The sequence below is a fragment of the Apodemus sylvaticus genome, chromosome 19 (genome assembly GCF_947179515.1).
Source record: "Apodemus sylvaticus chromosome 19, mApoSyl1.1, whole genome shotgun sequence".
NCBI lineage: Eukaryota > Metazoa > Chordata > Mammalia > Rodentia > Muridae > Apodemus > Apodemus sylvaticus.
In genome coordinates, this window is record NC_067490.1 from 24,584,864 (window position 1) to 24,994,854 (window position 409,991).

The 409,991-nt window shown below is 44.9% G+C and overlaps 8 protein-coding genes, 1 long non-coding RNA gene, 1 other non-coding gene and 2 pseudogenes across 17 annotated transcripts in view; 8 read left to right on the forward strand and 4 right to left on the reverse strand.

The window, feature by feature from the left end:
- Window positions 1–37,445: 37,445 nt before the first annotated feature.
- On the reverse strand, window positions 37,446–37,612 carry LOC127670029 (DNA-directed RNA polymerases I, II, and III subunit RPABC4-like). The gene is given in 3 exon segments (XM_052164322.1): window positions 37,446–37,527; window positions 37,529–37,552; window positions 37,554–37,612. Coding segments are annotated over 3 exon segments (165 nt in total).
- Window positions 37,613–43,372: 5,760 nt separating this feature from the next.
- Tet1 (tet methylcytosine dioxygenase 1) lies at window positions 43,373–114,845 on the forward strand. The gene is made up of 12 exons (XM_052164632.1): window positions 43,373–45,226; window positions 57,657–57,710; window positions 80,536–82,732; window positions 87,626–87,716; window positions 88,281–88,374; window positions 98,571–98,782; window positions 101,601–101,751; window positions 102,203–102,298; window positions 105,083–105,172; window positions 106,669–106,806; window positions 107,952–108,198; window positions 110,598–114,845. Exons 1-12 carry the CDS (start codon window positions 43,373–43,375, stop codon window positions 111,476–111,478), a joined length of 6,105 nt encoding a protein of 2,034 aa, XP_052020592.1. The 3' UTR covers window positions 111,479–114,845.
- On the reverse strand, window positions 62,782–62,946 carry LOC127670299 (uncharacterized; annotated as a pseudogene).
- Window positions 114,846–130,389: 15,544 nt separating the features above from the next.
- Window positions 130,390–174,976, forward strand: Ccar1 (cell division cycle and apoptosis regulator 1). 4 transcript variants are annotated; one of them, XM_052164633.1, is made up of 25 exons: window positions 130,390–130,500; window positions 131,675–131,804; window positions 135,884–136,047; window positions 137,628–137,672; window positions 138,686–138,718; window positions 141,293–141,486; window positions 144,758–144,872; window positions 144,986–145,178; window positions 150,011–150,140; window positions 150,757–150,918; window positions 155,114–155,339; window positions 155,808–155,921; window positions 156,411–156,577; window positions 157,309–157,519; window positions 158,324–158,407; window positions 160,892–161,077; window positions 164,229–164,420; window positions 166,116–166,343; window positions 167,061–167,172; window positions 167,783–167,865; window positions 168,464–168,610; window positions 171,797–171,917; window positions 172,172–172,357; window positions 173,452–173,657; window positions 174,071–174,976. In XM_052164633.1, exons 2-25 carry the CDS (start codon window positions 131,732–131,734, stop codon window positions 174,128–174,130), a joined length of 3,432 nt encoding a protein of 1,143 aa, XP_052020593.1. In that variant the 5' UTR covers window positions 130,390–130,500; window positions 131,675–131,731; the 3' UTR covers window positions 174,131–174,976. The 4 variants fall into 4 exon arrangements, with proteins under 4 accessions (XP_052020593.1, XP_052020597.1, XP_052020596.1 ...); XM_052164636.1 differs by having other exon boundaries at window positions 130,395–130,494; XM_052164635.1 differs by having other exon boundaries at window positions 130,406–130,505.
- On the forward strand, window positions 156,214–156,278 carry LOC127670294 (small nucleolar RNA SNORD98). Its single transcript, XR_007974513.1, has one exon. It is a non-coding gene; the product is annotated as a small nucleolar RNA SNORD98 (small nucleolar RNA).
- A 10,686-nt stretch (window positions 174,977–185,662) lies between the features above and the next one.
- On the reverse strand, window positions 185,663–194,532 carry LOC127670143 (40S ribosomal protein S7-like; annotated as a pseudogene).
- Stox1 (storkhead box 1) lies at window positions 194,531–254,311 on the forward strand. 2 transcript variants are annotated; one of them, XM_052164638.1, is made up of 4 exons: window positions 194,531–194,831; window positions 242,902–243,054; window positions 244,710–247,050; window positions 252,673–254,311. In XM_052164638.1, the coding sequence occupies exons 1-4, from the start codon at window positions 194,531–194,533 to the stop codon at window positions 252,818–252,820; spliced, it is 2,943 nt and encodes a 980-aa protein (XP_052020598.1). In that variant the 3' UTR covers window positions 252,821–254,311. The 2 variants fall into 2 exon arrangements, with proteins under 2 accessions (XP_052020598.1, XP_052020599.1); XM_052164639.1 differs by lacking the exon at window positions 244,710–247,050.
- Window positions 254,312–260,841: 6,530 nt separating this feature from the next.
- Window positions 260,842–293,021, forward strand: Ddx50 (DExD-box helicase 50). 4 transcript variants are annotated; one of them, XM_052164645.1, is made up of 16 exons: window positions 260,930–261,023; window positions 264,297–264,406; window positions 264,735–265,022; window positions 268,072–268,147; window positions 268,497–268,675; window positions 270,627–270,744; window positions 270,858–271,043; window positions 271,487–271,632; window positions 276,193–276,342; window positions 283,424–283,585; window positions 285,044–285,163; window positions 285,907–285,980; window positions 286,203–286,362; window positions 288,608–288,742; window positions 290,450–290,494; window positions 292,519–293,021. In XM_052164645.1, the coding sequence occupies exons 3-16, from the start codon at window positions 264,843–264,845 to the stop codon at window positions 292,795–292,797; spliced, it is 2,010 nt and encodes a 669-aa protein (XP_052020605.1). In that variant the 5' UTR covers window positions 260,930–261,023; window positions 264,297–264,406; window positions 264,735–264,842; the 3' UTR covers window positions 292,798–293,021. The 4 variants fall into 4 exon arrangements, with proteins under 4 accessions (XP_052020602.1, XP_052020605.1, XP_052020601.1 ...); XM_052164641.1 differs by lacking the exon at window positions 264,297–264,406 and adding an exon at window positions 261,615–261,812 and having other exon boundaries at window positions 260,942–261,023; XM_052164642.1 differs by lacking the exon at window positions 264,297–264,406 and having other exon boundaries at window positions 260,842–261,023.
- A 9,108-nt stretch (window positions 293,022–302,129) lies between these two features.
- Ddx21 (DExD-box helicase 21) lies at window positions 302,130–322,381 on the forward strand. Its single transcript, XM_052164640.1, has 15 exons — window positions 302,130–302,315; window positions 305,260–305,697; window positions 307,925–308,000; window positions 308,888–309,066; window positions 309,941–310,058; window positions 311,112–311,297; window positions 312,384–312,529; window positions 313,189–313,338; window positions 313,989–314,150; window positions 314,901–315,020; window positions 315,585–315,658; window positions 316,811–316,970; window positions 317,702–317,836; window positions 319,679–319,723; window positions 320,081–322,381. The coding sequence occupies exons 1-15, from the start codon at window positions 302,229–302,231 to the stop codon at window positions 320,336–320,338; spliced, it is 2,334 nt and encodes a 777-aa protein (XP_052020600.1). The 5' UTR covers window positions 302,130–302,228; the 3' UTR covers window positions 320,339–322,381.
- A 1,218-nt stretch (window positions 322,382–323,599) lies between these two features.
- Window positions 323,600–346,143, forward strand: Kifbp (kinesin family binding protein). Its single transcript, XM_052164646.1, has 7 exons — window positions 323,600–324,074; window positions 329,914–330,012; window positions 334,249–334,328; window positions 335,107–335,290; window positions 337,875–337,959; window positions 341,137–341,252; window positions 344,706–346,143. The coding sequence occupies exons 1-7, from the start codon at window positions 323,661–323,663 to the stop codon at window positions 345,579–345,581; spliced, it is 1,854 nt and encodes a 617-aa protein (XP_052020606.1). The 5' UTR covers window positions 323,600–323,660; the 3' UTR covers window positions 345,582–346,143.
- LOC127670249 (uncharacterized) lies at window positions 324,068–354,984 on the reverse strand. Its single transcript, XR_007974493.1, has 3 exons — window positions 354,598–354,984; window positions 352,501–352,588; window positions 324,068–324,395 (listed from the first exon to the last, which is right to left on the reverse strand). It is a non-coding gene; the product is annotated as an uncharacterized LOC127670249 (long non-coding RNA).
- Window positions 354,985–398,305: 43,321 nt separating this feature from the next.
- The window catches only part of Srgn (serglycin), a 15,342-nt gene continuing 3,656 nt past the window's right edge, over window positions 398,306–409,991 (forward strand). The window contains exons 1-2 of the mRNA XM_052163845.1: window positions 398,306–398,458; window positions 409,658–409,805. Of these exons, the coding sequence (XP_052019805.1) occupies window positions 398,383–398,458; window positions 409,658–409,805 (224 nt within the window). The 5' untranslated portion in view covers window positions 398,306–398,382. The remainder of the gene's footprint in view (window positions 398,459–409,657; window positions 409,806–409,991) is intronic.

The window sequence follows — 409,991 nt, forward strand, 5'->3', positions numbered from 1 at the left end:
AAGCTAGGTAAGCTAGCTGGCTCAATGGGCGAAGGCACTTGCCACTAGGCTGGACGACCTGAGTTATCTCCAGACCCGGCTTAGTTGAAGAAGACAATCAATTCCCACATGCACCTTAATGCATGTGTGTGCGCACGCATACACACGCACACACTATAATAAATGTTAAGAGCTGGAGAGATGGCTCAGCGGCCAAGAGCACTCTTGTTCTTGCAGAATACCTGGGTTTGGTGCCCATGCATGCATGTGTGCCTGTGTGTCTGTAGTGCCCCTGGCATTAACACAAGCAGCTCACCCTTCTCTTTCTGATCCACTCCCATCTTCTACCCGCCATATCCCACTCTGTCTCACACACAACAAATTCTTCTTTAACCTGCTGTCTTCGCAAACTCTTTTTGATTTCTTCTTCTTTTCTTTTCTTCATCTCTCCCTGCCTGTCTCGGAACCCGCTATGGTGGTTTAAGCAGGGTGACACAGCTATTCCCACACCCTTTAAAGACCTGCGCTTCTCTCTTAGGAGAAGTTTAGCCTCTTTAACCAAATAGACTTGTAGGTCTAGAAGGCATGCACGTTGAGTGGGAAGAGGGTAGGAGGCACTCACGTAGCCAACCAGATCAACTTGGTGATCAGTGGAATGACAGATGGAGCAGCCACATCACCCTCGCATCCAGGACCTAGGACTAAACACTAAATATGGCCCAGCCTGGTCTTGAGCCTGAGATACTTCTGCCTCAACCCTGCATGTGCTAAGAGGATTTCACCACCACTCCGGGGGCGATCTCTGTGTCTCTCTTCCCCCTTCTCTCTGTCTCTGTCTGCCTGTCTGTCTGTCTGTCTCTATGAGAGAGAGGCAGGGTAGGGGAGAAAAGAGACTGGGGATCCATTGACCTCAGAACTCAGAGCTTATCAAAAGCTAGGCAGACACTTTAACCCATTGGTAACTGACATCTGGGTTACCAACATCTAAACTCCCCATCTTCTCTCCTAAGTATAGCTTTCATTCAGCTCTCTCCCTTCCACAGACAGGAATATTGTGTCCTGTCCATAAACTTAAAACAAAACAAAACAAACCACAGAGCAGTTAGTCTCCCGGCTTTCTCTTGTCCTCTACTGTCTGTTCTTGACATAGCAGCTAAGGCAATGTTTTAAAATCACACATATATTCATGTTGGAGTTGAAGGACTACACGTGTGGAGGTCTCGAAACTGCTTCTGGAGTCAGGTGTTTTTCTCCTTGCACCATGCGGGCTCTTGTGGCTCGAACTCAGGCCTTTAGGTCTAGTAAACAGTACCCTTACCCCACTGTGCCAAATTGCTAATCCTAAAGATGTAAAATAGCTTGGCATGGTGGCTCACGCTTGTTGATGACGACCTTGGAAAGCCTGGGGCAAAAGAAATGCCAAGAGTGTGAAGCCAGCTTGCCCTACATGGTTCTGTCAAAGCTACCCTGGGCTACAGAGTGAAACCTGTTAGAAGAACAAGATTAAGGGCCTGAGGATGTAACTATATTACATAGACTGCAACAAGTTCTTTTCTTTTCTTTTTTTTTCTTTTCGAGACAGGGTTTCTCTGTATAGCCCTGGCTGTGCAACATGTTCTAGCAGGATCTTCAGCACCAAAGGAACTGGGTGTGGTGGTGTGCACTCCTGTCATCTTGGGCTATATGAGGAGACTCATCTCAAGCAAAAATGGTTTAAAGAGAGCAAGCATATATCCTACAGTGGTCTAATGACTGTCCGCTGTATCACAGCCACCAGGACACAGACACACCAACCTCTTTGCTAGACAGATGTGTGCGTTCATGCCCAGCGGATGATACATACACAGAAAGATTAGTCTTCACCTTTTATACTTTTATAATATCTGGAAAATAGTGTTCCTAGGCTAAAAGAGAGAGTTTAATCCTGTCTCTCAAAGAATTTGCTTTTGGGGGTGGGGAGGGTGTTTCAAGACAAGATTTCTCTATTTATTCCTGGCAGTCCTGGAACTCACTCTGTAGGCCAGGCTGGCCTCGAACTCAGAAATCTGCCTGCCTCTGCCTCCAAAGTGCTGGGATTAAAGGTGAGCACCACCATTGCCCAGCAAGAATTTGCTTTTGGGAACTGAGATAGCTCAGCGGATAAGAGCACTCACTGTTCTTCCAAAGGTCCTGAGTTCAAATCCCAACAACTACATGGTGGCTCACAACCATCTGTAATGAGATCTGACACCCTCTTCTGGTGTGTCTGAAGACAGCTACAGTGTACTTACATATAATAATAATAAATAAATCTCTTTAAAAAAAAAAAAGAGTCCCAGGCCAGCCAGGGCTCCAGAATGAGACAAAACAAACCTAATACGAATACAGAGAAAAAACATGTTTCAGGGAAGGCAACAGTTAGTCCATGGCACAGTGAGCCCTGGGCAAGCACAGAACTCAAGCACTCACAAGTAAGGAGCCATAACTCTTTCAATAAAGAAAAGATAGTCCAGTCTGGTTTGCTTAAGTTTCTGGTTCCTTTACCTGTGACTTCCCAGGACTGTATAGCAGTTCACTGGCCAATTTCCTTTTCTTCTGATATAGATTCTCATAGAGCCCAGGCTAGCCAAAAACTTACGGCAAGGTGCCCCACAGTAATGTAAACTTTTTAAAAAAGATGTATTTATTTATGTGTATTAGTGTTCTATCTGCATATACACCTGCATGCCAGAAGAGGGCACCAGAACTCATCATGGATGGTCATGAGCCACCAGATGAAAGCTGGGAATTGAACTCAAAACCTCTGGAAGCACATCTGGTGCTCTTAACCGCTGACCCATCTATCCAGAGAGAACTTTATTTTTTTAAACTTTAAACTTCTGATTCTCTTGTCTCTACCTCCCAAATGCTATGGTCACAGGCATTTGCTGCCACATCCTGTTCTGTGTAGCACTGGGAGTGGAATCCAGGCATTCATTAATGCTGGGCTAACAGTGTAGCAACTGAGCTGTATCTCCAGCAACAATAACCAATTCTCTTAAAGACAAAGGTAAAGGTCAAGGTTATGTCACAAACAGTCCAAGTCTTGCCTATGAAGTTAAAATTTAACATTGTGGATAATGAAAAGCTGATGACAACTCTATTTGGAAAAGCTAACCACAGAGTAATAGTTAGAATGGTAAGGAGGCAGACACGGACAGAGCTTGCACTAGAGAAATTGCTTAGGAAGACTTTTTTTTTCCTCCAGAGACATGGTTTCTCTGTGTAACCCTGGCTGTCCTGGAATACACTCTGTGAACCTGGCTGGCCTCGAACTCAGAAATCCACCTGCCTCTGCCTCCCAAGTGCTGGGATTAAAGGTGCATGCCAACAGTTTAGGAAGACTTTCAATGATCCCAGCAAAGGGCTGGTAGTGCCAGGTGTAGGGGCCCTTGCTTTTAACCCCAGCATCCTGGAATCTGTTAGAAGGATTGATGTGAGGTGGACTCTGGTCAACCTAGGGAGTTCCAGGCCAGCTAGAGCTATCTAGTGAGACCATGTCTTCAAAAAAAAAAAGTATATGTTGTGGGATGGGATGGTTGGGGACAGCAAATCAAATTATTCAGAAAGGAAATGTGCATGGTGTGCCCTCTGCAGAGGCTTAGGCAGGAGGAGCAGGAGTTACTTGTTTGTTTGTTTGCTTGTTTGATACAGGGTCTCAGTGGGTAGCCTAGGTTAGACTGAAACTCACTCTTTAGACCAGGCTGGTCTTCAACTTGGAGAGATCCATCTGCCTCTGGATCTCAAGTGCCGGATGTGCTACCACGCCTGGCCGGATTGGGAGCTTCAAAGTTATCTTGTAGGACACAGCAGGACTAAAAAGAGAAAAGAAAAGAAAATGAAAGAAAGAACATACAAGGATTAGAGTTACAAGCCTGTAATTCAGCATTGGGAGAACAGAGGGAAGAGGGTGGAGAGTTTGGTAAGTTTTGGGTTGGAGGCTAACTTGAAGAACATGTAAGATCCTGCTTACAGGCAACAAGGAACAAATTTTGTTTGTGTGGCCAGTTTTTGTTGTTGTTGTTGTTTCTTGAGACACGCTTTCTCTATATAGTTCCAACTGTCCTGGAAATAGCTTTGTAGGTTTGGCTGGCCTCGAACTCAGAGATCCACCTGCCTCTGCCTCCCAAGTGCTGGGGTTAAAGATAACCTGCACCACTACTGACTAGCCCAAAAAATAATAATCATTTTAAGGGGCTGAAAGCAGAGCTTCAGTTAAGAGCAATTACTTCTTGCAGAGAATTGGGATTCAGTTCTCAGGACACACATGATGGTTCACAAGCATCTGAAACATCTGTACCAGTGAACGTCACTCTTCTGACTCCTTTGAGCATCAAACATATGTGTAGCACACAGACACCAGAAGAGGGCATCAGATCCCATTACAGAAGGTTGTGAGCGCACCTTGTGGTTGCTGGGTTTTGAACTCAGGACTTCTGGAAGAGCAGTCAGTGCTCTTAACCACTGAGCCATCTCTCCAGCCCCCTGAATTCTATTTTTGAGACAGGGTCTTGCGGTGTACTCCTGGCAGGTCTGGAGCACTCTGTACCAGCCAGACTAACCTCAAACTCACAGAGATCTACCTGTTTCTGTCTACCAGGTGCTGGAATGTGTCCTCAAATCCTGTTTTATGCAATGCAGGAAATGCAGTCCAGGCCAGGTAAACATTCTGCTATCTGAGCTATTAATAACCAATAACCAATTAATAACCAATTAAAACAATAGACCGACATGCCTGGCTGAAACATTTTTTAAGGGAAGTTGCACATGAAAGTGTATATCTTTTTTAAAGATTTTATTTATTTGATATATGAGTACACTTTAGCTGTATAGATAGATGGTTCTGAGCCTTTATGTGGTTGCTGAGGATGGAATTTAAGACCTCTGGTGGTTCAGGTCAACCCCGCTCACTCAGTTCATGCATGACTGTTCTGGCCCAAAGATTTTATTTATCATTATTATATTTAAGTACACTGTAGCTTTCTTTAGACACACCAGAAGAAGGCATCAAATCTCATTACGGGTGGTTGTGAGCCACCATGTGGTTGCTGGGATTTGAACTCAGGACCTTTGGGAGAGCAGTCAGTGCTCTTAACCACTGAGCCATCTCTACAGCCCGGCAGAGACATTTTTCTTTGTTTTTTGAATCAGAGTTTCTCTGTGTAGCCCTGGCTGCCCTGGAACTCATTCTGTAGACCAGGTTAGCCTAGAACTCACAGAGATCTGCCTCCCCTTGCCTCCCCAGTCCTGGATTAGAGGTGTGCATCACCACTGCCCAGCGAAAAATTTTTATATAAAGTAAAAATAAATATCTGGGTGAATATTTATCAAAATAAACAGAGGAAAGAAGACAAGTCTGGAGACACACAACAAATACTGAATAAGCTATGCCTGGGTAGCAAAGGAATCCTTCAACATTAATAGACCATAACAATATTTCAGGGGCTGGAGAGATGGCTCAGCAGTTAAGACCACTGACTGCTCTTCCAAAGGTCCTGAGTTCAAATCCCAGCAACCACGTGCTGGCTCACAACCATCCATAATGAGATCTGACTCCCTCTTCTGGGGTGTCTGAAGACAGCTACAGTGTACTTACATATATAATAAGTAAGTACATCTTTAAAAAATATTTCAGGGCTGGAGAGATGGCTCAGCGGGTAAGTGCACCGACTGCTCCTCCAAAGGTCATGAGTTCAAATCCCAGCACCCATATGATGGCTCACAACCATCAGTAAAGAGATCTGACACCTTCTTCTGGTGTCTGAAGACAGCTACAGTGTACTTACATATGACAAATAAATCTACAAAAAAATTTCAATAAAAAAATATTTCAATAAATATAGACCACAAACATGACAATGACTAGTTTAAAAGGCCTTCTTTATGTTGTTTTTTGTTTGTTTGTTTGTTTTGTTTTGTTTTTTGATTTTTTTTGGTTTTGGTTTTTTTTGTACTGAGACAGGGTTTCTCTGTATAGCCCTGGCTGTCCTGGAACTCACTCTGTAGACCAGGCTGGCCTCGAACTCAGAAATCCACCTGCCTCTGCCTCCCAAGTGCTGGGATTAAAGGCGTGCGCCACCACTGCCCAACAGGTTTTGTCTTTCTTTTCTCTCCAGCACCTAAATCTACATTTTTATAAGAATAACAGCAGCAGCAAAAAGAATTGAACACAGGCTCTAATGCAAAGTACTGTGCTGCACTTCAGCCCTAAAAAGATTTTATTACCTCTCTCTCTCTCTCTGTGTGTGTGTGTGTGTGTGTGTGTGTGTATGTATGTGTGTGTGTGTATTAGGTATTAGTGTCTGCCTCTTCCACTGTACCCCAAGTCAGAAGACAACTTAAAGCAATTGCACTCCTTCTACCATGTGCACCTGGCTGATGGACCGGAGGTCATCAGACTCAGGCTCAGTGGCATTGCTTTACCCACTGAGCCATCTCACATTGCCCAAAGAAGTCACTGAAAGCTACTCCCAGCTTCATTTATATCCTAAAATACATGAAATGGCAAAGATATGAAGTGTCTTGTGTCTTAAAGCGGGTGCAATTTGATGAATACATATGTGTCTTTGTCTGTGTGAGCTGATGCCACCTGTATGTGAATGTCCTCAGAGGACAGAAGGAGGCATGGGAGCCTTGGCACCTGGAGGTGCAGGTAGTTTTGAGCCGCTTCACTTGGAATCCAATATATATATGTGTGTGTACACATATATATGTATATATGTATGTGTGTATATATATGTATGTGTGTATATATATGTGTGTGTGTATATATATGTATATATATGTATGTGTGTATATATATAATATACACACACAGATATGTATATGTGCACATTGTGGCTGTTTTCAGACACATCAGAAGAGGGTGTCTGATCCCATTACAGATGGTTGTGAGTCACCATGTGTTTGCTGGGAATTGAACTGAGGACCTCTGGAAGAGCAGTCAGTGCTCTTAACCTCTTAACCGCTGAGCCATTTCCAGCCCCGGGGTCTGGTCCTTTGCTTCTGCTGGTTGTATTTGTTCTAAGACAGCGTCTCTCTGTGTATCCCTGCTGGCCTATAACTGCTAAAGCAGACCTGGCGTGTCACTGCCTCTGCTTCCTGAATGCTGACATTGAAGGCTGTGAGCTACCACATTTGACCAGAGCTTGGGTTTTTGAGACAGGGTCTTATTAGGCAAGGCTGGCCTTGAACCTACTATGTAGCTGAGGAGAATCTAGATTCCTGATGTTCTGGCCTCCACCTCTGGCTGGGATTGTATGTGTGGGGCTTCATGCCACGTAGTGGGAGGTCCTTTAAATATACATCGTCATGAACCTTACTCATCAAGTCATCTTTTATACAGCCTCGACATCGAAATCAGGAAGATGGAGCCAGCATTGTGGTTCAGTGGTAGAGAGTTGCTCAATCTATCCTCAGTACCAGAAGGATGGAAAATTGCAAGATAAACTTTCTACAAAGTTGTTTGTGCAAGTCACTGCAAATATCTAAGTATAACCTGTTAGTCATTTATAATAGATAGGGAGTGTACCTGGTGTCTAGAGAGGCACAAAAGAAAGAAATCCAGTCTTGGGCTGGAAGGATGGCTTAGTGGTTAAGAGTGCTGACTGCTGTTCCGAAGGTCCTGAGTTCAAATCCCAGCAACCACATGGTGGCTCATGATCATCCTAATGAGATCTGATGTCCTCTTATGGAGTATCTGAAAACAGCTACAGTGTACTTACATATAATAAATAAACAAATCCTAGAAGAAAAGAAATCCAGTCTTGTGGGTTAGGTGCAGAAACTATAAAAGTTACAGATTTAATATGAGATGAGAGAGAGAGAGAGAGAGAGAGAGAGAGAGAGAGAGAGAGGTGATGGCGCACTTGGGAAGCAGAGGCAGGTGGATCTCTGTGAGTTCAAAGCCAACATGGGCCACATATTCAGTTTCTGTTTCAAAGCAAACAAATACATGAAATGAAAAGAAAAAAATTAATATCTAGGTGTGGCAGCATAGGCCTGTGGAGGTAAGAGAATAAAAAAATTCAAGATCACCTTCAGCTATACAACAATATATAGCGTAGCTTCTCCATAAGACTCTCTCTCTCTCTATATATATATATATGCATATCAACATAGATATATATATAAAGAGAGAGAAAATGAGAGAGAGAGAGAGAGAGAGCCTGGGAAGATGGCTTGCTGAGGAGCTAAGTGCAAATCCTTAGAGCCCATGCACGTGCTGCTTGACACAGCAGAGAACAAGGCTCTGCAATCTCGATGCTCTGACTTCAAGATGAGATGTGGAGACAGGAGACTCACCTGATGCTTGAGGATCAGATCGTGGCATAAGCAATGGCAAACAATAAATGGACCCTGTATCAAACAAGAGGGAGCAGCGCGAAGAGCTACCCCCCGAGGCTGTCTTCTGATGTCTGCGTGGGCACTGCAGTACATGCCCCTGCCTAGGCATAGACGTCACACATATAACATAGGACATAGAAGAGCTTGATAGTTAGGTGTGAGGGTGCACGTCTATATACCTATACTGGGAAAGATGAGGTAAAGAGATCACTTGAGCCCAGGAGGTGGGTTTTAGAAATTAATAGGGGACCGGGCAGTGGTGGCGCACGCCTGTAATCCCAGCACTCTGGGAGGCAGAAGCAGGCAGATTTCTGAGTTCAAGGCCAGCCTGGTCTACAGAGTGAGTTCCAGGACAGCCAGGGCTACACAGAGAAACCCTGTCTCAAAAAAAAAAAAAAAAAAAAAAAAGAAAGAAAAAAGAAAAAAAGAAAAGAAAAAGAAAAAGAAATTAATAGGGGAAACATAGTGAGTTTCTGTCCTCCCCACAAACAAAGGACATGGGGTAAAACAAAGTTTAGCCCAGACAGGGTAGTGTATACTTTTAATCCTAGCACTTGGGAGGCAAAGGCAGGCAGATTTCTGTGTGTGAGAGGCCAGCCTGGTCTACAAAGAAAGCTCCAGGTCAGCCAACTCTACACAGTCAAATCCTGCCTCCAAAAGGCAATAAAGAAAAAAGAAAAATAAAAAAGTTTAGGTTAGAACCTTTACCTCATATGCTCTTAGATTTTTTGGGGGGATTTTTGGATTTTGCTTTTTTGGAGACAGGGTTTCTCTGTATAGCCCTGGCTGTCCTGGAACTCACTTTGTAGACCAGGCTGGCCTCGAACTCAGAAATCCGCCTGCCTCTGCCTCCCAGAGTGCTGGGATTACAGGCATGCGCCACCACCGCCCGACTAGATTTCCAGAGTCATGTTGTAAGGAATAGTTCAGGAGACAGACTGCATCATCTCCCAAGGCATTTACAGAATTTACAAAAACTTGTGGAACAATCCAGAAATTATTAAGAAACTGAATTAATTTTCTCTTTATTCACTCATTTGCTCCATCAGTGTTTCTTCACCTTTATTGAAGAACGTATGTGTTTATTCATTTTAGTGTATGTTTGTAGACCTGAGTTTATGTGCACCACGTGTGTGCAGTTCCCAAACGTGCCAGAAGGGGGCGATAGAGTCCCCATGGAACTGGAGTTATAGACAGGTATAGGCTGCCTAATATGGAGAGGTTCCTGGAATTCAGCTCTGATTCTCTGAAAGAGCAGCAATTGCTCTCCAACATCTCTCCAGCTCCAACCCACCCCACAGTTTGTTTACACAACTAATCCTAGACTATTTTTCCCTTCAAGGGTTTATTTCTGGAGGATTACAAACATGGAGCTGCAAAGGATGTCTACAGATAAATGAAATGCTCCTGCCCCTGTGTACAAACATCAGAAGTGACTAAAGAACCTCGAAGTAGCAGGGAGGGAATACCTGACCTGTTAGTATTTGTAGTAATTGGTACCTCCCTGTTTTGTTTTGTTCTCTTTCTCTCTGGTGTTTACTATAAGTAGGTTGGACTATGCTGGGGGCCCTAGCGGAGGAGCAAGGAAGTGGAGACAGAAGTGTAGTGCTGCCCTGTGTCCATTTCCCCCTTGGGGGAGCCAGGCCCCTGGGACAACAAGCAAGGCTGGAGGAAAGCTTAACCTGGCATGGATGGGTGGGTGCAGTGCAAGATCTCAAGGGGTCATAGGCAAAACACTCATGTAGGAACACCTTCTAAGACCTAACCTGGTTTGGTTTACTGAGGGGAAGGGGTATTTATGCTCTTAGGGACTTGGCCAGGGTCTTTGGGGCAAGGTTTATGAGGCTGTGCACCATTGGTCAGGGCAGGGGTGTTGGAAGATGCTTTATCTGCATACATAGGGGCTGTAGGGGGCCGGGGTGATGACCGTGTAAGGTCAAACAAGGAGTGAAGCCTGGTAATAAATTCTTCCTAAGATCTATAGAAGGTGGAGGAGTTGACTTTATGGCCCTAGGCTGGGAGGGGAGAGAGGGAACCAACTCCCGCCTCATATTTTAGGTATGGAGCATTGAAGCTTCCTTAACCCTTCCTGCGTAATCCTGGGCCATCATGGTCCTACAGTTCCTCCATTTTGTTTTATAAAAGAGAAGCATTGTCATAGTCGATCTCTATGTTAGGAATGATTTGGTATTGAACCAAAACCTGATTTGGCAGTGATTTTTGCAATATTGCTTTGGAGTGGAAACTTGTGGGATTTTTGGAAAGTTAGTGAGACGGTGTTTTGCTCAGACCAACACTCTAAGGAATGTGTTAGTTAAAGTGGACGCAGGTGCGAAAGGCTCAAGGCGACTCTAAGACACAGGAGAGAGGATGTTCTGCTGAAAGGACACGTGATGTAGGATTCTTTGTTAACGGCACACATGTATTGGTTCGCCTTACTTTGCGCAGCACCTGTCCGGAAGCCACAGAGAGAAATGCACCAAACATACTTTTGGTGGTGTGATACAGTTTGTTGTCGCTTCCAAGGGTCCGGGATGATTGGATGCATGTGCTGAGGCTAGACCTGCACTGAGGTAAGACCCATGCTGAGACCAGGCACATAGAGGACTCGACACGTGACATGTGGAGGGTATAATTCGGACTTCATGGAGTAACCGAGACAGAACTTGGCTTGCCGGTACAGCCAGCCGTGCAACACTTGTGGGTCTCCTGTCTTCCCTTCCCTGAGAAAGGCACAGCCGAGAACTTCTTCTGGTGGTCCTGGTGGTCCCTCAAGCCAGGGCCTGAGGCCTGGTTGTCCTGTTAGGTAGTGCCACCATTGCTAACTCGTGTTTGCTATCCCGACTCTACCGAACTGGACTGCGGGTGTATCTGTGAGGTGTTTGTTAGCTGCTGCCGCCTGCTAACCTGTGACTGGAACTGCTGGTTTTCAGACAACAGAAACGGGAGTTGCTCTGAAGAACCTTTTTAAACAGGTCTACTTTTCTCCGTATCCTTTTTTTTCCTTGACCTCTGGTGGGTGGTGGGTTATAAGGAAGGTTAAAGCGTTTAGGGAACCATCACTAAAAATAAGGTTTAAAAAAATTTAAAGTTACACTGCTTATCTGTCCAATTTAGAAATTGGATAAGGCAGGGTTGCGGGAGGAGGAGGGCCCGGATGGCCTTTCGGGGACAATGGGGAGACAAGCCATCTGAGTGCTGGAGTACAAAGCTGTGAGGGTCCCTGGGGTGTAGCGAGCTTGGAGATGTCTGGGCATTTTGTTTTGTTTTGTTTGTTTTGGGATTTTTTTTTTTTGAGACAGGGTTTCTCTGTGTAGTCCTGGCTGTCCTGGAACTCACTCTGTAGACCAGGCTGGCCTTGAACTCAGAAATCTGCCTGCCTCTGCCTCCCAGAGTGCTGGGATTACAGGTGTGCACCACCACTGCCTGGGTGGTGACTGTGATGTTACGGGAACGTGTTGGATGGAACCTTGAAGTGGGCCCTAAGAGACCAAAAAATGGAAGATTAAAAAGAGGAATGTTGTGTAGTGAGCTAAGGGCTCACTGGGTTCAGGAAGGGAGACCCGAATGGAAACTGTCCAATAGCTTCCCACCAGGAACGCACAGAAAAAGCACTGAGAGGAGTTAGTGTGAGCGCTTAGGGGAAGGGGCTGGCTGTGTCTGTATTGTTTGTACTGCAGCCAGGAGTTGGTGGCTTGAGCTTCCTTTTGAGTTCGATAGTCCTTTAAAGAATGCTAACGTGGCAAAGACTGACTTGGAGGTCAGGATGAGCTGGCAGAGATGTGTAGGTTGGCTATGGGGTATTTGGCATAGTCATTAGGGTAGAGCTTACCCACAACCCCATTTGCCATTGTTTACCATCACTGGTCCCAGGGATTACTGCTGAAAAGCTGAAAATATGTGTTAAGGTTGGCGAGCGTGGTGCTGCCAAGATTAGTAGGTTCGATGTGACATCTCCGATGTCTACAGTCTCCATCTATGGAGGCCTCCCGGAGGAGGCAGAGGGCTGGGGATGGTGGAAATGGACTCCGGGTGTAGAAGAATCTTAGTCCGGGTCTGGCATCCTTCAAGTGGACAGTCCTGGGTTCCTGTGAGTTTCTGGTGTCCGTGATAGGACTCCCTAGGGAAGAGTCTCCAATGAAGCATATTGGGAAGGTTAGGGAGAGGCTGGCGGTAACAAAGCTAAAATGGAGACTAACAAAGGCGGCCATTAGAATAGAGGAAAAGGAAGCCTGTGGAGGGCACATGGTCTGGGTGGCTGCCGCCACGTCACAAACGGAGATCTTGTTCCATGGATGGTGGGTGGTGGGGCCTTTCCCACCCCTTCTTCTTGGTTGGTGGGGTTTTGGTTAGTCGAATGGAAAGACACAAGCAAAGCCCCTTCTGGTTGTAAAGAGGAGGTCTGGACCCTTCCAAATCCCATTCAAGGTATCATGCCATCCTACCAGAATGGAGGCGCTGCCTCTGGTGAGTACTAATGGACGGAGATGAGGGGTGTTAGGGACTCTTGTAAATATTAAATATATTCAGAGTACTCAAAACTATGACTAATTATATGTTAAGGGGTTAAGCTTTAGTTGCTTTTTTAGGGTTCAGTGTGTTCTTTCTATTGTCCCTTGTCCCTGGAGGTTGTGAGGAATCCCCGTGGGGTGGGAAATTTTTCATTGAGAACAAAAGGTTTTGAATTGGGGGCTGGTAAAGGCAGGGCCATCATCAGTTTTTACCGGTTGAGGAATGCCCATGATGGCAAAGGTGGAGAGCGTATGGTGAATTAACGTTCCGAGTTTTCTACCATTTGGGCTGTACCAGTCTGAAATGAAAATAATGTGCCAACAGTAATAAAGATGTGTTTTCGGCATTTTTGGAAAATTGGGGAATGTGGGAGATACTGACAAAGGAGTCACGTGGTTTGTAAAGCTGGAGTAATAATAAGGGGTGCACAAAAGGAGTGTGTTAGTATTGCTATGAGGTTGGGCAAGAGGGAGTTGCTGGGAAACTCATTTGGAGCCCTTTTGTATTTGTATGTGTGAGTGTGTGTGTGTGTGTGAGTAGAATCAGGCTACTGTATCAGCTCCCCTCTCTCCTCTGTCAGTAAATACGAGGGGGCCCTGGTGATGGGCTTCATTTGCAAAGAGCAGCAAGGGTAGATGAGAAGAAACTCATCTTTCATTAAGGTTAATTATTATTAATTTGTCCTGGGCATCTTATAGGCTAATATCAAAGTGGGAGTGATTTCTGGATAGCCACTAACTATCAGAGAAAAAGAGGTGACAATGATATAAAGTTCTTTTTCTAACGTTTGTAGAGCTCTATTCTGGAAGTAACTTTCATTTACCTAAAGTAACTTTCATTTCGAAGGTCTACTCCTCCATCTGCTAACCCAGGCCTAGTCCTGGAAGCTTCTAGCTTCTGTACAGTCTACTCTAGGCCTAGAATGTTTTCAGCCTCTTAGACTTTCTGTTACAAAAAAAAAAGCTCACCCTTTCTAGTTCTTTCTGAGCCCTGGCTGGCTGTTTCAATTCCGTTGTTCTGACCCAAACTCTGCTGCAAGCTGACTGATTCAATCTGGCTTCTCTCAGCTTCTCCCTGAATTGCTCTGCTTGGCCTTACTCTGACAATCTGGTCTAACCTTCTGACTCCTTCTCATTCTGTACCTCCCTCTGTCCTCACCTGTGTCTAGCTTCTCTCTCCAACTTGTTTGTAAAACTATTCCAGTTAAAATGAACTCAATGAATTCTACTCCACAGCCTCTCAACTCACTGCCTTCATTGAATCTAACTGCCCAGAACTTAGAGATCCGCATGCCTCTGTCCCCTGAGTGCTGAGGTTAAAGACATCTACTACCATGGCCGGACTTAAGCTTTTCTTTATGTGAATTTTGCCCTATATGAGGCTGGCCTTGAACTCAGAGATCTGCTTGCTTGCCTCTCCTGGGATTAAAGGTTATCCGTAATCCATCTGGCTCACACACACCTAGAAGGTCTTTGGATGTGATCTCTTGCCATGGCAGCCATGTTAACTGGATTAGAATTTCTCTGCACTCTATGCCTGCCCTTTCTAATTGCAATAGCAAGTGCATCAACCTCAGTTACAATTCTAGGTGCACAGCCTGCTGGGGTGCAGAGCCATTCTAGCCTTCTCTGGGGCTGATATAGAGCTCCTAGGAGCATAGGGAAAGACTTAAAAATAAGAAGTTATACCATCATTGCTGGATCACACCTATCCAGTGTCATGTCTTTTAAGGCTGCATTAAAGAAGCCTAAAGTCTGGAGAAATGGCTCTGTGGTTAAGAGCACTGACTGCTCTTCTGGAGTTCCTGAGTTCAAATCCCAGCAACCGCATGGTGACTCAACTATCTGTGATGAGATCAGATGCCTTCTTCTGGTGTGTCTGAAGACAACTACAGTGTACTTACATATAATAAATAAATAAATCTTTAGGGGGGAAAAAGGTGCCTAAAGCCTCAGCTGCCTCAGAAGAGAGAGCATGTGGGGAAGAGGGGTTCTTATCTTTTTAGGAGATCAAAGAGAGGCTGTAGGGTAGTGGTGGGGAGGAGGAGCCAGGGTCAAAGCCAATTAAGGATACCCCAAAAAAATGGGGCTGGAGAGATGGCCCAGTGGTTGAGAGCACTGACTGACTGCTCTTCAGTCCTGAGTTCAATTCCCAGCCACCACAGGATGGCTCACAACCATCTGTAACAGGATCCGATGCCCTCTTCTGGTGTCTCTTAAGACTCATAACATAAAAGAATAAATAAATCTTTTTTTCCTTTAAGGATACCCAAAAAAACTCTAGAAGAAGGAAAGTGTGGGTTTAGGAGGTTATATTGAGGTAAAGGAGATTTCTGTCCCTGGGAATGTAATAGGTGGAATAAGCTGTATCTTGTAAGAGGCTATTTTAAATCCTGGGGAAGAAGATAGAGGAGGGATTAATTGATCTTTAAGTAGGAAGGGGAGGTTGGTGGGAGTTGGGCATGGAAGGAGCCAAGGGCTGGTTTTGTGCTTCCTCCAAGGAATCTTACGATAGAAGAAGATATAAATTGGATCGGGCCAGTCAAGAGCGTGCTGCCTGGGCTGAGGAGGAGGTGGCTTTGAGTTCCTGTGTAAGGGCTGTGAGACTTGGAACCAGCTGGTCTATAGGACTGTTGTCCTCAGGTTGGCCTACTCAGGGAGCAGAACACTCTCAGTGGGTCCCATTTTCTGAAGTCCTGCCATTGGTGGATTGTAGCTGTGATCAGCAGGAAACCGGGATTGGGGGCAAGGGTGGGGTGTCTTCCCTTTGGTGTCTCCGGGCTGGGTTAGTTAGCTACTTGAGGCCTTGAGTTAGGATTGTAAGGGTCTCCTGTGGCCTTCCCTGTTGCTATTTAAAGGACTTCCTCCAAAAAACAGGGAGGCGCGCATTTTGGCGAGTTTTATTGCCTGGGATTTGAAGAGGGCTCATATGTATTTCCCTAATCTTCAGGTTCTTTTGAGTTTACGAGGTATTTCCTATGATAGAAAACAGAAGGAAGTGCCAGGTCCAGATAAGACCTTCCTGTGGGCTTGCAGATGCCAGGGGATTCCTCAAAGTCCCAAACGCAAACCTGGTCACAGTTTTAAGAGTTCTGGTGACTATCCTGGTAGTGTTCACTGACTGTGGTATACCTTTAAGAAAAAAAAGTTGTTGTTTTTTTTTTTTTTTCAAATTATTTATTTTATGTATGAGTACACCATAGCTGTCTTCAGACACACCAAAAGAGGGCATCAAATCTCATTATGGATGGTTGTGAGCCACCATATGGTTGCTGGGAATTGAAGTCATGACCTCTGGAACAGCAGTCAGTGCTCTTAACTGCTGAGACATCTCTCCAGACCAACAGTTTGTTTGTTTGTTTGTTTGTTTGTTTGTTTATTTATTTATTTATTTATATTCTGGAGGGGGAAAAAAAGATTTTTCCCCCAGACACCCGTGTGAGCTGTTGGGGTTCAGACAGAGGTTTAAGGGCCTTCCACCACCACCAAGGAATAGCCCTGGCCAGATGTCTAAACCCAAGTCAAGGGTGCAAATCTAAAACAAAGAAGGAAAAGAAAGTGCCAGTCCTCAGCTTGGCTTGGGGAGGCTTAGGGCCTTTGGACTAAGGCTGGATGGCCAGGGCATTCACCTGTCTCCTGCTCCCCTGCTCACAGAGGAGGTCCTGTTAAACACACCTTGGGTTCTAGAAGCCCCTCTGTCCATTCCTTGCCCCATTGCCCCACCCTGGATAGCCAGGCCGGTTGTGCATGGAGCTGTGCTGAAGGGACAAAGCTTAAGCAGGCGCGTGGGTTCAGTTCTGGATCCCTGTCAGCAAAAAATGAGTGGGCACAACACAAACCTGGAAACAGCTTCTGAGAACTGGTTCAGTTTATTGGAGGGGAAAGGGGGGTATTTATGCCGGGGGGGGGGGGGGAGTGGCCAGATTTTCTGGAACAAGTTTTGTGTAACTGTGCACCCTTGGTCAGGGAGGAGGTGTTGGGAGATCTGTGTGGTTTGGGGTATGGAATGGAGAATGGTAGACGACTTCATAAGTCAAACAAGCAGCCTGATAACTGCGTTGACGTTGACAGTGGGGGAGCTGCTTTATGGCACTAGGTTGTGAGGACTGACAGACAATTTCTGCCTTACGTCATCATAGTTGAGGAGGTATCTGGACTTGAAGCTTCTTTGACCCTTCTTCTGTAACCCTGGGCCATTTCAGTCCTACAGTGTGGGGAGTTGTGGGATTGAGAGGACCAAGGACAGTTAAATGTTCTAGAGGAATGCCAAGAAGGTAGCGAACCCACGTTCTGAAGATGGGACAGAAAATTCAGGCTCTCCTTGCAGAAAGGACTCATGGGAGCTCAGCCGAGGTGAGTCCCTGGCCTCAAAGTGTAGAAAGGTGCGATACTTGCTAGGAGCCCAAGGGTTCTGATGCCCAGGACTCAGCTGTAACACTAGCAGGGAAAGAACGGACTTTTGTTCATGGTAGCTTCTGCTACCGAGGATGTCACTAACAGGGCTCCTGCCAGTTGGAAGCCGGGATAGCAGCAAACTCAAACCTGAACATCAGAGCTACGTAAATCTTTAGCTTCTAATGCCTGGAGCCATAAATCTGCAGTTTTTCAGGATTTAGAGCTTGAAGACCGAGTCAGTTCTGTTCACAAGGCTTTGCCAATTCAAGGCCAAAGACAATCAAAACTAGTAGAGCTATTCCTGGAGAACTAAAGGCACCGAGTCCTGTCTCTCATCGGCCTACTAGACTAGTGATCTGAGGTCATCAGTATGCACCAAGACTTCTCTGAACGCCACTTTCATGTTGGCCGATATTTCTGTAGTTTCTTGAGGTCTGTCTCTCTCACTAGCGAATAGGGGAGCAGAGACCACGTTCTTGCTGACCCTGATAGTCTGTGGGCTTACTGCCCGTACACTAGACCTGCTGGTCTCTGGAGTGTAACTGACAGGTCACATACCCAGCATGTGCAAGGCCCTGGGTTTGACCTTCAGCAAAACAAATAAATGAATAAATAAATGAATGAAATGAGAGGCTGAGAGTTGGCTCCCTGGGCCCTGCTGTGGAAAGTTGCAGTGCTCCATGTCTAGACAGCTTTCTTGATCTCCAGACAAGAGGGAGGACCCCCTTTCCTTAAGGGGACTTCCCGTTCTCTGCCTGATCTGGGGATCCCGACCCCCACATCCTTGCTGGATGCCACATAGCCTTGGTGAGATCACACCTGTCACTTCCAATAAGAACCTGTCCAGCCAGTGCCTGGGATTCCTGAAATGCCTCTCCATGCAAATGAGGTATTCTTCCTACCCTAAACTCCAGCCAAGGGCACATACCTATCCAGCAGATCCCTACGCCTGTCCCCCAAACCATAAAGCCCTTGATTCATCCTGAATAAAGTTGACCTTCCTCTCAGAAGCTGATCCAGAAGTCTGTGTCATCTCCATCGTCCTCACTGAATCTCGTCCTTCTACTCGGTTCCATTTGTCCTGGCAGCCGGTGGCCATCAGCAGTTAAGAGCACTGGCTGCTCTTTTAGAGGAACTGGGTTTGGTTCCCAACCACCTCAAGCACCCACATGGTAACTCACGACTAGACGCAACTCCAGTTCTAAAGAATCTGACACTCTCAGACAGACAAAGATGCAGGCCAAACACCAATACACATAAAATAAAAAAGAATTAGCCGGGCGGTGGTGGCTCACGCCTGTAATCCCAGTACGTGGGAGGCAGAGACAGGTGGTTTTCTGAGTTGGAGGCCAGCCTGGTGTACAGAGTGAGTTCCAGGACAGAGAAACCCTGTCTCAAAAAACAAAAACAAAAAAACAAAAAACAAAAAAAACAAACCAGTAATTAAAAAACACCACCAACAACAAAAAAGAGCATCTGCTGTTTTTGCAGAGTTCAGGTCCAAGCACCCACATACAGCAACTCAGAGCCACCTGGAATTCCAGCTCCAGAGGATCCCATGACAAGACCCTCTTCTGGACTCCTTACACAGCAGGTAATCATGCATGACTATATTTTCACAGTGATATACATAAATAAAGATTTTTTTTTTGTTTGCCCTTTTAACTGTAAACAGCCTAACTCGGAATTACCTCAGCATATAAATTGTCTGATGCCCTGAACGAAGGTGGTTATTGCATGATACTCTGGTCCGCCTCGTTTTGTTTTTTAGGCTCCACTCTCAGAGCTTCCTGCAGCCAGCTGGAGTGGTTCAAGTGTTGACACATGTCTGGAACCTGAAGCCACTTCCTGAGGAGTGAGGATCCCACAGAAGGAGGTAAGTGAGCCCAACGGTCAGAACCGGGGAGGATTAGCCTTCAGTCCAGCTCCTGCATTGTTTAAAGACTGGAGCAGCATGAGGCAGTGGTGGCAAGTGCCTTTGATCCCAGCACAGGTCTTGGGACCTGCTCCTTAAACCAGGTGGCCTCAAACTCAGATCCTGCCTCTGTCTCGCCAGGCCTGGGATTAAAGGTGTGTGCCACCACGTCCTGGACAGTTGGATGTTGCTGTTGTTGTTTTGTTTTTGTTTTATTTCTCCTCCCCCAGACAGGATTTTTCTTTGTAGCCCTGGCTGTCCTGGAACTAGCTCTGTACTCCAGGCTGGCTTCAAACTCCCAGAGATCTGCAGAACTCTCCTTCCCTAGTGCTGAGACCAAAGGTGCGTGCCACCTCAGCCCAGCAAAACAGGTTTTTTTATTGTTGTTTTTTGGTTTTTCGTAATGCCAATGAAGACAGCCAACAATGAATTAGGCCTCAGACCCAGGAAATGTTAAGAACTTTCTAAAGTTAAACAGAAAAGTGGAGACCTACAAACATTGAGCAAAATTTGTTGCTTTAGAAACCTATGCTGTTCAAAGATGAATTCCATCAGATGGTTTCAATTGACCTGGCCACTTAAATAAAGAAAAGAAAAATGGAGATATTAACCGAGAGAGAGAGAGAGAGAGAGAGAGAGAGAGAGAGAGAGAGAGAGAGAGAGAGAATTTTGCCTGATACATCTTAATAGGGCTGATTAAATGGATTCCTTACATGCAAATCTTAAGGAGTTAATGATGGGAAGGACATGTCTTTTGTTTGTTTGTTTGTTTTTGTTTTTTGAGACAGGGTTTCTCTGTGAAGTTCTGGGTGTCCTGGAACTCACTCTGTAGACCAGGCTGGCCTCCCAACTCAGAAATCCCCCTGCCTCTGCCTCCTAAGGCATGCACCACCACTGCCCGTCTGCAGGAAGGACACGTCTTAAAGAGCCCTTAGAAACTACTGAGCTCTTAAATAAAACACACACTGATTATTTGTTGGGCAGTGATACTATTTGGCACATTGCATCAGCATGTTACTCAAGATTTATAGATAATCATTATCCAAAATAATCACTTAAATTTGTTTGTTTGTTTGTTTAGGTTTTTAAGACAGGGTTTCTCTGTAGCCCTAGCTGTCCTGAAACTGACTCTGAAGACCAGGTTGGCCGCGAACAACCCATTTTTAAGATTTTTAGATGCTAAGTATTTCAGTGCTACAGAACTCTATGGGTTTTCAGATTTCTGTTGCAGAGTACTGTGAAAAGACAGGAAATCACCATGACACAGACAAAAAAAAAAGTATGGGATTTTTCTCATCTGAACTGAATTTGTGATTATAAAAATTGTACAGCCTGGGGCTGGAGAATTGGCTCAGCAGTTAAGAGCACTGACTGTCCTTCCAGAGTTCCTGAGTTCAAATCCCAGCAACTACGTGGTGGCTCATAACCATCTGTGATGAGATTTGACGTCCTCTTCTGGCATGCAGTTGTATGTGCAGGCAGAACATTATACACAAAATAAATAAATCTCAAAAATCAAGCCAGGCAGTAGTGGCTCATGACCTTAATCCCAGCACCCAGGAGGAAGAGGCAGGCCAATGTGAGTTCAAGGCCAGCCTGGGCTGCACAGAGAGATCCTGTCTCAAAAACACTTAAAAAATCATATTACAAGCCGGGCGGTGGTGGTGCACACCTGTAATCCCAGCACTTGGGAGGCAGAGGCAGGCGGATTTCTGAGTTCGAGGCCAGCCTGGTTTACAGAGTGAGTTCCAGGACAGCCAGGGCTATACAGAGAAACCCTGTCTCAAACAAACCAAAATGAAAGAAAGAAAGAAAGAGAGAGAGAGAGAGAGAGAGAGAGAGAGAGAGAGAAACATTTCTAGGGACTTGGACAGGTGAGTCAGCAGCTGAGAGCACTGCCTCTTCTTCAAGGTTCAAGAAGACCAGGGTTCAATTCCCAGTGCCCACATGGCCTGTCGAACCTGTCCAGACCTCCAGCTCCAGGGCCCCTGACACCTTTTTCAGAAATGCAGGCAGCCAAGGAACAATGAGCACAAAGTGAAAATAAATTAGACTCTTTTTTAAAAATTTAGAGAAAAAAAGACTTTAGCTCTTGAACACATTTTTAAAATTAAGAGCAAATGAGGAAACTGCAGGAATATCCCCCAGTGCACCTCTTAGTGCACTGTTTGTTTTGTTTTTTAAAAAAGGTTTCTCTGTGTAACCCTTGATGTTCCATCTTTGTGTTCTGAGTGTTGGGATTTTTTTTTTTTTTAAAGATTTATTTATTGCTATATGTACGTACATGTAGTTGTCATCAGACACACCAGAAGAGGGCGTCAGATCTCATTACAGATGGCTGTGAGCCACCATGTGGTTGCTGGGATTTGAACTCAGAACCTCTGGAAGAGCAGTCAGTGCTCTTAACCACTGAGCCATCTCTCCAGCCCTGAGTGCTGGGATTAAAGGCCTGCTCCACCACTGCCCTGCAGTGCTCCCCCTCTTTTTATTTTTTATTTATTTATTATTATTATTATTATTTTGTTTTGTTTTTGTTCTTTGGATTTGGTTTTTTCGAGACAGGGTTTCTCTGTGTAGCCCTGGCTGTCCTGGAACTCACTCTGCAGACCAGGCTGGCCTCAAACTCAGAAATCCTCCTGCCACTGCCTCCTAGAGTGCTGGGATTAAAGGTGTGTAATACCACCACCACCACCACCACCACCACCACCACCACCACCACCGGGCTAGAAATGTTTTTCTAAGGAACATTTTAAACTGTTTTTAGTAAACTGGCCCTCATGGTTTAAACAATTTGAAACTTGGAAGCCTGATTGCCTGAGGGGAATTGGCCGGGACCTGTGTCTGTGTGTCTGTCCTTGGCAGATGAATCCACTTGAGGTTGTGGATCTGTCCCAGGCTCCCCTTGAAGCTCCCCACTTCAAGGACAATAGCCAGCCCAGGGTGTGGTGTCTGTGGAGGTCGGCAGAGAGATAACAACCCCCTACCTGAAGGGTAAAAAGATATTTCCTAAATTATCCTTGGAAGTGGAGGCAGCCAGACAAATTAAGCACTATGCATCAAAAAAGAATTCCTCCACCCCCCCCCCCCCCAGCATCTTGAGGCTAGTCTGTTGGACCTGTTCTCCAGCAGAGGGAGCTTGGCTGTCCAGTATCTTTTGTCATTACTAATGACTCTGTTTAAACCTGGGCTTTGGGATTGTAATAGACTTCTTCATCCAATCTGCATAAGGGGCTGCATTTATCTTTTTCCTTGGCATTTGAATCACTTTGTATTTGCATAGGGCCCAGAAAATTTGTATTCCTGTAGGGCAAGTGACAACACCCACCTTTAATCTCAGGATGCAGAGGCAGGGGGATCTCTGAGTTCTTTGTCATCAAAGAGCGTGTGTTCCTGGACAGCCGGAACAGAGAGAGATTTTGGAGAACAAGATTAATAGTCTTGTATCCCCCATTCCTCCAGACCAAGAGTTGTCCCTGGAATGTGATTTTTATGCCCGTCCCTGGTGTGGTAAACAGGAGTGGATTTACTTATTCAGGATGATATTTTTGTGCACAGTTGTCCTTGTGACTTTACATAGCCTAAACTCATATGACACTACCTAACACTTAGAATAATCCTCAGAGCTGGGTGGTGGTGGTGCACGCCTGTAATCCCAGCACTCTGGGAGGCAGGCAGAGGCAGGCGGATTTCTGAGTTCAAGGCCAGCCTGGTCTACAGAGTGAGTTTCAGGACAGCCACGGCTACACAGAGAAATGCTGTCTCGGAAAAAAAAAAAGAATAATCCTCAGAATATAAATTGTCTAATGCCCTGAGTAAAGATGGTTGTTGCAGGAGACTCTACACCTCAACTTTAGTCTGCATTATCCGAGGCTCCAAGCCAATTACAACACTAACCCTAGACCAAGCTGGCTTTGAACTCAGGAGATCCAAGGGTCTCTGCCTCCCAGCGGTTGGGATTAAAGGCAAGTGCACCACCCCTGGCCACAAGGACTTTTAAAAATAAAGTTTGTATATTTAAATGGGTGTGATTGGGAGTGTTAGCCCGCAGCCTTTGTTCTAGAGGAGGTCTGTGGTGGCTAGGGCTGGCTGCGCCCTCTGGAGCCAAGGGTGACCTTGAATTCCCTGTCCTCTAAGTAAGTCTCCCAATGCCTACAGGGTTACTTACTTAATTTGATAGAGTCTCCTGCAGACCAGGCTGATCTTTAATTTGCTAAGGGTCTGATGATAGCCTGCCTTAAACTCTTGATCGTCCCATTTGCTTCCTGATGTTGGGATTGCAAACCTGAATCAACATCTTGTTTGGTCTTTTATGGTGCTGGGGATGGACCCTAGGTAAATGTGTGTCCTACACAAGCACTTCACCAGTTGACCACACACACGCCTAGGGTTGTACGTAAAGATGGCTCAGAGTGTAGGGAGGTGAAAGGCAGGGGAAACTGGTGTTCATCCTGCGAGGTGGGGGGTGGTTGCGCTCAAAAATGGCTTTTACCACACACACACAGCATAGAAGTTATAAAATTGTGTGTGTGTGTGTGTATTTGGTTGATTTGTTTTTCTGACTGTTCTAGAACTTGATCCATACAGCCTCTGCCTCCAGAGTGTTGGAATTAAAGGTATGCACCATTAATTACCACCTGGCTTAAAATGGAATATATTTAATTATGTTTGCTTAATGCTAATGTCTAAGATGAAAGAAAGCATCACTATGGTATTATCTAATGAAAGTGTTTTTTTTTTTTTTTGGTTTTCTTAGGTTTTTTTTTTTTTTTTTGCATTTTATTTAGTTTGTGCGTGTGTTCCCAGGTTTGTGTGAGTGCCTGCACCTGTGCATGTGTAGGCCAGAGGTCAGAGGTCAGAGGACACTCGCAGGCACTCTGTTCCTGCCTTCCTTCCATTCCTTGTGGAATCTTGAGAGATCTAGTCAGGTCATCAGGCTTGGCTGCAGGCCTCTTAACTCATTGAGCCCTCTCACTGACCCCATGTTTTATTATAGTAAATGTAATATTCATACATGTATATATGTATTTGTATTAAATTCACTTCCACCAAGTCATCCTTTCTCATTCCTCTATTTTACCCACCAACGCGCACCCACCATTTTCCATTTCTAACTTCCTAAGTTCCTCTTTCTTTATGTTTTGTATTTTGTTGTTACTGTCCAGTTTTATTTTGACTCGGGGTCTCACTGTGGCTAGTCTGGTGCTAGCACTCTATGTAGTTCAGGCTGGCCTCAAACTTGGGATCCTTATGCCCTGCCTCAGTTTCCTGACTACTCAATTTCCAGAGTTACTCACTGGCTTTGGTTTCGTCAGTTCCTTCTCTCCTCTGCACGGAACAAGAAGGGTTTCATCCACTTCTTCCTTTAGTCACTGCTATGAAGGGCACACAACACCACACCCAGCCTCGGAGACGGCTTAGTGAAGGTGGACCAGAGATGCTGGCCCTAGAGGAGATGGCCAGTTGATAAAGATGTAAATGGCCTTAGGAAAACAGGAAGCTGGAGTGCAGGCACAGACTGGTCCTTGCCTTGTTTAGGAGTTGGATACTGGAAGTAGAGGAATTCTTAATCTTACTGGGCTGCCTAGCAGGTTCAAAGACACCTTGGGTTACCTAAGACCTTGTCTGAACTAAACAACAAGGAAAAGGGTCGGGAGAAGTGGCTTGGTGCAGGGCTCAGTGGTTAGGAGCACTGGTCAGTCTTGTAGAGGATCTGGTTTTAGATTCCAGCACCCACGTGGTGGCTCAAAGCCCACAGCTCTAGCCGGGCAGTGGTGGTGGTGCACACCTGTAATCCCAGCACTCTGGGAGGCAGAGGCAGGCAGATTTCTGAGTTCGAGGCCAGCCTGGTCTACAGAGTGAGTTCCAGGACAGCTAGGGCTACACAGAGAAACCCTGTCTCGAAAAAACCAAATTTAAAAAACAAAAAACAAAAAACAAACAAACAAAAAACCCACAGCTCTAGTTCCACATGATATGATGGGCGCCAGGCACACACATGTTACACATACATGCATGCATAACACTCATATATATATATATATAATGAAACAGATTAATCTTTTTTATTTTTGGGTTTGTTTTTTGTTTTTTGTTTTTGTTTGTTTGTTTTTCGAGATAGGGTTACTCTGTGTAGCCCTGGCTGTCCTGGAACTCACTTTGTATACCAGGCTGGCCACGAACTCAGAAATCTGCCTACCTCTGCCTCCCAGAGTGCTGGGATTACAGGTGTGTGCCACCACTGCCCCAGATTAATCTTTTTCATATAATACATTTATTTCTAATTTTCTTCATTAGTGTTGCTTGTCTGTTTGTCTGTGTAAAGGCATCAGATCCTCTGGAACTGGAGCTAGAGACAGTTGTGAGCTGCCATGTGGGTGCTGGGACTCTGAACCCCACCGGGTGCTCTGGAAGAGCAGCCAGTGCCCTTAACAGCTGAGCTATCTCTCCAAAGTTAATACAATGGACTGGAAAGATGGTGGTGGCTCACAAGTATCTGGAGCTCCAGATAAAGGGAACTGGACTAAAAGCCTCTCTTTTGGCCTCTGTGGGCAACAGACACATGCATGCAGACAATACAGCCACACATGTAAATAAATACATACAAATTAAAAAGAAAAAAAACCAAGAAAAATTGTCAGAGAGACAAAGTTGAAGTTTATGCTATCTACCTCTATCTATCTATCTATCTATCTATCTATCTATCTATCTATCTATCATGTATGTATGTATGTATCATGTATGTATGTATGTAATGGATTGATCTATCTATCTATCTATCTATCTATCTATCTATCTATCTATCTAAGACAGCTCTTGCTGTTCTGGTAGTTAGTCTCTGTAGACCAGGCTGACCTTCAACTCAGATATCCACCTGCCTCTGCCTCCAGAGTGCTGCAATCAAAGGCATGTCCCTGGCTACAGTTAAGGTTTACTATATTGTTTATGTGTGTGGGTGAGAGCTCCCACTTCTCTATCATCACGTGTGAAGGTCAGTGGACAACTTTCAGGTGTCGGTTGGTTCTCTCCTTCTACTATGCAGGTTCTGGGGATGGAGCACAGGTAGTGGCCAAACCCCTTTACTTGCTGAGATACCTTATCAGACCCCAAAGTTGAAGTTTAAATGGACAGACAGCAGGGACAAACCAAGGGGCCACATAGGCTTGGAAGTCAAAAAAAAAAAATCTTTAAATATGTGTGGCGCTACCTCAGTTCTAGAGTGTCCGTCTAGGGTGCACAGGGTCCTAGGTTCAATCCCCAGCACATATGTGCAAACTGTACAGGTAAACAGCAAAACTGAGAAGTATAAATAGAGAAGAAGTGAATGACAAAGGAGGTTAGAGAGACCAGAGGGGGGAAGTTCTTTCTTAGTCATTCCTGGATTAAAACTGTTTATGTAGGATGGTTACTGTGGTGCCTGCCTAAAATCTGGCCCAGTACTCTCAGGAGGCTGAGGCAGGAGGATCGCTTAGTCAGAGGCCATCTTGGTTGTACACAGAGAGTTCCAAACCAGCCAGGACTCCACAGTGAGACCTTGTCTCGAGAAAACGAGGTGGGATGTGGTGTGCATGCCTCGAATCCCAGCACTCGGAGATGGAGGCCGGCGGAGCTCTGGCTTCCAGGCCTGTCTACAGAGTGAGTTCCAGACAGTCAGGGCTACACAGAGAAACCCTGTTTGGAAAACAATGACTGGGGCTGGAGAGATGGCTTAGCAGTTAAGAGCACTGACTGTTCACCCGAAGGTCCTGAGTTCAAATCCCAGCAACCACAAGGTGGCTCACAACCATCCGTAATGAGGTCTGACTCCCTCTTCTGGAGTGTCTGACGGGAGCTACAGTGTACTTACACATAATAAATAAATAAATCTTAAAAAAAAAAAAGGAAAGAAAACAATGACTACAACCAAACAGTTCGAATAAAGTGCCCTCGAAGTTGTGGTTTGAACATACGGGTTAATAAGCGGTCAGGAGACCTGGGAAAGAACTCGATTGGAAAGAGAGCTTTCCCAGTGTGAGGGAGAAACACACAGGTAAGGTGAGATGGGGAGAAAACAAGGAAAAAAACCTGAGATTTGATTGCCTTTTCTTAAAGATAGTCCTAGATCAATCACCACATAAATGCTGAGAACGCCTCCTGTGCAAGGAACACTGCGCTAACCACTGAGCAAGCACCTCAGCTCCTTTCTTCTGCCGTTCACACTGAAATCACCTTCTTTCAAATCACCTTCTCCTTCCTGTTCTCCTGTGTGCTGTGCATTCTGTGTTGTTTTTTTTCTTTTCTTTTCTTTCCTTTTTTTTTTGTTTTTTTGTTTTTGTTTTTTACAAGACAGGGTTTCTCTTTGTAGCCCTGGATGTCCTGGAGCTCACTCTGTAGACCAGGCTGGCCTCGAACTCAGAAACCCGCCTGCTTCTACCTCCTAGAGTGCTTGGATTACTGGTGTGCTCCACCACCGCCCGGCTCATTCTGTGTTGTTGATATTGCTGTTAATTTGAAACCTCTGTGCCTGTCTCCCGGATTCACCTCAGACCCCCTCTCTAGTCAGGAATGGTCTTGAACACCTGCTCCTTCTTCTTCCCATCTCCTTAAATACTGCAGTTAGGTGGGCATGCACTCCTAAGACCGGTTCTTTTCCTTATTTATTTTAAAAATCCCAGCCCTTGGGAGGCAGAGGCAGGTTGATCTCTGAGTTGGAAACCAGTTTGGTCTACAGAGCAAACTCCAGGACATCCAGGACTACAGGTTGAGACCCTGTCTCAACAAAACAACACAACAAAACAAAACAAAACAAAACAAAACAAAACAAAAGTCTTCACATTGCGGATGTGGGGGATAAAGTGGGGCTCAGAGTAAAAGTTGGTTCTTTCTCTCCATCTTGGGTGGGTTCTGAGAACTGAATTCAAGTCATTGGGCTTTATTGCAATCAACTTGACCCAAGGAATCATCTTACTAGCCCTTATTCATTGAGTTTTGAGACAAGGGCTTGCTTTCTACAGAGGACTGAGTTCAAATCACCAATTATTCAAAGGTATAAATCTGCTGAGCCTTCTCACTATCCTGTCAGCTCCTCAAATCCCACCCAAGTTTGTTTGTTAAACAGATGGAGGGGGGGCTGGAGAGATGGCTCCGTGGTTAAGAGCACTGACTGCTCTTCCAAAGGTCCTGAGTTCAAATCCCAGCAACAAGATGGTGGCTCACAACCATCTGTAATGGGATCTGATGCCCTCTTCTGGTGTGTCTGAAGACAACTACAATGTACTTACATATAATAATAATAAAAAATCTTTGTGCCGGAGAGAGAGGGTCTGGAGAGAGCAGAGGTCCTGAGTTCAAATCCCAGCAACCACATGATGGCTCACAACCATCTGTACAGCTACAGTGTACTCCTATATTCATATAAATAAAAAAAAAAAACTTTAAAAAAACCAAAAAAAACCCCCAAGGAACAGATAATGGCTCTGTAACCCAGGCTAGGTTATATTTGGCTACAAACTTGCTACGTAGCCTAGGATAGAACTCAGGATTTAAGGCATGGCCCAGGCACACACTACGTATGTATGGAGTCACAGACCCAGTCACATTGTCTTGGAATCGGTTTAGAACCTGAATAAGAAAATGTCTTTAGGATCCTGAAACGGCAGGAGTTTCCTGAGTAAAGTGAGTATCTTTAGTTATTCGGAGCAATCCTGTTAATCACTGGGGAGTTTATGTTAAAGAGCTTCGGGGTGGAGCCTCAGTAGCCTCTGGGGAGGGGTAGACAGCCAGGGCCAGACAGATTTACCGAATTTGAACCATCACACCTTCTTACCAACTTCCTGGAAGGTGGGGGGATGGTTAGGACCCCTCAAAAACATTAGAGCGGGAAATCCTTTCTGAGTTTCGGAGGCCATTGGTTGAAGGAAGGATGTAGGCGTGGAGTGGAGATCATGGAAGACTGGGGGATCTGCACACATTGCGTTTGTCCTGCCTGAGTGTCTCCACCCTTCCGACTGTAAGTAAGGCATGTGCACCTCCTTAGTAAATTACTAAACTTGGGGTGGGTGGTGGGTGGGAACCCCCATTTTTGCCTTTCAGAAGCAAGTGTAACAAACTAGCTTATGGTGATGGTACTTTGTATTTCAAGCCTGTGTGTATGAACCTGGGGGTGACACACACACTTTTAATCCCGGGACTCAGAAGCAGGCTGCTCTCTTTGAGTTTCAGGACAGCCAAGATTTCACACAGAAACTTTGTCTCAGAACACCCCTCCCCCCCCAAAAAAGAGGGAGTGGGTTTTGTAGCTACAAGGTGGTTCAAGTTCCACTAATCTTTTCACCTCTAAATGTATACGTATCGTGGCACACAACACTCTCCGCTTAATACAAAATTAATGTAAGATAAAGGTCTAAGTGTCATTGCACTGGCCTCAAATTCTGCCTTAGCATAAAGAGATGTGGAAGCTCTTGCCTGTAATCTCGGGAATGGGAGGTTCTCTCTAGAAGGTTTCTGCAGGTTCAAAACTATCTGTAGTAGATTGTAAGTTTCAGGAAATCCTAGGATACAAAACAAAATCAGAGCTGGAGAGATGGCTCACCAGTTAAGAGCACTACCTGGTCTTCCAGAGGCCCTGAATTCAATTCCGATAGCCACTTGTAATGGGATCCTATGCCTTCTGGCGTGTCTGAAGACGGCAGCCCTGTACTTATAAAGCAAGTAAACAAAAACCAACCAAACAAACAAAATCAACCAACCAGGGCTATTGAGATGGAACAGACAGGATAAAGACACTGTGTCCATGCCTGATGATCAAACATCCCCAAAACCCAGGAGGTGGAGTTGGAGAGCCGGCACCCGCAAGATGTCTTCTGACCTCTACACAGGCACATTTCAATACTACAAACCTATAAACCAGTGTAGAACATTTTTTCCCCCAAACAAGATGATTTATGAGTGGGGAAGTGGCTTATTGGCAGGTTACTCGCTTCAGGTGCCAGCCACACTCCAAACGAGAAACCACAAAGACAGGGTCAAACAGTAAAGATGAAGATACTTGAATTTATAAGTATCAAATTGTAGCAAGCGGGTAGCAGAGCTCTGGGTATCAAGGCCAGCCTGGTCTATATAGGGAATTCAGGACAGCTACCACTGGACAGGGAGGCCCTTCTTCTCAAAAGATGAAATAAAAATAAAACAAAAGCCCAAAAGACAACATACACACACACACAAAACAAAAACTCGAGAACTAGGCTAGGGATACAGCTTGGAAGTAACTGACAAATAAGGTCGATAACAATTTTTGAGCGTAAGCATGGCATATGTGTCTAGGAAGTCTGGTTGGGATCTGAGTTTGCTTCCTGCTACACTTACGGTGATGACTCGGCATGCTATTAAAAGCCTTGTAAGAACATAATAGAATATGGCCGACCTGTTGGGTGCATGCCTTCAATTCTCACACTTTTATCCCACACAAAGCCGTGGCTCTCCAGGCCAGTCTATACCTTGAGTTAGAGGTCAAATTAGACTGCATAATGAGACCTCCATCTCAAAACATAAATGAAGGACAGGGGAGACATAGAAAACATCACTTAGATCCGTGATTTCAGCTTCTCTGCAGTCTTAAGACAGAAGCATCCTAGAGAGGCAGCCATCCTACAAAACCCAAGACTCTAAAAATAAGCCAGGCAATGAGAGCCCAGGCCTTTGATCTCAGCAAAGGCAGAGGCAGGCACATCTCTGAGTTCCAGGCCCACGGAGTAAGTTCCAGAAAAGCCAGAATTCACAGAGAAAAACCAAAAATCAAAATAAAATTTCTAGGGGGCCGGAGAGACTAAGATGACTACTAGATGCTGGATGGTGGGGGTGCACGCCTTTAATCCCAGCACTTGGGAGGCAGAGACAGGCGGATTTCCGAGTTCAAGGCCAGCCTGGTCTACAGCGTGAGTTCCAGGACAGCCAGGGCTACACAGAGAAACCCTGTCTCGAAAAAACAAAAAGACAAAAAGACAAAAAAACAAAACAAAAAACCTGTGAGGATGAGCTGGGACGACCTCTGTAAGTGTGCAGAATACTATACCATTTTATATAAGACCTGAGTGTCTTCAAGGCCTCATGGGACAGTCCCTGGTGAATAAGGATAAGACTCCTCCTAGTTTACTGCCCAGTTGGTCAGTGGTGAATTGCTTGGTGGGTTGGGGAAAACGCCAAACACCTGGATACAGAACTATCGGTGCTGAGATGGTGGGCGTAGAGAAATAAAAATAAGGTGGTTGTTTCCTTCACTTGACCAGGAAACCTCAGACAAACCCCAGCTCCTGATAACCTGCTTTAAATGGAGCAGTAACTTCCTTGCATTTTTTTTTAATCATTATTTTAATCTTTGGAGACTTGGCCTCCAGTACCAGTCCTGCTTCGTACTCCTCCTTTCCCCCCCACCCCCCAGACAGGGTTTCTCTGTGTCGCCCTGGCTGTCCTGGAACTCACACTGTAGACCAGGCTGGCCTTGAACTCGGAAATCCGCCTGCCTCCGCCTCCCAAGTGCTGGGATTAAAGGTGTGCGCCACCACTGCCCGGCCTGCTTTGTCCTTTTAAAGAGCTGGTATTAAGCCCTGGCTTCCCATGAATTTTTGTAGTCTCCTGTTCTCTTAAATTTATGTTTATGCCACTTATGAAAAATTGTGGGAGTCCTCAAGACCCTGATGTGGATCCCAAGGGTCAAATTCAGATCTTTAGGCTTGACAGAAGGCACTTATAATACTACAGATTTCAAAGGCCCAACGTTATATATTTTTTTATTCTTTTTTTGAAAATCAAATTTATTTATAAATGTTGCCTCCCAAAGGCCCAACTCGAAAAGAAATTTTAAAAAAATGTTTTCTTAGCCGGGTGGTGGTGGCACACGCCTTTAATCCCAGTACTTGGGAGGCAGAGGCAGGCGGATTTCTGAGTTCATGGCCAGCCTGGTCTACAGAGTGATTTCCAGGACAGCCAGGGCTACACAGAGAAACCCTGTCTCAAAAATCTGGAGAAAGAAAATGTTTCCTTTAAGACGGGGTCTAGAGGGCTGGAGAGATGGCTCAGCGGTTAAGAGCACTGACTGCTCTTCTGAAGGTCCTGAGTTCAAATCCCAGCAACCACATAGTGGCTCACAACCATCCGTAAAGAGATCTGATGCCCTCTTCTGGTGCATCTGAAGACAACTACAGTGAACTTAAATATAATAATAAATCTTAAAAAAAAAAAAAAGACAGGGACTGGGGCTGGAGAGATGGCTCAGTGGTTAAGTGCATTGACTATTGTTCCAAAAGTCCTGAGTTCAATTCTGAGCAACCACATGGTGGCTCACAACCATCTCTAAAGGGAGGGATGTGATGCCCCTTTCTGGTATGTCTGAAAACAGCTACAATGCATTCGTCATTTATATAAAATAAATAAATAAAACTTAAAAAAATATCCAGGTGGCACACACCTTTAATCTCAGCACTAAGGAGGCAGAGGCAGGCAGATTTCTGAGTTCGAGGCCAGCCCTGGTCTACAGAGTGAGTTCCGGACAGCCAGGGCTACACAGAGAAACCCTGTCTCGAAAAATCAACATGAAGGAACATACAAAAAGGCAGGGTCTCATTCTAATAAGGCTGGCTTGGAAATGAGAGATTTGCCTGGTTTTGCCAGAGTTTTGCCTTATCTGTCTAAAATTTTTAAGCCAATATTTCTAGTACTTTATAGGTAGGGAAAGGAGAATCAGTTCAAGGTTAAACATCTAAAAGAGAAAGGGAACGAAAGAGGGAAAGAAAAGAAAGAATGAAAGAGCGATTCGGGTTTGCTTTTTTTTCGATTGTGAAGATTAAATTGAGGCCTTAATCTTCACCACTGAGCAGAACTCAGCTAGAACTGAATTTCTGACCTCAGATCAGGTTACTTTATAATCCCAGCACTGGGAAGGATGTGGACAGAAGATTCCAACGTTTGAGGGCAGCCTGGGCTACAAAGAGTCTGTTTTAAAAGCAAAGCAAAGCAAACCAACCCATTATAGCTGGTTCTTAGTCAAGAATAAACGATTTATTTAGGGTGTAAGGTTGATAGTTTGGGACTATTTCTCCGAACTATCTAGGGACTTTCATAAAGTGCTCATAATACTGCAACTCAGGTGTGGAGTGAAGAAGTAGAAGCCGTAAGCCTGTTGTCTCCCTTCAACTTGACTGGAAGCAGTAATTTGGTGCAGTTAAAAGTTTAGGGCAGACTTCTGGAAGAAGAGATAGCTATCTTACCTTGGGATATGCCTAGTTAGCAGCAAGCCCAAACCTCATGGCCGGAATTTCCCTTTTACTGCATTTCCATTTACCAAGTAGTACTTATGACCTCTAATGAGTCCTAGCACAATGACTAATAAGAATAAAGATGTAGAAGATAAGTCAAGGCTTATCTGGTTTCTCTCTAGTCTTGAAGTTGGTTTGACAACGCTGGGACTCAGGTAAGGCTCCAGAATGTTATCTCACCTGGATGACCGTCTCGCTTCTGGAAACCTTCATTTTTAGAGATACTCTAGAGACTCCGATCACGAAAGAGATGGTAACCTGTAGATTTCAACACCCTGCTTTGACCTAAGAGAAAGGGGAGGGAGTGCCGACGGAATTTTGGGAAAGGGGAGGAAGGAGTGGACAGGAGAAGGGTCGAGAGGAGTCCGGCTCCGATTTGGGGAAATCCAGCTCGCGTTTTGCCTCTCGCTCAGCGGTACAGGGTCCAGCAAAGGCTGAGCCCCAGCTACTCTCCTAGAGGTCTGTACTGGGGAGACACCGCTGCTCTGGGGGGTGGGGGGGGTGGGCTGACCTGGCTGGAAGTACCCGCGCACATCGCTCGTGGAACACTGTGCGCACTGTAACTGGTGTGTACAACCCCGGGGTCTGTACTCGCCCCTGGACGCCCTCGCCCTCCCTAACCATGCACCTCTACCTGCCACTCCAACGGGAACGTTTGCGGAGTAGCTCCCCTCCCCGGGACCTTGGGCCCTGACCGTGCCGGATGGTAAGTGCCCATCCTAGGCCCTCCCGCACTCCATGCTGGAGCCGCAGGCTCCAAAGTTGCGTGGACGAAGACCAGCTGGAAAGTTTGTCCAAGGGTTGGTGCAGGCTTGGAACAGGGGCGATCCGCGCTGCCCTGGGATCCAGAGGCAGCTTAGGGTAAGCTGGGGCGGCGGCAAGGAGCAGGGGTGCTGGGAGAGGGCGCTACTCTGTGGCGGGACGGTATTGGGGGGCGGATCTCGACCGGGCTGGGACTCTGCATCCAGCTTTGCTGGGTGGTGACTCGTGCGAGCCAACTCCGCGCCACGACCCCCTACCCCGGTCCGCTCCGGGTATTTTGTGGCGGGTGACTAACAATGCTCCCGGCGGGGGACCTTACAGCACTTCCCAGAAAGCTTAACCCTGGCTCGGACCGGTTTGCTAGGGGACCTCCTGACGCGGGATCAATTGGAGATCCTGTAGGGAAAAAGCATGTGTGGCCTCCGGGAGGTCCCTGCACAGCACAGGAGTTCTCAGAGCCAGCCACTTTGAGAAAGTCCGGGTATCTCAGCCTGAAGGGAGTGGAGGGGAGAGCTTTCGCCAGCTGGGAGTGGGGAGTGCGAGCTGTCGCGTGCCGAAGCGTCTCCCGCGTTTGAGATCTACCCCCGTCGTTGGCGGAGGAACCCTGGGGAGAGGAGTTGGCTGGAGCGTCACTTAGGGAGTGCAGGCGACCAAGAGGTCTGGGAAAGGTTGGCCCGGAATTGGGAGGTTTAAGAAGAAGCAAGAAAGTTGATGTGTTGCCAGCGAGTTCTGCGAAAGTTTTTGGCGTACCACTGACTGGATCTGGGATCCTGGAAAGGGGACTGAGGGCGTGTGTTTGCGCGCTGCGGCAGAGTGAGTGCCTTAGACCGACCGTGCTGCACGTGAGCTCCCGGTCCCAGCCGGGGCTGAAGTGACCACCGCCTCCTCCGCGGGGTAAGGAAGCAAGTCTCTGTCCCCCCCACCCTCCGGGATGTGCTCGCCTATTGATAATCCCAGCACTGGGGAGGCAAAAGCAGATCTGGGAGAGTTTCATGACAGCCAGGGCTGTATAGAGAGACCAGTCTCGCTCTGCTAAAGAAGATTGAAAAAAGCAACTTCCCTTTCTCGTATTCTCTCCTTCACCACCAGTGTTCGCCCATTAATCCACAGCATGGAAAGAACTGTCCGGCTCCACATACCTTTGGGAGCTGAACGGGGTCCGCTTCTGACCCAGTCAAATTAACGTGACTCTGAGAAAGACTTCATGCTGGAACAAGGATAAGGATTCCCAGCCTCTCCCAACCCCCACAACTCTTTCCATGTGAAGCGACCGTCCCGAGTGAGCCTTAGTCCCCAGGGCTCGACCCGAGGCTTTAAATAAGCCTTGTTTTACCTCCTTAATGACCAGTTAGTGGGGAAATGTTTACAACGACTCTCCCGACCTTAGGGCAAGCACACGGTGTTGGTTTGGTGGGGAGCTGCGCGGTCACCCCGACGGATTGGTGGAGGGGGCGCCCTAAAGCAGGCCATCCATCCCCTCGGGTATTGGTTTCTTTAGGCAAAAACAATTTGGAAGGTCTGCCTAACTGCATACAACTGAATATAGTTAAGTAGGTATTTATGGCTCCTGTGGACCTTAATGCTCGCAGACCAGCCGCTAATAATTAAAAAGAATCTCAGATGATACATTTTATGGTTTCCTGGGTTGATGTCTGTTTTAAAGAATTTATGTGGGGTAAGGTGTCATTCTATTCCAGGCTGACCTGACCTTTACCTACAGGCAGAAGCTGGCCTCGAACTTACGACCCCTCCATCTTTAGCCTCCTGAATATTGGGATTACAGATCTTCACCCTCCACCTGGTCTTCTGGTGACTTTCCCTCTATCGCCTCCCTCCCGCCATGCTAGGCCTGGGTTCCAGGCTGTGATTGCAGATCTTGGTTGATTATATTGGGCAAGGCCTCTGTCTTTATTTCCCCAAATAAGCGTTTTGAATTGGGGTCTTTTTGAAAATAAACTTTTGGACGAATAGGAAACAGTCTTTTGTAGGCTGGACTAAACAACTTTAGAACTCTACATTTTAATGAGTTAACTATTGCTCTCGGATTCCTGCTTCCGCAGAAGGGGTGGGTCGGAGGTTTGGAGACACCCTCCTCACCCTTTGTCTTTTCCTTATCTAGCGTCTTCCCCTCCCCCACCTTCTGGACACATCCTTCCTGTCTCCTTCATTTCTTTCTCCTCCAGGTCCTTAATTAAAAATACAAAACAAAATCTGGTGGTGAGGTGAGTCGCTTCTCCTTCCCCCTACCCCTCCCTCGGTTCTCTTTCCTTGTCTTTAACTCCTGACCTTATTCTTGTGAATTCTTGACTTTGCTCGGTCATTTGGATTTCTACCTTTTCACCTTTAAAATGTCTAAGATACTGTTCCTTGGCCCTTTTACTGTTTTTCCCTAACAGTCGTGCTTTTGGGAACCTCCATTTTTCCCTGTCCTCTTCCATTTTGGTTCTATTCGCGTCCCTCACCCCACCCCCCCGTGGGGTGTCAGGGGCGTTTTACATATGGAAGGAGGCAGCTCTCGACTGCATTTCCCTGAGCGGCCTCTCCGAGCGCCCCAGGCTTTCACACTTCCTAAGAGAGCGAACTGTCTAGGAACGGCTCGCAGTGGCTGGCCGCCCCGCCCCCCGCCCTTTCTACGTAGAACTTCGTCGTGGGGAAATCCAGCCCCGTGGCAACTTTTTCCAGAAAATGCTTTTAAGTCTTGTTCTGTTGGAGTTTTGTTTTGTTTTGTTTGTCTGGTTAATTTTTTTTTGGTCAAGGGGAAAAGCTTTTGAGTTCTTTGGCCCTGATATCGGTTTGCAAGTAGCTTTAGGCATGCAAATGACACTTTTGAGTACTGGCAGCCGCGGGAAGGATTGCAGCGTTATTTCAAATTGACGTGTGGGCTCAATGGTTACTTACTAGGGTGCCGCAGCCTTTGCCGGCTCAGCTGGGGGACTTCCAGAGGTAAAGAGGAGAGGTGTAGAGGGAGAGGAAATTCCTGGATGGTGCCGTCAATACTGTAATTTACAGCCTAATGGTAGTGTTAGGAAGCTAGCCTTTCAATTTTTTTTTTTTTTTTTTTTTTTTTTTTTGGTGAACCAAAATTTCCTTTATACAAAGTATTAAATACAATTGCATTTCTAAAATGAAATCATATATACAGTTGTAGTCATTAAGTAAGCTAAGTTAAATGCCATACATTAAAGAGAAATCAGTAAGGCAAATGTATGCATGAAGACACTCCTGAACTCCATTTCATCGAGCATCACAAACCACCAATCTTTTAGTTCTTTTCTTGTACTTTGTTCTGTATCCATATTCTCTGCATCTGATTGGATTTTATCTCATTTTCGGTGTGACACTCCACAAATATATATCATTGGCTGCTGCTTTGGTGGTTTAACATTTTTCTGGGTGTCCATTTTTAGTGCTTCTGTAGTTCGAAGAAGCGTCCTTCTCTCTCTCTCTCTCTCTTTTTATTTTATTTATTTATTTTTTTAAAGATTTATTTATTATTATATGCAAGTACACTGTAGCTGTCTTCAGACACTCCAGAAGAGGGCATCAGATTTCATTACCGATGGTTGTGAGCCACCATGTGGTTGCTGGGATCTGAACTCAGGACCATTCGGAAGAGCAGTCGGTGCTCTTAACCGCTGAGCCATCTCTCCAGCCCCCCTCTCTCTTTTTTTTTAGATAAAATGAACGAATACTTTTATTTTTTATTTGAATACTTTGTTTCTTCTTTTTCTTCTTCTTCTTCTTCTTCTTCTTCTTCTTCTTCTTCTTCTTCTTCTTCTTCTTCTTCTTCTTCTTCTTCTTCTTCTTCGGTTGTTTATTTAGTTTTGTGAGACAGGGTTTCTCTGTGTAGCCCTGGCTGTCCTGGAACTCACTCTGTAGACCAGGCTGGCCACGGTCTTAGAAATCCACCTGCTTTTGCCTCCTAAGTGCACGCGCCACTACTGCGCGGCTTTGTTTTTCAATTAATTACGTTACTTACTGTCACACACCGTTTATGAGTGCACTGAGTGTGTACTACGCATGCATTGTGCTTGTACTGTGCACTGCTGGAGGTCTGAGGACAGCCAAGAGGAGTCGTAGGTGTGTTCTACAAATCAAATGAAGGTTCTCATCCTTGGCTTCCTGAATCTTTACTCTGCGGAGCTATCCTTGCTACCCTGATGATTTTCATAATTGCAAAACAAAATTTTAAGACCTTAGGGGGGGCAAATTGATAATATTCACATCATATTGAGGCAACCTATCTCTTCACTCATTAGGCTAGATAAATTTAAGCTATGGTGGCACATACCCCAAATCCCAGCACTTGAATGGGGCTTTGAGGGGAAAAGGCCTTTTTTGAGACAGGGTTTCTCTGTGTAGCCCTGGCTCCTGTCCTGTGCGCCACCAATCACTGCCTGGCAAGTTCTCTGCCTTCTTTGCCGCTTAGCAAGACCCTGTGGGAGAGCTGGGTTCATGTGAAGGTTTCAGTGGCAGAGAAACTGCTACCTCCCCTCCACAATAGGCTTCAGGTCTCAGATTTATTTTCCTTTTTGTTTTTGAAGACCAGGTTTTCCTGTATAGCTCTGGCTACTCTGGAACTTGCTGTGTAGACCAGGCTGGCCTTGAACTCATGAGATCCAACTGTCTCTGCTCCTCCCACTCCCTACCTCCCTCTAGTACTGGGATTAAGTATGTTAAAGTGTGCCAACTCTGACTAGTTTTATTTTGACTTTCCTCCCTAGACAATAAGGACTCATAGGATCCTGTCAGTTAAGCTTGGCTCCCCATCCTGGGCCTGCTATATTTATTAAGATGGGCACCAGGGACGCAGGCGGATTTCTGAGTTCGAGACCAGCCTGGTCTACAAAGTGAGTTACAGGACAGACGGGGCTACACAGAGAAACCTTGTCTCGAAACAAAAACAAAAACAAAAACAAAAAAAGATGGGCACCAGGGGCTGGAGAGATGCCTCAACGGTTAAGAGCACTGACTGCTCTTCCAGAGTTCCTGAGTTCAAATCCCAGCAACCACATGGTATGTCACAGCCATCTGTAATGAGATTTGATGCCCTCTTCTGGTGTGTCAGAAGACAGCTACACTGTACTTACATATAATAAATACATAATTTTTTTTTAAAAAAAAAAGGAAGAAAAGAAATACTGGGATTTTAAATTTCATTTATTTATTTATGTATCTATTTAGTGATGTTGAGGATTGAACCTACGGCTTCAGACAGGAGAGGCAGGCTCTCTGCCACTGAGCTCTGTCCCCAGCCCTTTTTCCTGTCGTTGTGAGACTGGGGTTCAGATGGTTTGGAACTCACTGTGGGTCATGGGTTCTCTATTTTCCTGCCTCAGTATCCCAAGTACTTGGGATTACAGGCCTGTGCTGTCAAATCTGAATGAAACTCAGTTTCCCAAAACCTAGCTCAGTCTTGGTTTCCCTCCCTGAACCCCCATGTGACTGAAGACAGCTCTGAATGTGAGCCTCCAGTTTTCACCTTACAAGTAACAGGAGTAGTGGCATATACCACTCACCATGGCACCTTATAACGGCTTGGTTTGGTTTGGTTTGGTTTGCAGACAAGCTCATGGACTGTCCTAGAAGTGTCTTTGAACTCTGATTCTTGACTGACTGTAGACGGGCTTTCATGCCTGTGAGTCTGTCCCGTCTAATGCTGTACTGGCTGACTATGAGTCTTCCTCAGTGTTACCTCGGGTTACCTGTCCAGAATACGGAGGTCTACCACACCTGGCTTATTCTTTTTTGTTTTTCTTAAAGATTGATTTATTATATATAAGTCCACTGTAGTTGTCTTTAGACACACCAGAAGAGGGCATCAGATCCTACTACAGATGGCTGTGAGCCACCACGAGGTTGCTGGGATTTGAACTCAGGACCTCTGGAAGAGCAGTCAGTGCTCTTAACCGCTGAGCCATCTCTCCAGCCCCACATTTGGCTTCTAGTGTTTTTGTTTGTTTGAGATAGTCCTGGCTGGTTTGGAGTTTGTTTGCTTGTAGGCCAAGCTTGATTGGAATTCACCAATCTTACTGTCTGTGCCTCTGGAGTGCAGGGATTAAGGGTGTGGGATGCCCTCTCCACCTGGGCTTTGAATTTATTTACTTTTATAAATTTAGTTTATAAAATTATGTTTATATTGAGTCAGGGTTTTTCTGTGTAACTCTTGCTGTCCTGGAATGGCCTCAGAGCCTCTGTTCTAATTAAAGCTGACTTGCTGGGATTAAATTTGCTACTAGTCAGGAAAAGACAGCGCACGCCTTTAATCCCAGCACTCTGGGAGGCCGAGGCAGGTGGATTTCTGAGTTTGAGGTCAGCCTGGTCTACAGAGTTCCAGGACAGCCTGGGCAAACTTTTCTTGAAAAACAAACAAACAAACAAACAAACAAAAAAAGCCACCACACCTGGCTCAATGTTTATAAAATTAAAAATTAATTTTAGGGCGCCTTTGATAATTTATCTATTATTTAATACGAGCTACATTGTATGTTTTTTTGATAATGTTCAACGGGCCAAGCTTCTGATTGTGTCTGAAGCTTGCTTGCGTGACTGTTTTAGTCATGTTTTTTCCCCTATACTTGGAATTTTAGGGGTCACTGACCTCTTTGAAGACCTCGGTTTTAAAAAGGGTCCGAGGAAGCTGTTCAGTTGTGAAAAGTCCTGATCTTAAAATCCCCCCCTTCACCTTCTCATCTCTTTGGCGCTTCTGTTCCCTTCGCCATGTCTGTGTTTTCGATGCTGAATCACAAGCAGTGATCAAATCACACTTTGAGTTTCTAAAGCACTTCAATTAAGAAAACAGAATGGACAAATCAATTTGTAAACTACTTTTAAAAAGCAGATCCCAGAACACCTTCTGGCTTATCCAGATTACTGGCCCACATGCACGAATTTTAATTTTCTTTCCAGTGTCTAGATTGTATGCTTCTACTATATGTTTTAAGTTATACCTTCGTGATAGATTTAAAAATATCAAAAAACAAAACATACCTTGGTGCTGCTACATTTAGCGATTGAAACGGTTTTCTTTTTTTTTTGTTGTTGTTTTGTTTTGTTTTTGCTTTTGTTTTTGTTTTTTTCGAGGCAGGGTTTCTCTGTGTAGCCCTGGCTGTCCTGGAACTCACTCTGTAGACCAGGCTGACCTTGAACTCAGAAATCCGCCTGCCTTTGCCTCCCAAGTGCTGGGATTACAGGCGTGCACCACCACCGCCTGGCTGGTTGTCTTTTTTCTTTAAGATTTATTTCATTTATATGAATAACTGTCTTCAGACACACCAGAAGGTATCAGATCCCATTACAGATTGTTGTGAGCCACCATGTGGTTACTGGGAATTGAACTCAGGTCCTCTAGAATGGCAGTCCGTACTCTTAACCACTGAGCCATCTCACCAGCCCTGGATGTCATTTCTTTTTTCTTTTTTTTTTTTTTTTTTTTTTTTTGGATTTGGTTTTTCCGAGACAGGGTTTCTCTGTGTAGCCCTGGCTGTCCTGGAACTCACTCTGTAGAACAGGCTGGCCTCCAACACAGAGATCTGCCTGCCTCTGCCTCCCAGAGTGCTGAGATTACAGGCGTGCGGCACCACCGCCCGGATCCTGGATGTCATTTCTTAATGGAAACAGTTATTAAAATAATTCTTGGCTTTCTGAAGATAGTTCTGGAACTGTATCTGAGGTTGTGCGTACAAGCGTATGGTGTCCTCAGCAGTGTGGAAGCGTATAAATCTCTGGAGCTGGAGTGACAGCGCCCCCTACCTGCGTGCTGGGGAAGTGCAAGATGCTTGCAACATTGAAAAATTCACTAGACTCTCTAGTTTCTTTCTTTCTTTCTTTCTTTCTTTCTTTCTTTCTTTCTTTCTTTCTTTCTTTCTTTCTTTCTTTCTTTCTTTCTTTCTTTCTTTCTTTCTTTCTTTCTTCCTTCCTTCCTTCCTTCCTTCCTTCCTTCCTTCCTTCCTTCCTTCCTTCCTTCCTTCCATTCTCTCTCTCTCTCTCTCTCTCTCTCTCTCTCTCTCTCTTGTTTTTTCCGAGACAGGGTTTCTCTGTGTAGCCCTGTCTGTCCTGGAAATCACTCTGTAGACCAGGCTGGCCTCCAACTCACAAATCCGCCTGCCTCTGCCTCCCAAGTGCTGGGATTAAAGGCGTGTGCCACCACCACCCTGCTAGTTTCTTTTTTAAATTTAAAATTTTTCACTGAGACATGGTTTCTCTGTGTAGCCCTGTCTGTCCTGGAACTCACTCTGTAGACCAGGCTGGCCTTGAATTCAGAGATCCATCCATCCATCTGCCTCTGCCTACCTCTGCTGGAAATTAAAGGACTGTGCCATTATATTGATAAAATTTGTCTTTGTGTGTATGGGTGTTGCTTGTATGTTTGTACACTACACGTGCATGCCTGGTGCCTAAAGAGGCAAGAAGGGGGCAGCAGATGGCCTGGGACTGAGAAACAGTTGTGAGCCACCATGCGTATGCTGGGAATTGAGCCCAGGACTACTGGAAGAGCAGGCAATGAACGTCCTCAATTTCAACCACTGATCTAGGATCCTTTTTATTTGAGACAAGATCTTGTGTAGCCTAGACCGACCTCAGATTCACTATGTAGCTGTGGATGGCATCAAACTCCTGATCATCCATCCTACCTAAATATCTGTGCAATGGTGTAGTAGTAACTCATGCAACCAACTCAGTCTCCCAAATGCTGGGAATAAAAATTTAAGCCACGGGGCTGGAGAGATGGCTCAGTGGGTAAGAGTACCGACTGTTGACTGTTGTTCTTCAAATCCCAGCACCCACAGGGTGGCTCACAACCATCCGTAAAGAGATCTAGCGCCCTCTTCAGGTGTCTGAAGACAGCTACAGCGTACTTACATGTAATAAATAAATAAATATTTTTAAAAATGTTTTGAGCCACTCTGCCAAGCTAAATACTAGCTGCATTTTTTCCTTCGGTAGTAAATATTCTCAGCCTTCTAGTTATTAGTTTATTTGCAAATATCATTATAGTAGAGTCCAAAGGAATAATAATAATATTTGCTGTTGTTATTTTAGACCCGAACTTCAAGTGGCCAAGCTTGGCAACACCTCCAGATTCTCCTCAAAAGGAAGACTTTGCAAAGGACCAATGACACTGTGTCCTATACCCTTTCGTCTTTTCCTCCTCTGCAGCCATGTCTCGGTCACGCCCTGCAAAGCCTTCCAAAGCAGCCAAAACAAAGCTACAGAAAAAGAAAAGCAGCCAGGTGAAGAAGACGACATCAAAGCAGGCTGTCAAACACGAGTCAGCAGGGAAGGCGGAGAACCCCGGAAAACTGAAGCAATTAAGTAAAAGAAGAGATGGTAAGAAGGAATCGGAAGACAAAACCCCCACACCGACGCCGAGTCTTCTGACAAGAGCCGGGGCCGCCCGAATGAATCAGGATCGAAACCAAGTTCTTTTTCAGAACCCAGAGTCCTTAACTTGCAACGGGTTTACAATGGCTCTCCGAAGAACCTCTCTTAGCTGGCGACTGTCCCAGCGCCCGGTAGTCACACCCAAACCTAAGAAAGTGCTACCTTCAAAGAAGCAGTGTATACATCATATCCAGGACGACCTGGCGGTAAAGCACTCTGAAAATGATTCGGTCCCCAGCCGAGACGCCGCCACGTCCCCAGATACAGAGGACATAACTGGTGAACGGAACACGTGTTTAGGTGAAGGCGAGAGCCAAGCGATAACCCAGTCTTGCCCTCAAAGAATAGAAGATTCCCAAAGCTGTACTTCCGCATATGAGAACCTCGATGCGGCAATTTCTTGGTCACTGGAAGGGACACACTGTGAAGAACTACTCTCTCATCAGGCGTTTGATACTGTGAGCCCTTCCCCCCAGGAGTGTGCTCCATTGCCCCAAAGATCAACTTCCGAAGTTACCTCTCAGAAAGACGCTAGCCATCAGTTGGTAGACTTGAGCTCACCAGTCGACTCTCCCAAGCTCTCCGATCCTTCTCCGAACCCTCCAGGAAGTGACCATAGCGGCTTTCCCGACTCCACTTTTAGGATCGTTCCTGAATTGGACCTTAAGACCTGCATGTCTCTTGATGAGTCTGTCTATCCCACAGCTCTAATAAGATTCATCTTGGCAGGCACACAGCCGGAGGTCCTTGATACTAAGCCCCAAGAAGAAACCCTTAAAACTACCCCAGAACAAGGGGCAAGCCACCCCAATCAAGTTCAGGATGCCTCCTCTGTCCTAGGACAGGCCTTTAGTACTCTCCCTCCTCAGTGGGGATTTCCTGGTGCTAACTTACTCCATGGTGAGGCCCTGGACAAGGGCTCAGACTCACCAGAGGATCTTGGTGCTATTTCTATGCTAAACCAACAAGAAACTGTGGGCATGGATACCGCTCCTTCCCCGGACCTGTCTATATTCCTTCCTAAGCTTCCAAACACAGTTGCTACCTACCCTAGTCCTCCTTCAGGGCCTGAGCCCCACAGCTCAGCCTCCTGTGGGCTTGAAGTCCAAGGTGCTACCCCGATTTTAACTTTGGACTCAGGATACATTCCCCAAGCCCCACCAAGCTCTGAGTCAAGCTCAGTACCTCTGGTCATAGCTGCCAGCGATATACAAGCTGAGAAGCCGTTTGGTGCCAATCTTTTCCCAGTACTCCCTCAAGGGTTTACAATCGCCCCGGAGGACGAACTCCAGCATGCTCCATTAGATCTTACTCAATGCTCTCAGGGTGCTCCCGGCAAGTTGGAAGGAGGGATTTCTCCGGTCAGCATAACCAGCTCAGCCGATGTCAAAGTCACAACGATGTCCAAGCCGGTTACACCCGGTACCTCTTCTCCGCTCCCGTGTAAATCTACGCCGCCAACAGTGGAGAAGAAGAAGCGCAAGGCCTGTGGGGTCTGTGAGCCTTGCCAGCAGAAGTCCAACTGCGGGGAATGCACCTACTGCAAGAACAGAAAGAACAGCCACCAGATCTGTAAGAAGAGGAAATGTGAGGTGCTCAAAAAGAAGCCAGAGGCCGCCTCCCAGGTACAGGTGAGAGCAGCTCAGGGCTGGGAGGATCTCCTGTGTTTGGCGTATTAGCGCCCAACCCCCCCCCCCCCCCCAAGAACGTGTGGCTGGCGTCTCGTGGTAGATTGGTGATGGGGATTGAATCTAGGGTTCCCCCAAGCTAAGAACACCCCAAGGGTGTTCTCTCCCCTTGCTGCTGCCTCCTCAGCCTTACCCAAACTTAAGTTTTTCGTCTTGAGATCTGTAGCTTGGCTTGTGTGTAGCTAACCAAAGGTTAACTATAATCTCTAGTCGTTGTGCATTGGGTAGCCCACGACTGCCTGAGATTCCTCCTGTTCTGGGAACAATGAAGTTCTGAGCACTCCCCGCATGCACGTGGTACATAGGAATTCACGTAGACACACATACATAGGAATAAATTAGTTTTTAACATTGAAATAAGGGCCAGCGAGATGGCTGAGTGGGGAAACGGTGCACGCTATTGTCCCCAAGTCTGATGACCTGAGTGAGATTAAGGCCTGGGACCTGGATAGCGCAAGGAAAGAACTAACTCTTATTCAACTTATCCACTGACTTCACAACCGCATGTCGGCACGGGCTCAGGAGTGATTAAGGATTACTATGAATTTGAGGCCAACCTGGACCACGTAGCTAGTTCCAGGGTAACCTGGGCTACAGGCTGAGCCAGTCCCCTTACTTCCAAGAAGACTGTGAACTTTTAACGGCATTAGACTTTTAACTTCTCTACACTTCAATACTGGTCTAAAAATGCTGCTGCCTTCTTAGCTGAGACTTTGAAAAGGGGTTAGACAATTAACCAGTCCTGTATTGCTGGGCGTTTAAAGGGTTTCTCCCCAGATGGAGAAACACAAGCACTTGTCTAACCCTGGCACTCAGATGCTGAGGCAGGAGGATTGCCTTGTGGTTGAGGCAAACCTAGATTATAGCATAACCATTTCTGAAAAATACCAAAAGTAGGGAAGGATCTGAGAAGATAAAATTTTTAAATTAAAAAAATTTTTTTTGGAGACAAATACATTATTTAGATCAGGTGGGCTACAATTAGCACAGATCTATCTTTATCTCCTGAGTACTGGGATAACAGTGTAGACTACTTCAACCAGGCAACCATCACACACACACACACACACACACCACACACAGAGCAGTTATAAATAGTTTACAAATAACATCTCTAATACAATAAGAGTATTGCTAGCAGGGCAATCTCCCTTGTATGCCGCAGCCTTGATATTCCAACATACTGGAAGGTTACCACAGCGTGGACCACAGATGTGTTGTCCTTCTCAAGCCCCTTCCCCTTTGGTTCAGCAGCTTAGACTATATCTACATGATTATCCAAAATAACAAAGCCAGTGATTTTGGCTGTCTCCTCCGTGCCTGCTTCTCTACCTGTTTGATCACCCCTGGATCTGAAGCCTTTATTTGTTGCAGTGAGAATTCCAGCATTCAATTTGTTATCAATTTGTGGTTTTGTTTGCCATATATGCATATATATATATATATATATATATATATATATATACACACACACATATATATATATATATACACACACATATATATAGCAAACAAAATCACAATTTCGTTTTACTTTTTTTTTTTACAGTGTTTGCATTTCTTTTTTAAAGTTTGTGTGTGTGTGTGTTTACAAGATTTAGTCACAAAAAAACCACTAGCATATGGTCTATTTCACTGAAAATGAATAGGCTGGGTGGGCATGATAGCATGAGTTTTAGTCCTAGCATGGGGCTATGAGAGGACAGAGGCAGATTTCTGAAATTCAAGGTTCACCTGGTCTATTTATATTCTTTTTGTTTTGTTTTGCTTTGTTTTTGTTTTTGTTTTGAGACAGGGTTTCTCTGTGTAGCCCTGGCTGTCCTGGAACTCACTCTGTAGACCAGGCTGGCCTCGAACTCAGAAATCCGCCTGCCTCTGCCTCCCAAGTGCTGGGATTAAAGGCGTGCACCACCACCGCCTGGCTCCAGTCAGCTTTCTTGTCCTTCCCAGGAGGAACAGTGTATCGGCGGCACTGTCCACAAAGAGCATCCTTACCAAGGATCTTGAATTTCACATATACATACAGATTCTATGCTTTGGGCTTTTGCCCGCATGTATATCTGGTAAGGGTGTCAGATACCCTGGAACTGGAGTTACAGACAGTTGTGAGGTGCCCCAAGGGGTGCTGGGAATTGAACCTGAGTCCTCTGAAAGAGCAACACTGTTCTTAATCTGAGCCTGCTCTTGGGTCCCAACCTTGGTCTTCTGATTCTCCTTCCTTAGCTTCTGAATTTCCTGGTGTACGGTTATGCTTGGTTGAACTCCTGGGCTTCTATATAGTTGATGGGTCCTAGTCTCTTGTTAGCATTATTTAACATTATATTATCTTGTTAGCATTATATTAACATTGTTAGCAACATTTAACATGGTTGTCTGCATGGTAAGTTTGTATTTTTTTCAATGATTCATAAACCCCAGACCCCTCTTTGATGCCCAGATTATCTCTAAACTAGTCCATTAGTGCTTCTGGCCATTGTGTTTTCTGGTGTGATATTCTATTGACATTGTATGCTGTCTTTTTACTGCTCAGATCTTTAATAAAGGGAAGTTCGTTGCATTGATTTGTTTTAGTGAAGAAAGGTAGCAGGAACCTGTCATGGGGCCAAGGAGGCAGCTCTGTTACTGAAGGTGCTTGCCCCTTGGTCCAAGAGAGTGTTATCTCTGGGATGTGTGTGGTCCAGGGAGAGATATCTGGCCTCCACATTTGCACCGAGATGTGCAAGCCAGCCTACCAGTAAATACATGTAATAAATCTCGAGGAGTTACTATTTGGTGTTTTGAGACAAGGGCTAATGTGGTCCAGGCTGGGCTTACTCTGTAGCTCAGACTGGCCTTGAATTCCTGATCCTCCTGCCTCCAGTTCTCAAGTGCTGGGGTAGGTCCTGCCCCTTTTGCATTGTTTCCCCAAACGATATATGGGGTGGGGAGGCAACCAGGGGTCGGTCAGACCTAAGTGGTGTTCCTCCAGGGTCTCTGCTTCAGACCCTGGAGGAGCACCTCTGACTTTCCTTTTTTTTTTTTTAAAGATTTATTTATTTATTTTATGTATATGAGTACACTGTAGCTGTACTGATGGTTGTGAGCCATCATGTGGTTGCTGAGAATGTGAATTCAGGACCTCTGCTCGATTCAGTCAGCCCTGCTCATATTATATCTAAGTACACTGTAACACCATGCATAAAACCATCCTAAGTACTTCAGATGCACCAGAGGAAGGTGTCAGATATCTTTTACGGATGGTTGTGAGCCATCATGGGGTTGCTGGGATTTGAACTCAGGACCTTCAGAAGAGCAGTCGGTGCTCTTAACCGCTGAGTCATCTCTCCAGTCCATCTGACTTCCTTGTATAGTGGGTTGTGATTGGACCGTGCAAGCCAAATAAATCCTTTCCTCCCCTAAACTGGTTTGCTTTTTTTTTTTTTTTTTTTTAAATCATAGCAAGAAAAAGCTAACAGGATAATTTGAAAAATGTTAAAATGTTTTGCTTGGTCAGGCTTTGCAGTAGCATTCTGGTTTATATTGTGAACAGTCATGCTGGTTCTGGGCCATCTCTGTCTGTGTATTTGTTTATTTTGCTTGTTTGTTTTTAATTTTATTTTGTCGTTGTTGGTGGTGGTGGTTTGTTTTGATATAGCGTCTCACTGTGTAATCTTGTCTGGTATGGAACTCAGAGAGCCATCGCCTCTGCCTTTTTTTATGCTCGAATTAGTCATGTGCCACTAAGCCTCCTTGTGTATTTCTCAGACAAACCTTCACTGTAGCTTCTTCAGTCTTCTAGAAGTTGCTAACAGCTCAGACTTGTCTCAAAATGACAAGTGCTCCTGCCTCAGTCTGTTGAGTATGGAAACTATAGGCACAAGCCAATATGCCTACCCAGAAATGTCCTGCTGGTGGCCCAGGCCAGGAGCTTTGCAGTATGGTATGTCCACAAATCAGACATTTACAGAAGTGATGGGAGGTGGGAGCATCACTTGGCCCTGCTCCTTGGTGTTTTACACAGCCCAGTGTATGTGGTGGAAAAGTTTAGCTCGCCCCACAGTCTTGGCTGTGCAGTAATCAAGGCAGAAAGGGACCCATTCTCCCCAGTGGGATTCCCAGTATTCATGCAGAACTGAGCTTGTGTCCTGATCCCAGCTCAGGAGAGATCTGGGCACCTACGCCTTGCTGCTCCCTAGCCACTCTAGCCAAATGGGTGAGTGAGCTCCTGGTTCACTGAAAGACCCTGTTTCAAAAAACAAGGTCTCCGAAGGGACAGGTTTGGTTAACTTGACCTTTGGCCACCTCGTGTGCACACATGCATACACACGTGAACACGCACAACCACACGGAGTAACTCCGCTCTTGGGAAGCAGCTCACCCGTTCTTTGTGTCTGCCCAGTAGAATTTCCCCTCCCTGAGCATGCGCAAATGAGCATTTGTTCCCACGCGTCACGGTGACAGTCGGTGACAGTCGTGTCTATGTCATATCTCATATGGAATCTCGCATAGTTTGTGGTCAAGTTTTGTGTTAAAGAGCAAAAGTGGAGTCAAGAACTGGAGGAAATGGGGGCGGGGCGGGGGCGGGGCAGGATAGTGGATGGCTCTAGCTGATCCCCGCCATGGAATGTTGATCCCCGCCATGGAATGTTGGATGGAGTGACATAGGTTGCATCCAGCAAAAATTCCTGCCGATGTGTGTGCATTCCTTCTTAGAAAGCTAGTCTACAGCTAGGCAGTGGTGGTGCACGCCTGTAATCCCAGTACTTGGGAGGCAGAGGCAGGCGGATTTCTGAGTACGAGGCCAGCCTAGCCTGGTCGACAGAGTGAGTTCCAGGACAGCCAGGGCTATACAGAGAAACCCTGTCTTGAAAAACCAAAAAAAAAAAAAGTCTGCCAGCCGCACTCAATTCTGGAGCAGTAAAGTATTTGTCCGCCATGTTTCCAATGTTTCCAGCTGAAAGTAACAATTACTAATTTACTGAAGAGATCTTTGAAGGGTTCACCATCTTATCAACAAGTTGTGTATGTGTGTGTGTGTGTTTGTGTGTGTGTAAGAGACCTCATAGCATGTTCTGAGCATCACAACCCTTTTGTGGAAGTCTGAAGATGAAAAAAAAGACTATAGCAGGTTCTTACCGTCTTATCAACAAGTCTTGTGTGTGTGAGAGGTCATAGTACGTTCTGAGCATCATAGCCCCTTTATTAGAGGTCAGAGGGTGAAAGAAGGACAGACAGACAGACAGACCATAGCAGATTCTTAGCATCAGTGTTTATATGTGGAGGTCTTCTGGTGAGTCTGTTGTATACCGTTTACCTGCTGAGGCAGCTCCGCCCTTTGCAGATTTGTATTTCCACAGTACGGCACCTTGCTGAGCTGTTGAGGGTTCTTGAGTTTTGAGGTTCGCAGCATTGCCTGGGCCTGTGAGCTTCCTGAACAGGTGTCTCCGGGGGTTCCCAGTGCCTGGCTTTCACTATAATTTTGTTTCACATTTCGGTAATGTGACAATTATGGTGTCGTTCCTTATCCTGGGCTGTGGTGATCTTTTGCCCTTCTTTTGAAATGTTTTCATGCCAGCACGTGACCTGATTGTAATCTTAGTACCCAGGAGGATTGGTGGTAGAACCATTTAAGCTCATGACTTCAAAACCACCCTGGGTGACTCAGAGAACATACGTCTCATTAGATACAGTTTCACCTTGTCCTATTACTACTACTACTACTACTACTACTATTATTGTCTTTTTTGAAGATGGGGTTTTTCTGTGTAGATAGACCTGGTTGTTCTGAAACTTGGTCTGTTGTTGGCTGGCGTTAAATGCCACCTGCTTATGCCTCCCACATCTTAGGGCTAAAGGCCTATGCTACTACTGCATGGCTGCTTTTTAAATTTAAATAAACTTTATTTTATTTATGCCCCCCCCATGGTTGTTTTTTGTTGAATCTTTTTCATCCAGAATTATCACGTGAAGTTAAAATGTCACGTGAATGCTTCACTTGGGTGACAAGTTTGTGTGGCTAGGAGTGTTTTCTCCCTATCTGTTTTGTGCCTGGTATGTGGTGGGTACCATAAACTCTGTTTATAGTGAACGTTGGTATCAGTGTGTGTGTGTGTGTTTGTATTTTTATTTTTTGCACTATTTTGGGAATAATAATTTCCAAAATATTTGGAAAAGGATCTCACTCTGTATGCCTGGCTGGCCTGGATAGACCAGACTAGCATGTCTGAAGTTCTGGTTCACAGGCAGGTCTTGGAACGGGTGATGAGTATTTATTGGGTCTCCTGTGTTGCATCGGACTTGGTGAGGCCAGATGATTTGCCTAAGGCTGGAGTTGATGGGGAATCAGGATGTGGGCTGGCCCTTTTATCCGCCATCCCTCTCGACTATGGCAACTGGTAAACAGAATAAGTGGGGGAAGAGCAGAGGCCAGCAGCTGCCTGTTTAAGGGATGGTCATTGAAGATGTGTGGGAATCATAAATTCCCTTTTAGGTATAAATCATACTTCCCTTATTTCATTGAATTTGTATGTATGCTTGCTTAGAGAACAGATGCCGACAGGGATGTCTTCCTCCTAGTCTTTAGACTGGCTGCCCCGCAAGCCCTCCTGGTCCTCCCGTGACTGCCTCCCCAGTGCTAAGATTAGAGCCACTTGCCGGAGGTGGCTTTTTCCTTTAAAAGAGGTGGCATTCAGTGCCTCAAGGTAACTAGGTGAACATTCTCCTCCTGAGAGACCTACATCTCCAGGCCTCCAGCAATCTCCCTACCAGATTTTTATATCCAAGACTTTCAGAGGACACAGATTTTTATTTTCTCTTCTCTGAAGACAAGGGTTTCTCTGTGTAGCCCTGGCTGTCCTGGAACTCGCTCTGTAGACCAGGCTGGCCTCAAACTTGGAGGTCTGCCTGCCTCTGCCTCCCAAGTTCGGGGATTAAAGGCTTGCGCCACTGCCGCTCAGCATGGACACGGAATATGGAGTTGTAATCACTCATTGTGTTGCTCGCCTGTATTTAGTTTTATCAATTATGGAGGGCCATAATTCTCCAGTGACATAATTACACCAGCTACAAGTCAGGGACACTCGGTTTGATAATGGCACCAGTGGGGTGTGTGCCCTTCCAAGGATTTAATTGATCTTGGGTAAGACAACATTATCCAACCGGGTGGTGGTGGTGGCCCGGCGGCGGTGCATGCCTTTAATCCCAGCCCTTGGGAGACAGAGGCAGGCAGATTTCTGAGGCCAGCCTGGTCTACAGAGTGAGTCCCAGGACAGCCAGGGCTACACAGAGAACACCCATGTCTAAAGTTAACACTACTCACAAGACATAGGAAATAGTGCTCACCAACAAACATGTAAAAATATAGCATGTATGTGTGTGTATATATAACCCCAAAAGTGGGTCATGACCCACAGACTTAAGAGGTAGGAGTCTAAATGTGCGATTGCTAGCAGGGAAAGAAAGTCAAAATGTGCCAGGCAGTGATGGTGCACGCCTTTAATCCCAGCACTTGGAAGGCAGAGGCAGGCGGATTTCTGAGTTCCAGGACAGCCAGGGCTACACAGAGAAACCCTGTCTCAAAAAAAAAACAAATCCAAAAAACCAAAAAAACAAAACAAAACAAAACAAAAACAAAAACAAATTCAAGATGACGAGGCTAGCATATTGTTTGAGTTCAGAGCCAGCCTCATGGAGGGCGAGCAGACCCACGTTAGCGGCCTTTTAAACTGGAGCCAGGAATCCTTGCTGCCCTTGCAGTGGACCTGGGTTCTGAGCAACCACAAGGCAGGCCACAGCCACCCCGAGTTCAGTTCCAGAGAATCTAAACCTCTATTACTAACTGCCACAAGGTGCCAGCCATACATCTGGTGCATAGATTCACATGCAAGCAAATCACATACATGAAACACTGTTCAAAAAATTTTTTTTTAAAACCAAGATTTTTTTTCTGACAGAAACAGGCAAGTTTACAAATTTACATCAAGCCTGCAATGTTAAAAAATTGAGAAGCCAAGCCTCAGACCTTGAGATCTTCCTGGTGTCCTGGCTGTTCTCCCCCACCCCAGGGCCCTTGAACCGACTCCCACTATTATCTTGTAAGGTGGCCTGTGACAAAATAGCCCAGGTTTATTTTCTTGTTTTTTGCCTTGACACCTACAAGCTGCCCCTGAGGGTTTATCATTATGAAATCCTAAAGTTTTGAATCACACGTTTTTGTGGAGTAAAAAAGTCAAACGACACCCCATGCCCCACCCCCCCACACCCACTTCTGAAGATAGGGTTTTTCTGTATATCTCTAGCTGCAACTGCTCTGGAATTAATTCTCTCTGTAGACCTGGCTGGCCTGCAACTCCAGAGATCCGACTGCCTCCGCCTCTGCCTCCTGAGTGCTGGAATTAAAAGCATGCTCCACTACCACACAGCAGTCAAAGGACTTTTTTATTGAGAGTTTAGCTATGTAGCCCAGGTTGGCCATCAAAACCCTCAGGGTAATGAGTGCTTTTAACTTTATTTTAATATGTGTTCCTTGCTGTTGTTATTTTCTGTGTGTCTGTGTCTGTGTGAGTGTGTTTGGATGCGTGGAAGCCAGAAAGGGAGGGGGAGGGGCCAGTTTCCCTGGAGCTGAGTAACAGGCAGGTGCTTGTTGGCAGTCTGCAGTAGATGCAGGGAACCCAACTCATGTCCCAGAGCCATATCTTTAAAGAATATTAGCTGGATAATAAATTTTTGGAACCCTACCATATCCATATAGCATAGCATTTCTAGACCTTCTGTAGAAGGTGTTCCATGATATAGGCTCGATTATATATATTATGTACAGTATATATTGTATATTATATTATATATATATATATATATATATATATATATATATATATATATATATATATATATATTAAGGGTTCTTTAGAGACAAGGTCTCATTTAACCTAGGATAGCCCCTGGATTCACTATGTGGCAAAGGATGGACTCTAATGTGCAACTCTCTAACCCCCTGAAGTTGAAAATGAACAAAGCCTGAGCCAATTCCTGGCTTATCTCTCTCCTCCCTCTCCAACAGCCCCTCCCCAACAGCCCCTCCCCCCGCCCCAACAGCTGTCATTCTTTTCTGGGGGGATGGGCGTGTTGAGACAAAGTCTCACACTATGGCTGTGCCTGTCCTAGAACTTGCTAACATAGACCAGGTTGTAGCCGGTTGGTGGTGACATACTCCTGTAATCCCAGCACTCTGGGAGGCAGAGGCAGGCAGGCGGATTTCTGAGTTCGAGGCCAGCCTGGTCTACAGAGTGAGTTCCAGGACAGCCAAGGCTATACAGAGAAACCCTGTCTCAAAAAAACAAAACCAACCAACCAAACAACTCCCCAAACTAAACCCTCTTGAGCTCCACATGCTATGCGGAGTGTACCCGCACAAACACTGGCAGGCAAAATAATGATGATGATGATGATGATTGGTAATAATAATATAGAAGAAAAAGGAATTGGGATGTCCTTCAAAGTTGACACCCTCAGCTAAAGGATGGGCGACAGTGGTCCACTCATGCCTCATTCTCCATGCTGAACAGACCTGACCTGAGTGGCCAAGCCATGCGTTTTCAGCTACTTCCCGGTTGCTTTGGTTCACAGCAGAGCCACCGCCTCCTCCCAACCTCCCAGTGTCTCATACGGAGCTCTCCTTGCCCTGGAACTCATTGTGTAGACCAGGCTGGCCTCGAACTCAGGATCTGCCTGCCTCTGCCTCCTGAGTGCTGGGATTGAGGTGTGCACCACTGCAGTTCTCAGTGTGCTTGCAATATTTGCACGGTTGTTAAGGTCAGGCCAGATTCCCTTGTTTTTGGTATCAATGTTTAACAGAAAGATGGAACTCCATACAGCTATTAGGGTAGGTAGGGTATGTGCACCTCTTTGCCTCCTCCTCGTCCTCCTCCTCCTCTTCTGAGATAGACTTGCTTTGCAGCTATGACTAGCCTGGTATTTGCTATGTGTCCAAGGCTGGCCTTGAACTTACACCGTGCCCCTGTCCTAGTCTCCCTTGGGTGCTGCAATCGCAACCATGAACATGTTTTTGATTACTGCTGTGTGATCATTTGAAGGCAGGGTCTCACTCTAGCTGATTCTCCTGCCTCAGCCTCCAGAGGTAGTAGTAGTTAGTCAACTCTCTTGTCACCATGTCTAGCTTCAGGAGTCCCACCTCGTCCCATCCTGCCCATCCCCCACCCCCATCTGTGAATTAGTTAAAAATTTTGTACATGGCGGGGCAGTCTGGAGGATGATGTAAAGAGTAAAATCTGGGAACAGGGGAGTATGTAGTTCATCAGTAGAGCACTTGCTTAACGTGCAAGGAGAGTCCTAGCCTAGGTTCAAGCAGCAGTACTAATAAATAAAAAAAATCAATGGGAAAACAAATGCTGTCCGGGGAAATGGGTTTTCATGGCAGCCTACAAAGCTCAGACAGGACGGTGATGGAACAGAGGCCTTCCTGCCAGCAACTCTATGACTCCTGGTTGTGGGAATCTGTTCTGAGTCCAACTGCAAGTGGAAAACCCATTTCTGGCCTCACAAGCCAGGCTAACCATCCTGCCAATGCTGCAAAAGTACTGCAGAAACTTTGGCCCCAGGAGGCGCAGGAGCTTGGGCTTGTTTCCCAAGATCAGTGCAGCTGTCAAGGTGGCTGTGATGGGGCTGTGATTAGTCCCTGTACAGCTTTTTGGCAAGTGACCTTGGGCCAGCCCGGCTTGCCACAGCTACTCTGGTCCTCTGCCACCAGAGCCTCTGCCACTGTTACAGCCAGCGCGAGGGAGCTAACCGGAGGGAGACTGCTCTTGGTCCTGCCTTTCCTGGAGTCTGGCAGGTGTCGTGTGGTGCCAGCCCCCCACGTCTTACCACTCACTGAGCATGGGTGCAATCCAGGTGTGTGTGTGTGTGTGTGTGTGTGTGATGGAGCTAGTGAGCGCGCGGATGTTAATCCCATCCCGGGCTCAGGTTCAGCTCCAGGGGAAGAGAGCGCTTGGTTGACCGGTGTGCAAGAGAAGCCTCAACCTGGGAACCCAGTTGGAAGCTTAGAAGAGGCATGGTTGCAGTTGATGATCTTGGGAGGAGAGGAGACAGAAATACCCCCACCCCCAAAGGTTCAGGTCGGAATCTGTCTTCTGGTAAGGCACGGGTTTCTTTGGGCACTGAAGGTCATCAGCTTACTTACATACAAACAGTTTTCCATCTCTGTAGTCACCGAGAGAGTGGCGAGTGCTATTTTGGAAACTCCACCCCCTCTCCGGTCCACATCCTGTCCCTTTTCGTTTCTAAGTGACTGATTGTCATTTTTCAGTCCTACTCTGTCGTTGGACATTTATTGACAGAAATCAAATCGCCGTTTCTAGGCCAAGCCGCCCGCCGGCTGCACCGAGGTGTGGTTCCCAGGAATGAGACACTCAGCCCAACAGCTGAGCCTGCGCTGTCCTCACTTAACCTCCCTGCCTTCAATATCGCCAATATTTAGCCTTGCCTTATAAAGTCAAAATGCACAATACCTTCCAGGGTTGCTGTGAGCCCCGATGCCCCTTTTGGCTCAGGGCTATCTCCTGCCCGGTGATAGGGTAGCGCGCCCCTCCCCGCGCCGACCTGCCCTGGTGCCACCCAGAGGTTCCTGCTAAGGGGAGACTCCGCCGCCATCGATCCGATGGTGGCGACCTGGGGGATTTGAGAACATTGTCTTTTGCAGAAAGCCTCCTGTGATTTCGGTGGCGGCGACCAGATCCTCTGCAGAGAACTCCATGTCGCAGCTTGTGGCTGCCTGTGTCCTGTGGTGAGAGCCCAGCCTCACAGGAGATCCTTTGTCTGGGATAGTGCTAGGCTGCGAAGATCACTTTGGAGTCTCTAAGCTCTGCCTTGTCATTGGCTGCACTCTTTGTGGGGCTGTTTTTGCAAAAGGCATGCCCGGCACGTCTACAGTGCTGGCAGGCCAGGGCTGCCTTTAAACACCATGATAATGATACCAAAAGCAGTTTGCAGAGCTGCTCTCTGTGGAGGCTTCCTCTGCAGAAGCAGGCAAGATGGCTACCTCGTGGGCTTCGCCGTGAAGAATGCAGAGGCTAATTAAGACAGACTTTTAGGGGGAAAGGGGGCATTTCCCTCCATCTTTATTTATGCAAGGTTGTTCGTTGTTTTTCTTTCCAGTGACTTTTAAAGTGTACATTTTGCATAAGCTCTTCAGGGTCTGACTAACATGTTGATGGTATTAAATGATATGAGTAGTTTTTACAGAGAAGTAGCAAAATTTTTGGCGGGGAGGGGGGGAAGGGTGGGAGCTAATAAATATATATAATATATATATATATTTTTTTTTTTTTAAAATGGAGGCTCACATTTCAATTTTACTTTTTTTTTTTTTTAATTTTAGGTTACAAAAGAAAACAAGAGGCCCCAGAGGGAAAAGAAGTCCAAAGTTTTAAAGGTAATCAGCTCTTGATTAAACGCTATATGTATTTTTCCATTTTAAACAGTGTTTTTCTGTCATCTGAGGGTGAATTTACAGTACAGTGGATTTGGATTCGCCCAGGTTGTCAGTGGTTACACGAGTTTCCACTCAGCCAGAGTTGCCCTCCCCCTTCCCCTCCCCCCCCCCCTCCCCCATGGTCCACATTAGCATCCTTCATTTGCAGCTTCTTATAAATGCTGTACAGAAGGGGAAAAGTTTATATGCAAAGTGCTGAATAATCCCTTCACCCCTCCAGCTCCCTTTGTGCCACCTGCATCTGTGGGCTGCACCCTGTGGACACCATGGGCAGCCAGCCCCATGGTAGTAAAGTTGACAGCTATGATTCATTGTGATTAAAAAAAAATTTTTTTTTAAACACCTAGACAATGCTATTGTAAAATCTGATATATTATTTTCCCAAGGGTGGGGGAGGAGGGAGTGACCTTAGAGGTTTTAGTTCAACTTCAAGTGCATTGAGACCTTAGAGTTAAACTCTCATTGCTTAATGTGAACTGCTCAGTGTGCTGTAGTTAATTTTGGCTGCCGTGGATTTAGGGGATCAGCATGTTTTTACTTCGTATAGATTGTGTGCGGAGGGTTCAGCAGTAATCTCATTTGCTTAGCTCCGGATCTGTTTGCGGTTTTGTTATGGTATGGAAGAGTTCATTTAAAAGCCTATGGCCTGGCCAGAAGTTCGAGGCTAGCCTTAGCCTTGCAGATTGCTCACAGGTTTAAGATGTTGAGCTTTTACACTGCTGTACATGTTACCTTACTGTACATGTTAGCAATGGTCTGCGTCGTAGAGGAGATATTAAGCAGCAGAGCCACCTGTCTACAGAACTGTTCTGTGTGTTTAATGTAAAAGGACTGAAATGTAATAGTAGTTTTGTGTTTGCAAATAAAGTTTTAGCCCCACCCGCACCCCTGCCCCCACCCCAGCATGCTGAACGGGGTGGGGGGCGGTTCCGATCTCATTGGCTGCACAACCCTCCCCCCCAGTCGTGTGACTTTTAAAGGCTGGCACTAAGAAACACATTACCTTGCTTGCTGGCTCCACGACCACCTTGAGGTTTCTGTTTCCTGTGTGCACACAGCAAGGGCAAGAATATTTATTCATCAAAGAAGTGCTTACTAGAAATTGACCACAGAGTCAGCAGGGCGGTAGGCTCTGTGGGATGAGTGTGACTGCTTGCCACGTGTTTTAACGAAGCCTGAGCAAATGAGGTAGTGGTTGTTTGTAATGGTACATGAACCAATTTATGTTATTTTTTTTCCTTTTTTTTTTTTTTTAAGATTTATTTACACGAGTACACCATTGCTCTCCTCAGACACACCAGAAGAGGGCATCAGATCCCATTACAGATGGTTGTGAGCCATCATGTGGTTGCTGGGATTTGAGCTTAGGACCTCTGGAAGAGCAGTCAGTGCTCTTAACCGCTGAGCCATCTCTCCAGCCCCTATGTCTTTCTTCATGTGTTCTATCCATTGGTAACCTTTTATACCTCCCAACTGTAGACCATCACTGATGTAATTCCTGCATTGCCTGTAATCCTACCACTTTGGAGGTAGAAGCTGAAGGATTAGGCATTCCAGGCTAGCCTCAGCTACATAGTGAGTTGGAGGCTAGCCTGGGTTACTTGATACCCAGTCTTAAAACCATAAAGAAGCTATTTTATTTAGTCTTGCTGTTGTTGTAAATGGCTCATAAATGGGTAGGTATGTGTATACACACACATTCATATGCGCACTGTAAGTTTATGTGTAGAACTAATCATAGACCATGTTGGGCCAGGCTGTATGTGTGTGTGTGTGTGTATGGTGATTCTATGTTTTGTTAGTCTATGTGTCTCCTGTCACCTGTTGCCTGTCAGAAATAAATGCAACATATGTTTCTTTCTTTTTTCTTTTCTTTTTTTCTTTTTTCTTTTTTGGTTTTATGAGACAGGGTTTCTCTGTATAACCCTGGCTGTCCTGGAACTCACTCTGTAGACCAGGCTGGCCTCGAACTCAGAAATCTGCCTCCCAAGTGCTGGAATTAAAGGTGTGTGCCACCACTGCCCGGCACAAGATATGTTTCTTTGTGGACTCATGCAGTAGGCTGTGACCCTGTGGTGGCCTAATGTCTTCTGTCCCAGCAAGCAGCAGCAAGCTTTCTGTAGTTGGTGTCTGTTGAAGAATAAGGAATTGACAAGAAATGAAAACATTTATTTATTTATGTATTTATTTGTGTATTTATTTATTTATTTATTTATTTTCTACAAGAAACTTTTTTTTTTGGTGGAGGGATGAGTTTCAAATCAAGGTTTCTTTGTGTAGCCCTGGCCTTGAACTAGGCTGGCCTCAAACTTAGATCCACCTGCTTCTCTCTCCCAAGCGCTGAGACTAAAGGCATGCTCCACTGGCTGGAAATGGTATTTTGAATTTCTTACATATTTCTCTGTGTGTGCAAATGAGTGCAGGTATACATGTCCTCCAGAAGATGGCAGTAGAGCTACTCTGCAGTCACAGGTCTTAGGAGTCCCCTGACATGTGTCAAGGGGAGAGTAGCAGTTGCCCTATCTCAGAGAGATCCACCTGCCCGTCTCCTGAGCGCTGGGTTGAAAGGTGTGTGCCGCAATGGCCTGTTCGTTATTGTTGTTTCTTTGGTTTTTGTTTTGCTTTTGTATTTTCTGTGCTTTAAGACAAGGTTCTCGCCATGTAGAACCTTGCAGCACAGGGAGGCCTGGGAAGATGCTCTCACCGTAAGCTCCAGATATTCTTCTCTCAAACTTCTAAATGCAAAATTTCCAACATGAGCCAACATTTCTAGCCAAACTAATGTATTTAATGTTGGGATTTTTAAAGTTGCTTTTTTTTTTTAATTTTAGATATTTTTAAAGTATGGACAATTTTTACTTTTTAAAAAAGATTTATTTATTTATTTATTTATTTATTATATGTAAGTACACTGTAGCTGTCTTCAGACACACCAGAAGAGGGCATCAGATCCCATTACAGATAGTTGTGAGCCACCATGTGGTTGCTGGGAATTGAACTCAGGACCTCTGGAAGAGCAGTCAGTGCTCTTAACCACTGGGCCATCTCTCCAGCCCCTGGTGTTCAATTTTTTATTCTATTCATTTTTTTTAAGTATCCTGTCATGTGTATATCACACAAAGATGAAAATTAAAAAAAAAAAATCATAAAAAGAAAGAGAGCTTTGTTTCTCTGTATCATCCTAGCAGTACTAATTCAGATTTGAGCTGTAGGCATGTAAAATTCAACTAGAGGAAACATAACCCAGGAGTTAGTTCTTTTGGCAAGTTAGGCAGGATTAGGGATAAGGTATGTAGCTCTCAGCTGGACATTGGGAGCTGGAATGCAAAGGTTTTACCTGACTAGACCCCTATGCAGGGCTCAGTGAAGGGACTCTACAGGTGGATTTTGTCCTATCTTATTTCCCTTGAAAAGGTGGCAATATGTAGCTAGACAGATGGGTCAGTGGTTAAGAGTGACAGCTGATCTTCCAGAGGTCCTGAATTCCCAGCAACCACGTGTTGACTCACGACCATCTATGAGATCTGGTGCCTTCTACTGGTATGTAGGAATACATGTAAGCAAACACTGTAACAAAATAAATAAATCTTTTAAAAAAACAAAAAAGAATAGAAAAGGTACCATTATGCCAAAGACCTAATTCATGGGTATGTATATCACCCTGACCCCTTAGACCTTCAAATAGCCCAGGTCCCCTGTATGATGAAGGGGTAAATGACTGATTTCCAGATTTTTTTTCCATCCTTATGCATCTAAAAGATAGGTAGATGATGGAGGAAACTGAGTTACATCCTGCTCTGAACCATGGTAACTCCTGTGTCCAGTTGTAGGACCAGTTGAGTCCAAATTGAATTACCTCATTTTTTTTCCTACTTCTTTTTTTTCCCCTGACAGGGTCTTACTATGTAGGCCAGGCTAGCCTGGAACTCATAAAGATCTTCCTCCCTTTGCCTGATGAGTGTCGGGATTAAAGGCGTGAGCAGCCGTTCCTGGGTTCATTCATTCCTTAATTAAGAACAAAAACAAACAAACAAAACCCTGGTTGATCTAATCAGCTTTTATTACTTATCTAAATTGATCTTTTAAAAAGGTTATTAGCATGTTAATTGTACACAATACTGAATGATTCTCCATTCTGTATGTGTGCGTGTTTATGGTGTACAAGCCTGTGCAGAGGTCAGAAGTCCCAGTCACGTGGCTTTCTCAGTTCTTCTCTAGTTTACTTTCCAGACAAGGTCTCTCACTGAACCTCAACCAAGACCCAGGGATTTCTTCATCTTCCACCCCTGGGGGGAGAGAGAGAGAGAGAGAGAGAGAGAGAGAGAGAGAGAGAGAGACACACACACACACACACACACACACACACACGTTTCAAGTGCGTCCTAGAGACCTGAACCCAGGTCTCCTCATTCTTGCCCGGTAAGCAGTTTGCCAGTGGGCCGTCTGCTTCCACAGGATCTCGTCATGATCTTTAATGTGTGTTGTGTTTTGATCACCTGCATCCTCCATCACTCTGTGTCCCTCTCCCTCTGAGCCGTTCCTGAGTAGTCAGACAATGTAGCCTTGGCTGGCCAGAACCTCGCTGTGTAGACCAGGTGTCTCTTCTTCATGAGTACTCAAGTTAAAGGTGTGTGTCACCATGCTTGTGCACATGCCTGTGAACATCAGAAGAGAAGTCAGATTCCCTGGAACCAGTTGTTTGCTAGCCACCATGTGGGTGCAGGGAACGGGACCTGGCCTCTGCAACTGTCAACTAGTGCCCTTGAGCCATAGGTCTAGCCCCACCTCCACTGTCTTGTATTAGCTCCTAGGGTGTCAGGTGTCTGGAATCACCACTTGAGGTTTTAGCCAACTTGTGATAAACAGACACACTTTGAGCCACACTGCACATGGGGTGCAGAGTTCAACCCCCCAAATGCACTTCCAAGGCCCCCCCTCCAAATGCACACAGGAGAACGGACTAGGAAGGAATATGTTAGGATAGGGAGGGCAGAAGAGGCTAATATGGAGGATGTGATCAGAGCATATTACATATGGCAGAAATAACAGAAGAATAAATAAGTAACTTGGTATTCTGGTTTTTTTGTTTTGTTTGAGAAATTGGTGGTCTTTTAATTAGCAATAATCGCGCCTCGGATAAACCTCATTGGCTACGATACTGCCACTGTGCAAAGCTGGTCTTTTAAAAGGACCCGAAACCAGGATAATAGAAATAGTAACATCAGTGGGGCGGGGTGAACTCCAGGCTATACTAGTTTCATAGCTCTCCTGTAAGTCTAAAAGCATCTCAATGCAAGTGGGTACTCTGGGGAGAGACACGTGACAGTCAACACTTGAACCCCATTTCTTTGCTGCCAAAGGGACATTTGCTAGTACTTGGTTATAAGATATTATTAAAGTAGGCTTAGTATTTGAAACAATGGGGTGAATAAATAGAGAAATGTCAGGGAATGGCAAACCAGGAAACTGTCTGCAGAGGCAGCTCTGCGGAAGTGATCTTAAATCAAGCCTCCTCTTGGTGTTTCCTTCTTTGATGCTGATAAAGGGGGAAACATGAGTGGGGGCAGGGGAGCAGGACATAAGGGCTTGTGCCACACTAGCAGAAGGCATGGTATGTGCATGTGAATGTGTGGTCTCGGGTGGAGCAAATTTCAGAATATTGGGAACCATTCCCTCGCCTCATTTGAATACCCCATAAAGGTTTCTTTCTGAGCAATAATAGTAACCAATAGTGGGTATGTGATTTTCATGTACATACAAAATGATGGGCTGCAACAGTGTCACACACACACACACACACACACACACACACACATACACACACACACAGAGTCCAATGTGTTTCCTGCTCTCTAAGAGATTAAAGGTTTACAAGAAAAGACAAGCCAGAAAGCTAGAAAACAGGCGAATAAATTATAGAGTGTGCTCTCTGCTTGGAAGGAAAGGAAGAAGTAAGACTTGGTGCTTTTTAGGTTTTTGTTTCATAGTGTTCAGAAACAGTATGCAGGGTTTTTCAGTTGTAACTTTGAGACTAATTCCTTCCCTTGTCAATTGTTACTATGTATTCTAGGGCTTTGTTACATAGACTTGATACCTTGTTTATTTTTGAAGCCCAATAGTCTATTCACATGCAAGATAATTACAGACTAGCTAAGGATCCCCCCCCATACACACACACACACACACACACACACACATTTATTGCAACATTGTTTAAACATTTTTAAATGATTCATTTTCATTTCTGTGCATTTGTGTTTTGCCTGCTTGTGTGTCAGTGTGAAGGTGTTGGATCTCCTAAAACTGGACTTACAGATGAACCTGGGGTCCTCCGAAAGAGCAGGTAGAGAGAGCTAACCAACTCCAGCCTATTTACATTTTTAAAAAAAATATTGTCTGAGGAGTGGAGATGAGGGTTATTGCTGGTGGTGGCAGCCGCAGCTGAGGGCGTGCACTCCTTTAATCCCAGCGCTTGGGAGGCAGAGTCAGGCAGTTCTCTTGAGTTTGAGGCTAGCCTCGTCTATAGAGTGAGTTCTAGAACAGCCAGGGCTATGTGTTGAGACCCTGTCTCAAAATCACCAAAAAAAAAAAAAAAAAAAAAAAAAGGAAGGAAGAAAAGAAAGATTGGTAAAGGACTGTAGTGGTTTTGTGTGTGTGTGTGTGTGTGTGTTTAACTGACCAGACTTCCCAGGTTATTAAAGTTACCACTTGACAAGATGATTTTGCTTTCTGTTGATGGAATTGTATAGAGTTCCCAGTTTTGGGCAAGAGATCTCAGGCTTCTGCATGTAAGAGACTAGTGGGAGAGATGTTTGCAGGGTGATGAGAGAGACTCTCCACAAGTGTGGCTGGGCATGGGAATGCAGCCCATTACTATGGAAGCTGAAGAGGAAACTAGCCTGGTCTACAGAGTTGAGACCTTATCTACAAAAAACAAACAAAAACCAAAACAACAACAATAACACCCCCCCCACCCCCGCCACCCGAGTTGCCTGGTGATTTAGCTCAGTCTCTAGAGTGCTTGTTTAAGTGTGAACAAAACTCTGGTTCCATTCCCAATACCTCACAGATCATATGTGGGGGCACACAACTGTAATCCTGACAACTCTGTTCCTCCACTCAGAAGGTGGAGGCAGAAACAGCAGTTTCAAGGTTATCTATCCTATTACATAGCGTCCAGGTTACCCTGTTACAAAAATCAACACATGCACATGCAGACACACACATGCAAACCCACACACGAGGTGCACGACTGGGAGAGAAGGTTCTCAGCTTGGCCCAGAGAGTTAATGCCATGTGCCGCCGTGCATTCACAGGCACACATGGGGTTTTTGGTTTGCACACCCAGAACTGGAAGGTAATGTTTTGCCTAGAGATGATCAGACCTATTTCAGGGCTTTGTTTATCTCTGCAATGTGAAAATTTCTAATAAGACAAGATGCAGGTCCAACTGAATGCGTTGGTGGCTTGTGCGTGTAATTCAGCCTTGGAAAGGCTGTGAGTGAGTGAGTGAGTGAGTGCCTTGAGGTTGGGGCCAGTCTGGCAACCCACTGAGAGCCAGGCTAGCAACGCTATAAACCAGCCTTGGGCCCGTGCTGTGATTTCTAGGAATTATTGCAGAGAATTGGAGTACATACATGGTTGAATGGGCTGCAGGAAACCTTTTCTCAGGCTCTTCCAAAACAAAAAAGTGTGTGTGTGTGTGTGTGTGTCTGCTTGTGTGTGTGTGTCTGCCTGTGTGTGTGCCTCTGTGTGTGTGTGAAGCCTGTGTGTATGTGAAGCCAGTGTGTGTGGTGTGCTTGTGTGTGATGCCTGTGTGTGTGATGTGCCTGTGTGTGTGGTGTGTCTGTGTGTGTGTGATGTGTATGTGCCCGTGTGTGTGTGTGTGTGTGTGTCTGTGTGTGTGTGATGTGTATGTGCCCGTGTGTGTGTGTGTGTGTGTGTGTGTGTGTGTATGTGTGTGTGTGTGTGAAGCCTGTGTGTGTGGTGTGCCTGTGTGTGTGTGGTGTGTCTGTGTGTGTGCCCATGTGTTTGTGTGTGTGTGTGATGTGTGTGTGTGTATGTATGTATGTGTGTGTGAAGCCTGTGTGTGTGGTGTGCTTGTGTGTGTGGTCTGTCTATATGTGTGGTGTGCCTGTGTGTGCCCATGTGTTTGTGTGTGTGTGTGATGTGTGTGTGTGTGTGTGTGTGTATGTATGTATGTGTGTGTGAAGCCTGTGTGTGTGGTGTGCCTGTGTGTGTGGTCTGTCTATATGTGTGGTGTGCCTGTGTGTGTGTGTGTGTGTGCCTGTGTGTGTGTAAGTATATCTGTGTAGCCCAGAAGTCTCTCTTTAGCATCTTGCTCCCCCCTCCACTTTTCGAGGCATTGAACCTGGAGCTCCCAGATTGGCTGGGCTGGCTAGCCAGTGAGCTCTAAGAGTCAGCCTGTCTCCAAGCCACATGTCTCCTGTGCCAGTGTTCCAGGCATGCGTGCACAATAAACACTTTAGGGTCTTACCCTCTCCCGGTCCCGGAATTTGCTCGGATGGAGCCAGATTCCTGATACTGAGGTCCATTTTCCCCACATTTATTATAATATATATATATTCAATTGCAGGGCACACAAATCATATTTGTTAAACATTTGCACTGTTTATTGGCTTTATCTTCCAATTATAAAGATGTTTACAGTAGAGTGTCTTTGGCCAAATTTTACATTTGTATTTGTTTGTGGGGATAGATGGCTGCTGTTTGTGTCACCTTGAAGTTGTGGAGGTCAGACTAGCTTGTGGGAAGTCAGTTTCTGAACCATTTCTGCCCTCTTTCTTCCTGCCTTCCCCCCCCCCCCCCCCCCAGCTTCATCCATTGTATATCCTTCTGCCTGGGCCACTCTAAGGCTAAAATTAAAAGTGTGCAACAATACTCACAGCTCAGAATAGCTTTCAGTTATTATTGTTGTTGTTGCTGTTGTTGTTGCTTTCAAGACTGGGCTTCTCTGTATAGCCCTGGCTGTCCGACTCATCCTCTGCCACCCGAGTTCTGGAGATTCAGTAATGAAACTATTTTTGTTGTTTGCTGTATTCAAAGGCAATCCTGTCTGGGTTAGTCTGTTTTGTTTTGTTTTGTTTTCCTTTAAAGATGTATTTATTTCATTTATATGAGTATACTATAGCTGTCTTCAGACTTCACGCCAGAAGAGGGCATCGGATCCCGTTACAGGTGGTTGTGAGCCACCATGTGGTTGCTGGGATTTGAACTTTTGACCTTCAGAAGAGCAGTCAGTACTCTTCTGCTGAGCCATCTCTCCGGCCCCCGAGAGTCTGCTCTTAGCAGTCGAGGATGCTCCACTATTTCTGTCCTTGAAACTGGCACCTTCTGTGTAAATAATACAGTTCTCATATCCTAGACCGAATTCTCATTTGCTAGATCTGTGCAGCTTTGATCATTTCATTATTGTTTTGTGTTTTTAATGATGAGGTTTTCTTGGAAACCTTATATTTATTTATATTGTATGTTTTAATGGAAGCCAGGGGATTACCTGTCAGTCACTTCTCATTATGGACTATGTAGGGCCCAGGGCCCAGGGCTACCCGCTGCCTGTTCCTGGCATTGGAGCCCCCATCCAATGGGCATCGATCTCATTACAGATGGTTGTGAGCCACCATGTGGTTGCTGGGATTTGAACTCAGGACCTCTGGAAGAGCAGTCAGTGCTCTTAACCTCTGAGCCATCTCTCCAGCCCCCATCATTTATTTTCGAGATGGGGGTCAGAGCCCAAGCTGGCCTCTATCTGGTAATACCATTCTCACCACACTGTCTGAACCTGAAATTCCAGGCACGAGTCACCCACTCACAACCAGTGGCTTGAGTTAGGCTTGACTGTAAGTCAAGCTGCAGCCGTACCACAGGGCATCGTAGACGGTGGAGTGTGACATGGACTTCATTTTTCTATTATCTGCCTGCCCCACTCCCCGTGTTCCATCATCTCACCTAAGCTACAGAGGGAGGAAGGAAGGAAGGAAGGAAGGAAGGAAGGAAGGAAGGAAGGAAGGAAGGAAGGAAGGAAGTCTCAGTCTGAGTTCTCCAGACCAGGGCAGCTCTGAGGGGACCACTTGCCTCTGGTCAAGATAATAAAATAAGCACAGAGTGACCCTCAGGCAGACACAGGAAACAAAGTCCACAAAAATACCTTGCAACCCCTCAGACAAGGTTTGCTAAGGCCAAGGCTTAGTGCATGGGCTGGGGATTTAGCTCAGTGACAGCATGGCAAGAGCCAGGCCTTGGATTCTGTCCACTGCTGCAGGAAATCCAGCTCCGTCAGATAATACCACTGAATGTGGTCAATTTTATATTTTATATATATATATATGCATATGTATATGATGTGACATATATTGAGAAAGGTTCTCACTGTAGCTCCGACAGTCCTGAAATTCACTCTGTAGACAAGTCTGACCTCAAACTCTCAGAGACCCACCTGCCTCAGCATCCAGCATTATGGGATTAAAGGTCCTATATGCGCCAACACCACCCACTTATGGAAAAGTTTCAAAACTAGTGTATATATATTACGCATATGTTGTATTTGTGCATTCATTTTAATGTCATTGCTATTTATTTGAATTTTATTTTTATTGCCAAATTATAGTTGGATATATTTATGGGTTTTTTTTTTGGTTGCTGTTGTTGCTATGAAAACTTGAATCTCAGTAATTTAGAAACTTACAACATATTTTTATAAAATGATATTCTCACCAGGCAATAGTGGCGCATATCTTTAATCCCAACACCTGGGAGGCAGAAGGAGGCAGATCTCCAACATTTGAGATCAGTCTTGTGTATAGAGTGAGTTTCAGGACAGTCCAGTCAGGGCTACACAGAAAAACCCTGTCTCAACAACAACAACAAAAACAAAAACAAAAAAACACCAAAATGTTATTCACTTCGATGAGCAAGAGTAATGATCTTTTTCGAGTGTGTATTTCATATAATGAAAGATTCAGATTGTAAGTGTAATGTCCAACAGGGCTTTGCACTTCAAAGCACAAATGTCAGCCTGCCTCTACCTTGGGAGTGCTGGGATTGGCGCCCAACACCATGCCCTGAACACCTGCTGATTTCTATCTGTAGAAGTGCTTCAGCTTCAGTCTGTACTTTTTTGTTTTTTGTTTGTTTGTTTGTTTTGTTTTGTTTTTTTCGAGACAGGGTTTCTCTGTATAGCCATGGCTGTCCTGGAACTCACGCTGTAGACCAGGCTGGCCTCGAACTCAGAAATCCACCTGCCTCTGCCTCCCAAGTGCTGGGATTACGGGCGTGCACCACCACCGCCTGGCTGGCAATAGTCTTTCTTAAAAGAAAAAGAAATCACAGGAAACCAGCGAGCTGTCTCAGTCCCTGTCTCCGTCAGCTGCCTTGTTCACAACCATTCCAGCTCCTGGGCTTCCAACACCTTCTCCTGGGCCCTGATGGGATCACAGGTGTTCTCCATCATTCCTCTCATCTTGACCAGGGCTTTAAATTTCATTTTATGCCATTTATCTCTTGGATTTTGAGATAGTTTCTCGACATAAAGACCCAGCTGGTCTCAAACTCTAGTCTCAAACTCTGGCTTCCTGCACTCCGCCTTCAGAGTGCTGAGGTTAGAGGGCTGTGCAGACATACCCGGCTGTTGTCTAAGCCCTTTTTTTAAAAAAAGTGTGTGTGAGTGTTTTGTAAGCGTGTGTGTCACGTGTGGGGAGGTAGTGGATGGCATTGCCGAGGGCCAGAGTTATAGATGGTTGTGAACCACCGCGAGGCTCCTCTGTGAGAACAAGCACTTTCCAACCACTGAGCCAACTTCTCTCTCTGCCTCTTGATGTCATATTTGAAAAACAGTTCCCTAGTCCAAAGTCATTCTTTAGACTTCCTCACTGGAGTGGGACACCGATGGTTTCTGCAGTTTTTTCTTGTTTTGTTCGTGGATTGGTTCCCTAGGAGTGTCCCATTGTTAAATACACTGTTGTTTATCTAGCCTTATTTTTGATTGACACCTGCATTGTTTCTTTCCCGACTATGAAGGAATCTGCTGTGAGCATTTTTATCCAAGGTCTTACGTGAAGAGGCACACATACGCTTCCACTTGTCCTGGAGAGATGGGGTGGACTTGCTGACTCAGCGGTGTTACGGCGCTCCGCCAGCAGTAATGAGTTTCAGTTGCTAGTCAGCCTTTTGAACGGTGGGACCCGGCACATTTTTTGCCTTTAGTCATTCTAAGCCCAGCTACATCATTTTGGTCCTTAACCCATTGAGTACTTTGGATTTCTTGTTTTTCAGTCAGGGTTTGATGTAACCCTTCTGGCTTCTGACTGACCATATATATAAAACAGGCAGACCTCAAAATCCTGACTGGTGTTAGCTCTTTTTATCTTGAGACAGGCTCTAATCGCTGCCCTGGAAATCTCTGTAGACCTACTTCTTGAGGCTATCTCCAAACTGCTCCAGCCATAGGTGGCTGCCGCTGTGCTTGGGTTTGGTTAATTTCGTTGTTGTTTTTCTCCTTTAAAAAGAAGATTTCAGCAGGGCAGTGGTGCTGCATGCCTTTAATCCCAGCATTCAGGAGACGGAGGCAGGCAGATTTCTGAGTTCAAGGACAGCCAGGCTACACAGAGAAACCCTGTCTTGGGGGGAAAAATGGAAGAGAGAGAGAGAGAGAGAGAGAGAGAGAGAGAGAGAGAGAGAGAGAGAGAGGATTTCATGGACAAAGTCCAGGGTATCCCTGATTACACCATCCTCCTGCCTCAGCTTCATGAGTGCTAGCATTACAGTTAGGAACTGTCATACCTGCCTCACAGTGTGATTCTAGAATGCCACCTTAAAACGTGATTGTCTGTAGTGTATTTTGCTGTTTTAAAATTTGTTTTGAGGTCTGTTTATGTAGCTCCTAGTGGCTTTGAACTTAGGTCTTTTGTTTGTGTCGGTTTTGTCTTAACTTTACAGAATACCTTAGCTCTATGAATGAATGAATGAATGAGTGATTTCTTTGGATTTTTCTCCTTTGGAATCTTTTTCAATAAAGGGGATTTCTTTTTTACCTTTCCTTATTTATTAATTCTTCTGCTTATTTGTTTTTTCTTATTGAAATAGACGGTCACTGTGAATCTAGGATAGCCTTGCATGGTTTGCTTCTTTCTGCTATAGAATCTAAAGACTATGGTAGAACCACTCACCAGGCTTGGCTAAGAACAACAGTTGGGTTATTAGATTTTGTTTTGAGGAAAATTGTGTCCTCTCTATATAATCCAGGCTGGCTCGAAACTCACTGCAGCATTCCTCAAACTCAACACAAACTCAGCATCTGGCCTCTTTCCCAGTGCTGGGTTTATGGTTGGGAGTGCCAGGACCAGGCTTTATTAGGATGTACATTTTTTTTTAAGATTTATTTATTTTATATATATGAGTACGCTGTAGCTGTACTGATGGTTGTGAGCCACCATGTGGTTGCTGGGACTTGAACTCAGGACCTTCAAAAGAGCGGTCAGAGCTCTTAACCAGCTGAGCCATCTCTCCAGCCCTAGCATGTACATCTTTTTGTAAAGAAACCAGAAAAGGGGGGTAGACTTGATCTTGGCTCATCTTTCACATTTCCTTGTAGTTTCCTTGCCAGGGGTGATCTACATGCAAAGTTCTAGCTCTTGAGGTATGTGAGAGATCAGAGAATAATTAATTTTCCTGTTCTATATCTGTATTTGGAGTTACGTATGGTCTGTGTAGGGATTGGACTGCTGGCCTCAAACTCACAAAAATTCAACTGCTGTTGATTAAAGTTTTTGAATACCAACCATGCCTCTCTGTGCTGTTGATTTTTGATAGGATTAGGAAATAAACCCAGGGTCTTCATGCTGTCTCACAGTTCTGTGTGGGTTAGGGATAGCTGTGTCTCCTACAGAGAGAGAGGGGGGGGAGGGAGAGAGAGAGAGAGAGAGAGAGAGAGAGAGAGAGAGAGAGCCTTCCTAGCACTCAACAGTCTGAGTAGATGTGGTCCCCCTCTCTGCTGGCCCCTTGATAGCTTACTCAGCCTCTCACTTGGAGCGCAATGCTTCTGCATAAGATATTCTGCGCGCTGGAGAGATGGCTCAGTGGTTTAGAGCACTGATTGCTCTTCTGATGGTCCTGAGTTTAATTTCCAGCAACCACATGGTGGCTCACAACCATCATCTGACTCCCTCTTTTAGAGTCTCTGAAAACAGCTATAGTGTACTTACATATAATAAATCTTTTATTTTTAAAGATATTCTTCTGCACGTTGGCTATTAGTAAGGAACCGGATGCAGCCTGTTATAGTTCAGTTTCCAGGGGATGAGATTCGAGGCTTCCCACTACTTCGATGCTTCAAGGTCAAGGTGACTTTGTAGAATGTGTAATGAGACTACCTCCCTCTGCCATTTTGAGAACAGGTCTATTTTAGCATAGGCTGGCCTTGACCTGTCCCACCTCTAAAGTGCTGGGATTAGAAATTTGTACCAACACGAGCATGCACGCATGTGTGTGTGTATGCCACAGAACATCAAATCTCCTGGAACTGGAGTTACAGGCAGTTGTGAGCTGCCAAGATGTGGATGCTGCGACCCGAATCCAGATCTTCCACAGAGCAGCAGGCTCGCTTCACCAGCTCTTGTGTTGTTTTATAATTCCAAGTGCATACAGTATGATCTGCTGTTTGCTGTCATTTCAGATGCCTTTCCAAGGCTCTCTCTCTGAATTTCAGCCCGCCTTGCCCCTCGCCACAACAACTACATATCACCCAGTTCCTGCAAGGACTCCACAAGCCTGGCTTATTGGGCCAGATCCTGCTTTCCTTGTAATGGTGCCGTGGGTTTATTGTTTGTTTTACATTTTATTCACCTGTTCGGTTTACGTGTGACTGTGTTTGTGTGTGTGAGAGCTCATGCATGCACACATGCTGGCTAAGCTGTGTGCATGGAGATCAGAGGCCACTGTTTAGTCGTTTGACTGAGGTCTTCATACTCGGTGGCGATCATCTTTACTCACAGAGCCTTCTCCCCAGCCCCTAGTAGGATTGTTTTAGTATAAGTCTTTAGCTCTGTATTTTATTACATGTATGTGTAAGCATGTGCTGTACTTACACAATCTTCCTTATTCAGGGTTTAGAGTGTCAACCTCATCTCCTAGCTCCATAATTGTTTTTGCTATTTGATAGTAGGGTTTGTTCTATTGTTTTTCTTAAGACAGGGTTTCTCACTGCAATCCACCTCTGCCTATGGAGTGCTGAGTTTAAGGCCGAGCAACTCCCCTTAGGAGACTGGAGTTTTGTTTTGAATCTCTCTTCAGGGCTTTGAATCCTGGGCCTGAGAGTTTTCAAAAACAATGCCCAGCAATCGCTCCCCTGGGATGTATTGCCATGACTGATGTCTTGAGAAGGCCTTGGGCTGTTAAGTCACCTAGCTGTGTACACGCCACTGGCAAAGGTCCCTGCCCCTCGCTTCTACTGTCTATCTGCTGACTGTATCCCAGGCTGATGTGCCTGGACCTGAATTAGTTTTGCAGATAAAATACCGAGGGGTTTGGAGGAAGGGCCTCATTGCATGTGCATGTGCAGAGGCTTCGCTGTGCCAGCAACTTGCAGTCCTGAAGGCTTGATTCATTTCTACTGCCCCGGTGTCCGTGATTGGCAGCACACCAAAAGACTTCTAGATTTGGCCCGAAAAGCCCATTTAGCGGTGTTCCAAGAAGAGCAGTGTGCTGGGGGTCATTAAAAAGTCTCCTAAACTATGTGCTAATCTCTACGGGTTTCCTGATTATATAACACCGAAGTTTAGTGAGATGCTTGCCGTGAGAATTTACGGAATTCACAGTCCTGCTGTCGCAGAGCCAGCCCATGCTGCCGAGGATGTCCCAACCTGCCTGGTGATCCTCCGGTCTGCACCTCCCCAGTGCTGAGAGGGCGGGCGCAGTCAGCCAGCACCGTGGTTTATGGCGCTTGAATCCAGGGTTTCGTGCACATTAGACAGGCAATTCCTCCACCGAGTGGGCTACGTTCCTAACCGCCTCTCCTCTCGTCTCCTCTCCTCTCCTCTCCTCTCCTCCCCTCCCCTCCCCTCTCCTCTCCTCCCCTCCCCTCCACACCGCCAACTGCACTTCAGTTGTGGCCCAAACTGTCCTCAAACTTGATTGATTCAGAGCATAACACTAAGGAATATATTTTGTTCGTGTTCCTGTAATTAAACTGACATTGTTTTTAAAGATGTTTTAGGGTAATTGTGTGTAGTAATTGTACACACCATGGCACGAGTTCACTGTCATCCTGGTCCGTGTGTTAACACACATCTCAATCCCCACTCCATCCTTTAAAAAAAGTGTCTATTTACCGATGAGGTTATTATATGTGGGTGGGCATTTTGTGTCCGTGTATGTCTGTATCATATTGTGAGTCCACGTGTGGATGCTGGGAATCGAACCCGGGTTCTCTGAAGAGCAGTTCTCCTGCTGAGAAGGCTCTCTGGCCTCTATTTATGGGTCTTATTACTACGGTGTGTGTGTTGCTATTTCATCCAAAGCACGCCAGGTGCGCAGCTTGCGAGTGTGTTCCCAGCATCTCGTGTGGTCCAGAAGTTTGTGGATTGCCTGTGAGCACAGTGTCTGGGTAAACGTTAGACCTCTGTGATCCGTCGTCATCCTTTCTCCCTGGTTCTGTATCCTTTGCATTCACCTGTGGGGCGGCAGGTTGGGAGGATGCTCCTTTCTGTGATATCCGGATCAGCACGTCCTGCCCTGGTAAAGCTCATCGGGGCACGCCCAAGGATGTAGGAGTTGCATTGCGGAAAGAGACCGGGCAGAGGGAGGAGACAAGAAAAGAGTACGTGAGGATGGTGGATGGTGTCCCTGATGGTACCATCCCAGCAAGGTGACAAAGACAATAAGGACCAATATGCCCTACGCCATATTATTTAATAAAAAAAAAAAGCCCTTTCAGTTTGTTTTTGAGATTTGTTTACTTGGATTTTGTTTTGACCTTTTTAGCCCTGGCTGTCCTGGACTCATTTTGTAGACCAGGCTGCCCTTAGACTCACAGGGATCCACCTGTCTTGGCCTCCCAATGCTAGAATTAAAGGCATGCCTGGCTTGTTCGCTTGTTTGTTGTTGTTGTTGTTGTTATTTTGAAGACAGGGTCTCACTATAACCCTGGCTGTCCTAGAACTCATGGTATAGATTCACCTGACTGCCTCCTGAGTGCTGGGATTAAAGGCCTACACCACTATGTCTGATTTGATACTAAGTTTAAATTTGTCAAGGACAACATAAACAAAACTACGTGCTATATGACCCAGGAGATAATGGGGGGGGGTCAGAGGATAATTTGTGGAATCAGTTCTCTTTTGTCACAGGAATGGAACTTGGGTCACCAGACTTGGAGGATCCAGTCACCCTCAGGATTTATATCGCGTGGGTTGACCTAGAGCTTCCTGTGCAGGGGAGGGTGAGCGTGAACTGCTTTTCTGCCTCTGACTGCAGGCGACTGCCCTGTCTGTGTTTTATACTATGTACTGAAAGTTTAGCGTGGGGTGGGGGAGGGGAGATGTGCTCTCAAGGATTAAGGTTACACTGTGAGCATCACTGGGCTTCGTGTTTCCTGGGATGACTGACTCTCTGGTCATGGAATGCACGTCTAGCGTCCGCAAAGTCCTGTTTGACTCCCAGTGTTGACATGGTCACAAGCCCAGCGTTTGAAGGTGGGTCCTGGAAGTTCATGTTGGACAAGCGGCTGGGGAACCCATTTAACATTCCAAAGTGTACCTGGCCTCCAGGTTCTCCCAGCATCCCTCAACCCTACCTGTTACAGGGTGTGGCTGGCATCCCCCTCCCTCTACCCTGGATTTTCCCGCCTAGGTCTTGGTCTTCCCCATTTGGGAACCGTGAACCCATCTGAGAGTTGTCCCCGGTAATCCTGCCTTTGGCTTGCTTGCCTTGACTTATTTTGTCCTCAAGAAAACTTATCAGCTCACTTAACAGTTCACCAGGGCCCTCATTTGTGTGTGGAGTTAGTTGATTCAATTCTCAGATAAAATCTGGTAGTTTTTTTTTTTAATTGGAATAATTTGAATACACTGATTTAGAATATGATTTAAATTAATTACAGGTGTTTCTGCGAGCCTTTGTCACTCTCTGACATTTTCTTTGGTTTTGGAGGCATGGTCAGGTTGAATATTCCCTGCTGGTCTGGAATTGCTTATGGAGACCAGGCTGGCCTTGGGCTTCTAGCAACCCTCTTCTCTTTGTCTCTGAAGTGAGGGAATCCCAATCTTGTGGCCTAAGGGTTTGTTGTGTTTTGCTTTCAATTTTTTGTGTCATGATCTTATTATATATCTTGGGCAAGCCTTAAACCCCTGCCTCAGTCTGTGTTGTCCTGGCTCGACAGGGATTCAGCTCAGTCCTCAACTCCGAAAAGCCTTGAACATGGAGCCTGTGAGAAGGAGCAAGGGAAAACTTGATGCTTCAGAAAACACTGGTTTTTGTTGTTGTTGTTGTTTGTTTGTTTGTTTTTCCTGTTGGGGATTCATCAACACTCTGATCCAGGGCCTGTGCATGAATCTCGATTTTTGTGGAGCTTCGTTCTGAGAAAGCAGGAATGAGAAGGGCCCCAATGTCTCCTTTAAGGGAACATTGGTGGAACTGGCTGGAGACCGTACTGTAGAGGAAGTACCAGGGCATTCACCGAAAGACCAAACCTCTTTCAGGTTTCCTATACCATCAGGTTCCTGCACCGATTACCCGGTGTCTTTCAGGGTGGATCTTCAAGGGACCAGAATGCCATGGGGGAGCGTTTAGGGCAAGGCTTGATAGTTGACAAAATCCTGAGGACCGCTTAAGCCACATTTAAGAGGAAATTAGGTTTGGAGTGTGTTTCTTAGCCGTGGAACCCCCAGGGTTCCCTCGCAGCTCTGGGAAGTAACATAAATAGCCCGGTCAGCTGACTAAACTCTAGTGTGAGCACCCGGGCCACAGAATACAATCTTGGGGCGGGAGGGTGAGGTGGGGCAGCCTGGAACGTATCCTGAGCCTTCAGCATCTAAATATAAACTGTGATCTATGGAGCCGGTGCGGTTGAGTTCGGTAGCCCTGGCTCTCTCTCTCTAGCTCAGGCTGGGCTTTGAATCATGTTCCCATGGTTGGCTGTGTGCCCCCGGGTAGGTGTGACCGGGAGTTGCCTTATTGAGCACGGCTATGTTTTTCCAGTTATTGATTGTTGTGTTCAGTATGCCCAGCGATTGCAGGGAGGAGGCGGCTACATTCCCAGGACATATGGCCTACAGTGAAATATTTTGGACACCAGAGATTATACAGTTCGATAGATACATAAGCACTCATGTTGGAGTATTGTGTCTAAGTTCCAGCCATCCATGATAGACTCAACGGAACTCGGCAAATACTGATAGAGTCAGTCTGAATAAAACTCCTGCAAAGTGTGGATACCCTATTGATTCCACTTGTTGATCAGCTGCACCAGGCTTCTTCCTGAGCCATCGAAACAGGGATGATGTTCAGGCATCTCTCTCGTCCATTTAGTTTTCCTTCCTTATTTGAATTACACTTAGTTATCTATTTGTGACTTGGCAAAGCCGGGCTCTCTCAGCAAGAGGCTGTACCTGGCAAGCCGTCTTGCACTAGGTTCCTTTGAATGCATAGGTCCTGTGATGGACAGGCTTATGTGGTGCTGATTTTATTTTTGGCTGAAAATCTCCACTGGTGTCAGCAGAGAGATGAATTCCTCATTCTTGGAAATGTGATCAAGGTCTTGAGGAATGCCTGGGAACTATGTATGGAGCCCAGGCTAGCCCGCACTCTTAGGGATGGATGGTCCTCCTGCCTCCTTCCAGAACACTAGGGTTCCTGAAGTGTGCCACCACACTTGGTTTAAAGGAATTTTTACGAAGAGGGAAGTCGGTTGATACAGATGTGAGTGCGCAGGAGTGATTTGTTTTTGGGGTGGAGACCCATTTGTTTTGGGTCTAAGCATCCTTTAACAAAGCTGTGATGCATTAGCCTCAGAGGGCACTCATGGTTTCAGAGGGTTACTTCGTCTTTAGACTTTCAGAGGCAATCCTCAAATACTGTATGTTAGAAGGATTTTAATCCCTCTTTCAAAGCCCTCTCGTTTCTCCCTCCAGATGAACGCCACCAGGCTTTAAAAAAAATGCTTTTGCGTTGGGTAGGTAAGAAGTAATCATTAGAATCAAAAAGAAGATGAGCTCTTCAAGGTGATTCCTTGCAGGTCCAGATGTATTGGAGCCACCAGATTTGATGGTCACTCGACTTGCTGGGCCAGCCATCGGGAAATCAAAGAACTGGGGTTTGCATGGGGAGCGCTTGTTTAGGCAGCTGGTTTTCTGCGTTGTTGTTGTTGTTGCTGCTGCTGCTGCTGCTGTTTTGTTTTTTTCTTTGTTTGTTATTTGTATCTGTGGGCGTGTGTGCGTCAGGGCCAGAGGCACTGAGGTGTAGGATTCCTCCTGGAGTTGGATTTACAGGCAATTGTAAACTGGGAACTGACCACTGCAAGATCAGCACGGTGCTGAACTCCAGCTCCTCCTGTGAGTTTTAAATCCCTCACTGGGCTGCGCACACAGGCTGAGCAGATAGATGCAAAGCTCGCTCACGGGACACAACACACCACACTTCTTGACGGTGTTGCCTTTTCGACTCCCAAGGAATTTGTGGGAAACAATGCTGCTTAAAACTTTGCTTTAGGAAGGATTTATTACGATCTCTGCTGTGGAAGGAGCCAGGGGCACAACTGAACGCTGTCTTCTCAATCCCCGACAGAGAACCTCCTTGTCTGACTGACATGTTAGTTCTTTTTAAAACGATTTGTTAATTTATATCTATTGTGGGTACGAGTATCCTGCTTGCATGCATTTTAAATGCTCTGCCTGCGCGCCGGGTACCGAAAGAGGACAACAGAGGGATTGGAATCCTTGGAGTTACAGGTGTTTATAGACCAAATGTCTCAAAAAAAATCTAGAAGAGGAGGAGGGGGCGGAGGAGGAAGAAGAGGAAGAGGAAGAAATAACGGTTGCCTGGGGGTATAGATCAGTAGCAGAGCCCTTGCCATGCACGACCCCAGTGCCTGGGTGCTAAAGTTTATTGATTGGTGATTGGCTACGTGCCTAGATACTCCCCAAGCCTTATATGATCCAGGCCTGGTAGTGCATACCTGTAATCTCAGCAGTTGGGAGGCTGAGGCATGAATTTAGCCTGGGCTGCCTGGAAATTTTATTTTATTTTATTTTATTTTATTTTATTTTATTTTTCCGAGACAGGGTCTCTCTGTGAAGCCCTGGCTGTCCTGGAACTCACTTTGTAGACCAGGCTGGCCTCGAGCTCAGAAATCCATCTGCCTCTCTGCCTCCCAAGTGCTGGGTTTAAAGGCGTGCGCCACCACGGCCCGGCATGCCTGGAAATTTTAAAGCCTCACCCAGTTATAGCAGGAGACCTTGTTTCATCATCCCCACCAACACCACCACCACCACCACTACCACCACCTCTCAGAAATAAACAGAAGGCCAGGCGATGGAGGTGCACGCCTGTAATCTCAGCACTCTGGAAGGCAGAGGCAGGTGGATTTCTGACTTTGAGGCCAGCCAGGGCTACATAGAGAAACCCTGTCTCAAACAAACAAACAAACAAACAAACAAAAACCAAATCCAAAAACCAAACCAAAACAAAAAAGAAATAAACAGAAGGCGAGGTGCTTTTTTACATAAGACAATGCCATTTTTCTCAACAGAATTTTGACAAAACCTGGGCATACTATGAACAAGAGTTGAGCAAGTGGGGCTGGTTCAGTGGATCCTAGCTTCAGTTCTGAGCATGAGTGTGAGCTAGCTCACAGTACTCTACCATTTGTAGGGGTTCTGACGCCCTCTTCTGGGCTCTACAGGGACACGCATGCAGGTACATACACCCACAAATACAAAATATGCAAATCATTTTTCAAAAGCCTTAATTCAGTATATGCATAAATGTGATATACTAATTGCTAGTCATAATGCATAGTAATTTGAATGTAATTGTACCAGGAGACCAAAAGGTTCATAGCCATATAGTTGCCGTGTTCAGTGCTGAATGTATGTATCTCCCTGTCAAGTAGTGTAGATGAGTAGCAGACTGACTGTTCAGTGAAATGAATGAACTACAGTTGTACTTAATGAAGTGAACAGAACATCAAAGTGAGTGAAAGGAAGTCACAGAAAACACGATGCTAATCTCAAAGAACAATGATTGGCAGGCTGAGCCGTGCAGAGTTTGTGGCTGGGATGTGGTCACAGGGACAGTTCAACGTGTACTTAGGATTTGTACCACACCCCCATCCTTGGTGATTCTGCCAGCCCCACACATCCTTTGTAGTATTGCCTACTGAACAAGAGGATTATTTAGTTCATTGGCTGGGTCTCTTTATGTAGCTCCGGCTGACCTGCATGACACACACTGTGTAGACCGAGTTGGCCTCAAATGCAGAGGTTTGAGATTTCTGGGATTGCTTCCTGGGATTGCTGGTTGAACTACTATGCATAATTTAAATGGGGGGTAGGGGAGACTGGGGATGACGTCCAGAACTTCACACACACCATTGGATTATGGGATTCCAGATAGGCGACCTCACCCGCAATCCCAGAACTGAAACTGAGTCTGGAGCAGTGCAGCAAACTCTGAGCCTAGTGACCCTACCAACAAAATCTCACTGTAGACACACAGCAGGTAGTAGAAGTAATTTCTGTGCTTCCTTTATTTACAGACAGACTTTAACAACAAACCAGTCAATGGCCCCAAATCAGAGTCAATGGACTACAGTAGACGTGGTCATGGGGAAGAAGAGCAAGGGCTGGATTCGATCACACGTCCCCTTGAAGATGTGAGGGAGAATGCAGGAGGCATGACTGGACTCGAAGTGGAGGCATGGACGCCAAACAAGAAATCACACTTAGCAGAGGGTCAAGTCAAGGGAAGCCACGATGCAAATTTAACCGGGGTTGAAAACTCCCAACCCTCTGGGGATGACAAGCAACAAGCCAACCCTTCCCTGACATTTGCACAGGCCGTAAGAAACGGCATGAAAAATGTCCATCGTTTGCCCACTGACACAGACCTCCCGCTCAACCAGTGGAACCAGGAGGAATTCAGCAAGGCATTGGGAAATGATAATTCCTCTGAGTTGCTGACTGAGCCCTCAAACTGCAAGGATGCCATGAGTGTCACCACCCCCGGGGGAGAGTGTGATCATCTCCAGGGGCCGAGGAATGCCGTGCTCTTCCAGAAGCCTGGCTGGAGCTGCAGATCTGGTGCAGAACCCACCATCTTTAACACACACGGTGCTGGGGGCCAACCCCGACCCCCTAGGACGGCACCCAACAAAGAACCCAAAGACGACTCTCCAGTTCAGCCAAGCCTTCTGTCCCTGATGAAAGACAGGAGGTTAACGCTGGAGCAAGTGGTGGCCATAGAAGCCCTGACTCAGCTCTCAGAAGCGCCCTCAGAAAACTCCTCCCCGTCCAAGCCCAAGAAGGGTGAAGAAACACATCAGAGAACCGCTAGTCTACTTGACAGTTGCAAGGCTATCCTTCATTCGGTGAGAAAAGACCTCCAAGACCCGAATATTCAAGGAAAGAGTCTTCACCATGACCCTGTTGTCTTTAATGGCCAGAACAGAACATTCAAGTCTCCTGATAGTTTCGCTGCTAACCAAGCACTTATAAAGTCACGAGGCTATTCGAGCTCACCTGCAGCTGACAAGAAAAGCATTGCTGGTGGTAAAGCTCCCTCTGATGGTTTTAAGAATTCAAATCCATTGCCAGTAGAAAGTCAAAATCTCGAAAACTGCAGTCAGGTACTAAGCTGCGATCAGAAATTGAATTCCCACGATCCGTCGTTCCAGGATGCACCCTATAGTCAGATTGAAGAAGATGTCGCAGCACAATTAACCCAACTGGCATCCACAATTAACCACATCAACCCAGAGGTCAGGAATGCTCAAAGTACACCAGGAGGCCTTGTCGTAGCAAAGAACACGCAGCAAAAACATAGTCTGGAGAAACGCGTGGTACAACAGAAACCGCCGTCAGGTGTACAAAATAAACCTAGCGTACCATCCAAAAAGCCAAAGAAGACCCAGAAGAAGGCAAGACCGACCCCACACACAAGCAAGCGGAAAAAGAAGGCTCCAGCCCACAGCTCTCAAGAAAATGATCAGAAGAAGCAAGAGCAGCTAGCTCTAGAGTATAGGAAGATGCATGACATTTGGATGTCATCTAAGTTTCAAAGGTTTGGCCAGTCTGGTCCGCGTAATTTTACTGCTCTGTTGAGAAATATTCCTATCTTTAACCAAATAGTAAAGCCCATGACTCAGAGTAAGACACTCTCACAAGACAATAAGTTATTTCCTCCTATCAGTCAGATAAAATTCACAAGGAGCCCCGAATTGGCAAAGGAAAAAGTGAAGGTTGAACCATCAGATTCTCTGCCAATATGCCAATTCAAGACGGAATCCAGTGGGCAGGCATTTGCAGAGCTGGCAGATAATTCTCAGGGACAGCCCTCGGTGAGTGTCAATCAGAAAGGTCAGCCTCTGCCCGAGCCCCCTCCGTCTACCCAGGGTGCTAATGTAATGGCTGGTGCTGCCCAAACACAGTTTCATCTAGGCGCTCAAGAGAACCTGGTGCATCAAAACCCACCACCGCCGTTGCCTGGTACCTCTCCTGACACACACCTGCCAGACCCAACATCAATCCTCAGGAAGGGGGAAGTGTTAAGCTCCAATGGAATTACAGTTGTTACTGCAAAGCAAGAAGCTCAGACATCGAACAATGGGCCATTGGGTCCCACCACGGACGGTGCCCAGGCAGAATTTAACGGGAGTGTCATGGACTTCCTTAGCAAGCCTGCAAAAGACCTGATAGCTGGGTTGAAGGAGCAGGAAGTTGCAACCTGCGGGTGTGGTAAGTACTCACCTGTGTGGGTGTCTTCCTGATTCATCTTTGGGGGGGGGTTGGGGGAGGTGAGGGGGGTCATCATTGGCTCTTTCTAGTCTACATGAGATGTACTAAGTAATTCTGTTCTTGTTTGACTTTGAAATCTTGTTTATTCTACTCAGACTGGGAAAAAGAGGTAAACTCTTTCAGGTGGGAAAAGCCCTTTGCAGCGGTTCATTTTCAGGACTAAGAATGAGTTGCCTTTGCTTAGTCATGTGTGGTTCTGCTCTACCTATATCAAATACAGTTCAACCTAGAAGGTTCCTAGAGAGGACGTAAAGCCACGCGCAGGCGCGGCGATGGTGAGCGAATCCACAGCTTCTGCGTCTTGCGATAGAAAAGGTGTGCCCACATAAGGAGACTCTATAGCCTGGCTGTTGAGATGGTAGATCTGGGACATATTAATCTTACTCAAGATTTCTCGGGGGCTTATGGAGATGTCTTAGCAGGCAAAGCGTTTGCACAGCCTTGGCCCCTGAGTTCTATGGCGTATAATCTGGGATAAACATTCCCAGGTCTCCACACATACACTCATATGACAGAAATAGTAAAATTTCTCCTTAATTAAAATAATTTGTTAATATTGTTCTGGAAGGGCTGCTTTTTCTGTGACTTTGAGAGGTTGTGATGGCCCCTGTAATTGCAACTTTTGGGAAGCTGGATGAGGGAGAAGGGTTTTTTTTTGAGTGTAGCCTCTGTTTTCTAGTTAGAACCTGCACCCCTACAAAACAAACAAACAAACAAACATGGAGAGGGCTAGAGAAATACCTGAGCAGTTTAAGGCTTGGGCATGACACAAGTTCATTTCCCCTGGTGGCTTGGGAGATCCTCTTCCTGCTGGTCACTGCAGTCACACAGACCTACACAGACCCCTCCACCCTCCAGACAGGGTTTCTCTGTACAGCCCTGGCTGTCCTGTACTCTCCTGTAGACCAGGCTATCCTCAAACTCAGAGACCCACCTGCCTCTGCCTCGATGCTAAGATTAGGGCATGTGCAGCCGCTGCCACCACCACACAGTAACATAATATTTCTGTAAAGGTGTAGGAGCTGGAAAAAAAAATGTTACAGAGCTTAAGAACAAAATTAACACAGCAAAGGAAGACAGTACAGATTCTGTCCTTGAAGTTTGTCCTCCTCCTCAACCCCCTTGCCATAAAGTGGACTTTGTAATAAATATATACACTGGCTGAATGTCTTCAGTGCAGGTTTAGGTATTAAAATAGACTGATGTCGGATGGCCCAAACTCAAGATCTGCTTGAACCACAGGGATGGGTGTTTTTCCTACCGGATGCAGGCTGGAGAGTAGATTGCTGGATGAGAACTGCAGGCTGGAGGTGTATTTAACTTCAGAGGATGGAGGCGGTGGTAGGCACTCACCTTTGGCTACTTAGAAAGTTCAAAATCAGAATAAACACACACACACACACACACACACACACACTCTTCTTGATTGAGAGATCATGCACACAGTTGTGGAGCTTACTTAACTAGACCCCGTGCCTCTACCTGCCTTTCTTTCTTTCTTTCTTTCTTTCTTTCTTTCTTTCTTTCTTTCTTTCTTTCTTTCTTTCTTTCTTTCTTTCTTTCTTTCTTTCTTTCTTTCTTTCTTTCTTTCTTTCTCTCTTTCTTTCAAGATTTATGTATTTATTATTTATACAGTGTTTGCCTCCATTTATGCCCGAATGCCAGCAGAGGGCGTCAGATCTCATTACAGATGGTCGTGAGTCACCATGTGGCTGCTGGGAATTGAACTCAGGACCTCTGGAAGAGCAGTCAGTGCTCTTAACCACTGAGCCATCTCTCCAACCCTTCTGTTGTAATTGTCATCTCCAAAGCTTACTGCAAATATCTGCTAACCTAGGCCTGGTCTCCAGCCCCTGCCATTTCTTTTAAAGCTTAACATTACAAGAAATTTCTTTTCTGTATATCTCTGTGAAAAGGGAAAAATAGATTTCCAATTTTTTTTTAAGCCTGTATACTTCTGGGCTCATGTAGGTTTTGGAGTGTGGGGTTATCAGGTTCTGCATACAAAGTCACACAAAGACAGACCGGGCAGTCCATTACTGAACACTGGATGCTATGCTTTTGGTTATTGATAGGCTGGGTCTTGACCTCTTGGATCAAACTTCATTTTCACGGGACTGCCTAAGACCATCAGAAATATCAGATATTTACATTACATTCATAGCAGAAGCAAAATTATAGTTTATAAAGTAGCAATGAAAATAATCCCATGGCTGGGGGCCACTGTGACATGTGGGCTGCAGCATTAGGAAGGTTGGGAGCCAGAGTTCTAGGTGATGTCTTTTCTGAGTTCTTAAGGAGACAAACAAAAATCTCCCGATAACTGAGTAACATCATTGTAGCTGAGGGTCTTGCTTCAGGTGCACGCTTTTAATCCCAGCACTTGGGAGGCAGAGGCAGGTGGATTTCTGGGTTCAAGGCCAGCCTGGTCTACAAAATGAGTTCCAGGACAGCCAGGGCTACACAGAGAAACCTTGTCTTGAACGCCCCCCTCACCCCCAAAATAAGGATAGTACATAAGAGTGAAGTAGAATAAGCCATTTCTGGGTCAGTGCTTGTCAAAATCAGCAGTATTGATACACTGACCTAATTAATAGGGACTGTCCTGCTAAGTGTATTTCACAGTATCCCTGGCCCCTTTCCATTAGACGGAAGCCAGAGAGCACGCTCATACCCATACTTGATAGGCCCCAAAATAACGGAAACTATTGCCAAATGTACCTATGGTCAGAATCACCCCACTCTCAATCACTAGCAGAAATAAAGTCTCTTGCGCACACATGTCTTACTTAAAAATAGGTTGGAGAGATGCCTGTGGTTTAGAGCACTCGATGATCTTCCAGGGGACCCAGGTACAGTTCCAAGCACCCACACGGAAGCTCATAGTCTTCTATAACTCTCATTCTGGTGGACTTGACATATTTACAGGCCTATGCATTCCAGAGCTCATATCCACATGCAAACATGCACACCTACAGATAAATAAAATAAGGACTGGGGCCGCCCTAGCTTCATCTCATACTGTTTCTTTTTTTTTTTAAAGATTTTTTTTGTTTTTTTGTTTTTTTTAAATATGAGTACACTGTAGCTGCCTTCAGACACACCAGAAGGCGGCACTGAATCCCATTACGGATGGTTGCGAGCCACCATGTGGTTGCTGGGATTTGAACTCAGGACCTCTGGAAGAGCAGCTAGTGCTCTTAACCTCTGAGCCATCTCTGCAGCCCCCAGTTTTTTTTTAATTGCAACTATTCTCCCGCTTCCTCTAATATGGCCCCACCCCAGCCCCACCCCAGCCCCATTACTAGCAAGTCTACCACCCACAGCCTTGTTTGTGCTAGGGAAACACTCCACGTTTGAGCTACATTACATCTTTAAACCAGAAAATGGGCTTCTAAAAAACACCCTGGCCAGGAAAGTATGTAAAATACAGAGAGGCCAAACTAAACATATAGGAAGCCAAATTTATTCCCAAATTTGACAAAAATTCACAACAAACTGGACGTGGAGGTGTGTGCCTGGTGGACATTTAAAGATAGCCTTGGACTGAGATATTATAAGATTTCTTATCAGTGCATTTGGAGGCTAGCCTTGGCTACGAAGCATGTCTGATTTCCTATTGTCTCATTCCCATAGTGTCACCAGCCCTTCTTTAGGACGCAGCATTATTGTTAGTTTAAATTATCTCCATTTGCGGGGGTGGCACACACCTGTAATCCCAGCACTCTGGGAGGCAGAGGCAGGCGGATTTCTGAGTTCGAGGCCAGCCTGGTCTACAGAGTGAGTTCCAGGATAGCCAGGACCACAAAGAGAAACCCTCGTCTCAAAGAAAAAAAAAAAAACCCCAAATCCAAAAAACAAAAAAGACAAAAAATTATCTTCATTTACAGAATTTAGGTCTTTACACCCTTGCCAAGTGGGCTTTTTGCTGTGCATTTTAATAGGACATTAGTTAGTATATAAGGCAGGCTGGTCTTGGCCCCTAAAACAGCCTTCCAGTTCTCTTCCCAGGTGTTAGGGTGACAGCTGTGCACCCCTAAGCCCAATGCGTGACTTCCTTGTTTCTGTCTGTTTGAGGCTGGCCTCAGACTCACTGTATAGTCCAGACTTGACACTCCTGTGCCTCCCAAATGTGTGGACACGCAACCTTAAGTTTCTGTTCTTGCTTAAAAAAATTGTAGCGGTATCTAAAGTTTCCCGTTGTTGTTCTAAGAAGTGTTATATTTACTATAAAAGTACTTGTAACTGATTCCCTCTGTGTGGGTGTTAAATTTGTCTGTCTTTTGCGATCACCAGTAATTCTAACGAGTACCTTCCTTGTACACTTTGACGATGAATACCTAATTGGGCACTCCCAGGTCAGTGAATTGTTACCAGGCTCACGTTTAATCGGATACTGGAGCTAAGCTTCTCAGATTTAGTGCTCTGTGTTATAGCAGTTATTACAGAGACCTATGAAACCGGAAGAGGGAGCCAGGTGTTGTGCCAGCACTTTGGCGTTGAGGCAGGAGTGTCAGGAATTCAGAACCATCCCTGGACACCTTGTGAGTGCGTTGAGGTTCTACTAAGACCTCATCTTACTAAGTTTAGTCATATTAATTAAAAAAAAAAAAAAGCTAGAATATGGGAGAATAAATATGACACCAACCCCCACCTTCCCGCTTTAAATTTTTTCTCTTCTCTCCTCTGACTGCTCGAAGGAATAAGGGCCAGAAGTCCTAAGAATGCCCCCCGTTGTCTCATCCGCTAAAAGTTGAAACTAATCCAATCGAAGAGAAAAAAGCCCCTGTGCTCTTTGTAAAACTGGGTCTAATAATCTGATTCCTTCCACAGATGGAGGTACACAAAAAGAGAAAGGCCCATATTATACACACCTTGGGGCAGGACCAAGTGTGGCCGCTGTCAGGGAGCTCATGGAGACTAGGTGAGGAGCTGTGCTGCCCTGCTAAACCATTCTTCCCCGTGGGCCTGGGTCAAGGCAGAGGAAAGGTCTCGGAGTGGTCCTGAGGCGAACGAAGCCGGTCAGGAGTGTGAGCTGGATGCTCCTCAGGGCTCCATACGCCCGGTCCTCCTGAGGCCTTCCTCTCAGGAGCGGGGGCCTGGAGACACGCCCACCAAGCCCGTCTGACCAATCAGGAACATGTATTTTCCTGCGACTGTACAGTGGTAGAAATAGCTGAGATGATTCCCACCCTTGCTTTAACCCTAACTTGCCCATCCCCCGAGACTCGTGTTGAGGCCAGGCGATTTTTATTTAGAGTGCCCCTTACGTAAATAGAATTGGGTAATGAAATCAATCTGCCACATAACCGCTGGCTTTTAGCCAACGTAAATGACAACCGTTTCGTCTTCTTTTTCTTTTTCTTTCTTTCTTTTTTTCTTTATCTTTTAAACGGATTGATGTGTATACTTAATGCATTTAGATGTGAAAGCATGGAGATGGGTTGTTGTCACTAATTAGTCCCACGCCTACTGTGTTCTCTACCAGGTATGGCCAGAAGGGAAAGGCAATCCGGATCGAGAAGGTAGTGTTCACGGGGAAGGAGGGGAAGAGCTCTCAAGGCTGCCCGGTCGCCAAGTGGGTGAGTGCCGCCTGGAGACTCAGCTTTTCTTGGTACTTTAGAAAATGGATTTTCCCCGTGCATTACGTGAAAAGGTTTTGCTTTGTCAAAAAATGGAGACCAAGAAAACTTGGTGTGTCGACAGGGAGATGAGAGAAGCCACGTGTCTTTACTGGGTTTTTGGTTGCCTGGGTAGGATATTTAAACACAATGTGGTTTAAACCCAATCACTCTAAGCTGATTAAAAGTAACACTACAGCCCTCCCCAAGGAGCACGCATTTCCTCGAGAGCATTTGATTATATAGTCACTGAGTGTTCTATGTTTTTCAGTGTATTTGCTGTCTAACTAATAGGTATATTTCAATAGGTTTTATCCTCCTTTCCATAAGACGCTACATATTTTGGAAGCAAGAGCCTTTCTTAATAGATAAAAAGTATCCGGGCAGTGGTGGTGCACACCTGTAATTCCAGCACTTTGGGAGGCAGAGGCAGGTGGATTTCTGACTTCGAGGCCAGCCTGGTCTACAGAGTGAGTTCCAGGACAGCCAGGGCTATACAGAGAAACCCTGTCTCAAAAAAACCAAAATTAAAAAAAAAAAAAAAGACAAAAAGCAAATACAAAGGTCTTCGGTTAAGGGGAAAGGAACAATAGCAACAAAAAGTAAGACAACAGCCACCAATTCTGACCATCTTTATCCTTCATCCATCCCGGAGATCACATGGTCCAAGGAGAGAACCAGGTCTCCGTCTTAATGTGTCTATACGCTTAACACAGTGATTAGAAATAACACTAGAAGAGTCCACCGTCTGACTGGGAAGGTGATGGTAGGATGATGCAAAGATGTCAGGTCTGGAAGAATTTTTACGGCTAAAGTGAGCGGCTGAGGTTTGATCTGCTGCTGTGTGTTGTGATGCTATATACCGGTCCTGGCTGCCTCTGGGATGAGAGGACCCCCACGTTATGCCAAGTAATGCTCTGCAGACTTTTCCCCTAATTAAAAAAAAATATTGGTTGGCTAAAGATGCTGACAGCCTGTAGCTGGACAGAAGAGAGGTGGGTGGGGTTTCAGTTCCTGGGCCTGGGGTCTAAGGAAGAGAGGAGAGGAGAAGACATCATGGGGTCTAAGGAATCAGGAAAACACAGCAGGGGGGAGGGGAGCGCTAACTAGAGTTAAGAGCAGCCCAGATGGAGCCTGGGAAGTTATAACTCAGGGTTGTTAGAACTCAGGGAAGTAGACACTAATACCTTAGAGGGTGGATATCTGCCCAGTTCTAGTGCTTCAAAGGCTTATTTATCATAAATATTTGTGTCTTTTATTTTCTTTCATGTCTTTTATCTGGGGACTGAATGAAGGAACAAAGGTGGGGTGGGAAACCCCTTATGAGATTAATAATTCTTACACCAAATTCTGTATCTAACTGCAGTGTTTGAAACATCTTTGATAAGGATATGCTGTCTGGTTTCTTTGTTTGTTTGTTTGTTTGTTTGTTTGTTTTTGGTTTTTGGTATTTTCCGAGACAGGGTTTCTCTGTATAGCCCTGGCTGTCCTGGAACTCACTTTGTAGATCAGGCTGGTCTGGAACTCAGAAATCCGCCTGCCTCTGCCTCCCAAGTGCTAGGATTAAAGGTATGCGCCACCACTGCCAGGCTTGCTGTCTGGTTTCTAAGTAGGGTTTCTTTTAGGAATTAATTAGACATCACTTTCAAAATGTAGAAGCTGAGAACAGGAATATATTTTACCTAGTTTGTATGTGGTGGCAATCTGTGAGTGGGGGAGCCCTGCCTGCCTCTGTCTATCTAGCTTTGATTTCCCCCTTCCTTAGACAGCAGTGTGGCAAGTCACTTGTAAGCACACTTGCTGAATGCAGCTCTAATTTTCCCTGTGCGTTGTCATTAGCAGGATAGAGGAGGCCATGATCACCTTAAACTTGGATGGGTGCTATAATCCAAACTCAGATCTTTATACATGCTCCACAAGAACTCTTTTCTCCTACCCCGATCAGACATCTCTCCAGGCACGAGCGAGTTGTATTAGTGTCATGGCAGTTTGGCTGCAGAGTTTAACTGAATCAACCTCATTAAATCACCTTGCGTAGGTTCATACACATATCCCTATATATGCCTGCCTCTCCTCAAATCTGTCTTGGGGCTGTACCATTGTGCATGAAGGTACCTCCTTGGGTGTTACCATAGCAACAAGACATGGAGCCTATGATATCTTCCTAACAACAATAGCCATCCATCTTAGCAACTGTTGTATTGCTGTGAAGAGTCACTGTGTGGGCCACTCTCTTAAATGAAAGCATTTGGTTGGAGCTGACTTACAGTTTCAAAGGGTTAGTCCACTATCGTTTTTGGTGCAGAGGGTAGCATGGTAGCTGAGGCCGGAGCAGTAGCTAAGAGTCCTACGTCCTGTAGGCAGAGGGTGAGAGAGAGAGAGACTGACTGACCGACTGACCGACTGATTGACTCTGGGCTTCCTCTTAGCTTGCCTCCAACAAGACCACATTTCCTAAGCCTTTCAAATAATGCCACTTTCTGGTGACCAAGCATTGGAATCTGTGACCCTGTTGGCAGCCATTGTCATTTCAACTACCATACCATTTTAGGAATCAGGCAGAGGGCAAACTTTAGGAATGCCCGACGGCAGGAGCTCCTAGTAATTAAGAAGGAGGCATATCGCCTACCCGCACTTAATTTACCAAGATATCCTTACTTAATAACTGTGTTTAGTATGCTGATATGTTTTAAACACCATTAATGGGTGAGTCCTGACGCTGTTTGTGCACCATTAATGGGTTCCAGTGCACGTATGTGGGTGTGTACATACACAGAGGAGCCTGTGGAGGCCTTTCCTTGGGTACTCCGAACACCTCTTTGAGACAGGGCTCTCATTGGCCTAGAGCTTGCCAATGAGCTCCAGATAAATTCCTTTTCTCCCTGGGATTATGTGTGTGATGTCTCTCTTGATGTTTTTACACGGGGTCTTGAGCATTTATTTCCACATAAGATATCCTAGTGTATCTAGTGGCAGAAATTATGTTACTTTTTCATGGCTGGCCAGTGGTGGCAGGAACCTTTAATCCCAGCACTCAGGAGACAGAGGCAGGGAATCTCTAAATTCAAGGTACAGCCTGGCTACACAGAAAAAGTCTGTCTCAAAAAACCAAAAACCTAAACAAGCAAAGCAAGTCGAGCAAGTCAGTAAGCAGCGAGCCTTTGTGGCCTCTGCTCCCTTCCTGCCTCTGGCTGTATTTCCTGCCCTGGGCTCCCCTTAGGGTGGACTCTAACCTGCAAGGCAAATAAATTCATTTCTCCCACAGTTTTTAGTCATGGTCTTTATCACAGTAAAGAAATGCATAATACCATATAATAAATAATTGTTACTGTCATGGGATTAGACACACAGTCAATGGAACAGAAGTAATAATTGACAGATAAAGCTTCAATGATTTAGACACAAATGGGTGCCAATATGACCATGGATACTTAGGAGTAAATGTTTCTGAAATGGCCAGATAAAGAAAAAATAAATCCAGGTATGGTGTCTGGGCTGACACTTACTTTTTTTGTTTGTTTGTTTGTTTGGTTGGTTGGTTTAGTTTGGTTTTGTTTTGTTTTTTGGATTTCGTTTTTTTCGAGACAGGGTTTCTCTGTGTAGCCCTGGCTATCCTGGAACTCACTCTGTAGACCAGGCTGGCCTCGAACTCAGAAATCCGCCTGCCTCTGCCTCCCAGAGTGCTGGTATTACAGGCGTGCATCCCCCACCGTCCGGCTAGGCTAACATTTGTAATCCCGTCACTGAAGCACGTCTTGGTACAGTTGCTTCTCAAAGGAAGACAAGCAAAAGTAGAAATTCATTTTTATTATTTATTTATTTAGCTACAGAGGCCACTACTAATACGGAAATGAGAGTAGACAGGGATGGGAGAAAATATTCACAAATCCTGCATCTCACAAAGGACTTCTAGATAAAAAGACAATGTGCATAAAACTGACATTACACTTGTTTGGATTTCAGCCACCTTTGTCACATATAGTGTGCCTAGGGTATAGCATGGCCGTTTCTCAGTGCCTTTCATGGCTGTGCTCCTTAAAGGCAGCACACCCTGGAGGTGAGACCCGAGCAGGGAAATAATATTAAAGTTTTGGCGAGAGAGATCGTGGGGAATGTTGACTTGGTCCCAGTAGAATCAGGGAATGGGTCAGGGGCTGTGGCATAGTCTGGATGACTATAAATGAAGCTGAGGACTGGGAAATAGCTCCGAGGCTCAGGAGTGTTCGTCAGAGGATCCCGTCCAATTCCCAGCAGCACACAGCCATTCCCGATTGCCTGTAACTCCAGCTCCAGGATATAGACAGCGCTGTTTTGTGGGCAGTGGGTGCACTTGTGTTCATATGGAGCAGGCAGACACGCAGGCAAAAACACTCATAGGCATAAGAATAGAGAATAGTTCTTTTTCTCTTGGTGTGTTTATGATTGATCCACTTAGGCCTGATCTCATTATCTATAAGCACAGGGTATCTTCAAATGACCCTCTTGCCTGAGCCTTCCACACACTATAATTGTACACAAGGCCACTGTGAACAAATGTATATATTAGAAGAAGGCGTTTTTGATTTAATTTTTTTCTTTTTGGTGAACATTTTATTTGTGTGTGTGTGGGTGTGTGTGTATGTGTATGTGTATGCACACGCACACATTTGCATGCATAGGCATATCAGTATATGTGTGTCCGTGCATTTATGAATGCTGAAGAAGGAAACTTAACTCTTGCAGCTGAATTTTACCCATCTTTCCAAGTCTAAACTTACTGATTCGTTTGTTGTTTCCAAAAGCTTTATTTTCACTTGTTCCAAGGTTTGGGAGGAGCTCCAGGGTTGTTACATAGCTGGCTAGTGGCCTGAGAATTTCAGGTGGAGGTCCTGAGGCTGGTCAGTGCAGGGCAGAGGAGGAGCCCCTTAGAAGGTGGGAGATGTTCTAGTTGTGCGGAGGTGACGGCTGGAGCGAGTGCTTCTGCTACGGGTGTGGCCCTGCTAGCCTAAGACAGGTGGTTGCCCATCTCTTTCATGAACTTCACCTCCTCATCTAGGAAGTAATTATTCAAGAAGTCACAAGGGTCTGGTTCAGGGTCTTCTCCAGGCCTAGACAACCTGACTTCCACAGCCTCCTGAGTTTTATCCAACTCGTCACATCCTGGGAAGAGTGCGAGACCACCAGGATGGTCCTCCTGCCTAAGCCAGTTTGCAGAAGTGCCCTACCCAGAGCCACGTCATCCCGATCAAACAGAAGCCCAGAGAGAGAAGTAGGAGAGCAAGGCCCTCAGTAAAGTTTACCGGGTGGATCATGGGAGCTGCTGCTTTGATGCAGTAGTGTTGTTGGATCTGGGAAGTCCTGGCTGATCCCCAGCTGGAAGCTAAGCACAGAAAGACAGTGCTGGCTGGTCCTCGGAGCTGGCCGCTGGGAAGATGGTCTGGGAGGCTGTGACTGCAGAGACTGATTGTAAGGCAGCCGACAGTTACTGAAGAGGTGATCCCTGGGTCTGTTCCTTCCAAAGACACAGATCCATCTGACCTCCTACGTACTACTCTTTAGACAGACTTTTTTTTTTTCATGAGTGCCTTCACTTAAATATTTTGAAGGCTTAGAAGCTATAACTTCATCCACCATTAATGGAAATGATTCCTATACTTTGGAAGAATCCAGATAATCTTATCCACCCTAACATATTTTGTTAAAGGAAACACCAACAGATCTACACAAAATGTGAGTGTAACCATCCACTAAGAATCAGGTTGTCAAAGGGATAGGGAACCACTGTTCATCAATAAAGGGATGTAGCAACAAAATATGGTTTATTCCTACCATGAACTATTGTTACTAATCAATGACAATGAATCCACTGATGTTAGGGTGCTCTCTGGCCTGCAACTCATATGACCAGACTGGCCCCAAACGTAAAGATACAGTTGCCTCTACCTTAGATAGAGGTCTTAGCCCAGAGAGAATTTTAAAATCACCTCCAAGTTGTGGTTTGAATATTGAATCCAAGACCTTCCTACATGCCAGACAAATGCTATTATGCTATTGAGACCCATGTACATATGCACTTGAAACTATTATCTTATAGCTGGCTGCTGGTGGTGCACTGTTTAATCCCAGCACTTGGGAGGCAGGGGGTAGGTAGACAGCCTGGTCTAGAGAGTGAGTTCCAAGACAGTAAGGGCTACTCAGAGAAACCTTGTCTCGGGAGAAAGAAGTATATTCTGGAACTGGAAATCAGGGCATTGTATACACAGTAGACAAGTGTGCTTCACTGAGATCTATCTCCATTCCTCAGATTACAGGCTGGAAAGCTGAGGAACAGAAGTGCTCATTGGACTCTTTCTCAATAAAAGGATAAAATGGGGCGGGGAGCTGGAGAGATGGCTCAGCGGTTAAGAACACAGACTGCTTTTCCAGAGGTTCTGAGTTCAATGCCCAGCAACCACATGGTGGCTCACAACCATCTGTATTGGGATCTGATGCCCTCTTCTGGTGTGTCTGAAGAGAGCAACTGTACTCACACACATAATTCTTTTTTGAAAAGATTTATTTATCTTATGTATATGAGTACACTAGCTATACAGATGGTTGTGAGCCATCATGTGGTTGCTGGGATTTGAACTCAGGACCTCTGGAAGAGTAGTCAGTGCTCTTACCTGCTGAGTCATCTCACTAGCCCCATAAAATAAATCTTTAAGAAGAATAAATGGTAATTCTATGATATGCAAAGTGCATCGCTAGACTGTTACCTATGGAGACAAGAACACCGGGCCTGGGGGTGCAGTCCTCATCCTAGTGTTGAGGAGGCTGAGGCAGAGGATCTCAAGTACTGGAGGAGCCTGTACTATGCAGCCAGACTCGTTCTCCACAATCCTAATAGAATGCAAGATAGTTTGCAGAATGTTAGTTTTATAACGCATAGGGCATGCTATGAAACCTAAGTCTTGGTTTTGGCTTGGTGTGTGTGGGAAGGGTGACTGTGTGAATATGTCCCTCCTGTGAATGGCAGGGGAGGACCACGGATGCCTTCTTAGTTATCACATTATTTCTCCTCCACCTGTCTCTGTTCCGCAATGCCCTGGTTAAAGGGATACATGGCCATGGCCAATTTTTTGCTGCTGGTAAGGATTTGAACTCATGTCCTGTGTATACAAAGTACCGGTGGTTGCTCAGTAAGTCCCGGGACTTCCTTCGGCTCAAAACAGATAGATAGATAGATAGATAGATAGATAGATAGATAGATAGATACATACATACATACATACATACATAGATACATACATACATAGATACATAGATAGATAGATACATACATACATACATACATAGATACATAGATAGATACATACATGCATACATACATACATACATACATAGATAGATACATAGATAGGATGGAGAGAGAGGGTGCTTATGAAGTACGAATAAACAAGATTTTGGGGTGACATTTTTTCTTCTCAGGAAGTCCCACTGCTCTTTGGCTTCTACTATTTATAAGCTGATACATCCTATGAGGTAAAAAATCCCTAGATTTAATTTGAATTTCCTTTTCTCAGTTTTACGATTGTCTCACGTAGCGCTGGCATTGCCGGTGACGTATGGCCTTGCTCCCATTGGCTTGCTCCCGCTGTGCCGCCGTGGCCTCTAATCTCTGGCATTGCCTGTGACGTAAGCTGGCATGGTTTGTTCACACACATCTTCCCTCTGACTAATAGTATCAACTTCAGGGTTTGAAGTGTACCTCCACTAGACTTAGTGGGTTTTACTCTGTGCCGTTCCGAGCTATACTCAGAAGCCTCAGTTACTGCAGTAGGGCAGAAGAACCTGACAGCAGAGATCGTCCCTGTAATTCTAGAGAAGGGTTAAAGCAACTTGTCAGGATGGGCCTAGAATAACCCATTTCAGCAAAAGGCCCAAGCTCACAAGTTATGCATGTCTTTATATGTGTGTTTCTACGTGTCTTGGGATATGGTCTCGTGTAGCAATGCCTGTGGGTCTGTGAGCGGTCACGTGCTTCCCCTCCATTCCCAGATAGAATCCCTGCTAGGACTAGGGGACGGGGAGTGCAGGGAGGGCTTGCTCTATAACTGTGTGTGCCTGACCTGTGTGTGTGTGTTCATATGTAGTGGGGTGAAGGGTTTTGTTTGTTGCTGTTGTTCCTTTCTGGCACTCGGATCAATTTTTTTTAGTTTTTTGAGACAGGGTTTCTCTGTGTAGTCCCGGCTCTCCTGGAACTCACTGTGTAGACCAGGCTGGTGTGAACTCAGAAATCCGCCTGCCTCTGCCTCCCAAGTGCTGGGATTAAAGGCATGCGCCACCACCGTCTGGCAGGATCAAACTTAATGTCCCGTGCATGCTAATCAAGCACTTAGCTATTGTGATGGGCCTCCAGATATTCTAGACGCTTCTCAGTGTGTCTCCTTGGCTGGCTGGAGACCAGTTATCCTGGGATTAAATGTGTATGCCAGAAAGCCTGACTTAAGTGTCGGTTCTGGGGAATCTAACGCAGGGGCCCATTTGTGCTGAACCTCCTGCTGGTCCTTCCTCAGGATTTATACATACCATAAATGTTTATATAAGTACATTCTTACATTCGTATATGTGTGAATGTTACACGTTTATGACTAGCGTGTCAGGTGGCTGGGTGCTGGGGCGTATATGTCATGGCACATGCACGCTCTCTAGAAGAGAGGCACAGATAGCCGGTGCTCTGCACCATGTGAGTTTCCATGCATCAAACTCCTGCACATTTTTCCCCTTGTGTTTTTCTGAGATAGAGTGTCATTGTGTAGTGCTGGCTGGCCTGAAACCCTTATGAAAACCAGGCTGGCTTCGACACCTCTGCCCTCCAAATGCAGTAATTAATGTCATGTCCCCCACATCTGGCTGGCCGTCTTGGCGGCAGGTTCAGAGGGAAATGAACCTCGCCCTTATCCCACCTAGCCGACATAGACTGCTAAATGGTGCCATTGATCTGAAGAATTACTGTCGATTGTTCGAGACAGGGTCTCCTATATCCTAGGCTGGCTTCAGACTAGCCAGGGAGAGTGGTAAACTTCTGTTCCTCTTGACCCTACCTCGGGGGCTGGCATTGCACTCACGCGTGCATTTGCTTGTGCTGGGTTTGTGACTGAGACAAGTGCCCGGTCAGCACTCCATCAGCTGAGCTCTATCCCGAGTAAGGAGTCTGGACTTTTCACAGTTTGGATCATGTTCTCCTTGGATGATTCCACTTCTATTAACTTGGAAGAAACGTTTTTAAAAATCAGACAGTTGCCGGGCAGTGGTGGCGCACGCCTGTAATCCCAGCACTCTGGGAGGCAGAGGCAGGCGGATTTCTGAGTTCGAGGTCAGCCTGGTCTACAGAGTGAGTTCCAGGACAGCCAGGGCTATACAGAGAAACCCTGTCTCCAAAAAAAAAAACAAAACAAAACAACAACAAAAAACACCCCACAATTAAAAAAAAAAAACATCAGACAGTTGAGAGGGTTTTGTCTGGGACTCCGTGAAATCCAGCGCGCCCCACTCCCACTGCCGTGGTCGCTGCATTTCTTTGGCCTTCAGTATTCTGACAATGTACACAGCTCCTAAATGATGTGCTTAATTCTTTCATTCACTGTTTACTTCTTCAAATAAGACGGATGTCCTTAATTTAAAGCAGTTAAAGGCTGTAGTCTTTACACTCAGATTAATCCTGGAGTATGATCAGTTCACCAAGCCAGACATTCGAGGCCCTCATGGGTGCCGCAGAGATGCAGAGACTGTCTCAGCAACAAGCAGAAATTGCCTTAGCCTCTCCTGTGCACAGCATTCATGAGTGCACGTTGTTTCCAGGCCTTGGTATTTAAGAGCATTTTCTCCTGTTGTTACAGAGGTCCAAGCTTGAAGTCCTAGCACCCACATGGTGTTCCAAAACTGCATGTAACTCACACTACAAGTTCATATGTGTTACATACATATACAGAGTTAAAACGCCAACACATGAAATTCAATGGGAAAGAATTTTTTTTAGTTTATTTGTTTTTTTTTTTTTTAACAGTAATTCTGAAGCCTGGGCTATATATAAGACTCTCCCCACCGCACCTCAGTCGCCCACCCCACCAAAAAAAAAAGGAAAAGAATAAAAGAAAAACGAAAGGTGTTTAGATGATTCCATTCTATTCTTTCAGGTGATTAGAAGAAGTTGTCCCAAGGAGAAGGTTATCTGTTTGGTTCGTGAGCGCGAAGGCCATCACTGTCCAACCGCTGTGATAGTTATCCTTATCCTCCTGTGGGAAGGTGTCTCTCGCCCGATGGCTGACCGCCTGTACAAGGATCTCACTGATAACCTGAGTTCCTACAGTGGACATCCCACCGACCGAAGATGTACCCTCAACAAGAAGTAATCAGATCTACCTGTTCTTTCTTAGTCTTCCTTCCTTGGCTCTTTCTTGGCTTTCCTTCCTTGGTTGTGAGCGGTAAATTGATGCGTAACTGCCAACTGAGACTGTGAGTAGAGGACTCTTAAGTAGCATGGAAGGAAAACCTACCTACGGTGTCCAGGTGCTGCACACCGTTAGAGGCCGCAGGACCTCCCTGAGCTGGAGCTAGGACTGCACAGCGAGACCCTGTGGTGCCCTCTCCCCCACCACCACACCCAAGTGCAGTTAAGGGTATTCTGGGACTGGAGAGATGGGTTCCAGTGGACCCAATTGAAATTCCCACCACCCACATGGCAGCTCACGTCTGCCCATAACTCCAGTTCCTGGACCCTCTTACACAGACATAATGCATGGAAAACACCAATAAATATTTTTTTAAATGATAAAAAATTTCTGCTTAGGGTCCTATGATTGAATTTAAGGCTGTGTTCGTCATCTTAATCAGCTGATAGATAGATAGATAGATAGATAGATAGATAGATAGATAGATAGATAGATAGATAGATAGATGGATAGATGGATAGATGGATAGATAGATAGATAGAACTTTTTTTTGCTTTGTATCTAATCCAAAGGGTCTTTATCAGAACATTATTTGTCAGAATTTGAGGCCTTCCTGGTAAATTCAATACAGAAGTAACATCAGTTCGTTCGTGAACTAGGTGGTGTTCTTTTTCTTTTCTTTCATTTCTCTTTTTGAGTCTTGCCCTGGCTGATCTGTACCTGGATCTTAGTGATTCTTCTGCATAGAAGAATCTGTCCTGACCCTTTCTGGCTGTGTGCCCTTGTGAACATTCAAGGCCAGCCTTGTAAAGGACTGCTTTCCCTTTTTCTTGTTTTGAGATGGGTTCTCAGTACACAGTGCAGAGTTCAGTCTGGCAATCCTTCCTTCTGTTGGCCTTTCCTGCACAGTCCTGGGTTTAGTTCACTGCAGTAAAATTACCATTCCCCCCAAAAAAAGGAAAAAAAAAAGGAAATTCACCGTTAGATTAGTAGATGACTAATTTGTTCTTTAATGCTTTTAAGGATTACATCTGCTAATCACTTTCTTATGGTTCATAATGATGAACATGTCAAATCGCCTCCCCAAAAGTTTTTCAAACTACACGAGAATATAATATTTTAACTTACCAACAGTCGTCCATTTATTTATTTATTTACTTACTTATTTATTTATTTTTGATTTGTTTTTTTTTTTCCGAGACAGGATTTCTCTGTGTTGCCCTGGCTGTCCTGGAACTCACTCTGTAGAGCCAGGCTGGCCTCGAACTCAGAAATCCGCCTGCCTCTGCCTCCCAGAGTGCTGGGATTACAGGCATGCACAACCACTGCCTGAATATATATCGTGTCTCTCGTCTTCCAAGTCTCGCTCCCTTCAGTGACTAATTGACTCTTTGGCCCTGACTCCACCCCACATTTTCCTCTCCCAGCTCCTGCCCCCTGTCAATGTCTTAGGGGCCTTTTGCACTTGTTCTTTTCATTTGTTTTTAGTTTTTCCTGTGCAGCCCTGGCTGGCCTGGAACTCACTCTGGCCTGGAACTCAATCCGCCTGCCTGTACCTCCTGAGTGCTGGGATTAAAGGCATGCCCCACTGCTACTGCTACCACAGCCACCCTCTAGCAGAGCATTCCTGAGTATTGGTTTGGGTTTGAAGAGTGGCACATTGTGTGGCTAGCATCACATTTACCATCTTCCGGAGTCAGGTTCTCAATGCTAGGGTTACAGGACTTAGGGTTTCATGACTCTCTGGACCACTCACTTGGAATTCAGAACTGACTGGTACACTGCCTTCTTCCTAACTGTATTCTTTCCATATATAGCCTTACTTCTTTTTCTTGCCGTTCAAATCTTAAAATGAGGAAGACTTTTGATCTATAAATCTTGTAGCACATTTTCCTTAACTGTAAGCCCTGATCCGAGGGAGCCTCATGGGCACTGTACTTAGTTACCTTGCCTGGGGAACTTGCAGGCTCAGTCCTCAGCCCCGCCAACAATAGAGACGAAGATCAATAAATTCTGATGTTAAGGACTTTCTTACTGGGATGGGACCAGAGCTGTAACATCCTCCTCCTCCCTGTCATTTGCAGTTTTATTTATTTATTTATCTATCTATCTATCTATTTATTTATTTATTTTGGGGGCAGGATGTAGATAGCTGATCTATGACTCTGAACTTGTTAATTTATAATCTACTTTAGTGCTTTCTAAATGTCCCAAGTGGCCTTTCTTTTCATTATTCCTGTTATAATCCTCATCCTCATAACATCTTTTCTTTTCTTTTTTTCTTTTCTTTTCTTCTTCTTTTTTTGAGACAGGGTTTCTCTGTGTAGCCCTGGCTGTCCTGGAACTCATTCTGTAGACCAGGCTGGCCTCAAACTCAGAATTCCACCTGCCTCTGCCTCCCGAGTGCTGGGACTAAAGGCATGTGCCACCACTCGTCTTTTCATTAAAATTGACCGAAATTGTACATTTAGTGTAGTCTGGTCTCCTTGCTGAGGTCACGTGAGACAAAAAGGAGTCAAAGCTCAAGAGGAAGTCAAGGTTTTTACTTTAAAAGGAAGATTTCAGTTTCCTGCCTTTATTTCTCCTCCTCGTGTCTCTAAAGTCAAACATAGAAAAGGAATGGACTCAGAGTGAAGAGGGTGGCTGGTGAGTTTGAGCCGAGAAGTCACTAGGGTATATCCTAATGAAGAAAATTAGAAGCAACGGGTAAATATGACAACCTGTTCGTAAACCTTTCCTGTGACCTTGTCTAATGTCCTGCTGTCCATCTTCCAGACGTACCTGCACCTGTCAGGGCATCAACCCAAAAACATGCGGAGCGTCCTTCTCCTTTGGCTGTTCCTGGAGCATGTATTTCAACGGCTGTAAATTTGGGAGAAGCGAAAACCCCAGAAAATTCAAACTTGCTCCAACCTATCCCATACCTGTGAGTTCTGTTTGAATTTTCAGTGTGTTACCTACAGTATAGAACCATGTGTAGTGCCTAAAATGTTTTTTGAAAAACAGTCATACATTCTAGAATTTGCATGTCACTACTAAGAGTCTAAGTCATGTAAAGACGTTAACTATTACAGTTGTCCATGAGTCTTACTGTGCCCCAACACCAGAGAGAAGCATTATTAAAAGAACTTAAGGTTTTATGGGCAGCCAGAGTCAAACAAACTCATTTGCCAATATTTTAAAAAGTAAGAAAGTGCCAGGTGGCAGTGGTGTTACACGTCTTTATTCCCAAGACCCACGAGGCAGAGGCAGGAGGATCTCTGAGTTCAAGGCCAGCCTGGTCTACAGAGCAAGGAATAAACAAAGAAAACCTGTCTCAAAAAAAAAAAAACCAAAAACAAAACAACAACAAAACTAAGAAAGTTTCCTTCCCACAGAACTACTATAAGAGAATTACTGGAATGAGTTCTGAAGGAAGTGACGTGAAACCCGGCTGGGTCATTCCAGATCGCAAGACCCTCATAAGCAAAGAGGTAAGTCAGGTTTTTTTACTCTGGTTTTTTAAATTCCCTTTCTTATTAGTGTGTGTGTGTGTGTGTGTGTGTGTGAAAGAGAGAGAGAGAGAGAGAATTTCCCATCACAAACCCCAATCCCATTCATCTCTTCCTCCCCTCATAGCCTCTTTGTGGAAGCCCTGTCACCGAGTGTCTCACAGTATACCCTTTTGTCCACATTTCTTTCCTTTTTTTTTTTTTTTTTGTGTGTGTGTGTGGTTTTTTTGTTTGTTTGTTTGTTTGTGTGTGTATCTCTGATTTTTTGAGACAGGTTTTCTCTGTGTAGCCCTGGCTGTCCTGGAACTCACTCTGTAGACCAGGCTGGTCTTGAACTCAGAAATCCGCCTGCCTCTGCCTCCCAGGTGCTGGGATTAAAAGCGTGCCCCACTGCCACCCGACTTTGTCCACATTTCTTTGCTGGTAAACATTCATTGTATGAGGTCTCTGGCTTCTCCTACTCTACCAATACTTGAAGGTCACTGGGACTCTCTCGGGTGTCCTGCAGCTTTGGATCTGTAGGACTGGCCTTTTCATGGCAGGTCACTGATGGTGTAAATGTTGGGGTGGGCCAACTTAAAGCCCTGGCTCTGGACCACTGGGGCATCTGAAGTAGAGCTGCTCAGCCCACTGGCTCTCATGCCCCAGGGGGTCTGCTCACTTGCCCTCCCCGCCCCGCCCCCCACCCCCCCACCCCCAGGGCCCACTCTCTGGCTCTCTGAACACTAAGGCCAGGCTTCCCACTTGCCGCCAGGTGTGAGGTGGGAAAGGAGGGTATCCTCCCTGCTCTGTGCCACCTCGTGGAAAACCAGTACCAAGGGCCAGCTCTCCCAAGCTCATCCCTGTGGGGCTGGCTCGCCCACAGCTCTTGCAATGTGTAAGGCTGCTTCCTGGAGGACTGCAGGAGGTTAGGGGCAAGGTCAGATCTTACTCACACTCTGAATGAAGGCCGGCCGGCTCTTCCATGATGCCAGGTCACAGCCCTTGGGCATCAACGTGTCTCCTTTAGGCAGATCAGACCAGGGATGTCCTCCTGGCCTTTGGTGGTAACAGATTCCTGATACTGTAGGGCCATGGACCCAGATGTGGCCCCAGTGGCACAGGCCACCATGGTCCCAGGTGGCACCACCAGCTCCTCACATCAGAAAAAGCAAATACTCCAAGAGTAGATTTCTGCTATTCTTCTAGCAGTGTGAGTTCTTAGATCCTCAGGGCTTCTGCGTCCCAGCATGGTTTTGAAAGCATAGATCAATCATCTTTTAATGAATAGAAAGAAAATTATATGTAGATTTTAAGTATTCAAGGAAACCATATAATTCAGGGCACCTGATTCAAACCATTTTCAATGCAAGGAAAGTTGGAGACAGCATAAATCGCTGGTGGTAACTGATGTTTACATCTTTTTTTTTTTTTTTTTTAAGATTTTGGTTTTTTTTCGAGACAGGGTTTCTCTGTATAGCCCTGGCTGTCCTGGAACTCACTCTGTAGACCAGGCTGGCCTCAAACTCAGAAATCCGCCTGCCTCGGCCTCCCAGAGTGCTGGGATTACAGGCGTGCACCACCACCGCCCAGATGATGTTTACATCTTATATGTAATTTATATTGGACTATAAAGTGAGAAAAAAATCCTTATAATTCTTGGAGCTAAAGAACAAGTCTAATGAAGCACATTTGACCTTTAGATAAGTCTAAGACTTTGCTAAAGGATGCACAGTCTCTGTAACCTGAACCATGGACGCTGCTCGGAACTTCTGTAATATGAACTTGGCAGGCTGGCCCAGAAGGACTGGGTTCAAGGCCCGCCAATGATCCATGTGAAGATTGCAGTCACTCAAAGCCATGAAGAGCCTGGGGAATGAACTGGGAAATGGGCGGTTCGGTGTCTTCTGCACTCAGGTGCTGTGGATTTCTATGTCCATACAAGACTGATGAAAAGAGTAAACGGAGCCCCGAGGTTCGTTAGCAGTGGTCCCTACTATAAATGCTAAAAATTGAGGAAGACGTAGAAACACTAAGAAGATGACTAATACAAAAACCTAGTGTTGGGCTGGAGGATGGCTCAGCGGTTAAGAGCGCTGACTGCTCTTCCAAAAGCCGTGAGTTCAAATCCCAGCAACCACCCATAATGAGATCTGATGCCTTCTTTAGGGCATCTGAAGACAGCAACAGTAATTTATTATATACTCAGATATAATAAATTAAAAAACCTTTAAAAAATTAAAAGAACCAGTCTTGGATCCAGTCCTTCTGGGCTAGCACGCTAAGTATTAGGCTCACAGTAACTTGTTTTTGAAACTGGATAAGATGTTACATGCATTTCTTTGTAGCTCCTGCCTTCAGGAACCTTGTCTGTGTTCATTTCCAGTGTCCAATTCCATTAAGTAACTAGGTGTGCCTTTTATTCTATATTCTTCAACTATAGATTTCTTGTTTTTTGTTTTTGTCTTGTTTTGTTTTGTTTTTTCAAGACAGGGTTTCTCTGTGTAGCCTGGGCTGTCCTGCAACTCACTCTGTAGACCAGGCTAGCCTCGAACTCAGAAATCCGCCTGCCTTTGCCTCTCCACTGTCCTGTGCACCACCACTGTCCGGCCAACTATAGATTTCTAATGTTACAGTTGTTCTTCCCACTGTATTATGGTTAAGTATGAACTGTATGTCCACCACAGATGGAATTATTTGTAGTTGAGTTTTATACACATCTGTAACTTAAACATAACTAACAAAGTGTTTTAAAATTACATTGCGTGGATTTTCTTTTTTCTACAGGAAAGACAGCTTGAGGTGAATTTACAAGAACTGGCTACAGTGTTAGCTCCGCTTTATAAGCAGATGGCTCCAGTTGCTTATCAAAATCAGGTATGTTCTTTAGAACCTTTCACAATGACCTTAAGACTATTTCCAAATTTCTACCTCAAAAAAGTTACTCTTCATAGAATTTTTTCTCAGTTCCTCCTAAATATGTGCCTTCTCTTTAAAAAATAGTTGTGACATTGTGTGTATACTTGCCTGTGTGTAGACACATGTGCAGACCAGACTCTGGGGACGAGGATGTTTTTTTAAGCATTCTGTGTCTATGAGGCACAGGCTCTCTTGCTGAACGTGATTCGCACGTTCACTGAAACCCCTCAAGCCCAGTGACCCTCCTTCTTCTCTCCATCCTCTCTGGGAAAAGCATACATAGAAAGCTAGGCTTTCTGTGTGGGTGATGAGGTGCAAGCCCCGGTCTGCAGGCTTGGGTGTCAGGCATCCTCAGAGTCGGAGCCATCTCTCCCGGCAGGAATGGTTCTCAAATGCACAGAAGTCAAGTGGGGTTTTCCTGTTGGGTTTTGAGAGACAGAGCCTCCCGTGCTCATGTCTAGCCTAGACTTCACTTTATAGTCTCAGGGGTTGAATTAGGCCTTAGGCAGAAGTGGGGCAAGCAGTTGAGAGGTTATCCTGCCAAAGAGAAACAAAACTCTAGGGGTAGCAGACCTAGGTAGGAGTCTAGCCTGGAGTACAGAGACCTTGTTTATTAAAGATGGCTCAGTGGTTACGAGTACCTGCTGGCCTGAGGATGACGACGGCTCAAGACTTTTTTAATCCCAGAGCTTGTAAACTGCAGCAACAGGCATATTTCTGAGTTAAAGGCTAGTCTGGTGTACTACAGAGTGTTCCCAGACAGCCTGGGGCAATGTAGAGAAACTATCTCTACTCTACCCCAAGACCCAAAAAAGCGCTTCTTGCCAGCGTATTCTGCTTCTTAATTAGTTTTTTTTTTTCATTTTATGTACATTTGTGTTCTGCCTGCACATCTGTGTGAAGATGTCAGATCTTGAAATCACAGACATTTATGAGCTGCCACGGGTGTGCTGGGATTTGAACTTGATTCCTGTGGAAGAGCAGTCAGTGTTCTTAACTGCTGAGCCATCTCTGCAGCCCGCACCTCTGTATCTGATTGGGGCGTTTGTTGTGTTTGTTTGGTGGTGTTTAAAGGATAAGTGCCTGTCTCCACTCAGCCATCTTGCCTACAAGCCCTCGATACACTTTTATTACCACACCTGGGTCTTTCCACATATATGCACGTAGTATATCGAGACACAAAACCACACTCACACACAGAATATAGTAGGGAAGAAATATTGGCTAAATAGATAGTTGAGTTATTTAGGAAGTCGGCTGATAATTTGAAGACACAGGTTTGGTATCCCCATTCACAAGATCGCCCAAACTGTTCAGTTTGGTCACCCTCCTCTGGCATCTGAACATGAACACATATGGTGCGTGCACAGACCCACGTACAGACAAACCCACACTGAACAAATCTTTTTAAACAAAATAAACCATATTTTATAGTTTTGACATTTATTTCTAAGGTGGAATATGAAGACATTGCTGGAGACTGTCGACTTGGTAATGAAGAGGGGCGTCCTTTCTCCGGCGTCACCTGTTGCATGGACTTCTGTGCCCATTCTCACAAGGACATTCACAACATGAACAACGGAAGCACTGTGGTATGCACTGAGTACTTTAGTCCTTTGTGTCATAGGTGTGCTCCTAAAATGTCGTAGTATTGAAAAAGATTTTTCATTGTAAGGTAGGTATGTGTCCTGTTAGGGTTTAGCTTGCTGTAAGCAGACACCATGACCACGGCAACTCTTATAAAGGACAGCATCTAGTAGGAGCTGTTAGTCCATTATCATCTTGGCAAGAACATGGCAGCATCCAGGCAGACACACTGCTGCAGAAGGAACATATTGATCTGAAGGCAGCCAGGAGAGTCTCTCTTTTGCCTTGGGGATAGGACCTCAAAGCCCACCCCTCCCCACCCCCGCAATGTTGTTCCTCCAACAAGGCCATTATGCCTCCTAACAGTATCACTCCCCATGGGCCAAGAATTCAAAAACACATTAGTCTATGGGCACCAAACTATGTTACAGGAGTATGTTACAGGAACTTTCCTGTAACATTACATCAGGATAGAGAGGGACTGTGATTGGACAAGGGAAAAGGGGCGGAGCTAGGAGCTGCAGAGGAAATAATGGGATAAGACTTTTATCATTGTAAATTGGCATCTTGTAATTGTGATTATAATACACATAAATCTGATTGGCTAACTAAATAAGCTTTAAGAGTCATGTTTCTACCGGATAATTTGGGTTTTGAGAGCTGGCGGCTCGCGGGGTGTGTGGGATTTGTGTGGAAGCCAGAGGACTCGACTCTGTCTGGACAGTGGTGGTGTTACTGCCAGTGCCAATACCAGACTGGGACCAAGGCCTGCCAGGCAGGACAGAGGCCGCTTGAGAGAGTCCTAGGAGGTTCGGAGGCGCCGGCAGGGAGGGGGGTTGCGGTGTGATCTTTTTAAAATATTTGCCACAACAAAACTATTCAAACCACTAGAGTATGTATAGAAAAGAAATATTTGTTGTTGGACAAGGCTTTAATCCCAGCAGTTAGGATGCTGATTCTAGGATCTCTGAGAGCTCTATCTCTCTGTGGATTTAAAATCTAATAGACCCTTTCAAATATATGAGTCTAAGGGGCCAGTTTGGTTTTTTGTTTGTTTGTTTGTTTTCTGTTTTTTTCCCAAACCAACACACCTGCTGTAGGTATTGCCGGGCATTGCTAGAACGTGCCTTATCTCCCTCCTGTCCCTCAGGTTTGTACATTGATTCGAGAAGATGGCCGTGACACAAATGTCCCCCAGGATGAGCAGCTCCATGTCCTGCCACTCTACCGGCTTGCAGACACTGATGAATTTGGCTCCGTGGAAGGGATGGAAGCCAAAATCCAATCTGGGGCCATCCAAGTCAATGGGCCAACCAGGAAGAGGCGACTGCGTTTCACCGAGCCCGTTCCTCGATGCGGGAAGAGGGCCAAACTGAAAGAGAAGACCAACAAATCAGGTGCTGCTGACCTCGGGAAGAAGAGGGTCCCTGGCAGCCCGAAGGGAGCCCCAGGTGCGTGCGGTGCGTCGGTCCGCAGAGCTCTCAGCCCCGGGGGATGTGAACCAGCACTTGTTGTTTTCTCTTGTCTTGGCTGCCAGCCCATCCCACCACTCCCTCAGGGAGACCAGTTCACTCCCATTTTCTGACCTTCGCCTGGTCCTCGTTACCAACAGACCATTGCTTTACCTTCCAATTACTTCAAACTTAGATCTGTTCCATCCAAGGTCTAGGTCAAGTTTGACTCCTGCTGTTTTGATGAGTTGCTTTGCATGTAAACCTGTGTGTGCCACTAGAGGGTGTCAGGTCCCTTTCTATAGATGGTTGTGAGCCACCTTGTGGTTGCTAGGAATTGAATTCTGGGACCCCTCTGGCAGAGCAGCAAGTGCTTCTTCTTTTTTTTCTTTCTTTTTCCTTTTTTTGGTTTTTCGAGACAGGGTTTCTCTGTATAGCCCTGGCTGTCCTGGAACTCACTCTGTAGACCAGGCTGGCCTCAAACTCAGAAATCCGCCTGCCTCTGCCTCCCAAGTATTGGGATTACGGGCGTGCACCACCCGCCCGGCTGCCAGTGTTCTTAATAACTGAGCCATCTCTCCATCCCCAGCTCATGGTTTTTTTGTGAGACTGTTTTTGGTAAATCACATTGTAGTAATAACACTATCTGGTTTTTGTGTGCTGGGAGGGTGTTCTTTGCATATTTTGTTTTGGTTTTGAGACATGGCTGCTCTTTGTATCCCTGGCTGTCCTCAAACTTGATCTGTAGACCAAGTTGGCCTTAAACTCAAGAACGTCTGCCTCCTGGGATTAAAGGCCTGCACCTCCACTGTCTGACTATCTGGCTTTTTAACTAAATCTTTTTTATTAAAGTGTAATTATCTTTAGATCTTAAAGCTCATAATGCACAATGATTTGTTTTTCCTGTTTCCTATGGATTTCTTGGTAAACTGTTGTCTGCCTAGTTCGTTGAGTAAGGTTTCAGCATTTCCCTCCTCTTGGCCTACTTCACAAGACTGGAAATGCTTCTCACCATCTCATCGAGTTGATAATTCTTGACCTGAGTGTGGTGGTGAAAGTAAATGCTTTAATATCTTCAGCGGATTCCAGATGCTAATTGGTCCAGATGTGATCACTTTTTGAAATTTTTTTAAAAGATTTATTTATATGATTGCACTGTAGCTGTTTCCAGGCACACCAGAGGGCATCAGATCACTTTACAGATGGCTGTGAACTACCAATTGAACTCAGGACCTCTGGAAGAGCAGTCAGTGCTCCTACCTGCTGAGCCATCTCTCCAGCACCATTGATATATGTTCTTAATCCCTGCCCTGAGTTAGGAGGACTCTGTAAACTGCAGGCTAACCTATACTTGAAAGATCCTGTTTCAGATCCATTTTTCCTGAATCAGTGTCTGCACCACATGCATGCCTGCTTCGTGAGGAGGTCAGAAGAGGGCGTCGGAGTCCCTGGAACTAGAGTTACAGACAGTTGTGGTGCCTTCCTTGTGAGCACTGGGAGTCCAGACCTAGTTCTGCAATAGCAACAAGTGTTGCTGACTGCTGGAGCCAGCTGTCCAGTACCCATGATATGGTTTTGAAAAGTGAAAAGGGCACATACATGCCTCTGATCCCAGTCTTGGGGGGCACAGGCAAGGGCAGGCACATCTCTGCATTCTGTGGTCTTCTTCATTGTTTCTCAACCTTCCTGATGCTGTGACCCTTAAACACAGTTCCTCGTGTCATTGGTGACACCCCAATCATAACATTATTTTCATTGCTACTTCATAACTATAATTTTTCTATTCTCGTGAATTGTCATGTAAGTATCTGATATTTCTTATGGTCTCGGGCAATCCCTCTGAAAGGTTTGTGGGATACCTTACTCCCACAAGGGTCTCCACGCACGTATTGAGAACTGCTGGGCTGGAGAGATGGCTCAGTGGTTAAGAGCACTGACTGCTCTTCCAGAGGTCCTGAGTTCAATTCCCAGCAACCACATGGTGGCTCACAACCATGTGTAGTGGGATTTGATGCACTCTTCTGGTGTGTCTGAAGACAGCTATAGTGTACTCACATACATAAATAAGTCGGGGGTTGCAGGGAGAGACCGGACTTCTGTGCCAGGATAACCAGGGTTATGGTGAAAGCCACTGTCTTAAACAAATCAAGGCAAAGCTTATTACAGGCCTAATAATATTAACCAAGTGATAGAATGCTTGCCTACCCAGGAGGGTGAAAAACATTTTAAAATACTTTTTTAACAATTGACAGGTGCCAAATAGCTTCTGTGGTTGTTTTCACATTTGTTGGGTGTAACTTTGTGTTTATGAACTACTAGTGAGATAGTTTTATTTTATTTTTAAGGTTCACACAACACTAAGAGCTATTCATCAGCCTCATCTACTCCTCACCTAGTGAAAGATGAATCTCCAGACTTCTGTCCCCTGCAGACTTCCTCCACAGAAACATCTACCTGTATGTACAATAAAACCGCCTCAGGTGGGTTTCCAGAAACAAGTGGCATTCTCCACTGCACAATGCCTTCTGGAGCACACAGCGGTGCTAACACGGCGGCTGGGGAATGTACTGGAACGGCGCAGCCTGCAGAGGGGGCTGCTCTTCCTCACCAATCTCTTCCCACAGCAGATTCTCCCGCTCATGCTGAGCCTCTCACTGGTCTATCTGAGCAGCTAACTTCTAACCAGTCAAACCAGCAGCTCCCTTTCCTCAGCAATCCTCAGAAACTGGCTTCCTGTCAGGTGGAAGATGAGCGGCACTCGGAAGCCGATGAGCCTCGGTGCCCGGAGGACGCTACCTTCCCCCAGCTCGATGAGTTCTGGTCGGACAGTGAGGAGATCTACGCCGATCCCACCTTTGGTGGGGTGGCGATAGCACCCATTCACGGCTCGGTGCTCATCGAGTGTGCCCGCAGGGAGCTCCACGCCACCACCTCGTTAAGATCCCCCTCGCGCGAGCGCCCCTTTCGTTTGTCCCTTGTATTCTACCAGCACAAAAACCTGAACAAGCCTAACCACGGTTTTGATTTCAACAGAATTAAGTGTAAATGTAAAAAAGTAACAAAGAAAAAGCCCGCAGACCGGGAGGGTCCTGATTTATCCCCCGAAGCCAATTTATCATACCAAATTCCTTCTCGAGTTGCATCAACCTTAACCCACGACAACATTGTCACCGTGTCGCCGTACTCTCTCACTCGCGTCGCGGGACCCTACAACCGTTGGGTCTAAAGGCTTCTCTCCTGTAATGCCTTTGTTAATGTGGTGTCCTTTTTTTGGTGCTGTTCAAAAGAAAGTCATTCTGTTGTTTACTGTAGGTTCATTTCGCCCATTTCAACTCCGAGGTAAGAATTTTTTAAAAAAGGATGGGTACTTAACTGTGATTATACTTTGAGAATTGGAAGAAGGCGAACATTTCAGCAAAAATAAAATTTTTGTAGTTTTAAATACTTAAAAGAAACATCTTGGTTAGGCGTTGGGCGTGCTAGAACCACAGAGTCTGGTGCTTTTACATTAAGTTCGTTTACTATTAAGAGGGTTTATAACAGGTTCCTGCAATAAGATGTAAAAACCAAGATGTATTAACTCTACACAGTTCCTGGTGCTTTAACCACATCAACACATGTTGTCACGGGCTGACGGATCGTTTTTTTTGGCGCCATTGTTCACGCATCTTCCAATCATCGCCATCATTTCTTTGAAGTAAACTAATGAAATGCTTTTTCTCTTAAAACATTTCTCCTATACAAAGTAATCCTTTGTTCTAGTGATGGTTGGAGGCTGTTTGCTAACTGTAAATGTATATATTTTAAAAAGCACTTTCTACTTTTAAGAGTAACTTGAAATAGTATAGTAGCAGAAACCTCTTGTGTATTTCGTGTGCATATTTGAATACCAGAGAAGTCATTTGTTCTTGCTGTATAGAGTCCTATCCCGTGAACTTCAGCCTGTGCTCAAATAACACATGACTTCTGGTTCTTTACTTAGAGAATAGAGGATCTCTAAAAATTGAAAATACAAAATGCCACCAATATCAATTTCTCCTTTTTAACTAGAAAAAAATATTGTTTCTGAAGTCGCCTCGTGACTTAAGTATACGGCCCATGACAGGTGTCTTCAAAAGGTGAGGGTGCAGATTGGGATCCGTCAGAGGTTCCCAGTGTTCCAAGATGAGAAAATATATAATTAAGTGACATGTCCTTCCCAAATGAGAAAGAAATATTCTGTAGAGATAATTGAGGGGACATGCTTGGGTTCGCATTGTCACCTTTACCCTGGAGTCCCATGGTAATATTGAGAGCCAAACGTTAATCTTATCCTATCTATCGGGTTTAGGAAAATGGGAATCCAAACTTGCTTTGTTATCCTGTTTTCAAGGTCACAAGTAAAATCAACATCCTGGTTATTTCAGTGTTCCAGTGTTCTGCCCTTTGTTTAATTGACTTATTTATATACCGAGAATGATTTCCCCAAACACAGAGCCTACAGCCAGGAGCTCTTTCAGTGAGACCCAGCTGCACAGGTGCTATTACCATTCCTGGGGTTGGATTCTTTGGGTCTGGAGTAGGATTCCTTCGCTTCAGGAACCCTAACGGTGCTCCTCAGAGATGCCCTAAGACCCCCAAAGCTACCGCAGTCTTGGTGCAGAAGGAAACCATTGCGGTAAGCTCTCTAGGGAATAACTTATTAAAAATGAGGCATGGTGCAAAGTCCCAGTTTCTGACTGAGGCAAGTCCAGGAAGGGGAGGGGATTGTAAATAAGGACATGTCCACTGACACTCCGCCGTGTGCAAGGCGACGGATGCTCCTGGGATATATACAACTGTTGGCCTGATTTGATGTTTTGTGTGCCTTAGGTTTCCATTCATAAACATTTTTAAGTCTAGGGTTTCTTATGTAGGTATGTAAATGTGATCATTTATTGCTTTAACTGTTTCAGTTAGGTATTTGTTAGTGTAGACCACCAGAAATACTCCTTCGTGAATTAACCTTTGAGGTTTCAGACCTTAGCTAGATAGAAATCATTTTCTCTCCATTGTGGGATAGAATCTTCTCCTCCTTCCTTCATTTGTCCATTCATCTGTCCATCCCTCCGAGGTCATTTAATTGAGTGCTTCTTGATTCAATTTGGTTTGGTTTTTTGTTTTGTTTTAATTACCCCTTATAAGACAAACTTATAAAGAACGCTTGGAATTACTTTCTAAGGACATAACAAATTATCTATAAATGAACAGCTGCAGTAATATATATTCAAGCCGACGTGTTTTTAATGATAAGGCCACATTCTTGGTGCTTAATCAGTTATATTCGCCAGTGTTGATTAATGAGACTGTTGGGGTTTATGAATCTAGATGCAGTTTAACGAAATAAGTACAAAAAAACTAATCAGTTTTGACTGAAGTGCTGTCATTCCATTGCTGAAGTGACATTTGAGATGGAGTGCCCCAGTCAGCAGCCTCTGTGGGGACTTGGTCCGATGACTTTCCTGGTCTCTGGCATGCTTGGTCGGTGTTCTGCGTCACTGTCCGCTGGCTAGACACTGCTTTAAATATGGATACACTGGGCAGTGGTGGCGCACGCCTGTAATCCCAGTACTCTGGGAGGCAGAGGTAGGCGGGTTTCTGAGTTCGAGGCCAGCCTGGTCTACAGAGTGAGTTCCAGGACAACCAGGGCTACACAGAGAAACCCTGTCTCGAAAAAAACAAATCCAAAAAAACAAAAAGAAAAAAGAAAAAGAAAAAAAGGAAGAAAAAGAAAGAAAGAAACAATACATTGACTTGAGATGAGAGTCGCTCACCCACCTCCCCCATCTGGCAGTTTTTCTACACCTCTACTGTTTCATTTTAATCCATTCCGTTCCTTTGACCTTATTTGTGGAGCTCTTTAAGACTGTTTATGGTGTGAGCATTGGATACATTGTTATATGACTCCCATGGTAGCCCTGATGATGCTATGTATGATTTATTCCTGCTTATTATAGAATTACACATCACCTGCCCTCTCAAAAATCCATTTTTTAGTGGGTTTTGTTTTATGAGACTGGATCTCTATGTAGTCCTGGCTATCCAGGAGCTCAACGTGGCAGACCAGGGTAGCCTAGAATTCCTGCTCCTGCGTCTGTGCTGGGATTAGAGTTGTGCTCCTTCACTCTCCTGGCTGTTTCGTCCTTGTGCTCGTCGGCCTCATGTATGTCCTGTTTCCAGTTCTCTGCAAATACCAGCTAAGACCGGGTACCGAAAAGACCATGTTAGAAATGTCATTGAAATTTATTGTTGGCACTTGAGGCTAGTAGAGGCAAATTTTCAGCACAAGTCCACATCTTAAGTGATTTCTCAAACATGATCATTGGATTTGTGAGACCCAGGACTTCATGAGGTGAGAGAGAGCTAAGCCTTTCTCTTGCTCTCACCCCTTTAACCACTGGCTGGTTCCTCTTTTGTAAATGGTGTACTGGCTTGATTGACACGAGGTAACCTACTTCTTCTGATTGTCATTTCACAATAGCACGTACAAAACCAACCCCAAATTAGTCATATTATATGACTCATATACACAAGGCTCATTTTATATATATATATATATATATATATATATATATATATATATATATACATACATATATATATGTATGTATATATATATATATAAATATAAGCCTTGTGTGGGGGCCGAGGCTATCACGTCATCACTCGACATCTTCTGTCGACCTTGGGTGCATTTACCCTTGTGCCAAACATGTGGGCCTGTGTGACACAAAGCCACTCCGGGCTTCACCCCTCGATGCATGGGACTCGTGAGTCTAGATTTAATACAACTGAGTATCATCTATATTAGAAATTTATAACAAGAATTACTATGACAAAGGGTAATGTGGTGGCTGTTGCTGCACCAGAAGTCTCCTTAGAAGGTAGAGCTCAATCCCTGAGATCTCAGGACGGACAGCACCAGACCTAATTGCTTGAGGGCCATTCTGCTCTTAGAACTGTATAAATAAATAAACTTTACTTTTCTCACCCAGAGGTGATTGTATTATAAGAACTATCTTGATTTTTGTGCAAGTCAAAAATAAAACAGCTTGCTGTCCTCTGGTGAGGTTCAAGACAAGACAGGTAATATTGAGGTTGGGTCAAGAGTCCTTTATTGTCTGTCCTAGGCTTTGCCAGGAGAACCTGTGACATTAACCTAGGAACTCCTGTCTGTGCACACGGCTATCCTTGTCTCTGTCATACCCTCTAGAACTTAGTATTAGGAGTACACGGGGGTTCTTGAGGACTGACTGTGGAAAACCTCAAGGGAAGCATAGCATGTCTTCACTGTACATACGATGTAGCCGTGGTTGCTCAGTCCCCACTGCCCCTCCCTCCACCAGTGCAGGCAGTTCTCTGGGATGCGGCCATCACCATCAGTGGGAGTGCTGCCTGCTTCTGCGTGGGGCTGCCTGCGGCATATTCAGCCACTCACGGCAGTCACTGCTTAGTGGTTTGAGACGACTAAGGTTTTTTTTCTAATGAAATGGGGTGTTTCATATTGCATTTCTCATAGCATTGGACAACAGTGGCAATTGTGAAGACCATTTTCACAGTCACTGTGTCCTCCCACAAAACCTGATTCTGTATATTTTCTTCAAATCAGTTAAAATTCCTAAGCATGTTTTTTGTTTTGTTTTGGTTGGTTGGTTGGTTTTGTCTCTATGTAATAGAAATTGGGCTTCTATTAAATTGTGAGTCTCATAGTGGCCGGGTGGTGGCGCACGCCTGTAATCCCAGCACTCTGGGAGGCAGAGGCAGGTGAATTTCTGAGTTCGAGGCCAGCCTGGTCTATAGAGTGAGTTCCAGGACAGCCAGGGCTACGCAGAGAAACCCTGTCTTGAAAAACATATATATATATATCAATATCATAATCCTGAGATTATGACCCCAGTGTTCAAAATTGCAAAGTTAATGATTTCTTTATTCTTTTTCTACATTTGGATTTCCTCATGATTAAAGATCTGTGGCTCTTTTGTGTGTTCATCCTGGCTCCACCACCCAGATCATCCCATGTGCAAATATATCTGGTTCATTCAAGTTTTCCATTCCTCTGCCTTCCTTTTGCGACTTCTCAGTATCCTGTTCGTAAACTCTCTATTTTGCCTCAGCCTCTTGGCTTGTCTTTTTCAACCACATGTCATAAAGTCCAACTACCTGAGGGACCGATGCTAGATGATAGAATGAAAAGGAACACCAGCAGGGCAGGACACAGTGCTGCCGTACAGGTCACGACACAGCGCTTGCCAACCTTGCTGGACAACCCTGGGGTTCAATCCCTAGTACTGCAGGAAGGACCAAGAGTATTTATGCAGAACTTTTCAATGAGGGGAAATACAACCTAAGTCACATCTTCCCATTCTTTTGGGGCTTTTCCATCTCCAGCTGTGAAAATTCAAACCTGCCAGGCAGTTTTAGTCACTGGGTCTTATATGCAGATGGGCTTTTTTTTTTTTTTATCTTTTTCCTTATCTTTGCTTTCAACAACCTCTTCTGTTGATAGGAACCTGTTTCGTAAGCTAAATTTACCCTAGAAATTACTCAGTTGTACTAGTATCTTAACAATGGCCCTGATATACTGGAACTAGGATCTTGTCTCAAACCCCAGCTCAAACAATACAGCGTCACATCCTTATACACAATCTAGTTTCAGATGTAAGTCCTTAGAGACGAGCCCCCAGAAGTTCTGGTGAGGAAGTCAAGGGAGATTAGGTAATCTTTTTATAATAAATAGGACATGAACAAAAACAAAAAAAGCTTAGCATCTCTCCCTAGGTGTGGTGTGCGCAGCTGTAATTCCAGCTCGTGGGGAGGCGAGGAGGAAGACTAGGATGGGATCCTGTCTTCGCAGCGCTTTGTGTGACTTCTCACCAGTGCTGAACTCTGAAAACAGTTCCCTTTGACGGACAAGCCGCCAGCAAGAATAGCCAGTAGCTTAATCCATGTCGCACAGCAAGTCAAGTAGTATGAGTGAAATTGGATGTGTGGGTGTTTTTCTTTTGTGTTTGTGTGTAACATGTGTGTTTACTGTGTAGCGCTGATAGGAGAAAAACAGGAAACATAAGTCTGTTTCCCAGCTAGTTTCATTTCTGTTGTTTAGCCAGCCGTCCAGCTGTTGTGCATATTAAAGATCTCAAATCCTTATGTATGCATCAAAGCTTAGGTTTCTGGGTGTGTGTGTGTGTGTGTGTGTGTGTGTGTGTGTGTGTGTGTGTGTGAGAGAGAGAGAGAGAGAGAGAGTATGTGAGAGAGTATGTGAGAGAGAGGGGGGTTCACATATAGTTCTAGCTGGCCTGGAAGATGCTGTTCTGAACGCCAGGTTGCTATGGTCCTAGGTCAGGGATTGCAGGTTTGAACCACTCTCTCTAGATTCTGTGATAAAAAGCGTAGAAATTATCCCTTTACCATTATAGGAAGACACTTTCCACCAAGTAATTTTTTAAATAGGAATTTTAAAGCCCCCCCATAATCAAAGTTTAATATATTTAAATATGCTGAAATGAAGGTTTGTTGAAGGAGATGGTGCTAGCTGAACAATTTTAGTTCCTAGCCCTTCATTATAAATATGCAAAGTTATTGATTACAGGTTTTCTTGTCTCTGGATTGTATCTTCTGTCTTGTTGGGTGTTTTGGCTTTTGTTCTGTTTTGGTGTGAGTGTTCTCTCTGCTTTGCTTGTAGCCATATAAATCTTTGGAGCAAGTATACCTAGAGTTGAGAATGCTGAGATGTATTTGTAAAGTTTCTAGCAATCTGTGTATAGGTTATTTTAACAACCTCTCCATATAGAGGTATATTTTGACTATAGTGATACATTCTTTGGCACAAATGTAAGGGGACCAGGCCAAAGAACCTTGAATATTCAGTATGGCCTCCTCTTATGTTGGTGAGTCTTCTTTCCAACATCTGTTTGTGCTGTGATAAAATGGCTGACTGACTGTATTTGACTTTACAAACACAGCTCATAGGAAAGATTAAATATTTTTATTGCAATGTATGGTCATATTTTTTTTAGCTTTATGGAGTTAACGTTGTGATAGGTGCTTTAAGAGAAATATTTTTCCAGAAATGGTTTTATAGCTAAACTATGGGCAGCTTTTGCATTGTGACGTGTGGGTCGATGGCTATATTTGGGTTACTAGGAAATCATGAAGTGTTCCTATGGAGATGCCTGAACGAATCCATGGCGGAGAGCAACATGAATTCGGAGTTGACTCATTTTCCTCTCATAGAGTGATCTAGCATGCAAATTAACATGTGTGGCATTAACTTGGTTTATAGCATTGGTGGGAGTAAGACATTAATTCACATTCCTCACCATGTACAGTGGTGCTGAATCGGAGCTCTCAGTCTCCTATGTAAAAGACCTTCCCACCAGCCCCTGGAAGATGTTCACTGTTAATTTTGACTGTTGTATCCTACCTACTATTGTGTCTCAGCTGTCAAAATTCCAAAAAACACAGTTTCATTCTTCACCAATGAGGGGAACAGTTAAGCAAAGCACTTCATCACATTAAAGGGAAAGGGAATCCTATAACCGTGATAGTTTCAATACATAATCAATTTTGAGTCCTCTGCACAGAATGGAACACTTCGTAGCAGTACTTGAATACTTGTGAGTTGGAATTGCATGTTACTTGAAAGATCTAATTAAGCTAAATTTTGGTGCACAGCCGTTGTACATGATTTCATGTTTATGTAGCAAAATACATTGAAATGTACTAGTATTGAAGCATAAATGTAAAAATAGTTGTGGAAATTGTCTTATTTTCCTTATGTCTCATTTGTTTAAAGCATAAATTTTCTTTTTAAAAAATTCTAACTAAGGATAAATGAATACTGTAATTGAAGATATATTTTAAATCTTGTCATGTTTTTTTTTAAAGCTATTGCAAATTGTATCATTCCTGATTATATAGAAATTTGTGGGTGGTATAAAATAAATTTTATACTTCTATTTTGCACCTGGTAGTCTATTTTTTCTTTCCTCTTCAAAATCTTATTTTAAAACATAATATCTAGTATCCCCATCTTAATCACAAAAGACTTAGGGTTTTTGCTAACAGGTCATGTTTGAGTACAAATTCAGCAGTAGCTATTGATACAGAACACATATTTACCATACCCAGAGTCCCAGATCACTTCGTAGCACCAAAAGCAGGGTTTGCTTTGCTTTGTTTTTTATTTTATGTGTCTAGGTGTGTTGCCTTCAGATATGTGTGGTGATGAAGTACAAGTCTGGTGCCTGTAAAACTCAGGAGCGGACATCCAATCCGCTGAGACTGGAGTCACAGATGAGTCACACCATAAGGGAACTGGGAAGCCAGGTCCCGTGGAAGAGCAGCCAATGCCATTTCTCCATCCCCTAGAACAGCTCGGAGTCACCTCCTCCTTGTGCACCTGTCATTTCCCATGTGGCTGCTCTTTAATGGCTACAATGAACTTAATTTGTATAACTTTGGCTAGTTTTAGGTCAAAAATGGAATACAATGAGTAGTTTGTTTCACTTAGCTTGTTAACTGTTCTGAGGATTCACGCATAAATAGTCCAGCTTTGTGCTTCCTTTTGTTACAGTCCAACTTGGCCTCAAACTGCGTGTCAGCCACTTGTGCTTGAGTTTGCTAAGGTCTGGGATTACAGGGCTGTGTATGCATATGCCAGGGATCTTGCAGATAATGATCAGATGTTACCCGATCCTACCCAGTCTCTGGGTGGTGCTTCACATACCTGAGCAGAAACATTTTGTAGAATAATGTAGTGCTTTCTACATATGAGTGTGCTAATCAGAAAATAGGCATAGCAAAGTTCAATTGCGTGCCAGCATGCGGCGAAGGGGCAGCCAGCATTCTGAAGCTAGGGCATACATCATAGCGCAGGTTTAGGGTTTTTTTGTTTGTTTGTTTGTTTTGTTTTTTGTTTTTGTTTTTGTGGTACATGTGTTTTAGCTTCAGCTTCCCTCACCCATCCTAGGCCATTTCCAAATGCATACATATCTACCCTTGATTTTGTGATAGGCTCAATCTACTGTGCTCAAAACCTGTAACTGCAACTTATTTTCTCCTTTCTGCTGTGTTTTTTTCTTTCTGATTGGAGTCCATTGCTGTGCATAGTTCAGGCTGCTGCCTCTGAACTTCAAGTCCTGTAGGGTTATTCTTCGAGGGCAAGACTTACTGGCCACACCACCAGGGGCCCACTCCCCACTCCAGGCTCTTAGTTTCCCCTATAAAAAATCAAATCTAAGGCCTTGAGCTTGCCCAGCTCTTGCACTTAGCACCGAGCTACATCCTCACCTCATTCCCCTACTTGCCTATGTGTGTCAAAATGAAAGTGATAAGCCAAAGGCAGACAACACAACGGGGCTTCTTTGTTAAATGTGCTGTCCACCATGCCTGCCAGCAGAATTTCTTGTTTTCAGCAGAGCGATGGCAATGCAGCTACTTTGCGGAGATTCTCAGGATATCCTACAAACAAAAACTAGGACATCTGTGGTCAAATGGTCCTTTTCCTCTTTCCTTGGTGGTGTGTTGGTCTGTATGTCTGGTTTTTGTGTCTTGTAACCCAGGCTGGACTTGAGCTTGAGGAATCTCTCCTCTGGCTTCTAATTTCTGGAATTTGCAAGACTGGCTGTGTCCAGACCTGCATCTAAATTGTCTCAGGAGAATGAAGCCGAGTGTTGCTCTCTCTATAGCCCATGGTTGCTTGAGTACAGGTTATTGACTCTGTATTATTAGATGTCAAAGCAAAATTGCTTGGCAAAGGACCAGAATGCCTTTCCTCTTACTGATCCTGGTTTGTCTAAAGATCTAGTGGCATGCTACCAGAGCCCCAGATCCTCGAGCAGTCACTACTTTCTGAGGCTGGCCTCCAGCGCTCTGGTCCTTGTAGACGTCTTCTTTCCAGTGCCCTTTCTATCTTGAGATTGGAAAACCTTTTGTCTTCATAGTTTATAGATCTAGCTCCAACTGTACCTGTCTCCTCTTGCTTTCTATTACAGTGAAGAAAGTGTCTTTCTACCAAAGGCTTAATTCCTCCATGTGCACGGTAGCTTATGTGCCCTGGGGCCTTCTTTCTGGAGGACTGACACTTTTTCTTGCTGTGATGTAAGTTCAACCTGTTCCTCAATATCAATCTCTAAATACTCTACAATTTTTTTCAAAGATTTATTTATTTATTTCATGTATGTGAGTACACTGTCACTGTCTTCAGACACACCAGAAGAGGGCATCGGATCCTCATTACAGATGATTGTGAGCTACCATTCCGTTGCTGGGAATTGAACTCAGGACCTCTGGAAGAGCAGTCAGTGCTCTTAACCACTGAGCCATCTTGTGAGCCATCTCGCCAGGCCCAGTACTCTAGTGTCTGACATACAACAAGGAAAACCTTCAACCTTGTATCCTATTCTAGCACCAATTCTCTTCTTGTCGCAGCTGTTTTGTTTTATTTTGCTTTTTGTTTTTCAAGACAGGGTGTCTCTGTGTAGCCCTGGCTGTCCTGGAAATCACTCTGTAGACCAGACTGGCCTCGAACCCACAGAGATCTGCCTGCAGAGTGCTGGGATTAAAGGTGTGGATCACAGCTATTTTGTAAGAATTCTCGTTCTTGGTCTCCTTTATAAACATAAACACCACGCTGGGTCCACATCAAACATCTGGGATTTATGAGCTCTGAAAGTATTATTGATTGAATATCTGCCCTCTGACCATAAAATCCATATATAGACATCCTAAGCACTAAATTAATGATCTTTAAAGGCTGAACCTTCAAAGGAATAGAATTAAAAAAATAAAATCATTGACCTTGTAACAGAAGCTCTGAGGATTACTCAGTTGGTGGAGTAGCAAGCATGGATACTTCTGTTCAACACTGCACAAACTGGGCTCCGAAGAGTTCTCTCTAGAACAGTGGTCCTCGAATTTCCTAGTGCTGAGACTATTTAACACAGTTCCCTATGTTGTGGTGATCCCCTACCACAAAATTATTTTAGCTGCTATGTCATAACTAATTTTACTACTGGTGTAAATTGTTACATATCTGTGTTGTCCAATTGTCTTAGGACATCCTAGGACATCTGTGCCAGGGTATCTGATGCCTTCTTCTGGCTTGCAGATGTACATGTCGCAGGGCATTCACATATTTGATGATCTTTTTAAAGTGTTTTGTCTTCATATGTATATGTACAGTGTGTGTGACTGGTGCTTGCAGGAAGTCAGAAGCTGGTATCAGATTCCCTGGAACGGGAGGTTATAGTCATGAGGCACCATGTGGGTTCTGGGACTTGAACCCGTTTCCCACAGAGCTACAAGGGCTCTTATTGACTGACCCACCTCTTTAGCCCTAATCTTAGGCTTTCAACCTCCAAGAACTTGAGAAACAGCACTAATCACTTTAAGCTCCTTTAAGACCCAAACTGTAAAGAAGCAAAGAACCTGTGGAAACATTCAAACTTGGAGGGAAAAAAAAAACCCAACTATGAAGGAAACCACTCACCTATTACCAGCCTGCCAGAGGCTGAAGTGGAAGATTCACTGGGGAGTAAGACCTGACTACCGTCCTCAGGGTTATCAAGGGGGAAGGGAAGGGCTCACTAGCGATAGAGTTCAGTTGGTAGAGTGCTTGCATATCTCTCTCCAGTGAGCTTGGTGATATCCCACCTGTAATCCTAGTCACTGGAAGATGGAGGCAGGAGAATCAAAAGCTTAAGGTCATTTCAGCTATCTGGACTTCAAGGCTAGCCATAGCTCCTCAGGTCCTGTCTACACAACAAGAACTGAACTGAGCTGGTGGAGTGGCTAGAGAAGCTTGTAGCCAGCCCTGGCCGTGGTCCAAAGTCAACCCCTAGAACACACATGGTATTGGGAGAGCGCCAATTCCCAGGAGCTGTCCTCTTACCTCCACATGTCAAGACTACATGCACATGCTTGGTTCGTTAGAGCTGCCACTCACACACACACACACACACACACACACACACACACACCACACACATGATTGCATTGTGTACAATGCATTGGGAGACAGAGGCAGGCTGAACTCTAACTTTGAGGCCAGCCTGGTCTACACATCACATTCCAAGCCAGCTAGAACTATGAAGAGGGTTGTCTCTGAAACACTCACACACACACACACACACTGCACAAAAAATATCAAGAGGGGTTGGAGGCATGTCTCAATGTACTAGCTGCTCTTCTGGAGGATCAGGGTTCAAATCCCAGCATTCACTTGACAGCACCTATCTGTCTGTAACTCCAGTTCCGGGCAATCTGACACCTTCACACAGACATCCTTCACATTGACATGTCTGCAGGCAAACACCAATGCACATAAGATAAAGATAAGTAATTTTCAAAAATAGAAAATACACCAAGGGTCATAGTGGTGTGCTTGCTTCAATCCCAGCACTCTGCGGGCAGACAAGTTAGGAGTTCTAGGCCAGCCTGGTCTGTATAGTAATTCCCAAGCCCTCCAAGTAATTAAGACCTCCTCTCAAAGAAACAAAAATGACAAGATTCTTACACATCAGTAAAAGTTTCCTGCCTGGTGGTTGTGGCGCACACCTTTAATCCCAGCACTTGGGAGGCAGAGGCAGGTGGATTTCTGAGTCTGAGGCCAACCTGGTCTACAGAGAGTTCCAGGACAGCCAGGGCTACACAGAGAAACCCAGTTTCAAAAAAACAAAAAAGAAATCAAACAAACAAAAAATAAAGTTTCCGGACACACCCATGGTGTTGAGTATTCAGTATGTTGAGGAGAAGGAGAAGCATTTGTTAGTATTAAACTCAAGGAAGATAAAAGAGTTTACCAATTTCAAATGTCTCAATGGTCCTGAGTTATGCTCTACAATGAGCTAAAATAACAAAATTCGTGCTGTGGTTTTTAGGTGTCAGAGGCCTGTCTTAGCATATTTGAGTCTCTGTGCTCAATCCCATGCACCATATACCAAACAAATGAAAAAATGCCAAATCTATGTATAATCATCGTTGATACTATTAGTTTATATTTTTATTAGAATCAAATATTGCCAAAATGTTGGATGTGGGAACTTGAAACTATTTCTCCAAGGAAATAATTGAAAATAAGCCTATTTTTTTCTTAGCATCGTCTGCCATTACATTGAGGAAATGTAAGTTGAAATCATCATAATATTTTGCTTTATACCCATTAGAGAGAGAGAGAGAGAGAGAGAGGAGACAGACAGAGTGGCAGAGTGGGGCAAGCAAACTGAGATCTGGTGACACATGTCTATCATAAAGCCATCACTTAGGAGGCAGAGGCCCGAGAAGCATGTGTGAGTTCAAACCAATCTGGTCTGCACAGTGATTTCCAAGTGAGCCAGGACTCGGAGAGATGTTTTCAAGAAAAAGAGAAAGGAAATGAATAACTAAATAAAGGCATGGGGAAAGGGGGGGGGGCTCAGTGAGGTAAGCAGGAGGGCCCTCTACAGATCCAGCACCATGAGCTTTTGTACCCCAGTGCAGTAAGCTCGAGTGGCCCTAACCCTAGGCCTGGGGATGTGGGGACAGCCAGACTGCTGGGGATCATAGGGTGTTATGACCAGCCTGGACTGACTCAAACTGCAAGCTCTGGCATCAGTGAGAGACCACGTGTCACAGAATCAGTAGAGCACACAGGGAGAGGGCTCTGCTCAGCAGAACATGCTGCTCTGTCAAAGGATTCATTTCCCAGCACCTGCATAGAGGTGGCTCCCAACCGCCTGATAACTCCAGCTCCAGGGGACCTGACCATCTCTACTGGACAGCAAGGAGATCCTACACTCACGATTTACACTTACACAGACACATGACCTGTGCATAAATACAAACACATGTAAGAAAGACAAATAAATCGACGCTAGAAAAATGGCTCAGAGGTTGAGAACTCTGTTCTTCCAGAGAACCTGGCTTTTAATGCAAGCACCGATGTGGCACCAAAGCTTACAATAGTCTATCAATACAATTTCAGGGCATCTAGCACTGTCTTCTGGTCTCCGTGGCTACCAGGCACACATGAGCTATAGATATAAATTCAATAAAATCTTCCAGATACTTTTTTTTTTTATTTCCTCGGGATGGTGGCCATGTGCACACTACTTTTTAAAAAAGATTTATTTATTTAATTTATGTATATGAGCACACCATTACAACATTCAGACACACCAGAAGAGGGCATCAGATCTCATTACAGATGGTTGTGAGGCACCCCATGTGGTAGCTGGGAATTGAACTCAGAACCTCTGGAAGAGCAGTCGGTGCTCTTAATCTCTGAGCCCTCTCTCCAGCCCTCACAGTGCACACTTTTAATCTCAGCACTCAGGAGGCAGAGGCAGGTAGATCTCTGAGTTCAACGTCTACTTGATCTACAGAGCCAGTTCCAGCACAGCCAGGGCTACATAGAGAACCAACAAAAAATTGCACTAATAGAAGAGATACTCACTGCTGACCCCTGACTTTCACTTACTGGCGACCTTGTAAGCACACATGCAAACATACCCATAGAAATAAACAAGGCAATAAATAAAACTTTCCAAAACAGTGGTGGCTCGGGTGGGGTTGGGGAGAGGCTGGCAAGGAGGCAGCACATTTCTTCTGGGAATATAAAATAGTACAGCCACTGTAAAAATAGCTGAACATTTTGTCAAAAGATAAATATAGAATTATCATATGACCCAGAACTGCAACCTCCAGCCGCCCCCAAAGGGCTTGAAAACAGTTCAAAGAAAATTGTGAGTTTTCTAGAGAGGAGAGAAAAAAAGAAGAACTAACTGAAGCAGGGCGAGATGATGCAATCCTGCCTAAACCGTGATTTACCTTCCTTGTAGACAAGGCTGACCTCCGACTTGCAGTATTCTTCCTGCTTGGTAGTTTAGACTATTCCACCGTGGTTGGCTGGAAAACTCTTTTCCTTTCATCAGTTTATGTTCTTTGCTGTAGTTCTGTGATGATAACAATAATAATAAAAAGACAGAGTAACTCAAAGGTTTGGCTATAGAGTGGATTTTTTGTTTGTTTTTAGGATTTTTTTTTTTTTAAGATAGGATTTCTCTGTGTAGCCCTGGCTGTCCTGGAACTCACTCTGTAGACCAGGCTGGCCTCGAACTCAGAAATCTGCCTGCCTCTGCCTCCCAGAAGTACTGGGATTACAGGTGTGTGCCACCACCGCCCCTAGAGTGGATTTTTATAGCATCATAACAAAGGAATGATGAATTTAGAGTCAGGTGGGTTTGATGAAATCCCATGTCAACCAAAACTGCCCCTTGTCAAAAACAAAACAAAACAAACAAAAACCCACTGAGCCTGTTCCCACAGATCACAGATCTGCTAACCCAATTACTCAGGAAGGTGAAGTAGAGGGAAGACAAACTCAAGGCCTGTCTCTTATAAAGTGAATCAAGTCCAGCTGTGGCGTCTCTGTGAGAGCCTGCCTCTGATGTACAGAGAACAGTGTTCTGAAAACGATTGGGGAGCAGGTGTTTCTGTAGAATGCTCAAGGCTGTGGGTCAATCTCAGGGAACATCTTCTTTTTCTCTTTGTCTCTCTCTCTGAAATATCATGACAAACCAAAAATTAGTTTCCAGTCTCTAACGACAGTATGGCGATAACTAATGAAGTTCATTTGTGTGTACGGCTGGGTCTGGTGGCTCACGGCTGTAATCCCAGAACTCGGAGTCAGAGGCGGGAATGTCACAAGCCTGAGGCTTGCTTTGTCTATAAATCAAGTATCAGTCTTTGCCAGGACTATTAGTGAGATTTTGTCACCAAAAATAAATCAAAGACAATCATGACCAAAAATATTTTTTTGTCTAGTGCGTTTGCATGCAGTCTATTACGTGGCAAGAGTGTATGGTCATCTCCTGTAGAAGACAATTTATATTCTGCTAAGAGGGAAAAGAGAGTGGGGTGGGGGGCTGGGAGAGATTTTTTTGTCTAATTGCCTTTTGCTGAAAGCAATTCTTAAATGAGAAAACTTGAGGCTACCATTCTTGTTTCCTTCAGGATTGGTCATAAAAGTTTAAAAGTGAAAGTTAAAAGGTCAGCTGAGGAAATAAAGGAAAGTGTGGTCTGTTTGTTTATGTTGCAAACATAAAAAAGAAATTCTGGAGACAGCACATCTTTTTGTAGCTCTGGCTGTCCTGGAACTCACTGTGTATATGGGGCTAGCCTCAGACTCACAGAGATCAGCCTGCTTCTCTTTCCTCTTGTGCTGGAGCTGAAGGCAGTAAAGAAGTGTGCCTCCATGCCTGACTTTTTATTCATTATAAAAAATGTTTTATTTTTCATTTTTATTCAGAAGTTATGTGTGAGTAGAGTTGTTTCTACTGCATGTATGTCTGTGGACAACCCATACATATGGACATCCACAGAGGCCAGAAGAGAGTAACTATACCTAGTAGAACAGAATTACTGAAGTTTTTAGCCACCCCATAGGTGCTTTGATTAGAAGTCACATCCTCTGGAAGATCTCATAGTACTTTTAACTTCTGAGTCTTTACATCAGCCCCAAGATTTCATTTTTAGTGTGTGTGTGTGTGAGAGAGAGAGAGAGAGAGAGAGAGAGAGAGAGACAGAGACAGAGACAGAGAGAGACAGACAGAGACAGAGACACACACACACACAGAGAGAGAGAGAGAGAGAGAGAGAGAGAGAGAGAGAGAGAGAGAGAGAGAGAGAGAGAGAGCATGTCATGTGTGCAGTACTCCAGGAGGCCAGGAGAGGGCCTGAGAGTTCTGAGTAGTCATATGGGGCTGATGTAGATGCTGGGATGAACTCTAGGGTTATGGAGTTCATATCGAGTACTGATGATTTCCGAGCCATCCCTATCCCTCTAGCTCTGTTTTGTTTGTTTTATAAACACTCTTTCGCCATGTAGCCCTGCCTCCCATATGTCTTACCCTGTAGACCAAGTCCATCTGAAGTCACAGAGACATGTCTCTCCAAAGAACAGGTATTAAAAAAAAATATGCTGTTGTGCCAAGGGCTTCCTTTCAGAACTTTTTTCTCTTTCAAAATATTTATTTATTATTTTCTGCTTATGAGTTCAATGTAGCTGTCTCCAGACACACATGTGGTTGCTGGGATTTGAACTCAGGACCTCTGGACAAGCAGTCAGTGCTCTTAATCGCTGAGCCATCTCTCCAGGCCCTAGAACTTTTTGTTTTGTTTTGTTTTGTTTTTGGATTTGTTTTTTTTTTTTTCCAAGACAGGGTTTCTCTGTGTAGCCTCTGCCTCCCAGAGTGCTGGGACTACAGGTGTGTGTCACCACCGCAGGGCTAGAACCTTTTTTTTTTTTTTGATAAGGTATTTCATATTTTACTTTCTCCTTTTTATTGTTGGGGCTCCTGGCACAAGCTGTTTTGAATTTTTACAAATTACTATAGTGTGATGACAGTTATCTTGTAATAGCTTGAAGGTCAGGACAGAATTAGTAGGGACAAAAAAGTTACATTTTACCAAATTGCTGTAACCTTTTACTTAACATTGGGGACAGGCCCCTTGATGCTTTAAAAACATTAAAGAACCTGTATCTACTGCTGGCAGGCTCATAAAATTTAAGGAAAAAGATACATGGAACCACACAAAAAGCTACATATTTTATCAACATATAAAAACATATGTTGGTTTTGGTGAGATATGGTGTTACAGAGTCCAGGCTGGCCTTGAACTCCTGATCCTTCCTACCCCTACCTCTGAAGTGTTAGATTACAGGCCACCACATGCTTGGCTCAGCTTATGTGGAATTTCTTTTTCTTAGGCGGGGGCGGGGTTTTGAGACAGCATTTCTCTGTATAGCCCTGGCTGTCCTGGAACTCACTGTGTAGACCAGGCTGGCCTCGAACTCAGAAATCTGCCTATCTCTGCCTCCCAGAGTGCTGGGATTACAGGTGTGCGCCACCATGCCCGGCTGTTATGTGGAAATTCTAACATAAACTATTTCATTTTGAGAATGATTAGCTGTCACCAGCAGGTATAGGGCAAAATTAGAGAATGACGTCATCATTCTCTCTCTCTCTCTATCTCTCTCTCTCTCTCTCTCATTCTTTGAGAATGTGTAGCCCTGGGTGTCCTAAGTCTCCCTCTGCCTCCTGTGCTGGGATTAGAGGTGTTCACTCCCCTAACTCTTCCCCCCTAACCTTTAACACCTCCTCTTGCCCCCCAAACCCCCAGCAGTCTCATTTCAGTAGGTGATAGTCAAGTTCTTCAAATACTGGGGGTGAAGATGGCATGTTGTCAGTATTCTAAAATCCACTCAGTTTTAGACTTTTAAACATTCCTGCCAGGGAAGAGGGCTTATGAGACCGATGGGGAAGCAGGAAAGGGGAAAGCATTCGGAATGTAAACAAAGAATATAGAAAAATTGTAAATAAAGAATATATCGAATTAAAAAAAACAAACAAAACCATTCCTGCCTTAAGGCCCCGGAGATGGCACTGCGGATAAAAGCATGAATTGTTGTCAGGACCTGGGATTCATTGTCAGCACCACGAGTTGGTTCACAACCTGCAGTGACTCTCCTCTCAGGGGATCTGTCATCTTCTGATTTCCAGGGGCACCAAGCCCACATCCGTGTGCATAAATACATGCAGGCAAAACCCTCTAACAATGAAGAGAACGTAAAAAAATTTTTTTTCTTTAAAAAAAAAAAAAATCACGCCTGGCTTTGTCCTTTGTGCCTGTCAAGTCTCGGGCAGTATGAAGGCTGAGGCAGGAGGATTTCTTCGAGTTCAGATGTTCGAACCCTGTCAGGGCCCCAGATGTTATATACACACACGCTCAGTATGGAGGCGTGTGAGTATATATTTCAAATATCCTGTATATATTTTAAATTCCTGTTAACTCTATCTCCATTTCCAAAACAATGAAGTTCTTACACGGTCATTCTTCCAAGCAAACAGCCCAAGAAGAGAATAAGGACAGCCACAAGATGGCGGCGGCGCCGGCCGGGTCACGTGACTGCCGCTCGTTCTCTGGCTTCCCGGGAAGAGTCGCGCTGGCCTCGGAGCCGGCGCCGGGCGGCCGGCTCATTGTTAAGCGAAGCCAAGGTAACCTGGCTGCGGCGCGCGCTCCAGCCCTGGCTGCCTAGTGAACGCGCACGCGGGGAGCGCGCACGCCGAACGTCCGGGCCACGGGAGGAGGTGCGGCGTGGAGGAGGAGGGGGAGCCGTCTGCGCATGCGCCTGAGCTTGACGGCTTTTGAAATGGCTTCTCTGTTAACCCGGGCCGGACTCAGGTGAAGGTCTGGTCAGTGTTTTGCTCTGGTGCGGTGGGAGGCCCAGGCGGGCTGCTTCCGCTCATCCGCGGCGGGTCGACGGAGGTGTAGGGAGCGCGTGCTGCGGCGGTCGCGGGCGGGTGGGTGATGGCGGCCGCGGCCGGGGCCGGCGAGCGAGGGACGCGGTCCCTTTTGTGCGGGTCGGAGCAGGCCCCACGCGCCGCGCCCTTCCCCCAGCGCGGCCGCTCCAGGCCCCTCAGGTGCGGCCTGCGCCCCTCGGCCTGGGCCGCCCGGAGGCCGTGCGTTCTCGGGCCCGCGCTGCCGCGGCGCTGAGGCCCAGCCCGGAGTGTTTTCAGGGCTTAGGGGCTTTCTCGGACCGGCCCGAGAGCCTCCGGGACTGCGACGACCCGCGGGCCCCCGAGGGAGCAGTGGCCGTGGCCTGGGGCGCTGGGTTCCATCTTCCGCGGCCGGCGCGTTATGGAGGCTGGGGCGGGAGGAGGAAGATGAGTGTCCTGCTGGGGAGGCCAGGCCCATCTTTTCCTTTTCTCTCTGATTTTCGGGGAGGGGGGTCTTCACCGCGGTTCTTTTTGAGATGCGGGTTCTCCCAACTGCCTCCCCACCCCCGGAGTGGAGACTAGGGTGACAAAGGCCATAGCGACTTCCTAGTCCTTAATGTTCGTTATTTAGATGGTGTTGGTCAATGCCTGTGCCTTTATGGGGGAGGGGGTCTCGACGCAGTTTCCGTTATTGATTTATCTCCACTGCAGGACTTCAGTCCATCGCCCCAAGAAACACCCAGGCTAGACTTTCTGTGCCCATAAAGTTGCTGATCTCGTTTGTTCCCGGAGAGGCTCGGTATACATAGCCCTGGCTGGTCTGTAAGGTCATTATCAACCATGCTGGCCTGGAGTGCATAGAGATCCGCCCGACTCTGCCTCCCGAGTGCTGGTTTAAAGGCTAAGCCTGGCCAGACCTTTTTAGGAAATGCCATTGTAGTCACCGAAGGAAGTTCCTTTAATTTCTTTACCCCGAAGGATAGCTTTTAAACCGAGTATGCATAGTGATCTGTTGATGTGTTGATTGTGCGTTTCATTTCAGATTGTTCAGTTGGCATACTTTGTACTTATGGGTCTTGTTTGGAACAGGTCTTTGATATATCAGTTTCTCTAAACTAGCCTTTTGTTGTGTCCTTTCTTTATAGATATCTGCTATAGAAGAGAAACAAGTGAAGGTTCCCCCCACCCCACCCACTTGCATCATGGCTCAGTTTGGAGGACAGAAGAATCCACCATGGGCTACTCAGTTTACAGCCACTGCGGTCTCACAACCAGGTCAGGCAACTGAACCGTTGGACTGGAACTGTGTGTGTGTGTGGGGGGGGTGGGGGGGGGTGTAATTGTGACTTAACCTAATGCACAGCACAGGAAAATGATTGGAAAGGATGTATCCTTTATTTTTTAAGAGACTTTTGAAAATTAACACAAATGAAAACCTGTGTGTCCAGCAGTTTGAACACTTTATTATAGTCTTTTTCCCCCCTTTTTTGTTATCTGTGTCTAAATTTTTCTGTTTACTAAGGGGTATTGCCATTGAAGTCTTCCACTGCACTTCATCCTTTTCCTTTGGTCTTTGATATACAGTCTTTAATAGCAGCAGTCCTTTGGCATGAGCCACCACACCCCTGCTTACAGTTTTCAAATGCCTTAAGTTTCTCATTTTTCTTTTAGGATTTTGGTTTTCAGACAGGTTTCTCTGTGTAGCTAGTAGTCTTGGTTGTCCTGGAACTGTCCAGGCTGATCTTGAACTCACATCTGCTTGCCTCTGCCTCTGCCTCCCAAGTGCTGGGGCTAAAGGTGTGTGCCATGTGCCACCGTACCCATAATTAAAATTGTTTAATTATGTTTTATGGAACATTAATTTATTGGAGAGAATCCTCCTTCCTAGCTTCCTTCCTTCTTTGTGGTGCTGGGGATTTAATTGTACTGAGCTTCAAATAGAATATATTTTGTTTAGCATGTTTTCAGTTTTAAAAAGATACATTTTAGGCCAGGTATGTTGGTACACATCACAAAAACAACAAAAATGAAAATAACTAAAAAAAAAACAAAACAAAACCTTAAAACAACAAAAACAAAGCCAAAATATTTTAAAGTAAATATATCTAATTTTTATTTCTTTTCTTTTTCCTGGTCATAGTCATACATGCCTTTAATTTTAACAATTGGGAAGCACAGGCTGGTGGTTGTCTTAGTTTAAGACCAGCCTGGTCTACACTGGGAGTTCCATGATAGCCAAGGCTACACAGAGAGACCTTATCTAGATGTGCCTCCCCCCAAATAATTTGTATTTTTTTAAAATTACATTTGTATGCTCCTCTGGTGTGTGTGTGTGTGTGTGTGTGTGAGTGTGAGAGAGAGAGAGAGAGAGAGAGAGAGAGAGAGAGAGAGAGACCGCACCCCCACGTGCCCGAGCATGGAGGGAGGATTAAAGGCAAGTGACAGAAGTTGTTTTCTTCCTTCGTGTGGAGTAGGTCTTGTGAATTGAATTAAGGTTGCCAGCCTTGATGGCAAGTACATTTACCCAGTGATCCTCACCAAGCCTTACTTAGCATTGGGGTGTGTGTGTGTCTGTGTGTGTGTCTGCAGGTAGGTGTGTGGAGCTTAGCTGACAACTTTGGGGAGGGAGTTGGTTCTTTCCTTCCACAACGGTTCTGGGAATTGAACCTGGGGATTGAGCCCAGGTTGTCAGACTTGTATGGCAAGTGCTTTTTCCCCATTGAGTAATATTGCTGGTACATTTATGGTTTCATTTGTTTGTGTTTAATGTAGAAATACTGACTCTGTAAGAATTTAATGCCGGGGCCTTCTAAGACATATTTTGGCAGTAAAGTGCTTACACAGAACCCACAAAGCCTTGGATTTGATTTCTAGCTCCTCAAACCAGGTGTGGTGCTGTATCCCTGAATCAAGCACTCCTGTGGTAGAGGCAGGAGGATCAAAAGTTCATGTCATACTTGAGTTAGTTTCAGGCCATCCTTGACTGAAAGTGTGCGTGTGCCCCCCCCCCCCTCTTTGAGAGTCTGTGTGTCTGTTTGGTCTTGGTGGTTTATTCCTTTAACCCCAGAACATTTAGAGGCATTTAGGAGGTAAATTTCTTTTCTTTTTTTCTTTTTGGTTTTTTGAGACAGGGTTACTCTGTGCAGCCCTGGCTGTCCTGGAACTCACTTTGTAGACTAGGCCAGCCTCTAATTCAGAAATCCACCTGCCTCTGCCCCCCCCCCCCCCCCCCCCCCCCCCCCCCCGAGTGCTGGGATATTAAAGGCGTCCGCCACCACTGTCCAACTTGAGTTTGTTTGTTTTTTGAGACAGGGTTTCACTTTGTAGCTCTGGCTGGCCTGGAACTGTTCGTTTTCTCTCTCTCTCTCTCTCTCTCTCTCTCTGAGATATAGGTATATCTATATCTATATTTATAAAGTCAGTGTTAGTGAATGCAGCCCACATGTGTGTACACCTTTGTAGGCCAGAAGAGGAGGGGGTCAGCTCGCTTAGAGCTGGAGTAGTTTCAGACAGTTGTGACCCACCAAGTGTAAGTGTTGTGAACCCAACACTAGCCTTTCTGTAAGAACAGCAGCAAATGTATGACTGTTACCTGCATCTATGTGTATGTGGGACTATATGCCTGGTGTCTTTGGAGGTCAGAAAAGGTACCCTGAAAACAGTTTCCAGTGGAAAATTGTCAAAGTCTGTTCCTCTCAGCACCTGTTCTTACTTCTAATCTGCTTGTAGATAAAACAGTCACTTTTTTCTTTTACAATGTTGAAGATTGTAAAACTATCAGGGTTTTTTTGGTTTGGTTGGTTTTTTTTTTTTTTTTTTTTTTTTTTTTTTTTTTTTTTGATTTGTTTTTTTTTTTTCAAGACAGGGTTTCTCTGTGTAGCCCTGGCTGTCTTGGAACTCACTGTATAGACCAGACTGGCCTCAAACTCAGAAATCCACCTGCCTCTGCCTCCCAAGTGCTGGGATTACAGGCGTGCACCACCATCTCCCATCTTGTAAAAAAAGCTATCAGAATGTAAAACATTAAGTTGTACTTACTTACCAAGCAATTGCTTTGTCATTGAGCTAGTTTTCTGCCCAAAATGATAATTTTTTTTTTTTTTAAAGATCTTCTCTATCTTTTGTTTTACTTTTTGAGTAAGTCTGTATTGGCCTGGTCCGGCCTGGGTCTTGTTAGCTTTGGGTGCCCTTAAGCTCTTGGTCCTCCAGCCTACACCTCCTTAATGCAGGGATTACAGCCGCATATTGTCATGTGTTAGGGTTTCATTGCTGTGAAGAGATACCATGACGAAGGTAACTCTTATAAAGGCAAACATTCAGTGGGGGCTGGCCTACAGGTTCAGAGGTTCATTTAATCCATATCATCATGGCTGACATGGTGCTGGAGGAGCCAAGAGAGAGTTCTTTCCAAAGCAGCCAAAGGAGACTTGCTTGGTGGATCCTGAGTATAAGACCTCAAAGCCCACCTCCATGGTGTCACACTTCCTCCAACAAAGTTACACTTCCTCCCAGTGCCACTTCCCGTGGGCCAAGCATATTCAAACTACCACACCATGCCAGGTTGAAAATTATTTTCTTTTTAAATTTTTTTTAGTTTCAACGCTTTATTATAGAAAAATTAAAGAAGAAAATTATAGAAAATTAGGAAGAGAAATGAGATAGAGAAGTAAAGATAGAAATAAAATTTGAGAGCTGTCTAGGACCACATGGAAAGTGAGGAAAGGGGGGAATCAGAGTAAAAGGGTGAGGTGTGGGACTGTGTAAGGCGGTCTGTGACCTGGCTGAGCAACACTTACTCTGAAGACCCAGTAGAACATTCTAAAATGTACGGAACCAGTGAGCCATGCTCTCAGACTCCTGACTCCTCAACCCCATAACCCTGTGGCCGTCATTCTGGTTGACGCCACCCCTACAGTCACCTGGCTAAAGCCAGGTTTTCCCCGTCCCATGGTTATCTGGCAACAGCCAGTTAACCCAGCCCACTATAAAAGGAGGCTTCTTGCCCCTCCTTGCTATCTCTTGCTTCTCTCTCTTGCTCTTGTCCCTCTGTTTCAAGCTACAGATGAACTCTTATTTTTTTATTTTTTGAGACTAGGTCTCTCTATGTAGCCCTAGCTGACCTGGAAGTTGATATATAGACCAAGGTAGATTCAGACTCAGAATCTGGCTGCCTTCAAGTCCTGGGATTACAGGGGTGCGCCACCACATCCAACTCTGAAAAATACTTTTGATTATATTGTGGGTCTAGATAAAGTTGGTTATTGAAGTGCGGTCTAGTGGAGCCAGTTTTTCTGACATTTGCTAGAAAGTCAGTGGACATGACTTGGTCTCTCTCCTCTCTCATCTCACTGCAGCTGCACTAGGTGTTCAGCAGCCATCACTTCTGGGAGCATCTCCTACCATTTATACCCAGCAGACTGCATTGGCAGCGGCAGGCCTTACCACACAAACGCCAGCAAACTATCAGTTAACACAAACTGCAGCGCTGCAGCAACAAGCTGCAGCTGTATTACAGCAGGTGAGTTTTAAGTGCTGTATGAGGTGATGAAATAAGTCTGTACCGAGGGTTGCTATCTTTTTTGTTTTCTTGTTTGTTCATTTCTTTCATTTTGGAGACAAGTTGTCTGTATTGTTTATGTTGGTTTGAACATATGATTCTCCTACTTAGCATCCCAAGTGTTTAGTAGTATGGTTGTCTGCTACCTCTGTATTTTAAACAGTGAAAAATTATAGATTTAAAAAAAAGCTGGCCGGGCAGTGGTGGTGCATGCCTTTAATCCCAGCACTTGGGATGCAGAGGTGGGCAGATTTCTGAGTTCGAGGCCAGCCTGGTCTACAGATTTTTGGAACGGCCAGGGCTACACAGAGAAACCCTGTCTCGAAAAACCAAAAAATAAATTAAAAAAAAAAAAAAGGCTGGTTGTTGTAGGCCGTGCCTTTAATCTCAACACTCTGCAGGCAGAGGTAAGCGGATCTCCATAAGTCATGTCAGCCTGGTCTACACCTCCAGTTCCAAGACAGCTAGGATGGCTATGCTTGATGGCGCATACCTAGAATCTCAGCACTTGGGGAAGGAGAGGAAGAGGATAGTGAATGTGAGGTCTGACTGGAATACATCGCAGGAATCTCTCTGAAGACAAAATGAATTAAAACAAAATTTCTATGCTTTTTACAAAATATAGCTTTATTGTCAAAGATCTTAAATTCGTTTGTTTGGTTTTTTTTTTTATTTTTTTTATCTTATTTTATTATTATGTATTAGATGCCTGCTTATTTTCTTTTTTTTTCCTTTTGTTATTTTTTTTTATTATTCGATATAATTTATTTACATTTCAAATGATTTCCCTTTTCTAGCCCCCCCACTCCCCGAAAGTCCCTTAAGCCCCCTTCTCTTCTGCTGTCCTCCCACCCACTCCTTCCCACTTCCCCGTTCTGGTTTTGCCGAATACTGTTTCACTGAGTCTTTCCAGAACCAGGGGCCACTCCTCCTTTCTTCTTGTACCTCATTTGATGTGTGGATTATGTTTTGGGTATTCCAGTTTTCTAGGTGGTTTTTTTTTTTTTTGTTTTTTTTGTTTTTTTTTTTTTTTGAGACATGGTCTCACTGTATAGCCCTGACTGTTCTGGAATTCACTCTGTAGACCAGGCTGGCTTCAAACTCACAGAACTATACCTGCCTCTGCCTTTCCCTCTATAGCACTGAGATCAAAAGTGAATGCCACCACTACCTGGCGGAATCTTTTTTTTTTTTTAATTTTTAAAATTCTTTTTTTTTTTTTTCCAATACAGGGTTTCTCTGTGTAGCCCTGGCTGTCCTGGAACTCACTCTGTAGTCCAGGCTGGCCTTGAACTCAGAAATCAGCCTGCCTGCCTCCCAAGTGCTGGGATTAAGGGCGTGCGCCACCACTGCCTGGCATACCTGGCAGAATCTTAAATTGGACATATATACCTCAACCATTTTATGAAAATCCTGAGTGCAGTGACTCGTTAATTTTAGATGAAATGTAGCTAGTTTAGAAAATTTCAGTGTAGTTTTTATCTGTATGTGCATTACTTTGACAATAAGCTTAACCTTGTCTTTCCTTTATCTTTTTTCAGCAATATTCACAACCTCAGCAGGCCTTGTATAGTGTGCAACAGCAGGTTTGTATAATTTTTTTTTTTTGGATTTGGTTTTTTCGAGACAGGGTCTCTGTGTAGCCCTGGCTGTCCTGGAACTCACTCTGTAGACCAGGCTGGCCTCGAACTCAGAAATCCATCTGCCTCTGCCTCCCAAGTGCTGGGATTACAGGTGTGCACCACCACTGCATGGCAGGTTTAATTTTTATTAAAAAGTGATTTAAAAACAACCATTCCCCACTTCCCCCAAATTACGGTGACATACTGTTTAAATTCCTTCTTTCTATCCTCGTTAAAATGTAATTTTTGCTCCTTTGGGTGGGAGGGACAACAGCTAACTCCATACCAAACATAATATACTGTTTCCCTCACACCCAGACAAATTGGCTTTTTAAGTTTTAACTTAATACAATTGTTTTTGAGACAGTCACTGTGAAGCCATGGCCTGGAACTCCTCTGCACACCAGGGAGATGCTGGGATTGCAGATGGACACCATTGCTGTGGGCTCCAACTTCTTTGTTCTTATTACATGTAGCTTAATACTTAGTTATTGAACGAGTCACTTAGAAGTGTCAGGTCCGTGTTTTGAAATAGCTGTGGATGTGCCTTACTAGTTATGTGCTGCTTTTCACTGTTTTAATAGTAGGCTAATGTGCAATCCCATGTCTGGGGACATGGCTCAGTGTTTATGAACACTCGCTCTTCCTCGCAGGATCTGGGTTCCATTCTCAGCACCCATATGGTGGCTCACAACTCTAATTTTACTTCCAGAGTTGGATTCCCAATACTCATGTCTGCTAGGTCACAAACTCCTGAAACTCTAATTGCCAGGGATCTGATGCCCTCTTGGCCTCTGCCACCACAAGGCATGTGCTTGGTGCATTTATACATCGCAACAAAACACTCATACATACAACATAAAATAATAGAGATACATTTTTAAAGATAAAATTCAAAACAAGAATACCTCTAAAAGTCATCTCTGATACACATACTAATTAATTAACCTTGTGTTTTTTTTTTTTTTTACTTCCAGTTACAACAACCCCAGCAGACCATTTTAACACAGGTTGGTTTGATGTGAATTTGTTTCTTTTGAGCATCTGAGTTTTTTCTGTTGTAGTTTTTCAGTAATGGTTTAAAGATACTTGTTGGATTTGTGTAATACCATGCATTATTTATTATTGGATAAAGATGGAAAGTGTGCTAACATATTTTGTGTTATGGATAGTGTATTATGTATTACAGGCTTCCTAATTATTATTTATTTGCTTACTTAAGGTTTTTTGAGACAGGGTTTTTCTGTGTCATCCTGGCTATCCTGGAATTTGCTCTGTAAACCAGGCTAGTCTTGAATTCACAGATCTGCCTTCCTATGCCTCCTCAGTGCTGGGAGCAAAGGCTTGCACAACCGCTTCCAGGTTGCTTCCATTTATTTTAAAGGAAGGAAGGAAGGAATATATATATATATATAATATATGTATAATGTACTTGGAATATGTATATATATTATATACAGATCTAGATAAAATCTAACAATAGGAGATAGCTTTTTCATAAGGAAACTGGGTATCTGAAAGTGATCAGATAAAATAGAAGCTTTTTACCTTTTAATTCTTTGTGCAGGGTTTTTTGTTTTTTTTGTTTTTTTTTGTAAGATTTACTTATTTATATGAGTTGTGTACATTGAGGCTCTCTTCAGACATACCAGAAGAGGGCATCAGATCCATAACAGACGGTTGTGAGCCACCATGTGGTTGCTGGGACTTGAATTCAGGACCTCTGGGAGAGTAGCCAGTACTCTTAATCGCTGAGCCCCCTCTCCCGCCCCTTTGTACAGTTTTAAGTTATGAATCTGTTACTCTTTTTTTTTGTTTGATTTCTTGAGATAGGTCTCTTATATCCCAGGCTGGCCACAAAGTGGCTGTGTCGCCAAAGATGACCTTGTATTTCTTGTCCTCCTGCTTCCAGTTCCCTGGTGCTAGGATTATAGTCATGTTCCACTATGGTTTATAAAGTGCTGGAAATCCATGTCAGTTAACTTTGAAGCCACATAGAAAGGCATTCCATGTCTTATTCTGGCCTCCATCACATTCACATACGCATATACCATATTCATATGTATACATATGTATACATATGTATGTGAGATACAGACACAACATACCATTTTTTTCCCTATCACTCATGTTTGGCAAGCACTTTGGCGATTAAGTTATCCCCTAGACCCTGTTACCTTTTTTGTTTTCTTTAAAGAATAGCGGGCTAGAGAGATGGCTGAGCATGCAATTAAGAGGAACTTGTTGCTGTTCTAGGCGACTGACCCATGTCTGTTTCATTGGGCACATGTGCACATACAGGTACACACTCATACACATTAATAAGATCTCATAATGTACTTGGATGCCTTCAATCCCAGCATTAGGGAGGCAAGACAGGTTGATCTCTGTAAGTTTAAGGCCAACATAATCTGCACAGTAAGTTTTAGGAGACTCTGTCTAAAACAAACAGAAAAAAAGCACACCCTCACCAAGAATACTTCAGTTGGGAAATTGTCTTCCTTAAATAAAGAATTATAATTGGCCAAGCTTGGGGATACACACCTATAGTCCCAGCAGCAGGCAAAGGATCCACCCAGGTTAGATAGCAATTGGGGTTACATAGGAAGTTCCTATTTTTTTTTTGTTCTTATTTTATAAAGCAAACCAAACCTGAATTGACTCAGTGCTCACTTCGTGTGTATGAGGCCCCAGATTTGATTATCAAGATTGACACACATTTGAACATACACCACAGAACAAGAACATAAATTGACAGATAATTTATTTTCTTTTTAAAAGTTAAAGTTATTTACTTCTCCAGTATGTGGTGGAGTATGTTTGGATGCGGGTCAGGATCAAAGGATAACTCACAGGGGTCAGCTTTCTCCTATGTCATTTCTAGGGCCTGAATTCAGGTTGTCAGGCTGAGCCACATCTCTGACTCATATTTGCACTTCCTAACAGAACTCTCCAAGTGGGAAAGCTATAGCAATTACTTTACTTAGGACTGGTATCTCCTAGACTATGACTGAGAGCATTAGCACCTTAGGAAATTAATGTTTGAGATAATAACTTTGGTCAAATTTAAGAAATGCTCCGTTGTCTTACAGTATTTGCACGATTTAAGGCCTTTACCAGAAACATTTTTTTAGTTGGTTGGTCTTTTGAGTTATGATATCACATTAGTTTCCCTTGTTCAAGCCTGGTCAATTGAGCCTCATGCCTCAGCTTCCTATGTGCTGGGATTATGGGCATGAGCCTCCATACTCAGGGTCTGAGCTGTGTGTGTGTAAATTTGTGTGCAAACACATAAGCGTGTTTGAGAGAGCAGGCAACAACCTCAGGTATTCCTTGGTTACCATCTACTGTTTTACTTTGTTTTGAGATAGGATGTTGGCACAGGCTAGACTGTCTGGTCATCAAGCAGGAGTAGCTTCCTGCTTCTACCTCCCCAGCACTGAGATTATAAACAACCCACAAGTTGCGTAGTTGTTTGTTTCTCCTGTTTGGGGATTTTCTGTTTGTTTTGGGCCATTTATTAGTACAATACCTGAGTTTACAGTCATTTGCAAGTCTTAATGTAATGTTGCTTTGTTTGATAGCCAGCTGTTGCATTGCCCACAAGCCTTAGCCTGTCTACTCCTCAGCCTGCAGCACAGATTACTGTGTCATATCCAACACCAAGGTCCAGTCAACAGCAAACTCAACCTCAGAAGCAGCGTGTTTTCACAGGAGTGGTTACAAAGCTACATGATACATTTGGATTTGTGGATGAAGATGTATTCTTTCAGCTTGGGTAAAAACTTCATTAGATGTTGATTGATAATATACATGTAATAGTAACATTTTCTTAATTATGGCAAAGATAATAGGTTATAATTTCATTTTAGATCAGTATGTTTGTATATTTGTATTTATGCCCTTTGTAGATAAAATTGCATTTGTGTGTGTGTGTGTGTGTGTGTTTGGGAGTGTGGGGTTTGTACTTTGGGAGCTTAAAAGTGGGAGCTGGTTCTCTCCTGTCTTGTGGGTTTTGGGGATCAGGCTCAGCTCCAAACTTGGTAATAAATGCTAATTTCTTTTTAATTCATTATAAATGTTTTGTCAGTTAGGTGGCAGCTATAGTAACATTCAAGTCCAGGCTTAGAATAAAATTGAGATTGAAGTAGATTAAAGGTTTTGTATATCTTAATCCCAGCATTTGAATGTCAGAGGCAGATGGACCTTTGATTTCTAGGCTGGCTTGATCTGCATAGTTCCAGAGCAGTTGGGCGTTATAAAAATACATTCGCCTCAGAACAAAATAAGATGGAGGTTAAATTAGCCTTTTAAAAATCCAATTTGATTTTTATGTATTTTATACTAATAATTTTTTTCTAAATTTTGTGTGTGTGTTCAGTTGTGTATAAGCATGTGCATGCCTTGGAGAAAAGGTATACTCAGCGCAAGTGCAGGCCAGAGGCCGGCTTTGTTCTTTATTCTTTTTTTCCGTCATATATTTATTTTATGAGAAGATCTTCCACTTAATGTGGAATTCACCATCTCTGATAGACAGGCTGTCCTTCAAGTCCCTGGAATCTGTCACTGCCCTTCCAATCCTGTGGTTACAGGTTTGTGCCACCATTCCCAGGTTTTATGTAAGTTCTTGGGATCCAGACTCGATTCCTCGTGCTTGTATAGCAAGCACTTTCTTTACTTGCTATTCCTTATTTATTTATTTATATATATATTTTTTGGATTTGGGTTTTTCAAGAGAGGGTTTCTCTGTGTAGCCCTGGCTGTCCTGGAACTCACTCTGTAGACCAGGTTGGCCTCAAACTCAGAAATCTGCCTGCCTCTGCCTCCCAGAGTGCTGGGATTACAGGCATGCGCCACCACCGCCTGGCTTACTTGCTATTCTTTACAATGACTCCTCCTACCTGCTTCTAAAAATTAAGGTGGTAGTGGTTGTATGAGAGATAGGATCTCATTGTATAGCCCTAGCTGGCTTGGAGTTTACTGTATAAACTAGGCTCACGGTAAATGTACAGAAATCCATCTGCCTTTGCCTCCTGAGTGCTAAGATTAAAAGTGCTTGCTAACATGCCTGGCCAAAGGTTTTTTTTGTTTGTTTGGTTTTTGGTTTTTGGGTTTTGTTTTTTTTTTTTTTTTTTTTTGCTACAGGGTTTTACTATGTAGCTTTGGCTGACTTAAAAGTTGCTATGTAGACCAGGCTGGCCTTGAACTCATAGATACTCATCTGCCTTTGCCTTCTGGATGCTAGGATTAAAGGTGTGGACACCTTGTCCAACAAACAATTTTTCAGTTGAAACAAAATTGAGTGTTCTTAGTGTTTTTCTTTTTTTTCTTTTTTTTTTTTAAAGATTTATTTATTATATGTAAATACACTGTAGCTGTCTTCAGACACACCAGAAGAGGCATCAGATCTCATTACGGATGGTTGTGAGCCACCATGTGGTTCCTGGGACTTGAACTCAGGACCTCTGGAAGAGCAGACAGTGCTCTTAACCGCTGAGCCATCTCTCCAGCCCTCTTAGTGTTTTTCTTAAAATGTCTCTATTATCTTCCTAGTTTTTGTGGTAGTGGTTGCAGGAAATAGGTATTTTGTTTTTTAGATTATTTATTCATGCCTACATGAGTAGTGCACGAACAGAGGACAAAGGGAGACATTGGCGTGTCATGCTCAGTCACTTTTTATTTTGGAGACAGGGTTTCACTTTGTAGCCTTGGTGTTCTGAAACTCTGTTGACCAGACATCAAACTGGACTTCATAGACGAGGTCAGAGGGAGTTCATATCCATAGATATGCTGGCCTCTGTTTCCTGAGTGCTCAGATTAAAGACCTGTGCCACCACTCCACTCAGCCCTGCCTTTGAAACGGGCTTCGTCACTGACCCTTGAGCTAGGCTAGTGGCCACCAAACCCAGTGATCCCTTTCTTTCCTCTTTCCAACACTGCCTATAGCTTCTTGAGTGGATTCTGGTGATGTGATTCGGGTTCATATGCCTGCACTTAACCCTCTCACCTTAGGTGATTTTATTAAACTAAAGAAGTAAGGACTATGTTAGGGAAAACTACTTAGTGTTCAAGATTTTCCTGTTGTTGGGCCACCTTTTTTTCCATTATCTCTCTAAAATCTTACCCTATGCTATTACAGTAAGACAGTTTTGTATATAGAGAAATTACAAGGCAAGCCGGGCGGTGGTGGCGCACAGAGAAGCCCTGTCTCGAAAACAAACCAAATCCAAAAAAACCAAAAAAAAGAAAAAAAGAGAAAATACAAGGCAAATTGTTCCTGTACTTGATTCCTTCTTGTTTACATAAAGCAAAAGGGGAAATGTATTCAGCTTAAAAATGAATCTAGAAGAGTCTTGGAGAGATGGCTTTTCAGTTAAGGGCTCTTCAAGTTCCTGCAAAGAACTGTTGTTCCGTTTCCAACATCCATGTCAGGTGGGTCACAGCTACCTGTAACTCTAGCTCCAGGGGGATTTGGTACCTCTAACTTCTAGGGTACCAATTCATGTGAGACCCATAACAGATAATTAAAAATAACCCTTTAGGGGCTGCAGAGATGGTACAGCAGTTTAAAGCTCTCATTATTCTTACAGAAGACCAATGTCTAGCCTCCATCACCTGTACTCATCTCTGCCAAAGGTCATCTAGTGCCAAGGGTCAGACCCTGCTCTGATCTCCATGTGCCCTGGCATGGATGTGGTCTGTATGCAGGCAAAATATTTATACACAAACAAGTAACTAAAAACTCTTTAAAAGATAAATAAGCAAGCATGAATATACCATTCAAGCTCCATTTTAGTTGTATCAACATACTTTAAAAATCACTGTAGCCTTTGAAAGGCAGAGGTGGTCAGATATCTGTGAGGCCAGCTTGATACACATAGTGAGTTCTAGGCATGCCAAGGCTCCATAAAAGAGACCCTGTTTCCAAAAGAAAAGAAGCAAAACAAAGAATCGTGTATAGATTTTTTTGTGTGAGAAGATCTCTTTAATTATGTATAAATCAATTTGGAAGAATCTTTCTTATGCATCTGTTTACTTTTTTTTTTCAGTGCTGTTAAAGGGAAAACCCCCCAAGTTGGTGATAGAGTATTGGTTGAAGCAACTTTTAATCCTAATATGCCTTTTAAATGGAATGCACAAAGAATTCAAACACTACCAAATCAGGTACTTAATTATTGAGTTTGGTACTATAGACACTTGCTACTTGGCTTTTCTGTTTTACAGTGTAATGTCTTTTTAAAGAATTTATTTGTTTGTTTGTCTTGGTTTGTTTTTAGAATCAGTCCCAAACCCAACCTTTACTGAAGACTCCTACTGCTGTTATTCAGCCGATTGTGCCACCGACAACATTTGGTGTTCAGGCACAGCCCCAACCCCAGTCATTATTGCAGGCCCAGATCTCAGCTGCTTCTATTACACCACTATTGCAGACGCAACCACAGCCCCTATTACAGCAGCCACAGCAGAAAGGTATTAAATGATTTTATTTTTCCTTCTTGTTTCTACTGAATGTGTAGATGTTTCAACGGCTAATGTAGAACATGCTTCTAATTACAAAGGTATCATGGACTTCAGGAAAACATGAAAGGAACTAGCTGTGATAAAACACTATCTAAAACCAACTTAAGGAGGCAAGGATTACTTGGCTTACAGTTCATAGTCCATCATTGAGGGCTGTCAGGGCAGGGTCTGAAGCAGGAGTTGGACCAGCGACTGGAGGAATGCTGCTTACTAACTTCTCTCCATGCTTGCTCACTGTTTTCTTTTCTATTTCCTTTTTTTTCTTTTCCTTTCTTTCTTTCTTTCTTTCTTTCTTTCTTTTTTTTTTTTTTTTTTTTTTTTTTGTTTTTCGAGACAGGGTTTGTATAATTTTTGGGTTTTTTTTGGATTTGTTTTTTTTTTTTTTTTTTTTTCTCGAGACAGGGTTTCTCTGTGTAGCCCTGGAACTCACTCTGTAGCCCAAGCTGGCCTCCAACTCAGAAATCCACCTGCCTCTGCCTCCCAAGTGCTGGGATTAAAGGTGTGGACCACCACTGCCTTGCTGCTCACTGTTTTCTTACACCACTCAGCACCACCTACCCAAGGTGGCATCACCCACAGTAGGCTGCTCCCTTCCACATCAGTCAAGAAAATGCCTCAGCCTTGCTGTCAGGACAGTCTGCTGGTCACAGTTTCTTAGCTGCAGTCTGCTGGTCACAGTTTCTTACCCTCTTCCAAGATGATTAGAGTTTGTTTCAAGTTGACAGTAAAGCTAACCAGTACAACCTGGAACGTTTTTTTATTTTTCTTTTCTAATGTTTGCACTATATACACATAACATGGACATCACTGGCTCAACGGACATAAGTGTCACACATCATGCTCATGTTCTTCCATCTACCTTCTCTGGGGTCTCCCCCAACCACTAGATGATTTTTTTCTTTCAGTCCCCTTTTCTGATGTCCTGCTGCATATATTGCATTGCCTGATCTTTACTAGAGTTCCCTTTTTCTCAGTCTTTTTTAGACTTTTGTTATATACAATATAAACACACACACACACAATTTTAAATTGAGCTTCTGCATATGAGAAAAACCATACAGTATTTATTGCTTTGTATCATAGCATTATGATTTTTGATTGAATTCGTTTTATTGCATATACCATTTCATTTTTTCCTTATGGTTGCATAAAATTTCAGATATTAAATATATATACACATACATATACATGCTATATTTTTACATGTTTGTTGGTGAGCACTATTTCCTATGTCTTGTGAGTAGTGTAACTTTAGACATGGGTGTGTACATAGAGTGGCATAAGTCATACATAAGTTCACTATTAGCTGGGCGATGGTGGCGTATGCCTGTAATCCCAGGCAGGTGGATTTCTGAGTTTGAGGCCAGCCTGGTCTACAGAGTGAGTTCCAGGACAGCCAGGGCTATACAGAGAAACCCTGTCTAGGAAAAAAAAAAAAAACAAATCCAAAAAAAAAAAAGAGTTCATTATTTTTATTTTTATTTTATATCTGCTCACCATCTGCATACCTAGTGCCCTCCTTGGAGCCCATAGGAAGGTATTGGATCTCCTAGAACTGGAGTTACAGATATGAGTGCTAGGTATTGAAATTAAGTCCTGGAAGCCCATGGCACTATGAACTACTATTCCATCTCCCCAGCTCCCTGGTTATTATTTATTTTAGTCAATTAAGTTTTAAAAAATGCATGAGTGCTTTGTATGTATGTATACCTGCATACCAGAAGAAGGCATCAGATCCCTTTATAGATGGCAATTGAACTCAGGACCCTTGGAAGAACAGCCAGTGCTCCCAACCATGAGCCATCTTGCCAGCTCCTCTGTACTGTTTGTAGACATGTGTGCCAGTAGTGCACATGTGGAGGTCAGAGGGTAACTTTGCAGAAGAGGTTTTATTTTTCTTGTACTTTTTTTAAGGTTCTACTAGGTATAGAACTGAGGCTTGTAGCCAGGCAGTGGTGGCACACGCCTGTAATCCCAGCACTCAGGAGGCAGAGGCAGGCGGATTTCTGAGTTTGAGGCCAGCGTGGTCTACAGAGTGGGTTCTAGGACAGCCAGGGCTACACAGAGAAATCCTGTCTCAAAAAAAACCCAAATCCCGCAGGGCTGTGGTGGCGTACGCCTTTAATCCCAGCACTCGGGAGGCAGAGGCAGGCGGATTTCTGAGTTTGAGGCCAGCCTGGTCTACAGAGTGCCAGGGCTACACAGAGAAACCCTGTCTCAAAAAAACTAAAAAAAAAAAAAAAAGAACTGAGGCTTGTGTGGCTAGTGGCCTGAGTCATCTCACTGACTCCAGGACGCCCTGTGGTTTTTATTGTCTTTTGTTATTTGAGATAGGGTTTCATATGGCCCAGGCTGGCCTTGAATTCACTCTGTAGCCAAGCATAATTTTGAATTCTAGATCCTTCTACCTTTTCAAATGGCTGGGATTATAGGCATGGGCTGCTTTCCTTTTGGTTTTTCGAGACAGGGTTTCTCTGTGTAGCCCTGGCTGTCCTGGAACTCACTCTGTAGACCAGGCTGGCCTCCAACTCAAATACGCCTGCCTCTGCCTCACAAGTGCTGGGATTGCAGGTGTGCGCCATCACGCCTGGCCTGATTTTCTAAATTTATATTTATTTGTTTTGGATTTCTTCTTTACCTCTTATGTAATCTTTTGGAATGTCCTTTTTTTTTTTTTTTTTGGATTTGTTTTGATTCCTTGTGTTATGTTTACTTTGTTCCTTTGTCTTAGACATTGAGGAGTAAGTCTAAATGCTTTGGCGAGAATAGTTATGGCCAGTGCTTTGTAATTTATGCTGAGTTGTTGTAGATGCTTTCATTTCTCCCAGTGTCACTGATGCTGAATTTGATTATTTTCAGTAGCCATGGATTTCTCTGGTTCAACTAAATTCATTTTCTTCTGTAAATGATATTACTCCAATGGTATTTTAATATTTTCTGACTGTCTTATTCGATAGTACTCATTGAGTTAGTGTGTATGCATCAGGTGTTGGCAAATTGTAGGCCTTGAATTTGACTCCATAGTTTTTTTCTCTCTCTCTCTCTCTCTCTCTCTCTCTCTCTCTCTCTCTCTCTCTCTCTCTCTCTCTCTCACACACACACACACACACACACACACATATATACACACACACCCTACCTCTTTGATTATCATCTGTAACTTAGTCATTTGCAAAACATGCTTGCCAGCTTTCTTTAGGTGATTGTATTCTATTAAAAAAAATGTATATTTTCCATGTGAATGAATACCTATTGTTATTTTTTAGGGTATACATTTTTGTTACTAATTCCAAAATAAGGAGGTTCTGTGTTAGTCTTCTCCAGTGTTGGCAGCAAGCTTCCTTTTCCTTCTTCCTGTCCTTTCTCCTTATCATGGTGGCCTCTTGGGTTTTAAGGTGTTGGTCATTTTATACTCAATTGATTTTTGCAACTGCTGCTGCTGAGTTTAGTGGGGTAGGGGATAGTGTAGAGAAGGGTATTCCTGGGTCCCAGGTCGTACGGATAATAGACAAGCACTGGACCACTGAACTCTATGGCCAGCCCTTTGTCCTTAACAAGCTACCCCGTAAGAGTGATGAATTAAAACTTGGCTGTGTCTTCCTCTATGTTCCTGGAGTACCACTGGTGTTAAAGAGGGTGGGACCTGGGTGGTGATGCACATATTTAATCCCAGCACTTAAGAAGCAGAGGCTGGCAGATCTCCATGACATTGAGGCTACATAGTGATTTTACATTAGCCAGGGATGCATAGCAAGAGCTTATCTAAAAAGAAACCAAACCAAAACAGGGCTAGAGAGGTGATTCAGCAGTTAACAGCAGTTGTTCCTGCAGAGGACCTGGCTCGGTTCCTAGCATTTATACGCTGGTTCCATAGGGGTCCAGTGTGCCTTCTTCTGGGCTCTGTGGGCACCTGACACACACACACACAGACACACACACACACACTCACACACACACAGAGTAATGACACAGACCAGCATGCCATTTAAAAAATTCTGTGCCTTTGGTCTTCCTCCCCTTTCTACTCGTTGATTGCAGTTATTATTGATGGTTTTAGACTTTGCAGCCAAAGGCAATTTTGTATTTAAGAGAATTTCATTAGAATTCTACTGTTTGTTTGTTTTTGGTTTTTTGTTGTTGTTTTTCTTTTTGAGATAGAATCTCACCTTGGAGCCCTGGCTGTCCGCTAACTTCTTATATAGATAAGGCTAGATTTGAATTTATACCGATCTACCTACTTCTGTCTTTCTGGAATTACAGGCATGAGCCATCAAAGTGGCAAAGAGGAACTTCAATACACATTGTACTTTTTTTTATAGTTTTTTTTTTAATTTTTAATATTTTGGTTTTTCAAGACAGGGTTTCTCTGTATAGTCCTGGCTGTCCTGGAACTCACTCTGTGGACCAGACTGGCCTTGAACTCAGAAATCCGCCTGCCTCTGCCTCCCATGTGTTGTAATTACAGGCATGCGCCACCACTGCCCGGCCCACGTTGTACTTTTTAGACACCGTTTTATCTCTATTTTGCTTCCATTGTACCTAAGAGGTTCACTTTTATTGTCCCTTGGAAAAATAGATATACTATTTTAAAATGGAAATTTTAGTTTTTATTACCAGGAAGAAATTGCCAAATAATACTTCTCTTTAAACAAATAATTGTGCTGGAAAAGACAGCTTTGGTGACTCCTGCTTGCTTGTTCATGTTTGTCTTATCTAGCTGTGCAATGCTTTGTGGGCTTAGTTTAACATTTTCTGGTTTTTATCTTTCATGTTTTTCAAAGCTGGTTTACTGCAGCCTCCTGTTCGAATAGTGTCACAGCCACAACCTGCACGGAGATTAGATCCACCATCTCGATTTTCAGGAAGAAACGACAGAGGGGATCAAGTCCCTAATAGAAAAGATGACCGGAGGTATGTTTGAAGGTAACATGGTGGGCTGGACAAATAGCTTAGAGGTAAGAGCTCATCCGTGCAGCCAGGTTTGCTTGCCAGCACATATGCCAGTACAGTAGCAGGTGACCATCTGGAACTGTGGTCCTGGGTCGTCCCAGGCTCTTCTGCCTTTCTCAGGCATTCATGAGATGCACAGACACACATACAGGCAGAGCACGCAGACACATAAAATAAATCAGAAGTTGTCCTGATCCAGCCTGGTATGTGTACACACACACACACACACACACACACACACACACACACACACTCTCTCACTTACTTACTGTGCTGGCCTTGTATCTGCACTAGATTCACCTGCCTCAGTCTCCCAGGGACTGTGACTAAAGGTGTGTACCACTATGCTTGGCAAGAACCATATTAGCACGGTTACTCAGTTAGTTTGTGTCTGTATCCATGCCGTGGTGTGTGTATGTGAAGGCTGAGGCAAACGTGTGTGGGGGGAGGGGATCTGTTCTCTCCTACAATGTGGGTTCTGGCCATGAAACTCAGACTCTCATCCTTGGGAGCAGCAGCTATTCCTGCTGAGCCATCCTGATGGCCCCAGAGTAACTTTACAAATCCTTGCTTTAAGTCGTGAAAGGGACAGAGAAAGACGCAGATCCAGAGAAAGATCACCTCAGAGGAAACGTTCTCGGGAGAGGTCACCCCGGAGAGAACGAGAGCGATCCCCTCGGAGGGTCCGTCGTGTGGCTCCACGGTACACAGTACAGTTTTCAAAGTTTTCTTTAGATTGGTAAGTTTTTCCTTCTATGGTTTGTGTGTTTTAAATTTCATTATTAGTGCTAGAGTTTTGTATAGTTTGGTATAGAATATAAGTGCAATGCTTTTTACCTTGTAAAGTTACTTAGTAACACTTTGAGGACAGAAATAGAGTTTGAATTTGGAATTTTGTTCCTTATATAAAGAGAATTAATTTTGAGTACACATTTAGGATAGCAGCTACTTAAAAAAAGCATCTATTATTGATTTAGGATCTATCCCTGTACAAGAGTGCTTGCCTAATACGGAAGTTGTAGGTTCAATCCCAGTACCCAAACCAACCAGTAAGCAAATAAGCAAGCTTCTAGAGAACCTTCCTTTGTAAAGAAAGATAATGTTCTTTAAAGTTAGTCATTTAGAATCTGGATTTACTGATAACTTTAACTTTGCTAATTGTTTATTGAAGCATTAATATTTTTGTTTCAAGATTAGCTCTGGCAAGATAGTGTGATATATTGACCTCTTCATACTTATGTGATTTACATGTTTGTGTTTTTAGTGGATTAACTCTTAGAATCTGGAGTTGGGAGATTAGTAAATTTCCTAGCTTCATAAAAAATCTCATACAGACTTACAGAATTACTATGAAGTTGAGTTAAATATCTACAGCACTTAACCTACTGTATAACAGTTAACAGATCCTTTGCAATTCATGTTGGTGGTGAGCAGTATGGCACACTGATCATAGACTAACAGGTAGAAAAAAGAAATGGGACAGATGTGGTGGCACACGCCTTTAATAAGAGAATTTGGGAGGCAGAGGTGGGCATCTGGGTCAGGGACCAGCTAGCTCTGCATATCATGTTCTAGAACAACCAACACTATATAGAGAGAAACCCTGTGTTAGAAATAAATGAAGAAAGCCCAGATTTACAGTAGAATTGGAAAAACAATGTTTAAAACTGTGTAGTGTTTGTCTAAATAGCTATGTCTGTTTCTGTGACCCAAGCCTATTTCTACATTTCAGAAAAACATGAATATTCATGATACTAGCCCATTAAATGTTGTATTTTCTGTATATTAAGTTCTCCATTAAGAAACTAGTATTTTTGGCTGGAGAGATGGCTCAGTGGTTAAGAGCACTGACTGCTCTTCCAGAGGTCCTCAGTTCAATACCCAACAACCACATGGTAGCTCACAACCATCTGTAATGGAATCTGATGCCCTCTTCTGGTGTGTCTGATGATAGCTACTGGGTAATTATTTAGATAAAAAATAAATAAATCTTAAAAAAAAATTTGCTACTTAATAAAAAACTTTATCTTAATGGGGCGGTCGTGGCGCACACCTGTAATCCCAGCACTTTGGGAGGCAGAGGCAGGCGGATTTCTGAGTTCGAGGCCAGCCTGGTCTACAGAGTGAGTTCCAGGACAGCCAGGGCTATACAGAGAAACCTGTCTCGCAAAAAACCAAAAAAAAAAAAAAAAAAAAAAAAAAACCAAGAAAAAACTTTATCTTGTGATGTTATGTTAAATAATTTTGGTCATTCAGCAAGTATTCTTAGTTTATATTAGTGGGTTTTTTGTTTTTTAATATTAACAGAATAATTGGATAGCTGTATTAAATTTGAAAAAAAAATCCTGTAACAGGTTTTATTTATTAACATTAGGTTAAAAAATATATTTCAAAAATTGAGACATACAAATAAAATTATTTCTGTATAGCTGCCTGTGTGTAAATACATTATAAACAAACAGTAGTACACTAGACACAGGCCACATTTTCTAAGCCATATAAATGTATATATTAGTGTATTTTATCTTTGTTTACTCTTACAATTTAGTATATAGTTTGATTATTTCAGAGAAACCTGACGAGAACCAAAGCGCTTTCCCAGACTTCAAAATATTGCTTCAGGGAGAAACCTTCTTTATTCTATTTATCTGTTGTTAAATTTCAGTGTTTTTCTCTGAAAAGGTGCCTAGTTCTTTGCAAGTTGGACTTACCAAAATTTATTTTATTATCTTTATAGAAATTTCCAGAACATCAAATGAACCAGTTACAAATAAGTTTTAAAGTTCTTCATCTGTAATTGTAGAACTCAAAAGTTCCACCACTAATAAGATTATGAGCTAGTGTGAAGGAAATTAATTGTACTTAGCCACTGTTTACTTACAGATGTTACTGCTTTGGGGCAAGATATATCTTGTTAATTTTAGTGTTTAAAAATTTTTGGACATAACTTACTTTCTTAAAAAGAGGGCTGGAGGGCTGGAGATATGGCTCAGCAGTTAAGAGCCGCTGACTGCTCTTCTGAAGGTCCTGAGTTCAAATCCCAGCAACCACATGGATAGCTCACAACCATCCATTATGAGATCTGACTCTCTCTTATGGAGTATCTGAAGACAGATACAGTATACTTACATATAATAAATAAATAAATCTTTTAAAAGGGGGGGGAGCTGGAGAGATAGCTCAGTGGTTAAGATCACTAGCTGCTCTTCCAGAGAGACTGGATTCAGTTCCCAGCAACCATGTTGAGTTTCTCATATCCTTAGGTTTTTGTTTGTTTGTTTGTTTGTCTGTTTTAATTTATGTTTGTGAGTACACCGTTGCTGTCTTCAGACACAGCAGAAGGCATCAGATCCCTTTACATATGGTTGCACATAAGTAGACAAGACTTACAAATATGTGCAAAAAATTAAATCTTAAAACCAAAAAAACCTTTGTGATATAGTTTCAACGTTTCTGTTATTTTCACAGTGGAGTCTTACCAGCAGTGGTATTAGATCAGCTGCAGTAAATGGTTGACTTGTACATACTTACTGTGCATGGTTTAGTAGGGAAGTGATGGTCTCTCTCTTTTTGGTTTTTCAAGACAGGGTTTTCTCTGTGTGGCCTTGGCTATTCTGGAACTTGCTCTGTAGACCAGGCTGGCCTTGAACTCAGATCTGCCTGTCTCAGCATCCTGGGTGCTGGGAGGTAAAGTGTATGCCACCACCACTGTGGTTTAATTATTCTATTACCATGAAGAGACGTCACAGCCAAGGCAACTTCTAAAGAACATATTTAATTTGGGGCTTTAAATTCCAGAAGATAGTAGACATATGATCCTCATGGCAGCCGGCAGGCGGGCATGGCACACGGCTCTATAGAAATTGCTTATCCGCAAGCTCAAGGCACAGATAATTAATTGGAAATATCTTGTGCCTTTGGAACCTCAAAGCCTGCCCCAGTGAACACACCTCCTCCAAGACCGCACCTTCTAAACACTCCTACCATCTGCAGTGTAAGCATTCAGATCTGTGTGTGAGTAGGAGCTATTCTCATTCAGACCACTGCATACTCCAGAGGATCTGATGCCCTCTTTGCCCTCCTCCTCAGGTGCTATGAGTTCATCCCAGAGCAGGACACATATAAGCATAATATACAAGTTATTGTTAGATATAAACAGCAAGAAACTTGTCCCTATTTGCAAAGTAATCTAGTATAGACATATATCTTGATACTGAAGTATTGAAGTTAAAGATAATCTAGAGCTAATTTGTATTTTGCTTTCACATGAATTTGCCTTTAACTCAAAGACTTCTGCCTGCCTCTATCTCTGGAGTCCTTGGATTCACATGCCATCACACCTGACTAATAGGAATTTTTTTTAATTTAAGTATGTTTAATCTAGGCTCTTACCATATAATACAATTGTATTTTTCTTTGTAGCATAAACGTGAGAAAGGCATTCAAATACTTAGTGCCTATCATCACTTCTTTGTATACACTTTTTGTTTGTTTTGTTTGTTTGTTTGTTGAGACAGGGTTTCTCCCTGTATCCCTGGCTGTCCTGGAACTCCCTCTATAGACCAGGCTGGTCTCAAACTCAGAAATCCACCTACCTCTGCCTCCCAAGTGCTGGGATTAAAAGCGTGCACCACCACCTACTGGCACACTTGAATATACATACTTCCAGCTACAGAATAAAAACTTTTGTTCAGGTGTTCTCTGGAATTGAGTTTGTATTTAATTTCAAAGGGTCTTCTCTAAGGAGTTAGAAACTGTACACAAAAAATAGAAAAGTAAAAATGACATTTAGATATAATTTATTCAGCAGTGCAAGCTTGAATCTGTTCATTTTTACTCTGTCATCTTGTATGTAGTTTGGAAGTGTGTGAGTACATGCATACATAACCTTTTGTCTGAAGGCTGTTTATTCACTGTCTGTGTCTGCTTTTCAGTCCCAGTTGTGACATGATGGAACTAAGGCGCCGTTATCAGAACTTATATATTCCTAGTGACTTTTTTGATGCTCAGTTTACATGGGTGGATGCTTTCCCTTTGTCAAGACCATTTCAACTGGGAAATTACTGCAATTTTTATGTGATGCACCGAGAAGTAGAGTCCTTAGAAAAAAATATGGCTGTTCTTGATCCACCTGATGCTGACCACCTGTACAGTGCAAAGGTTTGTATTCCATTGTGAACCACGTTTTAAATATCATGGCATTTAGAGCTATCCTTTGGAAATGGTTGTTAATAAAAGACTCAAGTTGCCTGATTTTTCTCTTAGCTATTTAACAATTTTATTTATCCCCTGTCTTAATTCTTAAGCTATAAAACAATGGCTATTTTTTGTCATTTAAACTTCAAAAATATTAACAAGTTAATGTGAGTCATGATTTCCTATAGACCTGGATAAAACTTAGTGCTGATCAGTGTGCTAAGTACTACTCCTCAGGGTAGCTTTCTGTACATGTATAGTGAATTTGATTCTGTTTTAAAAGATTGATCTGAAAATTGCTTCTTGCAATTGAATACTGTTTTTTTCTGTAGCATTTTACATTCCATTTTTAGGGAAAATATGTAATTATTTTTACATTATTTTTACATTACTTTAGACTTTTGACAGGATTGAATTATTTGACTATAATAGGTAATGCTGATGGCTAGCCCTAGTATGGAAGATTTGTATCATAAGTCATGTGCTCTTGCTGAAGACCCACAAGACCTTCGTGATGGTTTTCAGCATCCTGCTAGACTTGTTAAGGTAAGATGAAATGTTTATTTTTATTATAGTTTTATATTTATTTTTCATAGTTCTTAATGTGTTTACAAAATATTGAAAACAAGGAATATTAAGTCTATTTTTATTTAATTAGATATAACTTTTTCCTATTATAGAATGTGGCTGTATATTATTCATATGTTTTTCGTTCAACTATGAAGATGATCATGTATACTTACAGCCTAGTAAAATCTCTTGGATGCTTTGAAGTTTGTATTTACACATAGCTTGTTTCTTTAAAAGAACTCTTATCTGATGAAGTGTTTTAGAGGATGAGTTATGATGTGTAAATCCTATTCCATTGCTGAAATGCAGTGTGGAACATGATGAACTGAACTCTTCCTTGACTGACAGATACCAGAGGTAGTAAAAGTGGTATTGGGAAGGTTTGTACCTTTCCGATTTTCTAAGTATCTATTATAATTTGATGGGCTGTGGTATGTATGTCAATGATTTTTTGTTTTGAATTAGTTTCTAGTGGGAATGAAAGGCAAGGATGAAGCCATGGCCATTGGAGGCCACTGGTCTCCTTCCCTGGATGGGCCAAACCCAGAGACAGACCCCTCCGTGTTGATAAAGACTGCCATTCGTTGTTGTAAGGCTCTGACAGGCATTGATCTAAGTGTGTGCACACAATGGTAAGTACCAATTCATTTCTTGATTAGGAATGGTCTTCTAATAGTTTATGTAGCTGTTCTTGTCAATCAGCCTTTCCCCTTTTCCTTATTTTATCAACACTGGTCATGCAGGTAATCTCAAAGGAAAATCCCCATTTGTAGCAAAAGTTTGTTTGGTGCCAAAATGTTTGGGGGAAGGGGCTTTAAGAACTAATCAAAATATACTGAAAATTAAATGTTTCATTATGCTGTACTTTGGAAATTGGATGTATGTTGAAAATACTTTTCATTTCATGTATAGCTGGAGAAGATCGTCCAGAGAGAACTTCATTTCATTATAATTCTTTTGTTATAAAGTGATGTAGTTGCTGATTATTTTTGTTCAGCCATATTTTCTCTTGAGGCTTATTTGTCCTGTGTATGTTAGTGTTTTCTTACAATTTAATTGAGAATATTCTTTTTTTAGCACATGAAATCTGAACAGCTTTCCAGCTTCTTCAGGTATCCTATAAAATATGGGTAGCTCTTTAATCAAATCAAAAAATTCTTTGTGCAAATGTATTCTTTTAACCAATAAACTATTATCCAAATGTACCAAAAGAGGAACTATGGCTTCTATAATTTTTTTTTTCTTTAGACCAACCTCAAGTTCTTGCAGCAAAATTTCTTTACTTGATGTGCTACAAGTGAACTAGGGTCTTTAAAATGTATTGTAGAATTTTTTTTCCAACATGCTTCTTCCCTTGCAACAGGTACCGTTTTGCAGAGATTCGCTACCATCGCCCTGAGGAGACCCACAAGGGGCGTACAGTTCCAGCTCATGTGGAGACAGTGGTTTTATTTTTCCCGGATGTTTGGCATTGCCTTCCCACCCGCTCAGAGTGGGAAACCCTCTCCCGAGGATACAAGCAGCAGCTGGTCGAGAAGCTTCAGGGTGAACGCAAGAAGGCTGATGGAGAACAGGCACTGAACGCTAATCCCTTTTTCTATTTCCGCTTCTCACAGGCACAGGAACACAGGCACAAATGCACACCACACGCTACATAACAGACACACATGGAGGAACATAACTGGTAACAGCGACTGGTAATCCAGCTTTCAGCAGTATAGTTGTATTTTCTTTTCTCATAAAAATCTGCCTATTTATGCTGACTTAAATTTAAGAGTGCTGAGACCTCAGAAGTTGTGCTTACAGTGCACAGAAGTTTGTTTTACCATAGGTCTATTTGCTGGAACCTGGCACCAGTTGTTGAGCAAGATTCAGTATTAAGCCATTTTAAACATTTTGCCATTTTCTCAAATTTTAAAAATTTTCTCTTTTACGGTCATCAGTTCTAGTCATGGATATTTGAAATTGGACAACCACAAGTCTGAGAGCTTTGAAATTTCAGACTGTGGCAACGTCTTGGGTGTACATTTCAAAGGTCTGCCTAAATCAGTCTTTGGGTGGTTTGAAAATTGGGGCAAGATCACACACTGTGTGGTTAATGGAGACCGGCAGTGTCTGTGTATCCCGATATCCTTTGTGTTGTAATTTATCACCCTTTTGTGTTTCACAGATCTGGCTTTGATTGGCTGATGTCTTTGTGATCAGTTAAAAGTGGTAGAATGTATGTATGTGGACTTGCCTAAATAATAACTTTAGGAGAAGACAATCTGAAACATTGTGACCTTGCACAGATCAGCAACAGAATTTAAAAAAAAATATATTACTTATATATATTTAGGTTTCAGAATAGTAATGTTGTTCTCAACTTTGTATGTTAGGATGAAGAAGAGAAGGATGATGGGGAAGTTAAAGAAATCGCCACTCCTACCCATTGGTCTAAACTTGATCCAAAGGCCATGAAGGTAACTGACAATGTAGATAGATATGTGTACACACACAGTAACTATAAGTAAAAATTTTAAATTTCTGAACAGAAATTAGTAAACTTGTTGAGGCTGAGAATAATTATTTCAAATGGGAAATGTTCAACCTAGGTGTGATAGCTTATATCCATCAGATTGGCATGTATTTCAGGAAAGTGATTTCTAGGTTAGCCTAGCATGTAGAGTGAGACCTTGTCTGTAAAAGGTCTGCAGGGTAGGGCATGGTGGCACACACCTTTAATCCCAGCACTTGAGAGACAGAAACAGGCAGATCTCTGAGTTTCAGGTCTACAGAGCTAGCTTTCAGACATTGGTGGGTGGGGGAAGCTACACAGAAAACAACCAAAAAGCAAAAATCAAAGGAATGAATAAATATAAAATAAAAAGGGTTTTAGGCACTCAGAGTCCAGTTTTCTGGTTGTCTTTAACTCTGATGTCTTGTGTTTGTACATATATAAAGACGTGTATATATGTCTAATGGTGCCTCCATTAGAACTATGTTGATAGTGCTGTTTTCTGGTTTGGGAGGTAACTAGGACTACAGAGTGTCTATGGCCGAGTAACCTAAATTTAAGTAGAATAGAAGAAACAGAGCAAAAGGTAGACATTCGTGGTGCAAATTTTTAATCTCAGCACTAGGATACAGAGTCAGGCAGATCTCTGAGTTTTAGGCCAGCCTGGTGAACAGAGCTAATTCCAGGACACCCAGCACTACAAAGAAGAAACCCTGTCTTCAAACAAACAAACCAAAGGTAAATTTCATTTATTTTATATATTTTGGGTTTTTTTAGGACAGGGTTTTTCTTTGTAGCCCTGGCTGACCTAGAACTCGCTCTGTAGACCAGGCTGGCCTCAAACTCAGAGAGCTTCATCTGCCTCTGCCTGTCAAGAGCTGGGATTAAAGGTATGGGCCACTATACCCAATGGTAAATCTGATTTTTATAATAAATTTCAACATAAAATGTAGGTAACCATACTACTAAACTGGGAAAGAAAGACTATAAATCTGTGATTCACGTAGCTTGGGGAGTGTGTCTGCAGTAGATCTGGACTAGTACTTATTTGTGTGAGAGCTGTGGTTTTGAGATAGGGTCTCCTCATGTAACTCTGGTGGAGCTTTGTAAACCAGGTTAGCCTTAAAGTCAAATCCAATGGCCTTTGAAATCAGATCTACCTGCCTCTGCCTTCCCAGTGCTGGGATTAGAGGCATATGCTACCATACCCAGCCCAATGTAATTATTTTTAAACATCACATTCTAGTTAGTATAGATTCTGTGTTTTGTTAAAATATTTATTCTTTATTATATATTAAGTTATTTTACCTTTTTGGTGGACAGTCCTAGCACCTGGCAAAATATGTATATAAAAAATTAGATATTTCTTCCCTTTAAGAAAAATTCTCACGATATTGCGGGGTTGGCCTCAACTGGGATTCTTGCTATCTTACCTGACTTAAGATGTTTTTAAGCATTTTAAAACTTGTTTAGGGACCTCAAGAGATGGCTAGGTACTTAAGAGTGGATGCTGCCTTTTTAGAGTTCCCAGCAATCACATGGGACGCTCACAACTACTTGTAATTTTAGTTCCAGGTGGACCTGATACCTCTGGGCTTAATGGGCAAATGCACTCGTGTGTACAGACATATACACATATTCAGAAATAAAAATAAGATAAAACATGTTTTACAGCCAGGCTTGCTGATTTGGTCTGTAATCAAAATACTTGGGAGGTGAAAACCGGAAGATCTGGAGTTCAAGATCTGGCCCTGCTATTTAAGCAAGTTTGGCCAGCCTAGGCCACAGGCTGTCTTAGTAAAATGCCAGGGTCAGGGAGAGGGCTCAGTGGGAAGGCTGCTGCTGTCCACACCTCACATGTAGAGGCTGATTCCAGAAACATAAATAAGACACCAGATGTAATAGCATCCAGGAACACAGCAGAAACAACAGACCTGCCAAGGATGTACGGCAGGAACTAGCCTGGAAGGCTGCCGACGCCATGGCAGGTGAGCATTTGTGTGCACACAAGAATAGGCTTGCAGGGTTTCCTAAAAATATTTTATCATTTTGTATTCTCAAAAGCACTGTGCACAGTGTTTCTGCTGCTGAATTTGGCTTTTTGAAATAGTCTTACTGCATATAGTCCTAGATTGCCTGAAACTCCCTATGTAGACCACACTAATCTTGAATTTGCAATTTCTTTTTTAAAGATTTATTGTTTATTTTATTTATGAGTACACTGTCTTTAGACACATCAGGAGAGGGCATCATATCCCATTACAGATGGTTGTGAGCTACCATGTGGTTGCTGGGAATTGAACTCAGGACCTCTGGAAGAGCAGTCAGTGCTCTTAACCACTGAGCCATCTCTCCAGCCTTGAATTTGCAACTTTTAAGAAATAGACAAAAAAAATTTTTTTTTAATATCCTACTTTTTTCTTCTGTGTTTTATGCTCCATATATTTAGGTAAATGATCTCCGAAAAGAATTAGAAAGTCGAGCTCTTAGTTCCAAAGGACTAAAATCGCAGTTAATAGCCCGCCTGACAAAGCAGCTTAAAATAGAAGAACAAAAAGAAGAGCAGAAGGAATTAGAGAAGTCTGAAAAGGAAGAGGAAGATGAGGATGATAAGAAGTCTGAGGATGATAAAGAGGTATGTAGCCATTTGCATACTGGAATGTTAGTAATACTGTTGTAGAGTGAGCTCTTGGACCATGTAACTCAAAAACTATGTATATATAGCTTTTAGTTAAATTTTTAAAAAAGATTTATTTTTGTATTTAGTATATATATAAGTACACTGTTGCTGTCTTCAGACACACCAGAAGAGGGCATCAGATCCCATTACAGTTGGTTGTGAGCCACCATGTGGTTGCTGGGAATTGAAGTCAGGACCTCTGGAAGAACAGTCAGTGCTCCTGACCACTAAGCCATCTCTTTAGCCCCTTGAGTTATAATTTAAATACAGTAAAATACAAACTTTTTTAAAGACTATGTCTTGTTTTATAAGCTCAGGCTAATCAGAACTGAGTACTCAGTACTTATGAGGTACAAGATCTTAAACTGAGACCAACCTGGGCTACCGTGAGACCTTTCCTTATTAAAATGTGTGTGGGGGTGGGGGGGTTGGTGGATGTTTAGCTCAGTGATTAAGAGTATTTTCTGTGTTAGCACAGGACCTGGGCTCAGTTCCCAGCATCAATATGATGGGTCCAGTTCCACGGGATTCTGCTGCATAGTCTGTGGCTTCAGTCTATGGAACCCTGGTTAATGGTGGCAAGGGAATGAAGGCCAGCTATGTATCCAAAAGAACTTATGATCACACGGGTTCTTAACTAGTATCACCGAAACCTAGAACCCTGTGGTTATCAATTACAGCCAGAAAGAGAATTTGGCTGATCTGGTAGGAGAGCTGTAGGTTTTCAGTCTCAGGCTGTTAGCATGCAGGAGGAGGAAACTTGCTAGTCTTTGTACTTACTGGTCCGTCATCCATAAATACTCATCCACGAACTCCCAAGGAAAGAAAGTTTTGCTACTACTCTTGAGCATGCATGGCTCAATATTAGTAACAGTTTGTCTGATTCACCATAGGCCAGTTGGTCTCAGAGTCCTTGACAGTCCTTGCTCATGGCAAAAGTATATATTCCCCTTGGGCTTCCTGTACTCATTAGAGGATCTACTGTCCTCTCTTCCTCAGAGAGCACTGCACATGTAGTTAACTGTTGTACATACAGGCCAAATACTGGTGCACATAAAATTAAATTTAAAAAACAAAAACAAAGGACATATAGTTATAAAGTAGCCTGCCTTAAAAAAAAAAAGTTTGTGTAGTTAATGAAATACAAAAGAAATGTAGATGCTGTCTTAGAGTAAAGTTTACTGGTCATGATAGCCAAAAAGTTTGTTTTCTTTTTGGTTGACACTCCCATCCAGACAGCTGTAAAATTATACAGAGTCAGTGGCTTTGGAGGCTGGGCTCCCCCACCCCATTGCCACCCCCACAACCAAGGTTGATTCTAGTTTTTATTCAAATGAGTAGGGTTTTTTCTTTTTGCATTATGTATGTTTGGTATCTCAGAGGTCAGAAAAGGACAAAGGAGAAGTTGCAGATGACTGTGAGCCACCGTGTGGGGTGTTGGAAAAACAAATGTGGGTCATGAAATTTCACAATTTGGTTCTTTCTTTTTTACCTTGGGATAAGGGGTAAGATGTGGTCAAGAAACACTAACTTGGGTGTTCAGGCTTCGGTGGCAAGTGCTTTTCCCCATGGGGTTTTCACTGGCTTTTGAAGTCTTTAAAAATTGTTAGATTTTTATACTGCAGAGGCGATACCTACTGTAATTAGTGTTTACTCCATTCTATGTTTGAGAATGCCCTCCAAATTAGTGACTTTTCTTTTTATAAAACTCATTTGTATTTATTCTGTGTGGGATTGAAAATGCCATTGAATTTACCGGGAAGTCACAGGATAATTGCTGAAGTCAATTTTCTTCTATCCTGGAGATCTGGGGATCAATCTCAGGTCCTTTACTCACTTGAGATGTCTCTCTGTCCTGTTCCACCTTTAAGACTTTTTGATAGACGGTATTATTATTTAATGCTTTTTGATAGACGGTGTTATTTAATACTTTTTGGTAGATGGTATTATTGGTGTGACTCTGGCTGGCCTGGAAGCCTCTATGTATAAACAAGGCTGTCCTTATGATCCTCCTGTCTCTGACCCTTCGTGTGCTGGGATCACAAGCATGTGTTAGCATGGTTGCTTAGTGGTTTGTTTGTAGACAGGATCTGTCTGTAGCTCTTGCTGTCCTTAGAACTCACTCTGATTGTAGACCAGGGTGGCCTGGAAGTTAAGAGATATGCCTGCTTCTGCCTCCTTGGTGCTGTCTGGCTGCTTTTTTATTTTAATAACTCAGTTAAAAGTGAGTAAAGCTAGAGGATTTGTTAGTTTCTTCTTCCTTAGTAACACCAAGTGAGGGAGTTTGGTTATAAAGGGAAGAGGATTCTGCTTTAGCAGACTAAACTGGATCTACTAATCCTGGAACTTCTGACATTTCTTGGGATGAAGCTTTCCCTCAGTGACATCAGGAAGCTTCCTTTGTTGCTTGGCAGTTCATGGGTTTGTGGTATCTTGTTTTCTTCCCTGGGTTATAAGTATTTTTTGATGATGATAATGTTACAGAACTGGCAAGGGCCTGAGACTTCAGTTTATGTCACTGCTTTATAGCAGGATGGGGTGTGTCCCTATCCTAGCTCAGGGACAGTCATCCATCCCCAGGATGACTTGACATCCTTCAGTGAAGTTGGTTTTTTAGAAGCCAGATGTTCTCATTGACAACAGCAGTCCAATCTCTAGGACCCATGGTGGAAAGAGAGAAACAATTACCTGCCCTCTGATTCCCATGTGTGTGTTCCTGTCCCCTTAAATAAACAGATGTATTAAAGGAAATGTTAGATGTTAGAGTTAAGAGCTATCCAAAGTACTGTCTCTGTTTTAACCATTATGGCTAATATAATCTGTAAGAAGTCAGACTTTGAGTTTTGATTTTAGAACAAGATCTCAGCCTGTAGCAGAAGCTAGCCTGATACTTACTTGATACGTGGCTGGGCTGGCTGGAACTCGGGATCAGCCTTCTTTCTGTCTGTGCCAAGTCTTGGGATTATAGTCATGAACCACCACACCCAGCTTTTAGCTCGTGTGTGTGTGTGTGTGTGTGTGTGTGTGTGTGAGACTTAGAGTATATTTTGATATACATGCATTTTTTACATGGAAGTTTTACCATAATTACATTTCAAATGTCTAGGAAGAAGAAAGAAAACGGCAAGAAGAAGTAGAACGACAGCGGCAAGAAAGGAGATACATTTTGCCCGATGAACCTGCCATAATTGTACATCCGAACTGGGCTGCAAAGAGCGGCAAGTTTGATTGTAGCATCATGTCTTTGAGTGTCCTTTTGGATTACAGATTGGAAGATAATAAAGAACATTCATTTGAGGTAATGTTAAAGTTCAAATGAGGATCCAAATGATAGCACAGTTGAGACTGTTTAATGTATCTCTTAAGTGTTTCTTTGACTGCTCCCATTATTCTTGTTGGTTTGTAATTATTTACTGTTATTTACTAGGAGAAGTCAGGTTTGTTCTCTAAGGTGTCTTAGAGATGCACTACACTAACCTTGCTCGTTCTTTTTGTAGTGTGGTTTTGTCATCTGTAGTTTTCTGTAAACTAACACATTAGATCTCAATTATTCTTTGTTTTTCATTGTTTTGTTTTCCTTCAAGGCTTTCTCTAGTAGCTTATGCTAACTTTGAAGTTGCTTTGTAGTAAGACTCTTGAATTCCTGGTCCTTTGCTTCTCTCCTCTGTGTGTATTATTTTTCAACCTAAAGTTGTGTTCTGCCTTGTCTGTCTGTCTGTATCTCTCACCTCAGTCTTGTAACCAGGTCTCTAGTACACAGCTGTTTGGTCATAAGCACACAGAAGTCCACTGTCCTCTGATTCCCAGCTTGCACCACCATGCCCGGCTCCTTTCTTTTTTTAGTGAGGGGGATTAAACTTGACCTTATGTGTACTGTGCAAGAGCTACATCCCCTGACTTCTTTTTACTTTTTTTTTAAGGATTTATTTATTATATACACTGTAACCGTCTTCAGACACAGCAGAAGAGAGCATCAGATCTCATTACAAATGGTTGTGAGCCAACATGTGGTTGCTGGGATTTGAACTCAGGACCTCTGGAAGAGCAGTTGGTGCTCTTAACCGCTGAGCCATCTCTCCAGCTCCTCTTTTTTACTTCTTAATAATCTTACTGAGTTTCTAGGCTGCCCTTAAACTCAATTTGTAGTCCAGTTAAGCCTTCGACTCATAATTATTCTGCTTCAGTATCCTTAGGGGCTGCAGTTACATAACTGCATCACTAAGCGTATCTTTTTTATATTCTGTTTTTTGTTTATTCTCTTTATATGCTTCTGTGTTTTGTGAGACGGTGTTTCATGTAACCCAGTCTGGTCTCATCCTTATACGGCTTAGGCTGGACTGGAATTCCTGTTCTCCCCTTTCCACTCACTGTTGATACAGGGATTGCAGGTTTGCTGCACTGTATCCAGCTGTCGGTTTTCAAGGCAGAGTCTCATGTACCCAAGGATGATGGTGAACTGTTGATTTTCCCGCCTTATCTCTCAAATGTTGGGATTACAGGAATATACCAGCATGATTAGCAATATATATTTATGTCTTTAAAGCATCTTTTGCACAGTGCATAATTATAGAAGTTTGTAATCCCAGCAGACAGACCATGAGTTCAAAGCTAGCCTGACTACCATAAACAGATCTTGTCTTCAAAGTCTTTAAAATAAAAATTTGTGTGCTAGATGTTGTGGTACATGCCTTTAATCCCAGCACTTAGGAGGCAGAAGTAGGTGGATCAGAGTTGAGTTCGAAGCTATCCTAACTTCCACAGCTTGTTGAAGGACAGCCAGGGCTACAGAGAATCCTGTCTTTAAAAAAAAAAAAGATTAAATTTATGGCATGTACCACCACAACTAGTTCTTGGGGACTTTCTTAGTCTTTTTTATAGCTGTAGGTCACCTCTTCATTAGGAATGAGTGGGGTAAGGCGGTGCTTCTTAAATGACTCATGCTGGACTTAGTATCTGTTCCAACTTGTGTGTATTAATGTTGGTGTCTTCACAGGTTTCACTGTTTGCAGAACTTTTCAATGAAATGCTTCAAAGAGATTTTGGCGTTAGAATATACAAATCATTACTCTCTCTTCCTGAGAAAGATAAGGAAAAGAAAAGCAAAAAAGAAGAAAGAAAAGATAAAAAAGAAGATAGAGAAGATGATATTGATGAACCAAAACCAAAACGGAGAAAATCAGGCGACGATAAAGACAAAAAAGATGACAGAGATGAGAGGAAGGTCTGTAATTTCCAGGATAGTCAACAAAGCTTAGAAAGTTTTGCTTACCACCTTTAGATGGTAACAAAGGCTAAGCACCAAAGTGTTGACTGTTGTGTTGGATATCTGACACAGACCATATGAGACTGACTCAAACCCAGAGCAGGGTACAGGCCCACGTCCCTGGAGTCCCACACAGCAGCGGTGCACAGCTGAGCGCCATAGCTAAATTTCTGATGTCTCCTCCTTCCCGCTCCTGGTCTCTCCTTTTTTCCATGCTTTTAGTTCTACCCACCCTCCCTCCTTCCCTTCCTTCCTTCCATGTATGTTTTGCCTGTATGTGTATCTGTGCTTCATGTGTGTGGTTGCTGATCTCTGAGACTGAGGTCAAATTATGGATGGCTCTGGAGCTGTCTGGAGCTGTGGTGTGGTGCTGGAGCATTCCTTGGAAAGAGCAGTCAGTGCACTTACTGCTCAGCCATCTCACCGCCCTCTTCTTGTTTCTAGTCTTTCCTCTTTCTTCTCACTTCCTTTCTTTCTGTAAGCTGGCCGTGACCTCATTCTCCTGCCTTCACCTCCAAGGGCTAAGATTACTGCCATGCCACATTAGAGTAGGTTATTATTGTTATGAGAAATCTAATTGGAATTGTTAGAAATACATCCGTTTACTGGGCTTGACGTTCACTTGTTTTGCTTTTCATGAGATATTGCTTAATTTTAAGTCATCTTAAATTACAGAAAGAAGAAAAAAGAAAAGATGATTCTAAAGATGATGATGAAACTGAAGAAGATAACAATCAGGATGAGTATGACCCGATGGAGGCAGAGGAGGCTGAGGATGAAGATGACGGTATGCGCGCATCAGATGCCCTCCGTGCTATAGTGTGAACCACAAATTTTCTCTCTTTCGAATTTTGGACAGTTTTTCCTGTTTTTGTAAGGCGATCTTACTGTGTTACTGATGCTGGCCTATAGCCCAAGTTGGCTTTGGCCAACACTATTCTGCCTCAGTCTCCCATGTGACAGCTGTGATTACCAGCTCATCCTACTGCACCCAGCTGTTCTATTCTAACTAATTGACCACTTCCTAGTGCTTGCCCCTTCTGTTTCTTTAGTGTTGTGGCTTTGTAGTTCCTTTTGGGGCATTTACTGTGGTCATGTGGAAGTCAGCTGTGAACCACGTGCTTGCCTGGTGTCCCTGCGAGTCAGAAGAAGGCATTGGATCTCTTGCAACTGGAGATATAAATGGTTGTGAACCACCACGTGGATGCTGGGAATTGAACCTGGGTCCTCAGCAACAGCAACAAGTGTTTTCAAAAAGTGTTGGCCCATTTCTTTAGCCCCAGGAAATGATAGCTTTAACAAACAAATACTCGTTTTCAATTAGTATCTGAAATGGTGATTAATCTTACTATAATCACGGGGTGGGTAGCCAGGTCTGTGTCTCCTTTGTTTTACAGACCGGGAGGAAGAGGAAGTGAACAAACGAGATGATAAAAGGGATGTCAGCCGCTATTGCAAGGATCGGCCCTCAAAGGATAAGGTGGGTTTTCTTTGTTTTCCTTAACCTTAAGGTTAACCTTTGTTAATCTTAGGGTTGAGGTAGTCATTGAATTCCATATTCTTTAAAAAATATTGATTTCCTCACCTTACACTTACTGCTTTTGGGGTATTTGTGTCTGTCACACTTTTATTAATTTTATTTTGTTTTTCATATTCATGTACAAAATCAACTCATTTTAATCAAAATGAAATAAAGATCTTTTTAAGATTAGTGCTTTTGCTGGTGGTGGTGGGGGGTGGGGGGTGGTGCACACCTTTAATGCCAGCACTTGGGAGGCAGAGGCAGGTGGATTTCTGAGTTCGGGTCCAGCCTGGTCTACAGAGTGAGTTCCAGGACAGCCAGGGTTATACAGAGAAACCCTGTCTCAAAAAACCAAACAAAACAAAACAAAAAGCTTAGTGCTTTCATATAACCTCAATTTCTCTCTCTCTCTCTCTCCCTCTCTCTCCCTCCCTCTCTCTCTCCCTCCCTCCCTCCCTCCCTCCCTCCCTCCCTCTCCCTCTCTTTCTCTCTCCGCCCCCCCCCCCCTTTTTTTTGTGGTAGTAAAACTATATACCATATCTTATGTGTGTTTTAGGAAAAGGAGAAGCCTCAAATGGTCACAGTTAACAGGGATCTGCTCATGGCCTTCGTTTATTTTGATCAAAGTCATTGTGGTTACCTTCTTGAAAAGGATTTGGAAGAAATACTGTATACTCTTGGACTGCATCTTTCTCGGGCTCAGGTAATCAGTCGCTCTTATGAATTTAAAATAAGAGGAATTTTTATCATTGTTTTCCTTTATGGTACTCAGGATAGAAGCTAGGGCCTTAGTCATGGCTAGACAGTTGCTTATTCAGTGAGTTACACTCCTAGCTCAAAACTTTTTATCAAGTTACCCTTCCAAAAGGTAAGACAAAATAAACTCAACTATCCAGTGTCAGAAATTGCTACCCATCTTTTCTGTGGGTTTCGGGCTGGCTTCCCTTGTGACAGTCTCGCCTTAGCCTCCTAAGTTCTGTGTATACAGGTGTACGCCACCCCGTCGGCCTTGACCCTTCCCTTTCGCTAAACCTTCTCGACTGTTCACTTTTTTCTTTTTCTTTTTTTTTAAAGATTTATGTATTTATTATATGTAAGTACACTGTAACTGTCTTCAGACACTCCAGAAGAGGGCATCAGATCTCATTACAGAGGGTTGTGAGCCACCATGTGGTTGCTGGGATTTGAACTCTGGACCTTTGGAAGAACAGTCAGTGCTCTTAACCACTGAGCCATCTCTCCAGCCCAACTGTTCACTTTTTAACAGAAATTATCCTTTTTGTTTTTCAAGATAGGGTTTCTCTCTGTAGCCCTGGTTATTCTAGAACTAGTTCTGTAGTCTTGGCTATTAAAGAAACTATCGCCGTGCGGGTTGTGGCGCACAGCTGTAATCCCAGCACTCTGGGAGGCAGAGGCAGAGGCAGGCAGATTTCTGAGTTCAAGGCCAGCCTGGTCTACAGAGTGAGTTCCAGGACAGCCAGGGCTACACAGAGAAACCCTGTCTCGACAAAACCAAAGCCAAAAAGCCAAAAAAAAAAAAGAAAGAAAGAAACTATCTTTGGGGCCAGCGTGCTTCTGTGCTTCACTGGATAGTGTACTTGTTGCTAAACCTGATAATATCCGTTTGATCCCGGGGCCCAATGATAGGAGAAACCCAGCTTACAAAAGTCTCTCATCTGCTCTGTTGCTCAGACACACACACTTTAAAGTTCTCTTAAAGTTGAAGAGCAGGAAAAGTGGCTCACTGGTCAAGACTGCACTGCTCTCGCAGAGAACCAACAGTTTCCAGCACCCACACCAGGTGGCTGACCACTGCCTGGGACCTTCGTTCTGGGACATCCAGTACCCAGCTTCTGTCCTGTTCAGTTTCCCGCAGTACATGTGTGTGTGAACACACACACAAAAATTGGTTGGTGGGTTTTGGCTTTTTTGTTTTGTTTTGAGGCAGTCTCCCTGGATGGCCTGGATCTCTGTGTATATCAGGCTTTCCTTGAACTCAAAGAGATTGAACTGCCTTTCTCCCTAATGCAAGGATTAAAGGCCTGCACCACCACCTCCCAGACATCCCCATTTTATAAAAATAGCTTTTACTTAGGAGCTCTTTCTCCCTCCCTTGCTCCCTCTTCTCTTCCCATGATACAGCAGGCTCTTCTCTTCATAGAAAGTTTGTTGACCTTTCCTCTAAGTCATTCATATTTACATGACTGTTCCAGAAGGTGAAACTCTTCTGTGTATATAGATGGGGCTCTTTTTTTACTTATTAGTTTGATCATAAAAATGGAATATAGTGGAGTTCAGTGACTCACTTCTAAAACCTTGTATATATCTGAGGTAAAAGGATCATTATAAGTTTAAGGCCAATCCCAACTATTAAAATATAAAAAGAGAAAATAGACTCACATCATTCTTTTCATATTTGCTTCACATTCCATTATATGGATGTTTAATAACTTAAGTAGCCTTTTTATTGAATGGGGGGGGTTGTTTGTTTGTTTGTTGGAAGTGGTTGAGACAGGGCTTTTCTGTGTAGCCCTGGCTGTCATGGTATTTACTATTTAGACCAGGCTAGCCTCAAACTCAAAGAAATGTACCTGCCTCAGCCTCCCAAGTGCTAGAATTACAGGCATGTGCCACCATGCCTGCTTTCTGGTTGTTTTTGTTATTTGGAATTAAGCATCATTTACTTTAAAAGTTTGTTTCTATGGCACCTGTAATCTTAGCATTTGAGAGGCTGAGGCAGGAGTATTCTGCGTTTGAGGTCATCCTGAGGTGCTGTATATGCAAAGCAAGACCTTATCTTAAAATACTGGGAGGCCGAGGCAGGTGGATCTGAGTTTCCTAGACAGCCAAGGCTATACAAAGAAACCCAAAACAAAAACAAAACTTTGGGAGTGTGAAATGACTCATTAGGTTAAGATTCCTGTCCTCAAGGTTGTTGATGTGAGTTGGATCCTGGGAACCACAGAGCAGAAGCAGAGAGAGAACTGATTCCTACAGGATTCCCTCAGACTTCTTCTACATGAGTTTCACTGCACATGTGTACCTACACACACATAGAAAATACACATTTCTTTTTAAATAATTTAAATGTTGAATTTATAAAGGAAATACTTAGCCGGGCGGTGGTGGCACATGCCTGTAATCCCAGCACTCTGGGAGGCAGAGGCAGGCGGATTTCTGAGTTTGAGGCCAGCCTGGTCTACAGAGTGAGATATAGGACAGCCAGGGCTACACAGGAAAGCCCTATCTCAAAAAAACAAAACAAAACAAAACCTAAATAAATAAACAAATAAATAAATAAAGGGGATACTTAAAATTCTAAGTACTGTCAACTGATACTGAGAAAATGATCACAGTGGATGCTTAATATTTTTGAAATTTAGAACACAGTTCAAGGAGGATCAAGAAATTTACTTCAGGGCTCAAGAGATAACTCATTGCTTAAGACTACTTACTATTCTTAGGGTTCTTTTCCCAGCACCCAGCTCAGGCCATGCACAGCTCTTTTAACTCCAGGTCCAGGTAGTGACCTAGCAGGGTACCCGTAGCACATGTGAGTGCAAATGCATGGATACAAAACATACCAAAGTAATCGAAAAGATTTGTAAAAGAAAGAAATTTGCTACAGCCAGTGTGCATGGTGGCACACACCTTCAACCCTAGCACTCTGGGGGCAGAGGCAGGCACATCTAAAAGAAGTGAAGTGAGGAGATGCAACACCTGCTTCAGGCTGGAGCTCTAACTCAGTCACAGCTGTTACCCAGGCTGGATAAGACTATAAGTTCTGCAATGAAGAAGAATGTTTGCCTCTTAGTCATTTGTTTACTTGCATGTATGATAGGTAAAATGGTTGTGTTTTCATCTTACTCTTTATTTGCTTGCATAATAGGTAAAGAAACTTCTCAATAAAGTGGTACTCCGAGAATCGTGCTTTTATCGGAAATTAACAGACACCTCGAAGGATGAGGAGAGCCGAGAAGAGTCAGAGGCCCTGCAGGAAGACATGCTAGGTTTGAGTGTGGGACCATTTGGGCTTTTGTGGTTTCATTTGTTTTACTTTTGCCTTTAATTTGTTTTCAGGTCAGGTTTGTCCACAGAGCCTGTGATGGACTTGAACTTAGGAGAACTTAGGATTCTCCTGCCTTAGCCTCCTGAGTACTGAAATTAAAGGCATATACTATACACTGGCCACATCTTGCTTTTTTGTTTGTGTTTTGTAACTGTATTATTTATAAGTGGCTAAAAATTTTTTTTTATATTCTAGGAAACAGATTATTACTTCCAACACCCACAGTAAAACAGGAATCAAAAGATGGAGAGGAAAATGTAGGGCTTATTGTGTACAATGGTGCAATGGTGGATGTCGGGAGTCTCTTACAAAAACTGGAAAAGAGTGAAAAAGTAAGAGCTGAGGTGGAACAGAAGCTCCAGTTACTAGAGGAGAGAACAGGTGAGGCTGCTGGTGGTGTGCGCGGACTCCAAAGGACTGGGGCAGAATGTGTGTGCACAAATAGGGCACCGCCTTGGGGTGGGGGTGGGGGGGCTGGGGTTAGAGTCCCAGGCTGCTGTTGTGCTAGCCTCCCTGGACGCCCCTGACTTCATGTTTCATTCTGTTGCTAGTTATAAACCTGCTTAGCTTTACATATAAACCTTCACTTATGTGTTCTGAGACAGGTTTTCACTGTGTGCTACAGTTGTAGACTTAAAATGAAGACTGAGCCTTTTTGATCTTTTCTAACCTCTTTTAGTACAACATAGATTTTACCATTTTCTGCTTTCTCTAAATAGTCACAAAAATGGAACCCTGATCTGGCATTCAGGAAACAAAGGAAGGTGGCTTTCTGTGATTTTGAGAAGCTTAGTCTACATAGCGAATCCCAGACCAGCCAGACAGCAAGCATACAGTGAGACCTTGTCAGTCACAGAACAAAACTAAAGGAAGCCCGAAGTTGGAAGTAGCACTGTCTGAATCTCTGAACAGTTTGCTTCTTTTTTCTTTCTCTTTTAAAACAAGGCCTCACTTCGTAGCCTAGCTGGTCATGGAACTCACTATGTAGCCCAGGTTGGTCTCGAAATCACAGCAGCCCTTCCTTCTCAGCCTCAGAAGGACTTGATATTACAGGTGTGTGCCAGCATACCTGGCACTTTATAACTAGTTCAAATAATTTAACTTTTATAAATATTCAACAGATTCTTGGGGATTGTGGGAGGTTGCTTGTTACAGTATTGGAGACTGAATTGGGGCCTCATGCAATTTAGGTGACTTGCTGTTGTTGGGCTATATTCCAAAGTCTTTGTATTTTGGCTTTGAGGCATGGCAGAAGTAAGGTTGTCCACACTGAGCCTGGACTCATCCAGGCAGGTGGCACACATATGACCTTCTTGCTTTAACCTACTGAATAGCCAAATTACAGCCATTGTGTCCACTGCTTTTGCTTTTTATAGTTGAATTTTTATTTTTTATTATGGGGGTGGGGGGCACATACACCATGGCATACCTGTAGAGGTCAGAGGACAAATTATGAGAGTGGTTTTCTCAAACAGATGAAGATGGAAAAACTATATTAAACTTGGAGAATTCTAACAAAAGCCTCTCTGGTGAACTTCGAGAGGTCAAAAAAGACCTCGGTCAATTACAAGAAAACCTGAAGGTTTCAGAAAACATGAATTTGCAATTTGAAAACCAGTTGAATAAAACACTGAGAAACTTATCGACAGTTATGGATGATATCCACACTGTCTTGAAAAAGGTGAGAGTATTTATTTGTTCTGTGTTTTCATGGTTTATTTAAACTTTAAAGCCTATTTCTTGTATTTTTAATATAATTTAGTGTTATGGTCTTTATTGATTTTCTAGAAACAAATAGTTATAATTTTCCTAGCATTTAAGTCTTTCAGAAACTATTCAAAAGTAATTCCCAAAGTGAAAAGTATATACAATATGCAAATGAATTATGTATATATATTTATTAGACCAAATATTTGGCTAGATTTATTGCCTAGTGGCCAAGCCCTAGGTTAATTGTCCCAAACCACGAAAGTTCAAGAAAAATTGGACAGCAACATATTAAAATTAATTTATTGATATTTACCATTCAGTCACTGAGTATTATTTCAGAGTAATGAGAAACTAATTAAAGTGTACTTTGTTTCTATTTTATAGGATAACATAAAGAATGAAGACAGAGATCAGAAATCTAAGGAGAATGGTTCGAGTGTATGATACAATGCCTTTGGTGATGAGGAGTGGTGTTAAATAATGTACTATATAAAAATCATGATACAGGAATGTTTGAAGGCAATGCATGTTTGATTTTAGTAGTATAAACATATATGTTAGTTCAAGTGATGTATAAAGTTTTATGAATGTGAGTCTGCTTTTGAAAATTGCCTGTAATTTCTAGCATTCAAATTATTAAATACTGAGTGAAGAATTTTGCATTGCAAAATCTTTTAGGATGAACTTTGTTATAGTTTTAACCCCAATAAAGTTCATCAGTTTAATTGACAATAACATGTAATTACTAAATGTCTTTTATTGAAATATCTAGAAAACTTGCTTTTATTTATAGAACTGTTGTTAGTTTTATAGTTCTTTTTTTAGTCTCAGAATATATCATAAAATAGCATGCTCCTTAATATTTGCAACTTTTTTTTTGAACTAATATTTTCAGTGTTTAAATGTACTTGTTAAGAAGTCTGACTGGGCTTGGTGGCACATTCCATTAATCCCAAGATTTTGAGTTGGAGCCCAGGCTGAACTACATAACGAGATCTAGTCTCAGAAACAATGCAATTAATCCAAAAGGTCCTGTAGGTGAAACCCTACAATTAAGAAAGTGATAGGGAGCTAGCATTGTGCTTAGAGTTTAGAGTAATAGTCTTGATGGTACTGTTACTGCACTCAGTAAATTGTTTTACTTGCCCTGAATACTTCTATTTTAATTTTGAGAAGTTTAAAAAAAAAAGCAGTGAACATCAAATGTACAGTTTAGTAACAAGTTAGTAGATTGTCAGTATGATTGATGCCTTAAGTTAAGTCATTAATTAAAAATATTTTTTTAATTAACCTGTGTAGTTCCTTCAGAATCTTGGTGGATGTTTTAAGACTTAAAAAGATAGGAAATATGATTTACTGTAAATCAGTGGTTTTCAGTTGGGTAAATTGACTCTTCAGAGCACGTTGATAATGAAAAGTTTTAAGGTATTCTCTTGAATGGATGCTGCACACATCTAGTTGGTAGAGGCTGAGCAAGTTACTTAGTGTCCTGTGCTTTTGTAGACAGCCCCAACAAGGACTTATTCAGGCCCATAGCCAGTAGTGCACATCAGGAGAAATACTACAAAGGAGGAAGAGGGTAGGTAGATTTTGTATATCAAGTTATACTGATAAATGCAAACTTTGCCAGGTGTGGTAACACTCGTCTTTGATCCCAACTCTTGGGAGCCAGAGGCAGTCAGCTCTCTTGTGAGTTCAAGGCCAACCTGGTCTACATAGCAGTTACCAGAAGAGCCTGAGCTATGTTTAGACCGAGTCTTTTTAAAAAAAAAAAAAAAAAAAAAAAAAAAAAAAAAAACTGGCAGTGGTGCTGCACGCCTTTAATCCCAGCACTTGGGAGGAAGAGGCAGACGGATTTCTGAGTTTGAGGCCAGCCTGGTTTACAGAGTTCCAGGACATCGAGGGCTACACAGAGAAACCCTGTCTTGAAAACCCAAAAAAAAAAAAACCCCAAAACAACTAAATTTGTTCAAGGTAATTACAGTTTTCTACTTAAAAACTAGAAGAATGCTTTACTGTCATAAAAAGATGTTTGTATTTTGTTTAGATTTTGCTAGAATAATGGTCAGATATTCACTGTAGATGACTATGATTATTTAAAGTGCCATGTTCACATTTATCTAAACTAAACAGATAATATCGTGGCTCCCAGAAGGGATGCCTTAAAGGACCTCAAACTTTTTAAACCACTTTTTATTTTAAAATGATGTTTCTTCTTGTTTTCTCAGGGGCGGGGGGTGTTATTTGTTTAATTTATATTTTACATGTATAGATGATTTGTCTGCATGTATATCTCTATAACACATAGCATATTCATGGTGCCTACAAAGGCCAGAAGTGAGTATTGGATTCCCTGGAACTAAAGTTACAGGTGGTTAGTTAGGAGCTGCTATGTGGGTGCTGGGAATTGAACCCTTCTCTGGAGATCCTGCACCACTTCTCTGAGTGTCCCATCCCACCAGTCCAACGTCCCCCAACCCACCTATCCTCCCCAACCCCCGCCACCTAAAAAATCTCTTTCTCTCCCCTCCAACTTCCCAGTTTCTCTATGTATCCTTGGCTGTCATGGAATACTGTGTAGACCAGCCTGACCCTGAATTTACAGAAATCTGCTTGCCTCTGCCTCTATTTTTATGTTAAGGACTATAATTATACAGTAAAGTATGTATTTTATATTGTGCTGTTAGGTTTTGTTTTGAGACAGTCTTCTATAGGCCAAGTGTAGTAGTTTATGCCCGTAATCTCATTTCCCGGGAGGTGGAAGCCAGAAATTAGAAATTCAGGGCAGCTCTGGGCAAATAAGACCCTGTTTCAAAAACAAAAGGACATTAATCTCCTTAAAAAAAATTTCAGGATGGACTTTGAAGAGACTCTAGAAGGCTTAGATGCTTGTTGCCACAGCTGACACCCTGACTGGGAGGCCTGGGAAAGGACTTGGTAGTTAAAAGTGCTGGCTAGTCTTAGAAATGACCGGGTTTAATTTCCAGCACCCATGGTACCTAAGAGCCATCTGTAACTCCAGTGGACTCTCTGGCCTCCTTAGGCACTATCTACACATAGTGCAAAATACACTCATGTAAGTAAAATACCCACACAAAAGTAGAAATCTCAAAAGAAGAGGTGGATACTTGAGAGGTGGCTCAGCAGCTAAGAGCGCATGCTGTTCTGGCAGAGAACCTGGGTGCCCTTCCCTGCGCCCACATCGTGGCTTACAACCACCCATGACTCAGGTCCAGGGGCTCTGGTGCCCTCTTCTATTGTGGTAAAACACTATGACCAAAGCAGCTCAGAAGGGTTCATTTGGACCTGACAGTTCTAGAGGGTAAGAGTCCATCAACATCATGGCTGGGAAATATGGCCATGGGCAGGCATGGCGGCAGGAGCCACTGAGAGCTCACAGCCTGAATTGCAAGCAGGAGACAGGGCCCTCAGGGAGGGTTCCAGTCCTTTGAAACTGCAAAGCCACACCGGCTGGTGTCCAAGTATTCAAATGCCTGAAATTTATGGGGACATCTCATTCAAACTACTGTGTTATTTCCCTTATTTTATAGAAAACCCACAGTTGGGTGAGGAGAGGTATGGGGGCAGGCTTCTCAATATAACCAGACATAAATATAGTACCTCACATCTGTAATGCCTCTGTTCTGAAGGCTGAGGTAGAGAGTGTCACCAAGTTCAAGAGCAGCCTGGGTTAGAGACTGGAAGTGATAGTTTTGAGAAGGCTGGCCCTTCATTAGCATGTATGTGTGGCAGCAGGGCAAGTGCTTTAGCACTGGAGTTTGAATGCAGTCTAAGAACAAACATCTATTTTGTTGTTTTGATGGTCTCTGTCTTACATAATGGAGGGGTGGTGTTGGAGATTAAACTCTTAGATGTGCTTGCACAAGCCCGTGTTTTCAGGCTGAGGCAAGGAGGACTGAGAGTTCCCGGCAGCCTGGACTATAGCTAGAGGCCTTCCCTTCCCCCCCCCCTCCCCAACCCTTGAGGGGAAAAAGTCATAAGAAGGGCATTTAGACATGTAGATACACCTCTATTTTTATTCCTCTGGAAAATTTGGTGATATTCAGCATGCTTTTTGATAAGAACCTGGTTTGATAGGAATCAGTACCTGTTCTGGATCTACTTGGCATTAGAAATGACAGAGAAATGGTGGTAGTAGTGGCTGTCTTTAATTCCAGCATTGGGGGGGTGGAGGGGAGTAGAGGCAGGTGGACCTCTGAGTTCGTGGCCAGCCTGGTCTACATAGGGAGTTCCAGGACAGCCAAGGCTACACAAAGAAAAACAAAAACAGACAACAAAAATGACAGTGCCAGGCATAGTGACATGTGCCTTGTAATCCCAGCATATAGGAAACTGACCAGAAGACTAGGAATTCAAGGCCAATCTGGGTTACCCAAAATCCTGTCTCAAAAAAAAAAAAAAGAGAGAGAAGACTTGGCAAGGTGGGTCAGAGGTAAGGGCTATTCACTGAGCCTGACCACGTCCAGCCCAGCATGGTGAAGAGAACCTGTTGGCATGAACACCAGCACACACACCAAATACATTGTTTCAGAACAGCTAACATTGATTTATGAGTGTGTATTCATAGGCTAGGATTGTTGTCCAGTATGTATAAACTCAATACGCTGAGAGGCACTCTGGATGCCTCTGGCCGAGGGCACAGGAGTGAAGGCCTAGGCTAAATCCCGAGCATCCAAAGCAAGAGCCTTCCTCATCCATCATCCCCTGCGTAGCCAAGACCTGCAGTCTCTGTCGTAGACGAGAGTGTGTGGCACTGGGAGTGAAACTGACAACTGGCAGAACAGGAAGGAGCCCATGACTTCAGATAAAGAAACCACTTGATAACTCTTTATGTAAAGGCTTTGGATCAGACCTACTGAGTGCTTGAAGTCTGCCCCATTGTGCTCAGCTCCACCCTTCTGTGTTATTGATAATAGAATATTTCAAACTCTAGCACCTAAATCAGTAGAGACGATTTTCTCTTTCCTTTTCTTTTCTTTTCTTTCTTTCTTTCTTTCTTTCTTTCTTTCCTTCTTTCTTTGTTTCTTTCTTTCTTTCTTTCTTTCTTTCTTTCTTTCTTTCTTTCCTTTCTTTCTTTTTTTTTTTTTTTTTTTGGTTTTTTGAGACAGGGTTTCTCTGTGTAGCCCTGGCTGTCCTGGAACTCACTCTGTAGACCAGGCTGACCTCAAACTCAGAAATCCACCTGCCTCTGCCTCCCAGAGTGCTAGGATTACAGGTGTGTGCCGCCACCGCCCAGCAGTAGAGGCTATTTTTAAAGTTTTTATATATTCATGTCCCGCGCTACCGTCTCACCAGCAAGAACGACGCGGCACACTTAGGATCCTTCTGTAGAAAGCTTTAATGCATCTTGAGAGGGAGAGCATAAGCTTACAGGGCGGAGACCCCAAGGGAGCGCGAACCCAAGTCTTATATAGGCAGGTCCTCCCGCCTTGGACGTGGCGTACCCTGGTTGGCTGCGGCTCATCACCCCACATGACGCCACGAGGTAGGCAGAGACTCAGTGGTGGGAAATTCCGCTCGGGCATGCGCACTCGGCCTGTTTATGGCTCAGCAAGAACAAGATGTAGGCGCCATCTTGTAATGGAGGTCATAGGAGCGTTCGGGCGGCTCCCGACATATTCATGTGTGTGTACGGGTGTTTTGCCTGCTTGACCATCTGTGTACCACATGTGTACCTGGTCCCCACAGGGCCCAGAAGAGCTGTTGGATCCTCTGGAACTGTAGCTAGACATTTGTAAGCTGCCTTGTAGGCGCAGGGAACCGAACCTGGATTTTCTAAGAGGATACACATACATTTTAAGAAACAGGTTAAGAGCACTGTCTGTCCTAGAGGACCCAGGTTCAGTTCCCAGCACCCACATGGTAGCTCAAGACCGCAGTCAAATCACTAATGTACATAAACTAAAAGTAATTTTTTTTAAGAAAAGTATCTTAGCTGGGCATGGTGGCATACACCTTCCATCCCAGCAGCTGGGAGGCAGAGGCAGGCTGCTGACTGCTTGACAATTTAAGTTCAGTGACCAGCCAAAGCCGCATGTCAAGACCCTGCCTCCCAAGTAAGCTATTTACTTTTCAAGGCCCCCCCCCTTATTTTTTAAATTTATTATATTTATATGAGTACACTGTAGCTGTCAGACACCAGAAGAGGACATCGGATCCCAGTTCGGATGGTTGTGAGCCACCATGTGGTTCCTGGGATTTGAACTCAGGACCTCTGGAAGAGCAGCCAGTGCTCTTAACCACTGAACCATTTCTCCAGCCCCTTAAGCCCTCCTTACTCTCTTTAAAATACATGTTCTCTCTGGGAGGGGGGATCCAGGAAAGGGAAACTCACTTGAAATGTAAATAAAGAATATATATATCAAATAAAAAAGAAAAGAAAAGAAGCTTTTTATTAGCCGTGCGGTGGTGGTGCCCACCTGTAATCCCAGCACTTGGGAGGCAGAGGCAGGCAGATTTCTGAGTTCGAGGCCAGCCTGGTCTACAGAGTGAGATCCAGGACAGCCAGGGCTACACAGAGAAACCCTGTCTCGAAAAAACCAAAAAAAAAAAAAAAAAAAAAGCCATTTAATAAAATGTTATTCTGACTACAATAAAAAAAAAAGTTCTCTTTTTTTCATTAATTGTTATACATACATACGTTCTTAAATAAACGCAACCCGCTCAATCTGTATAATATTACTTATATGTATGTTTTTAGGACTGGCCATTTGAATATGAATATATATATATACACACACACACAAATTCTAACATGACCTTACTTGTCATGGGATACTATTTCAAGGGTAATACATTATTGGTTTCTCTGCAATCTGGAAACATGAATGATCATGAACCTTTAACCCCACCACTCAGGAGACAAAGGCAGGTGAATCTCTGAGTTGGAGGCCAGCCTGGTCTACAGAGTGACTTTTCCAGGACAGCCAGGGCTACATAGAGAAACCCTGTCTTGAAACCAAGCTCCCACAACCTTCCGAAAAACAGAACATCACGAGCCATGTAAACATTCACGGACCATGTAAACGTTCTTTGTATCATGTTTATTTTTATTCTATTCATGCTGAGCAATGTTTATAAGGACAGATTCCCTTTGTGTTCCAATATAACTTAAAGTAGTCTGTTCAGTTTACCGTCCTTTGGTGTTTCTTTCGATTTCCACTAATTCTGAAAAAAAAAAAAAGAATGCTTTCAAGGAATTATAATTCACCACACTGTTCAGGTCTTTCTTACCTGAAGCATGAAGTGAGATAGGGCTGAATTTAGCCTTTTCTCTGCTCTTTCCTCTTTATTTTTCCAGATTGTTTTAAAAATGATCTTCAGATACATTTCTTTGTGGACACCAGATAAATGGCACTCACATCACCTCATGTCTGTATACTGTACGTGTAGTCCTTTGTTGAGCCTGGCTTTCCCTCCCGTCATCAGATCTTGTGTCTGTAAACACTAGCTGTTGTTGGCCTTTCTGTCTCATCAGGAAAAGAGAATCAGCGTCTAGCATGTAAGATTAATATTTAATGGACATTCCTTTTGTTTCTTGGATGGATAGAACAACTGTAAGCCAGGCTGCATACACACATACAATAAAACAACAAACCACCCCTTGTTTCTGGTTATAACATAAATATTTAATTAAAGGAAAACCTACTTTGAACCATCCTTTCTTACAGGAGACAAAAACTCATAGCCCAAGCCTCTCCTGGGCCATTTACCTCAGCCATCTGTTATTTATCCTGAGGCTTTCTACTAGTTTCAGTTCAATATTCATTCGCTTGCCTGACATCAACTGTTTGTAGATGAGTGTTTCATCATGGAGTTGTAGTTTCTGAGCAAGAACCAGCCGACCAGTCACTTAGCTTGAATTTGTGATACCATGAACTTCCTCCCTGAGAACACTAGCCTCTCCCTCAGCAATGGACGGACTTCTGTCCTAAGGCTTGCTTAGCTTTAGTGTCAGTTGCCTGGGACCCCGAGTGTCATCAGATAATTACTCTCAGTGCAATTTCAGCAGTGTACCATTTCAGTCTGCTTATTAACAAGTAGTTGTAGACAGGGTCTCTGTAGCCAAAGTTGACCTCAAGCTTGACCTCTGGCCTTTAATTCTTGAATGCTGAGATTATAGTGTGTAACGCTGAAGGGCTGGAGAAATGGCCCAGCTGTGAAGAGCAGTGGGCTTTGGTTCCAGAGAATCAGGTTTCATTCCCAGCACCCACATGGACACACACAACCTTCTTCAACTCCAGCTCCCGGGAATCAGATGCCGTTGTTTGCCCAACTGAACACCAAGCATGCTTGTAGTGCAAAGGCATGCAAACACCTACACATGGAGGATTTGAAAAGGGATCGAGGGCGCTAGGACTGGTTCCCTGGTTAAGCTTTGAGCACTTGTTTCTCTTGCAAAGGACCAGGGTTGAACTTGGTAGCACCCACATTGATGGCCTGCATATGGTGTACATACATACATACATGCAGGCAAAATGCTCATATCCAGAAAATCTTTGAAAAAAGTGTGCTAGAGACCAAACGGGTCCCTGGGCATCTAAAATAGCACTAAAGTGCTGCATCACTGACACTTTTTTTTTTCTTGTTTGTTCCAGACAAGGTGTCTATGTAGCCATAATAGGCCTCGTACTTCCGATGTTGGCTATTCTCAGACTCACAGAGATGCTGCCTCTGCCTCTCAGTGGCCACGCCCGGCCCTTTGTTTTTTAAGATTTATTATATGTAAGTACACTGTAGCTTGTTTTTGCTCTTTTGAGACAGGGTTGAGGGTGACCTAAAAAACCTGATCATCCTGCCTCCATCTCTCAAATACCAGAATTAAAGATCTACCACCATGACTTTAATACACCAGTTCTTGTTCCCGGGATAGGCTCTATCTGCTTGGATAGGATTAAACTTTATAAAGGTAGCCATCGGGGCTGGAGGGGCTCAGTGGTTAAGAGCGCCAGCTGCTCTCCCGAAGGTCCTGAGTTCAAATCCCAGCAAACACATGGTGGCTCCAACCATCCGTAACAAGATCTGACTCCCTCTTCTGGGGTCTCTGAAGACAGTGACAGTGTACTAACATATAATAAATAAATAGTCTACAGAGTAAGTTCCAGGACAGCCAGGGCTACACAGAGAAACCCTGCCTGGAAAAACCAAAATAATAAATAAATCTTTTTAAAAAAAAAAAGGTAGCCATCATTTTCTTGGATGCCCTTACCTGAGCTGATTAAGTCAGAGGTGCATTTCTACAATTAGACAGACAGACAGACACAGCAGTTGCTGTTAATGTTCCCATAAGACAGTGGTGCATAAACTGTCACTGTCCCGATAAGGGATAGGAAACTAACAAAGATTCGGTGTATGGGGTTCAGTGGATGTAGACTTAGGTGAGTAACTTGGCATGCTAAGTTAGCTCCTCCTTCTAACCCTCCTTCTCCCACTTCTGTATTTTCTTTGTAGGTAGGTACTGAACCAAGACCGTGCATGTGCTAGGCAGCTGTGGTTTAGCAATGCTTGTGTTGAGGCTAGAAGCACTGTGGAAAGCATAGTTGGGTGGGTCAACACCAGCGGTCCTTTTGTTGTGAACTGTTCCTAGCTAAAAATGCTTCCCATAGCCGGGCAGTGGTGGCGCATGCCTTTAATCCCAGCACTTAGGAGGCAGAGGCAGGCGGATTTCTGAGTTCGAGGCCAGCCTGGTCTACCGAGTGAGTTCCAGGACAGCCAGGGCTATACAGAGAAACCCTGTCTCAAAAAAAAAAAAAAAGTCTCATATGCAAAGGGACTTGTTCGGGACAAACTTTTTATGTGAATGACTCTCAGCAAATATACATTATTCCCAAACGATGCAATACAGGTTCAGGAAAAGATTCTCATACTTTTTGCTAAATAGCCCTCAAAAGCCAAACCCAAATTAGTTTCTCTTCTACACAGTGGCAAGCCAGCTATGCTGGGGATATAGAGGTACCGCTCACAGTAAAGGCAGAGTTTAGCACACTCAAAGTCTTAAATTCAGCCCTCACTACCACAAAGAGAAAAACAGCAGAGGGCTAGGGCGGTGGCTCAGTGGTTAAGAGCATTTGCTGTTCTTCCAGAGGTCCTGAGTTCAGTTCCCAGTGCCTATGTCAGCTTGGTTCATGACAGTTTGTGACCTCAGCTCCAGGCTATTTACTGCCTCTGACCTCTGAGAGCAACTTCACTCACATACCCACATGCAGACACACACATCTTTACAGAGTTAAAAATCAAAATAAATCTTAAGGCGTACAGGTGTTGATGGTTTGTGGCACTAAGTCCCAGCATTTGCGAGGCAGAGGTAGGTAGATCTCAAGTCCAGCACAGAGTACAAAGTGAGTTCCAGAATAGACAAGGTTGCACAGAGAAACCCATAGTGAGACCCTGTCTCAAAAAAGAAAAAACAACAACAACAACAACAACAACAAAAAACCCAAAACAACAACCCGGGTGGTGGTAGCACATGCCTGTAATCCCAGCATTTGGAGGCAGAGGCAGGCGGATTTCTGAGCTTGAGGCCAGCCTGGTCTACAGAGTGAGTTCCAGGACAATCAAGGACACACGGAAACCCTGTCTTTAAAAAACAAAAAACCAAAAAGACAACAAAAAACAAAAACAAAAATCCCCTCAGAGCTAGGTGCGCTGTGCTAATGGGGTGCCACCATGCAGTCTGCCACATTAGCTAGCCACCACCCCTCTTCTTTCTTGTTCACATGTATACTAATTTCCTGACGTGGTATCTTAATCTGTTGATAAGAATCCTCTGATTCTTGGCTCAGCAGTTAAGAGCACTAAGCTGCTCTTCCAGAGGTCCTGAGTTCAACTCCCAGCAACCACATGGTGGCTCACAACCATCTGTAATGGGATCCGATGCCCTCTTCTGCTGTGTCTGAAGACAATGACCGTGTATTCACATAAAATAAGTCCTTAAAAAAATGCTAACAGTGGGCTGGAAGTGGCTCACTGAAGTCCGCGATCAAAAGACCTCACTGTGAGAGCCCAGCTTTGCAGGTGGCAAAAGGCTTCCTGCGTCAAGAGCATGAAGAGTGGAAATGGGGTGAACACTGTACTGTCGTTGAGATTTACCCATGCATGTATGTGTGTGTATATGTATGCTTGCCTACATCACACATCTATACAAGTGGCCAGAAGAGGGCGCCAGAGCCCCTGGAACTAGAATTACAAGCATTTATGAACCACCTGAGAATGGTCCTTCCAACGTGGGCATTCCACCATAGTAGCTTGTGGTGTAGCTCATCAGGTAGAGCACCAGGCTAGCACACGCAGTAACTCTCATCCACACCCTGTCTTAGCTCCCATCCCTACCAACCTCTCTACCCCTCCTCGTGTTTATGCCTTGTTCCTTTGTGGCCCACGGGGCTGTCTGTGAACATGGGTGTGGGACTATCAACTGAAGCCTGCAGTTAAGAGCAGTGGCTACACTCTTCCAAAGGACCCGAGCTTGGATCCCAGAGCCCAACCAGTCAGTTCAGCACCTGCCACTCCAATGTCCTTTTCTGTTTTTCTTTTGTTGTTGTTGTTGTTTTGTTGTTGTTGTTTTTCAAGACAGGGTTTCTCTGTGTAGCCCTGGCTGTCCTGGAACTCACTCTGTAGACCAGACTGGCCTCGAACTCAGAAATCTGCCTGTCTCTGCCTCCCAAGTGCTGGGATTAAAGGTGTGTGCCACAACTGCCCGGCTCTTTCTCTCTTAAGATTTGTTTATTTAAGTTCTTTATTCCTGTCTTCAGACACACCAGAAGAGGGCATCTAACACAGGTCACCTTTGTGGCCTCAAATTGGTGTAAGAGGAGATAGATGAGATGGTTCTCTTAGTCAGCTAAGGAAACACCTTTCTTTTCTTTTCTTTTTTTCTTTCTTTTTTTCTTTCTTTTTTCTTTCTTTCTTTCTTTCTTTCTTTCTTTTTTTTTTTTTTTTACTATGAATGACACTTTATTCAGTCATTTTCTTTACAACCAAAACTCTGGGAATTCAAAATTAACATCCTTGCCTGTGAGCTTCTTGTACACACCAGCAAAAGTTTCGACCTTGTGTTCCACATTGTTCTGCTGTGCTTTGTCTAAATGAACTTTTAGTTTCACACGGATTCTCCTGCCCACAATTTCACTTGGGAAGACCAAGTTCTCAAGGATGGCGTCACGCACAGCTGTCAGGGTGTGGCTTCTGGGGCACCTTTGCTTATTTTGCGTCAGGCTTTTCCGGGTTGGCTTGGGCAGAATCCTCCTCTCAGCAATGAAGACTGCATGCTTCCCACTGAATGATTGCTCCAATTCACGAACTAGCCGGACTTGGATTTTCTGGGAAAGATTTAAGCTGAGGAACTGGTTACAAAAATGATAGCTTTCCAAGCACCACCAACTTCAGTTTCCTTGGCTGCGGTGATGTTGAGCTCCTGCAGCTGCGCCTTGAGATTGAGTTCACCTGCAGCTGGAGCAGCACCTGAGAGATACCAGACTCCAACTCGCCCAGCTTCTCGCCATCGGGCTTCAAACATGGCTTCGTCCTTACCGAGTGCAGGCTTAGAAAGAGGCACAGCTCTCTCACAGCTCATATCCGGGTAGGAAACACCTTTCACAGTGAAAATGACACTAACGTGTCTCCCTGCCACAGGCACGGGACTGAATGGGCAGTCAGAGCAGAAGCTAACCCACTAGCTGGGGGACTCTTGGTAGCTACCAGGTCTCTCTCTGCAGTGTCCAGTGTATTGACCAGCAGCGCTTACTTACCTAATGCTTTGCACGTTTGACTTTCTCTGTAAAGAAGTTCGAACATTAGCCGGGCGGTGGTGGCGCACGCCTGTAATCCCAGCACTCTGGGAGGCAGAGGCAGGTGGATTTCTGAGTTCGAGGCCAACCTGGTCTACAGAGTGAGTTCCAGGACAGCCAGGGCTACACAGAGAAACCCTGTCTCAAAAAACCAAAAAAAAAAAAAAAAAAAAAAAAGAAGAAGAAGAAGAAAGAAAGAAAGAAAGAAAGTTCCGACATTGATAGGACTTTAGGCCAGGGTCCTGCAAACCTTTATTGTAGAGAGACCTTATATATCTGAGACCTTAGGGAAGGCAGAGATAAGTTAGTGTGCCTCCTTGTCAATAAAATTGTATTTATAAACCAAAACTCTGAGCCTAATACAATAACTTACGTCAAGAGGCCCGTTTGTTTCTTGTCTTTCAAAAAATGTTAAAAAAAAAAAAAAAGACAGGATACTGAAGGGCTCAGTGGTTTAGAGTGATTGCTGCTCCCCCAGAGAAACTGTGTTCGAGTCTCAGCTTTCGTGTTGGATAGTTCACAGCCGCCTTTGACTCCAGTTCCAGTGAGTCCGGCTCCCGTCTTCTGGACTCCATGAACACCGGGCATACACGTATACGTGCACATACATATGTGCAGACAAACAAACATTCATGTGCATACAATAATAATGAAAAATTAAGTAAAACACACAAGTCATTCTTAGCTTTCGGGCCAGCCAGCGTCTCAGTGGAGATCTGTAGTCTCTCCTTGAGGTTAACCACTAAGAGGCTGTGGAGCTCTGGGCTCCGGGTTCCAGTTGCTGAGATGAGGTCTCATTAAGCCAGGCGTGTACACGCGCCAACGTGTGCGCAGGCAAACATTCACTCGCACGCGTCACACTTCCGTTCTTCCCGCCTCTGCGGTCTCCATCCTGGAGCCGCTGGTGCTCCCCCCGTGCAGCCAGATGTACCCCTTCTATAAAGCGTTGAATGAAATAGCCCAGGTTAGTCCCAGACCAGGCTTTTGGAACTGATTTGATCCAGTCATCCTGCCCCATCCTCCGGTCCTTTATTCTTTTATTCAAGGAACCATTTTATTGGGGACGGTGCTGTGGAGGACGAGGTGAGGAAGAAGAGGGTCACAGGCTCCTCCTATTCTGAAGGTTAAAGAAGCTGGAGTTGGAGGTACGCACTGGTGACCCCAGCACTCCGGAGGGTGAAGCCGCTGCCGCAGTGTATTTAAGACCAACCTGGGCTTCATAGCGAGACAAGAATTTAGTAAGTGGGAAGGGAGCTGAGGAACACAGGCGTGCTTGCCAAGCCAGTAGCTTAAGGGTCCAGGCAGGAGCCTCTTAAGTATCTTCTGTCCTGTCCCTCAGTGAATCAGGAAAGAGAAGACACTGCCTCCAGGGCAGGAGGCTTCACTGGAAACCACTGGAAGCGTTCTCTCTCTCTCTCTCTCTCTCTCTCTCTCTCTCTCTCTCTCTCTCTCTCTCTCTCTCTCTCTCTCTCTCCTCTCTCTCTCCTTCCCTTTCCCCTCCTCCCCAACATGTGTAAGTGTGTGAGAAGGGTTAAGGGTCAATCTGCCTTTTTAATTTTTTTTAGTGTGATTTTTCTGTCTCTCACAAAAGAGTTTTGATTACTTCTGAGCTTCTGGGTCCCTGGACAGGCTGATATCCCAGCTTTTCTTCAGGCCCCGAAACTTGCCCTCTGACCCTAATTTTAGTGCTGTTGGGGGGGGGGCAGAGTCTCCAGTTAGAGAGGTATGAAGGCCAACTGTGTCCCCCAGGCTTGTTCTGTGGAGAGCCAGAGTCCATCCCAGTCTGTCCCTGCAGCAGACTGATGGCCCCAAAGCACCTCCCACTGACAGTCTGCCCCAGTCCCTTGAGCCTCTGCATGCACGGGCACGTGCGCGAGCAAACACACCCACCCCCCCACACACACACACACACGCACATGCACACACACACACACACACACACACACATAATTAAGATAAAACCTTTAAGCCTTTAAGCTCACGCCTGTAATTCTGGGAAGCAGAGGCAGGCAGATTTCTGAGTTCAAGGCCAGCCTGGTCTACAGAGTGAGTTCCAGGACAGCCAGGGCTATACAGAGAAACCCTGTCTCGAAAAAAACAAAATCCAAAAAAAAACCAAAAATAAATAAATAAATAAATAAATAAATAAAAATTAAAAAAATAAAACCTTTTAAAAAAAAGTTATCAGAGCTGGGCAGTGGTTGTGCATGCCTGTAATCCCAGCACTCTGGGAGGCAGAGGCAGGCGGATTTCTGAGTTCGAGGCCAGCCTGGTCTACAGAGTGAGTTCCAGGATAGCCAGGGCTATACAGAGAAACCCTGTCTCGAAAAAACCAAATCCAAAAAAAAAAAAAAAAAAGTTATCAGTAAAAATGTGGTGCCCACTCTGCTGTGCACGCTGTAAACAGGATCTATTGACACCCAGGTGACCAAGTTGAGTGGAGGGGCTGTCCCTCGAGGTTTGCCTTGGCCACTGACTATTGAGTAGCTAAGCAATGGAGTCCCCAACCCAAAGCATTCTTGCGGGTGGTGACAAGCACTCCATGAGGAAGCAAGCCAAACAGTATACTCCTATACAGAGTAATGACAAGATTCGATTCATGTTGAACGATTGAGATGCCGGGCAGGGGGCCACAGGCGGGGAGGAATCGGGAGCTGCTGATTACAGGTAGCTGGGTTTTATAGCCTTCAGGACACGAGTGTTATAAAGGGCTTAACAATGTGCTTGAGAGCAAATGAGACCTTCCTGGATGTGTCAGGGACTTTTACAAGCTGGTGGGGGAGTGGAAAGGGACCTGGAGAGATGGCACAGGGGTTAAGGACTTGCCGTTCCTGCAGAGGACCTAGGTTCAGTTTCCAGCATCTGTCCCGACCTGCAGGACAGTCAACAGGGTCCCCGGACCACCTAGGAAAAGGCAAGAGACAAGAGATGCGAGAGACAGACAGCAAGACAGTATTCTGATCAAGTTGTCAAATTTTATTTTTTACACAAGGCAATTTAAAGGGAAGGGTAAAGGTGTAGGGAGGGGTCAAGGGGGAACAATCTCAGGGGGCTGGCTTCACTTCTAAGAAACAGTTTCTCATAATTTCTGGGAGAAGCTAGTTATTGCTGCTGGAATCTTGGCATGATAAAGGGGGTCATGAGGAGGTGAAGTGGAAAGGAGTTGCTATAGTAACCTATCTACAGATGAGCTTCGACAGGAGGGGGTTTTGAGATCTAAGTCAGAATGGCTCCTGGCATGGAGATCTAAGTGAGAATGAATCCTGGTGTCGAGATCTCCTGGCATCGAGATGTAGGTGCGGATGGCTCCTGGCAAGCCTCCACGTGAGGCAGTTCACAATGGTTGTAACTCCAGTGTCCTCTCTGGGGCTTCCCAGGCACTGGCGTGTACGTGGTGCACATACATGCATGGATGCAGGCACACTATACATAACTATACATAAAAATAACTGGGCTGGAGAGATGGCTCAGCGGTTAAGAGCCCTAACTGCTCTTCCAAAGGTCCTGAGTTCAAATCCCAGCAACCACATGGTGGCTCACAACCATCCTTAATGAGGTCTGACTCTCTCTTCTGGTGTGTCTCAAGACAGCTACAGTGTACTTATATATAATAATAAATAAATATTTAAAAAATAAAATAAAATAAAAATAACCCAAACTGGGGAGGTATTCTAGGCAGAAGAACCTGTGTAAGTAAGTGTATGGGAGTATTTGTCCTCAGAACTGGGGCGGGCATACCGAGTGGTCAGAGCCTCGTATCCTTGATGCCCTTTAGGAGGAGGAGGATGATGTGGTCACTGTGTGGAGAACACTGAGTGTCCTCCTTCAAACGAGGCAGATGTGAGCCTCCAAAACCAAGTCCATTCGCAATTAGTACCGCACAGCACATACAAATGCTTCGCTTTGATTGAGTTTTCTGAGTCAGACACAATGCAGCCCCGATCTTTACCTGACCTCCGTTAGAAACCAAATCTTGTTTAGGGCAGGGACAGGGGTCACTCTCTGTTGTTCAAGACTATTTGGGTAGGGGTTGGGGGTTTACCCAGTGCCTAGGCAGTGGAGAGAAAGAACCTGGTGCTTTTTCCTGGGTACCCGCTGATGCCAGGGCCTGTTCCCCCATCTCTGCTAAACTCGAGCTCTAAGGCAGCAATGGTTTACAGTAATCTCAGTGACCCTTGTTGAATCTCCTCAGCCTCGAGGGGGGGCAGGGAGGGCCGGCGGGAGGGGGGGAAGCGGGGAGGGGGGGGAAGCGGGGGGGGGGGGGCTCAGTCTACAAGACACAGGCAAGCAGCCTCTATGTACAGCACGCATGCACATCCATCACTTCTCAAAGCCATTAGACCCCTGTTCTCTCCTCTCTAGGATGGGCTAGTTTCACCGTCTTCACTAGTCCTGAAGCCCCAAAGCTCTCGACACCTGTTCTTAAAACAACCGACAGATGTTATTTTGTTTGTTTTAGTTTGAGAAAAGAGACCGGGTCTCACAGGGCTGCGCCTTTGATCCCAGCACCCGGGAGGCAGAGGCAGGGGGAATCTCTAAATTTGAGGCCAGCCTCCTTTACAGAGTTCCAGGGCAGTTAGGGCTACTCACAGAAACCCTGTCTCAAACAAACAAAGTCACGGGGTGTCCTGTAGTCTAGGCGGGCAGGCAAATGAGATGCAAAGAGGCTCCCCTCTCTAGAATACTGCTGTGTGGGGAAGGCCCTAGGAACTTCCAGCCGTGAGTCTTAGTTTCCCCAGAGGAAGGTATGTATTTCATCATCTTTGACGAAGGTCTTTGTCAGTTAACCTGATGAATAATTTTGTTTTCTGTTTGATTTGCTTTGCTTTAGTTGCTTTTTTTCAGACAAGTTCTCATGTTTCCCAGGCTGTCTTCAAATTTACTATGTAACCAAGGATGGACCTTGGCTTCTGACCCCCTCCCTGACCTTTCTGCTTCTACCTCCTACTTGTTAGGATTCCGGGCATGCCCGCCTATACCAGTTTATACGATACTGGAGATTGCCTTCAGGGTTTGTGACCAGGAGGCAGGCCCTCTACAGCGGGTAGCTGGATCCCCACTTATCTCTTTTAGACTTGTTTTTATTATTTTAATTATGTGTGTGCATGCTTGTTAGTGTGTAGGTGCCGTGAATACAGGCGTTGGGGACACCCAATCACCGTCTATCATCTCTGTCCTCAGAGACAATCTGCCTAAACTGGTTGAGACTTTATCTGTGAGCTAGGTGGTTGAAAAACACTCCTCCTATCTGGGGGTTAATTTTACAGATAAAATTACATCCCCGGTTAAAAAAAAAAAAAAAAACCAAACACGGTTCTAAGCACAAAGTAAACTGAAATAGAATCGGTCACCATCCTGATTACAGGGGAGATTCCTTCCATAGGCGATGCTGGAGTGTGGGGAATTCAAGCCCAGGGGATTCTTGGGCTGGACATAGAGATCTTTACTCTCAGTACAGAGTGGGGACAGAGAGAGGAAGCCAGATCTCTGTGAACGCCAAGCTAGCCTGGTCTATGTAGTGGTTGGCAGGCCAGCCAAGGCTACATGGTGAAGACCCCCCACGCACACACTTTAAAGGAAATTTCTAGTTTTCCAAGAATCAGTTGGCCAAGAGTGGGACTTGGGTCCAGCAGGCAAATGCCTTTGAGAGAGTCAGAGGAGAAATTGTTCTCTGTGTGAGAGACAGCTCAGGCTGAGAACTAGCATTTCTTTTCTCTGCAGGATGTATACATCAACCTGACCTCAGAATTCAGACGGGGGAATGCTTATGTCAGCTTCATGTGTTTGTTGGAACCGAAGATTAAGCCTTACCAAAGCCTGACTCTAGTAGTTCTTTGATTCCATTTCCTACCCCCCATATGACTGAGGAATTCCTCCCGCTCCTCCTCTTCCTCCTCTTCCTCTTTTAAGAATAAAATGCCTTTATTTTCACTCCCTCCATAGCTTGTGAGAAAAGGAAGTGACCTTGACAACAGGCTCTGTGTGTCTTTGTCCCATTGAGAAGCCAGGATTTCCGGGCGGTGGTTGGCGGCGCACGCCTTTAATCCCAGCACTTGGGAGGCAGAGGCAGGCAGATTTCTGAGTTCGAGGCCAGCCTGGTCTACAGAGTGAGTTCCAGTATAGTCAGGGCTATACAGAGAAACCCTGTCTGGGGGTGGGGATGGGGGTGGGGGTAGGGGTGGGGGTGGGGGTGGGAGAGAGACAGAGAGAGAGAGAGAGAGAGAGAGAGAGAGAGAGAGAGAGAGAGAGAGAGAAGCCAGAATTTGAATTTGTCAGGGGCAGCACCCAACAAGGTTGCCTGACCCTTGGTCTGGCACTATAACTTCTGTTTGCCTGAGTTAAGGTGGGGAATAGTAGTTTTTGTCCTTTTGGGGAAAAAAACAAAGTTTAAAAATGCAGGATTATTTTTAATAATCCTGGGCTGGGCTGGAGAGATGGCTTAGTCAGTAAAAGCAAGAGAATCTTCGGAAACCCATGTAAATTGACGTAGGATAGAACATAGTATAGAGTGTGTATATAATCTGTAAAGTCTATAATCCCAGTGGTCCCACGGGGAGACAGGAGGTGGCGACAGGAAACTCCCTGAAAGCTCTTAGGTTGGTACCACAGCATACACAAACCCCTGCATGCAAGCATGTGTATTGGCAGGCAGGAAGGCACACACACATGCTATAGATACAATGATTTCCAAGATGGTTGGGGCCAGAGTTCCGATTTCTTTTTCAGATGCTGGCAATGAGCCACGTTGGGGATGGATCCCACAGTTCACTTGACTCAGCCGTTCATTCATTTTACGAACAGCCTCAAGTCCAGTGTGGTATTTTTTTACATGTGAAACCATTTTAGTTTTTTTTTTTTTAATTCAGGTCTTAGAACATCTGGGATTAGGGCATTAGAGATATCAATATGCAATAGTTAACAGAGAGTTTTGAAACTGGGCTATTGTTATTAATAATATCTGTGATGTTTTTAACACTAGGGCCAGAGGTATGGATTATTTCATTATGGGAGTTTTAAAGGTGGTGCAATTAAAAATAAAAATGGTCGCACAAGGGGGCTGGAGAGATGGCTCAGCAGTTAAGAGCACTGACTACTCTTCCAAAGGTCATGAGTTCAAATCCCAGCAACCACATGGTGGCTCACAACCATCTGTAACAAGATCTGATGCCCTCTTTTGGAGTGTCTGAACACAGCTATAGTGTACTTATATATAATAAATAAATAAATCTTTTTAAAAAAATGGTCGCACAAGCAAGAGGATCATGAGTTTGAGGCCAGCCTGGGGGACATAGGGAACCTGTCTCTCTCTCTGTGCCCGCCCCCAATTATTATACCATATTATGGATAAGGGAGTAGGAAGTCGGAAATGATCCTTGGGTCTTGCCAAAGCACCTTCCTCTTTATAGTACTGAATTCATAGTTAAGTCTAATGTCTGATCTGTCCTTTCCTATTTCAATAGATCTTTATCTTCAGGGGCCCAGGGCCTTAATTCCAGCCCAGCCTGTTTGCCCTTATCTCTCTGAGACGCTGGCCTCAGACTGCATGCAGGGGCAGATCCCGGTCTTTCATTTAGGGCTCTTGGGGCATGATGGAGTGCAGAGTCAGAATCCAGATCCTAATGGGGGGGGTCCCCAAGATTTTGCTACCGCCTCTCGCTCGCTAATCCTGCTTTCCTCCAAATTCTCAAAAGAACGGGACCCTAGAACTTCAGAAAACCAAGGTTGAGAGTCTTCAAAGAGCCCTCTGCTGCCAGATGAGGAGTCTGGCCAGGTCCAAGACCAGAGGCGCCAGAGAAGTGGCCTGATAGGTCAGGAGCGGAGCAGAGGCTCAAACCTGGGTCACCTCCCACGCGCGACCTGGGTCCTCCGGGCCCTGCGGATGGGCTCAGCCGCCGCCGACTTTTCTGGTTGCTGGGGTAACCGGGCGTGGCAGCGACGCCCTGGGAAGCCCCGCCCCCGTCGGCCCCGCCCCTCCCGCAGTAGATTCCCGGAGCCGCGGAGGTGGGCGCAGTGCGCGCGAGTCCCGCGGGCCGGCGGCATGGCGCGGCCGATGCAGCTGGCGCCCGCTTCCCTGGCGTTGGTGCTGAGCCCCCGGGAGGCCGGGCAGGCGGCGGGGGAGCCGGGCGGCCGCGCGCTCTTCCGTGCCTTCCGCCGCGCCAACGCGTGCTGCTTCTGGAACGCCCGGCTGGCGCGCGCCGCCTCGCGGCTGGCCTTTCTCGGCTGGCTGCGGCGCGGGGTGCTGCTGGTGCGCGCGCCCCAGCCCTGTGTGCGGGTGCTGCGGGACGCGTGGCGTCGCCGAGCCCTGAGGCCGCCCCGAGGCTTCCGCATCACCGCGGTGGGTGAGTGCGGAGCGGGGCACAGCCACGGGTCCCGGAGCGCGCGGGCTCGTGGTGTTAGGGGAGGGGCGCTTTCGGAAAAGTGAGGCTCCTTCCGAGAAGGGGTCCGATTGCTCCTTCCTTCCTTCCTTCCTTCCTTCCTTCCTTCCTTCCTTCCTTCCTTCCTTCCTTCCTTCCTTCCTTCCTTCCTTCCTTCCTTCTTAGCTTCTTTTTCTTTTTCCTTCCGTCTTTCCTTTCCTTTCTTCTTTCCTTCCCTTTTCTTTTTCCTTCCGTCTTATCTTTTCTTTCTTCTGTCCTTCCCCTTTCCTAAACTTTCCTTTCCTTTTTCCCTTTCCCCCTTTCCCTTCCTTTTTCCTTTCCTTTGCTTTCCTTTCCTTTTTCCTTCCCTTTTTCCTTCCCTTTTCCTTTCAATTTTCCCCCTCTTTCCTTTTTCCTTTCCTTTTTCCTTTCCTTTTTCCTTTCCTTTTTCCTTTCCTTTCCTTTCCTTTCCTTTCCTTTCCTTTTCTATCCTTTCCTTTCCTTTCCCCTTTCCTTTTCCTTTTCCTTTCCTTTCCTGTACCTGGTGTTCGCGTCCTGTTCGGCTTGGATGGAGGCGTGGTCTTAGGTCGCTCAACTTTCAGAAGTTTGGGTGATCCTCCTTAACTGGTGGGGAAAAGAAATAGATGGCGCTGTGGACATATCCCGCATCACTCATCAAACAGAGAAAGTTCCACCTCCCCAGTTTTTTCAGACCATTTGTTTCTCCGATGAGAAACTGAACCTCCGCACCGGTGGGTGGTGACTCACTGACACAGGCCACTAAAGCTCTGGCAACTGTGTGAGTTTCCAGTAACAGCCGGTTCTGCCCTCGTTCTGTCTGTGGGGTTTGTGGGGCCATTTGATGGTTTGGTGGTGACAAGTAGCCAGTTGTTTCAAGGCCTGAATTTGTGATTCCTACCAAGGAACCTCTCCACCTTAGTCACTGGATCACTTCGTTGTCGTCTTCACACACACACACACACACACACCCGCCCTCCTTACATCCCCATAGAAGCAGCAAATAAACATTCGTTTTACTCCCTGGGGTAACTGGACAACTGGAGACATCTGATGTTGTGTGTGGTTTTGACCCGGAATGGTGACCTCCTCTGGCCTGAACTTGGGGAGGCTTCTAACCTTCATGCCATGCGCCACCGCCCCCCCAACCCATCCCCACATTTCTTTGCTTAAGAAGAGAGAAGGTTGCAACACTGCACAGACAGGGCCTCGTTTCCCTCTCCATGCAGGAATGTCAAAAGAATGGTTTTCTGGTTCTGAAACAGGGAGTCAGGTAGCGAAGGTCGCAATCTTCTGCAGACACGCTTGGGAAAAAAAAAGCTTTCAGTGGTGTCCTGGCTTCTCTGGTTTGAATTAGTGCTTACATTATTCTGTCTCCTGCCTCCTTCCAAAGGGTGAGTGTGCTGTGTACTGCAGAGAGGGAATTGGATGCAGTGTGTGTGTGTGTGTGTGTGTGTGTGTGTGTATGTGTGTATGTGTCAGGGGTGTGTGTCTAGACCCCGGGGCTGAAATAAGAGAGGCTTTAGGTAACATCTGGGGCACCTACAGTACCATGGTTGGGCCAGGGGAGCCGTGGTGTAGGCATAGAAAGGTGATCTGGCTATTCATCCCTTCCTGCTGGACCTGTGCCACGCCCACTGACACAAAAAGACCAACGCCCGGCTATAATAAATCTTTATAATACAAACAAACAAACAAAAACCCACTAAACAAAATCCTGGGTCCAGAGCCATCCTGCCTAAGCACGGAAGGAAGATGCCACACAGAAGACTGTGCTGCCAGGCAGTGGTGTCACATGCCTGTAATCCCAGCACTCTGGGAGGCAGAGGCAGAGGCAGGCGGATTTCTGAGTTCGAGGCCAGCCTGGTCTACAGAGTGAGTTCTACAGAGGGCTACACAGAGAAACCCTGTCTCGAAAAAAAAAAATCGAAAAAACCTAAATAAATAAATAATAAAGACTTACTATTTTGTGTGTGTGTGTGAGCCTGCATGTATATATATACACATCTTGTGCATGGCCACAGAAGCCAGAGAGGTGCCAGATGCCTCAGAACTGGAATTACAGCTGGTAGTGAGCCACCATGGGGGTATGAGGACTAAAACCTAAATCCTCTGAAAGGGCAAGTGGTGCCCTTAACCATTGATATATATATATTTGAGGTAGGGTCTAATGCCACCCAAATTGGCCTCAGGTTGGCTGTGTAGCCAAGGCTTCCTTGACCAGGTCTTCTTTTATCGACCTCTTATGTCTTGTTTATGGGGGGGTTGAACCCAGGGCCTCATGAATGCCAGTCACCCTGCCAACTCAGCCAGCCACAGTGTCAGCCTGGGGAAGAGCTGTCTGAGCTGGGGACGGATGCCCGTGGGGTGGTTAGGGATGCTTTTGTTTTGATTAGGCTCGCTAATTACCATCTAGCTCGAGGTTGTCAGAGTCACAGGAGCAACAGAGTCCCACAGTCAGCCCCTGGGCTGCCTTAGAGTCTCAGAAGGTGATGACAACGGGAGAATGTGCTTTTCATCAAAGGAGATGAAGTTTCAGTCTGTTCTCCTAACTCTGGTAGCAACGGGGTTTCCAGAAGCCAAAAAAACCCAGGCTCCTGGGGACTCAGAGGAAGATCTGCTGGAGACAGGCACAGGTCTTTGCTCTCGCTTCTTAGAGTAAAAATACTAAAAAGGAACACAGCAGCCAGTTTGGTCTCTGCTGTTGGTTTCAATCTTTTGGAAGGCTCGTACATTCTTGCATAAAAGGCGTGTGGACACAAGAAGTGTGGAAAGTCAGCCGGGCAATGGTGGCGCACGCCTGTAATCCCAGCACTCTGGGAGGCAGAGGTAGGCGGATTTCTGAGTTCGAGGCCAGCCTGGTCTACAGAGTGAGTTCCAGGACAACCTGGGCTGTACAGAGAAACCTTGTCTCGGAAAACAAACAAACAAACAAACAAATTAAAAAAAAAAAGCGTCTAGCCATGGCTAGAGAGACTGATGTCTGACCGTCGTGGTAGTGTGCCCTCTTTCCGGATGCATGCCATTTCCAGCGTGGTTACTTTGCTGGCCTAGTCAATGCCTGGGTTTCTTGCTTCATCCTCACCCTGCTCATGGGTCACGACCTTTCCCTTCACTGGGAAGTCTTCAGAGTCACACTGGCCTCTGGGCCTTTCTCCTCCTGGGGCATTAATGACCAACCTGCTGCTCTCAGCCCCTCCTCCCCAGCCCTGCCTTAGGCCATGTTTTTCTAAGTTCATTTACAGGGGGTGTTTGTTTGCCAGTGTGTGTCTTCTGCTTTGGGCTTTATTTCAGGGGCGCCCGCAGGCATCCCAGTGGGCACTTTCTTTTCATCAGGAAGCTGGATACAGCGTCTCTAATGGTACCCAGCCAAATCCCACGTTAGCCGAGAATCTGAGACCCAGTGTTCTCCACCGCTGCGACTAGAGCAGCCAGCCTCCTCAGAGAGGGAGAAGGACGCTGCTTGCCAAAGGGCATTTGCAATATTCAGATCATTGGATGACAGCCTTGAAAAGAAAGATTATTATTTTATGTGTACGGGTGCTTTGCCCGTGTCTCTGTGCACCTCCACCGGCGCGCCTGCTGTCTGCAGGGGCCAGAAGAAGGCTTTAGATCTTGTGGAACTTTGGTTACGGATCATCGTGAGACTAGCCAGTGCTCTCCACTGCTGAGCCATTGTCGCTCAAGCCCTGATAATTACTCTTTTTTGAAAAATGTTTTCATTGGAGGGAGAAAATATGTGAAAGGGGAACTTTTTGTGTGTAGCTTGAGGCGAGGTCTCCTATGCGACCCTGTCCTGTCCCAGTACTGTTGAGCTGTAGCTGACATGACCGTCACTGACCCTCTTGCCTCTGCCTCCCGAGAGCTGGGACTACAGATGTTTGTGTATATGTGGTGTAGGATCCTTTGTGGTCAAAGTCACCTATTTGTGACTCATAGCATTCGCTTAGCCATTGTGCTGGCTGGTTCTGTGTGTCAACTTGACACAGGCTGGAGTTATCACAGAGAAAGGAGCTTCAATTGGGGAAGTGCCTCCATGAGAGCCAGCTGTGGGGCATTTTCTCCATTAGTGATCAAGGGGGGCAGGACCCCTTGTGGGTGGTGCCATCCCTGGGCTGAAGCAGGCTGAGCAAGCCAGGGGAAGCAAGCCAGTAAGGAACATCTCTCCATGGCCTTTGCATCAGCTCCTGCTTCCTGACCTGCTTGAGTTCCAGTCCTGACTTCCTTTAGTGATGAACTGCAACGTGGAAGTGTAAGCTGAATAAACCCTTTCTTCCCCTATTTGCTTCTTGGCCATGATGTTTGTGCAGGAATAGAAACCCTGACTAAGACGGCCATCAAGCATCAGAGGAGGCCTGGGCACAGTGGCACACTCCTTCAGTGCCATCACGGGGGGGGGGGGGAGGGGGGGGGAGGCAGAAGCAGATCGATCTCTGAGAGTTGGAGATCAACTCCGTTTCTAAAGCAAGTCCCATGACATCCAGGTTGCCTCGAGCGAGAAGGTAGACAGATACACGTGCCTGGTATAACAGAAGTTATGTTTTCGTGTGCTGGGGGTCAGTACATGACGCTCACAGTCTAAGTTCCTGACTAAGGTCCTAAACCTATCTTCTCATGGCCACTGACCTTGTGCTGTGTCTTGGCTGAAGGTCAGGTCCAGTGTCTAACAGACAGAAGTCTCTGATTCAAGGCTCAGGATCCTGGGGGAGACTCTCCAGCCGCAGGGTGGATCAAGATGGTGTCTCTCCAGATGTGCAGGGTAGAGCATTGCTCTTGGCCTCTGCTTGTATACTGTGCAGTGGGCATCATAAGGTTCTAGGACTGTGTCTGGTTGTCTTGAGCGAGTGATGTCATGGGTTCTGGTTCTCAGGTGCAGCCTTGGGTGTCGTGTGGTTCTTGACTAAGCTGTTTTTACATGTTTAAAGGTGGTTTGTTTTTTCTGGATTTGGTTTTTTTCGAGATAGGGCTTCTCTGTATAGCTCTGGCTGTCCTGGAACTCACTCTGTAGACTAGGCTGGCCTCGAACTCAGAACTCAGAAATCTGCCTGCCTCTGCCTCCCAGAGTGCTGGGATTACAGGTGTGTGCCACCACCGCCCGGCTTAAAAGGCATTTTTACTTCACTCATTACATTCTATCCCATAGTCCTTGAGGCATGCGCAGTGCCAGTGAGGACTACGGATAAGAGTTATTAACAGGGGCTGGAGAGACGGCTCAGTGGTTAAGAGTACCGACTGCTCTTCCAGAGGTCCTGAGTGCAATTCCTAGCAACCACTTGGTGGCTCACAGCCATCTGTAGTGGGATCTGGCGCCCTCTTCTGGTGAGTCTGAAGACAGCAACAGTGTACTCATATACATAAAGTGAATGAATAATTCTTTAAAGAAAAAAGAATTAATAACAGTTTCACAGTGACTTGCAAATCTGGGCCATAACAGGAAAAGAAGAAAACAAATAACTGTTGTGGTGCAGGAGTCGCCTGACAAACCACACATACACTGCTCTCAGTCAGATGGGGAGAGTTTACTGAGCACACACTCCCAAGGCTGATGGATCAGGGCCACGGTTGGTTCAGACTGGGGAGCTGAACCATGACTTTGACTTAAGATCTTACAGGGTTTTAAAGCCTGAGATCTACAAACATCTGTGCCAAGAAAATCCACCAATCGGGATTTAGGGATAGGGGACTCCTTTAGGAACATGTCTTGGTTGTACCGTTTCCGTTGGTTGGGGGATTGATTCAGCTGTGTCAGGGGACTTGCCTTGCCTAACATTCATGTCTTTTTACCCACGTTCATGTCTTTTCTGCCAGACAGGATGATGATTCCCAGGGAAGTCTTGGGAACTTAAACACCTACTTAGAAGGGAAGCCTTATTCTGAATAGCTGTGTCTCTCATGCTGGGGTCCATCCCCAGGGAAGCCTTATGAAGGCAAATGCCATAAAAGCGTGTTCACGGGGCAGGAAGCGCTGCCGGCTGCTTGGTTCGGGCCCAAGCTTACTGTGGCTAACTATACAAAGCACGTCTGCTCCTGTTGTGATTGGTCTCCAGGGGCACAGAACATAACACTATGCAATCAACTCGGACATGAGAAAGTTTCCTAGTGACAGCAGAAACGACGTGTGAGAAAGTTTCTTATAATACTAGTAACAGCACAAAATGGCAGACTAGTCAGGGATCAGTTACCTAGGCCTTGATACAATCAGTCTCCCAATCGTGAATAGACAAATACATGCAGGAAAATACATCTCAGGCACTAAAATATAGAATTATTCAGCAAAGTGGTCAAAACAATGTAGATCACAGATCATTTGATCACTATGGCATATATATATATTTTTCCCCCAAATTTTTATTTTCATCAGGTTTGGTATGCATCAAATTGAAAAATACATTCAGGATTAAAAGGTGATGCAGTCATTAAAATAAAATAACATAAATAATGTTAGAATAAAGGGGCATGGCAGGGTGGAGCTGTAGGCCTCAGACATAAGCGAATCACAGTGGAGCATCATTCTAACATCATTAAGTGTTTTTCCTTATTAATGAAAAGAGAAACCAAGAGTCCAGTAACCTTCACTGTTAGCTTCCAATGTTGTTTCTCACCTTTTGCATATGCTAATATTACGAAGAACCAAATGATGGATATAATTAACATACCTGAGTCAAAATGTGTCTCTGTTCAAAGGTTAGGGTAGAGATCATGGATATGTCCTGAGAAATGAGCTGCCACTCTGGCCACATTGTATGTAGCCACACAACCAGGGTCTGCAGGATAGAAAGTAGACACCAAGGTATCCGTGGTGACGTCATCAATATCATCTGTGGCTTGAAATCCTTCATGGAGCACGCAGTAAAGACTCCATTGCCAGGGTCCGTGGGTTTGGTTCGCAAAGATGGAAAGGGTCAGTTCTGCTAATTGGGGCTCATTGGACAGGGTGGGTGCCCCGAGGGTGGTGTGTTCCTCTGGGTTGTAGACATCCTCTGTATTAGTCCAACTAGTTCATAGGAAAGAATCAAAGAGTATAACAAATCCACTTCCAGGTTTCTTAGGCAATGGATGTGTACAAGAAGCTGGTACTGCACTGTGTGTATAGACTAAGAATAAATTTATTTTGCAGAATCTGTGCTCACACCAAGAGGTTTGCCTTGGGTCCAGTAGAGTCTCATAGACGGCTGTTTCCATTGCAAGACCTTAGAGAAGAGCTGAGGCAGACCTGTCTCCACGCTTCGAAAAGCGAGTCTTGTTCGGATACATTCTTCTCTGTCTTCTCCTCTGAATAAGTGGTGGCAGATAATTTTGGGAGATCTGGCTGACTACGGCTAGTCTCTGCAAACTTTCAGCGGTTTGTTGGTGTCTGCCAGTGATTGTTGTAATAACTTCAGTCCCAGATCGAAGGCCTGTAATCAGTTGGTGGGTCTAACAGCCAGTTTGTTGTCTGGGAAGATTTCTGATGTCTGCTTTATCTGCATTGATGTCCGGAAGAACAGAAGAGACTATGTCAGCTCCAGGTAAGGAGCAAACCACGAGCACCAGTTGTAAAGGATTTCTTGCAGCAAATCTGTGTCCTGAGGTATAAGAAAAGACGGATATTCTCCTAAATTCAGGCCCAGGCAGAGTTCTTAAGGTGGAAGCCATGGTTTGAGGTTGATCTTAAGTGTAATAATTATAAGGCTTGCAGGTGTGCTAAGGTCAGGTGCTGTCATGAGTGCTCTGGTAACCATTGATGGGGTGGGAAGGAGGTTGGCAAATGATGCTTTGTAATGGGCTGTGAAGGATTTGTCGTTCCTCATCCTACCCTCTTCTGTCAGTGATGCCTGGTGACAGGCCACCTTCTTTGATTGCACGGGATTCCACAGGCAGACATATACCCCATCCAATTGGAGGCCCTCGTGCAGAGTTCCTGCATGCAATGAATGAGTATAGGATTATGGGTCACAAAGTCTCCAATGTCCCATTCCGTGAACTGTTGTAGTAGAAGAATCATGCAGTAGAAATAACGGGATGTCCTGGGTGTGTTTCCAAGGTTCCAGTCTGGAGAAATCCATACACACAGCTTTGCGCCAGTGTATGTTTCTGTGCTCTGCCTTGTTTGTGTGGTACCTTGGCACAAAGGAGTCTTGGGATCTAGGGAAGCCTCTGGTTGCAAATTGTATCATGTCCACTCTGGGGCTGCTGTAAGCTACCAATAAGTTTGGTAGGTGGTGTAAGTCCAGGCTGGAATATCGACAGACAGGAAACCAGTTCTTGGTGTCTCTATCCAGAGGAATTGGGAAGTCTATCCTTTCGCTGTCGTGGGGTGTATGCATGGCATCATAGCTTCAAAATAATCGCCCTCATTTGGAAAGCAGATGTTGTTGTAGTAGTTGTTGTTGTTTTAAAGATGGGTTCCAGGGGCTGGAGAAATGGATCAGAGGTTAAGAGCACTGACTGATCTTCCAGAGGTCTAGAGTTCAATTCCCAGCAAATATAATGGTGGCTCACAACCATCTATAGTGAGATCTGGTGCCCTCTTCTGGCCTGCAGCCATACATGCAGGGTAGAAAACTATATACATAATATGTAATTAAATAAGATAATTAGTAGAGTCCATTGTTCCTACGGTTTCATCATTTTCCTCAAAGATGTGTCAGGAAATGTAGTTGTCAACTCGTGAATCTTCTGAAGGTGGCGTATGACAAAGGTTAGTAGGTCAGTTAGGATGGATCCGTTGTCATTTAGACTTTGTTTGATGGTGGTGTATTAAGCCTTGCACAGTGGTGAATTGCATCGTGGTGAAATTGGAGCCACTGGTGGACAGCGAGGCAATCTGAATGCATCCACTCTTACAAGTCCGGTGATTGTGTTGAGCAGACTGTTAGGGCGGTCAAGGCCTTGTACAATAAACATTGCAATGGTCATGTTGTCATAAAACGTGGCTGCTTGTGTTCTGATGTAGTCTGCGTTCTGTGGGATGCCACGCAGACACAGAGTGTCCAGATGTCTGCATGGCTTCTCCTCAGGTGGTGGGGCTTCCGTGTCCTAAACTGTGAAAGGTCGTGGCAGCCGGTCAGTCAAGATCAATGGAAATCTGTAACGTGTCCCCAGGTACAGGTGACTCACTTTCCGCTTTCCACATCAGTGGTTATTTCGTATGTCCACGTTACCATAGTAGGGTAGCTTGAGAAATTTGACTACACACAAAATGGTCACGTTTGGCCTGTTCAGTTTGTGGGGATAGCCTAAAAAGTGACTTTAGGCATTTGATTCCATATGGTGATGGTGTTTCACTCTTGTATGAGAGAAAGTGCTTGCGTGGTGTTCTTCGGTCAGTGTCTGGGTCAAATCGTGCCTCCACATGGGTTGGTTGTGGTTGTGGCAGATGTCTCCACAGTTAAGTAACCTGGCTCCTCATTCTGGTTCCGATCCGGATAATCGTTTACATTGTCATATGTGATCCCAGGAGTTTTACTAAACTGGCAGCCAAACCTAATCTGACATGGCAGATGGTTCGTCTGCCACATGTATGGGCGAAGAATGCTGAGAGGAACTTTGTGTCTACTGCTGCTCTTTCATATTCAAATATGGAGTCTTCCAGGGCTGGCATCTCACATCTTCCTTGTCAGGCAGAAGGATAATTTAGGATATTTCTCTCCAGTGGAAGTTGTTGCATCCCACTGATGCTGCTGGGATATTTCTCCAAATCTACGTTCAATGACATTTCAGTGGGGTTCTTTCCTAAAATTGGTGTTTTCAGCTCCTTCTGGATCATTGGTGACCATAGCTCTCAAAATTGGTGCAAAATAGGCATCAGCCTTTCTCCACCCGTCCCAATAGCTGTACCGAACAGTATTCCCAATCTCTTCGCAGAGAGCTTATCGAACATCGAACATGTTCCTGGCATACGTGAGGCTTAGGATGAAGTGTTCACAGTCCCAGTATCTGGTAGGAATTTATTTAAGGTGTAGTAGGGTAAGCCACCAGTATCATACTTGACTCCTGGTTTATTTTGTTGTGGTAGCGGTTGGTGCGATGATTGTTTCATTCATGGGTACTGTTGCTGTGGATACAGTTGTTGATGAAGGTGATGAGGCCCTGTTGCTGTGGATACGGCAATTGATGAAGGTGATGTTGTCTCCGACTGTGACATGCTCAGTGGTGTTGGGATAGTGAATAGAACAATGGTGACTGACTCGCTGGGTCATGTTAAACTTACAGAATTCAACAGGAGGAATCCAAGGAACACTGCCCTGGGTACCTTGGCCCAGAAGATTGACATCATGGTGTTTTTCCACCTTGTGCTCTTTTTTATTAGTTTGTTAAAATCTCTATGAGGCATGGGGTATAATTTGTTTTGCCTTGAAATGTGCTACTTTCCTCTTTATCTAGTTAGCACTGGCACTGAGTAAATGAATCCTAGGACTATAATTACTACCTTATGAAGGTGCAAATCCATTATATGGGGCCAGGTCCTAGAAACATTATGCGTCTTGTAGATCATCTGATTTTCCAATGTTTAGATGTCCCTTCTCGTCTGTGGTTCAGATTGTATTCTGGGTGCCACGGCTTCTGTCTCCTTTAAGTGTTGAACATTTCTGTCCCTGTAAACACATTTAGAGGGACTTATGAATGGTCCAGAACTATCTTGTGGTTAATCTAGCTCTAAGTCTGACTTAATAGCTTCTTCTAAGGGAGAAGCTCCATTCCTCCATTCAGTCGTGGTCTGGTATCTAACTCATAGCACGTGATTTCAGTAGCCTTTTCCAAGAGGCTATCTTGAGTTGTAACAGCTTAATTTTAAGCAGTACATTCCGTCTCTCTGTATTGCCAGTGTCTTAGGGTTTCCATTGCTGTGCAGAGACACAATGACCATGGCAACTCTTTTTATTTTATTTTATTTTTATTTTTTTAGTTTTTCAAGACAGGGTTTCTCCGTGTAGCCCTGGCTGTCCTGGAACTCACTCTGTAGACCAGGCTGACCTCGAAATTAGAAATCTGCCTGCTTCTGCCTCAGGCTGGCCTCGAAATTAGAAATCTGCCCGCTTCTGCCTCCCAAATGCTGGGATTAAAGGTGTGTGCCACCACCGCAACTCTTATAAAGGCAAATATTTAATTGAGACTGGCTTACAGGTTCAGAGGTTTAGTCCTGTATCATCATGGCAGGAAGCATGGCAGCATGTAGGCAGACAGGGTGCTAGAGAAGGAGCTGAGAGTTCTCCATCTTTTTAATATATATATTTTTTTGGATTTGGTTTTTTTGAGACAGGGTTTCTCTGTGTAGCCCTGGCTATCCTGGAACTCACTCTGTAGGCCAGGCTGGCCTCGAACTCAGAAATCTGCCTGCCTCTGCCTCCCAGAGCACTGGGATTAAGGCGCCACCACCACCATCAAGAGTTCTCCATCTTGATTCAAAGCCTCACATCCTCAAGCTGCCAGGAGGAAGCTCTCTTCCTGAATGGGTGGAGCCTCAGCATAGGAGGAGCCCTTCAAAACCATCTCCACAGTGACGCACTTCCTTCAACAAGGCCACGCCTCCTAAGACTACCACTCCCTGGGGGCCAAGCGTATTCTAACCACCACACCAGCTGCAGTCGGGTTATAGCTTGGGACCACTTCTGGACTTTAGGTCCTGTAAACTATGTTTCTTCATCATATCTTAGTGTTACAGGTAAGCTTTCAAATGCAGCAACCGTGTGATCTATCATCCTTACTGATTTATTCAGAATTTTTTCATAATTAGCCAATTTTAGTATTCTATTCTTAATTACACATGATGCCAATTGGTCTGCCATTTCCTTATTTTTGGATGTCTTTGCCTGTCTTGCCTGTGTGGGTGTCTACACGGGCCCTACATAAATTTTGATATCTTTGCTAAGTTTGACCATTCCATCTGTGCTTCCCCCGACCAAATATCTTTGACATTGGTTTTCCATTTTGATGACTATGTAGCTACACTGTTGCACAGGTGCCTTGAATTGGAGAAGACAGAGACTTCCCTTTTCTCTTCCTTAGCGGTTGTGCTGGTTTGGTGGTTCCTTCCTTGGTGACAGCCGTGCTCTATAGGCTGCAGTTTTCCGTTTAGTTTTGGTTCCATCGGTGGTTGATGAGTCAACAGTGAATCAAGCATTAGCCACCCGTACCATCCCGCTGGTCCCCACAGTCCCACAGGCACCTCTCTTAGGGGTGGGGTGGGAGATTTAGGGATGGGAATTACAGGCAACTGAGTTAGTTCCTCAGTCTGGGAAGGCACAGACTTCTTTGCTACTGCATCCTGGCCACAGAGGAATTCAAATGGGTACCATTTCCACTGTAATACCTTTCTGTCTATGGCTAAGCCTGGTGAAGGACTCTGCCTTTGAGCAGATCCAGTCCATCACTGGAGTTGGCACTCTTATGACAACAAGTGGTTGGAAATGATTGCATATAGGGGTTCTGCTTGTCTCATAAAATGTCCAGATTTGCTTCTCAAAGAGAGAATATTTATTCTCCGCCTATGGGACATGCTTGCTGTAGAACAACGCAAGTGTTTATAGACTCCCCTTTGCCTTGTGAAGAGTGCCCAGCTGCCGCATTCACCAAGAAACATGGTATCTGTAACTAAGCTATCATATTGGTTAGGGTTGGATGCTCAGAGGTGACCTTACAGGTCGTCTCCAAAGCTTCTCTTTGTTCCTATCATTATTGGAAATCAGCTGCCGTCCTAATAACCTTACAGAGAGGCTTCATGATGATCTGTAAATAGGGTGACTCTTCCAGTATGCAAAAACACTAGTTAGATGTCGCATCTGACCTTTGTCCCTGGGTTGGTGGATATTTAAGATCTTGTGCAACGTGCCATCTGGGATCCTTCATATGTCCATCATTTCTGATGGAGATATCTGAATGATTGTCTTAGAGTCTACTACCAGTCTCCAGATTGATAGTCCGTATGCTGTGGTATGCTAAAGACAATGATACGTCTATGGTGCCGAAGAATTTTGGGTTATAATTCCTAATCTTTTTTTTTAAAAGAATTATTTATTATATGTAAGTACACTGTAGCTGTCTTCAGACACTCCAGCAGAGGACGTCAGATCTTGTTATGGATGGTTGTGAGCCACCATGTGGTTGCTGGGATTGAACTCAGGACCTTCAGAAGAGCAGTCAGTGCTCTTAACCACTGAGCCATCTCTCCAGCCCCAATTCCTAATCTTTTTTGAAAGATTTATTTTATTTACATGAGTACCCTACGCTGTAGCTGTCCTCAGACACACCAGAAGACAGCATCGGATCCCATTATATATGGCAAATTTCAAGGCCAGCCTGCTCTATAGAGTTCTAGGACAGCCAAGGCTATATAGAGAAACCCTGTCTTGAGAAACCAAAATAAAATTAAAGACAATACAGAGACCTCATTGGAATTCAAATATTTTTATTTTTGTTCTCATAAACTATATATATAATACATACACACACACACACACACACACACACACACACACACACAGCATTCTGCCTGCATGTGTGCCTGAAGGCCAGAAGAGGGCGTCAGATCTCATTTTTTTTAATAAATTTTTTTTAATTCGATATAATTTATTTACATTTCAAATGATTTCCCCTTTTCTAGCCCCCCCACTCCCCCAAAGTCCCGTAGCGTCAGATCTCATTAAGGATGGTTGTGAGCCACCATGTGGTTGCTAGGAATTGAACTCAGGACCTCTGGAAGAGCAGCCAGTGCTCTTAATCTCTGACCCATTTCTCTCGGCCCCATAAATTATGTTTTTTATGTGAAGTATTTGGACTTTTTTTTTTTTAAAGAAATGTAGTGAAGTATAATTTACACGCACTTTTGGGTTTACAGTTCTGAGTTTTTTCTTTTCATTTTTTGTTTTGTTTTGTTTTGTTTTCGAGACAGGGTTTCTCTGTGTAGCCCTGGCTGTCCTGGAACTCACTCTGTAGGCCAGGCTGGCCTCGAACTCAGAAATCTGCCTGCCTCTGCCTCCCAAGTGCTGGGATTAAAGGCGTGCGCCACCACCGCCCGGCTTCTTTTCAAATTTTAAAGTTACATTTATTCTGTATTCATGAGAGGAGGAATGTGCCAGGCGCACGTGTGGAGGTCAGAGGGCATCTTGGGGGAGCTGGTTCTGTCTACCAGTTGGTTCCTGGAGAGGGACCTCAGACTTGACGGCTGGCATCTTATCTACCCGCTGAGCCATCTCATCGGCCCAGTTCTGAGCTGTTTTAGTGTTAGGACTTTTAAAAAGTGTGTTTTTGTCTTCCTGTTTGCATGTGTGCCTGGCACCTAAAGAGGACAGAAGCGGTCCGACTAGAATTACTAGGAGTTGTGCGCTATGCATTGTGGGAGCTGAGAACCTAACCTGGGTCCTCCGCAAGACCAAGTGCTGTAACCACTGAGACATCTTCACCGGGCGCTTTGAATAAACGAGACATGTGACCACAGCTATAATTAAAGTGCAGAACCTGTCAAACCAGGTTTTCTCGTGATTTTTCACAGTCTTTACCACCCCAGCCCCACCCTTAAAGCTCTGCCTTTTCTGTATCGTCTCTAGAGAGTCCACCCCGCAGCCTGCAGCCTTCGTGTGTGGCTTCCCTGGCTTAGGAGGACGATTCTGAGCCTTGTCGCTGTGTGTACTGGTATTTGTGTGGTGGCTAATTGCCAGTGTCGCTTCTGGGCATGTCTGTGAGGATATTCCCAGAGAGGTTTAACGGAGGAGGAAAGGTCCACTTTGAATGTGGTGGGTATCCTTCCCCGGGCTGGGGTTCCAGACTGGATAATGAGGAGCTGGCCGTGGGCGATGCACACCCCGTAATCCTAGCATAACAGAAGTAGAGGTAGGAGGCTCAAGAGTTCAAGACCAGCCAGGCGGTGGTGGCGCACACCTGTAATCCCAGCACTCTGGGAGGCAGAGGCAGGAGGATTTCTGAGTTCGAGGCCAGCCTGGTCTACAGAGTGAGTTCCAGGACAGCCAGGGCTACACAGAGAAACCCTGTCTCGAAAAAACCAAAATCCAAAAAAACCAAAAAACAAAAAAGAGTTCAAGACTATCCTTGGCTACACAGAGTGTTGTTTAAGGGCAGCCTGGGCTATCTATAAAGAGGAAAAAAAGCACAGACAAGAAGCCAGGCATGCGGCATAATTCATAGAGTGCTAGCGTGTTCGCCAAGCCCTAGGCTCCGATCCTGCTCTGTATAAACCACGGGTGGTGGCTGGCACACGCCTGTAATCCCTGAAGTGGTTGAGACTAGAGGATCAAGCTTTCAAGGACATCCTCAGATACATACTCGTTCGAGAGCTGGTCTCGAATGGCCAGGTCTCCTTGAGATCCCGCCCTCCCCCAGGAAAGGATAGCTGGAACTTGAGAACATAAGGCAGAAGTGACAAGCCGGATTCAACTGAGATGTAAAACTTGGGCTGGGGATTCTGCGTAGGAGGAAACAGGACCAGGCCCATTGTAAGCAGAAGCCCTGCGCACTAAGCTGCACATCAGTCTTTGTCCTGTGTTTTTAAAAAGTTTACCCTTGGTTTTGTCTACTGAGTCTCATCAGGCATTGCGCCACACACCTTCAAGCCCAGTACTTGGAGGCAGAGACAGGCTGATCTCTATGTGAGTTCAGTTGAGGCCAGCCTGGTTTAAGGAATGAGTTCCAGGACAGCCAGGGCTACATAGGGAGCCGCTGTCTCTAGATGGTGGGAAGTGGGGGGTATGGGGGAGGGGTGTCTTGCTGCATAGCTCAGTCTGGCCTCAGACTTGAGATTCTTCTGCCTCCTGTTCTGGGACTCTAGACACGTTTTGCCTCCTGGTACTTTAGATTTACTATTTAGATCTCTAAGGCGTTTTATGTTCACTTTGTAGAGTCCAGTTCATGAGGTTCTTTTTCTTCTCTGACGATGTTCATTTGTTCAAGAATCGTTTCCCTGAGGCTGGAGAGATGGCTTGGCAGGAAAATGTACTGTTCTAGAGGACTAGGGTCCTAGAACCAAATGGCCACTCACAGCCGTATGTCCCCTGCGGGCACAAGGCGTACACTTGGCACATAGACATACACCCAAGCAAAACATTTATACACATAAAAATAAATGAAAAATATTTCTCAGGGCTGGAGAGATGGCTCAGTGGTTAAGAGCACTGACTACTCTTTTGAAGGTCCTGCGTTCAAATCCCAGAGACCACATGGTGGTTCACAACCATCTGTAATGAGATCTGACCTCCCTTTCTGGTGTGTCTGAAGGCAGTGACAGTGTACTTACATACATAAAATAAAATCTTTAAAAAAGGAAAATATTTCTTGGTCTTGGCTGTTAAGCTCAGTGGTAGATCATTTGTTTAACATTGGTGAAAGGTCCTGGATTCAATCCCCAGCACACACGTGCACACATGTGCACACATGTTCACACACACACACACACATGCACACAGTTCCCACTGAACAGCGTCCTTAGCTTTGCTTTGTACTAGTTGGCCACAGCTCAAGCTCTGGTCCCAGACTTTTCTGTTCCTTTATCCTTTTCTCCAGTGCTATCCTATCTTCATCATTGTGTACAGACCCAAGAGCTCTACCTGCATGTACACCTGCGTGCCAGCAGAGGGCGCCAGATCACATGACAGATGGTTGGGAGCCGTGCGCTGGGAATTGAACTCAGGCCCCTCTGCAAGAGTAAGCCAGTGCTCATGACTGCAGCCATTTCTGAAAATATTGTTTTGTATTGGGGTTGTGTTAAATCTGTAGGTAGTTCATGGGAAGCTCACCTTTTAGCAATACTAAATCTTCTAATCTCGGAAAAAATAAATAAAAAATAACTTTTCGACATCTTTTTTTTTAATGTTTTTTTTTTTTGGATTTTTGGTTTTCTCGAGACAGGGTTTCTCTGTATAGCTCTGGCTGTCCTGGAACTCACTCTGTAGACCAGGCTGGCCTCGAACTCAGAAATCCGCCTGCCTCTGCCTCCCATAGTGCTGGGATTACAGGTGTGTGCCACCACCGCCCAGCTAACTTTTCAACATCCTTAAACTGTATGAAATTCCTTGATGGGTTTTGTTGAGAGTGTTTCCTTGTACTCAGCTATTCACCAGTTATTAATGAGTATGTGTATTTGGCTGAGTGTGTGTACACTGTGCAGGCCAGGAGGGCACTGGAGCTCCAGAGTTGGCCTTACTGATGATGGGTGTGAGGCACTCTGCTCATGCTGGGAATTGAACCTGGGTCTTCCGGAAGAGCAGTGATGCTCTTAACTGCTGAGCCCTTTCTCCAACCTCTGTTTACTTTTTGAGACAACCGTTTTGCCATTTAGCCCTGGGTGGCTTCTTGGAGAACCAAGTCCTACAGGTTGTCCTCTAACCACCACAGTCACTTTCTGCTATAGGCTCCCCCCCCCCACCTATAGGAATAGTTAATTTAAAAGCATTAAAAATTCAACTTATGGGGGGCTGGAGAGATGGCTCAGCAGTTAAGAGCACTGTCAGTTCCCAGCACCCACATGGCGGCTCATACCTTCCTGCTCCGAGAGAATCTCTGGGTAACAGACATGCACTGGTGCACAGACATACATGCGGGCAAAGCACTCCCACACATGTAAAAAATAACTCTGTTGAAACAATCGAAAGGACTGTTGGTGGTCACCCCTCAGCAAGATCTAACATGTACATAGGCTGTATTTTGCAGTGCTGTATGCTGTTTTTAATTCCCCTTCAATAGAGTCATTAGTGATCTAACACCGCTTTCTTAGCCTGGAGCCTGCCTGCCGCCCAGCTAGCTACAATGTGGTCCAGAACACGCCGGGTTCACATCGATACTGCACCACCCAGGGAAAGAGAATGTAAGCGCGATCGTTAACAGCTAAGCCAGGCCAGCACGTATTCTTCAAGCAAGTAAGCCTCTTGGTTTATTTAGCTCTTTTGAATCTTTATTCCACAGTAAATCCATACCAACCTGAACAGCTATCCTTCCTGGCTTCCAGACAGAGGTCCTGGGTCGCCCTGCACCAGCTGGAGCTGCACAGTAGCTCAAGGCAAGTCCCAAGGGCTGCTGAATGACAAATACAGAGACAGGTACTTACATCTCAGGCTGTAGGAAGCCATCGGCTCTCAAACCAACCAAAATCAGCTGCGCAGTGGTGGTGCATTCCTTTAATCCCAGCGCACAGGAGGCAGAGGCTGTCAGATCTGTGAGTTCAAGGACAGCCTGGTCTACAAAGTGAGTTCCAGGATAGCTAGGCCTACACAGGGAAACCCTGTCTTGGAAAAACAAAAACAAAAACAACAACAACATCAAAAAACCCACCCAAAACCTAGAGACAAATGCAAACAAAGGTAAAGATGTTCATACTTCAGACAAAAGGGCCACTCATCAAACAGCTCAAGACCCAAGGCAAAGGTGGTGAGATGTATCTTATGGCTGGCTGAAGCCATGTGTAGGGAGGAGGGGACACGCCAGGGTATGTGGGCTGGCAGCTGCTGGATGTGCCCACACCTCCTCTGGGACGGACACTGTCCCTCCAACAGCTCTCTCCTAAGGCCGTGGTCCCTTGGTGGCAGCTGAGAGCCCCTACATCACTTGGGATCCCGGAGCTCTTTCCCGGCCAGCCTTGCCAGGGTTAGAGCCAGAGCAGGGACATTTGCCTGCCCTCTATTGTATAGAAAAACCTGGGAAGAGAAATTGGTGGGAGACGGGATTGTCCAAATCTGTGTTTGAGGAAAATGAGGTGGATGGCGTCAAAACTGCCATTTTTTTTTGAAGATGATGGATTTTCAGAGCCCCCAAAGCCTGTAATGCTATGTTAAGATATGGGCATAGTATTTCAACAGGTTAGAGGAGGAAGCTATGAAACTTCTCAAGACTGGATTCTAGAATGTATATAGTGTAAATTCCTGCCACATTCGTCATCATATTTTGTAATTTTTTTGAGATTGTAGTTTTTAGTAATTTAGTTTTGTTTTGATTTTAAACAAAGATTTTTTTAAATTTATCTGAGTACACTGTAGCTGTCTTCAGACACACCACAAGAGGGCATCAGATCCCACTTCAGATGGTTGTGAGCCACCATGTGGTTGCTGGGAATTGAACTCAGGACCTGTGGAAGAGCAGTCGGTGCTCTTCACCACTGAGCCATCTCTCCAGCCCTATTTAGTTTTGTTTTAGGTGCATTGTTGTTTTGCCCGAGTGATTGTCTGTGTGAGGGTGTCTGATTCCCTGAAATGAGTTACAAACAGTTGTGAACTGTCCTGTGAGCACTGGGCATCGAACCCCGGTCTTCTGGAAGGTCAGCCAGTGCTTATTCACATGAAGCCACCTCTCCAGCCCCGATGTGATCTTTTCTAGCCCCATCCGTTCACCTGCAAAGTTCAAGATTCCCTTTGTCTTTACTGCCGAGCAGCCCTCTGCAGTATGGATTTGTGGCACATTTCTGTGACCCATCCTTCAGCCAGGACATTTCGGTTGCTTCTGTTCCCTGGCTCTTGTGAATAGAGCCTCACCCACCATGGCTGTGCTCACTCGTGGAGTGTGTTGAGTCCTGTGGGCATATGCCAGGGAGCAGAGTAGCTGGCTCCTATCAAGGATTTATTTTTAGCACTTTGAGGATTCTCCACACTGACTTCCATAGTGGCTGCACCAGTTTGGAATCCATCAATGGTGAATGAGCGTTATTTTTCCCCACATCCCCTCTAGCATTATCTTTGGTTTTTCTATTGATGTTTGACTTTGTGACTGGGGTAAGATGGAACCCCAAAGTTGCTTTGATTTCTATTTCCCTAATTGCTAGGGACGGATGAAATGGTTTTTAAGATATTTCTTAGTTTGTTGTTTATTTCTATAGAGAACTCTCTAGTTGGGTCCCAGGCCCATTTTTTGAATGGGTCATAATTGTTTTTATTTTTGAGTTCTGTATATATTCTGGGTACTAACCCTCTGTCAGAGTACAGCTGGCAAAGATTCTCCCATGTTCTGAGAGCATCTTCTTCACCCAGTTGGTTGGTTGGTTGACTGTGCAGAAGCTGTTCAGTTTCATGGCGTCCCACTTGTCTGTCGTTGGCCTTGGTTATTGGGTAGGTGGAGTCCTACACAGGGCGCCCTCTCCCTCTCCTGTGGTTGCACTGTGCCTGGCACCACCGTGCTTCCTCTAGTAGCTTTGGTGTTTCCTGTTTAGGCCTTTGATCTGTTTGGACTTAGTTTATGGGCAAGATGTGAGTCTGGTCATAGATGTCTCTTTCCATCCTTCAGCACGAGGACATCCAGATTCCCCAGCACCATTTGTCAGAGGTGCTTTCTTTTCCCTAGAATATACTTTTGGCTTCTTTGTCAAATATTGGTGGCTAAAGTCGTTTGTGCTTGTGTTTAGGTCTTCGGTTTTGTTCTGTTGGTCCAAAGGTCTTTTTTTTTTTTTTTTTTTTTGCCAAAACCATATTGCGTTTATGGCCTATCGTTTATCTATCTTGGATCAGGAATTGGAATTGTGAACCGTTTGTCTTTGCTTAGGATGGTTTTGGCTGTCCAAGGTCTTTTGTAGATCCATCTAAAGTTTAAGGATAGGTTTTTTTTTTCCCTGTAAAGAATGAGATGGGGATTTTAATTGGGATTGTATTCAATCTGTAAATATCTTATGGTCATTTTCATATCACTTCTACCAATCCACAATCAGGGATGTCTTTTCTATTTTCTAGTGTGTTAATCTCTGTATTTTGAGGCTTAATGTTTTCACTGAAGAGGTCCTTCACCTCCTCTGTCGGATTCACTTTTAGATATGTTCTTTTCTTTGGGTTTATACTGAAGGAGTGCGTCCATGAGCTGGAGGCTTCCTGTTGGTGTCCGGAAGAGAAAAGCTATTGGTTTGCACGAGTTGATTCTATATCTGCCACATTTCTGATTTTTTTCTGGTGGAACTTTTCGGATCACGTCTCTGTGATATCATGCAGATAAGGGTGGGCTGGCTCCCCCCCCCCCTTTTTGTATCCTGTTAATTTCCTTCTCTTGCCTTGTTGGTCCAGTTAGTACTTCCAGCACAATATTGAAAAGGAGTGAGGCAGGGGAAGGGGGCGCTGGAGAGATGGCTCAGCGGTTAAGAGCACGGACTGCTCTTCCAAAGGTCCTGAGTTCAAATCCCAGCAACCACATGGTGGCTCACAACCATCTGTAATAAGATCTGATGCCCTCTTCTGGTGTGTCTGAAGATAGCTACAATGTACTTACACATAATAAATCTTTAAAAAAAGAAAAAAAAGAAAAGTGGGGAACCGGGCTGTGGTGGCACACACCTGTAATCCCAGCACTCTGGGAGGCAGAGGCAGGCAGATTTCTGAGTTCGAGGCCAGCCTGGTCTACAGAGTGAGTTCCAGGACAGCCAGGGCTACACAGAGAAACCCTGTTTCAGAAAAAAAAAAAATCCACAAAACCAAAAGAAAAAAAGAAAAAAGAAAAGGAATGGGGATCATGGACATTCTCCATGTAGGCTGACGCTATTGGCTGTGGCTTTTGTTTATTTTTTATTATGTTGGGGTCTGTTCCCTATAGCCCTGCATTCTCTAACATTTTTTATCATGAAGGCATGCTGGATTTTGTCTAAGGCTTTTTCTGCATCTATCAAGATGATCACCTGATTTTTATTGTTAAGTCCTTTTCTGTGGTTATTACATGTTTTGACTTGGATCCGATGAGTCATCCCTGCGTTTCAGGGATAAAGCCAAATTGATTGTGGCGTGTGATCTCCATGTGTGTACTCTCTTTGCAAGTACTTTAGGGAGTGATTTTGAGGCTCTTCACTGGGGATATAAGTCTGTGGTTTTCTTTAGTTGTGCTTTTACCTATTTTGGATATTGGAGTGATACCGGCTTCATAGAGTTCAGAGGTGCTCCTCCTCTGGGGAGTGCTCCCTCTCCCCTGGGGAGTGCTTCCCTGTTTGACTAGTCTAAGGACTGGCTGTAGACCTTTTTTGTAAGTCTGGTGGAATTCAGCTGTGAATCCATTAGGTCCTGGACTTCTTTTTAAGTTGGAAGGCCTTTTTAATACTATTTCAATCTCCTTTATTATGGGTCTGTAAAGCTTTGTTGACTTCTTGGTGTGATTTTGGTAATTTGGCTGGACCTAGAAAATCCATTTCTTCATTTTCCAGCTTTATGGAATACAGAAATATTCCTGCACAGTATTCTGAATTTCTTTGGTGCATGAAAGAAATGCTCATGTGTGCTCATCTGTGTTTTCTGTGTTCTGGAATTTATCTAGAGAAATCTGATTAGCAAACATTTCTACAGGGCTGGTAGCTTTGGGAGAGATATACTGGCTTGATCTTTCATATTGTTGGGTGTTCCTGCAAAGAGATCTATCTGGGCATGCAGACTTGTTAGCTTTGAGTTTGTTAATGGATGGAGCAAGGTGGGTCTAGGGGTTGAAGTGGCTTAGGTCGAACGCAGTCAGGTTGACAGGGAGCTGGGCTGGGATACAGGATGTGCTTCCTTTTGGAAGCAGGGAGGGTGGGCATAGAAAGGTCTGTATGAGTGGGAAGTTTGGAGATGATGTTGTAGGTGTCCTCCACTAATGGTGGATAGGTAGGGGGGCTTCTGAGCCAAGCCTTCAGGTCACCTGCGGAACCATCTCATGCTCCAGCTGGCTGACGAGTTGTTTAAATGGTTGGGTGCGTTTGAGTGGATTTCCACCAGATTTTCTTTACTAGCTTTTTCATGCTGACTCCCTAAAAGTGGAACCAAGTCAGTTATTGTACACATACCCCAGGGTGATGTGAGGAACTGGTTCCACAAACGCATTCTCAGCTTCTGCGCAGTGCAATGGCCGCTGCTTCTTGCCTTCCCAACTGGGGTGGGCAGGCGGTTAGATGAGAAGGCTCTGGGTTCCTTCTCTACCTGTTTTGGAATGTAAATACATCTCTCCAGAGGTCGGATAAGCACTGGCGCCCGCAGCTCATGTTTGACTTAGAGACTGGTCTGAGCCTTCTCAGAGAGTCAAATGGAGGTCTCCCTCTACATGACTGAGTTTTCCAAGGCTCTAAGAACTCAGGTTTCAGAGTGGTCAAACCTTGCAGAAACACAAAACTCTTTTTTGTCTGTAGTACACAATCACACAGTCGTATCCCTTGGGGTTCTCCATGGTTGACTGCTGTTTAGATTCCCACAGTATGCTACTCTATGGGCTTTTTTTTCTTTTATGAACCAAAGGTCTCACCATGTAGCCCTGAATTCCCTATTATATAGACCAGACCAGCTTTGAACTTGCAGAGATCTGTCTGTCTCCCCCACGTGGGCTGTTTTGTTTCAATCCAATCAGCAGATCAGTCCACTGTGGGTTCGTCTTAGTTGGCACCCACCCAGCTAGTGCCTGCGAAACTCCAGAGGCAGGATGCTGTTACTTTTAATTCTACTGCCATGATATCAGCTTCACTCTCCAAGACTTCCAATTCTGGTCATTTGAGCAAATCTCATTTACTATATAGATGTACCTGAAAAGCCTGTAGTGGGGCTGGAGAGGTGGCTCAGTGGTTAAGAGCGCTGACTACTCTTCCAGAGGTCTTGAGTTCAATTCCCAGCAACCACATGGTGGCTCACAACCATCTGTAATGTGGTCTGATGCCCTCTTCTGGTGTGTCTGAAGACAGCTACAGTGTATTCATATAAAATAAATACTAAAAGAAAAGCCTGTAGTAGAACTGTTCTGGATAGTTCTATGTCAGCTTGACAGACGCTAACGTCATCTGAGAGGAGGAGGGGTCCATTGGACCCAGTAATCGTACTTTGGAAAGTAAGGCGTTTTCTTAATTAGTGATTGATGGGGGAGGGCCCAGCTCATTTGGTGGTGGTGCCATCCCCGGGCTGGGGGTCCTGGGTAATATAAAATAGGCTGAGGAAGATAGGGGAGTCACCCTCCATGGCCTGTGCTTCAGCTCCTGCCTCCAGGATCCAGCCCTGTTCCTGCCCCAGCTCCTCCCTTCAGAGACAGATTCCAATGCGGAAGTATAAGACAAACCCTTTCCTCCACAACGTCCTTTTTTTGTTTGTTTGTTTTGTTTTTCGAGACAGGGTTTCTCTGCGTAGCCCTGGCTGTCCTGGAACTCACTCTGTAGACCAGGCTGACTTCAAACTCAGAAATTCCGCCTGCCTCTGCCTCCCAAGTGCTGGGATTAAAGGCATGGACGACCACTGCCCTGCCCAACTGATCAGTGTTTTGTCGCAACAATAGAAACCCTGACTAAGACAGGAACCAAACTAGTTATTACACAAATAGTGTGTTGGTGTGCAGAGGCGAGGAGAACCCTGTGTGGTCCAGGGTAGCCTGGGCTACACAATGAGCTCCAAAACCTCTAAGGCTATTTAGGGCCTGCCTCAGAACAAAAGCCTGTCACTTCCCCAAGTCACTGGGTTGACCTAGTTCAGGACATTCTCTTTATAGTGGGATGGTATGTTAATAACTTGAACAGATTCTGCTGCGGCTTCGAGAGGAAGAATATGCAGCATATTTTCCCATGTAATAATAGGCTTGCGAGTTGAAGCCAACCTCAACCCAATCAATGCCTTCTAGCTCAGCCGTCTTGAATGGCAGAAATGAGGAACGATTTTTTTTTTAACCTTTTTCGAGACAGGGTTTCTCTGTGTAGCCCTGGCTGTCCTGGAACTCACCCTGTAGACCAGGCTGGCCTCAAACTCAGAAATCCGCCTGTCTCTGCCTCCCAAGTGCTGGGATTAAAGGCGTGTGCTACCACCGCCCGACTTTTTTTAACCTTTCTAAAAGGATTATTATTTACTATGGGAAACTGCCCACAGATGACACCCCAAGCTGCTTAATCCTTTGGAGTTTTCATAAATGCTTCCGTGTTTCTGATTACTATTGAGGTAGCCGCGAGGTCTTTCAGGTCCCTTTGGCCAGAGCAAGTGCTCTAACCAGGGCGGTTCAATGGACGCCCTGCGTCTAACCAGGACGCGGGGCGGGGCGGGGGCGGGGAAATCGGTAGCAGGGTTGGGTTGGGGGCGGGGCAAGAATGTCAACGTCAGAGAGGCGGTGCAGCCGCAGGGATTCAGGGTAGCGCAGGGATTCAGGGTAGCGTCCCTTATTCCCTTATTCCCGCTGCCTCAACTTGACTTTGCTTCAAAAAGAATTTTAGGATTAGTGACTGTGAAGCAAAGTCGGATTTATTAAGCGTAGATAGAAGTGAGATTCAAGTAAATGCAGGATTCCGAGGCCTCTGATGTTGCCTTACTCAAATGATGTTAATTTACAATCGGATTTAAAAATTAAGCAAAGTTTTTGTTTGTTTGTTTTTGTTTTTGTTTTTTTCGAGACAGGGTTTCTCTGTGTAGCCCTGGCTGTCCTGGAACTCACTCTGTAGACCAGGCTGGCCTCGAACTCAGAAATCCACCTGCCTCTGCCTCCCAAGTGTTGAGATCAAAGGCGTGCGCCACCGCCAACCGCTGCAAAGGTTTTTAAAAAAATAAAAATAAAAAAATACATAGTTGTCGTGTCAGGGGTGTGGCTTGGTTAGGAGAACCCTTGCTTAGCATGAACGAAGCCCTGAGTTCATAAACAAGGTGAGGTGGTGGACATCTGTAATCCCAGCACTGGGGAGGTAGAGGCAGGAGGACGGGGCGTTCAGGGTCATCCTTGACTACATACTGAATTCAAGGGCAGCCTGGGTTAACTACGTGAGACCCCAGCTCAAGCCAAAACACAAACCTGAGAAACCAATTTGCTGCTGCTCTAATTGAAAGTCTTCCCAAAGTATGACTCAAGGCAATTCCCCTGCCTCAGCCTCCCAAGGATTGACATTCTTGCCCCGCCCCCGCCCCGCCCCGCTTTTGAAAGCAACGCTGCCAGGTGGTTTAGGAACCGAGAGAGAGGCTGGGACTGCTGGTACCAGTTCGACTCAAGGGGTCACAATGGGTTCCGGCTCCCAGCGAGCATGAGCCCTGCTCGCACCCCGAGTTCATCTGCAGAAACCGGAACTCTTTGGGAAATCTTCATGTGGTCTTCAACTATGTTGAAGCTATCTGACTCTCTGCCAGCAAGGAAAAGATCCAAGCTGAAAGGGCTTCTTTAAAGCCTTTCCCGAGACAGCCGAGGGACCCCCCTCCCCGCCCTGAGAGAAGCCCAGTTCCCCTGATCTCAGCCCCGGCTCTTTGCACCGCCTCCAGACAGTGTGTGACGCCATTAGAGCCATGCTCTCCCGACCCCGAAGGGCTTGGGCTCGTGAGCTGTGGGCTCTCGGGAGATTTTCACACCGTTTTAATTTTTTATTTGCATTCATTTTGTGATGCGCTTCTCCCATGCCTGAAGGATTCTGCATCCCCATTTCTTCTGGGTTGTCCTCTTGTCCTGTGGACCCTCTTCTGGCTTTTCTGTGGAGACCGTCATCTCAGTGTGGTGGGGAGTATGAGAGTATGAGATACGCACCGGCTGTTTCACGCATTACAATACAGTTCTGAAATAAGAGAATCTGCTTCCAAAGCTTTTGATTTTTTGTTGCTGTTGTTTTTTGTTTTAGTGGTTTTTGTTTTTGTTTATTTTTGTTTTAGTGGCTTTTGTTTTTTGTTTCTTGAGACAGGCTCACTATAGGTTTGACTGTTCTGGAACTCACTATGTAGACCAGGCTGGCCTTGAAATCAGACATCTCACTTGCCTCTGACTACCAAGTGCTGGTATTAAAGGCTTTCAAAGCCTTAAGCTCAGCATTACTCTTGTTTTTTATTTTTAAATTTTATGTGCATCGACGTTTGGCCTGCGTGTGTGCTGTGTGAGGGTCTCCAGTCTCCTGGACTTGGAGTTATAGACTCCAGTAAACCACCATGATATTGGTGCTGGGAATTGAACCCAGGTCCTCTGGAAGAACAGCCGGTGTTTTTGTTTTGTTTTGTTTTGTTTTGATTTTTTGGTTTTTCAAGACAGGATTTCTCTGTGTAGCCCTGGATGTCCTGGAACTTACTCTGTAGACCAGGCTGGCCTTAAACTTAAGAAATCCACTTGTCTCGGTCTCCCCAGTGCTAGGATTAAAGGCGTGTGCCACCACTGCCCCACCGTAGTCAGTGAGCCACCACTCCAGCCTGTACTTTGTATTTTTAATTTAAAGTTTTTTTTCTATGTTTGCATATTTTGCCTATATGTGTGTGTGTGTACACAACATTTGCATTCCTGGTATCTATGGAGGCCAGAAAAGTGTGTTGGATCCCCTGGATTTGAGCACAGTTGTAACCTGCCCAATGAGTGTGCCAGGAACTGAACTCAGGCTGTCTCAAAGAACAGCCAATTGCCCTTAACAGCAGAACCATCTCTCCCGTCCCATCCCACTCTGTGCTTTTAAACTGTACAGCGGAATGTATCTTTTTGGGGCCACTAACAAGGACCAATGACACAGATGCCTTTGGACACATCTGCCAACCCTACCACCGTTGCGTCCAAATGAGCCACGTGGCTCTGTAAAGTGGCAGCTCTCAGATACTCCGTGGCTTTTTGGACATGCATAGCCCTACTAGTGTAGGCTGTTTCCTTAGAGCTAATAAGAGGAACACAAGGATGTGAGCCTCTTCATTTGCATGATTTTGTGGGTCAAATGATGCTCATAGGTAACATTTTCTCAGCAAGAAAAAGCTGATTCACCAAGGGCAGAATTCTGAGTTTCAAACTACTCTTTGCCCACCCACAATCGTCAATCCCCATCCACGATCCAGTGATAGGGACACTGATGATAATAAATACCTTTTGGGGTGCACCTACTGAGGGAGAAGAAGTGCATGGAGTTATAACCAACCGGCACCTGACTGTTGAGTGGCTTCTGCCAAAAACAGAAAAGGATCAAATTACCAAACCGCACGAGTTAGAGTCCAAACCCAGAAAGCCAAGAGCCCTGACATCTTCCCCTGAGGAGACCGGAGTCCCAAAGAAGAGAAGCCACACGTTTGCCTGTTCTGCCTTCTTTACCCGGCAGCTTCCGCTAAAATTCCCACCAGGCTCCGTCCTCAGGGTCCTTATGGGAGGCCAGCCCTTTCAGTGGGCAGCTGGGTGCCACCCGGACAGGTTCCCAGTGTTCACGGCTCCCACAGCGGGCAGCTCCTCAGTGGAGCGCCTTTCTCCAGACTCAGAGTCTAAGTCCTGCTCACTGAACAGGAATCGTTGCCTATTTTAGCTTTGTAGAGCTAAAACCCACACAGGCACCCATATGCCAGACCAGCAGTTGAGGGAAACCTTGTAAACCTAACACACACACACACACACACACAGAGCACACCTCCCCTTGCCCCCTCCAGAGATTTCTCCTTGGAACATAGGGGACAGCCAAGGCTCAGGCAAAGCCTTGATAATGGGGCCTCTAGGGGTTCCATTCACCTGTCAGTCATAGAATAATTGAGTCACCCCTAGCTTGGATACTTGAGCTGAGCTCATTAGCAAATCTAAAGACGGCTTTTCAGGAAAGTCAGTGTCCCAGAAGGATACCGGGACCTGAAAGTGGCACCCTCCCAGGCCCTCCCCCCTGTTTTCATGCCCTCTTGTATAGTGCGTTTCCTGGGCCAGAAATAAACTCTAAGCTGTCATGATCATAAAAAAGAGAAAGAGAAAGAGATTAGAGAATATGGTGTGGAATATCCGTATGGGAGAAGGGCGTGCCCCAGCGGGCCCATGCCAAGGCATCCCTTCCCCCTGAGGGACCGGCATAGTATAGAATAGAGTTTATTCAGGGCATGGAATGGGAGTTAAGGGGGTAGTAGAGGCAGAGAAAGGCAGAGAGAGGGAGAGAGTAGAGAAGCAGAGGCTGGCCATGGTCATGTGGAGAGAGGGGGGAGGGGAGGAGAGCCCAAGAGGGGACAAGAGAGAAGGTAGGAAAGAGAGATGTAAGAGCAGTAAGAGAGATGGGGGGGGGCAGGCTTTTCTTATATATACACAGATGGTGATGTGGTTGCAGGTAAAGGTGAGCCCAACGGATTCTGGGAATATGGTGGCTGTTGCCTTGGCAACAGGTGTATAGGTTGCACTGTCACCTGTGATGTCACTGGTTTCAGAGGTCCTGGTACCAACATAAGCCAAATTATGTTCTGGAATTTGGAGTCCTAGATTCTAGGCCCCATCTACATGGATACGAACCCAGCAGTTTTCTTTCTGCCAGAAGTCCCAGCCTTAAGAAGTATCTATAATATGCCAGACCGGCAAGAGCACCTCATAAAGTCTTATAGCCTCTGAAATTGTCCTCTTGCCTTTCCTGGATCAGAAGCTGTCTTCTGGCCTTTACACAAATGCTAACAAGACACCAAAACCCATGCAGTTGTGCATCGCTACAATGTAGACACAGGGACAGTGAGAAAAATGCAAAGCAGTTGTAAAGAACCGCTCTTCAGAGAGAGGGGGGAGGTGTCATGGTGCACCCCTTTAATTGCAGTGTCCCCAAGTCAGGAGTATCAAGAGTGTGAATTCTAGGCCAGCATGGTTGAGACATTTGGGGGGGGGGGGAGAAAGAGAGAGAGAGAGAGAGAGAGAGAGAGAGAGAGAGAGAGAGAGAGAGAGAGAGAGAGAGAGAGAAAGTGAACTTCACTTTGCCAGTGTGAAGTTTTGCACAACCCCCCCTAGCAGTTAAGTTCAGCATTTAGAGGGATCAGTCACAGCTGGAAGGGGGGACTAAGGAATTCCCTGCTAAGGAATGCAGACTTAGTCCCGTGCCCAGTTTGTAGGGTGGTTCTTTTAAAACCAACCCCACACCATCCTGGCGCCTGCGGGGGGCTTCTCAACACCACCCTCAGCGTCATTTGTCCTGTGACTTCTTGTCCCCTTTCAGCACCTCCACACTCCTGGTTCCCCTTTGAGAGGGACTAGAAGGTTTCTCTTCACACGGGGTCAGTTTGAAAGGGTTAACTCAGTTACTTTGGAAAGGTCATAGAACACTGGCCCCTCCCAGAAGGGCAAGTGTTCCCCCTCCCAGAAGAGAGAGGCTAAATTACATTCCTCAAACCACAGGATGGCTAGGAAAGGCCCAGAGTTGGCCACCTACCTCATCCTAACAACCAATTAGTTTAAAGATAGCACTGTTCTGCCAATCACATTGTGCCCAATGGCGGCTGCCCTGAGGACTGTATAAAAGGCCGTGCAGTACTTGACATCTTGGCTCTGCTGCCATCTTGTCCCTCCTCGAGCTGTGGCTGCTAGCTAACCTTGGTTCCCCTCTGGACTGTGAGAGAGGACTGTTGTGAACATAAAAAGAGAAAGAGGTGTGAGAATATGTCTACAGCGGTGTGGGGGGAAGGGAGGGGCCTCAGCGGTCCGTGCTGAGGCATCCCTTACCCCTGAGGGACCAGACACGTGCAGGTATGGTATAGAATAGAGTTTATTCAGGGCATGGGGAGGAGGGGTTCAGGGGGGAGTGGAGACAGAGAAGGAGAGAGTAGAGAAGTGGAGGCCGGCCATGACCAGGAGCTGGCCTTGAAGGGCTTCTGGGCCTCTGGGCCTCCCACTGGAAGGGAAGAAGCACGTTGTGAGGGGCAGAGGCCTGGCCTACAGCTTCTTTCCCAGACCTCCCACAGGGTCGAACCAGTTCTCTGAGTTCTGCCCAGGTCTCCCTAGGCCAGCGCCAGGGGCTTTGTCTCCTTTCCCATAAACCACTTGGCAAAACAAGGCCTCCTCCTCCCCTCCCATCAGAGGGCTTGTTCCACATCTATTCGTTTGTATCTGAATGCACGCAAGGCATTCAGGTTCAGAGGCAGGTTTCTTACGGTTTATGTCCTGAGATAAAATAGTATGTAATAATCATGCTCAAGTGGCACCCGTGCCCTAGGGCTGACTCCCGGGGCAACTGGTTAAAACCCTGATAGAAAACTCTCCAGTTTGGGGAGTCAGGCCTGTGTCAGGGGATGGAGAAAAAAAAGGGATTTCTCTGACCTCATGTAGGAGAAAGAGGCCACTGCTTTCAGTTCTAACAGGAGGGAGGGGGAAAAGAAAAAAAAAAAAAAAAAAAACCTTTGCCTTTTTGGAGACAGGATGGAAAAGCCCTGCCCCGTTTCTCTAACCTTTTGGAATATAAACGTCTCTTTCCAGGAGCCACATCTGCTTTTGGTGACCCTAAAAGTCCTGAGATTCACTTTCCCTTGACATGTGCGCATACATGTTTTTGAGTTCGGAAATCTCACCAGAAATTCTCACTCGATGTTGTAAAACAAGCTGAACAGTCTATGCCTTCTGGAACATTCTGGAAAGTGCCAACTCTTCAAAGATCTGACTCTAAAGATCAAATGTGCCATAGGGGTACACGCACAGTAGGGCCAAAGCAAGGGTCGTGACATACTGCTTCTGCTTGACTCAGAGAGAGAGAGAGAGAGAGAGAGAGAGAGAGAGAGAGAGAGCTCTGTTGTGCCTGATTGGGGGTGGGGGTGGGGGTGGGGAGATGGCAGACTAAGGCCTGAGGAGGAGCTGGAGGATCCAGACACAGGTGTAAAGAGAGGATCGGTCTGTCTGTGTGTGGAGCCCTGGGGGAGGGGCTGGCTCTTTACAGTACAGAGTGTGAGTGCCACAGCTGGAGAAAGAGGGGACTAAGAGAATTAAAGAGGTCAGAAGTAAGGGGACTCTTAAAGATGTCCAGCTCCTCCTCTGGGCCAGAACTCAGCAAGAAAGGCAGGAAGAAAGAATTTATTCTGGTTGGCGATGATTAGGGAACCAGGTATGAATGAGGCCAAGAAAGAGGTCGTGTAAACTGTTGATGGGACCTTAGCGGTTCTGCCAGGACACAGGCACACACATCCGCAGGAGGAACCTGTGGATGGCCCCTGGGCAGAGGTGTAGTCATTTAGGGGGCTTAGTAAGTCAGATCTTAGGACTTCATTGTCATGGTCATCAGAGTCGCTGACAATGTTCTCTTCCAACACTGCTGATCCAACTGGATGCTTCTGAAGCGACGATCTCGAGGGAACAGGCTGATGTGTGTTGAGGTGGCTGAATGAGTGGGTGGGTGTGACTCTCCTCCCAGAGAGACAGGTTCCAGACAGGCGGCTGTACTCGGTGTATCTGCTCACATGGAAGTGGAACACTTATCCTGTGTCACATGTGAAAAACTCCTCACTTTTTATGTCTTAAAGACACACATGTGGACACAAAAGTCTCCTCACCAAGATGGCACCCTGGAGTCACGCCAGAAGCCCTTAGCAAAATCCTCATAGGAGCAGCTCTGTCAGAGGTTCAGCATGCTAAGTGCAACCTCGAACTCTTCCCACTCTCCCTGGGCCCGATGCGATCCCCACAGAGGGGAGCCACCACCCAGCACAGCGACGAACTTTCCACGGCCGTGGGACCCACGGAAGAGCGCTGACCAGTCAGCTCGTCTACTTGCTGTGTATGCTGAGGTGATGCCCTACAGTCGTGCAGACCCTTCATCACGGATGGATTATTGAGAACAACCTTGCTGCCTCCTGGCACGGCATGCAAAACATCACGGATCAGGCTTCCCACTAACTTACCCATTCAGTCTCCTAAAGGGCTAGGGGTGTGGTGGGGGGAGTGTGTGTTTGGGGGGGGGCATCGTTCCTAGCAACTTGCCAAACTTAAAGTAGCTAATTTCGAGAAAGAGGAAGATGGATAGATAGCGCCTTTAAAGATTATAGGTCTAGCAAAGAGTCACTCTCTGACAAGGAGACAGGGAGACTTGGCGGCAACCGCCATTGAAGAAGAAAGGAATGTCAGGACAAGGTTCTGGTGGACTCAGAGATACGCAGTCCTATTGACCAGAACCTCCAGGCTCTTCTAGACACGACATCCCTGGAAGTAGGTTGCCCTCAAACTCTACCCAATATGCTGAAGGCACAACACTGACTCATTTATATAGTTTACTACAAATTTTGAATAACAGACTTTTTTATTTTATGTGTATGGCTGTTTTGCCTGCATGTATGTCTGTGTACCACGTGTGCATAGTGCTAGCTGAGGGCAAACAACGAGCACTTGGAACTGACTGACAGGTAGTTGGGAGCTGACGTGTGCTAGGAGTCAAACCCGGGTCCTCTGCAAGAGCAGCGCCACTGAGCTCCAGCCTCAGTCTGAAGGTTTTAATGATCTAGAAATACTTCTCAGTGAGATTACATTCATGGGAGAGAGTGGCTTGATTTATTTATTTATTTAGATTCCTTTTCGAGGTAGGGTTTCTCTGTGTAGCTCGGGCTGTCCTGAAACTAGCTCTGTAAACCAGGCTGGCTCTAAACTTACAAAGATCTGCCTGCCTCTGCCTACCAAATGCTGCACTACCAGGCCCAACATAGCTTCTGCCTTTTAAAGCTATCAGAAGCCAGAAGAGTCTGTAATCAGCTTGAAAGCAACTGGAGCTGGGTGGGGCAGTCTGGACGCAGTGACGGTCCATACAAAACCCAAAGGTTCTTTTCAGATTGAGTCACCATGGTGCAGAGATCACAAATAAGGTGGCCAGCAGGTGGCGCTGCCCCACAGAAGGGAGAGGGGACATGACACCTGCAAGCGGGGACAGGACTCCCTGGGTTCTTTCTTGTCCTGGGTAACCACTTGGAGCCAGCAAGGTGCTCTCTGCGAGGCTTTTGGTAGGCCTTGCGTGTGGTGTGTATAGTCTGGTGGAGGAGGCAGCATTGTGTGTACCTCATGAGGCAAAGTGCGGCCTCCCCCAGGTCCCCTCACCACAGAACCCAGGCCTCACTGCAGCAGATGGTCCTGGCCATGGCCCACTTCCAGGCAAACCCATCCACAGAGACTTGGGGAGTCGGTGAGAATCCAGACTCCTTCAGCACCAAGGCAACCAACTCCCTGTGACAAATGTCACGGGAGTTACCTCACTCCTAACACACAGGTGGCGTTAGATCTATTTGCTTGTTTCCCGGGTTAATACGTTGCCTCTCGGGGCTGTAATTCTAGATGCGCATTTCCCATGATTTCCATGTTCAGTAAGGACAATTCCTTCCAGAAGAGCGTCTCCCGTACATTTTAAGATAGACTACTATTCATCAGTACTTAACAATTTGCAATGCTAGTTGAAGGTGTAGCTTTTCTGCCTCTCATAGCATCTGTAGCTCAGCTTGGACATAAATAGCATAAGACCTCTTCCATAGACAACCAGCTGTGTGGCATTCTTGTGTGACGGCAGTGAAGGGGTTAATGAAGTATCTTGTGCGTCAAGCCCAGAGGTTGGATGGAGTCAAACCCTTGGGGCACACAAAGAGCTTAGGGCAGAGGCTAAGAAGAGGTGACTCATGTCACTGGTCCTTGAGTGGGGAGATTCAGATTAAAGAGTGTTCTGGTAGATTTTAGAAAGCCTTAAAAAAAAAAAAAAAAGGACTTGTACAAAGAAAGGGTAGATTTGCCTCCTGTAACAAGAGGCTTAAAGGTAGATAGGCTGGCCCAAGCACAACTCAGCCTGGTGGGCCCAAACCTGGGAGTTATTTTCTGCTCTCTGCTTTGCCTTCTTGAGGACCTGGGTGGTTATTTTGCTTCCGATTTATTTTCTCCTGGTCATGAGATAGCTGCATCTACCTACGATCCAAGCAGGAAGGTGTGGTCGCACACACCTGTAATCACAGCACTCAAGAGGCAGAGGCAGGAAGATCAGGGGCTCAGGGCCATCCTGGGCTACACGAGACCCTGTCTGAAAACAAAACAAAAATCCAAGCAGGAAGAAAGAATGAAGGATGTAAGACTTTTTTAAATCTCCTTGGCGAAAGTCATGTCCCCTGACTGCCAGTCTTACGAGAAGCTAAAGATGGAGTATCAGTGTTTTCTCCCTCTACACGGCAGAACAACAGAATGTCTCAAATGGACCAGTCAAGTAAATTACCGGACTTCAGAAATATCTCTCAAAAATAAGAGTGTGCCCAGCCCCGAGGTCAGTCCTTTTAGGTGAGAGGACCACCTGTCAGGATTGGTGTCTAGTCAAAAGGCTGTGGGAACTGGGAAAAAGTCAGGACTGATCAAGAAACCTCATTTATGTACCGAAGGAATGTGCTATAGAAAAAAAAATCTCAGGGTGCTGGGGATGCGGGGATTCTAGTCAGACTTATTCCCTACTGTCAAGTGCTGGCCCCAGGGCGCGCGTGCAAGCACATTTTGCCCCTTTGTTGAACAGTTGAGGTAACTAATCGATAAAGAGGGTACCCTGTAGATGAAGTGAAGAATGCGAGCCCATGGCTGCTAAACACATTCCAGGACTGCCGCTGCTTTCTTTGCTGCCTTTGGGACCTGAGACCCGAGTTGCATCTGGTTCTTTCTCTTTTTCTTTTTGTCATTCATTCATGATAGTCTCACTCAGGCATCTCCAAATATCCTAAGAGGAGGATTCGAGTGGAGTGCTGTAGTCTTCACATTGGTTTATAAGTGCCTCCACCCACTGCTCCTCATCCCAACCAGAGCCCCTCTGAGGGCAAGTACTGTGTCCCATTTGCTGTAGTTCCCAGACAACTGGCATATAATAGATACTCAATAAATATCTGCTGGGTAAGGAGCGGTCTGAGCACCTGGCGCGGCGCTGCAGTGGTTCCTTCCTGCTTCACGAATACAAACACGAAGAATGTGTTCCCAGCTCCTGGTTTCCAAATGGTGGGACAGCATTCAGGAGGCACTAACAACCACGTGCAGAGGCTGCCTTGGAGGAGCGAGTCGAGGAAAACGGGGTCCAGGCTTTGGCAAAGAGTCACAGGATCATAAACAGAATGCAGTGCAATGGAGGGGGCTTGTAGCTTGTCCGTTTACTCTACCAAAAGGAAGGCACGCCAAGCCTGCCCACACTGGGGTATGACTGATTACGGCCTGGAGCTGCTGAGCGAGGCCAGCCAGGCCATTCTTTACAGATGCCCTTTAACCATGCCATTACAATGCCAAGAAGCATCTTTGCAAACCTTTGGCCGTGGGATGCTATTTTCCTTTTCTTATTATTGGGAGAGAGGGGCACTTGCCATGGTGTGTGTGTGTGTGTGTGTGTGTGTGTGTGGTGGTCAGAGGACAACTCGTTGGAGTCTGTCCTGGGGCTTGAAATCAACTCATCAAATACATTTGAACAGCAAATGCCTTTATCCAGTGAGCCATCTTTCTGAACTGGGATCTTTTTTCTTTGATTTGTTTTTTTGTTTGTTTTTTGTTTTTTTTGTTTTGTTTTGTTCTTGTATTTTGTTGTTTTTTAGCCTGGTAGGCTTGGTGGTACACACCTTTAATCCCAGCAGGAGGAACTCTGAGCCAGCCTGGTCTACATAGTGAGTTCCAGATCATCCAAGGCTACATAGAGACCTTGTCTCAAAAAACAAAACAAAACAAAAAACAAAACAAAAAACAAAAACAAAAAAACCCAAACCTTTTAAAATTTTTTTATTTATTCTGTATGCATTGGTGTAAGGGTGTCAGGTCCCCTGGAACTGGAGTTACAGACAGTTGTGAACTGCCATGTGGGTGCTGAGAATTGAACCCCAGTGCTCTTAACCACTGAGCTACCTCTCCAGCCCCTTATCGTTTGTATTTATTTTATGCATATGCGTCTTTTGCCTGCTCTGTACCACATGCATGCAGAAGAGGGCAGCAGATCCCTTGAAACTTTAGTTGCAAATGTTTGTGGATGCTAGGAATCCAAACTGGTCCTTTGTACTTCATCCTTGCCAGGAATTAAAAAACCCAGGTCTTCTGGGAGAATAACCCAAGCTCATAACTGCTGATCTGTCTCTCTCTAGCTTCAAGGACCTTTTTCTTAAAGCTGCATGTAGTGAGTGTTCTAGAAAACAGAGTTTGAGAAGTACTTATCGTCCTGAGCCCCACACATACAAGGAGAAGGGGGCAGACCATAGAAATGCTGTGGAGACTCAGAGCCACACAGCAGAAGCACATTAGAACCCTGAGACCCTGGTTGGAATGTTTGGCACCCTATCCCCCAGTGGGGCTCATTTTAAATGTGCAAGAGAAAGCTGGGAAGGTAGAAAAGACGGCATTTAATAAAACGTTACATGGAAATTTTATTCAGTTAACAGTTCGGCACTAGATGGTCTTTTTATGTACAATGGTAGTTTTTTTTCTTTTTTTTTTGTTTTTGTTTTTGTTTTTTTTGTTTTCGGTTTTTTCGAGACAGGGTTTCTCTGTATAGGCCTGGCTGTCCTGGAACTCACTCTGTAGACCAGGCTGGCCTTGAACTCAAGAGATCTACCTGCCTCTGCCTCCCAAGTGCACCACCACCGGCCTGGCTCAATGGTAGTTTTTGAGACAGTATTCTGTTTTTAAAGATACATTTATTGTGTGTGTGCATATTTGTGTATACCCACAAGTGTGAATGAGCCACACATCATGAATGAGAAGGGTCAGAGGACAAGTTGATTCTTCCTTTCCACCTTGTGGCTCTGAGGGATCAAACTCAGGTTTTCAGGCTTGGTGGCAGGCCCCTTTTCCTGCTGAGCCATCTTGCTGGCCCCAGTAATATCTTATTTATTTATTTATTTATTTATTTATTTATTTATTTTGGTTTTTTGAGACAGGGTTTCTCTGTGTAGCCCTTGCTGTCCTGGAACTCACTCTGTAGATCAGGCTGGCCTCGAACTCAGAAATCTGCCTGCCTCTGCCTCCCAAGTGCTGGGATCAAAGGCCTTCACCACCACTGGTTGTTATGATACATAACAATGGGAGCTGTTCCCTGTGTGGCCTCTGGGATCTCTTTGGGGGAAAAGTGCCACCTCAAGTCTGTCCCAGGTTTGCCTAGAAAGCTAGCAAGAAAGGTTGCACACACTTTTTTGGTGGCGAGCAGGGGAGAGGGTTGCAGGGGTTGTGTGTGTATGGAATGTGGGAACTAGGTCAGAGTTTTATTATTGTAATTGTTTTTAGATGAATATGCTTTTGCCTGTATGTATGTCTGTGTACCACTTGTATGCCTGGGGCCCTCAAAAGCCAAAAGAGGGCATCAGATCTTCTGGAAGTTGAGTGACAGACAGCTGTGAGCTGCCATGTGGGTGCTGGGAATTGAACCTGGGTCCTCTGGAAGAGCAGCAAGCCCTGCTGAGCCCTCTCTACAGGCCACATGTATAGCTTCTGTCTCTGTCTCTCCTTAGCTATTGGTTGTCTATACCAGTGCTGGGGAGAGTGGCCCACGAAACCTACATCCAACAACTCCCTGGAACCTGTCAATGTGTTGCCTTACATGGCAGAGGGACTTTAAAAATATCACGGACTCTCCACTTGAGAGGGTCCTAGGCATTGCGGAGACCAGTATAGTCTATAAAAAAAATTCTCAGAAACAAGAGAAATGTGTCTGACAGATTTCAGTAGCAGAAGCAAACTGAAAGCAAATCAGAGAGTGGAAGTATGAGGGGGATTCACTCTGAGGAAGGTGAGGGGCTACCCCACGAGACCTGCAGGGGCCTTTGAACTTCAGAGAAAGACTCCTCTTGAACCACTCTTGGTGATCTAAGGGACCTTACTTATCAGCTTTATAATTAAGAGAATTCTGCCTCAAACCTAAACATACCCAGCAACTGTCTAGGTAGGAGAGCAGACTGAAAGCTGTGCATGGCAGCATAGAACTAGAACCCTAGGACTTGAGGTGGAAACAGGAAGATCAGAGTTCTAGGCCAGCCTTGGTTATGTAGCAAGTTTGAGTATGACCTATGTAAGGCCTTTTCTCAAGTTAAAAAAAAAAGAATCTAGCTAATCAACACTTTGATTATGGCTTTGAGACCCAGAGCAAGACGAATTAAAACACTCAGACTTTTGGACTCTAGAATGTGTGATGATACGCACCCACTACCACCACCCCGGACCTCTGGACAGGCTTCTTCCTCTATGTGGCCTTGGTTGTCCTGGGATTCGCTCGGTAGACCAGGCTGACCTCGGACCAAGAGATCCACCTGCTTCTGCTTCCCAAGTGCTGGGATTAAAGCTGTGTGCCACCACTGCCTGGTGTTAAATTTATTAAAACCCCTAGGTTTGTGGGTTCTCTGGCGTGCACTCAAGGTCCTTAGGATACAACCCAGGACCTTGTGAGTGTTCTACAAATGCTCTGCCTCTATGCTGCAGCCTGAGGGTTTTCTGTTTTGTTTTGTTTTTATGTACAGACCTGACTATGTGGTAAAGTCTGACCTTGACCTCTGCTTCCTTGAGTGCTTTGGCTCTTAGACCAGGCTTGTTTGTAATGGTTAAGGACCAGCCTTGACAGCACGGCAGTGACGTTGGCTGCCTTCCAAGAGCCAGCATGATTGAGCTACTAGCTCTTTCCCTGTCAGCAGAGACCTGTCTGTGTCTCTGTTGGATGCGAGGATGGCATGGGAAAAATGGGGGAGAAGAGGCCTGCCAAAAAAATAAAGGGTGGTGGTCACGGGATGAAGCTAGAGGTCGAGAGACAGTCCTGGGTAAGGCTGTCTGTCTTTCCTCTGTAAATGTGGAGTATCCATCTAAGGTGTCTAAGGTGACTATTGTCTGTCACTCAACTGGTGTTTGATATTAGGACATACAGCCCTTGAAGAGGAGGAGGTTGGAGATCCGTGCTCTGCGTGGGCTTGGAGCAGAGCCCAGGCTGCTGTGTCCTGCTGTCACTTGTCCTCCAGTCAGCTGCCAGGTTGGGCTTGGACCAGTAAGGCAGCTGGTGCCCAGGTGCTGGGTGCCACAAGGTCACCCTGGGCATGGTTAGGGGCAACATCAGCTGTTGCAACAGCTTTGATAGTTCTGGAATTCTGGTTTCTTTAGAAACCCATTTTAGTCCTGGGTGTGAGGACACAGGACTGCCTTGCAGGGGTTGACTGCGATTTGCCTCATGCTTTAGCAGAGGCGCGGACAATCTTGCCAGCTGTTTCTGTGGAGTTGTGTGATATTTGGAATTCTGGGAACTTTGCAGAGGAGAGCATATACATGGTCAATGCCAGACGGGTTATTTCAGGGTGTGTTGGTTATGGTTAGTAGTCATGCTCAAAGAAGAAACAAGAAGAAATTAGATTCAAGGATCTCTGTCGCTCCCCTCTATCCTCCTTTCTCTCCTATCTCGTGATGGCCGGGAGTAGGGAAGGGGGCCTAAAACTGGGAGAGGGACAAAGAACCACCACAAAGTAACATCCAGCTAGAGTCAGATGCTGCAGAAATCTGCCACCAGCCTGTGCAGGACTGCCATATTGGAGTCACCCCGGTCGTATCTGTCTATGGCCAGGGGACACTTGCTTAAGGGGAGGCTTTGCTGTGGAGGAAGAAGAGAAGGCTGATGGGTCCGGGATGCCTAGGAGCTGTCAGTTGTGATACTCTGGGCCTGGGTGGGATGCTGTTCAGTTGGTAGAATGGTTGCTTAGCGTGCATCATTCTTGGGTGTGGTGGTGCTTGCCTGTGATCATAGCATTTGGGAGGCAGAGACAGAAGGATCAGAAATTCAGGGTCATCCTTGGCCACATATCAAGACTGAAACCAGCCTGGGGTGCATGAAACCTCATTCTCCCCCTCCCTTCAGGGCTGGCCTTAAACTCCAGAGTACTGTGATCAAAAGCGTGCGCCACCACTAACTACCCCACTATCCTTTCTTGAGTGCACTGCATTACTATTTATTCTGCAATTCCAAGGCACCACGTCAGAGCTGGCTATGAGGGAAATCAATCCTGCAGGAGCAGATTTGATACTTGGTTGAGTTTGATGGTGAACCAATCCATACAGGACCTCCAGCAGCGTGGACCCAGAAAGAGGTGCTGGGGAAGGCCTAGTGAACCGAACCCGTCACACTCTGAAAACCCGTTGTTCAGGATAGAAGTTAAATGGATTCTCCAGTCAAACTTGGGCTTCAGAGACAAGCCCGTGTGAATCTCAGAAGCTAATTCTTTCTGTGATCTACTGAAGACTTAAAATATCTTCTGCTGCCACTGGGACAAGGGGGTTGTAGCAAAAGAAGAACATGGGTGTATGTTGTCAAGGCTCCAGACCTTTCGTAGTCAAGCATGCGCTGTCACGGCTGCAACGCACGATAAATTGTTGTCCTGTGTCATCGTGAGCTTGACCCTCCCTCATTCAATGCTGTCCAGATTTCTTTCCAGTTAAAGTACTTGCCTAATGGTTCACACTCTAGCCCCAGGCTCTCTCGTTTTGTGACTGGATTTCTGGCCTGCCAAACTTTCCTGGAGAACTTGCTATGTACCAGAGGATGACCTTGAACCCCTGATGCCGACATTGTAGGTATGACTCACCGTAGCCTGTTGTCTGTGGTGCTGGATTCTGAACTGAGGGCTTCCTGCATGCCAGGCAAGGTGCACCCCCTAGCCTTCAGTTCTTCTTTCTGAAACCACTAGGGCAGAGCACCCCCATATTCAGGATCTACTGTGCCTAGGCATTTCCCCTCTGCAGCAGTCGCCCAGCTGCCTTAGATCAATAGCCGGCTCTGAGTCCTGGTGTTATTTGGCCTGTAGATGTAAAGTGTTTATATTGTCTCTCTTCTGTCTCGCTCAGCTGAAAGGGAGACAGAGAGCAGCGGGCTTGGTTCTGTGGTTCTGAAACATCTCTTGATCTTATTTCCATTCTGATCGATTTCTTCCTCCCCTGAACTTCTTTGAAGTTGTAACACATCGGATCATTTAAAGCCACTGGACTTTGTACATAACCAGTTATCTCCGACCAGCGAGGAGTGTGTGGTTGCAGAAAGGCTGCTTTGGCTTTTTCTTTCTTTCCTTTTAAAACCAGGTCAGGATTAATTTTAAGGGGGGGGGGGAAGGTTGCCAGATAAAAGAGCAGCTTGAAATCAGGGGCTCTTCTTGGGTTACCGTGGGCTAGCATCCTTTCTTATTAAAGCCCAAATGCTTCTGCAGGCTCTTTTGTCTACGCTTGGAAGATGCCTTTCCCACCGTGGGATTCAGTACCAGGCCCCAGAGAAGTGGTCTCAGATTTCCTGAATTCCCATTTAATTAGCTGAGGTCCAGTGATTCAGCTAAGCCCTCTGAAGGGTCAATAATAACGCATGGGTTCTCTGCCAATCCACAAGCACTCCTGTGTGGGGTCCACATGCTCTGGAGGGAAGTTTTGTGTTGTAAACAGGAAACATTAGAATTAGTGTTCCATCTTAATGACAGGACAAGTTCTTACAAGTATGACACAGGAAAGTTTGTGTGCATGTATGAATGCTCTCAAAATTCTCCAGAACCCTTTCTTCTGCTTCTATTATTTGCTATCACAAGTCTCTTATGAACCTTGAAAATCAAGTTGAAATATCCCAGATTAAAACATAACAGGTTAGACATTGGTGGCCCATTTGTGTAATCCCAGGACTCAAGAGGCAGGAGGAATCATTTGGGTTTTCTTTTAAGGTCTTTGGTTCATTTTGAGCTACTTAAGACTTTTTTTAAAATTTATTTTTATTTTATTTTTTTAGATTTACTTATTTCATGTGTGTGGGTTTTTGCTTGCATGTAACGTACACCATGTTTATGCCAGAAGACTGTGTCAGAACCTCTGGGGACTGGAGTAACGGGCGCTTGTGAGCCCCCCAGGTGGCTGCTGGGAATTGAACCTGGGTCCTCTGGAAGAACAGCCAGTACTCTAAACTGCTAGGCCATCTTTCTAGGCCCTTGAGTTAATTTTTTAAAAATTATCTCATTTTAAATTATGCATATATGTGAGTCTTTTGTGTGTAGATTATGTGCACTTGACTACAGATGCCCTAGGATAAAAGGGGATGCTGGGTCACCTAGGGCTGGAGTTATGGGAAGATGGGAGCTGCCGTGGCTGCCAGGAATTGAATCCGGGTCCTCTGAAAGAGCAGCAAGTATTCTTAACCGAAGACCCAGCTCTTCAGCACCCAGGGTTTGTTTTTTTAACTAGCTTATGTATTAGATTTCTTTATGGAATTTTCACCCGTAGTTTTGGTTGATCAGTTCCATCTCTCTTCTCATCCCTACGTACCCTCCTCCCACCTCAGATACCCCCACCCCACCCCACGCCCCATACGTCTACTTTTCTGTCTTCACCAGGGATTGTTTTTTGTTTTGTTAAGATATAGCACCAAGACTGGCCTAGGAGTTGTTTTGGAGCCTAGCCTAGACTCAAATTGTGACCCTTCTGCTTCAGTCTCCCAAGTAGATCACAAGGAACCCACGCATTACCATACCTGGCTCAGTGTTGATTTTGCTTAGGGTTGCTTTGGCTACTTGCTAGTTTCGTGCTTTCTTATGAAGTAAGGATTTTTTTTTTTAAGATTTATTTATTTATTATATGTAAGAACACTGTAGCTCTCTTCAGACACACCAGAAGAGGGCGTCAGATCTTGTTATGGATGGTTGCAAGCCACCATGTGGTTGTTGGGATTTGAACTCAGGGCCTTCAGAAGAGCAGTCTGTGCTCTTAACCGCCTGAGCCAACCTACCAGCCCCCCCCCCTTTTTTTTAAATTTTAGTTTTATCCACATGAAGTGCTTTGCCTGTACCTCATACATGACTCCTGCCCACAGAGGCTAGGAGGGGGAGCCTCGTCTCTGGAGCTGGAGTTATACATGTCTGTGAGCCTCCACGTGGGTGCCGGGAGTTGGACTTCTGGAAGTACTCTCAAACACAGAGTCATCTCTCCAACCTCTGAACTTTAGGACTACGAGGACTGCATTGATTCTCCTGTGGGTATTTTTTCTTGATGGCTTGCACCTGATGTCGATGGGTGTGGGGCTTTATGTCTTCACACAAGCTCAGTTTTTTCCTCCACGATGAGCTCTTATCCTGTTTTAGATTGTTTTTTTGAGATTTATTTCTTTTCGGTGCATGAGTGTTTTGTCTGCGTGTATATGTATGTGCAGCATGTGCATGCCCGTGGAAGTCAGAAGGCATAGGAGCCCCTGGAACGGACGAGTTGGCACAGGTGCTTGGGCCAGGAACCAAACCTGGTCTTTTGCCAGAGTAACGGTTGCCGCTGCCCCAGCCCCTTGTGTTGGGTTGTTAAGCCCTTGTCACCCACTCCAAGAGCAAGTCACACTTTCTCGGCCTCTGCCCTCGCCCAGTCTGGGGCTTTCTAGGGCATTAGGACTGCTTGCTTTAGTCTAAAGCAGTGGTTCTCGACCTTCCTAACACTGACTCTTTAATAACAACAACAACAAAACCCAAAACAGGAATCCTCAATCTTCCTAACGCTGTGACTCTTCAATACAGTTCCTCATGCTGTGGTGACCCCCAACTGTAAAATTATTTTCGTTGCTAATTCATAACTGTGATTTTGCTACTGTTATGAATTGTAATGTAAATATCTGATATTCGACCTCTGTGAAACGGTCGTTTGACCCCCCCAAACCCCACCCCCGACCCCCAAGAGGCCTAGAGAACCCACAGGTGGAGAACTACTGGTCTAAAGCCAAGCTGTTTCTAGTCAACATTTTTGGTTGCCTGTTTTTTGAGACAGGGTTTCTCTGTGTAGGCCTGGCTGTTCTGGAATTTGCTCTGTAGACGACCAGGCTGGCCTCGAACTTTCCTGTGCTTCCTGAGTGCTGGGACTAAAGGCGTGTGCCACCACTGCCTGTGTGTAGTCAGCGTTTGAAGGTTGCGGGCCCCAAGGATCTGCCTTACTGGAGGCTTCCTTGTCGAGTGAATAGGCGGCTCCTGCCGCCTGCTGGTTGACGTCCATCTATGTGCACGTGGAACGCATTGACTTTGCCTTACAATGGTCTCTCTTCATTTCCCCTCCAAGTGAACTTTCAAGTTTCCTTTAAAATGTGTTCTTTTCCTTTCGTTATGACTTAAAAATTAAAAGCAAATAAATAAATAAACCAGTGGCATCTAAGGAGGGATTTGGAAAGGCATGGGTGGCAGTGGTGAGTGAGGTTCGCCATCCATCCTAGCACTTGGGGGGTGAGGCAGGTGGATCTCTGTGAACTCTAGGCTAGCCTGGTCTACATAGTGAGTTCCAGGCTAGCCCATGAAACATAGCCGAGGCCCTGTCTTTTAAAAAAAAAAAAAAAGGTTAAAAATCCTTTCTTGTCTGTCTCTTGACTGATAGATTGTAGAAAATATATCAGACATGGAACATGGCATCTATTTTGTTCTGTTTTGATGGTATTTGTTTTTCGGCCTAATCACTTTTCTTAATTTTTTTCCATTTATTTATTCATTTTACATCCAGATCAAAGCCCCCTTCTCATCCCAGGCCCCCCACTCCCCTCATATCCCAGCCACTTCTCTCTCCCCGGTTCATCTCTGAGAAGCAGGAGGTCTCAGCCAAGGAATCAACCTATGTTGGCTCCTCAAGTCACTGCAGGACTAGGCACATCCTTTCCCAGAGGCCAGAGAAGGCGACCCAATTAGGAAACGAGGCAGGCAACAGAGTCAGGGACAGCCCCTGCTTCAGTTGTTTGGAGAGGGGTAGGGAGGGGCACTAGGCCCAGCCCCTCTGGTTGCTCTGTGGTTGGTGGTTCAGTCTCTGGGAGCCTGCCAGCGTCCAGGTGAGTTGACTCAGTTGGATAGGAATCCTATCCCCTTGGGTTCCTCAACCCTCCCCTCCCCTCAGCTCTTCCACAAGAATTCCCAAGCTCTGTGGATGTTTGGCTGTGGGTCTCTGCCTCTGTTTCCGGTCAGCTGCTGGGCGGAGCCTCTCAGAGGACAGTCATGCTAGGCTCCTGTCTGTGAATCCAGACTGACAGAAACAAACACAGCCTGAGGCTCCAAGAAAGTCGAAGGAGAAAGGCAGGGCAGCTTTGTGTCTGTATAGATCCGTCTCACGCGGGGCAGCGCCTGCGTATCCAGGCCAGCGGTGACAAACATGGCTGCCAACAGTGCCTTCACAGGTTGTATCATTGAGATAAGGCTTTGACCAACAAAGAGCCACCAAGGTCTCCCGGTGGGTCCCTGTGAATCCACTCCCCATGCAGACGCAATGGTTGTTTCTGCCATCTAACACGGCGACCTCCATGGAGACGTGGCTGACTGGCAAAGACATCAGAGTTGACTTCACCGCGGTCTCCAAGAAATGCAGGGACACAGCCACAGAAGTGAGCCCCAAGAACATCCGGACACGTGGCACCGTGGAGACCGGGCAGGGAGACGAAGAAGCCAGGACTGACTGTAAACAGAAGGAACATTGCGGGTCGACTCTCTGGCCTGCAGTTTCTCTTTAGCACAATGCTTTGATGAGCTCTGGGATTAAAAGTGTGGAACACAAGCCCATCCTCAAGGGTGCTTGCTGCTTTTAGTTCGTGCACAGTAGGGAGCTGGCTGGTTTTGTGTGTCAACTTGACACAGGCCGGAGTTAGCACAGAGAAAGGAGCTTCAGTTGGGGAAGTGCCTCCATGAGATCCAGCTGTGGGGCATTTTCTCAATTAGTGATCAAGGGGGGAGGGTCCATTGTGGGTGGTGCCATCCCTGGGCTGGTAGTCTTGGGTTCTATAAGAAAGCAAGCTGAGCAAGCCAGGGGAAGCAAGCCAGTAAGAAACATCCCTCCATGGCCTCTGCATCAGCTCCTGCTTCCTGACCTGCTTGACTTCCAGTCCCGACTTCCTTTGGTGATGAACAGCAATGCAGAACTGTAAGCTGAATAAACCCTTTCCTCCCCAACTTGCTTCTTGGTCATGATGTTTGTGCAGGAATAGAAACCCTGACTAAGACACATTTTTCTGGAATTGTGAAATCTGATCGGATCAGCATGTGGGATCTTCTGCACAGGAAATCCACTTTATGTCCCAGAAGCCAAGAGCGCAGCCGTAAGGGAAGCAGGTATTGCTGTAGCTCAGAAGCCCTCCCTGCATTCGTCACAGAGTTCCTGGGGTTAGGGTTCACCTCACTCTCCTGGATACAGAACTTGATTTATGTACCTGCACCCTGTAGCTTAGCAACAGCCGTGAGGGAATGTGCTGGGAAAGTCTTCCCATTTATCCAGTGGACTGTAGATATCCCTACCCCCACGTCGGAAACATACCGAAAACACAATGAGTTTTTGTTGTTGTTGTTGTAACTTACTTGCTGGGGGGGCGGGGTTCCTAAGCATAAGAAACTTGGAGATGACAGCTTTGTGTTGTGGTGTCAAACGGTTGGACTCCTTAGAGGACAATAAGGCAATCCCAAATGTTCTCTGGAGTGTCTTTCGTGAGAGAGAGCAACATCTCATGTAAATCCATATAGAATCATACATGCATTTTAAAGAGAAAATGAGGACTGGAGAGATGGCTCAGCGGTTAAGAGCACTGACTGCTTCTTCCAGAGGTCCTGAGTTCAAATCCCACAACCACATGGTGGCTCACAACCATCTGTAATGAGATCTGACGCCCTCTTCTGGTGTGTCTGAAGACAGTGATAGTGTACTCATAAAAATAAATCTTTAAAAAGAAAAATAAAGAGGAAATGACTTCTAGCCAGTGGTACTCCTTTTGTTTTTGTTTTGCTGTTCTAATTATTTTTACTTTAGAAATGGTCTCATGTGGCCAATGCTGGCCCCAAGCTTACTACATAGCAGAAGAGGACCTTGAATTTATGATCCTTCTGCCTCTGTTCCTGACTTCTGGGATTATAGGGCAGCAGTAGATTGGTTTATTAGTGTGTGCGAGGTACCTTGGGTTGAACCTGAGACCTCACGTAAGAGGACGAACATGCTAGGCAAGTACTCTACCACTGAGCTATATCTAATTTTCATTTTTGAGACCGACTTGAGTCTCAAGTAGCCCAGACTGGCTTCAAACTAGTCACTATGTAGTCACGGGTGACTCTGAACTTCTGATTCTCTGTGGTCCGTGTCAAGTGCTAGGATTACAGGCGAGTGCTATCCTGCTTCCTATGCCTTGTTGGGGTCTTGTGAATGCTAGGCAAGCCCTTTAGAAAGTGAGTTCCATCCCCACCCCTGCATTTTACCACCAGTTACTCTCTTCGGTGTACCAAACTCCGGGTCCATCAATAGCTCATTCCCTGTCTGATAAATTGCCCGTAAACTGTGGTAAGCATGGCTTATCTGCACCGGTGCTGCAAATGATACTGTACTCTGAGCCAGGGCTTCCCAGCCATTAAGACAGCCTTTAAATGTAAACGGGAGGATAACAATGTCCGACAGCACATCAAGAGGATACTAGGACATAAACCTTTGTCTTCTTCAGTTTCTACCATTGAGCATGCTAGGTTAGCAGAGTCGGAGCAGATCCTGTCAGTCTTCCTTTTAAGCTTGTCCTTGGTTTACTCATCCTCATTGGTGCGTGCTATATCACCTACCCTCTTTTTGACCTCTAATGCAGGTGATGTCTTCCCAGTGCAAATGAGTCCCATAGCCCAGAGCCGGTTTGTGCCCTTGGCTGAAGTTCTTTGCTGTGCTATAGCTGATATGAACGCCGTTCGGGTGGCCGTAACACAGGAATCCCTCTTGGAGCACTTGACAGAACATTACCCAGGTAACCACTTTGCCCCACTTGTATTCATCTGAATGGGTTTGGTTTCTATGAATATACAATCTTAAATATAGAAAGACTATGGTGACTTTTTTTTCTCACTATAGAATCTTTTGTCATAATACCACAAGTCACCCAGCTTGGTGGCACAAGCAATGCAGGCTTTAGCTGCTTGCTGGCCTGAGCAGGACTGAAAGTTCAAGGCCCGCCTGGGCAGTTTGACCCTGTCTCAAAAAGTAATAGTGGGGTGGGGGGGATAGTTGTGATAGAATGTTTGCCTAGCATGCGCAAAGCCCTGGCCTCCATCACCAGTACGGGGAAAAAAATATCAAAAAGTACATTGTGTGTGAGTGTGTGTGTGTGATGGCTCATGCATGCCATGGCAGTACACATGTAAAGGTCAGAGGGCAGTTTCCAGGAAGAGTAGGTCTCTCACCATGTGGATCTCAGGAACTGAACTCAGGTCTTTGGGCTTAGCCGCAGTCCCTTCGCCTGCGGAGCCATCTCAGCAGCCCAGCACCTGCATTTCCTAAAGATTTATTTCTTCTACATTCTAGAGGGCTCTTTTCATATGTAAATAATGCTGTAATCAGATTCTGTAGTATTTGAAGCTTTTAATTCTGCCCTATAAATCACATTCGAATGTGGAGTTTATTTTACACTTTAGGACCTAAGGGATCATTCTGTACTGTCTGTCTGTCTGTCTGTCTTTCTTTTCTTTTCTTTTTTTTTCTTTTTGGTTTTTTGAGACAGGGTTTCTCTGTATAGCCCTGGCTGCCCTGGAACTCACTTTGTAGACCAGGCTGGCCTGGAACTCAGAAATCCGCCTGCCTCTGCCTCCCAAGTGCTGGGATTACAGGCGTGCGCCACCACCGCACGCCTCTGTTCAGTATTTCCATGGCTCTTTAATCTCCAAGAATGCTTCCTCCAGGAGTAGGGGTTTGTGTGTTGTTTTGTTTTTTTTGTTTTCAGTGTTGGGGGTGGAGCCCAGGGTTCCACAGGAGGCTTTGCTTTCCTGCTGTGTCTTCAAATGTTTTAAGTTGGTTTCTATCCAGGGACACTCGGGTTTCTGTTTTCTGTACTTGGCCGTTAGCCTCGCATGTGTCTTTATGGGGCCCAACTTATATATAGTATTCTGTAGTTTAATTACACATATTATTCCTTGGGTTGTTTAGGTTTGCTTAAGAGAGGGTCTCACTGTAGCTCAGGCTGGCCCGGTTCTCAAGATATAGCGCAGGGTGGCCTTGAAATTTCGCCAATTCTCCTGCGTCCATCTTCCCAGCACTGGGATTACAGATATGAGTCACTATACTGAACTCTTTCTAATTTAAATAAAAGTGTGTGTGTGTGTGTGTTCAGGCATGTATGCATCACAGCTCACATGCAGAGGTAAGACGACAAGTCGTGGGAGTTGTGCTCTCCTGATACTTTGAAAGACTAAGCATCGGTCGGTCGGTCGGTCGGTCGGTCACAGGTTGTCAGGCCTGCATACATGGCCTGCCAGTGCTATCACCTGATGAGCCAGCCGTCGGACCAGCTAGCGTTTTCATCGCATGCACTGCACACAGTCGGCTCCAAGTCTGTTAATCAAATATGCGGTCATTCTGCATTTCTGATTTATTTATTTATTTATTTATTTTTAATTTTTTTTTTTTAAGGCATTGCTATTCCCTCCCTGGACATTCTCTACAGCACACTGGGGGCTTTAATTCAACAGAGGAAGATTTACCACACCGGAGAGGGCTACTTCATAGTTACCCCAAGCACATACTTCATCACAAATGGGCCCGTGCAAGGAAATAAGAGAACCTTCCTGTCAGTCGAAGGGTGCTCGGGGCCCACTTCCGGGACCTATCTAGTGAGCATGGATTGCTGTGCAGAGCCGACCCAGGAGAACGAGTCTCCTGTTTCCCACTGTCCTTCATGTCAGTGCTACCCTGATACAAGCACGCGCGACTCTAAGGACCTACTGACCGCTGCAGAGGTGACTAGAAAATACCAGGAAGGTCTTGAGAAGCCCACAGCTTTGAGCAAGAATCAGGTAGCTTCAGCACCTGAAGACACCCACGTCGGTGTGAGCCCCAAACCACCACCATGTACGAAAGACAAGGGCAAAAGATTCGGTTTCGGTTTCCTGTGGCGCAGCTTATCGAGAAAAGAGAAGTCCAAAGTGGAGCGTCATAGTTTCTCCGCACAGTTCCCACCCGAGGAGTGGCCCGTCCGAGACGAGGACAGCTCCACCAACATCCCGCGGGATGTGGAACACGCAATCATCAAAAGGATTAACCCCGTACTGACTGTTGACAACTTATCCAAGCACACTGCCCTAATGCAAAAATATGAAGAACAAAAAAAATACAACAACCAGGGCACGTCAACGGATATACGGATATCCAGGCATAAATATTCCTCTAAAGAGGCGATCCGGAAAAGGCGGGGCCGGTTTGCCACGCCCCGCAGGCGGAGCTGTTCTCATAGGGGTAGACACAAATCATGCAGCCAGGCAAGTGAGCTTGAGCGGGGAGGCCCCGGACCAGAACAGGAAAAGAGCCCCGAGGTCCCTGCAGCCCAGCCTGCCTGCAGCGAACGAGAGAACTTGCACGGCAGGAATCCAGCTGTGCTAGGCTCCCACTTGATTTATAAAAAGCAGATCAATAATCCGTTCCAGGGCATGCATCTCCGAGGGCACCCTGTATCCAAAGGGTTCGTCCTTCAGAAGACCCATGGTCTGAAACCTAGTTGCATCGGGCCGGAGGAAAAGCCTTTCTCGAGGACAGGCACTTCAGATCCTTCCGGAGTCTTGGAGGGTGAAGGCCGACCACCGTGTCCCCAACAAAGCCGAGATAAACTGGAAGCAGAAACCACGCCCGTGGCGAAGGCTCCTGGCCATCCAGTCAGCGACGATTTCAGAGGTGGCCCAGGAAATTATCCTCCATGTAGAGTTTTGCCAAGCCACCTGCGGTGTTATTCCTTTAGGGAAAGTATGCTGCGAGCTGGTGTGTTTCACGAGGGAAACAAGGTCCTCCCTGAAGTCTTGAGGAAAAGCTGGTCCGACTATGATATGTTCTTGGGATCCAAAGAAAAGCAGCAGGTCCTGCCCACACGACGTTGCTCTTTAGACTCAGACTCCTCTGTGTATGCAGAGGATGAGACAGTGGGTAAGACACTACACCAATTCCAAAACCTCGGCCTCTTAGATGGCCCAGTTGCTGCCAACCGTTTGAGGACTCATGAAAGACAAGATGGCGACTCAGAAGAACTAAGTAGGAAGGGATTTCAAATCCCAGAGGCTGAGATTGTGAATATGGAAAATGAGGGGCTTTCAGACAGTGAGCTGCACGAGGTGACTTTGTATGACCCCGGGGCCGGGGCTGACGGGGGCTGCAGTTCTCTGTGTTTAGAGGACGATGACTTCTCTGAGACAGATGATTTCTGTCACACGCTGCCAGGACACACTCAGTACTCCTGTGCAGGTGGAGGCACGTGGAATCATTTGGGAAGTCCAGCCATGACAGGGCGATCTCTGACTGGCTTTAATAGCAAAAGTGAAAGGCTTGAGCCTCCGGGCATTGGAAGGAATCACTGGTACAAGGCCACAGGGTTGTTTTCAAATGCAGGGGAAAGCCCAAACCCTGACAACCCTGGCCTAAATTCAGGGACCCCATGGGGTTTCAACTACGAAGGAGAGCTCACTGTTGCCCATGTCCAGAGCCCAGCAGCTGCTGCCGGCGGAAGTTTACTTGAGTGTTCTACTGTAAGGAAAACCAGTTTCCCAGTTGAGATCCTGCAAGATTCTCCTGGTGATAGGGGAAAGAATCCAATTGTCTGGAGACCGAGCCTTCCAAGTCAGGAAATGAAAGAGCATTTCACAGACAAGTTACAACTTGTCAAGGCCTCGCACGGGTCAGTGTTGGCTCCGGAGCCACAGCGAGAACACAGTCACCTAGAAGGGACGGAGAATCACAGCATGACGGGAGACAGCGGGATCGATTCCCCCAGGTCAGGATGCAGAGGGAGCACTATATTAGCTACTCTTGCAAGGAGTTGATGTGGAGGTGCCTGGTAAAGGGCTTCAGAACTAAAAGTGTAACAGTTCCAACAGCCTTGGGGGAATAAATTGTATCAGATTACAGTGGGGTTACATATGGTAGGACAGAGGTCACTTTTTAAAAATATATTTTTATTAATTCTTTGGGAATTTCAGACAATATATGTATATATATATATGTGTGTTAAGGATTTATTTGTACGTGGATGGCGTTTTGCCTGGGTGTATATTTGTGCATGCATAGCATACACGCTTGTTACCCACTGAGGTCGGAAGAGGGGTATCCGATCCCCAAGAATTGGAGTTATGGTTGTGAGGCATCATGGAGATACTGAGCAGAACTTAAGTCCTCTGCAGGAGCAGCCAGTGCTCTTAACTGCTGAAGGGTCTCTGCAGCCCGTGCCCCTCTCAGCACATTTTGATTATATTTACCCTTCTGCCCACAGTTTCTCCTGCTCTTCCCAAACTACCCAATTCTTTTTTGTTATTTGTGACAGTGTCTCTCTATGTAACCCTGGCTGTCCTGGATCTCACTTTGTAGACCAGGCTGGCCTTAAACTCTTTTGAGAACTGCCTGCCTCTCTCTCCTAGCGTCCTCCTCTTCTTCTTCTTCTTCCTCTTCCTCTTCTTCCCATCAATTTAGTGGCTGAGAAGGAAGCCACCCATCCCTGTTGGCTGTCAAGTCATGTATATATATAGTCATGCATATATATATATATAATCTCCCTAGACAAGTGGCCAGTCTCTGTCGTGCTGATTGTCTCTGTCCATCTTTTTCAGCCATATTTTCTAGTAATCTCACATCCAAAAAGGAAAAAACAAAACAAAACTCCCTCAAAATGAAAAGTTGTCAGATTACTTCCCCCCCCCCTTGTCTGTAGTAGTGAGGCATTCCACTACCCTAGGGAGTGGGGCCTGGCCAGGAGATTGACTGGTTGACCCACAGGGGTTACATCATTATAAAGAGAACTGACTCTCATATAGAGTTCCTTTGTAGTGGAAACTAAATTTTCCTGGGAATTATTTCTAGAACTACAAAAGAAATACCAAAACCAAGGCACATTCAGAACGTAAGCCTCGCAGGGTTTCTCATCTGTCCCTGGGTCTGTCCGTGTTAAGTGAGGAATGTAACTACTTCTCTCAGCTTGCTTAAATAAATGCTCATATGATAAGTGTGATATGGGCTTAAGCTATTTAAGAAGGAAAGTATTTGGAGTTATACAGCTCAGCTGGTAGAGCACTTGCCTAGCATTTGCAAGGCCCCCCCGCCCCCCGGGCTTGATTCTAGTATTGCATAGATGGGACACCGTGGCATGAATCTGATCCCAGCACTTGAGAAGTGGAAATAGGAGTCCAAGATCATCCTTGGCTACATAGCATGTTCAAAGCCAGCCTGGGTTCAACACCCCTCCCCCCACCCCCACTGCACAAAAAACCAAATATTACAAAATTTTAAATACCATTGTGTACACTACAACTGAATGTGGAGGGTAGAGGTTAACTTGAAGGAGTTGGCTCTCTCCTTCCACTGCGTAGGTCTTGGGGTTAGAGCTCAGGTTACGAGTTTGGCAATAAGTGCCTATCCACCGAGTAATCTTACCATCCCTACAAAGGATTTTTTACAACTCTGTAGTGATTCTACTATTTTTTTTCATAAGATTTGTTTCTATTATTGATTTTTGAGACAGGTATGTCTCTGTCTAACCCTGACTGTCAGGGAACTTGCTCTGTAGACCAGGGTGGCCTCAGACTCAAGAGATCTGCCTGCCTCTTGCCTTCTGAGCCCTGGGATTAAAGGTATGTGCCACCATTGGCTCAGCATAAATACAAGTATTTTAGTAAGAATACTGGGGGGTGGGGGGGGTAGGGTGGGGGGTGTAGAAATGGCTTGGTAGATAAGTGCACCGGCAGCTCTTCCAGAGGCCCCAGGTTCAATTCCCAGCACCCACCTGGTAGCTTACAGCCATCTATAATTCTATCCCCACAGGATCTCGTGGCCTCCTTTGGAAGTGCAAATGTACATGCAGACTAAACACGCACCCACAGACAGAAGTCATTCACAGCCATGTATTCCCTGTCCACCCAATGTATCAAGGCTTACCCTGCCACTATTATCACAACTATTTTGGAGTTTGGCTTTTGTTTTGTTATTTTATTTTATTTTATTATATTTTATTTTATTTTATATTATTTTATTTACTTATGTGTGCATGGCATATGTACATGCGTGTACAGGTCCCCTTTGAAGGCCAGAAGGAGGCTTTGGGTCCCCTGAATCTGACATTACAGGCGATAAAGCCACCCAGTGAGTATGCTTGGAAAAGAAAAACTCTTCATCCTGTACCAGAGCAAGAGCTCTGAGTGAGTGGCCGAGCTAGCTCTCCAGACCCTGCTTTTTTGTTTTTGGAACAAAGTGTTACTATGTAGACCAGGCTAGCCTCCAACTTATGACTTTGTCGCTTTGCTCTTCCCAAGTTTTTTGGGGGGGGTGGGGTGGATGGGTGGGGGGGTGGGTACTGTTTAGATGTTTGACTCTTTGTCCCCAAGCCGCCTTGAACTCCAGTTCCTTCTATGTTGCTCAGAGTGTGATGGCTGACAGTATCACCTAGGAGACATTAGCTAGGTGAGGTGCATTGAGATAGGAAAGCCCGTCTCAGCTGTGTGGGCAGCAGAAGTTAGCTGAGCACTGTACTTCCTGACTGTCACCTGGGTACTCAAGCTGCCTCAAGCTCTTGCTTTGGGCATGACCTCCTCCACTTGATCGTCTGTGCCCTTGACCTCTGACCCAGTAAACTTTCTCCCCTAAGTTGTTTTCATCAGAGGGTTTTTTATTTTTTTATTTTTTTTTTTATTTTTTTGGTTTTTATTTTGTCACACTCACATGAGTAAACTACCATGCCCCCTTCAGTAACTACCACGCCCCCTCAGTAACTACCATGCCCCCCCCCCTCAGTAACTACCACGCCCTCCCCCCCCCCCCCAGTAACTACCTCAGCGCTGAGTTTTCTAGCATGAGCCAAAGCAGCACCTGGCTATCTTGAAGCTTTTAATTTTTATTTGCTTGATTGTTCATTGAGACAGGATTTCACTATGTAGCTCAGTCTTTCCTGGAACTCATTAGACCAGGCTGGCCTCAAACTCACAGAGATCCTCCTTCATCTGCCATCTGATTAAAGGTGTAAGACACCAGGCCTGGCTATTTCTTTATCTTTTAAAAGAGTCTCCTTTTTGTTGTTGTTGTTGTTGTTGTTGTTGTTTGGATTTGTTTTTTTTTCCCCCCAAGACAGGGTTTCTCTGTATAGCCCTGGCTGTCCTGGAGCTCACTCTGTAGACCAGGCTGGCCACTCTGTAGTCTGCCTGCCTCTGCCTCCCAGAGTGCTGGGATTACAGGCGTGCGCGCAGCCACCACCGCCCGGCAAGTTTCCTCTTTCTTAATTAAGGAAAAAATTATACATATGGATGGCTTTGTTACACATATGTCTGTGTACCACAATGTGTGCCTGGTGCCCAAAGAGGCCACAAGGGGTCATCGTCCCATCCCCTTACGTTTTAAATGTTTGCGAGCTGAGCTGTCCTGTGGGTGCTCGAACCAAAATCAGGCTCTCTGCAAGAGCAGCTAGTACTTTTTTTTTTTTTCCGGATTTTGTTTTTTTTCCGAGACGGGGGTTTCTCTGTGCAGCCCCGGATGCCCTGGAACTCACTCTGTAGACCGCACTGCCTTTGCGCGTGGAGATCTGCCTGCCTCCACCAGCCCCACCCAGCTAGAGCCAGTAATCCATCTATCTTGTTGGTTCTCAACATGACCCTTTGGGGGCAGGGTTGTCAAATGACCCTTTCATAGGGGTTGCCTAAGACTGCCAGGGAAACACAGACACTTACATTATGATTCATAACAGTAGCAAAGTTACAGTTATGAAGTAGCAGCAAAACTCATTTCATGGCTCCGGAGGACAGCACAGCATGAGGAACTGTATCTGAGGTCACGGCATTAGGGAGGTTAAGGGCCACTGCTCTATCCAACTCCATATAGAATTACTTTGCACCACTCGAGAGTGTGTGTGTGTGTCCAAATGTGCATGTCCAGTGTTCATGTGGAAATAAGAGAACTACTTTTAGGGAGCCACATTCTCTCCTTCCACTGTGAGGTAGTCCCCCCTTCTTGTTTCTTCCCCTTCTCTGAGTTCCCAAGCTTCTGACCAATTCCCCCGTCCCTGTCAGCATCATACTGCTGCGGCTTACAGCCTCTCAGAGAGCCTCAGGCTTTTTTTTTTTATGTGGGTTCTGGATATCAAACTCAGATCCTTATTGCCTAGCACACAATTTTAAATGCTTAGCCCTCTTGTTGGCCCAACTTCTTAAGATTTATATATATAGTTTTTTTTTAAATTTTAAGTATGTATGTTATGGTCTGTGGGTATGTGTGTACACGAGTGCAGCTGTTCTCAGAGACCAGAGGCCTCAGATCTATTCTGAGGAAGTTACAGGTATTTGTGAGCTGCCTGACATGGGTACTTGGAATTGAACTCAGGTCCCTCTTGAAAGAGAAGGGAGCTATTTCTTTAGCCCCAAGTTTGGTGTTTTTTTTTTTTTTTTTTAATTGATTGTAATATAGAGTTCTCTCAAGAGGCTTATAATTATTACAGATATTTATGAGAAAGGAAATGGCATTTAAACGTAACTATATTCCGTGGTTCTGATGGTCAGTATCAGGGCCAGATGAGCAGGACATGGTTGGCACCTCATTTGAAGGGAACGTCAGACAAAATTAACACAGAGGAGAGGAGCTGATAAAGAGCACGCGACTCCCAACTGTCAAAGATGTGTGGAGTTCAGAGTGAAGGGGTGAGGTAGGGAGGTAAGGCGCTCGAGGGCAGAGTGCTTGCCTAGTATGTATGAGGCCCTGAGTTCAATCCCTGGGATCACAAAATGAACACCAAACACCAAACCAGCCATCAAATTACCAGTGCAGCTGAGGATGTAGCTTACTGGTAGGGTATATGCTGAAGAAATGTGCTGGGGCGAGACAAGTGTGCCTAGGTGAGGATGTAGCTCAGAGTTACCAGGACAAGGACATTATCAGTATAAAAAGAGAATCGACTTTCCCGTCCAGTGACTTCAAAAAAGAAGTTATACAAGATATAGATGCTGGGGGCTGGAGAGGTGGCGCAGGGGTTAAGAGCACTGACTGCTCTTCCAGAGGTCCTGAGTTCAATTCCCAGCAACCACAGGGTGGCTCACAACCATCTGTAGTGGGATCTGATGATGCCCCTCTTCTGGGGTGTCTGAACATAGACATAAAATAAATCAACAATTAAAAAAAAGATACGGATGCTGATTCCACTAGGGAGCTAAGTTGATTCTGGCTAGCATGTACTAGACACTAGCATGGCATACTAAGTGCTACTGTGTTGCTTTTCACATGTAAACATGGGCTAGGTTTCTGAAAGTTTGCTTTAGATTTGTTAAGGTCTTAGTGCTAGTATAGCAAATAAAAACACAGTGCCTTGAGTGGCATTGTGGGGGCAGGGGGCTGCCTTTGAAAACATTAATTCTGTTCTTGTCATTATCTTTAGGACACAGAGCCTGGTGTCTTCTAATTCAGCCATTTTGGATAGATTTAAAAGAAGACAGAATTTTCTGCAGAACCATGAAGCCATTCAGAAGAGTCAAAATCTTGCATCAAATTCCTTGTTTCAACTCTTCCCAGTTATAAATGTCTAACTTAAATTTTTTTTTTCTTGAGATGTGGTCTTACACTGTAGTTCAGGCTGGCCTGTAACTCAACAGCAATCCCCTGCCTTTGCCTCTGGAGTGCTAGGATTAAAAGAGCGTAAGCCACCATGTCAGGATTAAATTTTTAACTGATTTTGGAGAACTCTTTTGAAAACTGGATATGAGGGTGTCCTTGGAAGCCGTACATATATGCTATTATTAACCTCATCGTGTTATATTCTAATTACTCTTTCCCTTTTACCATTTTAAAGCAATTTCTAATGCCTTTTGCTAGAAACTTGTAATTTCCAATTTAAAAAACAAAAAACAAAACAACAAACCAAACAAAACAAAAAAACCATGAGAGCTGGAGAGATGGCTCAGTGCCTGTCCTTCCAAAGGTCCCAAGTTCAATCCCAAGCAACCATGTGACTTTCAACCATCAATAATGGGATCTGATGCCCTTTCTTCTGGGTAGATAGAACACCCATGTACATAAAATAAAAAAAAATATTAACGCACACACGCACACACAAAAAACATGAAATTGTTGCTCCTTTTCTAATTGTCACTAACTTTAATTTCCCTTGATCAGTTTCTCCAATGCACATAAATGCTGATTTCCTACCCACCAGATAGTCTCATTAACCACAGGAATGTGGAGTTCTCAAGTTAAGGCTTCCTCACAAAACCCAGAGAACAAGCAAGCATGTGTTTTAAGGGCTGGATAGATACTTGGAAATTAAAGGATTGTCAGAATGAATTGCTAGGCTGTGTTTCCAAAAGAACCCTCCCTTGGGTGGTCGGAGTCCAGCATCTTTTTCAACCAACCCTGGGCATAAATAAATGGCTCCAAATTGGGTTGACCAAGGATGTCCGGAACTCCAGTGGTCGTAAACTTGTGGTTCCTCCTTGCATCCAAGTTCTCTACAGTAGCACAGGGACCTTGGGTGCAGTGACTATAAACAGCCGCCATCTTGGAAATGTCTGGAGCCTGTTGCTTGTAATGTGTTGCAGCATTCAAGACAGTTCTCTGTGAAACGGCTAGCTATTTTCAGTAACCAGTTCTCTTAACTCTTGGCCCAGCCCTCCTCCCAGTTTCCAGCCTAGCAGCCCCTTCAAAGGTTTCCTCCCAACCCTTCCTCCCTCAGTTCCCCAACTGTCTGCTTAAACTGTCCTTTCTCCCAGTTTCCCCAATCCTAGAAGCTCCAAACTGTAACGACTGTTCTAACCTGTCTGCTCAGTATAGTTTCTCCAGGCTCAACTGTCTCCTAACGGTATCTTCTACACCAATTGCCTTGTCTCACTCTGCTAACCCAATTCACTTCTTCAGCCTCTGCTGGCTTTTTATAACCTATCCTGGTTCCAGAAATCCAAGAGGCAACCAACACTGAAGTCCATAGGGTCAAGAAGTTCTAACAGCTAAGCATTCTTAAAGGGCCAGCTGTCTAGCAACCTGTGATCCTTTTTTATTTTTTAAAGGACCAAGCACAAAAATAAATAAATCACACTACAATTCTCTGGTGACTATTAATACTTTTGATTTCATGCTGTCCCAAGACTAAGGTCTAGGCAGCTATGTTGTGGTCTGTACACCCTTGGGAAGCCACAGAACACAGTGGCTAGCTTATCACGTTCATTCAAATCAAGTTGCAGAATAAGGAGCGGATGGATGAGCCGGTGGCTGAGCCCGTGGCTCCCAATCCCTTAGCCGCATCTCAGATGAATTTGAAGGCATGGTAGCTGAGAAGGCACTCATCCCTGATGGCTGTGGAGTCTATATATATATAATCTCCCTGGACAAGTGGCCAGCTTCTGTTGTGCTGATTCTCCTACCCTGTCCATCTTTTTCAGCCATATTTACTAACAATCTCACATCCAAAAAGGAAAAAAAACAAAACTCCCTCAGTGAAAAGTTGGCAGATGTCTGTTTTTTTCCTTGTCTGTAGTAGCAAGGCATTCTGTATAATTTGTAGAGAACCTGGCACACATTCAAAGATTCTAGTGTTTAAAAGGCATTATACAAAAAAAAAAAAAAAAAAAAAGTGCTGCCAAACTGGGCATGTGTGTGTGTGTGTGTGTGTGTGTGTGTGTGTGTGTGTGTGTCTCGGGGACTGTGGTGAAGGGAAAACACGGTGAAAATGAATTTTTTTAAAAAGGCCATTTGCTCAAAAACCATTTTTTTTTAAAAAGTCAAACTTGGTTTCTGTTGTGAAAGGTGGTTTATATAGTAGCATCTTTAATAACATTTCCTCATGGGGAGTTTGTCAATGGAGAATGTAGCAAATATAATATTCCCCAGGGGGTGTTGTGGGGGGGGTGGGGCAAGGAGATATTCAGAAGATATTTTTTAAAATCAGTTAGTCTGTCTCACTGGATTACAGCCAAGTGAACTGAAGAAACTGAAAAATGAAAAGAAATTTGGGGAAGGTGAGGATGTCGCTCAGGTGGAGGTGTGTTTGCCTCACACCCCTGAGGCCCTGGGTTCAGTTCCCGGGCACTGGATGAAATGGGTGTGGCAACACAGGTCTAACTCCCTGGGATGGAGACAGGAGGCCTAGAGTTAGTCGTCCCCGGCTATACCAAGTTTGAGTCCAGCCTGGGTTACATGAGGTCCTGTCTCAACAGGAAGGAAGGAGGGAAGGAGGGAAATTTTATCGAACTGCCAAGGTCTTAAGCTTTGGCTGTGGGCTTTGGTGCTGGTACTGCAACTGTACCTCAATTCTCCAGTTTTCTTGGTGCTTATGACAAATGCCATTGTAAAAAGAAATAGCTTCTTTAAAGCCATTAAGACACACTAAATAGATCTGTACCAAGGAATACTTATGTTAAAACAATTTCCTTTTTTTCCAAAATCTGTTGCCAATGGGTCTGGATGGTGTCCTGTGGTGGTAGGTGAAAGACTTGAAAAATATCAGCTATTTAACAGCCCAGACTCACACCTCATGAACTGTCATTGCATAGTGCATCAAGAAAATTCATCTTGAACACAATTTTAAATGCATCAAGTCTGTCCCCAAGACTGAATGTCATGAAGGCCGATGGAGTCACCTTCTGATTCCAGGTTATTTTTAAAGTGTTGATGTTGGCTTTGTTGGCATCGTTTGTGTTTGGGAGGTAAGATAGCTCAGTTGAGGACAGAGATTGAAAAGGTTTCATGATTTTTGAAATTAAGTGGTTTATAGTATCAAAAATAAGGAGTCAGTGAAATGGCTCAGTGGCTAACGACACTTGCTAATAACCCTGGTGACCTGTTCTCAATCCCTGGCATCTACATAGAGAATCAACTTCCAAACACTGTCCTCTGACCACACACACACACACACCACTAAACACAATTCAAATGTCTCATTTGTTTCTTCTTGTCCTTTTATAGTAACACATCTTTTATAATGATCAGTGGGTTAAGTAAGGCCTCTCTAAGCCTGACAACTTGAGTTCAATCCCAGGACTCATGATAGAAGGGAAGAATTTACTGAGTGTTGTTCTCTGATCTCTACACACGTTAACCACACTAAATTTTTTTTTTTTTTAGAAAAATCAATGAAGTTTTATTTTACTTACATATTAGTGTTTTTGTTACTTATATCTTTATTGGTGATTGTAAACTTAAGACCCGCTTAATGTTTTTAAGACTCTGAATGGGTCCACTGGGTTCTCACATAGATGACCTTTCTTCATGTGCACACTATAGCAGGTGCATATAAACTTCCAACACACATATACACACATTCATAAAAACATTTTGTAGATTTGAAGTGTATGAATGTTTTGCCCACACTCGTTTGTCAGGAGAGGCCTTCAGGTCTGGGACTGGATGGAGCTACAGACTGTTGTGATTTCACCAGCGAAAGTGCTGGAAACTGAACCACAGTCCTCAAGAACACGTACCCTTAACAGTCCAGCCATCTCTCCAGCACAACCCCCCCCCCCCCCCGTATTCTTTTTCAATCAAGTTTGATAGTAATTGACATCACACCAGCTCAATAATAGATTCCCATGCAGGTGTGCTGTTAAACTACATGTATATGTTCATATGTATGTTATTAGGTCACGAACCTATTGCTGAATGTACTTTAGCAAACAAGATATTGAAAATGTCAGCTCTGTTTTGGAAAAGAATGGGAAGAGCCCGTTGCTGTGTTTTTTTTGTTTTGTTTTTTTTTGTTGTTGTTTTTTTTTTTTTGAGAACTTGTCTGAAGCTACAGGAAAACAGGAAATGTGGGTGTTGGCTTCCAGGGGCGAGGAAGGTATAAAACAAGAATGGGGGCACCATGGACAGACTCCAGCCTGTCCTGTGACCTCTCTTTCCTGAAGCCTCACCATCTTCTTCACTGTTTTCCCTGCACGGTACTGGGTGATGGTGCCCTCTTCTGGGATATCTCATGTTGACCCTCATTTCTCCAGCCCAATTCAAAACACAAGTAAAAGGGGTGCTGGGGAGAAAGATGAGTGATTAAAAACTTGCTCTGCTCTTGCAGAGGGCAGCAGTGTGATTTCTGGGGGGATCTGAGGGACTCTTCTCACTGCCACAGCACCCCCCATACCCATGTATACACAATTGAAAATCCATTTTTTTCTTTTAAATACGCACAGCTATTGACTAAAGACACGGTGGAACTGGGCATGGTGGTACACAGGCTTAATTCCAACAGAGAAGGCAAAGGCAAGTAGGTAGGGTTTTTAAGGCAAATGCCAGCTACATAGTTCAAGGCCAGCCAGCACTCCTCCATCTTCCCATCAGTGTGAATGCTGCTGGGCCTCAATGCTCTAGTGATGTTGTATTTACTAACCCAACTTTTTCCCTGCTTCTTGTTCCTGCTTGGCTGACAATGGTTTTTAAAAGCGACTGTGGCTATGGTCACATGGTCTCTCATTCTCTATTTGCCTCAGCACCAACCTCTGTCCCCACTGTCTCTCTCTACCAATTTATAACTGCCCCTTTACTTCCATATCATCTGAAATGCTTCATGTTCTTTTGTCATAAAAGTTTCACATTCGCCTTTCAAAGTGCTAGCTGCATCTTAATAGCTCTTTGGCATCTGCTTTCTAATTATGGGCTGAAAAAAAAATTGAACAGTTTTGGAAATAACCAGAGAGGCGGATTTAGATATAGTACCTTGTTTTTGTAGCTTAAAACTCAGAATTTGATAATATAAAGGCAAGGGGATTTTTTAAGAATAGAACCTTTGATAAGAGAATACCAGGAAAAAGAATACGACATCTAACTTTGCTGGGTATTATCAGGAAAATATATTTGGAAAATAGGGTCAGCAAGATAGCTCCACTGGGTAAAGGCTTCTGCCACTGGGCCTGACGAGTTTGATCCCCCAGGACACACACATTGTGGGAAGAGAACTTCTACACACAAAATAATGTAAAACAAGCATAAAACTGGGCAGGGTGGCACATGCCTTTCTTCTCTCCTAGCACTAGGGGGCGCAGAAGCAAGCACAGTTCTTGGAAGCCAGCTTGCTTTCTACATAGTAAGTTCCAGGTCAGCCAGGGCTAGATGGAAAAGCGCTAGCTAAAGTAAAAAATGGAAAAATAAAGTTTTTCCTATTGTATTTGAAACTAGGCGCCATGGTCTATAGTTGCAGGCTCTAGGGATACTGGAGCAGGGAGATCACTTGATCCCATGAGTTGGTTATATTTTCAATCGATGCCCATGATGGTGGTTTATATTGATGGTCAACTGGACAGGATCTAGAATCACCTAAGAGGAAAACCTTTGGGCAGTCTGTGAGGGGGCCTCTGGTTAATTCAAGTGGGAAGACACCCTAACTGCCAGACTAAATGAGAGAGGCTAGGTGAGTATCATTATTCATCTGTTTCTAGTGGATGAAGTGTGACCAGCTGACTCATAAGCCTATTGCCACGACTTGCCTGTCCTGATGGACTCTAGCCTCCAGCTATGAGCCAAAAAGACCCAAAATATAACGCTTAAGTCCCTTTTCAGGAATTTTGTCCCAGCAATGAGAAAAATAAACGATACATTTTCATTCCCCTTGGTTCCAAATCTCACAATCAGACATAAATCTTTTGAGTTTTAAATTAAAATTATAGTTCCTGTTCCCATGTTTCCTAATCAGTTAAGCTGATGGTGATGAGTCCTTCACTCCTTTGGGCAAGTTACTCATCATGTCTAAGTCTCCACTCTCCTCCACCTGGCTAGGTCAGAAAATTCGTGCAAGCCATTGGGACTTAGAAAGGCCACATTTGCTGACACCGGAGGTCATTTGGAAAGCAGTCACTCGAATAATAGAATCTAGTCTTTCCTTTTCAGGTTTGCTGTGAGGTTTGGCATGAGGAAAAAATGCCAAAAATAGGATCCTAAGGAGGTAGCATTTTCCTTCATTTGTGTGACCTTCAACCACAAGATAGCATCTGTTTGCTTTATACCCAAGTGTGTGGTATTCTTCAGCCATCAACTGTTTCTATGCATAGCATATTCCGTTGTAGGGGCAGAGTGTATCGATGCAGAATTGGGTGTAGCCAGGACAAAACGGGATTTAGAGACGCTATTGAGATTTAGATTTGTAAAGATTTAGATGTAGAGACCCATTAACTATTCATCCAATCTGGTGTTAAAGAACTGAATCCATAAAAGCTACACTCAAAGTCATTGATTTTTTGTTTGTTTGTTTGTTTTTGTTTTTTGGTATTTTTCGAGACAGGGTTTCTCTGTGTAGCCCAGGCTGTCCTGGGACTCACACAAATCATTGATGTCAAATCAAATGATGTCCTTATTTGCACAGAAGTCCGGAAGCGATCACAAACTTAATATTGTGATTCCGGTTATTCAAGTCTAATCCTAGAACTCAGGACGTCTAGCCGTAATTTTGTAAGGGCTGTCTTCGAGGCTCAGACTACAAGGCTGCTGCACTAGACATTGAGTAGTTTGCAAGAATGCCCCTGCACCTACATCTCGGTTTGGTGTCATCTTCCCTCAGGAATGAAATAGCTGATCGAATGAATGAAGAGAGCATGATAACCAAGGTTTGAGGGCTCGGATTGTTCAATTGGTAGCAGGCTTGTCTGGTCTGTGAGGTACAGGGGAATCGAACCCAGTCTTTGTGAATATACACGAAGACCAAGAAGTCAATTCGCCGCTGACACTGATTTCTTTTGTATAAGTTTGTAATTCAGAGGCGGTTAATCCTGAACCTTAAGATTAAATGTACTTATTACAAGCAGGTAATCTGCCAGACGCATTGGACTTGCTTTCCTTATCTCGGGTTCCTTTGGATTTTCCCTATTCTGTTTCATAAGAGCGAGTGATCGCCTTGCAACCCTGAGAAATTACAGCTCTGAGAGGTATTCTGCGCCCATCGCGGATTCTGATCAGTTTTCAAGTCTTGCATGCGCTACGGACTTTGGACAGATAAATCCCCTTCTCGGGTGGGCTTTGTTTTCTTCTCGGATACGTGAGAACTAAAATGAAGCCATAACTTAACGCCTGCTTAAGGAGCTAACACCCCCCCCAGGCGGACCCTCTAGCTTCAGACCGACGCTGACTCCGCAGACCCCAGGAAGCCTCAACGTGACTGCCAGGGTACCAGACCGGCGGGAAGCCGTTACAAGATAACGCTCCACCCACTGCGGGGGGCGGGGCGAAGGGCTGCAGTTTCCGGCGGCGAATGGCTGGACGGCGCGTGGCGCTCCCGCCGGCCTCAGCTCGTGCTTGCCCACGAGCCGCTGCGTCGGGCGTCAGCCCCTCTCCCCCACCGCCTGTGAGGGGGCTGCTCGGGCGCTGCGGGGCATGCTGGGAAGGGAGGTGTTCCGAGTGGGGGGAGGGGGACGCTTGGAATTCTTCGTGCAGCGCCGGGGGCGCGAGCGTCCTTCCTGGAGATTGGCCCGTGCTCTGGAGAAGCCTGTCACTTCGGAGTATGGGCGGGCCCATCGGGGACAGCCAGGTTTTCATTGGCTGAAAGGAGGCTGCGACTTTCTGGGAGAGTTTCCTCCCGGAGAATTCGGGCTGCTTTGCTCCCGCCGCGAGGTGCGTGGCCCGGAAGTGACGCACGGTCCTGGCCGGCGGCCGCCCAGCCCCCGCTTCCTTTCACGTTCTCGGTGGCCGTAGGTGGTCGTGGCCACCGCACCCGGCGGGAGGTGGCGGTGGCCAGTAATGCCCGGGAAACTCCTCTGGGGAGACATCATGGAGCTCGAGGCCCCTTTGGAAGAGTCCGAGAGCCAGAGGAAGGAGCGGCAAAAGGTGCGCTGCGGCTGGGCCGCGCCTCCTTCGGGCTGCGCTGGCCTGGGCGGGGAGGGGAGCGGTCTCCGAAGGGGACGAGCTGTCAGGACCGGGCGCGAGCTTCCGAGGGACAGCTTCCCCTCGCCGTGCTCGGCCCTCCGAGGTCCCAGGGACCATCCCCATCGCCGCACTCCCGAGCCTGGAGGAGAACGGACCTAGGCTTCGGCCCGGCTTCCGTGGCACTTGAGCCCGACGTCGGCCTTTGCGCCCGGATCTCTCCCAAGAGATGGGCAGACTTGAGCGCCCATCGCCGTGGAATCCGCTCGTTTTCCCTGTCTTCGGCGGCGAGTGCCTGCATTGGGTTTTCCGGGGCCTTCGAAGAGTTGAGAGAAAGATGATGGCTTTGCCAGTGTGTTGCTTCTCTGTCGCGGTGTCATGTCTGCAGCAGACCTGGGAAAAGGCTATCCTAGGGGGTTACGATCCTCCATGATTGGGTAATAGAGGTTTAAGGAATAGTGTCATCAAAGCCAGGCTTACCAGGGTTTGGCTGTGATGGAGTCCGTGGGGGTTGTATTACGAATAGCTCTTACTGTCAGTGTTTTCGATCCACAGGTATTTATTGAGGCTAATTGTGCCAGACTCTTTGATGAGTACCAAGGAGCTAAAACTAATTAAGTATGCAAAATGGTCCCTGCCCACCAGGAGCCTGTAGTGGAATTTTTAGAGGCTCTACCCCCACCTCCATCCGAGACAAAAAACAAAAAAACCCGAAAAATAGAGGATCTTAAGGTGCTAAGAAAAAACGCACAGGTAAAATTTTTACTGGAGACATTTGACCTGGAGAAAGAAAGAAAGCTGAGGACGATGAAAATGACTGGGAAAGATGACATTTGATAAAATACTTATTCTGTAGAGTGCTAGAGATGAGGGAGCACCTCTAGGACTTAACAACAAGGTCAATTTTAAATTCTAGCCGCCCATCTTCCCTTCTTTTATGCCACCTTCCCAGCGGGGATTGAAGTGGGGCCACTGCTGTGCCTGACAAGTGCCCAGCATTGAGCTCTATTCCCAATGCATCCTTTTTCTGTTTTTGTAGAATGTACTAAATCCGGAATTTATATTTTGAGAGTTCTATTTCTCAGTGCTGAGGTTTAAACTCGACTATAGCCCAAGGCTTATTTATTTATTTTTACCATTTTTAAGCGTATAACTTGATGTCATTAAGTAGAACAGAATTGTGCTGTCATGACCACCGTGATCTCTAGAACCTTTCATCTTCCCAAGCTGAAGCTCTTTGCCCCTTTGAATTCAAGCCTTTGAATTTTACTACTGTAGGCTCCTAGGCTAGACTATAAATGTAATCTCAAGCAGTTATTTTAATTTTAGTTCGTCTTGAGAAACTCAGCTTTCCTTTCACACCTAAATCCTGCTGCTGACAAGGTCTAGGTAATGTTTTTTTTTTTTTTCTTTCCCTAACCATACCTGTTCAGTAATCTAATTTGCCTTCGAGGGCTTATTCCACTGTTATCCTTGTGGTTGGTATTTTTATGTGCTCCTTGTAAAGTTAGCTTTTATTTATATATATCCTGAAGTAGTTTCTAAAGATTCTTGAAGAAAGTAGTCATGTCTTTGTGTGTGTACACTTACATTTCACTATGTTCTTATATATTGGTAGCTTTTGCACTGTAAATTCTCCAGAAATATTATACTTGTTGATTGCCCTTCATGAAAGTGAAATCGACATTTGAGAATGAAATGGAATACCAAATAGCAGAAATAGAATATTAGGCTAAGGCTGGCATTGAAATGAAAATAATCCTAGTTTGTATATGCTGAGATAGGGAATTTGTGTTCTTAGAAAAGGAATAAAAGTAACAAAAAGAGTCTGGAAGTGTGTGTTGACACATACTGGAGTTTCCGAGGAAAGGGTGAGGAGAAGGAAACACTAAAGAAGGTGGAGAGGTAAGAGAAAACAGGAGACTGTCGGGCTTGAGCTCCAGGAGGCATTGATAGTAGTGCTTAGCATTTTAGGATGTTGCAGGGTTTGGACATAGAGGAGTCACATTGACTTGCTTGCTCTAGCTTCTTAAAGTGCAGGGCCCTGAAGCAATCCAAACATCATGGCTGACTATAATTTTGTTTTTCTATAGGACTTACTACTTTAGGGAGCTGTGGGCTAGTGCAGTTAAGTAAAGATCAAATGATGTAGAATATTTTAAAAAGCATTTTTACTCAGTTTTTTACTCATTTTACTCAGTAATTTTCAACTATTTATGAATGAAAAATTTCTGCTAAAGCACTTCAAAAATTATATCAGCATTGTGAAAGTTTGATGCTTGCAGTTTTTAGTGAAATGAAGTACTGCCATCTGATTTACTAGATAGCACTGAGTCAAATGCCTTATTTATTTGACCAAGTGATTCTAAAGGACCAAGTTTTCAAATCATTTTTGTGGTTAATTAAAAAAAAAAAAAAAAGAACTTGCCTTCAGTTTGGTATTTTAAAAACTATAAAAAAAGTGCTTTAGTGTGTATGGGCATTATGCCTATGGATATGTCTGTGTACCATGTGTAGGCCTGTCCTCTGAGCCCACAGGAAGCTGTCATATCCCCTGGAGCTACCATGTGGGTGCTGGGTTTGAACCTGAGTACTTTGGAAGAGGAGCCAGTGCTCTTAACCACTGAGCCATCTTTACAGTCTCAGTTTTGCATTTTAAAATTGAAGTTACAGAATAGTGCTTTGGTGTTTGGCTTTTTGTTGTTGTTCTGTTAAACATAGTCTTAATTTTCAGTGTTATAGTCCTTCTTGGAAGTGTAACAATTGGTTTGTATAAATGACAGTTGCTTTTCTTTAACTATCAGTGGTTGTCAAGGAGAGCTATATCTACTAACTAGTACATGCTCGTACTCCATGCACTGGAGGTGGAGGAGGCAGGTCAGGGGTTGCAGGCCACTCTGCACTTGAGGTCAGACAGGCTGCATTCCATTCCTTCCCTTCCCCTGCAGATAGCCTTTAAACCAGCTCTCTCTTCATCTTAAAGTGGCAGAGATTACAGGTTCACCATCCCTTATCCAAAATCATTGCAGCTAGATGGTTTTAAAATTCTCAAAAGCTGGAAATCATTAGAAGGGTTGGGGACCTGCAGCCTTAATGTGAAATATGGATAGTCATACTAAATGGGATAAGACAGTAAGATGCTTTACATTCATTGTACTTAAATTTTGCCATCAAGTGAATTCAGATCAGATAAGGTTCTATCTCCATATAAGTTACAAAAACACTTTCGGTTTTCAGAGCTTTATGGATTTCGGAATTTCGGATAAGGGATTATGGACCTGTACTTCCCTGATAGGGTTGTTATGAAGATTAAAACAAGATAAGACGAAAACATTACACAATAATGGGTAGGTACTCAATACATTTTTTTCCCTTTGGAGATGTTAGAAGTTTTAATTTGTATTTTAATTTATAATTTTGAGGCTTTGTTCTTTTCCTGAAGAACTATTTAACTGTCCTAAAAATCATAGAATGGGATTAGAAATGTTCTAGAGACTGAATCTTGAAACGTAGAAGCAGGTAAGATGCAGACTCCGGCATTACTAACCAGCATGGATTTCTTGCAGGTAGAGTGTTGAGTGTAATTGTAGGCTGAGCTTAGCTGGTTGGGGAGTTGTACTTGAGCTTCTTTGGGATCTTAGAAGGAGAGCTGTCACTGGTTCTCTTTGTCCACAGAGTGATCGAAGGAAGTCAAGGCACCGTTCTGAATCAGAGGAGAGAACAGAAACAAGAGAAAATGGTGTTACAGATGCCGTGGATGCTCCCAAGCCCAAAAAGGCTAAAATGAGAGAGAAGCTAAATGGAGACGCCAAAGAAGGACTTAGATTTTCAGATGACTTCTCCCCATCTCATAAGTCAAGAAGAAAAGACCTGCCAAATGGGGATGTGGATGAGTATGAGAAAAGGTCAAAGCGAGTGTCGTCCTCAGAAAACTCTCACAAGTCCAGTGATAAAGCCGAGGAGGTAGATAAAGCAGACCTGGTCGCATGAGGGCCTGACCTGTGGGGTTCATAGAACTGATCATGTACTGTTCTCTGCTTAGTGGCTAGTGTTGCTATTTGAACCATAGAACCAGTGTGGCTGAAACTGCAGCCTTTCCTCTTTGGCTCTTGTTTCTTTCAACCATGCTGTCCTTTTTTTTTAAATAAACATTTCTTTGGTGTAGAGGTCAGAGTATAACTTGAGGAGTCACTTTTCCTTCTGCTGTCTAGGTCCCAGGGATCAAACGCATGTTGTTAGGCTTGGCAGCAGCTAGCTACAACCCCACCTCTTTATCTTTCTTGGGATAGAATTTCTCTGGATATTACATTTTTGGAAGTATAGTAGACTCTACTCCAAGACCTGCTTTAGTTGTGGTTACTCATTTTTTGAGATGGGGGTCTCATAGTAACTCAGGCTAATCTCAGACTTCCTAGGTAGCTGAGGGTGACTTTAGAGTCTTTACCCTCTTTTTTTTTTTTTTTTTTTTTGGTTTTTCGAGACAGGGTTTCTCTATGTAGCCCTGGTTGTCCTGGAACTCACTCTGTAGACCAGGATGGCCTCAAATTCAGAAATCCTCCTGCCTCTGCCTCTGTCTCCCAAGTGCTGGGATTAAAGGCATGTGTCACCACTGCCCGGCTGAGTCTTAACCCTCTTTTTTTTTTTTTTTTTAAAGGTTTATTATCTGTTTTGCTAGTAGAATGTATAGATTGCTCCTAGGTTTCTTGAAATTTCTCTAAGGCAATGTATTATAATCGACTAAATTGCTGGTTATTAGTGTGTGTGTGTGTGTGTGTGTGTGTGAGAGAGAGAGAGAGAGAGAGAGAGAGAGAGAGAGAGAGAGAGAGAGAGAGAGCAAGAGAGAGAGAGACCGTGCGTGCATGCGTAAGCGAGCATGCATGCCACATGGGTGTGGGTGTCCAGGGAAGCCAGAAGAAGGTTTTGGATCCTTCAGAGCAATACCTGTACTTACAGGTATTGGTGAGCCACTTGACATGGGTATTAAACTCAGGTCTTCTGCCAGAGCAGAATTTGTTCTTAAATGCCGAGCTGTATTTCAAGCCTTGGTTATTTTGTTCTGATTATATTGGATTTCAGGAATTTTGCTTTTAGTAATTTATGCTAAGGGTATGATTATGCTGTATACAAAGCTATATAAATTAAGTATAATATTGATCGTTACAAAAAAGTTTAAATAGTCTAAAGTCTAATAATGAGCAGTTAATTAAATATGCTATCTATGTAGTAGAATACAGCTATTTTGAGAGTATAAGAATGTTAGAAGTCGGGCGGTGGTGGCACATGCCTGTAATCCCCAGCACTCTGGGAGACAGAGGCAGAGGCAGGCGGATTTCTGAGTTCAAGGCCAGCCTGGTCTACAGAGTGAGTTCCAGGACAGCCAGGGCTACACAGAGAAACCCTGTCTTGAAAAAAAAACAAATCCAAAAAACAAACAAAAAAAATTTTAGAAAGATAATTATCTTTTGCTAAGCAATTATAAAACATTTTAATTATTATATTTTTTCCAATTTTTAAAAGACCTTTTTTAAAATTTAAAAATTTTTATTTTTAGGGACAGGGTTTCTTAGTTGCACAGTCCTGGCACTCATCTTGCAGACCAGATTAGCCTCAGACTCACTGAGATCTACCTGCCTCTGCTTCCCAAGTGCTGAGAAGATTTATTTTTAAAAATTTTTATGTGTGAGTGTCTTGCCTACCTGTATGTATGTGTACCCTATGGATGCCTTGTGCCTGATGAGTCCAGAAGAGGGTCCTGGGTCCCAGTTTTATTACTTAGAGCATACTTTCTTAGTTTCTATAGTCACAATCATGTAGATGGTATTTTGTTGTGGTGGTGGTGGTGGTATTTTCAAATTGAAACTTGAGGACAGTTTTATTTTAGGAACTTATGTATTTAAATTAGCTTAGTCCATTACCTCTATACAAATGGGGAATAGCTAAAATTCAAATTATAGCCAGGTATGCATATGCCTTTAGTCTCAGCACTGGAGAGGAAGAGGCAGAGGCAGAGGCAGATGGATCTCTGAGTTTGAAGCTAGCCTGGTCCTCAAGTGAGTTCCACACCAGCCAGGGGTAGGTAGAGAGATCCTGTCCCAAAGAACAAAAACAAAACAAAATTAAAATTGTACATATATGTATCTGTGTACGTATGTACATACATACATAGACCAGTAGTACTATGATATGCATCGATGTAGAAATAGCTTTACCTGGTTCTGTAGAATCATCTGAATAAGATTATAGAAACAACTATCATTCCGTCAAAAAATTAAAAAAGGAGAAAAAAAGTCGGGGGCAGGTCTAGCCAGGTGTGGTGACATAATCCCAGCACCCAGGAGGCAGAGGCAGGTGAATCTGAGTTTGAGGTCTGCCTGGTCTTCAGAGTGAGTTCCAGGACAGCCAAGACTACACAGTGAAATCTTATCTTGGGGTTTGGGTGAGTTTGGGAGAGTAGAAAAGTAGCTTTGTAGTTAAGAGTACATGTGCCTATTACTCAGATTCTGTGAGTCTGGGCGACCTGATACTCTTTGTGGCCACAAAGACACTAAAGGATGACTTCCTATTTTGAATATATTTTATGGGACTGGGAATGGTGGTGTGTGTCTTTAATTTTAACACGTAAGAAGCAGAAGCAAGTGATCTCTAGAGTTTGAAGCCATCCTGGCAAATTTCAGAACAGCTAGGTCTGCATAGCAAGATGCAGGTGTGTGTGTGTGTGTGTGTGTGTGTGTGTGTGTGTGTGTGTGTGTGTGTGTGTGTGTTTACGCGCGCGCGCCTGCCTGTGTACATAAAAAAATCATAAAGTTTGCTACTTATAGAAATATTTAGTTATGTCCAGTTGTGATCACAGTACTCCAGAGGTGGAGGCAATCGGAATTAAGGACCGTCCTTTGCTACATAGCATGTTCGAGAGTAGGCTATGTGAGACACTGAGAAGCCTCCTCTCTGCCCCTCAAAATGATAAAAAGGTAATGTAAACATATTATTTAGAATTTTGGTTTCATTTTGACAGACTCTAACACGTGAACAAAAGGAAGGGGCCTTCTCTAATTTCTCCATCTCTGAGGAGACCATAAAGCTTCTGAAAGGTACTGTAACTTTCATGGCATGGAAAATCTGCTGCTGATTTTCTACAACTTTGGTGTCTTTTCTGACAAAAAGGAGAATATAAAGATAAATATCACCCTCTTTTTAATTGCAGTTATTTCTACATCATTCTTTTCTTTATTCTGACTTGTTTTAGCTGAAACAAGAGCTTCATGTGTTTGTCAAATTAGACCAATTTCATTGTAATTCCTGTTTGGGGTAGGAATAACTGTAAATGTTACTAAGTAATGTGGCCTTAGGCAGTCCTGGAGGAATAAGGATTGTCATTGTCAAATGAATTTATTTTTTCCTAATGCTAGTCACAAATTTTAATGAAATCTCATTTTACAGGTCGAGGGGTAACATATCTCTTTCCTATTCAAGTTAAAACCTTTGGTCCTGTATATGAAGGAAAAGATTTAATTGCTCAAGCCCGGACAGGAACAGGAAAGACATTCTCTTTTGCCATACCCTTGATTGAAAGGCTCCAAAGAAATCAAGAAACAATTAAAAAAAGCCGCTCACCAAAGGTAACAGTTATTAAGGGAGTAAAAACTCTTAACATTAATGAAAAAGAGAGGAACAATAGTCTTTTGGGTTTGTTTTTTGTTTTGTTTTTTGTATTTTCTTGGTGCTGGGATCAAACCCAGGGCCTTGTGCATGCTAAGCTCATGCTCTCCCACTTAGCTGTAACCCAGACTCTGAAAGAATTACACTAGGCTCAAAGTCAGGTCTATCCCTCCTCTGCGGAGTCAGTGTTCCTTTTTTATAAAGTTAAATTTTGATTCCTAAAGTAAGAGATTGTTTTTCAGATAGAAAAATTTTAAGCAAAGCTAAGGAAGATAAGTTAATGAGTACAAATTTAATATCTCTGGATGTTTAGATGTCTTCTGCCAGGCGGTGATGGCACACGCCTTTAATCCCAGTACTTGGGAGGCAGAGGCAGGCGAATTTCTGAGTTCGAGGCCGCCTGGTCTACAGAGTGAGTTCTTGTACTATAAAGCCAGTTTACATTATAGATGTATTTATATTTAGTGTATTTAATGACTTTTCTCTTCATCCCTGACCTTTCCTTTTAAATAATGAATTTTATAATGAGGTATTCCCCTTGCGGTTTAGTATATGTTCAGTAGTATTTCACAGGTCAACTTTTTTATGAAGAATATTATATCAGTGATATGCTGTTATTGGGTACTAGAAATATGTCTTAACTTATAAATAGTAAAAATCAACAGAGGGAACTAGTAAAATTCTAGTCTAAAATCTGACATTTATAGAACCTGTGTGCACTTTAAGGTTTGTAACAGTGAAGAAGAAAAGTCATCATAATGATTTGAACAGGTATGTTTGTGCTTTTAAATATTCCTAATGTTACACTATAAAATCCAGGTTCACATGGATATGAATGGAGTGACATCAAAATGGCTTAGCACCAACTGTCTCATATCATGTGGGCTGTATTGGTTTATAGGATAAATCGTTTTTTCTTTGTTGAAATTTGCAGGTAATGCAGTAGTAATCTTTACACAATTGCAAGTAATGCAGATAGGAAATAGTTGCATCTGCCTTAGTCTGTTAGAAGCTGCTTCTGAGATCATGGCTCCATCAATTCTAGCTATCGGTTCTTGGGCAAGGCTTACAACCTCATGGTGACTCAAGTTCCATGTCTGTGATGAAATTGGGATACTAATGCCACCTTATCTGTTTTTCATTACAAAATTCACTAATCCACTGATCAAATTTACTACTTAATATAAGAGCACAAGCACTCAGTGTATGAACTATCTTTATCTCGACAATGTGTTTTGAGTATTTGTTCTGTCCCAGCTACTTCTTAACGTCACCAGAGAATACAGTTACTCACCTTTCAGAAACTTATGTATTCATTGACTTTACATTTGAGTAGATGAGCTAGACAGTCAGCAGATAATGTACACTATCTGTCTGTCTATAAATATATAACTATTTTAGGGGAGTAATATAAATATGAAGTGGGGAATAGAGAGATAAGGAAATTATCTTAAGAGGCTTGGGAACCTCATTAAGTGCTCTTTTATAGTTTGTTTGATTTTTGAGATAGGGTCTCCTGTAGCTCAGGCAGGCCTTGAGATCATTATATAATTGAAGACAATCCTTTTACCTTCACTTCCAAGTGCTAGGACTGTACGGGTTCATTAGCTGTAGTGCAAACACTTTGCCAACTTAACTATCACGAACCCAGGAAAGTGACTTGAAGTCTGATAAAATGTTATAATAAATAAAAGCTGTTCTTGTTATATTTGTTTTCTCTGCCCCCACACCCTAGGGCTAGGGATGAAACTCAGCTTATGCATGCTAGATGATTGTATTGTCGTTAAGTGCTTATGAAGTTAATGCTGAGACTCTTATTCTAAATGCATCGTTACACAAGTGTCCTTTCAGGTGGAGTTTACATCAGGCGATAGAAAAGGTGTATTTTTCTTTTTTAAACTTCTTGCTCAGGTACTCGTTTTGGCTCCAACAAGGGAATTGGCAAATCAAGTAGCCAAAGATTTCAAAGATATAACTAGAAAACTCAGTGTGGCGTGTTTTTATGGTGGAACATCTTATCAAAGCCAGAGTGAGTAAATATATACAATAGTCCAAAGTTGGATTGACTGATTTACATCTAAAGAAATGATATAAAAGCATACATTTGCTTTTAACATATTCCTGGTGTTTCTTTCCTTACAGTTAATCAAATTCGGAATGGTATTGACATCCTTGTTGGGACCCCAGGGCGTATCAAAGACCATCTGCAAAGCGGCCGTTTGGACCTTTCAAAGCTACGCCATGTTGTCCTTGATGAAGTAGATCAAATGTTAGATTTAGGTTTTGCTGAACAAGTCGAAGATATTATTCATGAATCCTACAAAACTGGTATGTCCTAGTTGAAATGAATATATTAGCAGTTTTTTTTATAAAAGCTTGAGATTCATTTCATAATTTTTATTACCTTGTCTTCTGGTATTCTAACAAAATTAAAGTTATTTGGTGTCCTTTCTTTAAAAAAGAAAGTACAAAGTATATTCTGAATCTTCTCTTGATTATTCTGTAATCTTCCATGTAGACTTATTAACTCATTTTATCCATTTCTTGGGTTACTGTTCTTTCTTAAATTCTTACTTTTCTTCCTAGTTCAGTTTCATTTTTGTTTCATTTGAAAGTTTAATAGTTGCATTGATGTTTGTATGTTAAAAATTTGCCCCAAGTTTATAATTTTTTCATTTTTTTGTTTTGTTTTGAAGCTTGGGGTGATTTTTAAAAGCTGGCTACATCATGGGACATTAAGAAAACATTTGAATTCTTTTTGTTTGTTTAAGATTCAGAAGACAATCCTCAGACCTTACTTTTTTCTGCAACTTGCCCACAGTGGGTATACAAAGTTGCAAAAAAATACATGAAATCCAGATATGAACAGGTTGACCTTGTTGGAAAAATGACTCAAAAAGCTGCAACCACTGTGGAAGTAAGTAGCTTTGCCAGCATGTAGATTTTAGCTCTTTAATTGGTGTTTACTTTTGATGAAGCTAAATTCCAAGTTTGAGGTACCTCTTCAAAGCCTTACCTCTTTTCCTGCCTTCAGTAAGATACATATGTAAGTGCTGCAGACTGTGCCTTAATGGTAGAGCACTTGGTTAGCATTTATGAGGCCGTAAGTTGAATTCCCAACTCTCAGAGGGAAAAAAAGGGTTATGAGTAGTTTGAAACTGAGGAACAGATAGAATAAATAAGAGTGTTAAGAATGTGTGAACAAGGGAGGCCTAATGTAAAAGCCGCTGTGCAAACAGGCCAGGAGTGTTTATTGCTGCAGAGGCCAGCCAGGTATGATGGTGCATGGGCAGGAGGATCCCATTAAGTTGAAGTCAGCAGAGGCTACACAGTGAGGTAGAAATTAGCCTGAGTTACTACAGTGTGACAGTCTGAAGAGTTGTCTCAAAAGCAGCAACACATTCAAAACTGGAGAGAAGGAAGAAAAGAACGCAACAGAAGGCAGTTCTTACTAATGGGAAAAGTCTTTATTACTGGGACCTGTGAGATGGCTCAGTGGGTAAAGGGCCAAAGCTGATGACCTTAGTCAAGACCTTTATAATGAAAAGACAGAACTGACTTCTGCAAATTGTCCTGACTGCCACATAAACATTTGGTATGCAAACACACACGCACACATGTGCTCACGATAAGTATAATTAAAACAAACCTTTAAGTAGTATTGAGATAGTTAGCTAAAATGTAGCAGAAGAAAAGAGATGCTCAAGAAGAAAGTAGGACATAGTGGAGGATGGGTGTGGGCTTTCCTGAGAGAGTTGCGAGAGAAGACTTTTCTAAACATAGATGTCAGAAGAAGAAACCTGAGGGAAAGGTTGATGATGTGATGTCATGAGATGGAAATTGAGAATGCTTATAGTAAGAAAGAATTAGAGGTGCTATGTGCAGTATTTGTGACTATAAGGTATATACTGCATATTTATCACTTTGTCCATTTGCTAGGCAAAACAGATGGCTAGAACAGTAGATAACCCAGAGTGCAGGACAGTAATTGATGTAAATGATAAAAACCAAGTCAGATGGCTTCTGTTCTAGCACCACAAACAACAGAAAAGTATAGAATGCTACATATAGAAACCTACTATTTTTAAAAAATACATAATTCTTAGCACCTCAAAATATCAAAAAACATATGCAATGCTAAATGGATTTATTTGGTATATAAAGTGTAAGACCAAAAAAAGAATACCAGTATGATTATTTCTTGAAAAGGGGACATTGCAGTGCTAGATTGTCAGCAGGTTTGTGTATTTTGTAATGTTAGTGGTTTTACAATAAGAATGTAAAATGTGGCCGGGCGGTGGTGGCGCACGCCTGTAATCCTAGCACTCTGGGAGGCAGAGGGAGGCGGATTTCTGAGTTCGAGGCCAGCCTGGTCTACAGAGTGAGCTCCAGGACAGCCAGGGCTACACAGAGAAACCCTGTCTTGAAAAAACAACAACAACAACCAAAACAACAACAACAACAAAAAAAAAGAATGTAAAATGTGCCATTGAAGAACAATTTAAGACATTTGCAAACATTCAGAGATTGAATGACATAACAGATAAGCACTATTTTCTAGGCTTTAACTATTTTTATCCCCACCATATTTATCACTCCTGCATTTCAAGTGTTACCAACCATCTTTCCATTATCATGCATCTAAGGCTGGCTTCAGATTCATTTGTTAGCAGAAGGTGACCTTTAACTTCTGATCCAGCTGCCTTTATCACCCAGGTTGTTGGGATTATAGGCCAGTGCTGCTCCCCTAGGTGTCTATGGCACTGGGGATTGATCCCAGGACTTCATGCACACTAGATAAGCACCCTTACCCTACCCTGAGTTCAACTCCTGTGTCTTGAGATTACAGGCATGCTTACAACACTGAGATTAACCTTTTATTTGTAAAATTTTTGCCTGCATCTGTGGCATGAAATCTTCTAGATTTGGAGTTAGATGGTTATATGGGTGCTGGGAACTAAACCAAGGGTCTTTTGGTAGAACAAAATGCTTTTTTGGATTTGTTTTTTTTTTCGAGACCGTGTTTCTCTGCGTAGCCCTGGCTGTCGTGGAATTTACTCTGTAGACCAGGCTGGCCTCGAACTCAGAAATCCACCTGCCTCTGCCTCCCAGAGTGCTAGGATTACAGGCGTGCGCCACCACCGCCTGGCACAAAATGCTTTTTTAACTACCAAGATATCTCCCCAGCCCTGTTTTATTTTTGAGAAATCATCTCACCTGTAACTGGTCTGGTCTGGAGCCTCCTTTGTAGACCAGGCTGGCTTTGAATATGGTTGCCTGCCTCTGCCTCACTAGTGCACAACCATACCCAGCTGTTTGTTGTTGGTTTGGTTTTTCAAGATGGGGTTTCTCAGTGTAGCCCTGGCTGTCCTGGAAGTCACCCTGTAGAACAAATAAAGGTGTGTGCCACCAGTACCTAGGGCCCAGCTGTTTGTTTTTAAGTCAGTGTCTTGGTGTGTAGCCCAGGCTGGCCCGTGTCTTGCCATCCTCCTCCTTGGTTTTGAATTGCTGCTGTGCTTTCATGTCTGCTTTCCCCTCCCCACTTTGTACTTTTTCTTCAAAAACAAACAAACAAAAAAAAACAAAAAAATTGTGATTTGTCTTAACTGTGTCCCTGCCATGTTACTTCACAAGTTGGTTAGATTGGTGTTTGGTCTGATTTAGGTTGTTCTTTTTTCTTTTGTTTTTCCTCTTCTTTTTTTTTTTTTTTTTTAGATAGAGGAAGAAGAACAAGGTTTTGTTACAAACAGATCTTAGTCTTTGTCCTTTTTTAATTTGTAGATAGTCTATATTGCCATATCACATTTTTTAAAGAATATATATGTATGTGTGTATATGTACACATACATATACATATAAATATATGTGTGTGTGTATATATATGTGTATATGTGTACATATATATATAATATCTGCGTTAAACCTGGCTTGGTGGTGTATGCCTTTAATTAGATTATTGTTGACGGGAGACAGGTAGTGGGAAGCATAGGCAGGCAGATCTGAGTAGCCAGTTCCAGGCTATCCTGGGTCACTTGTAAGACAATAGTTCTAACAAAAAACAGGGTGAGAGATCTGGAGAGATAACTCAGAGTTCTTTTCTACTGTATGTGTTTGCTATACAGACATACAAACAGGCAAAACATCCACATATATAAAATAAAAATAGGTAAATCTTACAAATAAATAAAATTATATATATCCATATAGTAGGACCAGCGAGCTGATCCAGTGGGTAACGGTGCTTGCAGCCAACCTGATGACTTGGATTTGATTCCATGGTAGAGAGAGAACTGACTTCTACAAATTGTCTCTCTTGTTCTCTCCATATACTCTGTGACTTGTGCTCATATGCAAACATACACACTACATAAATGAAAGATCAGCTGAATGATAAAAAGAGGATGCAGCTTAACCTTTTCCTACTTTTTTGTTTGTTTGTTTGGTTGGTTTTTTGGAGACAGGATTTCTCTGTGTAGCCCTGGCTGTCGTGGAACTCACTTTGTAGACCAGGCTGGCCTCGAACTCTGAAATCTGCCTGCCTCTGCCTCCCAGAGTGCTGGGATACAGGTGTGCGCCACCACCGCCCGGCCTTTTCCTACATTTTATTGTGTGAAATTTTAAGCATTCAGACAGGTTGAAAGAATTTTACAGTGAATATGTATATGTATAACACTACCATGTATATGTACCCAGCATGTAGATCCTGTTAATACTCACTCTATACTTTTATTTATTTATCTATTTTGTTTTGAGACAGGGACTTGGAACTTATATATAGCTAAAGATTGCCTTGAACTGATCTTTCTGCATCCACTTGAATTATTCCCCCTTATCTTCTTTTATTACATATATGTCTATCTTGGCTTTCATGTTATTTTATCTTTTGATTTTAGTGTTGAAATTGACTCCAGGGCCTGGCCTTAATGTACAACTCAGTAGCATTTAGTGTTATATTTAGGGTCCATAACCACAACTCTGTTTTCCTTATCCGAACAGGCAGCTCTGGGATTTAGTGAGCCATTCCTCAGGCTGTCCTCCCTAGTCTACCCTAGCAACAGCTAAACTTTCTCTGTGGATATAACTGCTATGGGTAGTTCATAGAATTGTATTACACACATTATGATACTTCGTGTCTGACTTTTTTTTCTTAGGTACATTCAGATAATACACATTTCCATTTTTTCCAGCCACTTGGGATTGGCCTAAGGGCTTGTGCATATTGGTGAAATAGTCTTCCATTCATTTACATCCTAGGTCTTCTCTCTGTTTGGGTTTGGGTTTTACTCTTAGACTAGACTAGCCTTGAGATTATTGGCTAGGTATGTGTCACCTGTCCTGGGTAATGCAGTGCCAGGGAACTAACTCAGGACTAAATTTTTGCCAGGCACACACTCTGCCAGCTGAGCTTGCATCCTCAATTTCTTTAAAAGATAAAACTGTTGATAAAATATATATTTTGCCTTTTCTTTTCTTGAAGCATTTGGCTATCCAGTGCCATTGGTCTCAGAGACCAGCAGTTATTGGAGATGTCCTTCAGGTCTACAGTGGATCTGAAGGGAGAGCTATTATCTTTTGTGAGACTAAGAAGAATGTTACTGAAATGGCCATGAATCCACACATAAAGCAGGTAAGCTTTCTTTATGCTTTTCCTAGATAATAGAGACATATCTCTAGGCAAAAATGCACATTGTTCTTTGTAGGCCAAATAGAGTAATTCAAAGAGTCGTTGTAGCAAACTTTTTTCTCATATATGGATTCATAATAGTTTTGTTTGTTTGTTTCCCTTCTGCTAACAATCAAACCAGGGCTCTCTGCATGCTGGGCAAGTAGTATACCACTGAGCCAGCCCCAAGAAATAGTCATAGTATGGGGCTGGAGAGATCCCTCCACCCTTAAAAGTACATACCACTCTTACAGAGGATCTAAGTTCAGCTCCCATCACCCAAATAAGTAACTCCAGTTCCAGGGGTAATTCTCTTTGGGCACCTGTACTGCTCATTTTTACAAGGCCAAACATGGACATGTACATACACATAATTAAAAATAAAATAAATCTTTAAAATAACAATAACATGTTTTTGAAGTTTATATGATGTTAGGAGGGAATTTGATAAGTTTTCATTAGCAAAATTTTAAGATGCTCTTTGTGTGTGTGTCTGTGTGTGTGTGTGTGTGTGTGTGTGTGTGTGTGTGTTTTACAGGCTCACAGATCCCAGAGAAGGACATCAAGTATTCTGCTCTATCATTTTCTGCCTTAGTTCCTTGAGGCAGGTCTCTTAATTGCTAAGCCATTCAATAGCATTCCCTCAATGATCCCTGTCACCTGTCCTCACCATATTCCTCCAACACTGGTATTATGGGTATAAGCATAGTTAGTCTTACCTGGTTTTTCACATTGGCTCTGGGGATTTGAACTTAATCTTCAGGCTTACCAGCAAATGCTCTTACCCAGCGAGTCATCCCTTTTACAAGACATTTAAAATATGATCTAGAAAATATGAACAGTTTTAGTTGGTAAGAATCAATAATATTTGATTGAACAGAACCAATTTTAGTTGGTAAGAATATTTTAAGCTTATGTTACAAAAGTAAATTATAAGGTGAGTATGGTTAACATGCCAAATCTCTAAATTAAAGGCCATTAAATTGGCCAGGCATTGGTGGCACATGCCTGTAATCCCAGCACTTGGGAGGCAGAGGCAGGTGGATTTCTGAGTTCGAGGCCAGCCTGGTCTACAGAGTGAGTTCCAGGACAGCCAGGACTACAAAACAAAACCCTGTCTCAGGAAAAAAAAAAAAAAGAAAAGAAAAGAAAAGAAAAGAAAAAGAAAGAAAGAAAGAAAGAAAGAAAGAAAGAAAGAAAGAAAGAAAGAAAGAAAGAAAAGGGCCATTGAATTGTATTCTGATCGCCACAGGATGCCATGGTCTGTATACTCCCTCATATACAAAACAAGTGAATAATTATTAAAAAAAAATGATTGAGAAAACAAAAAATCAAGCAACCAACCAACACAGAAATGTTGCCGATGTATTTTTTTATACACTCACAAACTCCCAAATAGTCATTCTGTATACCAACTAAAACTAACTTCTTTTTTTTTTTAAAAAAAGATTTATTTATTTATTATATGTAAGTACACTGTAGCTGTCTTCAGACACACCAGAAGAGGGCGTCAGATCTCTTTATGGTTGTGAGCCACCATGTGGTTGCTGGGATTTGAACTCAGGACCTTCAGAAGAACAGCCAGTGTTCTTAATTGCTGAGCCATCTCTCCAGCCCATAAAAGTAACTTCTAATTTAGTAATGACTGGAAAATTTCTCCAGCATTTTGGACAACATATACATGATATGATACACTTTTCTGAGAAAAGAATCAACTACAGGAAGGTAATAATTTGTTGTATTTAACCAGTGCTGTTGATGGACCAAAACATATGTAACAGGCTTTTCATTAGTGTATAGTTTTTTCTATATTAGTAATTTATAAATCAAGACCCAACATATTCATAAATGGAAATAATTACTGCATTTTAGCTTCTGAACAAGAATGGACAGTTTTGTTTTAATAAAAAGAAATTTCAAAATGAGGATATTTCACATTTGCCGCTTTGTCAGGACCAAGTCTGTCTTTTCTGATTCTAGAACATAAGAAATAACCATTTTCCTCTGTTCTCTAGTACTGACTGTTAGCAACTACTAAGCTGCTTGGTTTGTAAGCATCATCTCTTCAGTTTTCTGTCACCAGAATTACTGCCAGATAAGGATTTTATTTTGTGGGGGCTGGAGATAGTTTAATGGTAAGGTCACTTGCTGATTCTGCAGAGGACATGAGCTTTGCTCCCAGCACTCATAGTGGCCACAACTGTCTGTAACTCCAGAGGCAGGTAATCTGAGCCCCTGGCTTCTAGAGACATCAGACATGCACATGGAGTACACACATACATGCAGGCACTTAGATGTATGAGTGAGTAAGCCAGGCATGGTGGTATACTTGGAGGCCAGAGGCAGACAGATCTCTGAGTTTGAAGCTAGCCTGGTCTACCAAGTGAATTCCAGATCAGCAAGGCTACACAGAGAAATTTTTGGAAAAACAGATAAATAAGGTAGGGGTGTGTGCACCATGCTGGCCTTAGGCTCCAGTGTTTGCATTCGAGCTGTGTACTACCACAGTGCTGAGGCTCCAGGCTGTGTACTACCACAGTGCTGAGGCTCCAGGCTGTGTACTACCACAGTGCTGAGGCTCCAGGGCTTCATCCTCCTGACTGTGGCCTTGTCCATGGCACTGTGCTCCTTACACTTGGGCAGTTGTCCAGGGCCATGTTCATGTTTTTGAGAAAACAAAAAATCAAGCAACCAACCAACACAGAAATGTTGCCGATGTATTTTTTTATACACTCACAAATTAAACTCCCAAATAGTCATTCTGTATACCAACTAAAACTAACTTCTTTTTTTTTAAAAAAAAAGATTTATTTATTTATTATATGTAAGTACACTGTAGCTGTCTTCAGACACACCAGAAGAGGGCGTCAGATCTCTTTATGGATGGTTCTAGTCTCAGATCCCTTAACTAGTTTATTTCCCAGGTAGCACTTATTTATAAGAATTTTCATCCAAACTCCTTAGCCATATTTCTTCTTTTAGGTCAGTTGATTTCTTATTTTTGTTTGTTTGTTTGTTTGTTTGTTTTTGGATTTTTTTGTTTTTTTTTTTTGTTTGTTTTTGTTTTGTTTTGTTTTGTTTTTTTAGACAGGGTTTCTCTGTGTTGCCCTGGCTGTCCTGGAACTCACTCTGTAGACCAGGCTGGCCTCGAACTCAGAAATCCGCCTGCCTCTGCCTCCCAGAGTGCTAAGATTACAGGAGTGCACCACCACCACCTGGCTGGTCAGTTGATTTCTTAACAGCTATCTATATCTCCAGTTCCAGGGAATCTGACACCCTTTTCTGAGCACTACATGTGGTAAACAGCCATTCCTAGAGGCAAAATACCTCCCTCCTTCCCTCTCTCTCCCCCACCCTCTCTCTCTTTCTCTCTCTCTCTCTCTCTCTCTCTCTCTCTCTCTGTGTGTGTGTGTGTTTGTGTGTGTGTGTGTGTGTAGTACCTACACAAAATTAGGAAAAGTATTTCTAGCACAGATATAGTGTAAGTTGGTTTAGCCTAATAAAAATTACAGAAAACTACAAAAAATACAAAGTTGGAGAGATGGCTTGGTAGTTAAGATCACACTGACTTCCTTCAGAGGTCCTGGTTTCTATTCTTATTCCTGTGGGAGTTCACAACCATCTATAACTCTGGTTCCAGGGAATCTGTTAACCTTCTTGGACACCATTTATGCACGTGGTACATACACATACATGTGGGCAAAACAACCATGAACATTAAAACAAATGTCAAAAATTATAGAAAAGCAGATTTGAGATATAATATTGACCTATTAGATTAACAGGTATTATGATTTATGATTAGAGTATGATGAAATAAATCCAGAACATTGAAAGGTTAAGTGGGTACAGTAATTTTTTATAATAGTTTGGCAATAGCAATTAAAATGCAGGGGGCTGAAATATGGCGTAATAGTCACGAGTATTGACTACAAGACCCAGGCCCTATTCACTTATGGTAGCTAAGAACTATTGTAACTCCAACTCAGGAGGTCTAAAGACCACTCCTCCCTTCTTGGCCTCCACAGACACTATACACATGTTGTACACAGGCATACACACAGGCAAAGCATCCATACACGTAAATATAAGACTCTAAAATTTTTCTTGTTCTAGATATTGAATCCAAGGCCTTAGCCATACTTATTAACACTCTTCCAAGAATGGAACACTCTTCCAAATATTCATTATATTTAATCCAGAAATTCAATTTCTGGTAAGTATCCTTCTGAAATACACATAAATGGCCAAAGATGTTAAGTGAAAGGTTTCTTATTATAACATCGTTTGTGTGAAAAATGTGTGTACAACACAGATGTTCATCGGTAAGAAACTGATAAAAAATAAGTTTTTGCATCTATATGAAAAAAGTGCTTATAGTTTAAAAAATTCAATGGTACTCCATTTGCAGATACCAAAAATGGCTGTTATATTAAATTTATAAGTTAGATTGCAAAACAACATGCCAGTTGTATAAAGTATGCCACTTTTATAGACACAAATTTATAGCATATACTAGTTTATAAATTGTGTGACAGGGTATGTATATATTTTTTTGTTTTTGTTTTTGTTTTCTGAGATATGGTTTCTCTGTGTAGCCCTAGATGTCCTGTACCTCACTCCCTAGAACAGGCTGGTCTCAAACTCAGAGATTTACCCCTGCCTCTGTCTCCTTAGTTCTGGGAAAGGCATGCATTACCACTGTTTTTGTTAAAAAGTTCATGTTTATTTTGTGAGTATGAGTGTTTTGCATGTAGGCATGTATATGTACTACATGCATGCAGTAACCCCAGAAGCCAGAAGTAGGCATCGATATCATAGTGTTACAGTTATGAGCCACTGTGTAGGGCCTGGGCACTGACTTGGGTCTTCTGCATGAAGAGTATGTGCTTCTATTTAGGCATCTCTCCTATCTTTCTCTCTGACACACTCTCTCTCTCTCTCTCTCTCTCTCTCTCTCTCTCTCTCTCTCTCTCTCTCTCTCTCTCTCTCTGTGTGTGTGTGTGTGTGTGTGTGTGTGAGAGAGAGAGAGAGAGAGAGAGAGAGAGAGAGAGAGAGAGAGAATGAATGAATGAATGAATACTGGGTATCTGCCAGGACGAGTATGTGATGGTCATAGGTCGACTGTGACTGTCAGTGCTTTCCTCCTCTTTTGACATAGCATCCCTTGTTGACTAGATTAGCTGACTAGTGAGCTTTTGGCATCCCTAGAGATCTGCCTGCCTCAGCCTTGGAGTGTTGGGATTAAAAGGGTTTTCCAGACCTCTGGCTTCCTATATTTATTTTAAAAGAACAAAAATGTCCCAGCCAGTTATGGCAGCAAATCTCTAATTCCAGTGTTGAGAAGGTAGAAGTAGGAATGTAGCAAATTCAATACCAGCCTGGGCTCATGGTGTCTCAGAAAAACCTACTGGGGCTGGAGAGATGGCATAACAATTAAGAACATTGGCTGCTGCTCTTCCAGAGAAACTGAGTTTGAATCCCAGTTCCCACATGGTGGCTGACAACCATCTGTAACTCCAGTTTGATACCTTCTGACTTTTGAGGGTACAAAAGGTGATGCACAGGTTAATGCAGGTAAAACACCAATACACAATCAATAAATCTTTAAAAATATTAAATCTTACTTTTTGTGTTTGGTTTTCCAAGACAAGGTTTTTGTGTGTAGCTCTGGTTGTCCTGGAACTCACTCTTTAGACCAGGTTGGCCTAAAAAGTCAGAGATGAACATGCCTTTGCTTCCCAAGTACTGGAACTAAAGGCGTGCACCACCATGCCTTGTTAAAGTTTTTAATATACTCAAACAGAAAACCTGGGCATGATGGTGCTTACAATCTCTGCATTTGAGAAGCTAAAGCATCAGGATAATGAGATTGAGACTAGGCAACATTTTAAGATGTCTACCAAAAAAAAGTTACCAGAGAATTTTCAGTCTAGCATGTAGCTCAGAAATGGAAGCTTTTGTTAACTCTCTAGGCAGTACTTTACTATGATGACAAAGGATTCAGACCGTGGCACTGTGGACATAAAAGAGAAATTACAGGCTATCTTTCAAATGATTAGCAGTTATTTTTTAGGAGGCTGATATTAAATGAGACTTATATAATATGCAGTATATTTTCTGGGGTGTTTCCGGTTTTAGATTTTTTTACATTTACTTAGGTATTTAGTGTGCATGCACATGGACACATGGTGCAGTGTGAGTGTGGAAGAAAGATAGAGGACAGTGTACAAGATTCTGTTCTTTCCCTTCTACCACATGGATCCCAGGGATTTAGCTCAGGGTGGCAGTCTTGGAGGCAAGTGTCCTTCCCTGCTGAACATTTCTCCAGCCCTGTTTTGTTTTGTTTTGTTTGTTTGTTTGTTTGTTTTAAAGACCTCATACATTGGAGCTGGAAAGATGGCTCAACAGTTAAGGGCACTGACTGCTCTTCCAGAGGTCCCTGATTCAAATCCCAGCCCCCACATGGCGGCTCACAACTGAGTCCTTAATTCCTAGATACTCTCATCGTAGAGATACATGCAGGTACAATAGTGTACATAGAGGTAAATCCTTTTGTTGTTGTTGTTTTTTGAATTTGGCTTTTTTTTTTTTTTTTTTTTTTGAGACAGGGTTTCTCTGTGTAGCCCTGGCTGTCCTGGAACTCACTCTGTAGACCAGGCTGGCCTTGAACTCAGAAATCCGCCTGCCTCTGCCTCCCAGTAAATCCATGTATTTAAAAAAGATTTTAAAAAAATATATTGTTATTGGCTGGATAGTTGGCTCAGTGGTTAAGAGTACTGACTGCTCTTCCCAGAGGTCCTGAGTTCAATTCTCAGCAACCACATGATGGCTCACAACCATCTGTAATGGGATCTGATGTCCTCTTCTGGTGCGTTGGAAGACAGCTACAGTGTACTCACATACATGAAATAAATACTTCTTAAAAAAATACATTGTTATTAAAGATAATATTGGGAAAAAAACACAAGAAAAGAGTACAGAATTGGGATACTCAGTTTCAGGTATGATCCATTTAATTTTTTTTTTTCTTTTTTTCAAATAGAATGCCCAGTGTTTGCATGGAGATATTGCACAGTCACAAAGAGAAATTACCTTGAAAGGCTTTAGAGAAGGTAGTTTTAAAGTTTTGGTGGCAACCAATGTGGCTGCTCGTGGCTTGGACATTCCTGAGGTTGACCTTGTGATTCAGAGTTCTCCTCCACAGGTAGGACCTGGATTTTGGTTTTAGAACACTTTTATAAATATTGCTTTATTTACAGAGTATTTATTGCTTGAGTTGTCTTTATTTGTTGTTGATCTTATATCTTGTTAGGATGGTATTACATTGGCTCAGGTGTACTTCCCTTGTAAATAAGTAGCTTTATTGTTTGCATGGTGGTTTACACATAAAAGTACAGCATTCTAGAGCCAAGGCTGAAGGACACTGTATAATCCAGGCTAGCCATCCATACAGCCTGCATCCCAAACCAAACAACGATGGAGACAGCATGCACATCTCAGTAAGAAAGTTCAAAGTTTCATATACTGAACTCTAGTGCATATGAATAAATAGCCTTTTAAATTAAAATACAATCATGTAATTTCCTCCTTCCCTTTCCTTCCTCCATTCTTTCCTATATATTCTGCTTGCTTTCCCAAATTTATAACCTATTTTTTTTGTACACACACACACATATACACACACACACACACACACACACACACACCACACACACACACACACAGAATTTTTAGGACTGACCTCTTAGTACTTAGACAATCAACTGGAGGGCTCTTTCCTGAGGAAAACTTATTTCTCTTGTTCTTAGCATTCCTTCATTGTTTGTAGTTTCTTGTCTAGGGTTTAGGGCCCTGTGAGATTTCCTTCTTTCCTTTTAGGTATGTCTGTTATTCTTGTTCATGTCTTGGATAGTAGTATTTATTTATTTATTTAATAAGTAGAATTTTAGCATATAAATTACTTGTGTTGTTGTTGTTGTTAAAGTATAGAAGGAAAGAAGTTATTTTTGCCTTTTTTCAAGAAATGGTCTTAGATGGGGGCTGGAGAGATGGCTCAGGGGGTAAGAGCACTGACTGTTCTTCCAAAGGTTATGAGTTCAAATCCCAGCATCCACATGGTGGCTCACAACCATCCTTAAAGAGATCTGATGCCCTCTTCTGGTGTCTGAAGACAGCTACAGTGTACTTACATATAATAAATACATCTTAAAAAAAAAAAAGAAAGAAAGAAATGGTCTTAGACTAGGCAGGCCTGAAAGTCTTTTTTAAGCACAGGCTGCCCTCAGCAGCCTCCTAAGTACTGGAATTACAGAGCTGCACTACCAGGCCTAATTTTTTTTTTGGTGTGTGGTCCATTGATTGTTTTGTTTTTTTGAGATAGGATTTCTCTGTAGCACTGCTTGTTCTGGAACTCACTCTGTAGACTAGTCTGGCCTTAAAATCAAAAGTCTGCCTGCCTCTGCCTTCTGAGTGCTGGGCTTAAAGGCGTGCGCCATCACCTGGCATTTTTGGTGTTTTTGAGACAAGGTCTCAGCCTTAGATGACCGTAGTTTTGGGTTAATCCTCTTGCTTCAGCCTCCTTAGTACTGATGACATGTGTGCACCATTATAGCTTAATTTGCTTGTCAGGTTTATAAAATGAAGTTTCTTTTTGTATTCATAGGATGTTGAATCCTATATCCATCGCTCTGGGCGCACAGGTAGAGCTGGCCGGACAGGAATTTGTGTATGTTTTTATCAACCAAGGGAAAGAGGTCAACTGAGATATGTGGAGCAGAAAGCCGTAAGTACAGTGAAATTGTTTCAGGCTTGTTATCTAAATGATACCTTAGAAGAGAGTTTTTATATTTGTTCTCACAAATAAACCTTCCTATCACTTCTCAGCTTACGCTGCATTCTGATGTCAATCAAGTATGTAGACAGCTGAGTTTATACTAGTTGCAAGACTTTATTTTATACAGTTTTTAATGTGTAACCAGAATATCTGACATGCTCCCTTTTTCTTTGAATTTCTCCCTTGATACTAAAGTTGAAGGTGTATTAATGGTTTCAGTATCACTAAGCATTATAAATGGGTAACTAACTGATTTAATTAGCCTTGCTGTTTTAGATAGGTTGATAATACAATAGGCAGTTTTATTAAAAATTACATTTTTTATGGTCTGCACTTTCTTGTAGTTTTTCATATTCTATAAACTGCCTTTTTGTTAATGTTTATAAACTAGTATATTTACAAAATGAAAGTGGTAAGAAAAAAGTATGACGGATTGAAATCACATCCTTTCTCTATGAATCAGCTTTGTTTTGCAAGTGAAGTCCCATGATTTAACTAAGGGACAATTTTAAAAAGTTGTGTTTATTTTGTTTTTTGGAATTGATTATAGATGATTTGTTAGAAAAAGCATTCATCTGGTAGGGCTTGGAAATCTTTTTAAGTCGGAGAAATGGAAATTCAACAGACTATATTAACTTAGAAATTAACTATGACGACTTCCTTTTTCTTTAATATAATTCTTTCATTTTCAGGGAATTACTTTTAAACGTGTAGGTGTTCCTTCCACAATGGATTTAGTTAAGTCTAAAAGCATGGATGCCATCAGGTATGCTTTCTGACCTTGCCGAGTACTTTCTCTTCTGTAGAGGCTTTCATCTGTGAGCTCTCCTAGTCCAAGTGTGAGAGAATTGTAGTCAAGGGTTCTACCAGAAGACATTTAGTTACATTATTATATGAAAATGTTACTCTTTCTTTTCCCATTTCTGATTTTGTTTTTACCTTTCCCCTGTATCCTGACCAAGAACATTTACTTTTTTTTAAACCACAGGTCTCTGGCTTCTGTTTCTTATGCTGCTGTTGATTTTTTTCGACCATCAGCTCAAAGACTGATAGAAGAAAAGGGGGCAGTAGATGCATTGGCTGCAGCATTAGCTCATATTTCTGGTGCATCAAGCTTTGAACCACGATCTTTGATCACTTCTGATAAGGTATTTGGCTAGATATGGTTAGAGCTTAGCTGTAGCAGTTATATAGCACATCACTGAAATGCTGCATTGATTTCTTCAGTATATTGGGGTGGTGTGTTGCCTTTGTTTTCCTTTTTCTATCTAGAACAATCTTCTTATCTGATACACATGCCTGCACTCGAGGTAGGGAGAAAGACTAGTAAGATAAATACCATCCATGTTAACTCAACAGCTGTTATTATTCTGTAACATATATCTTATATTCATCCTTCTGTAAGCTGTTTAAAAGTTGAAACATTAAATATTTCAACTTATATCTTCTAAAAACAATGATATTCTACTTAATCACAATATCAGTCTAATCTGCTAACAGAGATGGTTTTCATGTTAATCATATCTGTAGACGAGCTTCTGTGCATGCAAAACATAGCTCGTTTGCCACGGGGAATATGAAGTAGTTTAATTTTGAGCTGTATGTCAGTTACCATGATTTGGATTTAGTTTGATAAGAAGGGTATGTGCCAGCCGGGTGGTGGTGGCGGCGCACGCCTGTAATCCCAGCATTCTGGGAGGCAGGTGGATTTCTGAGTTGGAGGCCAGCTTGGTCTACAGAGTGAGTTCCAGGACAGCCAAGGCTACACAGAGAAACCCTGTCTCGAAAAACCCAAACCAACCAAACAAAAAACAACCTATTTTACTCTCCTAATAGTAATTTATATGGTCATCCTTTAGCACTGAGTAAGTAGACTATCCCTAAAACCTCTTCAGATACCTTATAAAATGTATTTACCAGCAGAAAAGCCTGAAGTGGTAGCTCATATTTGTAATCCCAGCACTCAGGAAACAGAGACAGTAGACTTACAAATTTAAGACTAGTCCGTTGAACATAAGGGTTTTAGGCCACCTGGGATTACACCTTGGGAAAACTTGTCCCCAAAAAGAAAAGTCAATCCAATGGGTACCCCTGGCTGGCCTGGAATTCACTGTGTAGGCTGGGTTGGCCTAGAACTCACAGATTCCTCTTGTTTAGGCATGCACCATCTGGTGCATTTTATTTTTGTAGAGACAAAGTCTTGTATATCTCAGGCCTTGAAGTCACAGCAATTCTCCTGCTTCAGCCTTTCAAATACAAAACAATTTTTAGGCCAGACAGTTATAGTGCCTCTCCCAGGAGGCAGAGTTAGGGGATCTCTGAGTTTGAGGACAGCCTGGTCTACAGAGTGAATTATAGGACAGCCAGAGAAATCCTGTCAAGCTAAACAACCCAAAAAGACAAAACAATTTTTAAACTTTTTTGTTTTTTGGTTTTGGTTTTTGGATTTGGTTTTTCGAGACAGGGTTTCTGTGTATAGCCCTGGCTGTCCCTGGAATTCACTCTGTAGACCAGGCTGGCCTCAGAAATCCGCCTGATTTTGGTACAATCTTTCCTGTTCGCCCTGGTCCCCTCCTCCCTTTTTCATATTCCCCAGCTCTTCTGTGCTATTCTTCCTGATGCTTATTGCTGGTGTTTCATGTACTCTCTTACTGTCTCCACCCCAACTCCACAGGAAAGCTATGTCCAGGAGAGAAGGGTCTGTTTGTCATAAAATCTTTAGTTCCCAACGTGGTTTCTGGTACAATGTAGGAGGTAGTCACTATTTTTATGTGGTTGTCCTCCAAAAGTTTAAAGATTTTGTTGTCTTTTTTTCACTGCTAAATAACTGACTTTTTTTTTTTTAAAAAAAAGATTTATTTCATTTATGTAAGTACACTTTCTGTCTTCAGACACGCAAGAAGAGGGCATCAGATCTCATTACAGATGGTTGTGAGCCACCAGGTTGCTGGAATTGAACTCGACTTTTGGAAGGGCAGACGGTGCTCTTAACCACTGAGCAATCTCTCCAGCCCATATCTGACTTTTTAACATTTCCTTATTTCTTTACTACTTTTACTCTGAACTACTTTTTAACATTTCCTTATTTCTTTACTACTTTTCCTCTGAACTCTTCCTGTGATGTTCTGATCTAATTCTGTCTTGTAATGTGTGGAGCATAGTCTCTATGTGATCTGTAAGAGCAGTGCATAGAACATGGTATGTTAACAGTAGTCTTCTAGTATACTCTCAGAGAAGTTAGTTCCCAGTAGCCATGTTACACTGTTGGCACGCAGATACCACACAAATACTGCATGGGACCTCTGTGGGTGATTCAGGAAGCACCACAGAGTCAAACTTCATTCTCCTGCTGCTGATTTTATCCCAAATCTAATAAGACTTTTATTTCTAAAGGGGTTTGTGACCATGACTCTAGAAAGCCCAGAAGAAATACAGGATGTCAGCTGTGCTTGGAAGGAACTTAACAGAAAGCTCAGTAGTACTGCTGTGTCTCAAGTAACCAGAATGTGCCTCCTGAAAGGAAATATGGTAGGATTTTGTTCCTAAGACTTGAATGGCCTGTCCCCTCCCCTCTTTTATAAATGATTAATACTGCTTTATCTCAGTGTTGGGTTGTTTCTACTGATAAATTTGGGGGATTATATAAATGATATATTCCTTCAGAACTTTATGTCAGTCTGTTTTTATTTAAGTTTTTGTTGCTATTACTACTTTGAGATGGGATATTCCTTTGTAGCCTAGGCTGGCCTTAAAACCCATAATCATTTTATGGATGTTAGGATTGCAAGTAGATTAACCCTGTCTAAGACTTAAGTAATTTAAGTTCCTGCTGTGGTATACTTACTATGTGTAAGTATGTAACATCTGAATAGCTCTTGAAAATACAGAATATTTATTGTTCTCTGCTATTGGTTGTTAATGAGATTAATGATAGTCTTTTTCTGTGAGACAATATTTCATTACTGCCCAGAATAGACTTGAGCTCTTGCTTATTTTCCTCCTACTTCTGAGCTAACAAACATACTCCTGAGTAACTTAGAGTAAAAGGAACTTGTTACAACATTTTTGTTTGTTTGCTTTTACTTTTTTGGCACCGGGTCTCTTTATATAGTCATGGCTGTCCTGGAATTCATATGTAGACCAGGCTGGCCCACACAGATACACCTACCTCTGCTTTCTGAGTTCTGAGAAGATCTAAGGTTATTTATCTGAAATTACTACATAGATTTGTGGTAGCTTAAAAGCTGCTAATCAGATTGTTCATTAGAAATTATCTCAACTCTGTGAGAAAAACTTTCTTATCCCAGTTTTAACTTTGGAATCTTTTGCAGTGCTAGGGTCTAACTAACCCTTTGACTTATATAAGTAAGTACCATCCCACAGACCTGTTCCCAGATTCTTATTTATATATATATATATTTTTAATTTTAGCTTCTCTTTTTTTTTTTTTAAGATTTATTTATTATTATATGTAAATACCCTGTAGCTATCTTCAGACACCCCAGAAGAGGGCGTCAGATCTCATTATGAGATGGTTGTGAGCCACCATGTGGTTGCTGGGATTTGAACTCAGGACCTTCGGAAGAACAGTCAGTGCTCTTAACTGCTGAGCCATCTCTCCAGCCCCTTATTTATATTTTAACGAAATCAGAAGGACCATTTTTATTTGGATTATTTGTTTTTGTTTTCTTCCTGAGACAGGGTTTTTCTTTGCATCCCTGGCTGTCCTGAAACCCAGAAATCCACCTGCCTCTGAATGCTGGGATTAAAGGTGTTTTTCACCACCACCCAGCTAGAAGGACCATTTTTTAAATATTTTTTGGAGGGTTGGGGTGAGGGAATATTTAAGACAGTTTCTCTGCCCTGCAGCTCACTGTGTAGACTAGGCTGGCTTCAAAACTCAGCCTGCCTCTTTCTCAAGTGTTGGGATTAAAGGTATGCGCTACCACTACCCAGCTAGAAAGACCAGTTTTTAAGAGATACAGAACAACTGTAGTGTCTACAAAAATTTTCTAGAGAACATTCTAGGTACTTAAAGAGTCTTACTACCTAGATTTAGTTCTGTCTCAGACTAGAAACTACATTACATATTTTAAATCATCTATACTTATTTGTTATCTGTTTTGATCCTGTAAACAGTCATGGAATACATACTTCTAAGAATAAAATTCAATACATATTTAATAAGAAAAATTAACTCATATCTAAATAAAAATCTTGTTATTTTCCTTTTAGGGTGTTTGCTTTGATGTTCCTACAAGTGAGTCAGAAAGATTACAGGTATTAAATTTTTTTACTTATTAAGTAGCTGAGTATGTTTTTTAAAAATAGTTTTGGAAAACATATGGTGTCATTTGTCATCCTTAAATCAATTAAGGAAGTCCTTAAGATGAAATATTGTTTGACCCATAATTAAAAATGTATTATAGGTACTTTCAAGTGTAACGGTTAATTGGGAGGTGGAGAAATGGCACAGTGCTTAAGATCACATGAGAGGACCTGGGTTCCATTCCCAGCATACACATGGATTCACAAAACCAGAGATCTGGCACCTTCCAAACCATCTCCAAGGCCGGTGTGGGCAAGCCAGTGAGACCTTGTCAACCAATATAGAGTAAGCCAAGGACTGGGCACCTGTGTTTTTATTTTAAGATGTAGCTGTCTTCAGACACTCCAGAAGAGGGTGTCAGATCTCATTACGGATGGTTCTGAGCCACCATGTAGTTGCTGGGAATTGAATTTAGGACCTCTGGAAGAGCAGTCAGTGCTCTTAACTGCTGAGCCATTCCTCCAGCTCACAACCATTTTTTTTTTTTAATATTTTATATTTAGATTTTTTCTGTTGTTTCTTGTTATTCTTTGCTGTTCTTAGGTTGGAAGCTAAGCTCTTACACATGTTAGATAGGTTATCAGTGAGCTCCCCATCCACCATTCCCTCCCCCAGCCTTACTGAATTATTTACTGGGGTGAGGTGGGGTGTATTTCTGTATAGCCCTGTCTATCCTGGGACTTGGTCTGTGGGCTAGGCTGGCTTTGAACCCAGGGATCTATTTTGCTTTATCTCCTGAGTGCTTAGTGAATATTTTTAAAATAAGGTCCATAAAGTTAAGACGTAATTTGGTGTGATTTATAACTTTTTCTATAATGTTTAATTTGATTTATTGAATAGAGGAGTCCACTAAATTCTTATAATCCAAAATTTTGTTTATGTCTTTGCTTTTATGTACATTTGGGGGAGGTAGTGTTGAGGCAGAGTCCTGGTATATAGCCTAGGCCAGCTGGGAGCTCACTGTATATTCCAACTGGACCTTTATACGTACCTGCCCAATATCTAGTTTAAGTTAATGGTGTTGGACCATTTATTTCATTATCTATGTATGGTGTAGGACTGTGGCCATATATATGAGTTCAGAAGACAGCTTGGGTCTCTCCCGCCATGTTGGCCTCCAACATAGAATGAAGTCACCCATGTTGCTAACATGCACCTCTACCCCAGAGCCATCTCTGTACTTGTTTTTTGGAATCGTTAAAATAGTGTTGATACAAGTGGCCAGTGAAATGGCCCAGTGGTTAAAGGTGAAAGCTGCTTGCTGTGAATTGGTTCCCTGGTATTCCTGTAAAGGTGGAAGTAGAGAGCAAACTCCTCACAAGTTGTCCTTAACTTCTGTGTACATGCCTAACACAGATACATGCAGACAAAACAGCCACATACATAAAAGTTTTAAAAAAAAGTTTAAAGAACTGTTGTGGATCCTTCTTTTAAAAAAAGTTAGGAATTGAACTCCATGCCCTTATGAATGCTGTGCAGATGCCCAGTCCTCGGCTTACTCTATATTGGTTGACAAGGTCTCACTGGCTTGCCCACACCTGCCTTGTAGTAACTGTAGTAGCCTAAGCCGTCCCTGAACTTAAATGTTTCTGCATCAGCCTTGTGTCTAATGTTGCTTCTGGTTCTGTTGATGGACTTGCTCAAAATACTTCACTGCTTATTAGTGGTCTGTCTCACACATTGCTTTGTCCTGAGAAAGTGAACGCTGTTTAGAAAACATCTAGGTAGACATTTAGGATCTTGGAATGCATCTGAAAGTTTCTCTACCCTTGATCTTAGCCTGAGGACTGAGAATCAAAAGGAAGTTTAAGATCAGAATTTGAGCATGTTACAGTGTTGCCTATTTCCTGGTTTCCACAGTTCTCCGCACTTCCAGCTAGCTGCTAAAGGGGATGAGAAGAGGGTCTTCTTGGCTCGCTTGCTTGCTTGTGGGCTTGTTGTACACGTCTGTTAATCTGGCATCTTGTTTTAACAGGCAGAGTGGCATGATTCAGACTGGATACTCTCAGTGCCAGCCAAATTACCTGAAATAGAAGAATATTATGATGGAAACACATCTTCTAATCCCAGACAGAGGAGTGGCTGGTCTGGTGGCCGGTCAGGCCGTTCAGGCCGGTCTGGTGGTCGATCTGGTGGCCGATCAGGTAGACAGAGTCGACAGGGGAGTCGGTCAGGAAGTCGGCAAGATGGTAGAAGACGAAGTGGGAACCGAAATCGATCAAGAAGTGGGGGCCATAAACGGAATTTTGACTGAGTGTTTGATAGTTAATCTTCCAGTGTGAGCTTGCCTATTTCTGTCTAATCATGTATATTATTCACCAAAAATTAGATCATCATAGTTGAGGTATTTGTCTGTAATTTGCAAAGAAGTTGGTCGTATTTTTTTAAAAAGTATTTCACAAGAATGGTTCTAAACAAATCTACTTATCTGGCTATACCTTTGAATTAAAAAAAAAAAGTCCTTTTATTGTCTGTTTCCATTCTGTGTTAAGAGTTTTCTCAATGTAATTTTTAAAGATTTCTAAGACATGGCAGTCAAGTTAACCTTAAGGTTTCCTGTAATCTACAAAATGTGGCTTATTAGGCCATTCTTTCATGTGATGAAGGACAAAACTTTTTCCACATTAAGGGCTGGTAACTGGTGACTTGTTTGATGAAGTTTACTGGTGTAACTTTATTAAGTTTCAGGTAGATTGGTGTGCAAGCAGTGTACGTTCCTTTATTTATCAATCATATTGAATGTCTGTATATCTACTCTCTGGTAATCACTAGATCACACATTTATAAATGGGGCACAGGCACTCATTTTATCCAACTCATTGTCTACAATCAACCAGATACAATAAACACGAGAGAATAAAGATTGAGACAAAAGCAGGTGTGGAATGCAGAGGGCTGGGATGTGCCTGTAGTAGGAAGAGGAATTCAGTTTTGTGATTGGTTTTTTTTTTTTTTTTTTTTTTTTTTTTAGGTTTTTATTTTTGAGTCTTTTATGTAGTCTAGACTGGCCTCAAACTTGGACTGATTACCACTGGCTAGATGACTTTGGAAGGGTGAGGGCTTGCAGGTAGAGAGAACAACAACATATACAGGAAGTCAGAGACTCTCAGTCCGGTTTACCTGTAGTAGATTAAGAGCAAGATTGAGTCCAGACTTGTGTGTCCAGTGTTTAAAGCCGTATCTTTATTGTTAAGGAGTCCCATTTTTACTGAGGACAATGGGAAGAACATTACAAAGGTTTTAACAGGTCAGAAATCATAGATTAGGGCTTTTTTAAATGTATGTATGCGTGTTTTGTCTGTATATATGTCTGTGTACTCTTTGTATGCCTGGTACTCTTAGAGGTGTTGGATCCCCTGCAACTATAATTACAGATGTTTATGGAGCTATGGTATAGGTCCTTTGGAAGAGCAGCTAGTGCTCTTAACTGTTGAGCCATCTCTCCAGCCCTGAGGAGTAACGTGATTAGGTTTGTATTTCAAAAAGATTGCTGGCTTCTTATGTTGGAGGAGGGCTAGACTGAACATCAGGAGACCTCTGAAGAGGGTGTAGGAGGGCTTGGCATATAGCTGAGTGATAGAGTGCTTGCCTAGTTTATAAAGGGAAGGGCTTAATTCTTAACACTGAAAGAAGTTGTAGCAATAACTCAATGTAGAGGGAAGCTGGTGGCCCAAACTGATTACTAATATTTTATGTGATGAGATCCAGTGCATTTGGAGAGATCTAAAATCATAGCTTGATAGATAGTGGAGTAGAGATTTAAGCCCACAGAAGCCTAGTTTCTTAACACAAAATTGCATTTGGTGGATATTAGAAATACAGTTAAGCTGGTATGGTGGTCCATGGTTTTAATCCTGCAGTCAGGAAGCAGAGGCAAGTGGATTTCTCTGAGTTTGAAGTCAGCCAGATCTGCATAGTGAGTTCTAAGCCAGTCAAAGCTACATGGTGAGACTCTGTCTCAAGAAAGAAGGAACGTGGCGTATTACAGAGGGGCCCAGGAGATAGAGTTGTTAGGACTTAGATGTTGCTTGGACCGGACGATGAAAGGCTGGAGGATGCCAGATTTCTGTCATTAGGGTATTGACACTCATGAGGCAGAAGCAGGCGATCTCTGGGTTTGAAGACAGCCTGGGTTATTCACTGAAACCCTATCTCGAAAACCAGAAAAACAGCAACAAAAGGGATACTGAGACAAGGAAGTAAAGTTCTATGGAAAGGAGTAAGAATTATCAATCATTATCAATTCAGGTGTGTGTGTAATCATGTTTGTATTTTCTTTATTTATTTTGGTTTTTTTCGAAACAGTTTCTCTGTGTAGCCCTGGCTGTCCTGGAGCTCACTCTGTAGACCAGGCTGGCCTTGAACTCAGAAATCCACCTACCTTTGCCTCCCAGAGTGCTGGGATTACCGGCGTGCGGCACCACGCCTTGAAGTCTTGAAGAGATAAATGGTGGACAGTTGGTGTTATAGATCTCAACCCGGAGATTTCTTGCAGAGATACAGATTTGGAAATCCTTTGCTTTTAATAAAATGGAGTATGCTAAAGAAACCAAAAATCGGACTTTATGCACAAATAAAAGTCATTTTACTCTAAAAAAAAAGTTGTATTCAACATAAATACAGTTATGCAAGGAGAGCATTTTAAGAATTAAGATTGTAGCCAGACAGTGGTGGGGCACGCCTTTAGTCCCAGCACTTGGGAGGCAGAGGCAGGCCAATGTCTGTGGGTTCAAGGCCAGCCTAGTCTACAGAGTTCCAGGACAGCCAGGGCTACACAGAGAAACCCTGTGTCTCGAAAAAACAAACAAAAAAGAATTAAGATTATACGTTTCATACATAAAATGAAGGAGATCCCATTGACAGGAACATTGAGAAAAAGGCAGAAAGCTAGGAATGGCAGGCAGCCTTTCACAGGGAATAAGGAAACAAGTCTGAGTTTGTCAACAGAATTGCCAAGGTCTTACATAAAGAACAACCAGTGGAGTATTGAGAGGAGAAACCATTTAGTACTAAGCAAGAATAGGAGACTAAGCCGGGTCGTGGTGGCGGCACACACTGTTAGTTCTAGCACTTGGGAGGCAGAGGCAGGCGGATTTCTGAGTTTGAGGTCAGTCTGGTCTACAGAGTGAGTTCCAGGACAGCCAGGCTACACAGAGAAACCCTGTATTGGGGGAAAAAAAAAAAAGCAAATCCAAAAAACGGGGGGGGGGGGGGGGATGAGGTGGTAGTTAGGGCTTTTGTGCAAGAGGGGGTGTCCCATCAGTGGGAACTCTACATGGAATAGGATCCCCATCAAAACACAAGCGCGAGATCAAGGACAAAACTAGAGAGTTTAGCTTTAGCTGGGTGGGAGCAGTACCTTTCTGTATTTTGTCAGAAAAACAAACGTGTTTGAGTGTTGTTTTTGAGGTAAAAAGTAGAGGTTAGCTGGGTGGTACCCAGGAGGCAGAGGCAGGTGCATCTCTGAGTTCAAGGCCAGCCTGGTCTGCATAGTGAGTTCCAGGACAGCCAGGTCTATACAGAAAAACCCTGTCTTGAAAAAATAAAAAGGCCGAGGTTAGATTGGCAGTGGTTGCAGTGTGAAGAATGAAACGATGAGTTCCCTCAGCCAGAGCGGTCTCCTTCGTTTTGTGTGGGCGTGGAGATGGAAGCAGGTCGCTGAGCACAGGAGGGCGGGCCCCTCTCCAAGAGGTGAGAAGATTGACAGATCACATACACTGAGCAGCCTTGCTGCATAGTTCATATCTGTGGCACATAGACTGAGGAGAGAATGAAGACAGTGTAGTGGGGCAGAGATTGAAGGGCTGTGAGAGCCAGAGAGATTGAGGTCTGAAGAGTAAGGGAAGGGAAGATAAGTGGGAGGAGCTGCGGGGAGTAGCAGCCTAACTAGGTGGGCCCAAAATGGAAGTGGAATGTAAGCTAAAATCCTAGGAGTAGAGCCTCAAACTAAAGAACAGAACTTAAGTGCCCTGCAGCCAACATAGAAGTAACTGAGGTGGAGACAACTCCAAGTCTGTATTGCATGGATGGCAACTCTGGGTTCACCTGTGAGCAGTTCCAGGAGCTAAAAAAAAAAAAATAATAATAATAAACACTTCAAGACAGACCCTAACCCTAAGGAGGAGACTCTGGAGGCTGTGGCTGACACACTCAAACTGACAAAAGAAGACATTAGGATTTGGTTCCGTTACCAAAGGCTTGAGATGGAGCTCATGCAGTTGTCTGAGACCCACATGTCTGAGCTGGAGTCAAGGGACCATACCTTCGGGTCTCACTTTGTTGGAAGCTGTGGGTCGAAGTTTGGCCTAAGAGTTTAATGTACCTCTGGCCCAAGCATTGGGAAAGGTACTCCATACCCATAGGTTCCTCCAAGCAGAACCCCGAGGAGTCCACCCAAAATGACCCTGGAATCCCCAAAGCTATGGAAGTCTTACCCTCTCTTCTGGGTACCATGGCAGAGATGTTAATGTTTTTTCAACTTCTCGGGGGAGTGGGCAGTTGGGTTTTATGTCTGTCGATGGCACATTAGTAATAAACCTAGCTATTCCCAAGGGATGGGGCTGGGGGGGGGGGTGGAGATTAAGGGAAAGGCCAGAGAGATGACTCGGTGGTTAAGAGCACAGTGTTCTTGTGGAGGACCCAAGTTCCATCACCAGCACCTGTATCAAGCAGCTTGTAACTGCCTGTTAACTCTAGTTTCAGGTGATCTGATACCCCTCTTTCCTCCTGCATACGCACACACTCATGTACACTCACATGTACACATACGGGTAATGGTTTAAAAGAATATGGATTAAAAATTTTTTTTAAGTAGGAGTAGGCCAGGCGTGTTCTTGCATACCTTTAATGGGTGAATAAGGAAGAGGCTGGTGGGTCCCTTGAGTTTGAAGCTAGGCTGATATATACATAGTAAATCCCAGGCCAGCCAAAGTAATAAATATATAGTGAGACCATGTCTAAAAAATGGAACAGTTAGAAAACCCTGTATGTAGACTGGTTGGGAACAAACCTGCTTAATTGAGGTTGAAGGACTGGGAAGTAACTGTCATGTTTGTGGACAGTGAAAGCTAGCAGGAGGAAAAGACAAGACTGTGGAAGAAGATTTGACCCGATTCCAAAATGTCAGTGAAGGGTAGATTTGGTTAAGTTACTGGAAGAGGAGGGTTGTGGAGTAACAACACCAGTTATGTTCAGTTTACAAGGCCTTTTGTGTGAGAGTGAAGCATAGTGTGTGGAAATGGGTTTTAGGGGAGGGCACTTAGAATGTGAGGAAAGGAACAGTAGGAATATGAGGAAGATGGAAGGGTGAAGTCTCCTACACCCAAAGAGGGGAGGCATGTACTGCTAGAGTAAGTCCTGGTTGGGAACCCATGGTTTCCAAGATGGAACTAGTAGCATTAATCTCCCGTTCCCCAAAACCAGATGCATGAAGCATTAAAACCTTCCTACAAAAATCCTGGGCAGTACGATTAACTATAGATAACTAGACTTGAAAAGTTGTATGTTGAAGACATCCATTATCCATACATATAAGAGTTCCTTGCACTCCCACTGTAGAATTCATAATTTCTCTACCCTCCTCCATAGGGTTAGCAGGCCCTCAATCATAAGGATGAGGCAGCTAACTAAGAAGATTGATTAACCACCAGAAGGAGATCTGTATTTTCCCCAACTTATTTGGAGGACTAGGAATTTAAGCTGTTTCAGCTTGGGTTTTATTGCTTTGCAGAGATACCATGACCAAGGCAACTCTTGTAAACGACATTACATTGGCAACTGGCTTGCAGGTTCTGAGGTTCAGTCCATTTTCATGGCAGGAAGCATGGCGGAGTTCAGATAGGTATGGTGCAGGAGGAGCTGAGAGTTCTACATCTTGATCTGTAGGCCACCAGTAGACTGTCTCTCAGGCAGCTGAGATGAGGATCTCCAAGCCCATCCTCACAGTAACACTCTTCCTCCAACAAGGTTCACTTACTCTAACATGGCCACACCTAGTAGTGCCACCCCCTGGGTCAAGCCAAGCGTATTCAAACCACCACATTCCACTCCCTGGCCCCCAAAGACTTGTTCAAATATATGAGTCTGGGGTCCATACGTAGCCATAGCATAATGAGAAATAGATCTAGTCCAACTTCAAAAGTCCCCATAATCTATTACAGTCTCAACAATGTTAAAAGTTCAAAGTCTCTTCTGAGGTCCAATCACATAACTGTAATCTATAAAGTCAAAATCAAAAAGCAGATCACGTACCTCCAACATCACAGGATATACAGTATTCCAAATGTCATAGTGAGAAAATACTGGACCAAAGCAAGACAGGAAACCAACTGATTAAACTCAAACTGTCTCCGTGTCCGATGTTAAAGTGCTCATCAGATCTCCAACTCCTTTCAGCCTTGTTACTAGCCTATCTGGCACTCAGCGGCAGCATAGTTCTTTTGGGCAGGTTCCCCTGCCTGTTATCTTTCCTTGGCCCCATCAATAACACCTTCCTTATTCTGCATCCTGATCTCAAAACATCTTTGTAGTACACGGGCTGATTGAATTCAGGTTAGTAAAGCATTATGCAATCTATCTCTGGGATTTCTTAGTGAGGAAGGGTTGCTGATCGTTGTTGCTGAGGGCTAATGGGTTTGCACCTTTGTGATTGTGAACTCTTACTTTATATTCAGGTCTCTACTACACTGCCTGAGTACTAGTACATTCACGGCACATTGTGGTGTGTCCAGTGTCCTGAGCAGTTTTCAGTGAATGAGGAGTGCCTGGTTTCTGCCTTCTAGAACTCAGAATCTAGTGAAACAGTAGGATATGTTAAGTCCAAATTCATGGCAGTGCAGTGACTAGCAAATTCAGAGAGCCGGAGACAAAATAGAGCTTCACTTGGCAGAGACCGAAGAGATGACTCAGCTTAAGACCCAGCCCCAAGGCACCCAATGCCCTCTTCTGGTCTCCAAGGACAACAGAAGGCATGTGCACAACCACATAGACACACAAATATACACACAAAACCAGCAAAAGGGCTGGGAATAGCCATTTAAGCAAAAGCCCAGAACAGCTAAAGAAATTAATATAGTCTAAGTATTATGAACTATACATAGCTCTTGCTGTGGCCTTCCCTGAGGAAAACTGGTGAGTCAACACAAGGGCTTTCTGGGCTATGTTTTTTAAAGATACACTTATTTAATGTATATGAGTACACTGTAGCTGTCTTCAGACACACCAGAAGAGGGCATCAGATCCCATTATAGATGGTTGTGAGCCACCATGTGGTTGCTGGGATTTGAACTCAGGATCTTTGAAAGAGCAGTCAGTGCTCTTAACCACTGAGCCATCTCTCCAGCCCTAGCTTCTAAAAAGTCAGAAATCTTAGCTGGGCAGGGGTGACACACAACTTGAATCCCAACACTCAGGGAAGTAGATGAAAGTGGATCTCTGTGTTCTGTTCCAAGCCAATACATATATATGCATATACATACATACATACATACATACATACATATATATGTTCTTTCCTTGAATATTTTGCATTTTAGCCTTCTGAGGTTCACCTCAGACCCAAAGTCCAAAGCAGCAGTGCTCAAGATCTGAATCCAGAATTTCTTCCACTACACGCTGCTGTCTCCCCCAATTTTTTTTTTTTGTTTTGTTTTGTTTTTTGAGACAGGATTTCTCTGTGCAATACTGGCTGTCCTGGAACTCACTCTGTAGACCAGGCTGGCCTTGAACTCAGAAATCTGCCTGCCTCTGCTTCCCAAGTGCTGGGCTTAAAGGCAGGCACCACCACTGCCTGGCTTAAATTCTTTTTTTTTCTGTCTCCCCAAAGTTAGCATACATTACAATGGATCCATTTGGAAACATTTTCTTAGGGCCAGTGAGAAGACTCAGCCCATGTGGCACTTGCTACCTCTTGATGCAGGCTTGAAGAATCGGGCTCTATACCCAGAACCCACATAAAGAAGAGAGGGAGTCAGTTTCACCCTCATTTTCCAAACTACTATGATAAACTGTCTCCCAATTCCCGGAATCACTGCTTCTTCAGAAGAAGCTCCAAAATTTATTACTAGTGTGGTCGTGAAAAACTTTAATCCTAACATAGGCAGATCTCTGAGCTCTAGGTCAGGGCTCTGCAGTGAAAGCCTGACTCAACGTGCATTGTCACTGACCACTCAAGTGGACATTTTCTCTTACCCGATGAAAGTAGTGAACTGTCCAATTTAGACATCTTTGGGAGCGCATTTCTCCTCTCAAGGCCCTGTTATGGGGCTGAGTGTGCCCTCAAACCCAGTGATATTTGTCCATCTCTTACATGAGTCTATAACAGTGGTTCATCTTCTTGATGCTGCAACCCTTTAATGCCCCTTGTGTTGTGGTGACCCCTAATCATAAAATTAATTTTATTGCTACTTCATAACTGTAATTTTGCTATCGAATCTTTTTTTTGGGGGGGTGTCTTTTCTTTTTCTTTGATTTTGGTTTTTTTTTTTTTCCAAGACAGGGTTTCTCTGTATAGCCCTGGCTGTCCTGGAACTCACTCTGTATACCATAGACCAGGCTGGCCTCAAACTCAGAAATCCGCCTGCCTCTGCCTCCCAGAGTGCTGGGATTACAGGAGTGCGCCACCACCGCCCGGCTTGCTATCGAATCTTTAATGTAAATATTTGATATGTGACCCTTGGTAAAAGGGTCATGGAACCCCAACTGAGTAGCCACCCACTGCTTGAGAAACTTTGGTGTATAGTGCTTGAGGACAAGCAGGGCTTGGATGTTATTAGAATCCTGTCTGTTACTACAATAATGCCCAGGAAGTTTATAAAGTGCACACATGAATAAAGGGCCAAACTTTTCTGAACTGTGGTGTTTGTTTTGTTTTGTTATTTGGGCGTGGGGGAAGAGAGCTGTTGGGAATCTCATGTGTCTGGCTGGCCTTGAACTATATGCACCACGCTGGACTCGATAATCTACCACTTGCTCGTGAGTGCTGAGATTAGCGGCCTGCACCCCATACGCCCTGCCACTTCTGGTTCTTTTAAATTGTTCATATTGTTGTGCCGCATGTATAAGTGTCCTGGGTGCCACTGCGCGCGTGCGCGAAAAAGCCGCGCAGTTGGTTCTGTTTCCCAGGGATCACAGATTCAGGTCGCCAGGACTGAGATATCTCGCTGGTCCCTGGATGCCAGTGCTCACTTGGGTTTAGCTGTCACCTCCCATCAGTTTTGTTTTCCAGGGATCACAAATTCAGGTCGCCAGGACTGAGATATCTCGCTGGTCCCTGGATCCCAGTGCTCACTTGGGTTTAGCTGTCACCTCCCATCAGTTTTCTACAGGTGGCGTACTCGTCCCACGACTTTTCGTGGAAAAAAGTTGTCGGCTGGTAATCCCAGACTTGGGAAGTGGAGGCAGTAGGGTGAGATTCAAGGTCGTTATCCAAGTCTAGCCGGCTCTCACAGGGACGGTGGCAATCCGGCTGTAGTCACAACACGCAGAGCACCTCCACGCCGCACACACTAGTCTCACCAAAGCCGAGCGAACCGCAGCCACGCCGGTGCACGCCGCTTCCGCCGGATGCGCTCCGCTGCGGAAGTGACGACAGAGGCCGGGCAGAGAGGCGGTCCGCTGTCCCTGTCGCTCTCTCTCCTTTGCACGCGGTTGAGGAAGCCGGTAGGCCCGAGCAGCTCCTGCTGAATAATGCCGGGAAAACTCCGCAGTGCGTCCAAGGCGGGATCAGACGGGGCCGAGGAGAGCATGGAGACGCTGCCGAAGCCAAGCGAGAAGGTGAGCCTTGGGTCCCCGAGCGGGGTCGGCCCGCGCCCGGCCGGGCCGGGAGCGCGTGGCCGGCCGGCCCTGTGACACGCCGTGCCGGCTGGCCAGGCTTGAGAGTGCAGCAGGGGATGGCCGATCGCGTCACAGTGCGGACCGGAGCCGAGGACGGCAAAGCCTGAAACTCGCGCACATGGTCGGCATCTGCACTGACACACAAACAGTTCCTCCTTTTAAAAATGAAAAAAAAAAAAAAACCCAAAACAGGAAACGAGGTCGGCTAAGTGATCATCCTGTTATATAGAAGGATCTGCGTGAGCACTGTTAAATCGCCTTGGCTCTAATTCCTTGCATGAAAGTATTTAACTTGTGGCAGTCTCTAATGATCAAAGCAGGAGGGTTCGAAAATTATCCCGGAACTCCGATGTTGTACGGCTTAGTTGAGGTTTTTGCTGTCTCCGGCGACTTTTATTTGATTGGGTGGAAACCACCGGGAGCACAGCGTTCCGGGTTTTGCATCCGCGTGTTCAGCTGCGTGATCCTGAAGTCAGGAAGGAAGGAGGGACCTGACTGCGTGTTTATGTTCCAAACTCGACTTTCTGTTTATCACATACGTAACAGGTAGATGTTGAGCGGAGATATTGTTCATAATTCGTTATTTATAAGATGGTTTTTGTGGTACCAGGGACCAAACCTTGGGCCGCTCACGGATTGGCAGGTGCTGTCCCACTGAGTTGTAGCTCTAGCCCTTAGCCCAGCGGTTCTCAACCAGACAGATGGTCTGCGTATTAGACGTTTACATTATGATTCATAACGGTAGCAAAATTTGAAGTAGCAACGAGACAATTTTATGGCTGGGGGTCACTACAACATGACCATTTAGAAGGCTGAGAATCACTGCCTTAGGCCATGATTTGAGAATTTAGTCCATTGCTATTTAGTCCTGTGCTTACTGCCTGGGACACTGCTAGAGTATTTAGTAGGTGGGTGATAATCGATAAAATAATCGATAATAATCGATACAAATTTTCCACGATATGTTTAAATCGAACATTTAAATAAAGTCCAAATAAAGCTTCACATATCTAAATGATATATTGGGTGAAAAAAATTTTTGCTAGTTTTGTTCGTTTCATATAATGTCGACATGAACCTATAATGAAGTACAAATTTCTTGAGTGTTATATCATCTAGAAATTTTGGAGGGAAAAGAAACCTGCTTTTATGCCCGAGGACACACCAAGCTTTCTTTCATAGTTACCTTTTGGACAGTGCTTTGCTCACTGTTAGTGTGTGTTCCTGTACGGGGTGGATATGCTTGTCCCTGTGTGTGCAAGTTAGAGGTCAGTGTTAGGTGGGTACCTTCATTACTACTCACACCCCCAAGCCCCGCTCCCACCCATTCCGGGCAGTTTAGCCCTGGATAGTCTTGAACTTGTTCTGTAAACCAGGCTGGCCTCAAATTTAGAGATCCACCTCCCTCTTAACTTCTGAATGATGAGATTAAAGGAATATATCACCACTTCCCTGGCTTGCAGGGACACACACCTTTGGGGACAAAATTTCTCTCTGAATCTGGAGCCCTCTGATTCACCCAGGCTGGCTAGCTGCTCACTCCAGCCCTACCAGCTTGGGTGACAGGCATGTGCCACCACACCCATTTTTTTCCCAGTGGGTCCCAGACCTCAAGATAGCACTGTAAGCATTTTGCCCCCTGAACCATTTTTTGGAGTATATAATTTAGAGCCTTGGGAATCTCTCTCTCTCTTTTTTTTTTTTTTTTTTTTTTTTTTTTTGGTTTTTCGAGACAGGGTTTCTCTGTGTAGTCCTGGCTGTCCTGGAGCTCACTCTGTAGACCAGGCTGGCCTCGAACCTGCCTCTGCCTCCCAAGTGCTGGGATTAAAGGTGTGCGCCACCACACCCGGCGGGAATCTCTTGAACAAGAAAATTAGTTTTTGTTTTTTGTTTTTAAGTGGTGTGGACTTTTTTTTTTTTAAAGATATATTTATTTATTATATGTAAGTACACTTTAGCTGTCTTCAGACACTCCAGAAGAGGGTGTCAGATCTTGTTATGGGTGGTTGTGAGCTGCCATGTGGTTGATGGGATTTGAATTCAGCAAATTTTGGTAGAGTAGTCAGTGCTCTTAACCGCTGAGCCATCTCTCCAGCCTGAAAATTAGTTTTATAATGGGTGGCCAATGTGAGCTGAAGACATAGTTTGAAGAACTCTTTTATTCCCCCATGTTAATGACTATTGCAATATACTTCTTTCAGTTTTAGCTAAGAAGTGGTATTAAGCATACTGTGTGACTTGTTTTAAATTTAAAAAAATTTTTTTTTATTTTTAATTTTTTTTTGGTTATTTCGAGACAGGGTTTCTCTGTGTAGCCCCGGCTGTTCTGGAACTCACTCTGTAGACCAGGCTGGCCTTGAACTCAGAAATCCTCCTGCCTCTGCCTCCCAGAGTGCTGGGATTACAGGCATGCGCCACCACCGCCCGGCTTTTTTTTTTTTTTTTTTAATTAAAATTACATTAAGCCAGGTGTAGTAGCACATGATTTTAATCCTAGAAGGCACAGGCAGTCAGGTCTCTTCTGAGTTCGACACCAGCCTGGTTGTCGGAGTTCATTCCCAAGACAGCCAGAATTATAATTACATCATTCCTCCCCTCTCCTCCCTCCAACCCCTTACTTGTAATTCTCACCTTGCTCATTTCAAATTCGTGGTCTCCTTTTAAAGTGTTTGCGCACACATGTGCCCACACTCCTAAATTCAGTAGCTCAGTCCACATTACCTGTATGTGTATAATTTCAGGGTTGGTTGTTAACTTACACAGTGTTGAAATGCCTGTGTTTCCCACAAGTCTAAGTAGTCCTGAAGTAATCCAGAATTAACTGTATATGCAGTACAGCAGAGGCTTTATTGTTTATTGAGCTTTGTCTTTTATAAATTTCTAGAAATCTAGAAAAGAGAAGGCAAAATCTAAGACTGAAGAAGCAACAGAAGGAGTGGAAGAGGCCACTTCCTCCAAGGCGAAAGCAGTTAAAAAGAAAGGGCCTTCCGAAGATGACGTGGGCCCCCCTAAATCCAAGAAGGCCAAGAAGCAGGAGGAGGAGCCTCAAGATGACGCTCCTCCTAAAAGCAAATCCTCCAAGAAGAAGGAGCCCCTGGAGAAGACAGCAGCCTCTAAAACCAAAGAGATAGAAACTGAGGAGCCTTCCAAAGAAGAGGCAGAAGCTCCTAAGCCCAAGAAGACGAAGAAAGGGAAGGATACAAATGGAGACCCGGGAGAGAAAAGCCCCCGGCTGAAGAATGGGCTTTCCCATTCGGAACCAAAACCCAGCTCCCCTGATGCCGACGCTCCTGCTGAAGACAGTAGTAGCGAGACAGAGAAGGTAAGTAAGTGTGTGCCCATCCCTGCGTTGCGGCATCTGCGGGAGTTCATTCTCCCTCTTGTGTGTGGGTCCTGGGGTAGAACTTGTGGGCTTAAGGATAAATACCTTACCTGTTGTTGCTTGTCCCCCGTTCCCCCCCCACACACACACACACAAAGTTTACTAGGCTGTTTCCTTGAGTTCAGGGAAGCTGTTCTCCACTTGCCAAGTCAAGTGGGAGTTACTTGTGCTGAACTCTGTCCACTCTGGCACAGAGTTTTGTGATTGTCCAGAAGCCCGGCGAAGAGCAGCCCTGACTGGGTGTGTTGGCTCCTGCCTGAAGCCTAGCACCACGGAGGCTAAGGCCGAGGGTGCTGGCCAGGGTGCTGCACAATGAAATCCTGTCTCAAGAAAGGAAAGCCCTCATTCTCTGAAAGCTTCTGCTGAGGATCATGGTCAGTGTTAACAGAGTTTTCCTGACTGAAAAGTATCAAGAATATAGGAAAATTTACCCTGAAAGAAAGAAGCTTCCTAGAATGTTAGCTTCCCTCCCTCAGGAAACTACCAAGTACTCTGCAAGTAGAGGTAGCCAGTAGGCAGTTTTGATGTTTCCTTACAATATATTATATATATACAACATGTGAAGTGTATTTAATAGTTATATGCGTAGAATATATGCATAGAAACTTACTTTCTCATTCCTTTTCTACTAAGCATTAGGTTTAGTAATATTCTAGGTTTATTTTGTTATTTTTATATGTACGGGTGTTTTGCCTGGATGTGTATCTGTGAGCCTTGTTTGTGCCTGGTGCCCCTTGGATCCTCTGGAACTGGAGTTGGGGATGATTGTGAATTTCCGTGTGCATGCTGGGAGTCAAACCTGGAGCTCTGCAAGAGCAGCAAGTGCTCTTTACTGCTGAGCCACATCTCCAAACATTTGGGTTTTCTCTGTAAACTATATGAACTTTGGTAACCATTTGTTTTCTATTTTTAAGGTTTATTTTATATGTGTATGTCTTGTGTGTGTTGTTTGCCTGCTTCTTTCTATGTGTATATACCACACATGTGAACTCTGTTGCCCATTTGAGTTAGCATCCTCTGGAGTTGTACGTGGAATTAAACCTGGCTCCTCTGGTTTGGTTTGGTTCGGATTTTGAGACAGGGTCACTCTACATAGCCCCAGTTGTTTTAGAATTCATTATGTAGACCAGGCTGGCCTAGAACTCACAGAGCTCCATCTCCCCCAGTGCTGGGACTAAAAACATGTACTAGCACTTAGTTGTGTAAATAAGTGTATTCTTAATCAGTAATCAGTGATTGATCTCTCAGGTTCCCACTTTTTTAATACCCTTTTTAAAGCTTTCCTTGTGACAGGGTTTCTCTGTAGCCCTGGCTATTCTGGAACTCACTCTGTAGTCTAGGCTGGCCTTGAATTCAGAGATTTGTCCAAGTGCTGGATTAAAGCAGTGTGCTGCCTCCACTGCCTACCTTACTGGTGTTTTTTGTTTGTTTGTTTATTTTGGTTTTTTTGTTGTTTATTGAGACAGGGTTTCTGTGTAGCCCTAGCTGTCCTGGGACTCACTAGACCAGGCTGGCCTTGAACTCAGAAATCCTCCTGCCTCCGCCTCCCGAGCACTGGATGCCTGCGCCACCACTGCCCAGCTTTTTTGTTCGTTCGTTTTAATGATGAGACCTCACTTTGAATTCCTTGATAGCCTAGAACTCACGGAAATCTGCCTCTCAAATGCTAAGAATAAAGGCACACCTGGTGGGTCGAGACAGGGTCTTACTGATATATTTCCAAACTGGCCTCAAATTCACTGTACAGCACTGGATAGGCGTGTATCCAGAAGTTGGAGGAAACTTTGAGGAATCCTTTCTTTTTCTATCATGAGGTCTGTAGGTTGGCCGTGGTTGTCTTGTCAGGTTAGCCAGCGCTTTTACACACCACGCTGTCTCACCCACTCCTCTCTGATTGGTTTGTAAACTGATGTGTTTCCGTGAGCTTTTGTCTCTGGTGCGTGTACCATGGCCTCTGAGTGTGTGTGGGGGGGGCGGGCGGGGTGGACAACGTGTGGAGTCACTTCTCTGTCTGCCCTGTGGGTTCTGATAATCAAACTCCGTTCCTCAGGGTTAGACAGCAAATGCCTCTGCTCCAGAGCGGCTGAGGGATGGCTTCTCTCTCCAGAGGCTCCCTGCATTCTTTTGTGTGTGAATTACTGATTTCTGTGGTCTTTTGCTTTGACAGGAAATACCTGTGGAACAGAAAGAAGGGGCTTTCTCTAACTTTCCCATCTCTGAGGAGACTGTCAAGCTTCTCAAAGGTGAGGTCCAGAGTGTCATGTCTTAGCTCTCTGCTTGCTGAGTGGAGACCAGTTCTTCCTGCGGTGCACCTGTGCTACAGGGGAGGAGACCTGTGCCTTACACGGGGCTGTGCTGCTGGGGGTCAGTTACTAAAACATAGCTCACAATTGGAAGTGTAATGACCGCCATACTTTCCATGATCCCTGCCTCCTCTCCCATCTGAGGGTAATGTCCCCAGGGTGTCTTGGATCCTTTGTCTGTTCCAGTCAAGTAGTTCAGATGCTTCCCCTGGCACAGCACAGCATTGCAGAGGAAATGACTGGAGTCGTAGAGCCTCCGTTTTTAAAGTTCAGATGAGCTTGTGGGTGAGAGTTGACCAAAAGTAGTAATTACACTATTTAAATTACAATTAAAAGTTATTAAAAATATTTTCAGTCTAGTAGGTTTCTCACTACTAGGAATATATTGTCCCTGACTTTGTAGATGTTCATAAAAATGTAGAATCCAGGCTAGAGAGATGGCTCAGTGCTTAAGAGCACTGACTGCTCTTCCAGAGGTCTTGAGTTCAAATTCCAGCAACCACATGGTGGCTCACAACCATCTGTAATGGGGTCTGATGCCCTCTTTTGGGGTGTCTGAAGACAGTTACGGTATACTCATATACATAAGATGGATGGATAGGTAGGTAGGTAGATAGGTAGGTAGATAGGTAGGTAGATAGGTAGGTAGATAGATAGATAGATAGATAGATAGATAGATAGATAGATAGATAGATAGATAAGAAGGGGTAGAATCCCCTAATTCTGCAGGACCCCAAGTATGACTGTTTCAGTTGGGTTTGGTATTTTAGCAAAGCCTCCCTAACACCGAAGCTAAAATAAAGGTAACACGATTGATTCATTCACAGCTCGTGGGGTGAACTTCCTGTTTCCTATACAAGCCAAGACATTCCACCATGTGTACAGTGGGAAAGACTTAATTGCCCAAGCACGGACAGGAACCGGGAAGACATTCTCCTTTGCCATCCCTTTGATTGAGAAACTTCAAAGTGGGCTACAGGAGAAGAAGAGAGGCCGAGCCCCTCAGGTAACCATCTTAAGTGCATCACAGGCTCAGGGACAGCTCCCAGAACCTCTGAGGTCCTTGTCTCACCCAGTGTATCTGAGATAGGCTGAGGCGAGTCTTTGAGGATTGGCCATCAGCTCTGTGTGTCCTGTAGCGTGCTCCATGGCTGTGATCATCCATACTTACTAATGTTCATCTTGCCTTTGAGATGTTAGCTGCTGGCTCACAGGCCCGGGCCCAGGTGTTTGTTTTTGACATGATCTCTATTTGACTTGGTCTCTATAGGACTGGTCCCTAGCCTCAGAGATTCACTTACCTCAGCCTCTCGTGCTGGGCATATAAAGGTATGCGCTGCCACGACCGGCTTCTGCATCATTGTTTCTGCCGTTGCCCAGAATGTGCTGAGTGAGTGTAAAGAACTTGTCTACAAGGGTTGGGCCCTGCCTGCTGTAGTTTGAATTCAAGCTTGGTCTCGGTCTGGCCCTTGGACTCCAGTCATTTACTCCTTAATGTCTGCCTCAAAAGTTGTTGGGAACTAACTCTGAATAATAAGCAGAATGGACTTGTCAGGCCTAAGGCACGGGAAAACTGACATACCCGCTCATGGTGTGGGTGTAGCTCCTTTAGGTTGTTTTCTGGAACTCCGTAGATCCTCACTAGTTGTCTGGAGCAGCATCGTGTACACACCTACTTCTGATTGGTGTGACCACAGGCTCTTAGAACACTGCTTGGGGAGGTCTTAGCTCCGCGGAGTGTGTGAGACTGACCTCAGAGCACACGGTGACTGTTTCCGGGTATGACAGGATGCGTGGATGAACCGAGCATTGGGATTCTGGGGTGGCGGAGAGACCAATACTGCATGGCTCGGCTTTGAATCTTGGCTTCTCTCTTTTAGGTGCTAGTCCTCGCACCCACGAGAGAATTAGCCAATCAAGTGAGCAAAGACTTCAGTGACATCACCAAAAAGCTCTCAGTAGCTTGTTTCTATGGTGGAACTCCCTACGGTGGTCAGAGTAAGTACACTCAAAAGCGGGGGAGGCTGATGTAGGCGCCTCCTTAACCTGACGAGCGTCACATTGGGTTTCTCTCTTGCCTGCAGTGTAAGGATAGCGAAGAGCGCAGTCCTAGGTGAGAGTCTTGGTTTGGGTGGGTTTTTTGTTTTGTTTTTCGAGACAGGATTTCTCTGTGTACCTCTGGCTGTCCTGGAACTCACTGTGTAGACCAGGCTGGTCTTGAACTCAGAAATCCATCTGCCTCTGCCTCTGACTCCCAGAGTGCTGGGATTACAGGCGTGCGCCACCACTGCCCTGTGCACTGTTGACTAATGACTAACAGGACAGACCCAGGTTTCCATCTTGCCCCTTTTACATGTGTGTTTCTTGTAGCAGGTGGCCCCTTCCCACCTCCCCCCCACCCCCCATAAGCATCAGCCTAGGGTGTAGCCCCTGGGTGTGACTGATCCTTGACTGAGCCCATACTAGCTAGGTGTCCAAGTTGCCCACTTTTCCTGTTTGTGAAGGTCACATTACGGTTGGGTCCCTAGTGCAGTCTGTAGAATACGGTGGCAGCAGGCAGAAAAGCCTCCGATTGCTTCCATGTCAGGTGTTGGGTGTAGTGGGTGAGCGTCATAGTCTCGGGTTTCCTTGGAGTAGTCGCCCTTCTGTGCCCTCTCACTTTCTTATGCCCATTTAGTCATGCCACGGGAGGTAGGTACTGTTTTTAGTCTCCCGTGAGTGAGGGCTGAGTTCAAGAGCATTCTGAACTACATACTGATGCCCTGTCTCGAAGCAAACCAAAATAAAACTGTCTCTATTTCTCACTTATAGTCTGCCAGCCAAACTGGAAGTTCTTCTTGTGCCACTGGTTCTTGGTGGATCATTTTCCTATTGTGTTAGTGCGCTTGCCCAGTGGATGCACCTCCGGGATTGTTGCCGTCATTACTTATCACATACTACTGTGTAGCTGTGTAGTAATAATTTAGAATAAAATGTATTTAAATGGATTCTCCGCGCTTGATAAAAGGAGTTTTAAAACAAGGCATCTCTTTTCATTGCTGTTTGTCACAGTTGAGCGAATGCGGAGTGGGATTGACATCCTGGTTGGGACCCCAGGTCGCATTAAAGACCACTTGCAGAATGGCAAACTAGATCTCACCAAACTTAAACACGTCGTCCTGGATGAAGTCGACCAGATGTTGGATATGGGTTTTGCTGATCAAGTGGAAGAAATTTTATGTGTGGCATACAAGAAAGGTAAGTTCCGAATTTAAGGGACTGATGGAGGGGACCTAAGGAAGGCTCATGGTGAAATTGTCTTCTAGGAGATAATTAAGGACACATGAGAAAACTTGTTTTTCGATACAGGGTTTCTCAGTGTAGCCCTCATTATCCTGGAATTCAGTCTGCTCAAGGCTGGCCTTGAACTCAGATTCTTCTACCTCTGCTTCCTGAGTACTAGGATCAAAGGCATGTGCTAAACCTGCCTGGTTAAAATTTGGAATTAAAACAATTTTTTTTAACTTGGAAATTGAAAAAACAATTTGTCATAATTGGCAAAAGCTAGGGAGAATTAAAGAAAAGTGTCATATTCTACCAGTTTGATTCACTGTTCCTAACAGTTTTCAGTGTATTCCCGGTGTGTATGTACTAAATATAAATCAACTGTTAGTAATTAAAATTTTGTCAACTACCTACATAGTTTTACCCATTACTCCTTTCAGAGGGTTCTGGTCATAGTTGGAGCTCCACAGTACCTGGAATTGGTTCTAAACACAGATCTTTATAAGCAGAGCTACTGATTCAGCTGCAAAGAGCTCTGAACCTGTTCTATCAGCCTGTGCCCTTTGGGGCTTCTGAGAACAGTAGTGTTCCTAAATCCAGATGATCACATACATTGAGGGTCTTTTGTAATTTGGGGGTGTTGAGAATTGAGCTAAAGTCTTTGTCACTGGATTGTACCCCTAGCCCTAATTCTACATCCTTAAAATACTAAACTGCTATGGGATTTGTTTAGTTAGCGATCCATGCTGGTTGGTTCCTGGACTTCCAGGATTGGTTGTCCAGTTGGCGGGCCTCCTTCGTGGGATGGATTTCCTGTGTGAGTGAGAGAGAGCAAAGGCTGGAAACACACACCTTTGTCATTTGGGGATCCCTTATGATGACAGATCGTTTCGGGTTTGTGTGGTGGGAGTGTCTGGTTTTATTCTCGTGTCTTCGATGCATGGCTGCTTGCCAGCGGTCGGTGGTAATGGTGCTGCTGTGTGGAGATGCCAGGGGCGGTGGAGTTCTGTGTACGCAGGCTTGCTTGGATTATTCACACTGACTTCTTTTTCCCCTAAGATTCTGAAGACAACCCCCAAACATTGCTTTTCTCTGCAACTTGCCCTCATTGGGTATTTAATGTTGCTAAGAAATACATGAAATCTACATACGAACAGGTGGACCTGATTGGTAAAAAGACTCAGAAAGCAGCCATAACTGTGGAGGTAAATGATTCATTTAGTTGCCGGAATTAGTTAAATTGTCAGTCATTCTGTTTCCTGTCTGATAGTTTTAACAGTAGTAGGAAATACAAGTTCTTTTTCCAGATCACATTTCTTTTATGTATGGTCTCTGTGCTTTCTGGATTTCACCATTTAGCAGCCTGATTTCAGTCTTTGGAACCTTGTTTGAATTAGATAACCAAAGTGATCACATTTAGCGTTTAGCCACTAGGAGGCAGCAGAGCAGTCTGTGCATCATCTTGATGAATCTGCTTCATCTCAGGCTCCGGTACCTAGATGAATTCATTTCACCCAAGCACAGGCTTGTGCAGTAGTTATTACAGGCTGTATTTTAAGTGGATGAAGGGGAATTCTTGTCTTTTATTTGGTTTTCTGCAGGAGTCTGGGAAATAGTGTTTCCTGATTACATTAGAATGCAGTGAAGCCAGATGCTCTTTGGGAAAACACGAGAGGCCTGGAGACAGACCATGTTTATGTTGTTCCTGACTTTGGTTTATTTAGTTTCCTTTTTTTCCCCTCTAAACAGTGGTGGCAACAGTAAGGCCTGCATTTCCTTCCTGTACCAAACGTTAGCCATAAAAGTTGAGAAGGGAGTTGTAATGTCCACCTGGGCTTTTCTAAGTGTTGCTTCTTCTCTTCAGCATCTGGCCATTAAGTGTCACTGGACAGAGAGGGCAGCGGTGATTGGCGATGTGATCCGAGTGTACAGTGGCCATCAGGGGCGCACGATCATCTTCTGTGAAACCAAGAAGGATGCCCAGGAGCTATCGCAGAACACATGCATAAAGCAGGTTGGTCCTTCTCATCCTGGAAGCCTGGGGCTTCAAGGAGTCTTTACCTGGGACTCTGCTTTCGCTTTAGTTTTCAATTTTCCAGTGACTTTAGGTTGCCTTACCTTAGGGGAAGTGTCTCTCTCTGGTGGCCAGGGTTTATGTAATCCACCAGTCCTGCCTCATAGGTAGTGGTTCACGGGGAAAGCTACACTGTGGGTATAGTCTCCTTGGAGAGTGTAGTTAGAAACAGTTGATGGTTGAGGACTGCAAACAGTTCGAAGATTTTTCCATGTAAGCAGCAGGTGCGAGAAGACATCTGCTCTTCGTAAATAAAAGTTTTTTTTTTTTTTTTTAAAAAGAGGAAAGGTTTGGAGAGTGACTCAGTTGTAAGAGGGTTGTTAAGTTTGCTTTTCCCCAGGTCTTGAGTTCCCTGCAACCACATGGTGGATCATATCATCTATGAGATCTGATGTCATCTTCTGGTCTACAGGTGTACTTGCAGACAGCACTCATGCATAAAATGGATATATTTGAGAGAGACAGACAGACAGAAGCTTTCACTTTATGGTGTTTCCAGGAGTGTTTCCAAATTGAGCCCCTGGGCCTGTGGCGAGTGTTGTGTTACATCTGGGATTCTGAATTCTGAGGTCAGGTTATTTCTTTGGCAGGATGCCCAGTCCTTACATGGCGACATTCCTCAGAAGCAAAGGGAGATCACTCTGAAGGGTTTCCGAAATGGCAATTTTGGAGTTTTGGTAGCGACCAATGTTGCTGCTCGAGGGTTAGACATCCCTGAGGTCGACTTGGTTGTTCAGAGCTGCCCACCAAAGGTTTGTTTGGTCTTTGTTTCTTTGTCATGGAACAGCAATATAGACTTACTGCTTTTGTTTGGTTGGGTTACTAAAAGTCGCTTCATTGACTTTGATGGAGTTGTCAGGCCCTTTCCGATTTTCGGGAATTCTATTTACGGTGGGTGGGAAGAAAGAGGGAGATTAAAATGAATTTTGCTGGGCGGTGGTGGCATAGGCCTGTAATCCCAGCACTTAGGAGGCAGAGGCAGGCGGATTTCTGAGTTCGAGGCTGGCCTGGTCTATAGAGTGAGTTCCAGGACAGCCAGGGCTACACAGAGAAACCCTGTCTCAAAAATAAAATAAATAAATAAATAAATAAATAAATAAATAAATAAATAAATAAATAAATAATTTTTAATGCTTTTCCTGCAGCCACTTGAAGTTTGGGCTTAGACATAACCTGGCTACACAGAGAAACCCTGTCTCAAAAATAAATAAATAAATAAATAAATAAATAAATAATTTTTAATGCTTTTCCTGCAGCCACTTGAAGTTTGGGCTTAGACATAACCTAGCTACACAGAGAAACCCTGCCTCAAAAATAAATAAATAAATAAACAAATAAATAAATAATTTTTAATGCTTTTCCTGCAGCCACTTGAAGTTTGGGCTTAGACATAACCTGGATCTTTGCACACAGGATAGGGACCGCTCTGAGCAGTTTTGTTCCTGAGCACTGCACAGACTCCCTGATCTTTGTCCTTTCACTCACATGCTTGGTTTCCACAGGATGTGGAGTCTTACATTCACCGTTCGGGGCGGACAGGCAGAGCCGGAAGGACAGGGGTTTGCATCTGCTTTTATCAACACAAAGAAGAGTACCAGTTAGCGCAAGTGGAGCAGAAGGCGGTAAAGTGATTTCCAAACTTGTATTCAGCACTTGCGAGGCTCTGGAGGCAGAGTCAACCCTTGACGCCATGGCGGTCCACGGTAGAGGGCCTGCTGACTAACTTGCATTTGAAGATGATACATTTGTACATGTGAAAGACAAGTCTTTCGTAATAGTGTGAATATGACCGGAAATACTGCAGGAGGTTAGACTATGGGGAGACAAGGGTAGAAAGGAGCATTGGAAGTATAAAGGGACCTGGTGTGTGTGGTACATGTAGCTACGACACTTGAGAGGCTGAGGCAGGAGGATCACTGTGGTTTGAGACCGTTATTGAAGGGGAAGGAGAGACTAAGTTTCCTTACAAAACTGATAATTCTGTAGATAATCCTCTGTCTACAGATGAGAAAAGCATCAGACAAATCTCGCATCATGGCTCAGCCTAGAACGGAGCTCCTTAGAACTATTAATCTGGGAAAGGCACAGAGTAGAGCGGTTTATTTGATAGAATCAAGAAATAAGTTACTTAACCTCAGTAGAAACAATAATCTTTGTACATGGAATTGTGGTTTGTTTTCTTGTAGGGAATTAAATTTAAACGGATAGGTGTTCCTTCTGCAACAGAAATAATAAAAGCCTCCAGCAAAGATGCCATCAGGTACAGTCTATACCGCCACCGAGGTCTGTTTTGATGCTGCTTCTTTGACCTTTAATGTTTCTATTTTGTTTGTTTTTTTGAGTGTGTGTGTGTTTTTGGTTTTTTTTGTTTTTTTGTTTTTTTTTTGTTGTTGTTGTTGTTGTTTTTTTTTTAATGAGGACTGGAGAGCTGGCTCAGTGGTTAAGAGCACTGGCTGCTCTTCCCGAGGTTCTGAGTTCTATTCCCAGTGGCTGATAACCATGATCATCCAGGATTTCGTAGGAAGTTCGTTTGTACTGAAGCATATAGTTTGAATGGGTAGTAAGTAGGCAAGGGACTCTACAGGTAAAGGAGGCTAGGAGGGCTTGGGGATCTTCTCCAAACCGCATTTAAGTTGATTTTATCATAGCATGTCTTCCTTAAGGACCTGTGGTACCTTGGGGTACCATGGCATGCTAACTAGTTCAAAAATTATAGACTTGGTGACCGGCAAGAAGAGGCAGATTCTAGTAGTGGGTAAGAAATGACCTTTGAGGTGCCAGCCCTTTGCTGGCGCAGCTCACACTACCTAGCATGCGGATGTGCTGATTTGTTACAGAGACAAGACCAGGCCAGCCTGCAGCAGTACAGCTGACACCTGCTGTGGAGCACCTGTGCAAAGTGCAGAATGTAACTGGCTGTGGTGGTGTCTGCTTCTAAAAGTAACAGCATGTGCTTGTTAGTGACCAGTGTTTTGTTTTGAGTTAAATACTTTATATTCTCTCATTTAAAGGCAGTATGGGCGCTGGGCGTGGTGAAGCTTGTCTGGAATCCCAGCAGGATGACTGTGTCAGGCCAGTCTGCTCTGCAGAGCAGGTTTCAGGCAGATGGATTTCTGTCCCAAAGGGTACAATAAAAGCAGACAAGTGTGCTATGGAACCCCATTGTGTCTTATGCTGAGAACAGAGTTTCACATCCCAAGAGTGCCTGGAGCTCAGTGTAGTAGAAGATGGCCTTGAACTTGATCCTCCCTCCTGCCTCCACGTCCTCAGTGCTGGGAATGTGGCAGCACCTCCAATTTATGTAGTGCTGGGGATTGAACCCAGGACCTCTTCACGCCAGCATAGCTCCAGTGTACTAATACCCTTCCTGAAGCTCATCTGTCACTGAAGTGCTTGTCTCACTGTCACACAGGCTCTTGGATTCGGTGCCTCCCACTGCCATTGGCCATTTCAAGCAGTCGGCCGAGAAGCTCATTGAGGAGAAGGGAGCTGTAGAGGCCCTGGCGGCTGCCCTGGCCCACATCTCAGGGGCCACGTCGGTCGACCAGCGCTCCCTGATCAACTCGCAAGCGGTAGGGTTTTGGTACTTTAATGTATAGGGACAGAATAGATGGCTGTTTGCCAGGGGTGTGTTGGAAGAAGAAACTGACTGCTATGGGTAATAGTTTACTTCAGTTTTCTTTTAAACGAAGGGCCAGTGAGACTCAGCAGGTAACAGCCTGCCATCTACCTCACAACCATCTCAATCCCATTTCCAGGATCCTTGTAGCTGAGGGAGAGGTTTCTGAACCTGATGATTCCCTAGCCCTACACATGAGCTAACAGCACATAACAGAGTTGAAATATGCTAAAACCGTTGCTGAGTGACGTGGCACCCGCCCGTCTATGTCCCCGCACTAGGAGACAGGACAGGCAGGGCTACACAGAGGAAGCCTGTCTTGATAAACCAAACAAAAAAGTGCTAGAACTGAATTAAAATGCCCTAACTTGAAGGTTGCAGTGGTGAATTCCTTTGACATTTGAAATCCCATGTGTTTATTGATTGTAGACCCATGTGGCACAAGAAGTAGACTGATAATCAATTCCCTGTGCTCGACTAGTCCCCTCCAGTGCAGATCCTTTAGAAAGCTAAGGACTGGGTACTGATGTCTTCCTAGGACCGCCCCAGTCCACTGGCAGAGAACATTGGGGAGCGAGTGGGGTGCTGTCAGGGAGCACTTCCTCAGAAGTCCTTCCCTCCCCAGGGCAAGAGCTTATGCTGCGCATTGGTTTTCAAGACTCAGTTTATGCATTTCTCCCTAAGGGCTTTGTCACCATGATCCTGCGGTGCTCCATTGAGATGCCCAACATCAGCTATGCTTGGAAAGAACTTAAGGAGCAGCTGGGCGAGAGCATCGACGCCAAAGTGAAGGGCATGGTCTTCCTCAAAGGAAAGCTGGTGAGTGCCGGGATGGTGGCCAGGGTGCGCCCTCTCCCTGCCTGGTGGGTGCTGATCTCCCAAGCTGTCTACAGCCAAAGCTGCACACAGTGCCAGACTGCTCTCCTGCCGTCCTAAAGCAGCTCAGGTCGGTATTTTGAGTTCAAGTTTGAAACTTAAAGCCTTAGCACCCAAACTTTTAAGCTGGCTACGTTTATGGGAAAGGAGAATAAAAAGGGTAGATAAGTATTATTGGACAAAAGTTCAGACTGTGGGGTTCGTTTGTGGTCTTTTTTCTTTCTTTTTCTTTTTCTTTTTCCTTTTTTTTTTTTTTTGAGACAGGGTTTTCTAGTTTTTTGGTTTGTTTTTTTTTTGTTTTTTTTTTTTTTTTTAACATGCATTGGTGTTTTGCCTGCATGTATGTCTGTGAGAGGGTGAGCCACAAGACAGTTGCAAGTTGCCATGTGGAATCAAATGCTCATCCTCTGGAAGAGCAGTCAGGGCTCTTATCCACTGAGCCATCTCTCCAGCCTTTGGGGGGGCGGTTTGTTTGTTTGTTTCTTCGAGACAGGGTTTCTCTGTGTCTGTGTAGCCCTGTCTGTCCTGGAACTCACTCTGTAGATGGCCTTGAACTCAGAAATCCACCTGTCTCTGCCTCCAAGTGATGGGATTACAGGCGTGCACGGCTCCCTCTGTGGTCACACAAACACACACATGTACACTCGGAAAACCCAGAGCCCAGTACTAGGTAAACATGTTTGTAGGTGGGTAATGCCTGTTCAGAGAACCCATGAGCCATCTTCCAGAAGCCGAGGGTAAACATGTACCAGCCCCCCATCACCACCCCTAGCACCCTGAACTGTAGGATACCAAGCACACTGTACCTCATTCCCAGTGAGGGTTGACCTTGGTTACTATCTTAGGGTTTCATTGCCGTGAAAAGACACCGTGACCAAGGCAACTCTTCTATAAGGTGGACATTTAATTGGGACTGGCTTACAGTCCCTCATCATCACGTGGGGACCGTGCACTGCAGGCCAACCTTCCTTGTGCTGGAGGAGCCAAGAGTTCTACATCTTGATCCAAGAGGCAGCCAGGGGACAGCTCACATCTATAGCAGTCGGGTGGAGAGTCTTGTGCACTGGAAGGAGCGTGAACATTAGACCTCAGCCCGCCTACACAGTGACACTTTCCCCAACAAGGCCACCCCTCCTAATAGTGCCTCTCCCCATGGGCCAGGCATGTTGAAACAAACCAGCACGTCACTGAGCTCAGACCCCTGGTAGCTTCCCAGTCCTTACTAGAGTGGTGGCGTTCTGGGGGCTCTGACTGCTTACTCTGCACGGCCTCCAGCCTTGACCTACTCAAGGGCAAACCTTTCTGATACTGAATGCCCAGTGTGCTGGAAAGGCCCATGCATGCCAGAGTCCCTCAGCACCTGACTGATATGCTGTGCTGGTTAAATCCCTGGGTGGAAAGCATAACTCGGCTGTGTCATTACAGGAATAATTTGGTGCCGTTGGCGCGTCCCCCCTCCCCCCGACTGAGAAGGAACTTGCTTATCATCAAAGATCTGACAATGTAGACAGAATCCCTTTTCTAGTATTCTCACAGAAAGCTGAATTAGGAAAAACTAGAATCAGCAAGGGAAGATAATGTAATTTTCTGCTTTTTGTTGTGTCATTCTGACTCTGGGTTAGCACAGTACACTAGCCAAGAATACCTGCTCAGACCCTTCCCCTCCTGATCTTAGGAGCTTGAGCTAGCCATGCTCTAGGGTCCATTTTTCCCCAGGGCCTGCTACTGTTTGTGTTTTGATGAATCCGTGTTGCTTGGATTAACTCTTCCTCCTTTGGTTTTTAGGGAGTTTGTTTCGATGTCCGCACTGAAGCAGTCACAGAGATACAGGTATTTTCTTTTTGCTTTTACTGGTTGTAGACCATACAGTGTTCACTGTGAAAGCAGAATGCCAGTGTGGGCTGCCGAGAGCCGTCTCCCTGGGCTGCTGTGGGGCCCGCATCTGCAACCCTGCTCTTTGCAGGGCGCTCCCCTGCGCACTAGCGCTGGGCCCAGACAGCTGCAGCAAATTCAAAGTGCAGAAGCAGACTGGCTTCAGAAGACTTGTCCCCCACTAACCACATGGCTTTGGTTCTAGCAGCTTTTTAAACACTTGGTTGACAGCATGTTCCTTAGAGACGAGACAATTAGTTTTTCTGTAGCTCTACCAGATTTAATAAAACCGTGGAACAAACCTTCCACCCACAGGAGAAGTGGAATGATTCAAGACGTTGGCAGCTCACTGTGGCCACCGAGCAGCCAGAGCTGGAAGGACCTCCAGAAGGCTATCGAGGCAGCAGGGGTCAGCGGAATGGCGGCCGCGGTGCTTTCAGAGGACAGCGGGGTGGAAGCAGGAACTTCCGGGGACAGGGACAGCGAGGAGGAAGTAGAAACTTCCGAGGACAGCGACCGGGGGGTGCCAACAAAGGCCAGAAACGGAGTTTTAGTAAAGCATTTGGTCAGTGAGTAGAGGCCAGAGGAACTGTTTCCACTGTGGACACCAGGGCCCGGCCTGCTGTCAAAGCCCCAGTGCCTCCTTCCTTCCTTCCTTCCTTCCTTTTTTATCATTTCTCAGCCCACCCTTCCTTGCAGAGAGAGGCTTCTGAAATGTCTGTCTGACCATCATAAACTGTCTGCATTTTGAAAAGGGATAAGAATTCACTGCATCATTTTCCAACATACTTCTAGATTTACAGAGTAAAACCAACCATGGACCTGCCTGTCTGTGTGTGTTGATCTTGTAATTTCATCTTTGTGTGTGTGCGTGTGCTCACTGGGACCTGACCTCAGAACCTCACACATGCAGAGCATGCATGCGTCCTATAGTAAACTGCATCTCTTGTCCCATCCATGTCTCCTGCTCAGATCCTACAAAGAAAGTCCCTAAGGGGTGCCTCAGTCTCTGGAGGATTATTTTTGCATTTTTTAGCATCCTGGACTCTAAACAGTTGCTGTGTCCATGTGTGAGCTGAGGTTTGATACTGAGCAGTGTTTTTCAAGAGCTTTTCAGACTTAGCTGATTTGAATAGTTTGTGCCAGGCCCTGGATGCTGAGGGAAGAACACAGACAGCTTCCACTCTACAGCATCTTCACACTGTTTCTCATTAGGTGATTTCTGTTCCAGTGAATTCTTCAGACAAGTGTATATAGAATTACATTTTCATAGGATCCAATGGCTATAAAGTTCAGGCCCAAATGCCTAACATGCCTAGATTTTTTTCGTCAGTAATAAGACTGGATAAAACAGTATCCGATTTTTGGAAGCACTTGTATCCCATTTTTGGAAGATTGATTTACCAAGAAGAAATAAAGGGAGCATGGGGCTCATTTGGTGTTGCTGAAAACTGTCTCACAAAAGCCCCAGAGATGTCGTTGATCTTGACAGGTGAGGAGCTGGAGAAGCGTGCTCAGTGGTGAGCGCTTCCTGAAGGGACTGTCTACTAGTATGCAGTCTGGGGCCTTTAAAGGGCAGTGTGGGACAAGTTTGTTTTCAGTGGCTTGCATCTTAAACCACAACAAAAAAAATCTATTTCTGTTAAGCAACTTCTCCATTGAAAAATTTATCACGGCTCAGAGAATCCTTCTCCTACAAACTGCCATTTTATATGCTGTTGCTTTGAGGGAACTGACGTGTATGAAGCCCCTGCCTGCTGCTCGCTGTCATCTGGAAACATCTCACCTAGCGCAGAAGCTTTCATGCAGGGATCTTAGAACAGGCTTGGAAGAAAAGTCAGAACCACACACTCTGTTTTTTTGTTGTTGTTTTCCTTAATTCAACTGTTTGTATCAACTAAGACCTTCAGTTTAGTATGGCTCTTCCCTCCTAACTGGCCTTACCAGAACCCCTGGCAGCAAAGGGCTCTGACAACCAAATCAGCTCCTGGCGGGCAGTTGAAGCAGCACCCTTTCTTCTGTTTAGATTCAGTTTTGCTCATCAACATTGACATCTTCTATGCTCAGGAATCTTTGGGATTTCTGTCTTTGTTGATAACTCTGTGGCTTGTAATAAAATACTGCTGTGATTTAATGAATCATTTCACTATTGGGATAAGAATTTGCCATTTCAAGAAGATGAAAGAACATGCTGGCTTTATTTTTAGGAGAGGCTAAAACATTTTGAATTAATTGGTTACCCTATAGAAAAATAATCTGTCATAAACTGAACAGTGAAGGGGAAGAAGGGAAGAATTTAAATTGACACAATTTAAATAAAACATGGCTTGTCAAACAAATGAGAAGTTTCTTTTGGATTGCAGAAACTAAACAGTATATGTATAATTCAACTATTATTTGGTTTAAATGGACTTATTGGGAAATGTTATCATTTTTACTATTTTCTACAGAGAAAATATTTTCCAGTTTATCATATAACTCTGGACTTTGGAAACCCGTTTTTATGTTCCAGCTGTCTATGTAGTTGTTTCTCTGAAATTGTACATAAAATGTTTTTACATTAAAATTACTGTATAAAGTACTGCGTTATGTCATAATAAAGATACCAATGCTTTATATTTAGTTTTTGATGGCTTTTATTTTCTAAAACAAAAATAGCTTTACATTTTTATAACTGACTGCTAGGTATACAAATCTAGTAAAAATTGGGGCTTGTGCTGTAGCTTGGTATAGAGGCTTGCTTTCTGTGTATATTGCATTAAAGCAGGAAGGTCAGATTAGAAGGGAGGTTAGTTAGCCTTGGCTAAATTGTCATAAAAATAAAAGCAATCCTATATTAACATTTTAGTAGGCTTTTAAAAAAGATTTGCTTATACTATATATTGAGTACACTGTCATTGTCTTCACACACAGCAGAAGAGAACATCAGATCCCATTACAAATGGTTGTGAGCCACCATGTGGTTGCTGGGATTTGAACTCAGGACCTCTGGAAGAGCAGACACTGAGCCATCTCCCCAGCCTTTCAGTGAGCTCTTTTATACAAGTTCACTTCTTGAATCATCTCTTCCCCTAACATGTTTACCTTTCCATATGTGCATTTTAAGAGTTAAATAATTTTATATTTAATAAACTTCAAGGTGGGTCTCACTATGTATGTAATTCTGCCTGTCTTGGAGCTATGTAATTAAGGTTTGCACAACAAAATCTGGTAAACATGGGCATTAACTCACGGGCTACAGAATTTAGCATAACAATACATATCAACGCAAGCCCCTGTGTAAGCCTACAGAAATTGGCGCCATGCCTTAGCTCAGATCAGGGTGATAGTGGTGAGATGGCTCTAGCTGGTAAAGGCTGTGGGAGCTGAGCCTGAGGATCTGAATTTGATCTCTGAGACCCTATCCTCCGACTTGTACTGTGTGGCACACGTTTCCTACAAATAAAATTTTTAACTCTGATAGCCTAATACATTAATAGTGAACGATTTCCTGCCTATCAACTGAGCAATTAATGAGAGATATTTAGAGTTAGCAATATCCTGAATTTCATTTAAGCTAGGGGTTGAGTTATGGTAGGCAAGTACCTTACCCCTAAGAATCTTTCTGAGTCTGAACATTTTTATGTAAACTACAATCTTGGGATGAAGCAGGAGAAGCCATATTGCTCATGGGTGGCAGCAGAAGGCTCTGTACTCCCTGACAGCTTGGTTTCCCTGACGACGTCTGTTGTGGCGACCAGCACGACCTCCTATTGGCTGCTGCAGAGCGTCTCGCGCTCCCGTCTACCGACTTCATTGGTCGACGCTCCACAGTCACGACGTGTCGTAAGTGAAGTGTCGCAACGCAGGGGTCTCCAGTGGCTGACGGTCCACGGGCGAGGAGGCAGCCGCCGTGATGGCGAGCGCTCCGGGGCCAGAGATCCGCGAGAAGTTCCAGGCGGCGCTGGCTCTGTCGCGGGTAGAACTGCACAAGAACCCGGAGAAGGAGCCGTACAAGTCCAAGTACGGCGCGCGCGTGCTGTTGGAGGAGGTGCGTGCGCTGCTGGGCCCGGCGCCGGAGGACGACGACGAGCGGGCTGCGGACGATGGGCCGGGGGACCAGGCCTTGGGCGCGGGCGAGCCCCGGGACGCCGAGGGCCCGGGAGCGCAGCGGGTGCTGCGCCTCGCGGTGGTCGAGTTCCACCTGGGCGTGAACCACATCGACACGGAGGAACTGTCTGCCGGCGAGGAGCATCTGGTCAGGTGCCTGTCGTTGCTGCGCCCCTACCGCCTGTCGCTCGGCTGTGTGTCTCTCTACATCCAGGCGCAGGTGAGATGCCGAGGTGGAGTTCTGTGTCCAAAAAGCTCCTCCTGGTTCCGCGTCTTTCAGTTGGTTTAGTCCCCAGCATCGCACAACCCAGGGCCTGTAATCCCAGTACTCGGGAAACTGCGGCAGGAGGATTGTTTTGAGTTCTTGGCTAGCCTGGGCTTCAGTATGAAGCTTAGTCCCTTTTAACACCTACCCACCATCTGCCTGCCAACTCCCTCTGAATGCTCGCTGCCCACTCCAGCCTCACTTGCTACTTTCCGTAGTCAGAACAGAAGCGTCCGAATCTGTGCTTTCTAACTCCGAGACCAGCTTAGTAACATTCTGTGAAGGAAAAAAAAAATCCAGCGTGATTCAAATGGAGTGAAAATGACAAGGGATGGCAAGAATAATCTGATCTTAAGGTTTTTTTTTTAAATGTCCAAGATCTTAAAAGTTTATTCTTTACCACATTCTCTTATTTGCTCAGCAAGGAATTCCTACCTTTTCCTCATACTGTGTATCAAGATCTTTTAATAACTAACTTTCCTTTCCTTTTTCCTTTCCTCTTTTTTTCCTTTTCCTTTCCTGTGTATAGACAAGAGTTTCTTGTCTCCAGTGCTAGGACCCCCCCCCCCCCTCATCTTTTTAGACAGTCTTGTTTTGTAGCCCAGGCTGACTTTTACCCATGTTCCTCCCACCTCAGCCTCCCTGTTGAGGTTATGGGAATAGGCCACCAGGACTAACTCTTGTGTAGACTAACTCTCTTTAGTCCAAACTGATCTCCCCTTCCATCCTTCACATGCTCATAAGTCTCAAGTGTGACTTTCTGCCTTGGAGACCATAACATTTCAAAATTCCAAAGTAGATAGGGTTTTCCAGGCCCTTGGATGCAGCTCAGCGGTACGGCATTTACCCAGCACTCTGGGTTTCATCGCCACACTACAGTACTGACTGACTCCCTTGTGCTAGGTTACTTTGTTAGGCTTTGTGCTGGCTGGTTTGGTGTGTCAGCTTGACACAGGCTGGAGTCAGCACAGAGAAAGGAGTTTGTTTCAGTTGAGGAAATGCCTCCATGAGATCCAGCTGTGGGGCATTTTCTCAATTAGTGATCAACGGGCGAGGGCCCCTTGTGGATGGTGCCATCCCTGGGCTGGTAGTCTTGGGTTCTATAAGAGAGTAGGCTGAGCAAGCCAGGGGAAGCAAGCCAGTAAGAAACATCCCTCCATGGCTTCTGCATCAGCTCCTGCTTCCTGACCTGCTTGATTGAGTTCCAGTTCTGACTTTTAGTGATGAACAGCAAAGTGGAAGTGTAAGCTGAATAAACCCTTTCCTCCCCAACTTGCTTCTTGATCATGATGTTTGTGCAGGAATAGAAACCCTGACTAAGGCAGGCTTATAGACGTTTTCATCCTACAGTCCAGATATGTGAACCAAGGAATATTTACAAAGATTGACTGTTGGGTAAGTAGGCCGTTCAGGAAAGTCTCAAGACATAGAAGAAAATTGTATGCTATATTCTTTTATTATGAATCAGTAAAATTAAAAGCCAAAGGGACTGGAGAGATGGCTAATCCATTAAGAGCACTGACTGTTCTTCTGAAGGTCCTGAGTTCAAATCCCAGCAACCGCATGGTGGCTCACAGCCATCTGTATCAAGATCTGACTCCCTCTTCTGGAGTGTCTGAAGACAGCTACAGTGTGCAATAAATAAATAAATCTTTAAAAAAAAATTAAAAGCCAAATAACAAGCACCTCCTGTCCCTTTTGCTCACTGCTTACAGCTCCAGTAGGTGGCACAGATAGGGATATTTTACATGTTTGTTTGTGAGCTAAAGACATTAGTAAGAGGTTCAGTTCAAGCAACACTTCAGCCTGATGGTGGCACACACCTTTAATCCCAGAACTTGGGATGCAGAGGCAGGAGGATCTCTGTCGGTCTGAGGCCAGTCTGATCTACATCATTTCAGAACAGCCAGAGCTACCCAGGGAAAAACGTTGTTTCAATAAATCGGAAAATAATAACCAGATTAACCCATTTCATCGATTCCTAAATTAAGCTTTAACCCTGTGTTGACTGATTTGGGATCAACCACGAGATGCCCCTTTTGCCATGCCAGGGAGGGTGTTTCCAAAGAGATTAACTCTGAGTATGGGCTCCTGCATCCGTTGATAATGCCAGCAAGAGCAGCATCTCCTTCTCCTGAGTGTGGATTCAGTGACACCAGCCACACTGCTCCTTCTGCAACACAATAAACTCTCTCTCCAAACTGGGAGCTCAAAGAAACCCTTAGTTTAAAAGTTGTTTTTGTGAAGATATTTAGGCATAGCAACAGAAAATCAAGTTTTTTGTTTGTTTGGATTTTTTTGTTTTTATTTTTATTTATTTATGTATTTATTTTGTTGTTTTGGATTTGGGTTTTTTTTTTTTGAGACAGGGTTTCTCTGAGTAACCCTGACTGTCCTGGAACTCACTCTGTAGACCAGGCTGGCCTGGAACTCAGAAATCCGCCTGCCTCTGCCTCCCAGAGTGCTAGGATTACAGGCGTGTGCCACCACTGCCTGGCTTGTTTTTGTTTTTTAAAGAAGTTTAAAACCTTTTGAGGTCTTGGAGAGATGACTTGGGTTAAAGGCGATTTTTGTTGTTGTTTTGTTTTTCGAGACAGGGTTTCTCTGTATAGCCCTGGCTGTCCTGGAACTCACTCTGTAGACCAGGCTGGCCTCGAACTCAGAAATCCACCTGCCTCTGCCTCCCAAGTGCTGGGATTAAAGGTGTGTGCTACCACTGCCTGGCTAAAGGCACTTTTTGCTAGCCCTGGCAACTTGAGTTTCATTTCCAGGACCCACGTGTTAAAATGAGAGACCCACGTGTATCCTCCACACGCACATCTCAGAATAAACACATGTTTGTATATACATATAGGACAAACACATATTAATGTACAGCTTTTTGAAGGGGTATCTGCAGTGTATACTGTATTTTATTGATTTTAAGATACATGCTTGACATCTTGGTGTACCTAAATAAGAGTATCTCAAGGTGGGACTGGAGAGATAGTGTAGTAGTTAAGATCACTGGCTGCTCTGCCAGAGATTAAGGGTTGGAGTCCCAGCGCCCACATGGAGGCCTACGGCCATCTGTAACTCCAGCAGGTCCCAAACTCTCTTTGGCCTCTGTCTTAGTCAGGGTTTCTATTCCTGCACAACATCATGACCAAGAAGCAAGTTGGGGAGGAAAGGGTTTATTAAGCTTACACTTCCATGTTGCAGTTCATCACTAAAGGAAGTCAGGACTGGAACTCAAGCAGGTCAGGAAGCAGGAGCTGATGCAGAGGCCACGGAGGAATGTTTCTTACTGGCTTGCTTTCCCTGACTTGCTCAGCCTGCTCTCTTATAGAACCCAAAAGCACCAGCCCAAAGGTAGTACCACCCACAAGGGGCCCTCCCCCTTGATCACTAATTGAGAAAATGCCCCACAGCTGGATCTCATGGAGGCACTTCCCCAACTAAAGCTCCTTTCTCTGTGGTAACTCCAGCCTGTGTCAAGTTGACACACAAAACTAGCCAGTACAATTGACCCCTTGTCAACTTGACACACAAACACATCACTATTAAGCCTCAACCCTTACTTTCTTATTCATCCCCAAGATCTAAATTACTTTAAAAGTCCATTCACCTTAAAATGTCCAATATCTTTAAAATTCAAAGTCTTTTAAAAATTCAAAGTCTCTTAACTGTGGCCTCCACTAAAGTACTTTCTTCCTTCAAGAGGGAAACATATCAGGGCACAGTCACAACCAAAAGCAAAACTCAAACTCCAATGGTTCAATGTCTGGGATCCAACTCACAATCTTCTGGGCTCCTCCAAGGGCTTGGGTCACTTCTCCAGCTCTGCCCTTTGTAGCACACAGCTTGTCTTCTAGGCTCCAGCTGCCTGTACTCCACTGCTGCTGCTGCTCTTGGTGGTCATCGCATGGTACTGGCATCTCCAAAACGCTGCTATCTTCCACTGTAATTGGGCTTCACCAATAGCCTCTCATAGGCTCTCTTCATGGTGACAAGCCTCTGCTCCTATGCATGACCCCTTCAAGTCCTGGGCCACCAATGGCCTTCTGTGGCCTCTCACTGTGCCAAGAGCCTTAGCTGCTCTTGTGACCCCTTCATGCCTTCAAAACCAGTACCATCTGGGTGATTCTTACACAGTACCAAGTCCACCCACAGCACAAAATACAACTGTGGTTATCTCTGGAACACACTCTCTGTGCTCTCAGAAAACACTTCCAAGAAGATTTCATCTCAGTGATGCTAGTCTCTTCTTAAGCACCGCTAATTTCTTAGCTCCAGCTAACCAGCATCAATAGTCTCAGTAACATAAAGGTTTGCTTTAGTGGTTCTGGTATCTTGTTACTCACAGCTGATTCTTCAGCCCCAGCTAACCAAAACTACAGAATCTTCACAATCAAAACATGGTCACTGTAAGGGTCTTTAATCTTCCTCTGAAATTTCACAAGCCAGGCCTCCATCTTTTGTACTGTTCTTAACATTGTCTTCCAAGCTCCTACAGAACTTTCCACAGCTTTTCTAGCTCAAAGTTCCAAAGTCCTTCCACAATCCTCCCCAAAACATGGTCAGGTTGTTACAGGAATACCCTATTACGCTGGTACCAATTTTTGTCTTAGTCAGGGTTTCTATTCCTGCACAATATCATGACCAAAAAGCAAGTTGGGAAGGAAAGGGTTTATTGAGCTTACACTTCCATGTTGCAGTTCATCACAAAAGGAAGTCAGGACTGGAACTCAAGCAGGTCAGGAAGCAGGAGCTGATGCAGAGGCCATGGAGGGATGTTTCTTACTGGCTTGCTTCCCCTGGCTTGCTCAGCCTGCTCTCTTATAGAACCCATGAATACCAGCCCAGGGATGGTACCACCCACAAGGGGCCCTCCCCACCTGATCACTAATTGAGAAAATGTGCCACAGCTGGATCTCATGGAGGCACTTCCCCAACTGAAGCTCCTTTCTCTGTGATAACTCCAGCCTGTGTCAAGTTGACACACAAGACTAGCCAGTACAGCCTCCACAGATACTACACACACGTGTTACACAGACATACATGTGGGCAAAATACTTATAAAATAGTAACTAAGCATTAGAAATAAATAAGTAGCATTGTATGCATATATAGTGCTTGTATACCTAAGCGCTAAGTTCAACAAACAAGAAAAGTAAATATAAGGTAAATGTTATTCTTAGGGTGCATAGAGCAGGTGACACACTCCTTTAATCACAGCAACCAGGAAACAGGTGGACCTCTGAGTCCTAGGTCAGCCTGGTCTATACAACAGGATTCAGAATAGGCAGGGCTATGTAGTGAGACCCTGTTTCGAAACAAATCTAAAAGATGCATATACACACACAGACACACACACCTCATAAGATATATCAGTAGTATTCCTGTACTTAAGTCGTAGCTTGTTAAAATAGTTCTAGAAGTTTAACATTAATACCAGCACCATTAGGAATAATAGAACTAATGATTTAAGAAGAGAATCTCTTACATCTATTCAGATCTGAGGTGGCCATTATCCTGGCATTCATTTCTAGGTCCATCTCAGGGAGTGTGTGTAACTGTGACCAAAGTTCCTGACATGCATAAATACTGAAAGGGAGGGATGGTCTGTTTCAGGTTTAGTCTAGGTTGGCTGGGCCACATTGACTGTGGCTGTAGTTGCCTGACAGAGCGGGAAGCAACATGTGAAAACCAAGAGGGCCACGTTAACAAAAGCCCACTGCCATTTCACTAGGAAACACTGACACACCCTCGTTGGATGCATCCAGTTACCGAGTTTCCTTTCTTTGATTTCTAGAATAACCTGGGCATCTTGTGGTCTGAAAGGGAAGAGATTGAAACCGCCCGGACCTACCTGGAGTCATCAGAAGCACTGTACAATCAGTACATGAAAGAGGTGTGTTCTATAAAGGGTGTTTTGCAGAGAAAAGCGTAGATTTGGATTAAAACTAGTCAAGACCTGGTGGACTGTGGAGGTGGCTCCATTTATAACGCGCTTGCCGTTCGAGCATGAAGACCTGAGTTTGCCCCCAGGAGCCTTATCTAGGAGCTGGGTTAGGTGGTGCACACTTGACATGCCAGTGCTGAGTCAGGTGACGATGGAGCTCGGGGGACGGCCAGCCTAGTCTGCTCAGCACATCCCGAGGCAGCGAGAGACCCTGGCCCAGGAAACACAGCAAGGCGTTGGCTCCTGAGGGCCAAGCACATGCACGCATGCGTGTACGTGGCAGGTTCCTATTCATGATATTAATGCCATTTATCAATATACCCAGAATTTCTCTCTAGAGGTGTCTGACATTACTACTGCATATTGAAGACAGCTTCTTAAAACTAATCCTCCTGTACAATATAATGGCAAAGATAGTCTTAAGATAATCATAAAGGAAATATTCTAATGTTACCCAAGTAGACCATTTGAATATTTTTGTATTAATTTGTTCTAGATGTATTCCTTTTGTGTGTGTGAGTGGTTGCTGCATGTATATCTGTACACTACTTACATACATTCCTTGCCCTTGGAGGTCAGAAGAGGGCAGCAGATTTCTTGGAACTGGTTACAGATAGTTTTGAAACCACTGTTTGGGTGCTGGGAACCAAACCCAGCCAGACCCTCTACAAGAACGGCCAGTACTGTGAACCACTGAGCCGTCTCCAGCTCACTCTTGTATTTAGACTACAAAGTTTATTCTGTTTTTACTAAAGATAGCGGTGCTTTGAGGGGAACCAACTATACCTGCACAACACATCTGAAATCTTGGTGGCTGTGGTGTGATATCAGAAGCACCCAAAAGATTTGTTAAGCCTCAGTAGGCCGTGGAGGCTCCTGTAATCCCAGCGACTTGGAAATTTAAGGGAGGAGGAGCTTAAGTTGAAGACCAGCTATGCCTCACAGCAAGACTATCTTAAACCACTGAGCAGTGGTGGCACACGCCTTAAATCCCAGTACTTGGGAGGCAGGCAGATTTCTGAGTTGGAGGAGAGCCTGGTCTATAGAGTGAGTTCCAGGACAGCCAGGGCTACACAGAGAAACCCTGTCTCGAAAAACAAAAACAAAACAAAACAAAACAAAAAAATCCTGTCCTAAACCAAGCCTAAAGCCTCAGTAGACCCTGCTTCAGGCTTTTCTACAGCAGTTCTGCTGGCTGAGAACTTGCTTTGCAAGTCACATTTATGCTGCTGTTGTGATTACTGTGTTCTGGGAGCCCCACTTCAGGGGACCCTGTTCTGAGAACTCTGCATCAGGGCTGTGTGAAACCACACTTTCAGAGGCTCTGCAGAATTTAGATGGGAATTCTCACTTCAGGAGCCACAAACCACTCAGCCACCATCTGTCTCTGCTCCTCTTCTCCAGAAAAGAAATTATCATGTACAGTATTTTTCTTTGAATTATCACAGTTGCAGTTACTGGTTTTACAAACCCATTAATAATATGCTAATTTTTTTTGTTTGAGACAAGTTTCACTGTGTAGCCAGAATTGTTCTCAAACTCATGATCCTCCTGTCTCCAGCTTGGGAATGGTTAGTAAGGTACTATTTCTGCCTAAGAGACAGAGTCTTAGACGTCAGCAGTGCTTTATTTTATAAACAGTATTTAGAGTATTTACAGACACTCTTTATCAGTGTTTATAAGTAATAACTCCTTTAACCATAACTTGATAAAGTAGGCACTGTCTGTCCTGACTTAGTGCACACCTGTGAATCGGTTCATCCTCACTGTCAGCCATGTAGGAGGGTTAAGACCAACCTGGGTTACACAAGAACCTGTTCCCGTCTCAGAAACAAACAAAGCGCAACAGGGAGCTGCTCTTCAGTTAAGAGCAGGATCGATGGGCTGATCGAAGGGCTGGGGAGAAGGCTCAGTGGTTAAGAGTATATTAACTCTTCCAGAGGACCAGGTGTTCAATCCCTGGCATGCACATGGAGGCTCACAACTGCTCCTAAGTCTTGTGGCATCTGATGCTCTCTCTGGTATCCTCAGGCCCCAGCCCCAGAGGTGGGCACAGACATCAATGTACATAAAATGACTTAAAAAGCAGAGTGACTGAGCAATATACATGAAATGACACATTGCTTAATTCCTGTTAGCTAGAAGGGGAAAGCCTATTGAGTGACCCCGCCGCCTCTGTCTGCCTTAGCATATCATCCCTAAGGCAGTACAGGAGGGAGGACCCGCCCTCCATCCTCAGAGCTCTCGTCTGTGGCAGCTCTGTGTTAGTTATGTCTCCGTTTCAGTTAGGGCGACAGAGGGTGGCATCCCTCAGCAGTGAACAAATACCACCTTACATTCTGATGGGTCAGAGCGTAAGATCACATTCTGTACAGAAACTATTTTTTGTCCTTGGGAACTTGATGAATTCAATTAAAGCAAGGATGGGGCCTCAGGAAATAGACTATTAGGTAGCATATCCTAGGCTTTGGGCTCATTCCCAAGCACCACAGAAGCTATAGCAAGGACAAACTTGTGCTGGGACTGTCCTCACAAAGGGTCAACATTTGTGCCCACACAGAAGCCTTCCTGTTGTGTAATGGGTTTGTGCATAGTCAGTAATTCTGTCACCCTGAAGCCTTATGAGGGATGTGCTATGATTGACACATTTTCATAGGAATCAGGATGAGGAATCAGCATAAGAGATTGGCTCCTAACACAAGCATTGGGACCCCTGCTTCCTACTTAGTTATTGGAAAAGTAATGTTAACACTTAATATATCTGACTTTGAGGCCAGCCTCGCCTACAGAGTGAGTTCTAAGACAACCAGGCTACACAGAGAACAAAAGAAAGAAAAAGAAAGGAAGGAAGGAAGGGAGGGAGGGAGGGAGGGAGGGAGGGAAGGAAAGGAAAGGAAAGGAAAGGAAGGAAGGAAGGAAGGAAGGAAGGAAGGAAGGAAGGAAGGAAAAAGAAAGAAAGAAAGAAAGAAAGAAAGAAAGAAAGAAAGAAAGAAAGGAAGGAAGGAAGGAAGGAAGGAAGGAAGGAAGGAAGGAAGGAAGGAAGGAAGGAAGGAAGGAAGGAAGGAAGGAAGGAAAGAAAGAAGAAAGAAAGAAAGAAAGAAAGAAAGAAAACACTTTCCTTGTTTCCCTAAACTGATTTTCATTAGTATTAACAGTTTAAATACTATTGCCCAAGAAGATATTAATTACTATTTTTGTGCTTTTATAGATTTCCTGTTTTATTTCATTTACTTGTGTGTACACCACATTATACTTGTGTGGTTGGTTTTTTTCCCACCATGTGGGCTCTAGGGATCAAACTCAGGTGGCCAGGCTTGCCAGTAAGGTGTTTGTGAGTCTATTTTAGATGGGGTTTTTATTTTGTTTTGTTTTGAGATTAGAATTACATCATTTCTTCCTCCAAAATTATGTAGGCTTTTTTGTTTTGTTTTGTTTTTTGTTTTATTTGTGTGTTTGTTTTTTAGATAGTTTTTTTTTTTAATAGTCTTGGCTGTAGACCAGGCTGGTCTCAAACTCACAGAGATCTGCCTCTCAAGTGCTGGCAGTAAAAGCACCATTGCCTGGCTTATGTAGGTTTTTAATAGAGCCTTTTTAGTAGACAAAGCAATATGCAAAATACTTAATTTTTCAACTAAAGCCAGGTATGATGGCTCACACCTGTAACTTTGGCACTCAGAATATTGGGACAGAAGTATTGATGGGAGTTTCAGGCTACCCTGGACTACATAGTGAGTAGTTCTAGGCTAGCTTGAGCTGTAGAGTGAGAGAGACCCTATCTTTTTAAAGATTGATTTATTTGCTTATTTGTTTATTCATTTATTTTTATGTATATTGATGTTTTGCCTGCATTTTTGTGAGGGGTTGCAGGTCACCTAGAACTGGAGTTAGGGACAGTTTTGAGCTGTGGGTGCTGGGAATTGAACCTGGATCCTCTGGAAGAGCAGCCAGTGTTCCTAACCTCTGAGCCACCTCTCCAGCTCTGAGACCCTATCTTAAAAAAAAAAAATCAACTCCCTGTCTATAGTTTCAGGAAAGAGGACTGTGAATTTGAGGCTAGCCTGAGTTGCAGAGTCACATGGTAAAGCTGTCTCAGATAGAGACAAAGGTCCTTTCTCCAGTCCCTCCAGAAGGGAGCGCTTAGTGTTTGTGTTTGAAGTTATAAAGAGCTGTGTTCTTTAACCACAGATCGGGAGCCCGCCTCTTGACCCAACTGAGCATTTTCTTCCTGAAGAAGAGAAACTTACTGAACAAGAGAGATCAAAAAGGTCAGTCTTCACCGAGACCACAGGAGTACCTCTTAGTCTCACTAGTGCTTGCTCAAGAACACACACTTGGGGCTGGAGAGATGGCTCAGGGGTTAAGAGCACTGGCTGCTCTTGCAGAGGACCCAGGTTCAATCCCAGCTCTCACATGGTGGCTGGAAACCACTTGTGACTCTGGCTCTAGGGGATTATGCTATCACTGGCTTCTGCTGACATCTATAAACATGTGGCATTCACACATATAAACACACACGAAGCCGGGGCGGTGGTGGCGCACGCCTGTAATCCCAGAACTCTGGGAGGCAGAGGCAGGTGGATTTCTGAGTTTGAGGCCAACCTGGTCTACAGAGTGAGTTCCAGGACAGCCAGGGCTACACAGAGAAACCCTGTCTCGAAAAAACCAAATCCAAAACACAAAAAACCCAAAACAAACAAAAAAAACCCCATACATGATAAATAGACTAATTATTTAAACTGTTAAGATAAACCAGTTTCTTAACTTGATGTAAATCAAAATTGATGTAAATTAAAATTAAATAAATAAATAAAAAAGAATGCACACATGACGTCTGCCACTTCCCAGTGCTCCTCCAGGATACAGTGTAGATTCTTATGTGCATAAAACCTCCATTTGTCGCTTACAAGTTACACGACTTTGTACAAGCCTAAGACTCAATTTCCTTGATTGTCAGATCTAAGGGCCATGCGCAACTCAAATATATATGAAATTTTCTTATAAATTGTAAACCATTATGCAGATGTCAATTTTTTTTCTTTACAGATTTGAGAAGGTTTATACTCATAACCTGTATTACCTGGCCCAAGTCTACCAGCACATGGAAATGTTCGAGAAGGCTGCTCATTATTGCCACAGCACGCTGAAGCGCCAGCTTGAGCACAATGCCTACCATCCCCTGGAGTGGGCCGTCAACGCCGCAACCCTGTCCCAGTTCTACATCAATAAGGTCAGTGCCCACAGCTGTTCTCCAGCAGCCCCGATGGTGCCCACGTGGGGCCGGGGCCAACAGTGCTGCCAGGACAGGCGGCTGGCGTCCTGTTGCTGAGAGCTGGGTGGAGACGGCAGCCAGCGCTCGGATGCTCTCATGCTTGGAATCCTTAAGAAAATTATGGTTTTATTTATCATTGAGAATTTCATGCAGTATTTTAGTCATGAGCCCTCCCCTCCCCCTCCACTTGAATCTTTAACTGCTGATTTTTGTCTTGTCCCTACTTATTGCTAGCCCTCAAAGGACAGGTTACCTAACAGCGGTTCCGTTCTGTGTCAGCACACGGTCATTTCACTTCTGGGATGTCTTACCTTCAATTGCAGATTTTTATCTTGCTGCAGATAAAACTTTATCTTCATGTAATGCTAATCTTACAACTATGAGAATTTGTCTGAGGAAGTTGGCAGTTAAATGTGGGCTTTGATAAAAGCATGTGGTGTGTTTCCGTTACTTTTCAGAATTAGCTACTCTCTAATAATCAGTTTTGGTGTTAAAAATATGTGCTAAATTGTAGAGTTCCAGGTTTTATGACAGACTTCTGAACTGTCCCACAGGGACAGATTAGAGCACAGTAGCTGCTTATCCAGATCACTTAGTCATGTGTTGTATGACTACCTCCATCTGTTTTCCAGGACTTTAGTCTCTATTTCTAAAATCCTTTGTTTTTCTCTGTGTGTGTGTATGTGATGGAGGGGACAAGGTGTCACTGTATAGCCCTGCCTGGCCAAACTGGTTATCTATAGACCAGAGTGGCCTTGAACCCTAAGAGGTCTGTGTGCCTCTGCCTCCCAGTGCTGTGAGTAACGTCATGTCCCATGCCAGCAGTGTGGCTCTAATTCCTAAAGCTCTGACATTAGGTAATTCTCAGCTCACCAGCATCGCTTCCCTCTCTCTCCCCTATAAGGCCTGCGCCTTCCCCTAAGCCTTTCCCGCACTAAGCCTTACTTTGTTAGTTGGTTCTGCAAATGTACCCTGTGTTTAAGGTATATCCCACAGAGTGTCACTCAGAATAACTTTTAGCAGGAGAGAAAGGACAGCGGTGATTGCAGAATCGCTTCTGGGAGTTTGGTCTAAGATCAAGCGTGTAAGTCAGGCTTTCGGTATTCAGTCACACCGAGCTCCTGTAACTCCATCTTGGTCATCACCAAGAGGCCCCCCACTGGCCCCCTCCCTGTAGCTGTTGGGCCCCCCTTGTTTGTTTTGTTTAGCAACTTTAAATGTCCTTGTTCAGTATGACTTTAATTAACACCTAAAACTCCATTGATATTTGTAGTACAGAAATGTCTAGATACTGAACATGTGACTTTGAAGTTGCTAAACATTACCTTTGTGGAGCATGGGATAATTTTCATGAGCCCCTTCCTGTAACCCATATCTTTTGGGTTTTCCCACATCACAACCAGCTAAGTTTTGTTACAAAAAGAGAGCTTAGAGCCATGTTTGACAGTGATGCAGGTATTGTTACCACCTATTCTGTTTCAGTTTTGACAAGTCCCACAGTAACCAGCTACCCAAAGGGCCCAAGGCATTCTGTCTTCAGCAGTGGCTGCTCATAGACAATCTGGACAGAGCCAAAGGGTATCGATGGTTAAGACCCTGTATAGTGCCAAGTAATATTACTTCAGGTGACCTCTGACTATCTTTATCTTGGGATTTCATATTGATACTTGGAGGCGTGGCTACTGTTGGCCTGTTGATGCTCATGGTACCCGGCTGTTCTCAAGGATAACTCTGAATTCAGTGTGAAGGAGAGAATTATTGCTATTGAAGTTCTACCAAATTAGTCTTTCAGGCTCACTGATAGGAAGCAGACATTCTCTCTAATGAGGGCAGCTTCCATCTGTAGGTAGACCTCATTCTGCTGGGAGATCCTGTGTGTTCAGGACAGATGGCAAGTGTTTGGGCTTCACACAGAGATGCTCTCAGAGTGCTTCAGACACTTGCTGGACCTAGATTTGAATCATGAGTTCTTCAAAAGTATTGGCAAAATAGTTCCAGAAAGTTTATCTTAGAAATCTGATGACTTGAAAATGTGGGTAGCTTCATTCTCTTGTCTCCTCTAAGGGTTATAGAAGACTATAGGATTCTCTTCCTAGTTTTTGTCTGAGTGGTAGAGGTAGAAAAAGGATCTCTAAACCGCAAATGAGTCCACAGTCCTCTGACAGAGTGTAATGGTCGAAGAATGGACTGTGTGTAGGACTTCAGCTATTGAGGCTGAACCTGAGGGTGTGGCGAGCAGATGCAGTACAGGATGCCTGTGTTCCTGTCACAGTGCAGAGCACTGGGACTGAGTGACTGTCAGTCCTCAGCCACCTTCCCACCTGTTTGGACCAGTATTAGGAGTGTGGGACACTGTTAGTGTATTCTCTGGGGTAGCTTTAAAACAAAACAAAAAACTAGATAATTTCCATCATAACTCTATAAGACCCCTTTAGTGGGGAACTTTTCCTGATAGTGTAGCTTTCCCCATATTAATAGATACTGCTAGTTGTAGACAAGGCTTTGCCGTAGTTACATTTGTCCTTGCTTATTTTCTCAACAGCTCTGTTTTATGGAAGCCAGACATTGCCTGTCAGCTGCTAATGTTATTTTTGGTCAAACTGGAAAAATCCCAGCTACAGAAGACAGTAAGTTTGCATGCATGTTTTGTGAGATGGTTTCTCTCTCAGGCTAGCATGCTTCCTTTGGCCTGTAACTCACAATCCTCCTGCCTTAACTTCCTGAGGACTCAGTCACAGATGGACGCAACACCCAGGTCACTGTGTTCTTTTTTTTTTTTATTTATTTATTATATGTAAGTACACTGTAGCTGTCTTCAGCTGCCATTAGAGGGTGTCAGATCTCTTTACGGATGGTTGCGAGCCACCATGTGGATGCTGGGATTTGAACTCATGACCTTTGGAAGAGCAGTTGGTGCTCTTACCAGCTGAGCCAACTCTCCAGCCCGGTCACTGTGTTCTTAAAACCTTTCTGGAGTTCAGAAACTCTGTTACCTCTTTTTAGATTGGTTTCTTTTATTTTATGTGAGTATGTGTGCCACATGTGTGCATGGTGCCTGCAGAGGTCAGAAGAGGGTTCTCATTCCACAGTACTGAAGTTGGCCCCCCTTGTTTGTTTTGTTTAGCAACTTTAAATTCCTTGTTCAGTATGATTTTAATTAACACCTAAAACTCCATTGATATTTGTAGTACAGAAATGTCTAGATACTGAACATGTGACTTTGAAGTTGCTAAACATTACCTTTGTGGAGCATGGGATAATTCTCATGAGCCCCTTCCTGTAACCCATATCTTTTGGGTTTTCCCACATCGCAACCAGCTAAGTTCTGTTACAAAAAGAGAGCAGACGTGAGCCACGGTGTGGTGTAGCTGCTGGGAACAGAACCAGGGTCCTCTGCAAAAGCAGCAAGAGCTCTTAACCTGGAAGCTGTCTCTCCAGCCCTCAAATCTGAACTGATTTAAGCTTTAGAAAAGCTGTAAGAATACAATTACAATATGCCGCCCCCTAAATCCACTGCTGTTTTTTGTTTGTTTGTTTGGGCTTTTGGTTGTTTGGTCTTGGTTTGGTTTGGTTTTTTAAAGATAGGGTTTCTCTGTGTAGCCTTGATTGTCGTGGAACTCATTCTTTAGCCCAGGCTGGCCTTGAACTCACCTACCTGTCTCCTGAGTGCTGGAAGTGAAGGCTCGCGCCACTGCTGACCGCCTCACTGTTGGTAATGCTTGTGACTTTGTACTCATTTTTCTTTCTGACCTAAAGAAGGTTTTATGCACCAGGCGGTGGTGGCGCACCCCTGTAATCCCAGCACTCTGGGAGGCAGAGGCAGGCGGATTTCTGAGTTCGAGGCCAGCCTGGTCTACAGAGTGAGTTCCAGGACAGCCACAGCTACACAGGGAAACCCTGTCTCAAAAAAAAAAAGAAAAAGAAAAAACAAATCAAAAAAAAAAAAAAAAGGTTTATGCATTAGGATTTTTTACAGCTGTAATACTTCAGTGCATTTTTTCCTAAAAATGAGAATATCTTTAGCTAGGCATACTGACTCATGTCTGGAATTTCAGCACCCCAGAGGCTGAGGGAGGAGGAGTGCCACAAATCTTAGGCCAGCCTGGGCTATGTTTCAACTTTCAGATCAACCTAAACAATAAAGTAAGACCCTCCCCCCCCTCCCCCCCACCCAGGATAGTGAGCAGGTCAGGTCCAGGAAATGTAACTGCAAGCCATCCTGGTGCAATGTATATTGTGGTCTTATCAGTAGTCCTCTGGGGTCCTTTGTTGGATGTTTATCTAGTGCTAGATTATACAGCTCAGGGTTGTGTGTTGACTTTTGCCATGACTGACATTTTGGTCTGTATACTGTTTACATAAAGCTGTCTTCTCACCCTGTCTTTCTTGGAGGGGTTCGGCAAGTAAGGCAAGCCTACTGATCCATAGCACAGAGCCGGGAGGTGCGGGAGCAAAGGGAGAGATGGAAGCGGCCATGGCTGCCACACACGTCTGTCACACAGGGTGCTGTGCACGTGGCATTTGTCAAAATAACCAGGCAGCTTCTGTTTAAAATATTTTAAATTGTATAAACTGTTTGACCTAGTAAATTCCATTTCTAGAGATTGGTCTAGATTCTATACAGATGTATTTACAGAGATCTGTAGCCTAGAATTGTTCATAATAGAGTTAGAAATAGCATATCCCCTCTGCTGGAAGGATGACTGAACAGGACATATCTGCTTGGTGGTATGTAATAGTGTATTAAAAACAAGGCTTAGGAGTTGATGAATATATATTAATCTTATTTTCTTCATAATGTATGAAGAAAAGCTACTGAAAGTGAAATACAAGTGATGGTAGTTTTTAACCTGCAGATAAGACATAAGAAAACCAGGGAAACCCTGAGATTTCACCTCACACCAGTCAGAATGGCTAAGGTTAAAAACTCAGGATACAGCAGGTGTTGGCGAGGATGTGGAGAAAGAGGAACACTCCTTCACTGCCGGTGGGGTTGTAAGATGGTACAACCACTTTGGAAATCAGTCTGGCGGTTCCTCAGAAAACTGGACATGACACTTCCGGAGGACCCTGCTATACCTCTCCTGGGCATATACCCAAAGGATTCCCCAGCATGCAATAAAGACACATGCTCCATTATGTTCATAGCAGCCTTATTTATAATAGCCAGAAGCTGGAAAGAACCCAGATGTCCCTCAATGGAGGAATGGATACAGAAAATGTGGTATATTTACACAATGGAATACTACTCAGCAATTAAAAACAATGAATTCACGAAATTTTTAGGCAAATGGTTGGATCTGGAAAATATCATCCTAAGTGAGGTAACCCACTCACAAAAGAATACACATGGAATGCAGTCACTGATAAGTGGATATTAATTAGACTAGAAGCTCTGAATACCCAAGGCACAATTAGCATAACAAATGACTCCCATGAAGAAGTTAAGGAGAGGGCCCTGATCCTGGAAAGGCCTGATCCAGCATTGTAGGGGAATACCAGGACAGAGAAAAAGGAGAGAGGTGATTGGAGAATGGGTGGAGAAAAGAAGGTTTATGTGACATATGGGGAGGGAGGAACTGGGAAAGCATGTGGAATGTAAACAATATAGAAAATAAAAATATATATAAAAAAAAAAGAAAACCAGGGAGCCTCTGCAGCCGCCCGGCACCGAGTGCCTCACGGCCGGGGTCTGGGTAGACCCTGCTTAGCAAGGGCTCGCCGCTGTGTAGTCGGGAAGAGCTCAGAGGACAGGGCCCAGTGCAGACGACATGACCGTGACCTGCAGTTCTGTGTGGTTTTAGCTCCTGAGGTTGAAGGAGACGTGCCGGAACTCTACCATCAAAGGAAGGGAGAAATAGCAAGATGCTGGATCAAGTACTGCCTGACCCTGATGCAGAACGCACAGCTTTCCATGCAGGTATGCACTGCAGCTGCAGTGGGGCCAGCGTAGCAGGCTCACTGTGCGGCTTGCTGTTTTGAGTTTTACGTGTGTGTGTGTGTGTGTGTGTGTGTGTGTGTGTGTACACGTGTACACGTGTACACGTGTACACGTAGAAGCATGTGAGTGTTCGGGTGCCTGTGTGTATATGCAGGTTTGCCTGTGAAACACAGAGGACAGCCCTGAGGTTTTGAGACAGTCTGTCACTGGACCTGGGGCTTGGTGACTAGGCTGGCCGGACTAGCTCAGCAAGCCCATGGGATGCACTTGGCTTATAAGTGCTTGGCACCGTGCTCATCGTGTCTGTATAGGTCCTGGGGATCTAGCTGGGGTCCTCGTGCGTATAGCTGGCCCTCTTTTGACGCAGCTCTCTCTCCAGCCCTACTCGGATTTTTTCATTGTAATGGTCTCTCTGTAGTCTAAGACCAGTCCTTCCTCAGCCTCTTTATCCTCGTCCCTCAGTCTCCGATGCTGGGATAATGAGTGTGCACTGCACCTGGTAAGGCCCATACAGAACACCACCTTGTTCTGAACACTTTCTTAGCGAAGCTGTAAGGACTATGGGCGATGGGGTCAGCAGCATATCCTGAGTGTGCGTAATTGTCCCAGGAAAGAGTGGTTATTTTTAAAACCAATTATTGAGTGAACAGTTTTTTTATCCTCCACAGATACTCTCTTGTTCCTTCAACTTCATACTCTTAAGTTATTTAAATTCTATTTTGTAAGCTGGGCATGGTAGCACATGCCACTACTCAGGAGGCAGAAGCAGGAAGATCTCTCTGAGTTCAGGGCCAGCCTGATCTATAGAGCGAGTTCCAGGACAGCCAGGGCTACATAGAGAAAGCCTGTTTCTAAAAGACAAAGCAAAACAAAAACCAACCAAACAGAACTGAATAGGGGCTGAAGAGATTGCTCAGGGTTAAAAGCATTGGGCACTCTGCCAGAGGATGGGGATTCAGCATTCACACAGTGGCTTACAACCAAATGTATCTCAGTTCCACGGGATCCAACATCATCTTCTGGCCTTTGCAGATACCAGGCACCAACCTGGTACACAAATATCTATGCACATAAAATAAAAAATAATTTTAAAAAGAAAGGAAGAAAGAGAAGATGGGACGTGGTGTGGTAGCACAAGCCTTTAAACTCAGAGAAGATGGGACGTGGTGTGGTAGCACAAGCCTTTAAACTCAGAGAAGATGGGACGTGGTGTGGTAGCACAAGCCTTTAAACTCAGAATGCACGCGGCTCCTCCTTGCTGAGCTTGTGCTGTGACCCTGTCTGGAGACAGGCTCTCTCTAGCACTGCTGCAGACTGGTCCAGACTGGCCTCAGACCTGCAGTGCGCCTCCAGCCTCAACCCTCCTACTGCTAGGATCACACAGTGGACCACCACACGGCCTAATTAGTGTTAGGTTGCAGGTCCTTAAGGTAGGGACCTCACTCGTTTACATCTTTGCCTTTTGGGCTGACAAAATCTTAAAGGTTCAAGACATGGCCAGTGCAGCAGTTAAGTGTAGCTGTAGAAGCAGCCACAGTCAGGAGCGCGGCTCCAGCGCTGGGGTAAGCACAGCTCTGCAGCTCTGTGTTTCCGCTCCTTAATGTCTCTATGCTGACGTTTCCTCACAAGCAAAACAGATGATAATAGCTACTTAATTCTGTTGTTATGTGGTTAACACATAAAGGCCCCAGAAAGTACCTAACCAGGACGAGTGAGTTGGCTCAGCAAGTAAAGAGGCTTGCCACCAAGTCTTGAAGACCAGAGTTTGATCCTCAGGACCCATGTTACAGTAGAAGGAAAGAGCCAGCTCCTGCAAGATGTCCTCACATGTGCCATGCATGTACACGCACATACATATAAATCTATCTGAAATATACTGAGTCCTTATTGAACGTTAACTCTGTCTTCATCATTCTTACTAATCTATGTGGGACCCTAATTTCTAGCCACCAAGAAAAAAAATAAATTACCTATTTAAAAATAGAAAATAAAGTTTTCTATTTTTGTGCTTTTCTTTTTTCTTTGTGTACATAGAAATATAATAATTATAATTGTAAATAATATAGAACTTATAAAGCTGTAAAAATAATAAACCCAGAAGCCTAAGTTTGAGAAAAGATCATTTTGGGAAAAGAACATAAAGATAGGACATTCTGTGGACTGAAGATGTCACTCAGATGATAGTGTGCCCATGACAAAACCATGGGTTCAGTCTCCAGCACTGCATAAATACGGTGTGGTGGTGCGGGCCTGTAATCCCAGCTCTCAAAGGAAGGCAGAAATACTGGGAATTCAGAGCCATCCTTGGTTTTTTAACAAGTTTCAGGCCAAATTACACTGTAGGAGCCCTTACTCAAGAGACTTGAGAGGGTGTAGGTGCAGTAAGGAGGAGAGGACAAAAGGACCGAAGATGCCTGGTGCCAGGTGGGTGGCATGTGGGTAGAATCCTGGCACTCAGGCTGTGAGTTAAACCCAACCTGGGGCTCTCTGAGCACCTGGACACATGGCATTCATGTGCGCGCACGCACACACACACACACACACACACACACACAAGTACTTTGGGGAGAAAAAAGGTTTTCAGATCTCCATGGGCCCATGGTGTGGCTCCTTAGGGGACACTCACCTATCATGTTCAGAAAAGATCATAACCTGCTTCAGCCACGATGCACTCTCATTATTTTTGATCTTTTATAGATATTAAATTTAGTTGATTTATTTCTTTAGTGTGTATATCGTACATGCATGTCACATGTGGGAGGTCAAAGACAACTTTAAGTTCACTGTTCCTCTCTTCTACCATGAGGGTTCTGGGGAGCAACCTCAGGTTGTCAGGATCGGTGGCAGATACCACCATATAGGATATGCTGGCCTGGCGCGCCCTGTGGGACCCTCTCCTCAGCCTGCAGTCCTCCTGTGATGGCTTAGCTAGGAGAACTAAAATTACAGATGGGAGCTGGCCACCTCATGTTAACCTTAGGTTGACAATTTGTTTGGAACCACCAGTGTAGACCAGGCTGGCTTTGAACTCACAGAGGCCTGCCTGCCTGCCTTGGCTTCCTGAGTTTTTGTTGTTATATTTTAAGATTTACTTTATTTTATGTATATGAGGAGCTTTGTCTGTATACTATATGTGTGCCTGGTGCCCAAGCAAGTTAAGAGAAGGCAGATCCTCTGGAATTTAGAGATGGCTGTGAGCCTCAGTGCCGGGAACTGAGCAAGGGTCTTCTGCGAAAGACCCATCTCTCCAGCCCCAACTCTGTTCTTTGAGACTGGGCCTTGCTGGGTATCTGCAGCCAGCTTTGAAGCATGCTGTTTAGCCCAGGCTAGTCCATTCTGCAATCCTCCTGCCTCTTCCTCCTAAACGCTGGGATTATAGGTGTGTCTGGAGATGAGTACCCTGCTTCACTGTGGCCTCACCTTTTCATTTAGGACAACATAGGAGAGCTTGATCTTGACAAGCAGTCGGAGCTCAGAGCTTTAAGGAAGAAAGAACTGGATGAGGAGGAGAGCGTCAGGAAAAGGGCTGTGCAGTTCGGAACTGGCGAGCTGTGCGATGCCATCTCTGCCGTGGAGGAGAAAGTGAGATACTTGAGACCCTTGGATTTTGAAGAAGCCAGGGAACTTTTCTTGCTGGGTCAGCACTATGTGCATGAGGCCAAAGAGTTCTTCCAGATCGATGGGTATGTTACCGACCACATTGAAGTTGTCCAGGACCACAGCGCTCTGTTCAAGGTGCTCGCATTCTTTGAGGCAGACATGGAGAGGCGGTGCAAGATGCACAAGCGCAGGATAGCCATGCTAGAGCCCCTGACTGTGGACCTGAACCCACAGTACTACCTGTTGGTCAACAGGCAGATTCAGTTTGAAATTGCACACGCTTACTATGACATGATGGACTTGAAGGTCGCCATTGCCGACAAGCTCAGGGATCCAGACTCACACATTGTCAAAAAAATAAATAGCCTGAATAAGTCCGCGCTCAAGTACTACCAGCTCTTCCTAGACTCCCTGAGAGACCCAAACAAAGTCTTTCCTGAGCACATCGGGGAGGATGTCCTCCGCCCTGCCATGTTAGCTAAATTCCGGGTAGCTCGTCTGTACGGCAAAATCATCACTGCAGATCCCAAGAAAGAGCTAGAGAATTTGGCAACATCTTTGGAACATTACAAATTCATTGTTGATTACTGTGAAACTCACCCCGAAGCTGCCCAGGAAATTGAGGTTGAGTTAGAACTTAGTAAAGAGATGGTCAGTCTTCTCCCAACAAAAATGGAGCGGTTCAGAGCCAAGATGGCCCTGACTTAAGCCTTGATCCAAAGGAAAGGAAACATGCAGCCTGAAGCCACTCCCCTCCCCCATAGCAAATGAGGCCCAGCCCCACCATTACCTTCATGTCACCTTCACGCTGGGGCCAGAGGGGTGCACTCTGAGCTCCAGAAGCAGTCAGGTACCCGAGCCCCTGCTAGGACCTTAAGCACCATAAATTAATAATGTATACCTAATTATGTAAGTTGCCTTGCTCAAGTGACAGGTATTTTGCATTTTTGATCACTTGTTTTCCTGGTTAAGCATCTCCTGCCTTGAGTTCTAAATATTAAGTCCTTGTTGACAGTACTTGTTAGATTTCATACTAGGAACAACACTGGGTAATGTGCCTGGTAGGAGAGCCTGTACTGTGTTAAATGGAAGACAGTCACTTCAGACTGTCATTCTTTGTAAAATACTTTCTTAAACTCCAACATAAATCTTTCCCTTTTGAAAATACTAAAAATTTAATGTTGCAGAATGGCTTATCTTAATTATAGGACTGAAGGCCTTGCACATAATAAATTTACTTGTTTCAACTAGTAAATGCTTTTATTACCCATTTTTTTCTTGTAAGAATGGTTCTTTAAAAAAAGATGTGTGTGTGTGTGTGTGTGTGTATGTGTGTGTACCAAATGCGTCTGTGAATCATGTGCCTGCAGTGACTATGGAGGCCAGGAGAGGACATGAGATTCCTCTGGGACTGGAGGCACAGGCAGCTGTGACTGCCATGTGGGTACTGGGGACCAGACCCTGGTCCTCTGGAAAAGGAGCCAGTTCTTAGCCATTAAGCCATCTTTCCAACCTATTTTCTTGTAAAAATTGGTCTTATTTTTGACACTTTAAAGGTATTGCCTTATTCTGAGCCAGAGAATAATATTTTAATGTTTTTATTAGCATATGTTAATTATTCATAGTTGATTTCACGTTGGCATTTTTATACACATATATAATGCATTTCAATCACACTGGTCCTGTTACCCTCTCCTGTACCCTTCCCGTGTCCCCAGTCCCCTTCCTCAGAGAAGAATAGTTCTCTAGTAAGGCTGCACAGTGAGGCAATATCAAAATAGGAAACCTTGCCGGGAGGGCTGCCGCACTCCTTTAATTCCAGAACTTAGAGGCAGAGACATGCGAACCTCTGAGTTTGAGGTTAGCCTGGTCAATACCAGCCTTCAAAGCGGAGGAAGCTTTGTAGGTTGAGGACAGTTTACATTTTATTCCTAAGGCTCAATGGTTCCTAGAATTTTAGCAAGGTGACCGGCCAATCTGATTAGATTTGTTTTTTGTTGTTGTGTTGTTGTTGTTGTTGTTTTGAGACAGTTTTTCTCTGTGTAGCCCTGACTTTCCTACAGCTCATTCTATAGACCAGGCTGTCCTTGAACTCACAAAGAACTGCCTGTTTCTGTCTCCATGTGCTGGGATTGAAGGTGTATACCACCTCATGGCTCTGATTAGAGATTTTAGGAGATGAGCTGCTGGGGGCCGGGAGCATGGCCCAGTTGATAGGTGCTTACCCAGAGGCCTGAGTTCAATCCCAGCACCACAGAAACTCGACACGGTGCTACTTCCCCGTGTTCTCGGTGCTGAGGAGGCAGGAGGAGCATGCGTTTGAGCTCTCTTAGCTACCCGCCCGCTGCTGTGAGGCCAGCCTGGGCTATGCGAGGCCCTCTCTGGAAGAGCCAGAAGGAGCAAGGACCTAGCTTCTGTGTGTGTGTGTGTGGGGGGGGGGGGGGAATGGGTTGATAACGGTTGAGCCAAGTCAGAGACAAGGCAGCTTGGACCAGGGTGGTGGGGTAGGGAAGTCACCCTCTGGTTTTAAAGCGGAAGCAACGGGCCCTGCTAAAGGATTTTAAGGGGGGAGAATCAAAAGTCACAGTGGAGGAAGCACACAGGCAGAGAGTGTTTTAAGTGAGGCCTGTAGGGTTAGAAGCAAGAGTTCTGTTTAGGTCATGTTGAGTTGAGGGTGTTAAGCCCGAGATGAAATAACACTGGTTGAATAGCTTTTCATGAGACCTTCATGAACGGAGGAAGCTCAAAGGAACCAAAGAAGGCCGGGCAGCTTCTTGAAGGCAGAGATGGGACAGGGACTCCACCCTGAAGAGAAGGGGGACCGGAATGCATCTCCCTGTGGCAAGCCTTTCTTTTACCAGTGTTGGTGTGTACGGGTGATTTTCATGTGTGTATATGCACCCTGTGTGTCCAGTGTCTTTGGAAGTCAGAAGAGGGTGTCAGACTCCACGGAACCGGAGTTAGAGGTGGTTGTGAGCCACCGTGTGGGCTCTGGGAACCAGGGGTCCTTTGCACGAACAGCCAGTGCGCTTAACTGCCGAGCCATCTCTCCGCACCCCACCCACGCAGTTTCATAACCTCAGTTTAATGTTTGTCTGTTTAACAAGGCCCCGCTGGGCTTTGGGTGCTAGCTACACTTGGAGGATATTCTGCAACTCAGTGTCTTGTCTTAGCCGCTCTTCTTTCCCGGAAGTGTTCACTTAATGTCAAAGGGTAAAAGGCCAAGTAGTGCAGGCAGTGACCTGAAAACCGGTCTTCATCCTTCCTCACTTGTCCCCTGTGGCTTTTCACACCGGACACTTTGTCTCTGGTTGGCGGTTGAGATCTCATCCTGTATTCTCCTGGCACATACCGCCTGAAGGCATTGATTGGCTGCTTCCCTGGAGAGCCCCGTCTCCCATGTTCTGCTCTCAAGATCCTCTCGGTACCGGCAGAGAGCTTGGGTTCATGAAGTTCAAAACAGATGCTATCACAATGGAGCAGTGGCAGGCCTGTTTGAACCACAGATCTCTTAGAAAACTAAGCTACTGGTCCTACCAATTTTTTGAGAATGGAGCTTGAGAAAAATTCTTCACCAGCTACTAAGTCAGACCCCGCTCTTTCCGGGACTGTCCATTTTTCATTTATGGAGAACAGTTTCTAATCATGAGTTGTGAAAACAGAACCCTCAAATCTTTGGACGACAATAGTATTTTTAAATGGCCCAGGACATATGGGGACACATTTCTTTTTCTTTTTGCTTTTTTTTTCTTAGCCTTTAATGTCTGAGTCATCTTTCCAGCCCCGTGTTTTCTTTTATTTAGTTAGTTGGTTTGATTTGATTTGATTTTTTTTTTTTTTTTTTTTTTGATGCAGGTTCTCCCTACATAGTCCTGCCTGGCCTGGAACTCACCCTGTAGACCAGACTGGCCTCTAATTCACCTCGTAGCCTTGGCTGGCCTCCAACTCACAGAGATGAGCCTGCCTCTGCCTCCAAGTGCTGGGATTAAATTGTGCCACCATGCACAGTGAAGATTATTTTTTATCATCATTTTGACATGCTGGGACCCCCCCATGCATTAGGCCCAGTGTCTGTTGTATTGTACCTTCAGACCCTATTAGTAGATGTAGGGAAAAAAAAAAAAACTCGGATGGGAAAACAGTTTCAAGTAAGTAACCCAAAACTGGGCTGAGGGCAGAGGTCCTACTGTGCACAAGGTCCTAGGTTCAAACACATGTGCGCAGACCTACTGTGGGGGGCACATGCCTACATCCCAACACTTGAGAGATAGATAGGGGGACAGGGGGAGGGGGGCTCAAGGTCACATCTGGCAGCACAGTGAGCTTGCCCATAACTTCATAATCCAGCCAGGCTCTTCCAGGGGGTAGGGGTCTTCCCTTTCTCAGACAGGTCATGACCCAATGTCACATGCTTATCTACAGGAAATGACAAGGTCATATAATGATGTTCTAGGTAAAAATGAGGCTCAAAAATAAAGTTAAGAAAACCCGAGGTGCCTGCTGGGTGTGGTGAGCTGCTGGGTGCCCTGTGACCTGCAGCCGTCGCCACCAGCTGTGTCAGCGCAGAGCTTTGGCTGGCTTCCCTTTGAACGCCTCACTTGGAATCCCTGAGTGTCTTCATCTTTGCTGTCTTCAGCAGACTTGTCACGTTCGGTGATCTCTGATTTGGTCACCCAACAGCTGTTCTGCAGAGGCTTAGAAATGAACCCAGCAATGGGAAGTCTTAGCTGTGAGAACCCAAGTAATGCCCTCTGCCTGCCAGTGTGCACGGGCGGGGCACTCTGTGTTAAAGACCTGCTGTCCCTCTGTATGGGAAGTGAAGAGGAGCAGACTCTAGACTAGACTCCTGCGCAGTTAGCCATTTCCTCCTTAATACAGTGCTCGTAGAATCTAATGTCTTCCCACTTACACATAAAGTGGAAGTGACTTCTCAGAAAGTAGCCTAGAATTTTGCTCACTGAAGAGATCTCAGAGTTCCATATTGTAAAAAAGAAAAAAAAAAGATAGATATTAAGAGCACTAGCTGCTCCTCCAGAGGACCGGGTTCAATTCCCAGCACCCACATGGAAGCTCACAATTGTCTGTAACTCCAGTTCCAGGGAATCTGACACCCTCACACAGATGTGCATTAAGGCCAAAACACTAGTGAACATAAAATTTTAAAAAGTAAGTCTTTTTTGTTGTTTGTTTGTTTTGGATTTGGTTTTTTCCAGACAGGGCTTCTCTGTGTAGCCCTGACTGTCCTGGAACTTACTCTGTAGACCAGGCTGGCCTTGAACTCAGAAATCCACCTGCCTCTGCCTCCCAAGTGCTGGGATTAAAGGCGTGTGCCACCACTGTCCAGCTAAAAGTAAATCTTAAAAAGAAAAAAATTCCAAAGTCCCACAGTCTTTACTTCATTTAAAAAACAATGTCTTGGATCCACAAGACAGCTCAGTGGATAAAACCTGTGGACCTGAGTTCAGTCCTGGGACTGACCCCTGCAGATTGCTCTCTGGCCTCCACACACACCTCTCCCCATATACATACAGTAAATAAGTAAATAAATAAATAAGTAAATAAATAAAATGACCATCTTTAAAGAAAAAATTAACCATACCAAACCAATGGGTTTTCTCATGGCATTTCTATACATATATAAAAACAATAGATTTTGGCATGTAAATTCAGCAAGACATGTCCAGCAAATCTAAAGGCTATGTTTGAATGGTCTGACTGACTGACTTACTAAAGGAGTCTCACTCTTAATTCCTCGGGTGCTTGTAGAGACAGGCAGACACCCTCTAGAGCATCTGCTGATGTGTAAGAAGCCTTTGAAACTGGGTCTGTAGCTCAGCCGGCCGGGCACCACCGTGCCAGGCTGTGATGGCACACACCTGTCATGCCAGCACTTCGGAGGTAAATGTAGGAAATGCAGAAACTCAGGGTCATCCACAGCTTCATAGAGAGTGGAGGCCAGCCTGGGCTACATGAGACCCGAGAGAGGGTGGGGCGAGGGTGGTGTACACCTTTGGGAGGCAGAGGCAAGCTGATCTCTGTGAGTTCTGTCTCTCTGCCTCTCACCCCCGTGACACACTTCCCTAACAAAGCCAAGCCTACTCCAACAAGCCCACCCCATGCTAGCCTTGAACTCAAGAGATCCACCTGTCTCTACCTCCTGGTGGTTGGATTAAAGGCTGGCACCATCATGCCTGGCTAAAGAAAAATTTTTTATTTTGTTTTGTTTTATTTTTTGAAACAAGGTTTCTCTGTATAGTCCTGGCTGTCCTGGAACTCACTCTGTAGACCAGGCTGGCCTCGAACTCAGAAATCCGCCTGCCTCTGCCTCCCAAGTGCTGGGATTACAGGCGTGCACCACCACTGCCCAGGCAGAAAATATTTTTAACAAAGTATTAGAAAAAAATTTCCACATGTCTTTAATTCCAGCACTGGGGAGGCAGAGGCAGGCGGATCTCTATGAGTTTGAGGCCAGCTTGGTCTTCAGAGCAAGTTCCAGTGGAAAAAAAGAAAAGAAAGAAGGATAATTTCCCCAATATAAAAAAGGTGCACTTCTCAGTGTACAGAAAGCAAATTGAACAGGAGATAGGCATGATTAAAACACCAATCGGGGCTGGAGAGATGGCTCAGCAGTTAAGAGCATTGGCTGCTCTTACAGAGGACCCAAGTTTAATTCCCAGCACCCAGTTGGGAGCTCCCAGCTGTCTATAACTCCAGTTCTAGATGCAACACCTTCACACAGAAATACCCAAACACCAAATGTGCATTAAAATAAAATAATAAAAAAAACAGTATCACACAGAACAAAGGAGGGTAACAATAGCTGCAAAGAGAAAGACCAAGTTACATAATAAAGGTCGGCCCTGCCACCTAGAGTAACCCAGTGGAGACTGTAAAAGCCAGGACAGCCTGCACAAGCTCTGAGACCACAGAGGCCAGCCCAGACTACTACTGAGAGTTCTGCTCACTGGCTTGCTTATCCTTCAGCCTGCTTTCTTATAGAACTGGGGACATCAGCTCAGGGATGGGACCACCCACTGCCCCAGCTATCAATCACTAATTAGGAAAGTGACCTGCAGGCCTGTCAATAGCCCAAATCTTAGCCTTTTCTCGGTTTTTTGTTTGTTTGTTTGTTTGTTTTTGGTTTTTGTTTGTTTGTTTTTCGAGACAGGGTTTCTCTGTGTAGCCCTGGCTGTCCTGGAGCTCACTCTGTAGACCAGGCTGGCCTCAAACTCAGAAATCCTGCCTGCCTCTGCCTCCCAAGTGCTGGGATTAAAGGCATGCACCACCACTGCCTGTCTTAGAGCCTTTTCTCAATTGAGGTTTCCTCCTCTCCAGTGAGTCTAGCTTGTGCTAAGCTGACATAAAACTAGCTAGTGTCTTCTCTACATGGTCTGGCTGTCCTGGAACTCACTTAGTAGACCTTTGCTGACTTTGAACTAATAGAGATCTGCCTGCTTCTGTCTCCCAACAACTGGGATTAAAGATGTGTACCACCACAACTGGGTAAGACTTCTATAATAAAACTTTAAGACACCGAAGAAAGACATTGAATATGAAACCAGAAAATGGAAAGATCTCCCACATTTGTCGATCAGTAGGATGAGTATTGTGAAAATGGCCATCTTACCAAAAGCAGTCTACAGATTCAGTGCCATCCCCATCAAAAGTCCAGCACAATTCTTTGCAGAATCTTAAAAAGTGAAACTTTCAGTTTCCTATGGAAACACACAAAGATAAGGATAGTTAAAACAATCCTGAATAACTAAAAGAACCGCTAGCAGGTATTACAATTCCAGATTTCAAGCTGTACTACAGAGCTAGAGTAATATAAACAGCATGGTATTGGCAGAAAGACACATCACTCAATGGAATTGAATGAAGACCCAGACATCACACGCCAGATTTTTGATTTTTGACAAGCCAGAAATACATACTGGGGGGAAAAACAGCGTCTTCAACAAATAGTGCTGACCAAACTGGAAAGCTACGTGTAGAAGAATGTAAGTTGATCCAACTTTATCACCCTAGACAACACTCATCTCCAACTGGATGGAGGACCTCCACATACGGCCAGATTCCTTGAACCTGATGTGAGAGACACTGAGGAATAGCCTTGAGCTCATTGGCACAGCCAAAGACTTTCTGAATAGAACCCTGATGGCACAGGCAGCAAGAGCAGCAATTAATAAATGGGACCTCATAAGACTGAAAAGCTTATGGTGTCCTGTAGTAAGGACACCAGCTGTCAGGCAAAGCAGCAAGCTACAGTATAGAGTCAACCTTATACATTCAAGAGAGTATCTAAAACACATGAAGAACTAAAACCCTGAACATCAAGAAAACAACCCAAGGCCTGGAGAGATGGCTCAGCAGTTAAGAGCACTGACTGCTCTTCCGAAGGTTCTGAGTTCAAATCCCAGCAACCACATGGTGGCTCACAACCATCTGTAATGGAATTGGATGACCTCTTCTGGGGTGTCTGAAAACAGCTACACTGTACTTACATAAATAAATAAATCTTTTTTTTTTTTAAGAGCCCAATTCAAAACTGGAACACAGGAGTAAGAGAAGGATTCCCAAAAGATGCAACACAAATGACAGGGGAAGAAACATCTAAAACCATCCTGTATCCTTAGCCTTCAGAGAAATGCAGAATAAAACAAGATTTTTACCTTACCCCAGTCACAATGGCCAAGATCAATAAACCGACAGGATGTCAATAAAATAACATTCTCATGCTGGTGAGGATGCTTAGTAAGAGAGACACTCTTCCATGACTGTGGGAGGGCAAATGTGCAGTCACTATGGAAACCAGCGTCACAGTTCCTCAGGAAACTGGAAATAGATCCACCTCAAGATCCAGCGAGACCACTCTTGGGAAGCTCGCTCATCCAGGTTCACTGTTGCCCTGTTCATAATAGCCAGAGATTGGGGTCAGCCTAACTGTCCATCAGCTGATGATGGACCATGAAAACGTGGCACATTTATAGAACTGGGTATTATTCAGTTGCTAAGAAAAACAAAATTTGCAGCTAAATGGGTGGAGCTAGAAACAGTCTTCCTGGGTGAGATAGCCCAGACCCAGAAGACAGACATTTCGTATTTTAAGTTTTTGCTATGTTTACTTCTTAACCACAGAGGTTAGGTACCTGGTAAGGGACCCGAGGGAGGAGAGCACCTTCCAAGGAAGGAGAAATAGAATATGGTGCTATAAAGAGAACACGGAAACTAGAACAGGCGGATTACACGGAGAGGTGGATGGGAGAGCCGTGTTAAGCGCAGGAAACTAGCGCTTCGTAGCTAGGGACTTGGAACCAGAAACTCCTGGGCTTTTGGTTCCCAAAGGGACCCTAGCTTGGGGACAGAGGGACGAACCAAACATCCCCAGCAGCCTCCTGTCGCCTGGCAGCTGTTCCCTACTTTGCTATCACAGCCCTGGGTTTCAGCTCCGAGGCGAAGGTTTCCCAGAGGACAAGTAGACACTCCCTAAAGACTCCTGAAGAATATTCTGGACTGCCCCCAGGGAGGCAAAGCAAAGGGAAAGCGGGTAATTTAGAAATTACACAGCGCACAAGCAGCGTGTCTTGAGGACCAGAGTGGAAAATGCCAATGGCCGCCCTAATGGCGGCGGCACCAACTATTGACGGCAGGTAAGGCTGGACAGTCTCTTAAGAACTCGACGTGCTTGAAGTGGAGCAGATCCTCTCTGATCCCCCATTCATACCTAATAAGGGATGCAGTCTCCTGAGGTCCGACCCGAAGGAACTCCTCCTAGAGTAGGATGCGCAGTACCGACACCGTCCTCGAGGTGGCGCTCAAGGATGGCCATGCCTTCTGAGCAAAGGGAGAGCCGCAGAGCAGAGCCTCACACAATTTCCATGCAGGAGAGAAAGAATCACCCACCTTTGGGCTCTGCTGCCCAACAGTTGATAAGGCTCACCCAGGGCAGACTGTGCCAAGTACTCCTCAGCACCTAGGATGTGAGCACTCCAAACCGTTATGCAGCACAAGTTGTAACCAAAGCCCGAGCCAAGGCTGATGGGTGTCTAAGATGGTGAACCTCGTGCATGCGGTGTTCTGCTTACGCTCTGGGGCCAGCTGCTGGAGCAAACGTTATTCTGGGGCTGAGGCTGTAACTTAGCGGTAACTTGACTGGAATGTCCAAGACCCTGGGGAACACCCTGACATCTCAAAACAAAACAAAACCCAAACATCGCTTCCGTTTCCGTGAAGCATTTGGAAAATAGGATTGATTTATTTTAATTAGTAGACTTGGAGTAAACAGATTACCGGGGTAGACCTGTGGTATACAACTGTCATCCCTATGGATGCTTCAAGATCATCCATAACTGCATTTGAGTTTCAAATACAAAAACACAACAAAAAGCAGGTTCCCTTCGCACATGTGGTGGCCCTGGTTCAATTAGACAGTTTAAGGCTACATCTCCCCAGGGGAGGAAGGACCCTGTTCTCAGATGCCTTTGAACCCAGGACTTTGATGGCAGCTCTGCTAGAATTTCTGTCCTTTCTGCAGGCTTCAGTCTCGTTGAGCTTCGCCACAGCACCACCCATTTCCCCTCAAACAATTAAGCTGGCTGTCATTAAAGATTGAAGCACAGACCCCAGGCGTCTCAGCATACACTTGGAATCCCAGCCCTTTGGGGAGGTGGAGGCAGGAGGATTGGACGTTCAAGAGAGTTCAAGTCTCTCTGGATTTGAGGGGAAGTGGGTCTTCTGCGAGTGGGGCTCATCACTGTCTTAACTATTTATAATGGCGACATCACAAACCAAGCAGTAGTCTCCACCTGTGTTAAAATGCTAGTGTAGGGCTGTAGTTAAGAGCACTGACTGCTCCTCCAGAGGTCCTGAGTTCAAATCCCAGCAACCACATGGTGGCTCACAACCATCTGTAATGAGATCTGATTCCCTCTTCTGGTGTGTCTGATGACAGCTACAGTGTACTCATACATTAAACAAACAAATAAATAAATAAAATGTTAGTGTAAACTGGGGTCTGGTGTGGTACATACCTGCTGTCTCACACTAGTGGCTGAGGCAGGAGGATGATGACAAGTCAGCCTGTGACACACAAGGAGACCCGTGTCAGGAACAAGCGAACCATCAATATTCTTTTAGAGCAAGTACTCAGGAAGAGAGCCCTCAGCCTCTGCCCTGGGAGTTCCTCCATCAGGACTTGCCCTCTCTGTTCCCATGCATGGCCTTATGGGTGTCATGAAAGAAGCCAGAGTTTATCACCCAGGCCTCTGCCTGTGTCTCATCCATGTCAGGCAACAGTGGTGACCTTGGCCTCTTATGCTGGACAGTTTTACGTCAACTTGACACAAGCTAAAGTCATCTGAGGGGCCCGGACCTCAGTTAAGAAAATACCTCTGTAAGATCCAGCCCAAGGCATTTTCTCAATTAGTGATGGATGCTGGGAGGGCCCAGCCCATGGTGGGTGGAGCCATCCCTGGGCTGGTAGTGGTGCATTCTATAAGAAGGCAGGTTGAGCAAGCCATGGGGAGCAAGCCAGTGAGCAGCGCCCCTCCACGGCCTCCGCCTCAGCTCCTGCCTCCAGGTACCTGCCCTGTGTGAGTTCTTGTCCTGGCTTCCTTTGGTGATGAACAGTGATGTGGAAATATAAGCCAAATTAACAGTCCCCCTCCCTCCCAGCGCTCTGGGAGGCAGAGGCAGGCAGATTTCTGAGTTCAGGGCCAGCCTGGTCTATAGAGTGAGTTCCAGGACACCCAGGGCTATACAGAGAAGCCCTGTGTCGGAAAAAACCAAATCCAAAAATAAAAAACAAAACAAATAACCAGCCCCTCTCCCACCCCTACCCATCCCCTGCCCCTATATCTTGTTTTGGTCATGGTGCTTCACTGGAATAATAGCAACCCAAAGGGAGATACCTCCCTTCCCTTGTCTTTAACACAGTCTTTAGAAAAAAAATAGTTCTGAGCTTGGCTGAAACAGTTGAGGGGTTGTTGACTTACATGGAGACCTTGCAGAAGGGCTATGGAGATGTGGGCCTCTGTACGGTTGTCTCCTGTTTACTTACCTGTCACTGAGCACTGGGGCCGGGGACCATTTCAGTCTTCTTACTCTCTGCCTTGCTTTATTTATTTATTTATTTGTATTGGCCTTTTTGAAAAGAAGGGTCTCATCTACCCGCAGGGTGGTCTCAACTCTCTGTCAGCCGCTGGGATTACCGCCCAGAGCCACCACACCTCGCGTTTCTTCACATTTTAAACAGAACTTAAGGCAAATTCCAGCAAGCGAACCCGGAAAACACTGGGACCAAATGACCAAGAGGGATTTAGAAACGGAAACCCGTATGGAGCAGAGCTGGCTTCAAGCTTGCTTACTGTAACTGCTGAGAAAAGGGGAAACTGCACGGTTACACAACTCCGTGCTGTCGTCCCTGAGGTAAAGAAGGCTAACGGTTGCGGGAGAAACCCAACAGGGCAGGACCTCCTTCCCTCTCTGCTTCCTTATCTACCTTGTGAGTCCCACGAAATGTGTTTCTGAGCCCGAGGGAGGACCAGTCGTCCTCTGAGGACCTCCCTGCCCATCTCGAGCTGAGCCAACAGAGAAGGTCCTCAGACCAGAGACCTAATCTCAAAACAAGGCTAAAGACCTTTAGTTTCTGAAACTAAAAGTCGTCTGGGGCAGAGGGCAAAGGATGCACGGTAGACTGTAGCCACGCTCGGTTCCTCTCCATCTCATTCAACCTCAGAGGACCCTTGACCCTGAGCTCAGGCTGCGCCTGTGTCCGGCGGTGCCAGCGCCCACTCAGGCCTCCTCCTCCGTGCGCTTTAACCGACTCAGCACTCAGCGAAGGTTTTCTGAGAACATCTTCCATGCAAGGCTCCCATGCTGAGCCTTGTTCGGGGAAACCCGTTACCCTCAGCATCCGGGAATTCAAGCGAAGCCTGCCAACCCATGATCTGGAGCGGCGTGGACATTTAAGTGGGACTTTCTGGATCTGAAGGGAGCAGGGGACTAGAAGCAGGAGAGCTGTGTACGCGGAGATTTCTCTGGGGTCAGAGCCCGGGGGTGTTTGCCCTGCTTGAAGCATGGCCCCCGAGGGAGACTTCAGCATTCTCTGGGAGAACGGACCTTCAGACACGTTCCTCATAACGAGAATTCAGGGAATCTCCAAGAGTTTCCAATCTGGGATTTTCTGAAGCAGTTTGTCACTTGAGAATTTTGGGGGAGCGGTCCGGGGTTGGGGTGCCTCACTATATCGCTCTGGTTGGTCTGGAAGTCAGCTATACAGTCCAGGCTAGCCTTGAACACATAGAGATCCACTTTCCTCTGCCTCTCCAGTGCTAGGATTAAAGACATGTGCCACCCTGCCATGCTGAATTTATGTACTTAAGAATATTTCTTATGGGGCTGGAGAGATGGCTCAGGGGTTAAGAGCACTGACTTGCTCTTCCAGAGGTCCCGAGTTCAATTCCCAGCAACCACATAATGGCTCACAACCATCTGTAATGGGATCTGACGCCCTCTTCTGGTGTGTCTGAAGACAGCGGCAGTGTGCTCACATACATAAAATAAATTTTAAAATAAAAATATTTCTTACTAGTTAGCATAAACAGTGGTTTTTATTTCAGCATTTCCCTCCACGTCTCACTCGTGACCTGGGAATATATGTCCCTTTAAAAATGCATCCTCGAGTCGGGAATGTGGCTTAGCGGGTGCAGGGCTGGCCTAATCTCAGCACCCAGGAGGTGGAGGTAGGGGGATTAGGCATTTAGGGTTATCTTTGGCTAGATGGTGAGTTTGAGGCCAGCCTAGGATACATGACTCAAAAAAAAAAAAGCCATATCTCTGGGTGTGGTGGGACACACTCACGTTCAACAGCAATAGAAAGGGTCTTCTCTTAGGGATGGTGGCAGAGTCGACGTGCCTCCTCTTGGGCAGGGGCTATCGCAGAGGCTGGCCCTGGGGGAGGCCTGTGGGGCCAGCATTCAGTGCTATGATGCATAGCAAGGCTTCCAGATTCGAGCTGTGGTTTTCTGAACCTTGTCATCTTGGAGGTGTGTTCTGCCTTAGCTTTCCAATGTCCCCCAAAAGCTTGTGTGTTGAAGGCTTGGCACCCAAAGCAACTATGTAAAGTGGGCCTTTGGGAGCTGACTGAATCCTGAGAGCTCCATTACTTCAGAAGTAAATTCATCCATTTATGGGGCTATAGCTGAATGGACTTAAGGGACACGCCCCCACCGCCAAGCTTCTACGTCAGTAAGTTCTCAGTCTTCCTGATGCTGCAACCTTGCAAAACAGTTCCTCACGTTGTGGTGACCCCCCAACCATAAAGTTATTTTCATTGCTACTTCAAGACTGTAGATGTGCTACTGTGATGGACTGTTATGTAAATAACCTATGTTTTCTGACGGTCTAGGGGGTGGGCTCAACCCACAGGCTAGGTGAGAACCATTGTTCTAGAAGGTAAGCAGTTTCCAGTGTCCTACACTTCCGCCAGGATGTGCTGTCTCCACACAGGCCGAAAGCAACTCTAGTCCAGAACCTGAGAACTGTCAATCACACTTTCCATCTGACGGATTCTAAAAATACAGAATGGGTATTTTGTCCCAGTGAAAGGTGCTGGTGTCTGACACATCTGGTTTCTCTTCAAACCACCAGAGCACACTCCCCTGTCACGTGGGAGCGAGGCTGAGGCAGAGGGGTTAAGGGGAGGAAGGAGGTCCTGGGGGCTGGGATCTCTGAAAACCACACCAGGCTCCTCTTGCAACTGTGAATAATTTAATTCACATCCTCAGCAATCTTTATGAAAGGAAATAGATTTGGAAGGGTAAGGGAGCCAGGATGAGGTGGCGCATGCATTTAATCCCAGCACTGGGGGATGGGGTGGGGGTGGAATGGGGGTGGGGTGAAGGTGGGAGTGGGGGTGGGTGGGTGGGGGTGGGGATGGGGTGTACAGGCAGGCAGATCTCCAGTCCAAGGCCAGCTTGGACTACAGAACTACCAGCCAGTCTGGTCTACAGAACCAGGTGTGAGGGAAAGAACTTTCCTCAAAGTTCCTTCCTTAGGGGAGGTGGGTGGTTTCTACTGGGAGCCCGACTCTCTCTGAGCGCCAGGCACAAGCTCACAAGAGCCCGAGGGAGGCCTTCAGTGAGTAACCACGAAGAGAGAAAAAGAGGAAGCCACTGCCTTTCTGTGGAAACGTCTCTGAGAACTGTTGAGTACAGGATGTGTCACTGGTCGGTGCAGGACGTTGTGACAGCCACGATGGCTTCAGTGGCTGATGTCACGCACAGAACCTCAGCCTCCCTGGTCCTGGGATCTGAAAGCCTGCGCAAGCAGGCCAGGCAACAGTGGTTCTGAGGTATGACTTCCCGCGCAGAGTCACAGGGGCTGTGGTTCCCCTGCTGAACTGGGTGCCACCCACAAAGGGCCGGGCCCTCCTCTATCAATCACTAAGAAAATGCCTTCCGGGCTGGAGAGATGGCTCAGATGGCTCACTGACTGCTCTTCCGCAGGTCCTGAGTTCAAATCCCAGCAACCACATGGTGACTCACAACCATCCGTAAAAGAGATCTGACGCGCTCTTCTGGTGTGTTTGAAGACAGTGTACTTAAATACAATAATAAATAAATCTTAGAAAGAAAGAGAGAGAAAGAAAGAAAGAAAGAAAGAAAGAAAGAAAGAAAGCAAGAAAGAAAGAAAGAAAGCAAATGCCTTCCAAGGTTGCCTACAGCCAGTCTGTGGAGGAGGCATTTTCTCAACTGGACTTTTTCCTTTTGAGAATTTTACGAAACTGTCCATCCAAGTCTGAGTTAAAAGCAAGTACCTCGGGCCTGGTCAGTGGTTTCAGAAAAATTCATGGGATTTTCCCCAGCTGTGTCAGGAAGCCCTTGGACTTTTGGTAAACCCCTGCTAACCGTCCTGGAAGCCCCTGTCCTGTTTCGGAATCACCCGGTGTGAGAGCCGTAGCTGTGAGAGGCCCTGAGCACTTGAAACAGGGCACTGAGAGGCGCTGTGAAGGTTTAGGATCAAGGAGGGATGGAGCTGTGGAAGGATCTTGGTGCACAGCCCTGGGTTTAACCCCTAGTGCCAAAGGAAAAGGAAAAACCAAACCTGAGGTACACACCTAACACTCTAGCACTGGTAAGCTGAAGCAAGTTTGGGGCTAGCCTGGGCTGCACAGCAAGATCATATCTCTAAGCAAACAAAACAGCTATTTTTTTTAAAAAAAGGATATAGGGTGGAGTCTATAATTCTGATGCACAAAAGTGGAGGCAAGAGCAACTGTTCAAGGTTATCCTACACTATGTGCAAGCTCAAGGCTAGCCTGGGCTACATGAGACCTTTTATTTTTATTTTTTTTTTAGATTTATTTATTTTATGTGTACACTGTTGCTGTCTTCAGACACCCCAGAAGAGGGCATCATTTCCCATTACAGATGGTTGAGAGCCACCGTGTGGTTGCTGGGAATTGAACTCAGGACCTCTGGAAGAGCAGTCAGTGCTCTTAACAACTAAACCATCTCTCCAGCACCTTTTTGTGTGTTTGTTTGTTTGTTTGTTTGTTTGTTTGAGACAGGGTTTCACCATGTAGCCTGACTGGCCTGGAACTCACAGAGATCTGCCAGCCTCTGCTTCTGCTTCTGCTTGCAAACTCTGGGATTAAAAGTTCATGCTACTCTGCCTGGCTATTTACAACTTTTAAAAACGTGCCTTGGGTACCGGAGAGATGGCTCCCCTTGGGAGTTCAGAACACTTGTTGCTCTTGCAGAAAACGAGGGTGTGATTCCCAGCACCCACACAGAGGTTCATAACGTGTGTAACTCCCATTTCAGAGGATCCAACACCCTCATCTGACCTCCTCAGGCCCCAGGAACACACACACACACACACAATGCATAGGCATACATACAGGCAAAATGTTCAGGTATGTGAAATAAAATGAATATGTCAAAAACAATTTAAGAAACATCTAAAACGTGTCCTGCGCATTCGCACCGGGGCAAGCTGTGACTGGCCTTCTGTGGTCCCTGACCAGCCATGCTCCGTGACAGTGTCCGGCCAGCAGAGACGTGCAGCCCTCAGAGGCTCCTAGTGTCCGCTCTGAGCCTTCCCTTTCTCTCTCTGGAGTGTATGAGGTTTTGAGAGTGGGCGGGGAGATCATTGCAAGAACCTGCCGGATGTCACGTGGTTTGCAGCAGGCTGCAAAGTTCCCCTAGAGCAGGGTATCTCAAGGGTCCAGACCCGCAGGGGTTAGGGTTAGGGACTGACAGCCAGCAGATGGAATGAGGCATCTCTGGCTACTGAGGACAGTCCTGCTCCAGGGAGCATCAGGACTTCGCTTTCCCAGAGTTGCTCAAGCAAAGTACCACAGGCTACACAGCTCGCCACCATAGGAAGTTATAAACCCCTCATACGGAGGTCAGAGGTCCAAAACCAAGGTGATGGCGGCAGGGCTGTGTGCGGGGGCTCTAGAGGCTTAAGGGACTGTCCTCCCTCAGACGTTTTAGCCACAACCCTGACATTCTTTGTCTGTCTCAAATCCCCTTCCTCTGTACAAATTTCCCTTTTCTTACAGAGAGTAGTCAATTCATTAGGACCACCAGTATCACTTCATCTTACCTTGACTACATCATGTAAAACCTTCTTCCAAATAAGGTTCCATCTTGGAGTCCCAGTAGCCACGTCTTTGGGAAGCACGCCACCCCCACCCCCACCCCCTTTGGTACAGTTAATGAGTATTTTTTTGTGAAGAGCAAAAATGCTGTGTGCTTGAGTAAATTCCCAGAAACTTCTAACCCCAAAGAAAGAGGGTGTGGCAGGCCCGGTGAATGCTGGGAAGGTGCTGGTGAGTGAGAAGCCAGGAACACAAAGATACGACAAAGGTGACGTGATACAGTTCCCGCCTCCCTGGAGCCCAGATTCTGGCGATAAAGGCAGATGACTGATATGTCTACATACACTGAGAGCTGACATGCTAGGCCGTAAGAAATGGCCAGAGCAGGCTGGTGGGATGGCGGGCTGTTTCCATAGGACAGGAGGAGCTCTTGAGAACAGCTAAGAGACGGGCAGTAAGAGGCAGAAGTATCTGAGGGTAGAAATCCAGGTCATGGGAGCCAGCAAGATGGCTCAAAGGGCAAAGACTTGCTGTGAGTCCTGACAACCTGAACCTATATAGAAGATAGGGAGAACCCACTTCTAAACTTTCTCCTGTGACTTAAACATGCGTGCACACACACAGACACACACACACACACATGCACAAACACACACACACAAATAGATAAACAGACATAATTAAATCATTGCAAGAACCTGCCGTATGTCACATGTTTGCAGCAGGCTAGCCCCTAGAGCACGATGTCCTCAGGGTCCAGATGCACAGGGTTGGACAGCTAGAGCTTGGAATGAGGCATCTCTGGCTACTGAGGAGAGTCCTGCTCCAGGGACATCGGGGCTTTGGTTTCCTGGGCAGAGATGAGAGATAGTACACTGTCCCCAAGGAATGTTTGAAGAGTTCATAAAACACCCGTTGCACAAAACACCCTTCTACCAATGGGGCAGAGCCAGGGGGAGGAGGGAGAGGCCCAGGCTGGGAGGGGGCATCTAGCCAGCTCCATGGCCTGCCTGGCTGGGCTCAGATGGGTGTGGAGATGAAGGATCAGCAGCTCCTGAGCTTCTGCAGCTGGTGAAGGGATGCCCTTCCCTCATCTGTTGGTGAGGTGGAGGCGCCCTTGGCCCTCAGCGGCAAGCATTGGACCAGTCATACACCGTTGTCTTTGTCTCCTCCAGACAATAAGAACGGAAGTGGGGGTCTCTTGCTAATACCCTTTCCCTATTTCTTCTGGTTTCTTCCCAGACCTGTGCCTGTCTCCTCTCAGGGTAAAGGCTGGCTTCTGCTTGCCTCCAGGCAGTGGTCAGCAGTGCCAGGCTCCTACCTCAGTGGCAGAAGGACAGTTCTTTATGGGCCTCACTTCCTGTCCCACTGTGATGAGCCCCTGCCCCCCTCATGCAGGAAGCAGGCCCTCCACTGCTGAACATCGGCCTTTACTGTGTCCGCATGTCACACCACATAGCTTGTTTCCTGGTAGTTGAGACAGGGTCTTACACAGCTGGCCTCGAATTTGAACTTGCTGTGTGGTTAAGGACGACAATCTTGGATTCCTGATCTTCCTGCTCCCACCTCCCAAGGACCAGGACAGCCAGGGCTACACAGAGTCTTGAAAAAAGACCTAGGATGTGACCCAAACCTTAACAAATTTGATGCAGCTTCAGACTATGCATGTGTATGTGTGTGACTATGAGTGAGTTCCTGGAGAGTGTGTGTTTGTGTGTGTGTGTGTACATGTAATGTGTGTGTGTGTGTGTGTGTGTGAGTGTGTGTACAGGTATGTATGAAGAGAGTGACAAAGAAATCCGTGAACTGATGGCAACAAATCCTAGCTTACTTTTCCCCCAGGCCTCCGCCTGAGACAGAGCCCCTCCTTCTGTGGATGCAGTGTCAGTCAGGCCTGTGGCTTCCTTACCCATGGAGATCGCCCCACAGATAGCACAGGCGTTCTGCGTTAGCACTCAAACTCATCTGTGCTTCAGAAATAAGGGAGCTGGGTTTGGTGGTATTGGAGGCCCATAATCCTACGTGTAATGCTCCATGAAGACTATGTGAGAGAGAGAGGGGGAAGAGGGGAGGAGGAGAGAAGGAGAGAGGGAGAGGGAGAGAGGAAGGGGGAGGGGGAGAGGGGGAAGGGAAGACAGAGGGGGGAGGGGAGAGGGAGGGGGAGGGAGGTGGAGATGGGGAAGGGAAGACAGAGGGGAAGGGGAGAGGGAGAGGGAGGGGGAGGGGGGAATGGAAGACAGAGGGGGGAGGGGAGAGGGAGGGGGAGAGGGAGAGGGAGGGAGATTAATCTAGTTCTAAGCAGTATGTACTTAGCACACACAGGTTCTGTGTTCAACCTTCGATGGTTAGTGTTAATTCTCAATTTGACAATCTAGGGCAGTGGTTCTCAACCTCTCAAAGTGGTCTCGACCCCTTTGGCAACTCTCTGTCTCCAAAAATATTTACTCTTCAGCAAAATTACAGTTCTGAAGTAACAACAAAACTAACAATATGGCGGGGGGGGGGGGTGCATTGCTACAACAGGAGGAACCGTATTAGCAATGCAGCAACTTGGAGCCCTTGTGTCCTGACCTCCCTGCCTTGATAGCCTGTCCCCAAACTGTGAGCTCAAACCAACCCTTTTTCTCCTAATTTAATCTTGGCAGAAGTCCTTTATCTCAGCAACAGGAAAAGAAATGAAGATGAATATTTCCATTACCACAATTTTTTTTAATTTAAATCCCAGACCAAAATTAAGGTAATTTCCAGACTTATCTTTCCTTGGATTGTATTATTTCGTACACTGATAAAAGATACAGACATATCACTATACTAGCAAATTTTTCTTTCTCTCTCTTTTTTTTTTCTTTTTCTTTTTCTGTAGCCTTGGCTGTCCTGGAACTAGCTCTGTAGACCAGGCTGGCCTCGAACTCACAACCCACCTGTCTCTGCCTCCCAAGTGCTAGGATTAGAGGTGTATGTGTATCACCACCGTCTGGCTTAAGGTATCTTTTTTTTTTAAATTTGTTTGCATGTTATGTGTGTGGGTGTGTTGTCTATACATGTCTGTGCATCATGAGCATGCCTGGTGCCTATGGAGGTCATAGGAAAGATCAGATCCTCTGGAACAGGAGTTAAGGATGATTTTAAGTGTCCTTAAAATGTAGATGCTGCGAATTGAACCCGAGTCCAGTGCCAGAGCAGCAAGTCCTCTGAACTGCTGAGACATCTCTCCAGCCCCCTACACCACTGTTAAAAACAGCTAAGATTAGTAGTGTTCAATATGATTATTTCAATAGAAATACTCTGGGCTTGTTGTTTTGCTTGTCTGTTTGTCTGAGTCAGGGCCTCCTGCATTTGTTAAGCAGTTGAAGCTGGTGTGCTGGCTGGTCTGTCAGCTTGACACAGGCTACAGTCATCCGAGGGGAGAAAACCCCAACTGAGAAAAATGCCCCCATATTCTAGGTAAGCCCATACATATAATACTTCCTTAATTAGTGACTAATGGAGGAGGCCCAGCCCATGGTGGGTGGAGCCATCCCTGGGCTGGCAGTCCTGGGTTCTGTAAGAAAGCAGGCTGAGCAAGCCATGGGGAGCAAGCCAGGAAACAGCATCCCTCCATGGCCTCTGCATCAGCTCCTGCCTCCACATTCTTGCCCAGTTTGAGTTCCTGTCCTGTCTTCCCTCCGTGATGAACTGTTACGGGGAAGTGTAAGCTGAAATAAACCCTTTCCTCCCAGTTGCTTTGGCCATGGCATCTCATCACAGCACCAGTAACCCTACGCAGGACAGCTGGCCTCGAACTCCCAATTCCCCGGCCCCCATCTTCCAGGCGCTAACATTGTAAAGGGACAGTCCGGGCTGAAGGTGTGACTAGACAATTTGTACAGGGCTTGCCTAGCACACGCGGAGCCCCAGGTTCCATCCCACCACCTCAGGGACTTAGCTGGCACATGCCTGTGATCCCAGCACACCTGAGGTAGAGACAGGAGGAACAGAACATCGAGGTCATTCTCCGTTACACCCATCAAATTCAAGGCCAGCTTGGGTTTCTTTACATAAGACCCCATCTCAAAAACAAATAGCCAGGTTGGTGGCACATGACTTTAGTTCCAGCACTCGAGAGGCAGAGGCAGGCAGATCTCTGTGAGCCTGGTCAACAGTTTCAGGACAGCCATAGCTTCACAGAGAAACCCTGTCTAGAAAAACAAAATGCAAAAAACAAAACAAAACAAAACAACAACAACAACAAAAACCAATCAGAGTCTGGCAATATATCCCAGGCTGGCCCTGAGATACTGGTTCAATCAGTCCCCTGCTTCAGACTCCCGAGTGCTGGGACTATTGGCACACACTGTGACTGTCTTTGACTCTTACATAAAACACCGTCTTGGGGTAAAGAATAGCTCTGATGGGGGGCGGGGGATCTAAGTTCAACCGAAGCATCTCCTTCTGAGAGAGGATATACTTGGGGGGGGGCGGAGGGGGAAGCCAAGAGGCCCCTGACCAAAGTCAAGTTGTCCAGGATGGAAGGACGGAACCTTTAAGAGAGGCCCCTTGCTGTCCTTAAGGCAGCAAAATGGCGTGTGCTGAAACAGTAACTCCTCTCCCATTGTACTGGCTAGTTTCGTGTGTCAACTTGACACAGGCTGGAGTTATCACAGAGAAAGGAGCTTCAGTTGGGGAAGTGCCTCCATGAGTTCCAGCTGTGGGGCATTTTCTCAATTAGTGATCAAGGGAGGAGGACCCCTTGTGGGTGGTGCCATCCCTGAGCTGGTGCTCTTGGGTTCTATAAAAGAGCAGGCTAAGCAAGCCAGGGGAAGCAAGCCAGTAAGAAACATCCCTCCATGGCCTCTGCATCAGCTCCTGCTTCCTGACCTGCTTGAGTTCCAGTCCTGACTTCCTTTAGTGATGAACTGCAACGTGGAAGTGTAAGCTCAATAAACCCTTTCCTCCCCAACTTGCTTCTTGGTCATGATGTTGTGCAGGAATAGAAACTCCGACTAAGACACCCGTCTTGTGTGGCTCGCAGGACAAGGTCACTTCAGGCTTGGTTATGGCTCGGTCTTGTGTGGGGTGCTCTTTATTTATTCCTTCATTTCTCGGCCCCTTCGGCTGGTCTCAGTGGGACTGGAAGAGGCCCAGCTGGCCTCTGCATTGTGCCAACTTAACCCTGGGCAGGACCCCCGCCCCCACCCCCACCCTTTGCAATCCCAGAAGGTAGGCATTAAGGCCAGGTTTGCACTGCTTTTTCTAGATTTTATTTTAATGTATGTGTACGAGTGGTAAGTCTAGGTACCGACTGCATGTCCGGTGCCCACAGGCATCAGAAGAGATTTTTGGATCCCCTGGAACTGGAGTTATAGATGATTGTGAGCTGCTCTGTAGGTGCTGGGAACAGAACCAGGGTCCTCTGCAAGAACAAGTGCTTTTATCCACTAAGCCTTCTCACCAGCCTGATAAAACCAGGGGTGTCCTGGAGCCTCAGAGCTTCGGCTGTGCTCCCAATGGCTCCCCGTTGTCTCTCGCCAACAAGGGCAGCGGAAGGAAGTGCAGGCCCTGGTTTCCCTCCGGGGTTCCCAACTCATCCGATGCCTGCTCCCCTGCTTCTGCTCTGGGCAGACTTACACAGGGCCCTGGAGTGCTTTGAGGGAAGCGGCCGAGTGTTGAGATCAGTAGCAACACATAGCCTTGTAGAGCCTTGTGGGAGCTGGGCAGGGGACCGGGGGTGAGGCTTGGGCTGGGGCCTGGCTGGGCTGAGGCCAGAGTTGGGGTGGGATGGGGTGGGGTCCTGGGGCCTATGCGGCTAAGAGTGTTACATGATGCTGAGACTGGAGAGCCCTGTGATCAGGAGTCCGTCACAGGCTACCTGGCTTCAGACATGAAGACACCACTTCCAGGCAGCGACAGTGTCTGACCCACTTTCCTTCTAGTTCCAGAGGAACAGGACAGACACATGCACGTCACTGTGGTTTGGTTTAAAACCCTGACTAAGGACTCAGGGTCTTAGAGGCCAGGCTAACACCAGTCCATTGGATTCACGTTTCCCAGTACCCAGCAGTCCACACTAGTGACGAGCCAGTGAGAGGTGACATCATCACAGGAACATGATGCCCTCTTAGCCCGGAAATGTAACTAAGGCGTTATCTATATATTGTTTAAATTTTTTACTATGTTTTATTTTAATAGTAGACACACACCTTTAATTTCAGCATTCAGGAGGCAGAGGCAGGTGGATCTCTGAGTTCAAGGCAGCCTGGTCTACAGAGTGAGTTGCAGGACAGCCAAGGATACACAGAGAAATCATGTCTCAAACCGTGATAATAATGATAATAATAATAATAATAATAATAATAAATAATAATAACAACATTACCCTATAACAACTATTACATAATCGTTACAATATATATTTATTATATGATTAACAGATTCTTCTTATATTATTATTGTTATAAATGTATTTGAAACCAGTGTCCCCAAGTGAAGACTGCTGCAGAATGTGTGCGAAGATCAGAGGGCAACTTGTGGGACTCGATTCTCTCCTTACCACATGGGTTCCAGGGATTGAACTTGGGTCGTCAAGCTTAGCAGCAAGTGCCTGTACCTGCTGAGCCATCTCACAGGCCCAAGGCTTTAAGACATAAAAAGATAGTCACGGGTCATAGGAGTCATAGGAAATATTTGTGCTTCAAGCCTGAGGTAGCAGCTTACGTCACAATCTTGTCAAGCGTCAGGTCCAGGAAGTGTCAGATCCAGGAAGCGGCTGCACCAGAGAGCGAGGCTCCCGGACATAAGCTTTGCTTTTCTTAGGGACCAGAGGTCTCGTTCGGCCCCTGAAGAAAGCTCAGGTGTCACTGGAATTCTCTACTGCAGTGCAGTAGAGACCCGGAAAGGCTGTAGAGCCCCGTGCATGTAGGAGAAAGGCGTCCCTGGAGGAGAAGAGAAAGATGGCCTGCCCGTGGCAGAGCCAGGCCCTCGGGAGCCGGGTGGCTCACAGGCCGCTCTTTGTCTCTCTCTCACAGAGGAGGAAATGGGAAGAAGGAGGTGGTGGTAGCTCTCACTTGCAGTTCCATGGCATCCTGGAGAAATAAATTGATAGGAATAAACCCGGGACACCAGGAGACGAAAGATGACAGAGGCCTCTGGATCCTCCCCAAGCTTTCGCAGCGCTGCGAGACCGGCAGGCCTTCCTGTATTTAAGGCTCTCCTCCTCCTGCAGAGGAAGGTTCAGAATTGCGGTTTGCTTGAGATCACACTCAGGGAGGCTGGGGATGGAGGTCTGTGGGCGGAGCACACATAAAGCCCCAAGTTCGATCCCCAGCAATGCATAAACTCTTTGTGGCGCTTGTCAGACGTCCCAGCGCTAAGGAACTGGAGACAGGAGGTCAGGAGCTCAAGGGCATCCTGTAAAACTTAGTGAGTTGGAGGAGAGCCCAGGCTAGCTCAGATCCTGTCTTTACGAAACAACCAAATAATCCAAAAGCAAGCCCAGGACTTCACTTGCACGAGGCAAGCAGTCATCTTAGCTATGTTCCGAGACCCAGACTTGGGGGTTCGACTTTTCTTTCATTTGTGTATTTGCTTTATGTGCATGCGTGCATTCGTGTGGTAGAGCACGCGTGCCGTGGTATGCATGCAGAGGTTAGAGGACGATTTGCAGGAGCTGGTCTTTCCTTCTACTACATGGCTTCCAGGGATTAAGCGCAGCTCACCAGACTTTACCCACTGTCTTAGTCAGGGTTTCTACCGCTGCGACAAAACACCATGACCAAAAAGCAAGTTGAGAGGAAAGGTTTTTTGTTTTGTTTTGTTTTTTGTTTTTGTTTTTTTGGATTTGTTTTTTTTCAAGACAGGGTTTCTCTGTATAGCCCTGGCTGTCCTGGAACTCACTCTGTAGACCAGGCTGGCCTCGAACTCAGAAATCCACCTGCCTCTGCCTCCCAGAGTGCTGGGATTACAGGCGTGCGCCACCAACGCCCGGCCAAGGAAAGGGTTTATTTCCACATTGCTGTTCATCACCAAAGGAAGCCAGGACAGGAACTCACACAGGGCAGGAACTTGAAAGCAGGAGCTGATGCAGAGGCCATGGAGGGTGCTGCTTACTGACTTAACTTAGAACCATCAGCTCCATGGATGGCACCACCCACAATAGGCTGGGCCTTCTCCCCAATGACTAGTTAAGAAAATGCCCTACAGGCTTGCCTATAGTCAGATCTTATGCTGGCGTTTTCAACTGAGGCTCCTCCCTCTCTGATGTCTAGTTTGTGTCAAATTGACAAGAAAGCAAAAAAACAAAAACAAAAACAAAAACAGCCAGTGTACCATCTAGCATCCCAGTAACAGAGTTGAACCAAACCACAGTAACCTCAGACTCTCCAGCTCTGCTGAATCTGACTAGAAAGTGGGCCAGTAGCTGGCATGTGCCCCAGGAAGGGGTGTCCCCTCAGAAAGACAGACATCTCCCAGGATCCCTCTTGGCCTTCCTAGATGGACTTGCTAGCAACACAAGGAACCTGAAAAAATAATGGCTCCCAACTGCCTCTACCAACAAATAAATGGGGAAATTGGAGACTTGCTGCTTCCCAGAGCTGGGCTGACCCACATCCCGGAAGGGTTGTGAGGTGACCAGAGATGCAGAAGCTCCAGCTGTACCTCCAGGATCTATGTCTAGAGGCTCAGCGTGTTGTTAGTCTCCTCTAAGCCTTCACCCTGCCCTTCGGAAACAGGAGGCAGAACTTCACTGTTGCGATCTGGGGTCAGGCCTAGGGTACCGAGTATGGGCAGGATCTGGGGGGTCGGGGCTGGGGCGGGGCTTAGGAATGTGGCCTGGAGAGTTCTGTCACTGACTTGGCCTCTCTGGGGCCTCATTGCTTTCTGCTAAGGGTCTGCTCAGTTAATCTTCTGTTTTCTGTGTTGCTTCTTTGCCTTTTCTTTTTTATTATTCAATTTTATTTGCGGTTAACCATTAAAGGGAAGCCAACACTCCCTTCTTCCCTGCACGTCTCTTGGTTTTGCTTTGGTTTTTTTTTGTTGTTGTTGTTGTTTGCCAGACTCGGGTAGAACCTGGAGCCTGTGCTCAGCAGCCGCTGACCCTCACTCCCAGCCTCGGTCTGGGTTTTATTTTGATAATTTACCAGATTAGGGCAACAGATCAATTGGTAAGGAGTTTGTTTTGTTAAGTTTCCCTCAGTTCTTAGGAAAACTTCCCCTCGATCTTTGTATAATTCATTTCCCTGTCTCAGAAGTTTTTCAAACAGATGGTTGTTCCCACCCCACCCTTAGCATAAATGAGTTGGAGAGTATAGACTTATGTTCAGGGGCTCCTTTTCCATAAGATTCTCCTGGCTAACAATGCCTTCAAGATACCAGCCAGAGATGAATTAGGCACTGCTTCCCCCCACCACACACACTCCACTCCCCAAGACAGGGTTTCTCTGTGTAGCCCTGGCTGTCCTGGAACTCACTCTGTACACCAGGCTGGTCTCAGACTCCCCTGCCTCTGCCTCCCAAGTGTGGGGATTAAAGGTATGCACCACCACTGCCTGACTAAAATATATAAGGCAGGAAAATTCTCAGATACAACAGGCAGTAGTAATAGCTGACAAACGTTATTACAAGAGAAAAAACTTACACACTCACATACATTCACACATGCACACTCACATATATACTCACATTCACATGTATACATGTTCACACACATACTCACACACATACTCACACATACACTCAGATCAAGCAAACTGTCACAAAGACTCCCTGCAGAGCAGAGAGACCCTGAAATACGCCCCCCACCCCCAAAGAGCCAGGGCTCTTAAGTGTTCTTGGTAGCCTGGGGTGGGTCCCCTTCCTCTAATTTTGGGTTGGTCCACTGAGACTAAGAAAGGGGAGCTGACAGATTCACAAATTCAGGTGAACATGCCCAGAACTGGCTTTCCTCAGGTCCAGCCAGCCCGGACTGGTCAGAACTGGCCTTCCATAGCAGGTTTTATATCAGAGTTTTAACTTAGTTTTTCTGTTTTTGAAACAGTCTCCTATAGCCCAGGGTAGCCCAATCTAGAACTCATCATGTAGCTGAGACTAGCTTTAAAACTAATTTTCTTAGAAAAAAATTTAGGTTAGTTTATTTTATATACATGAATGTTCTTCCTGAATGTCTGTATACATGCCATCATGTGTGTGCCTGAGGCCCGGGGAGGCCAGAAGAGGCCATGAGGTCTTACTGGAACCAGACTTACAAATGGTCATGAGCTGCCCACCATGTGGATGCTGGGACCTGCACCCCGCAAGAGCAAGCTCTGGATGGCTAAGCCATCTCTCCAGCACTGCTTTTTATTTTTAAATTCTTATTTATTTCAGTAGAAAAGAACCCGTGATCTTCCTTTTAGCACAGACAGCAACTCATCCTTAGTGCAGTTCGTGAGAAGAGACAGTTCCAAAGAGACATGTCACTTCTCAAACCCACTAGAGAAGACAGAACATGTGACCCTCACTCCTGACGAGTCGCTGATCTTGCACGGCAAGGATTATTATACATACAACCTTTGTCATAGCTCTCAAATAATGCAGCAGACACAACTCTGGAAACTTCTTAGGAACCGAGAACCACCTCGGACAGACTCAGATGAGTTGGCGACTGACGAGGCACAGCCGGGGAGTTACAGCCTTAGCTTCTCCCCATGTCGTATTAATCACCATATAGTTCAGCGAAAACTTTCTGTTCCTACTTAAAAAAATAGCAAGAGAAGCATAGATGGGAATAGGAGAGGGGAAAAAAAAAGTCTGAGCTGCAAATTGCATTCTACTCACCACAACTTACGGGATAGCAATCGGGGAACGGCAACTCCCTAGAATCTCTTCCTTTTGACCCCGTGTCCTTCCTGTACTTCCACAGCCCTGATGGGTGTGTGATGTAGGCAGGACACTGTCTCTGGGCATACTGCCCACCGAGTGCCAGCACTCTGGACATGGCGGAGGGGGCTTGGGTAGTCTTTGGAACACGTGTGGGTCAGGCAGCCTCTGGAAGTAGGTGGGGATTTATAGCCTCAGGTCCAACTGTCTCCAGACCCACTCTCTGCTTCCAGTTCTAAGAGCCAAAGGATTTACTTGGCTTCCAAGGGCTCACAATCTGGCTAAGGAGAAAGACGAACTACGTAGAGGCTGTTTACCTCTCTGTGCATTAGGGACTCTAATCAGAGCATCTACCCTGACCTGCAGAGATGCAGAGTGTCCTGGTTCATTTCAGAGCTTCTTTGTTCGGGGTGGTGTGCTGGTGAGAAGCTGGACCATCCATCCCCTGTCCCCCGAATATCAGCATGAGAACCAGAGTCAACTGCTGTTCTCCATTTGGAGTTCTCTGGTGCCTGGGTTTAAACATCTTATAAGGTTTGATGCTGCCAATTCACTCTATTATACACAGTAGAGACTTGTTTGTTTATTGAGACGAGGTCTCACTCTGCAGCCCTGTCTGTCCTGGAACTCACTCTGTAGACCAGGCTAGCCTCGAACTCACAGAGATCTGCCTGCCTCTGCCTCCCAGAGTGCTGGGATTACAGGTGTGCACCACCATACGATCTACCATGAGGGAGGCATGTGGGGCCAGCAGAATCACTGCTCAGGAGTGCTCCAAGCCAATGCTCTAATCATGGCCCAGAGGTCAGGGCTGGGCTCGGCTACACCTCTCCCAGGCCTCCCGTGCCTTGGTCATAACCGGCATCATTTTCTGGCTGTGTGGTCTCTCCTGCGAAATGTGTCCTTAGAAGGCAGGGAAGCTGGGACTGTGACTATCTTAGGTGCTCATGGTAATTAATTCCAGCATCTTCAGGAATGACTCACATAGAAGGTACTCCAAAGACTTCGGACCCAGTGAACCTCACAGAAGGAAGTAGAACCTTCCTTTTCACAAAAGACAACCACCTTCCTGGGTCTGCCAGTCAATAGCCAGTGGGTAGAAACCGACTGTCTCACACACCCTGACAATCGCCGGGGCCCTGCCCCATCCCCACCCTGGCCCCACTACCAGCTTCTTTATAAACAAAATGAGGAGGATAATGGAGCCCCCCTCCACTCCCACTCCTGCCCCATACACACTTCCTCAAAGGGTAAAACGTAATCCCAGGACTCAGACGTGGAGGCAGGAGGATCAGAAGTTTAAAGTCATCCTCAGCTACGTGGTGAGTTTGAGGCCAGTTGGTGATTCTTGAGGTTGTCTTAAAATGGGGAAAGGAAAAATCAGGGAAGTGGTGGTGCTCATCTTGAGTCCCAGAACTTGGGACGCAGAGGCAGGTGCATCTCTGAGTTTGGAGCCAGCCTGGTCTACAGAGCGGGGGTCTCAGGACAGCCGGGGCTCTTCAGAAAAGCCCTGTCTCAAAAAACAAAAACAAACAAACTCAAAAGGAGAAAAGAAAGCAACGACCCATTTGATGGCCCAAAAGTTCCAGTCTTGGGTACATGCTGGAGAGAGATACACAGTCTATGTCCATATAAAACCACACGGGACAGTTTCATAGCAGTACTATCTACAGGTAATGTCCGCCAGTGGATGAGTGGATGAAGCCGTGTGGTACAGCCATATAATGCCACATCTGCCCTTAAAAAAAAAGGAATAAGGGACGGACACAAGCTTCCCTCAGAAAACCTCATGGCGACATGTCTCAGTTCTGGTAAAAGGCAGTTCCTGTGCAGACCTAAAGTTGACCCCTGGGACCCACATGACAGAGGGAAGGGAGGACCAGCCCCACACGTTGTCCTGCGGGGGCCCAGCCAATATTCCTGACCCCACAGGTTAAAGGGAAAGGTAGGAGAGCTGGGGCTGGAGACTCCTTCAGTCCAACCCCTCAGGGTTTGGTGCCTGGATCTCCTCTGCAATTCTTTTCCCTCCCTGGAACCTGCCATGTAGACCGGGCTAGCCTCAAACTCACAGAAATCCACCTGCCTCTGTCTCCTAAGCGAGGGTTGGGATTAAAGGTGTGACTATTGCATTCAGCTCCCTTTTACCTTTTTTGAGGTAAGGTCTCAGGCAACCCAGATGACCTCAAACTCACTATATATGCAGGGTGACCTAGAACTCCTGACCCTCTCGTTTTCACCTCGAAGAAGGTAGAGGCCCCAAAACTCGGCCTTCCTCGCCACACCCATGATCATCTTTGGTCTGAGCTGTGCTACCCCGCAGCCATTCATTCCAGAAGTATTTGCTGGTTCCCTGCCAAACACGGAGGCTTAGCAGTGAGTAAACTGCTCCTGACTTTGTCCTCGTAATCTCAGGCTGTCTCACTGGGAGTGGTCCAGCTGGCCCTCTACAAAGTCAGCAGCCTCCAAGTCTTGGTCACACCCCCAGAGTTAGCTTCAGTCCTTATTTCTGGTTGGACTTTATCCTCTGGGCCATTGTCTGACGGAAAGGTGTGCCTTCTGTCTATCACTTACAGCCCCAAGCCTGACAATGAGACATATTTCCCATGACCCAGTCAAACATTGATCTAGGGAGGGCTGGTGGTATCTTGCGCTGGGATGAGCATTCTTTCCTCTATCTCCTCCGAGGACCGAGCCCTGTACCTTTTACGTGTTTACCCACCGGGATCTCCAAGGCCTCCCGGGCGCGCCTCTTTTGTACGTGACTCCTGAGAACTGGGACATGCAAGAGAACCGTGGCACTGCCATCTTAGGGATTGCCAGTCAAATAAATCTAGAGACTTCCTGTGACAGTTGGGGAAACTGGGGCCCAGAGTGGGATAAGGCTACATCATGAAAAGGAGCAGAATTCCAGGTGGATTTCCTCAGATTGTGGAAGTTGCAAATCCAACCATGCTTCTAGATTATAAAGGCTGGTTCTGGTTGATTTTCCGAATGTGTTTTCTTTTGTTCATGCTGACTGGCCTGGAAGTTGGTAGATAAACACTGTATCGCTGAGCTCCCTCGGGCTAAAGTCCTATGGGGGCTTCTGAGAGGCCTGGGGGGGGGGGGGTCAGGATCAAACTGAGGGGACAGGAACGCTTATCATAACATCATGATTGTGCCCCTTGGAGTGTCCGCTTAGTGGCACATCCTTAAACCCTGTGTGTTGAGTGTGGCTTGGGCCACAGAATGAATGAGAGAATGAAATACACAAAAGGATTAAGAATTAAGTGGTGGCCGGGCGATGGTGGCGCATGCCTGTAAGTCAGAGGCAGGCGGATTTCTGAGTTTGAGGCCAGCCTGGTCTACAGAGTAAGTTCCAGGACAGCCAGGGCTACACAGAGAAACCCTGTCTTGAAAAAAACCAAATCCAAAAAAAAAAAAAGAATTAAATGGCATGGGCTGGAGAGATGGCTCAGGGGTTAAGAACACCTCCTGCTCTTCCGGAGGTCCTGAGTTCAAATCCCAGCAACCACATGGTGGCTCCCAGCCATCTGTAATGAGATCTGATGCCCTCTTCTGGTGTGTCTGAAGACAGCTACAGTGTACTCATATACATAAAATAAATCTTTAAAAAAAAGAAAGAAAAAAGAGAGCCGGGCGGTGGTGGCGCACGCCTGTAATCCCAGCACTCTGGGAGGCAGAGGCAGGCAGATTTCTGAGTTCGAGGCCAGCCTGATCTACAGAGTGACTTCCAGTATAGCCAGGGCTACACAGAGAAACCCTGTCTCGAAAAAACCAAAAAATAAAAATAAAAATAAATAAATAAAAAATTAAATTAAATTAAATTATATCCTATTAGATTATGGTACCACTGTCTTTGTTATTTTATTTATTTGTTAAGTTCCTGCCTTGGGCAGGCAAGCGTACTAAGCTATACTCTCCGGCCCATAAAGAAGCGGGGAGGGGAGGGGCCTTGGGTCTGTTGCCTGACTCCCTTGGGTAAGCCTTAAGATGTAAACTCTGAGACCCTGTGTTGGATCAGAGGGTCAGCTGACCGGAAGACAGTCCTATTGTATGTAAAAGACTCTTAAGCTTTCTTTATCCCAGCTGTGCCAAGTGGCAGACTACTTAAGATCCCACTGGGAGGAGAAACCCAGCGGATCCTGCCTGTGGTGCAGCCCAGGAAGGTCAGAGGCTCAGAGACAGGTGAGTGCTCGGAAGCATCAACTTCCCTGTCTTACTTGAATGTAACCTAGTGATTCTCTTGGGAGATGACGTGGTTTAGGATAAAAACCAGGTAGGTCCATTTTCGCTAACAAAGAAGACATTCCTAGGTACTCGGCCTCTATGTTCCAGATCTCGGTCAGACTGCCTCACACCCGTGGCTGAACCACGTTGGGAAAGCAATGGAGAATGGAAGACCTGGTTGGGCTATGGGATTGAGGAACTGCTATCTCTCTCTCTCTCTCTCTTTCTCTGTTTTTCAAGTCAGGGTTTCTCCATGTAGCCCTGGCTATCCTGGAAATCTCTTTGTAGATCCACTCAGAAAGCTACCTCCCAAGAGATGGGATCAAAGGTGTGTACCACCATGCCTGGCCCGGGCCGCTCTCTTTCACCGTTGTGTCTTTCTTCTGAGGAGACCTTGGCTGTGACTTTCTAAGTGCCAGGAGAGCATCTGCCTTTGGTGACAGTAGAAAGAGCCCCTTGGAGTCTGGAGGCCTGGACCAGAATCTTGGGTTGACTGCTCTCAAACTTAAAGAGCCCTGTCTTTGTAGACAGCTAGGCTCCGGCCCTGGCTCTCCTCTTACTGAGTGTAGGATCTGGGGCAAGATGCTCTGGCGTCATTGGCCTCACCTCAGGAGGACGCTGGTCCATTTTGGACTCCATCAATCTAGCCACTCCTTCTCCTAGCTGTTTTGTGACAAACCGGGAGGGAGCAATGTCACCTGGTCTATTGGAGTTACTGTATTCCAGGTCAGTCTGGGTCTCAGAGCGAGACCCTGTGTCAAACAAAAGAAACAAAATGTGGTGGTTTAAGGCCTGGAATCCCAGCACTTGGAGACAGAGAAGCAAAGATGATCAGGAGTTCAAGGCTAACTTCAGTACAGGTTGAATTTGAAACCAGCTTTGATTACCTGAGAGTCCATCTCTAGAAATAGAAAGCACGGTTGGTCTTTATAATTGGTTTTGGATTGAGCCAAATCTTGTCACACAGCTATAGAATTTATTCTTCAATAAAAGGTAGAGGTACTCACCATGGGTGTGAGAGAGAGAGAGAGAACTTTTCAGGAAGAATTGAATAAAACTATATAAAAAACACATTTCTTAAGCTGGGCAGTGGTGGTGCCTGCCTGTAATCCCAGCACTTGGGAGGCAGAGGCAGGCAGATTTCTGAGTTCGAGGCCAGCCTGGTCTACAGAGTGAGTTCCAGGACAGCCAGGGCTACACAGAGAAACCCTGTCTTGAAAAAACAAAAACAACAACAAAACCCCAAATTTCTTTTTTTCTTTTCTTTTTTAAATTTTCTTTCTTTCTTTCTCTCTCTCTCTCTCTCTCTCTCTCTCTCTCTTTCTCTCTTTCTTTTGTATGTGTGTTGTTGTTGTTGTTGTTGTTATTGTTGTTGTTTTTCCAGACAGGGTTTCTCTGTGTAGCCCTGGCTGTACTGGAACTCACTCTGTAGACCAGGCAAAAAGACATTTCTTATATACAACTTCAAAAAAAAAAAAAAAAAAAAAAACCCAAACACCAAAACAACACTTTTTGGTGTTTGTATGTGTTTTTATGTGTATGTGTGTGTGTGTGTGTGTGTGTGTGTATAATCTAGAAGTCAGCCAGAGCACCATGCACCTTGGTTTTTGTTTTGTTTTGTTTGTTTTTGTTTTCCAGCCAGGGTCTTCTCTTCATGTAGCTCTGGCTGGTTTGAAACTTGCTATATTGACCAGGCTGGCCTCGAACTCACAGAGATTCAGCTGCCTCTGCTGTCTGAGTACTGGGATCGAATGCGTTCACCATCATGCTGGCTTATCCCTTTTTCTGCCTTGGTTTTAGAGACAGGGGTCTGTCACTAAGCCCGGAGCTTGCTGATTTGACTGAGCTGCTTGGCTAGGGAGCCTCGGGGAGCCATCTCGCAGAGCACACTACCATGCCTGGCTTTTTGTTTGTTTGTTTGTTTTGGTTTTTTCGAGACAGGGTTTCTCCGTGTAGCCCTGGTTGTCCTGGAACTCACTCTGTAGACCAGGCTGGCCTCGAACTCAGAAATCCGCCTGCCTCTCCCTCCCAAGTGCTGGGATTAAAGGCGTGCGCCGCCGCCGCAACCACCACCAGGCCCATGCCCAGCTTTTAGACCAGGGCATGAAACTCCAGTCGCTATGTTGGCCCAGCATAACATTCGTTGCCTGCTCTCTCCCTCGGCCAGCCCAGCTTTTGTTTCTTTTAGTCCCAGTGTGCACCAAGTGTGAGAACCAGGGGTAGAGAATAGGGACACACAAACACAGCATCCCAAACAAGTACTGAGAACCCATAAAAGGAGGAATGGAGCGAGCGGTGCGGGGAGGAGCCGAGGGAGGGACGCTGTGCATCCTTGTCGGAGAGGAGGAGGCTAGCTCCTGATTGGTCCAAGGAGGAGCCTTCAGGGAAGCCACACCTGGTCTTGAAATCCTGAAATCTCTGCTACTCAAGAGGCACACAATTTTTTGGTGGTGGTTTTGTTTTTTAAAGGGTGGGGTGGGCTAAGGGGATTTAGCTCAATGGCAGAGTTCTTACCTAACTTGCCCAAGGTTCTGATTCAGTCCCCAGCACCTAAATAAATAATTATCCAGCCGATCACTGGGGAGTCTACGAGAAAGAATACAGATTACCAAGCACAAATTAGAGAGGTGTGACCTCATTCTGGATCTTGTTTGCTCGGTCTGAGAGTCCCTCAAGTGCTTCTGACGTGCAGTCAGGTTTTGGGCTGACTGACTTTGGTAGTGGGCACCAAAAACCCTACAACATTCTTGTCTATAAAACACCACAACTCTAAGCTGGGCCCTAACCTGTAATCTCAGCACTAGAGAAACAGAGGCAGAAGGATAGCCATTTGGTTTACCTAGCGAGTTCGGGCTAGCCTGGGGTGTCTCAAACAACAACAAAACAAACCCCACCAAACAAAACCAATGAAACAAACTAATTTTGGGACCACTGCAGTTTCGGCTATGGGACCTGGAGTGATTTCTCCTTTGTTATCTAACTAAAGACAAGGTTGGATGAGGCTTCAGAAGTCTTATTTACAGATTCCAGAGTACTGAGTAAGCAGAGAGTGTCCTTTCCTCAGAACATCCTAAGGTGCAGTAAACTGTCAAGTGTTACCCTAAGGTGACAAATGCTTAGGCAAGTCCCCAAAGTATGAAGAACATTGAAGCCAGCTTTGGAAAAAAAATAGAGGGGTTTGATGTGCAGAAACTTCCAGAAGGATAAATCTGGCCAATAAGCATCTACTACCATTATGTTCACAGATGGTCCTGGGTCTTGACACAGAGGAAGAGAACACACACACACACACACACACACACACACACACATGGCTGTTTGAATGTCTAGCTAGTAACCTTTTTAAAATTCTGTAACAGGTTTTTGTTTAGTTTTATTTATTTGAGGCTTGAGATGAGGTCTCTAGATGTATGCAGCCCTGGCTGTCCTAGAACTCACTCTGTAGACCAGGCTGGCCTTTCTCTCTCAGATATCCAGCTGCCTCTGCCTCCTGAGTGCTGGATTAAAGGTGTGCACCACCACTCCTGACCTGTAATTAGGTTTCAGTAGCTGTTGGTGGAGAACAGAGAACTACATTTTACCAGCACAATCTTTAGTCTTTAAAACTGTTACTGGGTGTATATTATTTCTTCCCCCCCTTCTTTTCTCTATCCCTCCTTTTTACCTGCCTCCCCCCTTTGAGATGGAATTATCATGTAGCCCAGATGGGCCTCAGACTTACAGAGATCCACTTGTCTCTCTGCCTCTGAGTGCTGGAATCTAAGGCGTGCACCATTATAACTGACTCCCAACGCCCTTGTAAAGGCAGGTCTCACTCTACAGCCCAGACTAGCTTCAAACTCATGATCCTTCTGCCTCAGCCTCCATGGTGCTGGGATTACATTGTTTATGGAGCGGTGGTCCCAGCTCTGCTGGTGGTTGTTTTGAAAATGCAAAATTTCACCAGGCATGGTGGTTCATGCCTTTAATTAGAGCAGTCAAGAGGTAGAGGCAGGTGGGTTTGAGGACGAGATTATGTAGAGGGAACCTGTTTCAAAACAACAACAACAACAACCCAATAAATAAAGGAAGAAATGAAGGAAGGAAAAAGAAAGAATGAAGAAAGAGAGAAGAGAAAGAAAGCGATTTGAATTTCTTTGGGTCCCACAGACAGGAGTCACCATAGCTGGGCCTGCCCCATGAGTCCTTCAAGGTGCCTTCACAGTTAACTGAAATGGCCTGCTGGTGTTCCCAGTTTGAATGCCCACAGGAACAGTGATTTCTATGAGCCACTGTGATTGGCTGACCGAACTAGAATGCCCACAGGAACAGTGATTTCTATGAGCCACTGTGATTGGCTGACCGAACTAGGACAGAGTATGTATGTATGTATGTATGTATGTATGTATTCTGTGGGCATCTCTGAGTCAGAGACAGACCCAGAGATGCAGAGACACACTCTCTGTGCTCAGGCTGCCTGTCTAGCACGCTCATCCTCAATACTGCAAAAATAAAATAATAAAGTCAGGGAGCCCGCATGCACGCACGCACGCACGCACGCACGCACGCACGCACGCATGCCCGCCCATGGAGAACACTTTGCAATTCCCAGCCTAGGAACCTAGACTCTCTCATCTTTGCTCCATGAAGTCAGCTCTTTCCAAATGAAGGGCTTTAGAAAGATGGTTTAACAATAGCCTTGAGCCAGGTGGTGGTGGCATACACCTGTAATCCCAGCACTCTGAGAGGCAGAGGCAGGCGGATTTCTAAGTTTGAGGCCAGCCTGGTCTACAGAGTGAGTTCCAGGACAGCCAGGGCTAGAGAGAGAGAGAGAGAGAGAGAGAGAGAGAGAGAGAGAGAGAGAGAGAGAGAGAGAGAGAGAGAGAGAGAAGAAGAAGAAGGAGGAGGAGGAGGAGGAGGAGGAGGAGGAGGAGGAGGAGGAGGAGGAGGAGGAGGAGGAGGAGGAAGAGGAGGAGGTTAAACATGCCCTATTACATAGGTATAGAAACTCAGTTCAAGGAAGTTCATTAGGCTCCTGAGGGTATCCATGTGACAGAGGGGGACAGTCATTCTGCTAAGCTCTTTGTCCTTATGCTGTCAATCATGAACCCAGCCACGTCTGAGCTTCAGGCACGTGGCATGCTAGACACATACAGTTGTCCTAGGTTCAGACAGGCCTTCCTCTGGTCCAGTGCTTCCCAACCTTCCTAATGCTGGGGCCCATTGATACAGTTCCTCATGCTGTGGTGACCCCAGCCACAGAAGTATTTTCGTTGTTACTTCATAACTGTAATCTGCTACTGTTCTGAGCCATAACGTGAATATGTGTGGTGACCCCTGTGAAAGGGTCATTTGACCTCCCCACCCCCAACGCGTTTTGAACCTACTGCTCGGATGGATCTCACGTGCCAATCACGTGGAGACGGCGGGGTGGGGCATGGACGTCTATGAGATCCTGGGCTAACACACAAAGCTAGGCCTAGCTTCAGTCTCTGCCTGGGAAGAGCAAGTGTAGTGAGTCAAACTTCACAGAGCTTGTCTGCCCTAAGGTAATGATCACCCAGTATGGGGAACTGACTCCAGCAATCCCGGGATGTCCCAGGGGCGTCCTTATCTCTGGACTTAGACCTCTCAGGGCTTGTGTCCACTCCTACTTTGGTGGCGGTGGTGGAAACTGTCCCTATCTCTGTTTCCCATAAGCAAACACAGGCACATCCCGGGGCGCTACCAGGAAAAGCCTGTCCCACAGCATTGTCAGGGCAAGATTAAGAGGTCCACCTGGAAATTTCTGCACAGATATTCATGTTTGACTAGACGACTCTGGTGGTCAAGAATTTGGAGATGGAAGATAAGATCTCTCTCTCTCTCTCTTTCTCTCTCTCTCTTTCTCTCTCTGTGTGTGTGTGTGTGTGTGTGTCTGTGTCTGTGTGTGTCTGTGCATCTGTGTGTGTGTGTTTGTGTGTGTCTGTGTGTGTGTGTGTCTGTGTCTGTGTGTGTGTCTGTGTCTGTGCATCTGTGTCTGTGTTGTCTGTGTCTGTGCATCTGTGTCTGTGTGTGTATGTCTGTGTCTGTGTGTGTGTCTGTGTCTGTGTGTGTGTGTGTCTGTGTCTGTGTGTGTGTTTGTGTCTGTGCATCTGTGTCTCTGTGTGTGTGTGTCTGTGTGTGTGTGTCTGTGTCTGTGTGTGTGTTGTCTGTGTCTGTGCATCTGTGTCTGTGTGTGTATGTCTGTGTCTGTGTGTGTGTCTGTGTCTGTGCATCTGTGTCCTGTGTATGTTGTCTGTGTCTGTGCATCTGTGTCTGTGTGTGTATGTCTGTGTCTGTGTGTGTGTCTGTGTCTGTGCATCTGTGTCTGTGTGTGTGTCTGTGTCTGTGCATCTGTGTCTGTGTGTGTGTCTGTGTCTGTGCATCTGTGTCTGTGTCTGTGTGTGTGTCTGTGTGTGTGTCTGTGTGTGTGTGTCTGTGTCTGTGCGTCTGTGTCTGTGTGTGTGTGTGTGTGTGTGTGTGTGTGTGTGTGTCTGTGTCTGTGTCTGTGTCTGTGCGTCTGTGTCTGTGTAGAGAGCAAGCCTGGGTGTCGTCTCTCAGGCTCCATCCACCTGTTTTTGGAGACTCACCCGCTTTTGATGTCTTCCTGATCTGGAACTTGTTGCCTCAGCTAGGCTGATCATCCACGGAGCCCCAAGGACCAGCCTGTCTCTGCTTTCTCTGTGCTGGGGTTACAAGCATGAGTTACCAAACCCAGGTTCTTTGCTATTTGGTTGATTGGTTTGTTCCAGTTGGTTTTCAAAACAGGGTTTCTCTGTGTAGCCCTGACTGTCCTGGAACTCACTCTGTAGACCAGGCTGGTCTTGACCTCAGAGATCTGCCTGCCCCTGCCTCCCAAGTGCTGGGATTAAAGGTGTGTGCCACCACCACCCAAAGTAGGTTTTTGGTGTTTTTTTTTTTTTAAAGTGTGTTTTGGGGATCAAACTGGTCTTCATGCTTGCAAGCTGGGTGACCTCCCCTGCTCTCTGATTGTGCTTCAGCAAGCAGCTCTGTGCTGGGTGACTGAAGGGTGTAGACTCTTCTCCAATCACCGAGTCCCGGAAGGAAAGAGGTCCCCACCCCCTAGGCCGTTTCACTATAAAGATCCAATTATAGCCTCGGCTTCTTTATCTATACTGTCCCAAAATACTTCAGAGAGAGAGAGAGAGAGAGAGAGAGAGAGAGAGAGAGAGAGAGAGAGAGTTAATTCATCTGTGGAAAGCACAAAGATAATCAGGGCCTTGTTGCCTGTGGGTGATTTTAATTACCCTGTCTCCAGCACAGAACAGAGCTGGACACACCCCAGTTTCCACCCCCCAACCCCCCCAGCCAGCCTCAACCCCGCCCCCTTCAAAAGCATGTGGAGATGCGTGGTCGACTTGGTTTCAGAGATGGAGTAGGGGAGATCTTTCCTGATATATGATAGGCCCCCTCCCCACTTATTTTTTTTTTTTAAAGCCTTTAAACCCAGCACTTGCATTTCTAAGTGTGAGGCCAGGGTGACAGAGTGAGTTCCAGGACAGACAGGTCTATATAGTGAAACTCTGTCTCTACCCCACCTCCAAAAAGAAGGAGGAGGAGATGTAGAGTTTTAACATTTCTCTCTCTCTCTCTCTCTCTCTCTCTCTCTCTCTCTCTCTCTCTCTCTCTCTCTCTTTCTTTGAGTTTTCAAGACAGGTTTTCTCTGTATAGCCCTGGCTGTCCTGGAACTCACTCTGTAGACCAGGCTGGCCTAGAACTCAGAAATCTGCCTGCCTCTGCTTCCCAAGTTCTGGGAGTAAAGGCGTGTGCCACCACTGCCCGGCTTCTTTTTTTTTAAAATTTATTATTATATGTAAGTACACTGTAGCTGTCTTCAAACACACCAGAAGAGGGAGTCAGATCTCACTACAGATGGTCGTGAGCCACCATGTGGTTGCTGGGATTTGAACCCAGGACCTTTGGAGGAGCAGTCAGTTCTCTTAACCGCTGTGCCATCTCTCCAGCCCCATTTCTCTCTTTTTAAGAATTTTTTTTTCTTGCTGGGTGGTGATGGCGCACGCCTGTAATCCCAGCACTCTGAGAGTCAGAGGCAGGCGGATTTCTGAGTTCAAGGCCAGCCTGGTCTACAGAGTGAGTTCCAGGACAGCCAGGGCTATACAGAGAATTCTTGTCTTGAAAAAAAACAAATCAAAAAAAAAAGAATTTTTGTTAAAGTTTTTATGAAACAGAGTCCACTTTATAGCTCAGACTGACCGGGAACTAGATATCCTCCTGCCTCTGCTCCTGAGTGGGTTTGAGATTTCTCTAGGAAGTGTTGCTATTTTTCCCTTCCGACTTCCCTCTTGTCTCCAGTCTGTGACCACCTTGCCCCAAGCCCCATGTCTCTTTGGGCCTTTACTGCTAGAGGCCTACATATGAGAAAGATAAATTACTTCCAGAACTTTGGGCTTTACCTCTGCGTGGTAGGAACAGCAGTTACTCAGGGACACAGAGGCCAAAATCCTTACAGTATTTGCATGTGAGTTATAATCCCTGTATAAGAGATGGGGAAACCAGTCCCAGAGAGATGGAGAGATGGGTCAGAGACTAAGAGCTTGTGTTCATGCCGAGGGCCCTAGCTCAGTTCCCTGCCTGCTATGGGATAACTCACAAGCCCGCACTACAGAAACCCGATGTCCTCTTCTGGTCTCTGTAAGCACCACACACACACACACACACACACACACACACACACACAATTTTTGAGAAATTGAATATTTAAAAAGACACTGTGGTGCAACCTTTTATTCCAGCCCTCGTAAGGCAGAGGCAGGCAGATCTCTGTGATTTTTTTTTTGAGGCCAGTCCAGTCTATAGGACAAGTTCCAGGACAACCGGGGCAGTTACACAGAGAAACCCTGTCTCCAAAAACAAACAAACAACAGAAAAACAAACGAGCAAACAAACAAATGACAGAGAAACCAAGACCAAAATGGTTGCACTCACCAGGAATCCATGAAGTCTCCCAGAAGCCCTGAGTCCCACCATATCATTTGACTCCAGTGTTACAGTTCATGGTTTAGAAAAAGATTGAAGTTTAGGTCCTATAAATACCACTGCCTTTCTTCCTGCTCCCCTTCAATCCCTCCCTCCACTCCCCTTCTACTCTATTCTAAAGATGGTTTCATTTGGCCCACACCATCCTCAAATTCATTACATACGGAAAACATGTCCTGGAACTCCTGACCCTTCCCGTCTTTGCCTAGTGCTGGGATTACAGGAAGCTCTGCCTGGCCTCTTCTCTCTTCTCTTTGGAAGACCTGTCAATCCCAAGGTAGAAATTCCGAACTCCCCCCTGGTTACACTGTGCTGTTGGTTAATCTTCTAAATAAGACATTGTTCTAGCATCTGATCGAAGCCTCCCAGGCTCCAAACAGGCATATTTTCTCAAGCTCCGTCACCCTTGGAGAGGGAGAACCCGCTGACAGGCCAGTCCTTTCAAGGCTTGAAAACAATCTCACAGTAGCTGGAAATCTGTCCAAACCGTTCTTCTCTGCAGCTAGGGGGACCTGGCTCCTTTCCCTGGGCTGACGGCCTGTCGCCGGCCCAAGGAAAGCATTAGCCTTGCCCAGGTGCGCTCGGTTACTGCTCATGTTTGGCGCAATGGGATCGCGCTCAGGGACACCCAGCTTCCCAAGCAAAGCACGCTGGGGTCTTCAGTCCCTGTTTGAAATTTTATTTGGGTTTACTCTGTTGTTGTTGTTGTGTTCCCTTTCCTTCCTTTCTTCTCTCTTTCCTTCTTGTCTTTCTTTCTTTCTTTCTTTCTTTCTTTCTTTCTTTCTTTCTTTCTTTCTTTCTTTTTTTGGATTTGTTTTTTTTTTGCGAGACAGGTTTTCTCTGTGTAGCCCTGCCTGTCCTGGAACTCATTCTGTAAACCAGGCTGGCCTTGAACTCAGAAATCCACCTGCCTCTGCCTCCCTGAGTGCTGGGATTACAGGCATGTGCCACCACCATCCAGCTTCTTTCTTTTTTTTAAATTAATGTATTTATTTAATGTATCTGAGTACACTGTAGATGTGTTCAAACACACCGGAAGAGGGCATCAGATCCCATTACGGATGGCTGTGAGTCACCATGTGGTCTTGGGAATTGAACTCAGGACCTCTGGAAGAGCAGTCAGTGCTCTTAACCTCTGAGCCATTTCTACAGCTGCTTTCTTTCTTTCTTTCTTTCTTTCTTTCTTTCTTTCTTTCTTTCTTTCTTTCTTTCTTTCTTTCTTTCTTTCTTTCTTTTTTGGGGGGGAGTGGGGGTTTGGTTTTTTGGATTTGGTTTTCTTGAGACAGGGTTTCTCTGTGTAGCCCTGGCTGTCCTGGAACTCACTCTGTAGACCAGGCTGGCCTCGAACTCAGAAATCCGTTTGCCTCTGCCTCCCAGAGTGCTGGGATTACAGGCGTGCGCCGCCACCACCCGGATCTTCCTTTCTTTTCTTTCTTTCTTTCTTTCTTTCTTTCTTTCTTTCTTTCTTTCTTTCTTTCTTTCTTTCTTTCTTTCTTCTCTCTCTCTCTCTCTCTCTCTCTCTCTCTCTCTCTCTCTCTCTCTCTCTCTCTCTCTCTCTCTCTCTCTCTCTCTCTCCTTCCTTTCTTCCTTTCTTTTTGTATGACAGGGTATGGCCATATGTGGACAAGGCTGACCTGACACTTGCCTCGGTCCTCAGAGCCAACCAACCACCCATAATGCCAGCTCCAGGGTATTGGATGCCTCTGGCTGCCGGTACCTTCATACACAAGCACATACTCACACACAAACACACATACATAAACATAATTAAAAAATAAAATAAAAGGTCTTTAGATTCAAGCCCCCTGGGGTTCTCCCAATATTTTATACAGATGAGAGTTTATTTTGAGCCCAAGGGTCTTACATGTCAGGTACTCGGGTGTGTGGAAGAGACTCACCTTGATCTTGCCCAGAGGTCCCTGAGATATGAAGTTCTGAACATTAAGCACAGGCTAGACCATTTCTGTTTCTGTGCTCGCGAGGCCCTGCTGTAGGCAGGGACTCGCCTAGGCTTTTGAAAACACATCAGTGAACATCAGATTCCTTCCTCCTGTGCTTGGCATCCCACACATAGGGCAGGTGATGAGTTAATGTGGTGAAGGCTGGGAAGGAAAGCTAGAGGGCGTGGCCCCCTGAAGCGAAGGATGCAGGAGAGGTTAAAGCACTAGTGAGGTAAGTGGGGCTACTTCCATTAAAAGGCGCCATTTCAGCCGAGATCTGAAGATGCTTATTTAGGGACTCAGCCCTGACAGGATAATAGGGCTAAAAGCGTTTTAGATCTGGGGAGCAGCCAGAGTCTACAAGAAATAAAATCCAACCCAAACAGCAGGAAGGGAGCCACCCAAAAGATAAGAAGTCTGAGAAGAGGCCAAAGGAAGGGAGGGAGATGCTAAGGGTGTTGTGGCTCTCCTGTGGGTGGGTGATTCACCCCACCCTCCGACAGCTCTGTGCAAGCCCTGGGCTAACGGGAATCAGAGCAATGTGGAAATAGCTCCTATCCCGGTTCTTTCACAAGTACCCGTGGCCTTGAGCAAGAAGCTTGCTCTCTCCTGGATCTCCGTGGTCTTCGAGTAGAAGGAGATGCCCAGATCCTATCACCCCAGCATTTGGGAGGCTGAAGCAGGAAGATCTAAGCCAGCCTGGGCTATATAATAGCCACATAGGCCGTGTCTGAAACCAACCCACCAAACGTACATTGGGCTGCTCACTGGCCTTGGATGTCCTTAATAGTGATAACAGTGCCATTCTTAAGGCAGTATGTGCAGTGTGTGTGTGTGTGTGTGTGTGTGCTTTCACATGTGTGTGTGCATGTATGTGTGTGTGCATGTATGTGTGTGTGCATGCATGTGTGTGTGCTTTCACGTGTGTGTGCGTGTGCATGCATGTGTGTGCATGCATGTGTGTGCATGCATGTGTGTGCATGCATGTGTGTGTGCTTTCACATGTGTGTGTGTGTGTGCTTTCACATGTGTGTGTGTGTGTGTGTGTGTGTTCTTAGGGTACAACTTGTGGGAGTTGGTTCTCCCCTTCCACCCAGTTGGTTCCAGGGGTTAACTCAGGTCATTAACCTTGGTGGCAAGTTTCTAGCTGAGCTATCTTGGTGCCCTTGTATTGAGACTTTTTAAACATTCAAAACAACAGATCTTTGTCTGATTTGTGGGAAAGACAGGCAAGAGTTAGTCTTTGGTCAGGAAAAGAATATCTATGAGAGCCAGGCAGGCCGGGAGGTCCCTGGAGAGGGCTTACATGGTGAGCACGGGTTGATCCTAGAGCTGAAATTGAATAAATGAAAGGTGAATGCCCTTTTCCCACTGCAACATACAGTTTGCACTGTAGAAAGGTTCTTCTGCAAGCAGCTAACTGTCTGTCTGTCCGTTGGGAAGTATTGTGCAAATGGTATGTGTATGTGTGTGTGTGTCTTTGCAAAAAACAAAACAAAACAAAAAACCCAACAACAACAACAACAACAAAAACCTACCAAATGTCTAATCTTTAGACAGTAAAGATATTGGTGTGCTCCCGTCAGAGAGTCACTGGTGCCGCTGTAATGGCACGTGCCACTCTGGAATTCTTCGCTCATGACAGACAGGGGTGTTTGGTTTTGCTCTGCTGGTGTTTTGCTTTGAGAGTTCTGGCTGGTCTTGAACTCAAGGAGATCCGTTTGCCTCTTCCTCTTAAAGTGCTGGGATTCAAGGGGTGGGCCACTGTGCTAGGTACATGTTTGGTTTTCCACTATCAGGGTAGAGGTGAGACAGACTTTCTGGGAAAATAGAGCTGATAAAGAAAACACCTTCCTTCTTCCAAACGAGAGCCCATGCAAGGGCCACAAATGGTCCGTATGAGGTCTGGGGGTCAGACTTAAAGTCCCAGTTGTATTTAAACCTCTTTTGGACTCAGTTTCCCTGTTTGCATCAATAGGTATGAGATGATGCCTAAGGGCTTCAGATGTAGTTTAGTTGGTAGAACATGCAGGAAGCCCTGGATTCCACCTTCAGCTCTGCCTAGACCTTGTGTGTTTGTACACACCTGTAGTCCCAACCCTTGAGAGGTGGATGCAGGAAGATCAGGAGCTCAAGTGAATTGGATACCAGCCTGGGCTACGTGAGACTCTGTTTCAAAAACCTTTAATTAAACAAATGTACCAAGATATTAATTTTTAATCCAGTAATTGTATTTATGTGATTTTATATTCAGCCTTCCTTCCTATGTTGAAATCCAGCATTCTAATACACACATGCAAACACACACATCATGCACACACACACACACACACTATATATATATATATATATATATATATATATATATATATATATATATATATATATATATATATATCATCCTGAATGGCTACCATGCTGAAGAGTTGGGAACTAAATGATAGTTAGGGCTTGGGTGGGCTGCTCAGCAACACACAGACCAAGGCCTCTGAGATGAGTCTGCTTGGTTGTATGAAATATGGAGGTTCTTCTAATAAACTCCGTGGTTCCAGGGTTGAGGTTTCACACTAACTTCTGCTGAGCAAGCTCATATTTACTCATACTGGTGTTTTCCTTCCCTGGCATCAACACCAGCCCTCTACCTCGACCTATCTTGGCTATTTTTATAGACAGGTCTCATTGCGTAGTTCTGGCTAGCCTGGAACTCAGTGTGTAGCCCAGGGTGGCCTCAAACTCAGAGAGATCTGCCTGCCTCTCTGCCTCTGCCTTCCCCAGGATAGGATTAAAACTGTGTGCCACCAGGCCCAGCATGAGGATGTTTTTGTTTTTTGAGACAGAGTCTTATTCTAGGCAGGGTGGTCTTGAATTTATAACTCTCCTCCTGCCTCACATTCCCAGCGCAGGGATTACAGATGGGATCCACCCCACCCAACTCTTGTCTTGAGGATTAAACTTTAAAATGACCACCGTGGATCATGCTATTAATGATTCTCATTCTCTATTAAGATGCAAAAGCTGGACAAGAGTTCCGGTTGCAGAGGACTGAGGTTGAGATCCATCTGCTGTCATGACAACGGTGTGTGTGCTTTGTGATGTATAGGGCTGTATCCCATTGACCCATCACAAAGGAACTACTCCCCAGACCACTTCGGAGTCTCCCTCACCTCCACATCTGTTTGTAGGCTCCCCGTGAGTCACAGCTCACCCACTGCAGGAGAATAGAGGGTCACATAGCTTGTCTTCGGAAAGAGAGCAAATTCGGAATTCAGAGTACAGCTTCTACGGAGTGCGTTCCACGCTCATGGTGTCATAGAGTTGAAAGGTCAGGAGTGAAGTCATTGTCACTTGGGGATCAGTCCCAGTCCAATGTAATGGGCTGGGTGTGACAGCTCATGCCTGTAATCTCAGCATCCGCAAGTCTGAGGCAGGAGAATTGCTGCAAGTTCAAGTCCGGCCTGTGCTAAAGAGTAAGACCTTATTTTAAAAACCAAGGGAAAGAAGGTTGGGTTTTTTTTTTTGTTGGGTTGTTTGTTTTTAAGAAAATGAATGGATTTTTAAGTGTTCTCACTTCAAAGATGTGCATGACGTAGTGCTGCGTCACCTGTACCTGCATGTGCTCTAACACACACACACACACACACACACACACTCACACACACACACACACACACACTCACACACACACACACTCACACACATACACACATACACACACACTCACACACACACACACACACATAATGCAAATTATGGGATTATGCCTTCATCGACTCTGAGCAAGAACCAAGGTAGTGATGTGGGGATTACAATGTGCAGGAAGAATATTCGGGGTTCCCGTGTGGACGCTGAGAAAGGCTATCATAGGACAGGAAAGTCGTCAGAGAAGGTTCTTCAGGGTCTGAGCCTTCGCTGAGCCCTGTAAACTCAAGCGGCCTAACAAACAGTGACCTCCTTAGCCAAAGGTAGCCACTGAGTGGGAAAATCACCTGCCGGCATTCTGGACACACTCAGTACACGTTATTCCGGCTGAGTGACTCTATATTTGGGAACTATAATACCTGGGCACACTTAGAAATTCCACAGACCTGTTCTGCTCGCCCATCTTCACCCGTCTAAAAGGAGAGTGCGCTCATCCTCTCTCTCAAGAGAGCTGCCCTTTGAGCCAGCTCAAAGCCCTCTGGTCTTCTCTGAAGGTAGGATGTACTTGGGGGAAGCCTGGCTTGACTGAGGTCGGAGGGCCTCCCCCTCCCCCCTCCGCCTTCCCATCTGTCTTTTTAAGGCATATTCTCATATCTTTCTTGCAATCCGTTATGAGTTTGTTGAAGTAGGTCTCATTTTCCTATCTTCAAGTTCTTGGCAAAAAAAAGTTGAAGTAGAAGGGACCTCACTTTCACCTCCCCCGTGAGCGAATGTGAGTATTTCCGTGGATGCTCCCAAATCGGAGGACACTTCGCTTGTGACACAGCGGGACTGTTTGGCCCCCACATGTTCTTTCTCTTCAGCTATCCTGACTGCAGTGATTCCCAGCTCCACTGCCTTGAGGTAAATAATAGCGATAGTAGTTACTATTATTACTTAAGTGGAGGATCAATACCAGGGTCTCAGGTTGCTGGATACATGGTCTGCCACGGAGCTGTGTCCACAGCCTAAGAACATTTCTTTTACAGGCCTGCTCTCTGATCTGATTGTTTTAGTCTCATCAGGAGACCAGGAGAGTTTTAATAGGGATCTAATAAATTAATAGTTGTTCTCTATTAAATTTTAATTAATGAATTAATTATTTTTGAGACAGGGTTTCTCTGTGTAGCCCTGGCTGTCCTGGAACTCACTCTGTAGACCAGGCTGGCCTTGACCTCAGACATCTGCCTGCCTCTGCCCCTCCAGTGCTGGGATTAAAGACTTGTGGCACTGTGCTCAGCTTTTAAAAATATTTTTAGTTAATTTAGTTCCTGTGTCTGCCCCGCATATGCATGTATGTGCACCGTGTGTGTGTGTGTGTGTGTGTGTGTGTGTGTGTGTGTGTGTGTGTGTGTGTGTGTCTGGTGACTGCAGAAGCCAGTGGGGAGCATCAGATCCCCTGAAACTGGAGTTACAGATAGCTGTGGTCTCTGGAAGAGTTACCAGTGTTATTAACTGCTGAGCCATCTCTCTAGCCTTTAAAATAACATTTTTTAAGTTAGTTTTTTTTTTTTTTGTAAACTACCAAAATGATTTGTGGGGAGGGGCATACTGGGTCAGTTTTCAGAACCCCACATGATGTCTAACAACTCTGCAACCATAGGTCTTCTTCTGGTCTCCTCGGGCACTAGGCACACACAGTGCACATACATACAGCATACACATACATACATACATACATGTAGGCACACATACATACACAAAAAAATCTTTAAAAAAAAACAAACCACTTTTCTAGGGTCTCAGGATAGCTCAGTGGTTGAAGCCCTTGCCCAGCAAGAGCAAGGACCAGAGTTTTGTGGGCTCCTTTAATCCCACTTGGGAGGCAGAGGCAGGGGGATCTCCGCTAGTTGAAAGCCAGCCTGCCCTGAATACTTCAAGTTCAAAAATCTACCCTGGCTGCCATCTGAGAGATAGATGGTCTCCTAGATTTTTGGTGTCTGAGTTGAGTTGCTGAGGAATGAACCCAGGATCCCTTGTGTGCTAGGCAGACACGCTGTCCTTTACCAGGGCTACCATTAGTCAGTACCCATTAAACTTCCAAGTAGCAGCTCACTAAATGAATCTGTTCCTTTTTATTTTTGTGTGTGTGTGTGTGTGTGTGTGCTTGCCATGAAGACAAAGGAGGGAAAAAAAAGAAGAAGAAGCTTAGCGTCTGGCATAAAATAAGAACCGACCAAAGTGTAGAAATGTAATTGGTCAATGTGGTCAGTCCCCGGAGACGGCGATGAAAAGGCCGTTGAACTGCTTAGTGTTCTGTGGTTACACATTAAGGAGAGAGAACTTCCTTCTTCTTACCTGACTGTCAACTCTAATATGATGACAGGGACTTCGAACTTCATTTTGGATTCTTTTGGGCATAGAAGGAAACAGGAGTGAAGTTGGATTGTGAAGTCTAGACAATGCCGTGTGGTTATGGCCCCCACAGATGGCACATGCTTGTAATCCCAGCACTAGAGGAGTTGAGGTAGGAGGACCATGAGTTTGAGGGTCAACCTCAGATTTACAGTGAGTTCAAGGCTAGCCTGAGCTACCAGAGAGCCTGCCTCAGAGAAAATAAATGACTGGCTGTGGTGGCCCAGGCCTTTGCTCCCGGTGCTCAGAAGACCAGGACACAAGGACCTCTGTAAATCTACCTAGCCTGGTCTATGTAATGAGTTCCAGGCTAATCACTGAGTGGAGAACTTGAACTAGCATATCCCAGAGGAAGCTCAGGGTCTGCAGGTAGTGCGTCTGAATGAGCTGCAGGGCTGGCTGGCATTTCCAGGATATCAGCGGGGCTCCACGGTGCCACAGGGTACAAAGCAAAGCAATAAAAAGCGATGAAGAGGGACCCAGTGTGCTGGGTGCTGTGGGCAGCTTTGGATTGCCAGGGGCAGGGCATGGTTTCAGTAATCTCTGGGGTGCGAAGTAACAAGGGATTTATCATTCAAGTTCTTCCTTAAAAATCTCTAAGACTGTGGGTGATAGCACACACAAGGCAGATCTCTGAGTTCAAGGCCAGCCTGATCTACAGAGTGGAGTTCCAAGATAGCCAGGGCTACAGAGAAACCCTGTGATAAAAACAAAACAGAATCTCCAACTACTGGTTTTTAATTAGAAAAGATGATTAATGATATTCATAGGTAGTTACAGACTAGCTTGAGGGTGTGTCCTAGAAAAGAGGTTAGGAGATTGGCAGTCAAGGATTCTTTTTGAAGTAGGCTCTTGGTTGGTTTAGGATAACCCCAAACTATTTTCTTTTCTTTTCTTTTCTTTTCTTTTCTTTTCTTTTCTTTTCTTTTCTTTCTTTCTTTTCTCTCTCTCTCTCTCTCTCTCTCTGACACAGGGTCTCTCTCTACCATTCTGGCCATCCTGGAGCTTGCTGTGTAGATCAGCCTGTCCTTGAACTCATAGAGTGATTCTTGCTTCTTCTGCCTCTTGAGGACTGGAATCAAAGGTGTGCACCACTACATGTGGCTGGCCTCCAACCTCAGCCTCTTGATTCTACTACCTCTGTTTCCAAATGCTGGAGTTAAACTCATAAGCTACCATGCTAGGCTAAGGCCAATTTCATACACACGCACAAACACACACACACACACACACACACATATTGCCTGCATGTATGTCTTGTGAGGGGGTCAGAGCCCAGAGTTACAGACAGCTGTGAGCTGCCATGTGGGTGCTGGGAATTGAACCTGTGTCCTCTGGAAGAGCAGCCAGTGCTCTTTAACTCCTGAGCCACCTCTCCAATCTCCTAAGGCCAGTTTTTAAACACTTTTTTTCAGAGGGTCAGTTTCCCTGAAGCTCCAAAAGTCTGAGATTTTTCACTAAGAGATTTGTTTCCAATATTTTTGATATCTGTGAATTTATTCCTGAGAGACACCAACAATCCAACCAGTGCCCTCCCCAGCTGTGGACCGTGTAAAGCAAATCTGCCTTAGATCATTCTGAGTGGAAACGCTGAGCAGATACCCCTTTGCAGTAGTCACTAGAAGGTTTCCCTTTCACACAGCAAGCTTATGTTCATTTCCCATCTGTCTCTGGAGTATGGTCTAGAGCGCCCGAGTTCTAGAACAGGTCTGGCCACTCAGAGTGTGAGAAGGGAGGACTAGAGACTCCAGAGCCCAGGGTCATCCTTGGCTTACACAGCAGGTTCAAGGCCAGCTGGGGATACATGAGACCCTATCTCAAATATGTAAGGAAGTAAATAAAAAATATCCCCTTGACTCAGAGCAGTAGCAAAAAAAAAAAAAAAAAAAAAAAAAAAAAAAAAAAAGTCTCCAAGTGAGAAAAATCTTCCAATGATCACTTTCAGGTACGATTTCTGTTTCTTTCTGTTTTGTTTCTGCTGCTGTGATAAACTACCTTGACAAAAAGCAGCTTAGGGAAGAAAGGAATTAGGCTTGTATTTTAGCTCACGCTGCTAGGTTACAAAGAGCACATCACTGTGAGGAAGTCACTGCAGCGTGTTCTTGAAGCAGCTGGTTGCACCACATCCACAATCCAGAGCCCAGAGGAACAAATGATTGCTAGTTTTCTTTATGCTTTTCTACAATCCAGAACCCTAAACCAGAGCATCCTGCTGCCTTCTGTGGGCTGGATCTTCCCACATCAAATAACCCAAGACAATCCCCCTCAGGCCTGGCCACAGTTGACCTGATCTGGCCTTTCCCCCCTCTGAGACTCCTTTCCCATGTGGTTGTAGGTTGTGTGAAGTTGACTAAATTAGACACCACTACTTCTAATTGCCTTGTGGGAAACTTACTAATGCTGTTAACACGATCTCTGGTTTTGTTGTCAGGGCTTTAATTGAAGCTTAGTGTGAAAATAAACCAAAGACGGAGGAGAGAAATTCCAACAGATACTAATATTCCACACCGGGCGTGTGCTGGGTCTGTAGGTGCTTCGGTTGCTACAGTTGAGGATTCCCAGGCTCTGAGGGGGCTTCTGAGGAGAGTCAGCTGGGCTTCATTTTCTCTATCAGGGCTTCTGAGCTACTAGATTCTGAGGCCTGTCCTTAGCAGGAAATGGTAAGGGATCAGCCGGAAGCCCAGAACAAGGGAAGGGAAACTCCTCACACCCATCAAAGGATGGCCAAGGGGCAGGAGTGGAAAGTGGGCAGGAATCTAGGAGCAGGCACCCTGAAGTGGAGAGTGGCTGAGCCTTCAAAGCTAAGACTGAAAAAGCTGTCTCGCTACAGATAGAGCACAAACCATCCTAACTGTGAGACTGGCACAGAGGGGCCATTCCCCCAAGCCCTGCGATGTTCAGGGACAGCGAACGAACAGCTAGTCAGCTAGTCTTCTATGGGAGCATGTGTGTCTCTGTTTTCACATTCCACAGCCCTCTGAGGGGGGGGAAACCTGCCTTCCTAGTTCCTGATTTTTTTTTTTTACCTTACTCAAGATCAGAAAGAAAAAAAAAATCCAAAGTAAGCAAATAAACGAAAACAGGAAAACATACATGGTCTCAATCCCTGGGGAGCAGCTGACTTAAAGGAGTAGTGGAAGGCTAAGTATTTTTTAATATATTTATTTATTTATGACTGTTTTACCTTTTATTTTAAAACCAAAGTCCTCACCTATTTGTGAGGCAGAGGGAAAGCCAGGAGTCCAATGAAGAGACTGAAACCTAGCAGACACTGGATGTTAACAGAGACCACTCGTGATCCCGGGGGCTGAGAACCCAACAGGGCACAGAATGTTCCCTGCTTGTGCCTGACTCCCGTGCGCGCCCAACTCTTCTTTGATGTGCGGCCCCCCCAACCCCCCGGATGAGCACGGTGGTGGTACCTGAGCTGAATGCTTGTCTGTCTGTTTAGACTGTTACCTGAAGAAGGGGAGAAGAAAAAAGCATAAGTATTCGGAATGCTGATTAAGCTTTTTGATGGGGAAAACTTTTTTTTTAGACTAACTAACATGCAAATGACAGATGGCAGAGCTTTTTGGAAAAAGAAAAAAAATAATAGCTACATAAAAAAGCCTGGGGGAGAGTCCGGTGGAGTTTCATCATGGGTACGAACAGTTGCTTTTTTTTTTTTTTTTCAACTTTCTTCTTTCTGGGTGTTGATGTAGATCTGTTTCTGTTTGTTCAGGAAACTGTGACGTGTGTTCTTGGGCAGGGTCTGAGGTTTTGGAACCTCTTTCTAAAAGGGACAGAGAGAGCATCCTGCTACATTTGCTAATCGAGAGGCTGAGTTGGGGCTGAGCTGGTCAGGATGCAACAGGTTCCCGTGGGCAGCAGGCTGGTCCTGGCTCTCGCCTTCATCCTGGTTTGGGGATCTTCAGTGCAAGGTAAGAGACCCCGGATCTTAACCTGTCTATTCTCTGCTATGATGAGATCTTACCAGCATCTGTGCAAGTAATTGTCTTCCTTTGAAGGTATAGGATGTCCTATTGTGGGAGGGGAGGTAAAGGAAGATTTGAAGTGCCTGAACTCCCTCCTGTGAATTTACTTGAGTTTGGTCTAAAAAAAATAATAATAATAAATTAAACTCTAAGGAAAGTAATGGCCTTAAAACATGTCAGGATGACTGAAAAGTATTCTTATTATTAGCTAAAGATGTGTGATTTATCCATTCAAGAAGTAAATGGAAAATTACCCAAGTGATCTACAGAGATGGTGGTATCATGGAATTTTCTAGAATAACTTCCCATCTCTGAGTTGTCTGCATGAATTCCATCTTTGCTTCATTTTGACATGAGGTCTCATGTAGCATGAGCTATGGTCTGCAACTTGCTATACAGCTGAAGAGGACCTGGAATTTCTGTTCCAGGTTCCTGTTCCTGTTGCCTCTACCTCCTAAGCGCTGGGATAACAGGTGTATGTCGCCATGCCTGGCTCCGACAGAACAGATTCGGGTGGCGTTGTTATTTTAACAGTGAGAGAGGCTTTTTTTTTTTAATTGGGGTAAATTTAGCTAATTTTTACTTTCTTCTTAAGCTTGGTTCTGACCAAACATTCAATTTTGGCTAGGCATGGCCAATGCTAACTCCAAAACAATATTTTAGAGACAGCCCAAGGAACGTTAGCATTTGCGCTCTCATTTGAAAACCTGTCCGTAAATTTGACTGTCTTTTACAGTCATGCTGACTCAACCTAAAACTTTTCCTAAGAAGATGGAAAGTTTGTAAAAGAAACAAACAACCACCACAAAAAAAAGTGCACTTTCTTCTTCTTGGTATTTAAGGGACTATGTCTAAATGAGGCAGAAGGTCGTGGCCTGATAAATAAGTTGTCGAGTTTATAGCTGAAAAACATACGTTCCCTCAAATGGTAGAGGAAACGTTGAGTCACAGTAACATACGTGTCCTGGGGTTTCTTCGAAGTGACTCCGAGCTATAGTGTTCTTCCGGTTGAAATGACATCTCACAGGTTACCTCAGAAATTCCTTACACAGTGGAAGTTTATAAACTTATTTTTACCGGGTTATGCTAACGAAGGAAAACAGGAAGTGACCTTGCTAAGGCTTGCTTCCATTTCTGTAGCGTTGAGATATCAGCGCCTACACCCAGGGCCTCAAGCTTGCCCGGGTCTCTGCCACCCAGCTAGATCCCCACTTCTCCCTTTGACTCAGAGTTCACATTTACTCGGATCTTTCAGGGGAAACCCTTTGGCTTGATGTAATGAGTCCCCAGTAACCACATGCTCTGGCAAGATGGACAGCCGTGAATTCCGCATTTGTGACACCCCGGGGTGACCAGTTGTCCCTGGGTGCATCTCTGTCAGAGAAGTGTATGTAAGCCTTTACAGTTGCAAAAGTTCCCAGAAACGTCCAACTAGACTTGCTTGTCTATTTCATCACAAGCAAGAAATTAGGAAGAGTCAGACTGGGTGACTTATACGGCACTCAAGAGGCAGAGGCAGGAGGAACTCTGAGTTTAAGGGCTACATAGTGAGACCCTATCTCAAAAAAAAAAAAAAAAAGCATGGGGAGAGGGAGGGGAAGGGAGTGTGGGTGTGAGCTGAGCTGTCTTTTATGCCATGGTTGATTTAGTTCTTGGTTGGAAACGGAAGCAAAGAAAGAAAACAATGAATGAACCAAAAATCTAGGGTGTTTCCAAGGGGTCTCTTGGCTCGACACCTCATGCTCATCTCTGAACCTGAATGTGGGTCCTTGGCCATGGGTTAGTGATATAAGCTGCAACAGCGATGACCCGGTGTGTCCTACCGCTGTGCTGTGCCAGGTGTGATTTGATAGCATTCTGTCTCTGTCAAGTCACTTAGCCCAGGCTAGCCTTGAACTCATTTAAAAAAATATTTACATATGAGTGTTCTTTGTGCATATATATGGTGCATGTCAAGAGAGGGCTTCAGATCCCATTACAGATGGTTGTGAGCCACCATGTGGGTGCTGGGAATTGAGCTCAGGACCTCTGGGAGAGCAGTCAGTGCCCAGCCCCTTGAATTCATTATGAGCTGAGGGTGGCCTTGAACTTCTGATTCTCCTTCCTAAGTGATAGAATTGCGTACGTGTGCTACCATGCCCACTCTGTGGAGTGCTGGGAACCAGACTCAGGTTTTGGTGCAGGCTAGACCATTTACCAACTCAACCTCGGCCCCACCTCTCCCTTTATCTTTACAAAAGTGTTTAAGGATCTGCACGTCTGTAGCTTTCCTGTTTGAGTGATTGGATGCTCCAGGATTTCAGCCCGGGATCTTAGGGTACTGCGTTTGTTTTCTGAGATTAGCATAATAAAACACCATAGACCAGGTATTAAACAACAGAAATGTAGCCGGGTAATGGTAATGCATGCCTTTAATCCCAGAAGAGTCTGGAGGATCTCTGAGTTTGAGGCCAGCCTGAGCTACAGAGCTAGTTCCAGGAAAACTAAGGCTACACACTAAGAAACCCTGTCAAAAAACCAACCAACCAACCAACCAAGCAGGAATTTAGTTTCCACATGCACATAGTACCAGAGTTTAAAACCCAATCCAAGATGTCTGGGCCCCAAGTGTCGGCCTGGCTCCATTCTGACACCTTTCTCTTTATCATCTCTGGTGCCTGTGTCTTCACACAGCCCCCCTCCCTTCCCCATTACCCTCTCCTTTGAAGGACACCAGACCTGTCAGACAAAGGCCACCCTAATAAGCTCATCCGGACTTCATTGTCGTCAACCATGTTTCCAGTGCTGTCACATTGGAGGCACTTGTGGGTTAGGAGTTCATGTGGAAGAAAAATCTTTCTTATGTATACAGAATTCCCGTAGCATACTTATTTCTACAAATCCAGCTAAAACCACCAAGTGAAATGGTATGGGAACCTGTCTGATGCACGTGGGTGATAACAGGGATGCCTGATCTACTGAACAGAGGCTCCAGGGAACTATCAACGAGGCCAACGGCTCTGACATAGAGTTAACTTTTTATTTGTTTATCTTTCTTCATGCCCGTAAGACGCTTAGGAGGTAGAGGCCCCCAAGGTGAGAGGGTCAGGAGTTGAAGGCCATCCGCAGCCGAATAGTGAGCCCTGGGCTATCTGAGACCCTGTCTCAAACAAAGCAACATGCTCACAAAGAGACAAGACGAAAAATGCATGAGCAGGTGTGATCAAGGAGCCGAGGCTAGCCCCACCCCCTCACAGGAGCAATTACCAGGTCCACGCGTGAGCACAGCTGTTGGTAAAGTGATTTTGTAATCACTGCCCAATAACGATCCTCACACTGGCCCTGAGGAGGAATCATGACAAAACTGACTGGAACTGACAACCACTGTCTCACAGCAGCCCCTTGCTAAATATGGGTGAGGTTTGCCCAAGCCCTGTTAGAGTGAGCTAGTAAGTCGTTCAGATTCAAGGTCAGAAATAAGTTTCTAGACTACTTGAGGAGAATTCAACTTCTTTATTATTATTATTATTATTATTATTATTATTATTATGATGATGATGATGATGTTATATGCAAGGGGATTTTGCCTGTATATATGTCTGTGCACGAGGTGCATGCCTGGTGCCCGGGGAGGCCAGAAGAGGTTGTCCTAAGAGTCCTAAGAACTGGAGTTACAGATAGTTGTGAGCTGCCAAGTAAGTGCTGGGGCTTGAACCCAGGTCCTTTGCAAGAGAAGCCAGTGCGCTTAACCACAGAGCCCTGTCTCCAGCCTGTTTTTTTATTTAAAACAAACAAACAAACAAACATGTTTTGCTTGTTTTTTTTTCCTCACTGAAGCCTTTGCCATGTTTCCTGTAGAGGTGAGGGCAAACTGAAAGTAAATTTGGAGCTTTTTATAGCCGCCTGTCCAACCGCGCCTCAGAGGAGGAAGCTTGCCCGGCCTGTGGCACTGATAGGCCAGTGGGAAGTAACTCCCCAATATAGATAATAGCAGTTGCCTGAACGCTACCTTTTTTTTTCTTTTCTTTTTTTTTTTTTTTTGATTTGTTTTTTTTCCGAGACAGGGTTTCTCTGTGTAGCCCTGGCTGTCCTGAAACTCACTCTGTAGACCAGGCTGGCCTCGAACTCAGAAATCTGCCTGCCTCTGCCTCCCAGAGTACTGGGATTACAGGCATGCGCCACCACTGCCTGGCTCATTTTTTTTTAAATACTTCTTTATTTTATGTACGTGAGTACACTATCGCTGTCTTCAGACACCCCAGAAGAGAGCATCGGATCCCATTACAGATGGTTGTGAGCCACCATGTGGTTGCTGGGAATTGAACTCAAGACCTCTGGTAGAGCAGTCAGCACTCTTAACCACTGAGCCATCTCTCCAGTTCCCTTTTTTTTTTTTTTTTTTAATGAATCAGATTAGTCTCTTGGGGAGGGCATTTTTAACTTCCCCCTTTGACAGTTTCTGCTTAAATTTTTCTGCATCCATAGCAAGATTCCCAGGGAGGCCAGAAGAATAGGAAATTATTAAATTTCGATGTGGTGGGAGGTGTGGAAGGCAGACTATTGAGATACCAGGCCTGTCTGAGAGAGCTGCTCTGCTTGTTCCCCATGAGGCAGAGCTAATGAGTGTGTGCAGAGGGTATGGGATGCGGGGCACATAACTTTAGGTCCAGCATTTGGGGCGCAGAGGCAAGTAGATCTTTATGGTTTTTGAAACCAGCCTGGTCTACATAGTGAGTTCCAGGTTAGCCAAAGCTATATAGAGAGGGTATGGAGAGAGAGAAGAGGGAGGGAAGGAGAGAGAGAGAGAGAGAGAAGAAGAAGAAGAAGAAGAAGAAGAAGAAGAAGAAGAAGAAGAAGAAGAAGAAGAAGAAGAAAAGGAAGAAGAAAGAAGAAAGGAGAGGGGAGGGGAGAGGAAGGGAAAGAGGGAGAGAGAGAGGAAAGAGAAAGGAGAGAAGAGAGGAGAGGAGAAAGAGGAGAGGGAGAGGAGAAAGAGAAAGGAGGGAGGAGAGAGATGAGAGAGGGGGAGAGAGAGGGAGAGAGGGAGAAAGGAGAGAGAGATGAAGTTGGGTGGGGAAGAAGCTGAGGAGAAACATGATCAAAATACATAGTATGAAAAAGAGTTAAGAAAAAAATTTTTAAAAAATGTCTGGCAAGGCAGTCCAGTGAGTAAAGACCAAATGGCCACCTAGTCTGATGACCTGATTTTGATCCCTGGGACGTGGACACACACACACATTAGTATAATAAAACCAAACCAAACTAATTAGTGGGAATCATTAGAGATTTGTAGTGTTTCAAGCAAGATAAAGTCCAGATACTCTCAGAGCTCCAAGGGCCAGACCTTCGGTCCCTTCACAACCTTCCCACGCCCAAGAACAGCTATGTCTGGAATTTGTTATCTATAACTGTGTTCTTTATTTTAATGAATCTTTAATTTCATTAGCGTAAAAATGGGGTGGGTTTCAGAATGGAACGTCTCCTCCTTTTGATTTCTTTCTTTTTTATTATTTGTTGCCTTATGAGCATGTGTGTGTGTGTGTGTGTGTGTGTGTGTGTGTGTGTGTGTGCATGTTTGGGTAAGCACACTGGGAGGCCACATGACAACTTCAGTGACATCCTCAGGAACTCCATCTCCTTTGAGATAGGTCTCTCATTCGCCTGGAGCTCACCAATTAGGTTAGACAGGCTGGCCAGAGAGTCCCTGGGCTCTCCCTGTTCCCACCTACCCATTGCTGGGTTTAGAAGTGGATACAAAGCCAGACAGTGGTGGCGCACGCCTGTAATCCCAGCACTCTGGGAGGCAGAGGCAGGCGGATTTCTGAGTTCAAGGCTAGCCTGGTCTACATAGAGAAACCCTGTCTCGACAAAAAACAAAAACCAAACAAAAAAAGTGGATACAACCAGACCTCCTGTCTGTAGGTTCTTGGATAAAAGTCAAGTGCTTGTGCTTGCGAAGCAAGTCCTTTAGTAATGGCATCCAGTCCTTTTCTTTATTTGTGTGTTTGTTTCTTGAGACAAAACCATAGCATGTACCTCTGGCTAATTTTGAACCTGCTGGCCACATCTTCCCAATCTTCTCAAGTGCTGGGATTTATTGGCTTTAATTTTTTATTATTTTTATTTGCTTTTTTTTTTTTAAAGATTTACTTATTTTATGTATTGTGAATACACTGTCTCTGTCTTCAGACACCCCAGAAGAGAGGACATTAGATCCCATTACAGATGGTTGCGAGCCACCATGTGGTTACTGGGAATAAACTCAGGACCTCTGGAAGAACAGTCAGTCCTCTTAACCACTGAGCCATCTCTCCAGCCCTGTTTTTTGTTTTTGTTTTTTTTCACGACAGGGTTTCTCTGTGTAGCCCTGGCTGTCCTGGAACTCAGTCTGTAGACCAGGCTGGCCTCAAACTCAGAGCTCTACCTGCCTCTGCCTCCCAAGTGCTGGGATTAGGCACAGTTAGTTCACTCTTCAGCTCACACGGCTGGGTTTTTTGGTTTTTAGTATAGTCACAGATTGTGAAACCATTATCATAGGCTTTGAGAAAAACTTTCCCACCTCCCAAATATGTTGAGTTCTGGGGGAATCATTCTATTTCAGAAATACATTTGCTTAATCTGCCAGAGTAACAGTTTTTGTTTCCTTTTCACTACTGGGAAGATGTGGTCATTGACTGGGGTGCCCCCTTTTTTCCTGGGCTGGAGGTGCCGCTCAGTGGTAGTGCCCTTGTAGAGGATGCCTGAGGCCCTGGGTTTGGTCTTGACCCTGAAGGGGAAATAAAAACAGTTAGCTTTTCAGTAGAACTTTCCATCCAAGCGCACATTTTTCTGAGAGCATCGGCCCTTTGCAGAGGGCAGTGCTCTAATCTGTGCAGTAGTCAGCAGCCTCATGTGACTACAGGGCACTTAAAATATTGAGCCAGCTGGTGCCTCACACCTTTAATCCCAACACTTGAGAGGCAGAGGCAGGCAGATTTCTGTCAGGGTTCCACAGAGAAACCCTGTTTTGAGAAAGAAAAATCAAAAACAACAAACAACAAACAAAGAAATACACTGAGTCTAGATTGACATGTGAGTTCAAAATACGCACAATTTGGAAGAGTTGGTTTAAAACAGTATAAAATACCTCACTTGTAACTTCAATGTTGATTATGTATTAAATGGTGATGTTTTAATATGTTCAAGCACAATGTACTTAATTTTTTTAACTTAAAAAAATATGGCTGCTGCCAGACAGTGGTGGTGCACGACTTTAATCCCAGCACTTGGGAGGCAGAGGCAGGCAGATCTCTGAGTTCGAGGCCAACCTGGTCTACAGAGTGACTTCCAGGACAGCCAGGGCTACACAGAGAAACCCTGTCGTGAAAACAAACAAACAAACAAAAAACAACCAAAAAAATGGCTGCTAAAGAAAAAAAGAAGCAAAAAGGAAACACGCTACTGCAGAAACATTCAACCTAGATGGAGTGACTTTATGATTTTATTGGACAGAGCTGCTCTTGACAGCTGAGGTGGGAACATATCGCCCTCTGCTGGACAACAGGCCGGTTTACCCCCACTCTGTCCGATCCCCAATACAAGAGACTCAAAAGTCAAAGCTAGATGCCTCAGAAAAAAGATCAAGAGGGGGGAAAAGCTTCAAAATGAATTGATCATGGGCTGTGGGCAAAGTCTTGTGTTGACTGGCTTTCATCCCGCTTCAATCAAGAGCTCCTTACCATAGCCCGAGAACCAGAGCAGCCTTCAGAGGTGACCAGGTCCCCTCCAAGGAGGTCATTTACTCTCAGGAAAGGATTAGTGTTGCCATCCTCATCCTCATTGGCGAGACCAGCATTGGAGAGCGATGACCATGGTGCTATATTCCAAGAACATAGATTTCTCTTTTTTTAAAAAATATGATTTCATCTTTTTTTTTTTTTTTAAATTAAATGTGTATGGTGCTTTAGCCTGTGCGTGTCTGCAGAGGCCACAGAGGAAAGAAATCAGATCCCCTGTGACTGCAGTTAGTGTGAATCCTGGGACCCGAACCTGGATCCTCTGCGGGTACAGTGCAGACTCTTAACCACTGAGTCATCTCACCAGCCCCATATTGGAGTCTTCTTTTGGTTTGGTTTGGTTTGGTTTTTCGAGACAGGGTTTCTCTGTGTAGCCCTGGCTGTCCTGGAGCTCACTATGTAGACCAGGCTGGCTTTGAACTCAGAAATCCACCTGTTTCTGCCTCCCAAGTGCTGGAATTAAAGTTGTGTGCTACCACTGCTCAGCAGGAGTCTTTTAAAAAGAAAAAAAGAAGATTTTATTTTATGCATATAAGCACATGGTAGCTGTCTTCAGACACACCAGAAGAGGGCATCAGATCCCATTACAGATGGTTGTGAGCCTCCATGTGGTTGCTGGGATTTGAACTCAGGACCTCTGGAAGAGCAATCAGTGCTCTTAACCACTGAGCCATCTCTCCAGCCCTACCATACTGGAGTCTTTTAAATGTTTTTATCTCAGAGGAATGTCATTTATTACAGCAATTTAGAAAACACATTTAAAAACCTACCAGGTTCTATTATCGTGGTCCTTTGGTGTGTTTTCTCCCACTTTCTGCAATGTTGGTCAATGTTGTTGAAACCAAGGGGTGCGCACAGTGGCAGCCCGCTTCCCTGATCTCTCTCATTCATATTTAAGTACTTCACGTTTTAAGATACGGGCTGCAGAGATGGCTCATTGGTTAAAGTTGTTCTTTGCTCTGGCAGAGGGGGCACGTGCACTCATACAATTTTCAAAACTTAATTGGAGATTCTGTAGCTGGAACACAGGGGCTAGCACATGCTAAGCACATGTTCTACCACTGAGCTATCCCTCTAGCAAACTCATTTGTAAATATTGATTTCCCTAGGCTGCACCTGTTTTCTTCTGGTCCACATCCTGTGACGAGGGGCCAGGGCCACTTTGGTGATTCTCTGAATTGTTTCCTTCTCTGACATCCTGGGCTGCCCACTGCTTTCTTCCCTCCTTTGCAAGAATTCTGTGCACACGCCTCCTCACTGGGTGACTCCGAGTTACACGTCTCTGAGTAAAAACTCGTCCTTGGGTAGGAAGAAGAAGAGACACTTGAAGGCGGTGCGGTGTTTCTCACCCGAAGCCTCAACCTCATTAAAGTGTGCCTCGAAGCATGTATTTCCTGGCATTTCGTGGTGGCATGCACCTGCAATCCAAGCATTTGAGGCAAAGGAGGCGGAGGCTGTAAGAGCTCCGTAGGTTGCATGCCATCCTGGTTTTCTGAACAGTTTCAGGCCAGCGATGGTTACAGCGTGAGATACTGTCTAAAAATACAAAACAGACCACCAACAACAAAAAAAATCCTGACCTGTGTCTGTCTCGAGGCTTGTGCCTAGGACTTCTGAGCACAAAGAAAGAGAGCAAGCTTTGAATCACACCTCATTCTTAAGAATGGTGTAAGGGTGGCAGTGATGTACGCAGTTAATCCCAGTATTCAGCAGGCAAGAAGCAGGAGGGAACTGAGTTCGAAGCCAGCCTGGTCTACAGAGCAAATTCCAGGACAGCCAGGGCTACCCAGAGAAACCCCATCTCAAATAAACAAACAAAATCAGTGAGGGAAAGATGCTAAGCCTGAAGATCTGAGTTAACCCCTGAAACCTCTGTGGTAGAAGAAAGAAACCCCCCTCTACATACACACAAATCAATCAATAAAATGTAGGTTTAATTTTTTTCAGTTGTCATAGGGTAATAATTTGTCTCTGCCCTATTACTAGGGATAGAATCTTGTACATGTCACCTAAGTTCTCTACCACAGGGTCTCCCACACTAGCTCAGGCAAGCTCCGATGGGCCTTGAACTTGGGACCTTCCTACCTCAACCTTCAGAGTAGCTGGGATTGCAGGCCTGTGCTGCCAAGATTGGTTTCTTCAACCTGTCTGAACCATCCACAGATTCATCTCCAAGCAGGGTGTGCGGGTGCAGGGGTGGCACCCTTGTACTTGGGAAAAGGAGGAGGCTCTCTTCCCTATTCGAGGTTAACCTGGGCTACATAGCAAACCCTATCTCATAACAGCAATGAGGAAAGCGTGGGATCTGAGCTGTCTCTATAAAAAGAAGGCCGGCTTTTGGGCTTAGGTACAGATTTCAATCCTGACTCCTCCACTGAACCTCTGGGTAATGTGGAGATAAAGACATAAACATGGTAATGCTTCTGAGCATGGAAGTGTACGCTTGTGATACCAGCACTGTCAATACCAAGGCAGGAGGATCAAGAACTTTAAGACTGTGGTGGCACAGGCCTTTAAACCCAGCACTTGGGAGGCAGATCTCTGAGTTTGAGGTCAGCCTTGTTTATAGAGTGAGTTCCAGGACTGCTGGGGCTACATAGTAAGACCCTGTCTCAAAAGAGAAAGAGAAAAAAAAATTAAGATCTAGGAGGGCCTAGACTATGGCACAAGTCTGTGTACAAAAAAAAAAAAAAGTTAATAAATTAGTTACTACAATGCCTAGCATTATTTTAAGGTCTTCATATGAGTCTTCTTATTTAATTTTTTCTTTTTCTTTTTCTTATTTAATTCTCGTGACAAACTTAGGATACCACTGGTCTTCAGTTTACAGTACAAATCCAAAGGTCAAGGTCCCAGAACTGGTGGGGAGACAGAGCTGCACCTCCTCTCTCAGCCGCTCACTCCCAAAGTTATTCTGTTAAAACACTTTCCTTTTTATTCTTGTGTTTCTTTTATTTCTGGTATGTGTGGGGGCGGGGTGTGTGCCTGTATTTAGTGTGGTGTGCAAATGTGTGAGTGTGCATGCACCCACGTGCGCGCGTGTGTGCACACAGGTGTATGCATCCCTGAGTGTATGCGCGTGTGCCTAAATCAGAGGACAATTTGTGGGACAACTTGTTAATTCTCTCTTCCCATCATGTGGATCCCGGGGATTGAACTCAGATTTTACGGCTCAGCAGCAAACACCGTCACTGGCCCTATTGTGCGCGTGAGCCAGTTCCTATTGTGAAGTACCCTGAGAGTGACAGTGTCCGCCACAAGCATTGTCGGACATAAATCCTGCGACCTTCTGCCAAATTTAGAATCTGTGTCTCGTTAGAGGCAGAGGGTAACCGGTTCTGACGGAGCTGAGTGAGAGATACTTACCACCCACGCGGGTTCCTTGTTCCGACAGGTTATCCTGCTCGGGGAGCCCGGTACCAGTGGGTCCGCTGCAAACCCGATGGCTTTTTTGCAAACTGCATGGAGGAGAAGGGACCACGGTTCAACCTAATAGTAGATGAATCCAACAACATCGGCCCTCCGATGACCGATCCTGTTTTGTAAGTAGGCTTTCGCTCGGTCTCACAGGAGCACCCGAGTGCTTCATTTCAGGTTCTTGCTGTGGTGAGACCTGCTTCACAGAAAGCAAAACTGGGTCACGTGTGTTTAAGCATGAGATGTGCCAATGTACGTGGGCTCACCCATGTTTTATAAAGGTTTCTTGTGGGTGGCAGCGATAAACGTTG

What these genes read in the sequence shown, in the direction of transcription:
- Stox1 (XM_052164638.1), top strand. Translation starts at nt 194,531, where the DNA reads ATGGCGCGGCCGATGCAGCTGGCGCCCGCTTCCCTGGCGTTGGTGCTG. An exon ending in CTTCCGCATCACCGCGGTGG is followed by an intron (nt 194,832 to 242,901) that starts GTGAGTGCGGAG and finishes CCTCTAATGCAG; the next exon opens with GTGATGTCTTCCCAGTGCAA. An exon ending in CTTGACAGAACATTACCCAG is followed by an intron (nt 243,055 to 244,709) that starts GTAACCACTTTG and finishes TTTTTTTTTAAG; the next exon opens with GCATTGCTATTCCCTCCCTG.
- Kifbp (XM_052164646.1), top strand. Translation starts at nt 323,661, where the DNA reads ATGGCGAGCGCTCCGGGGCCAGAGATCCGCGAGAAGTTCCAGGCGGCG. An exon ending in CTCTCTACATCCAGGCGCAG is followed by an intron (nt 324,075 to 329,913) that starts GTGAGATGCCGA and finishes TTTGATTTCTAG; the next exon opens with AATAACCTGGGCATCTTGTG. An exon ending in ACGCACAGCTTTCCATGCAG is followed by an intron (nt 341,253 to 344,705) that starts GTATGCACTGCA and finishes CTTTTCATTTAG; the next exon opens with GACAACATAGGAGAGCTTGA.
- Ccar1 (XM_052164633.1), top strand. Translation starts at nt 131,732, where the DNA reads ATGGCTCAGTTTGGAGGACAGAAGAATCCACCATGGGCTACTCAGTTT. An exon ending in CTGCAGCTGTATTACAGCAG is followed by an intron (nt 136,048 to 137,627) that starts GTGAGTTTTAAG and finishes ATCTTTTTTCAG; the next exon opens with CAATATTCACAACCTCAGCA. An exon ending in AGCAGACCATTTTAACACAG is followed by an intron (nt 138,719 to 141,292) that starts GTTGGTTTGATG and finishes TTTGTTTGATAG; the next exon opens with CCAGCTGTTGCATTGCCCAC.
- Ddx21 (XM_052164640.1), top strand. Translation starts at nt 302,229, where the DNA reads ATGCCGGGAAAACTCCGCAGTGCGTCCAAGGCGGGATCAGACGGGGCC. An exon ending in GACTGTCAAGCTTCTCAAAG is followed by an intron (nt 308,001 to 308,887) that starts GTGAGGTCCAGA and finishes ATTCATTCACAG; the next exon opens with CTCGTGGGGTGAACTTCCTG. An exon ending in AAGCAGCCATAACTGTGGAG is followed by an intron (nt 312,530 to 313,188) that starts GTAAATGATTCA and finishes TCTTCTCTTCAG; the next exon opens with CATCTGGCCATTAAGTGTCA.
- Tet1 (XM_052164632.1), top strand. Translation starts at nt 43,373, where the DNA reads ATGTCTCGGTCACGCCCTGCAAAGCCTTCCAAAGCAGCCAAAACAAAG. An exon ending in AGTTGCAACCTGCGGGTGTG is followed by an intron (nt 82,733 to 87,625) that starts GTAAGTACTCAC and finishes TTCCTTCCACAG; the next exon opens with ATGGAGGTACACAAAAAGAG. An exon ending in TGAACAACGGAAGCACTGTG is followed by an intron (nt 106,807 to 107,951) that starts GTATGCACTGAG and finishes CCTGTCCCTCAG; the next exon opens with GTTTGTACATTGATTCGAGA.
- Ddx50 (XM_052164641.1), top strand. Translation starts at nt 261,687, where the DNA reads ATGGTCCCTGCCCACCAGGAGCCTGTAGTGGAATTTTTAGAGGCTCTA. An exon ending in CCAGTGATAAAGCCGAGGAG is followed by an intron (nt 265,023 to 268,071) that starts GTAGATAAAGCA and finishes TCATTTTGACAG; the next exon opens with ACTCTAACACGTGAACAAAA. An exon ending in TGAATCCACACATAAAGCAG is followed by an intron (nt 276,343 to 283,423) that starts GTAAGCTTTCTT and finishes TTTTTCAAATAG; the next exon opens with AATGCCCAGTGTTTGCATGG.